Consider the following 576,716-nt stretch of genomic DNA (forward strand, 5'->3'; position numbering starts at 1 on the left):
AGCCTCTGCCTGCTGTCGCCTGCCCCTGAGCCCTCCACGGAGGTTTCTCCCCGCCCCTAGCCCAGAGGGCTCAGACCACAGGCACTCCCCTGCCTTTCAAGTCGGGGCCTTAGAAAGCACAGGAAAGACGGAGGCCAAGGCCTTCTAGGCTCTAAAGTCTTCACGTTCTGCAGGTCGTTCCAAGGCTGCTTCCTCTGCGCTTTAAATAGATGTGCTGTGCTGAGTTTTAAATTTGACACATTTCTTTTTTTGAACTTAAAAAAAGCACAGTGGAAAGCAAGCAAGCAAGCAAGACACTTAGTGACTCATCCTCGGGAGGAAGGGAGCAGCTCCCTCCCTGATCAGAGGCGGTGGTCAGGAGAACATTCCAGGAGGCTGGCCGGGGCGTGGTGTGTACCTTAAAGGGGAGAGAGTGGAAATATGGTGGGAGTAGGGGAGGCCAACAGGATTGGCTCTGAGGAGTCCCTAGAATAAATGACCTTGTCTTCTGAGGGTCTTATTTCTGGGCCAACCTCACGTGTGTTGGAAAGACGGAGGCCCGTGGCAGAGATTTAAACTGTACATCTGGTACATCCCTCCGATATTGGTAAAGAATGAACCTATCCTCATCGCACATTTGCTTAGCTGCCAGACCATTATTAGCACCAGAATTGTACAGATGGGGAAACTGAGGCTCAAAAGGCCTAGGCATTGCATAAGTTCTCCTATTTCAGATCAAGATGAAAACCTGTGTTTCAAGACTCCGTGTGTACCCAGATCTGGGCAAAAGAACACTGCCTTTACCAATCTACCTCAAGAGAGACCCATTTCCTTGGTTTACACAAGGTTTGGATGGTACACATGGGGACAAGTACTGCAGGGGACAGGAATTCCCAGTTTCGCATAAAGGGGTTTAGAAAACCCAACGCAGCCTAAGATAATGCAAATCCTGTTTGCAAATGGGCAGCCTGCTGGAGCATGCGTCCAGCTCAGGGCTAGACTACCGGCGCTCTGGCTTTAGTCCTCGGGCAGCCGCTACGTGGCCCTTGGCTCCCCAGCTAAAGCAGGGAGGCCGGGCCCTGCTCCATTTTCTCTGGGGGGCCATTTCAAACCCAAAGAAACATAGTCCATGCTTTGGAAACTGCAAAGCTCTTAACAACTCGAGTGTCTATTCCCGTAGACCCTGCCACCCTCGAGCCCCTGACCAGATGATCCGACTTCTGCAAAATTATCATGGAGGCAGCGTTTGGCTTGAGGTGTCACGCCTCGCTCCGACCACGTCCTGGGCCCCCTGGCCCTTCCGCCTGCCAGGTGCTCTGGGGCGAGTCGGGCCTGAAGTCCGATCTCCACACGGCTGCTTCGAGCTAGGTACCCTTGGGTTATATATAGCCTCTTGGGGCTGCAGTTTCCTCCTGTCTGGAATGGGGTGGTGACTATATAGACCAGATATTGGATAAGGTATGTGATCACCACATCTATGTAATAACATCTGACGACGTCTATAAGCCACTGCTGCAGTTACCCCCCCCCCCACTCCGCTATGGTGGCACCCCACTTAGAGCTACATGCTGCTGATCCCCACGGGAGGCAGCCCAGGTGCTTATGAATCTGGGCTTCGGACTCAGGCTACTTTTAAGGTGTGTGGCCACGGGTGGCCACAGACAGCCAGTCACCTTCTGAGCTGCGTTTCCTCATTTGTGAAATGCGGACGGTAGTCCTCATCATGTAGAGTTTGGGAGGACCACTGACGGTGAGATAAGGGGAGTTTAAAAAAAAAATGTTAGAGCAGTCTATCAGGACTGCAACCTGGCAAAGCTTGGGTTAGCCCAATTCAGGGAGCAGTCACTAACACTCTAGAGAGGTCAAGGCTCCTATCTCCCATTCTGCCGCCGACCAAGGATGAAGCGGGGCGGACAGAGGACGAGATGGTGCTTTCGGAGGAAGGAACAAAGAGCTTCAAAGCCCTATTTTCGTCTACTCCTGAATTCCTTCTTCCTCTTAGAACCTGTCACCGAGGACCTGGTTCGTGAAAGGAGAGGTCTGGAGCCCGCCCGCTGACTTGGGAGCGGTATCAGCGCCCTCGGAGAAGAAAGCGCCTGGGGTGGGCACGGTCCCCGGCGCAGCAGACCGAGGGGCAGGGCCTCCCGGATCCTCGGGCCACACGGGCAGCCCAGTCCGCCCCACCGGGACAGCAGCCGGAGAAGGCTTGGGGCTGGGGAGCCGGCAGAGCACGGCGGCGTTTTGCCCAAGACCGTGACAGCTGCGGCCGGCATGGCTGAGAGCGCGGCTCTGAGCTGGCGCTGGCCTGCCACGCCCAAATCATCTGGAAACCGGGGTTAGCGCAGCCCTTCCACCTCATTCGGTTGTTGCAAGGATTAAACATATGAGTATTCTTAAAGTGCTTGGACATCCCTTGGCACCAGAGGAAGTGGGAAACAAACGTTTGCTTGATTAAAAAAAAAAAAAAAAAAAAAATTAGGTAGTGAAGGTAACCATTCAACGAGTTCCTGTTTCAAAACAGCCCTGAAGTGCCTTCTCTCCCCTTCTGTCCTCACTCCAGCGTCTGTTTGTCTGTTTCCTCTGAGAGATTCTTCCTGTTGAAGGTTTAGAAGAAAGCAGCCTGGAGGGCGCTTTTAGAGGCGTTTGCATTTCCTGTCATGTCTTAGTCTCCAAAGCTCTGACTTGTGGAATTCTTAGCCTCTGGGCTGGATAGGGTGTCTGGAGAGGACAGGGCGAAGGAGAGGGGAGGGTAAAAGGCCCACCACTTCCACCCGGAGGGTTTTTTGCCCGAGTGTGGGCTGGCACTGGCTGGGGGTGCACCCTGAAGGCCTGTCTGCTCCCAGAACTCTGAAAGGCAGGATCGTGCAAGTGAACAGATTCGACAACACTCTCTCAGGATACTTTGAGGTACATCATAGACTGCGTGGCTCTCAGTGGCTCAAACGATAAAGATATTGAACATTTAACAAGAAGTATGGAGCTGGGATGTTACGGGGTTGGCACAGTGGCTTCAACATGGTCATGAAGGATACGTGCCCTTCCCGTCTTCCTTCTCCATCATCTTCAGAATGTGGTGCTTTCTCTTGTGCTCACAAGATGGCTGCCACAGCTCAAAGCCTCACGTGCTTAAAAGACAACATCCCAACCAGGAAGGAGGGGCAGAGCTTTCTTCTTGAGCATCTATCTCTCTTCCTCTACTTTCCTCCCCCTAGCAGACTTTCTGTTCGTTCTCATTGGCCAGGACTGAGTCACATAACAATTTTAGGCTGATCACTGGCAGAAACAATGAGGATGGACGGGACAGCTTTGGAACTGTGGTAGTTCTAAATCTAGAAGTACTGGGGACCTATAGGTAGAAGTCACCTTCTGAGACCTCACCCATTGCACCTCATACTAAGTTGGGGTTCTTTCAATGAAAAGGGGAGATGGCTGCTGGATGGGCAACCCAGAGCCTCTCCTGAGCACTTAGCCCCCAGGCCATTGTCTTGGCCTCTTTCGTGCTTCCTGAAATTTCTTGTGCCTCCTCAAGAGCCTTTTCTGGCTTGGAAAAAGCTGGGGTTCACTAAATACTCGGGACTTGTTTACTTGTTTCCATCAACTTGAACCCCCTTTCCCCACCACCACTTTCTTACCTCCCTACACCATGGGATCAAGCATAGAAACAGACCAGGTGAGACAAGCCACCACGCAGGTGAAAATGTTAGAAACAAGCTACAGAGAGTGATGATCAAATGATCCAGACCGCCAGTGAAAAGACAGGCCAATCGGAGGACTACAGAGAGACGTGTGCTATTTATCTGCGTGTGAACATGAAGGATGAAAGGAAAAGGATGAAAAAGGCCTTGTCGGGCAGATGCCAACCCAAAGCAAGCTGCGGTGACATCAGCTAAAATAGACTTCAGGACGAAAAGGAGTATTAGGGATGAGAAGGGTGAGTACACGAGGATCAGATTAAATTCACCGAGAAGAGACTGCCATTTTAAATGTGTACATATCCAATAAAATCCCTTCAGAAAATGTAAAGGCAACAGTAATAGAAGTACGAGGAGGAACTGATGGCTCTGTCTTCACGACGGGAGATTTGAACACCTGGCTTCTGACTACTGATAAATCAAGCCGACCAATAAGTCATCAAGGACAAAAGATCCAATGACACAATTAACAGACATGTAGAAAGGCCGATGCAACAATTTGAGAACACACATTTGGCTTCTCCAAGCATACTTGGAGCATTAAGATTTTGATTATATACTAAGCCCATAGAGAACTAGTCAAAGATAAATAAATATGCGGACCACAGTCTCTGACCTTTAAAAAGGTAAATAATGCCAATACGTTCGGAAATGTTTAAATTGCTAAATGGCTCATAAACTAAGGAAATCCTAGGAAACCTTTAAAATACCCAGAAGTGAATGAAAATGAAACTATCGCATATCAAAGCTTGTGAGATACAAAAACCCAGCGCTTTGAGGAAAAATTTAAAACCTTAAATACTTACATTAGAAAAGATGAGAGCCTCCAGATTAATAAGCGAGGTTTCCATTTTAAGAAGTCAGAAAAAGAACAAAGATAATAAAAATACGGACAGGTTAATCAAGATACAAGACAGATCGACCAAGCCAAAGGTTACCTTTTTAGGAAAAGTAACAAAACAGGTAAACATCTGCCAGAGGTGCTCAAAATATCATGGACAGAAAGGCGGACATCACTACAGAAACACTAAATATTTAAAAAAAAAAAAAAAAAAAAAAAGCAGAATACCCGCAAATTCAACACTATGGCAGCAATTTTGCAACTGAGACAAGCAGAGGGCTTGGCAATGCTCGCGGCGAGCTGTTCACGAAGGCCGAAGCTTGGGAGGTGTTCACCCGTCTGTGGGCAAAAATGCGTCCCTCCAGGGCCCTGGATGGCTCAGTCGGAAGAGAATGTGACTCTTAATCTCGGGGTCGTGAGCTCGAGCCCCACGTTGGGTGTAGAGATTACTTAAATAAAAAACTTAAAAAAAAAAAAAAAGAATGTATCCCACCTGTGGGATTTTCTGAGGGATTCAGAACAAGTAAACCACTGTGAGATGCAACAACATGGATGATGGAGGGGGAGCCACCTGACCAGGTGGACAGTTAGTGTCAGAGTCCTGGCTTTTTGTCTGGGGCGATGGGCTTACGTGTGCTTATCATTAAAAATAGCTAGCTAAATAATGGGTTCAATCGAAGCGGGTCATGCTGAGCCGATGATGGACTCAGGCTGACTGGAGGAAAGATCCGGAGTCTGCCGCCCTTGTTACGTTCCGCCCAGACTCTAGGACTCGTACAGAGCTATTTCGCGTGGGGCTCCGGCCGGGCCGCTTCTGTGGGTCTGCCCTCTGCTCCCCCAGCTCAGCCCCCGCAGGCGACGCCTCTCATGCCGTGTGGAGCCGGTGGAACTCAGGGGCCGCTCAGGCCAGCTCTCCGGTCTTACTGGGGGCAGCTGCAGCTCAGGACCCGTTGTATCTGCCTGGTACAAAACTAACTGCCAGAGAGGAAGATTTCCGAGGACTGGCCCGAGGGTAAAAGGACAAGGGGACAGGCCACAGCCAGCTGCAGAAAAGCATGAGGGTGTCTCTCCCATCAAGAGCCACTCTAATAGCTGTTGGCCGCCAGCTAGGCCAGGCCAGGGTTCAGAGGTCACTGTGGAGGCCCGCCTCCTGCCCCTCTGAGGGATGTCAGGCATCGAGGGGACAGTCGGTACCCGGTAGGGACAGCCCAGTCTACTTCCTCAAAGGGATCCAGAGGCGGGAACACGAGCCCCAGGGAGAATCCAAACATCTGCCCGGGAGGAAAGAGAAGAGGCTGCAGGGCACAGGCCCAGCCTGCTGAGACCCCGGCAGGAGGGGCAGAGAGGATTGCAAGGATGCAGCGTGTCACTGGGTGGGCGGTAGAGTCCAAGGGTTAAGAGTCTGGATTCTGGGGTGAGAGTCTGGGCTTCAATCCCCGCTCCGACCCCAGGGAGCTGGGTGACCTGGGCAGGTTACTTAACCACTTCAGGCCCCGGTTTCCTCGGTCCTTCTACTTGACACGTATTTAGGGAGCCCCCACCACATGCCAGGTGCTGACCTGGACACGGGACGCATCAGCGAACAAGATGGCGGCTCCTCCCCTCCGGGAACCTAACTTCTAGCAGAGACTGACCATAAACGATAACCGCAAAAAAAGAGTCTATTATAAAGTATGTTAGACAAGGAGGCCTGCTCTGAGCCACAGGTAGAAGAAAGGTCAGAGCACGGGAGTCCGGCCGCGGTGGCAAAAAGGTGCCGAGGCTAGGTGTCCTCGGGAAAAGGTTCGAGCCGATTTGTGAAAGGGTTGCGGGACAGCATGAGGTGACTCCGGAGAGCATCCCAAGCCAGGAAGATGGCTAGAGCGAGGGCCTGAAGGCAGGGGCACGTGCCCTGCGAGCTGAGTGACCCACGGTGGTCTGTTGTGATCAAGTGGAGGGAGAGAGAGAGTGAGGCAGTGGCCATGAGGCCACAGGGCCCATGAGGGGAGATCACATGGGGCCCTGGAGGCCATTGGAAGGACTTGGACTTTGACTCTGAAACCAGAAACCATCGTGGAGTTCTGTGCAGAGCTATGACCCAAGATAACTTAGGTTTTAAAGAGGGCCACCCGGGGGTGGGTGAGAGGAGCAGGGAGACCCGGTCGGAGGGGAATGCAGTCATCCGGGGTACAGATGATGGGAGCTTGACTCAGGGTGGTGGCCGACGACCTGGTGAGAAGGGTCACATTCTGGAGGCATATGGAAGGTACAGCCAAAAAGACTTGCTGACAGACCAGTTGGGCGGTGGGGGAACAGAGCGGGGTGGCCACAAGGTGTTTCCCTTGAGCAGCTGGAAGGATGGATGTGGCCCTGGCTGCTGACTGGAACTGGGACCCAGGTCAAGGCCAACCGGTGTCCCAGCTTGGTGTGGCCCCTCTAGTGGGGAGAGGAGCCGTGCACCCAGGGCCTAATGCAGATCACGGCACGTTTCCCAGCAGAATCACTGCCCCGTCACTCGGTGATAAGCCCCTCCACGGTCACCATTTGGAGAGGTCACTGACATTTTGAAATTGGGAGCCAGGGATCTGCTCATTCCGACTCATCCAGGGTGCCAACAGACAGCTGGCCCGTGAAGGGCACCGCCCGGCTTTTCTGAATGCAAACGGGCCTGTGCTGGTGGGAAGCAGCCACAGCAGGCTATTGATTGAGCACGAAGCGGCCACGCGTCCATACTACGGAATGAGAAAAGCTACACGCATCTGCCGGGATGGCCAGGCCAATAGTTCCCAACCCCAGGAGACACGCAGGCCCTGGGTCAGGAAGCCGGGGGCTGTTGAGGTCCGGAGGCCCGCCAAGGGGGGGGCCTTCTTCCAGGCCCAGAGGCACCGGCCCTCTTGCTGACGTCTCACGGAGGACTCATAGGTTGTTTCCTCCCACATGGACCCCAGCAGAGCGAGGAGGCCAACTCCCTGGGAGGCACCGAGAGAGGAATGAGCCCCCCCGGGGGCGGTTTTCGAGGACTGCGGCCTCCTCTCCCTCCCCAGGGACGTCAGGCGCCTCCTGAGACGCCAGCCTCTGTGCCCCGTGCCGCTGGCCCGCTCAGAGGATCCGTTTTCCTCAGAAAGTGCTCCAGGGGTCACGAACCCCAAAACTCCAGCTCCCCCAAATGTCCGTGCAGAATTCCAAATCTCCCAGCGGCCACTTAAGCCCGGCCACCTTCCCTGACACTCCCGAAGCCGCACCCGCTCCCCGTGGCCATGAAAATTCCCGACTGTTGTGGAGGCAGCAAGGAGCTAGAACCCGAAGGTCAAAATTAACACTTCCTCGTCAAGGGGCCCTCTCGTGCCCCATGACGTTCTCCCCTTTCGAAATTCGCGTGAGGGCACCTGTTGGGAAGAGCACTGGGTGTTGTACGGAAACCAATTTGACAATAAATTTCATATTAAAAAAAAAAAGCGACCTCTGAGACAGAAAAGCAGTGACGGGCGCCTCACGTCTGAGGGGAGGCATCCTCATTTCCGTAGGAAGGAGCGTGAGGCCTGGCGAGGCTCCAAAGCTCCAGACCCCGGAGCCTGCGCACAAGGCAGAGCCCCGCTTCAAAGCCAGGCCTTGCTCTTTAAAACGGTACACCTTCTCCCGAGGATTCATCCTGCCCACGGCTTCTTTTTAAAGCAACGTGGCATAGCGCGCAAGAGCCCACGGGTGGGACGGGGAGACGGGAGTTCACGCGGCACCCCGCTGAGCCCTTCGGTTCGTGCCGCTCCTCTGAATTTAATCGGGTCCCACGATTTCCCCCACCGCTGCCCGGCCGAGGCCGGGCCTCCCCGGGGCCGGCGGCCTCCGCAGCCAGGCTCCCCGAGAGGAGGCAGAGAGGCCTCGGCCGCCCACCCCAGGCGCTCCGGCCGGCTCTGCAGAGAGGGCTCCAAGCCTGAGGCCCACGTCTCCATTTCCCGACTTCCCCAAGGAGACAAGTCCCTTCCCTGCGGCCCAGCACTGTGCCCTACCCCACAGACCGCGTGCCGCCAACCTGCCCCCAGCCCCAGGGCCTGAGCCATCCCTGGGCTCTGACACTGACAGCGCAAAGGCTTACGAGAACACGGCTATCCGGTGTGCCTGTTTCTGGGGCCCTAGGTAGAAGATTGTTGGCCGAGTGATATATTGAGGGCTTGTTCTTAGAGGAGACCTACCTATAAGCAAGTGAGAGAAGAAGAAAACTAGAACAGAGTCGTTTGCTGAGAAAGGACGTGCATGGAGAGAAGACTAGCTTTAGCTTGACCCCTGGGGAGCCCTGAGTGTCAGCGGTGAGACGCAGCATGTCCTGCCTTGAAGGGAGGGGGCTGGAACCAGGTGCTGGTGCCTGGTCAGCCAGCCGCTGGCTAGGGCAGGTGGTGCGGTGGGGGTGTGCGGGGATCACGACCTTCTAGGTGGGCGCCTCCCCTCAGCCTTGGGCAACTTAGGGGGAGAGGGTGCAGCCGAGTGGTCAGTACCCAGCAGTCCCAGAAGCTGGAGAGTGGGCGCATTGGCCACGAAGGGGACGTGGGTGGCCACCAACGGTGGCCGCTGCAGCCCGCGAGGCTTCCTGTGGGAGGCCCACCTTGCGCAGCCTCTCGTCTGTGCCGCGGTTCCGGGCTGCGTTGCGTGACCGTCATTTTTGCAGGACAAGCCACAGAGGCTCCAAATGCTCAAGTCATTCGTCCACGTAGTTCCACAACGCCTTGGTGGCAGAGAGGCAGAAGCTGTGGGACTTGAAAGGCCTTGGACGGTCGCCACAGTTAGCAAATGAAAAACCACAGGATGCCCAGTTAAATTAGCATTTCTGGTAAACAACCAATACATTTTGAGCGCAAGCATGTCCCAGTTAATATTTGCGACATGCTGAGGCTGCAAAATGATGCAGCATCTGGAATTCGAAGGTAACTGGGTGCCCTGTATTTTATCGGGCAGCCCTGAAGCCGGTGGGGTCGTCACCCTCCTTCCCATCCCCCCCCCCACCCCCCCACGCAGACGCCAGCTGAGCTGGTGTTAATTATGTGCAATACCCGGTACCCCGCGCAAGGACCACTCCCTTTCCACTGAAATGCACCCGGGGGCCTTCGTGCTTGGGGGCGGGGTGGGGGGGACCCGACTGCTGCTTAGATCGGGGCTGTAACTGTGGGCGCAGCTCTCCGTGTGCGGGCCAATCCCCTTTGGGTGCGGAAACTCCAAGTGGTGGCAGGGGCGGGGAAGGCATGGCCCCCCCGCGCTTGGCAGCGGCCTTGGGCTTCCCGCCATCCTCTCCCTCCCTCGGTCCGTCACCTGCACCCACACACCAGCTCCAGCCTCCGCACGGAGGGGAAGCCCAAGAGGCAGACACCCCAGTGGGCTTGACACCCACCACAAAGCTTGGTCGGCTCGTTTGGGGCGGCCGCCCTCCCTGCCCAGGTCCCCCCGAGAGCTGTCCCACCGCGTGTGATGTGACCCGCGGCAGCAAACCGTTTCCAGGGCCCCCTCCCCCGTCCCCCAGGGAGGCATCGCAGCTCGGGCCGCATGGCAGCGTAGTGAGGCATGGGGTGCGCTCGGAAGCTCACCGAGGCAGCAGTGAATCGAGGCTATAATTAAATCAGACTGCGAACATATTGTTCACAGAACCCTTAGCAGAGCATGAGTCATGATGGTGAGTGAATCACACAGCCTCAGAGTTTCCATTTATATCTCCTTCGTTCGGGGTCTTTGTGCGTCGCTTCAAGATCCTGCGCCCTCTCCCCTGCCTTCATTCTCCCTCTTGGGGGACAAAGCCTAGCGCGGGGGGGCGGGGGGTGGGGAGCGGGCCGGGGAGAGAGGGGCAGGAGCAGGGTCTGGCCCGCACCCCAGCTCCTGGGGCTGATGCCTCCGGGTCCCCGGGGAAAAGAAAGGAGGGGGAATCCAGCCATTTCAAGCACTGCTCGTGTCTCCGGGGCTGGGTGGGGTTTGGTTTGGTTTTGAAGTAAAATTTGGGGAGAGCGAAGAGGTCGAAGCTCCAAGTTAAAAGGGAGTTTCCTGGGGCGCCTGGGTGGCTCAGTCGGCTAAGTGTCGGGTTCGGCTCAGGTCGTGATCTCTTGTGGTTCGTGGGTTCAAGCCCTGCGTGGGGCTCTGTGCTGACAGCTCGGAGCCTGGAGCCCGCTTCGGATTCTGCGTCTCCCTCTCTCTCTCTGCCCCTCCCTGACTCATGCTCTCTCTCTCTCTCTCAAAAATAAAACAAACATTAAAAAAAGGCTTTGTTTTTTGGTTTTTTTTTAATAAAAGAAAATGGAGTTTCCTGATCCCCATGCAGTTTTTGCTTAACTCGGATCCAGGACAGTTACCAAACAGCACAGCCCAGTGAGCTCGCAGAACCATCCCCGCCACCACCCCCCCCTCCTCGGGCCTGGCAGCAGGCTCGCAGCCACCCCACCCCCCCCCGGGGTGTGCCAGAGGCACGACCTGGGGCCGGTGGCTTGATCTCTGTGTCGCAAAATAGAAGTGATGATAACAGCCTTTACCTCCCGGGGTGGCAGTGAAGGTGAATGCGTTAACATGCGCAAAACACTCACACCGGACCTTGGCCTAGAGGATCCGTGAAGCGGGCGAGCTTTCACTCCCGCTGCCACCACCACGGTCCTCAGACCTTCGGTGACGTCACCGAGGGAACAGGGCCGCAGCTGTGCGGGCAGCCGCACCCGGGAGACGTGGCGGAGGCAGCGTTCGCAGGCTGTGGGAACGCATCCTGTCCCAGGCACTTTCGTCGAGGGTGAGGAAACACAAGCGCGTCCCCCTCGCCTCAGCAACTGGGCGGGAACAGCACCGTCGTCTCACACACCATCCCACCATCCGAGGCTCTCGCGTGTGCTCCCGGGGGGGGGGGGGGGGGGGGGGGGCCTGACGCTCGGACGTTCTCGGAGAGGGGACTTGCAGGGCAGGGTGGTGTTGGGGGACCGCCCATCCCTTCGAACCACCCCAGGCTCGGTCAGCGGGGCCCCTGCGACCGCACACAACCACCCTCATCACACACGTCAGGCGTCAGGCCGCAGCAACTTCCGACGCAGTCACCTCCCCGGGATCCTCACGCCGGCCCCAGGAGACTAATGGGGGTCGGGGGTGTTGACTCTGCCCCTACCTCAGATTCTGTGGGAGCTCTCAGTGGCCTCAGGAATCCCCAACTTTTTTGCCAACAGGGATGTGTTTTATTATTACCCCATGTTCCCTCTGCTTTGAAGGATTTTATCTACCAAGCTGCAAGTGATCAGTAAATTAATTTGTTCTCCTGTAATTTATTAATTGGAGGCCAACACAATGGCCAAATGAAGTTTCTGTGCAGCAAGGATAAATGGCGCTCCCAAGCTGAGGAGCTGGGATTCCTGCCAAAAGCAAAGAAATGTGACGTTTTTGTTGGCCCAAGATTTTGAAGCGCCATGAACGGTCTCTGGAGAGCTTTATGAAATGACATCCTGTGGACTCCTGTTACGATGACTGCCCTCTCAGGAGGCCCAGGGACCCCAGGAGGGGAGCCACGGGCTCTGATCCCACCATGGCAGTGCCCCCCCTAGGACAATGGTTGGGCAAAGACCCAAGGAGGCAGCAGTGTAGGACAGGAAGGGACCTCAACGCCGGGAATAGGGCCTCCAGCCTGTGCTCAAGGCAGAGACGATCCACGCCGGCGATTCAAGGCCTTCCTCCCTTGGGGACGGCCCTAAAAGCCATAGGGGCCCTCAGAATGCCATCTACCTGAGCCTCTGGAGACAGAACCCGAACATTTGTCCCTGCCCTGAGATGCTCAGAATTACAAGGCGTAACTCGTAAAGAGACATTCCTGAAAGGGCAGGAAGTCCAGGCTCCTCCCACAGGGCCTCTTGAAGAGCAACAGCTAACGGGCCTTCGATTCTGGCCACACCAGGCCCACGAAGCCATGGGACAGTGAGGATCCACCCTTCTTACCAGAGATACACAAGTCTGGCTCACTAGAGACCATCACCGATGTGCCCCAGGAGAGAGTGACAGACTCTGACCTGAAGCTGATCTAAACATGAGCCCAGTTCATTTAGTTAGAAATGCTTGGCTTTGCTCCGAATCCCTGCTATCGCGGAAAGATCACTGGGATTAGAGTTACAAGGACATTGGTTTGACTTTCAATTCCATGAATTATCTCTGCCACTTTGTCACTTAAAACTCTCGTGTGAGGGGCGCCTGGGTGGCTCAGTCAGTTAAGAATCCAACTCTTGATTTTGGCTTAGATCATGATTTCATGGTTCATGAGATGGAGCATGGAGCCCGCCTGGGATTCTCTCTCCCTCTCTCTCTCTGCCCCTCCCTGGCCCATGCTCTCTCTCTTTCAAATAAACTTAAAAAAAATTCTCATGAAAACCATACAAAAACACACAAAAATAAGAAAACTATACACCCGTAAGTTCCATTAAAACTCTATAGTCGCTATTAATGCGGGGGGAACTAGAATGAATGTCAACTTAACCAAACTAGAAAAAATAGAGGGACAAAACCCCAAACAACAGCTTAATAAGTAGAGTAAGATAAGTAAAATCAAGCATATTAGTCAATTCACCAAAATTGGCTAAACTGAATTTACCCAATAAAAGACACAGCCTTTTGGAGCTAAAAATAAAAATCCAGGTATATGCTGCTTAGAAGAAAAACAAAGTGACAAAGAAAGACAGAAAATAAAATGCCAAAAAGATATAAGAAAAATGCTAAAAAGAGGAAAGGAAAAACAGATGTAAAGAAAAAATCAATGCTGAAAACACTAAATAAGATCAAAAAGGACACTGTATACAACAAAAATATACAGTTAAGCAACAAAACATTTATAAATTTATGTGCATTCAATAACAGATGCCAAAATCATAAGGCAAAAAAAAAAAACCCTTTAGAAATGCAAATAGGATATAATAAAAATACAGTGTTGGAGAGATGTTTTAATTCACTTCTTTCAGAATTGGATATATCTAATAAGCAAAAAGTCAGTAGGAGCATAGATGAAATGATTGATACAACTAATAACTTAGGGTAACAAACACAGAGAGCCTGACCTCAAGTGAAAAATACAGACATTGTCCATGAAATATTTACAGAAATAGATCAGGTACCGGACCACAAAGAAAATTTTACTAAATATGTTAAGAAGAAAACCACAGGGGTGCCTGGGTGGCTCAGTCAGTTAAGCACCTGACTGCGGCTTGTGAGTTGGGGCTGACTGATCTCACGGCTTGTGAGTTCGAGCCCCATGTCAGGCTCTGTGCTGATAGCTCAGAGCCTGGAGCCTGCTTCGCATTCTGTGTCTCCCTCTCTCTGTGCCCCTCCCCTGCACGCACTCTGTCTCTCTCTCTCTCTCCCTCTCTGAAAAATAAACATTAAAAAATGTTTTTTAAATAAATAAAAGAGTGGGTATAATCATTGGGAAAGAAGTGGAGTTGCCAGATAAAATGCAGAATTTCTAATGAACAATGAATAATTTTTTGAAGTTTATTTATTTATTTGGGGAGAGAAAAAGAATCCCAAGCAGACTCCACACTGTCAGCACGGAGCCCAATGTGGGGCTTGAAGTCACGAACTGCAAGATCATGACCTGAGCCGAGATCAGGAGTCAGATGCTTCACCGACAGAGCCACCCAGGCACCCTGAGCCATAAATCATTTTTTAGGGTAAGTATACCCCAAATATTGCATGGGACTTATTTATCCTAAAAAATTCTTCGTAGTTTATCTGAAATTCATATTTAACTGGGCATTCTATATCTTTTTTGCTATGTCTAGTAACACTAACAGAAAAGATAAATTAGTTTTGTTTGCTGTTAACGCAAGAGACCCTATTAAAACACTTAAAATTATTAACAATATTTGGTAACGAGGTTAGAAACCAAACATATTATAATAACAAGCAGCTTTTTTTACTCTAATAATAATTATGTAGAAATGCAAATGGGATAAGTTTTTCATTTGTAACAGTGGCAAAAAAGTATAAAATATTCAGGAATAAAATTTGTATGAGAGACATAAGACCCATAAGTGAACACCTATAATACCCTATTAAAAGACAGAAAACAACTTACGAACCAATGGGAGGTTAGAATTGTTCTTAGATAGGAATACTTAATAATGAAAAATGTTAAATTTCCCAAATGTAATATATAAGTTGCATTCAATTTCAATTAGAATCTTAACAGGACTTTTCTTAGAATTCTCTAAAGTTATCTTCAAGTTCAGATAGAGAAATGAATGTCTGAGAATAGCTAAGAAGGACGAAAGGAACAGTGAAGGGGCCTTAACACAAATGAGGGAATTCTATAAAGCACAAAAATCAATTTAACATTAGTGTAACAGAAACAAAAATTAATGGAAACATCTAGAAAATCTAGAATATTGGGATATTTGAGAAATAGGTAGGATATGACAAGTTTGGTGGTTCCATTCAGTAGCAAAGCATGAACTATTCAACAAACAACAGGGTATCCATATGAAGGAACATACACATAAACAATAGATGATAGTATGTAAAACAAAGTCCTGGACCTAAGGACTTAAAGGCAAAAAAATAAAAATCTTGCAAGAAAATCCAAGAGAGTAAGCAAGTCATCCAGAGAGAAGGAGACCTTTTGCAGTTACAGAATTTATAAAAACAAACACACAGGGTTCGCAAGCCCACACCAGCCCCGGGAGCGCTGGGGCATAGAAAATAAGCCATGGGAGTTTTTTGTCTTATTCCGGTTTGGCTCTGGTTTTTTTTCTTTCTTTTTAATTGCGTAATTATTGTTTTCTTTCTCTAAAGAGCCACAATTTAAAAGAGCAACTAGCGGGGCACCTGGGTGGCTTAGTCAGTTAAGTGTCCAACTCTCGGTTTCAGCTCAGGTCATGATCTGGAGGTCATGCGACGGAGCCCCACGTGAGGCTCCGTGCTGAGCATGGAGCCTGCTTAAGAGTTCCTCTCTCCCTCTCCCTCCGCCCCTCCCCTGCTCACCTACAGGTGGGCGCTTGCGCGCTCAAGCTCGCGCACGCGCGCGAGCGCGCGCTCTCTCTCTCTCAAAAAAGAGAGAAAAGGCAACGAGCGTAATAAACGTGTCTGCCCTAGAGCTCCACCCAGTGGTGGGGGAGCTCTACTGGAACTCGCTCTGGGTGGGAAGGGCTAACGGACGTAGTTTATACTCCCCTTCTACCTTGAAAGCACAGACCGATGCACAATCTGGGCCCGCTAACTGGCCTGCCACTTCAGCAAACCCCGGGGCCTCTAGCTCACACCAGCTCCAGCTGCCCCACCAAGGTGACCACGGGGCAGTGCACACTGGGATACCCCTGGTTAGCACTCACTACGGGCCCAGCCCTCACACCAACGTGACACAGGTGCAAAGTACCCCCAGATTACCCCAGGCCCACACCCCTTTGGCTTCAGATGGCTTGCTAGGGCACCGCTGATGTAGAGCACGCCAGAACATCTCAGCGGACAACGGCTTCTGATCCAGCTGCACGGAGTGCCCGGGAACCCCAGGCCTGTGCCTGCGTCAGTTTCGGCCACACCGCGAGGGCGCCCCCTGTGTAGAGTGCCTTGGAACCCTCTCGCCTGCACTGGCCTTGGCTCCAGGTGCCTAGCGAGGGCATCCGCTGCACAAAGCACCCTGGGACACCCTGGCTTGTGCCCCAGCGAGCTTCAGCCGTCCCACCAGGGCACATTTTACAGGGAGAGCCCAGGGATCACATCGCCCATGCCCCTTTTAGCTTTAGCCGTCCTGCCAGGGCGCCCCCTATGCAAAGCACCCCAGGACCTCCCAGCCTGTGTCTTACCTCAGTTCCAGCCAGCCCTTCAGAGCAACCTCTGTGCGGAGTCCAAGAACACCCTGGTTTATATCCATTTCTGCGTCAGCTATCTAGCCAAGGTACCCTCTCTGTGTAGAGCCCTGGGTTCTCCCCAGCTAGCACCCACTTTACTTTCAGCTATCCCAGTAGGGCATCTCTGCACAGAGAGCTCAAGGACCTCTTCCCCTACACACCACATCCGCTCCAGCCACCCCACCAAGGCACCCCTCGCAGAGCACCATGGCACACTCTGGCTTGTGCCTATTTCAGCTTCAACGATCCTGCTGGAGTGCCCTCAGGGGATAGATCCCTTGGACACTGCAGCATGCATCCACTTCAGTTTTAGCTGTCCGGACAGGGCACCTGCTACGTGGAACCCCCGTGCCCCCAGCCCATGCCAGCCACAGCTCCAGCCAGCCAGCAAAAGCCACCAAGCACACACAGTTGATATAGGAGACGACCAAACACGAGACCATTCCTTCAAGTTTAGGAGAAGTAGCCATTCCATCTAATCCATGGAAACAAACACAGAAAGTCAAGCAAAATAGGGAGACAGAAAAATATGTTCAAGAAAAGAACAAGAAAAACAATCTCAGAAAAACGAAATGAAACAGAGAAAAGCAATATGCCTGATAAAGAATTTACATGTCATAAAGATGCTCACTGGGTTGGAGAGAAGAGTGGAAGAATTCAGTGAGATCGCCAATAAAGAGATAGAAAATATAAAAAAGAACCAATCAGAGTTGAAGAATACAGTAACAGAGATAAAAGTAAAAACACTAGAGGAAATCAACAGATCAGCAGATGCGGAAGAACATATCAGCAATCTGGAAGACACAGCAATGGAAAGCGCCCAAGCTGAACAGCCAAAAGAGAAAAGAATTTTTAAAAATGAGGATAAGTTAAGGGATCTCTTAGACACCAAGCAGACCAACATTTGCATTATGGGGGGAGGGGGAAAGGGGAGGAGGCCAAGAAGAGAGAAAGGGGTAGGAAACTTATCTGAAGAAATAATAGCTGAAAACCTCCCCAACCTAGGGAAGAAAAGGACATCCAAGTCCAAGAAGCACCAGAGTTCCAAACGAGATGAACCTGAGGAGGTCCACACCATCACACACAATAACTAAAATGTCAAAGGTTAAAGATAGAGAATTTTGAAGCGGAAAGAGAAACACAAAAAGTTACCTTCAAGTGACAACCCCATAAAGCTATCAGCTGATTTCTCAGCAGAAACTTGGCAAGCCAGAAGGGAGTGGCACAATATAATCAAAGCGCTGAAAGGGAAAAACCCTACAACCAAGAATACTCCACCTGACAAAGTTATCATTCAGATTTGAAGAAGCGATACAGTTCTCCTAGACAAACAAAAGATACGTTTATCACCCCTAAACCACCCTTACAAGAAATGTCAAAGGGACGTCTTTAGGTGGAAAAGAAATGTCCATAATTAGACATCAGAAAATTATGAATAAAAAGATATAAAATATGACAACATATACATAAAACACAGAGGAGGGAGTGAAAAGGAAAAGAAGGGGAAAGAGAAAATTTTTTCTGTGTTTTGGTTTTTGGGTTTTTTTAGAATGTATTTGAACTTAAATGACAATAAACTAATACAGACTATTTACTTAGGATGTAATATAGGAACCACAAAAAATAAGAAGAAAGCCAAATATAGCACTAAAGAAATTCATCAATCCCCAAAAAAAGAGAGCAAGAGACAAAAGAACAGAGAATAACTACAAAAGCAACCAGAAAACAAATAACAAAATGGCAGTAAATACAGGCCTATGAATAATCGCTTCAGATATAAATGACCTAAATGCTCCAATCAAAAGACACAGGGTGGTGAAATGGATAAAAAAACAAAACGCATCTATATACTGCCTACAGGAAAGTCACCTCAGACCTAAAGACACATACAGACCGGGGGCGTCTGGGTGACTCAGTCAGTTAAGCATCCGGCTTCAGCTCAGGTCATGATCTAAGAGCTTGGAGGTTCGAGTCCCATGTCAGGCTCTGTGCTGACATCTCAGAACCTAGAGCCTGCTTCGGATTCTGGGTCTCCCTCTCTCTGTGCCCCTCTCCTGCTTGTGCTCTCTCTCTTTCAGAAATAAACAAACATTAAAACATTTTTTAATTAAAAAAAAGACACATACAGACTGAAAGTGAAGGAATGGAGAAACATTTACCATGCAAATGGAGTGGGGAAAAAAAGCTAGGGTAGCAATACTTATATCAGACACAATAGACTTTAAAAAAAAGATAGTAACAAGAGACAAGGAAGGGCATTACATAATGATAAAAGGATAAATCCAGTAAGAGTAGATAACAATTTCAAATATCTATGCACTTAACACTAGAGCATCTAAATACATAAGGTAAATATTAATGGACATAAAGAGAGAAACTGATGGTAATATAATAATAGTAGGGGACTTTAACACCCTATTTACATCAATGGATAGATCATCCAGGCAGAAAATCACGGAAACTATGTCTTTGAATGACACATTGGACCAGATGGACCTAACAGATATATACAGAACATTCCATCCAAAAGCAACAAAATAGACATTCTTTTCAGGTACACATGGAACATTCTCCAGATAGATCACATATTAGGCCACAAAATAAGTCTCAGTAAACTTAAGAAGATTGCAATCATACCATGCATCTTTTCCAATCACAATGGTATGAAGCTAGAAATTAAGCACACATAAAAAAATGGAAAAAACACAAACACATGGAAACTAAATAACATGATACTAAGCAACCAAAGGGTCAGTGAAGCAATCAAAGAAGAAATTTAAAAAAAAATACATGGGGGCGCCTGGGTGGCGCAGTCGGTTAAGCGTCCGACTTCAGCCAGGTCACGATCTCGCGGTCCGTGAGTTCGAGCCCCGCGTCAGGCTCTGGGCTGATGGCTCGGAGCCTGGAGCCTATTTCCGATTCTGTGTCTCCCTCTCTCTCTGCCCCTCCCCTGTTCATGCTCTGTCTCTCTCTATCCCAAAAATAAATAAAAAACGTTGGGAAAAAATTTAAAAAAAAAAAAAAAAAAAAAATACATGGAAACAACTGAGAACACAACAGCCCAAAATCTTTGGGACACAGTGAAAGCAGTTCTAAGAGGGAAATATACAGAGATACAGGCCTATGTCAAGAAACAAAAAGCTCAAATAAATAATCTAACCTTGTACCTAAGGAACTAGAAAAAGAATAATAAAGCCCAAGGTGAGTAAAAGAAAGGAAATAATGCAAACAAGAGCAATAGTAAATGACGTACAGACTAAAAAAAAAAAACAAAACAAAAAACAAAAACAAAAAAAACCCCAAATCAAATAGAAAAAAAAAAAAAAAATCAATGAAGCCAAAATCTGGTTTTTTGAAAAGTTCAACAAAATTGACAAAGCCTTACCCAGATTCATCAAGAAAAAACAGAAAGGACCCAGATAAATAAAATCAGAAACAAGAGAGAAGTAACAACTGACACCACAGAAATATAAAGAATTATAAGAGAATACTATGAAAGCTTATATGCCAACAAATTAGACAATCTAAAAGAAATGGATAAATTCCTAGAAACATATAATCTTCCAAAACTGAACCAGGAGGAAATAGAAAATCTGAACAGATTATAAGTAACAAAATTGAGTTGGTAATCAAAAAACTACCCAAAAATAAAAAGATGGATTCACAGGTGAATTCTACCGAACAGTTAAAGAAACTCAACACTTATTCTCCTCAAACTATTCCAAAAAATAAAAGGGAAGGAAAGTTTCCAAATACATTCTACAAGGCCAACATTACCTTGATACCAAAACCAGACAAAGACCACACACACACACACACACACACACACACACACACACACACAGGAAAACAAAACAAAACTACAGGTCAATATCCCTGATGATCATAGATGAAAAAATCCTCAACAAAATATTAGCAAACCACATACAACAATACATTAAAAAGATAATTCGCCACAACCAAATGAGATTTATTCCAGGGATACAAGGATGGTTCAATATTTGCAAATTAATCAACGTGATACATATCAACAAAATGAAAGATAACAATCATATGGTCATCTCAACAGATGCAGAAAAAGCATTTGACAAAAGTTAGCATTCGTTCATGATAAAAACTCTCAATAAAACAGGGTTAGAGGGAACACACCTCGACATAATAAAGGCCATATTTAACAAACCCACAGCTAACATCGTAATTGTAAAACACTAGGAGCTTTTTGTCTAAGATCAGGAACAAGACAAGGATGTCCACTCTCACCATTTGTATCCAACATAGTACTGGAAGTCCTAACCACAGCAATCAGACAAGAAAAAGAAGAGGAATACATATTGGTTAAGAAGTTAAACTGTCATTATTTGCAGATGACATGATACTATACATAGAAAATCCTAAAGACATGACCAAAAAACTACTATAATAAATGAATTCAGTAAAGTTTCAAAATACAAAGTCAATACCCCCAAATTTGTAGCATTTCTACATACCAATAACAAAGTAGCAGAAAGAAATTAAGAAATTTACAATTGCTGGGGCACCTGGGTGGCTCAGTCAGTTGAGCGTCCCACTTCCGCTCAGGTCTGATCTTGTGGTTCGTGGGTTCAAGCCTCACGTCTGGCTTTGTGCTGACAGCTCAGACCTGGAGCCTGCTTCGGATTCTCTGTCTCCCTCTCTCTCTCTCTGCCCTTCCCCGCTCATGTTCTGTCTCTCTCTCTCTCTCTCTCAAAAATAAGCACAAAAAAAAAAAAAAAAAAGAAGAAATTTACAATTGCACCAAAAGGAATAAAATACCTAGGAATAAACTTAACCAAAGAGGTAAAAGACATGTAGTCCAAAAACTATAAAACACTAATGAAAGAAATTCAAAATGACACAGAAAGATATTCCATGCTCATAGATTAGAAGAATATTGTTAAAATGTCCATATTACCCGATCTACAGAGTCAATACTATTTCTATCAAAATACAAACAGTGTTTTTCACAAAACTAGAACAAATAACACAAAATTTGCATGGAACCACAAAAGACCCCAAATGGCCAGAGCAATCAATCTTGAGAAAGAAAGAAAAAAGCTGGACGTATCACAATTCCAGATTTCAAGATACATTACAAAGTTTAGTAATCAAAATGGCAGGATACCGGCACAGAACAAGACACAAAGATCAATGGGATGGAATAGAGAGCCCAGAAATAAACTCAATTACATGCCGAATCCTTTGTCCAATCTATGACAAAGGAGGCAAGATTATACAACGGGGGAAACATAGTCTCTTCAACAAATGGTGCTCAGAGAAGTGAACAGCACCTGTAAAAGAGTGAAACTGGACCACCTTTTAATACCATATACAAAAATAAACTCAGAATGGATTAAAGATCTAAATGTGAGATCTGAAACCATAAAAATCCTAGAAGAGAGCACAGGCAGTAATTTCTCAGACAGTGGCCATAGCAACATCTTTCTAGATAGGTCTCCCAAGGCAAGAGAAACAAAAGCAAAAATAAACTATTGGGACATCAAAGTAAAAAGCTTTTGCACAGTGAAAGAAACGATCAACCTAACAAAAAGACAACCTATTGAATGGGAGAATACATTTGCAAATAATATATCTGATAAGGGGTTAATATCCAAAATACATAGACCTTGTACAACTCAACACCAAAAAAACCCCAAAAAATCCAATTAAAAAACGGGCAGAAGACCTGAATAGACATTTTTTTTAAAAGAATACATACAGCTGGCCAACAGAAACATGACAGGATGTTCCACATCACTAATCATCAGGGAAATACATATCAACACCTCAATGAAAGATCACCTTACACCTGTTCAGAATGGCTAGAATCAAAAACACAAGAAGTAACAAGTGCTGGTGAGGAGGTGGAGAAAAAGGAACCCTCGAGCACTATTAGAGGGAATGTAAATTGGTGCAGCCACTGTGGAAAACAGTATAGAGGTTCCTTGAAAAATTAAAAATATCATATGATCCAAGAATTTCACTATTGGGTATTTATCCAAAGAAAACAAAACATTACTTCAAAAAGATATACGCACCTGTGTTGATCGCAGCATTGTTTACAATAGCCAAGATATGGAAGCAACCTAAGTGTCCCTTGACAGATAAATGGATAAGGAAGATGTGTGTGTGTGTGTGTGTGTGTGTGTGGGATGGGGTGGGGGGGGGGGGTTGTATACATACACGTAATGGCATATTACACAACCATAAAGGGGGATGAGATCATGCCATCTGAGACAACATGGCTGGACCTAGAGGGTATTACGCTAAGAGAAATAAGTCAGACTGAGGAAGACAAATATCATATGATTTCACTCGTAAGTGGAATCTAAAAAGAAGACAAATGAAGACACAAACAAAAAGCAGAATCAAACCTATAAATACAGAGAATAAGCTGATGGCTCCCAGAGGGGTGAGGGGAGAGTGTTGAGCAAAATGGCGAAGGGGAGTAGTAGATACGGGCCTCCAGTTACGGAATGAGTAAATCATGGGAAGAAAAGGCACAGCAGAGGGAATGCGGTCAATGGTACAGTCACAGGCGTGTATCAGCATACATGATGGCTACACACTTTGGTGAATCACACTGTACAACTGAAATTGATGTAACATTGCATGTCAACTATACTCCTATGAAGATAAAAAATGCATATTATGAAAGTAAAAAAAGCAAATATGGTATATTTGCTATTTAAAGCATAAGAACTTTTGTATGGCAAAGGTAATATGACAAAGTCAACAGACAGAAAGATGTGGACAAAAATTTCTAACACAAATGACAAAGGGTTAACTTCTATACTGTACAAAAATATTTTACAAACTGCTAAGATTAAAAGCTCAAAAAATGAGCAAAAAAACGAACATGCAATCCACAGAACAGCGTGTCCAAACCCATGAAAAGATGCTCAAATTCTCTAGTAGAGAATAAAAATTAAAGTACTTATGAGATGTCATTTCATACCCATCAGATTCACAAACCAGAACTATAACATCTCATGCTGGTAGAGTTGAGGGAGAAGGGAATTTTCAAACACGTCTGATGGAAATGGCATTGCCACCGAATTTGGGGAAGACAATAGAACAACAGCTCTCAGTTTTGAAAGACGATTACTATACTAACCAGCAATTCAACTTCTGGCCGTCTGTCCCATTGGGAGGGATGGACTGGTACCCCTATGTAGGCACATGCAATACGTATTGCAGCTTTGGGGCACCTGGGTGGCTCAGTCGGTTGGGCGTCCGACTTTGGCTCAGGTCATGATCTCGCGGTTTGTGAGTTTAAGCCCCGCATCGGGCTCTGTGCTGACAGCTCAGAGCCTGGAGCCTGCTTCGGATCTGTGTCTCCTTCTCTCTCTACGCCTCCCCTACTTGTGCTCTGTCTCTCAAAAATAAATAAATGTAATAAAAAGTATGTATTGCAGCTTTGCCTTAGTGGTCAAGAGCTGGAAACGAAGTAAATACCTACTAAAAGCAGGCTGGCCAAATCAAGGGCGGTCCTCTGTAGCACGGAATTATTATATAGCTACTAAAAAGAGCAAATTAATGAACAAAATGTTCATGGTAGCACCGTCCATCATTACCCCAAAGTCTCTCAGTAGAATAAATAACTGCTGGTATATTCACACAATAGGATATTATAGACTAACCAGAATGCACAAACTACAACTACATACAACAACCTTATGAATGTCATGGTACCATGTTGTACAAAAGAGGATGTACTGAATGATTCCATGTACACCAGGCACAAAGGAGGCCAAAGCCAAATCTATGCTGTTACAAGTCACGATGATAGTTGCACTTATATGGGGGTGTGTGTGTGGGGGGAAGAGATACATGGAAGAAGGCATGAGGGGGATTGGGGGATCCTGGGACACTGGTTGCGTTCCGTTTCTTGATCTGGGTGCTGGTTACATAGGTGAATTCATTGATGTGTGTATTCAAAAAAGAAAAAGAATTAGAGCCATTACAACTTGCAGGGATTTCAAGTAGTTATTTTTGGTTGAGAAAAGAATGCAGAAAAATATGTATAATATAACCCCATTTTTATATAGCATATAATAATCAAACCACCTTATGTATTACTGTGTGTGTAAATCTATGCTTGTATGAGGACAGATACAGGTCTGTACAGGTTCATATGGGACAGATGGAAATATGGAAGGCATAGAGTAGGTTAACATGGCTTCCCCAGGTGAGTGAGACAGGATGATGAGGGCCATGCTTATGTTGGGGGAGAAGAGGGAAAAGAGGAAAAAAATGTGCCCCTGTTTTTTTTAATGTATAATATTCCATTTACGTAAAAAACAAACATTAAAGAGGAAAATTATTTAGAAATATGTTCTACCAAAGTGTAAAAACTGAGACTCACTAGGGGCGCCTGGGTGGCTCAGTTCGTTGAGTGCCTGACTCCTGATTTTGGCTCAGGTCATGATCCCAGGGTCATGGGATGGAGCCTGCTAAGTGTGGAACCGGCTTGAGATTCTCTCTCTGCCTCTGCCCCTCTCCCTCACTTGCCCTGTCTCTAAAATAAAAAAATTTTAAAAATTGAGATTCACTAAATGACAGTATTGTGTAATTCAAGCACCATGGCCTATTATAAACTTCACTGTCCAAGTAAAAACATGAAGCCTCAAGATTATTAACAAATGGCAGTAGATACCAAAAGACTATTTATTGGCTTCTAGCAATACGGTGGACTCAGACAACTTGAAAATCCTTTTACTATAATCACCTACAAGTACAGGGTAAAATGTAACATAATTATGACAAATGTGCAGCTAAGCTCACAAATAATAAAAGCAAATCCCCAGGTGCCAAAAACAAAGAGGGAAATGAAAGAGCACAGAGTGGGTGCTTAAGCTAATGGGGGAGGGTATTTGTCTCCAGAACCCAGGGGTTTGGTGTTAATTCCCACACAGGGGTAGTAAATGAAGCTTTGGAAGGTAGGGGATTGGAACTGAGTACTTTGCATAAAGCCAAGACCCTTAGAGGACTCTCTTATTTATGAAAAGATCTGAAAACAAGAGAGACTACGGGACACAGGGCTTTGTGTGGGGGAAAATAAAGAAAAGCTCTCTGAGAACTCAAAGCCACAGGACCACAATTCACATTGCTTTTACTCTACCCACATAGTTCAGCAACTCCAGACTAAAAAGTAACAGAATTATTCCTCAAGCAGTGATACTACCACGGCCCCAAGGCAGAAGCAAACAAAAAACTTCTCTGAAGAATTGTGCCCACATCCCAAATATCATGGAATTTTACACACACACACACACACACACACACACACACCAAAAACAAAACGCAAACCCTGCTAACGAGATGTCTACAATAAAAAATGGCCGAGCCCAGGAGAGAACAATCCAACCAGATCAAGAGTCTGCACACACAATTATACCCCCATAAACTCGAAATACAGGGAGATAGCCAGAAAGGGATTATAAAAGAAATGCACATAAAATGACTGAGGACTAGAAAGGAAGATAACAAATCCGAATAGAACTAAACCCTATGAAAAAAAAAAAAAAACAAGAGCCAGCAGAATTGAAAGAAATAGGTGAGACCCCTTAATGTATCTTGGAATAAATCTTTTAAAAAAGATTGTAAGAGGGGCGCCTGGGTGGCTCCTTCACAGAAGTCCTACAATGTATACAGAGGACTAAAGGACCCGAGACATTTTGACGAAGAATAAAGATGGGGGAGGGGTCGGGGCTCCTAATGGCAGCTACAAGGACTACTCGAAGCTGGAGCGTTAAAATACGTGAGGTATTTGTGAGCAGACAGACAGAGACCAACGGATCCTCAGCTTAGAAACGGAGCTTGCTATATGACACAGGTGCATTTCAAAGAGTGGGAAACAATGAACTATTCAAGGGGCGCCCGAGTGACTCTGTTGGTTAAGTGCCAACTCTTGATTTTGGCTCAGGTCATGATCTCGGTTAGGTTGGCCAGGTGGAGCCCCGTGTAGGGCTCTGTGCTGACAGCACGGACCCTGCTTGGGATTTTCTCTCTCTCTCTCTCTCTGCCTTCCCCCACCCCGCTCACACACACACTCTCCCTCTAAATAAATCTTAAAAATTATTTTTTTTAAAAAAAAGAACTATTCGATAAACGGTGCCTCCACATCACACCCCAAAATCATTTCCAGCGGATGAAAGAGCTTAACGGTCTGGAAAACCACTTTTTTTTTTTTTTTTTTTTTTTGAGAATACAGTCCATTCTGGTTATTTGTAGTATTTGCGTTCTATACAATCGCGGCAACCACTGGCTTCGTGAACACTGAAGCAGCGCTCCCGGGGAAATACAGGGCTCGGTCCCTGCGAGACTTCGGTCACAAGATTTTCGTCAAATGATCAGTAACATAACCTCATTGTACGTGTGTTTCTGTTCACAGACGCCCCATTTCATACACATAGATGATTCATCAACACGGATGAAGGAAGCTTATCTAACGCACCTGTTTTCTCTGAAACACCTGTCTCCCCCCCCCCCCCCCCCCCCCCCCCCCCCCCCCGCCAAGGCCTCCTTGCACTTTAGGAGCAACACGAGCAAGGACTTCAGCACTATGTTTGAGGGCCGCTTTCAACGGTGAAATCACCAACACAAAGCACAAAACTACAAAATCGTGGCACTAAATTAGACATTAGTTACCAATCTTGAGGAAAATCAAAGTATATTCTTTCGGTGAAAATTCCAACAAAGGCAAATAATTCGCGACTGGAAGCCCAGGAGAGAAAATGAGAGTTCCAGAAAGAACGCCAAGAAGAAATAACCAAGTGCTATTCAGGAAGCAACAAAAAGAAAGACTCATGCCGGACTGCCTTAAAACCGCTATCCTGGGATCATCCGCGGATTTTCATAGGAGACAACGGGGCAGGGGCTCCAGATACATCAGGTTGCACACATTCGGAGCACTCATTAAGATTCTGTTCTTTTGGAACCACTCTCGGCGCGAAATTTTGTATCAGTCGGAGTTCAACCCGAGGCCGAGCCAGGACGATCATTGTGTGCATGCGTATACATACGACACCACTAGAAGGGGCTTATGCAAATGCGGGAGCTGGTGAAGCGGGCTCCGGAAGCCGCCGTACCTGGTGTCGGAGCTCCGAGTCCACGGGGCGGGCGGGCGGGCAGAAGGGGAAGCAGGCTGGAACACACGAGCACAAGCTGGCACTCCACAAGAGCGGACTGAAGACTGAGCCCACGCTTAGTCTCCGCTGTTGGTGATTGATTGGTGATTGGTGACGAGGTCATCCTGCAGAAGCCAGGGCCCTTCGGCCCGGAGCTAAGACACGCCCGGGCCAGGAATCAAAGAAGCTGACAGAGGATCCAGGGCAACTCAGAGCAAGTGCAGGCCTAGCAGCCCCTCCACACCAACAAAGTGACTCGCGGGTCAGCAACAGCGTGTGGGAGCCACGCCACGACCGCCACTTTCCTTTGCCTTCCCGACCACTCAAGAATCTCCCTGGCCGCCCATCTTAAGCAGAAACACGTGAGACAGGGGAATTCTGAGAAATGTAGTTCAGCCGGCCAAAAGGACACGTGGCAACACCATCCCACTCTTTAACGGTTATGTCTCCTCAGACCCTCTTTTTGTTCTCCGGTTAGCTTTAGTAAATCATAGTTTTCCCTAGAAAACAGCCCGTTCACCTATTTTTGAAAAGAGTTATTTGCCGTAGTCCTGTGAAGCATTTTTAGCAATTTCTGGTCGAGCTCCAGTTACATCACTTGGCACTCATTAATCTGGTTACCTTCTTATGTCGTCTTCTAATTTAATTGCATTATCATCGGAGAATGTAGTATCTTGGGTTTTGGTTGCTTGGTATTTGAGAGATGTTTTGTGGTCTAATACATGATCAATTTTTATACATGTCCCATGTGTGCTTGAAAACAATGTGTATTCTCTAAAACTGATTCCAGAGTACACATGCCCATAGTTAGGTGAATTAGGTTGCTCAAAACTCTACACACTACTTTTTTATTTAGATGGTCAATTCCTGGCACAGGCATATTAAAAATCTCTATCAATTTCTCCTACCGGTTATGTCAATTTTCGCATTATAAACGTTAGAGTTCTGTTATTGGATGCATATATGTTTATAATTCTTCTGTCTTCCTGGCGAAGCATTCCTCTCAGCATTCAGTAATGACCTTTTTTTACCTCTGATGATATTTTTTGCCTCAAAGTCTATCCTGTCCGACGTTAGTATAGCTCTGGTTTTAATTATGCCTTTTGTTCCCTTGCCCAGTAGGGATTTCTTTTACTTTCTTGTCAGCTCAGCTATGCATTTAAAAAAAAAAAAAATATATATATATATATATATATATATATAATATAAATATAAATATATATATATATATTTGTTGTATTTTATCCATTATTTCTGGTGCGTCTATCAAGCAAGGTTGCGGGAGATCTAACTTGGCATGTTGACAGATCTTGAAGTTCTCAAAATTAGAAAACAATGAAACACATACTGGCCTTTAAAGGGAAACCTATTATGTTTGATATGCAATCAGAATACCAGAATAAATTGCAAAATGTATGCATAACCAAGGCCCCATCTCACCAATGGGGTCAAACCTTATTAATTGTAGGGCTCAACGTGAATTGTATTCACTTTGTATCTCCAACAGACAAGAAAAAAAAAAAAAAAGCTTTTTCAAACAATCCACTCCCACAGCTTCCCCGAAGAATCTGATATGACCCCCATCCCTCAAGGGTGGTTCCCCCACCATTGAGAATCACCAGTTTATGCTCTCCAAAGAAGACTCAGCTCAAAGGGGTGCCTGGGTGGCTCAGTCAGTTAAGCATCCGACTTAGCTCAGGTCATGATCTCAGGGTTCATGAGTTCAAGCCCCGCATCAGGCTCTGTGCTGACGGCTCAGAACCTGGAGCCTGCTTTAGATTCTGTGTCTCCCTCTCTCTCTCTGCCCTGACCTCACTCACACTCTGTCTCTCTCTCTCAAAAATAAATAAATTTAAAAAAAATTTTTTTTAAATAAAAAAAGAAGATTCAGTTTAAAGATGGAAATATTTTATTCCATTACTAGTTTGGTATTCCTCCTCCCATCCCTCAGTCATTCACAGATGTTGCACTTTTCTTTGCGGTTCTGTGGGTTCCTTTCAACATGTTTCCAAACTCCTCTGGTATCTTGGTCAAGGAGGCCAACACTAGGCTCAAACCCAGTTTCTACCTGGCAATGCATGAGTCCTAACACTGGAGCCAAATCCTATCAGCTGACATTTAACCTAGTCTTACCAATTACAGCTTACTGGAGACTCAAATACCCACACTATACATCTGCTCATGGCACGAATGGGGGGCTACTTTTCTCTACAACTGATTATGAATTACAAGGGTTCTGGAAAAGATGGTGTCGGTGATTTGGGCCCCAGGGTTTACAAGCAGAGAAAGCCCTAGCTCTTGTTAAGCAAGGCCGCTACCTGATTTGTTCAACTTATCCAATTTATGCACTACATGGAAAGCCTTTAGGAACTCATTAAAGTCAATGCTTCCATCTTTGTTTAAGTCCATTCTTTCAGCGAGCTCATCAATCTGAAAATCATCAATATGAATGTTGTAGTGACTATTGAAGAGTTTCCACATGGAACGAAATTCTTCCACGGAAATCAGGCCTAAAAGAATATAGAAGAAGGTGTGAGTGTTCGTTTTAAGACCCACTTAATGGTGGAGTGGGGAAGCTATACTGATTGAATGGTCCCAATGAGAAGAAGCTCACTGCCATGCCCGACCATCAGACACTGAAGGAGATGGAAAAGTCAGATTGTAAATATAAGAAACAATGTGTCACTTTCAACTACCAAGTGGTCCTGACATTATTCCAAACCTGGAATGAGTATACACTCAAGGGATGGGGGTACATTATGGACCGTGGGACCCTATGTGGTATAGAAATTACAAGATCTAAAATCTAAGGGAAAAGGACATCAGGGCAGAGGGAGAAGTTACCCTGGCACTCAACAAGAGGACTGCAAACAATGGCTCTGCCGTATTTTCTAGGCAATCATTTGCTTTCATATTTTGATTATTGACCTTTTGGTATTCTGTGATCTCTGCGGTTGAGGATTATCTGGTGATTGTTTTAAAGTTTCAAAATAAGTATGGGGTGCCTGGGTGGCTCAGTTAAGCACCCGACTTTGGCTCAGGTCATGATCTCGCTGTTCATGAGTTTGAGCCCTGCATCCGGCTCTGTGCTGACAGCTCAGAGCCTGAAGCCTGCTTTGGATTCTGTGTCTCCCTCTCTCTGCCCCTCCCTGCTCACATTCTCTCCCTCTCTCTCTCTCTCTCTCTCTCAAAAATAAATAAAAACATTAAAAAGTAATAATAATAAAGCTTGAAAATAAGTGATCATGCATCAAAGCCAAGCAGAAATGAATTTTCATACCCCTGAGTCCCAAACATAGGATCAGAACTCCAGGAATGATTTTTATTGCCAGGAGTAACTACTATGTTTAAATGGACAGTGAATTATCTTTTCATCTGTGCTGATGATTTATAAAAGGAGATATTCTTGTCTAACAGATACAGAGGCCTATATAGGGGCCATATGGTCTGGAATACAGTTGGTGGACAAACTAAAATAGTAATAATCCTAATCATGAGTTTATCATCGCCTGCCCCCCCCCCCCAGCCCTGAGTTAAATCAACTTTGGATGAAGAATGCAATAGATGAAAATAGAGTTCTGGTTTCTGAGAAACAGATTAGCCCTTGCTTTCTACTGCTACCGAACTAATCAAAGTTCATTTACCTGAGTGGTCAGAATCAATGACATTAAAGATGATTTGCAGGTCAGATCGGTATCTGTACAGAGTTTCAATTAGAGTAGATTGAGCCTGAAATAAAGACATTCTAAGTGTTAAAACACATAGAATTAATAACGGTCAATTTTAGTACATGTTACAAATACAAAACGTTCCCACCAATTCAAAGCATGTGATTCAGATAGAAATTCGAGAAGGCAGGCCTTCCTTGGAGTCCCAACCTTCTTTAATCAGAGAAAAGACCATGCTGTTGCGTGCGGAAGCGTGTGCAGTCTGCAGGGGCCTGGCTGATCAAGAAGCAGTGAACAACAGCCAACACGTACTGAGAACACGTGCGCGCGGGCTCCGCCCTGAGACTTTTCTGCGGGCTCTTTCATTCAGTCCTCAACAACGGCCCCAAAGAAAAGAACTATTATTATGTCCATTTTACAGATTAGAAAACAGAGAGGTAAGGTAAGTTTTGCAAGGTTCACGTAGCTAGGGAATGGGATCTGATCTCAGCTGCCCGAAGCCAAGGCCCATGAGTCTGGTGACCGTGGTAAACTGCCTCTTGCGTGAAGCCGAAGCCTCTCTTGTGGGGGTATCTTAGTTTCCCACCTGCCTTACTTCTCTCCGCTCTGACCTTCTCATCTCCCCTGCAAACAATCGCCCCAGTCTTCCTTCCCATCGGCTCACGTTCAGCCCAGTGTGGTAACTAACTGGCAAAGAGTTGTTAGTAAGTACGGGGCGGGGGCGGGCCTTACAACTCTCCCCGGGGTATTCCCATTTTAATAAGAGATTTTTAATTTTACAAACACTTAAGGCATAAGATGTCATGTCAGCAGGTCTATACTCTCGCAGTGTAATAGGGACTCTGTTGAGGAGCTGAAGGGGTGAGTTGTATGAAAGAGTGGGTGTCGTATCTGCCCTGATTTGACATGGATTTTCTCGCAGAAGCTTTTCCTTCTTTTTCCATTTTGCCTATCCTTAGAAAGCACAAATTTCCCGAACAGATCACTAGGTACTTGGGGGAGCCCCCGTGGGCCTTCCCCAAGCCTGCCATGCCCATCCATTAGATGATTCCACACCCAACTTTTCAAGACTGAGTCCCTCTCACGGGTCATCTGAAGGGTGTTTCGCTCCAGCCAGGTTTCAGCTGGGGCTATGTTTCACTTGCCTCTTTCACGGGTTTCTGAATGTGGATATCCTGGAAGCTGGACATGTAGTTAATATCTCCATTTGTGTCTGTGGTGACCAGACGTGAACTCAGGGATCTCCATGGTAAGTTCAGCCCCAAAATGTTCTCCATGGAAAAAGCCCACTGGCTCATAGAAAGTTTTCCTAACAACAACAACAACAACAACAAAGCCCATATAATTGGTTGATGATTTGATAAAGAAATGCAACCTACGTGGCAAATTCAGTGAGCAGCCTGGGGTTTTGAGGCCTGGGTGCCTCCTTCTCCCCTTTGTGATTTGTCCCACCAGGCCCCACAGCTCTAAGGGACAAATAAACTAAAGAAAGTCTTGGGTGTTCCACAGATCTTGCCTGTAGTGTTATGTGTAAGCAATCAGACATTGGGTGTTCGATCTTTTGTTCCTTTTTCTGATTAGCAAAGGAAGGTGTATTTACAATAGAAGATTTTAAAACACGAAAGGATATAAAGGATAAAAGATTACTTTCATTTTTCATATTTTGGCATGTAATTCACTTCCCATTTTCCAAGGTCCTGTCCCTTCATCCCCTGATATTATATGTAGTCTTTCAAAATATAAATATCTTTATTTTTTCTGATTATTAAAGATACGCTCGTTCGAAATGATTTTGAACGAATAGAAAAAATGTTATTACTTCTAGTGCACACAAACATGGATATATACAAATATATCTACATTTTACCTTTCTCAGAGCCAAATACGCCTTGTAGTCTAGCAAATGTTTTATACACATGTGTCTATGGCAACACACATAGCATATTTATTCTTTTTTTTTTAATGTTTATTTATTTTTGGGACAGAGAGAGACAGAGCACGAACGGGGGAGGGCCAGAGAAAGAGGGAGACACAGAATCCGAAGCAGGCTCCAGGCTCTGAGCTGTCAGCACAGAGCCCGACGCGGGGCTTGAACTCACGGACCGCGAGATCGTGACCTGAGCCGAAGTCGGACGCTTCACCGACTGAGCCACCCAGGCGCCCCATAGCATATTTATTCTAATCTGAGTTTTTACTTACAATAAATCATGGACATCCATCTATGTTAAGAAACGTAGATCTACATCATTATTTTAATGGCTATTCAACTATTTCATTATCTCCTTAGGATCACTCCTATAAGTGGAATTTACTGGATCAAAGAGGATGCACATTTTTAAGCCTTTTGACATACAATACCAAACTGTTTTCAAGAAAAAAAATATCCATTTACACTCCCAGAAAACCATTCCCCACATACTTACCTGCCAAAGACATAATTCCTTTTACCTTTTTGGGGGGTGAATTCCTTTGTTTCATCATTTTGAAGGGAGAAAAGGAATTAATGAGGTAGAAAAAATTAAAATTAAAATTAAAAAAATTAAAATTAAAAAATTAAAAACACACACAAAAATTGAAGAAATGATGCTAGATCCTAGGTGTGTTTTGATAGTAGAGAAAAATTAAAGAAAAATATTTTTAACAAAAATTGAAAATAAAAATGAGTTTTTTCTCTTCCTGCTGAGTGCCTTGGTTCAGGTTGTGCAGTTGTTGTGTTATCCTCAGATCAGTTTTCTAGGTGTGCAGGATGCTTTAATGTCGGTCTGGCTGTATTTCATGGACGCGAGACACACGAAAAACCTCCACGCTGTTCCCTCTTTGAACCTTTTTTAAAAGTTATTTTAATTCCAGTTGCCAGACAGTGTAATATTAGTTTCAGGTGTACCTATAGTGACTCAACACTTCTGTACATCCCCCTGTGCTCACCCCAAGTGCACGCCTTATTCCCCATCACCTACTTCACCCATCCCCCAGCCACCTCCCCTCTGGTCACCATCAGCTTGTTCTTTGTAATTAAGAGTCTGTTCTCAATTTGTCTCTTATTTTTTCCCTTCGCCTGTTTTGTTTCTTAAATTTCACATATGAGTGAAATCATATGGCATTTCTCTTTCTCTGACCAACTTACTTCGTTTAGCCTAATACTCTAGCTCCATCCATGTCATTGCAAATGGCATGATTTCCTTCTTTTTTCTGGCTGAATAATATTCCATTGTATATATATACACACCACATCTTATGTATCCATCCATTCACTGAGGGACACTTGCATTGCTTCCATAGCTTGGCTATTATAAATAATACTCCCATAGACATAGGGGTGCGTGTATCCCTTTGAATTAGTGTTCTTATATTCTTTGAGTAAATACCCAGCAGTGTGATTGCTGGAACTTAAGGTATTTCTATTTTTGACTTTTTGAAGAACCTCCATACGGTCTTCCACATCGGCTGCACCGATTGGCATTCCCACCAACAGTGCAAGAGGGTTCCCCTTTCTCCACATCCTCACCAATACCTGTTGTTACTTGTGTTGTCGATTTTAGCCATACTGACAGGTGTGAGGTGATATCTCACTGTGGTTTTGATTTGCATTTCCCTCACGATAAGTGATGATGAACATCTTTTCATGTGTCTGTTGGTCATAATTCTTTTTTCTAAATTAAAGTTCAACACATACGGAAAAACTCACAAAACAAATACAGGGCTCGGTGAATTATCACAAAGAGAATTCCTATGTAACCACCACCAAGGACAAGAAATAAAACATTGACAAATCCACATGATTTCACTCGTATTTGGAATTTAAAAAACAAAAGAAACAAAAGGGGAAAAAAAGAGAGAAGCAAACCAAGAAACAGACTCTTAACTGTAGAGAACGAACTGATAGTTACCAGAGGGGAGAGGGGCAGGTGGACGGGTGAGACAGGTGATGGGGATTAAGGAGTGCACTTGTCAGTGAGGAGCACCAGATGATGTATGGAACTGTTGCATCACCATATTATACACCTGAAGCTAATATTACACTTTTAACTAACTGGAATTTAAATAAAACCCCAAAGTTAAAAAAAAAAAAAGACTGCCAGTATTCAAAAGGCCCCCTTGGGGCCCCTCACAATTACTACCACTTCCCACTTTCCTAAAGAGAGCCACTATCTTGATCTCTAATACTATAATTTGCTTTTTGCCTTTTTTGACCTATATGTAAATGGAATCGTGAAGTATATATTTGGGGGGACGTCTGGCTTCTTTTGCTCAACGTGAAGTTCATGAGATTCAGCCATGTTGTTCCATTTAGTTGTAGGTCTTCATTTTCATCAGTGTATAGTATTCCATGGTGTGAATGTACACAATTTATATATCCGTTTTACTGTTGGTGGATGTTAGGTTATCTCCAGTTTGGGGCTATTACAAACAGTGCTGCTAAGAACATTTCTGTAGGGGTGCCTGGGTGGCTCAGTCGGTTAAGCGGCCGACTTCGGCTCAGGTCACAATCTCGCGGTCCGTGGGTTCGAGCCCCGCGTCGGGCTCTGTGCTGTCAGCACAGAGCCTGGTGCCTGTTTCAGATTCTGTGTCTCCCTCTCTCTGACCTTCCCCTGTTCATGCTCTGTCTCTCCGTCTCAAAAATAAATAAAACATTTAAAAAATTAAAAAAAAAAATTTCTGTAGATGCCCTTTCCGTGCATTGAACCTATAGCTCAATTTGAAGAGAATTCATATCCTGACAACTTCGGCCCTTGCACACAGCAATACCTACCCATTTATTTTCGTCCTTTTTAATTTCTCTTAATCATTTAGAAATCTCATACATCAATCGTTTGGTTCCTTTCTCGTCCTGGATTATCTACCCTGAATGGGATCTTTGAAGATTTTCATTACCTAAAAGTTCATTGTTAGCTCTACCAGCCATCAGTTTACTCCTACTCAGCTCAAAGCTACCCTTCTTTGCCCTGTTTTATGACACTGGAACTGAACCCTGTAAATAATTCTCTTTGGGCGCCTGGTATAAGGTCAGTAGAGAGTACAGGAAGGATACTCTAAGACACAGCAGAAGAACCACTTCTGGTATGCTTTCCTTCTTGCTTTTCCAGTAGAGCATGGTTACCAGAGTGTGGGAAATGCATTGGCACCCACTCTCCAGTCAATTTCACTGACACCACAGTGAATGGCTTCCTTGCCAGGAGTGTGTGGGAGGCACAGCGGTACACAGCCCAAAAAGGGTTTTGTTGGTACTCCCGTGGGTGGCCCCATCCACTTCAGTCCGGGCTCAACAGCCAGCAACCAGCTTTGACGTGAGACACTTCAGTGAACTTCCACCGTATCTAGTGGGCCACGGTCATTCCCTCTCCAATTAGGTCTGAATATTAGCCTTGCTTGAGAGCAGGGGACTCTTCCAAGTCTGTTCCTTCCTTGGGTTCACTTTCTTAGCCTTAGAGATAGTAGCTGCACCCTACAATTTCTATTCCTGTATTCTTTAGCATTCTCTTTCAGCCATTTTAGTAATTAAATAGCCTTTTACTAGTTAATAATTCTTTACATTAAATTTCCCAGTTCAAATTATTGCCGTGGTTTCTATCTCCTGAATAGACTCTGACTGATAACCTGATATATGAAAACACAATAAATTTCTCTGTGTTGACCTTGTGTTCTACAACTTGTTAAATTCAATTATTAATTATAATAGTTTTTCTGTGTATTTGGGTTTTTGATATACTCAATCATGTTGTCTATACGTAGTAACATTTTATTTCTTCCTTTGTAATTCTTATCATCTTATTTAACTTGCCTTATTGTAGTAGCTAGCATCCCTAGCACAATGTTGAACAATTTTGAGAATAGACATCTCTATTAGTCTCCTATTGCTGCTGTAACACATTACCACAGACTTAGTGGCTTTAAAGAACGCAAATTTATTCTCTTATAGTTCTGGGGGCTAGGAGTCCAAAATCACTTTTGCTGGTACAAGCGAAAGTGTCAGTGGGGCTGGTTCCTTTGAGAAACTCTGATGGGGGGATTTGTTTTTTACCCCTTTTCAGCTTCTAAAGGCTGCCTATATTCCTTGGCTTGTGGCACCTTCCTGAGTTTTCAAGGAGTATCATTTCAATATCTTCTTCCATTATCACATCACCTTCTCCTCGGACTCTGACTCCTACATCCCTCTTATAAGGACCATTGTGATTATATCAATTCCACTTAGATAATGCATGACAGTCTCCCTAGGTCAAGATCATTATTTTTTTTGAGATTTTATTTGTAAGAATTTCTACACCCAACATGGGGCTCGAACCCACAACTCTGAGATCAACAGTTGTGTGTTCCACTGACTGAGCCAGCCACATGCCCCTCAAGATCAGTATTTTAATCACATCTGCAAAATTCCTTTTGGGATCTAAGGTAACATTGAGAGATTCTGGGGATTAGGATGCAGACACATTGGGGATGGGAAATTATTCAGTATCTTTCTCTTATTCCCAATCTTAGAAGAAAAGGTTTCAACATTACCCCATCAATTATGCTGTTTTCTATAGGCTATGATAGATATCCTTTATAAGATTAAGGAAATTTGCTTCATTTTTAGTTTTCTAAAACCATGAAACCAAGGTAAAATACATCCAATAAATTTTTCTTATTTTGAGAGAATTAGACTTCTTTAATTTGGTAAAATTGGTGAATTACACTGATTGATTTTTCATTATCAAATCAACCCAGAATTCCTAGTGTTTCTAGAATAAACCAACTTGTTCGTTTTACATTAACCTTTTTCCAATATTTCATTTAGGACTTTTTTCATCTAAATTTATGTCTGAGATTAGCCTTTAATTTTCCTTTTCCATAATGTTTTTACTAGGTTTTGGTATCAAGGTTATGCTGACCTCCTAAAATAATCTTGGAAGTGTTCCTTATGTTTTTATTCTCTGGAAGAGTTTGTGTAAGACTGATTTTATTCTTTTTTTTTTTTTAAGTAGGCTTCATGCCCAGCACGGAGCCCGATGCAGGGCTTGAACTCTACAACCCTGAGATCAAGAGTCAGATGCTTAACTAACTGAGTCACTCAGGTGCCTCTAGACTGGTTTTATTCTTTAAAAAAATGTTTTTGTAATGTTTATTTGTTTTTGAGAGAGACAGAGTTTGAGCGGGGGAGGGACAGAGAGAGGGAGACACAGAATCTGAAACAGGCTCCAGGCTCTGAGCTGTCAGCACAGAGCCTGACGTTGGGTTCAAACTCACAGACCACGAGATCATGACCTGAGCCAGAGTCGGATGCTTAACCAACTGAGCCACCCAGATGACCCTAGACTGGTTTCATTCTTAAATGTATATTTTAATGGCTAATGAAGCTATCTGATCCCAGGGCCTTCCTTGTGGAAAGTTTCAAAATTTCAGGTCCAGTTTCTTCAACAGTTATAGAATTGTTCATGCTTTCTATTTCTTTTTGTGTCAGTTTTGGTAAGTGTGTGTGTGTGTGTGTGTGTGTGTGTGTGTGTGTGTGTGTACATATATATTTTAGGAATTTGTCCATTTAATCTAAAGTATCAATTCACTAGCATAAGAGTTTTCATAATACACCTTATGAGCTTTTTAATATCTGTAAAGTCTGTATATACTAAAATTTCCCCTTTCAGTTCTGGCATTGGTTATTTATGCTTTCTCTATCTCCTTACCAGGGTTTTATCAAATTTTCCAGTTTCTTCAAATAACCTTTTTTTTTTTACTTTGTTGATCATAGTTTCATCTTTCAAAATATATGCATTTTCAATTCTTCTCTAACTTGCATCTTATATGTTGCATTTTCCTTATCATTGAGTTGCAGATTTCTAATTTCCACTGTGATTTCTCCTTTGATCCAAGGGTTATTTAGAAGTGTATTTCTCATTTCCAAGCCCAAGGGGGATTTTCTGGCTACCTTCTGTCATTGAGTTATAGCTCAATTCACTATGACAGAAAATTTATTCTGTATGTTTCCAATACAAAATTTGTTGATATTTGCTTTATGTTCCAGGATATAGTCAGGATATGTTCCATGTGTGCTTGACAAGAATGTGTATTCTGCATTGTTGAACAGAGTTCTATGTATGTCTTTTAGGGAAACTCTGCTAATCTTTTTGTCAGTTAATTCTTTCAGTTAAAGGAGTATTATAATCATCCACTATGATGGTAGATTTTTCTACTTCTACTTGTTCTGTCCATTTTTGTTTTACATATTTTTGAGGCTATATTAGTAGGTACATATGCATTTATAATGGATTCAATTGGCAAACAGAATACTTTATCATTATAAAGTGTCCCTTGTTATTTCTAGTAATGTAGATTTCCTTGAAGTCTACTTTGTCTAATATTAATAGAGCTGTTTCAACCTCGGTTTTGTTAGTGTTTTCATGTTATATCTTTTTCTAAATTTTACTTTCAATGTTTTGTATATATTATTCCACTGTCTACTGGCTTCTATTGTGACTTTTGAGAAGTCTGATATCAGTCAAATTGTTTTCCCTTTGTAGCAATGTGTATTTCTCTCTGCTTACTTTTAGGATATTTTTCTTTGCTGTTGGTACTCTGTGGTTTCTCCACAAGGGCATATAGGTGTGGATTTAATTTTTTTTATCCTATTTGAGAAACACTGTATCTCTCTACCTGTGAATTTGAGTTGCTCATCAATTCTGGAAAAGTCTAGGCCATTATCATGTCAAATATGTCCTCTCTTACATTGTTTCCTCCTGGGACCCTGAGTAGATGTATGTTAAACTTTATTTTACTGTCCATTAGTCTTAACCTTTCTAATTCTGTCTTAAGTAGTGTCTAATCTTCTGTTTAACCCATCCAATATGGTTTTTTTAAACAAGTATATTTTTACATCTATTTGGTTCTTCTTCAAATCATTCTTTAAACGCATATCAGTGATCCACCTTTTATTTCTTTAAACATTTCTTAGTTATTTTTATTTGTATTTGATAATTCCAATATCTGATATCTTTAGAGAATGAAATCTGTCATTGTTTCTGTTGACACTTACTCACGGTAGCTTGTCTCCTTTGTTTCATGATCTTTGGTTATGAACTCATGGTTGATCTTAATCTCTGCATATATTAGTGGCCAAAATTAGGGATGCATCCCTTGAACATGGATTTGCATTTGCTTGCCAAGAGTCAAGGGGCACTACAAAAATAGCCGACCTTAGCCACTTTGAGGGTCCAGGCTTAATGTGGAAGTCTCAGATTCAGCTTATCCATCTTTCTATTATCCTTTGGTCTAGTCTCAGGATTGAGCACAACACCAAAATTAGCATTTGCCCTCAGGACAATCTAGCACTTTGTGCTTGTTTGCTGCTCCAAGCTGGTTTCAAAAAACGTTTCATGAGAGAAAAATGTTTGCTAGATATTTATCTTACTGTGAGGCTGGTAGATGCATTAAAATTCTGTATCCTCTAGAATCTCGCTGTCTCTTAACAGGAGGGCCTTCCAGAGTGTCTAGTCTGAGCCACTACCAGAATAGAAGGGTTGCTGTTGTTTTAAGTTGAAAGAAACATACTGCAAAGGAGGGATATGGCTTTTTTCAAGCACATAATGGATTATGTTTTATTTTTATCTCTATCTTTCCTTGCTAGTAAAAATAGAGAACTGAAATCTTAAGGAAGCAAAAAAAATGAAAACTGATTTGTACGTAAGCTGGTATGTTAAGAAACGGTAAGCATTACATAATTTTATTACCTGATTTATTGCGGTCTTGAAGTTGGAAAGCATGAATGAGGTCAGTTTTTCGTGCAATTATTCTCTCTCTTAATATCCTGATGGCACTACTTTCAATAGCATTCACCCTATGTTAACAAAACAATTATTAGGCAAAAGATACAGAAATCATCCTGTTCTGTCTTGTTTTAATGTGCTATGTTACCACTTACCAGTTTCTACTTCAAATGAATTGCCTAATTTCACACACGCCATGTTCCTAGGTGGTCAGTGTTGGTATATGTATGCCTGTGTGTGCACGTATTGTGAAATTTTAAAAGGACTACCACTGGTGTTTTCTTTTTGAATTCAAAGATTTACATGAGCAATTAATGTCTGAGCATATCCAAGATACTTTTGAAAAACAAGAAAATTAAGAGGGACTTGCTAGAGCAGACTTTAATATTTCCTGTGAAGTTGCTGAAACCTAACAGCAGGTATGGACACAGGAGAAGACAGATACATGAGCAGAACATAATAGAAATTGCATAAACATAGTCAACTATATATGGGAACAATATATATGACAAAGGAGGTATTACAATTCAGTAGAGAAGAGCAATTTTTTTTTAACATGGTGCTAGCATAGTTATCCGTCTGGATGCTAAACCACCCCAGACCATTTACAAAAATAAATTCTAAATAAAGGAGGAACAGAGGAACAAAGTAGCTATGAGTCATATACCCCTCTCCCCAAAAAAGCAAAATGGCAGAGGTAAATCAAACCATATCAATAATAGCATCATATGTGAATAGATTTTTAGACATCAAAAAGCAGAGGCTATGAGACCGGGTTTTTTTTTTTTTTAAAGACCCAACTATGTTTTCTACAGGAGATACTCTTCAGTTTCAAAGATACAAAAGAGCTTGAGAGAACAACAGAAAAGATGTATTATGCAAACATCAACCATAAGAGAGTTAGAATGGCTATACTAACAGAAGACAGAATAGACTTGAAGACAAATCTGTTACTAGAGACACAGAGGAATATTTTATAATGATAAAAGAGTCAATCAGTCAGGAAGATAAAACAATTACAAACATCTATAAACCTAACAACGGAGCCCAAACCTATATGAAGCAAAACCAGACAGAACTGAAGGGAGAAACAGACAATTTAATAATAACAGTTGGAGACTTCAATATTCTACTTTCAATAATAGATAGAACAATGAGGCAGAAAATAAAAAAGGATATAAAAGACTTGAACAGAGGGGCACATGGGTGGCTCAGTTGGCTAAGCATCCGACTCTTGATTTCAGCTCAGGTCATGAGCTCACAGTCTGTGGGATCCAGCCCCATGTGGGGCTCTGTGCTAACAGCATGGAGCCTGCTTGGGATTCTCTCTCTCTCTCTCTCTCTCTCTCTCTCTCTGCCCCTCCCCTGCTTATACACTCTCTCTCAAAATAAATAAATAAACTTCAAAAAATTAAAAAAAAATTTAAAGACTTGAACGGCACTATAAACCAACTAAATTTAACAGATATGTATAAAACACTGCACCCAACAACAGCAGAATATACATCTTTCTAAAGCATATATGGAACATTCTCCATGATAGATCCTCTGCTAGGCCATAATATGTCTCAATACATTTAACATGATCAAAATCAGACAAAGTAGCTTTTCTGACTACAAAAGGAATAAATTAGAGATCAATAACAGAAAGAAATTTGGAGGAATCACAAATATGAGGAAATTAAACAACACCATCCTAAACAACCAATATGTCAAAGAAGAAATCACAAGAGAAATTAGGAAATACTTTAAGATAATGGAAGATTAAAACACAACATGACAATGTTGTGACAATGTGAGACACAACTAAACCAGGGCTTAGAGGAAAATTTGTAGCTATAAATGCTGATATTAAAAAAAAAGATCTCAAATCAATAACCTAATCTCTACCTTCAAAAACTAGAAAAAAGAAGAGTAAAAGTAAACCCAAAGCAAGCAGAAGGACGGAAAGAATGAAGAGGAGAGGAGTGGTCTGGATAGAAGATCAAACCAGCCAAGGTACACCTGGGTGCCTCAGTCGGTTAAGTGTCTGACTCTTTTAAATTAAAAAAAAAATTTTTTAACGCCTATTCATCTTTGAGAGACAGAGAGAGACAGAGCATGAGTGGGGAAGGGGCAGAGAGAGGGAGACACAGAATCAGAAGCAGGCTCCAGTCTCTGAGCTGTCAGCACAGAGCCCAACGTGGGGCTCGAACTCACGAACTGCAAGATCATGACCTGAGCCGAAGTCGGACACTCAACCGACTGAGCCACCCAGGCGCCCCTAAAAAAATTTTTTTTTAAGTTTACATATTTATTTAGAGAGAGACAGAGATAGCGTGAATGGGCGAGGAGCAGAGAGAGGAGTAGAGAGAGAGGGAGAAGAGAGAGAATCCCAAGCAAGCTCTGCATGGTCAGCACAGAGCCTGAAACAGGGCTTGAAGTCATGAAACCATGAAATCATGACCTGAGCTGAAACCAAGAGTCAGATACTTAACTGACTGAGCCACCCAGGCACCCCAAGTGTCCAACTCTTGACCTCAGCTCAGGTCTTGATCTCAGGGTTGTGAATTCAAACCCTGCATTGGACTCCACCCTGGACATGAAGCCTACTTAAAACAAAAACAAAACAAAACAAAACAAAACAAAAAGATGAAACCAGCCACAATATTGTTTTAGTCCAAAGCCTAATCCAGAGCAAAGCCCTAAACCTCTTCAATTCTATGAAGGCTGAGAAAGCTAAAGGAAGCTGTGGAAGAAAAGTTTGAAGCTAGCAGAGGTTGGCTCATGAGGCTTAAGGAAAGAATCTATCTCTATAACATCAAAGTACAAGGTGAAGCAGCAAGTGCTGATGTAGAAGCTATAGCAAGTTATCCAGAAAATCTAGCTAAAATAATCAACGAAGGTGGCTACACTAAACAACAGATTCTCAATGCAGATGAAACAGCCTTCTACTGGAATATGATGTCATCTAGGACTTCCATAGCTGGAGAGGAGAAGTCAATACCTGGCTTCAAAGCTTCTAAAGCCAGGCTGACTCTCTTGGAAGGGGCTAATGCAGCTAGAGACTAAGTTGAAGGCAATGTTTATTTACCATTATGAAAATCCTAGGGCCCAGAAGAATGATGCTTAATCCACTCTGCCTGTGCTCTAAAATGGAACAACAAAGCCCGGATGACAGCACACCTGTTTAAAACATGGTTTACTGAATATATTAAGCCCATCGTTGAGAACTACTGCTCAGAAAAAAGGATTGCTTTCAAAATACGACCACTCAGTGACAATGTACCTGGTCACCCAAGAGCTCTGATGGAGATGTACAATGAGATTAATGTTGTTTTTGTGGCTGCTAACACAACATTCATTCTGCAGTCCATGGATCAAGGAGAAATTTAGACTTTCAAGTCTTATTATTTAAGAAACACATTTTATAAGGATATAGCTGCCATAGATAGTGATTCCTCTGACTGATCTGGGAAAAGTAAATTGAAAACCTGAAAAGGATTTGCCATTTTGGATGCCAGTAAGAACACCCATGATTCATGGGAAGAGGTCAAATAGCAACATTAACAGGAATCTGGAAGAAGTTGATTCCAAACCTTATGGATGACTTTGAGGGGTTCAAGACTTCAGTGAAGGAAGTAATTGCAGATGTGGTAGAAATAGCAGGAGAACTAGAATTACAAATGGAGACTGAAGATGTGACTGAACTGGTACAATCTCATGATGGTGAGAAACTCCAATTTTGAAAGAAGTTACTATGGATAAAATGCTGTCAAACAGCATCACATGCTAGAGAAACCTTTCATAAAAGGAAGAGCCAATCAATTCAGCAAATTGCATTGTTGTCTTATTTTAAGAAATTCCCACAGCCACCCCAGTCTTCAGCAACCACTACTCTGATCAGTCAGCAGCCATCAACATTGAGACAAGACCCTCCACCAGCAAAAACATCACAACTTGCTGAAAGTTCAAAAGATGGCTAGCAATTTTTTTAGCGGTAGCTTATTTTTAAGGTATATACATTGTTTTTCAGACATGCTATTGCACGCATACCAGACTACAGTGTAATGTAGACATAACCTTTATATGCACTGGGAAACCAAAAAAATTCTCCTGACTTGCTTTATTGTTAACATTTGCTTTCTTACGGTGGTCTGAAACTGAACCTGCAATTATTTCTGAGATACGCCTGCAAATGAAAGAGAAAATAGAAAAACAATAGAGAAAATTCACGAAGCCAAAAATTGGTTCTTTGAAAAGATCAACAAAACTGACAAAACTTTGTCTAGACTGGCCAAGAAAAAAAAAAGAAGACTCAAATTTCTAAAATCAGGAATGAAAGACAGCTCATCACAACTGACCTCACAGAAATAACAGATTATAAAGGGATATTATAAACAATTGTACACCAGCAAATTAGATAACCCAGATGAAATGGACAGATTCCTACAAGGATACAAACTACCAAAACTAAGAAGAAATAGAAAAATTGAACATACCTGGAACAAATAAAATTGAATAAGTAATCAAACATCTGCCCACAAAGAAAAGCTCAGGGCCAGATGGCTTCACTGGTGAATTCTACCAAACATCTAAAGAAGAATTAATACCAATCGTTCGCAAACCCTTCCAAAAAAATAGAAGAGGTGGGAATACTACCCATCTTTTTATATGAAGCTAGTATTAGCCTGATACCAAAACCAGGCAAAGATCGCAAGAAAACTACATATCACTACAACATCTCTTAAGAATATACATCGAGGGGCATCTGGCTGGCTCAACTGGTAGAGCATGTGACTCTTGATCTCTGGGTTGTGAGTTTGAGCTCCATGTTGGGCATAGAGATTACTTTTAGACTTTTTTTAATTAAAAAAAATGAATATAGATGGAAAATCCTTAACAAAATAATAGCAAACTGCATTCAGCAATATAGAAAAAAGACTATATACCATGAACAAGTGGGATTTATCCCAGGAATGCAAGGTTTGTTTGACATCTGAAATGAATAAATGTAACACACTATATTAATAAAATAAAAAACAAAAACCACATGACCATCTCAATAGATACCAAGTATTTGACAAACTCCAACACTCTTTCATGATAAAAACACTCAACAAATTAGGCATAGAAGAGAACTTCCTCAACCAGATGAGGGACATCTACATAAAACACAGAGCTGATATACTTAGGGTGAAAGACTGAATGTGTCCCTCTTAAGATCAGGAACAAAGCAAGGATATCTGCCCTCACCACTTTTAGTCAACATTAGTTGTCAGCTAAAGCAACCTTGAAAAAGCAAAGCCAAGCTGGAGGCATCACAATTCGAGACCTCAAGTTATAGTACAAAGCTGTAGTAATCAAAACAGTATGGCACTGGCACACAGATCAATAGAACAGAATAGAAAACCCAGAAATAAACCCGCAATTATATGGTCAATTAATCTTTGACAAAGCAGGAAAGAATATGCAATGGGAAAAAAGACAGTCTCTTCAACATATGGTGTTGAGAAAACTGGACAAACTACATGCAGAAGAATGACACTGGACCATTTTCTTACACCATACACAAAATAAATTCAAAATGGATTAAAGACCTAAATGTGAGACCCGAAACCATAAAAATCCTAGAAGAGGGCACAGGCAATAACCTCTCTAGCGTCGGCCACAGTAACTATTTTCTAGACAGGTCCCCTGAGGCAAGGGACACAAAAGCAAAAATAAACTATTGGAACTACATCAAAATAAAAAGCTTCTGCACAGCAAAGGAAACAATCAACAAAACTAAAATGCAACTTACAGAATGGGAGAAGGTATTTGCAAGTGACATATCCAATAAAGGGTCAGTGTCCAAATTATATAAAGAACTTACAAAATGCAATACCCAGGAAACAAATAATCCAATTTAAAAATAGGCTGAAGACATGAACAGAAATTTTTCCAAAGAAGACATACAGATGGCCAACAGATACAGGAAAAGATGATCATCATCACTTACCATCAGGGAAATGCAAATCAAAACCACAATGAGATACCACCTCACAACTGTCAGAATGGCTAAAATTAATAACACAAGAGACAACAGGTGTTGGTGAGGATGTGGAGAAAGGGGAACCCTCTTGCCCTATTGGTGGGAATGCAAGCTGGTGCAGCCACTCTGGAGAACAGTATGCAGCTTCTTCAAAATGTGAAAAATAGAACTACCCTACGACCCAGCAATTGCACTACTAGGTATTTACCCAAAGAATAAAAAAATACTAATTCAAAGGGATACATCCTAGGTTTATAGCAGCATGATTTACAATAGCCAAGAAATGGAAGCAACCCAAATGTCCATTGACTGATAAATGGATAAAGAAGATGTGGTGTGTGTGCGTGTGTGTGTGTGTGTGTGTGTGTATTATGTATATATACATATGTATATGTTATATATGTTACGTATGTATATATACATATATGTATGTATATATATATGAATATTATTCAACCATAAAAAATGAAATCTTGCCATTTTCAATGACATGGATGGAGCTAGAGAGTATAATGCTAAGCAAAATAAGTAAGTCAGAGAAAGACAGATACATGATTTCACTCACATGTGAAATTTAAGAAACAAAACAAACCAGCAAAGAAAAAAAAGAGAGATAAACCAAGAAGCAGACTGTTTACTATAGAGAACAAACTGATAGTTACCAGAGGGGAGGAGGGTTGGGGGGTGATGGGGGAAACAGGTGATAGGGATTAAGGAGTGCACTTGTCCTGATGAGCACAGGGTGCCGTATGGAAGTGTTGAATCACTATATTGTACACCTGAAGCTAATGTAACACTATATGTTCACTATACTAGAATTAAAAACATAAAAAAAATTTTTTAATAAAGAAAATGTGGTCTATCCACCTAATGGAATATTATTTAGCCATAAAAAGGAATGAAATACTCATGCATGTTACAGCATGAATGAACCTCAAAAACATTGTGTTGAGCAAAAGAAGCCAGTCACAAAAGACCACATACTGTGTGATTCCATTTACATGCAATGTCCAGAATAGGTAAATGCATAGAGACAGAAAGCAGATTACTGGTTGCCTAGAGTTGTTGATGGGGGAGGTGACCGGTGAGTGACTGCTAATGGGTACAAGTGGTCTTTTTAGGCTGGCAAAAATGTTTAAAAACTAGATTATGGTGCTGGTTGCACAACTCTAAAAATACTATCGGTGAGTTGTGTATTTTAAATTGGTCAACTTCATCATATGTGAATTATGTCTCAACAAAGCTGTTAAAATAAATTAGCTTGAGATTAACTTACTAATATAACAATATAATGAAAACTTGCTGTAGAGACATTTTTCTAACAGAGATGAAAATCCAAAAGATATGATGAAATTATATATATAAATGTGATTTCATAGAACTAAAGCAAAACGAAGACACCAACAAAATATATGCAACGTAACCGTAAAAATCCTCTATCCGTCATATGCAAAGAACTCCTAAAAATTGATCAGAAAGTGACAAGCAACGCGAGATCAAATGCAGGAACTATATAAATAGGAAATTCAAAGAAGAGAAAAATGCAATGTCCAAAAACCTAAGATGGGTGAACTCAGCTGTCTAAAAAGTTGCCAATTAAAACAATGAGATTCACCATTTTGATCCATCGGCTTGGCAAAAAATATCTAAGCCTAATGAGCATGTGGAAAAATTGGTTTGTTGTTTTCATATTGTTAACTGTTACAATTCTTTCGGAGTACCTAGTAAAATTGTAAACACATAAATCCATAAATATCCCATTGTGAAATGTTATGTAAAAAAAGCCCACTAAAACTTGTGGCTGTACGTATGCATGTATATGTACACACAGAGGAGTGTTCTAGCATTGCCTGGAATTGCAAAACCCTGGAAGCAATCTGGATGGCAATCCGTTAAATAAGATTCGGTCACTCCGTAATTATTATGGCACATCTACTAAAAAGAATGAGTTAGGTCTATGTATACCAACTTGGAGTGATGTTCATGATATCATGATATCATCTTTAGAGAAAAACTCAGTTGTAGAATGTGCAGCGTGATTCTATCTTTGTCAAAAAAAAAAAAAGTATGTATGTTGCCGACTGCCTTTCTCCTTCCCCTGGGATCCGTATTTGATGAGGAAAAGGGTTTTTGCTTCTTCTGTTCACTGCTGTATCACTTGTGCCTACAACAGGGTGTGACGTATAGTAGGTGCTCCAAAAACATTTTTTTATTCGATGAATATAAAGGTCTGTTTTTGTGGGAGCAAGAAGAGGCTGTCCATTTCAGTTGCATCTGCAGAAAAGGGTTATCAAGAACGAGCGGGAGAGATGATTGGCATTCTCTGTATACATCTTTGGCCTCACTCGTTAACAATAAACATACTCGTTTTGTGATGACAGCTTCTTAAAAAGGTAATGTTAAGTGGAGAAAAGGAAGATAAACTATGGATGCCATCACATGGAGAGACACTCAACTCCTGTCATACACACTCTGAGTAGAGAAGAGACCAAGAGGCAAGAGCACACGGGGCTGTTTGGGGACAGAGAAGACTGCAGGGTGCGGGACTGGGTGGATGTGGGGACCGTCTTTTCTTTACATTCGGTTAGAGGCTGTTCGTGCACACTGACTGCTTTACCCATTCACAGAGACATATGGGCTGGAAAGGTCTTCTCTTGGTTTCAAATACGAATGCGTTCACCACCGGGTGTCTGGAACGAATTCTATTTTGTTTATGCCCACGAGTAACCAGTAAGTAGTTGCCTTCACTCCCACGGGTGCTCTTAGTCACTCTGGACTGGTCCCACTTGGTCACCAGCACCAGCGCTCAGAGTTCTCCTTAGGGCATACACACCTTTGGTAAAGAGGCCTCAAGCACGTTGTCCGAGTTACTTGGTACTGGAAGAATCGAGGGGCCATACCAAAAGACAGTTTGATGTAAGCGCCTCGATTGCTGCCTTCTTCATAATAATTAGAAGCAGAAAATATAGTAATGACCTGATAAAAGAAACAGAAGACCAGGATCACAGGGAGGTGGTTCTCAAAAGGTCTCTCAATAAAGTCAGAAATAGCTCAATTCCTAAAAAGGCAAACATCAAAGTTCCGGACGCATACAAATGATCCAAGTCTGACAGGATTTTCTGTGCTTCCACTGGAGAGGCAACAGGCTCTTAAACGGGTGTCCCCAGGAATACCGACTTCTAGCCACTCGTCCCCGCAGTGCCTGGCCTTGCAATCCTGTGTACGATTTCAGTTCCGTGTCTGACGATCCCCCTTATCGCTAGGTTTTGGAAATTCTAATGTTCCAAGCGGGGGAAGACTTTGTTTTCCTTCCCTGTGGTATTTGAGCGTTCAAAATAAAACTTGTCTAGTATGAGTCTTTTTCCTTTGCCTAAAGCTGCGTGATTTAGAGCGTTTGGGGCCCCCACAAAACGAGGCATGTAAGGGCAGGGAGAATAGTGGCCAGAATAAGGGCCCAGGACCACCGTGTTGGGAGGGAACGGCCTCCGGGCCCTGGTGGAGGATGGCGGGGTAATACTTGTTGTAGCCGGTCCTGCCCTAATCGGCCTGCTACTTCAGACAGGCCGTTTTCTGTTTTCTTAGCACAAGAAGCCTCACATAATACTTGCCTCAACTATCCCACGGCATTAGTAGGAGCCCGAAAGGAACTAACAGAGGTAAGCAAAGCAAAAGTTTTGAAATAGAAAGGAATGCCACACAAGCTGGTATTCCATTTGATTCACGGCTGTTCTCTACTAGGAAAGGGACATCCCGGGACAACTTGGGACAAGAAACCAGTTCATCAGCCCTCGCCTCTCCCAGCCTCACCACACCCGCACTGAAGGAGCACAACACGCTCCGCTCGAGCGGCTGCAGCTGAACCGGGACCAGGCGAGTGCCTTGCTGGGGCTGGCCCGCTCCTCGAGGAGAAGGGAGGCGACTCTGTGGCTCTGCCCCGCACAGGGAAGGTACAAAAGGCGAAAGGGAGCAAACTGGATTCACTGCGGCCTATGAGGCGCTCGGTGAGGACAAGCAGACTCTTAACCCCACTGTACTGGAAAGCTGCCTTTCGGTTAGTCAAGAACGAAGCCTTTCTGTGAGGGTCCTTAGAGCTACGGGTCAGGATTTCGATCTCTGGGATTAGGGAAGATGAGGGAAATGAGCCACTATCTCTTAGGGTGAGGCACGGCGAGGCCCCTTCACGCAACCTGTGTGAACCCTATAGTCTCCTGCTTCCGTCTACCAAAGCGTGGCCTTCTGTTTTCGTCCCGGGGAAGACACCTTCCCGGAGGCTTCGAGGTCAGACGCATCCTGGGAAGAAAGACTGCTCGGGGCAAGGATGTCTGTGATGACATCACCAACAGTGTTAGCTCACCTTCCCATCGTGGCAGATTTCATACCCTTCGGGCTTACATTCGTGAGACCTGATGAGCATCTTCAGCTGGTATCTATTAAGAACCTTGGAGGTGATATCTGGTCCAAAATAGCAGCCCCCTCCTCGACTTGTGTTCGGGTAACAGCCTCTTTTGCCTCTGGGATCACTCCACAGAATATCGATGACCTTTGAACAACAAAGCAGGTTAGGCTGCTATTTACAAGTGAGACTCTGTCGTTCTAGACTTCGACTTCTTTGCCAGAAATATTAACCCGAGTTATCCCAAAGTCTAAGTGTTCCTCATTCCTCCTTCAAACTTGTTTTGTACTCCTCTCCTCCATGGATCTTTTCCACGACAACTGCAAGGCCCACAGCCACCGCAATCCCTTTCTGCTTGCTCGTCCCCAACAACCAATGTACCAAGAACAAGAACCAACGCAGCAATACTTAGTAGCCATGGAGAATCGGCCCTTGCCTTTGTCTGTCTGTCTTTAAAAATCTCATCACGATTGTTTCACAAGTGCCGAATCTACCAATTCACGATTCTTACATGAGATGCAAGTTCTCTTAAAAGAACTTCGTTGTCCTACTCCAAAGAGAAAGCAGCTCTCCACAGCGAACACACGCTAGATGATCTTTTTTGTTTTAATGTTTATTTATTTTTGAGAGAGGAGGGGAGAGAGAGAATCCCAAGCAGGCTCCGCGCTGTCAGTGCAGGGTCCGACTCTGGGCTCAGATCCACAAACCATGAGAAGGCGACCTGAGCCCAAATCAAGAGTCGGACACTTAACCGACTGAGCTACCCAGGTGCCCCCACATTAGATATTCTTAATACACGTTCAAAGAGATAATTGGGTCTCCCAGCTGTGGCTCTGGCCCTGGCTTTTGTCCTGTTGAGCAGATAGCATGAGGAAGCCTTCTTCCCCACCACAGATACAGATAAGAGTTCATCCAAGAATACTTCCCTAAATCATCTCCTTCACTTTTTGGCCCATTCATAAGAACACTCTCAGTTTTAGCAATAAATTCAGCCACCGACTGGTTTCCCCAACGTGTCCTAAATCCGCAGGTATTTTATTAGCATCACATTTCCTTCTGGGGCTGAAAGAGGTAAATGCAGGCTACATGATGCCCAAGACTGAAGATCCAAGTTTCTAAGAATATTTTTCATGGCTCTGATCTACATATAATGTTTCTTTATTTAAACTCCTATAGGAGCTTAAGCAGCAGTGAGAAAAAAAAAATAGCTGTGTCACTAAAGCTGTGCAGCCTTGGGAAAACTCTCTGGGTCTCAGTTTCTAGATCTTTTAAAATCAGCAGTTTGGGGGGCACCTGGGTGGCTCAGTCAGTTAAGCGGCCGACTTCGGCTCAGGTCATGATCTCGCGGTCCGTGAGTTCGAGCCCCACGTCGGGCTCTGTGCTGACAGCTCAGAGCCTGGAGCCTGTTTCGGATTCTGTGTCTCCCTCTCTCTGACCCTCCCCCGTTCATGCTCTGTCTCTCTCTGTCTCAAAAATAAATAAACGTTAAAAAAAAAAATTAAAATCAGCAGTTTGGGCCAGATGACTTGTAAAGTATCTCCAAGTTCTAACACACTATGATTCTACGAGTCCATGTTTTGTGGGCATGAAGAAACCATGCATCTTAAGTTCTGCAGTTATCCAAGCAGGTCCAAGTGAGGTCTTGACGAGAGGACCAGAAATGGTTGTCCCGGTAAACTTGACTGTACACCCATTCGTAGGTTTGGTATTGAAGGGGGGCTATAGATCAGTGAGGAAAAAGACAGCGAGCTGGAGCGAAGAACGGAACCGGTAGGAGAACTCTGGAATGACGAGCACCTGGTCAGAACTCATCGAAACCCTCCATCAGGCCAAACCAGACATTTGTGCCAAGTTTTTGACGACTGATTGAAGTGAGACTTAAAACCACCCGAAGAAGATTCAGACCAAGATTCTCCTCTCTCCCACTGAATGCCAACGCTGAATGTCAACACTGGCACAATCCTGCCCTTACAAATTAATACACCGGAGCCCCTTTCCTTGGCTGGTGTTTATGTCAAAACCAACACTTGCGTTGTCACATCTGGCTCTTACACCATGAATTCCTGTTTGGGGGTCCCGATTTGGCCTTTAGTGTAATGAAGGCGGAAAAATGGAACACAAGGAACTGTGCTTGTATGAGGAAGGGATTAAGTTGTAAATTCCTACATGAGATGCAAGCCATTTATAGCTAAAATTACCCCTGGGAAACCTCTGAAATTACCCTTAAAGCACACTATACGTGATTTTATATATACAATCCTACACAATAATATGGATGTGTGAACATTTTATAGATGTAATAATATGTAATGTGATAAATAACATTTGTGAAAATAAAATTACATATACTTTTCTCCTTTCTGCCATATACATATAGTTAAAATGCACAGAAGTTAAACGTATGCATAACGAACTCTGTTAAACTCGGAGAAACACTGGCCAAGGACTTAGGTCTTCGGCTGGCACCTGTGTCACCTGAGGCAAATCATTTAACCTAGCTGAACTTTAGTTGGTTCATCAATGAAACGAGAAAGACATATCAAGAATTCATTTTTCTTTGACTCAACGTCAAAGGGGGGTATGAGCTTTATAGAACTAAAGTTCTTCAGAATCATCCCTTACCAGGCGTGGGCATTTCTTTTTTCGGTCTAGAATCCATTCACTTGACGAGGTTTACCCAGACTGTGGCTGTAACATAGACTTGATTCTAAAACTCACAAACAGAAAAAGGACCCTTTGTGGGTGAAGCAGATTCCTCAGAAGAGACCCTCGCTTTCCTTCCAGCAACATCCTCCCCTCTGAAATGCAAGGGCCTTGTGAGTGGTAAGCGCATGAAACAATAGTTATTTGCAATATCCCTTCCTGAAAATGTTCAAACCGAAAATTGGAAAAGCTTTACAGAATGACAGCTCGTATATGATCTGGCCAACAAAAATCTCTTCGTGCCTCGGCCTTCAAACCTCCTAAATCCAAAATGAATCCAGCAAGAAATGTCCTGTGCTTGTCTGCAGCTCTCAGTTATCCAGTTCCCAAAAGCACACTTTGGGGGAGAGTTAATAGCTGTGGAAGGTATATCTAAATGCCTCTCTTCTAAGACACGAATGCTATAGATTCACCATTCTTTTGCATTTTCCCCTTAGTGACGTATCTTCCTTCCAGCTTGTGAACATCTTTTAAAGGCTGCGCTCAGCCCAAACCCTCCGGCAGCACCTAAATCACTTAAGATGCCTACTCCCTGTGTACCCATTAGCCACACTGGATGAGAAACCGGAGAAGTTCGTCTCCTTCTTGAGACCTGCCCCCATCATTCCGAAGCCATCTTTCCCTTCGGAAAAAGAGCTTGGGCCTTAAAGGCAGACCTGAGATCACATCCTGCTCTATCACTCAGTGACTAGCCAAGTGACAAGCCATCTCACTCTTGGGAGCCTGCACAATGAAGCTGACTACTCCCACTACAACTCTGTCCCCCGCCTCCGGTTCTCCGGATACCCCTAAACTTGTTCTGGTTTTCTTTTTTTTCCATAGAACTTTTCACTTAACATCTTATATAATTTACTTGCTTTACTTACTTAACTCCTCTCCCTAGAATGTAAGCTTCACAAGGTAATACATCTTTGGTCACTGACATTCCCAAAAGCCTACGACAGTGCCTGATACATAGCGGGTGTTCAGTAAATTCTTGTTGAGTGAATGAATGAAGACTCACGCAGGAAATAAATAATTGCAACTATTTTTTAAACCTCTCTGGTCTTCTTGTTGCAAGTCTGTCTTAAAGGAAGAGTGCCACGTTTGTCTCTATAGAAGGACTTAGCTATGAGTACGTATCTCTCCCACATCTCAGTGAACATAAAACCCAAATCATAGCACTCTGCCAAGAATTATGCACTTCTGTGAGTATGGCACAAATAAAGAGCCTATGACCTTTATCATAACACAGCTCATAGATATTAAGAAATAAAGTGCGAAATCTGGTTTTATCTGGAAATTTCAACTCTAGCTAACTGAAGTATGCACACCCACTTTGTACCAGCAACTGAAGGAAGAAAATTAAGAGTACAACCGAAATTGTTAAAATATCGGGAATGAGATTCTGGTCCATTTTCCCCTGTGTCAACTCTAGTCATGTACATGGAGTCTGTAAGATGCCTCATTCCTAGAGATGGGGTGGTGGGAGGTTCAATTACAGAATAATGACCCCCCCACACACACTTCTTAAAGCTCCATCCCTCTATAATTCTAACTCATCTAGGCTTCCAGAAGCCACACTTTTCCTTTTGTGCAACTCCAATCTCTTTGGCATCATCCTTTTTATTTACCACAATCCTAGGAGTGCTTGTAATAATCTTTGGTCTCTGGAATTTGGATTTCAGAATCTAAGGAGGCATCCTTTCCTACCTGCCATAGGTTGCCTCTTGTACTTAACTTGATTTTTTTTTTAATACTTTGAATGCACAAGCCATTAATGAATTCTATTTCTCTCGTACTACCCCTTCTTCCACCCCCTCTCTATCCTCCCACCTCTCTCTTCTCCTCATCATTAGAGGATATTTTACATCAGAAATCACATTTTAGTCTACATTTTGGGAATCAAAGTATAAGAGTACAGAGTCAAGAAATAGGGGCTTCTTGGGGGTAAGCAAGTGGAAGAGAAGAAGGCTGATGGGTCCATGATACTAGGACAGAATCAGGGAAAGAGGTAGATGAGAAGAGCCCTCTTAGGGCCTCAAAGATTGTCGTACCCTGCCTCTGCAAAAGAGACCAAGTTTCATGGGATCAGATTGTGGATCTGTTTGTGAGCCCTGGGACATTGTTAAAAACAATAGCACAATCAGCTCAGAGCCTGGAGCCTGCTTCAGATTCTGTGTCTCCCTCCCTCTCTGCTCCTCCCCTGCTCACACTCTGTCTCTCTCTGTCTCTCAAAAATAAGTTAACATTTAAAAAAATTAATTTTTTAAAAATGTTTATTTATTTTTAATAAACGTGGGGCTTGAACCCACGAACCGCGAGGTCATGACCTGAACTGAAGTCTGACGCTCAACTGACTGAGCCACCCAGGCGCCCCTAAACAACTCAATTTTTTAAATGAGCAAAGGATCTGAATAGATATTTCTCTAAAGAAGACATAAAGGTGGCCAATTAGCACATGAAAAGATGCTCAACATCATTAATCACTAGAAAACTGCCAAAAAACCACAACAAATCAAAGCCACAATGAGATTCCACCTCATACCCACTAGGATGGCCACAATCAAAAAGGATAGACAATTTGTTAAGTGAGGATATGAAGAAACTGGAACCTTCATCCATTGGTGATGGAGATGTATAATGGTGTAGCCACTTGGGAACAGTTTGAAGTTTCTTAAAATGTTCGACTTAGAATTATCTTACGACCATACAATTCCACTCCTAGGTATATACCAAAGAGAAAGGAAAACGTATGTCCACACCAAAACATGTCTGTAATGTTTATAGCAGCATTATTCATAATAGCCAATAAGTGGAAACAACTCAAATGTCTACCCACCGAGGAATGAATAAACAAAATGTTTATTATAGAGTATTATTTAGCAATAGAATATTATTTAGGATATTGCTTAGCAATAAAAAGCAACAAAGTACCGATACATCTTACAACATGGATGAACTTCAAAACACTGGGCTGAGTAAAAAAAAAAAAAAAAAAAAAAAAAAATCCAGACACAAAAGATCACCTGTTGTATCGATCTATTTCTAGAACATGTCCAGAACAGATAAATCTATAAAGACCAAAAGTAGATTAGTATGGGATTTCTTTTTCAGGGGATGAAAATGTTCTAAAATTAAATTGTGGTGACAGGTGCACAACACTGTGACTGCATCAAAACCATTGAATTAATATACTTTAAATGAGTGAATTACATCTCAATGAAACTATTAAAAGTATAGTGGCGAATTCCGAAAGAAGAGTATGACCTGCTTATGAAGGTCAGTCACTTTCCTGTGTACATATTATAAGAGACAACATCATCTATGCCGCATCTTCGTTGCTACTTTGGTGAATACTCTGATTACCTACCTGTTCCCATTCATGCTTTGTTAACTGTTCAGAAAGGGATGTACTCGTTTTGACTTCCCGAGGTAAAATAGTGGCGTTGAATTTCTTTTTCTTCAAGTTGGTGTCAGGGTCTCCATCTAAGGGGGTTGGTGGCATCAGCACAGATTTCATCTGCAAAGCAAATTCCCTCTTTAGTCGAACCCCAGGTTTCGTGTGCTGCACGCAGAAACTTCAATGCGAGCCGCCACTCTGTCTATATCGCTGTGCCTCGACCCAATGAGAGGCACATGATCACCTTTTCCATCTCACCTACCACTTTCATCTCGTGGAGCCACTGATCTCTGTAAAGTGGGCCTGTTACATTCTGTTGGTACATGTTTTAACCAGAGACATGGCCCTTCAGGGAAGGTTTCCCATTTGAGTTTCTAAAAGCCCCCAGAAGCACAGATGTCAGTGCTAGATGTGTCCTGAGGTCTGATCACAGGAAATGCAAGTTGCGAAGGGAAAACTCGTCTCCCTCTGAGCCTTCACCTACACATGGGGCTAAGAGAGAATCAATAGGCTTTAAATTCAGAAATGCCTCTCGAGAGGGTGGCTGCCTTTCACGTTGTTGTTTTTTTCCAGGAGATATGGGAGAAAATACATCTGTGTTCACAAAAGTTCTCCAAAGGGATGGAGAAAGCCATTCAACTTCAATGCCATGTAATTCACAGTCTGACCCTGCCAGCAACTGGTTATGCTCTCTAATCCTAGCAACAAAGGTGATGCATCCTTCGGAAAATAAAATGTCTTTCTGATAGTAAAATGACTATTACAATCCCTTCTGTGTTCCCTTACTTAAACTAAGACTATAATTTTGTACTTGTTTCTTTGTAACACCATACGTTTGTATAAAACAATTGGAAACAACACTTCTGTTAATGGTAGGCACTTTGTCTCTTCTATAAACTAGGGTGTATACGAAATCTTACCTTCAGTTTTTAAAAATAAAATTGAATCTTATTCTAAGATCTTGTCATATTGAGATGGTTGGAAATTCAATCTCAGCTATTATCAGTGAGTCCACAGCCTCCCCTCCCATCTCTCCCCAGAAAATATCCCCAGGTCCTGAGCAGGGCAGAATATTCTGGGAGGCCGCTCTCGACTTGGGTCCATACAACTTCTGATAAGCTCACTGGGCAAGGCCACATGGTCTCTTGTACATGTGGCTTTGATGTTTTCAAGGCTACTTGGGATCAAGATACTTTGCCCCAGCTCCCCGCTAAGGTAGCACACCATCATCTTCTCCTGGGAACCCTACTAGCCATCCCTTCCTACACCCCCTGCCAGGGAGTTTAAAGAATACTAAACCAGAGTTTTATAAAATCTTCCTTCTCTGTCCCTCTGATCGACACCCTCCAACCCACCCACCTTACAAAATGCCTTTAATGAACCTAGAAGGAGGTTGTCATCAGGTTCCCCCATCCTACCCCACTCTGTTAAAATTATACCACCGCAACAGGTATAAACAAGGAAACAGTGTCATCCCTACACTTAAAGGGTACTAAGGGATGGGAAAGTGGAGGCTGTAAACTAGACTTGAAAATCTACTTTTATATTTCATCTAGTAGAGTTCCAAAGGCTTGCACCTACTACTTTCATCACGGTTCAATTATATTTAATACAAGTATGTGCTTCCAGTTCAACCTCACTCTAGCAGGGGTAGAAGATACATGAAGTACACAAGTCAAATGTCTATGTTTAAAACCAGGCTTATGAGTAGATGGAACGATGATTCTCAAAAAAGGTGAAGTTTGAGGTTTCCTGAGAAAATTCCTGGCCCCAAAACTTCTCCCCAGCATATGTTTTGGTGACTAAAATGCAAACCTCAGGGGCGCCTGGGTGGCTCAGTCAGTTAAACATCCAATTTTTGATTTCAGTTCAAGTCATGATCTCATGGCTGTGGGATCGAGGCCTGCATTGGGCTCTGCGCTAAGAGCCTGCTTGGGATTCTCTTTCTCCCTCTTTCTTTCTCTGCATCGCCCCCCAACACCCCACTAGCATGTGCGCGCTCTCTCTCTCTCTCTCTCTCTCTCTCTCTCAAGTGAATAAACTAAAAAAAAGGAAAGGAAAAAGAAAATTCAAACCTCAGTTCCAAGTATCAGGAAAGAGAGGAGAGCGTTGAAGGAGAGAGCTTTGTGTTCAGAGCTTACTCTATGCTGTTTTCTTCATCTGGGTAATTATATTTAATCCTCCTAACAATTCAATATAGTAGGTATTTTTAGCTTCCACACACAGGTGCGGAAACTGAGGCTTAGAAAACTTTGGTGCCTTGCCCGGTCACCCAGCCAGGAAGTGATGGAAGCAGGAAATAGAGCTGGCTATGTCTGTGTGATGTCAGAGCCTCACGGAGTTTACTAGGTCAAGGTGGCTCTCACCTTAGGGTCTCCACAGACATAGGAATAGGCATTTCCGGGCCATGCTCTTAATATCTCAGAAAACTCTAGAGAGGGCTGACGGCTCAGACTAACTTCAGGAAAGGCAAAGTTTTCAATCTGATCGATTGGTGGTGGCTGCTTAGCTGCTTAGCGCTGTCGTCCCAGGGCGGGTGACGGTAAAGTGTTGCCTTCCTGCCATGTGCTTGCCAATATTTGACTGACAGAAACATCATGTACCCTTGCTCTTGGCTAAAATCACATCCAGTCGTTATGTTAACACTGACCGTCTCGTGTGGATCGAAATATTTTATTGCGTCGATTATGTGCTGATATCATGAGAAAGATGCCTTAAACGTAGGGTGAAAAACTTATCGCAATTGAAGTACTTCTGAGAGTAAAGGGGGGCACTATTAATAATCACACGAGGACAATAGGGTCAAGGCTGGGTCAGATTCGGGAGGAGATATGTAAAATCACAACAGAATCAGGAAAGAGGTTATAAAGAAGTTTCTATACGGTTTCGTATGAGGTCTGCTCTGCTTTCGTCTTAAATCTCTTAGGAGATATCTAACAGTGATTGAGTATTTACTACAGCTTAGGGGCTGGAGCTATGTCAGTGAATTAGAGAAGCAGGGGAGGACAGTAAACAAACAGTACCCCAGTTCTTTATTCAATTCTGGTAACTGTTATGAAGGATATGTACAAGGGGCTTGAGAGCATAGACAAGGGGACCCGACCTAGTCTGGACGTCATGGAAGGCTTTCCAGAGGAGGGGTGCGTTTAAGCTGAAATTGAAAGGATGAGAATTAGCAATAATATTATCTTTCATATGTATGTAAAGGTGTGAGGGCTCCAGGAACCCGAGGTGAATTTCTGTCTGTATCAAACTAAACTCCAGCTCTAGACTCCACTTGCCTAGATGGGTGAGGAGTTGACTATCAGTCTTGAGGGGTAAGGGTTCAGGTTTCTCACTAAGACCATAGGATCATCTGGTTCCAGAGCTGCTTCCGGTCCTCATGCTCACGTGGCACCTCCAGTACCCCTGGTCTGGGGGCTTCGGCCAGGCTCTGGTACAGGAGGAAGATAATTCCAGGCACTCTGCGAGGCCCAGCCAACGGGGCCCTTCACTCAGTGTGGGAGCTTGACAGGCCACACATAGCCTCTTGAAGGTTCTAGACATGTTCTTGCTCTGCTTCTGTTGTACTTAATATGATTAGTCAGGTTTAAAATATTCCCTGGGGCGCCTGGGTGGCGCAGTCGGTTAAGCGTCCGACTTCAGCCAGGTCACGATCTCACGGTCCGTGAGTTCGAGCCCCGCGTCAGGCTCTGGGCTGATGGCTCAGAGCCTGGAGCCTGTTTCCGATTCTGTGTCTCCCTCTCTCTCTGTCCCTCCCCCGTTCATGCTCTGTCTCTCTCTGTCCCAAAAATAAATAAACGTTGAAAAAAAAAAAAATTAAAATATTCCCCTCGCCAAATACCCTGAGCCATTTGAAAGTACAAGAGAAATCATATCAATTCAGAAATAAATTGCTGTACGATTCCATTTATATGAGGCACCCAGAATAGTCAAAATCAGAGACAGAAATAGAACGGTGGTCACCAGGGGCTGGGGAGAGGGGAGAACGGGGAGCTGTTGTTTAATGGGTATAGAGTTTCGGTTTGGGAAGTTGGAAAGTTCTGGAGATGGATGGTGGGGGTGTCTGCACGACAATGTGAATGTACATTATTAATGTGACTGAATTGTACACTGAAAAATGGTTATGTATATTTTACCACAACATTAATTAGAAATTTTAACTTCTAAAAATCAGGATTTGTCACTTTTAGAAACTATATAAAATGTCAACATTTCTTCATTTTCCACTTTCATCGTGAAGTTAAAATACATATTTTTTCCGGATTTAGAAGTTACCCGTTTGGTTATTTCTCTTGCAATCACAGATTTTCTCAAAATTTGTACTGATCTCTGCAGAGTTACAACTACCAAAACACAAATGAATACAAAACAATAAGTAGAAAGAGGTATAAAACTCTGAGACAAGATTTATGTAAACACTGCTTCTTACTTTGTGTCTTTCTACGTGGTGGAGTAAATTCAAGTCTGTGGACTCTGATATCCCACCATGTATGACCAGGATTTCATTGTCAATGATGGTACCAATTGGGAGCCAGGTATAGACGTCCTCTAAGATTTGTAAGATTTGTTTCCCATGGATCTGTAAGTAAGAGCTTGAGTAAGTTTTGTTTGTCTGATAAGTTCAAGTTTATCACAAAATCAACAGTTATCATGCCATGCAAAGGGAGTCAACATGGAATAACTAACCCATCAGCATGCATTAATCCTGATACTTTTAGGTACTTTGATGGCTTGCTGACTCTGGAGAAGAGACCACCCCTCCCAGGGCTAGCTAATTCCTAGAAATCGGAGATGAACTGTCTTTCATATGCAGGTAGAGTGCCTTTCAACCAAATCAACCAATCCAGACCCCATGCCCCCAACCACCTCCGTTAGAGGGCTTTGGCACTCTAGGCCACTATTCCCGTGCCTTAATCACCCCACAGCCAGGTACCAGACAACTAAACACGGCCCCTATGCCCCAGAGCCCGCTGAAACTGTTCAAAGCAGCCAATCCTAAACCCTGATCCCTTCCCACAGAAACCAAAATAAAGGCTCTTGCCCACATTTTCCCCTCATTCCTTCTGCCTCCGGACCAACCCTGGTGCTTCCCCACACGGCCCCCCTGGTGCTGGGCCTGTGTTCTAGGGAACTGTGAATAAAAATCTTCCTTTATGACAGTCATTTCTGTATCTGCATGTTTTCCCACATGGAGGAAAACAAATCCTGGGTACCTTTAAGACAACAGAGTATGTTCGTATCTATGCTAAAATTTACACAAAAGTCACAGTGAAAAAGCTCGGTTTAGTCCAGGAAGAAAATTAGTCCTCTACCATGGCCAGCTCTTGCTGCTGTGCTTTTACTGTATTGGCATGGAGCCTGACTAGTTTACTCACCACTCTTCCTAATGGCTCTTTTTTTTTTTTTAGTTCTATGTATAAAAAGCAGAGAGGATGAAAAAAAAAAAAAGCATAGGAGTCTTACCTTATATTTACACAAAATTTCTTTTGTGAAGCCATACCTGAAAAAAACAATGGTATTTAAACGAATTAAATGTTGACAACTCCTACTTATGGGAGTCACGCCAAAAAGGGAGCCACTGACATCTCACCATCAGAAGTATCAAGAACTCCAGAAACTAGAGTGTAGTTGAAACTATTACTTACCCAAGTCTTTGCTAGGCACGATGGGAAAGAACAAAAGCAGCCGTCCCTACTCCAAAGGAGCTTATAGTATAGTTGGAGAAAGAAGGTAAATTCTCATGAAACAATTACAAGGCAACTTAAGAGATATGTTGTAGGTATAGGATGTGTAGACGCAAGTTCTCAGAGACGTGTGCTATGGCAGCTGGGGAAACTGTGTGGGAGAATGCTTTTCATTGAGATAGAATTTCTCACAGGAAGGGGGGATGGGGGAAGGGACTGAACAGAGACAAAGAAAAGCCTAGAAGATAGTAAGTTGGCTCTTTGTACTCTCTCTGATAGAGTTCAGGTAATGGTATTCAAGATTTTCAAGAAACTGTCAGGAATTTTCATACCTGAACAGCAGTCACTATGGGAGCTTTAATGATGGAAATCTTTTTTTTATTGCTTTTGTTGCCTCAGGATTATAACATATATTCTTAAGGCCCAACACAGGGAAGTCAGCACACAGCATACTCATTCCAGGTTTCCATGCAAATCCTGTCACGTCAGGCTTCTACAGTGTCATGCTGTTTTCCGAGAGGAAGTCAGTCCTCACCAAAGACGGCTGTGTTGTGAAATGCAATGGATACCTTGCAATCTTCATTTTTCTTGCCCTCTCTGGAATACCAAATACGGTTGACTACACCATCCTTCTGGGAAGCTTTTCTTCTCTTGGATTCTGTGACAATAAACCCTCTTGCTTTTCCTCGTGCCTTTCTGGGTATTCTAAGTCCTTGGCAAGATTTTCTCTGCCTAGCCTCGAATGCTGGAGTCCCCTCCAATTCTGTCCTAGGTCCTCTTCTCCCCTCACTTTCTCCTGTGGCAATTTCATCCTTGCCTAGAGCTTCGGGTACTATCTATGAGCCACTATTGCAGGACAATGCTGTAGGCCACACTTCATTTCTGAGCCCTGGACACATACACTCAACTGCCTACTCAAAAGCACTTCTAATAACCTTAACCCAGACTGAATTGACCATTCTCTCTCATGCCAACCTTTTCCTCTTATCACGTTCCCAACATCTGTGAACAATGCCACTGTACTTCCCAATTCAAGCCTGGAACCTGGAGGTTACCCTTTATTCTCTCCTCTTTCAAGTCCTCTATATGACGTTACCAAACTTGAAATCATCCTTGCCTAAACTCCTCTTGAATCTGTCTACTTCTTTGCATCTCTATCCCTACAGCCCTAGCCTATGTGAGAGAATCCATCATCTATCTCTTCAACTACTTCCTAAGTGGCCTCCCACGTGCAAATATTTCTTCCTGCTGCATTTTAAAACACAAATTTTAGGATACTCTTCTATGATTTTTTTGCTGTCCTTAGAAAAAAGTCCAAATTCCTTTGCACGATCCAACCATCTCTTATGTCTCCAGTCCTATTAGGGACCGTCCTGTCTCTCAGTCGGTGCTCCTGCCCTCTGAAGTGCTTTCATATCTAAAAAGTCTTGTCTCAAGCTCTGCATAAATTGTCCCCTCGCTGTGGAATACCATTTCTCGTCTACCACCATGGCCCTTTCTGAATTGCTTAATTTATCCTTCAGGTCTCAAGCTAATGCCATACTTCTATGAGAGAACCCTCTGTCATCCCTCAGACAAGTTAGGTCCCCCACTTTACAAACCCATCACATTGGAAAAACCTGTTTAACATAAGCCTTCCCCACTAGGTGGAAACTCTGTGAGGGCAGAGGCCCTGTCTCTTTCATTAACCATTATAGACACTAGATAAATATGATTGGCTAACTGAATAAATGAAGGGCTATGTGGCATGCCCAAATAAAAGTATCGAGCTACATTATATATAATGGACCTCTGATGACAGTCTTGGATTATTTTTCATCATAGTCTCAGCATCTGCTTCCATAAACTGAGAGTGAGAATTGAAACTCTATACTCAAGCCAGGTGCCGGAACTGCCCCAGAGACAAAACTAATCAGTTGCTGAGCTTTCATCAAGGCATCCAAAAGCCTAGGATCAAAAGCATAAGGCATATCACATGTCATGCCTTCTACTGCCCTAGATAGAGCCAACTGGTAAAGGAGGGGTGGAGGAGGAAGAAAGAAGGGAAAGGGGAACATTTATCACCTACGGTGCCTTTCAGCAAAATTTGGGAAACCATTTAACCAATCTTTATTCCTCAAATCTCCAGTGATTCAGAGAGCTGAAATGCTATGTTACAGCTGTTCTCAAATATGTTTGTGAACAACTATGCCAGAAGCAATCACCGTGTCATAAAAAATATACACATCAGTGAAAAACACAGTACTGGTTTCTGAGACAACATCTGAGGCAAGCCAAAAGAGCAGCAACAGAATGATTTCATCTAAGCCTGCTCAGGGAAACTACCACACCGCCAAAGCTGGCCTAGCACATCCACCCAGGAAACCATTTGGCCTGTGATGGTAGTCATAGGAGGAAGAGAAAGAACATAGCAGAAGGGAGAAGCGGGGACAGAACTGGAAGCAAAGATGGGAAGAGGACTTCAGAGTAATTTATACTCACTCAGTAGAAGACCGAGGTGGTAAATAGAGGTAAGAATTGAGGTCTCCCTTGAGACTCCCCTCATCCCTACTTCTCTACACTCACCTCTAACTCTCTGCAAGGAACTGAACATGGCACGATTTTTCAGGATGGGAAACAACAGAGGAAATCTAAAGGCCTAAGTTACCTCAGATTCATCATAAAATCTTCATGGTTCCCTCTGTTCAAGTGCAGGTCATTGGGGTAGACAAGAAAACTCACAAACAGGATCATTAGGATCTCTATGGAATTTCTTCCTCGATCTACAAAATCCCCATTAAAAATATATGAGTTGCTCCCTGAGGGGAGACCATTCTGTGGAAGGAGGAGAGGGGGAAAAACAAGCAGTTAAAAGAATGTACTTTTAAAGTAAGGCTTTGTACCTAACGTCCCTGTGAATATGGAGAAAAGAGGCTGAGTTAGTTCCTCCACTGGGGAAAACCTGCTACCTTGAGCTAGTTTCACTCTTCCAGGGCAGGCATCTCCTACAAGGGACCTTGGAAGTGACGCATTAGCTTGAGACAGGAAGATTCCAGGCATGGGGGTGGGGGATGGTGATTGCTCTTTCTACGCACTACCTACTATGAGTTTTCTCTGAAAGGAGCTGATTTTTGTCCTATCGAAAATGGCTACTCCCATCTCTTCCTTCTCCCTTGAAAAGAGAGAAACTTCCACCCAAGGAAGAGCACCGAACCGAGAGCCCAGTCTCACTGTAAGAGGCCCTATGTTTCACTTCTTATGGCCTTGAATCCCTCAGTTTGCAAAAAGGGGATGACACTATACCCACCCCCTTCCCCAGATCGAATGAGACAATGGATATGAAAATACTCAGTATGGATATGAAATGGATATGAAAATACTCTTGCTCATGAGCAAGGCTGATAGATCACCAGAACACTCTGATATAATCACGCCGGGTGTTGAGAGCTGGAAGATACTGTGACCGCTCCCCGACCAGGCTTTAATTATTTTGATTATCACTCCTGGACATGAGATAATACTTTTAAACACAGCGTTGGTACAAAAAAGAATGGGGATCAGGACAAAGGTCTGGTCTTTATAATAGTTCAAATGTTCAAAAAATACATGACAAAGAGAAAAATGTAAGTACTTATCTACCCAAATGTACGTCCCCCTTCAGAAAAGTCACCTTCAGGAAATAATGTACATATTCTAGTTACATTAATCTTTTTCCAACTATTTTCAGAGTCCCCTTTTTTAGATTTCAAACTACAAAAGAAATCTTATTACTTTATAGTCACCGTCCGAGGATTTATATACATTTCAAGTTGTTCATATCAATATAATAGAAGTAGTTGAAAAAAATACAAGACAGGTTACAATATATGACTTACAATATAGGATTCCAAAAACCATCATGCAATGTCACATGTTCCGAAGAGAAATGGAAACAAACAAGCAAGCAAGCAATAGTATAGTACCCTGGGCCAGAAATAAGAAGACTTATTTGCTAGTCCAACTTCATTATTTAGCTACAGTTTCCTCATCTGTAAAATGGGGACGATAACTTCCATGCCTAACCATACAGGGCTACTTTGGAACTCAAATGAGGCTGTGTGTGTACAACTGCAGGAAAACCACAGAGTACCGTACAAATGAAAAGATTCATTTTATTCCGACCTCCACGTTATTTCTAATTTTAAGGTCCCGTTATTTTACATTTTCTAATATACTAATTCACATAACTTTATCACGGTAGGCTTAAACAGTATGAGCCAGCTGCAAACATATAGGTTCCTGCTTTTCAAAACTCAAAGAAAAATGGAAGGATTCTGCAGCTCTGATACTCTTCCTTCCCCAGCCTTCACCTGGTGGGGATGAGTAAGCCAGAGGAATCTGAGGGCTGTTAGAGGCTATAGGCTCTCTTGGGATTCCAGGCCTGGAGGGGGCTAGAGGAGCAGCAGAGAGCCCTGGCATGGAGGAACTGGGCCTGAGGGGACCTGTGCACCCCTTGATTAAGGGGAGGCCTTGACTCAGAGCATGGGAGGGGGAGCTGGATCTTACTAGAAGAAAGTATAGGGAAGTTCTTCCCTATTTCTGAAGCTAAAAGAAAACTAACATTTGCATTTAGGGATACCTAGGAACATAAAGACTTCCTCTCACACTCTTGATGCAGGAGTAGCAACTATTGTGCCTACAACTACAGAGAGGCCTTCTATTCTAAGCAGAGAATAGAAAATGAAAATAACCTTGGGGCGCCTGGGTGGCTCAGTCTGTTGAGCCTCCAGCTTCCGCTCAGGTCATGATCTCACGGTTTGTGAGTTCGAGCCCCACATGGGGCTCTGTGCTGACAGCTCAGAGCCTGGAGCCTGTTTCGGATTCTGTGTCTCCCTCTTTCTCTGCTCCTCCCCCGCTCATGCTCGCTCGCTCTCTCTCTCTCTCTCTCTCTCAAAAATAAATAAACATTAAAAAAAATTTTTTTAAAGAAAATGAAAATAACCTAGTACTTAAGGGGATCTAGTAACCGGAGAAAAGCAGACCAATCAGATCTGCTAAAGTTCTATCCCCTAATAAGCTAGAATTGTTGAAGGAGACAGAGGACAATTTTATTTAAAAAAAAAAAAAAAATAAGAGGACCACAAAATAAAGAACAAAAAGGTAATAATTCTTAGCATTTAAAATGTGCTATTCAGATTTAAAATATCAATATATTAGAGCTAATTAAAAGAAATAATGATTGGAAAATACATTATTGACCTGAAAGAACAGATGAAAAATCTCTTACACAGATTAAAAAGCAAAATGATGGAAACTGTAAGGAATGAGTAAGAAATTAGAGTTCAGAGCCAAGAGAACTAATATGCCAGTAATAATTCCAGAATCAAGAAAGAGGAACAGATGGAGAAGAGGCAAAAATTATATAAATAAGAGAGGGAGACTTCTATGGTTAAAAAGGGACTTCATCCTGAAGTTTGAAAGAGCTCACGAATCCTATGCACAACTGATGAGGGAAAAATATCCCTATTACCTGGTAAAAATCTTAGAAGCTGCTAGACAAAAAGAGCAAGTTACAAAGGGAAAAGAATCATCCTGGCATTAGACTTCTCACATGCAGCAGTGGGAGGTAGAAGATGATGGAAAAATCTACAAACTAAAGAGAGAAAAGGACTATGAAGCAAGAATTCTATATTGGCCAAGACATCATTAACTTCCTAGGGTGATAGAAAATATTTGCAGATGTGTAAAGGGTCAAATATCAGCAGCAACATCATCGGGGTGGAAGAAAGACATATGTGAGTATGTAGTGATCTAATACCGCAAAAACAATGAACATGTATTGATTGTGTGTTATGTGCCATATACAATTTTAGATGCTAGAAACACAGAGGTAAATAATACAAAGTCCCTGCATTCCATGAGCTTGCATTCAGAGAATATAGCACCCACATGCCCCACAGAGGAAAACACTCAAGAAAATATCCTAACCAAATAACAGTACAGTACAAAAAAAAAAAAAAAAAAAAAAGTTCTCAAGCCAGGGAAAGACCCAAGAAGAAAGAATATAGATGTGAACAACAAACCTTTCAATATAAATCAACAGTGATAATGTGGAACTTGCATTTAAGTACTAAGCAAGGATTCTGGAAATAAAAGAGACATACTATGAAGAAAAGCCTAATAATGGTCAAGAACTAAAAATATGGCATGAGCAGTAACCAGAATTTGCAGGGGAGCTCCACAAATCTCATCCCAATGGGGGACATACATGGAAAGTGTGACAATAAATACATTTATCTTGCTGGAGGAGAGGGAGTATAATGGTGAAAGAAGAAAGTTATAGCTATTTGAGAAATATATACACATACATTATTTATCAGAAATGTCAAGAATGGGAAAATAACTACTAACGAATGAAAAGCACAGTAAAAATGTCAAAGAAAACAATAATAAAGAAAACTTTACCAGAACAGCAAAAAGAAAAGGGAGAGGATGAAGCAAAGTGAAGTAAATAGTAAACAAAGAAGAAAATTTTTCAAAAACATCTGCTGTTATACTAAATGTGAATGGGTTAAATTCTTCCATTAAAATATCAAGATTACCAGACTATATTAAAATACAAAACTCTGATATATACAGTTTGAGAGAAAAACACATCAAAAATAGATAAAGGAAGCTTGAAAACAAGGTAAATACAACAAATAGAAAACAAAAATGTAAATATTGATACTAGACAAAGTGAAATTTAAGATTAACAGTGCTAATAAACACGGTCACAAAGCAACAATATATAATAGAAGGCACTTATAAAGAAGGTACAATTCATGAACTTGTATTCAATAAACAAAAGAACACATTTTTCCTTCATATATTTAACTATTATAGATGCAAGAAGAAACTGTTTAAAAATACAAACACAGTAAATTATTCAGATTGAATTATTGGTTTAAAATAATGTCTACAAAGTCTTGACACGCCCTTTAAAAGATGAAACCTAACTTCCCTCTTCTTGAATGTGGGTTGGATTTAGTGATTTGCTTCTATGAATTGAAAAAAAGAAAAGAAGCAGGATTGATGGTGTGCAGCTTTGGAGACTAGGCCATAAAAGACACTACAGCTTCCTTCCTGCTGTCTCTTTTGCATCACACACTCTAGGAAAAGTCAGATGCTATGCCATGAGAACACTCAGATACCCTGTGGAAAGGCACATGTGGCTCTTTTGCCCATAGCCAGTGAGGAGCTGAAAGGCTGTGCCTGTAGCCATGTGAGTTAGCAATCTTGGAAATGGGTCCTTGAGCCCCAGTCAACCTTTCAGATGACTTCAGCTCTAACCAATAGCTTGCCACCGCATGAGAGACCCTAAGCCAGAACCATTCAGCTAAGCTGCACTCAAATTTCTGACCCACAGAAACTGTGCAATACTAAATGTTTATAGTTTTAATGAACTAAGTATTGGGGTAGCTTGCTACACAGCAATACATAACATACACATTTAGACAGATACAGTAGAAACTGAATTATGTGGGGAAATTGAATATTTAGGGGCACCTGGGTGGCTCAGTTGGTTAAGCATCAGACTTCGGCTCACGTCATGATCTCATGGTTCGTGAGTTCAAGCCCCACATGGGGCTCCCTGCTGTCAGCTCGGAGCCTGCTTTGGATCCTCTGTCCCCCTTCTCCTTGCCCCTCCCCCCACTCACAGGCGCACTTTCTCTCTCTCAATAAACATTTTTAAAAATTGAATATTTGATCAATGAACTTAATTTAATAAATGGATATATGAAGAACTTTACATCCTACAAATAGAGAGTATAATTAATTCTTCATATGTCTAAGGACACTTTATGACAATTAATCATGTACATGATTTCAAAGAAATCCTGAATAAGTTCAAAATAATAAACATGTCATAGGATATATTCTCATGTCATAATCCAATAAAATTTGAAATAAATAATAAAAATATGATTCCAAGAATTCTAGCTCCTTTAATTAAGACGCTTGGAAATTAAAAAGTGTAGTGTTAATAAGCATTAGATTAAAGAGAAAATCAAAAGCAAACTTACAAGTTCAATCGAAGACTCAATTAAAACTAACATTAGAAAAGATGTGTAACCTTAAATGCCTTCATTATTAAAGACGATGCACATGAAAGACTATTCATCTCAGGAAATTAGAAAAGGAACAATAAAATCAATCAAATAAAGATAAAAGCTAAAATTAATGAAATAGAAAACAAACAAAAAAGAAAAAAATACATAAAGCCAAAGGATGATTCTTTGAAAGACCAATAATATTGATACTCATCATGAGCCTGACAGAGGATGAGTGAAAAAAGAGAGAATTACAAAATATGAAAGATGAAAGAGTAGAAAAAAGACATAAAGACAGAGAAGTAGATAAAAGAAGTACATATATGTAAACAATATGATGCCGACATCTATGATGTACTTTTACAGTCTAGAGAAATGGAAGATTTCTCTGAAAATAAGGAACTGTCAGAAATGATTCAAAAGAAGTAAAAAACTTGAACAGTGCATCTCCTTGTGGCTTTCTAGCAGAGCTGTATCTCCATTTTCTGTTCTTTTTTCTTTTTAATGTTTATTTTTGAAGGACAGAGCAGGAGTGGGGGGGGGGGGGCAGAGAGAGAGGGAGACACAGAATCCGAAGCAGGCTCCAGGCTCTGAGCTGTCAGCACAGAGCCCGACGCGGGGCTCGAACCCATGGACTGGGAGATCATGACCTGAGCCAAAGTGGGACACCTAACTGACTGAGCACCCCAGGCGCCCCAGCTCTATCTCCATTTTCAAGAGCAAATGGTTTTAATGTTATTTAGACCGATGATTCATTCCCATCCTTGAGTGCACACTGAATTCACTTGAGGGATTTTTAAAAGTCCCCGGGTGGGGGCGCCCAGCTGGCTCAGTCAGAGGAGTGTGGGACTCTTGATCTTGGGTTGTGGGTTGGAGCACCATGTTGGGTATAGAGATCAGAGATTACTTAAATAAATAAGACTTTTAAAAAAAGATTTTTTTTAAGTCCCCAAGTGTCTATCAGAGTCTGAGAGTAGGACTCACGTTCAGTACTTTTTTTTCCAATTCCCTTCGGTGACTACAATGTCAAGTTTGAGAACCAGGGCCTTTAATTATTCCAAACCACATAAAGAGATGAAAATCTTTTCAATTCACTTCATGAAACCAGCATAACCTTAATACCAAAATATGAGAAAAGCATTTAGTGGTCTAAAATTATATTTATTTATATTTTTAATTTTTTAGTTTTGTTTAGAGAGACCACAAGCACATGTGCACATGCACATGCATGAGTGGGGGAGGGGCAGAGAGAGTGGGAGAGAGAGAATCTTAAGTTCCACGCTCAGTGCAGAGCCCGACGCAGGGCTCGATCCCACGACCCTGGGATCATGACCTGAGCTGAAATCAAGAGTCAGATGCTCACCTGACTGAGCCACCCAGGTGCCCCTAAAATCACATTGATTGTATCTGGATAATAAACATGTTTTCCACTAGGATGACAAACTTTCTTGCATTAGAAACTTCTCATCTCCAGTTAGGCCAAACTTTGTAGGTATTTCACCTCTACTATGAGCAAAGAATAATGAATTCCTTTAGCCAAACCTAATTTTAAGCCCCAAATAGTAATGGTCACCTAGGTCATCCACCTTATACAGCACCGTTGACACCCAGTGAGTTTTAACCTTCTCAAAAAATTACACATGTTGTCAAAAGGCTAAGATTTGTGATAATGAAGTTCCTTCAATAGAATATGTCAGAGTCTCTGAAAGTGACTCTAAAAGGCATCTTCAATGTATACTGAACTCCTGTACATGTTAAGCCCCTCAGAACAGACACTTCAAAAATGGCAAGGTTTATTTGAAGGTATAAGATCTGTCCTACTGGACAGTATTAGTCCTTCAGTATTAGTCATATTACTTTATACATATGAGTTCAAATACATTTTTGTCTTAGAACAGCAAGGAAATTAGAAAACCGATGCGAAGATGAGGAGCTAAGTGTCCCTGTACGTAAACTCTCTAGGACGTCTGGGCTTCCGACTACTGAGATTTGTCCGGTTTTCCTTCAAAGAAGCAAAAACTGCTGCTGTAACCCATCCTTCACTCAGTTCCAGTAAACCAAACTCTCTGGCTTATTCTGTAGCTAATATACAACAAATCGTCTATGGCATGGAAACGAAGTCGACAAATACAGAAAACCCAGGGCAACTACAAACCCTGAACAGCATTCAGATGACCCGGAGGGGAAACACTAGCAGACCACAGGTAATTAACTGGAATGGAGACAAAGACAAGATGTTTCCCTATATTCTCACCCATTTCCTCCTGAAGCATTTTATAATCAACATCTAGAAGTTATGCCTTTTTTTTTTTTTTTTTTGCTCAAACAATAACCTCTGGACCTCAACTCCACATTATTTTAATTGTTATTTCTTTTGCCAACCCTGTTTTAGAGATCTGTTCTTCTGATTGCAACACACTGCCTTCATCTCAAAAGAAAAGGAATTGACTACTGTGTAGTATGAAGCGTATCAGTGAGAGAGAAAAAAGAAAATATTTAATGACCTTCTCGAGTGGAAAATCATGGGCACGGGGAGTGGAGAATGGTAGGGAAGAGAGAACGAAAAGGAAAACAAGGTGGCATGGACAGCATCAGTGTGACATCCACAGGGTTAAGAGTTAATTCGCTTCTCTCTGTCCATGAACGTCTCTTTTTCAGCTTCAGGAGGTCTCCACTCATAGCATCAATTTAGCAAACTAATTTGCCAATACTTGATCTAAAATTCCGAGCTTTCCATTCAGTGAGGAAAAGTCTTGTAATTTTAGCAAGGCTAATTAAGGCTCTGAATGAAGTATTTCAAATCGGTCACTCTAATTAAGCAAAAGTGGCTGATTAAAATTAACCTTTTCAGAAAATAAAATCTAAAAATAAACCTAACTAATGCTATGTAAATTGCTTCACTTGGTGATATTTGAAGCCATATAATGTTGAGATGCCCTTTTAGCAAAGGTCTGTTACAATGTGGTATCCAGAGGAAAGAATTCTTTTCAAACCCGGATAGGATTGCAGCTGAAAATGTCTAGCTTAGTCTTAAGGTGCTCCATGGCAAAATTTTTAAGGACAACCGAATATGAAAGAAACCCAAATCTCAAAACCAATAATCGAAAGCAATCACTGTATGAATCCCATCGGAGGAGGTGACATTCAAGACAGTCCGTTCAAGGAACTTCAGTAATTTAGTAAGTGCCTAAATCCCAGTCACTAATACATCCCACCCTGAACTGTCCTGTCTTTTCATTAGTTGACCTTCACCACTAAACTGTAAGGTCTCTGGGGCTAAAAACTGCACCGTAATCAGACTACACTGCCAACCCTTAGCAGAGTACTTCATTCATACCCGGTGTTTAATAAATACACGTGAAAGGAATAGACTGCATATTTGTCTTTGTGTCTTCTCAGTTTTTATACAGTGCCTTGAACACTGCAAGGATCAGACAAGAGTTTATTAAATGAATAAATTAGCGGATAGGCTCGCTTTCGTGTAGGATTGGTTATAACGATACAAGTCTTGAACCAAACCAACCACTTGGATGAAAAGAGTGACATAGCAAGGCACCTCAGGGATCCCACACTGTATGGTATGCCTTTGGTTGGCCTTGGGCCAGCCCTGGCCTGCAGCCTACTCACCCTAAACCACATGAAAGAGCCGACAAGGAAGAAATTGCCTAGCAAGACGTCAACTGAAAGATGAATAACAATTTTGCCTTCATTCAAAGCCTGGGGGTTTCCCGGTTTCTCTTTGGGGCTGACTGAGGGGAATCGGAGCATAATATAAACTGTAGTGATTTATAGCTCCAAAAATCTCCAACGGGAGTATTTTGCCAAACTATCCTCTGCGATTCAAGTTCAATCAAAATCTGAACAAAATACATTTGGATAAATCAAATAATCCATAAGTTGCTAATTTTAATAAATTAATTAAACCATAAATTAAACAGGGATCAGTTAAAGCACGGTCACTAGCTGCTTCTAAATAGAAGAGAGAGCGAGCCCGTGGCTTACACTGAGGTGACTCAGTCCTGCGCGCTCCTATGAATGAACCGGAGGAAAGCATCACGCGCAGGGCATTACATGTAACCAGGAATCAAAACCACATCGTTGATGCTGTGAATATTGCAGTGAGCATCGGCCACCATCACCGAAACTCTACCATTGCCTGAAGCAATCGAGAGATTGCTCAGGTCAGAGTTAACACCAGCTGTAATCCCTGCGCAGCCACCCTTGTATCTGAGGCCACCAGGGAAACCCACCCCCCACCTCCCCTTCTCTCGCCTTATTTGTAAGATGTTCTTTCTTGCCTCCTCATCTCTTTCCTGGCGCATTATGCTTTTCTCAACTAATCTTCCTTTATTTTGTTTTCACGTTCTTTCGTCCTCCGATACCTAAGACCCCATAGTGATACTCACTCATACCGTAAGCATTGCTGAGATGAATTTTCCAGATCACTGAAGCTTTCTCCTTTAAAAACTAAAATGCGTTTTTAAATTACTTTAACCATTTTAACTGAGGGTTTGGAAAGTGTGCCGTCTGTTCTCTTTACTTCTTTTTTTTTTTTTATTTTTTTTTTAATGTTTATTTATTTCTTTTGAGACAGAGAGAGACAGAGCATGAATGGGGGAGGGTCAGAGAGAGGGAGACACAGAATCTGAAACAGGCTCCAGGCTCTGAGCTGTCAGCACAGAGCCTGACGCGGGGCTCGAACTCACAGACCGCGAGATCAGGACCTGAGCTGAAGTCGGACGCTTAACCGACTGAGCCGCCCAGGCGCCCCTGTTCTCTGTACTTCTTAACAGAGCACACGCCGGAGCCCCTCGACACTTTCTTGACTATGCAGGCTTGTCGATCTAAGCATCCCCTCAGGTCCTGCTGAAAAGGATGGAACTCTCTTCCCTGCATATATCTCCGACCTTGTGCTAACAGTTCTAGATCTCCTGTGCCATTTAAGAGCTCTGCTTTTCATTGTTGTCCTTGTTTCTCACTTCTGCCTTTCCCCTCCCCCTCCCTAATTGGCCGTGGGGTGGGAAGCCACACAGGCCAACTTGGACCAAGAAGGTGTCAGGATGTGAGTGATATATATTCATAGGTCTTTGAGTGAGGGCCCGGGGCCCATCCGCTCAGGAAAGTTCACTGGCTTTGTGACAGCGACTTCAACAGCTCAGAGACCCTTTTTCCTTCATTGTGGGGCCGGGACCATAGGAGTGTTAAGTAAAGGTAAGTCAAGGACACGGGAGCTCGTCCTCCGGATAGGCCGGGCGGCACCGTCATCTGCATTCGGGTAGAAACACCGTTTCCCTGTAGTAGTCTGTGTGCCTGGTTGCAGACTGTACTCCACCCCTGCGAGCCTACCCTCAGTCCTCATTTAAACTTCGGACAAAAAATGAGACAGAAACAGGGAAAATGCTGACTTTCGCGAGTGACAGCACCCTGTGAAGGAGCTTCCTCAGACATCTCTGTGCGGCTGCCCTTTCGTCTCCAAGCCTGCAACTCGGGACGCCCGCCAGGCCCTTCTCGACACCGTTAACCACGGCACCTTTTCAAGCTTCTTAGAGTGGAACCTTGCTGTCCTCAGTGGCCCTTCCCTCAGTTTTCCCTCTCAAACCAGGCAATTTCCAGATCCTCGTGTGCATGGTTTATCCCACATTCAAGATGCATTGTGGCTGCTTCTCGCTCACGCTTAATGAGATTCAAATTCATGGCTCCTGCAGGCTTCTGTTTTCCAAACATCCCTCTCACCTCCCTCTACCCAAATCCCTCTCAAGTTAGACCGCCCTACTCTTCTCACTGCTGGGCTCTCAGTCTGCACTTCTGGAACGCTCTCATTGGTTAACTCTCAAAATACTTCTTGCTTTCATGTGAACGCTATATTTTCACCTTCGGTTCTTTTTATGGTACTTCTTGCCTCCCACCTCCTCCTGTTCAGTCTTTACGTTAGCACTTTCCAGTTTCCTATGTTCCATACCGCTCTGCTGAGAGAATTAAAGAAACCCGTGGCAATTCTCTCCTTTCTCATCTGTCTACGCCAGAGTCCGTGCCCTGATCACACCTTAACATCTTCAACTACCTCTCAAGAAATTTGCTTTTCTAACTGTCTCAGAAGTCCTTTTTCTCTTTTACTTTACTCAACTGTTTTCCCTTTTATATATCTCCCCAAACCTCTAAAAACACGATCGCTAGATTTTCTCTTGTGGTTGTGTCCCATATCCTCCCGCCCCCTCTTCCTTCCTTCGACCGTCACTGTCAGCAATAGCAGGACTGAACCTCCGAACATTTAATATGGTGCCGCGTATGGAGTTAAACGGACCTCATTCCCCAAACTGTGCAACTCCTTGGGGTCCTCTCACGAGTCCACTCTCCCTCCGCTGCCGCAGAGTTCCAATATGGCCCATAGAATCCCCGTTTCATGGTAGATAAACTCTCCTCTGCCTTCAACTCATTCGGGAAGACCGCCCTCTGGAAATCTGGGCCTCCCTTAAGGACGCCGCTGGACTCCTGACTCATGCAGCCCTCTGGAAGGAAAGGACTCATTCCTCCACAGGATGGATACCTCAGGGTCAGGAGCTGGGGAGGGTTCACGTGCTCCTCAGAGGCGCTACAAGACCAACACTTTGCCAGCCTCAGGTAAAAGCCTCTCCTCCTTTCTAGCCCGTGACCTCTGACTGGCCTTCCTTGCCCACTCCTCACCTCACAGTCCTGTGGTCAGCTCATTTAACCCACCTGCTTTCCATTTCCACATCCTCGACCTCCTCATCTCCAATATTCTCTTTCTCGCACTTCGGCCGGCCGCATTCGGGACTCCACCTTGAACGTGCTCATCCCCTAGGACTATTCCTCATATAACTTCCCACCCTTCCTGCTTCCCAAGGCCCTTGCCCCCATCAGTCTGCTCCCTCAGAAAGCATGCCAATCCTGTAGTCCACCCATCTGTCCCGGTTGGCTGGCCCATCCTGACTCCTCTTCCTTCCCTGCCCAGCTTGGGTTCTGTCACTGATCTCGGGAATTGCTCTTTAACCGGCACCCTCACCTCCCTACCAGAAAAACTTCGGGTGGACTTCCTGACGCCAACCTAAGCTCCTGGGCAGCTTCCTACTTCCTCTGCTCCCACCCTCCAGCTATCAGGCTCTAGATCCTTGCTTAGGCCTCCTGCAGTCTCAGCTGAATCTTCTCCTAAGAGCAGCTCCATTCATCCACTCCTGGTTTGGCCCTCTCCATTCCCTTCTAAGCCTCCACTCCAAATGAATGAAATAAAAAAAAAAAAAAAAACCCTTGCATCTCTATCATAATTCATTACTTTAAAACATGCTTTTGAATATCTGTTATTCTATCCACAAGACAACTTTTGTGGGGTGGCAGCTCAAGGATATTACAGCCCCCCCCAAAAAAAATTGAGTTTCACAGAGGCTACGTGGCTTACTTAAGCTCTCACAGTATCCAAAGAGTAGAAATGATTGGCCTTCATAATAATCAAAATATATTTTCTTTCAACCATCTGAGACACCTATGCTGTGCCCAGTTATTCCACACACTAGTTGTGGGGACTGACACATTGATCAAAAAGAGAGATAAAGGGGAGCGCCTGGGTGGCTCCGTGAGTCAGGCATCCGACTTTTGATTTCAGCTCAGGTCATGATCTCACAGTTCATGAGTTCGAGCCCCATGTCAGGCTCTGTGCTGGTGGTGCGGACTCTGCTTGGGATTCTCTCTCTCCGCCCCCCCCCCCCCAAATAAATGAACAAACAAAAAGAGAGATAAAGAGATGACGGCGGAGGTCACCTCAAGATCACTTTTCTTCACGCAGTTGTCCCAGAAGCAAATATTCAGGTTTGTTATTGCTGGCTCAGAGAGAGAAATGAATCCTATCGAAGAGATGCAGAGAAATTCCATGCCAGCCAAGCTGCTCTCTGCCCTCTGTGTAGGCCCCACAACCCAACCCCAACAAATGAACAGTAGTCACAGCGCTGGAAAAGCAACTGAGCTCAGCAATGGTGAATCAGTGCGCAAAACGGATTGCTCCTCTCCGCATCCTCTGCCATCTAGACATTTCTGATGTCATAAAGACCACAAACACAATCAGGTGCAAATCGTAATGGATATACACATAATAGTACTATTGAACAAAGACCCAGGTTAATTTTTTTAATGACATTTGTATGAAATACGCGTTAAAAAGCCAAAAGATATCCCTCTACAAATATTTCGGCTTCTTCAATGAAAAAAAAAAAAAAAAAACAAACCGTTACATACATCTGAATCTATCCATATCCCTAATAAAACTAACACTGTTATCTGCCCTGGGACTCTCCTCCCCCAGCAAAAATGCAACTATTTAGCCAAATAATTATTTACCTTATAGAAGATCAAAAGAAGGTCATCCAGTTTCCCATGCAAATCACCTGCAGTGCAAATGAAAAATCACTCTTCAGTAGGAAACAAGAAAACGCCCATTTTGTTGCAGAATTTTTAAACAGAAATACTGCTGATATACTCCAAGCATTCTCAGGGCACTGGGGTTTTCCCCATGATGGTATGAATGCAACAATTTGTTTTTATAGCTCTCTTTTTGTCCCCTTTCCTCTGGGAGACAGCATCTGATATTACAATTACCTGTTCACTCCTACCATTTATGCGGCGCTTAGCTCACTCTGTGCCAAGCACTGCATTAAGGGTTTACGTGAATTATCCTGTTCAACCCTCACAACCACTCTATGAGATGGGTATTGTTTTCACCATTCCTAGGTTATAAAGGAGGCTCAGAGTAGTTACCCAGTGCAAAATTACCCAGCTACCAAAGATCAGAGCTGGAATTCAAACCCAACTTTACTCAAAACTCAAGCTCTTCGCGATTCTTCTGTATTGTTCATACTGTAATCTCTAGGAGAGCAGCGATAGTATATATCAGTCAGCATTAAATCCCCAATGCCTCTCATAGTATCTGGTGTATAATAGGCACTCAATAAATACATTTCATTGGTAAATGTACAGTTTTTTAAAGCCATGTATTAAAGAATATGCTCGAGCAATAGCATCTAAAATTTAAAACTTGTGACTTGTGGGGCGCCTGGGGGGCTCAGTTGGTTGAGCGTCCGAGTCTTGATCTTGGCTCAGGTCGTGATCCCAGGGTCATTAGATCGAGCCCCACATCAGGCTCTGTACTGAGCATGGAGCCTAAGATTCTCTCTCTCCCTGTGCCACTCTCTCCCACTTGTGCTCTCTCTCTCTCTCTCTCTCTCAAATTAAAAAAAAAATTGTGAGTTGACATCCTTTTGATGAGACAGTTACAGGAAATAGAAATGAAAGCATGGCTTTATAAAACTCAGCTAACTAAAGGACACCACATGAATATGTGCAGATATTAATTAAAAATTAAGAGTGAATACGTGAATATTCAAAAGCCCTATTTGGATAATTACTTCTAGGTAAAAGATCTGTCTTTCATAAGCTCTGATCATAAATTTTTATTCTTTGCATCCAACTTGATTACCAAATAGAATCTAATATAGAAATACCCTTCCTCAGGTTGCTTAAAATCCTACAACCAAAATTAGCCAAATATATGCAATGGAAGACTCCAATTATGAGAATAATTAAAATCCTGTGTCACCAGCACTTATTTATAAAATGACTATAATATTGAGAGCATATGAATGCTACTGCATACTTAAATCTCATTGCTTTCATATGATCTTATTCCAATTCCAAGGAAATAAAAGTGGAAGGACTTTTTACTTATCAATTAAACATATTTTAAAAATCATTTTATTTTCCTAATTTTCTTTACGGGGACTTGCCCTTCAAAGATTTGAGCAGACAGAATTATCACAGCTGGCATGATAAAAAATGAACTGGTTTCAGCATATTAGGAATTGAGGCTACAAAAATATTTTTAACTTCTAGTTGGACAGCAATAAATAAAATATGAGGTATCACGGAAAGACAGCCACAGAGAGCAACTTCCACCGCAAAGAAAAACATGAGTGCAGAATTGGTTATCTATATAGCATGACTATAGACTAAAACACCTTCTATATTGCACGTGTATTGAGAACAATGAAGCGTGTTGAGATGTTCGTGTAAATAAATGCATCTGGACACTAAAATAATGGTAAAATTTCATCACACTTTCTCTCCCTTTCCTAGTACCGTCTTCAACAGAAGTTTTTGAAAAGACAGCCCCAGTTTTGAGTTTTGAATGATGACCAAATTTATCTAAGTTCAATAGGGCTCTAAGGACCGAAAATAATAAATCCTATGCTAAGGTGCTCCCTCCAGCAGTGGTGCTACATGGAAAAACGTCTGGAAACAAATGCCCAAGACGTGGAGATCTTTAAGTGAATAAACTGTCCAATCAATCCATTCCCTAGTCTTTGTCTCCTGATGGAAAATGAACCATCAGAGAGATGTGTGATAGGAGATATGGGGCTGCCTCTAACCTGGGATGCAGAGGACCTGATTTTTTATTCTGACTCTGCCACTAACTAGCTGAGTGAGCTTGCGGGTGGTGGGGGAGAGTCCCCACATAGAAATTCAGGGAAGGAGGGGCGCCTGGCTGGCTTGGTCCGTGTAGCATGGGACTCTTGATCTCGGGGTTGTAAGTTTGAGCCCCATGCTGGGTGTAAAGATTCCTTAAAAATAAAATCTTTACAAGAGAAGAAGAAAGAAAGAAAGGAAGAAAGAAAGAAAGAAAGAAGAAAGAAAGAAAGAAGAAAGAAAGAAGAAAGAAAGAAGAAAGAAGAAAGAAAAAGAAAGAAAGAAAGAAAGAAATGCAAAGGAAGGCGATACACTTTCCTCTCTGCACCTCAATTTCATCCATAAGAACAAGTGATAGACTAGTCTCAGTAAGAACCATTCAGTTCTTACACTGTGGGATTCCAGGACTCCCTTCCCTCTAATTAATTTACGTCTTCTAGATCCTTTTACCCAAAGATAAATTTGCAGTGGCAACTGGGGGTATACTGGAAACACGTGGGAGCAGATCTCGTGTTCTGTTAAGCTTATTCCATACACTCTGGTAGCATATACAGCCCTGGCCCCACAAGCTTCATGGGTCGGCCCGGCTTCCTGAGCTGCGTGGCCTCAGATTCTTAATCTCTGTGAAAAATCAGAGCCGGTGAGGCTTTGAATAAAAGGCGCCCACTGCTGAGACGCATCATCTGTTAGGCAGAGATGCGTTGGCCTCATCAGGTTCGAACTGCGTCATTAAAGATGCTTCAGAAGCCCGAGTCAGGTCGCTCTCACCACTGTCAGATGCTAGAAATGGAAATGGTTTCCCTCGATTGTCAAATCCGCTTCTACCTGACACGGTAAAAGAAACACAGGCTACACTTTGATTTGGAAAATAACAATCACTGCTTTGTAACCTAAAGGCCTAATTAGAAGTTAAGGGAACTGCTGTTCCTTCCACGCACCCCATTCTCAAACAGTTGCAAGCCTGCTGAGCACCAACTGTGTTGAATTTCAATGTGTACTGTTTCTTGAAGCAATATCCTGCCAGGCTGGCCTATATGATAACAAAATCTCCAGCCTTGTTATTTAGAAGAACAAGGAACAGATTTCTAGGACATTCCCACTCTTCTGAAAGCTGCAGAGACCAGTTGGAAAAATCTAAAACAGCAGCCAAGGGCAGAGAAGAGTCGCACCTCCACCCTGCCTGGGGCTTTTCGCCTCCCAGCCTAAGCGGCACATAGTGGCCCACCTAGGAAAAGTAATATGGAACAAAGATAATGAGAGCTAGACGGAAGGCAAGGAAGGCTTATTCCACCCATGGGTGGTTTTCCGTATTAAAATGCTGCCTGCCTTTATAAAAAGCCCTGAGTTCTTTAATTTCTCACATAATTAATTCCTGCCAGCTGGTATGCAAAACAAAGACAAGACGGGGAACAGTATTATCATGATAGATCACTCTATATTAACACTTTTCCCTTAATACAGTCCAATTTACACGGTTTTCGAGTTAAGCAAATGATGTAGAACCAAGGCGCTCCTAAATATTAATTTGGCAGCTCTGCCCTGAAACTTACCACAGATTGTTATCTCTTTGGAAGGAGAGGTTTTTACATGAGTGAAGTTCGGCATTTGCTTCAGGACTTTCTTGGTTTCAAATAGCACCTCTAAGACGTAACGAGCATGAAGTATCTGTGAGGGCGAGGCAGAGGAAAAACATATAATGAACTAGCAAGAAAAGCATGACTACGTAGAAAGCTATAAAGGTGGAGCATATGAGCACATTTTTGGAAGCTATATTGCAGGATAATCTCTAAATTATTCTCAAAAAGGGGCGCCTGGGTGGCTCAGTCGGTTAAGCGTCCGACTTCGGCTCAAGTCATGACCTCGCGGTTCATGAGTTCGAGCCCCGAATCAGGCTCGGTGCTGACAGCTCGGAGCCTGGAGCCTGCTTCAGATTCTGTCTCCCTCCCTCTCTGCCCCTTCCCTGCTCATGCTCTGTCTCTCTCTGTCTCAAAAATAAACATTAAAAAAATTAAAAAAAAATTATTCTCAAAAAGATTATTCTAGCACTGTGTCTGGCATATAATAAGCCCTCACTAGATATCTGCAAATTGAATGAATGAATGGCTCCTAGGACATTTATACTTTCATGGGTTTTTTTAAATGTTTTTATTTATTTTTGAGAGAGAGAGAGAGCGAGAACACGTGCAAGCAGGAGAGGGACAGAGAGAGAGGGGAACAGAGGATCCAAAGAGGGCTCTGAGCTGACACCAGTGAGCCTGATGCGGGGTTTCAAGCCACGAACCACGAGATCATGACCCGAGCTGAAGTCTGATGCTCAACTGACGGAGCCACCCGGACGCCCCTACTTTCATGTTCTTAACGGACATCACCCATTCACAGAACATCTGTGATTATTCTTGGTCCTTAGGGCCCAAGAGAAGTGAAAGGGAAGAAGAAAGAGTCCCTTGCCCCGGGGAAACACGCAGACAAAAATGAATAAATAACAAGGAGGGAAAGGAGAGAGAAAGAGAGAGAGAGTGTGCAAGATGGGCCGCTTTGCATTTGTTTGGGACATCCTGCCACCTGGGATGGCAACCTGGTGGTGGCGCTGGGTTCCCAGATCTCACAAGGCAGCCAGAGCAGCCCCAAGAAACCCCTGAGCCAAGAATCCCAGGTGTGGCCCAATGTTGGGTACACAGACGTGAGAGTTTACAGAACAGCAAGTGCATTTATATACTAGTCTAAATACAAAACATATTCCAAACCCAAATAAACCATTTGGATTATCTCCTATTATGACTGTTCATCCAATTGCTCTCCTCCAATTACAGTGCTGATGACATCATTGTTTTGGACAGATTTACTCCGCTTTCTCCACTGGGCTTTTTTTTTTTTTTTTTTAATATGAAATTTATTGTCAAAGTGGTTTCCATACAACATCCACTGGGCTTTTGTTTGTTTGTTTGTTTTAAATCGAGTATGTTATACTCTCTCTTTTTTTTTAATTATAAAATATTCCAAATACATAATCCCCAAAGTAATATAGCCGATACAAATTGAACAGATGCTAACACCACTTCATGGGAAAGGACTGTTTGTACCGCTTGAAATGGGGCTGGCTGAAATTGACATGTGCTGTGAGTACAAAATACACACTGGATTTCAAAGACTTATAAGAAAAAAAAAAGTAAAATGTCTCCTTAACAACTTTTAACATGAGTACATATTAAAATGATAATAATTCCATATGTTGGATTAAATACATTTTAAAAATTTTTTTCACTTATTTTACATTTTTAAGTTTATTTTGTAATTTTTTTATTAAAATCTTTTAAAAGCTTTTTTATTTTTGAGAGAGAGAGAGAGAGAGAGAGAGCGCAAGCGTGAGTGAGGCAGGGGCAGACAGAGAGGGAGACACAGAATCCGAAGCAGGCTCCAGGCTCTGAGCTGTCAGCACAGAGCCCAATGTGGAGCTCGAACCCACAAGCTGTGAGATCATGACCTGAGCCGAACTCAGACGCTTAACCGACCGAACCACCCGGGCACCCCTATGAAGTTCATTTTTAAAAATAATCTCTACACCCAGTATGTTTTTACTTTTTTAATGTGACTACTGGAACATTTTAAATTATGTATGTGGCTCACATTATATTTCTCCTGGACAGCACTGGTTTAGATTATTAAAGGCTGAGAGAGGGGTCATATCTACGTATTGTTCGGATACTGCTTTGGATATGGGATTCAGAACAGATGGAATCCTTTATTCCCTTGGAACAATCTGGCTCAGTGCCTTAAAATTTCTATTTGCAGAGCTATTAAAATACTAAAACTATTTTCTAACCCAGATCCCCAAAACATGACTTAACTCTGGACAATTTTGATGATCAAATATATTTTTTAAGGACAGGGATCAGGATTTTAGGCAATGTGAGAATCAGGAGGAAAGAGAAATTCGCCCTGGATGGAGATTAGTGGAGAGACCTATATCTCCTGGCTCTCCAAGACCTAACGAACTGCTAAAGAGCTTCTCCACAAAAGCATTCGAAATCCATTCAATCCACAACTTGAGTCAAATCGTGAATGTCAACTTTCCTTTAGCCACATTTTAAGGAAATTTTGAGGAACAGGCAAAACACCTTAAACCAATGACTTATTTCAGTTTGCACATTTAGTCTATTGATTCCCAACGTTGCACGTAACTTGCCACTGCAGATTTTCTGGTCTATTTGCAGCATTAATCAGAGTCAGCGCTGTCTGAAAAGGCAGTTTTGTTTTGTTTTGTTTTGTTTTGTTTAGTGAAAAAACATTGAGAATATGCTACGACAGAAAGATCCTAATATTAAAATAGTTTTTCTGGGGCCTTTTAAAAAAAAAAAAAAAACAACTTTTTTTTTTTTTACCTTTTTTACTAGTAGTTTTTTTGTTGTTGTTTGTTTGTTTTAAGTAATCTCAACACCCAACCTGGAACTCAAATTCACAACCCGAGATGAAGAGTCACACACTCTATGGACTGAGCCAGCCAGGGGCCCCTGGGTCCATTTTCAACTGGCTAACATCACTTGTCTAATATCAGTACTTGCTTACAATGCTGTCTTTCAGTAACATTATAATTGTGTTTACAATTATATACATTGTAAACACAATTATAATGTTACAATATTAAATACTCAAAAGCGTTAACTTACATGTTGGTTTCCACATTTACAAAGATAGAGTAAACAGCAACTTAAAATATTCATATTCTTTTAGAGATATTGAAGTAGGAAAATATTACTTTTAAAGGATATTTATTTTTATGAAATAGTAAGTTTTCAAATGAAAAAAGTTCAATTATTTAGTTGAAATAAAAAGTTAAATAGTAAAAAGGAGTATAACTGAAAAGCAATTTTCCTTCTTCCATGGACCAGTCCCTAAAAACAGCCTATGTTAAGAGTGTCTTGAATATCTTTCCAGAACATAGTCTACGTGTTTGCAGGCAGATAAAAATTAATATAACCAGATATGAGTAGGCAATATTAATATATGTTATGATATATTCTTTTCTATAAATATATAATCCCTCAAATAAAACGTGGGGTATATTCACACAAAGGAATGTTATTCAACTGAAAATAGGAATAAGAAACTGACGCATGCTAAAACATGGATGTACCTTGAAACCATTTTGCCAAGCGGAAGCCATATACAAAAGGCCACATGTTATATGATTCCATTTGTATGAGATGTCCAGATTAGGCAAATTTGTAGAGACAGAAGGTAAATTAGTGGTTACCAGGGGCTAGGGAGAAGAGGGAATGGGAAGTGACTGCTTGATGGGTACAGGGTTTCGTTTTGGGGTGATGAAATGTTCTGGAACTAGGTGGTGGTAATGGCTGCACAACATGTTGAATAAACTAAAAACTGCTAAATTGCACACTTAAAAATAGTTAAAATGATCTATCTTATGTTATGTGAATTTTATCTTAATTTTTAAAAGTATATATATATTTACAAATGGGAGCACACTGTACTTTACCTTGAAACTTTGATTCTTCCCTTAACAACATAATTTTTTCATTTTTATAAAGTCAGAATTATTGATCTTTTCTGTTATAGATCCTTGGATTTTTGTCACATCTTTTATCTCCTTGAACATATTAAGCATATTTATTTTCAACTCTGAGTCCAATAATGCCATTATCAAAATATTGGTCCTTTTCCATCGTTTGTTGTTTGCCTCCGTTTTCTGTCATGAATCTTGTATCCCCCTATGCCTTGTGGGCATATTTGTATAAAGTTAATATTTGTATAAAGTTCTGGACATTGTACATGAAAACTTGAAGAAATAATTTGAGGCCAACTTTCTTCTAGAGAGGATTTACTTTTTCTTTTGGCAGGTGGCTAGGAACACCAGCTATCTAGGATAATCTCAATTCAACTTGAGGAATTAGATGATTCAAAGTTTTGCTTCAATCCCTATACAATCAGTCTACTTCTAGTTCACCCTTACTCCTGGGGTATGACCGCAGGGTCCTAACCTAAGAAATGAGGGTTTGGGGGTAATGTGAGAGAAACTAATGGAATAGGTAGCTCCCAGGTCCTATGCCTCCATAGAAACACTGAAAACTCAAGCCAAAAAACTGTCAGAATCAACCTTCACAGAACTTTGGTTAACAAAGTTTACAGCAGCCCGACAAATAAAAACGAATCAAAAAGAAGGCAACTTAAAAAAGGCAGTGCAAGCAGGAAGTAAAGGCTAAAACAGGTTTGTAAACAGTCTAGCTAAGGAGTGAAGGAGTGTACCAACACAGAGGCCATCTTGCCTCTCTCTCTCTTTCTCTCTCTCTCTCTCGTTCTATCTCTGGTGCCTGGTGTTCAAGGAAATCTCTGTCAACACAAGCTGAAAACAAAATAAAAGAACACCCCACTCAACAAGAGCAGGCTACACATTTTTTAACAAGAGCACATGGAACATTCTCTAGGATAGACCAGATGTTAGGCCGCAAAACAAGTCTCGATAAATTTAAAAAGATTGGGATCATGTAAAATATCTTCTCTGAACACAATGGAATAAAACTTGAAATCGGTAACAGAAGGAAAACTGAAAAATTCACAAATACGTAGAAATTAAACAACATACTCCTTTTTTAATGTTTATTTATTTCTTTTCGAGAGAGAGAGGGCAGGGGAGGGGCAGAGAGAGAGAATCCCAAGTAGGGCCCATGCTGTCAGCACAGAGCCTGATACAGGGCTCGGTCTCACAAACCATGAAACTATGACCTGAGCTGAAATCAAGAGTTGGACGCTTAACCAACTGAGCCAGCCAGGTGCCCCTAAACAACATACTCAAACAGTCGATGGGTCAAAGAAGAAATCATAAAGGATATGAGAAACCACTTTGAGATGAACAGAAATGAAAACGCAACACATCAAAATATATGGGATGGCAGCAAAAGCAATGCTCAGAGAGAAATTTACATTAAAAAAAAGAAAGTTCTCAAATGAAAAGCCTAACTTGACACTAAGGAACTAGAAAAAGAAGAATAAACTAAACCAAAAGCTAGCAGACGAAGAAAATAAGGATTAGAGTTCAGATAAATGAAATAAATAACAGGGAAACAATAGAGAGAATCAACAAAACTCAAAGTTGGTTCTTTGAAAATATCAACAAAATTGACAAACCTTCAGCTGGAACGACAAAGAAAAACAAAGAGAGGAAATGCAAATAACTATAATCAGACATAAAAGTGAGGACGTTACCACCAACCTTAAAGAAACAAAAAGAACGATAGAATATTATGAATAGTTATACACTACCAAATTAGATAAATTAGATGAAATGGACAAATTCCTGGAAACACACAAATTCCCAAAACTGATTCATGAAGAAATAGAAAATCTGAACAGATCTAGGACAAGTAGAGATTGAATCAGTGATCAAACATCCTAGCAAAGAAAAGTCCAAGGGCAGCTTCCCTGGTAAACTCTACTGAACATTTAAAGCTTTAACACCAATCCTTCTTAAACTCTTCCAAAACACTGAGGGAGAAGACACAATTCCTAACTCATTCTAGAAGGCCAATACTATCCTGATATCAAAGCCAGATAAAGACACCACAAGAAACTACATACCAATATCCCTTATGAACAAAATGCAAAAAACCTCAACAAAATAGCAGCAAACAAACCCCAACAAAATTTTAAAAAGAATCATTGACCTTGACCCAGTGGGATTTATTTCAGGAATACAAGGCGGTTCAACACAGACACAAAATTAATCAGTGTAATAACACACATTAATAGAGTGAAGGAAAAAACACATGATCCTTTCAATTGATGCAGACAAGGTATGTGACAACATCTAACAGCTTTTTACGATAAAGCCACTCAGAAAACCAGGAATAGAAGAAAACTTCAACGTGATGAAAGGCATCTATGAAAAACCCACAACTAGCATCAAACTCAATGGTAAAAGACCAAAAGCTTTCCCCCTAAGATCAAGAATAAGACAAGCATGCCTGCCCTCACCACTGCTATTCAACATTGTACTGAAAGTTCTAGCCAGAGCAATTAGGAAAAAGAGAGAGAGAGAGAGAGAGAGAGAGAGAGAGAGAGAGAAATGGCATCTAAATCAAAAAGGAACAACTAAAGCTATCTCTACTCTCAAATGACACGACCCCGTAGATGGATTATTTCAAAATACACACACACACAAACTACTAGAGCTAATAAATGAATTCAGCAAAGCAAAGTGGCCGAGTAAAAGCTCAACCCACAAAACCAGTTCTCTTTCTATATACCAACAATGAGCAATCCAAAAGGGAATTAAGAAAGCAATACCTTTTCACAACAGTAATCAAAAGAATAAAATACCAAGGAATACATTTAAGGTAGTGAAACACTTGTGCGCTGAAAACTAGAAAACATGGCTGAAAGCAATCAAAGATAACCTAAATAAATGGAAACACATCCTGTGTTTATGAGGTGGAAGACTTAATATTGTCATGATGGTAATACTAACCAACGTGATTCACGGATTCAATGCAGCCCCTACCAAAATCCCAATGAGCTTTCTTTGCAGAAATGGAAACGCCAATCCTCAAGTTCACTGCAAGGGAACCCAAATGCCAAAATCATATTGAAAAAGAACTAAATTGAAAGATTCATAGTTCCTGATTTCAAAACTGACTACAAAGTTACAGAAATCAAGACAATGTGGTAGTGGCATAAGGATAGACACATACACAAATGGAGTCGAATTGGGAGTCCAGACATAAAACAACACATCTAAGGTCTATTAGTTCTCAACGAGGGTATCAAGACCACTCAGTGCGGGGAAGGAACAGACTCTTCAAAAAAAGGTGCTGGGACAAGTGCATGTGCACATGCAGAGAATGAGGTGGGCCCCCTACCTCGTGCCATATACAGAAAGTAACTGAAAATGTTTCATGGACTAAATGTAGAGCTAAAACTATAAAATTCTTAAAAGGAAAGAGAAGGGGTAAATCTTCATGACCTTGGATCTGGCCATGGCTTCTTAGATATAACACCAAAAGCACAAACAACCAAAGAAAAAAATAGATAAATTGGACTTCATCAAATTAGAAACTTTCGTGAATCAAAGGACATTATCAAGAAAGAGAAAAGACAACCTACAGAATGAAACAAAATTTTCAAACCATATATCGGATAAGGGATTTGTATCCAGAATATATAAAGAACTCTAATAACTCAATAATAAAAAGATAAATAACATGATTTTAAAATGGGCAAAAGATATGAACAGACATTCCTCCAAAGAATGTGTGCAAATGTCCAGTAAACAAGAAAAAATGCTAAACATCTTCGGTCATCGGGGAAATGCAAATCAAAACCACAATGAGATACCACTTAACACACAACTAGGATGGCCATAATAGAAATAAAATTAAAAAGAATAAACAAAAGCAAATAACAAGTGTTGGCAAAAAATGTAAAAAAATTGGAACCCTCCCGCGTCACTGGTGGGAAGGTAAAATGGCACAGCCACTGTGGAAAAGAGCGTAGCGATTCCTCAGAAAGTTAAACAGAGTTACCATATGACCAAGCAGTTCTACTCCTAGGCACATATACTCAACAGAACTGAAAACATGTTTATACAAAAACTTGTAAGTGAATACTTATTTTTAATTTTTTCACGTTTATTTTTGAGAGAGAGACAGAGTGTAAGTGGAGGAGAGGCAGAGAGAGAGGGAGACACAGAATCTGAAGCAGGCTCCAGGCTCCGAGCTGTCAGCACAGAGCCCAACGCAGGGCTCGAACTCACAAACAGTGAGATCGTGACCTGAGCCGAAGTCGGGGCTTAGCCAACTGAGCCACCCAGGCGCCCTGTGAGTGAATGTTACTTCATGAGAGCCAAAAGGTAGAAAAAAATCCCAATGTCCATCAGTGACAAGTGAATAAATGAAAGGTGGTATATCCATATAACCGAATATATATATCCACATAACATGCATAGCAATAAAGGAGCAGTTAAACATGCTATGACATGAATGGACATGAATGTACCTTAAAAACATGCTAAGTGAAAAAGCCAGACCCAAGAGGCTACATATTACGCAATTCCATTTGTATGACATGTCCGAGAGAGACAAATCCCCAGAGACAGAAACTAGACTAGCGATTGCCAGGGGTGAAGGAGAAGGGAACGGGAATGGGTATGGCATTTCTTTGTGAGGTGACGAAAATGTTCTGGAATCAGGTATTGGTGAGGGTTGTGCAATTTTGTGAATATACTAACAATCACTGAATTGTACACTTTATTTTTAATCGAAGAATTGTTGACACACAATGTTACATTAGTTTGAGGTGTAGGACCGTGATTCGACAAGTCTACACGTTACCCTGTGCTCACAGTGTAGTTACCATCTGTCACCATACAAAACCATTACAACACCATTGACTATATTCCCTAGGCTGTAGCTTTTATCCTCACGACTTACTCCATAACTGAAAGCCTGGATCTCCCAGTCCCTTTTGCCCATTTTGCCCATCCCCTCACCCTTAAACCACTCACCTTAAAATGATGCATTTTATGACATATGAATTACAGCTCAGAAAAAGAAAAAAAGGGAATGCAGTGAGCCTATAGATAGGAGATTTCTGTACATCCGAGGAGACTTCGGTTTAATAGGTGAAGCAAAGCAGAGGATAACTCTCAGTATGAAGCTTTTCCCCAAGAGAACGCATTTCTGCTGCAGTATTTTCATCCATTCATTCAATGGATGGTCACTGAGCACATGTTATGTACAAGAATCAGGGAGGTATCTGCTTCCACTTGCCTGTTGTTGCTTGAAGGCGTCAACAAGTAAGTCAATATCGGTAAAGGTGAGAGGAAACTGCAGTCGAGGACCGTTATAGGAGTTTGGGACGTCTACAAATGCGACATAGTCCTGTCTATCCTTGTAGTCCTGGATGGTGCTACCAAAAAGTCGAGCAACTATTTCTGGAAAAGGAAAGACATTACCATACTTAAATTCAATCAATACCTTCTTGAATATCGAGCCTGTGTAAGGCACTGTGCTACATGTTATGAATACCAAGATATCTCACATATAACCAAGAGGAAGGATCTGTTCTCAGATCATTAGGTATATTCACATGAATCACCCTCCTCCCTTCCTGAGTGGATACTGTATCAAAGCAGTGAGTTGATTGGTGGAGAGGAAAAGGAGAAACACAGGGAAAACTGGTCAGTCGAGGTACTCTGATGCTCTGAAACTACCTCTACCTTTTTTGCCCACTCTTACATCTTGGATTTTTACAAATAGGGCTGAAAACATAACAGTGCATTGTATTTGATTCAAACATCTGTGCTATTCATGATCTACAGAAAATTAAACTGCAATATTCAGTTTTTCCCGTGAAACACTTCAAACTTTACCTGGCTGTAATCGATTTGTTTCTCTCTTCAGATAGAAACAGATTTTTTTGGTGTGATTTTTTTTCTTCTTGTTAACAAAGCAAATAGAGTTAGATGACAAACCACAGGCAGAAATACCCAAAGGGCCTCTCTTTCAGAGACACCTTTCTACGTTAACAGATTGTCTGTGCTGCCCCTATCAGTAGGGGCTGAGACTCAGAGTCCCTTTCTTGCTAGACTGCCTATGAAATAGCCAGCCCAAGTACAGAAATCTGGCCAATTCAGGTGGAGAAAGATGAAAGGGGATACGGTATAGACGGATTGCAAAAGTGACTCCAATTGTCCATCCCAACTCCTAGACTTGCTCTTTTGCACGTGATTTGCAGTTACTCTCACCAAAGTCTATAAGCCTTGCATGCTTTCATGTTCTCTCTTTTGAACCCATGCGACTACCAAAAAGCCCAAGCTAGTCTAATGAAAGCTCCAAGACTATGGGGAGCAAAACGGAGTCACCCCAGTCAAGGCCATCCCAGATCAGTCATTAGCCAGCTGATCTCCGAATACATGAGTGAATTCTAGCCAAGACCTGAGAAAAACCACCAAATCAAGCCTGCCAAGATCAGGAGAAGCACTCAGATAACCTGTAGATTTGTGGGCAAAAAGAAATGTCTCTTAACCTGCCACCGAGCTATTGTGGTTGTTTAACACACAGTATTATTTCCTTAATAGATAACCGCTATAGAAGATGACGATGTACACTTCAACTCATTAGCATTGAATTGCTACCAAGCCCATCAACCAGAAGTTCTGTGCAAGAAGTTTCTATATTTTTGAATAGAGTGGACATGTTTGGAAGGTGTGACGTTAGCTGATGTAAATAGAATACGTTTTTTTTTCCCACGATCCATTTATGCTGAGAGATTACAGTTAAGAACTAAAGTTGAAAACATTTTTCTAAAATAAGTCATATTTGGTAACTTAAACATGCTTACTAAGTTATTGTATACTCCAATACTTCTTTGTTGGTGGTTGATGATGTTTTATAAGAAGTTAAATTTAGGAATAATAATGTCTGTCTTCAGTGTGGCCCAGCACAGGGTATTTTTCTCATTTGGATTTGATTTGAGATTTGAGAATAAATTATTCCATTTTACATTTGAAAATTAGAAACGCAGAGGAGCTTGGTAAATTCTATCTCAGATTCCACTCTGCAAGCAGTAAAGCCTAAAAACTCCAGTTAACCGTCTTAACGATCGTACCGCTCCATTCTTAGAGAGAAATCTTCCTAACTCTATACATGGAAATATCGGGCTCCTCTTGGGCAAACAACAACAACAAGGAAAAATAAAAAGAGCCCCACCAGCCTCACTAGATTATCTTATAACTGACTTATTGAGTAAACCCAACTGTGTGAAGTACAAGCATGAAACGATTTTCTTTTCCCAATCACTGCCTTCACCTATGCTCTGTCCACTCCCCCTTTCTCATCAGCTGGCACATCAAGCCAATTGCATCAGTTCCAGTCATTAAAATGCAGTCTTGTTTTTTAGGAACAAAATTAAAATATTGCTTTTCTTCTTTAAAATGCACAAAAAAAGCTTGGTCTGGCCCTTCTTTCCATACATTCGTTGACCTCCAATCCTTACAAGTTCCATTTCCCTATGCCAATTCTTAGAAAAAGCTACCTAAAATGAAATATCAGTAAACATCAAATCGTGGCCCTTTTTTTAAAAATCATAATCCTTTTGCTGATTTTTAGCCACATTAAAAAAAATAACATAGATTCTCTTCCTAATATGGTAGCTAAGGAGGATCATAATACGAACACAATCAAAAGCTTCAACAGTTCAAAGGCACGTACTGTGGGCTGTAACTATTATAACTAATAAGAGTAATTTAATGAATGCCAACAATACATGAAGATTTGTGCAACATATAATTTGAATGAATCCTTACCTATTTGATTCACAATTCTGTCAACATGAATCTAAACTAATTAAATATAATGAAATCTTGAATTATAACCAAATGATACCTTTACAAGTTGTTCTAAAGAAAATGCCTCAAAAATACCCCACCACGTATAATCATTTCTTTTTCCCAGTAAAACTCAAAATCTGGACAGGGAAAATTTTAAAGCCCACAATTAAACACACACACACACACACACACAGACACACACACACACAATTTCTGCCTCTGCCACCCACGTGTCACTTTGAAAACAAGCTCCAAATATGGCTAGGGGGGAAAAAGCACCAATTGAACTGCATTTATAATTATTTCATTCCTCAAATATGAATCCTGATTAAGAGCAGTGACTACTGGATAGAAAGATGCAAAAATAATGTTACTTGTGACCAGTGTGATTAAATATCCATACTCACGAAAGTCAATTGAGAAACTCCCAGAACTGACAGGATCGATACTACAGAGGTTTAAGCCCAGTGGTTTGAACCACAGCTTTACCACTGCTGAGACGCATAACCTCGGGAGGTTACTTCCTAAGCCTCAACATTCCCATCTGACAAAAGGGAACGACAACACTAGCAGTCTCGGTGGTTTGTCATGCAGACTAAATGAAATATTTAAAGCGCATAAAAGACATGGCACACGGCAAACATTTAACAAATGCCAGCAATAATAATTTCATAAACGTTGTTATTCGATAGGAGCACAGTACAAACAGGTATGAATCAAAGGCTTGTTAAAGACTACCAAGAACCACCGGGGAGACAGAATGGGGAAAATAACCTATTGACCATAACAACAAAAAGTATAAAATAGCTGGGTATGATAGGACGTTTTGGCCGAGCGGGGAAGCAGAAAGAATAGTCAAAACAACACTTGCGCACACTTCATCACACTCCCCACTTCCATCAAGCTCTAGTTTAAACCTACTGTTACGTACAGCGGCTGCCGCTCTCTACCTGTGCGGTGGATGTGTGAAGTCTCCCCATCAAGTCCTAGGAACTGGTTTGAGCAACTAAGTAGTAGGACGCAGGAATGAATTTCTTCCAGGTCACCTCCCACCCGCGGAACACCCAGAATGTCTCCGCTAACCCTGTGCCTCAGAGTTCAAACCATTATTCCGGAAATGTGAAGTGATCTTCTGGTCCCTAAATATACCCCACTTAGGGTCACAGCCCTTCTGCCAAACAGGCCTTGGGGGACGTTGTGTGGAGCCATCCCACCAAAGAGGGCCATCAGAAAGCAAGCTACAGTAATGCACAGCACGGTGACCCTAGTCAACAATCCTCTTTTGGGTACTTGAAAGTTGCTAAGAGTACATTTTTAAAGTTCTTGCCATACACAAAAGAATTGTAACTGTGAGATGAGGGGAGTGTTAACTAACCTTATTGTGGTAATCATTTCATAATATATACATATGTGAAATCACCGCATTGTATACCTTAAATTTATACATTGTTATGTGCCAATTATATTTCAATAAAGCTGGAACAATTTTTAAAGGAAATCAACCTACAGAACTAATCTGTACATCAATTTTTCTGTTATGTCAATAATCAGATCAGTAAGATTCAAGGACTCTATAATAGAGAGATGTATAAGAGAAACGACAGCCTAGAAATATGCCCTATTACACATTTTTTAATGAATACATGATGAAGGAGGTACTATAAACCACGGTGAAAAGGTACATTACCAGAAATATTGTGGGAAAAATTGGTTAACTGCTTGGACATTGTCTTTTTAGCTGTGTTTTTAAATTGTTTTCAACCACTAGGCATCCAAATTTCCTTTTTTAGTTTAATATAAAAAATCCAAAATGTATGAAGTGTTAAAATTTTTAAAAGCCAAACCATAAAAAAATCTAGAAATACAGGCATAGCGATCCACATTTTAAATATTTCAAGGCCCTCTAAGTTTAAAAGTAGGGATGCACAAAGAAAAAGATATTTAGACTTGAAAGGTATTTTAAATAATTAATGGGTAAAAATTTCCTAAACCTGATGGAAAATACCAACCTAGATATCACAGAAGCTCGGCAAACCCCACACAGCGAAAATATAAATGAACCCTCATCAAGACACATTATACTTAAAGCCCTATTCTCCAATGTAACTTAGGTTAGTCTGTTTCTTCACCACCTCCATGAGGTGATTTTGTTACTCGTTTGTAATACGGTGAAATTCATTTGTCACTGTGTGTGTTCTATTTTGGTGCGTTCAAAGGAATGTTACTCCTCCCTCAGTCCTCTACCCAACTCTCCCATTCTTTTTCCCCTATTCCCACCCATCCACTCATCCCCTGTAGGTAAACAATGTCATTAGTTTCTGATTCATCCTATAGGTTTCTCCTGTATTTATTTTTGCACAAACACACACACACACACACACACACACACACACACACACACATTGATATCAGGCGAAGACTTCTCAAATACGATGCAGAGAGCACTAACCATAAGGAGGAAAAAAAATTGTACTACATTAAAATCAAGAATGTCTGTTATCATCGAAAGACAGCATTTAAAGATTGGGGAGACAAAAGGCAAAGACTAGGAGAAGATATTTGCAATATGTTTCTCTAACAAAGGTTCATATTCTCGTATTTAGAATCCTTGGATACTCTTCAAAACTGGTAAGAAAAAAAGTGGCTAACCCAATAGAAAGATGGAAGGAGACCTGAACAGGCACCTCACCAAGCAGGATGTTCCTATGGCCAATAAATACACAAAAAAGCACACAATTTCGACGCTCACCAAGGAAACACAAAGCAGAAATGTGATACTACTACATACCTGGCAGAATGGCCAAAATGAAAAGGACAGACAACTCCAAGTGTTGAAGAGAACGGAGAGCAACTGGAACTCTCATCCACTGGTGGCAATATAACTTGGTACAATAATTTTATAAGACGGTTTGTCAGTATCTATTAAAGCTGGACATACGCATGCCCTGTAACCCAAAACTTCCACTCCTGGGTGGCAGTCCATCTTCATCCTGGCCCCCAGTGCATCACCCCTCTTTGTGTGTGCATCCCTTTACTGTAGAATGCCACCGCTTCCCCTGGCAAGAGCCGAAGCTCTCCTAACCCTGTGAATCTGTGGCTGCCCTTGTGACCTGCTGTGACCGATAGAATATGGCAGAACTGATTGTGTGTGAGTTCCAAAGAACAGGCCTTAAAGGCGTCGTAGCCTCTGCCTTTGTCCTCTTGGGATCCAGCTACTGGGTAAAGAATTCCGGGATATCCCGCTAGACAGAAAGAATTGAGGTACCTAAGTTCAGAGCCAACACCAAAGTCCCGGCCATGCGAGTAAGCCCACCTAGACCTCCCTACACAGCCCAGCTAGGCTGAGTGAGGCTGAGTGACACCACATGGAACAAAGACATGCCATCCCCACTGAGCCCTGTTCAACTGTGTGATCCATAGAATCACAAGGAGTTAAATGGTTGCTGTTTTTAAGCCACTACATTTCAGGGTGCTTTGTTATGCAGCAATAGACAACTGAAAATGAGTATACAGCAAGAGAAAATGGTCTGTATGTTCACCAAAAAGGACATGCACAAGAATGTGCATAGCAGTACCATTTAAATTACCCAAACTGCAAGCAACCCAAATGTCCATAAACAACGGAACGGATCAGTGTTGGCATATTCATAAAATGAAGTATTATTCAGCAATGAGAATGACCAAATTGCAACAGCGTGGATGACACTCGCAAATACAATGGTGAGTAAAAGACAGACTCAACACTGTATGCTTCCATTTATGGAGTGAAGTTCAAAACCAGCCAAACCAATCTAGGATATAGAAGACAGGAAAGTCATGAAGGAGGAATTGGGAAGTGACTGGACAGGAGAGAGGCTTCTGTGGCTCTGAAAATGTTTTCTTTCTTCTGGGCGCAGGTTACAAGGGCCTGTTTACTTTGAAAAAATGTACTGAGTCATATACTTGTGATTTGGGTACTTATTTTAACATAGGTTAGACTTCAAGAAAAGTCTACATCAGAAGATTAAAACACTGTCCCCTTCTTTGATAAAAATTTTTAAATATTTTTGAATCACCTGCAGATTTTTTTTTTTTTTTACATGCAGATTTTTTAAAAATACAGAGCCTGAGTAAATATCTCCGGGCTGGAACCCAGCCATCTGTGTCTGTGAATCTCGATAAGTGATTCCAGTACACAGACCAGATCCAAAGAGCAGGTCATTAGCAAAAAGAGTGCTGTTTCATTTCACCATCATTATATTTCCTCTCAGAAATATTTTGCCAAAGAACATGAAGCACAAACAACTGTCTCCAAGTTGCAATTATCTGAAAGAAAGAAAATGGCAAAATACCCACTTCCGCCCACTCCCCACTCCTCAGGTTTGGCTATTCTACCATTTAGAAAGCTCCTACGGATCATTAAAGGCTTTAATTAGTTTCATACATATGCGCTCAGCTCAAGGCATGCCATTAAAACACTATTCTTTTGCCGCTTTGAAGGGTGCTCGCTAGATGATTTAAAAGAAGCTCTTAGATGACATATACTTTTAATTAGAACCAAAAAATGACCCAAATTAAAGAAAAGTGAGTCTGTGAGTCTAGCATCTACCTTGAAGAGAACAACAGGCATCTTGATTTGCAGAACAAATGCATGCCCCGGGAGTAACCATCATTTTGAAACCATTTTGAACCCATTCTACATTGTCTGTCCCTGAAATGATTTCCTTAGTCATTTCAGAAGGACTAAATAAATGATAAAGAGACAGAGAGACAGACAGCTGGCTGTGCGGCAAAACAGACAACCGTGCTCAAGCCACCATTTCCCCCCAGGTTCATTTCACGAGATCCTCAAGAGTGTGTGATCTCTCGGCACAAAAGTTTTTGTGGATAAAAAATAAGATCCTCTTTACTAAGCTACTTTCTGTATATCAAGAGATTGTGGTTCAGAGAAGGTGTTCAGCAAATTAACATTGAGTGAAATCGAATTCAGCTTTTTCAAAGTGAAAAAAAGTAAGTGACCAATTTAGTCAAGTCAACAACAATCAGCGAAAAAAGCCACTTGACCTGATTTCACCAGTTTTGGGGGGGGGGGGGGGTCGCAAAGGTAAGACAGGTGAGCATCGTTTTAATTTCTTAGCGTTCTCCCATCTTCGGAGTTTACATCCCTTGAAGAGGGCAATTCAATATGTAATGACTGCTTTTCAAAAGACTAAACATTGTACTTACCTGGATCTTTCTCATGTATATGTGCGTAGTTTTCCAACATGAAGGAAAAGAAGTTGGATAGCTGGACAAAATAAAAATACGTTAGTCAATTGATGACCCCCAAACAGCTACTGTGGCAAATGCTGTCGGTGTTCCAAGCAAGTGCTCTTCACTCTTCTGGAACAGTTGTCTCCCAGCTGCCTTAGGTGCTAACAGGTCCCACCTCCACCTGCCTCCCACCTCCCTCCTGGCCCTTCGCTGGTGAGCCGCACCTCCCCCAGAGACACACAGCATATCACAGATCCCCCCTCCTTTTTATTGTTAAAAATGTACTTTTTTTTCTGCTAATAAGCATTAACGCTGGATTTATACATCACTTTTGCAAGCTTGAAAAAGGCCTTCCTCACCCATCTATATTTTCTTCCAGAACTCTCACAGGTTTGTTCTTGGGAAATGTCTCCATTTTTTAACTCCTTAAAGTATTTTTTCCTTCATAAAGTGACAACTTTACTATTGGGGCACGTACCCAAGAACAGAATAAGGCCATTTTTCATTAGTTGACTAGACATCTGGCAGCCCTCTTCAAAATGTGGACTTCAGAACTGAAAAACACCATCTTCCTCCCAAATCACACCCTCTCCAAACGGCTAGTTCCAAGGCAGTGTCACTACATCCTCCGTTACAGTTTTCGCCAAGGTTCCTCAGCTTAAAATGGATCCCAACTTTCTTTGTTTTTTCAATTATGAGGGGTAAAGAGAGGCACTTTGCCAAAAGAAGAGACGAGCTTGCAAAACAGACCTGCAATTGGCCTTGTTCGTCGGCGTATTCGATGGACTGGAAGATGGTGAGGGCATAGCGCTGTCTGGCCTTCAGTCGAGTGCTGTAGCCCCGGTACCAGTTCTGGATGACCAATGCAGCTTTGAGCACTGCAGCGCCACAGGATACGAAAATTAGAGAAAACCAGTTACCATGCAGCTGTGGGATTGGGGAAGTAGGTATTCCGGAAAAAAAACAAAAAACAAAAAAAACCCAGTCTGCCTGGATTTCCAGGTTCTAAGAACATAACAACTACAGTGAAATCGACCTTTAGATTTTTGTAAAATGTCCTCAAGTCTCAAATACTCAGAGAACACTGATGGCCTAGCCACTGTCAGTAGAGTTTGGGCGGCAAGAAGGCATGAATCTGAATCCCGGCTCTGCTAATTACTGCCTGTGTGACTTTGAGAAGTCACTAAAACTCTCAAAGCCTCCGTTTCCTCATCTGTAAAATGGGGAAAATAAGAGCACCTACCTCCGGCACTACTTAGGCATATGAAGTCTACGTGTGCCCTATGAAGTAGCAATTCCATTCTTCACCACGTACCCCCAAGCAATCCTCACACGGCCCAAGAGGGAGACATACGGGGCGGCGGTGTTTCTTTGTTTGTGACACTAGGGAGTTTGCCACCAATGCAGCCTGGCTGTCCACCGTGAGGAAGGAGAATGTGTAACTCCGGTAGGTGCACACCATGGGCCATCAGGCCACAGCTCGAAGCAATGCATTAAGTAAACCCACAGCAACGTGGCTGGGTCTTAAAAACACAGCGCTTCAGTTAGAACGGTTGTTGACAAGTTAAAGACAATGAAATATAACACATCACTTTACATAAATTTAAAATACGTATACACAAACCCAAAATATACATGTCCTAAGAATATATACGAAGGAAAAGACATTAAACAAATAGAGCGGGTATTTACGGGGAAGGGGGGGGGGTGAATGGGTATGGGGTACACGGATAAAAAGGAGCAAGCAAATTAATTAAGATAAGAAAGGGTCTTGCACAGACCAGGGATGGCAAAGTACAATGAACTGAAAAGTACAATTCGCTCCAGTCTCCGTACCTGAGATTCAATTGATAAAAGATGGATAAATGAACACACCTCCCTCCTTCCCAGAGTTACAATAAGGATGAAAGGAGATCCTACAGGTGAAGAGTTTAGCCCTATGCCTGGTTAATAAATGGCTAAACAAACGGCTACTGCAGGGATAAGCATTGTCTTGTTTGTGGGTTATTCAGGCACACTGACTCCGTTCTGGGGCTCTGAGCCTTGGAACCGTCCTGTAGCTTCATAGCTTTGAAGAAGGCAATCAGGTGAGAGATAATGAGATTTAAAATATAGTCTCTTATGCCTTCCTCAAATTTTAGAGTGAAGAGCAATCAACACCAGCTGGCTTCTTTTATTCATGTTATAATTTTTCCCAGTTAGCACATAAAAATTAAGAGTTGACTATAACAAGAACAATTTGAATTCTAAAAGCAGGATTCTAGCCTCCCGTCCCAGGATCCCTGGCTCAGTACTGCTGTGGTATTACTAGTCATCTGAGCGTATTTATTTATGAGTTTCTCCAAGGCTCTCCGGTTCCAGAGACACTCATTTCATTATTCAGCTTCCAGAAGACCCCAGGAAGTAGACATGAGGTCAAGTATCATGATCTTTACAGGGAAAAACCACAGGGAGAAGAAACAGAGTGACTTGTTCAATACGATAAAGCAAACGATTGGGAGGCTGAAAATCTCGAGTGTTCTCACCATATGGAGAGCCCAGGCTCACCTGAAAGGTCTGTTCTACGGGACAGTCACTGTCATGACCAACCAACCCTGACCTCAGGGGCCCTCTCTGTTCATCAAGCCCAGTGGAACTGTCCGGGGCTATTTACTGAGCACTTACTGAGGGTCGGGCAACGGACTCTTTTCCGTGATCCTCACCGCACTGTGAAGCTGAGAGAGACTAGCCAGTAAGTGGAAATGAACAGCAAGGGCTTGAACCCAGGTCTCACTGATCTGTAGCCCATGCTCTTAACCTCCATAGAGCTACTGACCTTTTTCTGTGCCTCAGTTTCTTCATCTGCACAGTGCTGTAGTAGAATAAATGATCACTAAAGTCTCTTCTACTTAGGATTAGCACCACCAATAATAAATAACCATGCTTATCATTTCTATAATTAATAATGGAACAAAGCAGCGACCACATGTTAAGGGTCGACTGTAAGACACTTGGTCCCCACAAGTATCATCTCTACGTTACACGTAAGGAAACTTCGCGTTCAGAGAGGCAAGTATCTTGTTTCAAGTCATTATCTAGTACAGACTCAGCTCTTCTGAGTCCAAACTCTGGGCTCTCTCCACTATCGCCAGTTACTTCATTCCCTAAACTATTTGCACCTTTCCTTCGTTTGAGTAAGAACTGCCACCATTCCTTGAATGCCTACTATGTGCCTGCCACTAAGCTAGACGTACGTTAACTACCACCTCTACTCCTCCTCCACGAGGGGAAATAGGTGATCCGAGCCCCCTGCCCTATCTCTGCCTTGCTTCTGCCCCATCCATTGCTGGGATCGCACCCCACCCCCCAAGGCGGGAGCTGCCATTTTATTTGATAAGGCACACAGTACTTTCACGGGCTATATTTTACTAGTAGGAGTGGAAGGGAGACAACAATGCTCATTTCCCCGGCTCCTGCATTTCTTCTTCTGCTCCAAAGGCATTCCCCACCCCCTTCCCGGCTGGAAAATGCACCATCCGGTACCTGAGCCCCTACACCCGGGCATGAATGCCACTTACGAAGCTATCACGTGTCAGCTGTCACCCCACACTCCTCTAGTCCGCTCCCTGATGCTCTGCCAATAGGGGCAGTGGGGGGCGACAGTGAGGCTGGAGGAGGGAACCAGGGACACACTCCTTCCCGTCTGCTTCCCGTTCCTGTTAGTGGAACCTAGCAACGGCTCTCCACCCTGCACCCCCGTTCTGCAACCCCCACCCCCAGCAGCTTCTCCTGGTAGCTGCGCTGGATCCAGTCTGCAGTTAGCCAGCACTTGCAAAACCAGCCTCCCAGCAGCCCCTCAGACACACCAGCGCCAGCCGGGCAGCCCCCATTCTCCAAGGTCTGAGTTCCAATGCTGCGGGAACCCTCCTCCAAGCTTCTACATTTTAAGAATTCCAACCTTTCCCTTTCTCTCTCAGCCCTAGAGATGGTAACTTTCCCGTAATTGCTACCTCTGTATACCTTAGGGTTCCTCCAGGAACCTTTCGGTGACCTAGGAACAACTCGACGCCCGATTGACAGTTCTTTAAATTCACCTCTGTCGTCAGATCACTCTATGGTTTCTGCCTCCCGACTAGGCCCGGCCCGATGAGCCGGTGTCACTGGGTGGGAAAAGCAGGCTCAGGTTAGGCCTCAAGCGTCCAACTTCCCGGACGCTCCAGCTCAGGCCCTTCCCAGAATCCCACATCGGGGTTTGAGTACCTCGGCAGCGGCTGATAAAAGGGGCTCTGATTCACATCCCGCTACTGCTCCTTTGGCTTACAGCCCCCCCACCCCCACCCCCAGGGCCCTCTCTGGCGCAGGGAAGGAGACGGGCAGGGCAGGGTTGAATGGACCAACATCCGACCTCGAAAACCTCACCTGATTCCTAAGAACCCACCCGCTCGCGGCACGGCCGCTCTAGCCAGCTGAGGACGCTCTCCTGGAGCAGGAACCCCCAAAACGGCAAAGGTTAGAGCCCAGGTACGAGACACCCTACCCGAGGGGTTGCCGGCTCCGTACCTCCCCCAACCCTGCGTGCAGAGTTGAAGACCTGTGTCATCCAGTCCTGAACCTGCTGGACAGCCTAGGTCCCCTTCTGGTCCTGCTGCTTCATCATGTGACTGGTGACAGGGCTTGTCTTCCCCGTCACATTAATTCCATGCAGAAAAAAAAACCCAGAGTTAAAGCTATTGCCATATGTGTCCCAAGGGCCTCCTATTTTCGTTTCTAGAAGGAAGCAACAGTATGGGTTTAACAAGTTACCTGGCCAATTTTCTGTCTCCAGCACAGGTGGATTCTCTATTACCAAGCCACGGTGTTTTGGGTTTGGTTTTCCCGTGGCTTCTTTCCTATAGTGGCCATCATTATCATGGGAGTTTGCGGGAAATTAAATATCCACGTAGGTCAATGAATAAGACAAAAATTCAGAGCATTGGTTTTGTGCCGGACACTGTGCTTGGTGCTTTATGCAGATCATTTCATTTCATTTGATTTAATCCTCCCACCAATCCTACGAAGTGACATTATCCTCATTTTACAGATAAGGAAACTGAGGCTCAGGAATAACTTGTTTGGGGTCACATCACTTGTCTTTGGGAGAACACAGAGTCAAATCCGGATCTCTGTTATTCCAGAAACTGGGCTTTTAACCATAATGTCGTACAACCCAGGGTGGCACTTGGAATCAGCCATAAAAAAAATGAGACAGTATCTCCTCCCTCCCATACCTTCCCTACCTCACGTTCTCTATGCTCTTCACCTGCTCTATTGTTCTCCGTTCCACGTTTTACCATCTGGCATTCTATATGCTTGTATGGTTATGTGTTTATTGTCTATCTTCCCCTATTAGCTAAGCTACACGAGAACAGGGACTTCATTTTGTTCACTGCTATAACCCCAGCACCTGGGGTAAGGCCTGGCAACGGATATGCGTTGAACAAATGAATGAATACCTTCTAGGGCTCTTAGAACAATAATCTATTAGTAATGTATAATAATGTACTAGTAACGTGTTGCTATAGGTATTAGTAATATACCAATTAATTGAGTGACTAATATAAAACGCTTAGCATATTGCCTGGCACATAGGAAGCACTCAATAAATAGCAGATGCTTTTTTTTTTAAAAGTAAGGTGGGAGGGGCGCCTGGGTGGCTCAGTCGGTTAAGTGTCCGACTTAAGCTCAGGTCATGATGTCGCTGTTTGTGAGTTCGCCCCCCACGTCGGGCTCTGTGCTGACGCTCAAAGCCTGGAACCCACCCTCTCTCTCTCTGCCCCTGCCCTGCTCATGCTTGCTCTCTCTCTCAAAATAAACATTAAAAAAATTTTTTTAAAGTAAGGTGGGAATAACACAATAATCGTCTCTCCCCAGTCTAACAACTTCTAGTGCCCCCCCCCCCCAATTTCCTAATGATACATAAATTCATTAAAAATTTCACAAACTACTGTGGACAAACAGGCTACCATCCCAGAACCCAAGAGTCAGGAGCAAGAAGAACTGTGCCAACCAGGATCCAGAGGGCTCACTCCTTTAGAGAGCACAGTCGTGGCTCAAAGACCGCCTTCTCAGTGAGGCCTTTCCTGACCACTCTTTTCAAAATGGCACCCCGCTGCCCATTGCCCATCTCATTCCTTATTTTCTCACCCTGGCACTTATCACTACCTGCTATAGCACATATGTTACTCATTTGTTAATTGTCTCTCTCCTTCCACTAGAATGTAATCTCCATACGGGCTGGGATGTTAGTCCGCTGGGTTAGCGGCTACATCCCCTGACTCTGGAACAGCCCCTGGAACATGGTAGATGCTCAGTATATACATGCTGAATGGATGAAATTACTCTTCAGTTAAGACTTTCTGTCTTGCGTTTCTCTTCGTGCTGACTGGTAGAGTCTTATCTTTGGTTTGTTTTTCAAATGAGAGTTTATTTGACAGACAGTTCTTTAAACCGGAACCTTACATTCAGGACAATAAGGCATTTAAAGACTCTCTGCTTTTGGAAGTCTGCTGACAGAGGCCTCCTGAGGAGGCCCCAGGATGAGCAAATATTTAATGTAACTTTAAGGGGCCTGACATCCAGTCAGGAAGAAAGAGAGGCGCAAGTGTGATAGAAGTCATTAAAATGAATTCAAATGAACTGGAAAGAGAACGAAGCAACTAGTAGCAAAAGGCTTTAAACAAGGGGGAAACCATCTCTTCCTTCAGCACTTCGAAGCATGATGACACTACAGTCTGGCTTAACTCTGGGACCGCAGTCTTCTTGGTTATTCTTGTTTACAACTATTCCACACCTGCCATCTGCTAGAGTGTGTGACTGTCATAGAGAGACTTCTAACTTCACTGGAGAAACGGCTCAAAGCACATGCCCAGTGGACATGAGATGGTCACAAAGTCTGCTTCTTGGGCAGCAAGCGAGACAAGAACCGTGTGAGGCTCACTCATCCGCGAACTCGGGCATCCCTGCACAGCATTCTTGTCCCTAGAGAGCATTCTTTTTTTTTTTTTTTTCAGATGTTTATTTTTGAGACAGAGAGAGACAGAGTGTGAGCAGGGCAGGGGCAGAGAGAGAGGGAGACACAGAATACGAAGCAGGCTCCGGGCTCCGAGCTGCCACCAGAGCCCGACGCGGGGTTTGAACTCACACACCGTGAGATCATGACCTGAGCCAAAGTCGGACGCTTAACCGACTGAGCCACCCAGGCACCCCTGGAAGGCATTATTCTTCAGAGGGAAATGAGAGTAAAGCATGAGGCCCAGTCTCCAAATACTGACGGGCACTTTAAACAAAACCATCACTTTCCCTAAATGACAAGAGAGATCATAATTTTATCATTCTTGGAAACCTCTGGCGTTCCGGTCAGAGAAGGGCAAGAATTAGAGGTCTTTTCTTTGACTTTTTATTTACTCATGTGCTCACCCACCCAGCAACCCATCCACATGAGATAATAAAGAATAAATTTTGAATTGGTCATCTGGAGACTTCCATTTTGGTTCTGACTCAAGCAGGTGCCAACTGTGTAACTTTGAACAGATTGTTTAACCTCTCTGGTCCTCAGTCTCTCACGTGAACCGTGAGAACTTGGAATTATGTGATCTCTAAGATCCTCTCCAGTTCTGAAATATTCTAATTCATCCTTCTATTTTTTTTTTTTTTTAGGGCCACAGCTTCAGCCTACCTACTACTGCACATTGCAAAGCTGAAAATAACCATTCAAGGACAAAATAGGGCAGGTACATGTGAACACTAAGCTTAGAAGCTTCTGGACAAAGAAGACAAATTCTAAAGGCTACTAAAACAACAATGACAACAACAAAACAACTGAATTATCCCTATAGAAAAATCCAAGTCAAGTCACTAACATCCTTGGCGTCTGCATCAAGAATTGTAGCAAAGTTTGCTAGCAAGTAGTCTGGGAACATTAAACACTTCACCCATCATTTCTCTTTTAAATTGCCTAGAGTCTGATTACTGTGTATGATCGGTTAAGTGGCTCAAGTGACAGCCAAGAGAAGATGGATAGAGATGGACGGGGAAGAAAGTGAAGACAAGCGTGGGCTTGGAGACAGAGACACATGGGAAGGGGCTAAGGTCCGGAGGTTTCAATGAAGATCAAGAGATCAGAACATGGGACAGTCATAAAGACTACAGAGGCAGAACTGATGCGGGTGGCCACAGGGGCCAGGAAAGGGGAGTGAGCCTCTCAAGTAGAGTGAGGAAGGGGTGCTGGAGTTTAGGAGGTAAAGGAACTGAGACACCAGTGCATTTGGGCTTGTCCATGTTTACAGTGAAGCTACTCAAGATGATGCCAGGACGTGGTTCACGGAGTCTGCAATGGATGGAGAAGGGAGAAGAAGGGAAAACAAGCAAGAGCTAATAAACGGCATTCCCAAAGGGCAGAACCCTAGGCTGCGGCCACCACAGACTTAACAAACACATCTCAGGTTGCACAGGACTGGGATATTATTTGTTTACGTTTATTTGTTCATTGTGAGAGAGAGAGAGAGAGGGAAAGAGAGAATCCCAAGCAGGCTCCGTGCTAACAGCACCCTGATGCAGGGCTCGATCCCACGAACCATGAGATCATGACCTGAGCCAAAATCAAGAGTCAGACTAACTGACTGAGCCACGCGGGTGCCCCAGGACTGGAATATTCTTAACTTTTTCTCTGAAAGATTTTCAGACATACGGGGAAAGGTCAGAATAGTACAATTGTTAATATTTTGTCACATATGCATTCTCCTACTCTCTGTCTCTTGCTTCTCTCTCCACACATGCCTACCATTTCTTCAGTCTCCTTTATTCTAACACAATTCCTTAGCCTTTCTTTCTTTTTAATGACACTGAAATTTTTGAAGAGTACAGGCTAGTTATTTAAAATATCCCTCAGTTTGGATCTGTCTGTTATTTCCTCATGATTAGATTCAGGTTATATATTTGGGCAGGAATAAGTGATGAGTCTTTCTCAAGTATGTTACATCAGAAGGCAGATGACATTAATTTGTCTCATTACTGGTGATATGAACCTAGATTACTTGGTTAAACTGGAGTAAGGTAAAAGGGCCCACAGCGACCACCACCTGGCTAAGTGCAAACAGGCTCGTTAGGCAACACGCCCCCAGGCGCCTGGGTGGCTCAGTGGGTTAGGCATCCGACTCTTGGTTTTGGCTCAGGTCATGATCCCACGGTTGGTGAGTTTGAGCCCCAGCTGGCAACGTGGAGCCTGCTCGGGATTCTCTGTCTCCCTTTCTCTCTGCCTCTCTCTCATGCTCTCTCTCTCTCTCAAAAATAAAATATATAAACAAAAATCTTTTTTTTTAATTTTTTTTTTATTATTTATTTTTGAGAAACAGAGTGAGACAAAGCATGAGCGGGGGAGGGGCAGAGAGAGAAGGAGACACAGAATCTGAAGCAGGCTCCAGGCTCCGAGCTGTCAGCACAGAGCCTGACGCGGGGCTTGAACCCACGAACTGTGAGATCATGACCTGAGCCGAAGTTGGACACTCAACCAACTGAGCCACCCAGGTGCCCCTAAACAAAAATCTTAAAAAAAAAAAAAAAAAAAGAACTTAAAAAAATATCCATAGGCCCTAGCTGACCAATGGACTACTTACTACTGAGCACAGGTACCAAAACAAAGGAAAATTCCATGTGTTCCCATACCTCCTCACCCTTCCCTCCTTAGCTACAGCCCCCCACCACTGCCTCCTGGCAGACAGTCTCTCCTTTGCTGCTCCTTGGCAGAATATTCAATAAACTTCATTTGCCTTTGCTCTGCCTCAAGTGACTTCTTTCACCACCAGACCCCACCCGATCGGATGGATCGCCCCACAGCGGCCACGTAAAATTCTCTACCGTAGATGTATTTATTTGCTCCCTCTTTACAATTAATAAACAATTTGCAGGAACATGCTTTAGGACTGTGTATATATTCTGTTCTCCAAAATATCCACAGATAATTTTTGCCCAAATCAATTCTTTCTATGGTAGTTGCAAAAATAGTGATTTTCGAACTCATTCTCTCTACATATATTAGGATTCAGATTGTTAAATGCCCCATTTAAAGCCTTCTTTTATTCAACAGGGCAATGGAACAACACAAAGATTACATGAAGCCCATCTTATGGAAGTTTTCATAAGAACTGCAATCCTTGGCTACACCATAGTTCAGGAAAATATGAAGCTTTAGCCGTACGATACCGAAATAATAAGCTAAATCAGTAGAACCACGAAAACGACAGTTTACAAGTAACCGTGAGCTCTCTATCATATGAATTTCTGCCAATTTTGTAAAGAATCATTATCAGGAAGATCTCAATTTTTAAAAACTATTATATTTTTAATTATGTAAGAAATTTAGCTATGTAAAAGTGCTACTAGCATTTTAAATTATTGAAAAATTTTCTCATAGGAAATATGTTCTATTCAACAATTCAATCATGACCTCTAATCCTCACTCGGAAAAAAAAAATTAAATGTCTTGACTGCAATTCTGTTTTATGTCTCCCCTGTTATTAATTACTAATCTGAGTTATATTGCCACATTCATTCACCCAAGGTCAAATACGATCAGCATTAAATTTTTGCCTTTTGCAGCTGCTGAAAAGATAAGGCAATATAAAGCCATAATTGTGTAAGAAAAGTGTTCCGATTACAGGAAATAACTGGCAAGTGGGCCTCAGGTAATGCCCTTTCTTATACTCCGTTGAAATATGTCTCTTTGTAACAGGATTTTCTAACAATTAACAGGATCCAACTAAAAGCTGGCTCCTTTGTGAATTGTCTAGTCAAGGCTAGAAGCTGGTAAAAAGCATTTAAATGGGGGAGGTGGGACTTCATCCTCTTCCGGTAATACTTTCTACCCCCCAAGAGCTCATGATTCTAGAGTGGGTCTCTAAATAGTCCGTGGCAGAGTCTCTTAATACTTAACATTTCTAAAAGTAGAGGTGGATTAGTCACACAACGAATAAACAAAAAATATGAAGATGCATTTAATAGGTGTGAAAAATGAAAAGGATGTTTGGTTTTTGTGTGCCTGTTTCATACAGGCAATAAATGTGTTTGTAGTACCATTCCTATATAAACCTCAAGACCCACACATTATCATATCAAAAAGTGAACAATTAACTAAAAATTATTATTGAAAGGGATCATAGGGGCGCCTGGGTGGCTCAGTCGGTTAAGCGGCCGACTTCGGCTCAGGTCATGATCTGGCGGTCCGTGAGTTCGAGCCCTGCGTCGGGCTCTGTGCTGACAGCTCAGAGCCTGGAGCCCGTTTCAGATTCTGTGTCTCCCTCTCTCTGACCCTCCCCCGTTCATGCTCTGTCTCTCTCTGTCTCAAAAATAAATAAACGTTAAAAAAAAAAAAAAAAGAAAGGGATCACTTTCAGAATCTGTGTCTCCCTCTCTCTGACCCTCCCCCGTTCATGCTCTCTCTCTGTCTCAAAAATAAATAAACGTTAAAAAAAAAAAAAAGAAAAAGAAACAAAGGGAAAGGGACCACTTTCAGATGCAGAAAGTGGTCTCCTTCCACAAAGAAAAGTACTTGTTTAAAATGATTCCCTAAACTCTGTGCTGACAGCATGAAGCCTACTTGGGATTCCCTCTCTCCCTCTCTCTCTCCGCCCCTCCCCTGTGTGCTCGCTCTCTCTCTCTCTCTCTCAAAATAAATAAATAAACATTAAAACAAAAAAAAAGATTCTCTAAGGGGCGCCTGGCTGGCTTAGTCAGTAGAGCATGTAACTCTTGATCTCAGGGTCATGAGTTCAAGCCCCATGTTGGGCGTGAAGCCTACCTTACAATAAATAAAATAACATAACATAACATAACATAACATAAAATAAAATAAAATTCCCTAAGAGAACTTTTATCGTGATGAGCACTGAGTATATAGAATTGTTGAATCGCTATATTGTGCACCTGAAACTAACATAACACTATATGTTAATTATCCTGGGAGTTTAAATTGATTGAATTGGTTAATTAAATAAAATGTAATGATTCCCAACTGATGCCAACAAACCAGGGATATAGTATATGATACAGGCTGAAAATGAAGATTTGGCAGTTTTGACATACTGATGATAATGAAAGCCATGAGAGTAAAGTTACTGAAGGAGAGCATTCGAGTGACAAAGGAAAAGGCCTGAGAGGAACCCAGAGGAATCCTAATATTTAAAAGTTGGGAGAAAGTGGAGCCCTTATAAACAGTTCAGTGACCCAAGGACAACCAGGAGAATGGGCCGAAGCCAAGGGCCATGAGTGCAAGAGTGCCGAGTACTGCCAGGAAACCAAGCAAAATAAGAACTGAAAATGGTCCAGTGGGCTTCAAGGGCATTCAAGAACTTGTCAAAATCATTTTCCGTGGGACGGAATGAACCACGAGAAGGTGGGAGACAGCACTGTGAACGTCCCCTTCAGGAACAAGCTCTGAGAGGGAGGAGAGTCAGTGGAGGGAACCAGAGGGAGAGGGAAGGCCTTTCTTCCAAAGGGAAAGGAAAAAAACAGTTACAAAAGGCCATTTTGGACAATGAGGAAATTCTGACTATGAACTCTATGTTCAACAATATTAATCCACCAATGCTACAATTTTTTTCAGTGTGATACAGTATTACAGTTATATAAAAGAAAAACCCTCTTTTTAGGACACTCATGCTAAGTATATAGAGGTTAATATCATAATGTCTACAGTTTTGCTGTCAAATGGAGAAGGCACAGGAGACGGAGAAAGGGAAGGAAGGGAGAGCGGGAGAGAGAAAATGGTAAAGGGTTACAAGCTGGTGAACCCAGCTGACGGGGATGTGGGTGTTCGCTGTATTAATCTTCCATCTTCTCTCTGTAGGTTTGCAATTTCTAAAGATAAGAAGTTGGGGGTAAAGTAAAACAGAACGACATGAAGGGAAAAAAACGTACCCAAACCCAAAGAAAAGGAGAAAAAGAGGAAAGGCACGCGAGCACGTTAAGAGTGTTAATACGGTAGCAGCTAAGGGAGTAAGCAACAGAAGGGGGAAATGAATACCCCCACCCCTCCACAGGTACCCGCAGCTATAGAGCATATTGATGGTCTTTGGGTGGCAAGAACTTTAAAGAGCATCTCATCTGATGTCCCATTTCACTGAGGAGGAAAATGAGGGACATCCCAGCTCACAGAGATTTCTGCTATACCTCACGATGCCAATAAAGACTGCTCGGTGGCAGTTATAAAAGAAAATCCAACAGTAACAAGAACGGCAAAGGCCCCTCTAAACTTGCAGAAAACTCCCCAGAGATCAACAAAGATAAAGGAAACAATGTCATTGATATTTTTTCCATGAAGGCCCCAAATTTAAATATACAGCATTGCAAAGGACTTAACTTTGGGAATGTGGAGGTGGTAGATACAGGGCTGGGGGCGGAAGGAGGGGATCTCTCAGGCAGCTGTGAATGGCTTGCTCATTAGACTTTTAAACAATAAATAAACCAGACGTTATTCCAAGAACTAAAGAAATATTTGGTTTACTAGTTAGTATTTTTAAACTTTTAAGTAAAAATAAAGAACAAATATTTTTTAAAAGAACAATCTCCATTAGAGAAAATTTCCATTTCTCATAGCTTAAAGCATCCAAGTGCACAGCCAAAAATGCTACATAGCCTTTGTAGGCTCCTCAGCACTTAGGGAAAATGAATAAATGCATTTCTAAGTGGTTTCCAGGGAAGAAATAAAAGAAAATAAATCATCGTGTCCTCAGAGTATTCCATGGGGGAAGAAAAGGCAACAGATTATTAATTCAAAATACATCAATATAAAATTTTAAGGATAAAGCGAAGCTCAGGAGAATGAAATTGCAATGTTTCAGTTCCATTTTTTTTGATAAATTCCTATTTTACAAGTCAGGGCAGCACATCCAGAGGGGCATGGACTTTGGAATCTGTCAGAGCTGGTCCCAATTCAGGTGAACTAGGACATGACTTTGGACAGTTCTTTCATCCAGGTTCAGTCTCCTCATCTAGAACAGGAAACTAATCAAAGCTTTCTCCAAGAGTTTTGCAGAGAAATAGAAATAACGAAAGTAGTAGGCAATCAATATAAATGACAGCTATGATTGTTCCCTTCCCCGTTGCATATCACAAAAGAAGCGAAAGAATAATAATACAGCATTGATGCTACTTCTCTACATGCAAGGTAGATAGCCCACAAGAAGGGGTAGCCTCGATTTTATATGTGGGTTACTTTTCCTCCAAAATGCCATGATACACTAGGAGGCAGAGTTCTGTATTGAGGCCGAATGACCAAAGTGGGAGGGAAAAGCCCTTCACTCTAGTCAGACCATGAGAAACAGGAAGCAAGCCCTCACCCGGGCTCTGCCACTTACTAGCTATGTGTCTGTCCTTAAGCAAATCACTTTGCCTCGCAAAGCCTTGGTTTCCTTTTTTTACAAATTGAGAACAACCCTTCACAGCCTGTAGAGATCAAATGTATATGAAGGGGCCCATCCAACTATAAGAGCACTATGCAAATAAAAGGTACTTTGTAGGGGCGCCTGGGTGGCTCAGTCGGTTAAGCGGCCGACTTCGGCTCAGGTCACGATCTCGCGGTCCGTGAGTTCGAGCCCCGCGTCGGGCTCTGTGCTGACAGCTCAGAGCCTGGAGCCTGTTTCAGATTCTGTGTCTCCCTCTCTCTGACCCTCCCCCGTTCATGGTCTGTCTCTCTCTGTCTCAAAAATAAATAAATGTTAAAAAAAAAAAAAAGGTACTTTGTAGGAGTAAATTTAATTAAAGTTAGTTTCCAAGAGCAGCGACATTGGAAGGAACCGTAGAAGGGTGTGACGGTTGATGGCAAAAAAACCCACTGTACTCAGAACTCCTTGGGTTCAAACCCCAACTCTGGCAGTGGTTAGTAATCTGACCCCGAAAAGTACTCACTCGCTGAGCGTGAGAGCCTCTTCAAACTACACAAAAAAAGAATAGTAACGCTTGACTCAGGTTTACTGCAAGGATTAAATAAAAAGTATGCAGAATATTGTGAACACTCTCTAGAATATAGTTAGTAATCAGGAAATAATAGCTATCATTTTCTATCAAGAGCTTTCAAAACATTCATAACCCTTAACACAATAAGTTCGTATCTAATCACCTGAATATGGGAATAATCCAAAGTAAGGAAAAACACTACATAAAGAAATGCTTCTAAGTACTGTTTATATTAGTGAAAAAAAGGTCCCATGTTAGAGGAATAATTAAGAATATGATGATTGGGGCACCTGGGTGGCTCAGTTGGTTAAGCGTCTGACTTCGGCTCAGGTCATGATCTCACGGCTCATGATTTCAAGCCCTGAATGGGGCTCTGTGCTGACAGCTCAGAGCCTGGAGCCTGCTTTGGATTCTCTGTCTCCCTCTCTCTCTGCCCCTCCCCCGCTCACACTCTGTCTCTCTCTCTCTCTCTTTCTCTCTCTCTCTCAAAAATAAATAAACATTAAAAAAAAGAATATGATGATCTATCCATTAAATGAAATGTTTAGTAATGGTTAAAATGTTTACAAAGCATTTATAACAACTTGAGAGATGTTTATATAACAATTTCTTAGTGCCAAAAGCAAGGCTACAAAAAAATTAATGTTTAGGATGATCAAAAACCTACACTATACCAAAAAAAAAAAAAATAAAACTGGAAAGAAACTATCAAAATGTTAACAGTTGTTGTCTCTGGGTAGTGGAGTGAGGAATATTAATTATTTCCAAATGCTTTTCTATATTTTACAGTATTTCTAAATGAGAAAAACTTTTTATGGATAAATATAAGTAAATACCGTTGCTTCAGTTTTCAGCAGATTTATTATTACAAAGTCAGAATAAACATTGACTAATATATTCAACAAGAGATAATGGAAGAATAAAAAAAACTATAAGGGAATACTTTGACAAGTATATGCTAATAAAGTAAATAGCTTAGATGAAATAGGCAAATTCTTAGGACACAAAATGCTGAAAATGACTCAAGAAGAAATAGAAAATCTGAATAGATCTATAACAAAAGTAAAAGTAATCAAAAAACTACCCACAAAGAAAGGCCCATGTTCAGCTTTATTTATTGATTTATTGATTTATTTATAGAGAGGGAGAGAGAAAGAGAGAGTGCACAAGTGGGGGAGAGAGGCAGAGGGAGGGAGAGAGAGAGAGAGAGAGAAAATCCATGCTGAGCATGGAGCCCAATGTGGGGCTTGATCCCATGACCCTGGGATCATGACCTGAGCTGAAATCAAGAGTTGGATGTTCAACCGACTGAGCCACCCAGGAGCCCCTCTACCAAACAGTTAAAGAATTAATATCAATTCTTCACAAGCTCTTCTAAAAGATGGAAGAGAAGAAGGAATTGCAACTCATTCTATGAGGCTAGTATTACCCTGATAACAAAACCACACAAAGACACCCCAGGGGAAAAAAAACTATAGACCAATATCTTTTATGAATATAGATGCAAAAATCATTAACAAGACACTAGCAAACTGAATCCAGCAACATATAAAAAGTATTATTATACACCGTGACCAAGTGGGATTTATCTCAGGAATGCAAAATTGGTTCAACATCTGAAATTCCATTAATGTATACTGTATCATAGAACAAAGGGCAAAAGCTACACGATCGTTTCAATACATGCAGATAAAGCATTTGACAAAATTACACACCACTTCTTAATAAAATAATAAAAGCAATCAATAAACTAGGAATAGGAGTGAACTTCCTCAACCTGATAAAGAGCATCCTGGAGAAAGGCACAGCTACTATCATACTTAAAGGTGAAAGACTGAATGCTTTCCTCTATGATCAGGAACAAGACAAGGATGTGTATTCATGAATTTCTATTCAACAGTAAGAGAGGGTCTAGTCAGGAAAATTATGCAAGAAAATGAAATCAAAGGCATAGAATAGAAAGGAAGAAGTAAAACTATCTCTATTAGCAGATGACACAGTTTGTAAATAGAAAATCCTAAGGAATCAACCAAAGTCTTGGGATACAAGATCAATATACAAAAAGCAATTGTTTTTCTATACACCTGCAATGAACAATCCAAAAATGAAATTAATAAAGCAATTCCATTTTGTAATAGCATTCAAAAGAATAGAGTACTTGGGGTAAATTTAACAAAGGAAGTATAAAATGTAAATTCTGAATGCAAAAAATAGCGTTGAAAGAAATTAAAGACCTAAATAAATGGGAAGACATTCCATGTTCATGGATCAGTAGATGCAACTGTTAAGCTGGCAGTACTCCCCAGATTGATCTACAGATTCAATGCAAGCCCCATCAACATTTCAGATGGCTTCTTTTGAGAAACTGACAAACTGATCCTAAGAGTCATATGGAAGTACAAGGGACCTGGAAAGCCAAAACAATCTTGAAAAAGAAACAAAGGTAAAGGACTCAGAATCCCAATTTCAAAACTTTCTGCAAAAGCTACAGTAATCAAGACAGTGTGGTATTGGCATAAGGAGACACATAGATCAATGGAATAGAATTCAGAGTGCAGAAATAAACCCTCATATTTACAGTCCATTGATTTTTGATAAGAGTGCCAGGACTATTCAATGGAGAAAGAACAGTCTTTTCAACAAATGGTCGTGGGGTGACTGGATATCCACATGCAAAGAATAAATTTGTACCTCTACCTCATACCATATATGAAAATCAACTCAAAATGTATCAAAAACCTAAATGTAAGAGCTAAAAATATAAAACTCTTAGAAGAAAACATAACCATAAATAATCCTGGCTTTGGCAATGGATTCTTTGTTATGATACCAAAAAACAAGCAACCAAAGAAAAAATAAATTGGACTTTATCAAAATTACAAAACCTTTCTGCTTCAAAGGGTATCATCAAGAAAGTGAGAAGACAGCCCACTAAATGAAAGAAAACATTTGCAAATCTTATACTTGATAAAGAACTTATAACTGGAACATATAAAGAATTCTTACAACAAAACAATATAAAAACAAATGACACAACTAAAAATGGACAAATGATCTGAATAGACATTTTTCCAGAGATCTACAAATGGCGAATGGGGTGCCTGTGTGGCTCAGTCAGTTAAGTGTCCAACTCTTGACTTCAGCTCAGGTCATGATCTCACCGTTGGGCTCTCTCTGTGCTGACCGTGTAGAACCTGCTTGGGATTCTCTTTCTCTCCCTCTCTCTCTGCCCCGCCCCTACTCATTCTCTCTCTCTCTCTCTCTCTCTCTCTCTCTCTCAAAATAAATAAACTTAAAAAAAAAGACATTTTACAAATGGCTAATAAACACATGACAAGATGCTCAATATCATTAGTCATTAGGGAAATGCAAATGAAGACCATAATGAACTACCATTTCATACCCACTAGGATGGGTATAATCAGAAGGACAGACAAGTGTTGCAAAGGATGTGAAAAAATTGGAACCATCATAGGCTGCTGGTGGAAATGCAGAACGATGCAGGCACTTGGGAAAACAGTTTGGAAGTTTCTCAAAATGTTAAACATTGAGCCACCATATGACCCAGCAATTCTGCTCCTAGGTGTATACCCAAGAGCACTGAAAACATCTGTTGACACTATAACTTGTACACAAATGCTCATAGTAGCATTGTTCATAATATAAAAAAAATAGAAACAACCCAAATGCCCACCAACTGATGAATGGGTGAGTGTGCATATTCCTACAATGGAATACTATTCAACAATTAAAAGGAATGACATTCTGAGTCATGCTACAACATGAACTTTGAAAACATTATGATGAATGAAAGAAGTCAGACAGAAAAGACTCCATATGATCTGGTTACATTTATATGAAATGTCCGGGAAGAGTCCGAATCTATAGAGACGGAAAGGAGATTAGTGATTGCCTAGGGCTGGGGAGGTAGGGTGTAGGGGAGTCACTGCTAATGGTTTGGGGGAAGGATATGAGAATGTTCTAAAATTGATAGTCGCGATGGTTGTACAGCTCTGTGAACATACTAAAAACCGGTGAATTAGACGCTTTAACCTGGTGAGTTGTGTGGCATGTGAATGATATCTCAATAAAACTGCTCTTTTTAAAAAGCAATGCAGGAAAACAGTTTGACATTTCCTCAAAAAGTTATATACAGAATTACCGTAAGACCTGGCAATTTCACTCCTAGGTATATACCCCCAAAGAACTGAGGACAGGGACTCAAACAAGTACACGTACATTCATGTTCAAAGCAGCACTATTCACAGTAGCCAAAGAGGTGGAAATAACCCAAATGTCCATCCACAAAGGAATGGACACACAAAATGTGGTCTCAACGTACAATGGAATACTATCCAGCCTTAAAAAGGAATGAAGTATGAAAGATGCTACAATCTGGATGCTAAGTGAAAGGGGGCAGAAGGTACATTGTATATGTGACATATCCAGGATAGGTACGTTCACAGAGGCAGAATATAGACGGGTGGTTGTCAGGGGCTGAAAGGAGAGAGAAATTGGGAGAAACTGCTTAATATAAAAGGGGTTTTGCTTTGGAGTGATGGAAATGTTTGCAACTAGAGAGAAGGGCAGTTACACAACTTTGTGACTGTATCCAATGCCACTGAAATGTTCCCTTTAAAATGATTAATTTTATGTTATGTGCATTTCACCTCGGTAATTTATTTAAAAGAAAAACCAATCCAAAAATCTAAAGTAATATTTCCATTTACCTGCAACATTTTAAAAGTTGAGAAGTATTTCAAAAAGAGAGAATTCACTGTTATGAGTTTGGCTTGGCCTTTTTGTTTGTTTAACCTAAGAAATTTGGCGAAATTTAAAGAACTCTATGTAATCCTACATATAAAAAGATAATTACTCGCTTTACTCTCTTATGGTAAATTATGACCATGGAATTAGCTCAGTTGGAGCTTTTGAAAGATTTACAGATTTGAAAGAGTTAGTACATCTCCCTACTGTGGGAGATCGGTTTTGCTAACTCATGGAGCAGAACAGCATTTGATTCCCAAGAGAAAACATCACACGCTAATTAGTAGAGAATACTCTGCATCCTAAACTGTCCATCTTAAGCCTGAGTGAACTTCCAAAAGCAACATGTGGAAGAGGAATTGGGAAAATTATCTATAACCTAAACACCAGAGGAATGGAGCGTGAGAGTGAATAATTCACATAATCTTCCCAGTTTGTTTGTTCTTTAAGTTGCTTGTGGAAACTATGTCTCTTAAACACTCAAGTGAGTTGCAACTTGGTAGGTATGAGAAGCTCAGTATGAAATAAACAAAGGGAATACTTAAGCCTCTAATTATATAGGGGTCTTGGGGGGCATGTCATGTATTTAGAAACAACACCCTTTTGGGGAAGCAGATGATCTTGCATTTCCCAAACTCTACCTGGAATATTCTAAAAACATGGGGCAAATCTCATGAAGTTCTGTGTTGAATAGCTATAAAAAATAATCCGATCACTGAGTTACAAACTCTAATAAAAAGTCAACGATGCCACTAAACACCACATAGGTATGGATACAGCTATTTATAAGCATATCGAATAAACAGAGGTAAATGCACAGAGACTTTCTTGTTCCCTGCCACAGAGTTTTAAATTGAGATTTTATATTGGTCCATTTTCAGCTGAAATCAAATCAAACATAAACTCTCTCTTAGATAATACTTCACGGCACATCATAAATTCAGAGCTACATCTTCCTAAGTTATGCCAATGTTTAACCTTCGGCTCAAGTGATGGTGCCTTGTGCACCACCACACCGGGCTGGCGGCTGGAGGGGCAAGTGACTCGACGGGGGGAAGGGGAGAGGGCGAATCCGGTGCACTCAGGCTCCCCGTTCATTCACAAAGACAGGCACCCCCACCCCACCCCCGCTGGCACTCACCTTGCTCAGTTCTCGTGTCTTTCACAGACGAAGTGCCACAGCCCATGTCTTCTAAATTATGTGTGGTCATGAATTTAACTTCTCATTCCAAAACAGTGTGAAACGTGTGTCCCTTTATGCTGCGAGGAGCCACTCCTAGCTGACCCGCCTCAGTCAGAGATCCTGATGAGGAAGGCACAAGAGGGAGGGAGGGGGAGAGGGAAGCGCCCGTTAACAGCAAGGTATCTAAGGGCTTCTCGGCAGGATTCATTTTATGCTTCTTCTCAACTGCTGTTCATCATGTGATGTGGAAAGTGATCAGACATAATCTAATCCTGGTGCATTTTCCAAAACACAGCAGCCGCACCGGAGCAACCATAGATTGCTTTTCTGCTACACATAAATTATATTCCCCGCCCCCCTCCGCCCCGTCTAGGTCAGATCAAGGTCTATATAAAATAAAGCATCAAAAATGGAAAGAGAAATGGAAATGTAAGAGCGTACAATTTTCTAATTGAAATACGGGGAATGGGATATGAAGGAGCTGATAGAATTTAACTGTTTTAGTTTTAAGTTCATAATTAAATCTATTTGGGTTTTTAAAAACACAGATTGGAGATGATGAGACAAAACAACATATTTAAAAACCTGTGCCAAAATTCAAATCAAAGTGAGCTCCTCAACACTGTTTCTCAGAACCGGTTGGAAAGCTTGTTTTAAAAAAAGAGGCCGAAGGCCTCCCCCTCCCCACCCCCCCCCCGCCACCCCCACCCCCTGACTAGAGTTCCAGAATCAGGGAGAGTGCCCTTTATGTTTGTTTGTGGGTTTTGTTCTTTCTTTCTCTTTCTTTCTTTTTCTTTCTTTCTTTCTTTCTTTCTTTCTTTCTTTCTTTCTTTTCTTTCTTTCTCTTTTTAAGGTAGCTCTATGCCCAAGGTGGGGCTTGAACTCAGGACCCCAGAAATCAAGAGTCAAGTGGCAAGCTCTACCTACTGAGCTGGCCAGGTGCCCCTGGGGGGAGTGCCCTTTTGAAACAAGCCAAAACGGATTTTAGTGTCCCTCCTCGTGACTGTTTTGGGTGATGCTGCCTTTATTTTGTATTGCTCCAAACCAGCCTGATCAAATCTATCTGCATTTCTTGATAGGAACAAGGTCAAAAAACAACTGACTTGGGACCCTACCAGGCACATCTATTTTTCCATTAGCAGTATGCTAAAAGCTTGAAAATTTTGACTCAACTAAAGAAAGAGAAAAATGAACAAAATACCTGAATTATGGAAATATCATTAAAACAATAATAACCTTAATAAACAGATATTCTGATCAGAGCGCGGCCTAATTCTTCTATGTATTGAAATAGTTAACCCTAGTCAACGTTGGGGTATCTCCAAATTTGACAGGCACTGCTATCCGGTCTTTCTTACCTACATCATGGATAAAAAATGTTAACAAGGTCAGCTCCAAGGGCATTCCACTCCGGCCCGTTCTCCAGGGTCCCTGAAGATCCATTACATTCATACTCTCTGAACATATCTGTTCAGTCAGGTGGTAAATCCACCCATTGCAACTATTATCTTATTTATCTATGAGGCATCCTGGGAAATTTCGCTAAAAATTTTCATGAAATTAAGATATATACTTTGACACCTTGACATTCGGGACTATCCCAGCCCCAGAAGAAGAAAACAGGAGGAGGAAGAGAAGGAGGAGGAGGAAGAGAAGGAGGAGGAGGAAATCAGTTTGGCATGATTTTAAATAACAGAATCATAGAAGTTTAAAACTGGGAGAGACCTCTAAAATTACCTAGAAATTGGGAATGCAAACTGGTTCAGCCACTCCAGAAAACAGTATGGAGGTTCCTCAAAAAATTAAAAATAGAACTACCCTACGACCCAGCAATTGCACTATTAGGCATTTATCCACGGGATACAGGGATGCTGTTTCGAAGGGGCACATGCACCCCCATGTTTCTAGCAGCACTGTTAGCAATAGCCAAAGTATGGAAAGAGCCCAAATGTCCATCGATGGATGAATGGATAAAGATGTGGTATATATATACAATGGAGTATTACTCGGCAATCAAAAAGAATGAAATCTTGCCATTTGCAGCTACGTGGATGGAACTAGAGGGTATTATGCTAAGCGAAATGAGTCCGAGAAAGGCAAAAATCATATGACTTCACTCATATGAGGACTTTAAGAGACAAAACAGACGAACATAAGGGAAGGGAAGCAAAACTCATATAAAAACAGAGAGGGGGACAAAACAGAAGAGACTCTTAAATATGCAGAACAAACAGAGGGTTACCAAGGGGTTGTGGGAGGGAGGAATGGGCTAAAGGGGTAAGGGGCATTAAGGAATCTACTCCTGAAATCATTGTTGCACTATATGCTAACTAACTTGGATGTAAATTAAAAACAAAATAAACATGGTAAAAATAAAAACAAGAAAGAAAAGAAAGCACTCTAAACATTTACTCCTCACAAAAACATTGAGCTAAGTACATTATTAACCATTTAGTGATATTCCATGTACCTGAAAAAAAAAAAAAAGCCTAACCTATAGTAATAAACAATAAACAAAATTTTAAAGAGAAAAAAATAAAATAAAATTACCTAGAATTTACACAAAGTGCAAGGAAGTCAAGCGACTTGCCTGATGTCATATAGACACCGTGGTCGTCAAACTCTTGCATATTACCATCGCCTGGGGAGCGTTTAAAACTCCCACTGCGCGGACAGCACCACATTAAATGAGCATCTCTGGGGGTTAAGAAATACTGATGCCTGGGTCCCAGCCCCAGAGGTTCTGATGTAATTGGTACCGGGTGGGATTGGGCATCAAGAGCCTTTTAAACTCCCCAGATGATTCTAATGTGCAGCCAAGTTTGATAGTCTTTAATAGAGACGATGTTTTAGCGAACCCATGACGACACCTGAGGATCATCACATTTTCCTCTAAATGCTTTGACTCCATCTGTTTGGAATAAAATTTTTCCAAAGGTCATGTCAATCTTATAAAGCCGTGGTTTCGGGCGTCTTATTCTTTTCTCCTTTTTGAAACTGGAGTGCTATTTACCCATCACCTGCCTTGTCTCCATACTTAGAAATTTCTTTCAGGTTCTCTGCAGCACCTATGAGAACACATCTACGGGGGCCCTTCATCACCGTTTGAAGTAGTTCATCTCAGCCTGGTGACCTCCTCCATGTGCCTAGGTCAGTGCTCTCCAACGTAAGTATCATAAGACTCGCCAGGGGGAGGTTATTAAAAAATGAAGACTCAAGCTTTACCACCAATACTCAGATTTAAGCAGTCTGGCGGGCCTGGGAATCTGCAATTAAAGTGCAGCCTCCAGAGGCACCTGGGTGGCTCAGCCAGTTAAGCGTCTGACTTCGGCTCAGGGCATCATCTCACAGTTCGTGTGTTCGAGCCCCACATCGGGCTCTGTGCTGACAGCTCAGAGCCTGGGCCTGCTTCGGATTCTGAGTCTCCCTTTCTCTCTGCCCCAACCCTGCTTGCTCTCTCTCTCTCTCTCTCTCAAAAATGAAATAAACATCAAAAAAAAAAAAATTAAAGTGCAGCTTTCAGGGGACTGTGACACAGGCACTCCCAGGTCTCAGTTTGAGAAACACTGCTCTCCATATCTCCCTTGGGCTTCGCGTCCATCTTTATGGTATTTATTCTACTCCTTTTTGTGAATACATAAGAGTAGGGCATTGAGCAGGCAACACTGATGCAACGATAAGAAGTGAGATATTTCAATCTTGATTTTCTTTTTGCAGAAAAAACATAAAACAGTATCTCTCCAAAGGTATTTGGTTCTCAGCCACCCCTCAGTTCATGACACCACAAACAAAATTCCATGTAAAATTCACTAGAAGCTAAAGAGCACCAGACTCGAGTATGTTTCTGTCAGACTGTAAGATCCCACGGGTATCTTTCTTTCTACGTACTCCTCCTTGAACCTCTGGCACCTACACAGTGCCTTTCACACAGCAGGTGTTTGAGAAATGCTAAATGAATTAATGGAGATTTCTAAGTCAGACTCCTTTAAAAAAATGAATTGCTGAAAGTCACTATTGGTCTGTGATTTGCTGCAGATACATGCTATTCGAATATATAAAAGCCTTTTATTAAACCCGAAAATGGGTAGTACTTAGACATTCCTTTTTAAAGAAGATTTTAAAATCATGATGGAGAAAAAACTGAGGATTGTTCTAGAATTCTTTGGTTATTAGGAAACAACCTGCTGTTCGAATTTTTACCTTATTAAGTAACAATCACTAAGCGAATTATTCTCAAACTGTTTTTCTCCTTCAGGTAACAGGTAAAACAAACAAAAAAGCTCCTTTCAATGCTCACCAAAACAAGAGGTGGCTAAGGCCAGGTGCCACTTTTTACTCCCACACTCTGTCCAAGCTAGACTGCCATCATCCACTTAAAGGCAGAGAGGAAAACAAGTTTTTAAGCAGCGTAGGTACCTTTGAGGACATCTCTAGCTGGCTGTTAAGCTGATAAAAATGATTTGGGTATTTTCCATTATTTGAGAAAAATCTAAGTTTCTTCCATTTCTGGCCCTCTGTCATCACTAGAAAAGTATTTAGTGTGCTAAAGAAGTCTCTGGAGAAATGATTCCCTCGGGCCTGAAAGGGGTCCTCTGGCTCAGGAGGTGGGGAGTTTCTGAGGGTTCACAAAGACCCCGGAATGCCATGGTCAGTGACATGTACCACTGAAAAGGTAGATCTCGGCAAAAAAAAAACCAGCTTGAAACCTTCCCAGAGCGGCTGCCCCTACCAATATCTATACGCCAAAGATGGTTTTAAAGCACAAACATGAAACAGTGACTCATCACTGGCGCTCACTTATAATCTGCGAAAGAAAAGGCTTCTAAGGCTTCTGCTAAAAGGCTTTTACTGTAAGTGGGGGCAGCCAGGGTAACTGAAGGGCAGAACTGTTTGAGATCCGGCTCTCTTCACCCCACTTTTCACTTCCCAAGGTGAAAACACAAGAAAACAACAAGAGATGGCCCTTGGAGCCAACCTAACCTCGGCCATTAAGCACCCTCCAAGAGCTAGCCCGGCCTCCCCAAGTTGTTCTTATCCGTTCTGAACTTTATTGTATTACCAAGCGCATTCTTATTGGACTCCCACATCTCAGCTCAGCCACCTGGGCCTTGATTCTGCCTCTGGCCTTCTAGATTTGAATGGCGTGGTTACCCATGCTCAAAACTCAGCCTTTCTCAGAGATGCAGCCTTTTATGAGAAATTCCTACTCTAGTTCCGGCCCTGCGGAACCCAAACCCGGAAGCCATAGTCATTCAACCGGCACCACACCCCCAAGCCCAAAGTGGGAGTTCAGTTGGCAGGTCTAATTCTTCCCCCGGGTTCATTCTCTCCAGTATTCATCAAAAACAAGCGTTCTGTAGCCTGATGTCTGTGGCCTAAACATAACCAAGGGGCACAGAGTGGGGCAGAGGAGTCCTTGGCAGATGGCCCTAGAGAGGCCCCTTCCAGCCCAACCTGTGCAGTGGAACACTCTAGCGTTTCCTCGTGTCCAGGCTCTCGAATGAATAAGGGGCGGTCTGTGAGCCCAACCTGGTGAGTCTTCCTCGCTCTCATCAGATGAAAGGATAAGAAGAGGGAGCAAACTACACTGACCACCAGAAGGTGTCTGAAGGCATGTGGTACCATATTGACAGGATGGGAAGCAAGGGGCAGCTTGGCCTGGTGCCAGGTTTTCCAAAATATGTCTGTGGGAGAGTAGTTCTCTGTGCTTTAGGATTCCAGGAATAAGACAAAAAAGGCCCCACGGTCAAGTAAGACAGATTTCCTGACTGCAGGATTCCTCACGTCCCAAACAGCCTCGCAGGGGACAGCTTTTGAAGAAAAGCATCTCAAGAGTATATACTGTTCCTAACTGCTTGTTCCTAACTACCTACTGATGGCTCAGTAGAGCCCGGGGCTTAGAAGTCACACAAACTGGCTGGCTCAGTCATAGAAGATGTGACTCTTTTTTTTTTTTAATGTTTATTTATTTATTTTGAAAGAGAGAGAGAGCCTGCGAGCAGGGGAGGGGCAGAGAGAGGGGGAGAGAGAATCTTAAGCAGGCTCCGTACTGTCAGTACAGAGCCCGACACGGGGCTGGATCTCACCAACCATGAGATCATGACCTGAGCGGAAATCCAGAGTGGGATTCTTAACCGACTGAGCCACCCAGGCGCCCTGTGCAGGCGACTCTTAATCTCAGGGTCATGAGTTCAGGCCCCACACCGGATGTGGAGCCTACTTTAAATAAATGAATGAATAAATGAATATTAACTTTTGTAAAAAAAGAAGAGGTCAAACAAACCAGAGTTTAAATTCTCAGCTAGTCATTAATTCCTCTACACCTCGCTTTTCTCATCACAGGAGTAATAATGCCTACCTTACAGGCTTGTACTGAGGAGCTCAGTGGTGGGGGGAAAAAAAAAAAAAACAGTTTGAACAAAAAGCAATTCTTCTTAGCTGATGAGTCAGGAGGGGTCACGCACTGGTGGGTGCCCGCCCCTCTAGGAGTGCTGAAACGGGACTGTGTTTGCTCAAATCTCTTCCTTCAGAATGCTTGGTCTGGGACCTCCCAGAGACTAAAACCCTGGGGCGTCTGCTCCTTCTGGGGGTAACTGTAGAGTCATAAGAAATGGCCTTTTTTTCCGCTGAGAGCACAAAGACCCGAAAGCATGCTATGCCGGTAATAATAACAATGTAGCGAAAATCACTACTATTTGCTAAGGACCGCTATTTACCCAGCACAGTGGGTGCTTTCTGTTTCTATTATTCCAGTCAATCTTAACAGCAACTTTTAAGGTAGTATCATCACCCCCATATTACAGATGAAGAGCTGAGACGCAGAAATTAAATATTGTACTCCATGGCACAGCTGTGTAGGAGCAGCGCCGAAGACCCATTCTGTGTAATAATTAAAGAACAAAAGTGTCCACGAAAAGGTCGGCTACCCCTTGGTGGCAGATCAAATCCGATCAGTCTATGCAAGCACTAAATCACTCAGGAGAACTCTCGACCATCGCAAGGAATTCTGTTTCCCTTTCTTGCAGAGAGATACAAGAGGCCAAAGGGGCTCAGAAGATTTCTGAACACAAAGTTGTGGAGCGGGGTTCGGGGACTGCCCCCGCGAAGGGGCTGGAAGGGTTTCCCAAAGTATCTCTTCCCTCATTTCTAGTCCTCACCCGAGTGACCGCAGAGTTTTTCCAAATATCGCGCTCATTTGAAATAGGCTGCGACCCTTCCCATTGCAAAGTCAGCTGTACATCCTTTTAAGGTGATGACAGCCGACTGGGAATCCAAATCTTTGAGAAAAATCATTCCGAGAAATTGCAAAGCAACAAAACAAACTGTAAGGAGCGCATGTTTCCTGTCCCGTTGCTACCCAATATATGTTTATAATGTAGACTTCCGCTTGCTCAAAATACCCGAGAACAAACAAACATATTACCTCTTTCTTCCGCTTGGCCAATGCAGAGGTTTTTCCTCACCCTGGGTGTTTCAAGAGAAACAAACACAAGAAAAAACCTTTTCTACGAGGGGGTGCACTGGTCTGAAAGAGAAGAGGTACAATCCCAGCTCTCTCTGGAGCACCCTCCCCCCACCAACACACGCGCACACACACGTGCAAGCACGCATGCATTCACACAATCTGCAACTCACATCTCTGCAGCTCTCTGCAGGGAGAACTCTTGCTGAAATAAATCAAGAAATAAACACACATGCGCACACACGAAGAAATAACTCAAACAGGCCACGGCTGCTTTGCCTTTCAGCCTGGAAGGCGAGCTCGAGTCAGAGATCCCGGGGAGAGAGGCTGGGTTGGCCCGTGAGCCACAGCCATCTGCCCCAACCCTGCCCCGGGGGAGATAAAGGGAGAACACTCGAGTAATGGGCTGCAGTCACATGACTGCTTCCGAGGGGACCAGGCTCTGTACAGGCAGGACCAGGCCGCTGTTTGCATACATAATCTGCATCGATACAAAATACACAATGAATTTTAAAGAAGGGCAGAAAAGCATTCAGTGGCTCTTTAGGATAACTAAGGATGACTTTTAGGCAACATTACCGTAACCCGGGTATGACCGAGAGAAGTGGAAACACTAAACATTCCTCCTTAGGGCTCGAAAAGGCACGGGCTTAAGGGAGCGGCCTTGGCTGCTGTGCTGCAAATGCATTTACATGACAGTTTTATTCCTCTAGCTATTCTATTAGCTGCTTGACGGAGAACCTATCTGTGAAAGAGAGCTTCGCCTCCCTTCATCAGCAGAAAGGAAATTGAAAGTTGACCTGTCATTTTGCTGAGCTCGCTGAGGAGGGGGAGGAGGAAGACCCATTTGAAGAAGCAGGTGCCCATATCAGTACCGGCTGCCACCAGCCACAGTTCTGTCGGCTTTCGAGGCAACGCAGCGGATTCTGGCTCCCAGACTCTCATACTGACGGCAGCTGCACCCACAGCAATTTTCCTCCCAAATTCTGCCTGGCTGGTTACACGGCATATGCTGTTGAGCTTCCCAGCCTTGGGCACTGTGTTTCCGGCCAAATGCCTATTCAATCCACGGTGATTAAACGATGGCTGTGTCTAGATACGGTTGTTCAAATGTCACCCCTTCTATGTGAAGCCTTTCCTAAATCACCAAAGGGGAGTTAGGCAGTCTTTTCTTCTGGTTCCACAAGCTCTGTGCGTGCCCACTTACAGAGCTTCCCAAAGTGCGCTACAATTTGTCCTTTTACATGCAAAATCCTGAAAGGGAGGGATCCATGTCATTCCTCTTGGCATTCCCAGCCCCAAATGCCTAAGAGGTACTCACCAGATATTTGTCTAATCGCAGAAAGAGAGGAAAGGAGGGAAAGAACTCGTGGTGTAGGTGGCTATTTTAATGGCCGGCCCCTGGACCATGAATTGCATTGGCTGTAGCCTTTGTGTGATCTGTCTGAAACTCAGAATTTGCTTAAAATGAAGAATTTCACCCTATTTTCCCACTGTACAAAGAATGCCAAAATGGGACTCGGAGCACCACAAAGAATCTTATAGCCAGCCAGCCTCCACTGTTGAACGAATCAGCACTGACATATGTGAACAGCAATGATAATAACGTGTATTGAGCGTGTGTACTAGGTTCTAGGCACTTGTTAATTTGACATGTGTTAATCTTATTTAATCCACACACCATCCTATTATCCCTGTTACGCTTTAGGAACTCTAGCCCGAAGTCAAACAGCAAATGAGTGGCAGAGCTGGGATCTGAACCCAGGCACTTTGATTCTGGAACTCCTGCTTATGATATCCTTACTCTATACTGCCTCGGTCAGCACCTTATGTGTTGGCAAAGTGAAGGTTCCAGCCTCTTCTCAGATGCTCTGTGACTTTCCTCCAGCTGAGCAGGGATGTGTTCTCCCGGCCTGAAAACAGAAAAAATAATCGGCAAAGTAATGCTAACAGTTTTAAACTCACTCGTTAACAGATTTGTACCCCTCACAGTCAAGGGCGATTTCTCTCTCAGTGGGCACATCATCCTATGAAAACAGCCAACAGGAAAGGTGAGGGTTCACTTCCCCCCTAGGAAAAGGTCAACTAAGATGGCCTGTGCTCTTCAAGTCAACACATCGTCATCGAGCCACCCCTACGTGGCAGATACTGTGCTGAAGGATGGAGACGTAAATGGCGAACAAAATGGACACGATCAGGTGAGGCAAACACACAGGTGAATAAGTCATCAAAATAAAATCACAAATTACAATCTTTCTCTCATATCGAAATATAAACACCAGGCATCTAAAACAGTGCTAGGCACAAAACAGATCTTTATTACACGAATAAATGAAAGCAAATCAGTATGATAGGATCTCTAGTAGGACAGCTGAGGGGCACAGAGAAAGAACCCCATCCCCAAGAGGGGGATAGAGGAAGGCTTTCTAAAAGAAGTGATGCTGGAGTGCCTGGCTGGCTCAGTCAGTAGAGTGTGTAACTCTTGATCTCAGGGTTGGGAGTTCAAGCCCCACGTGAGGCATAAAGTTCAGTTTAAAAATAAATACATAAAAGTAAAGAAAAATCAAAGAATGATGCCCGGCCCTCAGGCCCTAATGACCCAGCAGTCAACCAAGGAGAAAGGAGGTGAGGGAGAGAAGAGGCAGACAAGAGGGACGCGTATTCTTGCGCATGGGCGTATCTTACAGTACTTAACAAGGATGTGAAATGGGAGAGGGAAAACAAAAATCAGCACGAACGGAGTTCCGAACACGGCCATTAGACTTACAAGTGGGTAGAGAAAAGTGCCCGTCTGCTATGACTGAACAATGGCAGCCTCTCCAGCTTTACAGGCTGGACTCCCCTCTTTTGTGGCTGTCTGTCCTTCCTTCCTCACTTCCCCATTTCCCTACTGGGTTTGCCTTCACCTCCCAAGTAGACGTAGTCTCACATGCTTGGCTCGCGGTCTGCCTCTGAGGGAACCCAAGCCAGGACATTCGTCTAGTCTATGGCGGCAGCAAGCTACAGAAAGAGAGGAACAGAGAGGGCTGATTACCTCACAAGGGAGAGACTGAGCGTTGCAGGCAAGGCTCCCCTACCTCGCAAGCCTCCTGACGTTGGCCACACTGCCATCTTCTACCAAGGAGAAGTAATGCTAATGGGCAGCTCCTCTTACTGGTCATGACACACACTGAGAATATGCTGGACTTGAGACAGAACAGCTGGGTTTGGGAAGAGACTGAGGAAAAAAAAAAACACCCGATGTGTGCAGATCTATCGGGTGGTGAGTACTTAAGGTGTCTGTCCACGCATGACCCCTGATACAGCAACACCCGATAGCACTCCTTTGGACGGTAGAAAGCAAAATACTGGAACTCACATTTTTACCTATTTTTAAACTCCTTTTGAATTTCCTGCCTTCACGTGTGTGTGGCAATGTAGACAATATACGAGTTCGGTAGTATCGGTTACAAATAAGTTAGTATGCCTGTATGAGGCGTCCAGTCTCAAAAAGCTTTTACTGTGACCGGTTCGTGATCAAAAACATTCAAAGAATCTTGATTTCGAGAGCCTACTTCCTTTTAAAGAGCAGGAAGGAACACCAAGCGATTTCACTTTTCAATAAAGAGAAAGGACTGAGCATATTTCCAGGGATGAATTTTGGGTATTGAAAAGCCACGTTAAGTAGGAGAAAAGAGAGGCCAGATTTGGCACGTCATCAGAAAGTCATTAAAAGAAATTAAAGGTGGGTTACAATTCACTATCCAGGGAAAGAAATTCCTAAAGGTCAGTGCTGGCCAGATGTATCTGTTGGGGTCACCTGGTCAGCAGCCACAATGACAGGCTGGAACAGCTGTCATTATGTGTTGAAGTTTACAAGTTCGGCTTTGAAAAGCCTCCATCTTGGGCACAAAAGTTGACCTTTCCACGGCTGTAATTTAACAAACAGAAGATTAGTAAGTATGAAAATTTAAATTTTGACCACTGCTTAACCTAACCCTAGCTTGGTCTGAGATAGCTTAAGTTGAAAACAAAAAACAGGGGTGCCTGGCTGGCTCAGTTGATGGAACATGCGACTCTTGATCTCGGGGTTGTGAGTTCGAGCCCCATTTTGGGTGTAGAGATTACTTAACAAAATAAAATCTTTAAAAAAACAAAAATAAACCTCTTTGAATTGACCCTGAATGTTCAGAAATCAAATCAAAAAGCTTCACGGAGAGTCGTGGTCTGGGCAGAATAAGGACACTCTCCCCACTCGACCTGTCTCTCCTGCAGAAGGAAGCTATAAAAAACCTGGGCAGAATCCACGGAGCAGCCATTTGAGGACTGTGGCAGGCAGACCCAAGATGGCCCCCAATAATCCCCGCCTCCTGGTATTCACACTCTTGTGTAATCCCTCTCCTTCACTGTAAAGCTGGATCTAGTGACCGACTTCCAGTCAATAAAATACAGCAAAGGTGTTGGGCCATTGCTTCTGTGACTAGGTTATAAAAGATTGTGACTTTCTGTCTTGCTAGCAGACCCTCTCTATTGCCTTCACAACTTGCCCGCTTTTGAGGAGGTAAGCCGCCACGTTGGAGAGGCCTATGTGGCAGGACTGAAGGAAGTCTCTGACCAAAAGCCAGCAAGGAATGGAGGCCCTCAGTCGGACAGGCCTCAAGGAACTGAATTCTCCCAACAACCACTTGAGTTTGGAGGTGGACCCTTCTCCAGTTGAGCCTTACAACGACTGTGGCCTAGCCAACACCTTGATTACACCAGCTTGTGAGGACCCACGGAAGCCACGCCTGGATTCATAACCCACAGAAGCCGCGAGATCATAAGTGTGCACTTTAAGCTTCTAAAGTTTTTGGTAACTTGTTGCGTAGCAATGAACAAGTAACACAAGGACCCTGAAAAGTCAGCGGCAGAAGGAAGACTGAAGAAGATGATCAGAGTTTGAAGCACCACAAATTGGTACCATTTTTTCCCCCCGTGGTTCCCCTAGACTGGATTTGAGGAGGCAGAAATTCAAAGGACAGCCACTGCACACCCATTAGGAGAGTTAAAGACAATTTAATAATACCCAGCACTGGTACGGAGGGTGTGGAGCAACGGAGACTCTCACGCTTTGCTGGTGAGAATGCAAAAGGGTACGTTTACTCGGAAAAAGGGTCTGGTAGTTTCTTATGAAGTCGAACACACGCTCACCTTATGACATCACAAGCCTACCCCCGGGCATTTACTTTAGAGAAATGAAAGCTTATATTCACACAAAAGGCCTGTACCAACAGGCTCATATCGTCCAATACTGAAAACAGCCCAAAGGGCCTTCAGGGGGTGAATGTATACACAAACCGTGGGGCAACTTAACAGCTACAAGGAGATTATCGACACGCACAACCCGGATGAGTCTCAAAGGCGTTATGCTGAGTAAAAGAAGCCGGCTTAAAAGACCACATACGTTGCTGTGACGGTCTCAGAAAGTCAAAACCACAGTGATGGAGAACTGCTCCGTGGTTGCCAGCGTTTCTGGGTGCGGGAGGGTGTGAGTACAAAGGGGTGGCAAGAGCCAGTTTGGGGAGGCAGTGTTCCGTATCCTGATTGGGGTGGTGGTTACACTAACCTATCCATGCGTCTGGATTCACAGAACTGTACGGGTCGATTTCACTGTACACGAATTTAAAATTTTTTAAAAAGCCTCAGAGTTGGCTCTGGTCTAGTGCCTTAGGGTCTGCAAGATATTAAAGTCCCCACGGACTGATTTTGCCAAGGGCCTCCCTGAATCACAGCCAGAAGCAGCGTCTTCCTACAACGAACCACGAGCACTAAGGAAAACGCTTGCTCTTCCCTCTGACTTCACTTGTAGCTCTCCACCCAGGGGCAAAACTCGAAAAACAGAGATCCCCGTGAGAAAACATAGCCCACCCATTCTCTATTCGACAGGTACTTCCCGAGCGTGTTCCAGCTACGAGGCAGGGATAAAAAAATGAACACATTCTGATCCATTTCCCTTCCAGGTTCACAACTGAATGAGGGACACGGGTCTGTCCACAAATAATTTCAAGACAGGAGGCACAGGTACAGAGATATGCCCACGTACCGCTGGAGTCTAGAAGGATATTAGTTCTGCCAGGGCAAGTGAGGAAAGACTTCACAGAACGTGCAAGATGGGAAAAGGCAGTCCAGGGAACATGGGAGCGCGTTATATTTGAGTAGTGCTTCCTGAGACTAGGGGACAGGGGGTGTGCAAAGCTGAGGATGGGGAGGTAGGTTGGTGCCAATCATAACAAGGAACTCAGGGTTTTACTCATCGGTCAGGGATTACAATTTCGAATGCTTGCATGGGCTGGGGCAGATAATATAAATGAACAATACAACCTAGGTGGAAGTGATGGAACGTTCTAGAGAGTTTTTTTGCCTAAATGAAGCAGCTGCTACTTACTGGTAGCTCCCTCTTAGGCTGCCATCCAGAAATCCTGGCCCAGCGCTGCCCGCTGTAATTTTTCGAGAGAAGCTGAACATATTTTTATGTAAAAATCTCCCTATTTTTAAATGTCACAATGGGTCTATTTCTGCAAATTTAAGATGCCATCGATTATCAGGTACATCATTGTTTTATGTACCAATAAGAAAGAAAAAAGCCACCCATCAAACCATGACACCCCATCGATTTTAACACACATTCCAATCTCAGAGGTGCTAAAGTGTGAAAAACATGTACATCTCAGAATCAATGAAATGCAGCGATTCTCATCTTCTCAAAACACTGCACAGACTCCATGGATTCGGTGGGAGGCAGACAGACTGTAAACTCGGTTTAAGTGAAGGGAAGCCTGAGGGTAATCTGATCAGATTCCGGCTTCAGGAAGATCACTCTGAGGGGCCGATGATGATGAACTGGGGAAAAGCCAGCCACAGGAAGACCAAGGAGGAAGCTCCCGCAACACCCCAGGAGATGCTAAGGGCTGGATTAAAGCGGTGGCAGCGGGGATGGAGAGGAGGGGCCAAATGTGAAAGCTATTCCGGTAATAAAGCCCACAGGTCCCAGCCTGGGTATAGGAAGTGAGGGAGGCAGAGGCATCAAGAATGATCCCGAGGTTTCGAGTCTGAAATCAGAGATGCATGAATCACTCCTTCAATATTTGTTGGGTGTCTACCATACGCCAGGCATGACACTGAGTGCTGGGTAAAATGGTGGACAAGACAGACACGGTCCCTGCCCTCTTGTCACCTAGTCTGGTGGACAATGCCATCAACTGTGGGAGAGTATTAACGGGGACAAGGGCAGGACGCGAAGGGGAGGTGGAGAAAAATAACCAGTTCAATTGTCCCATCGGCAGCAGAAGCCTGGGTTTAGGGCCCAGGAAATAAATCAGGTCTGCAGATTTGCATCAAGAGGTCGTCAGGTTACAGATAACGACTGAAGCAATTAGAGGGGATAAAACAGCCAGGGAGAGCTTGTAGAGAAAGAAGGCAAGACGGGTAAAAGCAGAAGTCCGTTTAAAGGAAATGAGGAGGAGGGGGAGGGAAGAAAGGAGACTAAAAAAGGAACGATCTGGAAAGGAAGAGGCCCAGGAGAGAGGGGTATCTGCAAACCAAGGGAGACGGGTATTATCATAGAAGCCAATATACTTTTATCTATCATTACTGAATAGAAGTAATTTACCTTGGCAATGTTCAATTCAGATCCTTCAGAGTTAGGGGTGTCTTGCACGAATGCCAAGTAGGCTTATCAGAACCGCTTCTTATTTAGAGTTGTGATATTTTTAAATATTGCCACAATCTGTTCCTTTAGCTTGTATGTGCTTGCGTTTTGCGTGTATCTCAGTTTGACATCTAGCATGAGTCAATGGCAGAGTAATGGTAATTTCTTACTTCTCCTTATTTTCCTTCTTCAGGAGCTATAATCTGCCATTCGAAGACAAAAATAAAACAAGAATATACATTTATGCAACTCCCTTTCATACCAAAGCGCTGGGAATTGGGCAAAACTGATCTAGGCACACAGCGGAGTCCCCTCGCAAGATCATCGTGAGGCTCGCGGCCCAGAGCTCTGTCACAGGTGAGCCTGTGATGTGGTAAGGTCCTCTGGTCCTCTGGTCCTCTGGAATTGTTCAGAAAGGTCCTTCGTTCCATTGGACAGGAAACAAGGCCCAAAGAGGTTGGGTGGCCTCCCCAACATTACAGTCTTACGATTTGGTGAATACTACTCCTCCTACATCAAGGTGACCCAATTCTACCCTATGAAGATAGCCCCAATATAAATTAAAGTATGTAAATTATATGAAAGTATGTAAAATATATATTAAAGTATGAAAACCTCCATACACAAAACATAAAGCCTACAAGAGTTGGCGAAATAAACAGAGGAAGGAGGTTAACTTTCAGCCACACGTTCCATGCCAACCCAGATTTCATTCGACTCATCTGCTCCATTAAGAGTTCTTACCCTTCTCTCCAAGTCCCGTCAGTTCTACACGGGTTCAAGGAAAACAGACTCCTAGATCTTCACTTTGTTGGCCACTGAATCTTTCAGCCTGACCTGCAGGCTCAGGACACAAGCCATTGTCACACTTAAAGGTCTTACTTAGAATTCCTCAGCCTCATCTGGAATTTTCCAGAGGTAGATTCTAGAATGACTCTTTAATAGGTTGTCCTGGCAACCCCACAATGTCAGATGCAAATATGACAGTACCTGCCAACAGAACATGAAGAACACAACCTGGATGAGAGGACCACTTCCTGTTTATTGGGAAGACGGCTTCCAGGTTCTTCGAGCTTTCTTTTTGCCACCATTTGCCTCGCTGTCAACCATTTTTGTGCTTATGAACACAGGAAACAAAGAACAGTTGGTTTCCTGGAGGCGCGCTGAAACTATTAGCTAAAACAAAGCCTGGGAAAGATCCATGGCTTTCTTTTCAAAACCCTCGCTACTGGGGCGTCTGGGTGGCTTAGCTGGTTGAGCGTCCGACTTCGGCTCAGGTCATGATCTCACGGCCCGGAGTTCGAGCCCCACGTGGGGCTCTGTGCTGACAGCTCGGAGCCTGGAGCCTGCTTCCGATTCTGTGTCCCCTTCGCTCTCTGCCCCTAACCCACTCGCATTCTGTCTCTGTCTCTCTCAAAAATAAATAAACATTTAAAAAAATGTAAAAAAAACCCTTGCTACTATTGCCTGAGATGACCAAGTGCTCGTTGTGAAGCCTTTAGAAAAGTTTTTAGGGAATTGTCTTTAAGAGCACTTCTTTTTTTTTTTTTAATATTGAAAATCTTTTTTATTTTATTTACTTATTTTTTTAAAATATGAAATTTCTTGTCAAATTGGTTTCCATACAACACCCAGTGCTCATCCCGACGGGTGCCCTCCTCCATGCCCATCACCCACTTTTCCCTCCCTCCCACCCCCTCAACCCTCAGTTTATTCTGTTCTTAAGAGTCTCTTATGGTTTGCCTCCCTCCCTCTCTAACTTTTTGTTTCCTTCCCCTCCCCCATGGTCTTCTGTCAAGTTTCTCAGGATCCACATAAGAGTGAAAACATACGGTCTCTGTCTTTCTCTGTAGGACTTATTTCACTTAGCATCACACTCTCCAGTTCTATCCACGTTGCTACAAAAGGCCAGATTTCATTCCTTCTCATTGCCACGTAGTATTCCATTGTGTATATAAACCACAATTCCTTTATCCATTCATCACTTGATGGACATTTAGGCTCTTTCCATAATTCGGCTATTGTTGAAAGTTAAGAGCACTTATTCCTGTCTTGGTATCATTCGTAGACTCATTCAATAAACATTTGTTGAGCACCTATGGTGTGCCAGGCACTGTTCTAAACCCTAGGGATATATCAGTTAACAGAACTGACAAGTCCCTTCCCTCGTGAAGTTTATAGCCTAGTGGGGGAAGTAAACATTAATTGAATAATCATAAAAATAAATGTGAAATTGCAAAGGAGAAGTACATGCATCATGAGAGTGAGTCAGGAGGTCAAGCAAACGCTTATCAGAGAAAGTAAGCTTTGAACTGACATCTAAAAGACAAATACTGATTAATGAGGTAAAGGTGTTGATAGGGGGAAGGAGTCAGGCATACACTTAAGACTAGTGACCTGGACTAAATAACTGAAGTCTATGATTTCGGAACTTTCAAAGGAGAATCTAGAGTTTAATATAGGTAGGTCTTAAGTTTACCAAACCTGAAGTTAGTATTTTCACCAATATTCCAAAGAGTACAAGATCTGTGGGTCTCATCTACAGAAAACCCTTAGACAGTGCTTCTCAAACTTTAATGTGCTTATAAACCATCTGGGATTCTTGTTAAAACACAGGTTCCTGGGCCCAGCCCCTAGAGGTTCTGATTCAACATATCTGGAGTGGGGCTCATGAATCTGTGTTTCTAATAAGCTCCCAAGTGATAGAGAAGCATATGTTGAGTGGCGCTGTTCTACAACACAGTATGATTTTTGTTTGTTTAAATCTCTATTTCTTTTTCAATCCACTCTTTCAAAACTTTTATTTTTTTTAATATTTATTTTTGAGAGAGAGAGAGACAGACACAGAGCATGAGCAGGGGAGGGGCAGAGAGAGAGGGAGACACAGAGTCCAAAGCAGGCTCCAGGCTCCGAGCCGTCAGCACAGAGCCTGACTCAGGGCTCAAACCCACGAACCATGAGATCATGACCTGAGCCAAAGTCAGAGGCTTAACGGACTGAGCCACCCAGGCGCCCCAGTCTTTCATAACTTTTAAAGTCAAACTACATCCTACCATGTTCTCATGCTTCTTATGGTCAATTCAGTGGTTATTACCAAAACCACAACCAAAAAAATTGTGATATACAAATAAAACAATGCCATAAGCTAAAGATTTCAAATACTTGGAAAGAATGAGGAAAATAAAAATTAGAAGCAAACTGAGGTACCAGTAATGTGAAATTTCACTGATTGACCCAAGTGAGGCAGATTGTTATTCTTACTTAGTGAGAAGTCCACTTTTCAAAGCAGTTTTAAGGAAATGTCATATAAACTGACCTGATGTAACTCAGGACAGGAAATTTCTATATGTGGCATGGCCCTTGTACTTTAACAGGTACACTTTCATTCTTGAATGCAGCTCTGGATTTTGCATCACAGGAGATGAAAATAACCTTTGCAGAGGCCAAAGGCAGGCCACCCCAAAGCGTGTCACTTTGGCATGCAGATTTCCGGCTAAGAACAATCAAGGCCCAAAAAGACGCAGGAAGCAACTTCGGCCTTCCCTCTAACTGCAGAAAAGAATTTAGATAGAGGACCTGCTCCAGGAAGAGAGCTATTGCCATAGTAACTATAGCATGATATGAACTAGGTATGGTAGACATGAAGGAACCTAGCAAGACCCGTTTGATCAAACGCCTCTCTACGTCCCGTTGCTTCTGAGCGGCCAGCCGACATTGGTTTACCAACATTTTTTTCTTTTTCATCTTCCTGAGAATTGTTTCTCCTTCACTTCGAATTCCCAGACCGCTTACCCCCTTCTCCTTGGTTCAGGATGACATATATCATATACCCTATCATGCCTGTCTTTGGGATCTCATGGCTGTGTGCATTTTCTGCATGTTGTTATTTTCTCCTGTTAGTCTGTTTCACGTCAATTCAATTCTTAGAACTTTGAGGGGCATAGAAAAAAACTCCCCCCCCCAGTACCTCCCTTTTAGGTGTGTTTCTTACTACCAAATACAATTCCTGCTAATATGTCATGTTCCCACCGGCGTGGCTATGTGAAAAGGACACTATGAAAAACAAGTTGGTGAGAGATCCAAGGTTTCTATGGATTGTTTTCCCTGAGAAGGTTGTGAAATTAATATAGGGCCTAGAGCAAATTATTGCCATTTTTTAAAAAGTAAAAATGAAGTCTTCCATGCATGGAAGAGTAGAAGGATTGGGAAAGGGAACCAGGAGTCAGTTCTTGTTATTTCATAGAAATATCAGCCCTGCCACTTAACAGCTGTGTGTGAACTTGGGACAATTACACGACCTCCCTGTGCCTGTTTCTTAGAAAACTGGGATAGTGGGGCACCTGGGTGGCTCAGTCGGTTAAGTGTCCGACTTCAGCTCAGGTCACGATCTCACGGTCCGTGAGTTCGAGCCCCGCGTCGGGCTCTGGGCTGATGGCTCAGAGCCTGGAGCCTGCTTCCGATTCTGTGTCTCCCTCTCTCTCTGCCCCTCCCCCGTTCATGCTCTGTCTCTCTCTGTCTCAAAAATAAAAACGTTAAAAAAAAAAAAAGAAAAAAAAGAAAACTGGGATAGTGATAGTACCACCACACTTGGAATAATGGATTCCAAGGAATAAATGATTTCATATAGACCATGGCAGCCTAGTTAGCTGCCTAACCCATATCCATCCTCCCTTTCTTCCTTACCAATAAAATCTCAAGTTTGTTCCAGGTGGCAACGGGCTTAGCCCACAAAATTTGATTGGCTAGGTCCCCTTGCAGTTAGGGGTGGTCATGTGGCACAGCTCTGGCCAAGATATAAGCAGAAATCTCCTGGCCGAGGCTCCCAGAGAAGCTGTTTTCCCGATTAAAAAAAAGACAAGACTCGGCTAGCGTGAGCCCTCTCCTCTTTGCCCTTCCCCCACTCCGCCTGGCACCGGGACACGGTGTCTGGAGGAAGGAGCAGCGTCCTGTGAGCATTAAGAAGAGAGCCCCATGCTGGGAATGATAATGCAGAAGGGCTGAAAGATGAGCCTGAGACACGGATGATACCGTGAAGTTGCTTCTTGCCTACCTTCATAGGACATGGGATAGAAAACAACCCCTCTGGGTCAAGTCCTTGCTGTTTCATTTGCCTTCTTACATGCAGCCAAACACATTCTCTAACCAGTATACCTATAAAGCAGTTTGAGTAGTACCTAGCTCATCATTAGTATTCAGTAAGTGCTAGCTGCTGTTTATTATTATTATTATTATTATTTGCTCGGCATTCTGTTCCTTAACCAGATGGCTAGTAAGTATTCCCCTTGCTTCCTTGTAACAGTACCCCGATTTTCCTTTTTGAAATCAGCCTCTGCCTATTCTCAGCTCTGCGGCTTGCATGGGATTGACGGCGCCCCCTACTCTAAGTATAGGCCCTGACTGGCTTAAGCAAATGAGCGGGAGCCCACTTCCCAAACACCAGTGATTGTCAAGGGATGGGCCCATAACTCAGGCCCAAGGCGGCGAGCACAGCCCCTTTTCTTGGCAAGACGGAGTGTTTGGCTGGGCCTGTAGCTTAAGACTGTGGTGCTCTGAGCAAGGCTGTCACCATGACAAGAGCCGGTGAGAGGGGCACAAGCGTTATCTGGAAAAGGGCGACCAGAGAAGGGCAGGGAAACATAGGGGGAGCCCTCCATTGTAAATCTCTGCATGAAATGTTACCTGTGGAACTTTCAAGGCAGATTCATTGGAGACCGGTTTTGCTAACTTGGTTTGGATGCAGGCCTCTATCACTTGCAACCGAGAGATTCCTTCTGACACTATTAAATGGGTGGGTGGGGGGAGAGGGTGGAGAAAAAGAATAAGGTAACCTAAGGGTGACAGACCTAAAAGAACCTTTCCAAACTCTTGCCTAGGACATCTAGTTAATCAAACCTATGGTCAAACACAATGTAAATCCATAGCCAAATAGTCTTTCCAAAAGAAAAGAACAGCAACGAAATCTACAATTTGCAATTGTGTAAATTCACTCGTATTTCTTTTCCAAAAGAAAAACTCGGCCGGTTGACAGTATCTTGCTTTTGTTTTTTGTAAACATGTCCAGGAGAACTCCTTTAAGAACAGATGTGCATCTGGGTTTTAGAATGAACGCTGGACCCAGAGGCTGAAACTGGAAACCTATGACTAATATTGAAGTAATATTCACAGACAGTTGTCATGGCAGCGTGCTGGTTCTGCACAAAATAGAAGCCACTGCATTTCAACAGGATTTAGCACAGGAAAGCTGCCAGCCTGCAGACAGCCTCTAACGGAGTTAAACAACCTACTAATTGGTGTGGGTTTTATTATTACATCAGCTCTCAGACTATACTCTAATTTTACCCACCCCCCCCATATCGCAAATATTTAAAATCACTAATTAAAAACCCATAATATAATTTCTGTTTAACACCGGCATCACTCTTGAAATCTTCCTGCCAGACGATGAGGAACAACTTAGAGGCAAGTCCCATTGTGTGCACTGTTGAATCTCCTTGCAAATCTAAAGGAGACAGTAAGTGTTGGGCAAGTAGAGGGAGTGTAGCCAATTTCATTTCCATCACCAATTGGCGCTGGCTAGATGCCGCTATCAGACATTTCCTTTCAAGTGGGGTTCTGTAGGAGTGGGGAGTGGCCAAATGGTTCTGTGCTCGGTTACAAAGTCCCAGGGGAGTGACTTTAGAAACGAGTGGCATCTCAAGACATAAACGAGGGAGGTAGAGACAAAGTATTTTGAGCTGATCTGTTTCTCTCCTGGGTGGCCATCTCTATCAAATTTAAGCTCACCGGTTGTGACAGTGGGTGATTTGGGAGACTAGAGATAGCTGCTGTTGAGAGGAATACCACACGAGACCATCTTTACTGTTCGAAAGGCTTTTGCACATCGTCCCGCCCGCCCCCCCTTTCCTTCTCCTCTTTTGAGTATCTTCTTTAAGAGAGAAGAGACAGGGTCTGTTAAAATCCAATAAGATCCCGAGCTAGGAAAACCACATCAAACCATTATCCTCCATTAACAGCTGGGAACAAATCAGTCCTTGGGGTAAATTAGTGTTCTTCGAACTCCTTGAGATGAGGCCATGTCATACACTTTAAGAAACAAAACAAAACAAAAGAACTCCCACACTACCCAACACTGTGCTCCTAGACGTGTTGCAGCCATGTGATAATAGACAACTTGTATCAAGGGACTGCAACGCGGGGAGTCCTTCAGGACGCCTTCCATTGCAAGTACTAGTAAGCCCAAATCCGGCTGGCCTAAACAAAACCAGGAATGCATTCTTCAAACAACTGAAGAGTCAACAGGTGTACTTAAGGCACGGCTTGGTCGAGGCTTTACAGGACAGCACCCGGTCGGTCTCTTTCTCAGCTCTAATCCCTAGCTCTTGGCCCCATTCTCAGGCTTCAGCAGGCAGCAGATGTCTCTCGTGCTTTGTGGTCACCCACCAACTTCTCCATTCGCCACCTTTGACTCCACTCCCACCTCCTCACAGGAGAAACAAGAAAGTCTCTCTTCTAGCCTCTGCCAGAGACCTCAGCTACGAGGGCAACGCGAGGAGGCAAGGGGTTGCGAAAGCCGTCTTGTGACAACGTTAGTGGCTCAGGGGGCCGGTTTTCAGAGACTTGGTGTCCCGTCACTGGCTCAAGTGTACTCCGTGGGGCAGCAGTGGGTGTCTTTGCCGGTGCAGCCCCACGGTGAGGTCAAGACACTACTCCTGGCAGGGCGCCTGGGTAGCTCGGTTCGATGAGCTTCTGACTCTTGGTTTCGGCTCAGGTCGTGATCCCAGGGTCATGGGACTGAGCCCTGCGTTGTGCTCCATACTGAGCGTCAGTCCGCTTAGGATTCTCGCTCTCTCCCCCTCACCCTTCTCCCCCTCCCCCCATTCCATGTGCTCTCTCTCTTAAAAAAAAAAAAAAAAAGACAGCATTCCTGGCTTTGGAGTCTCCAAGGCCTTCTTGAAGATCCTGTGAGCTACCAAATATCCTTTAATAAACTCATTTTCTTTTTAAAGTAGCAGGAGTATTGAGTCCACTTAGGTGATGTTACGCTTTGGTAACAATCGACCCCCGAATCTTAGCGGCTCACACTCCTCAAGGTTTGTTTTTCACTCCTATGCCATGGCCAGTGCAGGCTGGCTGCGGTTCCATCTCGTGGGGTCTTCTCTCTCTCTCAGGCCAACCTCCCTCGCAGCGTTGCCGCTCCCACAGCAAAGGGGAAACACTGAAGTAGCAAATCACAAGCTGGCTCTTCACACTTTTACTTGCAAGTGATACACCTCACTTGTGCCCACATTCAACCGGCCAAAGCAAGGCACTCGTCGAGCCCATCCCTGGGGAAACGGCGTAAACCTCGCACATGGGCGAGAGCAGTGAGTACTGTGGACAAGAGGGCCCTGCTCTGCACGCTGAGAGTCCGGCCTGAGGCAACGCACCAGAGGAGGGGCGGCAGAACCTCCAGCCTCTGGATTATCTCATGTTCAAGTCAAGGGCGAACTAGGAAATGTCTCCTGTCACGAGTGTATGCAAAGGCCCCAGGATTAGCTCTGATTGGGAGCAACTGACTTGGCTTGAGTCCTCCCCAGCCCTGAACAGGTTCATTCAGGACATATTTATTGGACACTTACTATGCATTGGGCACCACATAGGCTCTGTGGAACATACCAGTGAAGAGAACCAGATCTAGGCCTTCGTGGAATTTTCATTCTAGCAGATGGTGGGGGACAAGCAAATAAAGCAAATAAGTAAATATCTGGGAAATGAGATGGCGATAAGCGTAGCAAAGAAAAATAAAGCGGGAAGGGGGGATACTGAGTTTCCAGTGTGAAGGAGAGAGGAAAAGAGTTAATTCTAAATAGGGCAGTCAGGAAAGGCCTCGCTGAGAAGATATTTGGGCAAATACCTGAGCAAGGTGAGAGAGTTAACAATGGGATGGTGGAGGGAAAGAGCATTCAAAGCTGAGAGAACAGTGGGTTCAAAGGCCCTGAGGCAGGGGCTTCTGGGTGGCTCAGTCGGTTAAGCATCCGACTTCTGCCCGGGTCATGATCTCACATTTTGTGGGTTTGAGCCCCACGTCGGGCTCTGTGCTGACAGCTCAGAGCCTAGAGCCTGTTTTGGATTCTGTGTCTCCCTCACTCTCTGCCTCTCCCCAGCTCACGCTCTGTCTCTGTCTCAAAAATAAACAAACATTAAAAAAAAAAAAAAAAAAAAAGGCCCTGAGGCAGAGGAAGCCCAGCCCAAGCAGGCAAGTGTGGCTGGAGTATAGTAAAAGAAAAGGCAAAGTAACAGGATATATCATCAGAGAGGTAATGGATGGGTGGTCAGATCATGCGGGGCCTTGCAGGCCCTGGCTTTCACTCTAGTTATGGTGAGGAAATATTGGAGGTTTTGAGCAGAGGAGTGACAAGATCCAAGTTGATTTTATTTATTTATTTATTTATTTTAATGTGTATTTATTTTTGAGAGAGAGAGAGAGAGAGAGACACAGAGAGACAGAGCATGAGCAGGGGAGGGGCAGAGAGAGAGGGAGACACGGATTCCGAAACAGGCTCCAGGCTCTGAGCTGTCAGCACAGAACCCAACATGGGGCTCGAACCTACAAACTGCGAGACCATGACCTGAGCCGAAGTTCAACGCTCAACCGACGGAGCCACCCAGGTGCCCCTACTTAGATTTTAAAAGGATCACTCTGGCTACCTCGTAGAGAACAGTCTGTAGGAGGAAAAGGGCAGAAGCTGGGAGACCAGGAGATAAGGTTTTTGGCAATGATCCAGGCAAAATGTGACGATGGCCTTGACCAGTGTGGTAGCAGAGGAGGTACAGAAAGTGATTAAGCATATTCTACATAGATCTTGAAGGTGAAACCAATAGGGTTTGCTAGTAAGCTTAGATCTGGGGAATGAGAAAAAGGAGAGTCAAGTGTGATTCTACGTTTTAGGCCTAAATAAGTGGCAAGGTGAGGAAGACGGGAGCAGATGTAAAGGTTTAGCTACAGATATGATAGGTCTGATATGCCTCTTAGGCATCTAAATGGACATGTTGAGTAGGTAGATTCGGAATTTGGGAGGAAAGTTTTGACTAGGGGTATAAGTTTGAAAATCATCTAGGTTGTTGGTGTTGCAAGCCTTTCAATTGAATGAGGTCAGTGAGGTGGTGAGAATGAATAGAGAAGTCGAAGTGCAAAGGTGGCTGAGAAGGGGCAACCAGTAGGGCAGGAAACAAAAATCAGGAGAGGGCCGTACCCTAAAAGCCAGGAAGGGAAAGTGCTTCCGAAAGGAGACGAATTGGAGAGAGTGTCTACAGACACATCTAAGAGGTCAGCTGTAAAGGAGAGCAACAAAACAGAAGTAGCTAGAGGCAGAAATGGGATTAAGGTATTGTAATGACGGGAGAAGTCCCAGCATGTTTGTATGTCCGTCGGAACGATGTAACAGAGAAGGTGGATGATGACGTAGGAGAGAGGAGGCCAGAGCAGGCAGAGGGCTGGACTTGGGTGGGTACGCAACCAGTCCGTCGAGGGCGGGATCTCTCAACCATAGCATTTCGGGACTGGGTCACCGTTCGTTGTAGTTGCCGTTCTGAGCGTTGCCGCATATTTCACAGCATCCCTGGTCTCTCCCCACCGGGTGCCAGTCCTATCCCCAACCCCTGCACCCAAGTTATGACAACCAAAAGTGTCCACCGACGTTGCCAAGTGGCCCCCAAGACTTCACCCCCACCAGGGGACATTTTGGGTTGTTACAAGTCAGGAGAGGGGTGCCGTGGACATCGGGTGGGTAGAGGCATCCTACAGTGCACAGGACAACCCCCGCGACAAAGAGCTACTCGGGCCCAAATGTGAACACAGCTATGGTTGAGAAGCCCTGATCCACAGGAGGGGCCCTGGTCTAGAATCCACAAGTACCCACTGTTCTCTTCTGATGGCTTCCATCTCTTCACTGAAAAAGGCAGCACGTTCATCAGCGGCAAGTGAGGCTGGAGGAGACACAGGCAGTTGAGGGAGAGAAGGTACGAAACCGCCCTTGAGGAGAGGTGGAGAATGAATGGACGGGGGAAACAGACACGATTCTGTGCCGCATTAAGGGTTCGCTTGAGGTTAAGTGGTCAAGAATCTAGAGTGAAACCAGTTGGCCTGGATACGTGTTCTTCTTGGGACCACGAACAGGGGCAGAGTCGGGAGAGAGCTAGATTTCAAAGACGGTGGTCTTGCCAACAAGTACAAGCAAGACGAGGGCAAACGAGTGGTAAAAGTGGCCACAGAGTTTGAGCTAGGGAAGAGGACAGAGGGGTACCGAGGACTACGAAAAGGTAGGTGGGCAAAAAGGGCAACAGATATCAAACACCCATTCCAGTGGGCTAATTGCAAATGTTTTGAACAGGAGCTGCAAAAGGGGGACAAGAAGGTAAGCTCTGACCTGCTAAGGTAGGGACTTATTTTCTCAGTAAAACTTGGGCAGTGACTTATTTTTCTCAGTAAATACTGAGCACGCTCCTGAAAGACCAAGCATAACCGTTTCTAAATGAAATCGGATAAATTGAGCTTCCTACGTGAGCTCAGTGTTCGGGGAGGTGGTTTCTTTGCTTGAGCTGCTTTCCCTCAGTGAAGCCAGACCCTGGGGAAGCCACCTAAACATCTGAGAGATGACAAGAGTCAAAAGTCTGTCCTTGTTTACTAGTTTGTTGAGGTAGTTGCCTTACAGTTGCTCGGATGCTTATGGGCATCCCCGGCGGGGTGAGAGGCCTCACACATCTCACTGAACTGCCTGAAGTGCCCGGCAAAACCGTGGCCATCTGAAGGGATCTCCATGATGGGGACAGTTTCAAGGTCAAAGCCATCAACAGTTGTTTCCGGCAGGCTTTCGGTGCCTGCTTTCGAGGATTTCATTTTATTTCTTTACTTCTTTATGTATGTACGTATATATGTATGTATGTTTATTTTTTAATTTTGACAAAGAGAGAGAGAAAGAGAGAGACCGAGCAGGGGAAGGGCAGAGAGAGAGGGAGAGAGAGAATCCCCACACTGTCAGTGGGGAGCCCGACGCAAGGCTTGAACTCATGAACCGTGAAATCATGACCTAAGCCAAACCCAAGAGTCGGATGTCTAACTCGCTGAGCCCCACCATGTGCCTCGAGGATTTCATTTTAACATGACAAAAGAAAGAATAAAAGGGATCCATTTCCTCCCTGCATACACATGAAATATTACCAGAGAGCAACGGCACTCCTCCGGGAACAACGCATAGCCTTCACGCGGACATGGGTCCCATAAATCACTTCGGTATCATAAGACTGAGTATAAGCCCGGCCCTGCTACTCACTGGCAGAATGGTCTCAAGCAAGGCCTTCAAACTCGTCGGCTTTAACTTCTTCAGCTGAAAAGCAGAGATGGTAACACTTACCATGGCTGCCTCACGGGAATGTCTGCAAAAGTGCCTTGTAAACCATCTTGTGCTTTACTAACAACAGAGATCGTGACTACACTTGCAAGGGCAGCGGAGGAGTGGAACAAAAGCCTCCCTCCTCATCAGAATGGAAAAAAGAAGGGGCGCCTGGGTGGCTCAGTCGGTTGAGCCTCCGACCTCAGCTCAGGTCATGATCTCGCAGTTCGTGAGTCCGAGCCCCGCATCGGGCTCGGCGCTGACCGCTCAGAGCCTGGAGCCTGCTTCGGATTCTGTGTCTCCCTCTCTCTCTCTGCCCCCCCACCCCCACTCACGCTGTCTCTCTCTCCCTCGAAAATAAATAAGCATTAAAGAATGTTTTTAAGAAAGATACTATAGAATGGAAAAAAGGAACAAGAGTTCCTCCCGAGGGGCAGAAACCGACCGACGTGGCATGCATCAGAGGTGAACCAGCTTCTTCTCTCTGTGACGTAAGTGTGGGAACTTGGCTAAAGCCTGCACTCCCTTTAGAACGACGGCAGACAGAAAGCTGGAGGGTCAGCAAACCATGCCCTAGAGAGAAACCGAAACACAACTGGCCCAATTCGTGGCAGCCTTTTCTCGGGCATCCTGGGAGTCACGGTTCGCTGACTGGCAGGAAAATGGAGCTTTCATGAACCCAGCCTCCTACCCAGTCACGGTCGTCCGCATCAAGCGCTCAAGAGGCCTCTCGAAAGGGATCCGCAAAAAAGGCATCCTGCACCGGGCCCCATGAGGAATATCACAGGGAGCTAACTAGGACACGGGAAACCTGGCACGGGAGAACCCAAGCACTAGCTGCAGGCCTCCCTCTATTCCTGGGAAAAAACTTCCGTGGCCGTAACTGCCTCCTGCCTCCGTTTTCCCACGGGGAAAGCAGCCATAACAGTGAGACTCAGAGGGGGAGTGGGGGCGTCTAACCCAACCCATGCATCTCACAAAGGAGGACACTGAGGCTTGGGAGGTGGCCCGAGGGTACACTGCTAATGAGTAACCAAGGTAGGACCAGAATCCAGATTATGCCCCTCTCCCCGGACTAGCGCGCCTTCCACCCACCTGTTTCTTCCAGGGGTCTTCCCAGGAAGACAGCAATTGGCTGAAGGGGTTGCTTTCAAACAATCAGTACCATTTCTCCATCATTCTGCCAGCTGCAGGGAAAGACACGGGTGGGGGGATGGGGGGAGACAGCCGCGGCCTTCAGCCATGTTCAACGCAGCACTTAAAGATCCCCCCCCCCACCCCCCCACCCCCGCCCCAATGGTTTTAAGTAGGTTTTCAAGTCCGAGGATGGTGAGCAATCCTAGGACGGTGAGGAAGATCCTTCCAAAAGCACTAGGGAGGGCAAATGGCACTGACGATGAAAACCAAGAAGCGAGACCATACAGGAGCCCTTCGTAATAGCAGCGTTTGGTTACAGCACCTTCTCAGGCCCGCAGTCCTGGAAGCACAAGGACAAGTTCATGGGCCACGACCTGTGCAGTCGCAGGGACCTGCGCTGGGTTCAATGCTCTGCTGTCACCGTTTGGGAATTCTTAGTAACTCATGAACAGGACACCTGGCATGTTCATTTTGCACTGGGCCCCTCAAATCTTGTAGCTGGTCCTGCTTCATCACCCTCAGCCTTAAAGGGGTGTCCCATCTACACCGCCCCTCCCACCCCCACCCCAGCCCAGCCAAATAGGAGCAAACAAAAGTCCTGCGCCTCTCGGCCCACGTGGGCGCGGAGGGTGGGGGGGTGTCCGGGGTTCGGGAGACGAGGAATCCTGTGACAATGTCAGAGGAGCAGTAGGAGCCTACATCCTCGGGGAAGAGGCCCACTAACCAGGGGTCTCTTCCAGCCCTGGCAACATACACGCCGCTAGGACAATGACCCCCAGCCCACCCCCCAAACCGCGTGCTGCCGGAAGCTTTGGTTCCAAGTGATGCTCCCGTCCGCCCTGCTCCGGACTCAAGGTCCCCAGTGCTGCCGGAAGCGACTCAGCGCGCCCAGGGGGAAACGGGGAGAGCACGCGTCCCTCCTGAACTGAGGGAAGCTGCCAGAAGCTGCCGGGCCCGCAGCCTGGTCCGCTTCCGCCCGCTGGGCGGTCCCGCCGACGTCGCAGCTGAGAGAAAGTTTGGGACGGGTGATTAGCGGGGCGGCTCTCAGGAGAGTAATCCCAGCCCTGGTCTCGCCCTGGTCACAGAGGCGACGAATGTGGCGGGCAGGCTGCCCGAAATGCCCAAACGCCGCAACCGGAGCGCGGGACTCGGCCGCGAACACCTCATCTTACAAGCGGGGCGGAGCCACGGCGGGGGGTGGAGCTACCGAGGAGGGGAGGGGTTTCAGCAGAGGCGTGGTTTCTGATGTGAGACTATGAATAAGCTAATGATGCCACGGGCCTACCGCGAAGGTTCCATAGTGTAGTGGTTATCACGTCTGCTTTACACGCAGAAGGTCCTGGGTTCGAGCCCCAGTGGAACCATGGGTGGAGGCGTTCCTTTTTTTTTTTTTTTTCCTCTTCGACTTTTAATATCCTTTGAGTGCCCAGGTGAAAAAGCGAAAAGCAAGACAAAGTTCTTTTCTTTCCCTTTAAAAATAATAATTATTTTAATTTTCCATAGGGGACATTAATTTTTTTTTCTTAATTTTTTTATTTTTGGGGAACAAGGAGGCATGCTTTATCGCAGAAGCATAATGACAAATACCCTCTCCTCCCATCCCCGCCTTCCTGAGAAACCTCAGAGGTGGGAGCCCGGCCGTGGCGTAGTCGCCGGGACGTCCCCGCCTCGCCGGGGCCGAGGCAGCCTCGGAAAATCCGGAGCCCCTGGGAAGCAAGATCACCTGGCGAAGCCCTTTTCCTGCAAAGCCAGGACAGACCTGCCCCACAAAGCCTCCAACTGAAATATGGCAATGCAAAAGCGCTTAGGCTGCAGTTGAATTATTACAGGTTTATGATTATTATTATTATTAAAGGGTTAATGTTTCATTAAACTCTGAAATGCAGAGCAGGGGGAAAAAAGTCCTTTTCTTTTTAATTCGGCAGTAGGGTTTGTGGAATGTGACCTTCGTCTGTGCAATGACGAATCCATACACAGTATAGAATAAATGTCAGGCTTCTGGACCCCCAATAAATGCTGAGTAAATGACAACGTTTCTCTAGCTCCTGTTTGTTCCTCTTTAGAGTCCATGACAGTTTCGTTTGGGGGTGGGGGTCATTGTTATCCTTTTGTATTGGCCTTTTTCATCTTTGACAAGAGGAATGAAGGAAAGGTATCTGGGACCCTGGGGGCTGCGGTGGAATAGTGGCGGCCAAAAACGAAAAAGGGAAGGGGAAACCCAATGTTTTTCCCTGCATTTTTCCACATTGTTTTGCTCATACACTGTGTAAATTTGCGTCCTTTTCTGAGTCAAGAGTATAACACATGATTGTCCCTGTTATCACCATCGCTTCATGAACTTAATTTTTTTTATCATTATAACCATTTTTAAGTGTACAGTTCAGTAATGCTAAGTATATTCACATTGTTGTGAAAAAGATCTCCAGGACTTTTTTATCTTGCAAAACTGAAACTCTGTACTCGTTAAACAACTCCCATTTTTACCCATCGACTTTATCATTAATGGCTGTGTAATAATGAATTATGTCTAGCACTGCTTTAAGTATATACATAATCGTCCCATTTGAACCTCTAACTCTATGAAGTAGGCATTGTTATCATCATCTTATAGGTGAGAAAGTTGAGGCATAGAGACCTCAAGTGACTTGCCTAAGGTCACATAACAAGTGGTTGAGCTGACATTTGCACTCAGTCTGGCACGGGAGTCTGTGCTCTTAACTCCACGCTCAGCACTGAACCCCCTAATCTTGGCCATGTAGATCGGTTCCTATTTTTTGTTATGATAAATAACACAGCAAGGTACCTCTTTGTGTGTAACTGTGTCCCCCCTCTCAAACTGAGTCTTTTCCCGAGTGAGTGGGTCTGAACGGGAGGCCAAGTTGCTTTCTAAAAAGGGAATCCATGTCCCTTTTATAGAATTTGACAATGTCAATGCTTGGTTAGCAGGAAATTGCTCAAGGTCACCCGCTAGAAGATGATGGCAAAGAAAGGATTAAGACCTGGGTCTTCTGATTGTAGTTTCTATTGCCCTACCCTGCTTCCCTTAAATTTAAAGGTAGCATAAAATACCAGTATCTTCCTTTGCTACACAGCAACGTCAGTTGACATTAGCTTCTTCTCTGAGACTTCCTTGTTGAGGCAGGTAACTGTGTGGGTTAACTTAGTAGGGCTCAGCCAAATCCCTAAGAACTAAATGGAATAAGATGCTTAATGAGGCCAGTGCTCAAGTTAAGCTCCTGCTTCTGAGGAAACCCTCCACTTGGATAAGGTAGAGCTACAGCCAAGGACGAGGGGAGAATGCCACGCAAGATAGAAGGTTTCTTGTTCTTACTTCTCTTTGGCTATGAAGGTATGTGCTGCCCAACCATTAGCATTTATCGAATACTTAAGTACAATTGAATGAATAATTTAGCTGGTTAATAGCAATGCAACCTGAATAATTAAAACATCATTAATTAACAAGGCATGTTAATTAACCAAGATGCATTGTTAATGAATAACGGTTGTCTTTATGTGGAAGTGATTCTCTTAGTCTCTCACCACTGGCTTTCTGGTTCTCCGAGGAGCCTCCTAAAGTTCAAGGGATGCTCTAAATGGGACAGAAAGAAGGAAGGGTCTCAGAAATCATAGAAAAGAGCTATAAATTGCCACGATTGATAAGGAAGTGTGGTGTGTCCTTGAAAATTTTGAGGAGTCAAAATTAGAGTGATTGTAGAATTTAATCTTCCAAAGTAGGACGCCATCGAGAGTGGAAGACGATGCTATTAATAATTCTGCTGGGACAACAGGTGTAAACCAGGGCTGTCCCGGGCAAATCGGGACGTGAGGTCACTCTCGTTTAAACATGGATTAACATAACACGCCAAGTCCCACTGGACTCTAATAGAAAACATAATCCAACTGAGAGTCAGGAATCTCCAAAGACTCTGTAACACTCAGTCATTTTAAAATGTCTAAATATGGCCCTGGCAGGAGTAATATGCCTAAATAAGAAGAAATTAAAAGCAACTCTCTAAAACATCATCCAATTCGACGATGAAATTCTCTCTCAGTCTTTGAAAATAACACTCTTCCATGCCTCTCTCAGGTCTCAAGGACCTGTTAGCTGAGAATTCCTTTTTAGGTTCATTCCAGACATTAGCAATTGGCAGGATGGCTTCTTTGGGTCATTGTGTATTTGTGTGTGTCACAGGAAGTAAGTAAGGAGGGCAGGAAGGAGGAGGCCTCTCTGCTCTGCAAATGACCGGATACACAGTCATGACGCAACTCACGCAAGTAGAGTCAGGATCCCTGGTTTAAATCGCGCTCCTCGCTGCCCTCTCATTAGATGTTATTGCTAGAGTACGTCCTTTCATATCTCCCATTCTCATGACTTTTTTAGTCACCTTTCTCAGTATTTGGAAAGATCTGTATGAATATAATCCCAAGGTCATTTTACAAACCCAAATATATTTCTTTTTTTTTTTAATTTTTTTAAATGTTTATTTATTTTTGAGACAGAGAGAGACAGAGCATGAGCGGGGGAGGGGCAGAGAGAGAGGGAGACACAGAATCCGAAGCGGGCTCCAGGCTCTGAGCGGTCAGCACAGAGCCCGACGCGGGGCTCGAACTCACGGACGGTGAGATCATGACCCGAGCTGAAGTCAGACGCTTAACCGACTGAACCACCCAGGCGCCCCACCCAAATATATTTCTAAGTAGGGATCGTGTAGACCAATTGTCTGGGGTTTTTTTCCTCTTTGCAATGAAGAGTCAGTCAGCAACTTGTCCCAGTAACTCTCAACACTTGAAGGTGCTTCGGGCGGTTTGTTGCTTTTCCTTTAGTCCTTGCCCTTTCCTCAGCAAGAAAAATCTAAACAGAGCCTTGCAAGGCCTAGATTCCAATACCTCTGGTTGTCTGAGGGCCGTAGGCCTCCCCCTCAGATTTCTGTGTGATAGGCATTGAGATTCATCCATCCATCCATTCTCTCTTTTGTCAGCTCCTTAAAGAACCCATCCCTGAGTTCCTGTTATAGGCCAAACATCGTGTAAGGACGCAGGGCAGATCTTTGTTACTTTCCCAGTGCTGAGCCTAACGACTGTGCTCTGTGACCCCCACGTGAGAAGAAGCCCTATAAAAGTCCCAGCCCATTTTTATATTAGACCGGCCCTTTCGGGAGATATCTGTACTAAAACACACACTGTCCCGAGGCACAGAGCACAACATTAGTTCCTGTCCTAGAGCTTACCAATCTGTGTGCGTGGCTGAGGAGCTCCAGGAATTTCCACGAAGAGCAGAAAATACCATCTGTCTAGGCAGAATGGCATGTGGTCCACTGGGTGGCCTGGTGACCATTTTATGGTCAGTGTGGCTTGGCGACCTGTGTGTGCTCTAGCCCGAACTAGAGGGGTTCTCGGGAGACAGAGAAAAACTACAGGATGCGGTTGCTGTATTTAATCAGCTCACCATCCAGATAGAGAATCGAGGCCAACGCAGACGGGAAAGATGTTTTCTATTGCACAACTGGGAACCTGAAGACAAAGGTTCTTTGTCTAATTTATTCTTCACTGTTTCTGTTCCACGGTGGCAGCGGCTCCTTATTACAGTGAAATAAGATAAATAGATTGACTCCACTTAGGCGTCTGACGAAGGTTCATTTGGGAATGCACAAATGATCACAGCCCAAAACTCCGTGCATCTTATAACTGAGGCAGGCTTCTATTTATCTTCCGTTGGACATTTTGGATTCAGTGCAAATGATGGTTTTTAAAAATCCACCTTAGGGGCACCTGGGTGGCTCGGTCGGTTAAGCGTCCGACTTCGGCTCAGGTCATGATCTCGCTGTCCGTGAGTTCGAGCCCCACGTCGGGCTCTGTGCTGACTGCTCAGAGCCTGGAGCCTGTTTCAGATTCTGTGTCTCCCTCTCTCTCTGCCCCTCCCCCGTTCATGCTCTGTCTCTCTCTGTCTCAAAAATAAATAAACGTTAAAAAAAAATTTTTTTTTTTAAAAATCCATCTTATTACAATATATAGGTCTATTACTTGGTCATGTTCATTATATATATAAAAAAATCAAGCCTCATCTTACAGGTGTGTCAACCATAAGGGACGTAGGGTTTTTTTTAAGTAGCTTTATTGAGATGTAATTCTTTTTTTTTTTTTTAATGTTTATTTATTTTTGAGAGAGAGAGAACGCAGGGGAAGGACAGAGAGAGAGAGGGAGACACAGAATCCGAAGCAGGCTCCAGGCTCCGAGCTGTCAGCACAGAGCTCGACACGGGGCTCGAACCTGCGAACTGTGAGGTCACGACCTGAGCCGAAGTCGGACGCTTAACCGACTGAGCCGCCCAGGCACCCGGAGAGATGTAATTTCTATACCATTAAAGTCACCCATTTAAAGTGTGCGATTCAATGGGTTTTAGTATATTCCTGGATGTGTGGAGCACACAATCCAATTTTAGAACATTTTGTCACCCCCCAAAAGAAACCAGTAGACATTAAGCCCATCTCCCCCTCTCCCCAGCCCCTGGCAACCACCGATCTACTTTCCATCTCTGAGGATTTGCCTATTCCGGACATTAGGTTTAAATGGAATCATACAACATATGGTCTTTTATCTTTCACTTCGAAAATGTTTTTGAGATTCATCTGTGTTGAAGCATGTACCCATGAATATGCCTGTAGCCAAAAATAGCAACATTTTCACACCAGAACAGTTTCCTTCTTTCTCCTTCTTTGAGAGGGACATTACCACAGCCTGCTGTTTTCTTCCCGTGTCTTACCCTTATTTCTAAAGTAGATGGGAAGCTAGTTACTGACACTTTTTGTCATTCGTAATCTTATGCTTTTCTCCTCAGCTTCATCTGTTTCCATGGGAAGGAAGGCTCTGTATTTAGTGACATCCATCAAAAGGACTAAAAGAGTCTTTCCTGCGCGTGTCTAATGCCCACTTTTCCTCTTGAGCTTGCAAGGCACACTTTGAGAAACAGCAAAGCCTCGAATTTTCTTGCTGTGGTGACGGGTTTCCCCACGGAGTGGCCCTTTGGGCAAAAGGGCGGCATGAGCCCCTGTTGCACACACCTAAGGTCGGTGCGTGGGGGACATCTCAGGCGCTCTAGTGGAAACCCGTACCATGGGGAGGAATCTCGAGAACAATCCACGTAGGGAGAAAAACACACAACCACATAATCAAAATCTTTTCCTCTTTCTCCTTTAAAGGCTGACCCGTTTTCTGTCGCTCATTCCAACAATGCTATTTTCTGGTATTATAAAATGTTGCAGCCAAACAGGCTTTTGCTTTGGTTTGCCAGCGTTTCGGTGATCAAATCATATTGGGGGCCACACAGCCGTGTTGCTGCTCCCTTGGGGGCAGCTTTTCCTGTCAAGCGCTTGTTGTCCTTTCTCTGCTCATTTCCGTAAGGATCCGGTGCCTCAGATCCCCAGCCTGTCTATAGACAAACACTTTCCGCTTTCCAGGGGGTGGAGGCTGGGAGGGAAAACACATCAGAAATCTGCCCGACGTCTGACCGAACACAGGAAGTGGCTCTGAAACCAGGTCTGCCTCTTAGGACTCTTCGTCTCCACAGGCAGACGGTGGCAGTACGTCCCCCTCCCTTCTTTTTGGCCTTCTCTCTTTCAGCAGAATGCAGAACCCAGAAGGCTCTTATCTGAACCCTGGGTTTGCTCAGTTGCGGCTGCATAAACCCACCTCAGTGACAGACGCAGCCTCTGGGCCAAATTGATCTGGTTATCAAGGCCACACTGTCAGTGACCCACAGGCTTTGTCTTTGACCCCCCCTGGCCCCCAGAAAGAGGATCTTGGCACGACTGACGTTGGCCCCACTGACAGGGCCTTTCTGTACCTCAGCCACGCCCAGCTTCGCTGGAAGGTGGGGCGGAGTCAAGCGTCTCCTGGATTAACAACCCCCAAATCGACTAGATGCCAATTGCTCGTGTGCTTTGCAGTTCTTGGGGAGCAGCTGCGAGACTAAGGCGGTGGCTTCACGTGTGCATTCACTCCAAGGGCCACGGGGCGCCACCGAGCCTGTCTGGGCTTCCCAACCAGCTGCCCGCTCAGCCTCAACGAATGGAACATCTTCGCGCCATTCCCCCCCCCCCCACCCCGCCCCCCCTGTTCCTCCTGGAGCCTTCCCCGCGCCCAGTAAACGGCAGGTCTATCCTCCCAGTGCCTCAGGCCTTGAACCTCTCTTTCGGTCACACCCACGTCATCTGTCAGCAAGTACTCTTGGCATTGCCTTCCAAAGACAGAAGCCAGCCACTTCTCATCACCTCCATTGCCACCACCTGGGTCAAGCCCCCATCATCTCCCTTCTGGATGACCGCTGCTTGCCCGCTTAGGCTCTCCGCTTCCGGCCTTGCCCCAGACCATCCGGTCTACACCCAGCAGCCCGAGGGAGCCTCATAAACCATGATCTGTCTTGTCCCTCCTCTCCTCCAACCCTCGTGAGGGCCTACTCAGGCTAAATGCCAAAGTCCTCACGTGCCCACAGGCCCTGTACTGATTGCGTCCCATACCCCCTCTCTTCATCTCCTAAAACCCTCTTTCATTCCCTGGCTCCAGCCCCAGAGGCTCCTTGCTCTCTCTAGAACACGCCAATTACCCACCCACCGCAGGGTCTTTACACTTAGTGTTCCCTCTGCCCAGAATGCTTTGCTCACAGGGGTCTCACCTCTTTCGGGTCTTTGCTCCAACATCACCTTCTCACTGCAGGATACTTCATTCATTCATTCATTCATTAGCCCTCACCACCCCCAGCCTAGACTATATACACCCTATGAAGGTGGGTACTTTTCCCATTTTGTTAAGGGCTATATCCCCAACGCCTAAAGCCAGGCCTGGACTATAGTAGACACTCAATGAATATTACTTAATGAATAAACGCTTTGGGGCCAGTCACCATCAAGTATCTTCCATATCAATTTCTATAATCGTACAACTGCTTAAATAAACCTGTGCACAAGAAAGGGGTGGGGCATAAAGGCCAGAGCAAGTGGTGAGTTGTACACGGGGGACAGAAAAAGTCCCCTTCGCGGGGAAGGGAATAAGCTGGCACAAAAGTTGGGAGACGAGGGCCTTCAAAGCCAAGAAATCATACAAAGGCATGGAGGCATGAAACAGCCTGGCACGTGTGATGAGTTGCAGGTAGTAGAGAACGCAAAAGATGAATCTGGAGAGGCAGGCAGGAGAGAGATGATGGAGATTTCCTTGAGAGACACATCGTTATCATACTCATTTTAGGCATAAGGAAGTGGAGAGATGTGGCCACACAACCAATAAATGTCACAGATGGAGCCTGGACCCTTGCACCGGGGACCCGCCAAAGGGTTTGGAGCAAGAAGGTGGCACAATCCGGTCTGCGTTTCGCCCCACCGGCAGCGTGAAGGGTGGATGAGGCAAGGTCTCTCTTCAGCAGGGAGAGCATCCAGGGAGAGAGAGTAGGAGCCCAACACAGGCAGTGGCGGCGGGGGCAGAGAGGATAGAGGCCCCTGGGAGACGTTGGCTATGGGGGTTTAGAGAGAAAGAAAGGGGACTGAGACACATCCCAAGTCTCTAGATGAGATGCTAAGTGGACAGGGAAGCCACTCAGTGGGATAAGAAATAAAGGGGAAGAACAATTTGAGGAAGGTCGTAATGAGCTGAGGTATAAAACAGAGTATTGAGGTAAGATATACATACAGAAAAGTATCAAATAGCAGAATATTGCCAGCCCCCGACTGGCAACCGTGGGCTTTCACCTTGCTGCTCCCCACGCCAGCTGTGACCAAGACCCTGATGTCTAATGGCATAGATTACTTTTAAATGGACCCCTATGGTGTGTCCACTTGAGCAAGGGACCCTCCACTCAGCCCTGCAATGTGGTGGCCCACTGTATGAATTTGCCATGCGTACCCATTCTACTCTTGATGGGCATGTGGGTGTTTCCGATTTGGGGTTACTACAAAGACTGCTGCTGTGAGGAATCCAGCACGGGTTTTGGTTAGCTGGAGAACGTATGCACGCGTTTCTGGTGGGTACTTAGGAGCAGAACTGCTGGGTCCTAGGGCGCATATACATTCAACCTTCCTATAGGCTGCCACGTAGTTTTTCAAAGAAGGTAGACCAATTTACATCCCCACCAGCAGCACAGGAGAGTTCAGGTTGCTCCATGACCTTGTCAAGACTTGGTTGTGTCCAAGTTTAGATAGGAAGAGACACCTATGGGGAGATGCCCGGTAAGCCATTCAAAGCAAGAATTGTAATCTTGGGTCTGGCAACATTTACGAGGCGGGGAGAAGAAGCAGAGCTCTCAGAGAAGACTGACAAGGGTATTTAGAGTGATGGGAGCACCAGGTGAACTCTGTGATGGAAGCTAAAGGAAGAAGGAAGGCACTGAGAGCATATTGGAGCATGAAGACATAAGGTCAGTGTTGGAAAGAGTCCATTGGGGACGAAAATAAGAAGTCATTGGTAACGTCTTTTGCTAGCACAGGGCTTGGCCTCCAACCAAGATGGCGCTCCTAACCTTCATTGCTATCTGAGAGGATTAATTCTGCCCATGGCAGGCAGGCCAGGGAATCTCTAGGAATGAATAACCGGTGTACGAGGGCCCAGGAGAGACAGCAGTTTGGGGCCGCAGGGGAGGGGTAGCCCTCAACTGCTCCGACTAAAACATATGCTCCCCTTAACTCCCATTACAGCCTATGCAGAACCCAGTGGAGTGCTCACCGTGTGCATCGTCCAGGGGTCTGTCTTCTCATGGGTCCTCAAGCCCCTTGTGGGCAGAGAGCAAGGCTTCCATTTCAGAAGGCCCAGGCCCTGGGGCAGTGCCAGGCTCACAGTGGACACAAAAAAAGGGGTTTGCAGAAGAAGTAAACATGTATTATTTAAATGAAGGCACAGTTTGAAAAAGATAGCTTTTATAATTGTGATACAAAAGACGAGACCATTTCTCTACTCTCAGAAACAATCTGAAAGGGGTGTGTGTGTGTGCGTGTGTGTGCGTGTGCGCGTGCGTGCGCGCGGGGGCGGTGCATAAGATTCAGCTTTTAGATAGGAAAGTGGTTGAGGGACTTTTATTTCCTATTGCCTACACTCCAGTTTTGGTCAAGATTTTTATAATAGGTATGTGCTGCTTTTGTAATCAGAAAAGAAATGAAAATATCCATTTTGTTGAAAATGGAAAACGGAGCTTTGGTACTTTAGCAAGCACTGCCTAATGGAATCTTCTGCTGTGATGAAAATGTTCTGTACCTGTGCTCTCCGGTACATCAGCCACTAGCCACATGTGGCCAGGAAGCACTGAAATGTGGCTGGTGTGACCGAGGAATTGAATGCTTAATTTTATTAATTTTAATTAATTTGAACGCAAGTAGCTTCATGGGACTAGTGCTTATGCATTGGGCACCAGAGTTTAAACAATCAGTTTATGCTAATGTATACAAACTCTTTTCCTATTAAATTGTGCATTCAGGGCACTCACTCTTAAGCGTCCGACTTCAGCTCGGGTCATGATCTCATGGTTTGTGGGTTCTAGCCCCGCGTTGGGCTCTGTGCTGACCGCTCAGAGCCTGGAGCCTGCTTCGGATTCTGTGTCTCCCTCTCTATGACCCTCCCCTGCTCGTGCTCTGTCTCTGTCTCAAAAAGAAATTTTAAAAAATTTAAAAATTTTAAATTGTGCATTCATTCTCTTTATTCGTACTTCTATAAAGATACTTTATGTGTTAGTTTTGTGTTAAATTTGACATAGTTTTCCCACATTAATTATACAGTATTTACACTTTGTGGTTTGATATTTCCTGTACATTACAGACAAACCTTAACAAGATTTTCTAAACAATTTGTTAATCCTAAATAACCTAAATGTGTCAAGTGCGGGGGTGCCGGGGGGGAGGGGGGGGGGCGGGGACTAGGAATCAGCTCCTGACTGGCACATAAGGCAGACCCTAGGGATCCTGTTGCTGCTGCTGCTGATGAAGAAGAAGTAAGTAAAGGAAGAAGGTAGCACTTAATGTCAAATTTAACAATGTAAATTGTAAACATTGTTTAAATACTAGGTTCTCAAGTACGTTTTAAAAAACACACATAGAAAAAAGACTGGAAAGATTGATATGAAAATGTCAACAGTGTTGCCTTTGGCGATAAGAAATACGGGTGCTTCCCCACCCCCCTTTGCTACATTATTTTCCAAAGTTCTATAAAGAATGAAAATAATACAGGCACCTGGCTGGCTCAATCGATAGAGCATGTGACTCTTGATCTCGGGGTCTTGAGTTCAAGCCGTGTGTTGGGGGTAGAGTTTACCTAAAAAATAATAATAATGATCCTTCTCTGTTTAATTTTACTGCCCCTGGTTTCTCAGGATCTGTGGATGTTTTTCCTGACATATATATTTACTTAGTTTGACTTCTTCCCGAAGGGGCTTTGTTAACTTTTATGTGACTATTTTCATTTCACTTCTCCTTGTTGAATTTGTTTCTTCTTTTAACTTGATTTTCTCCTCTCTTGTCCTTTTGCTTAGCCACACTGGGACTGTCGTCTACTGAGGTATGTTACAGTAAGAAGGCTGGGATTTACATGGATACTGTTCTTAAAGATTTTCCTAGCTCAAAATAATGTTTAGGATTATCCTTTTTTTTTTTTTTAAGGTACTTTTTAAAGGTACTTTATTCTGGTGGTGGCAAGAGCCTATTTTATCTGGGCAAGTTCAAGATTGGTGTTTTAATGAGAGAATGCAAGTGAACCAGGTCCTAATTCAGGTGGTGTGATCATGAATCCATTACCTTTTAAAACCGGATCCCTAAAAGGGACCTCCAGAAGTGAGCAGCCTGACCTTGAACCGGGCCCCGCCCCCAAACCCTGAAGGTAACTACAATGGGGTAAGCAGTGCTCCCCACACGGTGCGTCTGTGAGATTATTAGCTGTCCATCCACACTGGTGGACATTTGTTTATCTGGACTCAAAGATGAGTGGCAACTGTATGTCTTAAGCCTGGATTAGTATGCCAGTTGTGCTGCTCTTGTGCAAAAGCGGCCACAGAATACAGGTAATGAATGAGCAAGGTTCTTGAACACAAACTCTTCCAGTGGCCAGAGCCACGGTTGCCTTTGCCTGTGATCTTTCTTTCTTTCCCCTGAAATTTTCATACCTGGAGCATTCTCTGTATTTTTATAATTTTTTAAATGTTTATTTATTCTCGAGAGAGAGACAGAGCACAAGCGGGGAAGGGGTTACAGAAAGAGGGAGACACAGAATCGGAAGCGGGCTCCAGGCTCCGAGCTGTCGGCACAGAGTCCGACGCGGGGCTCGAACTCACAGACCGTGAGATCGTGAGCTGAGCCGAAGTCAGACGCTTAACCGACTGAGCCCCCCAGGCGGCCCTGCCTGTGACTTTTCTGACACTCCTTCCCCTCTGGCTTCCCGCAGGATGAGGGTGAGGACCCCTGGTACCACAAAGCATGCAAATGCGATTGCCAAGGAGGTGCCAATGCCCTCTGGTCTGCTGGCGCCACCTCCTTAGACTGCATTCCGGGTGAGTGTCTCCTCTGCTTAGGGCACCGGATCCTCGCGGTGTCCTGGGGAATGTTGTTTCTCCTTTTCCTTTCCGCCTGGCCGAGTTAACCCCCCAGCACGCTAGGCTCTGGGTTTCCTGCAGTTGGCCTCTGAACTTCAAATTCCACAACGGCCACTGCTCCAACATACCGCACGGATGTCATTGTTCAGAAACAGCTTCCTGCCTCTCTCCCTGGCCTGGGTGAGACGGTGAGATGGCGCCTATTTTCAATGAAATGGACTAATGGAATTTGTGAAAATAAGTCAATGGTAGGAGGCAGGGCGTTCTGAGAAGAGGACAGCCTTTTGAGTCAGAGAGTCCAGAGCTGGAATCCTGCCTGCCTCCCTTCTTAGCTCTGGGACTCCCCCTTGGGTCTTTTTCTGTCAAAGGGAGGTAATAGGACTGTGCCCGAGGGTTTACTGCTCAGCGAACAACCATGTTCTCCCCCACGTTCCGGCCCCTTTAGAGTGGCTCCAGCTGAAGCGAGCCGCGTCCCTTCCAAGATGAACATTTAAGGGCTGGTACTTGACTCTCCGGCTTTCCCTTCCCTGCTTGAGAAATGGTTCCTCCTCCAGTGTGGGTCCCAGGAAATTGAATGGAGCAGAAACCCTGCCAACCCATAACGGACAAGTCACCTGAGTGAAAAATAAACAGCTGTCGTGTTAAGCCTCTGAAATTTCCAAGACAATTTGTTCTGCAGCCTGACATAGCCCTTCCTGGCTAATACGAGCATCTTCCTGTAAGGTTCCTGCCAGCAAACTTTGTAAAGGACCAGATGCTAAATATTTGTGGCTTTGCAGGCCCTAGGGTCCCGACTCCTCAATTCTGCCTTTGTAGTACGAAAGCAGCCGCTGACAATATGTAAATACATGCGTGTGGCTGTGTTCCAATAAAACTTTATTTACAAAAACGGGCGGTGAGCCACATTTGGTTCAAGGGCCACAGTTTGCTGACCCCTGCTCTTAGGAGTTGTCACGAGGAATAGATCCTCATAGGCATGCGGGGTACCCAGCAAACTGTAGCTTACGAAAGTTCCGCTCCTTTTCTTCCTGCCTCCTGAGAGCTCACACTCTGACTTTCAGGGACTTGGGGGCCCAGAAAATCCTTGCAACACTCAGTGCTTTGCACGGCTCAGAGCCTCTTTTGCTCGAAACTGTGCTCGTTACCCTCTGCAGGGTACATAATCACCTAATAATAGCTCCGCTAGAGACAGTATGTGTGTGCGTGTGCGAGCTTCTCTTCATTATTTCATTAAATTTGCATTAAAATAGCATATTGTGGGGGAGGCAGCGGAGAGTCTCCGAGGGCCTTTGCTGCCTCCCCTCCCCTATTTACTGAAGGGGTAGGAAGTGGTTTGTGAATTCAGTCTATCGGAAAGGAACAGTGGGGCCCCTGTCATGAGGAAAGCAGCAAGTGCTGTGCAGTCTGGTGGGCTTCTACTGGATGCCCCACTGTGCTCCGCGGCAGGAGCTCCTGCAACCATTATATACTGGTGTGGTCTGCCCAGTCAATATTGAAGCACCCTCCTTAATAATCCATTTAAAATTCAGTTCCACCCTTTCTCATCATGTGTCTATTATGTGCCAGGCACTGATGGGGAGACAAAAAAAAAAAGAAGGCATTATCTCCTCCCTGAAGGAGTTTCCCATGCAGTGGAAACAAACGTTCTCTTCACTAGAGACACGAAGACCTTACTGGAACTCCATTCCGAGTTCTAAAAAAACCCACCAACTTGAAAAGAGATTATTTATGCAGATTGACCCAATCAACTGTGAAGTTGAGGAGGGCTGTGTGTTTGGGGAATGTGAAGTCGACCGGGGTCCCCCGAGCTCTCTCCCCTAAACACTTGCCGTGCACTCGAAGTTCTGAAATCGGAAATTCTTTTAGTTTACGTGTTCCCCACTCCCCACCATCTTCTGTTTGTCTTTCCTCTCATTTTATTTTTTTAATGGCACAGACATTTCCGGGAAGAAACAAACACAACCTAAGGGTTACACGGTTGATTCATTGACGTGAATTGGTTTTTTTTCCACGAAAGAGATGGTTCAGGGCAGCAGGACTAGACGCCCGTCAGTGCCTCGGGTCCTCAATGGAATCTTAAGAACGCTGCTTGGTCTCTCTGGATCCTGAGACTCACTGCTTCCATCACAGGCCGCCTTAGGAGGGAAGAAGAGCCTAGAAGATACAGAAGGACGGGAGGGAAGGTCACTGGGAGCTGCCCGGAGGTACTCTCGGGTGCACACTGGCTGCTATTGTCTAGTGGTCCCACCCACAGAGGAGAAGGTGCATTCTGGCCTCCTTAATCTTCATCTTAACACTATCAAAACGACTAAAAGGTCTGTCCTCCACAGTTAGCTAAGATCACCTTGGCCCTCGGAGGGGGAAGAATAGGGTAAGGAAAGTATCCAAGCCTAAGAAATCCAGTGATTCGTGAATGCTTTGCCTTTACTCTAGATTTTATACCTCTATATTATCTTCGAGTTTCTACTCCATTCTATAAACATTATTCTATGTTCCACTACACTGTCATATAGGTTCAAGCCTAATACATGTGCATGTTAATATTCATGTCTCTCTTGTCAAGAACGTCCCTGAACTTCCCTTGTGTTCCTCTAGGTAAATGTTCTTTATACCCATGTCTGGCTTTCACGCCTCCCGACCGCGAGATTATCTACTGAATAAGAAAGGCTAGTGTGCTACGTATAGTCTGGATTCGCAGCACATTATGAACACGCCTTTATCCACGTAATATCCGTGCTTTATCCACTTGTACCACACACGATGTAGGTTTCTCCTTAAAATGAATGTACAAACGTTCCTTTTCTACTTAAGATGAGCATACCAACAGGCTTCATAGCTACCCTAACAAACTGGCATTGGGCAGAAAACGTGGGAAGGACATATTCCGTGTAAGTCTGACGAGGATCCCCTTAATTCCTCCAGCAACATTATTCGTGCCGTTTAATCCTAGTTTATACTCAATTGACAGTTTCCTATGGCTTAGAGCAGTAGGTGTTCTCTGGGCCGGGCGACCTCGAGTTCCTCCCTGAGCTTTCCGCTTCCTGTGTCTGCTGTCTTCTCTGCTTGCTCCTAGAGGCCACCCGAGACGGGTGATAATCTGTGTTTATCCCTTCATTCACCATCCAGTCAATAACCATCGAGTGCTTAGCATGTGCAGGCATTCTGCTCAGCTCAGAGGATACAATGGTGAGCCAGAGAGCCCAGAGGAGCCGATAAATAATGACAAGGATGGGGAATAAGTGAGAGGAACAGGGTGGCCGGCAGACATCTGAAGGATGAGCAGAGTTGGCCGGGTGAAGGGGGAAGAGAGGGGACGGGAGTGTTACAGGCAGAGGGAACAGCCTCAATGGAAGGCCTCCAGGCCTGCATGAGGACCCAAAGGGAGCCCAGCCAGGACCGTGGAAGGAGGAGGAGAGGGGAAAGGAGGAGTCGGGCAAAACAATAACATAACTTGACTGCAATTGACCCCACGGTCCATAGAGCGTGAGAAATGCCACATTTTCTATTTTTCCAAGTTTAAATAACTCCAGTTTGAGTCCTCCTCATGGCTAGCGAGGAGTCTAAAGACAGGACTGTTAAAGGTCCTTCCTCTCTCCTTGGACTGCATCAAACTCCCATGGGTTTGCAAGGGCTGCCTGGGGGCAGGGCGCAGACTCAGGCTCAGGCTCAGGCTCAGGCCAGGTGGCAGGCTCCCTGCCTGGCCCACAGCCCCACTTGAAGGCCAACACCCCATTGGGGGGTCTTCTCCCTCTGAACCAAGCTCAGCTCAGTCCCGGGGACCTTCCCAAGTTTCCTGAGGGTGTCCAGAGCTCAGGAATCCCTGGCCCCATCTGTGGTCCAGCCCCCTCAGAGGAAGCATGTCCCTGCTGAGCTCAGGCCCCTACCATGAGCACGCCCCTTTCCCCCCAAAGGGCCAAAGCCCAGATTCTCCAGTCCCCTCCTGTAGCACAATCAGCTAATTCCTGTTGACACCTAGACCTTCCAACTCCATAAATCTGAGAGATGCTATGTGGTCTACAGCCTTTCCTCTCTCAAATCACACACACACACACATGAACACGTGCACACACAAACCCAAGAAGAGCCCAAACCCTTAGGAACCCTCTTTCTTGGGGAGATGTACAGGGGATGATGGGGGCAGGGCAGAGTGGGAGAGGGGGGAGTTAGATTTCTTCCCGGGTGAGTCTTCGCCAGAAAGACAAACATGAAAAACTCAAGAAGACATCAATGCACTCCCACGAATTCACCCTATTACACCGATATAATCTGTTGCTCTTGGCCAGCGACATCGTGGAGGCAGGTACTGCTGTGGGTCCCCTTTCACAGATAAGGAAATTGAGATCCAGAAAGGTTAAGCAGCTTGCCTAAGCTCACACAGAGACGGGGATCCGATCCCAGCTCACACTGACTCTAGACAGACATTCTTGACCTTGGCTGCCCATTACAATCACTTGTAGCTCTACCCCTCACCCGGGTCCTACCCCAGACCAATGACGTCAGAATCTCTGAGGGAGTGACCTGAACGTTAGCACTTCTGTCACTCCCCCCCAATGATACCCAGGTTGAGACCCATCAGAGAGTCTCTGCTTTGTGCCCTGGGCCACACCACTGGTTTCTGGGTTAGCAGCTGGGTAGCTAGAGGCACCAATACCTGACAGAAGCACTGTACAGGGGCAGGCTTGGGGCTTGGATACTGAAGGGTACCGTTTGGAACGTGTGGGTGTGAAGCATCTTTGGGTCACCCGGGTGGAACTGTTCCCCTGGAAAATGGACAATGGGATAAGGCTTGGGGCCTGGGAATCAGGCACTGACTCCCAGACGCCGGGCAAAAGCCATGGAGATGGTGAGATCATCAATTTCCTGGAGAGTGTGGGCAGGGTCCGTGTCTGGACAAGCCCTCACCAGCCTCCAAGGCCACTGCCACTGGCTTCGTCTCCCTAGGTTTCCACTCTTAACCGTTAGATGGGCAAATCGGAAAGAAATGGCAAAAGAGATTTAAGGGAAAGACACAGAAAGAGCAAAATGCCAAGAATAAAGCCATCAGGAGTGGACTTTTCCTTCCCCTCTGCTTTTCCTTCCCCTCTGCTCCTTCCCTCCAAGCTGGTGGCCCTGGAGCAAGAAAAGGAAGGTTCAAGATGGAGGGGCCTTAGAGACACCCACAGTTAGCATTTAAGTGACAACCTTGGGCCCAACTGAAAACCAGCTTTCTGATGTCTTGTCCCACCTTCTGGTGGCATGGGCTTGTCCTCCAGGTCGGAGGGAAATTGAGGAGGCAGAGGGGCCCCCAAGGCCATGGGCACCAGGCCCCTGAACCTGCCAGCTGACAAATGCCTTCTCTCACAGGCCAAAGTTTCCCCAGTATGCTTTGAAAGTGTGCTTGTTAAAGATGAGGCTGCTCTGGGGGTGGGATACTGAAAACTGCATCCTTAACAAGCCCTCCTGACGATTTGACTGCACAAGGCACGATTGAGGGGCCCGTAAATCACTCCTGTCCTCTCTCCCAGGAATTCCCGTGATTTTAGTAGGCTCCATCAGCCTTGGGGACTTGATAAACCACAAGTGCTGCCCCCTCACTTCCAGCCCCACTGAGCTACAACTAATGGTGGAGGTTGGACCTTTTCCTTTGGTGCATCGGGCAGAAAGGCAGTGAAGCCTCCCTGGTCAGAGGCCTGAAGCTGTCTTTCTGTCTTCACTCTCTGAGGACAGGGCATGACTGCCTCTGCGGGCATTCTGGTCTCAGGATGCATGGCATTCAAGCTTTTGCATGCTTCGTTCAATTTTAGTGACTTTTGGAAGCTATCCTCCAGAAAGACCCCAGCACTCGTTTCACTGTTGGAAAGGGATGATGCCCCAGTCAGTATGTTCAGCTCTTTGATCTGAACTCAGATTTACACATGGACAAAAAATAATTTCACTTACTTGAAGTTTATTCTTCACAATCGGAAAACTAAGAGAATGTGTAAGTTTACCATTTGTTTTTTACAGAAATATAGCTAGACTTGTGTTCGGTTGTCAATAAGGGATCCCCTGAAGAGTGGCTTAGTGAATTACTTTTGTTTTGACTCCCGTAGTAAAAAGAGTAGGGGTAGGGAGTTGCTTAAGGATATCAGGGCTGAGGTCTCGGCGCTTCTTTTGGCCTTACCCCTGTTGTGCAAGAAGCCACTGCGCCAGCCATCAGGTCTTCTTTCTAGGCAACGGGAAGAAAAAAGGGGTGAGCAAAAACGGATCAGAAATCCCCAGCAGACATCGTCGTATATCTCAGTGGTCAGAAATTGTATCACGTAGTCGCTTCTAACCGCGAAAGAGGCCGGGAAAGATTTTTTCTAGCGCCTACATTGCTGCCTGACAAAGTTAAGGTTCTTTAGTCGAAAACAAGGGGAGAACGGATGCTGGGCTGGCAATCGGCGAAAGTCTGTGACCAGGTAACCCAACACTAAATGTGTTTAGAAATACATGAGAGGGGTGCCTGCGTGGCTCAGTCGGTTAAGCGGCCGACTTTGGCTCAAGTCATGATCTCGCGGTCCATGAGTTCGAGCCCCGCGTCGGGCTCTGTGCTGACAGCTCAGAGCCTGGAGCCTGCTTCGGATTCTGTGTCTCCCTCTCTCTCTGACCCTCCCCTGTTCATGCTCTCTCTCTGTCTCAAAAATAAATAAATGTTAAAAAAAAGTTTAAAAAAAAATAGAAATACATGAGAAGCAGTTCCTTTCAACTGTACCTTATTCAATAGTCACTCAGGTACATTTCACACCCTCCCCCCACACACACACCTTTTTTTATTCATCAGACTAGTGAGAAGACGGCACTTTACGAGCGAGAAGTCAGTCTCAGTATATAACTGCCCTTCTTGCCTCTGACCATTGCTTTGTTCCTATAATTAGCATCATATGCTGCCCGAAGACAGCTGGGGCCCCTGACGTCATCACGTCAGACGGCTAAAAGTGTGTTAATGAGGAAAATAAAGAGTACGGCATTTAACTATGATATTTCCCTGGGAACCTCTTGGTTTTGCAAATGTCTAAGTTTGTGGAGGAGGTGAAGTATTTCTCCCTCCCTCCCTCCCCCACCTCAGGTTGCCATAGAGCCCCTTTCCTCTGCTTTTGCGAAGGTTGAGTCTCTATGGCAATGCTTTGACTTCATCTTCACTCTCTCTCATAAGAGCAGCGAATAAGTTGAAGACCCATTGTGGAGTGCGCTGACGAGCAAAACACTCTCCACCTACCAAAGCATGAAGGAGACGGTCTGACTTGGCATGTCAGTCATGTCGGGTTTGTGGAGTGTTGCGATGTGATATGAGTGTTTTGAGGTGCGTTGTTTTTCCCTTTCCAGAATGCCCATATCATAAGCCCCTGGGTTTCGAATCAGGAGAAGTTACACCAGACCAGATCACCTGCTCCAACCTGGAGCAGTACGTGGGCTGGTATTCCTCGTGGACCGCTAACAAGGCCCGGCTCAACAGTCAAGGCTTTGGGTAAGCAGGGCAGGTGGCTCAGGCGGTTTTTCTCACGTGATTTGAAAAATGTAGGTCTCTGTAAGAAAAAATGGCAGAATGCATTTATTTATTCAACAAATATTGACTGAGTGCCTTCCGTGTGCTGAGGACTGTGGGCAAGGTGGCGGAGGTCCTGGCCTTCAAGAAGCACACAGTTTAGACGGGGAGAGGGGCTCTACCTGAAGGGCACGGATGGGGATGGTAAAGGTCAGCAAAGTTAGGGCACAAGTGAGGTAAGGCCAGAGCTCTGGTAGGCAGAAGTCAGATCTCAGATCGTGAAGTCACGTGAAGAATTCTGGTAACTATTTTAGGCATAATGAGAGGACCCAGAATGTGCATTAGTTAGAGTGCAAGTTTGTACTGCTGTAACAAAGAGCCCCAAAGTACAGAAACTTAAATAACATAAAGGTTGATTCCTCGGTCATCTAAAAGTTTCATTAGGCCATGTAGTTTCATTGTTATGACGGCTGATGGTATCAGGGGTCCAGATTCTTTCTACCTTTTTCTGTCATCCTTCACATGAAGCTGCCATCTCAGGGCCCAAAATGGCTACCCTAGCTTCCACTAGCACATCACATTCTAGCCAGGGGGGAGAAAAGAGGAGCAGAGTGCACAAGCATAATCCTATTGGCTACTTCTGCCCACATCTCACCAATCAGAATTTAGTCAGGTTGTCCCACCTAGCTGCAAAGGAGACTGGGAAATATGAACTTTTCTGGGTGGCTGTTTGCCCAGATAAAACATGGTGGTGGTGGTGGTGGTGTTCTATTGCTAAAAGAAGACGGGAAGAGGATACTGGGGGACAATTAGCAGACTCTAGCAGAGAAAGATTTAAAGCTGGGGAATACTACAATAAGATTTGTGTTGTAAGAAAATTCTGGCTCAGGGCGCCGAGGTGACTCAGTCAGTTGTGCATCCAACTCTTGGTTTCGGCTCAGGTCATGATCCCAGGGTTGTGGGATCAAGCCCCATGTCGGAAGCTATGCTCAGCAGGCCGCCTGCTTCAGATTCTCTCTCTCTCTCTCTCTCTCTCTCTGCCCCTCTCCCTTGTGCATGTGCGCTCTGTCTCTCTCAAATAAAAGAAAAAAGAAAAAAAGAAAAGAAAAGAAAAAAGAAAAATCTGGCTCTTGTGAGGAGAACTGTTTAGTTGGGAGAAGTAATTAGTGAGGTGAGCTAAAGTAGCAATCCAGGCAAGAATTGAGGATGATGTGGGTCAGGGCAGTGCCAGTGAAATGGAGAAAAGTAAATGACTTTGAGAAACATTTGAGATGGAGTCAATAGACGGATTGGATGTTTGAGGCGACAAAGAGAAAGGGACAAAGATCTCTCTCGGATCGCTGGCATGAACACCCCAGAGGATGGGGGTAGCATTCTGAAAGATGAATATTGGAAGGAGGGGCTGGAGACAATTAGGAGTTAACTCTTGGACATGTTTCTTTGGGGACGCTGTACAGCATCTAGAAGTTGTCTAGACAGCAAATGATTCTCAGGTTTCGGGATTTAGAAAAGGTCTGGGATGGAAGTTAAGATTTCAAGAGCCACGCAAGGAGCAAGTCTGGAATTAGAAGAGAAGGCAGCCAAGGACTGAGTCCCGAGAAGCTAATTAATATGCAAAAAGTAAATAAAAACCTCAAAGGGGAAATTATAGGTTTCCACAATTCATGAGAGACATAGCTAAAAAACAAATCAGTTCCCTCACTGGTTGGTTTGCTTTATAATTGCCAAAAGCTCTTCCAGAGCCACTTGGATCAGTGTTCTGCACATGGGAGACACTCTCTGAAAGCCATGAATGACAGCACTGGAAGGAGACGCAAATATGTATAAAGGGACTGAAATTGGGGTGAGACTCATGGAGAAAGAGACATCAGGAGAGACGAATGAAAAGGGAAGGGAGCTGGTGGGTGCAAAAACCATGCATTTTCATGATTTGAAGACAGACATACTCAACCACACCCCAAAGGTGATTTCAGCAACACTCAAAGGCACTTCTCTGACAGATCAGTTGAATCTGGCCATTGTTCTTTGGTCAGTGGAGATGCTGGGAGAAAGAGAATGATACAAGTATGACAGAGGCTGCACACTTCTTGGAGACAGGCCTTTTGGTGCTTAACAGATTGCAGCTCAGACTGCCCGCGCGTTGCAGGGGTTCTTTAGGCACTGGCGACCCCTCAAAGGGCCGTGCCTCTCAGCTCTTTGGAGGCTCTCATAGGAAAGGGCTCCTGGTGATTTGCTGTGTTCCTGGCAGGTGCGCCTGGCTGTCCAAGTACCAGGACAGCAGCCAGTGGCTAGAGATAGATCTGAAGGAGGTCAAGGTGATTTCAGGGATCCTCACCCAGGGGCGCTGTGACATTGATGAGTGGATGACCAAGTACAGCGTGCAGTACAGGACCGATGAGAACCTGAACTGGATTTACTATAAGGACCAGACAGGAAACAACCGGGTAAGTTGGACTTACCCCAAACCACCTTTAGCTCATACTCTATGGGACTTCCCTCCCGTCCCTGCCCCGTCACGCCACTGACTCCATGGCAAGGGAAGTCATCCATGCTTCTTCCCCACAACATGGTCTACTCTCTGACAAGGCAGGGTCTTTTCTTGCTGTATCCTGTGTGCCCAGCAGTTTGTGAGTGAGCACCACTCTTGCATGCAAAAGAAATCTTTGTTTGAATTCTCCTACCAGCTTATAGTTGCTCAAATGATCAAAACTGGCCATTTGGACTATTCCAAACTCCGTGGGCCATTGAACACTTTGCTGCATACATGTGACTTGACCTATTATTGATGTGGCTAGGCCCTTGTCCATTTATGTAGATATGGCCTCTCCTTACCATTGAGACTGACTTCCAGGAAGATCTGGACAATCCAGCAAGTTAGCCACTGAACCATGTAAATGATTAAAATGACTCCAGCAATGAAGACACAGAGGAACTTGAACCTTTGAGCAATTTTATATCCTACTAACCTCTAAAGGCCAAGCCCCAAGTCTTGTTCACAGTAGGCTCTTGATTAAGTGTGTGTGTATATATATATATATATATATATATATATATATAACCAATATTTTATATATATAATGTCTATTTGCAATGAATTAAAAACTCGCTAGCTGTTTGGAACCGTTAACTGTCCTTTTGCCTGAGAGTAAGGACTTCTGAGGCTAATTTGGACACTTAATCAGATTAAGCAGACACATGTGCCTGAAAATCAGAAGGCTTTGTACTCTGTGATGACAAGTTGTACAGCAAGACAGCCACGGGTTGAGATTTCAAGGAGTTTGAATACAATAGGAGAAACCATCTTGATACTTAGACATTTTATTTCATTTTTGATCTTGTTAGCTGGCTTTTCAAAAAGAAACGGAGAATTCATTTTCAAGTCCTGCCTGCATTTCTGAAGGCCTTGACGGTTCTTTGCAAAGAGGTACTCCGCTCAGGCACTTGGGCAATCTGTAGGAGCCTGTTCCAACCTCCCTCTTCACCTGTCCCAACTTGAATAGATTCAAGGGCAAACGGCAGAGAGAAGGGGATGTGGGATGTTGCTATTGGGAAGAAAGGCAAGATCATGGCACAGGAGGTCCTTCTTGTTTTGTAGATAGATGAGGCCAAAGTGGCAGCCAGATTTTTTGCAGGAGATAATCCCGGAAAGAAATGAAACGCTCCAGTGTCATCAGGCAGAGCTCTACGACTCTAGAAAGACTGCCAAGAATGATTTCTTTGGAAACGCAGCCGAACAGCCACGGCACCTTTTTCCGTCATGGTCACTGCATCATGCTATGCTGCATCCCAAAACACACGAAGCAGAACCTTTTCCTCCCTACTTTGGGTACTGCACTCCCCCTTCCAGAATCTTCCCTCTAGTTTTTATGTCTTTTCTTTTCTAAAAGCAGTCTTCCAAGTCTAAAAAGTATTTGCCATTGGTATGGAGGTAGAGATACACACTTAAGCTTTGGCTCACAACTTCAGGGCCAGCTCACCAGTTTTTACTCGAGCCTCACTTTGGATCCCTTTGGAACAGAAGAACATTCCTCCTGTAAGTGCAACGCGGTCCTTTTCAAAATTGGCCAAAATGCAAAGAATCAGAACACAGAATTGGTGATGAGAATCAAGAGGCATTTTCCATCAGTGCCATCCAATAGAACCTTCTGTGACAATGGAAATGTTAGGATCTGCACTGTCCAATATGGAAGCCACTAATCACACACAGCTATCGAGCACAGGAGCCATCACCAGCGCGGCTGAGGAAGGAAATTGTTACCTAATTTTAATGCATTTAAATTTAAATAGCCACGTGTGGCTAATGCTCCCATACTGGCTGGGGAAGCTCTAGATGTCCCCAGAGAATCACTCGGAGATGCCTAGAACATGCAGGCACTAACACACAAGTTCAGATTTCGGGCATATGCAATTCTCTGACCTTTAACCACTTTCTGAGATTTCCCAGACTTCAAATTTGGGGCCAGCTTCAGATAGGAATTGTTCTTCCTTTTCCCTCCCCTGATGTGATAGTGATAAGATTTCCCTCTCTCTTTAGGTCTTCTACGGCAACTCAGACCGAACCTCCACGGTCCAGAACCTCCTGCGGCCCCCCATCATTTCCCGCTTCATCCGGCTGATCCCACTGGGCTGGCACGTCCGCATTGCCATCCGGATGGAGCTGTTGGAGTGCGTCAGCAAGTGTGCGTGACGCCTCCTTCGGCTCGGCACCTGCCAGGTGGGGTGGAGGGCGCAGAGCAGCCTGTAGGGGAACATTGACGCGACCAGGGCTTGAACAGGGTGACAAACAGGGCTGAATTTTACAAGCTCTTTTCAAAGCAGAGCTGGGCAGAAATAATTTCTTTTTTTTAAGATATAGTTTCCAATGTCAATGAGAGAGAAAGAAAAATGAACTCATTCCCCACTCAGGGCCAAAGAAAATAAGAACAAAGAAAATGTCCCTAAAGACAATGTTCATCAAAAGCCTAAGTAGCAGGGGTAATTTTCTGCTCTCGGGTTTTTGTGTTTGGCCTGACAGTGTGAAAGGTGTGGTCTCAGGGAACACAAAGGAGCCCAGATAATTTAAAAACCCTTTTGCTTCACCACCCTGAAAACAGGAACAGAAGTTTCATAAAACCTTGATTTGAACACAAATGGGGAGCAGGCTTGCAGTCTCTCCGGAGTTTTCACCGAATCAGGGCCTCTCACAACTTTAGAGCACCGTGTATGCAGAGGGAAAGGTTTTGGGGTGACCGGGGGGCCGAAAGGCATAGTCGGGAGCCTGTGTCCTGGTCTCCTGGAGGCTGGCACCATCGCCCCAGGTAGGAGGGCCTCCCCTGCTCTGCGCCTTCACCCCCACACACACAAGGACTGGGGAGCCACAAAAGCTCTCATCACATACAGATCCATTCTAGCAAAGTTTTCCAGTCTGTGGTCACTATTTGGGTGAATACATGGGACGGGCTGCATGTGGAAGTAGCAAAGTTTCTCTGTATTTAGGAACCCCACAAGACCAAAGCACACCAGAATTTCCCTTCATCTAGGGCTACCATTTTTCAACAGGATTCACATTTTAAAACCAGTTGGCACAGGAGCTAGATCACTGGCTACACGGAGGAGGCCCATCAGCTAACCACATGCTTTGCAGGAAGTGGGCAGACCGCAAGTCCTAAGAAGGGATGTGGATACGTTTCTTGTGACCCACGGTTAAACTTCACCCCTTGCCTTGCAACACACAAAACAGGCCTGCTCCTGAGGCTGAAACCTCCTTGGGAAGGACCGGGCCTGGCATGGGCCTGGCCTTCCCCCTCCTGGAGGAGCTCATGAAGCTGGGACCTTTCGGGAACAGTCTCAGTCTCCTGAGTTTTCAGGCCCTTCCCTGGGGAGAGGCTGATGACATGGGGAGTGGCAGGAGAGGTATATGAAAGTAGGAGCTGAGAGGGGGTGAAACTGGGGGATGAGGGCCCTCTGACAAGACTGGGGAATCCGAGACTGTCCTGGCCCTGACACAGCACAGCCTCTACTAGAGGCTTTCTCCTGAGTTACTTTCTGTTTTCAAATGCCAAGCCGAGTGAAGACTCACACTAACATGATCCTGGACATCACATTCACCTTCTCTGTGAGGGGGGAAGCCTCCTAAAAACCCCAAATCTCTTCCCTGGTGTTTTGGGTTTAGAACAGCTCTATATTTAACCCACCATCTTTTTTTTTTTTTTTTTTTTTTTTAACGTTTATTTTGAAAGAGAGAGGAGAGAGAGAGAGAGGGAGAGAGCATGCATACGCACGCGAGCAAGCAGAGAAGGGTCAGATAGAGAGGGAGACAGAGGGTCCGAAGCGGGCTCTGCGCGGTCAGCAGTGAGCCCGATGTGTGGCCGAACTCGTGACCTGTGAGATCATGACCTGAGCCGAAGTCGGACGCTTAACCTACTGAGCCGCCCAGGCGCCCCTAACCCACCATCTTTTTAATCCCCCAACTGTATACTCGGACCTGGAAAAATGCTTCCCTTGCTCAGTATTCTCTCAAATACAAACATATCAAATTCAAGGTGGGGAAAAAACAATCCTTCTCCGGCCTTTGGACACATGAATAAATCCATTTAGAGCAGACGCCTCATCAGAGCCCCTTACTGAAAAGCTGAATGAACTTTCATCATGACACAGATTGTCAGAGAAAATGGTGGTAGCCTAAGAGCTCAGGTCCTCTACAGTGGTCACATCAGACACAGGAGGGGAGTACGGTTAAGAGGAAAGAAGAAAAGAATGAAACTGTGAGGCAGTGATAAAGGTTCTCCAACTAATTGTTCATGTTGGAAATGTTTGCTTTGTAAAGGTTTAATGAGATAAAGTCACATACCGTACAAATTTCAACCATTTCAAGTGTACAATTCAATGACTTTTAGTAGACTCAGAGTTGAGGAACCATTGTCACAGTTTTAGAAAAATTTCATCACCCCACAGAGAAACCCCGCACCCATTAACCATCACCTCCCAACCTACTCGTCCCCGCAGCCCTAGGCAACCACTGATGGACTTTCTGTCTCAGTAGATTTGCCTATTCTGGACATTTCATATAAATGGGATCATTTTCTGCCTGGCTTCTTTTGCTTAGCATAGTGTTTTTCCAAGTTTCATTCAGGTTGTAGCATGCACTTAATTCCTTCTTCTAGCTGAATATCATTCCGTTATATGGATAGGTCACATTGTATTTATCCGTTCATCTGTTGATGGACATTTGGGTTGTCTCTACATTTTTGGCTATTGTGAATAATGCTGCTATAAACACCTGTGTACAAGTTTTTGTTTGGACATATGTTTTTATTTATCTTGGGCATATACCTAGGAGTGGAATGCTGGGGTCATATGGTAACTCTACGTCTAACCTTTTTAGGAACTGTCAGACAATTTTCCAAAGGGGCCACACCATTATGCATTCCTACCAGCAACATATGAGAGTTTCAGGTTCTCTACGTTTGTTATCATCTTTTTGATTAGAGCCGTCCTGGTGTGTATGAAGTAGCATCACTCTGGTTTTTGATTTGCATTTCCCTAGGACTAATGATGCTAAGCATCTTTTTTATGTGTTCACTGGCCTTTTGAATAACTTCTTTGGAGAAATGTCTTTTCCGATCCTTTGCCCATTTAAAAATCAGGTGGCCTTTTTATTAACAAATTGTAAGAGCTCTTTAGTATTCTAGATACAACCCCCTTAGGAGATACGTGCCTTGCAAATACTTTCTCCTATTTGGTAGGTCATCTTCTTACTCTCTTGATGGAGTCCTTTGAAACACATTTTTAAATTTTGATAAAGTCCAATTTATTCTTTTTTGTTGCATGTGTGTTTGGTGTCATATCTGAGGTACCATTGCCAAATCCCGATCATGAAGATTTACTCCTATGTTTCAACAGTTTTATAGTTTTACTTCTTACATTTAGACCTTTGATCTATTTGGGGTTACTTTTTGTATATGGTATGAGGTAGGGGTCCAACTTCAGTATCTGCACGTGGACATCCAGTTGTCCCAGCACCATTTGTTGAAAAGACTTTTTCCCCACTGAATGGTCTTGGCATCCTTTTTGAGAAATCAATTAACCATAAAGGTGAGAATTTGTTTCTGGATCCTCAATTCTATTCCATTATAGGTCTACCTTTATACCAGTACCACACAGTTGTCATTACTGTAGCCTTTTTAGTAAGTTTTGAAATTGGAACAGGTTAACTCTCCAACTTTGTTCTTCTTCAAGGCTGTCTGGGCTACTGAGTCCTTTGAATGTCCATATGAATTCTAGAATCACTGTGTCAATTTCTGCAAAGAAGCCAGCTGAGATTTCACATCAGAAATCGCTCCATACTTGAGAATAAACAATGAGATACTGAGATCCATAATACGTTAATCTGTAGGTAAACTGTGTATAACAGCATATTAATTATTTACTTCATTTAATTTAGAACAGAAAGTATAAAAACAAGACTTTTATTGAGGGGCATCTGCAGCCTAACAGAATCTTGCTATTAAACACATGAACTGTGTTTGGAGTATGATTTTTTTTTTTTTTTGGTGCGGGAAAAATCTTGATTAAAAAACATACATATAGTGTAGCACAAACTCATTATTTTACCTTATGTTAACATGTTTACTTTTATTCTCACAAATGCTAGAGTGTGGTCTACACTTTCAGGAGATTCTTTTTGTTTTTTGTAATTTTTTTTTTTTTTTTTTTTACACTTATTCATTTTTGAGAGACAGAGACAGAGCACAAGTGGGGGAAGGGCAGAGAGAGAGGGAGACACAGAATCGGAAGCAGGCTCCAGATTCTGGGCTGTCAGCACAGAGCCCGACGCGGGGCTTGAACTCATAAACCGCGAGATCATGACCTGAGCCAAAGTCGGACGCTTAACCAACTGAGCCACCCAGGTGCCCCGTGGAGATTTTTTTTTTTTTTAATTACGGTAAAATATATATAACATATTGCAGGAAACTTTTAAACAACTAATAACGTGCTATGAACAAAGAAGTAGCATTAAGGGTTGCCGAGATGAAAAACAAAAATCTGAGCTGATTTTGGTATGGAGTGTAGGAGAAGGTTACTTGGACAACGCAAAGGTATTTCAAAATAAAGGTACCACTATGAATTCAGTGTCCGAGGCCAGAAAATTACACCCCTAAGGTGAGCCTCTGAACAGGTGCTGACAGAAGCCCATCTTTTTGTCTACCTGGAGTGTGGGGTGCCAAGGCCTGCTGACAAATGTACAGCTGTAAGGGCTGTGGCTTCCCGTGACCCCAAGAACAGCTCCAAGCTGGGTGCTTCTTAACCCTGACAATTTTACAAGGCTGATGTAAATATCAAATAGGATAAATACATGTAAAGTGCTTAATGAGCTCTCTAGAACTGGCAGTCAAGGTTCAGGGACATTGCTTCTCAACTTCATAGGGCTGCCAACCGAGGCACAAAAAATAGCTAGCTAATATTTACCTAGAACTGATAAAGTGCCTTGCAGGTTATCATCTTGTTAAATCCTCACAATTCTATGAAGTAGGTACTATTATTATTTCCATTTAAAGATAAGGAAACTGAGGCACAGAAAAGTGAAGTAACTTGCCTAAGGCCACCCAAGATCTAGGTGATGGAGCTAGGATTCTACTTGGGCAATCGGACTCCAGAGCCTGTGCTCTTAGCCACTTCACCGGGCCCTGGACCTCCAGTGACTTGTTTCAATGAAATGCTCGAATTCTCGAGTCAAATCAATTACCACCCGCCGGGAGATGAGAGGAAACATGCGTTGCTCCATGTCACGAGCCCCACATCAGTTTTCTACACACGGAGATGCCGGAACTGCACGGCTTACTAGTTGTTTACGGGCGTGGGTTTCACAGCGAGCACACTAGGCTTCAAATCCTAGCCAGGGGACCTGGGGCAAGGTAACGTAAAGTCCAGCCTCAGTCTCCTCGTCTACAAACTGAGGATACTACTCGCTTCACTGCACTGCTGTGAGAAGTGAATGTAGTAATAAAAGTGAAACCCTTGGCATTGTGCCCCGCCACAGTAAGTGCTGCAAACAGAAAAATTATAAGGCCTGCGTGCTTTGACTCAGTCTTTATAAAAATTATAGTTGAAATCACAGGCCACAATTTTCTGGGACAGTAAGGAGAAATTTGGGAGTAAAGAAGTTGGTGACACAGTGCTTTTAAGAATGCCAATCACTGGGTTTTAGCTCCTACCCTCTGTTTAGAAAGATAAAGAACACTGGAGAATATTTATACATGTTCTCACACAAGTGAAGTTCTTTCCCCCATTAACAATAGGACCCACTGAGCAAATGCCCAAAGACAAAAGTGAGGGCCCAAAATGGTCAGTGTATCTGCCCCCCGCCACCTGTTTTTGTAAACAAAGTCTCACTGGAACACACCAGATTCATTCCTCTGTCTACTGCCTGTGCTGCTCTTGCACCACGACGGCAGAGCCGCGTGGAGGCAGAGTCGAGTAGTCAGAGACCTATGGCCCACAGAGCCCCAAATGTTTACTATCCGGCAAAAAGTTTGCCAAGCTCCTTCATCTTTGCTTTCTCCATCACACTGAGCAGGAGGCACACATCTTCCCATCCTCCCAAACCACCAAGCGAGCGTCTAGCAATGTGCAAAGGAGACGACACAACACCGAAGTGTGAAAGAAACCAGTTTTCAAAATGCCAGGAGGAGAAAAAAGCTTTATAAATTGGAAAAAAAGAGAATATCATCATTAAATAACAGGATTTGCCCTGCTTTAACATTACTTTCTGTCCCTTAAACTGCTTCCAACTTCAAAGGCCCATTATCCCCCATTTGAAATCAAATGAGTTCTTTACAAAGAAGGAACTAACAAGGAGCTGCTTGCTGTTCAAAAGCGAGGGACCACAGTGCTCAAGATGGGGACGGCCTGGCAATCACATCAGTCAGTGCAAAATCTGCATTTTATTAAAGACATTTGGGAAGATCCATTCAAAAATACATTGTGCTCAGTAAAAATTGACCATTTCATGCTGATAATTAAGGTTACCACGGAATAGATATTTGTATAATATTTACAGCAACAATAGAAATTTTACAGAAGTTTAGAATGGAATACATGCCAGAAAAAACTTGATAAGATGTACCAACACATGATACAAAGAGTTATATAAACACTTTACAAATGGTTCATAATTAGCTTGTGAGGAATTTAAATATTCAACACTTTAAATTCAGTTTGGATTCAAAAATTAAAAAGGTTAACACCACGTCACACCCTTGCCACAGTAAAAAGTATGGAATTACACTCTGTATTATGGATTATAAAGTCTGTGCAATTAAGAATTTCCACTGATTCTTCATCTACCACAAATTTGGATGTTACATCATTCTGGCTTATCCCTATTTTTTATTTCATGCATGAGTAGGGTTCTCGAAGTCACCCTGCCCTGTGTCTTCCCAGATACCCCCTTTGAACTTCCTAGAGATTGAAGAAGCTCAGAACAGTCTTCTAAGTATATACAGAATAACTACCTGAATTCGAAATGGCACAAAGCAATTCTTGGAGATAGGAATTAGGGGCAACTATTTTGTTTGGTTTTATTGTTTCTGTTAATCAATCCAAGTTTACAGTGAGAATCCACTTCTCGCGATCATAGCTTACCCCTCCAGCCTGACTCAATCAGTGACCAAGGAGGAAACAAGGAGAGGGAAAGAGACTGAGAGGACTATACTCACTTGTGTACCTCTAGTGAAAATGGAGTTCGTACGAGCTTTGCTTTCCATTTTGGAAAATCTAAGCCACGGTGGAGAACTTAAAAGTTCTCCAAGAGAAAAAGCTTCATTTTTTTTTTTTTTTCTTGAAACTCTGAATGCTTTATAACTAGAGCTTTTGATGACTCTGGCGATAAACACTTTAATCCCCCAACAGGGACAAAAGTCAAGGCATCTACCTTTTCTATTCCTGGGTTTCGTCCGATTAGCCCTGAAGCAGGGCGCTAGGACAAACTTGTCTATGCCTGAAACGAATCAGATCAGGCTTTTGGGAAAGTAACATCCCAAACCAAAGGAAGTCCTGAGGAATTCTTAGCAGTCTGTCAAAACGGAAGGGCTGGAGGAACAGATAAGGCCTCTTTCTCCCTGATACTCTGTGCTGGAAGAGTAGCAAACAAGGCAACTTCTAATCTGCATACAACATGGAAACTGATTTTTTTTTTTTTTTTTTTTTTTAAGATTCCAAAGGAGGGTCAAAATACAACCCGAGGATCAAATGGGGTTCAGAGAGCGTAACCTTATGGGTAATGGAGGGCCTTAGAAGTGAAACCAGTTTCACTGCCGCAGTTCTCTGGCCCTGGAAATCCAACGTGCAGACTACTACAAATTTTTTCTGGCAAAACAAAAGACAAACTCCCTCAAATCTGGGAGTGAACAGTTATTGAATGAAGATACAATGTAGGTCATGATCATCTTTAATATCCTATAGGAAATACACAGAAAGGTGGGCCAGTGCCTGGAGTAGAGAAAGGTGGAGTCAGGACCAGGCCTAACGCTGATGAATCAACAAAGCACTAAGAGAAATGAATATTTACGTAGTAACTGACTTGGCACAAGTCTATGATCTTTTATAGTACATTCAGTTAAAAAAGAATAGAATAGAATAGAATACAATAGAATAGAATAGAATAGGATAGAATAGGATAGGGCGGCAGGCCCAGAGTTTCCTCGCCACCTTACTTCTACCACATTGTGTGTATACAGACAGACAGACAAGGGACTCGCCCTGTCACGGCCTCATTTTCTTGCATTTACTTATGGTTTCGAAGACGGAATTTTTTACCCAGCTGATGGGTCACACCTCAAGATATTCTATATATCTCAGCTGGTTAAGATACAAAATGAAGAAATCAGAACCACTTACAAGTTTTTGTTTTGTAAGATGGTTCTTTAAGTCTCTGAGAGAACGTTCTTGTGAGATTCTGGCCCTGGAGATTAGCAACAGGACACTTTTCTGCAGGCCCTTTTAAAGAAACCATTTATCTATCTATTTATTTATTTATTTATTTTAAGTGTAAATCAGTTTTCTCTGCCTACACACTTTAATAGTGATGAACTGAAGGAGGCAAGGAAATATTTCAATATGCTCTGACTCGGTTCAGTGTATCACATACCACATCCCCAGCTCACAACAGTATGAGTCTGTGGATCTCAGTGCTCACATGGAGCTCAATATCCCACTATAATGTAGGAGTTAACGAACTTCTAGATATAAAAGCAGTGCTCTCCAGAAAAAATGTTGTGACCAGGAGAGAATATGCAGATTTCTGAGTCCCAGCTGAACTCTGGGAATAAGTCGCAATGAGCGATTGATTGCCCTTGCTGAAAGTTGGGTCACCACCAGGACCTTGGTGAACAGAAATGGACAGAGCCTTCTACACACTTGAAAAGTAACCCTCTGGCCGTTAAAAAAAGTTGTACACTTATTGAGTCATTCTCAATACATAGCTAGAAGAAAAATAAATGGCTTTTTTTCCTTATTTACTCTAAAAACTAGTTTAAGAAGTGAGGATACTATGACGTTAACTAAGATAAGGGGTGCTGGGAAGGGAAAATGGGATAGCATTTCCTAGCGAAGTCCACTAATTTTCAGATTAGGAACATGCTAAACTGGCTAACTCTACAACCACAACATACTTTATAATACATGACACGACTAGAAACTAACCAGCACAGCTCTGAGCTTAGAATTAAAGCACAACTGCATATGGCAAATCTTAAAGCAGGTTTTAAAACAGATTTAACCAAAGCGTACAGCACAAACACTCCTGTAACAGCCACATCACAACCACCAGTAAAGAGTTTTTTGCTTCTAATCGGTCTGTCATACGCCAATATTTGTAAAGAGCTATTAAATGACTTGAATAAAAAACAATGACATTTTCTTTTGGGAGACACAGCTAAAAGCCATGGATGCCTTTGAGCAGTTGGTAAAAATCATGCCAATCTGCCAGGCTGCTGCTTGCTTCTAAATATAAGCCTCATGGCTCTGTGAAAGATTTTCTAAAGATGGTGACCTAGAATTTAAGTTCTCAAACACCTATAAAGCCACTCTGGTCTCCTCCCAAAGAATGCACCGTTTAGCAGGCCCAAGACAATGAAAACAAACAGGATTCCAGGGATTCAAAAAGAGTGGTAGAAGATTCTTTCAGAGACTAGGATACTGAAGAATTCATACCCGCAGTTTCTCCCGTAGCCTGGAGAGAGCCAGGACAGAGCCAAGCTCTGCAGACGAGTGGGCCTGGAGTACAGTAGAGCAGGGTTTCTCAACCTCCCCACTACTGACATTCGGGGCTCATCATGCTTTGTTTGTGGGGGGGTCCTGTGTACACAGGATGTTCAGCAGCATCCCTGGCCTCCACCCACTAGATGCCAGGGGCACCCTACCGCTCCCAGTTATAACAACCAACCATGTCTCCTGACATTGCCAAACGTCCCAGGGAGGCAGAACTGGCCCTGACTGAGAACCACTGCTACAGAGACGACTCACTGGAGCTCCTTAGCACGGAGCACTTTTGATCTTGGGCTCTGAAGAGGCTAACCCTCAGACTGAGACCAAGCAAGGTTCAGTAAAGTTCATCCAGGACTTCAGAGAAGAAAAACGAGGATGGCGACAGAGCAAAAGTAGAAAAAGAGCGAAGCAGAGTTTCTTTTCAAAAGGTGATCAGCAACACTTCTCTAACACAAAGTGATTCATAAGCCTTCATTCAGCCATAGTCTATCCTTTAGGAAGTAAGGGCAGAGAATAGAACGTGGACATCGTAACTTTCCCTTCCTAAAGAAAATGTAGACTTTCGTGACTTTAAATCAAGTCCTTCTCATTGTGGATGGCAATTTTTGTGAGGTCAATGATTCATCAACCGGAGGAAAACAACAGTTAAAAGCTAAGAGAGGGCCCATTAGATTTGAGAGAAAACTTGACCATCCCCCACAGCGAGCAGGAAGAGAATTATACATGCCAGAAGTGTGGATTGTAGTTCACTTATTACAGCTTACTGAGGTCGATGAAAAGTCAGAATGGACAAAAGCTGAGAAGAGGATAAAAGAGCTACCTCAAAAATACTAGTTGAAAACACTGTAGATATTTTCTGGCTCAAATCTGGGAATGTACAAAAAGTATGTATTGACTCTTCATCAGTTAGGTTTACTTTGCTCTAGGTAGAAGGCAATTATTCTAGCCCTTCTTTGAAGAACCATCATGAATATAAATGTTCTGCAAACATCTGAGATCCCAGTGTTAGCAAGGATGAAAACATGGGAAACCAGCCCCTAGGTGACAACGAGCCTCAAATGCCACAGCATGGCAATGTGACTGCGCAGTTCCTAAGCGCACAGCACAGTGAGAAGTCTTTCCGGAGGAAAAAATGTAGTTTCTGGTCTGCAAGGGGGGATACAAGGTACAAATTTAGTATGAAAAAGAAGAGTTACACACCCTTTCAGAGTCATTAGTGTCCAGGCGAAAACTGCTAAGGTTCGCGTCACTTATATAACTGAGCAGCTGCCTGGGAAAAGCCAGAATTCAGAGCTACTTGAACAGTACAGAACTGGTGAAAGAAACAAGATATAAAAAGAACTGAAGAGCATGCAGACTATTGGTTGGAATCAACTTGTTTTAATGATAGTACCCAGTTGAGTTTCATTTTAGTGCCTATTATACTTATTAAAACCAAATAAAAAGCACCTTAAAATGACCTCTATATATAATCAATACACATCATTATAGTAGTTATATAAAAATGTAATATGCACACAATTTAAGCTTCAAAGAAACCAAGACCTTTTCATTATAATCTTCATAATCATCAGAGCTGATTCTCAAAATCTCGGGGGAGGGGGAACAGTAACTCAGCACATTTCAATTATCCTGACTTGATTCAGGGGCTTATGCTCTCAGAATCCTGGGACAAGTAATAAATATTGAGAAGTTACCCCTTTGAGGGGTGTGGGATGGGGGAGCTTTAGAAATATTATTGCTAAGAGACTACTTCCAAAAATCTAATTCTTTTGATGGACGGCGTTGAGGTGATTTCTGTCAAGGATGGCCCAGAGACACTGGGCTATAACCCTTGCTGGCGAAAGGCCTTGATGACGCTTGGGAGTAACTTGGGAGTTGAAGGAGATCAAATGAGGAAAAGAAGTCCTGTTCTGACCGTGTGTGTGTATATACTGATGTACATGCTAACCTTGTTATAAATGGACAGTCCCAGGAAGAAAGAGTGAATACAGCAATTTTCTCTACATCTGGAATTGCTTCTGGAGCCTTTGAAATATACTGGAAAGAGCAACAGCAACAACAACAACAACAACAACAACAACAACAACAAAACACTTAGAAATAGAAATGCCGCACATGTATCTCACACCCCACCAGCCAAAAGTCTCCGGTACAGTGCACAGGATTCAGGAGCATAGAGCTGGTCTGCAAGACCTGCAGACAGGTGCCTCTTACGAACTTGCAACTAGGAATGTTCACTGGCAAATCTTTGGTCTACACTCTACACTAACGCGAAGGAGAAGAGCATATTCTCTCTACGAAGACCCATGAGTCACCCTGGATCTGTTCTCCCCTCAGGTACAGGGATCGTCCCTGGATGCGAACAGGAGCCAACCGTGAGGACGGAGACGAGGCGTGCTGAGCTCTCACTGGCCTAGCTGGCTTTCTTGCCTGTGGGTTCGGAAGGAGATGCTGCATCTCATCTGCTACCAAGGACCACGTCTAGAGGCTACTGCTGGGGCCTAAAAGTTGAGCACGGTTCCCACTGTTGGTCACACAGAGCCACAATTCAACTCCCTTGATTAGAAGTATAATACTCACTTCATATCACAAATGTATAAAAATATGGCAGATAGTGTCATAACGATACTTTCTTTAAATGATTATATTTAGAAAACAGACAGATATTTACCATATATATATATTTATATATAGAATAAAATACTCCTGATGCAATATATAAATGTTACTGTTTAGTTTTTATAGAAACTACTGTAGCTGTCCCACTGCTTCACAATGTTCCAAACAGCTCAAAATAACTTTACATTTAACATAAAAGGTATGATTAGAACAGTACAATATTAATTATAAATAAATGTTACAAATCCTATCAAATATGGGAGTTTAGAAAACAATTTAAGACATACAGTTAGTTCATCTGCTAACCCTTCAAAGGGATATGCTTGGATTACAATAAACCCCACGTTTAGTTTAGGCAAAAAAAATCTGTGGTAAGGGCATCGGTCAACATGAATTCTTCTATCCCTTGCAGTACCAGAACATGCCCTGGCTTTCCCAAGTTCAACAGGGATTGCACTAAAGCTGGAATGTACAGGGGAGAAACTGGCAAGAATGTCTTCTTCCTCAGTGGCACATTCTATCCATTCTCACACGAGATCCGAGGGGACTGGTGGTCCCTAAGGAACTCCTGTGCCTCTGAGATCCCTGACTAGCATTTGTGGCCGTGAGGAGCCAGAGGGCTCCACACATACAATATTGCACTCACCTTCATAAAGCTGAAAACACTGGCTGACCACCCCAGCCCAGCCCAGCCCATTCCCCACCCACCCACACCCTCCCGCCCCCTCTCCACTGGCTTACCTACCCCCCATCCCCTACCCCAGCGCACACTACAAGGCTGTCTCTTTTAAATCATTCAGATTTGGCATTCGAGACCGATTTGTTCTGTTATAAGGGTGCCCGTTTGGCCCACTCTTGGCACCCAGCTGTTCAGAGTAGGAGGGCCCCTCTGTGGCACTCCGGCTCACAGAGGACACGTGCCAACCAGGGTCCATCTGACCTGGCAGCTGGAGGGCTGGCCGGCCCTTGGGTGTGGGCTCCTGCCGGATGTTACTGCTCCCGCCAGAGGCCTGGCTCAGGGGGTGGATCCGAATTTCTGAGAAGGAATTTTTGGCTTGTTGAGTTGTTAAGGGCTGGAAGCGGGGGTCTGAGGAAGCCGGGTGATTTGAGGCTGAAGAGAGATGTAACAGCTTGCGCAGTGATTTTAACGGCTGGCTCTGAAAGAAAAGAGGAGAGCGCACACAGGAGTTCATTTAGAGTAGACTGGAGAGCTGCGAGAAGTGAGCACAGATCTGAGATGACTGCTTGTAGCCAGCACAGAGGGCATGGGGAAGGAGGGGCTAAATCCAGCCTTATCTGTCCTTCTGTTCATTTTCAGATAAGATCAAAGTTATTTATCTTTAATGACAACTAGCTAAGAAATCTAGAGCTGGTGTGGTGGCGGATCAAAGGCTTAGGCACCTTCTATCTGGCTGCATCCCATCTTCACAGGGAAAGGATCTCCTGCTTCAGCCAGCAGGGAGCAGCAGAAGGAACATGCCTCTCCCTTTTTGAGAAGACTCCCCAACAGCTCCGCATAAAGCTGCCACTTATTTTTCACAAGCCGGGACTCAGCCATTCAACCATATCTAGCGGCAACAGAGAACTGAAGAAATGTAATGTTTCAATTAGGTAGCAGCGTACTCAGCTACAAATTGCATATCCCCCTTCTGTTCTTATCTCCCCGATTTTCCCTTTCCCTTGACATTGCAAAAATCTAAACGTTCCCTTTCCACACTTTTACTTTTTGGGGGGTAGGGTAAGATGTGAACACTGAAAAGTGAGCAAAGCAGAGAAAAAGGAGCAAAAGCCCTACAGACGCTAAAACACAGTTCACTCACAGGAGGTTCTGGATTTCTAACATGGGCTTAAGAGCTGCCCTGCTTGTCTGCTGCGTGGCTGGAGCCCAGACCCCACTGGTGCTGTACTGCGCAGGGGGATTGTGCTTCAAGGCAGAAGGGAGGGTCCTGGCAGCCATTTGCCCCACACTGGCCAACTATTCTCAGGCAACTGCTGAAATGTGGGCTTCCCCACTGGCGAAAGGTGGCTCACTCCTTCTCCTCCTCTATGTGCTGTGCGATGAGGCCACCATCAGAAGAGGCATGTGAAAGCATCCTGAAATTCAAGGTCCAGGGACCCTGCAATCAGGATGTAGCCCTAGCCTCGGGGCACCTCTGGCTGCCAACCTTCAAGGGCCATGCGTTTAAGGGCTCAGCAAAGTTTTAATAAAATGTCGATGATCTCAAGGAACAGAGCACTGAAATCAAAGGGAAATTGCTTGAGAATGGACTCAGGTAGAAACTGCTCCTGAGGAAGCATCCTCCGTGGCCATTCCAAAGTCTGCCTGAGAAAGCTCTGTGGTCCCCAGGGAAGGTGGCACAGTACGGTACACACCGTAAGTGTGTTTTTTGTTATTGAAATTGGTATGATAACACAATGCGATTCCTGGTGATTTTTATGGCCCTGACCACATGTAACTATCGAGCAATTACAATAATTTGGGTCCAGCTGGATATATAAGGTAACCTGAAAAGAGCTTCTTAGCGAAACAAATGGCTACACAAAAAAGGTTCTAAAGTCCCACGTTCTTCTTTATAAAACTGGGAAGAGGATGTCAGGCCCTCACTCAGAGCCCTGTGCTCTTAATTCAGATACATGTCCAATAACATGGATATCTGGTTCCCTACACCTTCTCTGTCCCCTTCCCTCCTCCCAGCCTATACTACGTGAGAAGCAGAAAATATAAAAGGTTGGGCAAATGCAAGTGAAATCTGGGAACTTGTGTCAGTGGCTCTAAGTAACAGTTAAAGAAAGTAAACAAAAAACCTATGGAAATAGACCCTCTTCCTCCGAATCACAGAAATCTGTGGCCATCTATAGGTACAAGAAGTCCTAGAGCCTCAAAAGCTCATACAGGCTATCAGAAATTATAGTACAGAGGAATACTGGGTTTATAAAAATATTAATATGATCAAAAAACTAGTTAGATTATGTTACTGGGCTCATTATGGGATACTGAAAAGATGCAATATTAAAACACTCCTAATCAAAACAGTTGTTCAAAGGAGATAAACCTCAGTTACCTAAAAAATTTACTGATTGCATTTTCTGCTTATTCCCCCTATGGCAGATAAATGTGATTGCACAATACTGTCTAATATGCAGTTCCTAATGCAACTGCTCAATTTCTATCAAAAATAGTATTGATTTCATAAGTTTATTCTTTCAAGAAAGGTTATCATGTCTGTCTTTCAAGGCCTAATTCATATGCTACCACATTTAACGAAATCTTCATCTTCCCACTCTCACCTCCCCTGCATTTGATGGCATGTCTCACTTTTTACCATGAATGATGATTATTTATAGATTCTCTCTCTCTCTTCTAGGATATGTAGTATTTATGGGCTGGGACCACACCTTAATTATCCCTCTTAATCCCCTCCAACATCCACCCACCACGCCCAGCCTGGGCTAGCTGAAGGCTAATGGAACCTCACTTTTTTTCCCATGAGGACATGGGTCACTGAAACAAGATTCATTTGGACTCCCGAAATGCATCTGGCTATTAGAGAGGGTATATTCTGAGGAGGCTCTCAGCCTTGTTGTAACACAGAGGCTAAATTCCTCAACCCTGCCCTCCACTCAAGAGAGACAGCCACTGCAGAGTCTAAGAATCTAGGAGTGAGGCAGGCACCGCTCACTTGGGTCTGTAAATCAGAGATCTTGTCAGGACGCCACTCCTTTGGTCTGCTGCCCGGGGTGCTAGCAGAGTGAATGGCTTTCTGTAGTGTCAGAAGGTCAGGGCCATCAGGATTGGGTACCTAGAGCAGAATATGGACAAAGATTCAGTAAGAACCCCATTAAGCCTAATTAAGATATGCAACCACACCCAAGAGGAGAACAAAAGCAAATCAAATGAAACCGAAACTCGACCCCGCCGCCCCCCATAAAAAAAAGAAACCAAAACTCTCCCGACGTTCACAATGCAAGTGATGCCAGTTAAATTCTGCTGCCCTCTTAATAATTTTCCCTGCATTAGGAAAAATTGGCAGATGTCATGCAGCTTTGTTAAAACCTCAACCCTTAAAGCATTCCCATGCTGTTAGTTTTAGTCGCTGTAAGAGAGAGCAGTTAAATTGGGCTGTACCAGGAACTGCTGTCGTATCCTCATTCCATATTGCAGTTAGGTTATGAACCAGTTCAATAAAACAAAAATTTGCTCCTGCTGGGAAAATGACCCAAACACTGTATTTGGCGGTGCCCAAAGAAGGCTAGCAGGCTTTCAAGGATACCAAAGTGGGAAAAGTATGGTTTGAATCATATTCCCAAGACACCGCCCAGCATATCTGGGTCTAGCGTTATACACTATAAAAATGCTGGAAATTTGTGCCACAAATTCCAGATGAATGCAATTGGTCCATTCACCGATTTTGGTGAACACAGAATAATGCCAAATGCCAAGCAAAAGCCCTGGCTTTACATTAAGTGACCAGCAAAAGCTAGAGCCAGGCAAGGAAAAAGCAAATCACCAACCAAGAGAAGGTGTTTTCGTGGAGCCTGCTAGCTCACTCAATTTGGTCAACTCAACTTGGTTTCAAAGAACAAACTGCCAACCAAGTGTTAACAAACTTTGTGAGTCAAATGAAAAGACACTGTTAATTGTAAATGTTAATCAAATTCTTTACAGGAAATAAGGGATTTTATGAATGCCATCTGCCGACAAGTGGGTAACCAGACAACCCAAACTAGTTCTTCCACTAGTTTGTTTAATAGCTTTTTATGCTTCAACTTCCTTAACTGATTCAGAAAATCCAGAATGGTGAAGAATTGATATTTCAGTGAATTTATGGAACTGGCTCAGGTACTTAACTAGCACAAAGAGAATATGACCCCATGAAAATAAAAGACATGCTGTTGTCATCAGTAAAACAAGTTTACTGGAGCAGTTTTCAGGGCTACCATACATAAAAATGGGTACCATGGGTGGAGTGACTACAGGAAGCTTTTTCAAAGAAGAACTATGCTTTAAATGATTCTTTGAATTAAAAAGAGGAAAGAGGGATTTCTTGATGCTTGGATTCTCCCCGTTGGTGGAATCTGTCTGCAATATAAGATACAAATAAACTAATTGCAAAAAAAAAAGAAAAAAAAAGAGAAAAGAAAAAAGAAAAGAAAAGAAAAAAGAAAAAGCAAAGAAAGAGAAAAAAAGAAAAGAAAAAAAGGTGTTCTTACTGAAACTCCTAGCCCTTGGAAGCCCTGATACTGTTAAATATTGATAGTCACTTAAGGAATCCCTGTGCTGTTGTGTGCACCTAGAAGAAGTTCTGTGTCATTTCTCACTTGGACATGAAGATGCCAACAATGTAAATTCAAGACCTACAAAAACTTCAATGTATATAAAGAACGTGTGGTCATGATCCTTACCTATAGTAGGAATGCCTAGAAACCTACACATATCTATTCACATTGAGCTTAACAAAACATTTAAGGATTTATTTATTATCAGAAATACGATTATTATAAAGAACTATGTTTAAAGAGCTACTGATGAACTTCAGTCTTTTCCTAATTGCTAGAGAGGACTTCAGCAACTAAATAATTGACCATGTAATCTGCCTATAGGGGGGAAAAAAAGAGAAGATACTGCAAACCCTTTTGAGCATGGTCTATTGAACCAGAAAACATCACTTGGAAGAGGAATTATCACTGTTACAGGATTCTACCATCAAGGAAGAAGCCTGGTTCCACGCTGTTAAAGAAATATTTACCCCATGGAAACTATGTGGCACAATTCAGAATACAGGTTTTCAAAGTGAAAAAACAAAGTTCAATCTTTAAATTGACGCATGATTACCAATTGAGATACTAACTAACTAGGCTACAATTACCAAGTTGGCAAAGTCACCATATGCTCTGAGGGCTTATGCAACTCTGGATGTGGAACTGAGGCCAGATTTCCCAAGGCGGCTTCCAGATTTGCTTGAGTCAAAGCAGGCACCTTTACAATACAGAATTATTTTTTGGCACCACTCTTCCCTGTTTTGGATAGCTCAATTGTCAGAGATTGAGAATATATATGAAGGCATTCATACCACCTTGTATGAAGCCATTCAAGGAAGATAGCCCATGAAGGATTCTGTTCCCATGATGGGATCCCAGGGAAGAATTTAACTCACATCGCTAAGGAGACCACAAGAGAATTCCCAGGAATCAGTGGCCAGAGACTCTCCACCAGAGATAGGCCTGTGGCATGGACTGAGTCTGGGCCTGTTATTTAGAAGACCCCACCTCTAGTTCTCCCAACTGATTATGTGACTTTGGGCAGGTCACAACTGGCCTGGGTAGTCTTCTACCAGTGAAATAAAGGTGTTAAACTAGATTTAGGACCCACTGAGGTTTTAAAATGTCCTGTTTCTCTATGTGCACTGGGCATTACATTTCTTTTTTATTTTTTTTAATCTTATGCAAATGCCACAAAGCTTTAAATCTTTCAAAGCTGGTTTACCTAGTTTCCTTTTGCTGAGTCATAGAAAGTGAAAAACAAAACAAAACAAACAAAAACAAAACAAAACAAACTACCTTTAATTCTGTTTCAATACTCACTTGAAGGAGGCAGAGTTAACATAATGCCAGGCTTAGGAGCCTGAGATCTGGCAGGATATAGAGGGCTCTTTGGAAATCTTACTCTAGATACCAAAGTCCTTAAAAAATTTTTTTTCTTTTAATTAAAAAATGCAGAGGCACAAACAATTTTTGACTTGGAAGGCTTAAAGCATAGTGGCCTATACAGAGATATTTTGCAGTTACATTACATACCGAAAATGAAATGTATAAAAACCTAAAAAAAGTAAGTTCAAGTGGAGAGACTGTTAGAAAATAATTTTCTTATTTATACTAACCTATACTTTTTGAAAATCTAAAATTTAAAAACGTAGAATTTGAACCAGATCCTGAATAACAGAGTCAATCAACATATCAACTCAGGCCGTAGTAGGCCAGGGGCTTTAGGTTTAATGTTAGTCTAATGCAGACTGACATCAAAAGCCAAATCTATACACAAAACACCTTCAATTCCTTGGTTCCTGCTACGTTCTTCCACTTAATTACCCCACAGTGGCTACAGACCTGAGGTTAAGAACAAAAACAAAATCCTCAGAATAAAAATAACAGTGGTGAGGAGAGGTAGCCTAAGTTCAACGTTCATGATGGATAAGTATGTTCTACAGACAATGATAAAAGTTTTATTTTATTAGCACTTTAAATATTTTAAGCTCCTCTACTTTAAATAAATCTGGCCTATTTTATTCATCCAGTGTAAATAATAAATGTAGCAATATTTGAGTGGCATTTTGATTTAAGTGAATTTCAGTTAAAGGCACAGGTAGTGTTTTTTTTTTTTGTTTTTTTTTTTAAACACTTCAGGAATATTGTGCCGCGATTAAAATGAAGATAACAAGATCTGTGTAGTAAAATATATATTGTGTGTACGTGTGATTGATAGATAGATATATTTACTATTAAAAGCCAGGACACAAAACTATACTACAAGGATTACTATTATTTAAAACAAACTTAAAAACCACCTTCTTTCCGCAAACATGCATAGGGTAAAAGCTAGGAGAAATATACCAAAATCTTAATGCTAGTTGCAATAGGGTGATAAGATTAGAAAGCATTTTTTTCTCAATTTTTCTACAATGAGCTCATTTATTTTACAATGAAATATATCAATGTAACAAATAAGCAAATGAAAGAATAGTCTAGAAAGGTAATCTAGAAAGATCTTTATTAATACTTCTAAAACATCTGTGATCCTTACTTTGGGTGTTCCATTCTTTTTCCTACTATCATCTATCTCATCATTACTTACCAATGAGTCATAATCCTAGAATCTTTTTCCCTTTTAAAATAAATGAAAGTCAATCATGTAAGATGTAGAAATAGAAACAAAATCATTTAAAATAGCTGACTCAACAAGCAAAGGGGGAAGCAGGCCTCACGTGGGTGAAGAAAGCTCCCGCTGGCCTGGAGGCCTGGCTTCCCCATGTTTCCTCACGTCACTAACCAGCAGAATCCTTGCTTGGGTGGTTCAGTGATGTGATGTGCACGGTTCCATGGAGCCAAACCTTGGTTCAGGCAGCGGGCTCCCAGGAGATAAGACTCGTTCCATTTCACAGTTCAGTCACAAGATAAACATGTCTTCCTACTAAAGCAAGCCCTGAAATGTCAAATACTATTCTCCTCTCTGTGATTAGGCAGCCCAGAAATGCATTTGTCAACAGGGGAACTGGAAAACCAGCCAGGGAAGAATAATGAATGATGGTTAGTTATAAACTTGCAGGATTTAAGCATAAACAAAACCACTTCCTAAGTTTTCACATATCTTTACTCCCCAAAGAAAACTAAATCCTGCAGCTTCATAGTTTTTTTTTTTTTACATGGATAAGGTGTTTACTGAGAGAGGTTTAAAGTGTTCTCTGTAATCCAAATTAAATTTCTTCTATTCTTAGAGATTCTGTGGAATCTGGAAAAGGCTCTTTGAGAGGAAAATAGTTGTATAGAATTTAGAAAGACACATATACAATGTATGCATGTCAAATCTCAATAAGAAAATAATTCACTTTGATTGCCACATACAAAATGTAAAGTACCCACAGACTAATGCAGACTCGTATGTCACTGTATATAGAAAGTACCCATCTACTTACTGTTTGAGATTTCTTCTTTTTCTTTTTCATTGACCTGAAAAAACCTTGTTTTTCCTTTTCCTTGAGTTGTTCAGAATGACTAATGTTTTCAGGACTTTTCCTAAATGGGAAGACATTTTTATCATATTGATCTTTCAATCGTTCTCCTGCCATTATATGACAAATATAATGAAGACTAAAAAATGCATGAAACCAGATTCAAACAGCCATGAAAAATCAAGCACGTAGGTGAAGAGCCTCTACAAAGCACAGGAGGAACTGAATCTAATCAACCATGGTTAATGATTAGCCTTTAGCACAGGCTCACTTTGAGCTATTATTACAAATGATCTGGTAACTGTGCTGCAGGACCATTTTCATGCTGTCGAAAACCTCTGAATTTGAGAGTCTGAAAAGCACACAGTTTAAAGGATGCCTTTTCCATAACCCTCCAAGGGAAATAACTGAAACATTTTCAATATCTTCATTTTTCTATTTACCTTTTAAAGACCAACTCAACAAGTTCATTATTAGTGGCTTGCCAAGATATTAAACATAAAAAACAAAACAAAGCAAAAAAAAAAAACAAAAAACAAAAAACAAAAAACGGTGCTACAAAAGCATTGTAAATAAAAGCAAAAATTGCCTTGAACTGGAAAATTCCCTTATAAAAATGTTGTATTTATTTATTGAAACTAAATTGAAAAATAGATCAGGTAAGAAAAAAATATAGACAAGATGAATGCTTTAATACAAAGCACTCTTGGAAAAAAAAGCTTCTAACTGAAAATACTGACAACTTATTAAGCTTCATAGCACTGACGCCACCAGGTATTTTAGTACAGATAGAAGGTATGAATAGACAGCAAACGGGACATCTTGGCCCTAATAAGTTGTGACTTGTATGTTAATAGGCCCTGTATTACTTAATTTACAGTCTTTAAAAAGCAACCCAACTGGTGTTGTTCAAAAAGACACATTCCATGGGCTCTACTGAAAATGTTAATATGTATGACTGTGGAAAGCCATTTTCTAAAATGATTGAATTCCTTCTATTAGCTGTTCCCTAAAATCAAGAGTAAAGCATTAAAGGTGAGAGTGCATTCATATTTATGGTTTTAGAACACCTAACGGTGAAGAAGTTACTAAAACTTCTAAGACAGTATGAGCAAAGCAGCATCCTTTACTTGATTAAATCTGTGTGAAGGCAGAAAACATCTATATAAACTATTACAGAGCCACATGATAAAAAATACCATGAAGCTATCAAAAATAAATCACATCTTCAAAGAATTTTCAGTCATCTAAAGAAATATTTAAACTATAATACTAGGTGAAAACCACAGGATTCAAAACTTCCTACATAGTGTGAGCCCAACTGTATTTTAAAAGGGGGGCATATATGTGTCTATACACACATTTTTTTTTTTTAAGGCAGGAATAAAATAAAATCTTAATAGCTATCATCTCTGGGTAATAAGATTATTGGTGATTTATAACTCTTCTTTTTAGTTTCAACATCAAACATGTACTACAGATATAATAAAAAGGTTGGACAAACCGCAGAAAATTTATTTGAAAAATCAAAAACTCAAGATCTAAGACAATAAGGGAAGAGATTTAAAAAGAGAAACAGATAAAAAACAAAACAAAACAGGAAAACATGACTGAAAGAGCAACGATCACCTCTTCTTGTTTAGCTTAAAAGTTAATGGGAATACCGAGGAAGTAAAAACACGTACTGTACGCCCAAGTGTTCCTGAAACTCATTAGGACCTGCAATTTTAAACATCAATGAGAGAGTTCCAAGTTCGGAAGTAAAACTTTCATAATACAACACAACCAATAAAAATAACTAGCACCGGAATTCAGAATAATACATTTACAATTTGAAAGCTAGAAAACTTCAAAACCTCACACGATGGAATGGGTAAGGATGGAATAATGAAAAGTTTGATTCTAAGTAACACAGTAAAACAGTGTAGTTTGCTGGAATCACAAAAATACAACTCTCAGGATTGAAAGGAACCTCAGAGAGCATCTAAACCAACCAGCAATACAAATATTTTTACTGTCCTGTAACTTCCAGAAGTCAAAGAACTATTTGCTTATGATATAGCTTATATCCTTCCATAATGGGGTCTGTACCTAACCTAGAAGCACAGCCAAGTATTCAGATTAACAGGCAGAATTTTTTACCAAACAGAATGTAAGTCTAACAAAACCTCAAAGGTATGCCGGGTAGTAAAAGTGCTTTCTGCCAATCCAGGAAAGCTTTAAGGGGGACATGTTCATCATGACTGCAAGCTCAGGACGAGAATGGGCGTTACAGTGAGAATGTTAATGCTGGCATGAGAGCAAGAGAAGGCTTGAGACACTAGGCCGGGAAGGAGCAGATTTGGGAGGGGAAGAAGAGTCTCTATCCAGTAAGACGAAAGTGAAAGGGGCTCGTAAGGGTAATGAAAGAAAAGAAGGAGCAGGACAAAAAGCCCAGGGTTTGCAGTTCCTTGTGACCACAAAAGGCAGGGAAGATGAATCAGAGACCCTCTGCAGGGTCTGTCCAGAGACACTGGATAAACTAGAGCCCAGGGGAAGGGGGAATGATGAGGAAAACATCTTCAGACTGAAGCTGAGCAGAGATGGTGGGGCCAAGATTTACGCAGAGAAAGATTCCAGAGACCAAAACAGAAAAGGAAATAAATTACTCTTGGACTAGAAGATGAAAGCTAGGAGTGAAGCATGAGTGTGCATGCATCACAAAAGACACAAAAAGGAAGTCAGAGAGAAAGAAAAAGAGCACAAGTGTGTTGGGGGGAGACAGAGAGAAAGGACAGAGAAAGGGAGAAGCTACATGGAAAGACACACATGGCAGAGAATTAGAGAAACAAGGGAGAAAGCCTGGGAGACAGACTCAGAGAAGGGTGGACACGGAGAAAAGCTGCCTGGAACATAGGCACCTGAAAAGCTGTGTGTTATACAAAAGAATGAAGACAGAGACTTCATCATTTACAACCAGCACTACTACAAATGAGTAAGAGTGTGTCCCCATAATTTATCTCACTTGTGAATTCTAGATCCTATGATATGATTCTGTTGGTACAGGCAACAGACAGGTCCAAGAAGAGCAGTACAAGGGGAGGGTAGGTGGGTGGTCACATCCATATCAGGGACAGGACGTTTGAGAAGGACCACCCAGCTAGTCACCTGGACCGTTATCCAGGGCTGATTACACAGTTGGTGGGGGGCAGCAACCTCCCCCTGCTCTGACATCATTTAACACAACCGCTGTTTTACGGGGGGTGAAGAAGAAAGAGAAATTCAAGAGACTCTCCTAAAAAAGGAAGGAATGAAAGCTGACTGAATCAAAGTCAACCAACATTTACGAAGCACTGTGTACGTGGTAGGCCTGGTGTCAGGTGTTGGGGCCAGAGAGAAAAAGAAAACAAGGAGTGTGACCTCAAGCTGCTCACAGACTCAAGGCAGGACACTGGCAGGTTGGATAGAGGGTCAGAATCCTGGTGTGTCAGTAGAATCCCTCTGGGAGCAGCATGACATTCCCTGCTACCTCCCCTCCCCTGGCCATGGGACTAAGGTGATGTCTGAGAAGAAAATAATCAGTGAACAATTTTCTGAGTTATGGTAGCAAGCAATAACGGATGCCAACATATTCCTAACTTAACCAGAAGAAAAAGCTTGGGACTGTGCAAGCAAGTGACAGCAATCCTTCGCTTACCTTAATCACTGGGACTTCAAATTAATTTGGTTTACCATATAAACATTACTTTTAAACCCAATTTTGACAGCAGTCTTTCCAAATGTATTTATACACTTTGTCTTTCTTAAGCAAAGTAAGAGCAGCCTATTTTGTAAATATATATATGCTATATGCATTATCTATTCTACATGTGAAACCAGAAGGCCTAGAAATGATACTGCCACTGGGAGCCCGAGAAAAGGCAAAAATACCCCTCACCTCTCCCTGGCTATTATTTGGAATCCTTCTCCCTCTTCACACTGTCTTGTTACCTGGCATTATTTCTTGCCTGACAACCTCCAGGGCCAACTGCTAAACCTGTGCATAAGAGTAAACAGGCTTATAGGGAGAGTGAAGGTGTTTTCTCATTAGTAAGGATGAATCTGACTGCATTAACCCTGTTTTTCTTGTTCTGAGATATTCTGGCTTATCTCCCAGTTTGTAACTGGATTCTGGATAGCTGAGATGGCCAAAATACCCTGGATAGTATACTATGATATCTATTATTTCATGATTATTTTTTAAAAATTTCTTTATTTTGAGAGAGAGAGCATATGCATGGGCACACAAGCAGGGGAGGGACAGAGAGAGAGAGAGAGAGAGAGAGAGACTGACTCTCAAGCAGGCCCTGCATTGTGAGCTTGGAGCCTGAAGTGGGGCTCAAACCCACGAACCACAAGATCATGACCCGAGCTGAAATCAAGAGTCAGACACCCCAACAATATCTATCATTCGAAAATATGATCTAGTAACTCGATTCTTCCATTGCACGAAGCATGTCCGCTGTACAAATATTCTCTTCCCAAAAGAAATGTGAAGTACCACTATCAAGGAGAAACAGACTGCCCTCAGGCAAGTGATAATTTAGGAACAGCGAGTCACTATGTTACCATAACAAGGCTCGTTCACGTTTTTGTAAGTTATCAAGCTGCGTTTCTCTCAAATATACACAGTATGGTGAACCAATGAGATATCTTGTTCAAAGACAAAAAAGTTAAGGTAAGTCTCCCAAAGGACAAGTACATAGCAGTCTTAACATGAGGGGCAGTGGAAACAAGAGAATACTGCAATTCAAGCTGCTAATTCTGAAACTCTCTGAAGCCTCATAACAGCAGAATCAGAGTAGGGGTGACTCGTTGAAGACGTGTCTAAAGTCTAAAGTTCAATGTCCCAATTATGTCTCTAATTCTTTTTTTAAAAAAAAAAAACATCTGTTTCCAGGTTTCTACATATACCCTGGTCTAACCAAGCTCTACTCAAATGGACTATCAAAAAGACAGAAACAGGGGCGCCTGGGTGGCTCAGTTGGTTGAGTGTCTGACTTTGGCTCAGGTCATGATCTCGCGATCTGTGAGTTTGAGCCCCACATCAGGCTCTGTGCTGACCGCTCAGAGCCTGGAGCCTGCTTCGGATTCTGTGTCTCCCTCTCTCTGCCCCTCCCCCACTCATGCTCTGTGTGTGTGTGTGTGTCTTTCTCTCTGTCAAAAATAAATAAACTTAAAAAAAAAAAAAAAGACAGAAACAGTATGTTGTTCATACTGCCTATCCCATGTTTGGTTTTGTTTTGATCTGACCTACCTAAGGTTGATAGAACCATGTTAATCTTTAATTGATGCTCTTTTAAACCATCACCACTCCATCATGCAATAACCAAGAGGAAAAACCATTTCTTCTCTACTTCCGTATTCTCACTAATGAGAGACACTACACTCATGGCTTGTCAAAGCTGGTAACTACAAGAAGTTGTAGTACAGAAGGACTGGTCTACAGTCACACAGAAAACGTATCAAAGTTTATCAGCAAAGGAAGTGGAGGGGAGACACCTGACAAGTCATACTGAAGTCAGAGGACATTAAAGATATAAACTACTGCAGCTAACAGTAACAAGTCACGTTGTGCCACGCACTGCTTTAGGTGCTTTTGATGTTCTCCTTCATTTGATGATCACATTAATCCTCTGAGGGAGGTAGTATTCTTAGCCCTATTTTACAGATGAGGAGACTGAGGGACAGAGGTTCAAGTCACACAGACAAGAGTCCAACCTCTTAGCCATTAATGTAAAGACTTTCATTTAATAAATAAGGCAATGGACGTAAACTGTGCTTATAAAAGTATTTACAGCTTTAAAACCATCATTTTTATTATTATCTTAAAAATAATTAAATTGTTTTCACCATAGGGCACAGTAACACTAAGACCTCAATACAACCCTGCCAGCAGTGTGAAAATTACGCAACCACCTGGGGTCAGGAGTACTGAAGGACCTCAGACCCTTCTATGGCTTCTAGCAACAAACACCAGAGTTGAAATCTGACAGGATCGTCTACATTATTATTATTATTATTTTTTTAAAGGTCCTTGGGGTGCCCGGGTGGCTCAGTTGGTTAAGAATCCAACTCTTGATTTTGGCTCAGGTCATGACCTCATGGTCTGTAAGTTCGAGCCCCGCATATGGTGCTGTGCTGACGGTGTGGAGTCAGCTTCGGCTTCTTTATCTCCCTCTCTCTCTCTCTCTCTGCCCCTCCCCTGCTTGCTCACCGGCTCAGCTCTCTCTCAAAGATAAACATTTAAAAAAAAAAAAAAAAAAAAGCTTATAAAATAAAACAAAATGTCCTTATTCCCCAAACACATCTGCTGATGAGACTTAATACACAAAATAATTCTCTCCCTACCTTTTTACTACATATGACGCAAAGGACATAAAAGGATAAGCAAAGCTGGCACATCATTTTAACCTTTGACTACCATTATGCTTTTGTGGTGGCATAAAAGGTGTTGCCCTATTTCTATCTTTTCACCCTGAATGAAAGACAGGTGGCATCGAGGTGAAAGCTACAAGCTTTGGAGTCAGACCTCATCTAGGTCTAGATCCTGGCTCCCCTCTCCCTGCAATGGGCCGTCCAGCGCCAGGCAAGCGTTTTCCTTTTTCTAAGCTGCAGCTTCCTCACTTACAGACTGTGAGCCGCCCCTGTCTCAAGGGCTAACTGTAAGAACCAAGCGAGATGGTGCACACAAAGTGCTAAGCAAAGTGTCCGCTATGTGATTCAACGGCAACGAAAGAGACAGTGAAGGACATCATTCCTATCAGAAGAATGCAATGGAAGATGTGAGGCATTTATTGACCCGGCAGATTTTTCTTTTACATGACATTTAATATAAACGCTGAACTTGAAATAAATCATTACAAATAATGGCAAATCATCATCTCCTTAACAAACACTCTCTCTTGAGAAAGAAAGCAAGCTAAAAAGTGTATTCCAGATTTCTTTGAAATCTCCAATCTACAATTGGAAAAAAGAGTAAAAACAAACCAGAATACTGACCATGGATCGAATGCTGGTTGTCTTTTTGAGTGGTTAGTTCCAGAACTACTCTCTGATGGTAGGGAAGACACTCTGGTTGATACATTATTTTCATGGAAAGAATTGTCTGGACGAGGAGATGGCACTGAATAAAGAAAACATCAGTCACTGAGGTACTTTTTTGGCCAAAGCAGTTCTTAATTGATTCGATTGCATGGTCTCTCACACAAATTAAATAAATAAATAAATAAATAAATAAATAAGTAAGTAAGTAAGTAAGTAAGTAAGTCAAAATCCTCTGCCCTTTATATAACTTTTGTGTTTTCTGAGGGTGGAGGCATTCTAGGGAACATTCCCCTCCCCACCCCACCCCCCCGGTAATGATCACATTAACCCACATGGGTCAGTTAACGTCAGGCAATATACATTCAAAACAGAAACTGACCTGTCAGCTGATTAACTGAGGAACATCATAGGATATTTAAAAGTATGACTAGGACAGCCCCCCCACCGCTTCACTGTTTTGACATTCTTTGAAGTGGAGGCTTTCTTACATCAAGACTCAACTATGCAAAATCTATTCTTAGTCTGAAGTGACTCTTAACAATATGTGTGCTGGAATATACTAACTGTGCTTTAAGCCTTACACTTGGGAGGCAGAGTCAATTTTGTATTGTTTAAAACTAAATTCCAAAGAAATTCGGTTATTTGCAAAAAATACTATTTTCCTCTAAGTTCTTAATCCAGGAATGAACAGAAAGACAAACCATAACATACATGAGTAAATACTTTCCTGCCCTTTGCAGTGGGGGTGGGGGCGTTAGCATCTTTTTCTGTCAATTTCTAAGCTTGGTCATAAATCAAAATATATTGCAAATTTCACCACAAAAGAAATATACAGGTTGAATATCAAGATAAATGACACCATTTCACTTGACTTTTGACCAGCAGGACTGAAAACAGGAAGTATTCTGGAAACATCGGTCATTTCTATGATATCACTAAATCTTCATCCAGTTAAGATTTAGTAGAATCATTGAAATGACAGATCTCTCCAGATGTTTCACCCAGTTAAATCTTTTCCTTTTATTTCTGGACTTTATAAAAAAAAAAGTTCTACCTGCCAAACCCTGAAGTAGATTATGAGGAAGACAAATGAGGGGCTTTGCTGATATGAACCAATTTAATTTACCTGCAATCAAACTAAAACTGTCTTTCCTAATTAATCAAAACTTTGTGAACATTTTATATTAAAGTATATACCCCAGACATCTATAGAAATAACAAAGGTATGGTCCATTTTGGAAGTAAAACTTACAGTGAAAGAAGAAAAGGCATTTGCTCATATACACTAGAATATTTTAACTCACTTTAACCTGAATTAAAATTTTAGTCCCTTAAGATTCTAAAGTAACCATAGCATGAGAAAAAACAGAGTGGATTAAAGGTATATTTATTGCCCTATGCTCTTTTCAAATGCGGAGGTGGGAGGGAACAAGTAGCCTAATCAACATACATTTAGTCCTAGATAACACTTCAATACATTTATTTAGCTCAGGTTTTGAGTTAAAATGACCAAGCAACTGTCTGTGTTCTCCCCCAATTCCTGCCCCTTTCCAGCTGTCCTCCCAAATCAACAGCATAGTGAGAAGCCAAAAGATGGGGGTGGGGGCGACTGTAGAAGGTCATGATGACTCTTGGAGGCTTTAAGAAGCTGAGCCTCTGGAACACCCAAGACCTTGCCCCTTCCCTGGTGGGCTTCCTGTTAAGTCTCCCCACTAGGGGCTAGGGCTCTGCAAGGGCTCTCATTCTATTACTGCATAGCTCTTCAAAGAGGATCCCTTTCTCTGTCAACATCTCCTAAATCCATACAGCCTCCAAAGCATCTGTTTTAGTTGCCAGTTAACCATCAAAGTATATTTAAAAAACATTTTTTTAGTTTTTATTTATTTATTTTGAGGTGGAGGGCAGAGAGCGAGGAGAGAATCCCAAGCAGACTTCCGCTGTCAGTGTCAGCTCGACACAGGGCTGGAACCCATGAACCATGAGATCATGACCTCAGCTGAAATCAAGAGGTGGATGCTTAACCGACTAGCCACTGAGGCACCCCTAAAGTGCATTTTTTTTTAATATTTATTTTGAGAACGCACACGCAAGTGCGGGAGGAGCAGAGAGAGAGAATCCCAAGCAGGCTCCACACTCAGCACAGAGCCTGTCTTGGGGCTTGATCTCATGACCACGAGATCATGACCTGAGCAGAAATGTTCAACTGACTAAGCCACCCAGGCTCCCCTCGAAGTATACTTTTTTTTTTTTTTTTTTTTTAAATTTTTTTTTAACGTTTATTTATTTTTGAGACAGAGAGAGACAGAGCATGAGCGGGGGAGGGTCAGAGAGAGAGGGAGACACAGAATCGGAAGCAGGCTCCAGGCTCTGAGCTGTCAGCACAGAGCCCGATGCGGGGCTCGAACTCACGGACCGTGAGATCATGACCTGAGCTGAAGTCGGACGCTTAACCGACCAAGCCACCCAGGCGCCCCTCGAAGTATACTTTTTAAGGCTGTGCAAGTGCACTTGAAGACTTTCTCTCATTCAATCAACAAATATTTATGAGGGGCATCTGGGTGGCTCAGTCGGTTAAGCATCCACTTCAGCTCAGGTCATGATCTTATGGTTAAGTGGGTTTGAGCCCCACATCAGGCTCTGTGCTAACAGCTCAGAACCTGGAGCCTGCTTCAGATTCTGTGTCTCCCTCTCTCTCTGCGCCTCCCCCACTCATACTCTGTCTCTTAAAAGTAAATAAATGTTGAAAACATTTTTTTAATTTATTAACAACAACAACAACAACAACAACAACAACAAATACTTGGAAACTGCTAGGCAGTGTGCTAGTCAATGAGGGTAAAAGAGGAAAATATGATAAAGGGGCTTGCAACCTTGTGAGAGAGAAATGTAGACAAAGAATCAGTACCATGCAGTCTGTGTCATGTTAGAGGCCTAGACAAGGAACCATGGGTAGAACAGAGAAGAACACACTGGACTTTGGGTGGAAAGGGAAGACATCATACAACAGAGGACTTCAAAGGAGGCCCTTTAAAGGGACAGGAACAAGCGATCCCAGGACGGGGAGGAGTGTGTTTCAAGATGGAGGAGCAGCAGCTAGAGAGGATGGCAAGGGCCAGGGCATGGCATGTCTGGAAAGTCATCTTAGGGAATTCACATTTTGTTCTGATGTCAATGGGAAACCACCAGAGGACTCTTAGCAGGTAAGAGGTAGAGGCCTGGGGACAGGGCGGGGGGTGGGGGCAGGCAATGAGTTGCCTTGCTCTATTTTTCCCCCTGTAGCATTTATCACCCTTTACTTTCTACATAATTATTACATTTAGTGTGGTTCTCTCCTCGTTCTCACGTAAGCTCCGTGAAGGTGGAGACCTTTGGCTGTCTTGTTCATTGACATGTTCTAAATTAGAACAGTACCAGGTACACAGGTGACATCAATAAATATGACTTAATTGAATGAATGAGTGGTATGGTCAGAACACAGCTTCAAGTGGATCATTCCAAGGACTGGTTTGATGGCAACCCTGGGAGACAGGGAGATCAGGTGGGAGGCTACACAAAGAACCTAACTCAGAAGCCATGAGGGCCTGAACTAAGACAGTGGGACACAAAGCAGAGAGAAGTGTTGGAAGGCGCCAGCGCAGACAAGACTGGCACTGACCTGAAGTCAGGGCAGTGAAGTGTTGTGGAGGCCATGGGCTGGAGGTGTAGTGAGGGGGAAGGGAGAGAGGACCCCAGAGGGTGCTAGGGGCTGGGCTTACCTCGGTAGAAACTGCCAACTCTCCTCGGAACAGGATCATTGTACAGGTGTCTATTTTCTTTGGGGGCGGTGCCATCATCAGAGTGGGGGTCATGATATGCTCCACCCTGAGACAAGAAACAGGTTTATAAAAAGTAACAACAGAGCGATGATGATTTGGCCTATGAACTTACAACAGTGCCTAATTGATCCATAACTTACTCCAGCATCTTTTAAAGAGAACTCAGAATTATGGCATGAGGAAGACTACTTAACTTTATAAGCCCTTACATTATTTGTGGGAGAAGGACTATGAAGAAATTTGAAGAAATTTGAAAAGATAGGCTGTAATGATGTCACATGACCATTCTTTACAGACAAGTTTTAGGGTAAAAGTTAGCAACTGTGGAGAATTCAGACCTCAGACTTCTGCCTTGCGTGGAATGAAGAGGTGCCTTCTCTGGAGGATTCTTTAACGGAAGATCGAGCCACAGTCATCTCCGGAGGGAGCTGTTCTCCAGGCTGGAAGTCAAATTTAAAAGGATTTATAAGAGTGTCCTATTCCTAGGGATGAAAATCACCTAACTCGCCATGGGCTTTATTTGGCATAATTACTACCTTCATCAGCTAAAATAAAAAATGTTAGTTGGCTAAAACACAAATTGTCCCATAAAAGAGTGAATCATCTGATGAATGTAAAATAATTCAAACAAATGTCACACAGATGGAAAGTGAAATTCTCATTAAAGTTAAGGCAAGCAGGGAAAGAATTACGCTGAAAATAGTTCAATTAATTATTAAAAACAAAGAAAATTATCTTCCCAATATCTAGTCATGTTTCTGTGCAGCACTCTAATTAGAGATTCTATTAGTTAATCCAAAATTTCTCTAGCAGATCCCAAATTATTTTTCATGAAGAACTTAAATGGCAGATTCAGATGAAATCAAATATTCTTTGGATATATCAAGGAATAGAATCAGCACCCTTAATAATAGGGCTTAAAATTTCCTACCTACTGTAATGTATGTACTTAAATTTTCTTAATCTTCCGTACGATAACGGTATTTGTATTTCGTGTATTTTCTTAATCATAATCATGACAGCACACATCTCAGGAGACACTACCTATTTCTCTCAAGGAAGTGAGACACAAGCTAAGAGCAGCCTTGGTCCACAACGGTGTGTACTGAGGGGAAAAGTAGCATTTTCCACCCTTGAAGAAAACAAGATTAAGGAACAAAATTACCAAGCCATGAGGAGGAGTTGGCTGCATTGTGTATTTGCACAACACACACACAGAGTATTATCTTGAGCCTTACGTGATGTATCAAAAACACTTTACTTGAATTTTAAATAGGATTCTCTCGGTCTTTGTCTCCCTTGCTCCCCAAATATACTATGAAAGAATATTTTGGGCAGGAAAATCATCCGATGTAGCCCTTCTTCCTACTTTGTGACAAGATCTCTTTTGAATTTTATCACCTGTATTGTTTACAAAGTCCTCTAGAAAAGTTTATTTATTTTTTTAATGTTAATTTTGAGAGACAGGGAGTGACAGAGTGCAAGTGGGGAGGGGCAAAGGGAGAAAGAGACACAGAATCTCTAGCAGCTTCCAGGCTCTGAGCTCTCTACACAGAGCCCGATGCAGGGCCCGAACCCACAAACCGTGAGATCATGACCTGAGCCAGTGTTGGATGCTTTAACCAACTGAGCCACCCAGAAGCCCCTAGAAAAGTATTTTAGAAGACAAATGATTTACATCTAACCTAAACTCTTAAGTGACAGTGCCAGTTCAGTCCCCTTCCTCTCGTAGGTGGCCGCAATACTTTGTAAGAGAGCAACTCCCATCGTTTACTCATGGCTTTAGTTACTTGTCAAGCCATCTGCCATCTTTGTGCCTTTAAACTTGTACTGTCTTGCAGGTTGGCACTGTACCTCCTGAACTGGAGTTAAAGTTCTGTAACAGTTGGATCTGTGTTGAGTCCACAGTAACCATTCATAATTAGCTCATCTCCACCAGGTTCACAAAGTCGGGGTTTTTTGTTTGTTTGTTTGTTTGTTCTGGAACTGTGAGAACCACTCCATTTGTCTTTTCTCCCAAGTTATAGCTGTTTTTCTTACTTCTTCTCTATTTACACTATGCTTAGTGCCAACACACTTTACCTGGTTTTGACCTCCATCTAACGTCTAGGGGCGGCTGCCACATTCTGGAGATCTTTCTAGGCCCTACGGGTTCTCTCTAGGTGGACTCCTCTGACCACTGCTCTGACTCCAATCATGGCATCTCCCACCACGTGCCATCTCCTCCACATGCAAGAGTGCATCTCTTGCTCCCCCTCTCACCTGGGCACCTGTCCTTCCAACCTCATGCAGAACAGCTATGCTTAGGGGCCCAGGGTCACTTCAGCCTCAACAGGTCAGCACACTGCAGTGCTAAGAATGCTGGCCCTGAGACCTAGACACTGTTCTCATGATCCCAGCTCTGCCCTGGACTAGTCGGGTAAACTTGGGCAACCCATCTAACTTCTAGGAGCCTCAGCACACTCATCCACGAAATGAAGGGACTGAATTAGGTGACTTCAAAAGTCCTCTCTTGGGGCGCCTGGGTGGCTCGGTTGGTTAAGTGTGTGACTTCAGCTCAGGTCATGATCTCGCGGTCAGTGAGTTCAAGTCCCATGTCAGGCTCTGTGCTGACAGCTCAGAGCCTGGAGCCTGCTTTGGATTCTGTGTCTTCCTCTCTCTCTGCCCCTCCCCTGCTCACACTCTTTCTCTCTCTGTCTCTCTCTCTCTCCCTCAAAAATAAACATTAAAAACAAAAAATAAAAATAAATAAAAATAAAAAAGTCCTCTCTCCTACTCTGAAAAGGAGTTCCTAGGAAAGGAGCCCGAAGGCTTCCTTCTTCCTGTATTTAATCCTTCAATTCACACATCCTGTTGCATGTACTTCTGAGGAGTCCTTAGGACCCATGATTTCTGTTTCCCACTGCAGTGACTTTGTCTAGAACATACTCCCATCACCTCATACTTGAATTACTGCAAAAGCCACCTCAAATCTTGCATTTTTCACTGCAGCAATATGGAACAAATTGCAATCCCCAGAGCACACCATGCTGTTTTACGTCCCTTAGCTTTTGTCTTTTCTGCCTTCCCTTCCATCCTCTTTCCTAACATCAACTCCACTTTCTCCCCCTAGGTAAGCCCTAGAAATCTCTTCTCAGATGCCACCTTCCCTGGGAATCTTCCACAACCCCTGCCTGAACTGGGCCGTGCCTGTGCGTGGCACACTCACCTCTAGCACAGTGCGGGCACACAGCCTCACAGTTATTGCCATGACTGATCCCTGGCAAGTGTGCCCTAACATGCACTCCAAGAGGACAGGGACCATACCTTTTTCCTCTTTCTCAGGAGAGCCTATCATGGTGCCTCGGTCACTAAATACTTGAACACCATAAGAGACTCTTAAATACAGAGAACTAATTGAGGGTTGCTGGTGAGGTGCTGGGTGGGGATGGGCTAAACAAACGGGTGAGGGGCATTAAGGAGGGCACTTGTTGGGATGAGCGCTGGGTGTTATATGTAAGTGATGAATCACTTCATTCTACTCCTGAAACCATTATTACACTATATGCTAACGTGGATTTAAACAAAGTAATTAAAAAAAAATGTAAAAGAAACAAAGGAAAAAGAATATACTTGAACACATCCTCATTCTTTAGCCATCAAAAACTTCCCTCTACATCCTAGCTCAGGGCAAGACCTTTAGTTGCTCCCAAAGCCATTTCTAACTGCTCCTGTTCATGATCTTTTCCTGTTCTCAACTCCTATTTATAGCCAGTGCCACAGTAATCTGCTTCTTAATTATTTCATTGTTATTATGTATAATTTAGTCTTCCCTGAAAGAAGAGAAGTTTCTCAAGGGCAAGGACCCCTACCTCAGACTCTTTTGAGTGTCTGAGAACACCCAGAATAGAGACAGTGTTAAATGTCTAGAAAATAGGTCCCACCATCACAGAAGCAGCAACAACTAAATTTGTTCAAAACTCTGTGCCAGCCACTGGACACGGTGCTTTATACACCATGTTTCAACCTCACGGCACCACTCAGATGAGGAATCTGAGGCAAAGAGAGATTATATCACTTTCCCAAATTGACAGTCTGAAGCAGACTGCAGAACGAGGATACAAACTCAGGTCGGCCTGGCTTCCCAGCCTGAGCCCTTGGCTATGCAGACTGCTCATTTACTGACAATCTCCACCCCACCTTCAGCACCCATCTCGCTAAGCCCCCCATTATATATTCCATCCATATTTTCTGGAGTTCTGACACACGCTGATAAACCTGTTTTCACATCTTCTAAAAGGGGAGTACAGTACTTTCCCTCCATGAAATGCTTTTCTCCTTCCGACATTGGCTTATCTCTACTCTCATTTCTTTGATGCAGATGAATGTTTCATAGCATGAAAATATAATTGAAAAAACATGTGTTCTGTTGTAAGAATGCTACTTCTCTTAAGCAGGTTAGTGTCAGCAGTTCTAGAGTCTGAAAATCAGTAAGATGGAGGAAGCATTACGATAAAAATATTGCCTAGAGATTTACAAAAAATCCAAAAGACTGCAAATTAACATTTATCTTGGTCTGAAGTCAAATTTACCTATAGTTCTAGAAAAAATTGAAATTTTTCAATTCAGTGAAAATGAGTAAGGTATAAGTAAAAAGGGTATGTTTTAAGCAAATGTGGTCTGGAGAGACTGAAGAAAATCTCCACAAATCACACTAAATTTTGAGAAAATTAAAAATGAACCCATATAACTGATGAGTTCTGTAATAAATCAAAACAGGATTCTCTCAACAAAATATGCCAGAAAGGAACACTTAAGAATAGCCCCAAATTTCTAAAAACATGGTTTGTTTTTTTTTTTCAGTTCTCTTGAGTACTCAACAATTGGCTTAAATAACTAATTATTTAAAACAGTCCTTTAAGTATCGCTTCCCTAAATGCATTTTATCAAAAAAGCACAAGCTCCTACAGTAAGGAAACTTGCACTGACCCCATTCACACCCCTGCACCACCTTCCCATGATGAGCCAACAGATCCAGTGAAGGTCCTAAGCTGTACCTGAGGTGATAAGAGCTGCAGGCTGTTGGCCCTGGCCGCCATTCCTTGCCCTACGCTCAAGTTTCCGTCCAAGCCTTTGGCTCTCACTTTGTCCCGGGTCACGTACATGGAATGCCTGTGTGGACGCTGCTGGGAGGAAAAGGGGCTAGTGTAACCCAGCCCATAAGAAAAAGATTCATGAGGTGCGGACAGAGAATGGGAATGGCTGCTGTCCATGTGCTCTGGCAGCTTTAATTCCTCCATCGTTTTAGAATGCCTGGTTGTGGTTCGGCGGGAGTCAAGAGTGCCCTCACTTCGATTATTTCTCCCCGAGGGGCTCAGCAAAGTTCTCGTGTCGCTGTGCCTGGTGGGGGTCGGGCTGGTGGGAGAGTTCAAGTCCAAGCAGCTGGATGGGAAGTACCTACTGGTACTAGACTCTGCAATTTGGGCCCTGGCTTCAGAAAGGTTGCTCACAGACTTGGAGTCACTCAAAGCCCCGTGGCTTTTGGCCTTGGTCCTGTAGGAGGGACTCCTAGAGGACTGGGGAATAGTGTCAATGTAGCTATGCCGGCTCTGTTTTTCACTGGGCTGCAGCGTCCCGGCTTTGCTCTGAGAGCTTTCCATAAATGAGTGCCGGTTCTGCTGAGATCTGCTGCTTGACTTGAGGTACTTTGTGCCTGGGCCTTCCGAAGGCTTCGGGTCAATATTAAAATCAAACTCTGTCTTTGACTTAGCTTCTTTTGGGCTGAGAAGATGTGGTATATTGTTGTTGGTAAGATCTTTGCTGGTAGACCCAGGTTGGCTGCTTCCTTGATAGGTTTTGGTATGCATGGGACTAAGAGTAGCTCCAGCAAGATTTCCGTTTAGGAAAGTTTCATTGGCGGGAAGGCCTTCGTCAGCCCGGGGCAGACCCACACTTAGGTTCTGGATATCCTTGCTGTTGGATCTGTGGTGAGACTGCAAAGCAGTACTTTTACTGGCTTGATTTCTATGTTAAAAACAAAAGAAATACATCAGTTTCCTTCAATAGAACACACACAAAAAGTATTGTTTAAAAAAACACCTCAAAGACTAAAAACGTTAACTCACTCAAACGTGTCAACAAATCACAAGTAACCATAAGAAGAAAGCTGCTTACATCAAGTCAGTCTGCAACAAAGCACTGGTCCTGATGAAATGATTTTGGCATCCTTAAATGGTCAAGTAACTTGTTGCCAACCTCCTGTAACTGATAATCTGGGAAAGCATGTTTTTGCTATACTGGTGTTCACATGAGTGTTTGTTATAAGACGCCTGATAGGGAGAGAGCTAAGCTATAACAAACTCTTTGTAACTCTTTGTCTGCTCGAATATCAGAGGCAACGTTTAGATTTGAAGGTCATGACGTTCCATCCTTTTTATCTGTAAAACTTATTGCCTGCTTCAAACATAAATACTAACAGCACATACAGACATCAATATCTCTTTTTTAAAAAAAATATTTATTTATTTATTTGAGAGAGTGGGGGAGGGGCAGAGGGAGAGAGGGAGAGAGAGCATCCCAAGCAGGCTCCACGCTGTCAGCACAGAGTCTGATGCAGGGCTGGATCTCACAAACCATGAGATCATGACCTGAGCTGAAATCAAGAGGCAGACGTTTAACCGACTGAGCCACCCAGGCACCCCCATCAGTATCTCTCTTGTGTTTAGTCTGTATCATCAAAGACTGAAAATTCTTGCAATATACTCAATAAAATAAACACTCTAAAAAGAAATGTAAACTTTGCTGGAAAACACGATGATCAATGTTTGTTTTAGAGAAGTGGCAATACTTGGGGTACTTAGATAGCTCCTTGTACACTAAACAAAAACGCGTCTCCAACTGGATCACAGGGATCTGGAGAGTTAATTTCTCTCCAGAAGACACAATTTATTCTCTTCTTCATCATCTCACATGTCATTATTCCAAACCGACTGAGACCTTCTTTAGGATTTAAAGCTTCATTTCCAATTTGGCTTAAAATACAAAATATGAATCCACAGGAAAACCTTGTCCTCCATTGGAAAGCTGAAACTGACCTCACAGCAAGTTCAGCTTGTTCTACTGTAACTATTTAAAGAATCAAATTATAGTTTAAGGTAGGATGTTTTTAAATGAAAAATAATTTACACAATTCCCTTTTTACTATGCATTCAGGAATTCTGCTGCAAATATTGCTATTGCTAAAGATGGTGTGATATGGGGGAGTTTTGTTCCCATCACATAACTGGAAGAAAAGTCAAATTTTTTGTCTGTATAATGGTAATCTGTGAAACTATGCCTTCCCATTTTCCCAGAGAATCCACTGCTCAGGCATCAAAGGTTAAGGGCTCTTTTCCTGTCCTCCCACGTTTCAGAGTGTTAAAACAAAAAACAAAAAGGGTATCTGGTATCAAGCAAGTCTAGAACAGTTGTGGAAGGCTTCATCTCCTAAATGCACTCACTCATCTCTCCCAGTTCAGTCACAAGAACTGCAGCAGAAAATAAGGTCCCTTAAATATGAGCTAACTAGGGGCGTCTGGGTGGCTCAGTCAGTTAAGTGACCAACTCATGATTTCGGCTCAGGTCATGATCTTGTAGTTTGTGAGTTTGAGCCGTGCTGACAGTGTGGAGCCTGCTTGGGATTATCTCTCCCTCTCCCTCTCCCTCTGCCTCTCCGCTCCTTGTCTGCTCGTATGTGTGCTCTCAAAATAAATACATGAACTTTAAAAAAATCTTAAAAAAAAATTCGCTAATAGCAGATCCCAGATTTACAAAGAAATGATAAAGAAATGAAAATTTCACTTTCTATTAAATGATGTCAACAGACTCTATCCCCAGATCAATAAGGGGCAGTTAACATATCCTAAAGGCATCAGGTTTTAAACCATCAGAGTCATTTTCAACTTGTATCTTGGTAACTAAAATATCTTAGCAACTTTTCAAAAACCCAAACAACAATACACAAATAGTCTAACCCATAAATAGATCTACGTGCGTTGGTTATCCTCCATTTACCCAACCTCCAATCTGTTCTCCATTTCTCTCCGCCCCATGCAAGGCCTTAGAAGTCTAATGCTGCCTACTGCATAATCCCGGATCCCTTGCCACCTAACTCCCAGTTGGGTTTAACAGTGCAAGGGGCTGGGTGCTGTCTTCCCTACCCCTTCCCAGCGTCAACACCCTAACTCAGATCATAGCTGTGTCTCTCCACATTATAGCTCTCATGGGATGGATCCTTCTGCCTAGCTGCCCTGGGCTCTCATACTCCTACTTCCTCCCCTTTCTCCTTCAGGCCTAAAGATGGTAATAGCAGAGGTAACACATGCAGATGTTGGGCAATGTCCGAAGCTCCAAAGAAAACCAGAAAAGGAGTGAGAACAGTGAAGACAACCGCTAGAGCTTTTTGAAACTGTTGGAAAACACTGCTCTCAAAGTAGAGCATAAACCTACATGTTAGGAAGAACCTATTCAGAGCAATGTAAGATACAATTTCTAATGTGAAAAGGAAGGCTATAATGTTAAGGTAGAAACATTTATCAAAGAGTTAGGTTTCCCATAAAAGTACAAAGAGCCTAAACTGCTATTCTGAAAGCTTCTCTTAGTATTAATTTGAAGCCATTGAGCTTTGCACATAATTCTCAAGTAGAAAGGGCATCAAATTGTCTTCAAATTGGAGTTCTGCCAAAGCACAACAATAAAAAACTGCTCCGAAAATTCCATAGATCTCTTTGGCACACAACTGTAAGGAATCTGTGTTAAACTGCCAAGCACTTAAGAGGATTTTATATATAAACCCTTCTGAGATGGCTGGCAGGATAATCTCTTTAGTTAAAATAACTTTTCAAAATAAACATCAAAGATGCAAAGCTACATTTTTATGGAGAAGGTTGGTGAGGCAGAAGTAGTGAGAGGGCAGGGCAGACTGAAGTACCATCCCATCATGTCCAAGGGAAGCAGAAGCTCAGGACAGTCTGAAGGAGACTTAGGCAGGGGCAAGGTAATGCATGGGTCCACTGCCTTTTCTACAGAGATATGAACTTGGACAACAGAAGACAAGGTGTGTCAATGTGTCTTGGGGACGAGGCAGGGGAATGCATAAGTGGCAGCCAATGTGCTATGATGCTGTGAACACCTCTACAATAGTGCTGGGAAGTCCGAGTTAGCCATGGTTTGAGTAGAATTAGTGTCCCCAACAAGAAGGGATTCCATAGTGAAAATATGAACCATAGACAAGCAGAGAGAAAAGGACATTTCCAGATACATGCAAATTGAGCTGAGATCATTCCTAGAGAAACCACTTAGGCCCTTTTCTTTAAAATTCTATACAATGTTAAGATCCAAAAAACCCAAATTCTTCCAGAGATTTTATTTACTGCTAATTTCTATTCTGGTCTACCTCAAAAGAAGATTTGGGCAAACTCCTTAAAGACCCATATAAACCATATCCTCATCACCACACACATCCTCCTGGACAGATTCCTAAAGGGGTTTCCCAAGGACAGCCTCGGATCCCCACCGGGGATCTCTCAAGGCCATGAGAGGACGAACACACAGGCCCCCTTTCATGGTATGGGTTATACCACTAATTACTATAGCATGAAGCAAAAATTTATCATCTGTCTACTGAAATTGACATCATTAGGGTCCTTTTTCTTTGAAAATGTAAACTAGGGGAATCAAGTGATAATTAAGGTAGAAGAAAGACAAAAGCACCTGAATGAGGAGTGATCCCAGATAAGACACAGGCATAATGTGAACTTCCTAAATGCAAAGGAGCAACTAAATGATGAATATTATTCCTTAGTGTGCTAAAATCTCATGGAAACAAACAACAAAGTGAACACAAACTTGATTAAACAGAATTTGAATCTGCTCTCAGGTCTCCTTGGTGGGGGAACAATATAGGATAAGTGGTTACTGCCAATTCATGGATATGCTCACAGATCTTGAAAAAGTAGCAGGTTTGGGACTTTCAAAATTCCAATAGATTAAGAACAATTGTTCTATGTGGAGAGAAAACTGCGGTAAAATGAGAAAAATTTATATTCAAAAAGCTTCATATTAAGAATTATCATTTTCTGTTTCTCTTTTGACAGTAGATGAGATAAACTATTTCCTATCTTCCAGAATCTGAACAATACCAGATGACAAGACCAGCTTCTTGGTAGAGGAAGGAAGCTATCCCCACCCTAACTCCCTACCCCATGACACCCGGAAAATAGCTTCTTTCTAAAGATTATGCTAAAAAAAAATTATTTTAAGAAGCACCAATTTTAATCACTATCTACCAAACTGACTTTACTATTTCCATATTCTTATTCTTATGAAAAAAGAACTCTTCAACTCAACGATTAAAAGAGCAACAGGGGCACCTGGCTGGCTCAGTTGGAAAAGCGTGTGATTCTTGATCTCAGGGACATGAGTTTGAGCCCCACGTTGGGAGTAGAGATCACTTAAAAATAAACAAAATCTTTAAAAATAATAATAAAAAATAAACAAAAGAGCAACAAAAACACAAGACCCTTCTAATAGAGTAAAACCTACTTGGTTCAGTTGCAAAGACTGTCCTAGGTGACTTCCTACCCACTTGTGTTTGGCATCCTCTTCTCCCTGAGATCCCTTTACCCTCACCTACTCTTTTTCCTCCAAGCATCACACCTGAGTCCCAGATACACAGACTCTTGTAGCTCATGAAGCTAGAAATCCTCTTAGTTGCTAACCCATGCTATCTTTCCCAGAAAATGCATAGGTTTCCATAATATACTTGGTTAAGAAAGTCTTTAAGACCCACACAACTCTTTAATTGTGGTTCTGAATCATGTAATAAGCATAAGGAAGATATTTTTGAATAAAGAGGGCTTTCCTTCTTTTCTCTAATTGCATCATTTAAGCAGCCACCTCCTCCACCTACGTGTAAGACCAACGCTGCATCTGTATTTCCTTAAAAGGGAATATTTACCTATTAGACAAAGTGCTGCTTTCCACGTGGTAAGGTTTTCTTTTTGCTGACCTTGAAGGGGAGCGATCCAAAAGCCTCTGGGTTTGAAATGTAGGGTGATTCAAACACTGTTCTGTCAGGTATCTGTCAGCTGGGTCCAACTTCAGTAAATTCTTAGGAAATAAAGTTAGGATTTAAAAGAACATTATAAAGTCAAATTTAAATTGTAATAAAAACCTTATTTATTTTCTTATAAAAGAAATGCATGGTCATTGCAGAATATCTAGCAAACACAGTTTAGTCCAAAAAATGTTTTTAAAAATCTATCTATCTAAATTACCGATTAATTTTACTATTGTCTTCTGGGAATAAGCCTTCTCAGCCCTTGTTTTGAATATCATACATACACATTTTTTAAATAAAATCTGGCTCATATTATACATATAAGTTTTGGATCCTGCACTTTTCAATTACTAATAAAAAACATTCTTTAAAACATAATTTAAACATTTTTAGTATATTTTGCAAATATATATATTCACATGAAAGAATATACATTCATTTTTCTCAGGTCCCCCTCCTGGGAGGCAGCCCATGTTACTGGTTTCTTGTGCATCCTTTCCATAGACACAGTATCTCTATATGTTCCTTTTATTTTACCCAAATAGTAGCAGACACACAATGGCCTATACTTAGCTTTCTTTACAATGGACGTTAGATCTTAAGAGGTCATTCCATATCGGTTAAAAGCTTTAACTCTATGGATATACCTTAGGTTGTTTTTATCAATTTCCTAATGATAAACATTTTGGTTGCTTCTTTTATCTTATTATTATGAACAATACTGCAACAAATAACTTTACAAAGTTTTTAAATGACTGAAGAAGTTTATGGTATGGATGGGATGTACCATCATTTATTTCGTCTCCTTCTATTGGACATTTAGATGGCTGCCGCTTTTTCACTATTATAATTAATGCTAAGATAAACACCTGAAATCCTTGCATGCATCCACAATCCCTTTCATAGGATACAGTCCTACAGATGGAATTGGTAACTATGCAAATTTTTAAGGATTATTTTCTATGTGTTGCCAAATCAACCCCTAGGGAGGTTGTCTAAAACGATACTCCTCAGCAAGTGACAATCTACCAATTTCCTGGCACCTGCATCAACAATAGGCATCATCCTTTTTTTCTTTTTTTCTTTTTTTTTTTTTTTAAGTACTTGTAAACTAGAGATTTAAAAAATGGTATCTAGAGCCACCTGGGTGGCTCAGTAGGTTAAGTGTCTGACTTTGGCTCAGGTCATGATCTCACAGTTTGTGAGTTCAAGCCCCACGTCGAGCTCTGTGCTGACAGCTCAGAGCCTGGAGCCTACTTCAAATTCTGTGTCTCCATCCCCCCCCCCCCCCCCCCCCCACTCACTCACTCTCTCTCTCTCAAAAATAAATTAACATTAAAAAAAAATTTTTAAGTGGTATCTCCTAGCTGTTTTAATTTACATCTGTGATTACTAATGAGGTTGAATATTTTTATGTTTTTTGGTTATGTATATTCCTTCTTTTCTTACTTTTCTATTTGTATATCTATCCTAATTTGTAAGTGTTCTTTATATATTACGGTAGCTAACCCTTTTATGTTGCACATAGTAGATGTTTTAACAACTAAAATGCTTTCTTCTAATATTATTTATCTAATTAGTAATTGGACAAGCTTTTAAAAGGTGAATCATTATAAAAACTGATTTTTGTTGGCAAATTAAGCAATTACATAAAACATAAACCATAATACCTAACACAATTCAATAGAGTACACTGGAATTTGCTGTGATGACATTCTTACAGCAAATTTCAGGAGCAGCATTCTCCCTCAGATACGGGAAGAATGTTGAAATTCCAGCATTCCCAAATCCATCTCTAGGCTACTTTCATTGGTTTTTCCCACAGTTAATCTCTTTTGATTCACTGTTGAACAGTGAGAGCAAACTCAGATTTGCTTCCAGTAAGCCAAAATTCAATTTCAGACAACCGTCTTTAACCTAGCACCACAGAAAATTTGAATTCTGATCCTATCACACACTGAAACATTCACTTTGGGTCAAAAGATTCTAGTAACCCACACCACTGCTTACATGCAAGTGGATCGACATTCATATTAACTCAGACACAATTCTACAATTATCTCAATTCCTTCTTCTTCTTCAGAAAATAAAAAAAACTGTGGAGGTATATAAAATGATTTTGGTCTCACTGGCAGTTAAAACAGTTAACATCGAAGTTGGCTCCTGAGCAGTATTTTCAATTAGAAGTACATATGACTTTTCACAAACCAAATATCTACTAGCACCAACATGCTATTTTAAGATTATCAACTGTAGAAATTACTGCATATACACACAAAGAACAAATTTTATATTTATAAATACAGCTGTTAATTTTCAAATTACCCAAAAGGAAGAGGTCATCAATAAAAAAGTATAAAACTTACTGAGTAAATAGTTTCAAAACTCAGTATTTGGGGGTAAAAAAACCCAACATTTTTAAAAACTAAAATAGAGTCCACATAAATTATTTTAGGTTAGATTAATTCTGGTAACTTGTATCTCCCCTAAAATGGCTAATAGGTATAAAACAGATGCAGGATGAGATGGCCAAAATGAATAAATCTGCTTTAGGGAACAGCATAGAGAATATAGGTCTTCATGAAAGGATAAATGATGTTATTTACTTGTCAAATTCACTTTAAAAATAGCTAAAAGACAAAAGGAATAATTGTATTTATATAATACTCAGTAACAAGGTGATATCATCCTTTGCTACAAGAACTCAGAATTATGGTTCTCAGGAGTGGGGAGGGACAGGAGTACAGAGCCAGGGAGAGGGTCATGAAGAGGCTTCTGGGTGTTAATAATTTTCTATACCTCAATCTTGATGTGGTTACATGGATATGTTTACATTATAAAAAAATAACCGAAATGTATACATAATTTGCATACCTTATGAATATACATTCCAATAAAAATATTTACTTAATGTTAAAGAAATTTGAGGCTAAACATATTAAATAAACAGGAATTGGGCTGTTTAACTTCCAAATTGGTACAAATACAGAAAGATTCAGGTTTCCTTTGTACTTTTATCTGCTATATTTTAACAGGTACCAGACGAATATTTGGTAATTACATTTGGTAACGATTTAACAAAGCTCAATTATTTTAAAAAAACAGACAAAAGCCAGACAACATGAAATTATATTTAATTCAGTTCTTCTACTTTATCCTATTTACATTTTTTTATTAAAAAAAATTTTTTTAAGGTTTATTTTTGAGAGAGACAGAGGCAGAGCATGAGTGGGGGAGGGGCAGAGAGAGAGGGAGACACAGAATCTGAAGCAGGCTCCGGGCTCCCAGCTGTCAGCACAGAGCCCAATGAAAGGCTCGAACTCAGGAGCCTCGAGATCATGACCTGAGCTGAAGTCGGACACTTAACGGACTGAGCCACCCAGGCGCCCCCTATTTACATTTTTTAAGTTACCAAATCATTAAGCCCTGATAAATAAATACTGATTGTGTCAAAGAACATATTGACAAAATCCGACTGATTTAAGAGACAATTTATGCCTAATTAACGTGAAAGAGACTTGAGGGCTATCTTTTTAATAGCATCTCTCAATCGGTGTTCAGAAGAACAGCAGTACTGTAGAGTTGTAGTTTTTTTTTTTAAGTATTCAGCATTTAATTAAATTTGGGAAATGTTGAGCGAGACAGAAATGCTTCTTCACTATGAGATTTTTGAAAGCCTCTATAAGTTAATGAATATTATGAATCTCTACAAAAGGTTATGTGGTATGTGGCCTTTCCAAAAGCCATGCCCCCCACCCCACAGCCCCCACACCAGTCTGTACAGTGTTCCTTAGGAGAGAGATGAACATAATTTAAAGCACAGCAAAGTTCTGAGAGTGCTGCTCAGCAATTTTCAACTGTGCTAAGTATACCTTTAAAGACTCTATGCACAGTGTAATCTTACTGATTTTGAACAATTAAGTAAATGGGCATAAAATAAAAATGATCCATTAACAAATGTTTTTTGAAGGTCTACTATCAAACAACCAGCACCTGCTTATGCACTGGCTGGCTGCAATGAAAGCTAGAGAAATAGGAAAAACTAGTTCTCGCTCAAGGAGCTGTCTACTGGGGAAGAAAACCTTGAAGAAAAAACTGTGAGAATGCTTCCAAGAGTTCAGAGCAGGAAAACCTTCAGGACAGGGGCGCAAGCATGAGAAGCCGTGCTCAGGTGTGGTAGGAGCAGTGATCCTGCTGCGTCAAAAAGGGTCAGAAAGAGCCTCTCCATCAGGGACAGAAGAGGCCAAATTTGAAAAAGGGCAGAACTACGTTCACTGACAAAATAATCTTATGAGAGGCCTTAAAGATCACGTTAAAAAAGTCAGAACTTCTTTTCTTTCAACATTCATTTTAAAATTTGTTTTGAAACTTTATGCCTGAGCAGCTCTTCAATGCTGAATAAATTTTTACATTATTTATCATTTATATTTAAATTGTTTTTATTCTAGGGGCGCCTGGGTAGCTTAGTCGGTTAAGTGTCCGACTTCAGCTCAGGTCACGATCCCTCGGTTCGTGGGTTCGAGCCCTGCATCGGGCTCTGTGCTGACAGCTCAGAGCCTGGAGCCTTCTTCAGATTCTGTGTTTCCCTCTCTCTCTGCCCCTCCCCTGCTTGTGCTCTGTTTGTCTGTCTGTCTCTCTCTCTCTCTCTCTTTCTTTCTCTCTCAAAAATAAATAAACATAAAAAAAATTAAATTGTTTTTATTCTACCCATTTTAGGCATACGATTGAGGTATCTCATGGTCCTGTCTAGATGGAAAGTTACAACACCGGGTACTGCTGCTATTTTAAATAAACTGCATGTTTTTAACATAACATAGTCCCCCACGATTCACTATTACGCACTATTAACAAAATGTATGTTATTTCACAAAAGTAGGCTCCGGTCACGTGCAGACACAAAAAAAAAACCCCACAAACCAAAAGACATTTTATAGAGACATCAACTTGTCCCACCTTCATTAAGTCAAGTAAGACGCTATTTAAAATTCCAAGGTATCTTCTCTCCAATGTCTGAGGATGGTTAACAGCTGGAAACTGTAAGAATGACACAAGAGGAGAGTTAGCACAGGGAAGGGAATGTGTGTGCATGTGCTGTGAGCACCGGCAAAGGCAGCAAAAGAACAGGAGTTTCTGCCCTAGCGCCAAAGTCAAGTTTATTTTATCTATTAGTTTTGTGTCTATGTATTTGAGGTATGGGTTAATAGGACCAGGTGCTAAATAATGGGAAAATTCGCAGGTGAAAGACGGTATTAAATCTAGTCAGACAATGAAGCATGTAAAATAAACCTAACTATAAAATTTTGAGACTGTATTTATACAGTTTATACAGTACTGTCTGTTTATACAATTTAGTAACAATATAGTTTATACAGAATTTGCTTACATAGATTCTTAAGCCTTTTTTACAACATCATTTACTCCTGAAAATTAGAGAAGTTTAAAAAAAAAGAAAAAGAAAAAGAGGAAAAGGCAGAGAGGCCAGGGCCTGAAAGGCCACAGAAATAAAAATAGTGAATTTGGACCCACGTTCTATCATTGTTTTTAAAATACTCTTTTAATGACCTGTTTTCAATTCCTTCCTTTATATAAGCTGGAACAGAAAGCAAAGAGGCTCCTAAGTTAACAAATGAATTTTTAAATAAAATGAGGGAAGAAGTCACATTTATTTAGGTGCTCTGTCCTCTCTGCCACCTCACATTCTGCAATATCCAAGTGGATGAGAAAGTATTAGAGCCCAATACCATGTACTCTCTTGCAATGGGAAGGCTACTTTGCTTTCAATACATATTTCCTTTATACCAACATAAGAACATTTCAAAGTACTGGAATCTGTAAACATGTTAAAATAAGTGGATGGGAGGACTAGTTATGGAGGAAAACTCAAACAAGGCACTTAAGTAGTGATTATGACCTTATCTGCATACTGTGCTAGGTACGGCAGGAGATACAGCATATGGGTCAGACCTAAACCTTGCACTTAAGCAACCCACAGTCTGGCTGGAACAGCACTCAGCACTGAAATGTGCAGCCAAAAATTCTATTTGAAGCTCAGAGAAAGGAGAGACCAAGGTGGTTTGCAGCTGGAGGAAAAAATGAATCCACAGATAATATTTGAAGTAATTTTTGAAAGATAAGAAAAATGGGAGGACAGAGAAAAGTAGGACAGCACCCCAGATAGAGGAAGTGGAAGGAATAACATGAACTTAACACAGACACACAGGCAATAACCTATAAGTGATTACGGAGGGAAGTGATGCTATACAAGGCATTTTAGCAATTCTTATTTTAGAGATGAAGAAGGTGACACTCACAAAGTTCAAATAACTGGTTCAAGGCAAGTTACGTAATTAAAAAGCAGAACTAATATTTGCACCCAGGGCTGTAATCCAAACCCACACTCTTTCTGAACCTAGGCACCTCTCTCAAGAGAGGTACAGAGGTTCTTGTGGATGTTGTTGGAACATTGAATATCAGCCCAAAGAGAGACACACCTGTCACGCTGTGATAAACAACTAGGTACTGCTATATTTTAGTTAATATTTTGCTTATGAGGTCTATCTTATGCTACCAGATATCCCTTTTTTTCTCTAGAAGTAACATTTCACTGGTAAGAAAATTATTGCAGAGTCAAAAGGTATCAAAAATATTATGATAAAAAAATGACCAAACTCCTAAGTTTAAAAAATTACTTTATGTGCTTTTGAATGAAATCTACTATTCTCATGTGATAATTCCACAAATAACCAAAACCCAACCATAGAAGTTTAAATTATATCCCAATGAGTAGCCAGTCTCCCTCCCTCCCTCCCTCCCTCCCTTCCTATTTGAATACCTCTTTCCCGACCACTTACTATGTACCAGGCACTGGTATGGGCATTTTACATATAACATTTCATCTTCACAACGGCTCCATCGGATAGTACTTCTTTTATCAGCATTTTATACATGAAGAACACGGGCACAAGAAACTTGCCGAAGTCATTCATGTAGTAAATATGGAGTCGGGCTTTGAACCCCAGCAGTCTAACTCCAAGAGTCTATGCCCTAGACTATGGGACATCAATTGCTAACTTTTTCAAAATAAAGCATACCATTAGAGCAGTATCTTGCCGGCTTTCCCATCTCTACACAACTGAATCAAAATGCCAGTAACAGCAGACTGGTCACTGGTGAGTTTGTTTCAAGGAAGTGACAGGTCACACGCCCTACATGCTTAGCTATCTGTCACAGATATTCTCCAACAAAATGACATTTCCCTCAAATTGCTAAACCTCCAAAAAGATTAAGCTAATTTAGCTAAAACACCACAAACACTTTCAGACTAAATTGTAAAAATATTAAGGTTTATTTAAAAATGTCACGGAAGCAGCAATTTCTCTGAAGGTTATTTATAAGCAGTGTTGTCATGTGCTATCTAGCATTTTACAGATACTATTTAGTGAGGAGGTCTGTGAACAAAAAGGACCACACACAAATGAGGAAAAGATATCCTTCGTTTGACCTATCTAATCCAAATGCTCTTCATTCTTCAGTATCCATTACAAATTTCAAATCTTCCATACATCTTTCTCTAGTGAATCCAGACAACTATGATTTCTAACTTGCCAGAATGTTTAATACTCTCATGGTCTCAACTATCTTGAGAGATGTATCAGAAAACAGTACAATGCGGTAAAGAATGAGGTACTTTATTATATACCATGCTTTATTATAAGTTATGCTGCTTTCCGATTATTTCATGCACAAACATCTTAATTCTTCAGCTAGTCTGTAAGTTATTAAGGCCAGGTACCATGACACATCTGTTTACACGCTCTTTGGAAAATCCAGCAAGGAGCCTCTTTAACCAGGCAAAGAACAGGCAGCCAGCAGGCCAAGCTTGATGTTCCGGAAGTTAATGTTAAAATCCCGAGGTCAAATATTCAGTCTTTCAATACCATTCAACCTTGAAGGCACTATGGTAGATGTGTGGTGAATATGACGGTGGATGGGAGAGTTCGTTTCCTTGAGGAGTTCATCAGGTCAGTGAAGATACTTTTTTTTTTTTTTGAAAACAGCTATTTAAAAGCAACTGCAACAAATGCTACAAAGGTGACACGACCACAGTGCTACCGCAGTACAGAATGGGGAGTCATCCACTCCCTGGGGGAGTCTAGAAAGGCTTCCCGGAGGGAGAACACTTGACCTCAGTCTCAGGGAGGGAGGAGGAAGAGCTGTGTAGGAAGTAGAGCAAGTACTGGGAGAATCACAGAAATAAAAATACAGCACTGTAGAAGCAACACGTCAAGGAATTGGTGAGAAGTTCAATATGGCTGACAAGTAGGGAGCAGTGGTGGAAATGAGTTGGAGACAAGGCTGGAGGGCTAAGAGCAAGGGGTTCTTAATGCTACCCTAAGGAGTTTAAACGAAAGCAATCCTGTAGAGGCTTCTTAACACCAAGGAGAGAGAACTGAATGTGTAGCTTGAGGGAAGATTCCTCCAAAGGCAATGTAAAAAGCCTGAAGGGAAGACGGAAAGCCGGAGAGACGCATTTAGGAATGGTTGTCAACAGTGCAGGTAACAGATGCTAAGGGCAAAAGAAGCATTAGAGATGGAGAGAAGGGAAATACAGTTGAGCTTGAGATGTGATGACACAAACTGGCTCAATCGATTGATCAAATATTCACTCAGTCCCTAACAAGATGTGCTGGGCTCTGCTACAGGTGCTGGAAGTACAGTGATAAAATAGGTAATTTCTGCCACTGGGGAGCTTATACTCCAGTAGTTGAGAACTAGCCAGATAATAATTAACAAGTAAACAACACGACTACATCCTAGGAAGATAAGTGCTAGGAGGGAAAACAGCAGGATTGTGTGCTATGGGAGACACTAGAAAGAGGGAGGGGCAGTACGTTGGGGGCATGAGAGAAGGGGCATTCTTGAGCTGAGATTTACAAAGTGAGAAGGGGCCACACAACAGAAGCACCTTCCCAGATGGAGCCACAAATCCCAAATTCACGAAGCTGGAAAAATCTTAAAATGTTTACAGAAGTCAAAGAGAAAGAAAGACAAGCGTGGTAAGAATTTGAAGAGAGAGGAGAACTGAGAAAGGTATGAGCTGAGGTCAGGGATCTAGAAGGGCACAGATCAAGCAAGGGAGATGGACTATAGGAAGGAGTTGGGATGTATCCTCAATAAAACAGAAATTTGTGAATTATGACTTTTTTTCTGAATAGATTTCACTTTCTACTGGACTGAGGATAAGTCTTATTTATTATTTCCAGCATCTAGTATAACGAATGTTCAGTAACTGTTGAAGTATTTGCATCCTCAATTAACGGTTATAATTTGGCTAATTTTCACCTCACAAAAGCAAAAATAAAAGGAGAAAAGAGAAAATTGCCTCAGGGAACTCAGACATATGAGAGACAGAGAGAGAGAGAGAAGAGAAAGCAGAAAGGAGATGAGGAAGTGTATATGCTCTGTTTATTCATTTCTTCCACAATGAGCCTCACAGGAGCGGGTACGATGTCGGGCGCTCGTGTGTGAGGAGGGGTGCTCTTCAAAGTGAAACGAACCAAGGTCCAGAAAGTCAAAGGACAAAAGGAAGCGCTGTGCAAATATCAAGGAAACATGGTTTGAGAATCATGCATTTGAGAGAAAGAAAGGAAGTGGTGGCAAGCTTATTTTATAGTTGTCACAATGGTCACCAACTGGCATGTCAGCCCTGAGTAGCTGAAAACTTACAAAGGAGCTTTTGGGGTGGATAGAAGAGAGAAGCAGCCTCTAACACACTACTCTAATAAGGTGCCTCTGCAAGTTGGCGGTCTCTCATCTGGGGAAAGTTTATCCTTGAAGACCCTTTTTAGCATATTCTTCACAAACAAGCTTTGTAAAAAGTTAGCAAGTCTAGAAAAGGCTGCCCAAGACAATAGACTAGTTTGAAAAGAAGATGTGATGTTTCAATGTCAACAGACAGACAAGAAATACTTGCTAGAACACAACCTTTAAATCTGTGCAATGCAGGTACTCATAGTCTTCCTCAAATCATTACAAATTTGTTTGCGTAAATAAGAATCATTTATACGTTTGTATATCTTTGGGGGATGCTTAATATTGTAGACAAACATTCTGAGATAACCAAAGTTTAGAATATAATAATGCATATGCTAGAAGAGGTTTTAAAAATTTGGAGCTTATAAATTAGGAAAAACATTAGCAACTTCCACTTTCAGACTACTTTAAAAAATTCACAAATATTATAGAAGTTTCAAAAATATTATAATGGGGATTATAAACATTGTAATGGGAAAGGGAATAGTATTCAGTGGATGGCTTAGCATTCCATTGTGTAATGAACAATGATTTAAATACTGCTATATTGATTCCATCTGGAGTTTTAGTAAAGCCTCTTACCCGGAGCCCATGGAATCGAGGATTACTGTAGAAGAGCTTCATCTGCTCAGATGGAAGTGGTCCTAGCACCTTCTGAATAGTAAAAAGTTGGTCGATTTCACTTTCTCCAGGAAATAAAGGCTGTCCATCACTGAGCTCCCCAAGAATACAGCCCACTGACCACATATCTACGGACTTTCCATAAGGAGCTCTGAAAAGCAATTGGAGAGATTATTTTGGAAAATGAAGAAATAGGTTTTAATAATTTCCAAATTATTATGAAAAGATTCATGACTTAAAGCACATTTGTGTCTTTTAAGGAATTAAAAGTGAGGCTGACAAAAGGACTTATGGATATCCAGGTAAAGACTCACAGCACAAGTAAATAAATCTATGCTAATAAAACCATCAGTTTAATAACAATTTAGTTAGTATACACGAAGTTGAAATCTATTCACATCTGGGCATATTTTGAACATGAATGGCTTAATAAACCCTAATACAGTGCACATGTCTGATGAGTTAATACTTCACTTGGAAAATGAAATGCTCCCAAGAAATGTATTTAATAGGTAATTATCCTGTAGCTCTCGAAATGTTACAAAGTTAACACCTCATCCATCTTTTGAGTTCAGTCTATTAAAATGTACTACTGACTTACAGGTCTTCTTGAACAACAAACACAGAATAACCTCTGATTGCACAGAGTCACGATTTCAAATACCTAAGAGTGTGCTATGCTCTACTGTATTATTTACCTGAAACTATTCGTACCCTACGTATAGGGGGCTTTATGTGATAACTGTTTGTCTCAAAGCATTTTTGCCCCCATTTCCTTAAGGGTTTACAGCTCTCCTCTAGGATCTGAGTTTACCAAAGGGTTTTAGGAGTGTTACTGTTATTAACAAATGGAGGCTATCCATGAAAATCTAACTTTTCCAAAACAATTTTAGATGTATCTATAGCCAGTATCTACAGCCTTAAATCAAATTATATGTGGCAAATTAAGAAACCATATTTTCTTTAGTTTCAAACACAAATAATACAAGTTTTAAGAAGGCAAAGCCAAAATAAAGTATCTGAAAAAAAATATGGGATGAAATTCTAGAATGCTATAATGATACGGCAGTAATACAAAACTTTTAACAAATACTCTAAATGAAAGCAATGTTAACCCCACACAAGACTATGTTGCTAGGACAATAAATCATTATTACTGTAAGTTGGTATTTTATTTATCTCATGTCCTTCCCACAAAAACCTAAGGACCATATTAGGAAACTTCACCTAGATTTTTTGGGTAGCTTGTGGGGGAGGGATGGATACTGACCTTTCTTTAAAAGTGCTAGATGAAGAAACCTATGGACAATCTCTACATACCCAAATTGTGCTATTTTTCTTCTGTCAACGAATTTGAGTAATTTATGCAGCTGGAACTATTTTGAATGTCAAGGACAAAGTTTGAGGAGGTACAAAAATATAAATTCTTAATGTTACCCAAATATCAACTGATTTCAATGGGACTTTGACACAAACAATATGGTTCTTCAACTAGTACCTGACAATCATTTAATTAGCAATATATAATTTGGCTCAAATTAGTTGGGAGTCCCCATCTACTTTTGGTAGCTCCCACACATCTCTAAACATAACTGCAGTTTTCTGACAGGTATTATTAGGCAACAAATACTCTCTGAAGGTCTGCCCTAAGGCTGTCCTCAGAATGAACCCCTTGGGGCCATCTTATAGACAAAACTATATTACAAAAAGTCCTCTAGCATACTTGAATCCTCAGATGGTGTTCTAAGAACAATCTACGTCATACTCATTTCTTTGGCAAATCTGTCCAGTAAATTCAAATTTCAATCCCTCCCAAAAGAAAATGGACTATGCATCCCAATGAGTCCAGACAGAGGTACACAGAAAAAGGAACAAAGACAAACATAAAAGAAAATCACTCCTAAAACCAAGTTTAAAAATTAGCACAGAAATCCTAGGGGTGCCTGAGTGGCTCAGTTGATTAAGTGTCCGACTCTTGATTTTGGCTTAGGTCATGATCTCATGGTTCATGAGATCAAGCCCCACATTGGGCTCCACGCTCAGCAAAGAGCCTGCTTAAGATTCTCTTTCCCTCTCCTTCTGCTTCTGCCGCTCTCTTGCTCTCTCTCTCTCCAAAAAAATAAATAAAAGATATTCTGAAATCTACCCACACAAAGAGAGATAATAAAGTGACTAACCATCATTTGTTTCCCAGGATAAAGCAAGCTTTTGATTTCAAAAAAAGAGTAAAGCTTTCAATAACTGATATCAATAATTCTTATAGGCTCTATGTCAGCAATGGATCAAGAATCACAACCAGATGGTTGATAGACAGTAGGAAATCAATTGTGAACATAAAAATAAACCTTCAGTAACTTAAACATATAGTCATCATGATCGTCAACAAAAGAAACATAGAAATTTATATTCCTACTATATCAAAAGTAACTTTTAAAAATTAAATTTCTCATGTACCCCAGATACATGTACAGCACACTAAAGAGATGAAACCTATAAATAGTGCACCAGTCACCATTACCACCATTTCTAATTCTATTTGTAGAGTGTGCCTTCTCTCTCCATTCTTGGATGGTCCCCAAGAAGGAAATACAATCTAGGGAAAATAAGAAAATGCTACAACAAAGGTAAGTAGAGGATTATTAACATAACTATGTGATCGAGTTCAGGAGGATTGGCTCCTTCTGAGGCTCTCAAGTTAAAACAAACTAAAAAGAAAAGAAGAATCTTATCAGAAACCCTATCCTGGTGTTAACAGGTGAATGAAAGAGCACTGAAAGTGGAAGGATGGGCACAAAGTGGGTGGATGTGGAGATATTGCTGAGAAAATCAACAGTGCAGTATGTGTTTGAATAGCCATTTACCATCAAACAGGATTTCTCTATTCAGAAGGAAATTGGCAACTGGTTCGATATTTACATCATGTTTTTAGCAAAGTGGTTAAATATAAGAGATACTTGGTAAGTGTTTGTTGAATAAATGAACGAAGGAATGAACAAACCAACCGACAGGCAGAATGTGAAACTCCTCTTAATGTGGAAGATTATTAGCAAAGGTGGAGGCAATAATTCCCCCTATTTCTGTAACTGTGCCACTCCTCCCATGAAGACGTGGAGTTTATTTCTCCATCCCTTGAATCAGGGCTTGGCCATGTAATGTGTTTTGGTCAGTGAGGCAAAAGTCATGCAATCAGAGGCCTGAAAACCACTTTTGCTTTGGGGCTTGCCCAAAAACAAGCAAAATTCTTGCTGCGGGGAGTTTTTCTGTTCTCACGTGAAGAAACTAGGACTAGCCCACTGGACGATGAGCCTCCATGGAACAAAGATGGTCTGTCCCAGTTGAGGCCTCCAGATGATCTGCTGAGTGACTGTAGCTACCTCAGCGACTCCCATGGAGACCGGCGAAGAACAATTCAGCTGAACTTCAATTACTGACTCTCCCAAATCACTGGCACCCAGAATTGTGAGCAAATAAAATGGTGTTTTGTTTTACACCATTAAGTTTTGGGGTGGTTTGCTACACTGCAATAGGTAACTGGTATTTAATTAAATAAAGTTCTTATCTTTCATTGATGACCCCAAAGCTAATGATATAGGATCAGCAGATACATAAATGGCATTTTATTTGGGGAAGGTAACTCACCCAAGTAAGAGTTCTGGAGACCGATACCACCTGGTGGCCACATATTCTGTATAATTAGCATTATTGCCTTCTGATAGATTCCGAGCAAAACCTGAAAGAGAAAAACCCAAAGGTGTAACTTTGAAAAAGAAAGAATTTCATATTGGCAAAGTATTTCAGTGCTAGTAATATTTTAAAGGAACATCAAAAGAACATAATAACTGGTACTGAATGGGTTGTTTATTAATGGTGACTTCGTAATTTTCAAAGGTTAGTGTGTGCATATGTCACTGAAAATATGTAGTGTATTCACTAAAAAAAAAAAAAAAAAAGTCTCCCCTTACACTGCAGAAGTCCATGTTTTTGAAGTTATCACATGGTTTTATAAGCATTCAGAGCCTACTTTTAAGTCAGCTCTCTCAATAAATGCAAATCTTAGAAACAAAATGAAGTCCCCACAAGAGCCCAAGTCAAAGCTAAAATACTTTGTCACAGATGGTCATCATATTCTGACCTGTGGGACTTAATACAGTATTTGTATATCTACTGTTGCTGGTCAGTTCTAGCCATTATATAAACAACTAAATAGTTGGTGATGATGGAAACTAAGCAGGCCAAAATTATTTTCATCTCCTAATGTGACTGAGAAGCATATTAGGGGTATCTAAATTACTTATACAATCTACCATTATTTTCCTTCCAAACCCTTTCAAAAGTTTTGGGGCCAAAAACTAAGCCAATAGGTAAGCTAATTAATTACCCACCTAACTCACCCAAAACATTATGGATAGTCACAGAGAACCAGAACATTAACATAAGGGGTAAAAATTAAGGTGTATATCAATTTTGAAAAGTAGAAAAATCATGTTTCTTAAAACGGAACTGTAAAAAATAAAAACCACAGCAAAAATCAAAGCCCTAACTCCAATTAATACTCCTTTGTAAGACATATTTAAAAGAAATATTCCTATTTTTGAATGGAATTCTTCAAGCCAGACAAAGGAGCTCATGTTGTGGGAAGAAAAGCAGTTCAGAAATTGTCACTGGGGATGCACAGGGCACAGAGTACCACACGCAGTGCTGCCATGTGAAACTTCCTCACCGCTAAAAATTGTCTTTCCTTTACAAAATGAGGCCAGACCAGGAATACTCTTTTCCTATTATTAACCATTCCACTGACATCTTTTTTGTAGTTATTACTTGTTTACAAATTTCAGTAATTTGGGGTTTTAAGCAGATCACCAACCCATAGAATCATGGAGGCATAGTCAAGGGTGCATGAGGCACACAAAGTGGCAGTATTTGGTGGTAGTCTCACAATTATGGATAGGAAGCCAGAAATAGAACCACAAATACTCCTTTTAAATAACTGTATTTCAGTATTTCTTTTTTATTCTCCTAAACACTTCTTAAGATGCTTAAAATATAGCAGGACTCTTCTTTGTAATATGCCTTACAAAGTATGAAGAAAAGTAAAGCTACCTGTGTTATATTAAAGATATTAATATTCAAATTCTTTGAAAGCACTGGGTGAAAACAGTTACACATGCTTCTAATAGCTACACGGGACAAAATTGGTCACTCACACAGTGAATTCTTAGTATGCTGCCATTTCCCATTTGTTTGATTCACCTTGGAGGTACCAATCTAACTTCTGCTTATGAAAGGACACAGTCTCATTTACATATAGAGGTTTACATTATATTTTTGGTTATATTTGAATACATGAAAAAATAACATTAAAAAAGTCAAGTTGTTATTTTTCAGCATATGGATTAAAGAAAAGAATTTTTAAAAGTGACCTATAACTTAAACACCCTAATTTATAGTTTTATAACCTTTCTGAATCATTGTAATGTAAATTTTTAAGAGCACTTAATACATTTTTATATATATATGGAAAACAATACACAATTTTCTATTAGGAGATAGTACAACTCAAAAGCTTCCTAATACACTCAACCAGGAGCTGGAATGTTAGACATCAATTACTAATCTCATTCACTCAACATTTAAAGGGAATAAATGGAACTGTTCTAAAAATGTCTTTGACCTGTACAGGTATGTAACTACTGCGCACACATGATAAACATGTATTTACATAGGCATATTTTTAGTGTTTATGATTACACCTAAGATAATTTCTATCAACATTTAAAAATATTTTTAAAATATTCTTTTATCCTAACCAATACAGAAGGCCATAGTGGTATTTCATAGAAAATTCTTTTTCTAGAGTCATTAAGCACTGGGCTTATGAATATACACACATGCACATATTTGCTTTGCATTCTCATTAAGCAAATACTGCATTATGACTTTTTAAAAATGGTAGGCAACACCATGCAAAGAGAGTATTCTCCCAGCAATCAATTTTCCAATATATGACTGAAAAGAATATTCCTCTAATTTAAGTCAAAACATAAGAAATACTTTTAATAAGCCTTTAAAAAGCTACCTATGTGTTATATTAAATTAATTCTACTTATAAGTTTCCATTTCTTTTTAACTTACCAAAATCACACAGTTTCAAAACATCATTGTGGCTGATTAAGAGATTTTCTGGCTTGATATCTGAAGTATGAAGATTAAGAAACAATTGTTAAAAAGTGTTCCATGTACTGCTGACACTCTTGGATCACTATAACAGCAGCTAATTAGAAATATCCAGAGTAATTTGAATAGAAACCTGTGGCAGCAAAAAGCAGAGTAACACATTTTATGCTGGTACATAAAAGTTTCCATTTGTTTTGGAGAAGCATGCAGACCACAATTTCAAAAATATTTTTTTGCTTTAAATCTTAAAGGTATTAGTGGAATCTGTGAAAGGAATTTAAAAATCATTGAATCTAGGCCACCATGTTTCAAGGAACTATCTACTTTATAAAATACTAATGACATCAATTTTGGGAGTTTGCATATTAATTTTTTGGAGATAGAATACACACACACACACACACACACACACACACACACACACACATATATATGTGTGTGTGTGTGTGTGTGTATGTATATATATATATTCTAAAGTTCATGGGGTATCTGGGTGGCCCAGTTGGTTGAGTATCTGACTCATGATCCCAGGGATGTGGGACTGAGCCCCACGACAGGTTCGTGCTAAGCGTGGAGCCTGCTTAAGATTCTCTCTTCCCCCACCCCCCGCCCTTCTCCCCTGCTCGTGTGTTCTGTATTAAATAAATACACTTTAAAAAAAAAAAAGAAATCATTTCTCTTGTCATTTTCTATATAATTTCTATATTTATATCTCTCTTTAGCTTTTCTGTGTAGTTCACAATTATAAATGTCTAATGCTGAAGCTATACTGGATGAGTCAAGAAAAGATTTCTCATTTTTTCCATGGATGTTCTGACGATGTGGTGGGAGCTAAGTAGAAATACACAGAAAATGCTATTTAATTCCTACCCTGGGAGACATCTCACAATTCTATTTTTTAGAGTATCAATCATTTATATCATATGGCAGAGGTGAAAAAGGAGAAAGGGAAGACGGAGGAGTAAAATCTGTAGATTTCAGAATCGTGGTTTCTTTTTTGTGTTGTTTTTTTTTAATTTGAGAGAAAGAGAGAGCAAGGGAGAGGGGCAGAGGGAAAAAGAATCTTAAGCAGGCTTCATGCACAGAGTGGAGCCCAACACAGGGCTCAGTCCCCAACCCTGGCATCATGACCTGAGCTGAAACCAGGAGTCAGATGCTCAACTGACTGAGCCACCCAGGCGTCCCTCAGAATCATGGTTTCTACTGTGAATTCATAACCATTGATTTACTGTATACTTAACCAAATCACAGCAATACCACAGAACTGCAGCTAAATCAGTTCCTTATTAATATCCTCATATTGCAGTATACACTGTTATTAGAATCATTACCCCAGACACTAGATGTGCGGTTGGCTTGAAGACAGACCTATACTACCAACAACCTTTTTAATATAATTTATTGCCAAATTGGTTTCCATACAACACCCAGTGCTCATCCCAACAAGTGCCCTCCTCCCTGCCCATCACCACTTTCCCCTCTCCCCCACCCCCCATCTACCCTTAGTTTGTTCTCAGTCCTTAAGAGTCTCTTATGGTTTGCCTCCCTCCCTCTCTGTAACCTTTTTTCCCCCCTCCCCACCCCTCCATGGTCTTCTGTTAAGTTTCTCAAGATCCACATATGAGTAAAAACATATGGTATCTGTCTTTCTCTGCCTGGCTTATTTCACTTAGCATAATACCCTCCAGTTCCATCCACGTTGCTGCAAATGGCCAGATTTCATTCCTTCTCATTGCCAAGTAGTATTCCATTGTATATATAAACCACATCTTCTGTATCCATTTGTCACACCAACAACCTTGATATGGTAACTGGTATGAAAGTCAAATCCAAGAGAAATATAAACTTTTTCTAGATATAATTAATAGAAGTTGGCATTCTTCACGTGACCTTTAAGCTATTCTTAAAGTGACACTATTTTTAAAGGGATATCCTTGTATGTCTGTACAGGTAAATTAAAAGTTAGTATTCATTTATTTGATAATTCAGAGACAAGAAGGAGATACTGTAACATTTTCCGATAAACATCTTTTAGCTTCATTATTTTATCAATATGTGTCCCATTACTGTAAAACTCTAGAATTCAAGCAAGATTATCAGCAGAAGATAAATGGTGTAGAGTCAAAGACAGTGCTGAACAAGTAATTTCCCTTTTATTACTATAAATCACTCACCTCACAGCAATAAAGGACAAAATAAAACAGTTTATGGAAGCATAATCATGACCTTTATGCAAGGTTGATCATGCCTACAACTTGCAATGGGCACTTTCCACTCATGGGTAGGGCAATTCAGGAGGTAAAGGTACATACCAGAGGTTGTTGGTCTAAGAGGGAATGAGAGGTGACAGTCAATGGGGGAGGTCAGTGACTTAGGGACCACCTTTAAAGCCTGATTCTGAGTGGTTTCACATTACCTGGTCTACCAACAGAACCAAAAGGCAATGGAGATTACCCCTTTGCTCGTTTCACCCCAAGTAAGCTTCAAAGTTCCCATTTGTCAAATTCTTTACATCCCAAGGCATTTCTAAAGTTGAGAATAGATCTGGTTATACAGATCTCACCATAATATCCAAATAAACTTGCAGTCTATCCTTTTGATAATTCAAAAGGAGACTTGGAAGGTAAACGATGTTCTCATATCCTGTACATTCGAAATGTATTTAATTCAAAGGGAACATCAGCACCCATGGAAATATTCTTAAGAGAGTAACATGTAAAATATTTCATTACATTCGATGTTTTCTTAATATTGTCCATTTCAAAACTTCCATACTTACCTCTATGTACAATATCGTTCTTATGGCACCAGTGAATAGCTTTGATTAGCTGATAGATATAACTTTTAACTTTTTCAGGTGGAACTCCATTTGGCATTTCTTCCAGCAGTTCAAGCATATTCTAAAAATTAAATAGGGAGCCATTAATCTCCACAAATTAGGCAGGCCATAAATCATGTAGTAACAATTTAAAAAAGCATCTTGGGGTGCCTGGGTGGCTCAGTCAGTTGAGTGTCCGACTTCAGCTCAGGTCATGATCTCACGGTTCGTGAGTTCAAGCCCTGCATTGGGCTCTGTGCTGACAGCTCAGAGCCTGGAGCCTGTTTCAGATTCTGTGTCTCCCTCTCTCTTTGCCCCTCCCCCCCATCTCTCTCTCTCTCTCTCTCTCTCTCTCAGAATTTTTTTTTTTTTTTTAAAAGCATCTTGGATGATAATTCATCCAGTACACAGCATGCATTTTAAAAAGCTGTTTTGTTTTCCATCTACAACTTTTTTCATGAAAAAGCGGGATACTCTATTAAATCAAAGCTCTCTTTTAAGAGAAATTCCATTTTTACTATTCCTCAGTGCTGCCCCAAATAATAACCCTGGTACTTTCCACTCTCCCTAAAATGTTTAAGGCATCATTTTAGAATATTTTCAAGGCAAAAGCAATACAAAGTAGAGAGAAGATGCTGTGATGTATAAAGGAGGGGGTAAACAAGCATTTTTAACACAGTGCACTGTGCATGTTTAATAGCACCTTGCAATAAAATCAAGCCTTGAAAATATTTCTGGAGGACCTGGAAAATATTCTTAAAAGAAAATGATCCTTAATTTTAGAAGTGATCCATGCAATCGGTACAAAAATTAAGATAGGCTAGAAAATGCTGTTGAAATAAACACAGACTCCCAACAAATCAATTTTTGAAACTCTTAGCCTGGAGTCAGAGATCATTCTAAAACTCACGCAAAATTTTTTTACTAAGGAGAAACCCCACTTAACCAGTTTCACTGAATTTCCAGATTAACTACACATTTTCCATTCCCTCTGTAAAGCACCACATTAAGGCCCATAGCATTAGAGTTTATTGTTTGTAGACGACCATCTAGAAAAGCAGTTCTCAAAGTATCATCTGTATGTGTCTTAGGGGTGTTTACCAGATCTTACAGAAGGCCCATGAAGTCAAAACTACATTCATAGTAACACTCAGCTTTTTGGCACTTTTACTATGTTTGCATTTACACTGATGACTCAAAGCAAGGATGGGTAAGCTGGTGGCACCCTAGCATAAATCAAGGCATTGGATTCCTCAATGCCACACTCTTACAGTTAAAAAGGAAGACAAAAAACCAGTTTTAGTTAAGGATGTCTTTCTTGGGGCGCCTGGGTGGCTCAGTTGGTTAAGCGTTTGACTCTTGATTTCGGCTCAGGTCATGATCTCACAGTTTGTGAGATCGAGGCCCCCCACTCCCTGGGTTGGGTTCTGTGCTGTCAGTGTGGAGCCTGCTTGGGATTCTGTCTCCCCCTCTCTTTGCTCCTCCCTGATATGTGCGCATGCTCTCTCTTCTCTCTCAGAAAAGGATGTCCTTCTTTGATTAAGCAGTAAAAATTATTACTTGTATTAAATTTCAACTCTTGAGTACATGTCTTTTTAGGAATCTACACGATAAAATGGGGAATACACATAAAGCACTTCTGCATAACAAAGCATGATGGTTATCTTAAAGAAAATCACTTGGGTGATTGAGTTGAAAGCTGAACTAGCTGTTTATTTTTGATAGAATACCATTTTTTATTTGAAAGTATGACACACAAATGTAGTTATGTTAACATGTAATGGGATTCTTACTGTTATTTTTAAATGAATTACCTTTATATTGTTCAGTTCTGACTTGTAATATGATAAGTATTAATAGATAAAACCCAAATAAATAATAAGCTTTTAGGGTTTCTAAAAATTTTAACAGTGTAGGAGTCCTAAGGACCAAAAAGTTAGAAAACCTCATACTTGCTCTAATACAACCTCACAATTTTGTTCCCACCAGTCAAGCTGCATATAATCAGTTCTTCATAACACTCCCATACCTATTTGTAACAGATGCACTTCTTTTAATACAATTAAATATCATATAAACCAATGAAATAATGTTTTAAATAAAGAGATTTGCTGTTTGTAAGAAAGCAAAATTTAATACTTTGGAAAGACTGAATGGAGGACAGCCACTAAACATACTGCTGTCTAATGGTATGTGAGTGCAGCAACTAAAAAATGCTGGCAAGGGACAGGTGGCGATGGTGATAAGGATTCTGCACTGAGGTTACTTTTTAATGTTTTTAAGCTTTAGTTTGGGTTTACAGAAGCTCTCACAGGCTATCATAGTTGATGCATTATGGGTATGATGTATCTAAGAAAGACTCATCAGAACTCCAATCAGAAGATCAATGCTCCAAAGGCCCTGACCCTATCCCTAAGGAGTAAGAAATGAATATATACTGATATATTTTAAGTTAAAATGTTTCAAGTATGTATGCATGATTTTTTAATGATTCTCCACTTGAGTTGCCTTTTTCAATTAACAAATGCATAGGAGCTCCTAAATGCACATGAAGGATAAGAGGGCTTGGCAATACAGAAAATAAATCGTATGTCTCATTTCATATCATGTTCTAAATCTGTCAGTGGCAGATAGGAATGCCCCTCGATAGCCATTCTTCCCTTTAGTCCACAGTAATACAATTTGTAAGTCGATACATAGGTGCTCAGAATGAAGAGTACATTTCCCCTCTGCCTTGCAGCTTGAGAGGCCATGAAAGTAAGTCCTGGCCAAGGGGATGTGATAGCTGGAGTGTGATCTTGACCTTGAAGACAAGGGCCACATCTCAAGGGTGGCAGAATGGAAAGGCAGAAGCAACCTAGGTCTCACACAGCTGTGGAGCAGAGTTACCATACCAGCCCTGTACTGCCTACCTTTGTATTTGTATGTGAGGAAGAAAGAAACTTCTATTTTGTTTAAACCACTGTAATCCTGTAACAACCCCACTACCCCTTAAGAGCACCATTTTCTTGCCCTCTTGAGACTCTTTGTTAATCTCGTTAGGCACTGTTGCTGATGGGAGGTCACCTTCCACGGAAAAACCACAGGGTCAGGGCAAGAACCCCAGGTCTGGGGGACACAAGACAGAAGGTCTGGTAGCAGCTCTGCCACTTATCGGTAGAGAGATCTCAGACACGACAAAACGTCTGGTACGCAGAGGTGATTTCCCCATGTGTTCATAGCAAATTGTTATTAATCATGAACCATCACCATGAACAGAACAGAAATAAAAAAGACAAACCGAAACAGATCTGTCAGAATTGCATTATTGGCAGTGAAAATGGTAAACTGCATGATTATTCTTGCAACTAAAAAATAATATAAAGAACATCCGATTTTTACAGGAATCCTTTTTCTTATAACTTTTTATAAATATCAAATTTCAGTTTAATTTTGGTAGGGAAGGTCCTTTAGGAATATACCTAAACTGACAAAGAAAAAGAAACTTTTAAGCAGATTTTGGAAAAGAAACACAAAACAGTGTTTTATTTCTATTTTAAGTTTCTTTCTTTGTTTTTGAGAGAAGGAGAGCAAGCAGGGGAGAGGCAGAGAGAGAGAATCCCAAGCAGGCTCCAAGTTGTCAGCACAGAACCTGATGCAGGACTCGAACCCACAAACTGTGAGATCATGACCTGAGCTGAAACCAAGAGCTAGACGCTTAACCAACTGAGCCACCCAGGCATCCCCATGAAACAGTGTTTTAAAATGACAAAGAAACTTGTAATACGTTTCAAGTTTTGCTTGAATTGAAATTCCTATGTATATTTATTTTCATTAGAAAAATAATTTGTAGGGGCACCTGGGTGGCTCAGTCGGTTAAGCATCTGCCTTTGGCTCAGGTCATGATCTCACAGTTCATGGGTTCAAGCCCCGCATCAGGCCCTCTGCTGTCTGCGCAGAGCCCACTTTGGATCCTCTGTCCCCCACCCCCACCCCCCACCCCCGCCCCACACTCTCTGGCCCTCCCCACTCACGCATTCTGTCTCGAAAATAAGTAAATAAAAAATTATTAAAAAGAAAAAAAAAAGAAAAAGAATTTGTAAAGGCTGAATTAATTCAAAAGCCACACTCCTGGGTCATCTTGGCAACACTGCTTTCTATTTTGTGATGATGATGGTGGTGATGACACTATCATTTATGACATAGAAGGCATCTGACAAACATAACCCTCCCCAGCCTTCATGTTCATTAGAAAGCCTCATTTTATCATGTACAAATTCCTGATTTTATCATGCAGATTCCTACAAAGACATGTACTCAAGAAGTGAAATATAATAAAAGTAGTAATTTTTAGTGTTGTTTAGCTATTAACAGGAAATCAGGAACCACATATTTATTCATCAAGGAAACCTCTAAAAGGTCCATCTGGCACCAGTCTATTCTACTCCTGTAAAGGTACTTATTTAAGTTTTGGACAATAACCAACCACTGTAGGGCAGCTACCCTCAAAGAAATTCAAAGGCCCACCTATTGATGACTGCAGCATACATTAGCCCCTAGGCCACACATCATTAAAACTGTCACTAATCATCACCAATTAAAAAAAAAAAAAAATACCAAGGCAAGTATACAGATAATTTGAACCGTGTGTGCTTTTCTTCTTTTCTCCCATGCTTCCAATTCATTATCTGTGGCCTCATCTACCTCCTCAAACCTCACCTTATGCCTCCTGGCACATCTTCTTCCCTCAAAGCCAAAGCACTGACATTTCATAAAAGGTTGCTCCATGAGCCCACTCATTCACCACCCTAGGTCTGATTTAGGCAGCCACCCTAAGCTCCCAGGCTGCCTCACACATACCTCTGTCATCTTATGCCATCACTGTCAACTACTTGTCTCTCCCTCAGAGGCCTTGCCTCGGTTTAATTTAAATAAAGTACATCTAAAAATTACCTGTTGAACACAGATTCTAAGATTTTAGAAGCCAAATCAATACACTGTGGAAATTTAAGATGATCTCTGTACAGTTAAATTGTGCAAAACCCTTCAATATATTTCAGGGCTTCTAATGATTACGGATAAAAAAATTCATTTTTAAAGTACTGAGATTATGAGTACATTGACAAATCATACTAGACAATAATACTTCCTTGAACAGTGTCAGAAATGACCCTACATAAAAGAATCAGGCAAATTCCATACTATCAATTAGTGACTTACTTTTTCAACATATTCAAACACCAAGTACAATTTCCCCCTCCGACGAAAGGCTTCCTTCAGCTCCACGATGTTTTCCTGCTTGAGAGTACGCAGCATTTTAAGCTCTCGTAAAGTCGTTTCCTTGACTTCTTCATTTTCTAGAATGTAAACAATGGTGGAGAAGAGTAAAATTAAAGCTTTCAAACCACTGTTGAAAAAATTCTAAAAACAATGAAAACATACCAATTTTACTTTCCACTTTGAGTACTTTCTGCATAAGAAGTTCAAGGATGGTCCTGCCCCTCCCCCGTTCATGCTCTGTCTCTCTCTGTCCCAAAAATAAATAAAAAACGTTGAAAAAAAAAAATTTAAAAAAAAAAAAAAGGGGCGCCTGGGTGGCGCAGTCGGTTAAGCCTCCGACTTCAGCCAGGTCACGATCTCGTGGTCCGTGAGTTCGAGCCCCGTGTCAGGCTCTGGGCCGATGGCTCGGAGCCTGGAGCCTGTTTCCGATTCTGTGTCTCCCTCTCTCTCTGCCCCTCCCCCGTTCATGCTCTGTCTCTCTCTGTCCCAAAAATAAATAAAAAACGTTGAAAAAAAAAAATTTTTAAAAAAAAGAAGTTCAAGGATGGAAGAATAAATATCACATTTTCTTGTTGAAAGGATCAAGAATTAGCCACTTAAAGAAGAAAAGGCTTACTTGACCAGCACGAACCTAATTTTCCCCTTATGTTTTCTTGTACTCCGTATTGCAGAGGGTATGTGTAAACACAGACTTACAGATACAACATATCAATCTACTGTCATTTTAATTCTAACACTTCCTACTGACAAAGGAGGAGTTGAAAAGAGTAAAAAGGAATCAATGGTATCAGTGTGCAGAGCAGCCTCTAGGCAGCATCTGTAGCAGCTGATGTTTTTAACTCTAGCCGGAAGCTTTGGCTTAAAAGAACATTTTATTTCTCCGGCTGCATGTGAGTCACCTCAGTGAGCAGAGGTCATATGCCAGGCACCCACGATGCAGCTCATAGTCAAGTTGCAGGGAATTCTAGGAGAGTCTGATCTCTCTGAACAGCAGCTGCTATAGGTTCCTGCTGTCCTCCTGTGGCATGTCCACCTGTCCATCCCAGATGGTGTAGCTGTACTGGGACGGAGAACTTATGCTGAACCAATATAGCCTTCCATATGATCAACTTCACTCACGATAACCCCCACAGGCATGGAGGAAGGACAGAAGTCACATTAACTCTAATGGATGAATTGGCAGGGGAGTAAGGAAGGTAATACTTTTCTTTTTTAGTGAGTTTTTATGATACCTTTAGATGTAGCCTGGAAATGCCAACTACCATGTTTACATATATACATATATGAATGCGTACACACACACACACACACACACACACACACACACAAGAATACAGGTTCATAATTCTTTTATCTGCAATTTCAAAAATCCATCTAAAAACTGAACACTTTCTCCAAGTGTATGGCAAATCTCTTTAGAGGTAAAACCTAAACTGACATGAGAACACCTAGTCTTTGTTTATCCCACTTAGTAAGAACATTCAGGTGCTTGCTTCAGAAATAGTGTCTTACTGGGGCGCCTGGGTGGCTCAGTCAGTTAAGCGTCCAACTTCAGCTCAGGTCATGATTTCATGGTTCGTGAGTTCAAGCCCCACGTCAGGCTCTGTGCTGACATCTCAGAGCCTGGAGCCTGCTTCAGATTCTGTGTCTCCCTCTCTCTCTGCCCCTCCCCCCACTAATATTCTGTCTCTCTCTCAAAAAATGAATAAACATTAATAATAAAAGAAACAGCATCTTATTACAGGGTGCTAAAGTAGCATGCCATATTTCCATTCCAAAACCCGGAAGTTGTGAATTCTAAAACACATTTGTCTCCAACATTTGGGGTCAGAGTCAAAATCCTAGCTTGAGAATCCAAGTTTTATGACCCTCAGGTTCAGGTATATCCAACCTCCTTCAGGTTCAGGGAAGAAGAAAATGAGAGTTTGGGGATGAGGATGAGAAAGATTAAAATGCCTTCTAAGAAGAAATGCCTCCTAAAGCAAGGTACACAAGAGGGAAAAGGCTGATGGGGCTAAATGGGGAGAGAAGATTCTAAATTAGGTGCCAGGAGTACTTCTCAGATTATTTTCTATCCCAGCCTATCTCCCAGCCCCCATTCAAACGGAGTTTAAAGAATCAAGAGACTGTAATAAACGCAAGGGCTTTGTAGCATGAGAGTATCTGTAATAAACAGGGAACAGAAAGTCAACACTCCTTTGTGAACTGGTTACACAAGTGAAATATTCTCCCTACTTCACACACACACACACACACACACACACAAACACAACTGTTGGGGAGCCCTGGAGCACAGATTAGGAAAGGACACAGAAAGATACTATCAGAAAGCAAGAAGTAGCAGTAGGATAGGTTGACAGTGGCATAAGCAGTGAGCCAGCCCAGCCAACATCAGGAGGGGGGGCGACTGGGAACTAGGGACTCACAGGGCCCCCATGAGGGGAAAAGAGTATGACACCACGGGGGTCACCTGGCAGTAGGGGGAATGTGAGCAGGGGACCTCCCAAAGTGGCTTACAGGAATGTGGTGGGACAGAGGTCCAGCTGTTCTGCAAAATGGGGCTGAGCCAGATAAGTGGTATTTGGTGACTTTTAGAATTACTAAAACACTAACAGCCTTTAGTCTTATGAGGAAGGCTACCCCATCTGGGTTACTTTTGAGACTGAGATAATCAAACCAAAGTTCACCTATCTCTAAGACACAGAATGCCACAAAGGTCTCGATACAAAGCAAATGATCTTCTAACAAGGAGATAATCCAATACAAATATAGTGATTACTCACAACCTGGTTCCTGTCTGCTTTTCCATTCCCCATTTCATATCCTTCCCACCTCCCCCCCCACCCCACATTAGTCTTTCAGTTCTCCAAATAGCCCCAACTTAGTTATTTCAACCTTAGGGCCTTTTAACTTGTTCCCTCTGCTTGGAACTCTCATTCTACAACCCAGACTCCTTACAGGGCTGGCTCTTCTTCAGGATTCAGTTTGAACAGCACTCCTCACAAGCATCGCCCAGATCACTAAACCAAAGCAGGCTTCCACCCCTATTATTCCTTACCACACTGAACCTATTCTTTTGCAGACCAAGAGCTGCTATTCTTTCTGTTAAACCAAGAGCTCTAGGAGGAGAGGCCTAAGTTCTGCTGTTCAACAATACACACTCAACCACCTAGGACTGCGCCCGGCACAAAGAAGGGATCAATAAATACTTCTGACACAAACACGTCCACTGATGTCACGAGGAAATCTTCACTCCTATGTGGCTAGCCCTCATTCACTTAAGACGTGGGAAGCAGCGATGTGATGGCAAACAAGAGGCACTTTCCCTCTCAGTTTTGAGTACGGTACTTTCAATCTTCTCTCTGGAACGTTGAGAGGGCAGCTTTTCGGGCAGTAAGACAAACCAAATTTCTTTTTCCCTATATACCACTATGCCTGGTTGTCTTCTACAATATGTGATTATAAAAAATGGGGCTCCAGAAAACTTAAAGTACTAAAAAGGGTCACGAACACATATATATTTAACCATTCATTAATAACATCCGTAAGCTATACTGGAGCTGGGTACAAAAAAATGTTGCAACCAGGTCAAAAGTAAATACAGCTGGTGTATCTTTTCTAGTCAACTGCTTGGTGAATTCCTGGCACTCGAAAAGCAACTGAAAAAAGAGAGCTTTGAATTATTAGCAACTTGTGGCGATTTTACTTTGCTAACAGATAAAGCTACCTCAGAATGGCTGAAGTAGAATGGTTTTAGAAGAAGGAACACTGGAGTAGGATTTGGGAGACCTAGAGTTTGGATCCCATTAAATAACCAACACTGTGACATATGATGTTGGGCAAGCCACTTAACTTTTCATTCATAAAATAACAAAATAAATGGGCACACTCCCCGTCCACACACGCCCTAAAAAATCCCATGGCTTTTTCCAAATCTAATAACCAATGATTTCTTTCCATTAAAATCTCATTGATTACGAGCCTAAACCTCACCGAATTTTGATGCTTTGTTATATAGACATCATTCAAATCTATACTGACTCTACGTAAAAATGGCTAGAGAGAAAAGAGAAATTAATCTTGAAAAAGAAATTCACAAAACCACTTAGCATGTGGGGCCAAAACCACCTCATTTGAGCTGCCTATCTTTTTTTAGGAAATGAAGGCTTTACTCTAATTTATGCCTGTCATAGATATCCAAAGTTGAGGTAAGCACTTCAGCACTAAGAATGTAATGAATGGGAACAGGCAGGAAGCGGAATTATTAATTCCCTAAGTGCAAGTAAAATGCACACTCTTCATTACTTGGTATATCCTATCATTTTTGTTTCTCTAAGTACTTTTAAGGTTCCTGGCTTACCCTGTACTTTGATGAAATTGCAGCACTAAACGATCGGATGATGAAGAAAAGGAATATACTTTCCACTTACACATGCTTCTCACCTCAGAGGTTCAGAAAGTAGCCAAGCTCTTTAGTGAGGCAATTTTTTAAAGGTGCTGGCACAGCCTACTCAAGTGAGCACAAAAATCCCTGCCTTCCAGTTGAGATAATCCTGTGGATTCTTTACATAGGCAAGGCTCCTCCAGTTTACAAATGAAGAACCCAAGTCTATAAAGAATAGCTTCCTCGGGGTGAGGGAAGGGAATGCCACACTAAGTGGAACAAAGGGACACAGGCAACACGGTGGATGGTAGTGAGCAAGCTTTAGAGAGTCAGTCGAACACCCAGGTCCGGGTCTACACTCTGCTACTGCTGAGCTGAGTGGCAAAGCAGCATGGTATGGATGGAAGAAAAACTCAAAGATCCTGAGGCCTGCATCTTTCCCAGTTAATCACATACTAACTGTACAGCTTTGGACCGTGGGTTCCTTGGCTATAAACAGAAATTGGGCTTCTACTAGAGGATTCGAAGGTCCTTGCAGCTCTAAGACCTGGTGCATCCGAGCAAGTCCTGCTTATGTGCATGCTAATGGGCTTGGTCGTCAGTTTCCACTGAGGGTGTTTACCTTAGTACAGGCAGCAAGTCTGACAATGTTACATACATTTTTTTGACTGATGATTAAATGGCAGGGTAGAAGAAGGACGTTAAGTAAGAAAAAAAAACAAAGAACTAACCCGCTTTTAGCTTGCCAGTTAGGCAAGTTAACACACTAAGAATCAAGAGGGGAGATTCACAAAAAAAAAAAAAAAAAAAAAAAAAAGAAGGGAGATTCACTAAAGTTAAAAGAAAAACAATTTTTAAGAAAAAAAAGTCACAGGAGCAAAAGTAATGCAAAGTAAGTAATAAAAAGAGAAAAACCTAAAGATGAACAGAAACTCTATTGTAACTCTATTTTTAAAGAACTGTGGGCTTGGAAAAGAAACCCAGAAATAGCTGTAACCTACTTTATGAAATCATAAACCTGACATTCTTGTATAGACAAAGAGGCCCCCCAAAATGGACCTTTAAACAGGTACAATGGGAGGGGGAAAAAAAGCCAACCCATCCTTGTACAAAATCATCAGGATACCATAAGGGTTGCCCTGACTGAAGAAGGAATACCAACAAGAGGGCGATTAACACGGCCAAGGGGGTTTGAATGGTGGTGCCGCTATCATATATACTAAAAAAGATGAATTCAGCAGAGACTGGGTAGAGCACAATGGAAATGTATTACATTATGAAGGGTGCAAATGTTCATCAAATCCTAGAAGAACCCCTGAAGCTTGAAGAGATCCATTTTGGACATTAAAAGAAAGTCTGGTGAAATCATGACTAGCCAGAATGTTCAAGCTTAGTTAATTGAATTCTGTTTAACCAAAGGTGGGAAAATTTGTTTCAAGGCCTCTCCTACAGAGAAATCAAGTTCTTGAATTTAAGGAGCAAAGACTATGAGCTCTTGTTTTATACCATTATGCAAAAATGTGACCAGAATTCCCTCAATCCAGAAATCAGGATAGAGCTTTCTAATGTCTGAGTAGAAATAAGGATGAAATAAATTGGAGGAAAGAATGGATGACCAATTACACATTCTCTCATGTTTAAACAGAATATGTCCGGGGCACCTGGGTGGCTCAGTCGGTTAAGCGTCCGACTTCGGCTCAGGTCATGATCTCACGGTTCGTGAGTTCAAGCCCCGCGTCAGGCTCTGTGCTGACTGCTCAGAGCCTGGAGCCTGTTTCGGATTCTGTGTCTCCCTCTCTCTCTGACCCTCCCCCGTTCATGCTCTGTCTCTGTCTCAAAAATAAATAAACGTTAAAAAAAATTTTTTTAAATAAAAATAGAAAGAATATGTCCATTCCAAGAGAAAAAAGTATTTATTTACAGAAAAGATAAACAGCAGGATATGAAATGCAAGCCTTTTAATTTGATATAAAAGCAGAGATACAACCTAAATTCCATCTTAACTGTGGACTGCTATACAGCTCCCTGAGAATCAGCCTCCTTGCCATGTAACAAGTAGGGAGGATCCCTCCTCACCCCATCACCCGTACTTTTAGGAAAAGACTGAAAGTCCTAAGAAGCAAAAGATGTTGTCACACCAGAAGATGCAAATATACGTCAAAAATAAATCCTAGGGGCGCCTGGGTGGCTCAGTCAGTTGAGTGTCCGACTTTGGCTCAGGTCATGATCTCGTGGTTTATGGGTTCGAGCCCCGCATCAGGCTCTGTGCTGACAGCTTGGAGCCTGGAGCCTGTGTCAGATTCTGTGTCCCCCTCTCTCTATGCCCTACCCCTGCTTGTGCTCTGTCTCTGTCTTTCAAAAATGAATAAACATTAAAAAAATTTTTTTAAATAAAAGATAAATCCTAGATCACAGGACCTCCTCAAGTAAAGGATGAGCAGACAACATTTTTAACTCTTGTTCACTCAAATCTATCTTTTCTAAATCACTGCTCTTGGATTATTTAATAAATTGAGGATGACAGACATTTGTACACGTGTGCGCATGAGAATGCTGGTCCAACAGTGACAGAAGATTATCATTCGGACATCTAATCTCATTGTAGAGAATTGTAGTTATAGGAAGGGGAGATGAATTAGGCTAAATCTATCATTATACATAGTCCAAGATGTATCTTTTAACTAAATAATCTCTAGTACCTTTTTAGTCTGGGGTCATTTTTCTCTTCTCAGAAAACCCAAATACTGAATAGAACTAATCCTTTGAAGACTTCTGGTTGGTTAGGTGTTTATAGTTAATGTTTCTCTGTGAGAACTTACATTAATAGACAAACTCATAATACTATATCACTCAGGGTATCATTAAGAATTCATTATCTGAAACTCTGCATTTATAATGATGTATAAAGAAGCAAAAGTCAGGGCGCCTGGGTGGCTCAGTTGGTTAAGCGTCCAACTTCGGCTCAGGTCATGATCGCACGGTTCATGAGTTCAAGCCCCGCATCAGGCTCTGTGCTGACAGCTCAGAGCCTGGAGACTGCTTCGGATTCTGTGTCTCCCTCTCTCTCTCTGCCCCTCCCCCACTCCCTCTGTCTCTCTGTCTCTCTGTCTGTCTCTCTCTCAAAAATACAAACATTTTTTAAAAATATTTTTTAAAAGCAGCAAAAGTCAATAAAAACAAAAAACTATTAACTAATGAAGTGATCTCAGATAAAAGTGTCATCACTCACACAGTACTCATTTTTAACATGAGGTTTTAATCCCTACCCAGTATGTAGGAGAATCATAGACAAAAGATATGGATAAATGATTGTTAGAGTTCTAATAGCTAACAACTAGAGAGCAAAATACTGACAAGGATGTAGTCAGAAAGACAGGGACATACAAAAATAAAGATAAAACTGACAAAGTTTTTTGTATATTTTTTAATAAGCCTCTTTTTATCATTATGAAAGTCATTCATTGTCCTAGCCTATAATTTTACTGCAAAAATTACCCCTCCCTCAAAAAAGTTAACACTGGATTCTTTTTTCTAAGAAATAGCTATTATAATCTAAATTGTGTTAACTATAAAATGAAGTAAACATATTTTCATAATTTTTGTTCCATTTTCTCAACTTAAAAGTCCCAATCTAACCTTTTATTTACTATTTAAGGTTAGTTCCCATTTTAGGTAGTGATCTATTATCCTGGGATAACAAGGACAGCTTGAACAAAATACTGGTCCTACCTTACGTAGTTTCAAAAACATTTTATAAAAATGTGTTGAAATATTTACAAATTTAACAAGAAAATAGGACATGATCATAATCTTTTAAAGCTAACAGAAGGTAATATATACTCATAAAATATCCCTTCATATCATCAGTACGAGAATACTGGATTAGCTTGAGTGCAAATCAGACCAAGTTCAGATCCTATTTCAGTGTAACAATGTTTTTACAGGATTATGTCATGACCTTCACAAAAATTTTTAAACACTGGGTTTAGAAGGGTCATATAATATCAACAGAATATTTTCAGAGAAACTAATAAAAGAGATTAATGAGAGCTATATGACATTAAGGATATTCTGATGAAACTCTACTTTTTATTAGAATTTTCCTGATTGAAATTTAAGGTGATAGAATGGTTCAGAATTAAGTGGTTTACATAGGGGTTGAATGGACATTCTCATCTGTGCTAAACTATCTATATACACTTCACATTCCAAAAGGATTGTTCACCACACACATTCCATTAAGCAAGATTCTACTCAGGTAGTGGGGTGCCTGGGTGCCTTAGTCAGTTACGCGTCAACTCTTGGTTTCAGCTCAGTCAAGATTGCATAGTTTCTAAGTTCAAGTCCTGCCTTGGGCTCTGTGCTGACAGCAGCACAGAGCCTGCTTGGGATTTCTCTCTCCTTCTCTCTGTTCTTCCGGTTTGCCTTCTTGCTCTCTCTCAAAACAAACAAACAAACAAACAAACAACTATTTAAAAAAGCTCTTGCTTCCATGTTAACAAAAAAAAAAAAAAAAAAAAAAAGATTCTACTCAGGCAGGAGGGAAAGAGTTAAGACAGAACAGAGAGTATGATATCTCCCAGGGAGAGCTAGAAACAGTTGAAAAGTGTGCCTAGAATAGAACTGGAACTAAAAAGTTATGAATAATTGCATGTCTTTAGATTCTATCACAGTAATGTTTAGGAAGTATCCAGAAGTATATATGGGCGTACCTACAAAGGTGTCCATCTGCAAGGCGGATGGGTGACAAGGCTGCAATGCCTGTAAGGTATGGTAACTGATAATGGTCTGGCAGAGAGGAGGGTAGAGGGGATTCATGCTTTGTCAGTGCACAGAAATAAGGGCTGATCAAATGTTTCCTATAATGTCTACACTATTCATACATTCCCAGGATACCACAGCTAGAAACAATGTCTCTTGCCTCAAAATTAAACAAATTCATTCAGGCACTGACTGCTTTCTACTCTGTTTTACTGCTATTTACTTACAGGTCTTAATTCTACTAAGCTTCTTGAAATCACCCTGATTTATTCTTCAGGGCTTTCATAGCACCTGTCTCAGGGCTCAATACATTTAAACAGATGTTATTGATTACCACTCTGAAGGTATCATCACAACAGGTACAAACACATTGTTTAACTGAAGCTAAGAAATGGTATGAACAGAACAGAGATTGTGAAGAATATGGCAGGTTTTTTTTTTCTTTAAAGCAATGGCATACGTGGCCTAGTTTGTACTGCTTTTCAAAAACTTCATGACAATTATTATTTTTGGTGGTTAACTGATGCTTGACGACGTGCCTTACAAGATGAATGCACAGCCAGAAGTCTTTACATGAAGGCAAAGGTTATGCTTTGATCTACTGTTGCAACCACTCTTTTTAGTAGATCACCATTTGTCTCTTGGACACCTGTGGTTAGCCCAAAGCCACTGCTCAAAGAGCTCATTTCCAATGGTCTCAGAGTGGACTGGCCTGGGGCTATTGCTTCCTGTCAGACTACAGGTATATCCTTTGAAGCAGGTCCCCCCCCCCCCCCCCACTTTAGAACAAGCTAAAAGCTTTTTTTATTGCATTCTCTTTAAGGCTGGCAAGACAACGGCTGCTAAGGTTTCCCAGATGATATGCGTATGCTCCACATAACCAGCACATCAGAGTTGGGATATATCAAATACTACTGAATCTACCCCAGGACCTTGTTAGTGAGCCCTTTTTGTTATTTAATGTTCGCTAAGTGTCTAAAGTATGGGTGATGAAACTGTTCACAAATATAGAGGCTTACAGTGTGTAGTCAATGTGTGCTGATAAAGGTAGGCTATGACTGCCATTGTCATACTTCCAATTTGATACGAAAGTTAATGCTATGCTAGTGCCTCTTACCCTGGGGCACTATTTTCCACAAGGCAGGTTATGATTCAGTGGTAAAATCGATGTTATCTGATGCCACAAATAGGCATTTATGTGAATTTATATGAGCAGGAAACAACAAAAAATGAAGAACCTCCCATTAGTAAAATAGTTTTATGACACTTTTACTTCAGTTATATATAGGACATTATGTATGTGGATACTGGATTAGGATGTAAAAAAAAATATTTCTGTGGATCTCTGTAGGAAGAAAATTGGCAAAATGCTGCCTAGAGCTTCTCAAAGGCCATGCATGTCTTCGTGGTAAGTTTTTCTACTAGGCTATCCTTAGATGGCCAATAATCTAGATTTAAAACCTAATCAACTACTGAAATGTTTTATTTATTTATATTTTGTACATTTTTTTTTAAGTGCTTTATTTAAAATTTTCTTGCCCAGCATAGGGTAACTTTTTTAACATTTCTTTCTTTTTTAAAGTTTACGTATGTATTCTGAGAGAGAGAGCTCACGTGCATGTCCATGCAAGCTGGGGAGGGCCAGAGAGAGCGGGTGAGAGAGAATCCCAAGCAGGCTCTGTGATGTCAGCGCAGAGCCCCAGCACAAGGCTTGATCCCACAAACTGTGAGATCATGACCTGAGCCAAAATCAAGAGTCAGACGCTTAAACAACTGAGCCACCCAGGTGCCCCAGCATAGGGTAATTTTAGTACTCCATCTGAAATGGTCTGGACATGTGACCAAGGACCCCAACTACGGTATTTCTTCTTGAAAAGCTTTTATTCTTCCAATGAGTCATTTTAAATACAAAATCACTTTCTTGATACCATTTACATACTACTTATCCTTGTATTTCTAACTAAGAACTGAAGATCATAGTAATCAATACCAAAGCCCTTCACACAGCCCTTCCTACTTATGTGAACTCACAAAAATATTTATTTCAAATCAGTTTTCTCATTTTAATAATATTTATAAATAGCATGCCTTCTACCTAGCATTTGAAGCAAGATTTCCAGTGCTGACTGTACCTTAAAATACATAAATTTTCTAATATCATGAGATTTGATTTACACAGAAAGAGCTAGATGTTTCAAAGCAAAGCATGATAATAAATATGCTATATTCACTTTCTGAGATGCAGATGTTAAAATTTCAGGAACAAAGGCTAATCAGCTAGATCCCATCTCTTCTACATTCTGTTCACAAGGACTAAACAACAAAAAGACAGATACACACACACACACACACACACACACACACACACGTATACCTTCACTGTCCTTGAATTTCTTGATTGCCACAATTTCATGTGTTTCCTGCAAAGGAAAAAAGAGGCAGAAAGTCATTCCTCAGTGTTTTTGAAACTGGGAATCCCATTGGTGTCGGGGTATATTTGGAGACTGAGGGCAAGAAACCAGAGAGTAAAAAAAAAAATCCTCTTCTTTCCCAGCCCCTCATTTCCTGGTTCCAAAACTCTCTTTCTAAGCACCCTGCAGACATTGTCAGAGAAGGGAAAAATAAAGGGAGAGAGAAGGGAACCGAGAGCAGAGATGGCAATTGACCATGAATAAACCATAAGTGTTAATGTCTGGACGCTAAAAAAAAGTGCCAGGATGACTGATATGATATAATATTTACCATCATCTGTAGTTCCTTCTGAAACTCAGGGGCACATTTTAATTAGGCTTCTATAGCAAAGAAAAGGCTTCTACAATACTTGGTAGTTGCGGGTAACAGAGTTCCCCTTCTAAGTCTCCGCCCTTCACTTTACTTTTCCTAACAAGCCTAGTTCCCCAGTTCTTCTCTATGGATAGTCATTTCAAACCCAAAGAGAGACAAACATCTGCTGCCAAATACCAATCACTACCCCCACTCTTGCCTTTATTTCCTTCTCCTGAACACAAGTGGGTTGTGAGCAAAACCCCACTTTAAACGGAAACATTGCAAAAAAATTTTTGTGTGTCTTTTTTGGTTGGAGAAGAAAATGAAGGCTGGAAAGGAAATGAAAATGCTCAGAGCTAAGTACCACGAGGTTAAATAACTCATGTCTTATTCTGGTCTAAAAAAGGAATAAAAAAGCTTTTGGCAAAATAATATATACATTCTTCAAAGCCAATATGTTATAAAGAAAGGTCTTCTGAATGACTCAGGTCTGCTCTTTTGTACTCTAAGTGGCTATACTTTCAGATCTGTAGGAGCAAATCTTTTAATAAAAGATTGTCACTGCATCAAAACAAAGTCTTTACAAATGCATGCACTAGCAGGCAATAACCAACAAGGTACAAGGTATAAGGGAAAGAACACGCCCTATTGGGAAACTGCTCCCGGCACAAAGAAAGAGGTAGCACTATACACGCATTCAGGGAGAGTCAAAATGCTCGCATTGCAGGGCAGAGTTCTTCCAGGTCATGCTTCATCCTATACTGCACTCTAAATGGAGACCCACAGGCATCCTTTTGCTGCATCCTAAGTATTACCTTTGTCTGATTTTATAAAAGGTCTCACTTAGTTCAAATCATGATAGGACTACAAATTTAAATTGACAACGAACTTATTTACATCACCTTGAAGAAAGAAATGCATTAATTTCTGGCATCTCATAAATAGAATTCACTGTACAAAAGTTACTCTTTCACCAATATCATGGAAATCCTCTCAACTCTCTCTCTCTTCCTCCCTCTCACTCACTCACTCACTCAATACAGTTTATATATTTACTTAAAGAATGAAGCCAAAGAGATGAAGCTTTCTATATAAAATCACTTCGATGTCTGGTGGAAACTTACATGCACTTAAGAGCAGAAGGTGCTGGAAAGAAATTTAACATTTCACTTTTATTCAAACTGCTTATAAAAATAATGTAAACTCATTACAGAAAACCTAAAATATAAAAGGCATAAAACCCTTGCTAGTATTTTGGTTTGTATTCTTCCAGTAAAGTTTTCTCAAATTGGAATTGTAATATTGTATATGGTGTTACATGTTGCTTTTATTTCACTTGATATTGCATGAGGTACATTTTAACCTGTCATTGAATAATTTTTAAAACCATCATTTTTAATGTATCGTTATTTAACTGTTTGGTCAATGAACATACTTTAACATCTGCTTCTTTATTTTTCATAGAGTAAATTCGGCGGGTGATATAACTGGGTCAAATGGTATGAACATTAAAGGCTCCTGATACTGCCAAAACTGATATCCAAAATATATCATTTCACAGATCATTTCAGCAGTATATAAGAATACCCATCCTATGACCACAGCTAACAGTAAATACACAGTAAATACAATCATTGAAAAAAGTCTTTAGACATCAGTGAGGTCAGAAGTTTCCTTCTATCAACTGGTAAGTGAAAAAAGGTCTACTAAAGTTACTATTTTTCTTGTTGATTCATGGATGAGAACCTGTTGCCAAATTTTGTTACAAATATTTTCCCTAGACTAACGTGATCATTGAATTATTTAGGGCTTGGTTGTTGTTGAATATAACTTATTATTACAGTCACATTTATTGATATATGCCTTTATGTCCACTACTTTTGTGTTCAAAGTCCTTACTCAGCCTGAATATGGTTAATATTCATCCACAGTTATGTCTCAATATTCTAATGATTTAATTTCTTTCCTTAAGTCTTTATCCACCTATAATTTATTTAATCCACCTGTAATTTAACATAGTGAGGGAATCTATATTCAACAGAATTCTAAATACTGAATCAATTTTCCCAATACTCTTTACCATGAATTTTTAGTTCTTTGTTGTTTCCTAGCATTCTTACATATATGCTCTAGATTTTCTTTCAGAGCTTTCTAGTCTAGTCTATACTATTGATCTGTTGATTCTTATATCAGAACCAATTTAGATTGTTGTGACCTGAAACTGTTTTAAATTAATCTGGGATTATAGACCCTGGTTCTTCTTTTACCATTTTGTTAAATTTATTTTTGAGAATAGATTTTGGCTGTTGTATTTAATTTGTAATTATACACACATGAGCTATTATATGTAATCTGTATTTCTTTACATATTTTATTAGCTTCAACCTTTACCTCCGGTCCTTTTCTACTGTGGTTTTCACACTTGTTTAGAGCTCAATTTGCATGAAGATTCTGCTCAGTGTGCATCTTTGAGTAGCTTTCTGAGGAAAGTCATGACATATGTCCAAGTTCTCTCACACACGAATGGCAACTTGGCAGGCACAGAATTCCTGGGAAGGCGACCTTACGTTCTCCACCATCTTCGGGGTCCCTATAAAATCTTATGCACTGCAAAGCCCTGCAAAGTGCCATGCACATCACAGACATTGTACGTTTGTACATTTATTAAAGCAACTTTCCAGCACATAGGAGTAAAAAGTCTCTAACAAAATCCATGTACTTCTTCTCCATACACTTTCTTCTTACAAGAAGAAGAAAATAAAGTCAGGAGCCAATTTGATTTTTAACATAGATAACTTTGTTTCTGCCTAGATCCTGTTAGGACTTCTTTTCTTTGGAATAAAAATTTTAAATTAACCAAAGTATGTCCAGAAGACAGTATCGGGGGGGAGGGGGAGGGGGAGGTTTTGAGCTAGTATTACCTGGAAATCAATGAACTTAGAAAAATTTTCTTCTAGCAACCTTAAATGTTGTTTCTAAACCTATTTTCCTAATATTTTTTCCCCAGAAACCTTGTAACTTTTAGGTTGGATCTTTCATAATTGCCTTGTATGGTTTATTCACTAGTGCGTAAGTGCCTAGAATAGCAGGCACATAGTAGGTTCAATAATATTTCACGAATGACTATTTCACGAGTGAATTAATCAAAACTGTTGCATCAATTGTGCTCTTTTACTTTCTTCATTTTTGGCTTATCTTCTTATTTCAGCTGGCTTTGATAATTTTTGCCTTGTTTCAACTTGTTCTCACCATAGAGGTAATATCCTTCTGGCTCTCCCTCAGGAGTGTTCATCTGCTTGTTACAAAAAATCATTTTTAGAACTATGTGTTGCTTCTAAATCTTCAGAGCAGTGTTTTCTTTGTCTTGCCCTATCTTTTCATAAGGTACACCTCCCCGCTTGTTTTTGTTTTTTTTTTTTTTTTTTTTTTAAAGATTGGAAGAGATGCACTAGGCCTGGCATCTGACAACCAAAAAGCTAGTTGGGTTTTTCAGCCTCCCGAGCGTCAAAAGGCCGACTGATGCAACCGAGCCCAATTTCAAAACCTGGGTTCCCAGCAAACACTCCTCTGGTTGTGTTGGCTGCTCTGAGGCTGGATCACCTGGGGAAGGGCTGTCAGAATAAGTTGTTCGCTGGACCCACACTTGCCTAGCACATCCTGTTCCCTCTACTCTACACTCACTACACCTTGCCATGGGAGTCTGTGAATCCTACGACTCAACTTGCTGCCTCCTACCTTCTCTGCTTCATGCCATACTGTATTTGGGGTGCTTCGTTGCTGGAAAATTCTGGCAATACAGGTACTGATGTAGGCTAGTTGGGGGACAGAGAACTCCAGCTCTCTCAGGGTCAAATGACAATTACCACCATGAGACGGCTGCCTGTTTCCAGCTCCAGCGGGCATGGGCGCTACCCAAAAGCAGTATGTGTCCCACTCCTTTTTGACAGTTTGCCCTATGCTGGTTCAGAAAGTAGAATAAGGAGCATGATGTTCAAGGCTATGTTTTTCAATCCATCTCCCTGGACTTGGCCAACAACCAATTGTTAGCTTCTTAATTAACAGAAATTTTATCAGTTTTTTTTGGTTTTCTTTTTAAATCTCTTCATGGGTATGTCATGGAGAGGTAAGAGGAGACACACCAAGTTTTATTACTTGTACTACCACCACCCTGAGATGCTACACATCATATAGGTATAGACAAAGAAGAAAAATATATGAAAAATAGCTCTGAAAAACTGTTTTAAATTCAATTTATTCACAAAAGCATGCCATTGCCCCCACAACGTCTGCAACAGAATGTCACCAGCTGTAGTCAGCATGATAGGCATAATTTGCTACTTGTTTCAGTATCTCACTTTGTTTAAACAAGGAGTTAGTTAAAAGCTGACATTTTGAACAACAAACTAAGGATGTGATAAAATATATGTTATTAATGGTAATTCCATACCTCACCCTTAATTTTGTCTCAAAATTACAATTATATGATTTTGGAATGCAAAAAGAAAGAGGTTCCTGAATTGTACTGCTATCTCCATGTGTGAACAAGCTATATCAAGGCATTTAACATTTACCAAAATAAATTTCCTCCGTTGAAAAAAATTTAGAAAGAGAATGAAAAATAAATTTTATGAGTAGTAAAAAATAGAAAAATATCCAGAGGGTCTATATTTCTTTCAGCATTCGCAAGATCTCTACCCTACAAAAATCATGCCTCAATCACTGAACAACCATCCTGAACACAGAGACTTGTAACCCAACCTTACTCCTGCTAGTGACTATCTAAGGCTCCCTAGTCAATGGTTTATGGCCAGAATCAACCGTTCCCTCAGATGTTGGCAAAACATGGGACACCTGAGTGGCTCAGTCAGTTGGGCATCCAACTTCGGCTCAGGTCATGATCTCACAGTTAGTGAGTTCAAGCCCCATGTCGGGCTCTGTGCTGACAGCTCAGAGCCTGGAGCCTGCTTTGGATTCTGTGTCTCCCCCTCTCTCTGCCCCTCCCCTGCTCATCCTCTCTCTCCCTCTCTCAGAAATAAAAACATTAAAAAAAAGATGTTGGCAAAACAACTAATTGGTATTAACAATCATAAAATTTACTAAGTTATTTAAAATATAGTTACATAACTTGATTTAATTATGCTCTGGAAAACTGAATTCTCTAAATTGGTAATATACTTTATAAGGAAGCATCAGGAATCTTTTTTTTTTTTTTTTTTTTTTTTTTTTTTTTTTTTTTCATTTTATTTATTTGAGAGACGGGGGAGAGAGAATGGGGGAGAGGAGCAGAGGGAGGGAAGGAGAGAATATCAAGCAGGCTCTATGCTCAGAGTGGAGCCCGAGGCAGGGTTCAGTCCCAGGACCCTGGGGTCATAACCTGAGCAGAAATCAAGAATCAGGCACTCAACCCACTGAGTCACCTAGGTGCCTCAGAAATCATTGTTTTAAATGTTTTGCTCTGTAATTTAAAATACCCAACATGCATTATAAAGGAGAACAGAAAAAAAATAGCGATTCGATTTTACTATTCATGGATTCCAAAGGTTATACTGTACAATTCATTTTGTAATTAATTCCTCCCTGAGGAAGCCATACCTTGGGAAAAATTCTTTATTTCCTCATCCAAATAGCAGGAAATACAACTTGACTCTTAAGTATTTTAAAATACTTCAATCCACATTTTTTGTATGCAAATATCCCAAATGTCCTAAGTGCTTTTACACAATGAAATGCTCCTCCTTCAACAGAAGCAAAACCCTACAAACATAGACATTGTTACAGTATAGACCGATATGGTACCTGAAAAAGCAAGCTTTATTTTAGGCTATTTAAGTATTTTTGTGCCAGGCCCTGTGCTAAGTGCTTCCCATGTATTTAATACTCAAATCACACTCTGAAGAGGATCTTACCCTCATGCTCATTTTTATAGATGAGGATATACTGGGCTGTGTGGGGTGGGGGGTTGAATATAGTTTGACACACAATGTTACATTAGTTTCAGGTGTACAACATACTGATTCAACAGTTTTAATGAGGTTCTATATTTTACCCCAAGATCATACAGCTGAGAAGTAATAAAGCTAAGGCTTTAAACCCACGAAATCTGATTCTGGAAGCCATTTCTCTCTCATCCATGGTCATGCTCTACCACCTTTGCAAGCCATGTATGTTAAGTTCTGTTGCTAAAAAGGACATATTTTGAAACATACACACCTCCACAGTGGGGAGACATCATTATTTCTCATCTGTGTTTTTCTCAAAAATACATGCTATCACCAATAAAAATTTTCTAATGGTTTCCTAATGTCTGCTCTATTTTCATCTTTATTCTGACTCTTATTTCATAGAAACCTTCTAAAATAAATGATTAATTTTTACATTATGAGCACACTTATAAAATAGGAGTAAATTCAAGCACAGGATACATTCCATGGCAGGTAGATACAATGGAACATGTGTTTGCCAAGTACCATAGAAATACACATTTTTAACCAGGATACACAAGGATAAAAACTAGACTGCTTTCCAAGAAATCTCTTTTCCTATATTATTTATCACCTATAAACTACCATAGTTTGCCAATATTAAAAGTTAGATCAACTACTAAATTGAAGTACTTCAGACCATATCAGGAAGGAAAACAATCTATAGCCAATAAGAAGAGCATTTCAGTCAGTCAACTAAGAACAGTTTATTGGGCCCCTGCTTTACATGAGGTTTTATGTGACATCTTAGGTTTGACATGAGTAAATGAAACATCTCACATACACAGAAGTGTATACGTTAGTAATAATGTATGTCAGTAAATTAATGTTTATGAAAATAGTTTAAAAGTACAACAAATGTTATATGATAGGCCGCAGGAGTTCAAAGCACATTGACCATGTAAATATACAGAAAACAGGTCAGATTGAAGTCGATAATATGTTGGTTTATTTGCTTCTGATCACTCGCGCTGAAATGTAAAATGTCATACATATACCTTCATTCATTCCCATTCCTTCTCTCCCCAGAGGGAACTTCTATCCTGAAATTGTTATGTAGCACTCCCATGCATGTTTTTATTTTTTTTTAATTTTTTGAAACATTTATTCATTTTTGAGAGACAAAGACAGAGTGTGAGTGAGGGAGGGGCAGAGAAAGAGGGAGACACAGAATCCGAAGCGGGTTCCAGGCTCTGAGCTGTCAGCACAGAGTGTGATGTGCGGCTGCAACCCATGAACCTCAAGATCATGACCTGAACCAAAGTTGAACACTCACCCGACTGAACCACACCCAGGCATTCCCCCATGCATGTTTTTATTATCACAAATGGATTTACCCATAAACGATTTTACTGTTTTGAACATTGAAAATCACGTAAGTGGCATGTTACTGTGAGCATCTTTTTGCAACAGCTTTTTGTTTTCATTTATTTATTTATTTATTTATTTATTTATTTATTTAACGTTTATTTATTTTTGAGACAGAGAGAGACAGAGCATGAACGGGGGAGGGTCAGAGAGAGAGGGAGACACAGAATCCGAAACAGGCTCCAGGCTCTGAGCAGTCAGCACAGAGCCCGACGCGGGGCTTGAACTCACGGGCCGCGAGATCGTGACCTGAGCCGAAGTCGGACACTTAACCGACTGAGCCACCCAGGCGCCCCAGCTTTTTGTTTTTAAACACAACATTGTGTTTCTGAGATTTAAACATAAACCTAGTGCAGTGGCACTCAACTGGGGACAATTGTGCCCCTCCCCTTGCCTGGGGACATCTGGCAATGTCTCTAGACCCTTTTGGTTATCACAATGGGGTAGGGTAGGGGGCTATTGGCATCTACTGGGTAGATGCCCAGGGCTGCTGCTGAACATCATACAGTGCATAGGACTGCCCCCATGACAAAGAATTACCCAGCCCCAAATGTCCAAAGTGCCGACAATGAAACACTCTGCTCTAGTTTATTCATTTTAACTGTTTTGTGGTGTTCCACCGTTAACACTCCCCCTTAAAAAAGACAATGGTCACTTTGAGGCGATCAAGTAAAGCTTTTAAAAAGAATTATATAGGGGCGCCTGGGTGGCTCAGTCGGTTAAGCATCTGACTTTGGCTCAGGTCATGATCTCGCGGTCCGTGAGTTCGAGCCCCGCGTCAGGCTCTGTGCTGACAGCTCAGAGCCTGGAGCCTGTTTCAGATTCTGTGTCTCCCTCTCTCTCTGACCCTCCCCCGTTCATGCTGTCTCTCCCTGTCTCAAAAATAAATAAACGTTAAAAAAAAATTTTTTTTTTTAAATTAAAAGAATTATATACCATGAAAAGAAATTTTAGGTGAAAATGAGATGATTAAAAGACTAATTCTTCAAAAACTAGTAAAGCTATTAATCATGGGACTAAAATGTCTACACTCATCTCATTTTCACAAAATGAGATTACGTTTACTTTTATAATAACTTTTGTAACATGGCCCCATTTAAACATTATACAGTGAGATATACCAAAAGATAGATGAAAATATATTATTTGCTTTTTGTTAAAAATTCAGTGATGCTTTTCAGTCGGCCAAAAGCAATTTAGCAGTCACACAAAGTCTACACCAATAACTAGCAAAACTGCTACAAAGGTTTACATTATGGGGATACTGTCACAGGAAATACTGGTGTAAATTCTAAACTGTCTATGATTTGTATGCTAAGAGTACTTCACAAAAATGCTAACATCTTAAAAAGCATTACAAGGAAAACTCATAATGAATTTACTTCATGCTTAGCCTCTAGTAAGAGGACTGTCTCATGAAAATATTAATACATTATCAAGAACACAAGACAGCAAGCAGCCAAAAAAGGAAGATGGGGGAAGTGGAATCTTAAGACTCACATAGAAAACAACTGCCTTCAAGCCAAGTCGGTAGTAAAATTCCTCTGTAACAAAATCTAGTTTCTCATTTATTTCCATAAAAAAATTATTTCCATCAAATCCCTTCTACCCCCCTCTGTGCTGGAAATGCCCTCCATAAATCTTTATTGAGATGTAAGAGGACAATAAATGAAGTATAAAATATCTAGAAAGAATGCCTAACCACTCCCTCTTTTCCTGGTCCTGGCTCCTGTCCCCACAGCTCAGTGACCAGATAAATATCTAGCTAGATATTTAGGGTCACTCTTGATATCTCCCTTGTCTACAACCCCAAGTCTACTCAAGTGCTGTTAAATTTAGCCTCCTAAATAAATCTTTTCCAAATCAGTCCACAGTTCTGCTCTACCTGACTCCCATTCCAATCCAAGCCTTTCACATTCCCACGTGGAGTACTACCCAGCCTTCTAACCCTTCAAATATAAATGTGTCTGCCACTGGGAAAGCCAGGTGGCTATTTAGAAATGGAAATCTGTTTCCACTCCACCATTCCCCTTAAAACTCTAGTAAAACTCCCTTGCCCTTAAAGACTATGTCAAAGCCCCTTCACATAGCCAGCAAGGCCCATCAAGGGATCACTCTGGGCACACTCTCCAGCCTCCTCTCCCTAGGTCGTCCTTGCTTGGTGAGCGACAGCCATCGTCACCAAGACCTCCCCTACTATAGTTCCCTTTGCTCCTAAAAGCTTTGCCCTCCCCTGCCCACTCAACCCTAAACTACCTCTCTCTCAGACCTTGGCACAATTCCTCACTTGCTCAGGGAAGCCTTCTCACAGCCTTGTGACTAAGTCTAAAGCCCCATATGTTCTCTTGGCAAACATCTCTTCGTAATTTTTACTAAAGTGACACTTTCACATATTTTATGACCACTTGGATAAAAGTCTGACTCTACCACTGGACTACAAGGATGTGGGTGAAAAATAATGTATGACTGGTCCCAAAGTGTACCGAACAAGACAGAGAAAGACCCAGTGTAAATGTCTCACTGTACGGCAGCACCAATTCAAAATTTACATCCTGCTGGCCCAGGTCATACTTATTTTTGGGCATCATTTACTAATCCCACTAGAGCCTAACAGAGAAATACCTTTTCCTAGCACAATTAAAAAAAAAAAAAAAAAAAAAAGACATTCTTTAGTATAGAGGGACTTTTTTCAAAGTTAATAAAACATGAGAACACAGAATACAAACAAATGCATTTAAGTTTTTAAAAGAACAGTATATCCCTAGGAGACATATTAAGATAGAACTGTTTGTTTCTTTCTTTAAAAGGTTTCAAAAAATGAAGATAATGAAACATAAGACTCTTTAAAATTTCATCTGGCCCTCTCCAGAAGCCCTTTAGTAGGCAAGAATTTGAATAAGCTCTTAAAGTTCAGAGGGAATTACAGTATCTTGATTAAAAACCTATTTTGCTATTTGCTATGCTAGCCTCCAACAAATCACAAAAATGCATTGCAAAACTGATACTGCATTCTTTCTGTTAAAAACCTCTTCTTTAGCATTACTATATAAAATGGTTGCAGTTACAAGGTTGCCAATATTTATCAGGTTATATAAGAAGCCCTACTAAATTAAAAAATTAGCACTTATTGATTTATTTCTCCACCTGAAACAATAAAATAAAGATTGTTATCCTTCACCATCACCTCTACTCCATTCTATGATAAAACTAGTGACATTTCCTCCAGCCTGAAAAAACATAGTATAAAAACAGAGATGTCACATAACTACTAATATCTAACATTTCTAGGACATGAAGCTTTCCCATGACAGAAATAGTCACAGATCTGAGAACTGGCCAACATGTTGCTTATGGTCCTGTTTAGTAATGAGGTCACCAAATCCTTAGTGGAAACATGCCACAAACATCCAGTCATTTTGTATTAGCGGTGCTTTGGCAAAATCAAAGAAAAGCGGTAAAGCTTGGGTCCATGTGGAACAGAAAGAAGGGAAGAGCCTCTAGAGGTGAGATAATAGACCATGAGTTTTGTGGGAGGAGAAAATCAAAAGGGAGGCTCTCCTGTAAATGTAAGCCATATTCTTAAGGAGGCCGCTGGAATTCCTACAATAAAGTCTTCAACGACTTTTATTTGAACATTAAAAATGAACATATCCTATACTAGTGTGAGACTTAGAGCTACCTAAATGGCCAACAATTGGGTGCCATAAATATAAGAATAGAAACCATAAATGTCTTCAAACATTTACTTGATAAATACAAACAAATCCACATATCTAGAAAGGCTTTGTAAGTACATCTAACAAGGCCCAGTATGACTGTTAGTGGATCAGTGTCAACCTGGACACTGGATAATAGAAATGGATATTTCTATTGGAAATTTACAATTTCCAATCTACATTGGATATAGAAATGTACACTTCAAATGGGTACATCTTGTTGTATATATGTAAAATATACCTCAATAAAGTTGATTTAAAATGAATTATTTAAAAATAATTCACCTCATAGTTATAGACCAATATGAATTTGTTATCCTATGTTAATATTATAGATTAGATAATACAAAGTTCAAAAAATAAAATGCAGTTATTAAGAGGAAAATTTAGGCATCCAAAGAACAATTTCCACTAACCTCTATGGCAGGGCAAATAGCAACTCTTTTCAATAGAAAGGGAGAGACTTTCAAAACAATTTAGCTCCTTATTTATAGATCATACAAAACTCAAGATATACTTAATTTTCATAGAACTCTTTCAGACATTATATACAGATGCTCTAAAACCACTTTGTCTACACCACACTCAAACTGTGGTTGTGTCTGAAAATGAAAGGTAATTTCAAAGAGTACATGGTAATGATGCCTGCCAGACAGCAGCATTTCAGTTTAGTAACATTAACTATCCTGTCCATACCACAGCTGTTGCACAACTGTGTTAGAACTTTATTTCATTTTGTCCTTATTTTATAACAATAAGTAGATAATGAGAAAATGAAAAACTTACTTCTAGTGATCAAATGAGACAGAACATTAATTAGGCATGCCAACTGCAGCAATCTACATCCCCAATCAGATAATCATTGACTTAAGCTGTGCTCAATAATGAACAGAGTACAAAATTTAAATTTAACTTTGGAAATATATCCTCAAACTCTAGATCTAAGATGTGCCAAGAAATTGCAGCTTTTTAACTTTCTATAACTTTTAACCTTTCTTTACTAGCTCTGACCTTGATTTAATTTGCATTCTGTGATACCTCAGTCTTTTCTGGTTTATAGTCTCTTTGATTTTTATTTTTTTATATGAAATTTATTGTCAAATTGGTTTCCATACAACACCCAGTGCTCCTCCCAACAGGTGCCCTCCTCAATGCCCATCACCCACTTTCCCCTCCTTCCCACCCCCCATCAACCCTCAGTTTATTCTCCGTTTTTAAGAGTCTCTTAAGGTTTGGATTAGTTGGCCATGCTTTTGTGGGTCCAATTCTAGAGTCTCTATTCTACTGGTCTATGTGTCTGTTTTTGTGCCAATACCATGCTGTCTGGATGCTTACAGCTTTGTAGTAGAGGCTAAAGCCTGGGATTGTGATGCCTCCCGCTTTGGTCTTCTTCTTCAATATTACTTTGGCTATTCGGGGTCTTCTGTGGTTCCACACAAATTTCAGGATTGCTTGTTCTATCAACAATAGCCAAATTATGGAAAGAGCCTAAATGTCCATCAACTGATGAATGAATAAAGAATTGTGGTTCATATACACAATGGAATACTGCGTGGCAATGAGAAAGAATGAAATCTGGCCTTTTGTAGCAACGTGGATAGAACTGGAGAGTGTGATGCTAAGTGAAATAAGTCATACAGAGAAAGACAGATACCATATGTTTTCACTCCTATGTGGATCCTGAGAAACTTAACAGAAGACCATGAGGGAGGGGCAGGAAAAAAAAGAAAGGTTAGAGAGGGAGGGAGCCAAAACATAAGAGACTCTTAAAAACTGAGAACTGAGGGTTGATGGGGGGTGGGAGGGAGGTGAGGGTGGGTAAGGGGTATTGAGGGGGGCACCTGTTGGGATGAGCACTGGGTATTGTATGGAAACCAATTCGACAATAAATTTCATATTAAAAATAAACAAACACTAAAAAAAAAAAAAAGGATTGCTCGTTCTAGCTTCGAGAAGAATGCTGGTACAATTTAGATTGGGATTGCATTGAATGTGTAGACTGCTTTGGGTGGTATTGACATTTTAACAATATTTATTCTTCCAATCCATGAGCATGGAATGTTTTTCCATCTTTCTACCTTCTTCAATTTCCTTCATAAGCTTTCTATAGTTTTCAGCATACAGATCCTTTACATCTTTGGTTAGGTTTATTTCTCGGTATTTTATGATTCTTGGTGTAATTGTGAATGGGATCAGTTTCTTTATTTGTCTTTCTGTTGCTTCATTGTTAGTGTATAAGAATGCAACTGATTTCTGCACATTGATTTTGTATCCTGCAACTTTGCTGAATTCATGTATCAGTTCTAGCAGACTTTTGGTGGAGTCTATTGGGTTTTCCACGTATAATATCATGTCATCTGCAAAAAGTGAAAGCTTGACTTCATCTTTGCCAATTTTGATGCTCTTTCATTTTTTAAAATATAATTTATTGTCAAATTGGCTTCCATACAACACCCAGTGCTCACCCCAACAAGTGCCCTCCTCAATGTCCATCACCCACTTTCCCCTCTCCCCCCATTCCCCATCAACCCTCAGTTTGTTCTGTGTATTGAAGAGTCTCTTATGGTTTGCCTCCCTCCCTCTCTGTAACTAATTTTTTTCCTCTTCCCCTCCCCCATGGTCTTCTGTTAAGTTTCTCAACATTCACATATGAGTGAAAACATATCTGTCTTTCTCTGACTAACTTATTTCACTTAGCATAATACCTTCCAGTTTCATCCATGTTGCTGCAAATGGCAGGATTTCATTCTTTCTCATCGCCATCTAGTATTCCATTGTATATATAAACCACATCTTCTTTATCCATTCGTCAGTTGATGGACGTTTAGGCTCTCTCCATAATTTGGCTACTGTTGAAAGCGCTGCTCTAAACATTGGGGTACATGTGCCCTATGCATCAGCACTCCTGTATCCCTTGGGCAAATTGCTAGCAGTGCTATTGCTGGGTCATAGGGTAGGTCTATTTTTAATTCTGTGAGGAACCTCCACACTGTTTTCCAGAGTGGCTGCACCAGTTTGCATTCCCACCAACAGTGCAAGAGGGTTCCCGTTTCTCCACATCCTCGTCAGCATCTATAGTCTCCTGATTTGTTCATTTGAGCCACTCTGACTGGCGTGAGGTGGTATCTCAGTGTGGCTCTGATTTGTTATGGTCAGTTTCCCCCCTCAGATTTTCTCCCTGTTTCTACCAAGATGGCAAATGGGTGTATGGATGTGGGTGGGATTACAGAACTTCACTGTAAGGGAAGGGTTCTCAGACAAATATACAGAGGCCCTTATACTGTCCCCTGAGACTCTGGTCTCCAGGACAAGATGCCTTATAGCCCTGGACCCCAGACACTGGTTGATAATGCTGTTGGACCCCATGGGGACTGTGGACTCAGGTTATGTGTGGGTGTCTGGCCTGGTTGTTTGGCTCATTCACTGCTTTAACTGAGGGTGAAGGCATCCAGACTCTCATTTATACCCACAACCTGGCTACCAACTATAGTGCTGTTGGCTTGCCCCTCAATACAGCATCCCACTGACAGGTTCATTGGCTTTCAACCCAGCTCCCTGGAGTGTGAAGTAACTTGGAGATTCCTTAGGGGCCAATCACAAGCTGAAGGAGACCCAGGAATCCTCTCTCCACCTAACCACAGCATGCCACATTTTACTCTGCTGTTGCTGCTTCCATTGTGATGAGGCAACTTTGCAAGGCAGTTTCCTCAGTTCCAAAAGGGGAATGGAGCATAAGCTTCCTACACTTTTGGCTTTACCCTCAACGTACTGTCTCCCTAAATCCAGAATTTCAGTTCCTTGAGGTAATGGGGGCTGGGGGGAGAAAGTCAAGACTTGCCTGCCCTAACTCTGCCTGTTCTGCTCACATACATGTCTTTGGCACCCGGAAGGGGCCTGCCTATCATTTCTCTTTTAAGTCTCACAATAATTTCCCCTACACAGAGGCATTCACCCTACTCTCTCACCTGGAACCAGGATAGAAGAAAAAGTCAGGAAAAAAAACCCAATTTATTCACCAAAGATATATCACCAGGTATTCCAGAAATATTACCCCTGTTAAATACATAAGTATTCAGATACAATGACAGGGGGGAAAAAAAAAAAGAAAGGTTTAAAATTAAACAGACTGATGATCAACATAAAAAACTATGGTCCAAATGAAGACAAAAATCTACTGTCCTGTTGAACTAGTGATAGACAAGTAGCTTGCTACAGATTCCTTTACTGAAGGAAGGAATGACTGTGCCTAACTTTCTTAGGGCCAATTTTTTCCAAGAAATTATGTAGATACTATTGAAGTCAGCAGACTTAAGTTTTTCAGACATCAGTGGGTAAACAATGTATAGAATGCTAACAGTAGCAGAGCTACAATAGAGGCAATTTGCTCACTGCTTCCTAGAAGTGCTAACAAAAATCAGGCCCATGAGTATAAGCTCACACCTGCTGCTCAAGTTAGAAACAGTACTGCTAAAATGACTGTAAAACCACTGCTTAAGAATGTCTGATTCTTGGGGCGCCTGGGTGGCTCAGTCAGTAGAGCCTGTGACTCTTGATCTCAGGGTTGTGAATTTGAGCCCCACGTTGGGTGTGGAGCATACTAAAAATTTAAAAAATATGTATCCAAAAAAAAAAAAAAAAGAATGCTTCATTCTATTTTCCTTTTATTCATCAATAAGCTGATGGGATCATACATGTATATATAAAATATGAAATCTATAATCCTTGATTTGGGGCCCTACTTTGACATTTTCCTATAAAGAAAAATGGGAATACTGAAAACTGGTAAAGAAAGCCAAAACAACGTGTTTTTTTTTCCGATTCATGAGAAATATGCCTGCGTTTTTGGACAGAAACTCCAAAGTTTGGGGCACCTGGGTGGCTCAGTTGGTTACGTGTCGGGCTCTTGATTTCAGCTCAGGTCATGATCTCTCATGGTTTGTGAGTTCAAGCCCTGCATTGGGCTCTGTGCTGCCGGTGTGCAGCCTGCTTGGGATGCTTTCTCCCTCTCTCTCTCTCTTCCCCACCCCTACTCATGTTCTCCTTCTCTCCCAAAATAAATAAACTAAAAAAAAAAAGGAAACTCCAAAGTTCAAAAGCAACAGAAATTATGTTCTGTATAACATCTTTAGGTTCCTAAGGCATAAGGTCCTTCAGTTTACTATAATGTTGCCCAAATGTGAAAGACTGATAGGGAGAGTGAGAGAAACGTAGAAGCTCTCTATTCAAACAACTGAACTGGATTACCTCCAGGGACCATGTGATCATACCTTCTGATAGACATGCTCACACATATGCAGACAAAGATGGTATAACTAACATCTGAAACAAGTTCCAAGTCCCTGCTTTTTGCCATAACCATATTCATGTAGAGAACTGAAAATTACATTCAACATAGGGAGCAAGTTTTTCTTAAAAACTTACCTTCCAAGTATCTAGAGTTCAGTTAGTTAAAACTTGTTTTATCTTTTATGCGTTGTGGAGCAAACTAGAAAACACCACATTCACTTTCTCTTACCATGGAAAGAGATGAATATCAAACATAAAACAGCCTAAATATTTTTGAAAGAACTAAGTCTGGTTTGCTTTTATAGACAAGTACTCAGCACTTTATCTTACATGTAATAGGTATGTAACAAAAACGTCCACAGAAATGAACTGTACCACCTTGTCATACAGGCATGGAACTCTTTACCACCATCACATAAGGAAGCTGAGCCGGCCACCTTGAGTGCGAAAGCAAAAGAGGAAAGGACAAAAATCCCAAAAGTGACCATGCTTTTAAACTAACTGTGGAAAAGAAGTCTCAAACTGTTCACTTTTTCAAGAGAATTAGCCAAGAAACACTCTATAAAATGAAGAAAATTATTGTGTGGCTAGTTATTTGATGCCAAAAATATCACTCAAGCATTCTGGTTGAAATCCTCTTCTAGTAAGATTCTCTAAGACCTCAGTGAGGTCATCAGTTTGCACATGATAGATATTTCAAACATACTCTGTTGTCAATCACCAGATTGAGGAAAAGAAAGATGTGTTACATACCATGCAGCCTGGCAGCTTTCCAAGGTTTCCAGTATAAAGTTTTAACTCCATGCTTCATCTCCTAACTTCAAAAAAACCAAAAACCAAAAACAAACAAAATGCCCCCGCTCGTGTTATAGCTAATTATTTGCAATTTCTCAAGTGAACCTTCCCAATACTTGCTTACACTCTGCCTCTAGCATTCGTCCTTTCTTCATTGATTCATTTATTCAATCAACAAACATTTTCCAAGCTCCTACCAGGTAAGAGGTACTGTGCAATTCAGTAGAATATTTATTTGGGTAAGGAAGTACCCATGAGGTGACTTTATTTTTTTATTATTATTTTTTTAGCTGCTACTTAAGTCACAAGAAGCAAACCCTGCTAATTCTAGTTAATTCTTTTTTTTTCCTTTAAAACTCTCCTTTGGGAAGCACTTCAAGATCCTCCAGGTTGTTTTGTGGTCCCTAGCACTACAAGCTCTTACCACAGCCGCAGTGGAATCTGGGATATGCCATTCAGCCTCACGTCCCACCTCAGACTGGAATTAAGCTCCATCAGCCCACACACTTCACATAACTCTATGCCCCTAAGACCTAGCACAAAGACACTCCAAAAGGGTAGGCTAAATGAGTTAGGCACTTTAGCTGCTCGAAGTACCTCTTAAGAATCTTACAGGGACCAAGAAGAAATGAAGCAATGGAGACAGAGAGAATAGAGGTATGTACATTTGAACTAAAAACATCACAGAAAATAAAGACTGAAATATTATCTTGTTAAAAAGACCAACCACCTGAGTTTTGAAAGGAATGACCTAGTTGTTTCTTTTTTTTTTTTTAATGTTTATTTATTTCTGAGACAGAGACAGAGCATGAGTGGGGGAGGGGCAGAGAGAGAGGGAGACACAGAATCCGAAGCAGGCTCCAGGCTCTGAGCTGTCAGCACAGAGTCTGACGTGGGGCTCGAACTCACAAACCGTGAGATCATGACCTGAGCTGAAGTCGGTCACTCAACCCACTGAGCCACCCAGGCTCCCCCCTTGACATTTTCATTCTGACAGCCTATGAACTCTTCAAGGGCAGAGACCACATCTTTGTGGTCATGTGGTCAGAGATGAGGTCTCTGAGGCATGTCCTGAGCCTTCTCTCTATGGGCTCTCCAAATTATGCATCATGCCCTTTGTATTCTTTATTCGCAACATCCAGCAGGACTCACCACAGCAGGCATGTCTGCTTAATGAATTACTTTTAAGTTTTCTGTGGCTTCTCTTGAGCTAGAACTAACAAAGATCCCTTTATATATCAACTAAGAACATATTTAAATGGCATTGATGATTTTTCTATATGAATTTGAAAGATATTTGATTCAGGTAAGTCACAGAGTGGTTAAATGCCTGTGGAAATTTAAGCACTGACATCCATTTTGAGTTTATTTTTGTGTATGGTCTAAGAAAATGGTCCAGGTTCATTCTTCTGCATGTCGCTGTCCAGTTTTCCTACCACCACTTGCTGAAGAGACTGTCTTCATTCCACTGGATATTCTTTCCTGCTTTGTCAAAGATTAGTTGGCCATACGTTTGTGGGTCCATTTCTGGGTTCTCTATTCTGTTCCATTGATCTATGTTTCTGTTTTTGTGCCAATACCATGCTGTCTTGATGATGACAGCTTTGTAGTAGAGGCTAAAGTCTGGGATTGTGATGCCTCCTGCTTTGGTCTTCTTCAAAATTACTTTGGCTATTCGGGGCCTTTTCTGGTTCCATACAAATTTAGGATTGTTTGTTCTAGCTCTGTGAAGAATGCTGGTGTTATTTTGATAGGTATTTATCCAAGGGATATAGGTATGCTGTTTCAAAGGGGCACACGCACCCCAGTGTTTATAGCAGCACTATCAACAATAGCCAAAGTATGGAAAGAGCCCAAATGTCCATGGATGCATGAATGGATAAAGAAGATGTGGTATATATATATACAATGGAGTATTAGTCAGCAATCAAAAAGAATGAAATCTTCCCATATGCAACTACGTGGATGGAACTGGAGGGTATTATGCTAAGCGAAATTAGAGAAAGACAAATATCATATGACTTCACTCATATGAGGACTTTAAGACACAGAACAGATGAACACAAGGGAAGGGAAGCAAAAATAATATAAAAACAGGGAGGGGGACAAAACATAATAGACTCTTAAATATGGAGAACAAACAGAGGGGTTATTGGAGGGGTTGGGGAGAGAGGATGGGCTAAATGGGTAAGGGGCATTAAGCAATGTACTCCTGAAATCACTGTTGTACTATATGCTAACTGACTTGGATGTAAATTTGAAAAAAAAAAAGCACCGACAACATGAAAATTGCAAATTAATGAATTACCTTAAGAGAAATTACACATTATTCTCTAACAAAACATGACAGAAATTTTATATTCAACACTGTGTTTATAAGGAATAGAAAATACTATGTTTATAAGGAATAGAATAAGCTGTTAGGTTATATTACCTGGTACACAGAATATGCATGTGAACGAAACTTGATTCCACATTTATATGAATGAGAAAATTTAAATTTTCACTGAAAAAGCAAGGTAAAGGGCAGCACAAACCTCTTCTGAAGAGGAAAACCTGACTACATTTTAAGTACTTTACAATAAGTCCCTAAAGTAGAATTTAAGTCTAATGGCATGGATAACATTAACATGATGACTCGTGAAGTATATCCTTCTAGTTATTCTACTAACTGCATTTGAACAAAAAGGCACCTAAGGCAACAGAAAACATCATAGATGTATAAACAAATGTGACAAATGATAGATGTATATAATAAAATATAACCTGGCTAAATTTTCTCTTGAACTCTGAACTGAAAAAAATGCAGAAATTTCTAACAAAATCATTATTTCCTACTGTCTGAAACAAACTAAAAAAAAAATCTGATTATTAGAGGACTATACTCCAAACAGTTTAAAATATAAGATATGTACTGGTTATTTTTCATACTCTCAGTGCCAGATCTATCTATGTGATTTCATAAGAAAACTAAATGTGTTTCTAAAAAGGGGTCACACATCTACAAGAAGGTTAAGAACTTCAGATCTACAGCCAAACTGCCTGGATTTCAATCATGGCTCTACCACCCACTAGGTGAGTGACCTTTGGCAAGTTACTTAACTTCTCGGTGCCTCAATTTCCTTTTCTGAAAACTGTGTCTAGTAATGTCACTTACTCCTGAGGCTATTAGGATTGACTAAGAAGATACAAGGAAGATCGAAGTAAAATGCTCACAACACAACATGAGCCAAATGTTGTTGTTATTATTACTATCATCAGGGATAAAGTTCAAAATGCTCTACTTCAGACACTCCCAAATCACCAGAGCAAGTTTCCAGAGGAACTCAGAGAGCACGGGGTTTGTCCCTGGGAGCAGAGGAGGGGGTTCCTTCTCCTATACCTTGGGAGAACTAACGGTTCTTTTTATTATAAAGCCCAGACTCACAAAGGCAGTGGAGCTGAACTTCCCATCCAATAGGCTAATGTCAAAGAGAGCTGATGTCCCTCCAGGACAGGGCTGGGGCTGCTGCATGAGGCAGAGGGCTGTCCAGGACTTCGGACAGTGGTGGTACTTGGAGAGATTCCTCCAGTCTGATCATGAAGCACCACAGCCTGGAGAGCTGGGGCCAGGGGAACAATGCCCACTGGAGGGTAGTGCCTGGCAAAAGGTTTAATGGTAACCCAAGTAACACAATGATAACCATGAGAACAACAAGGCACTTAAGGGTTAGGCCCCTTCCCCATTTGCCTGGTACTTCACAAACCAAAGGCAGCTTGTTTCAGCCAACGGGAAGCAAAGGAGCTTCAATAATACCACAAGCCACATGGTGTGGAGCTAGATTTCTTTTCCTCTCTAAAATAAAGAATTGTTTTCTACATGAGTGTCATGAAGCAAAATAAAATGTATTTCACAGGTCTTTGAACTCTACAAAATGGCAAAGTGTGCGACGGTAACGACAACATCTCGGTCCCATCTGTATAGTCCCCAGGGCCAATCACAGTGCCTGACACGTGGTATATTTCAGGAACAAATTGATGTTATCATATAAACCAGTGTTTGCAGAATTTTTACACACATGTGGAGATTTGTGTTTTGGTAAAGATGGAGTAGCCCCGTTTCTCCCAGGTCCTTCCTCTTAAATCTAAAACTCCCTGTATATAACACACAATCAAGCATAAGAAGACAAGGTGGCAAAGAGAAAGCTGACAGCCTCAGGACTTTGGGACTTGAGGAACACTGTGGCAGGAATTCCCTGGGTTTCCCCACTGTTTCCCAGGTATCCCCAATAGAGTGCTGCAGAATCCTCCAACCCAGAACCAACAAGAGGCGAACATAAAAACGTGCCAAGAAAAGTCTACTCTTAGCGCCCAAGGAGCAGGAAAAGGATGGGCCAACAGAAAATCTTTTGGGCAATACTCCCCCTACTCTAGGCAAACATAAATGGAAAAACTGCACTACCATCCCACTGAGGTTTCAGGGGGGCTGAGCAGGCAGGCACTCTGTACTGATACACATATGCATGTGCGCACACAAGCTCCAAAGAAGCAGGCAGCAGGGCTCCAACTCCCTAACTTCCCACCTGGTGCTGTCCCTGAGCGGGGAGCTGATCTCCCATTTCCTGCCTCACAAAAGCAGGCACAGCTTCCGTTCCCCATCTTGTCATATTGGCAAGTCCGGTCAGGGGCTGATCTTCCACCTCCCTCCAGGCGGAAGCAGCCAACAGTACTCTGGCCCCTCTGCCACAGTGGTGTCTGCAGGACAGAGCAGAGGCAATAAGGGCAGTGGAAGCACTGGTCCACTTTCTCTGGGAAGGGGTGTCAGCAGGGCCAAGTGAGGTAAACATCCACTCCCCCCCACCCCCCGCCATTCTGCAAGGAGGCAGTACGACTAAGAGCAACACCTCCTCTGTGGAGGTAGGGGTGGGGGGGCGCCACGCAGGAAGCTGCACCTAGCCACCTATCACGCTAACTACCACTCAACAGGGGGGCTGCCTGAACAAAAATAAAATAAAATAAAATAAAATAAAATAAAATAAAATAAAATAAAATAAAATAAAATAAAATAAAATAAAATAAAATAAAATAAAAAAGAATCTAGCGTCTCATAATATCCAAACTGCCCAGGATACAATTAAAAAAAAAAAAAAATCACATCATACCAAGGGCCATGAAATTCACAACTTGAATGAGAAAAGACAAGAGACATCACCACAGAGATGAATCAAACTGGAATTATCTGACGACGATTTTAAAGCAACCCTACTAAGACTACTTCAACAAGCAACCCAGAAAAGCCCATGGGCACAGATTTAAAAATAGCCCCAACAAAAGCCTGCTCTCCAGGTAAAGGACCAGGCAAGGAGCAGCCTAGGCAAGAAAACTTTTAGACAATAACCATCCACTCTACTCCAGCCAAATGAAAAAGTGGCTCCATCCACACCAGTAAGGGCAGAATGGGGAGCATGTCTAAGCCCCTGCCAGGGGATTGTCAGTGGAGGCCACTTAAGAAGCCAAACTCCCATCCACACCAGCAACAAGGAGCCCCTCCCCAGTGGGTATCAATGGAGGCAGAATTAGCAAAATGAACTACCAGCCCCGTCTGTGGCCGTCACCTTACCAGAGCAGACCAGATAGAAGATTAAGTAAGATACAGAGTCTAATGACATAATAACCAAAATGTCCAGGTTTCTACAGAAAACCAGTCATCATACTAAGAACTAGGAAAGCCTCAACATGAATGAGAAAAGACTATCAAGAGATGCTAACACAGAGATGGCAGAATTATCTGACAAGGATTTCAAAATAGACATCATGCAAAGAGAAACTCTCAAAGGAAATTTTAATTTCAAAGAACTTAATGAAAATACATTAAATCAAAACATGGGTATAACTAAAGCAGTACTAACAGAGAAATTTGTAGCACTAAATGCACACGTTAGAAAAGAAGAAAGGTCTCAAATCAATAATCTAAATTCTTACCTCAATACTGGCAAAAGAAATAAGCACAAAACAAGAAGGAAGGAAATATTAAAGGTAAGAGCAGAAATCAGTGAAATTTTAAACAGGAAAATAAAGAAAATTTTCTTAAAAATTTTTTAATTTAAAAGATTAAATCAATGAAGCAAAAACTGGTCCTGCTAAAAGATTAATAAAATTGATAAACTTCTAGCAAGATAAAGAAAAGACAAAAATTCTCAACATCAGGAACAAAACAGGAGAGAGATCCCTAGAACCCTACAGCCCTTACCACGAACTTTACACTCCTAAATCTGACAACTTAGAAAGAATGGGCCAATCCTGGTAAACCACAAACTATCAAACTTAACCAAGATGAAATCAACAATTCAAATTGTTGCATAATTATTAAATAATTGAATTTGTAATTTTATTTTTTTAATGCTTATTTATTTGATGAGAGAGAGAGAGGTAGTGTATGCATGTGGGGGGGGGGGGGGAGAGAGAGAGAGAGAGAGAGAGAGAAAATCCCAAGTAGGCTCCCCACTGTCAGCGCAGAACCTGACCCAGGGCTTGATCTCATGAACCATGAGATCACGACCTGAGCCCAAAATCAAGAGTCAGATGCTTAACCAACTGAACCACCCAGGTGCCCCCTGAATTTGTAATTTTAAAGTACCCAATAAAAGAAATTTTCAGGCTCAGATGGGCTCACTAGAGAATTCTATCAGACACTTAAAGGACAATTAACATCAATTTTACACAATCTCTTCCAGGAATGAGAGGAAGAAGAAACACTTCCCAACTCATTTTATGAGGCTACTAATACAATGATATCAAAACCTGACAAAGACAGCATACAAAAATCCAAAAACTATAGACCGGTATCTCTTAGGAACTCATGCACAAAAACACTCAACAAAAATATTAACAAATTAAATCTAGCAATGTATAGAAAGAACTGTACACCGTGACTGGTTGGATTTATTCTACATATGCAAGGCTGATTCAACATCTGAAAACCATGTCAACAGGGTAGGAGCACCTGGATGGCTCAGTCAGTCGAGCGTCTGACTCTGGATTTCAGGTCAGGTCATGATCCCAGTGTCATGGGATTGAGCCCCAAGTTGGGGTCTGTGCTGAGCATGGTGCCTGCTTAAGATTCTCTCTCCCTCTCTTTCTCTCTCAAAAATAGGAAGGAAGGAAGGAAGGAAGGAAGAAAGAAAGAATGTAAGGTATCTCCTCAATACTTCAAAAAAAAAAAAAAAGAAAGAAAACCATGTCAACAGAGTAAAGAAGAAAAATCACATGATCATATGAACTGATACAATAAAAGAACTTGACAAAACCAAACACCCACTTATGACTAAAAGAAAAAACCTCTGGCAAACAAGGAATAGAAGGTAAGTTCCTCAACTTTATAAATACCATCCATAATACCGTATAGCTAACATCATATTTAACGATGAAAGACTGAATGCTTTGCCCTTAAGATCAGAAACATGAAAAGAATGTCTCCTCTCATCACTGCCACTGAACACAGTGTTCAAAGTTCTAATCAGAGTAACAAGCCAAAAAAGAGAAATAAAAAGCATACTGATTGTAAAAGGAATAAAACTGACATTATTTGCAAATGACATGACCACCTACATTAAAAAATTCCAAGAATCCACCAAAATCTCCTAGAACTAAGTTTAGCAAGATTGTAGACTATAAGGTTAACGAACAAAAATCAATCACATTTCTATATGCAAGTGACAAAAATGGGAAACAGAAATTAAAAGCAAAATATCATTTACAATTACTCCAAGGAAATGAAATAGATATAAACAATGAAATATGTACAGGATCTGTATCCTGAAAATGACCAAATCTTGATGAAAAAAACCTGAAGAAACCCTAGGTAAATTGAGAAACATACTGTACTCAGGTATTAGAAAACTCAACAAGATGCCAATTTTCCTCAAATTGATAATAAAGGTTTGATGCAATTACAATAAAAAAATCCCAGCAAGTGTTGTGTAGATATAGGCAAATTTATTCTAAAATGAAAATGGAAAGGCACCTGACCTGGAATAGCTAAAGAAATTTTGAAAAAGCAGAATAAAAATGAAAGGAATCATCACACCTGATGTTTAGGGTTACTACGGAGCTACAGAATGGTAATCCAGACAGTGTGATACTGGCCGAAGGATAAACACACACATCAATAGGGCCATGCAAATACACCTGATTTTTGCCTGCAAAAGTAATTCAGTGGAGGAAGGAGAGACTTTTCCATAAATGGTGGTGCTATAGCAATTAGACATCCACAGCACCCTTTCCCCCCCAAAAAAACAGAGAGAGAGAGAAAGAAAGAAAATGCCTCAACCTAAAATCTCACAACTTAGACAAAAATTAACTCAAAATGGATCATGAACTTTAATTCAAGATCATGGACTTATATTTACTTATATGTAAATCTATAAAACTTTTAGAAACAAAGAAGAAAATCTTTACGATATAGGACTAGACAAAAAGTTCTTAGACTTACCACCAAAAACACAATCCATAAAAAGAAAAATAAATGACCTTATCAAAATTAAAATAATTAGCTCTGTGAAAGACCTTATTAAGTGATGAAAAGACAAGCTACAAGCAGGGAGAAAATATTTTCAAACATACCCAACAAAGGATTTTAATCCAGAATAAATATATGTATCTATCTCTCTCACTGAAGAGGATACACAGATCCCAAATAAGCACATGAAAAGCTACTCAACATTATTAGCCATTAGAGAAATGTAAATTTAAACTACAATGAGATCACCTACATATCTATTAGAATGGATAAAACAAAAACCAGTGATAATACCAAATGCTAGGGAGCATGTAGAGAAATGAAATCACTGACACATTGCTGATGGGAATGTAAACCACTCTGGGAAAAGAATATGCCAGTTTCTTACAAAACTATATATTCATTTACAACTCAGCAGTTACACTCTTGGGCATTCATCCTGGGGAAATGAAAACTTTTGTTTACAAAAAAGCCTGTACACCAATGTTCATGCAGCTTTATTTGTAGTAGCCAAAACCTGGAAACAATCTTCAACAGGTCCTTTGACAGGTGAATAAACAGTGGTACCTCCATTCTATGGACTACTACTCAGCAATAAAAAAGGACAAACTAGTGATTCACACAAAAACTTGATGGGTCTCAAGGGAGTTATGCTGAGTGAAAAAAGCCAATCTCAAAAGGTTATACAGTGTATCATTCCATTTAAACAGTATTCTTGAAATGACAAAATTATAGAGATGAACAGACTAGTGGTTGTGAGGAGTTAGGGAGAGGGGAATGGAGGGGTGCAGCTGTGGCTATAAATAGCACAAGGGATCCTTATGATAAAACTGTTCTATATCTTCACTGTGGTGGTCACATGAATCTACACAAGTGATAAAAACTATACATATGCATGTGCATGCACACACACAAATATGAGTGCATGCAAAATTGGTGAAATCTGAATAAGGTCAATGGATTATATCAATGTCAGTTTTCTGGTTGTGATATTTACTATAATTATGCAAAATGTTACTATTGGGAGAAATCAGTTGAAGAATATATGGAATCTATTATTTCTTATCGTTGCATGTGATCTGTAATTATCTCAAGATCAAAATGTTAACAAAGAGGGGGCACCTGGGTGGCCTAGTAGGTTAAGCGTCAGACTCTTGATTTCAGCTCAGGTCATGATCTCGCCGTTTGTGAGTTTAAGCCCCATGTCAAGGCTCTGTGCTGACAGTGTGGAGCCTGCCTGGGATTCTCATTCTCTCTCTCTCTCTCTCTCTCTCTCTCTCTCTCTGCCCTTCCCCCACTCACACTCATTCTCTCTCTCTCTCTCTCTCTCTCTCTCTCTCTCTCTCAAAATAAACAAACTTAAAAATTGAGGGGGGGGCACCTGGGTGGCTCAGTCGGTTAAGCATCCGACTTCGGCTCAGGTCATGATCTCACGGTTCATGAGTTGGAGTCCCATATCAGGCTCTGTGCTGACAGCTTGGAGCCTGGAGCCTGCTTCCTGCCTCGAATTCTGTCTCCCTCTCTCTCTACCCCTCCCCTGCTCATGCTCTTTCTCTCTCTCTCTCAAAAATAAACATTAGGAAAAAAATTTTTTTCTTAACAAAATCAAGCAAGCAATTATGTGAAAATCAGTGTGAAACAGGAAGTGAGCGTGGCAATGTCCAATCCAAGGTTTCAGAGGTTTTCCAGTGCCCCACAGAAACACACATCCCATTAGTAAATAACTGTGCTTATTCCTCACGAAATAATTTGAGAGAAGGAAATCTGAACAATTCTTCAATGAACCAAGAGACTGGGTTTTACAAATGAGACCATTTACACTGTCACAGCAAGAGGCTATTGATTGGCAGGTTTACCATTTCAGTTGTCCCTATCTTCCTCCTTCAGAGCCCTGTGGGATGGGAAGAAGCTTCTGATAAAGAGTAGATCAGTTAATGGGGCGCCTGGGTAGCTCAGTAGGTTAAGCGTCCGACTTCGGCTCAGGTCATGATGTCACAGTTCATGGGTTCGAGCCTCACGTCGGGCTCGGAGACTGGAGCCTGCTTCAGATTCTGTGTCTCCTTCTCTCTCTCTCTCTGTGCCCCACCCCCACTCTCACTCACTCTCTCTCTCTCTCTCTCTGTCTCAAAAATAGACATTAAAAAAAAAAGAGGAGATGAGTTAAAAGAAAAAAAAGAAGCTACATTTTTTTGCACATCCAAGTAGTGGGTATATCTCTGATCGTACTACATATAACTAAAGATGCTGATACTAAAACCTTCTGTAATGGAATCACTGTAATTCCATTTCTAAAACTCTGCAGTAGATTTTGCTTAGATTAAGATATACTGAATGAAGAGTTCAAAAGACTAGGAAAGATGACTGCAGCCAGAAACTCTCAGAGGCAGACATGCAGGTTGTTCTCTTAAACTTTATTAAAGAACATTCTCTAGACTATATGATGGACTAGGTCTACATTTGCACTAATAAAGCTGAACATGACAGTAGTCTAATGTGAAATATTAAACTATTTAGTGTACAAAACTGTTGATGTAGCTGTCGCACAAGAACAAAGTATGAAGCTCGGCATTTTCACCAACCATCTGTCAGTTTTAGAAAAGGTATTTGAAGAAACAGATTTCTTTAGTGTACATTTCCAACACATTAGTTACATGGGTAATATTCAAACCTCTTTCAACCTTTCTTGCACTCCAAATCTCAGTACAAACATCAAAAATGCCAGCCACCCCAAAAGACTGCCCGCCAAACTCATAACAGAATACAAGTTCTACAATAATGCTTGTTATGTAAGGTTTATTAAGTAGAACAAAGCCAAGAACTATCAGTTACTGCAAAATTCATGTAAGAACATTTAATAGTTCAGCTCTATTCGTTCCTTTTAAGTTTCTCACATTGACTGCTGTTCACAGAACTAAAAGTGTATCATTCAAGTATCAATGATTACATTTCAGAAAAAGGACATCATTCCCGACATCTTTCTACAAAAGAAAAAAATCATAATGAACAGAACCAGTGTCCCTAACAGAATAAAGTGGCTGAAGGGGGGCATCTGAGTGGGGGAGGGAGGAGTGCTTCACTTTCACAGTAGGAATTATGTAATGTAAACATCATATGGCCCATACCACAAAATCTGTGACAAAGGCTCAAATTTGAACACTGCATTATTTTAATAATCCATGTTCATGAGTTTATACTGTGTCTGTTTGTACCAACACATCACAAATATCTATCACTCCTTCATATACACTGAACCATTCGTGGGGAATATGGGAGAGAAAGTCTTTACTTATGTACCACCTGATGGAGACTTTATTTAAAATGTAAATTCTTCGAGTCAACCATTTTAAATACCAAGATGTTCCTCTGATTAATTAATCCCTCCCCGTCTCTCCCCTCCTATCCCAGATACTCCAAAAGAACCCTGTATGTCCACTAAGCCTCGTGACTGACAGTGTTCAGTACTGCTTCCACTGGAACAAAAGTACACTCTCCATTGTACCTTCCTTTTACTTTAACAATTGAGCAAAATCATAATGCTTTCAAGCATGTGTCTAGATCTCTAGGTCATCAAGGCTGCTGCTGGCATGACTGCTGGCTTTGCAGAATGGCTGCTGTCTACAATGGCTACTGCCCAGTAGCTAGGGTTTTTGTTTTATCCCTCAGAATCTGCTTATCATCAGGGAAATTAAAAGGCTGTGTGAGCGAGTGGAGAGGCGGTGCTTCTTGCCTGCCCCATTAAACCTTGCTATGCACTCTATTTAGCACGGTTTTGCTCATTTCCTTGTTTGCTGTAACTGAGGCAGGAAGAACTGTTTGCGTTTCCGGGAACAAGCTTGTTCCTGGGAACGGACATGTCAGAGAGAGCAATAACTGATGAACTGTCTTTGGAGGGACCCAGCAGACCAGATATAACATAGTAAGACTCACTCTCTGAATCCTTCACGCGGTCCTTAATGCTCTTGACGAAGACAGAGAATAGCTCGACGATGTTCAAAGCAAGAGACACCAAGGACACCACTAGCATGAAGAGAATGAAGATATTTTTCTCTGTGGGGCGAGAAAGGAAGCAGTCCACTTGATGCGGGCAGGGGTCTCGTATGCAAGTGTAAAACGCGTTTAGACTGAATCCATAGATGTACCACTGGATCAGCAGGAAGACCACCTCGAAAAGAGACTTGAAGAAGATGCTGACAGTATAGATTCGCAGCAAGTCCCTTCTCATTTTCACCTTATAGTGTTCTTCAGCGCTGAACTTGAACTTCTTGATTTCGATTCTGATTTCCTCCATGTTGACATCATTGGTTTGAGCAACTGTGAGTTCCTCCCCTTTCTTTTTTGAATTATGTTCCTTGCGCAGCAAGTAGAATACATGCACTAGGTACAAAAGTGAGGGGACAGACACAAATATGATCTGCAGCACCCAGAAGCGCACATGAGAGATCGGGAAGGACTTATCGTAGCAGACGTTTTCACAACCGGGCTGCCGAGTATTACAACGAAAGGCAAACTGCTCATCATCCCAGGCTGACTCAACTGCTGTCCCCAGGAGCAGGATTCGGAATACGAAAAGGATGGAGAGCCATACCTTCCCTCCAGGGTTGGAGTAGGTTTGAACCTTGCCGAGGAGCTGGCCTAAGGAACCCCAGTCACTCATGCTGCCTGTCCGCTGTTCTTTCGCTTAAAAGAAGTGAAGTAGGCACACCAAGTGACTGTGCTCCTTAGAGGATGAAGTAAAATGAAAAAGTAAGTTCAAGCACTCAAAACCCTGTAAAGTTTATAAAAGTCGGCTACACCCTTTGGTACCTTCCTCACTCTTCCTCCTAATGAAAGACAACTGCTGATACCCAATAAAAGCTTATGTGGGTTCATTTTCATACATGGTGAGTAAATACTCTTAAATAAAGATGTACATATATCAATAATAGGAAGAGTTACAAAAATGAGGGAACAAAATAAACGTATCTAAAGGTTTCTTCAATTCCAGAGTAAAGCCATCTCCAAAGATAAATACTGAAACAGAGAAACTGAATTAAAATTTCACAAGCAGGGATGCCTGGGTGGCTCAGTCAGTTGAGCATTCAATTCTTATTTTTGACTCAGGTCATGATCTCACAGTTCATGAGTTTGAACCCCACGCTGGGCTCTGCACTGACAGTGTGGAACCTGCTTGGGATTCTCTCATTCTCTCCCCCTGCCCCCCGCCCACCTCCACCACCCGTGCTCTCTCTCTCCCCCAAAATAAATAAAAATTAAAAAATTTTCACATGCATATATTGACCACTTCATCTTCAAACTTATTACAGCCATCATTTCCTAAATACATAATGATAGGGGCACCTGGCTGGCTTAGTCGGTAGAGCATGTGACTCTTGATCTCACGGTGCTGAGTTCAAGCCCCATGGTGGCATGGAGCCTATTTAGAAAAAAAAAATTTTTTTGAAAAGGGAACAACCAAGTAAATAATGCTATTCATTCGAGCATTATTTATTCAGTGCCTACTAGGTACCAGGTACAGTACTGGACACTGGTCCCTATGAGTGAGTAAAACAGAATTCCTGTACTTGTGCAACTTGCAATTAACTAGGGGAAACAGAACGTTAAAAGTATAATATTTTATTAAATCTAAGACACAAGTGATTGTAAGATACACTATTACATTACTTACCATTCAGAAAGCATTAAGGGCATCTAGTGTTAAGATGAGCCTCAATTTCAGAAATGTGAGCAGAAATGTACGTCTTAGAATCGATGAAAAAGGCTAAGTGAATGTACAATTGCAATTTTACATAAGTACTAAGAAGTAAACAAATAGGCACTGACAGAAATTAACTCAAGGAAACCCAGATCAGCCTGAGCACGATTAAACTGTGATACTGGGGCAAGACTGAAGCTGAGGGAGAAATTACTAATGGCAGTTCAGGATCTCTAGGGGACAGTGGGAAGATTGGGGGAGAACATAGGACACAATTGAAAAGTACACGGATGATGGTTCTGTGCTAAAATGGGCAGCCAGTGAGTTTTAGTGGCGACAAAAGTAGAAGAGGATGTCAAGAATCATGGGGGTGATCCTGAGAGTCTCTCACCCTGGAGAGGGAAACAATCCTGCCACTGTGGTCCTGAATGCTGTGATGAATGAAGGGACATTTTTGCAAGGGTGGCTGCCAACCCAGTTAGCATAGAGTAGCAAGATCAAAAAGAGAGAGAGAGAGAGAAGAGGAGAGGAGAGGAGAGGAGAGGAGAGGAGAGGAGAGGAGAGGAACTTATCTGGAAATTGGAAGTCAGGACCCCGCCAACAAAGGCCTCAATTTAAAAACTTATTTACTAAATGTAAATCATTATCTCAGTTGAACTGTTAGCACATAGAAGCTTTTTTGGTAAGACTAAAATACTGACATACTATGTTCATGCATGTGGATTTCTTCTAGGAGATCGTTTTATCAACAGGTGTTTTGGGGGTTTGTGGGGGGTTTTGGTTTTATTAAGTTTCAGGAGGAGCAACATGGATACTGACCACTAATCTATTGAGGCTGGATGGGACTTGGCATGGGGCACAACACATAAGTGTGCCACTACTGAAGACCTGTTCTTCTCTCTCCATTTTCTCCCAACAGCCTATTTCTTTATAAGAAATGTCTCTAAGCAAAAGCCTAAAGAAAGACTTCTGCCTCCAATTCAAATCATGCTAGACAAATGGATCTTCTTTTGTTGTTTTTTTTTTTTTAAGATTTTATTTTTATTTTATTTTTACGTAATCTCTACACCGAATGCAGGGCTTGAACACATAACCCTGAGATCAAGAGTCACATGTTCCAACAACTGAGCCAGCCAGGAACCCTGGATCTTATTTTAAAACAAATCACAGCTAATCGATTATTACATGGCAAAAAATAATTATTTTCAATCAAATTCTTTCAATACAGCATGAACTCATCATTTCTAAAAACAAAATTTATTTAGTATATTAAGATAAAATCCATAATATGTAATATTTTAATTCTCCCTCCTGAAAAACTTTAATTCCCAAAGACAGATATTCATTTTAAGCAATTAAGAAAATTAAGAGAAAAATATTTCTTAAATATGACATGAGTTTGCCAGCTAATAAGCAATCTTAAATACCATTCAGCTAATTTGTTTCTTGGTTTAACAGCTATTCTTCACAGTAGATTCTGTGAGAAAAATAAAAATTAAGAATGAAACCTAAAAAAAGGGCAAGGTTAATGCAATTTACAATGTCTCAATCGCCCAAGGTTCTGCAAGGATAAGAACTGAAGGCTCCCAAAATGCATTTTTTTTTTAGCAAGCAATCAAATTATACGGCTCTTAAGTATACACCATACTTTCTCAGTTGCTTAAATAACACATTTTAGCCAAACTGCCCTCTATCACACAGATTCTAAAAGTGATTCTATTAGGCTAAAGTCACCAAGATCTACAGTTTATGATTAATACATTCTTCAAGGTTAAGTGAAAATAAATCACTGGCAGCATAAGAGTTAGGCATTTATTGTCATTAGTTTTTCAAATTTAAACACTGGCTTCGTCTCCAGAGGTTTCAAAGTGCCTCAGAAAATTGAGTTACTTTTTCAAAAACAAGTGGGGTAAAAACACTAAGTGAAGGTTAAACACAATAATCCCTGAAACTACTTTAGCATGGATTCTAAAAGATACCTGATTAAAAAAAAAAAACAAAAGCCAGTGCGGGGCGGGGGGGAATCAATAATTCCAGTTAATTTTGAGTAAAGTTATTAGCAATTTTCTAGAACTACAATAAGTTCTTAAGTTTTTCAAATATTTTGTTCTAAAAAAGTTCTTGCTATAAGCACTTTGAAAATATACATATCTGAAATTCAAAGGGATGAAAATAACTAAGAATGAGTCATCTCAGCTAAGCAAATGGTTCACAGAAAAGTTAAAAGCCTCTTGCTGAACAATTATTTTTAAACTGGACAAGGTATTTCCAATTTTAAAACATAAACGTAAGACTTCAGGTTTCAGTTCCTACAAATAAACTGCTTGAATATTGTCACTCCTGTCCTTATAACAAGAGGGAAAAAAACTGAAAATCAACTTTCCTTAGGCTTATCAGAGAATTAAGGACATAAAGCAAACTGAACTCCTGAAATCTGGAGAGAAAGGCAAATACAGAGAATCACACCCAAGAACAGCTTACCTGGAGCAGAAGGTGCTAGAGAAATACACTGGGGAGAAAACTTAAATGCTAATTTCAACAAAGGCTTGCAAGTAAGAACTCCAACGGACCCAATCCAACGAGAACCCCCCACAATCTTTTGGCTTTACCCTCCAGGACTTCACCAGGTTCTGAACATGAAGATCCAAGAATGATCTCCTCCCCTTTTTGGTAAGGGGAGGAGAAAAGTAACAATGCCCAGGATAAAGATCCAATAAAAATCTTCTCCCTTTTGAGTAAGGGGAAGGAGAACAGAACCCTTTTGAAAAACATCCAGGGGAAAGTAACGGTTTTGAAATAAGCTTGCACTGTTCTCCATGACAAAAGCCAACAGTCCAAGGGAAAATTTACCAGAGCCTTATATGCTGTCCTGGGAGAGGGGAAATTAGCCAGCTATAGCCCCTCTACCCTTCTTGTTTCACCTGAAAAGAAGGGGAGGAAAGGGCCAAAAAATATTTGTGAGAGTTGCAGCCCAGGACTCCAGCCCACCAAAAGACTAAGATTTGGTCCTAAGATTATAGAACACTTCCTCGTCCTCATACTCTACCACCATGTCACCAGGGTTCTGGTACAGTAACAGTGGATTTCAACTGAACAAGTTGCAAGAAACAGACCATTTAAAAAGGAATTCTTAGGGAAATGCAAAGACAATGGGGGAGAAAAATAAAACAAAAAATAAAGACACTAGAGCAAACTGAAGCCTCTGGCACCTACCCCTACAACAAACATTTAATGGCCCAGACCCTAGTCAAATTAACGTAAAACATTACACTAAAAGCCTATTTACCTCAGTTCCCATTGCCCAACATATCCTGGCTTTTAAAAAACAGTAAAAAGCATGCTAAAAGGCAAGATAAAAGGCAATCTGAGGAGACAAAGCAGGCATCAGAATTAGACTCAGGTATGGCACAGATTTGGGGGTTATCAGTAATAATTTCAGATACAGAATATAAAATAACTATGATTACTATGTGAAAAACTCTAATGGAAAAAGTAGACAACATGTAAGTACAGATGGGTAATGTAAGCACAACTCAAAGAAAGAATGAAAAGAAAATGCTACAAATAAAAATCACTACAACAAAAATGAATAATGCTTTTAATGAACTTATCAGTAGATTGGACATGGCCAAGCAAGGAATCAGTGAATTTAAAGGCATTTCAATAGAAACTTCCCAAACTAAATGCAAAGGGAAAAAAGAATTTTAAAAAGCAGAACAGAATATCTAAGAACTACAGAACAATTATAAAAGGTATAACCAGAATACCATAAGGAAGAGAATGAGACAAAGGAGAAGAAATATTTGAAGAAATAATGTCCAAAAATCTTCCAAAATTAATGACACCAAACCATTGCACATCAAAAAGCTCAGAGCAGACCTAGCAAGATAAATACCAAAAAACTACACCTAAACTACATCATATTCAAACTACAGAAAAATAAACATAAAGAGAAAATCATGAAAAAAGCCAGAGGGAAAAAATATCTTACCTACAGATAACAAGGATAAGAAGTACATCCAACTGTTTTCAGAAGCTATAAAGTAGAATATTTAAAGTGTTGGGATAAAAAAATTATTCATTGAAATTACCTCTCAAAAGGAGAAATACTTTTTCAGATAAACCAAAACTGAGTGAAGTTTTTTAACATTGGATCAGTCTTGGGGCACCTGGGTGGCTCAGTCAGTTAAGCGTCCAACTTTGGCTCAGGTCATGGTCTCACGGTTCATGAATTCGAGACCCACGTTGGGCTCTGTGCTGACAGCTCAGACCCTGGAGCCTGCTTGGGAATCTGTGACTCTCTCTCTCTCTTTCTCTCTCTGCACCCCCTTCCCTGCTCACGCTATCTCTCAAAAAAATAAACATTTTAAAAAAATTAAAAAAAAAAAAACAACAGTGGATCAGCCTAGTAAAAACTTTTAAAAAGTTCTTTAGAGAAGGAAAATTATACAGGTCAGCAAGTCAGATCTAAATGAGGTAAGAGCACTGGAGAAGGAATAAACGAAGGCAAAATAAAATGTGTTTTTCCTATTCTTAATTAATAGATAACCATTCAAGGGCACCTGGGTGGCTCAGTCGGTTGAGCATCCGACTTCAGCTCAGGTCATGATCTCATTGGTTCGTGAGTTCAAGCCCCACATCGGCCTCTGTGCTGACAGGTCAGGGCCTGGAGCCTACTTCAGGTTGTGTGTCTCCTTCTCTCTGCCCCTCCCCACTTGTGTTCTGTCTCTCTCAAAAATAAATAAACATGAAAAAAAAAATAGAGACCCATTCAAAGAATAGTAACAATGTATTCACTGATTATAGCATAGGGATAAGTAAAATGAACGAATGACAGCAATGTTACAAGGGGGATGGGAGGGAGGAATTCAGAAAATTCTAGTTTAAGGTACACATACTGCCTGAGAAGCAGAATACAGTTATCTGATAGCAGACTTAAAGACCAACGTTGTATGAGACAAGCTCCAGGGCAATGACTAAAAACCTTTCTTTTTTTTTTTTTTTTTTTTTAATGTTTATTTATTTTTGAGAGAAAGAGAGAGAGTAGGAGAGTGTGAGCGTGGTAGGGGCAGAGAGAGAGGGAGACAGAGGATCCAAAGCAGGCTCTGCACTGATGCAAAGAGCCCAATAAGGGGCTCAAACTCACAAACCGTGAGATCATGACCTGAGCCACCCAGGCGCCCCTGACAAACTCTTTTTTAAAGAAGTATAATGGACATGCTAAGACAAGAGAGAAAATAGAATCACATAAAACAGTCCATTAAAACCAGAAGGAAGAAAAGGAAAGAAATGTTTTTGTTAAAAAAAAAAAAGGGGGGGGGGTTGCCTGGCTGGCTCATAACCCCTTGATCTTGTTGGGTGTAGAGATTACTAAAAAAAAAAAATTTTTTTAAATAAAAAAAGAAGAAGTGTAACAAACAGAAAAGTTACAAAAATGGTTCATACTGATCCAAATATATTAATAATCACCTTAAATGTGAATGGCCTAAATACGTCAATTAAAAGAGATTGTGAGAATGGATTTTTAAAAGCCACTTTAAATAAAGACACAGATAGGTTAAAAGCAAAGGGATACAAAAAGGTATATCACATTAACACTAAAGAAAGCTGGAATAACTATATCAATTTTATACAAATCAGATTTCAGAACAAAGAAAATCATCAGGAATAAAGACGGACATTATAAAATGATACATTCTCCAAGAAGACATAATAATCCTTAATATGCATATGCACCAAACAAGAGGACATCAAAATTCATGAGGCAAATATTGACAGAACTGCAAGGAGAAACAGACAAATCCACCATTATAGTTGGAGACTTTAACACCCGCTCCCCAACTTCCAGTAACTGACAGATCTGCAGATAAAAATTGAGTAAGGATATAGGTGAACTGAACAGCACCATTAACTAACTAGACCTACCAGACATTTACGTAACACTTCTTCCAACAGAAGCACAACACATATTCTTCTCAAGCTTATATCAAGCATTCATCAAAGTGGACCAAATTCTGGGCCATAAAACACAACAAATTTTAAAGCATAAAAATCATACAAAGTATACTCTCACAACACAATGGAATTAAACTAGAAATCAATAACATAAAGCTGGGAAATCTCAAAATATTTAGAGATTAAACAAGACACTTCTAAATAACACACAAGTCAGTGGCTCCTGGCTATCTCAGTTAGTGGAGTGACTCTTGATCTCAGGGTCATGAGTACAAACCCCACATTCAGTGTAGAACTTACTTAAATTTTAAAAAATAAATAAATAAAATAAAATAACACACAGGTCAAAAAGAAATCTTGAATTTAAAAATATTTTGAACTAAATGAAAATGAAAGTATAAAACAAAATTGTGTGATGCAGCAAAAGCAGTGTATAGAAAAAAGTTTGTAGCATGGAATGCATATATTAGAAAAGAAAACAGACCTAAAATCAGTAACTAAAATAAATAAATAAAATCAGTAACTAATCTTCTATCTTAGGAAATAATACAAAGAGGGATAACTTAAGCCTAAAGCAAGAAGAAAAGAATAATAAAAATAACAGAAGTAATCAATGAAATTGAAAACAGAAACTCAACAGTGAAAATCAATGAAAACAAAAGCTGGCTCTTTTAAAAGAACAGTAAAATTCATAAACCTCTAGCGAGGCTAACCAAGAAAAAGAGAAAAAACAGAAATTATTAATATCAGATATGAAAGAAGAGTCATCACTACAAATCACATGGACATTAAAGGAATAATAAAGGAATATTATGGAGGAATATTATGAACAAATCTATGCTATAAATTTAGTAACTTAGGTAAATGGACCAACTCCTTGAAATATACAAACTATCAACATTTATCCAAGGAATAAGAGATAGTCTGAATAGACCTGTATGTATGGAAGAAACTCAACCAATAATAACCTTCTAAAATAAAAGTCCCATATCCAGATAGTTTCACTGGTGACTTAAGGAGAGATTATACTAATTCTCTACAATCTCTTCCAGAAAAATCTCTCTCTTCCAGAAGTAGAGGAACACTTCTTAACTCACTCCATGAAGCCAGTATTACCTTAATACCAAAACCAGATAAAAACATTAAAATAAAGGTAAGCTACAGGTGAATCTCTCTCATGAACATAGATGTAGAAATCCTCAAAAAATATTGGCAAAGCATAAACAGCAATGTATAAAAAGAATGATACACCATGACAATGTGGGATTTGTCCCAGGTGTGCAAGGTTGGTTCACCATTCTAAAATCAAAATTCATGTAATCTACCATCATCAGTGAGCTAAAATAGAAATGTCACATCATATCAATTGATGCAGAAAAACAATGACAAAACCCAAACCCATTTGGATGTAAACTCTTAGTAATCTAGGAATAGAAGTTCCTCAACTTAATAAAGAACATCTACAAAAATCCTACAGTTAACATCATGCTTAATGGTAAGAAACCACATGCCTTCCCACTAAGCTCAGGAATAAGATAAGGATGACCCCTCTTACCACTTTTTTCTTTAATGTTTTTTTTTTTTTTAATTCATTTCTGAGACAGAGAGAGAGCACGAGCAGGGAAGGGGCATAGAGAGAGGGAGACACAGAATCAGAAGCAGGCTCCAGGCTCTGAGCTGTCAGCACAGAGCCCGGCGCGGGGCTCGAACTCACAGACCGAGAGATCATGACCTGAGCCGAAGTCGGTCGCTCAACCAACCGAGCCACCCAGGCGCTCCCCCTCTTACCACTTTCATTCAACATTTTATTGGAAGTCATAACTAATACAATAAGAAAAAGAAATGAAAGGTATACAGATTGGGAAAGAAAAAATAAACTGTTGTGTTCACAGATGATTGGCTTGCCCATGAAGAAAATCTCAAAAAACCTACAATGAAAAACTCCTGGAACTAATAAACAGTTCTAGCTAAGTCACAAGTTACAAGGGTAATATACAAAAATCAACTGCTTTCCCACATACCAGGAATGAATAATTAGAAATAAAAATTAAAAACAATACCATTTACATTATCACACACACAAAAGTACTGAGGTATAAATCTAACACAACATTTGCAAGATCTGTTATGCGAAACCCTACATAACTATGTTGAAAGAAATCAAAAGATTTAAATAAATGGAGAGATATTCTGCACTCATGCATTAGAACACTCAGTATTAGGATGTCAATTCTTCTCAACTTGATCTATAGACTCAGTGTGATCCCAATTCCAGTAAGCTATTTATTTTCTGGATGCCAACAAACTGATTTTAAAAGTAACATGGATGGTGCCTGGATGGCTCGGTCGGTTAAACATCTGACTTTGGCTTAGATCATGATCTCATGGTTCTTAAGTTCGAGCCCCACATCGGGCTCTGTACTGACAGCTCGGAGCCTGGAACCTGTTTCAGATTCCGTGTCTCCCTCTCTCTCTGCCCCTCCCCCCACCTCCAAAATAAACAAACATTAAAAAGATATTTTTAATAAAAATAAAAGTAACATGGAAAGGCAAAAAGACAGAATAGTTAACACAAAATTGAAAAGGAACAATAAAGTTGAAGAACTGATATCACCTGATTTTAAGACTTGCTATAAAACTATAGTAATCAAGACGGCATGATATTAGGTGAAGGAAAGACAAATAAATCAATGGAACAGAACAGAGCCCAAAAATAGACTCAACACAAACACAACTGATTTTGACAAAGATGCAGAAGCAATCCAATGGGAAAAAAAGGTCTTTTCAACAAATGGTTCTGGACGTTCATATGTAAAATAAAGAATCTAGACACAAACCTTGTAACTTTCACAAAAATTAACCCAAAGTGGATCACAGACCTAAATACAAAATTACAAGACTTCTAAAAGGTAACCTAGAAAATCTAGATGACCCTTGACCTTGGTGATGTGATTTTGTATATTGCCAAAAGGACAATCTACCAAAAAAATTGATAAGTTGGAGATCAATGACTGGGAGAAAATGTGTGCAAAAACAGAGTGATATCACCAAAAATGTCAAAATAGGGAAATCTAGGACTCCGTCCTTTCACAGAAACAAATAATGGGCTGGAAAAAGTATTAGAATCAGTTTCTAGAACTCTGCAACTAGTCAAAACCTTAAAATGACCATGAAAAAACTTGATAAAAGAGGTAACTACTGTGTGATATGAGCTCAATGCGCATTTTAAACTGCCTACCTACTTTACCCTACACACCATATCCATGATGGACAAGCAGACAATAAATAGAAGACAACTTCCTCAACCTGATAAAGCACATTTATGAAAGATCAACAACTAACATCATGCATACTCAGTGATTTAAAAGACAGAAAGCCTTCTCCCCAAGATCAGGAACAAGGTGAAGGTGTCCACTTTTGCCACTTAATAACACTGTACTAAAAATTCTAGCCAGAACAACTAGGCAAGACAAAGAAATAAAAAGTTTCCAGATTAAAAGGGAAGAAATAAGGGCACCTGGCTGGCTCAATCAGCAGAGCACGCGACTCTTCATCTTGAAGTTGTGAGTTCAAGCCCCACGTTGAGTGTAAAGTTTACTTAAAAATAAAATATATAAAAAAATAAAAATAGCACACCTGTGTGGTTTAGTCTGTTAAGCATCCCGACTCTTGATTTTGGCTCAGGTCACGATCTCATGTTCATGAGTTCAAGCCCTGCATCGGGCTCTGTGCTGACAGTGCCTGCTTGGGATTCTCTCTCTCTCCCTCTCTCTCTACCCCTCCGGCACCTGTGCACTCTTTCTCTCTCTCAAAATAAACTTAATAAAAATAAAAATAAGCAAATAAAATTTTTAAAAGGAAGAAATGAAACTACTCTCATCCACAGATGATATAATTATAGAAAGAAAATCCAAAAGAATCCACACCTTACAGCTAACAAATTCAGCAAAACTACAGGATAAAAAATCAAAACACGATAGCCAGTAGTCTACAAAATGTTAGACACATAATTACATTTGACCCAGCAATTCTATTCCTAGGTATATATACAAAAGAATTAAGAGGAAGGACTCAGATACTTGTATGTGAATGTTCATAGGAACATTATTCACATTAGCCAAAAGTGGAAACAATTCAAGTGTCCATCAACAAATGAATGGATAAGCAAAATGTGGTATATACATACAACAGAGTATTATTTCGCATAAAAAGGAATGAAGTTCTGACACATACTACAACATGAATGAACCTTGAAAACATTATGCTAAGTAATAGAAGCCAGACACAAAAAGACAAATATTGTATTATTCCACTTATACAAAATATCTAAAATAGGCAAAACTGTAGAGACAGAAAGTAGATTAGAAGTTGCTACATGCTGGGGGTAAGGGGGAATGGGGGAGTTACTGCTTAATTGCTACAGTTTCTTTTGTGTATGATAAAGAAAATTGGAAATATATTGGTGATGGTTACATAACACTGTGAATGCGATGATGCCACTGAACTGTACACTTAGAAATGGTTAAAATGGCAAATCTTGTGATACATATTTTACCACAATAATAAAAAATCAGTATTTCTACATACTAGCAACTGACAATCCAAAATGGAAATTAAGAAAGCAATTCCATTTAAAATAGCATCCAGGGGCACCTGGGTGGCTTAGTAGGTTAAGCATCCGACTCTTGATTTCAGCTCAGGTCGTGATCTCGTGGTTCATGAGTTCAAGTCCCACATGGGGCTCCATGCTCATAGCATGGAGCCTGCTTAGGATTCTCTGTCTCCGCCTCTCTCTGCCCCACTCCCCACTCATCTCTCTCTCAAAAAATAAATAAACTTTTAAAAAAAAGAGCATCCAAATGAATAAATACCTAGGAATAAATGTAACCAAGCATGTAAAAGACTAATACATTGAAAACTACAAAGTACTGATGAAAAAAGTTAAAGAAGACTTAAATAAACAGGTCTTACATTCACAGATTGGAAAAATTTATATTGTTAAGGTAACAATACTATGCAAAGTAATCCACAGATTCAATGGACTCTCTATCAAAATTCCAATGGCCTTTTTTTTCAGAAATGGAAAAGCTAATCCTCAGATTCATATGGAATTGCAAGGGGCTCTCAATAACCAAATGAGTATTGAAAAAAGAAGAAACAAAGTTGGTGGATTCATACTGATTTCAAAACTTACTACAAATCCACAGTAATCAAAACAGTGTGGCACTGACATAAGGACAGACACACAGACCAATGGAATAAAATTGAGAGTCTGGAAATAAACTAATATACTGATGGTCAACTTATTTTCAACAAGGGTGGCAACACCAATAAACAGGGAAAAACTGTCTCTTCAACAAATGGTGTTAGGACAACTGCATACCCAACATCCAAAAGAATGAAGTTGGATCCCTATCTCATACTACATATAAAAATTAACTCAAAATGGAATAACCACATAAATATAAAAGCTAAAACTAAACTATTAACTTTTAATTTTTTAAATGTTTTTATTTATTTTTGAGACAGAGAGAGCATGAGCAGGGGAGGGGCAGAGAGAGGAGACACAGAATCCAAAGCAGGCTCCAGGCTCTGAGCTGTCAGCACAGAGCCCGATGCGGGGCTCAAAACTCACGGACTGTAAGATCATGACCTGAGCTGAAGTCGGACGCTTAACCAACTGAGCCACTTAGGCGCCCCTAAACTATTAAGTTTTAAAAAGGCATAAGCCATCATGACCTTGAATTTGGCAGTGGTTTCAAAAACATGAGCAATAGAGGAAAAAATAAACTGGACTTTATGCAAAGGACACTATCAAGTAAACAGACAATCTACAGAATGAGAAAAAATACTTGCAAACCACACACTTAATAAAGGACTTATATCCAGAATATATAAAGAACTCTTGCAACTGAACAATAAAAACCCAATTTAAAAATGGGCAAAGAACTCAAAGAGACATTTTTCCAAAGAAGATAGGCAAATGGCCAACAAGTACAAGAAAAGAAACTCAACATCACAAATCATTATGGACTTGCAAATCAAATACACAATATGCTACCACTTTATGTCAGCTAAGATAGCCACAACAACAACAAAAAAATAAGAAAACAAGTGTTGGCAAGCATATGGAAAAACTGGAACACTTGCATATTGCTGGTGGAAACAGTTTTGTGGTTCCTCAAAAAGTTGAACATAGAACTTCCATATTACCTAGCACTTCTACTCTTGGTACACACCCAGAAAGAATTGAAAATAGGAATTCAAACAAAACTTGTACATGAAAATTCACAGCAGCACTGTTCACAATAGTCAAAAGGTGGAAACAACCCACATGTCCAATGACAGACGAATGCATAGACAAAATGTGATATATTCATACAATGGAATATTATTCAGTCGTAAAGAGGAATGAAGTATGGATACATGCTACAATACGGATGTATCTCAAAAACATTATGCTATAAGTGAAAGAAGGCAAACTACAAAGGTCACACATTGTATGTGATCCCATTTACAGGAAATGTCCAGAATAGGTAAACCTATAGATACAGAAAGTAGATTGATGACTGCCAGGGATGGGGAGGAGGAGACATGGGGAATGGGCACTTCATGGGCATGAGGTTTTCTTTTCTTTTTTAATGTTTATTTATTTATTCTGAGACAAAGAGAGAACAAGTGGGGGACGGGCAGAAAGAGATGGGGAGAGAGAATCCCAAGCAGGCTCCATGCTGTCAGCACAGAGCACGATGCGGGGCCCTATCTCACAAACCTTAAGATCATGACCTGAGCCCATATCAAGAGTCTGACGCTTAACCGACTGAGTCACCCAGGTGCCCCACGAGGGTTTTTCTTGAGGTCATGAAAATACTTTGTACTTGACAGAGGTAGTGATTGCACAACACGGTGAAGGCACTAAATGCCACTGAACTGTATACTTTAAAATGACTGATTTTATGTTATGCCAATTTTACCTCAATTTTTTAAAAAAATGATGGACCTAAAATGTAGCTTAATTCCAGGCTCTTCCACTTCCTAACTTGTATGACCTTCAGGAAATTAACCTATTGAGGATCAGTTTCCCCCACGTAAAAAGAAGGTAATATTAATTTATAATTGTTAGGAAGATTTAAAGTAATGAAAATAAGGCATCTAGCATAATGCTAGAGGTACTTGTAGAGGTACTTGAAACAGAAATTACAAGTAGAGGTACTTGAAACAGAAATTACTACTATTTCTTGTTAACTTCTCATTTATTTTCACTTGAATTATATTAGGAAGATACCTCCTGGTTTTAGTCTCCAAAGAATTTTACTGTTCATATTTGTGAGAAATCTCTTTCTCTTAAACTCAAGTATTCTTTCATAGTCTCAGGGAAGACTGTTTTATTCTTTGTATTCACCTTTGGATGAAAAGAGTTACTCAGGCCAGTGATGGGACGTAGTCTATGTAAATACGCTGTGTCTCTGTATGCCCAGTCCCTAGCAAAGTTCACTTCTGTGACAGCTGAAATGTGAGAGGTAAGCAATACAAAATTTCCTACACAGCCATCCCAACAATTTATCCAAGCCCAGCTCAAGGGAAAAGCAATTTTCAGTGGAAGTCCCACACTTTATTAACTCTATTTCTCAGGCTCCAAGAGCACAAAGGGCAAAGAGACAAATAGAAATTGAGATGGATGATCCACCGAGACCACTATGCAGTCCACCGTATTTTCCCAGTTGGGGCTTGTTCAACATCAGGAGTCAGCAAGCTCTTTCTGGTAAGGGCCACAGTAAAAATTGTATGCTTTGTATGTCATACAGTCTCTGTCGCAACTACTCAACTATTATTATTTTAATACAAAGCATCCATAGGAAATACAGAAATGAATGAGTATGGCTGTGTTCCAACACAATTTTATTTGTCAAATAGGCAGTGGGCCATGTTTGGAGCACGGGCAGAAGTTTGCCAACTCCAGATCTACACTGTCAGGGTAGGCACTCCTGCCCATCCTAATATGGCGGTCCTAAAGGAAATGGCCTGGGCCACGTGGATCAAGTTTCAGCTGTGCCATTTGGGGAAGGTTCTACAATCCATCAATACTCCGCCTAGGATTCTGGGCCCTCTGGCACTCAGAAGTAAACAAAACTTCCCACTTGTACCATTCGTATTCAGCTGCCCTCAACTAATAGCGCTACTTCCTAATTTATTCCCATCTTTGTGGTAGTCCTTTTACGGGGTTCTGGGAAATACTGATTTCTTTTCTTTTCTCCTTTATTACTGACATGAGTTTTTTCCTAAGCAGGCTCTAATGAAGAATGTATTGAAAAATGGGGGAAAAGCTTTCACACTATCATTTCCACTATAATCTTCTCTCAAATTATCCTCTTCCAATTTATGTGTTAAGCTTCCTGACAGAAGTAAACATGATCTTGTATTTGTTGATTTATAAATACTAGACTAAATTCCTCAAAAGTAGGAATTATTTATTGATTTCTACAGAGCCAGTTCCAAGCAGAGTACCTGACATTTTGTGGGCACTCAATAGATTTTTCTCAAACAGATATTTGATTGAATTTTACTTTATAATGCCATGCCTAGAACACAGTGCTTTCAATACAGGAGGTACAAGAAAATGTATTTAACTGGATGTTTTAAAATGAAAAGGTTTTAACATATGAAACAAACCTTTAAATTGGGAAAGAGTAAAGCTCAAAAGCATTTATAGAATATAAACTGTAGCTTCTAATAGTATTTCAGGGTTGGATTACTATTTATATAGAAATAGATCACTGTGTACTACTTTCCAGCTAGTGATTTCAACAATTGTTAAGCTTAACTACTTAAAAGTATCCACCATATGGGCATTTGTTGAGCCGTTCCTTTTCCTGTATTACCAGTGAATACATATTTCAAGGCTGTGTAAAAAAAATTATTTACTTTCATTTTTGCTCCTGAAGTTTTGAAAAGTTGCATTAAAGAGCTAGTATAAATCCCTTAAGCACAGACATGTATCAGAGGCTAACGAAATTACTCATCTGAAAAAGGTATAGAACATTCTTTTCTTTGAACTAATTATGTTTTTACAATTAGCACACAAAGAAGACTTTAACGTCCATCTAGTGCCCCAGCCAACTCATCCCCTGGTTGGGAGGTGGAGGAGTGTGTGCAGGAGGGATGGACAAATCGTTTAGGAGTTCACTGTGAGAAGGATGAACAAGCTAAAGTCTTCCGTGTGTAGACAATGCATGCATAGTTAGTACCTGCCAGTTCTAACAGGACCATTTTTTAAATCCCATTTACTAAAAAACAAACAAACAAACAAACAAAACAAATCTAGATTAGGATGATGACGATAAAGATAACCATGAAGCTGGTAAAAGCTAAAAATTCTTTTAGTTCCTGGAAGAAGTTAGACTCACCTGGAAATTGACACATAAGCCATTATTACTTTTATTGATAACAAGACAACAAAAACATAGGTAGTTTGTCCCATATCAAAAGACTAGCAGAATTTAAAATGCAAAATATTATAATACACAGAAATATGATTTTGGTAAGACTGCTGTAGTGTTCCAGGAACTTTTCCACAATTAATTGATCAGTAAGAAAAAATCGGTCAAGAGAGGAAACCACACAGAAGTAATGGTTCTATATAAGTGCATCTTTAAGAGTAGACAGAAGAGGTCTTCCCCAACTGATGATTCCTATTATCTTTGTTACCGACCCAAAGCCCATTTTAACATTGCCATCTCGTTAATCTCCATAACACGCAATAAATTAAAGTCATTTAGGGAAGTGTAATTACTTCAAAAAATGATTATGGTGAAATAATCAATACTTAAATATTTCCAGCTTCCTACAATCTTTATTAAAAACCCAAGCCTCTCTCTAATTTTCTTCAAATGCTAGAAATTTTATAGACAAGAAGCAGGAACACACATCTTACTTTTATTTAAATAAGGAGGAAAGTAATGACAAAGAAAATAATCCCATATATTCAATTTCTCATTGTTGATTCATCTAAGTTTTATTCTAAAAACTCAATTCAGGGGCGCCGGGGTGGCTCAGTCAGTTAAGCGTTTGGCTCTTAGTTTCAGCTCAGGTCATGATCTCACGGTTTGTGGGTTCGAACCCCACATCAGGCTCTGTGCTGACAGCTGCAGAGCCTGCTTGGGATTCTCTCTCTCCCTCTCTCTTTGCCCATCCCCTGATCGCTCCCTATCTCTCTCAAAATAAACGTTTAAAAAATTTTAAAAACCTCAATTCACATGTAAAACTTAAATCTAAACAATTTAAGACTTGTTTCATTTAATGTGGAAAAAAACTGAAACAAAGTTTATTTTGTTTTTTTTTTTTTTTTTTTTTTTTGGACAGAGAGAGACAGAGCATGAACGGGGGAGGGGCAGAGAGAGAGGGAGACACAGAATCGGAAACAGGCTCCAGGCTCCGAGCCATCAGCCCAGAGCCTGACGCGGGGCTCGAACTCACAGACCGCGAGATCGTGACCTGGCTGAAGTCGGACGCTTAACCGACTGCGCCACCCAGGCGCCCCAAAGTTTATTTTGTTTTAGTAGAAAATAACTGTGTGGTTTTAGATGGTGGACTATAATCTGTTAAATTGGTGATGGTTCATGGACTTTTCCTCAAGTATCTTCTTTAAAATAGCGCGTTGGTTTTTTTTTTTGGTTTTTTTTTTTTTTTTAATGTGACCAAATCATATTCAGCTTTTTGGTGGAAAACAAAATTAATGTGAAAAAGAAAAAGAGGAAATCACTAATTCAAAATACATAAAGCTTGCTAAAAATGAACTCTTACAGCAAAAGACAAACTGCTCATAGTAAATGATAACAACCAAAGAATGGCTTTTAGTAGGGGAAAATATGGGTATTGCTGAGTAGTGAATTTTTTATTAAATATATATATATATTTTGCGAGAGAGAGAGAAAGAGCGTGAAAGAGGGAGGGACAGAAAGAGAGGGAGACAGAGGATCCAAAGTGGGCTCTGCATTGACAGCAGTGAGCCCGACACAGGGCTCGAACTCATGAACCGTGAGATCATGACCTGAGCCAAAGTTGGATGCTTAACTGACTGAGCCACCCAGGTGCCCCTGCTGACTAGTGAATATTTAATCAAAACTATTCCTCCTAGTACTCTCAATCTCAATTTCTCAACTCTCAAAATGGAAAATGGCACAATCCAGATTTTTTCTGCTTACTCTCTCCTTAACCTCTGACTTCAACGTACCATTTCACTTAAAGAGGTCATTACTAAACAGCAACATTAAATGAAATGGATTTTCTCACCCCTCAATCCTTATCATCATGCATCCTGTTATGGATTTTTACATTGTTAGTGAATACCATTTTACAAAATCTTTCTTCCTTGCTTTCTAGAGGTGTGCCTCCGTCTCCTTTCAGTAGGACTATTTAAGGATGCCCTCAACTCTGCTCTGTACTCACTTTTGGAAGGTCCATAACATTTCACAGTTCCACCTAGTTCATGTTCAAGTTAGCGATTTCTGATATGAGACCAAAACCTGGTTCTACCACTTCTTGGCTGCAAAATCTTGGCCCTAACACATAACTCTGTATAATGCCTCAGCTTTCTTATCTATAAAATGGGTATAAGAGTAGAAATGTTGTAGGGAGTAAATGTAAAGCATCTAGCAGAGTTAGCCAGCATGCGTTAGATGCTCAATATGTGGTACTTATTACCAGGTTTGGTATTCTGCTGCCATTTTACTCTTTTTTCATGAAAGCCAAACTCATTATTTCTCCCTCTAAACTTATATCCTTTATAAGTTTTAAATCAGATAAATGATACCAATGATTTTTCACTTTACCACAAACCCTTGGGATCATCTCTAATCTTTCCACAGGAACCTGGTACTCTGTAACAGCTCTCAAAAGTGCCCTTCATTTTTGGTTCTGTAATTTAAGTCCACTTTATTATTTATTAAATATTTATAGGCTCTACCCCCAACACTGGATTCTACATGGCTTTGTATAACCAGTTATCCCAAGAGCATGTCACCTACTAATTCAAAACAAACAAAAATTTCTCCTGTGTCAACCCCAGCCACAGGAAAGGAAATACATGAATCGGCATTTCCCTGTCCTAGAATCAGTTAGCATTGCCCTCCAACCTCTCAAACAGGTTGCACAATGTATCATCTCCAGTTCTAATCACATCTCCTTATGTCACTGCATTCCATTCTCCCTGCTTTAAGGATGACCTCCTTTGAGCTTCTGCAAAGAAAGTATGCAGTAAAACATGCCTCCCCTCTCATAAGCACTTCAAAGCAGACATGCAAATAAAAAGAAAATCAGCACTGCATATCTGGAGAGCAAAGGTCCAAACCAGAACCTAAGTAGTCCTGAGGTATCATAAGTAGCCTAACACTTAATATACGAATTTTCATATATAAAACTCCAATGTGTGTGTGTGTGTGTGTGTGTGTGTGTGTGTATATACACACACACACACACTAAACAGAAGCTGTGGAAAAGAGTACAGTTACATTTTTCTTTTCAATTAGGCAGCATTTCAGTAAATTAAGAAATATGGTCTTTGGCCTGGAATGGCCCAACATCATACTGTGTTCACAAAAGACAAGATACATTTGTTTATAAACATGACCTCTAAATTTCTTGCAATAGGACCCAGATTAAAACAGTAACTTTCTTTCATATTTGCTCAAATATATAATGTCCTAGGAATTATTTAATTGTATATACACCCATGGCCAACCCTCTCTAAAAGATGGCAAATTTATGCATAAGTGATCGCACATACTTATGCACACATAATCACACAGACCTGATTTATACATTTTATAAGCATTTCCCTAAATTTGTAAAAGCTATGCAAAATATACAGGCATGATCATTTTACATATAATGGATACAACAGGGAAGATGAAACCCATTTTTAACTATAACATGAGATTTCATAGTAATCCATTTGATTGATTCTAAAGGATAAATCTTAGAAGCATCAAATTCTCTACTTTTGGATAATGGGGTAAAGATTTGAAGGTCTGATTCTAGCTGAAAAAAAGAATATATCTATAACAAGTCTAATGACTAAACAGCTGCAGATTCTAAAAAGAGTTTTATATTACTCTGAGTTGGGCACTAATTTATGCTTTACATTTTCCACCCAGCAGTATCTTTTTAGATGCATGAAAGGAAAAAGCAACAATACTTTGAGCTAGTCTGCAAATCTCTCATTTAGTGAAGGGTCGTAAAAAGAGATACTTTTTAGATGCAGTGTCATTTGCAGAAACCTCTTGGGTTATTTTTTTAAGTATCTATTATTCTACCTCTTTAGACCATAAGCCATACAAAAGAAAGAAAACTATGGTTTATTCATCCTTATAACTAAGTGCCCTAGGAATCAGAGGTCACATTTAGAGTTGGCTTCCCAAGAGCAGAGATACCTATCTATCCTCATGTACTTTCACTCTGGGCCAATCTTGCTGGCACTAACAGTGTGTATTATGAGAACCAGGTACAGGTAACAAGCGTATCTTCACAAATGAGTAAACCAGACACATGGGAAGATAAAAACATGTATTAGTTGAATATATTCAATTAATAAAGTTTATTTTTACATAAAAGGCAGAAAGAGAGCTTAGATAAGGTTAAAAAAAGCATAGGGGGAACAGTCACAGGAAGAAGTGTGACAAGACTGAGAGAAAACACTGTTAGAAGACTTGCATTATGTATCAGAAATCTTTCAATTTTAAAACTCAAAGATTAAAATTAAGAACTAAAGCTTCCATTAGCTATGCCGTATCAACAGAGCCAAGGTATAAGAGGAAGTATTATGTTCATGAAAGAGTCAAATTTAACTTGGAAACGAACAACCTATTTCCCTTGAGTAGTATCCACCAAGGAATTTTATTTTTTTGAAGCTTCAAAAATTTAGTGTAACTCAAGGCAACTCATTACCGGTATAGAAATTCATTAGAGAGCTTTCCACTTGTTTAATTTCCAACTGCAGTAATATTTCTTAATGAGGTATTCAAGGTGCTAAATTTATTTTGATTACATTTATTATTTTAAATTCTTAATCATCCTGAATCAAAAACCACAGTATTCCACCCATTTTTTTGAGGATTTACTGGCAGACATCTTCAGATAACTATTACCAACATAAGATACTTTGAACACTCAATTTCAAGAATAGAAAATTCATTGAACCAAATTAAGAGACTTATGATCTAAATCCCAAATGTACATCAACTGCCATGAAGACTTAAATCTAAAACATACGATTTTGTACAACAGGAAAGAAAAAATAAACATAAAAATGGTATCCTCTTTATTTACACATATATACACATACATATATGTTATGATAAATAGATTTGAGAATTTAATTAAATGACCTGGACTAAATTGTTAAGCTCATCTCAGACATAAATTAAACCATTAGAAAATACCACAAAAAAACTTTAACCTTTGGTCTTAACAAAATTATACACATAATAGCAAGAGGCCAGATTTTAATACTCAGACTAGGTATATCATGACAGAAAAATATTTAACCTAACATTTAAAATTGTTACAGCTTCATCAACACTTGCCATGTTAAAGTTAGTCTCTGAGTAAAACACACTTACCTCTGAGCAACAGCTGTGGGAAACTTGAAAATAACTTCCCTGAATAATTGGTGATTAGTGTAACAAATAATCTATATCATAAGATCCATCACAAGGTTTAACAAGTGTGATCAACTACAACCAGTAATGATAATCATGTACTATTATCCAAAGCCCTATTTCATACCAAACACCAATCCACTACCTTTCAAAATCTGGATTCAGATCCATCAAGCAATCTAAGTTACTGGCTCCATGCGAAAAATACTGACTGAATACTCCTTCTTGCTCTTAAGTGTTTCAACATAAATCTGTCACTACATTGATTTCTTCTCTGTCACCTTTTCTCTCTTCCCATTAGGAATCTTTTCACCTATACACATAGCTCAACTGAGAAAAAAATACCATATGACCACAAATAACTAATGACTACCTAATCATGATAGAGCTTGTCCAAAAGTACTCTCCCTTTTCTGGGTTCACATGTTCATTCCACTTTATTAAGCATCATTATTATAGCCAACAGTTTTAATTATATGCCCACATGCACAGAACAATACGTTCATTTCTAAACAGTTAAACATATAAGTATTTTCTTTTTAAAAACCAGGTACTTGCCTTGTGTCTGCATTTAAGCACAACTCCATAGGCTCCTATAATAAAAAGAAATAAACAATTAGGGGCACATATACAAACTATAGCTCTTAGAGAAATAAAAGTTCTGTTATATTTACATTGGTTATCAATAAAATGTTATACTATCTTGTTATAATAATGAACGCTAAAGTGATAGTACTCTGCAGAAATTATGCAATGAGCCACATACAGAGAATGGATATTTATGTTTTTTTTATAAAACAAGAGTATAAGCAACCCATTTTCCCAACAAGTATTGTTAAATTGTTTCTCTCTTTTTAAAAAATTGTCGTTATTTTGAGACAGAAAGTGCGCAAATAAAGGAGGGGCAGAGAAAGAGAGAGGCAGAGAGAGAGAATCCCAAGCAGGCTCCACACTATCAGTGCAGAGCCTGATGTGGGGCTCGAACTCACAGACCATGAGATCATGACCTGAGCCGAAATCGATGTTTAACTGACTAAGCCACCCAGATGCCCCTGAATGTTTCTCTTTTTAAAGAACATTTCACTTGAGACATTTTAATTTAAGCTTAAAAGTTCTGGAGACAAGATGTGGACCTAAGAACTTTAAAAGTAAAGGAAAATTAACACAAAAGATTCTAGAAAACTTAAAATTTAAAAGCTAATGACCTCAGTCCTAGGAGACATTTAAATCCTCTTCTAGGATACCTGAATGTCTTTCCTGACTGGCAAAATAGTATAGGCTTAAACATTCCAATTAATAACTAGTAGGAATTGCTACAGTTTTGCCATAAATCAAAACTCAGTACAAGGACACAGACCACAAGCAGTCCAAGGCTTTTTGGCCATTTATAGTCATGTACTTCTCTCCTTTCTTCGGTCTATTTTGATGAGATTCATGACTACCTTTTGGGTTATTCATCCTCTTTTCTAGCCAAAAAAACTACTTCCTCACAGGCAGAACAGAGTCAACAGCAAGGTACCCAAGAAACTGAGGTTACAGTTATATTGTGACAACCTAATTAGTAAAATCAACATGTAATGTATGATACTTGAGGTGTGTATAAATGTCAATAACATTAAAAGACAGGCAAAGCCTGCACACATCTATGACAAAGGGACTTAAGAGAGATGAAATTGGGAAATGTGTCTTGAACAGAATCTAGGGAATGAGAACAAGTTTCCCTCACTTTGGTAGAGATGGATGAATCGTTATTATCATAGTCAGGATGGAATCAGCTACTACAACCATCCAACTTAATTCCACCATCACCAAACAATCCTTTAATCCAGATTTAACTGCCCATGCCATTTCACTACAGAGTGAAAATGCACTAGGTAGGCTACAGGAATGTAGGGTTTACTAGACAGTTTTTAATTTACTTAATATATATGTATTTCTTAGCCACTCCAGATCTTAAAGCAAGCACCCAATGATCAGACTGTATTTTGTTTCCATTTATTTGAAAAGGATTTAACTTACTATCTAGAACAGCTTTATTGTTCACATAGGTAAATCTTTAAAACTTCTTTTAACATTCACAATTTATTTGAAAATTCATAAGATATAAAATTTTTATAACATTTGCTTTAAAGATATAGATGCTAAGAAACCATAATTATAATCACTCATACCCTATTAAAAGAATCATTTCTCAAAATCCCCATAAAGTTATCTTTAAGTCAAAAGCAAAAATTACTAAGAAGGAAAATTCAGGAAGACTTATGAAAAATGAATTACCATATTTCATCAAATTAATGATGTCACTGATCATAAGCATTTTATGTACTAGTGGGGGGGGGGGGGGAAGTGCTACCAATTAAACCATGACATGCTATAAATTATAACACACATCCTGATTTCAGAGATGTTAAAATCTGATCAAGTTGTGAGCCTCAGAACTCATAAAAATGTGGTTTACCATTCTCAAAGACAAATAGAGAATAGATAAGTTATTCATTTATTTACTGTGTATTTAGTAAAATTTAACTTCTAGAAATAAATTTTAAATTATTCAAAATAAGCCTGATATAAAAATAAAATGTAACAAAAAACTATAAAGAAACCATAATTGCTAATTAACACAATGAAATGAAGGCAGCCTTCAGAAATCTCTAATTTGGGGCACCTGGGTGGCTCAGTCAGTTAAGTATCCAACTCTTGATCTCAGCTTAGGTCATGATCTCAGTTTGTGAGTTGAGTCCCAAGTCTGCTCTGCACTGACAGCAGGAAGCCTGCTTGGGATTCTGTCACTCCCTCTCTCTTTGCCCCTCCCCTGCTTGCTCTCTTTCTCTCTAAATAAATAAATTTAAAAAAAGAAAAAGACAAAGAAAGAAATCCGATTCATTAAATTTTAAAAGGTTTTAAAATGTTATTAACTTTCAATTGGAGAGTAAAACCCAAATAGTTTAAGCACAATTTATTTTTTATATTTTACTCAAACACATATCTCAATAAATATAGGTAAAATTAATAGGATCTGAAGTAGTAACTTTTGTAGTGGTAGGTATAACTACATACATTAATCACAAACTCAAGGAATGCTGAACTTACCTTCACCTACAACCCCAAGGATCTCAAATTTATTCATCACATTACCAATGTTAGGAATCTTCATGAAGACAAACTCCTCTTTTGATGCAAGCCACAAAACATGGCATCAAAAAAGAACTGAGAAAGTTGTGCAGTAAATAGAAAATGTTGAAGGAAGAAATTCTCACAGGTTGGCAGGAACTTTCACATTTTGTTGTAATGTGAAGTATTAAATGATTCCCTGAAAGAAAAAACACAAAAGCCCTAAATTTTATATTCAGCACTCTAATAATTTATCCTTTGTGTACATTTTTAAAAAATCATGTTAATGTTTCATATACTAAAAAAAAAGAAGAAAAATAATAATAAGAGAGAAGAACCCAAAATGGAACAAAAACAAATGTGCCTAACTGTATTTGAAATGAGTAACATAACCACTCTGCAAAGGAGTCAAGGGAAACAGAAACGACTCCAGGTAACTTCTAAAAACAATGTTTTGGGGTGCCTGGGTGGCTTAGTCTTTTAAGCTTCCGACTTCAGCTCCGATCATGATCTCACATGATCTCACAGTTCCATGGGTTTGAGCCCCACATCGGGCTGTGTGCTGACAGCTCAGAGCCTGGAGCCAGCTTCAGATTCTGTGTCTCCCTCTCTCTCTACCCCTCCCTTGCTCGTGCTCTGTCTCTCTCTCTCTCAAAAATGAATAAACATTTAAAAAAATTTTTTAAACCAATGTTTTAACTACATACTCTCTTTAAGCTATAAACAAAAAAATTTTTTTCTAAACATATACTTAGATATTTGTTTTTACACAAAGATATGAAAACTCTATGTGTATTCTTGGATTGAGCAAATAAGTAAATAAATACATTGTGGATGATGAGTTTGGTTTCTTATTCTCATAAAATGAAGTTACAAATGGGAAAAGGGTGAAGGCTTGGAATTAGAGCTAAACATATCAGCTCAGTTCTCAATACATAGATGCAGAAATAGATATAACTGTGTATGGAAATATATATAGACATATACATATATTCCCTAGCTCTATCTGCTGAGGGGGCCTAGAAGCAATGACACTCCAACATTCATGGGCACAGCCAGTGCACCAATGAAAGGAACCAGGGTTCCTCAGAGAAACGGCTGATTCCCAGGCAAGAGCAAGGAAAAGTACACTATGGGACCAGGATATATTTTTGTGGTGCCAGAAAAGAAGGTAATGCTCAAAGAATGATGGGGGCATGTCTAAAGGACACAGGAGTCAACTTGAGTCACTTCGGTTCAAATGAGAAACATCTCAACAGCAAAATTAATAAAAATAGATTATAAACCACAGAATAAAATAAAAACACACCAGTCCTTACTTACACAAATAAATGAAGGGAGAAGGAAAAGCTCTGAGAGTATAATTCCAAATAATAAATGTAGTGATGGAATTAGAAAATCACCATTTGGCAACCACCTTGGTAATAATTATTTCAGGCAAGTATCATCAACATATGCTGAAACTAGTGGTTGAAAGTCTGATGGAAAACAGGATATTATCTAGTCTCAAAGTAGCTCCACTACAAAATACCCATTAATTAAAAGGGGAAAAATAGTAATTTCATAGTGTAGAATTCTGTCAGACACCACCTTAATTAAATGATCAAAGTTAACATCATCAATAATAGGACAAGCCAACATCATATGCCTCCTGATAGGATGCAATAAAACACTTCTGTGGCATTCCTTCCAAAAAGGTAAAACCTGAATCTAACCATAGGCCGCAACAGACAAGCCCAAACTGAGGGACATCCTACTAAATAACTGGACTATATTCTTTACAAAATGTCTAGGTTATGAAGGACAGGGAACCAAGTAACTGTTAAAAGAAGCTTAGGAGACATGATAATTAAATATAATGTATGATCCCGGACTGGACTGAAACCTGGAGAAGAAAAAAATTTTTTTGCTATAAACTATTATGAGTGATGTACAACATGTGACTGTAGTTAATAATTCCTTATTGTCTATTTGAAGGTTGCTAAAAGAGTAGATCTTAAAGGTCTCATCACAAGGAATATGGGGCACCTGGGTGGCTCAGTCTGTAAAGCGTCTGACTCTTGATTTTGGCTCCAGTCATGATCTCACAGTTCGTGGGTTCGAGCCCGGGTCGGGCTCTGCATTGATAGTGCAGAGACTGCTTGGGATTCTTTCACTTTCGCTTTTGTTTTTGCTTTCTCTCTCTCTCTCTCTCTCTCCCCCCTCCTCCCCTGCTCGAGCTCTCTCTGAAAATATATAAACTTAAAAAAAAAGCAGTTCTCATCACAAAGAATAAAAATTGGTAACTGTGTGTAGTGATCAATGTTAACTAGACTTACTGTGATCATTTCACAATATATACAAATATCGAATCATTACATTGTACACTTGAAACTAATATAATGTTATGTCAATAATAGTTTGATTAATATTAATAAAGCACCCCAGAATCTCTAGAATAAGACAGTCTATTAAAAAATTTAACAAACAAAAAAAGAAAGAACACCAACATTTTTAGAGATAAAGTTTGCAACTTAAATCACTCAGGGCAAAGAATAAGTACATGTGTATGGAAAAAGAGAAAAAGGATGATTAAAATGTTAACATTTGGGAAATCTGGGTCAAGGGTCTATGAAACACGAACTTCTTTGTACTATCTTTGCAACTCTTCTCTAAATCTGAAATCATTTTGTTTCAAAAACTACGCTATCTTTATGAAAAATAACAGCTGTGCTAACACAAAATATTGGTTTAAAATGAAGAAATAAAAACCAATAAAGAAATTCTTTGTTGCCTATAAAATTTGAAACTTTTCAAAAATCAGTACCCATGCGGTGTGGAAAAGTACTGACTTGAAGTATGCCTTTTCATATGCTGACGTTAGGAATACAAACTGGCACAAACTTTCTAAACAGCGGAATGCCCATAATTAAATGCTTTTAAAATGTTCATATCTTTTTTTATATAATTTTTTAACATGTTTATTTTATTTTTTTATTTTTAGACAGCGTGTGAGCAGGGAAGGGGCAGAGGGAGAGAGAGAAAATCTCAATCACACTCCACACTCAGCGCAGAGCCTGACGTGGGGGCTCAATCCCACAACCCTGGGATCATGACCTGAGCCAAAATCAAGAGTCAGATGTTCAACTGGCTGAGCCATCCAGGGTACCCTAAAATGTTCCTATCTTGATAAAGTATCTGACAAAAACCTACAACAAACATCATTCGTAAAGGCAAAATCTTAGACACAGTCCCTTTAAAAATTAAGAATATGACAAAAAATCCTACTTTTAATGCTTATTAACATTATTACTAAACATTATCCTGATGAATTATAGCCATCTCAGTAAAATAAGAAAAAATAAACGAATAGAACATATTGGATTGGAAAGAGAAGCAAAATAGAATTTACAAATATTACTGCCTACACAGAAAATTCAAAAGAATTTACAAATCACTTGAATGATAAATGTTAACAAGGTAGCTGAGTATAAGCTTAATATACAAATATCAATTGTATTCATAAACATCAATAAACAGAAAATGTAATTTTTTAATTAAATTAAATTTTTTAAATTAAAGTTTTTTAAACCACATTTACAACAAAAGAGGCACTACAGATTTAGCGTAACAAATATATGTGTGTATGTGTGTATATATATGTATATATAACTTTTTTCAAAGGCACCAGAAAAGACCTAAATAGAGTTATCCCAATTTTAAGGCTGGAAGAGTCAATACTATAACGATGTTAATTCTCGGAATGCCTGGGTGGCTCAGTCAATTAACCAAGACTTCGGTCTGGCTCAGATCATGATCTCTCGGTCTGTGAGTTCGAGCCCTGCATCGGGCTCTGTGGTGACAGCTTAGAGCCTAGAGCCTGCTTCAGATTCTGTGTCTCCCTCTCTCTCTGCCCCTTCCCCGCTCATACTCTGTCTCTGTCTGTCTCTCTCTCTCAAAAACAAATAAGCATTAAATAATAATAATAATCAATGGTAAATGGCAATGACATTTAAAATGAAAAAGATGTCAACCCTCTCCATAGTAATCTAAACCATCAACAAAATCCCAATCGAAAACCCAACAGGGCTGAGGAATTAAAACAAGCTGATTCTAAAATATATATGGAAGAACAGAGTTCCAAATACTGCCAACACCCTCGTTATAAGAAAAGTAGGAAGACTCGATCTTGAGGGTAGGATCTGGGAGAATGTCCTACCAAATATATTCAGGCTTAGAACTCAGCTATAGAAATTAAGACAGGATGAGGTGCCTGGCTGGTTCAGTCAGTTAAGCATGCAACTCTTGGTCTCAGGGTCATGAGTTCAAGCCCCATGTTGGGTGCAGAGATTACTTAAATAAATAAAATGTAAAAGAAATTAAGATAGGGTGGTCTTGGCACAGAGATAGACCAATTTGCCTTTGAAACTGATGTGAGAGCCCACAAGTAGACATACTTCAATATCCCTATGGCTCCACACTCACCTACCCCTTCAATCTTGGTCTCCACACAAAATCTTTAGAATAAGTCACATCATGTCACTGCTTTGCTCAAAACCCTCAAATGGCCTCCCACATTATGAGTGAAAGTCAAAGTCCACATGAGTCACAAGGCCTTTAAACTCCCTTCCTCTGACATCCAACTATTCTCTCCCCCTTGGCTCACTTCACTCTAGCAACACTGACCTCCTTTCAGTTCAATATATAATAATAATGTTTACTTTAGGCCAAATTCTTATTATCTGATTTTTCATTCAATATTTACAAATAATGTTTTTGCAAATTAGAAGCAAAAGAAAACAGATACTATACTTGTTTTAGAAAACTTTAGTTCAATGGAATAATAAATTTTTAAAGTACTACTGACATTTATGGGGCACCTGGGTGGCTCAGTCGGTTGTGTCCGACTTCGGCTCAGGTCATGATCTCGCGGTTTGTGAGTTCGAGCCCTGTATCGGGCTCTGTGCTGACAGCTCAGAGCCTGGAGCCTGCTTCAGATTCTGTGTTTCTTTCTCTCTCTGCCCCTCCCCCACTTGTGCTCTGTCTCTATCAAAAATAAATAAACGTAAAAATAAAAAATAAAAAAAAAAAATAAAGTACTACTGACATTTAGAGAAAATGTCACAATTTCAGAAAAATATTTTTTTTAACATTTGAGAAAGAGACAGAGAAAGAGGGAGAGGGAGAATCCCAGGCAGGCTCTGTGCTGTCAGTGCAAAGCCTGACACGGGGCTCGATCTCACGAACCATGAGATCATGATCTGAGCCAAAATCAAAAGACTGATCCCTAACCAACTGAGCCACCCAGGCGCCCCAGAAAAATATTAGTAAGTATATCATTCATTGCTTAAATAATTACTGACTGCCTAATACATTTCAGAAAATGGGTAAATAGGACACATAAGATAGTAGTGAACAAGATAGACAATGTCTTTGCCTCATGGGGCTTCATATTTTGCTGGGGTGGGGGAACAAGATTATCATCAGATACTAATATTTGTTATGAGGGGGAAAAAATGAATGACTTTTAATTTTTTTTAATGTTTATTTATTTTTGAGACGGAGAGAGACAGAGCATGAACGGGGGAGGGTCACAGAGAGAGGGAGACACAGAATCTGAAACAGGCTCCAGGCTCTGAGCGGTCAGCACAGAGCCCGATGCGGGGCTCAAACTCACGGAACGCGAGATCATGACCTGAGCAGAAGTCGGACGCTTAACCGACTGAGCCACCCAGGAGCCCCAAAAATGAATGACTTCTCAGAGGCCTCTCTAAAAAGGTGATATTTGAGGTGAAATAGATCAGTAACAAGAAGGAGCCAGCCATACGAAGATCTAAGTCAGTCACATTACAGGTAAAAGATGCTCAGAGTGCTTATGAGAATGGATTATTCTTTCATTTTCTCTAGCTTATTTGGAAGAACACCCAGGAAACATTTAAATATCCAACTCTCTGACAATAATGGCATGGCTCATTTCAAAGGAAACTTGAGGTAAAAATTAAATCATCCACACTAAGAAGACCTCGCCGCCTCCCCCCCCAAAAGTTATGCATATAAATATATACAAAGAAACATTAGGTCCTACCTATTCTCTGTAGAAATCAAAATTGAGTAATACAAACTGGAAATCAGAATTCAAATGTGTGAGTAAATATATAACATAGATGTTAAGAACAGTCTTTTAACTACCAGTATTCATACAGAGAAAAAAACTTAATGCCAAATTGAATTTCACTATAATTTTATATGAATAACACTGAGTTTTTTTGGGAGAGAGAGAGAGAGCGTGCACACAAGTAGGAGTAGGGGCAGAGAGAGGAGGGAAAGAGAATCCCAACCATGCACTGTGACCATGAGATCGTGACCTGAGCCAAAATCAAGAGTTGGATGCTTAACCAACTGAAGCCACCCAGGCACCCCTGAGAATTTTTAAGACCTAAAAACTCAGACAACCTTAGCTTCAAACAACTAAGTAACTTGGATGAAATGTCCTTTTGAGGACAAATACAAATATTGGAGGAAGTACTTTTTTTAAATGGCCTAAAAATCCCAAAGACAAGATCGTAAAGTATTAAATGGCTGAAATCAAGGCAAAAGAATAGGACCCAGAAAGGTAATCCAAACCACCCAAAATGGTTTCAGCTCTCAGTTACTTGAAGATCCAGAAAAAATGGGAGAAAAACAGGCTTGCTCTTGAAATCTTTACAAATCCAGGGGCAAAAGTCAAAGGCAAGATTATGCCACAAGGAACAAGTTTAATAAGCCACCACTCAAAGTAGAAACCTCAGAGCTACACTCCCAGGATAAAGGAAAACAGAAATAAATCAATCCTTGGATAGACTTGAATTCTAGTTTCATATTATCTGAGTGACCAAAATAAACCAAAGTTACTGAGGTGGTCTCACATTCAGACTGGTAATGTCACCAGCTGTCTGGTGTTCAAAAAGGGGGGATGTGAAAAAAGGCAAGTCTCTGCAGGAAGATAACATCAACCTAGGCCTCACAATATTGCTACAGATAATTTCTCATTTACAATGAGCAGTACATAATATAATACCAAGAACAAGAACCAATAGAAATGTGTGAAGCAGAAAATGACCCAGAAAGACATGCAATATTAAAATTATCAGGAATAACCTATACAACTATAGGGTTGAATTAATCAAAACACAAAGGTTGAACATTTTGACAGAACTAGTAGGTCCAAAAGGTAGAAGACCAAATTTGAAAAATAAATGAGAATTCTAGAACTTAAAGACTGAGTAACAGCAAAGGAATTCAATAGATAGTTTGAAGAGAAAGATATCAGGATACAGAAGATTTTGAACATATTTTTTAAACTTGACCAAATGAACACTGTAGACTGTAGCAAGACTGTAGCAAAGAACTTCAGAATGCCTTTCTTCCCCCAAGCACGCACAGAACATTTACAAAAACTGATAATGTGCTAGGCTGTAAACCAATTCAAAACACACTACAATCATTGAAGTCTGAAGATGTTCTCTGAGCACAAGGCAAATGGGCAAGAAATCAATCACAAAATAAGGAACTAGAGAATACTTGTATGTTTGGAAATTAATACAGTCTTAAAATAATCCATAAGTCAAAGAACAAATCATAACAGACAATTAAAAATAACAAAAATACTGGGTGTCTGACTGGCTCCGTCAGTAGAGCATGCAACTCTTGATCTCAGGGTTGTGTGTTCAAGCCCACGTTGGGCTTTGAGCCTACTTAATTAAAAAAAATAATAATAGTAACAAAAATACAAATTTACAGGAAGAAGCTAAAGCAATGGGGGGGGGGGGCGGGCTGAGAGGCATACATGCATATATCACAAAATATTAAAAAATTAAAATTAATAAACTAAACATCAATAAAGAGGTTAAAAAAAACAGTAAAATAAATCCAAAGAAAATATAAAGAAAGAAATAACCAAAAGCAGAAGTTCATGAAATAGAAAACAAACAAAGAAATTAAAAAAAAAAAAAAAGAGCTGGATGTTAGAAATCAACTTTGGAACTAATCAAGGAAAAAGAGAACTCAGCCCAGCCAACATCTGATAACAGGCTTATGATATCCTAAGCCGAGAACCAAGCCACACCATGCCCACTTTTGACATATAGAACTGTGAGCTAATATATGGGTGCTATTTCAAGCTGCTAAGCTTGTGATAACTGATTACAAAACAAGAGAAAACTAATACAAGAGTATTGTTTCATTTATACCATTTTAAAACAGGCAAAGCTGAACTACAAACTATATTGTTTAGCTACTTATATAAATGGTAAATCTATTTAAAAAAAGAAAAGAAAAGAAAGTGACCAATGAGGGGTTTCTTATAAAAATCAGGATATTACTTACCTATAGAGAGGAGTTGAAATCAACAAGAGATAAGATAAATAGAGGGCTTTCTGGGACACTAGGAATGATCTATTTCTTGACTTGAATGATAGTTAAACAGACATATCCATTAGAGTGTACATTTATGTTTTATGTATTTCTAAGTTGTTATATCCCTCAATAAAATAAATTTTTAAGAACTCGAAGAGTTAATTCTGATAGTGACATCATCTATGAATAGTTTCTTGGTCATCTATATGGAACTAAAAAATAACTTTTTATCAAAGATAAAGCACTTCAATATGACATTAACCAAAAAACTTTAACTGAAGTTTTTCTAAGGTTCAAACTTCACATAGTATACAGTCTCGAGTGTTGGGTATCAACAAAACCAAAAACTCTCAGTGATGGATAACCTGGATGGCGACCACACTCCAAAACTATGCCAGATAAGGAGCTGGTAAGAAAACTGGGCAAGTTTGATTTTGATTAGACTGACATCTAAATGTCTGAAGACTCTTTGAAAAAGAATAGAGCAGATGATTTGAGTTATTTTTTAGGGAGAAGAACTAAGATCAGTGGTACAAGTGAAAAGGAGACAAAGCTCAGTAGTGACTGAACAACAATGAACCATCAATGATTATTCATGCATTCTATAAATATCTGTCAGATACCTACAGTGGGCCAGCCCACTGTAGATGTTTCAGGATACAGCAGAGAACACCATAGACATGGCCCCTGCTCTCATGGAGCCTAATGAGGGAGACAAACAATAAACAAACATGATCATTCCAGGCATTGATAAGTATTATGAAGGAAACAAGACAGTCTTTGGATAGTTATTGCAGGGGGGCAGGACCTCTTTTAGATAGGGTAGCCTGGGAAAGACCTGTCTGAGGAGTTAAGATTTGAGTGAAATCTGTTTAATGTAAAGAAACAAGGCACAGGAACAAGGATAAGTGAAGAGCGAGTGCTCAAGGAAGTACAAAGACTCTTAACAGAGCTTGATACATTCGAGGAACACTGAAGACCTATAATCTGAAGCATAGCAGACAAGAAGGGGACCAGCAGGGGGCAGAAAGAGGCTGCTGGAGGCAGTTTGACCTGGCCATGGTAGAGAAGTCATGTATTAAACTAGATGTCCTCTAAGGTCCCTTCCAACATGAAAATTTTAAGAATCTCTAAAAAAAATCTTTGCAGTCTTTTACTACTATTAACTTTGTAAGCAAATAAGTAAGCAAACTTTAACGTGACTGTGTTCTGCACTAAGAAATACACCTGGAATTAAGCAATCTTGTCTCTGCATTGGCAAGCAAGTACCTACAAGAACTGACATAAACAGAAGGCTTATAATTTATTTCATATATTATTAGTATCGAATTTAAGAGGTGCCTGGGCCTTAAATGTTTCCTTTGTGCTGAAATTATAATCTTCATCTGAACGGGTCTTTTCTTCTTCCCAAAGAGAGTACAAAATAAGTTGAATCATGAGTTTTATTCTCGTCTCTAGCATTGTTTTTATACATACAAATGAGAGAACCATTCTGTCACTGAAAACTGCATAGGAATGAATTTGGTACATGAAAAAACTTGTTGTAAGAGAGTTTTAATAGTTTGATAGCATCTTAAAACTCATGATCCATGTATAGAAAGAAACCATGTCTATGAAAAGCACAGCCTTGCAAAAAAAATCCTAATTACAATCTTGTTAGAGAATTTCTCCATGTTGCATATAAGTGAGGAGAAAATGCACTAGTTTTCCTCCTAGATGTGACCACATGACCCATAAGTGATAATTCTGCTTTATTCTCCCAAAAGTGGAGAGAGTAATTTATCAATCCATTCTCCATAAACCAGTTCCCATTATTAAATCCAAGTGACATTTGACTATCATAAGTAACATACACAGTTTAATAGCATAAAAATTTTTAACTTCCAAATATGTAGCTTACCTTCCCACTCTTTACCTTTAGAATCCTTCCACGAGGTAGGAAATCCAGTAACAACTCAATGGACCTCCTACCTAGCTACTTCATGTTTTGCCTAAGCACTGCCAATCCTACAAAACTCTTTAGTTTTCTGAGAATTTGAGGGCTTCAGGATTGACTTTAAAAAAAAAAAAAAGCTAAACCCTGTTCAGAGTAATTCAGGGTTCATACTATTGGAGTTCTTTTGTTTTTTGTTTGTTTGTTTGTTTGTTTGTTTTTTTAAGTAATCTCTATACCCCACATGGGGCTCAAACTCATGACCCTAAGATCAAGAGTTGCATGCTCTTCTGAATGAGCGAGCCAGGCGCCCAAATGTTGTACTATTTAAGACATACTGTTGGTTAAAAAGGTTTTGAAGGTACCTGCATGAAAATATAATTATTAACTTTATCATGGTTTCCATGGGATAATTTGTTCTGGTCTCCAAATTCCAAATAATTGATTTTAAAGTAAACTTACAAAAGTTGGGAACCACCTAGATTTTGCTGGGTTGATGTGGATCAGAAGATGGATCTAAGTTATTGTTCTTTACTCAAAAACAACAACAACAACAACACTAACCTTCAGCTGAAAAATCGATAGAAAGAACTGAAGTCCACGACTGTTGAATACCCAGAGGATTTAAATGAATTCAAAACCATTGGCCTAGATACACTTCATCCCTGAAATGCTTTAAGACTTTGGAGATCAGATTGCTGAACCTTAGTGGTCTTTGGCAAGTCCTAAAGAAAAGATGAAAAAGACTGGCCTAGAGCAAATGTAGTCATGTTTTTCAGAAAGGGTAAAATGGTACATTCTGTAAACACTACACTTGAAAACTTTTAATTAAACAATCATTCAATAAATGTCTTGAGAGCTAACTATATGCCAGGCACTGACTGGAATAGACACTAGGAACATATCAGTAAGCAAAACAAAGACTCCTTATTTCATGACTTATTATTATTATTATTATTTTATGACTTATTTCATGACTCCTTATTTCAAAGACTTCTTATTTCAAAGAATCACACAATAAGCATAAAATTGCAAATATAAGTCCTATGGAAAAGAGATATAAGGCACTATAAGGGCTTCTAACAGAGGGTTCCCACCTAATTAGGGAGGGTTGGCTTTTCCAGAGAAAGTGTCCAGTGAGCTAAGATCTGTAGGACAATTAGACATCAACTTATGGAGGGGGAGGAATGCTCCAGGAGAGAACAATTTATTTGCAAGTCCCAAGTCAGGAGGGAACATGACACCAAAGACTGAAAGGTGGCGGGGGTGGGGTAGTTAATAAGCTAGTATCAGGTAAGGCTGGAAAAATAGGTTGGGTTATTTTATATAGTTTTACCTTTATCATAAGACATAAGGAGCCACAAGAGGGTTTTGGACAATGGGAGAGGTGGGTTCAGGGGGTGGTATGACAATCCGATATTCTGTGTTTGGAAAAAATCATGTAAACTATGAAGCAAATGGCTCAGTACATGGAAGAGGAGATGCCAGTTTGGGGGCAGAACAACTAGAAAGCCACTGCAGATACCAAGGTGAAGGATTAGGGCAGAATGGACTTAGTTGGGGGATATAAAGAAAATGAATTGATTCAGAATATATTTGGAGGGGAAACCAATACAATTCAGGATGGATTAGAGATAAGAAGTAAGGATAGAGAAATCAAGGATGGGACACCTGGCTGGCTCAGTCAGAAGAGCATGTGATCTTGGGATCATGAGTTCGAGCCTTATATTGAGGGTATAGTTTACTCTTTGAAAAGACTGCAAAGCCTCATTCCAAATCTCTGTACTCTGTACCACCCCACTGTGCCAATACCCAAAAGGGAGTAAATCTTTTTGAAAAAAGAGAGAGAGAAAGCAAGGATAATTCCTTGGTTTAGAGTTTGGAGTAATTGAGTAAACGGAGGTTGTTTCTTCATTTAGGAAAACTACAAGAAAAGCAGGTTAAAGGAAGGTAGGAGAGAGGAAATCCAGGATTCCACTTTAGCCATGTTAAGTTTGCATTTAGACATCCATAAAAATGAAACAGGCAAAAACCAAAGGGAAAAGAGAAGTAAAAATCTGAGGAAAAGAATTCACAAAGTTAATATCCTAACACATAAAACATTCCTACTGCTCAATAAGACAAGAAGAAAATGAATTTTTTTTAATGGGCAAAGTGCCATGAACAAATAGTTCACAGAAAAGGAAACACAAACAGCTCTTAAATGTATAAAAAGTTCCTCAACTTTACATATAATAAAAAAGTGAAGATTAAAACTACACTTGAGATTTTGGGTGCCTGGCTGGCTCAGTTGGTAGAACATGGGACTCTTGATCCGGGGTCATGAGTTTGAGCCCCACGATGCGTGTAGAGATTACCTTAATTAATTTTTTTTTTTAGTTTATTTATTTTTGAGAGAAGGAGAGAGAGACACAGAGCACAAGCCGGGGAGGGCAGAGAGAGAAGGAGACACAGCATCCAAAGTGGGCTCCAGACTCTGAGCTGTCAGCACAGAGCCCTACGTGGGGCTCAAACCCACAAACCACAAGATCATGACTTGAGCCGAAGTTGGATGCTTAACTGAGCCACCCATACTCCCCAATAAAAAAAATTTTTTTAAAACTACACTGAGATTCAAGTTTTTGAATTTTTACTAATTAGTGAAAACCAAAATTAGTAAAAACCAAAAATAATATGCCATGTTGCTGAGAGCATAAGGAAATTATGCTTATTCATACACTGCTGGTGGGAATGCATATTAATACAATTTTTGGAGGCTAATTTGGTAATATCTTTCAAAACTAAAAATAAACGTATCCTAATGACACAATTAAATTTCTAGGAATTGATCATCAGAAATACACCCACAGAGAGATAAGCATACGTGATTCACAGCAGTATTGCTTGTAAAAGCAAAAGAACGGAAATAACCTTCAACTATGCATCAATAAAGTCCTGGTTAAATGATGTGTGGTACATCCATTCATTTTTTTTAAGCTAGAGACAGAAATGAAATATGTATATTTCACATTTGAGTTTTTACTACTTTTCCAATAAATCAAAATTATACTTAAAATTATATTCTAATTAAATACCACTTACATCAGTTTTATAAACTGCTTCTACGTAAACTTATATTTGAAAAAGGATATTTAGTGGCACCTGGGTGGCTCAGTCAGTTAAGCGGCTGACTTTGGCTCAGGTCATGATCTCACGGTTCATGGGTTCGTGGGTTTTGAGCCTCATGTCGGGCTCTGTGCTGACAGCTCAGAGCCTGAAGCCTGCTTTGTATTCTGTGTCTCCCTCTCTCTCTCTGCCCCTCCCCTGCTCATGCTCCATGTCTCTCTCTCAAAAATAAACGTTAAAATAAAATTTGTTTTTTAAAAAAAGGAAAAGGATATTTATTGCTATTTTTCGGAAGTTTGAAAAATCTACTAATTGAAAAGTATAAAAATACATGGTTGAGTTTATTGAACCTGAAAACATCAACTGATTTCAAACACTGCCAATAATCTGGAAAATTCACAAAAGCTGCTTCCAGGCTAAATAGCGTTAATGCTGTCACAAATCGACTTTCTTATCATGTCTCCAGATTCCTGGTCCTTGTAACTATAGACTGGAGATTACATCAAACAGACTCTGAATCCTGGGTTACTCTTATCAAGGCAAAGTATGAGATTTATAGTTGACTTTGACACTTTCATTTCCCTGGTTAAAAAAAAAAATAAAGCTCCTCTGTTGGATGATCTCTGAGGTCCCTTCTAGCTTTCATACTTTTATACTAGTATAGTATACTAGCATAAAATACATATACCCTACCCTCTCTCTTTTCATTATGGTTCTAAATCACTTACCAAAGTAAGTTGCAAGAGCAATTGAGTAAAATCAGCTTAGAACAAGGGAAGGAATGACATGATTACCTTTCAGCCTATTTCAGAAAAACTGCAAAACCAAAATAAGTGGAATGCTGCTAGCCAAACATCTGGTGATTAAACTATTTCTGGGAGGGTCACTTTTGTTAAAGGGAAAAACAAATAGTAATAATAACTAAACAGCAGCAACTTCACAAGGCATGAAGAAGTCTAGTATATTTTCCAAATGGGTTGGGAGAAAGTTATTTTCACTTAGAGATATTTGTGTCCTATTTAAAATATAGAAAAACTGAAGAAAATCAAGCTAAATATCTTACACTTCCTCAGTCAGCTGTCTGTTCTAATTTTAGAAAAGTAATAATACTTTGACCAAAAAGGTTAACAGTCAAAATTACAAGCATTTTATCAAGGTAAACATTAACTGATTATTCAATTAAGTTCAAGAGATCTGAACACATAACTAGTAAGTAATAAAAATTTAATATTTTAAAATGAAAGATACATAGGTTCTTTCCTTTAAGGAAATTACAATTAAAAACATATGGTTAGCCAGGTCTTTTGAATTATAGCTCTCCCACATAATGTTGAGCTGAAGCTTTGGTTTGTTTCCACTTATAAACTGGGATTAAGTGACCTTGACACCAAATATATGGCATCTTTTCCAACACCAATTCTCTGACACCAACTGGGTGTCCCTACAATTTATTCTGACACTGACTACCCAAAGTTAACATCAGACTCCACAGATTTAAAGGCCTGGTCCCACAGACTATACTTTAGACACCAGTCACAAGTCCCAGGTCCCCAGGCCACCTGCTCTTCTGTCCAACTTGGCTAAAAATGCGGGGATTCCCACCAACTCCTCCCCAGGTTTGGTAATTCCTAGAATGACTCATAGAACTCAGGAAAACACTTTACTTACCATTGCTAGTTTATTATAAAGGATATAACTCAGGAACAGTCAAATAGAAGAGATGAATAGAACAACGTATGTGGTTCACAAAGGGATTCCATGCCCTCTTATGGTGCAGTGTACCACACTCCAAGCACCTCGGTGTGTTCACCAATCCAGAAGTTCCCCAAACCCAGTTGTTTTTTATGAGGGTTTCATTATGTAGGCATTGCTGATTAAATCACTGACCATGGATAATGGAAGTCAATCTCCAGCCTCTCTCCCCTCCCCAGTGGTAGAGGTGGGAGAAGGGGGCTGCAAGTTCTAACTTTCTAGGAGCTCCTGGCTGGCTCAGTTGGTAGAACATACGTCTCCTGATCTTGGGGTCATGAGTTCCAGCCCCACATTAGGAATAGAGCTTACTTTAAATTTAAAAAAAAGTAAGTTCTAACCTCACCATGACTTATCCTTCTGGTGGCCAGGCCCCATCCAGAAGTTAGCTAGGGAACTCTCACTGGAGTCATCCATTAGCATACAAAAGACACTATCACTCAAGAGATTAAGGTAACATTTTTAAGACAAGAACATAATACTGAATAGACAAAGGGTAAGGCATTCTAGGCAAAGTGTGCTAATATAGGCTAAATAAATAAATAAATAAGGACTGTTTTCATTCTGCTTCTCTGAAATCCAGGGCACAGGTCTAGGAATGGCAAGAAATGAGGCTGGGACTAAGGCCTTATATGCCAAGCCACAGGTGTGTTTCCTTATATTTAAAGAAAGGATTCAACTACAGTATAAGAAGTTTGAAGGCCTCTGCCACAAACAACAGTAAATCAAGAGAAGACTTTTAGGTGAATATTTATCAGTGTTGTTTTAGAAAAATCATCATGGAGACAGGAAGAGGGTTAGGGCAGAGACACTAATCAGAAAGCTACTGATTGATAGACACAAAGCACAAACTGAAGCACCAACAGTAAGAACAGAGAAAGGAGGATAAACTTAAGATATTTAGAAGATGTATTCAAAAGATACAGTGACAATTTTGGGGCGCCTGGGTGGCTCAGTTAAGCATTTGACTCTTGATTTCAGCTCATCACGATCAAACAGTTGTGAGATGGAGCCTGGCTCGTGTGCGTGTCTCCCTCTCTCTCTGCTCCTTCCCTGCACATGCTGTCTCTCAAAATAAATAAATAAACATTAAAAAAAAAAAAAAAAGACACAATGACAATTTTAAAATAGTTGATGGAAGAGAAATGGTGAGTGTAAAGGCCACTTTTAGGCCACCAACTTGAACAATGGAAACCTCAGTAAGGTAGAAAGGTCCACAGTAATCACCTACCCCTGGCTGAATGCAAACAGGCCCATTAGATGACCTACCTCAAAATATCCCTAAGTCCTAGCTGACCAATGGGTTACTTACACCCAGACACAGGTACCAAAAAAGGAAAATTCCTTATGTTCCCATACCTCCTCACCTTCGCCGTTAACTACAGCCCCCTACCACTGCCTTGTGACAGACAATATCTCCTTTGCTGTCCTGCCCACAGCTCCCTTGCACTGTATTCGATAAACTCCCATCTCTTGTTCTGCCTCAGGTGAACTCTTTCACCACATGGCCTGTGAGGCCCCACAAAGAAGTCTAGATTATTATAAAACTTCTGCCTTGACTACTAGATATATTGGAGGCACTGCTAGCAATACAAAAGAGCATTAAGGAAACAGTATTACATGTTTGACAGTTATGGGGCCTTACATATGGGAAGTTTTGTGTTGCACAATACAGATAAGTCATGGATAGCTGAATGAATACAAAGTTGAACTTTAGGTCAATAGTAAGGAATATATATAAATTGAAAATATGAAAAACTCAAGGCTTAACATACTTAATTTCCAACTTCAGGCAACCTCATAAGGAATATAACCTGCTCTGAGGGTAAAACTGCCTGTCATGTATTCTCAACCTCAATTTTTTTTTTTTTTTTTTTTTAATTTGAGAGAGAGACAGAGAGAGAGAGAGAGAGAGAGAGAGAGAGAGAGAATATCTTAAGCAGACTCCACGCTTGGCATGGAGCCTGGTGTGGGGCTTGACCCCACACCCTGGGATCATGACCTGAGCTGAAATCAAGAGTCAGACACTCAACCGACTGAGCCACCCAGGCACCCCCTTCACCCTCCATGATTAAGTCATTTTTCAGATGAATACATTATAATCACATCCTTATAGCCTCCTTAGAAAAGATGCCTTGGAAAGAGATTGATTCAGGTAATCATGGCACTTTGATCAACACAAAGCCAGAAACTTTGGAATCATTTAGACCAGAGGTTCTTCAACTATTTGCATTAAAAGTCTTAAGGGCGCCTGGGTGGCTCAGTCGGTTAAGCGTCCGACTTCAGCTCGGGTCACGATCTCACGGTCCGTGAGTTCGAGCCCTGCATCGGGCTCTGGGCTGATGGCTCAGAGCCTGGAACCTGCTTCTGATTCTGTGTCTCCCTCTCTCTCTGCCCCTCCCCCGTTCATGCTCTGTCTCTCTCTGTCTCAAAAATAAATAAACGTTAAAAAAAAAATTTAAAAAAAAAAGTCTGCCTTGTTTGGGGTGCCTGGGTGGCTCAGTCAGTTAAGCATCTGACTTCTACTTTGGCTTAGGTCATGATCTCACCGTTCATGAATTAGAGCCCACATCAGCTCAGAGCCTGGAGCCTCCTCCAATTCTATGTCTCCGTCTCTGCCCCTCCCCCGCTTATGCTCTCTCTCCCTCTCCCTCTCAAAAACAAATGTTAAAAAAAATTTTTTTAATAAATAAACATTTAAAAAAAATTTTTTAAGTCTGCTTTGTCTTTCAACCCCATATAAATTGTATTGTAAAGTACAGTAAAAATGGTGTGGCAATGTTAAGTTATCATGAGTTTCTAAACTCTTACTCTCACTTTTTAAATACTTTTATACAGAAATACTTAATACTTTTAACACTCAATATTTTAAGTGTTAAAAGAACCCTGGGAATTCATAATCCAAACAGGAATCCACTAACTCCAACAAAGAAACAAATTTAAAAACACATAAGCATTATTTATAGTAAGAGACCATGACTTCCTCCTTTTACACTAAGGTTGTTACATCATTTTACTATCAAAAATTTAATTTCCCACTGCCTACCCAAAAAAGTCTAAATTCCTAAGGCACTAATGTCAAGGAAAATACTTAAAGACATCTCTTTCACTCATTCACACACATTTATTCATCATTCAACAAATACCTACTTAATACCTATGAAGTAGATTAGAGATCATCTCATCTGACTTTATTTTAAAGAGGGAGAAATTTAGGGGCGCCTGAGTAGCTCAGTCAGTTTAAGCATCCGACTTCGGCTCAGGTCATGATCTCACGGTTCATGAGTTCAAGTCCCGCATCAGGCTCTGTGCTGACAGCTCAGAGGTTGGAGCCCGCTTCAGATTCTGTCTGCCCCTCCGCCACTTCCACTCTGTCTCTCACATTGTCTCAAAAATAAACAAACATTAAAGAGGGGGAAATTTAGGCTCAGGGTAATCATGTTACTTAATGTAAAATTAACTATAAGCTTTGGCAATTGCTTTCCTGTGCATTTAGCACAATCTTTGGCAATCACCCACCTTCCCCTCTATACGAATCCTTGGCTCCAAACCAACTACACTTACTCATCAACACCTAGAATATGCCTTTCACTTTCCCACTTGTGTACTTTTGTTCAGATCATTTCCACACCCCTAGCCCCAGTCTTTGCTGACTGAAATGTTAGCCATCATTTTTTGGAAATCGAGTAAATTATAACTTCCCCTCTACTTAGCACAGTTAAATGTTATTCTTAAAATCTATAAACTTGGGGTTTTTTTTCTTTAGTTAAGATTGATAGATTCCTAGATAAAAATTCAAAAACTTCAAAAGAATAGTCTGTAAATTCTTACAGCATTTACATGACTTTAATCATATATTTAAATACTTATTGTTTACATACATATCTGTATCCCTTAGGTTAATCAAAATTTTGTAGAAATTAGACACCATACCTCTACTAAATGCTGTGTCCAAGCCATGCATATAAAATAAGTACTGTACTCAAAAAAAAAAAAATCTTTTTCGGGGCATCCAGCTGGCTCAGTCAGTAGGCATATGACTCTTCATCTCAGGGTTGTGAGTTCAAGCCCCATGTTGGGTATAGAGACTACTTAAAAAATAAAATCTTTAGAGGCACCTGGGCAGTTCAGTCAGTTAAGTGTCCAACTTTGACTCAGGTCACGATCTTATGGTTTATGAGTTCAAGCCCTACACCAGGCTTTGTGCAGACAGCTCAGACCCTGGAGCCTGCTTCAGATTCTGTGTCTCCCTCTCTCTCTGCCCTCCCCAGCTCATGCTCTGTCTTTCTCTCTCTAAAATAAACATTAAAAAAAATTTTTATATAAAATCTTTTAAAATATACATTTTTTTAAACTTCTAAAGCAAAACAGAGAAATAAAAATCAGGTACTTCCAAAGCTGGGGAAGGGGGGAGGGGACAGTTTCGTTTTCATCCCTATCAAATCATTTTATGAAGTATCAAAATAAAAATCAATCTACATTTCAACTCTTTTCTGTCAACAGAAAAAGAACTTAATAATGATCCACATTTACAAAAATAATTAAGAACTGACTATGCATATTTAAAAGAGTAACTGACAGAGACTGAATTTGTAAACAATATTAGTCAATTACCATCTGTATGTGGATTATCCATAGTAAGTTTTACTTTACAGACCCATAATACCTAACTAACTGAATTACTTGTGTTTTTAATTCCATGCAAATAATATGTAATGCCCTTTGAAATACAAACTACCATCTTTCTGTTCAGGGAATCATAGAATCAAAAACTAAAATAAACATCACCTATTCATTATATAAATTAGGAAACAAAGCTTATATCCAGGTCTCCTAATTAGCTTATTAAGGAGGAGCTCTGTTCTGGCTTGACTGAAGGGCCATTGACAGAGCAAGTGGGAAAACTAGAGAGCTTTCTGGTGTCCCCAGAGCCTGCTTTTCAGTATGTTATCATCATTTTCCTTGAAGTAGCTCCCAGTTTACTTAATCAGAGACACAGGACTCAGTACTTTAAAGAAACCTTGAATATTCAAAATTTAAATAGTCCCTATTATCTATTTGAATTATTCAAACATGTTTGACTACATTAACATAGGTTAAAATATGCAAATAATTTTAAAAATCAAAAATGAGTTTTTAGTTTCTACACTTTAATATGTCTTCCTTAGAAGATGAAAATTCATTATTTCAATAACCCAAGACCAATTAGGATGATGAAAAAAATCAGGCTCATTGCAGTGCTTGTTGGCACAAACCCTTCCTCTACCTGGACCCTCTTCCTATTCTCTTTCTATTCTTCTCAGAATACATACCAGAGTGTCAGCCCTGAGTGACTATGTGACCATGGACAAGTTATTGAACCTTTATAAGCCTGTTTTCTCATGCTCTAAGAGGGATGGATACCACCTACTTACAGGCTAATGGGGAGGATTCGAGGTTATATAAGTAAAGCCTCTGAAGCATAGTAAGCACATAATAAAAAACAACTATTATTAGCAATTAAATAACAACACTAATTTAACATAATAAAGGAAATAAGAAGGCTAATAACTCTAGAAAGTGGGATTTACCACCTCAATTATGAGCCTGCACTTGAAGAAATTCCCCAAATGAGACAAGTAATTTATGTCAAGACCCAAAAAGAATAGATTCATGAAATGTTATTAGCATTTTTAAGAGCAATATTTTTGTTGAAGTAAATAAGACATTTTTAAGGCAAGCAATATCTCAGTCTTGCCAGTTCTGATGGCAATTACATTATTTGCAAAGCACTGTTATTTTATTAAGTTGCATAGTATCACTGGAAAATTTTGTACTCAGCCTAAACAATTTAGGACTATGCTAACTCCAGAACCACTTCTGAAACTGCATTGTACTATCAACATTACTGATAATGTATGGAGTCTTATAAGTGAAGATACCTTCCATTAACTGTATAAAGTAAAACCCCTTTCACTGTGCCAAGACAAAAACCGAGAATTGGCAGATTGAGAAGCATCGATAAGCAGAAGTGCTGAGGCATATTTGTAAAGCATATGATTTGGAGTAAAAGCAAATGTACTTCAATTATCTTTAGCTGAAAAAGGTTTCATGAAAAAATCACAGAAATGAGACAAACATAAAAGGTATAGTTAGTGGGAGAAGTGAGATGATTCATTTTCAGAAATACCAAATAAAAGCTGTGCTGTCTAGTTACAACCAATAGGTTGTAAACCTATTGGAAATATGTATTAACCCCCCACCTCCCCCATACACAATGGAGTCCCAAACCCTTAGACACTTCACTTCATGGTCCTTCTTCCCCTCTCCATTTCGTGGCCTTAATTTTCGCAGGCTTTGCAATGAGCATGCGCCAAAGAACTTAAGTCTCTGCATCACCTCAAGGAATGTACATGTGTTCCAATCAGACTACTTTTTGCCTTACTTGGGCATAGGCAACTTCCAGGTAAGGCTGTAACTTCTGTAGTGCTCAGCCAATGAGGATTCAGGGGAGGGACTTCATGCCAGGAGATAAACTGCCTGCTGTAACTGCTTCAACTGTGCCTGTCCATCAGACACCCACTCTTGCAAGAACGTTGATTAAAGCCTCGCTTCACTGTGCTGAGTCCCTGCATCCCTCCTTTGATTGGGTCAGTGGGCTTATTTCTCACAGATACTAATTCTGTGGACTTCGGTAAGTCACTTCCATTTAATATGCAATAAAAGGACCTTGACGATAATACTACAGGGTATTAGAAATTATTGAAGGTTTTATAGGGGAGCAAATGTTACCACCCTAAAAATATGCTTCTTTGGCATATCATTTTAAGCTGGTTATTTTTGAGAAACCGCTAACACAGAAGAAGCTTTAAAAACAAAGTAGAAGTTACCCTTTTTTAAGAGACATTTACAAGGGTAATCTCCATTTGTAAATGTGTCTCCCAGGCGCCACCCAAAATCTTTCTCTCAAAAGATCAGTTAATTATTTGAATATGGAAATCTAGAGTTTATATCTCCACTTCTGTTTTGCCCACCAAAAAATATCCTGGGGGGGGGGGGGGCGGTATTTAGCATATATTTTTTAAATTTTTCAATTTTATTGAAATCCAAGTTAGTTAACATATAGTTTAATAATTTTTCTTTTTGGGGGCGCCTAGGTGGCTCAGTTGGGTAACCATCTGACTTCTGCTCAGGTCATGATCTCAAGGTTTGTGGGTTTGAGCCCTGCATCAGGCTTTGTGCTGACAGCTCAGGAGCCTGCTCCGGATGTTTCTCCTTCTCTCTGTCTGCCCCTCCCCTGCTCACACTCTGTCTCTCTCTCTCTCTCTCTCAAAAATAAACATTTTAAAAAAAATTTTTTTTAAAGACTCTTGAACAATTTTTCTCTTTTTTTTAGGTTTTAATATTTGAGAGTGCGCGCACAAGGTGAGTGTAGTAGGGGCAGACAGAGAGGGAGAGAGAGAATCCCAAGCAGGCTCCATGCTGTCAGCACACAGCCCAATGTGGTGCTCAATCCCACAAACCATGAGATCATGACCTGAGCCAAAATCAAGAGACACTTATCAGACTGAGCCACAGGCAACCCTCTGCCCCCACCCCCGTTTTTGTTTTTTTGTTTTGTTTTGTTTTGTTTTTTACAATTTTTCTGATACCATCCTTGACCATGAGGTGCATAATCACTGCCAGAAATGCCTATAAAAATGGACAAAATCTAGGGATTTTGTCAAGGGAACAAAAATCATCATTTTGGGGGTGCCTGGGTGGCTCAGTCGATTAAGCGTCTGACTTCAGATCAGGTCAATCTCATGGTTCATGAGTTTCAGCCTTGCATGGGGCTCTGTGCTGACAGCCCAGAGCCTGGAGTTTGCTTCTGATTCTGTGTCTCCCTCTCTCTCTGCCCCTGCCCCGCTCATGTGTGAGCGCTCTCTCGCTCTCTCTCTTGCATGCTCTTTCTCAAAATAAATATTTTTAAAAAAATTTTTTTGAAGATCATTTTAATACATAGAGATTAAAGTTCCTTTGATGGCCTATTTTTCTGTATATGATCCTCTCCCTCTAGGCCTTTAAAAATTCAACTTTTTAAAGACCACAATTCTTACGCTTACAAAAAAATTAGATGTCAGAGACTAAATTAGGCAAGAAGTAAAACTGAAATTTTGTCTTAGACAAAGGAATTTTATTTATGGTTAAAGAAGTAAAAAGCTTTGGTTTCATACACCAAATTATAACTAGGATTTTTCTGGACCACTAAGATACTGAAATGAAATATTGGGGGTGGGGGCACACAAAACTTTTTTGTATAGTATCTTATTCTACTTCCCTCTTTGAGGTCACGACAACAAATACCATGAGGCATCTTCACAGTCACTAAGCAAGGGGTCCTGGCTGCCTCAAGAGCTTTTGGTTTAAAAGTGTATAGGTATAGAGTTGATGCCTGAACAACATGAGGACTAGGGGCACTGAACCCTGCACAGTCAAAAATTCATGTGTGACTATGACTCCCCAAAAACTTTAAGAGCCTATTGTTGACCAGAAGCCTTACCAATAACATACAGTTGATTAACACATTTTGTAGGTTCTGTGTATTATATACTGTATTCTTATAATAAACTAGAGAAAAGAAAATTTTATTAAGAAAATCATAAGGAAAATACATTTACAGTACTATCATCTATTTATTGAAAAAAATCTATGTGTAGGTGGACCAGTTCAAACCCATGTTGTCCAAGGGTCATCTGTAATTCACAATTACCTCCCTTATATATTCTAGTAAATAGTCTTTAATTGTGTGCACAATAAAAAATAAAGTGCTTGTGTTAGCTTTATTTTTCCTTTTTGCATGAAAGCATAGAAGCATCTGTCCTATTAATTCAGTTTTGATCTGCATATAAAGAAAATTTTCTAATAATCCATAAGGAGTACTACTTATACCTCTTAATACACATTCCTAATTACAAACAATAGGTCTATCCACAGGGAGAAGCCCAAGAAACATTTCCAAAATTCAGAAAATAAATTTAGTATGGAAGGCTACCTCATTGCCAACTTTACCCAAATTGTTTCAGATTAAGGTACCAAATAGATACTACACCCTATTATCTAATGAGATAAATATAAAAGGAACAAACTCCTTATCTTTCAATTTGTATCATCACTTTTCCCATCTTGTCAAGTAACAGAAATTACATTTTTTTAAACTACATGGTGTATATAACGATTCATGGATTTATAGGATATAAAGGCTTATGACCTCACACTAAGACACTCTGAGGACTCCTGTAATATTTCAAATCTTTTACTTTTTCAAATGTTACTGGTCCCAGAAGCCAGTCCTACATATCATAGGACACTCGTCCTTGGCCAGAGCTTATTGGACTAGAGAAAAGCCTCATGCTAAAGCTGGGAACTATCATATTCTCCTTTCTGGGAGATGGGAATTCAAACTCTGAGACCAAGACAGTAATTAGCTATTAGAGAACTGAAGAAGATCCTATAAACTCAGGGGCTTAGGCTACTATTTTGAGGCAACTGTAATGTACTACCAGAAAGTGAATGAGTGAGAAATTTGAAACTGACTTAAAGAGAAGCAATTCTGAGAGACAAAGGGAGGGAGAAACAATTGCTTGATTATTTCCTGCAATTGAGTCCAAGAGATATGCCAGGTTTTTACAGTAAAATCTCATTTTACTTATGTTAAGGAAGTTTCTATTCCTTAAGATACTGCTTAATTATAATATGAAGCATATCACATTAATATGTTAATATATGTATTAGGTAGTCAATTTGGTTGCTCTAACAGAGAGACCCAAAATAATAGTGGCTTAAATAAAAGAGAAAGTTTATTTCTCTCTCATGTAAAAGTCTAGATGAGTGTCTACTGCTTTCTGGCTCACAGACCAAGATATCTGCTTCATCTCTCACCATGTTGTCTGCATCCCAGACACAGGAAAAAGGAAAAAGTCGGGTACAAGGAGGGTAAAACTCCTTTCTTCTTAGGGAACACCACAAAATATGTACCCAGCACGTCCCTTCATATCCTATTGGCCAAGACTTAATCCACACTTGGCTGCAGAAGAGACTGGGAAATGTAGTCTTTATCTGGGTCACAAGTGCCTGCTAAAAAACACCAATTACTATTATAGTAAAAGTGAAGAGATATTGGAAGCCAACTTAAAATATATTAGTCTAACACTATGTCTAAGCAGTACATCTACCTCTCCAAAATACTTCAGTCATTATCAGTAAATGTTCTTAAAGGAAATTAGAAGATTGTCCAACGCTTGAGAAGAAAAAAAGGAAAATTAAATGGGAAAGAGACAAATGAACCACCCACACACACATACATTATGGATTGCAGGAAGGAGATAAATGAAAACTATTTTCAGCACTTTCTATCTTTTATCATGTCCTTACCCCTTTACCCTTTCAGATCATCCATTAAAAAAAAAAAAAAAAAAAAAAAAAAATCCAGGGTCACCTGAGTGGCTCAGTCAGTAAGCGTCCGACTTCAGCTCAGGTCATGATCTCACGGTTCGTGAGTTTGAGCCCTACATCGGACTTGTTGCTATCTACCTGTCAAAGCACATAGCCAAAAATAAAAAAAAATAAAAAAAAAAAATTAAGATAGGTCCAGAATGCATAAAAATATATGTACATACTAGTCTGTTGTATCATTTACTAAATATCCACAAATCTAGTATAAAAAGTTAAAACTTACCAAAACTTATTCATTCTCGTCTTACAAACGAGACGTGCTGCCATTCAGTTGAGAGACATGTAAAGGTGTAAACAAATGTGAAGATGCAGTATTAAGTAACTGCATAAAAGTAACTGTAGTACATACTGTACCACTATAATTTCCTAGCTACCTTCTTTTGCTTTTGCTTTTGAGGTGAGCTCAACTGCAGTATCTTCTTAAAATGCTATGTGATACTAAATACCTCTGTGTGAGCAGTTCATCCCTTCAGTAAAACGCTTATCACAATAAAAAGTGATCTCTCACACTTCTCACGTGGTGTTTAGTGCAAGACTGTGAATAACACCACGGGACCCATACAAAGTGCCACTAAAGTGCTTCCAAGAAGCAGAGAAAAGTCATGACATTAAAAGACAGAGTTGAATTGCTTGATATGTACCACCCAGGCTGAGGAATGCAGCTGTGGTTGCCCAACATTTTAAGAAAAATGAATCCGGCATTGAGGACCATTCTAAAAAAGGAAAAGAAATTTCATGAAGCCATCACTGCAGCTAAGCCAACATGCACAAAAACCTTGCACTTTTTGTAAAATAGCTTTTTATCTCCTATGGAAAATGCAGCTTTTATGTGGGTGCAGGATTGCTAGAGATTCTAATATGATTCACGAAAAAGCAAAATCATTATATGACAACTGAAAGCAAAAGAAGGTAAAGGATCTAATGTTGAAGATTCTTTGCCAGCAAAGGATGGCTTGGTATGTATACATGTATGTATGTATGTATGTATTAATTTATAAGAGCTTTGGCTTTAAAAATGCCAAGATAACAGAAGCAGCTTCTGTCCATCAAGACACAGCAGACGAATTCCCAGATGCCATTAAGAAAATCACTGAGGATTACATATAAGGGGCATGGGCAGTTAGGATCCCACCCCCTTTTTAAAAGTTGAATATAAACAGGGGCCCCTGGGTGGCTCAGTTGGTTAAGCGTCTGACTTTGGCCCAGGTCATCACCTCATGGTTCATGAGTTCAAGCCCCACACTAATATGTGGAGCCTACTTGGGATTCTCTGTCTCCCCCTCTCACTCTGTCCCTTCCCCACATGCACTCACACACACACACACTCTCATAATAAACAAACTTTAAAAAGTTGAATACAAATAAACTCATGAGCACTTTAGCAACTTGACAACTTATTCACATGGAGAAAATAGTTCTTTCAAGTTATGCGAAAAAGAAAAAAAAACAGTAATTCTGGGTATATCCTTACAGGTGGGTTTATTGTTCACAGTAATGTTGTCAAAAAGACTGAAGAAACAGACTAGTCCAATGGTACAGAACATAATAAAAAGCCTCCTGAGCAGAAGTCCTATGTCAGTTCCTTTTCCTGTATATGTTAGCAATGTGTAGCTGAACTCTTGGCATTGAAACTAGAGAAGCCAATAATAGAGGAGCATGCACTTTTCAGTACTGGGTGTAGGATGTGGATCATAAGGTAGATGAAGGACGCAGAGTGCTATATTAGAGTGGCAGAAGTGTTAAGTCATTGAGGGAAAAGGTTAGCGAAAGAAATCTAGATTCATGACAACGACCTCAATTTTCTTCTATAAAATGGAGATAAACAGTAAAGGGTGGGTGGGTGGGGCCAGTACTGCTTACTCACCTATTTTGGTGATAAAAATGAGTCTATCATTAATTTCATTTTAGGAGAAGGTTGATAGACACTGGCCCTTGGATTCAGTGTTCACGGTCACTGTTAAACTGGCATAAGACAATCTAGATTATTTGTTTACTTCTGAACCTGTTTCCTGCTAGAATTAGAACATAAGCTTCACAAAGACAGTCATATTTGTTGAATTACAATGAAGAGGGTTGTGGTGGAGATTAAGAAATGCACGTAAAACCCTCACAGTTGACCATAGGCATTGCTTAACTAAATGTAAGATTCAGTTCACCTATAGCCAATATGAGTATCTGGCAGATTTGAACTTTTGCATGGACTCCTGTCAGGTGTAAGTTTTTGAAAACTTTTGAACAAATTATAAGAGAAAAAGAAGAATCATCGAGGAGAAAGGATATCTGACTGAACAGGCTTTTAATGAAGACAAAAGTGCCCTCTTCTGGAAAACAAATACCACAAAGGACATTTGTTAGTAAGGAAGAGAAGCACGCACCAGGATTTAAGGCAGGAAGGGATACGCTGACTCTGTTTTGTAGAAGTGCAGTTGGGTATACGACCAGGACTACTCTTACCTATAAAGCTGCTATCTCCCATCCTCCCACCCCTGCCAAGACTTGAAGGGAAAAGATAAACACCAGCTGCCAGTCTTCTGGCTGTACAACAAGGCCTGGACAATGAGAACACTTTTTCTGGACCGGGTCCATGGATGCTGAAGTCAGGAAGTACCTTGCCGGTAAGGGACCACCTTGCCTTTTAAAGTTCTTCTGACACTGGACAATGTGCTACCCAAAACAACATGAGTTCAACATCAAAGGCACTGAAGTAGTCTAGTTGCTCCCAAATACATCTATATTTCAGCCTCTAGATCAGAGGGTCATAAGGATTTTCAAGGTTCATTACACACAGTATTATACCGAAAAAATTGTCAACAGTATGGGGGCAAGCCCTGATAGACATTACATCATGAAAGTCTAGAAGGATTACCCTACTGAAGATGCCACCATTATAGAAAGAGCCATGAAAAGCATCAAGCCTTAAAAAAAAAAAAAAATTCCTGCCAGAGAAAACTGTTGAGATGTTGTACATGACTTCACACAGGCTTTATGACAGGGCCAATCAAGGAAGCCATGAAAATGGCCAAAAACAGGTGGGGGGTGGTGAGGGGCAAAGAGTTTCAAGATACAGATCTTGGGGAAATTCAAGATCTGATAAACACCACATCAGGGGAATTAACAGAAGACAACTTAATGGAGACAAGTTGTCTGAACCAATGCCAGATGATGAGGAAGATATAAAAGAAGCAGTACCAGAGAACAAATTGACATTAGACAATCTGGCAGAAGGGTTCTGATTATTCGAGTCTGCTTTTGATTTACATCACAGACCTTTCTATGATATGGGCACTAAAACTAAATCGAACAGTAGATGAAGGATTGGTACCATATGGAAACGTTTTTAGGAAAGTGAAAATGCAACAAAGTCACCAAATTATGATATATCTCCATAAAGTTAAACACAGTGTGGCTGCCTCTCCTTCCATCTCCTCCACCTCTTCCGCCACTGCCACCCCTGAGACAGCAAGACCAACACTCCTCTTCCTGCTCCTCTTCATCCTCCTCAACAGGAAGACCATAACGATGAAGACCTTTATGATAATTCACTTCGACTTAATGAATAATAATCACCATGCCATACAGTTAATAAACTTCTCTATTGTGTGTGTGTGTGTGTGTGTGTGTGTGTGTGTGTGTCTGTCTTCACAGGAAAATCTAACAACCGTATGTCAGGAACTGTAGGAGATGTTTTGTGTCATCATCATTGCCTAAGTAGAACATATGTGCGAGACTTGTGCAAGACACAAGGTGAGTGATGTGGGTTTTTTTTTTTTTTTAGTTTATTTATTTTGAGAGAGAAAGGAAGAGAGAGCAGGGGAGGGGGATAGAGAGAGGGAAAGAATCCCAAGCTGACAGCATGGAGCCTGACACGGGGCTCAGTCTCACAAACTAGGAGATCATAAACTGAGCCAGCATAAATCAAGAGTCTGATGCTTAACTGACTGAGCCACCAAGGTGCCCTGAGTGATGTTTAATATAAAATTAATAATCTGTTAGTTTTCTTACCAGTTTATAACTGTGCTTTCAAAAAAGTACATTACTGTACAGTATTGCCTCTCCCCCTCTCATAATTGGAGAAACTGCCCATTAGCCTATCAACACAGGTAAGTGGTTTTTTAAAAAATGTAACCATGTCTCCAATACCGTATATCTGTTTTGTCTCATATAAGATAATATTAATATAAGTACTGACACAGATGACTCATCCTGTAAACAGATCATGTAAATTTGCAGTATTAATAAATACAGTACAGTACTATGAGGGTATTTCCTCTTACGATTTTCCTAACATTTTCTTTTTTCTACTTTAAGAATACAGTATAATACATATACAAAATATGTGTTAACTGACTTTATGTTGTCAGGCTTCCTGCCAACAGTAGGCTGTTAGTGAAGTTTTAATTTTTTAATGTTCATATTTTTTGAGGGGAGGGGAAGATAGAGTGCGAGCAAGGGAGGGGCAGAGAGAGAGGGAGACACAGAATCCGAAGCAGGCCCCAGGCTCTGAGCTGTCAGCACAGAACCCATCATGGGGCTTGAACTCATGAACTACGAGATCATGACCTGAGCCGAAGTCGGATACTTAACCGACTGAGCCACCCAGGTGCCCTAGTAGTGAAGTTTTGAGGGAGTTACAAGTTATTAAGAGGATTTTTTACTCTGAGGGGATTAGTGTCCCAAACTCTCATGTTGTTCAAGGGTCAACTGTATATATGAAAACCCAGTCCTATATGTAGCTAGAATATGTACAGGGGGAAAGATTAGGAGATATTCATGCTAATAAAAGAACCCTTATTTTACAAAAGGCTTTGCTTCATAATTTATTTGAAGGGAAGATTCCAAAGCGTGTTTAAAATTATTCCATCTAGAAAAACTCTGAGAAACAAACTATAAGATAGTGTTATTCTATAAAAACACATATAATTATAAAAGCCAGCACTTGTACTTACCAAAGTCTCACTATTGAATCCCTACCCACAAAATAGTATATGGTTTATATTTTGGCTGGAAAGGATTTAAGCCCCTGCTAAATTTCCAACTCAAGAAAGGCACATACAACTAACAAAATGACTCAGTAAACCACCACTGGGAAAAACAATAGTAAGTAGCATTTGACTCTATGTGGCTTCCTAAAGAATCCTGAAACATATACTATATTAAATTTTACAGTGCCAGTACATTTTGAAATGAATAGAGGATATTCTGAATTAATTAACTTAAGGTCACAATTTTTGTTTTTAACTTAAACCAGTCTCACACCCTATCCATTTGCTGTTTATAATTACAGCTATAAATTTTTTCAAACTGGAAAATTGCAAACTGAATTTAAATATAGCATGCTCCAAAATTAGAATAAGATTCTCCTCTATACTTGATCTTTAAAAATTTTTAATCTAGAGGAATAGTGAAATTATTTACCCTGCTAAATTGATTAAAGATACTAATTTTTTTTAATGAGCACATTTGGAGTCCTAACTTACAAGCCTCAAAAAGTTTTCTAGTGTCTTAATGACAGTTCACACACATATGACATTAATTGAATACCTACCATGTGTAATGTGTAAAAGCACTGCAGAAGAAATGGGGAGGGGGGGGCAGGTTCATTCCACAATGCTAATTACAGTTTCAGCCTCTGTTTGTCCACTCCCATGACTGACAAAACAATCAATAGAACCCTTGTTCATTATAAGTGCCTTTTTTGCTGGTCCATCCCTACAGCTCCATTATGTTACTGTTAATATTCCAGAACCAGGATGACACAGACTCCCCCATGGAGATGTCCCTGCAAAAGTTGACTGAAGTGGTAATCACTTTCCCAAGCTTGATCAACATCTGTTGACTCCCTTGATGATGGAAGCCCACAGAATCCCGCAGCTCACACAAGCATGTGTAACAGTGCCAGAGCACAAACTACAACAAAACTCCGATACCTCAGTTGCAATCAGTCCACCAAGTAGTTAACTTGGAATTTTCCTCTATGAAACACTATGTGACACTTCCCCACACTGACCCCCATATGCCACCTCTCTCCCCACACAGTTTCAAGAGTTCTTCCCACAGTTATCTCTGTTGGCACCACACAGCACTACCTGAGCAAGCCAATGCCCTCTGCAGAAGTGGAGAACTCCCTGGGCTATTTCTGGTACACGACTTCTAAGATGATGCTTAAGAAAAATTAGTACATCAGAAGTACCCTGTGACTCTACTACTTCGAGGAATTCTTTAAATTACTCATAAGCTTTCATATATACACAAGTCCTTGGGATACATCAAGAGTTATCACCATCACAATTAAATTCTAAACATTTAAAGATTTCATAAAATTTGTTTATACAGGCCTTAGGAACATTTATGATGTCTCAAAAGATACTATTACCTTTCACTGGGCCTCATGACTTTTGGGTTTAAATTCAAAGATAATCCAGTCATGAGAATGGGAAATAGTTTTAATTTTTCATTTAGGAAGAATTTTTGCTTCCAATAATGCTGACTGTATAATTCAGGCAAACCGTTCCACTACAAACAGAAAGCTGGGCGAAAAAATGAGAATGAAGGGAAAAAACTATCACTAGTCACAGACTACACATTATAGAAAATCCAAAATAATCTACAAATAAACTATGAGAAAAAAATGAGTATCAAAGCTGAGGGATATAAAAGTTAATATTCAAAAATCAATTTATTTATATATACCAGCAATAAAGTTAGAAAATGAATTTTTAATACCATTTACAATACCATCAAAAAATACCAAATTTCTGGGTTCCTGGCTGGCTCAGTCGGTAGAGCATGTGGCTCGTGATCTCAGGGCCGTGAGTTCGAGCCCCACACGGGGTGTAGACATTGTTTAAATAAACTTAAAAATATATATATCGGGGGCGCCTGGGTGACTCAGTCAGTTAAGCATCTGACTTCGGCTCAGGTCATGATCTCGGGGTTCGTGAAATCGAGCCCCGTGTCAGGCTCTGTGTTGATAGCTCAGAGCCTGGAGCCTGCTTTGGATTCTGTGTCTCCCTCTCTCTCTGCCCCTCTCCCACTCATGCTCTGTCTCTGTCAAAAATAAATAAACATTAAAAAAAATTAAAAAAAAAAAAAAATATATATATACATATCAAATTTCTAGAAGTAAACAAAAAGAAAAGTGGAAAACCTTTACACAGAAAGCTATAGAAAACAGTATATTACAAAATTAAAGGAAACCTAATAAGTAAAGGGATATTCCACGTTCTTGAGACTTACCATACTTAAAGATGTCAATTCTATCCAAATTGATCTAGAGACCCAATACAACCTCAATCTGAACAAGTTTTTTTTGTTTTTTTGTTTTTTTTTTTTTAACATTTATTCATTTTTGAGAAGGAGAGAGACAGAGCATGAGCTGGGAAGGGGCAGAGAGAGAGGGAGACACAGAATCCAAAGCAGGCTCCAGGCTCCGAGCTGTCAGCACAGACCCTGATGCGGGGCTTGAACTCATACCGTGAGACCATAACCCGAGCTGAAGTCGGACGCTCAACCGACTGAGCCACCCAGGCGCCCCTGATCAAGTTTTTTAATGGAAATTTGCAGGCTTATTCAAAAATGTATTTAGAAATGCAAGCAGCCAAGGAAAACAAGACACTCTTGAACAAGAACACAAAGACTTTCTCTTCAGGTATCAGGACTTATTATAAATATAAAGCACAGTCATTAAGACACTATATTAGGCAAATGGATGAAAGGAAAGAACAGAAAGCACAGAAATAAATTATATATGGAATGAATGGATGCTTGTTGTACAACAAAGTTGGCATCACAGACCAGAGAGTAAAGTTCAATCTTTGCCAATAAATGGTGCTAAATCATTTGGATATGCATAAGGAAAACAAAATCAAACTTAACCTCTACCTCATAACATACATAAACATTAATTTCAGGTATGTTCTAGATCTGAATCGAAAAGTAAAAACATAAAGCTCCTAAAAGATAATGTAGACTAATATTTCTCTGTACATACAAGCACCAACCATAAAGGACAGCACAGATAAACTGGACTGTATTAAAATTAATAACTTCTGTTCACCAAAAAAAGAATGGCAAGGTAAGCCACAAAGCAAAGCAGATATTATTATACAGTTTTTTTAAATGGTCAACAGGGGGCGCCGACTTCACCTCAGGTCATGATCTCATGGTTTATGAGTTCAAGCCCTGCGTCGGGCTCTGTGCTGATAGCTTCAGATTCTAAAGCCTGCTTCTCTGTGTCTCCCTCTCTCTCTGCCCCTCCCCTGCTCAGGCTCGCTCTCTCTCTCTCTCAAAAATAAACATTTAAAAACAATTTTTTTTAAGAAATTTAAAATGGTCAACACATGATAATGATAAAAAACAGACCAACTTTTAGTCAATAAATTGTACTGTTTTTAAATTCTCTATAGAAAATGCACTCAATTATTGTCTGAACCTGGAGCAGACCATATCCATCACTCCCAGCCCTTGATATACCACTAACTTTTAGAGATTTACAAGGTTTAGGTCTTCACCTGGATCAAGTTACAGAAGTGTTGGCTTTGTGAAAAATACACTGTGGTGTTCACTGATGTCTCATATACCTCGTTAACTGTTTATCACGCTTCACTACAAAATAGTTTAAAAAGTCAAAGGGTGAGTATGTATACCTCCTGATTTACAAAATTAAAAAAAAAAAAAATGAGACAAAGATTGTAACTTCCAATCAACAGCCAGTCAGTCAGAAGCCCAAGTGACCATACCTGGACTTGGATTGTCCTCAGAAGGGGATTATGGTGGGGCACACGGCAGTAATGTTGTAGGACTGAGCCCTTACTCTATGGAATCTAATGGTATCTCCAGGTAGATAGTGTCAGAATGGAGTTGAATTCTAGAACACCCAGGTGGTGTCTGGACAACTGCTTGGTAGTGTTGGAAATACACAGTACACACACACACACACACACACACACACACTGGAATGTGGTAAAGAATCCTTGTTGATGATCTGAAGTTGGAATGACCCCAGAATTGTGTTTAGAGTCTTACAAATTTTCTTACAAAAAGACAGATATAAACAGGCCTTTAACAAAACAAATATAAATACCTAATAAATCTATGAAAAGCCGTTCACTCTCACTAGTAACCAATTAAATAAAAAAAGAGACACAGTGAAATCATTTTTAACCTAATATGCTGGTAATGATTACAGTAACTAACAAACATCTCATGTTCTTTCACAGGTATGGGAATAGGTGAATTCATTCATTGCAGGTAGGAATATAAAGGTTTCTGGAGGGTAATCTGGCAATAAGTATCAATATTTTAAATTTATGAGTACCACTGGATTTAAAAACCCATCTACTACTAGAGATTTATGCTAAGGAGAATATCAAATGGGCAAAAATGGATACTACAAAGGTTGTATACTAGTTGTATACTACAGCAGTGCTGTTCACAATAATCAACAATAAAAAAAAAACCCAATGTTGTCAATGTAGGATTGATAAAGTAAACGATGTCACAGAATACACAGAATCATGCCACTATTAAAATTATTTAACTAGGGGCGCCTAGGTGGCTCAGTCGATTAAGTGTCGACTCTTGGTTTCAGCTCAGGTCATGACCTAACATTTGCGGGTTTGAGCCCCACATCAGAGCTCCACACTGACGGCTGAGCCTGCTTAGGATTCATTCTCTCATTCTCTCTCTCTCTCTCTCTCTCCACCCCTCCCCCACTCATGCTATCTCAAAACAAAACTTTTTAAAAAGTTTTAAAATTATATAACTATTGGGGCGCCTGGGTGGCTTAGTCGGTTAAGCGTCCGACTTCGGCTCAGGTCATGATCTTGCGGTCTGTGAGTTCGAGCCCCGCATTGGGCTCTGTGCTGACCGCTCAGAGCCTTGAACCTGTTTCAGATTCTGAGTCTCCCTCTCTCTCTGACCCTCCCCCGTTCATGCTCTGTCTCTCTCTGTCTCAAAAATAAATAAACGTTAAAAAAAAATTTTTAAATAAATAAATAAAATTATATAACTATATTTACTGATATAGAAGAAGAGCTATAATATCTTAAATAATCACGGTATAGAACATGGTATATTCTGTGAATGAAAAAAATTTTTTTCACAAAAACAAATGAGCAAACTGTATTCCACAACTTCACTTGTTGCTTAGGAAATTCACTGGTATTTAGCTGCCTATTTAAGAGGAGAATTTTGGGGGCACCTGAGTGGCTCAGTCGGTTTAGCATCTGACTTCGGCTCAGGTCATGATCTCATGGTTTGTGAGTTCGAATCCCACTTCGGGTGAGCTCAAGCCACACCTCAGGTAAACCATGAGCCCCACTTTGGGTAAAACCATGAGCCCCACTTTGGGTAAAACACAAGCCCTGCTTCAGGAGCCCGGCTTCTCTCTCTTCCTGACCCTTATGGGATTCTCTCTCTGTCCCTCACTCACTTGCGCCCTCTTTCTCTCAAAACAAAACAACAACAACAAAAAATAGAAGTGCTTTACTATTTAAAAATAGTAATAATGAAAAAATAAAGGAAAATTGTGTAACTTGGTATTGAGTTCCTATGTATGAGACCATGTTATGCCCAATACTAATTGATTCTTCTAAGACACCAGAATAACTTTGTTATTCTAATAAGTGCCATAATGTTTCATCTTCAATATAGTTGGGGTTCTTCTTCCAAGACTAATGTTGGCAAACAGAACATCTCATACTGTTTCACCATAGATTTCCTCTGTAACACCTGATATGGAGAAGATGTTTTTATGACCATGTGAAATGAAATTGCCATCTTTACCAACTAGCTGCTCCTATAAACATGGTTTCCAATATACAAAATCCATCAATTTCTAAACATACATTAACCTGTATATAATCTTTCATATGTGAAACATTGGCAGGTGTTCAAGATCAATTTAACTTGCCTAAGGAATTGTTTTCAAAACTGTATAATTCCATGTATACAAAACTAAATTTAAATCGATACTCAAATATTTAAACAGAAAAATGTACTGCTTCTAATGTGGCATTTGAGGGGATTTTGCTTTCTTCTTCACCTTCCCTAGAGTGTCTAAATTTCTTGTGATGGGTCTGTATCAATCAAGAGAAGAAGCTATCCATTTTTAGAAAAAATGACCTTCCTCCATACCCTACTTCCTGTACCACGTGGCATCTCCACCTTCTGCCTGCACTACGTTACGAGGCACCACTATGCTCTCACCTAGCACCAGGTTCAATGCCTCAGCTTCTTCTCAGACCATTGCCTCTGTCTGGACACTTACCCAGCTGGCTATAAAGGCCCAGCCATATCACTCCTCAGCAGCAGTCTCCTTTCAATTCCCAAGATGACTCCTCCCTTTAATTTACCTCACAGCTTCCAGTATCTTTTTTTTTTTTTTTAAGTTTATTTATTGTGAGCGAGACAAAGAGGGCAGGCAGGGAAGGGGCAGAGAGAGAGAGGGAGTAAGAGAATCCCAAGCAGGCTCCACACCACCAGTGCAGAGCCCAACATGGGGCTTGAACTAACAAAACTGAGATCATGAACTGAGCTGCAATCAAGAGTCACACACTTAACCAACTGAGCCACCCAAACGCCCCTCCAATATCTTTTAGTTTTAATTCACCCTATAAAAGTGTGTCAGCTTACAGATGCTCAACATTACTAATCAGGGAAATGCAAATCAAAACCACAATGAGATATCACCTGACACTAGTTAGAATGGCTAAAATCAAAATGAGAAAAAAATAACAAGTATTAGAAAAGATGTAGAGAAAAAGGAACCCTTGTACACTGTTGGTGGGAATGCAAATTGGTGCAGCCACTGTGGAAAATATGGAGGTTGCTCAAAAAATTAAAAATAGAAATACCATATGATCCAAGAATTTTACTACTGGGTATTTACCCAAAGAAAATTAAAACAATTCAAAAAGATATGCACCACTACGTTTATTGCAGCATTATGCACAATAGGCAAAATACGGAAGCAACCTACATGTCCATCAATAAGTAAATGGATAAGGAAAATGTTGTGTACACACACACACACACAACACTAGAATATTACACAGCCACAAAAAAAAAATGGTGATATCATGCCATTTGAGACAACACAGATGGACCTAGAGGATATTACACTAAGTGAAATGATTCCGACTGAGAAAGATAAATACCATTATGAGCACTCATAAATGAGGCTAAAAAAAAAAGAAGAATCAGACCTATCATTGCAGAAAACAAACTGATGGTTGCCAGAAGGGGGTGGAGAGGGCTTGAGCAAAATGGGGAAAGGAGAGAGGGAGATAACAAGCTTTCCAGTTATGGAATAAATAAGTCACAAGAATAAAAGACACAACATAAGAAACACAGTCAATGATATTGTAATAGCAACATAACAGGACAGATGATAGCTAAACTTGTGAATATAGCATAATGTATAAACTTGTCAAATCACTAAATTGTACACATACTAATGTAACATTGTGTGTCAACTATACTCAAAAAAAGATAATAAAAATCAAATAACAGTTGTCACGAAAAAAAAATAAACAAACAGGGGCGCCTGGGTGGCTCAGTTGGTTAAGCATCTGACTTTGGCTCAGGTCATGATCTCACGGTTCGTGAGTTCAAGCCCCGCATCAGGCTGTGTGCTGAGAGCTCAGAGCCTGGAGTCTGCTTCAAATTCTGTGGCTCCCTCTATCTCTGCTCCTCCCCTGCTCATGCTCTTTCTCTGTCTCAAAAATAAATAAATATTTTTAAAAAGTAAACAAATAAATAAAAGTCTGCCAGCCTACTCTCCCTAAAGTAAGCTCCCAGGATGTCCCTTAACTAAAATGATTCCCCAGCCCCTGCATACTCACACTCTAGTCTTCAAGGTCCCTGCTATAATCCAGCCTTCTTATTCTCATCTACTACCTTTCTTAAACCTTACTCTCCAACCAAAAGGCAACTGACTATTCTCTGACCAATCAAGGGTAGACCAGTGGTTCGCAGATTTTAGTACATCACAATCACCTGGACAGTTTGTTAAAACCCACATTTCTAGGATCAACTCCCAGAGTTTCTAGTTCTGTAAGCCTGAATGTGATAATAATGCTGTCAGTTTAGGGATCACACTCCAAGAACCACTTGGTATAAATTATAGATGGCCCCCAACTGACAACAATTCAACTTATGATTTTTCAACTTTACAAAAGCAATCCAAATTCAGTAAAAAGTGTACTTTGAATTTTGATCTTTTCCTGGGCTAGCAATATGTGGTATGATACTCTCATAATACTAGGCAGCTACAGCAAGCCACAGCTCCTAATCAGCCATGTGATCACAAGGGTCCACAAACCGATACAACCATTCTGTTTTCCACTTGCAGTACAGTATTAATGAGATATTCAACACTTTATTATAAAATAGGTTTTGTGTTCGATGACTTTACCCAACTGTAGGCTAATATAAGTGTTTTGAGCACATTTAAGGTAGGCTAGTTAAGCTATGATGTTCGGTGTAGGTTTGGTATTAAATACATTTCCTACTTAAAATATTTTCAACTTACAATGGGTTTATTGGGGGGGGGGGGCTGGGTGGCTCAGGTGGTTTTGGCTCAGGTCATGATCTCACAGTTCGTGGGTTCGAGCCTCGCATCGGGTTCTGTGCTAGCAGTGCAGAGCCTACTTAGGATTCTCTCTCCCTCTCTCTCTGCAGCTCCCCTGCTCACACTGTCTCTCTCTCTCTCAAAATTAATAGTCTTTAAAAAAAATTTTTAATAAAACAAAATAAAATAAAAAACAATAGGTTTTTACTCCATTGTAAGTCAAAGAAGAACTGTAAACTCTCCTGCTCCATGACTCCATCAAGCAATTCCCTCCCCCTGGCAAGCAAACCACCGCAACTGAAATCCTTTCAAAGATTGACCTCATACACCAACACCGCACCCCCCAAACAAAGCCAAACATGGTACCTTCCTCTCTCTGCAACCCAAGCTAAGAAGTGATATGCTGTGATATGGAGGTCCCACAGTACTTTATTTATAACTCTAGTGACAATATATTTGGTCTTGTATCATTATGTGTGTCTCCTATATCCATTAGACTAGGATTGTGAGGTTTAGAGACTCATCCTTATGGGTCTTTCCTTAGACATGGAGATGCCTAGGACAGAACCTTGCAAGTATCAAGAACTCAGTTTGAAACTTTCTGAATTGAACTAAGAGCATTTCAAAAGGATCTTGTTCCTTATTCAACTACAAACTTCACACTGTAGGCCCTCAAACAGTAGCTAGTCATATCGATGCCATGCAAAGTACACTAGTTCCCACAGCATACAGCAACAGGGTAACAGCACTCAAAACAATTTACAAAGGCAAGAACCAGTTTCTTCAAAGAACTCTGTGTCTTAAAAGTCAATCAAGATTGTTAGCAAAGGAAGACAGAATGCTTAGTTTTTGTACTCTTTTAGGGCCATCTAAACGATATGAAAGATCTGTATTATTTTCAGATTTATTTGGAAATGACCCCAAGGGTTCATGACATGTAGTGATTAATGACTTAACTCACACAGGCTTGAGGGAAATAGAACACTTAGACAGTAAATATACCTAGATGACAAACTTTAATCTTTTGTGTGGTATCAAAAAGAAAGAAACATAAACTGGTAATAGCTACTTTAGAAAGTTGTTTGGTATTATGTACATATGCTATGGTTTGGCAATTTTCCTCCTAGGTGTGTACCCAAGAGAAATGAAAGCATCTGCCCACAAAAAGACATACATAATAGTTTATTTGCATTAGCCAAAACCAAGAAACCACCTAAATATCCATTAACAAGAGAACGGATAAATTGTGTTTTACCATAAAATTGAGTTTTCCATAAAATGGAAAAAAAAGATTCAGGAAACTTTTGCTGCAATCATTGCAAAACCACTCTCACTGAGAAATCCATGGGAGTGAACGGTTCACAGAAATGTTTCTATCTATCATGTCCAATTATATCTTCCCTGAGAAATGACATGTAGTACTGCAAATACCAAAATTAGAAACCTGAAAATTTTCACTGGAGTGCATCCCATCAAACCATAGCCTTCTAACAGAATGGGTCACCTGCTGAAACCCACTTGCTAAGTGGTAAGATAATAATTTCAATATGATGAAATTTCTTTTAAAAATCCTCCAAATCCTGGGGCACCTGAGTGGCTCAGTAGGTTAAGCGTCTGGCTTAAACTCAGGTCATCATCTCAGAGTGCATGAGTTGGAACCCCACATCAGGCTGTCTACTGTCAGCACAGAGCCTGCTTTGGATCCTCTGTCTCCCTCTTTCTCTGTTCCTCCCTCTCCTCAAAAATAAATAAACATCAAAAAAAATCCTCCAAATCCTCAAAAAAAAAATTAAAAATAGTACTATACAATCCAGTAATCTCACTTCTGGGTGTATATCCAAAGGAAGCAAAATTAGTACCTTGAAGAGATATCTACATTCCCATGTTCACTGTAGCATTACTTAAATAGCTAAGATATGGAAACAACCTAAACATCTATCAGTGGATGAATGGATAAAGAAAATGTGGTACGGTTCATGAGTTGGAGCCTCACATTAGGCTCCACGCTGACAGTGCAGAGCCTGCTTGGGATTCTCTCTTTTCCTCTCTCTCTGCCCCTCCCCTGCTCACACGCTCACTCTCTCTCAAGAATAATTTTTTTGGGGGGGCAGGGGGCGCTTGGGTGGCTCAGTCGGTTGAGCGTCTGACTTCGGCTCAGGTCATGATCTCGCGGTATGAGTTCAAGCCCCACGTCGGGCTCTGTGCTGACAGCTTGGAGCCTGGAGCCTGCTTCGGATTCTGTGTCTCCCTCTCTCTCTGCCCCTCCCCCGCTCATGCTCTGTCTCTCTGTCAAAAATAAATAACATTAAAAAAAATTTTTTTTAAAGAATAATTTTTTTTCTTTAATGGTGTGTATATACAGTGGAGTAGTATTCAGCTATTTAAAAGAGGGGGAAGGGGCACCTGGGTGGCTTAGTCAGACTGAAGTGTCCAACTACTCAGGTCATGATCTCGTGCTTGGTGGGTTCAAGCCCCACATCAGGCTGCCTGGAGTCTGCTTTGGATTCTATGTCTCCCTTGCTCTCCACCCCTCCCCCGCTTGTGCTCTTTCAAAAATAAATAAACATTAAGAAACTTTTTAGGAAATAAATAAAAGAGAGGGGAGGGGGCAGGAGGAAATTCTGCAGTTTGCAACAATCTGGATGAACGTAGTGGGCATAATACTAAGTGAAATAAGCCGGAGAAAGACAATACCGTATGGTATCACTTATACGTGGAATCTTTAAAAAAAAAAAAAAAAGTTAAGTTTGTAGAAACAGAGAAGAACAGTGATTGCCAGGGGGTAGGGAAATGGAAACATGTTGGCCCAAGCATACAAACTTTCAGTTATAAGATAAATAAGTTCTGAAGGTCCAGTGTACAGCATGGTTACTTTGGTTAATAATACTATATCGTATACCTGAAATTTGCTGAGAGAGATCTTAAGCATGCTCACCAAAACAAAAAACAAACAAACCAAGGAACTGCGAAGTGACGGATGTGGTAATTAACTTGACTGGGGTCATCACGTCACAATGCATACATATATCATCACATGGTACACTTTCATTATATACAATTTTATTTGTCAATTATATCTCAATAAAGTGGAGAGGAATGAAAATAAGTACTCTGCTTTAAAACAAAATCCCTCTTTAAAAAAGGACACCAGGATACACTGAATAAAACCAACGAAGCTACCTCCTGTAGGGGAAAATGCAGAGGCTTTCCCCTTTTATCCAAACTCTTCAACTCCAGTTAAACAACTCCAGTTTTTTTCTGGGTACCTACTACTTACTATCCTATGCCCTGAGGTAAAACCAAAGAAACACAGAAGAAAACAAAGAAAAGACAAGTTCCCTGACATCCTTGAAAGAAGAAATACATATGAGAGCAATGCCAGCAAGTAAATGCCTAAAGCTTCTCCAACTCCACAACTCCCCAGGTGTAACTGTGGAACCACACTCCACAATTATAATCATAAACATTCTGCAATGGTGGAGATATTCTATACCTACACTGTCCAATACAGGACCCACTAATCAAACAATTGGGTACTGGAATTGTGGCTAGTGCGACTGAAGAACCAAATCTTCATTTTATTTAATTAACCTTAAATTTAATCAATTTAATGTCTAATTACAGTTTAAATTTAAGTACCCACATGTGGCTATAAGCTACCATATTTGACAGTACAATTCCACACATACTTCTATCATACTACTTACCATTGATATACAGTACAGTTCCTCAACTATAAGGTTCTACTAGTCGTAAACACCATCAATTTAAAAGCTCTTGAAAGGAGAATAAAAAACTATATTAAACCATACATGCCTGGCTTAAGACTCATCTGGATTTCAGAAATGCTAAAGCCTGGGAGGAAAATGCACATTAGAACAGAGGATATCCAGGAGCTGTTGTTTTCTAGGCCTCTTCCCCCTGGAGTTGAGCAGCCTGTGGAAAAGGACTCCATAATACATTCATGCTACAACAGCACCCAGCACAAAGAAGTGTTCAATAAACACGGTCTCAAAAAGTGCCAGATGAACTCTCTCTTTCCCGCTGGTATTCTTACAGCAAGGACTAATCTGTAATACTTGTATTTCTAGCACCTATACAGATATAACATGCACTCTGTATTTGGGTTTTTGTTTTTGTTTTTTTTTGACTGGCATGCATTGATGAAAGTGATAGGAATGGTGTGGCTACAAATAACATTTTGAAGACAGAAGCAGCAGAACTTCCTGACCAGAATGTGGAATTAAAGCAGAACTCTAGGACCATGAACAGAAAAAAGAATGTCTGAAAGAGGTGCTGAGTTTGGGGAAAGAAGCTAAATTTAAAAGATAATGTGGTACCTACTACTTAAAAAACTATATACTAGATACTTTTAGAACTACAAAGATGCAACTTGCTCACAGAAGTTACAGTCCAGTAGCGGGTATGTACATATATAACTACAGTGCAGAGAGAAAGAGAGACAGAGACAGAGAGAGAGAGAGAGAGAGAGAGAGGAGAAATGCTGTAAGAGGAACAATGATGAAGTGGTGTGAATGTGCAGAAGAGAGAAAAGCATATTTCCAGAAGTTCAGGGTTAGGGTTAAAACAATAAAGCACTACACCAAGGGCAGAAAGAGGAAAGTGGCCAAAGGCAGAATGTTAAATAAAGCAAAGATACTGCAGGGGAAGAAGGCTAGAAACAGGAGGAGGAAGACTGGGAGCGTGTGACAGAAAAAAAGCAAGAAGAGTTTTAAGGACATCCAGACTATCATCCAAATGCCATAAAGCAATAAATTTGTGCTTAAAAGCTCTAACTGGTGTTAGCATTCACAGCCCAATTCAGGTACTATCTACCTTGAACACTGCACAAATTCCTCCAGCCTCTAATTACTCTTTCCTCTCCATATAGTCCCACGGTACTACTAAAACACATGTCCACAGACAAGAACCAGTATTATTTTAATTTTTTTAATGTTTATTTATTTTTGAGAAACAGAGACAGATCACAAGCAGGGGAGAAGCAGAGAGAGAGGGAGACAGAATGTGAAGCAGGCTCCAGGCTCTAAGCCTTCAGTACAGAGCCCGACACGGGGCTCAAACTCACAAGCATCAGATCATGACCTGAGCCAAAGTTGGACACTTAACTGACTGAGCCACCGAGGCACCCCAAGAACCATGTATTATTAAACTCAGTGCCTTTGTAGACATAGTACGGTACATTGCACATATGGAATATAACATACTCAGTTGAGTATAATTATACTAAAATATTTTCTGAACTAAATTTATAGATACTAATGGCTTATTTTCTTATAGCACATCAATGAAAACGGTATCTCCCAGCAAGATTGGGTTGTACCATCTGTTTAAATGGCCAGAACTTCTCCAATTTGTTGGGCACCAACTATGGATCAGACATGGTATACAAAAGTTCCTCAAAGGAAGAGCCTGTGGAAGAGGCAAAGAGGTGAATTAACTATATGTGAGAAATGTAAAAAAGGTATATGCAAGGTGTTTTACATGCCCAGAAGAGGTAGAAACTATGTCCAGGAGAAAAGGAAAACTCTATTTGGGGAAAAGGTTTCATGGCAATCTTATTTGTACAGAGTTATTTTCTCCAGGCACTCTAAATAATTCAGTTATCTTTGTTACATTGTTTTTAAAAATGTGTTATTCATGGAAAATGGACTTTCTGAAAAGTATAAATGTATTACAAAAGCCCATTTGCACCGTTGCACTCAAGCCATATTGGCCTCCAGCATTTCTCTTAACAGACCTAACAGTTACCAACTCCCCATTACTTCTGTGAAACAGACTGGCTAATGCCAACTGCACCAATGTTTTTGGCTAATAGATAACTGTTTAGTTCAACTTCACACTTCTCCCTGAAATGGAGCTGCTGCATGCTTAGCATTCAAAAGTCAGTTGCATTTCTTCCCCAAAACGACATCAACTCCTCTTCTAATAGCCATTGCATGGTTTTCAACTAACTAGTATATAAACCAATTAAAAGAAAGTTGCAGTTGCTGTGAAAATTAGGTTGGATGCTTTGGTAAGATGTGATAAAGGTGATGGGTCACTTTAGAAATGTGAGTGGGGGGAGGGGCGCCTAGGTGGCTCAGTTGGTTAAGCGTCTCACTTCGGCTCAGGTCATGATCTCGCAGTTGACAAGTTTGAGCCTTGCGAGTTCGAGCCCCACATCGGGCTCTGTGCTGACAGCTCAGAGCCTGGAGCCTGCTTCAGTTTCTGTGTGTCTCTCTCTCTGCCCCTCCCCCACTCATGCTCTATCTCTCTGTCTCAAAAATAAAATAAACATTAAAAATTTTTTTTTTAAATGTGGCTGGGGCACCTGGGTGGCTCAGTCAGTTAAGTGTCTGACTCTTGATTTCAGCTCAGGTCATGATCTCACTATCATGAGATCGAGCCCCACATTGGGCTCCTTGTTGGGCATGGAGCCTGCTGAGGATTCTCTCTCACCCTCTCCCTCTCCCTCTGCCCGGACCCTACTTGCACATGTGCGCTCTCACTCGCTCTGTCTCAAAATAAATAAATAAGCTCAAAAAAAAAAAGTGACTGTCAGGGCACCTGGTTGGCTTGATTTCAGGGCCAGGAGTTAGAGCCCCACATTGGGGGCAGAGTTTACTTTGAGAAAAAAAAAAAATGTCAAATTGGGTATGAGTTAGATAATGTTTTAAAAAAAAAAAGGAAAAAGCTATTAAAATCTAAAATTCTGCACTAGACTGTTTCATAACTTGTCTAAATTACTGCTCCACTTTCAAGAAATCAAAACTGGACCCACTACACAGATAGAATGGCCTAGGAGTACGGTTCATACAAGACAGAGGACACTGGTGGCAACTGGCTGGCTCAGTCAGGAGAGCATGCAACTCTTGATCTCAGCGTTGTCAGTTTGAGCCCATGTTGGGTGTAAAGATTACTTAAAAATAAAAATTCTTAAAAAAAAAACAACAGGCAAGATTAGACGATGCAGATTCATGATTACCAAATAAACCATACAAGTCACAATGGCTATAAATGTTCAAAGAAAAGTGTGCTTGTTTTAGACTGGAGAGGTTATGTTTTACATAGGAAAGTGGATCTGAACTAGGTCTGGGAAAACGTATGGGGTTACAGTTAAGTTGTGTGAGCCAACAGAAGAGAGAACATTCCAACAAAATTTAGTTAAAAACACTTAAGGATTATTATAAATAATGCTGATGATGATATTATATAATTTGCAAAGTGCTTTCATGTTTACCATTTCACTGACTGGATATCACAACAACCCAATTAATTAATTCACAACCCAGAAGTTCATACATCTGAAATGAGATAGAAAAAGGATATCTGGTCAAAACCACATTGTAAGCGGCACCTGAGTGGCTCAGTCAGTTAAGTATCTGACTCAGGTCATGGTCTCACAGTTGCCTGAGATCAAGCTCCACATCAGGCTCTATGCTGACAACAGAGATTGGGATTCTTTCTCCCTCTCTTTCTGCCCCTTCCCAGCTCCACATCTCTTCCAAAATAAATAAAGCGTTTTTTTTATTATTATTTTAATGTTTATTCATTTTTGAGAGAGAGAGCGAGAGTACATGAGCAGAGCAGGCGCAGGCACAGAATCTAAAGCAGGCTACAGGCTCTGAGCTGTCAGCACAGAGCCCGACACCGGGGTCGAACTCATGAGATGTGAGATCGTGACCTGAGCCGAAGTTGATGTTTAACCAACTGAGCCACCCAGGCACCCCAAATAAATAAACATTTTAAAGAAAGAAAGAGCAATGGATCTTACATTTGGTAGTGTTTGCTTATTTCATGTTAAAAGCAAAGAAATGAGTCAACCCTACAAAGAATTTTTTTTAAGCCTTTAACACGAAAAGAAAATGTACAAAGTACAAATGGCCAATAAATAAATTTTGTAAAATGTTCAATCTTAGAAGTATTTTTTTTTAAAATCCAACGATAAACAATAAGGAGAAACCATTTGATCACATTGGCCAAAATAGTAAACATTTTTAACTGGCAACCTTTCCTTTAGGTGACTCAGCAGTGTTTGCTTCACAACCTTCACAGGTATGGCACAATCTCGTCAGTGTTATCTATCACCACCCCCAGTGATTCTCAAGGGATATCTACGACTAGTGTCCTAAGAACATGATCAAAGATACATGTAAGGATTCACTTTAAAAGACATACTTGGGGCCCCTGGATGGCTCAGTTAAGCGTCTAACTCTTGATTTCGGCTCAGGTCATGATCTTACAGTTAGTGAGTTCAGGCCCCATGACGGGCTCCACGCTAACAATGAAGACCCTGCTTAGGATTCTCTCTCCCCCTCCCTCTCTCTCTCTCTCTGCTCCTCCCCCACTTACTCTCACTCTCTCTGTCAAAATAAATAAACTTAAAAATTTTTTCAAAAATAAAAGACATTCTTTGCAAATAAATAAAATTTAATAATAAAAGAGATTCTTTGCCATGATGTCTACAATAGAGGAAAAAAAGGAGAAACCACATGAGGTACAGAGTAGTGAAGTTCTGCTGCAAAATGGCTGACCAAACACGTTTACCTTTCCTTCTACACTAAAATCCACTTAAATAAGGGGGAGGGGGGGGACAAAACAAAACCCCAGAGCAGCCCTGGCCCTGGGAATGCAGGAAGTACCCCCAGCAGGCAAATCAGTGAGGAATTCTAAGGAGCTACAAGGCAGCAGGTTAAGATTTTACAGGTGGCAAGGGCACCTGGCTGACTCAGTTGCAAAGCATGCCATTCTTTTTTTTTTTTTTTTTTTTTAATTTTTTTTCAACGTTTTTTATTTATTTTTGGGACAGAGAGAGACAGAGCATGAACGGGGGAGGGGCAGAGAGAGAGGGAGACACAGAATCGGAAACAGGCTCCAGGCTCCGAGCCATCAGCCCAGAGCCTGACGCGGGGCTCGAACTCACAGACCGCGAGATCGTGACCTGGCTGAAGTCGGACGCTTAACCGACTGCGCCACCCAGGCGCCCCAAAGCATGCCATTCTTAATCTCAGGATAGTGAGTTCAAGCCCCACACTGCGTGTGGAGCCTACTTTAAAAAAATTTTTTTTGAATGGGTGGCAAAGCCCAGTAGAGCTGAAACACCCACATCTTCGTGTAGGACAATAAAAGATATCTCCTCCAAAAGATACATTTTTCCAGAAGAATCCTTGAAAGATAATAAAACTACAGGTAGCAGGGACTAAGAAAAGAAATGGCTTAATAGTAATCACATAATTGAAAAGCTGTAAAAACTACCCGTACCCATTCCCTGTCCTTTCTGCGAGACTAATGCCACCATTTACCCAGTCCTGGACCTCCAAAATCATAGTTCAGACAAAGAATATTCAATAACATTGAGGCCAGTGAAGTGGGGATAGGTGCCAATTAACTGTAGCTTCCATGAGGAATAGGGAATCCCACCATCCACAGAGGTAGCAACTCTACAGAAAACCACTGCGTTCCAGGCAAAGGAGAGAGCACAAGCAAAGACAGCACATTTGAAACAGAATTTTATGGGGAGCTCTCCCTGTCAGAGCATAGTGTTTGAGGCTGACAGGGAAAGGATGTGAGGCTGGAGAGGTAGGTAGGCAGAGAACATACCAAAGAGAACCTGACAAGCCATATAAGGGAATTGAGTCTATCCTTTCTCCTTCTGTCAGCAAGAGAGCACAGTTGCAGGCTTTCAAGCAGATCAGTGATATGATCATAATCACATTTTGTATCATATTAGCAACTCTAGATAATGTATCCGGAGTTTGACAAGACCCAGCTAACCACCTTAGGAGACTAAGTGGACGATGGAACCAGTAAGAGATTTTTTTCTTCAATTAAGGAGGACAAGTTCAAGGAAAGGATGCTGTACTTCACATTAAACATGTTCAGTACAAGGTACCTGTAAGAATGCTGAGGTGTAGATTTCCAGAAGGTCATTAAGAAGGAGTCTGAAGCTTGTAGGGAAAAATGGGGGAGGAATTTAGAAAAACACCTGCATATAAGTCAAAGTGAAACTCTGGATGTAATTGAGATAATGACCTATGATTACACTTGGCCAAGAAGTCAAACCCAGGTAACAACAGTATATAAGGAGTAACTGGACTGGGACAAGCCAACAGAGCTTGTAGACAAAGAAATGTAAGAGTAGGACATGGAGAACACAGACACCAAGGGAACACACTGCTTCAAGGAGATAGTGATTAACGGTGTCAGGTGCAACAGAAATGTCAAGTAAAATTGGAACTGAATGAATCTACTAAATGGAGCACACAAGAGATCACAGGTGATCTCAGCAAAAACAGTTTAAACAGCGTTGAGAGTGGGAAGTCACAGAGCAAGAGCTGAAGTTTGAGAAGTGAATGAGAAATGGATAGACTACATACAGACCACCCTCTCAGAAGTCTGGAGAAGGGGAGAAGATTAGGTAGATAGGAATGGGGAGGGGACCTAAGCAGTTTAGGGAGGGTTTTCGAAGACAAGAACCTTAGGAATAAGATCAGAGTAAAACAAAGAAGTCAAAAAGCGAGACTAAGGATGTAACAAGGTTACTCAACTTCAGCACTACCAACAACATTTTAGAACAGATAAGTTCTTTGCTGAGGGGGTGGGGAGGGGGGGAGGAGGCTGTGCTGTGTGCACTGTAAGATGTTTAGCAGCATCCCTGGCCTCCGCCCACCAGATGCTAGGAGCATACATACCATCACCCCCACCCCAGTTGTGACAACCAAAAATGTCTTCAGGCATTGCAAAATGTCCCCTGTGGAGCAAAAAGGCCCATGGTTGAGAACTACAGGGATATAGGATGAGGAGGAAGAGGGGGAATAACTGATGGAAAAACATTGCTAAAGCAGCAGCACTGAAGCAGAGGGCACCAGGCAAGGGACTGGCCTGGAAGAACAGAAGCACCTCATCTTCTGAGACAGGAGGAAAACAACAGCTCTGGAGAGAGAGGGACTGAGAAATTTGTAGATGGAGCCAGAAGCTGCAGAAAATCTGCCAAAGGGCTCTCAATATTCTCAGTGGTGCAGAGGCAAGGTTGTGTGCTGAGTAGGAAAGGAGATGATTTGGTGGCAAGTTTGAGAACAGTGGCCAGACTTTTTTTTTTTAATGTTCATTTATTTTTGAGAGAAATAGCATGTGCATGCACATAGGCAGGGGAGCAGCAGAGAGAGGTAGACAGAGGACCTGAAGTGGGGCTCCGTGCTGACAGCAGAAAGCCCGATGTGGGGCTCTAACTCATGAACCATGAGATCATGACGCAATCACAACCTGAGCAGAATTTGAACGCTTCACCAAGTGAGCCACCCAGGAGCCCCCAGTGGTCAGAATTTGTAACAATTAACAGGCACTGGTAGCTGGCAGGTCACAACCAGAGAAGACCAAATCAGGTTGGTAACTACCAGACTCCCCTCTCTCACTGAGAATGTTAAAATGCACCTCCCCACAAAAATCACCTACTACATACTGACTACAATCCCAAAGAGCTCACATGTCTATGTGAATTTCAACTACATCATGAAAAGAACAGACTCCTAAGGGTTACCTGGGAAACTAACCCATTTTTTAAAATAACATGCATAGTTCCTATCAGAGAATATGAACTGTTCTACACAACCAATGTATAAATGCACTTCTGGTGAATAATCTATTCAACTTAGAGGATGCCTGTGGTTGCAATTACTTCCTAGTTCTTACCTGGACGAACTATTTCCTGACCAACAGGGAGACCAGAATAGAAAGGAGTGGCTGCATAAACAAGAGCTTATTAAATGAGATTCTTCCTTAACATAGGACAAAGACCTTTCTCTTCCTTGTCACAAGACAAAGACCTGCTCACTCCTGCTGTCTAAACCAATGGCTACAAACTCAAATGATTAATCGGGACCAGGAAACCAGAGATTATCCCTAAAGTCTGTGCATGGGAAAGAAGATGGAAGCGAACCACCAGCATAAAGTCAAGAGATACCAAGGGCTATCCTTGGATGTATAAGAAAAAAAGAGGGGCGCCTGGGTGGCTCAGTTAAGAGTCCAACTTCGGCTCAGGTCATCATCTCACAGTTCATGAGTTTGAGCCCTGCATCGGGGTCTCTGCTGTCAGCACAGAACCTGCTTCAGATCTTCTGTCCCCCTCTTTCTCTGCCCTTTCCCCATGCAGGCATGCATGCACTCCTCTCCTTTCACTCTCAAAAATAAATAAATATTTTTTTTTACCTTTTTTAAAGAAAGCAAAAAGAAAACTTACACACAGAAGCCTAGGGCTGTGTGTTGTAGGAATGACCAAAGCAAAAGGGAAAACCCAAGTCTTTGCTCCACCACAGACAGGGAGTCCAGTTCACACCACTCTCTGGATTTCAGAAATCTGTCTCAGAATAGTTGGAAAACTCTCCTGGAACAGTGACCCCAAAGAGTCCCATCAGAGACAAATGCAAAACCACTCAAAAGAAGCATCCCACAAGCCAGGAACAAGCAAATAATCCCCAAAGTGTCAAATGTAGCAAACTCTGACAAGCAAAACTTAGAGGGAAAGCGGGCAAACAAATCAGAGATCTCACTCCTCAAGAACTACAACAATCCAAAGGAGACAAACATAATTATATTTTCAAATGTTCAAAGAAATAACAAGAAAATGCTCTTATGAAAATCTAAAAGTAGACTTGTACAAACACAGTAATTTTTATATTTAAAAAAAATAGCCAAGTGTTTTTAATGAAAATTCTCAAGTAATGGTTTAACCAAATGACTAGACACAGGTAAAGAGAAATTAGTCAATTGCAAGATGGGTGTCAGGAAATCACCCAGAAATTTAAAAAAGGAAAACACTAAAGCAAATTTAAGCAACAGGGAGGATACAATGAAAAGATACAACACATTATCTAAATAGTTCTAGAAATGGAAAATGGGAAGCAAGAATTTAAAAGCTAAAGTCTAAGTTTTTGTTTTTTTTTTTTTAATAACTGAAGGCATCAGGAGTCTTCAGACTGATGGAGTATGCCAAATAAAAGCAGAATAAAAACAAATCCACAGGTAGAAAGATCAGAAAAAAACAGCAGATCAAAAACAAAGAGCAAAATCTTACAGGTATCCCAAGGGAAAAGATAATTACCTACATACAAAAAAATTATACCTGAACTGACTAAAGACTTCTCATTAACAAGACTTGTCAAAACACAAGATAATAACATCAAAGTGCTGAGGGAAAATAAGTATCAACATAAATTCTGTATCCAGCTCAACAATCATTCAAGAGAAAAAGTGAAGTCAAGATTTTCAGAAATACAAAGATCAAGTTACTAACAGGCCTTTAGTGAAAGAACTACACAAAACATTCTTTTTGAAAAAGGAAACTGAGCCCACAATGAAGAAATGGGGTGAAGAATGGTAAAAGAAAGAAATTTGGAACACATGTTGATGAGTAAACATTCACTATTTTTATATAGGCTTAAGGTGACTTAAGCAAAACTAAGGTATAAATAACTAACATGGAAGAGGGGATGGGGGTTAAAAGGTAAGCCATTCTAAAATCTTTGCCTTATTCAGGAGGTTAGGGATAATAATTAAGTTTAGACTTAGTTAAATGTGCATGTTAAAATTTTAAGGGTAACCAAACTTGTCTTCCACCCCAGAATAAGAAAGCTGGAAGGAATACAGCTGCCCACCCCTACAATGAAAAATACCTGGACTAATTTCAAATTCATAACTTTTTTTAAACCCATCGGAGAACAACCAACTGGCTCAAAATCTCGGGAGACAGTACCTGCAAGGAGACAGGAGACAACCTTGTGCTCACCTGGGGTAGACTGCAACTGGACACTGATAAGAAGAGCGCAGCTAGAATAATTGGCAAGTTGATAAAAACCCGATGTGGCTTAGCTGAAGGGACAGTGTGAAATCACTGAGGGGGTCACAGAAATTGGGGAGACCCCAACCTTCAGCAGGATCTTCCTCCACCAACCCCACCAGGCACTCACAGAGAGTAAAGGGCACTGCGGACGCCCATTGTGATGCAGACCTGGGGGAAGGGAAATGCAGCTGTGCCTCAGAAGCAAGAAAACACCCAGATCCTTCTCTCCCTATCTCCACGAAGGAAGAAAATCCCTCATCAAGGCAAATAAGTGCTTCTACCCTTACAGCATTGGTAAAAACTCAATGCAGCTAAGGGTGGGGCAAGACTGTGGGACACTGATGCAAGCCTAAACCTGAGGTTTAACCAGAACAAAAGATGACACCCCACCATCACTCCCCACCTCCAAGCTAACCAACTTCCAATGACCAACTTCTAGTAAACGAAAGACTACTACTGGCAGAGGGACAGAAGAACAGGGCATATAAAGAGACCCTCCCTAAACCACAGTTCAAAAGGAACACCTGAAAGTCAAAATAAACCAACTCCCACCCTAATCATAAACTGTCTCTACCAAGAATCTGAAGCCTGAGGTACACTAAGGGTAACCATAGCAACAATCAGACTCAAACCCAGCCCAAATCCTAACTAGACTAACTCAAATCCCTACACCAAAGGCCTAGCACAGGAAAGATATGCCCATTTACAGACATAAAAGTTATGTACCTCAGTCTTTACTGTTCTACAAAATAAATCAGGCTTGCAACAAGGAAAACAAATCACGAGGCATAAGAAAAGGCAAAGAAAAAACAACACTCAGAAAAGACAAAGAACATATCAGATCTACATACAGAATTACATTTTGGAAATATCCACAATGAAATTTAAAATATTATGGGTAACATGTTTACAGCTCTAACGTAAAAGAGAACAACATGCAAAATCAGGGGTAATTCACACCAGAGATGGAAACTGTAAGAAGCAAACAAAAGTGCTAAAAATGAAAAACACAGTTAAAAGAAATGAAGAGTTGTTCCTTCAACAGGCTCTTCACTAGACTCAACTCAGCCAAGCAAAGAATCCATGAACTTGAAAATTAGCAGAAATTACCCCAACCGAAACACTGAGAGAAAACAGAGTGAAAAACCAAACAAAAACATTCAAGAGCTGGGGGAAAATATCAAAGTTTCTAACATATTGATAAACGGAATCACAGAAATGGGAGAATGGGAGAGAAGAAATATTTGAAGAGATAATGGCTGAAAATATTCCAAAATTAATATAAGACATCTAACCACAAATCCCACATGATCAGAAAATATCAGAAGATAAATACCCTCCCCTCAAAAAAAATCTATTGTCACTACTCAGCACCAAAATCACTTGAGACTGAATTCCATAAGCTCTGCAATTGCCACTACTTTAAAAAAAAAAAAAAAAAAAAAAAATCAGGGGATACCTAGTTAGGTGAGTAGGAAGAGTATGGCTATTCTTGACCTTGGGGTTGTGAGTTTGGGACTCATTTTGGGTGTAGAGATTAAATAAATAAAACTTTAAAAAAAAATCAAAACATCTCTGTCAATATGATCACTAGACCATCAATTCAACCACACATGATGGCCACCTCACAAGGCTCACTTCCATATACAAGTCTCACTCTGTCTAAAATGACTGTCCTAACCTAGGTCAGAAGCCCGTATCCTACCTGTAAAACAGACTGGGGATGTGAGTTTTCTGAGCAGGTGGGACCCAGATTACAAGAAATTACCAAAATGTAGACAGAGACAGTAAATAAAAGTCTATGACAGCATGCTTTAAAAACAAAAACAAGAGCACCTGGATAGCTCAGTCAGAAGAGCATGTGACTCTTGATCTCAGAGTCAGGAGTTGGAGCCCCACATGGGTGTACAGATTACTCAGAAATAAATCAACTTGTTTTTTAAAGTTATGTTTAAAAAACTAAAAAATAAAAACAAAAACAAAACTCTTCATCTAATTAACCAGCTAATATTGTATAGTGAATTCCTTGATGAAGTCATTGCATCCCTAGAGGGCCTTTCTGTAAGGCACATATTTTTATCTCCCTATGGGAACACATTTATTTATTTGTTTGTTTTTATGTTTTTATTTATTTTTGGGAGAGACAGCAAGCACACGTGCAAGTGGGGGAGAGGCAGAGAGGGTGACACAGGATCTGAAGCAGGCTCTCCACCAGCAGAAAGCCCGACACAGGACTCAAACTCACCAACTCTGAGATCATGACCTGAGCCAAAATCAGACTCTTAAGCCACTGAGCCACCCAGGCACCCCGCTATGGGAATACATTTAAAATCAGCCTCCCAGGGTGCCTGGTTGGCTTAGTCAGTAGAGAATGCCAGTCTTGATCTTGGGGTCTCAGGGTGGTGAGTTCAAGCTCCATGTTGGGCATAGAGATAACTTCAAAAAAATAAATAAAATCAGTCTCCCAATCTGAGAGACATGAGCAATAATCTGGAGGTGTGTGAAGCCACGGTCACGGGATCAGGCCCCGCGACAGGCTCTGAGCTGACTATGGGGGCTGCATAAGATTCATTCTCTCTCTCTCTCTCTCTCTTCTCTCTTTCTCTCTCTCTCCCTCTGCCCCTCTCCCCTGCTCACATGCTCACTCTCTCTCTCTTAAAAAAAAAAAACTCAACACCATGCCTGTAGGAGCTTACAGTAGAAAACGGATACCATCTGTTTATCCATTTTACCAAAGGTCCATTCCTATTTAAATCCCTGGTTTCAGTATTTTCTATATATAAAACATAGTATTTTCCTATGTAAAAGTGAAAAGTCAAAAGATGGCTATAAAGAAAATCAAGATCCTGGGATGTAGATGAAGTAAATGCATCAAAACAAAGCATGCAATAAATAAATCCATGTTACTTCTTGCTATTTTCCCAATTTTATATGCTCGTTCTCAGACCCATGTCTAAGGGGAAAACCCCTTCCCTTCACTTGACATTCTGGGCCTCCTTTAAGACTCTTCACACTAAAGAATCACTGCCTTTCCCAGTCCCCATAAGTCTGCGCTAAGGGCACCTCTTCTGGCCTAGAGTACCAGCACCCTGTATTTCCATCTGAACATGCATATCATCCTGCACTTTACTGGTGGCTTTCTGCCTCTTCTACTGGATTACAAACTCCTTAAGAGCACAACACCACAGCCTGGCTTTGTATCTCCATCACCTACCATGATGCTGACACCAAGATACCCAAATCATCACCCTATCTTAAAGTCAACCGAAAACAAATACGGCCTTACTTTACCAACCGTGGGCAGAAGGACAGACTCAAAAGCACAATTCCAAATCAAGAACAATGACTTTGAATGGTAGAGAAACCAGTAGCATAAAAACATCACTTCCAAACTCTAAAATCTAAAATGAGGCAACTCTAAAATAAATGTCCTGGGCTGAACAGGAAGCAAAGAAAGTATGCAAAAACCACTGCAAACTTCACGTTACCAGCACCAGGAAAAGAAAAAAAGTGATTAAAGCAACAAGGGAAAAAAAACACAGAGCACGTACAGAATGGTTCAGAAAAGCCTAAGAACTCAGGGCCAAAGTGAGCTATTTAGAGGCTATATCAAAATAAATTTCAAAGGAAAAACTTGAAGAAGGAAGTGATGCTGTGGCTATTCTTTGTATATATGGATGGTGAAAGTGCACAACAGCATTCTATACAGGCACAAACTAACAACTTTACACCAAGGAAAACCTAAATAAATGCTCATTATTTAATCATAAAGACAAGTAAAAATTTAGCATGGCTGACGATTTCCAAAAAAGAAGTGAGCATGTAAGGACACCTAACTGTAGGAGAAAGAAATCAACATATGTAAAATAAAACCTTTGTAGCACTTTTATACACATAAGCTCACTTGAACATAAGAAGCTCAACAAAGACCAGTTTAATATAAAAGGTCACAGGATGTGAACCAGATTTGAAAAATGGTACTTAGACCAAAGAATCCTATTTTTTTCCTTTTTAATGTTTATTTATTTTGAGAGAGAGAGAGGGAAAGAGAGAGAGGGAGCATGAGTGAGCAGGGGAGGGGCAGAGAGAGAATCCCAAGCAGGATGTGAGCAGTCAGCGCAGAGCCCAATGCAGGGCTCAATCTCACAATCATGACGAACTGAAATCAAGAGTAGCACACATAACTGACAGAGCCACCCAGGTGCTCCCAAATATTCATATTCTTAAACAATAGTAATAAAATTCTCTAAAAACATTACAGGTGTCCAAATGAGATTTCATAAAATATGAAATAGCATAAATGCTGAGAAATATTAAACTAAACCTAAGACATTGTATTTTAAAAAAAAAAAAAAAAAAAAAAAAAAAAAAAAGAATAGAGGCGCCTGGGTGGCTCAGTCTGTTAAGCGTCTGACTTCAGCTCAGGTCTTGATCTCACAGTTCGTGGGTTCGAGCCCTGCTTCAAGCTCTGTGTGGACAGCTCAGAGCCTAGAGGCTGCTTCAGATTCTGTGTCTCCCTCTCTCTCTGCCCCTCCCCTGCTCCTGCTCTGTCTCTCTCTCTCTCTCTCTCTCTCTCTCTCTCTCAATAATAAATAAATGTTAAAAAAATTTTTTAAACAATAAAGCAAATTTAATGCTCATATTTAATGAATCATTTCATTAAAACAGTAAATACCTTGAGCAGATTAAGGGGAAGAGGGCAATGAGGAATTTTAAGTTTAAATATGGAAGGGAGCTAACACTATCAGAAAAAAATTTAACTCAGTTATAAATAGAAATGACATCCCTATATAAGGTTAACAGAATGGTGAAGGATATAAGGAGCTTTTAAAAAATTAAAGGTAATTTCCATAAAAACAATGAAAAGAGTATCGCAGATGACAATCAAAGAAGCAATTGCAAAAATTTTACTGAAATAAGGGAAGATTATTTTACCTTGCACAGATTATGGACTTTTTGGTAAAGTATCAAGGTTCCATTGAACTAAAACTCTTGGTTTTTGTTTTGGGTGTGAGGAGCATTTCATTTCATATCATACCTTCAATAGCTTCCCAGGAGCCTTAGGACAAGCTCAAAAGTCCAGTAGACAGCCTACTAAGCCTCTTCAGGACCTGGCCCCTGCCTAATTCTGCTTCATCACCTGCTTCTCTACTTTCCAGCCATTGTGGATTTCTCTCAGTTTTTTAAAAGGTTGTTTTTCAGAAGCCTGTCTCCGTCTCCGTCTCCGTCTCTCCCTCTCCCTCTCTCTCTCTCTCTCCCTGCCTGAGGGCATCTGCACCTTCTGCCAGGAAAATTTATTTCCCTTACTAGACCATGTCTTTCTCATCCTTTAGGTCTCACTTAAATGTTAATTCCTCAGTGTGGGCTTCCTGCCTGCTCCCCCCAGGACAGATCCCAATCCTTACCCAGTTACATAATCCCATAGTACCTTATACTTCCCCTGTGACTCCAACTCAAGACTATAAATTCTTTAAGGGCAAGGCCTCCTTACCTTTTATCTACCACTCCATCCAACCTCTATCATAGTTTAGTACACAGCAGACACCCAATAAGTATTTGCTAAGTGAAGGATAGATCCACAGGATGTAGGACAGGGTTATTTTTAGAAAGAAATAATTGAGAGGCACCTGTGTGGCTCAGTCGATTAAATGTCTGACTCTTGGTTTCAGCTCAGGTCATGATCTCTTGGTTCCAAGAGTTTGAGCACCACCCCAGGCTATGTGCGGTGGCACTGAGCCTGCTTGGGATTCTCTCTCTCCCTCTCTCTGCCCCTCCCCCACTCTCAGTGTCTCTGTCTCTCTCAAACAAATAAAACTTAAAAAAAGAAAAGAAATAATTGATACAGTAGGAAACACCAATTTGCACAAAATTAGATTTTGTCTACCTCAACTATTTTCAATTATTAACAATTAAAATAGAACTTTCTTGGGGCGCCTGGGTGGCTCAGTAGATTGAGTGTCCATCCGACTTCAGCTCAGGTCATGATCTCACAGCTCATGAGTTCGAGCCCCGCGTCGGGCTCTGTGCTGACAAAGCCTGGAGCCTGCTTTGGATTCTGTGTCTCCCTCTCTCTCTGCCCCAACCCACTCACATTCTGTCTCTGTCTCTCTCAAAAATAAATAAAAACATTTTGTAAAAATTTTAAAAAGTAGAACTTTCTTTTTGTCTGCAATTGCTAAACTTAAATTGTAGTGGTAATATTACTGATAACAATTACATAACAGCAGGGTGCCTAGCTGACTCAGTAGCTAGAGCACGCAATTCCTGATCTCAGGGTTGTGAGTTCAAGCCCCACGTTGGGCATAGAGTGTACTTTAAAAAAAAAAAAAATGTGTACATATATATATATATATATATATATATACACACACATACACACACATATATATACACACACACATGCATACATACTAGTAATTAAAGTTAATACATTCTATGAGAGGCTAACAAACCAGGAGGGGTGTGTGCATAAAGTCTAGGATATGTCACACCTGAAACAACTTTTGTAATCTCTGAAAAATTCTATTCATCAGGAAACAAGTTTCCACTTGGCCAATATCAGGGTAATTGGGCAAAGCCAAGTCAGTAAGTTGTGCTTCAACTATTACTTATCACCATTTTTTATCTGCCATATCTTCCACAAGTGAATGTGTGTGTGTTTAATCCGATTATTACAATATGATCTTACACTGCCAAGAACCTAATCTTTAGGCATAATATAAAATCTAAAATGGAAATCTAAATTCGCAACTTACCTAGGGGGCGCCCAGCTGGCTCAGTCGGAAGAGCATGCAACTCCTGAGATCTTGGGGTTGTGAGTTTGAGCCCCATGTTGGGTATAGCAATTATGTAAATAAATAAACTTTAAATAAATAAATAAAATTGCAACTTACAAAAAAAAAAAAAAAAGGACTCTTTAAAAATATTCATCCATATGTTTTGTTCACTTCCAGAAAGCAAAGTTGTTACTTTCAAAAGCACTATTTCCCTCTAAATCAAAAAGGTTACAGTGTCAGAAAGCACTTCATAAGTTACTGCTTGATATTAGGCCTTTCTCTTACAAAGGATACAAAGTAACAACAGAATCCTACAGCCATAGCTGTTAAACAGTTTAAAAAAAAAAAAAAGTAAACCTATATCAAACCAGTTATGATTGAATTTACAGTAAACTATTATTATCAGAGCAGTGCTGTGTCCAATCTGTTATTAACAATCCAGACACAATCTACCACACAAGGAGTTATTGATTTACCTGCCTGGCACTTGTAAGGGTCACTTTCTATAGAGAAACATTCATCTAAAAGCAAAGAAAGTTAGACACAATTTCCAAAACACTTAGCTTCCAACCAAACCAGTGCATTCTTCCCTTATGTGTACCCAAAAACTAATAACCCCAAGCTATCCTATCAGCAATGTCCATCTACACATGCAGTACATTGAGCAAAGGAGAGCAAGTGGGAGCATGGAGATCAGCCTATACTGTACAACTCGTTCCCAAGGTAGCTTTACTCCCACACCTACCCTTAAGGGTAACTAAAAAGAAAATGATGCAGGCAGGAAAACAGTTGTAGCTACAGTACCTTGCAGGGTAAGTGTCTAAATCCCACAAAAATCCAGTCTGAAAAAAACACAGAAAGGAGACAATGTGTTTGAATACCTGAATTTAATGAAGCCTGCTAGATGGGCATGCATCATTGGCATGAATTTCTCAAGGGGGATTAGAGGTCAAACACTAAAATGCACAATGTTATTGGTTTAAAGTCAAGAAAACCAATTATTTTACCCATGGTCTTAAATCTTAAAGGCATTTTTTTTTCTTGCCCAACAATTATTATTACTTTTACCTTGATTTGTTTAAGTAATCTCCATGCCCAACTTGGGGCTTGAACTCACAACCCCGAGATGGAGTCTCATGCTCCATGGACCGAGTCCGTCAAGGCACCCCTACCTTGATTTCGTATTCCTGCTTTTCCAACATATCACTAAGAACATTATGTTTTATCTGCTGGTTTAAAAAAGACCAAAACAAAATCAAATCAAAACCACAAAGACAAGGTAATTTAATACCATTAGCAGTATTGTCCTTTATATTCTGCTATATATTATGTTTAGGCAAAAACTTTTAAGTTCTTATTTATTTAAGCAATCTCTACACCCAACATGGGCCTTGAACTCACGACCCCAAGATCAAGAGCCATAAGCTCCACCAACCGCTCCACCAACTAGACCAGCCAGGTGCCCCTAGGCAAAAGCTTTTTAAAATACAAAAAGCAGTGAGAAATTGTAATATATGTAAAAAAATATTTTTAAAAGACCTATCTTTTAAGATCTACATCATTTTGTTTATCAGTGTCTGATGATAAAGAGATCTAGGTGGAAGCAAGTACGTAAGATTTTTTAAAATGCACTTAGCAGGAGGGTTCTTTTTAGGGTGATGGAATGTTCTAAAATTGGACTGTAGTGATGATTAGACAACTCCATAAATTTATCCAAAAAAATCACTGAATGGTACACTTAAACAGGTAAATTTTATAGTATGTAAAGTATACCTCAATAATGCTGTTTAAAAGAAATATTGAAAACCTACACTTGGTAAAGAAATAAATCCATAAGAATTTACGTATAGGTCCCATCTTCATAGAACAACCGTCCTGCTGTGGCCAAGATGATTTCTAGCCCTGAGTTTCTACAATATTTAGACTGCTTCTAACTTCGATAAGTGACAAAAGTGATTCTCATCAATTACAGAATAAAACATTAAGTCATTTTCCTCCCTCATATAGACCTCTGAGCATTCCTTTGGGCTAAGCAACTGTTTAGCTCTCTGAATGATGGGTCTTGTTTTAAAACCGACACACACACACACTCACAAGAGGCTTTAAGTAGCAGAAAATTCTACTTTCAAGTAGGAACATTTTTGTCAGAGCCCAACTTCTATGTATTAAGAAGCAACAATGACACACCTCTGTGAACTTCATTCACCTCCAGGTTTTATTTCACTTAAGTCATTACAATTACAGAAGAGATACCCATCTGCAAATTGCAATGGCTGTCATTTAGAGTGCATCAAAACCACAAAATTGAATTCAAGGAATATCTTCATCGCCTTCATTAGTGTAGCAAATTTAATCAAAGTCAGTCAAAAGTTAACAGTGGAACATGCAGAAACATGAAACACCAAGTAGTTAATTAGAAACAACGACCTCATTTTGGGTGTAAATAATCATGTACAACCTTCATTTATGAACTAATGACTCTGTTAGAAAACTGTGCACTTCCAGTTGTCCTATCTAGCAGTGCCGATGGACCTGAGTCCGGCTTCCCATGTGACTAAAGGTCAGGCAGCCTTACCAGTGTAGCCTGTGAACTCCAGGAGGCATATTTATACCTCTAGAACCTCCCCAGGAATGACTTTACAGTAGGACCTCAAAATATGTTTGGGCAGTCAGATTCCTAAAGAGAAGCAGAGAGAGCATGGTTTTGAAGAACAAGGGTTCAAGTCAGACCGGTTTGGATGGTAGTTCTGCCTCTGCTGCTGAGTAGCTGGGTAATCTGTGCATACTATTTTCTCTCTCTGAGCCCATTTGATCAAATGTGTTGGGAAAGAAGAGAACCGTCTACCTCACACAAGTGTTGTGAAAACACACTTTGCATCTATCCATGCAAATGAATTACTTGGTATTCAGTACCAAATATCTGGTATTCAGTAAGGCTCAAAAAGTAGCATATTATAGTTTAATTATTATAAAGACTGCCCAAAACAGAGACCACTCCCAAAACTTGACCTTAATTAGAACTGTCTTGAACACAAATGTTTCTGAGAGCTTAATTCAAATGTTGACAACCAATTTCAAAGACCTGAATGCGCTAGGTCCTTTTAACCTAATAAGTAATTTTCTGTTAATTCCCAAATCCTAATTTTCTAAATGTTACCAGGCTCTTTACATAGAAAGTCCTCACTCTCAGCTTTCATACCCACTGACACAATTGCACCCAAGCTCATGTCTCAGTATTATGAAGTAAATGTACAAACTCAAATGAGAAATGAGGCCAAACCTTTGAGTAATCCAGTCATCCATGCACTGCTCCATATGAAGGAAACATTCTAGAAACTATCAAGAATTTAAATACAAACACAAAAGTGACGTATTGTCAACAAAAGATTTCTAATGTTGAGTTTAAGATAGAAAGTAAATTGGCAAACCCCTCCAAACAAGAGTTTAAATTTAGTCTTTTAATTGCAGTATTTTCATAAGTTGAAATATGTGACCCAATTGACAACATCAGAAGATAAAGAACCTTTGAGATTCTATCTCCTCCTCTACTAAGGAATTTGAAGTTGCAAACAAACAAACAAAAAAAAAGAAACAAAAAAAGAAAGAAGAAAAAAACTACCTTTGGAATCTAAAACTATCAAATTCTGAATAAACAGCCTTTTCTACTTTAGAAAGCAACTGAATACTTAAAAATCTGCTATTCTTATACCAAAGTTAAGGGTTACCTAAAAGATTTCCCTTACATTTTGGGTGTGTGTGTATGTGGGTGGATTCATTTGTTCTAAATGCCTTATTATTTGGTATCAATTTATTACATGAAAAAGTCTCATCCCCATACTTACTGCCAAAAATAAAGTACTATGCTAGTGTACCTTCTAATACCTAGAAGAAATAAAAGAGATAACCACCAAAGTTATCAAAATGGAAGGGGAAAAAAGGTGAACTTTTAACAGACACGCTGAAGAAGGCTTATTTTTCTTGGTTCACTTCCTTACAAATTTCCTATAGCCGTATTCTTAGATATAGCTGAATTTTCTATCACAAAGTAAATTGAAACGCAAATCATAATAAAAGGTTAAATTTCTGCAACAGAAGCCACTGTCATTTCCAACAATGCAACTATTGTTGACAGAGAGTCTCTCACAGATTCTTGGACACAGTGGTGAAGCAAGGCTGGGGGGAAAAAAGCATACTTGAAGCAATTTCTCCACCTCTGTATTTCAGTTTGTAATGGAACACTGCACCTTCAAAGTAGAAATACCATATAAAATCTGGTTCTCATTAAATGACTGCTTTAACCCCATGCAGCATATTTGGAACAGAATAGACCTGATTCGCAATCAGTCAACCTTCTATTACTCATCTATGCGAGATGGCCCAGCAATTTCCCTCAATGGGAGCCTTTTCTTTTAAAACCCCGGGGAATACTGTAAATGCCACACTCCAATTTAAATGACTACAAGAAAATTACAATGAAAATAATGGCAGATTTAGTCCAGGGAACTCATATTAAGTAAACATCAAAAACCTGAGATAAGGGACAAAAAACCTTTCTACAAGCCCCTAAATCATGACTAAATTATAAATCTGAGCAGGAAAAAAGAAATATTCTCTGAAGAAAGAATGTTTATTTCTAACGTTTTTTAATATATCAAGTTTTGTTTCCAAAAAAATGAGGGTTAGGAAACATGCTAAATAAGCAAAACTAGTATACAAAACTTATACACACACACACCAAATTAATCACTGTATTATGTTTAAAACACAAGACAATTTAAAAAGATTTGACACTCCAGTTGAAGACCCTCCAAACTCCTCTGAAATGGTAGATTATTTAACACTCTCGGGATGATTAACTTTATTTAGCATGCCTCTTCTGGAGTTCTATTATTTAATACAGGCAAACTGAAATTTTTTTTTTTTTTCATCCTAATTCGGTTTCCTTGTACTTGTGAAATGCTCAGCATACTCTGTGCTGGCATCTTTAGTTCTGCAGCTTCTTTCTTCTGGCTCCTTCTCCCCCCCCCCCAACACCCCTAACCCCCCCCCCAAAAAAATATTTCCTTCCCAAATGTTCTCTTCTCTGCATTTGTCAACAGAAACACCCACTGGTGGTGTCAAACTGGTAATACTGCTGCAGGCTTCCTTACTCCTGTTCCAGTGTCAAAGCCAAAAATGCCGAAACCTAAAATAGTACTTTTAATAAAGAAATTAAAAGAATTGCTAAGGTATTCAAGTACAATGTTCTCAAAAAGAGGCACACCTTTAAAAAAAATTAATGAACCCTAATTGGGTTGTTAAATATAAAATTATACTACCCCCCCCCCCGCACTAAACATACAGAAACAAGTAAACACGGGTTCTTCACATTTTATGAATAAAATATTTTAAAACACTTAAATTAAAAACAAATTTACATCTAAATGTCATTCACATATAATTCCAAATAGCCTCTGTAAAGATGCTTTTGTAACCCTACAGCAAGAAAGGAACAAGCCGGAAACGTTACCTAAAACGATAATCCTATTCTATACATATTTATGTCTCTTGTTTTAGTCAAATGTTCTCAGACAAATTAATTTGTGTAATCTTTTACATTAACTACATAAGCATTACGTCCAAACAAACCTAATTCAGATTCACGGGAAGAAATTATTCTGTGTCTGCAATACTTTCTAAAATCAGCCTAAATTTCAGCCAATTAAAATAGATTGTGTTAACAGAACACTGATCTGCAACTACTTAAATATCACAGCATCCGTCTAATCTCACGGTGGAAATACTAAGGTCAGGCTTTTCTTATTCGGGCATCTGGGCTTTAACACTCAAGTGAAGCGAAGGAAAAAAAAAAAAAAAGAAAAAACACCTCAAGGAAGATCTGCCTTTTTACACAGAAATACGTTCAGGTTATTTTTTTCCCCCAACGTGGGCATAAAACGTGTCAACGCGAGCAGGACCTGTTCGTTTGGAAATGGTTCCAAACCCTAGGATTTAATTTCTATGAGGGTCCAAAGGGTACGAAGGTCTGGGAAGGGGCCAATTTCTGCTTCTCCCCACTATGCCAGTGGTGAACTTCATAGCAACGCCCGAAACTTGTTGGGAGGAAGCTGGAAGAGCCGCGGGGCAGGCGGTGGGTCACTCGCCCACCCTCGCGGGCAGCCAAGGTCAGTCAGCAGGGCCGGGGCTCCGGCCCCGGGCTCGCAGCCCCCGGCGGGTCCCCGACTCTCTCGGAACTCGGGCTGGGGGCTCCGGCGCGCAGGCTCCTCCTCGGCGCCGGCGGGAAGGGGCTTCCCTCGCCGCAAGCCCGGGGGAGCTCGCGCCGCGGGGGCGGCGGGGCGGGGACGCCGCAGACCCGCTGCCGAGGGGAGCCCCGCCGGGCGGCCTCGACCCGCCGCCCCTCCTCACATCCTCCCGTCTCCCCACCCCCCAAAATACAGTCCCAACCCCTCGCTGGGGAAGCCCTTCCACTGGCGCAATGGGGCGCTGAAGAGAGGCCACTCCAGGCTGGGGCGCCCTCGCCGCGTCGCCCTGTTCTGGAGGAGACCCGCGCCGCCGCCCCTTCTCACGTCTGCCCGGGGGGACCGGGTGGGTCCCCTCTCTCAGGATAAGCTGGGTGGCGCGGAGCCAACGTGGGAACAGGAAGGCCTGACGGGCGGGTGGCGGCGCAACTACTCACCCCGCCGAGTCTCCCACCTCCAGCCGGGGACCCCACAGCTCCTGAGGCCGCCGTCGCCGCTTTACCTTTCCCAGTGGCAGGGACAACTAATGGAAACCTCCGGCCCCGCCCTCTCGCAGAGGCGAACGCGCAGCCTAATTTGCTAACTGGCCCGCCCCGGCCGTCCCGTTCGGGCCAATGAAGAAGCTTCTAAGACTCCGCCAGGTCCCGCCTTCGCCCCGCCCACTTCTGATAGAAACCAATGCGGAGAGAGCGCTCGTCCTCGAGCGCGGGCCTGCGCGCCCCGCCCGCGCCGCTCGTGCTCGGACCCCAGAAGCCGAAGAAGGCTCGTTCCTTGTATAAACTCGCCTGAGCGCGCACGCGCGCGCCGCACCACCTCGCGGGCCAGGTTTGGTTGCCCAGCCAGGCCCTAGCAACCTGGGCTGGGTGTCTGGGAGGGGCGGGGCCCGAGCTTCGAGCGTTCAGGGGGAGGGGGGTCAGGGGGAGCTGGGTGGGGGGAGGGGGGAAGGGGGAGGGGGGAGGGGCGGGGAAGATCGTGACTAAGAAAGGGGCGGCTGACGGGGTGGAGGGCCGTAGAGGCCCGGGAATCCGCCTCTCACTGCGGAAAAAAAGGGGGAATCCTCCCTGCAGCTCAGCCAGCCTGGCCTCACTCCAGAGGGACACGTGCGGAGGGTTGAGGGGTCGTGGAAGAGGGGGAGAACACATTTGGGGCGGGAGCCGAGGCACTGCTTGGAAATAAAGGACGGAGGACGGTTTATCTCTGTCTTTGGTAAAAATGATATCGAAGTCTATTGCAGCTGCTGCCCAACTGTTGCAGCTGTGCGTGCACACGCACATATGCACACATTCACACATTCACACGTACACTCATCCATCAGCCTGCGATCCCTTGGGTGAATTGGGAGCAAAGAACTAGTAGCCTGAGGATTCCTTACACAGCAGCTGGATGCATGCGAACGGCTGTGGCAGCAGCACCAGCGGCAGCATCAACCCACAGCTCTGCTTTGGTCCAACGCTCCGCCACACAAGATTCCCCAGCTGGCAATGAAGTCATCCCTCCACCGGTAGAAATGGGAAGCTCTCAATACCTACCAATAATCAGGTTTCCAATGAGGATGAAGAGGTGATGAAATGGAAGGAGATACATTTCCAAAGCCACTTTTTGAAAATTAAGAAAAATAATAATCCTGTTTAAAGGCATTGTGGACAAATCTATGAAAAGCTGCATAATAATTTCCACTTAAAGCAAAGAGGGAAAATAGGGTGTTTTTTTTCTGGTTTTTAGGAAAAGCACGGAAAATAAGTGTGTGAGGTCATAGCAGCTACCAAATTAGAAATAGATATCTTGGATTAAATCCACTTAATCTATTCCTGTCGTGAATCTGGTAACAATATGTAACAATATGCTGGTTTTGACCACTTGGTGCCAAGCCACTAGGGTTTTCTTTTTCATAACATGGTGAATATTTGATGAGGGAATGAAGGTGCCTTTCTCTTCAGCTTTTCAGGAAGCATATTAGAAATTTTTTCAGGTAGGAACAGTGAATTAGCAGTGAGGGAAAATGGAGTCAGAGGCAACAGCAGGGCTTTGCAGAGTCTCCTGCCTCCTCCAAGATGCAAGGTAACAGTGCTGTGACCTCAAGCTTCACCCATGTGGAGCCAGCATTCCTGGGCCAATCATGCCATTTTCATCCCTGAGCGTTAGTGCCTTCATGCCAGGAATTGCAGCAACATTACTTCTGGACCAAATGAAGAGTGGTTTATCTGTGTAGGTTAAGAAAAACCAATAACCGAATATTCATTGGTAGAGGTCCAATTTAGTTCTAGGTAGTAATATTGAAAGCTTTATAATGTGCCATCCCATATATATAACTATGACCTTCCACCTGGGGACATTTGCTTTGATCTGGTTTTGAGGAGCTGGCAAAGTGTTTCTTAGAATCACATCCAGTTCAGTTCATTTCAATTTTGATCAAAAGCGTGTATTTTCTAGGTCAGTAAGAGTTAAAAAGTACCATGCCACCATTTAACTGAGCTCCTTGTTTATGAAGAAAGAACACTAATACTTAACCACTGAATGAATGCCTGCTATGTGCCAAGAATTTTCCATACATTTAGAGTTGCCAGATAAAATACAGGAGGCCTGTTAAATTTGAATTTCAGATAAGCAAAAAGTAATTTTTTAGGGTAACTATGTATTTTTATCCTGGATATGTGTGGAACAAGGGTTGAAGACTAAATAAGCTTTCTAATCATTGTCCAAAAAAGCATTTTTGAAATTGCCCCTCTAGGCCCAGAGCTCATAATGAAATCAGGATCTGGGAGAAAAGCTTAAGAACCAAATCATTGTGCAAATGTGTAATGTTTGTAGAAAGAGGTGCACATACTTATACTAAAAATTTTTTTGGTTTTTATCTGAAATTCAAATGTAACTTGGAATCCTATATTTCTATTTGCTAAATCTGGCAAACCTACATACATTATCTCTGAGGCTTCAGATTCTCTGAAATGTTTTCTCTTAGGTCACCTTTTTCCAGATCAAGCAATAGCTTCAGAGGCTCTCCAACATCTATTCTCTCCATCCTCCTTCTAATAGAACCCCAACAGTGTTCAGGTATCCCCACTTCCAAGGTGGTGTGTGCTTATTAGTCAATCAATGACTAGGGCCCATTTAGACTAAAGGAAAGGACTTAACATCCTATGATTTGAGGAAGAGGTTTTCCCTTCTATCCTGCTGGATGAACAAGGAAGCAAGTACCCAAGTTGCCACTGGCAGCCATTTTGTGACTAGAGGAAAACCATCCTTAGGCCAAAGCCTGTGCCCTACCTAAGGCAAAGTTGAAAATTAGAAAAAACAAGCAAAAAACCTGCGTTCTTGATGATAACACCTAGTTACTTAATTAAACAAATTCTGCCTTTTCCTTGCATTTAAGACAGTTTGAGTCAAAGTTTCTATTAGATGCCTCCAAGTGTCCCACTATAGAGCCCATGTGTGCTACTCATGATGGGTCTCAATAGTAAATAAATAAATGGCCATGAAGATGTAAGACATTTTTATCCTGGATACACGTGGGACAGGTATGGAAGACTACATAAGCCTCCTAATCATTGTCAAAAAGCATTTAGGATGATACTTACCTACCAGGGAAGATATCATGATCACGAAGGTGGTTCTCTCAGGGTAAGTCTCATCCACTGCACTCAGGTCATTCTGACTCCAGCAATTTCCCCAAACACGGAAAACGCGACAGCAATTTCTGTTAGTGAAAGGCTACATTTGCGGGGCGGGGTGGGGGGGGGGGGGTGGGGAAGCATCTATAAAGTGCCCACTGGGCTTAGACTTCATAATGCAAGATCTAGAAGAGGTGCGCCTGAGTGGCTCAGTCGGTTAAGCCTCTGACTTCAGCTCACGTCATGATCTCATGGTTCAAGAGAACCATGTCAGGCTCTGTGCTGACAGCTCAGAACCTGGAGCCTGCTTCAGATTCTGTGTCTCCCTCTCTCTCTGCCCTCCCCGGCTCACGCTCTGTCACTCTCTTTCAAAAATAAAATTTTTTTTTAATTAAAAAAGCTCTAGGAGAAAAGCTTAAGAATCAAGTCGATATGGAGGCACCTGGGTGGCTCAGTTAAGCATCTGACTTTGGCTCATGTCATGATCTCACGGTTTGTGAGTTTGAGCCCTGTGTCAGGCTCTGTGCTGACAGCTCAGGGCCTGCTTGGGATTCTCTCTCTCTCTCTGCCTCTCTCTCTCAAAAATAAATAAACATTAAAAAAAATCAAATCAATGTGTAAATTTCTAGTGTTTGTAGGAAGGGGTGAGCATTAGTTGTTCCTTGGCCCTAATCAGAGCTTAAATCAGTCTGTTAGATCTTACATGTTTTCATTTAAAGTTCATGCCATTTGAGAAAATGTCATTTTAGAAATGCGAGTCCAGTACCTCATTTTAAACTATTAAAACCTCTATCCCTATCCTCCAGGCACTAAGTTTAACCACAAACAGTGTAGAAAGAACAGAAATGTCAGCCTCAAAAGACCCAAGAGGGAAAACCACACCAGAATAGAATACCATATGAAAGTGGATGGTTGGCAAGGCAGTGTAGTTTAGTGGCTAAAACCATAGACTTAGGGAGCCAGATTGCTGTATTCAAATGCCAGCTCTAGTTATGGCCTTGGGCAAATTATTCAACTTCTTTGTGCCTCAGTTTCTTCCTCTGTAAAATGGGATGATAATAGTTCTCACCTGGTAGATCTGTGTGAGTGACTGTGAAATGCTTAGAGTACCTGGTCCGTGGTAAGGATTTTATAAGGATTAGCTGTTATTGAGCAGGCTCAATTCTGTGGAATATAAACTTGAAGCAGTTTATTTTTCTCCAATCACTACTTTGAACCATGTATTTTTTATGTATAAGTGACATATATCCCATTAGTTTCAGGTGTACATCATAGTGATTTGATATTTTGATACCTTGTGAAATGATCACAATAAATCTAGTTACCATCTGTCACCATACAGTTATTACAGTATTTCTAGGAGATATATATATATATTTCCTATGCTGTACATTACATCCCCATAACTTATTTGTTTCATAACTGGAAATTTGTCCCTTTTTAAAAATTTTTTTAACGTTTATTTATTTCTGACAGACAGAGAGAGACAGAGCATGAGCAGGGGAGGGGCAGAGACAGAGGGAGACACAGAATCCAAAGCAGGCTCCAGGCTCTGAGCTGTCAGCACGGAGCCCAACGCGGGGCTCGAACTCACAGACCGCGAGATCACGACCTGAGCTGAAGTCGGACGCTCAACCGACTGAGCCACCCAGGCGCCCCGGAAATTTGTCCTTCTTAATCCCCTTTCCTATGTCACCTAAGAATCATGTTTTTATGGTAAATTTGCCTTTCATGACCCTTCACATGTCGGATAGTTTTTCTGACTTTTTAGGTCTTTTTCAGCTATTAAAAATCAACTCAGTTTAAAACTCGAATGTTACACTTTCTTTAAATTTCATTTCCCCCACCTGTTTCCCACCATCATCACCTGCCAGGCTTGTGGCTCAAGGCACCTGAAGTGACCAAGGGCCGTGGCCAGCCCTTTCACTTCTACCTCAGTTCCTCCGAGAGCATGGTCAGTCCCCTCGCCAAATCTAACTCCCCTGACCATAGGGGTTCCTAGGAGGTAGAGGGGAGAAGCTCTTCTCTTAACAACCCATGAACATCACCCTGCTTTCCTATGCTCGTCTCCCCACCCTTCACCCTGGCCATAGTTGACCTCTGTGTAGAGGGCATCTGAAGGACAGGTGTAAATGCTCCTTCCGGCTCCCGTCTGCAGAGCCACTACCCACGGCCTCTGGCTGTCACTTCTCTGACAGAAGCCCTCTGTCAGAGGAAGCAACAGGAAAAATCTCCCTCAAGATACTTCACCCGTGTGTCAACAACATACCGAAAACCAGCCAGAATCTCCCAAGGTTAACTCAATAAAAGTCAGAGTTCCAATAACTCAAAGAACCATTCCAGCATCCTGAAAGAATGTTTCCACATTCACTGCTTGGGTCTGAATAATGGTTCCAATGGTTCGAATAGTATGTGATCTTGAAGATTCTGTCTCGGTCTCCTCATCTGTAGTAGAGGAATGATAATAAGCTGTCATGAAGATTAACGTTGGGTTAGATGAGTTAATGCACGTAAGGTGCTTAAGGCTGTGCTGGCACAAAGAAACTTATCAATAAATGCTAATTGCTATTATTATACACCAGGCATTGGGCATACATTATCTCTTTTAATCCTCACATTGACCCTACGAGTGATGTCTTAGTTCGGGTTTCCCCAAAAGAAGACCCTGAGACAACAGTTTGAGTGTTAGTAGTGTTGTCTGAGAGTTAATCCCAAGAAACACCAGAAGATGAGTGGGCTGGTGAGACAGGGAAGAGAAGGAAGCCAATAATAGGTGCGTTATCAAGCCACTTACTGCTGTGGGTAATTGGAGCTCAGGAGGACTTGCTGGGGGCTGCTGGGGACTGCTGGCAGATGATGTAGAACCTTCTTCCCTTCCAGGAAGCTGCGCTGTTTCTCCAGCATACTGAAAGGTCTTCCAGGTATTAACTCCCCAGCATTTCTAGTTCTCCCAATGTGCAGGCAGAGTGTGCTGCCTCAGACTGGGAAAGAACCTTTGGGAAGAGTCCCAAGTGATCACAATAAGCAGCCCTGGGCAGATGGAGGTGAGTGCCACAGAGATACAGCTAGGGTAACAAGAGTATGTCCCCCAGGGAAGAGTATTATTACACCCATTTTACCACCTGGCCACACTACTGAGCCCACCACTATGACCATTTTACAGAACACGTTTTTCAGAATTATAGTCATCATTTTTTTTAAAGGAAAGATTACGTTGACTTACTGCCTTTTAACTATTTATTTATCTATTTATTTATCTATTTTTGAGAGAGAGAAAGTGCAAATGAGGGAGCAGCAGAGAGAGAGGGGAGAGTAAGAATCCCAAGCAGGCTCTGCACTGTCAGCGCAGAGCCCTTCTGGGGGCTTGAGCTCACCAACTACGAGACCGCGATCTGAACCGGAGTTGGACACTCAACCGACTGAGCCACCCAGGTGCCCCAGAATTGTAGTCATCTTTAGAATTTTCTCCAACCACAGGCTGCCAGCAGAAATAGTGGAGAATAATACGGGCTCCACATTTGATGAGGGATCTTGGAAAGATTTAAACCTCTGAGGAAGAAGCCTGAAACTTGGCTAGTTTGAGGATCCTCTGAGATAACAGTTACATATAGAAGCCTCTCCCAAACCACCACCCCTTCCCCGCCCCATTTTCAATCCCATAGGGTGGCTGTGGATTCCTTGGTCTACCCTAGTCTTGTCTGCTCAGATCATCTGAGATCAGCAGTATCCAGGGAGCTGGAATGTCTCAGTGCTAATAGATGTTGTTGCTGATGTAGAAGGGCTTTTTATTTCAAGAGGAACATCTAATAAAATAATGGAGATGCACTGTCTTTGTCTTTGTAAGCAGTGAGCCAGCTAATTTTACGGATAGCAACAGGAAAATAGTGAGAATTAGGACACACAATGAAGAATAATTCTAGGGGCGCCTGGGTGGTTCATTCGGTTGAGCGTCTGACTCTTGATTTCAGCTCAGGTCATGATCCCAGGGTCATGGGATCAAGCCCCACATCGGGCTCTGCACTGAGCATGGAGCCTGCTTGGGATTCTCTCTCTCTCTCCTTCTGCCCCTCCCCTGTGCTTTAGTGCTCTCTCTCTCTCTCTCTAGTAAAATACAATTAAAATAAAAAAATGAAAAAATAAGAATTCTAGCATCTTTCCATCTGGCCTAAATAATTTAATAGTTGTATATATCCCCAGCCTGATGATTTTAGGTATAAAGGCAGGTTCCCAAACATCCAGTTTCTCTTCCTCCCCAACACAATGCACAATAAATTATGAAAGTCTTTTTTTTTAATTTTTTTTTTAACGTTTATTTATTTTTGAGACAGAGAGAGACAGAGCATGAACAGGGGAGGGACAGAGAGAGAGGGAGACACAGAATCCGAAACAGGCTCCAGGCTCTGAGCTGTCAGCACAGAGCCTGACGCGGGGCTCGAACTCATGGACCGCAAGATCGTGACCTGAGCCGAAGTCGGCCGCTTAACCGGCTGAGCCACCCAGGCGCCCCTATGAAAGAGTCTTAAAGCCAGAGGAGTTGGTCAGAAACACTTATTGCCTCAGACACCTCTTTCTACTGAACATTCATAATTCTACACAACTTTTAAATACCAATAAATTATCTTTTCTTATGTTAATGTCTTAATCCAGATGAAACCATACTTCCCTAGCTAAACAGCAGTCTATTCATCTTCCTCTAGAAATAATATTAATCAACATTTCCTGAGTGCTTACTGTGTGCCAGGCACTGTGCTGAGCATTTTGCATGGATTATCTCATTTAATCCTCACAATATCCCTGAGTGCCTGGGTGGCTCAGTCGGTTAAGTGTCCAACTCTTGATTTCAGCTCAGGTCATAATTTCACAGTTCTTGAGTTCAAGCCCCATGTCAGGCTCTGTGCTTATATATATGTGTGTGTGTATGTGTGTGTGTGTGTGTGTGTGTGTGTGTAATTTTATCTCAATATTTTAATTAAAAATGGAAAAATTAAAAACACACACAGCATTTAACTGGTAAAGGAAACAAATGAGTTCATACAGTCTAAGTATTAAAATGTAATAAAATGGCTGTGCTTTTCACTTCCTAGGTTTACTATCTGACCTCATTCAGTGCAATTTTACAGACTTCTTATAAGATACCTTGGACTTCTGGGCTAGTTATATAAAAACACACACAGTGGAAAGCATATTGATCTTGCTTCTTCTCAAATCCATAAAACAATTCTCACTCCCTAAACATGTTCTCATATAATAATGCATCATTAGCAAACATTGGTCTTCTGTGTATACTTTTCTCCAGTACCTACACAACATAAAGCAGAGATTAGGTAAAGAGCAATAGCTACTGCCCTTGGCAAAGCGGAAAAAACTCTTCTAGCAGTCCTCAATTATTTAGTTTTGTCACCTATATTGATCAATGTACCATATTAATGGCTTTGCATTGAAAATAAAGATTATGTCTTATTCATTTTTGTTTTTTGCCAATGCCCAGGACAGGACCTGATGCTCAATCAGCATTTGCTCAATGAGTGAACGAATCAGTGAACTGATCAATGAGTTCCCACATCATTTTGTACCGTGTTGATGCACGATAGAGGAAAATTAAGGATTTAGACAATTACCTGAAGAAAAAAAGAAGGATAAATAGAAAAGTGGCTAGGTAAATTGAGGCTATACCCTTTGGAGGAGGCAGGTTGGAATAAGAAAGCATGGGAGCTGTGGAGTGACCCCGATCTCCTTGCACAATTGCCTCAAGGCTTGATTTCATTTCTCTAAAAGAAATTCTTGACCAGCTTTACACATATAAATCCAATATGGTTTCCAACATGCTTAAGGAAGTGAAAAGGTACAATGCACAGAAAATGAAACATGATAGCCTTTTCACTATCAAGGGACACAATTATTCAGTTCAGAATGTATAAGTTTTTATTATGTTCTCAAGCAAAGGCAAGGATATGATGTGAAGCACATTAAATAAGATGTGTCACAGAGCAGAATCTTTACAGTTTGTTTCTCTAGCAACTTCTCCACTAAATTCTCACAGATTTCATTTTTATTTTTATTTTTATTTTTAATTTATTTTTGAGACAGAGAGAGACAGAGCATGAACAGGGGAGGGGCAGAGACAGAGGGAGACACAGAATCGGAAGCAGGCTCCAGGCTCTGAGCCATCAGCCCAGAGCCCGACGCGGGGCTCGAACTCACGGACCGCGAGATCATGACCTGAGCCGAAGTCGGACGCTTAACCGACTGAGCCCCCCAGGCACCCCACAGATTTCATTTTTAATACAATGACAGAAGATCAAGTCCACGTGATTTTATACATTTGTCAAATACAATTTTTACAAGATAGATTGAAATAAGAAAAATGGCTACATTTCTAAACAGAACTCAAAATATGTCTGCTGATGACTATAAGTTACTTTGCAATGTCTAAAAAATCAAGATGGATTTGTGGATGAACGGAGGGATGAATGAACGAATAGGTGTGTGATGAAGTAAATAAAGTAAAATGTTAATTGCAGAATCTGGATGGTGGGTATGTGAATGTTCACTGTGCAACTCTTTCAACTTTTGGTATTTTGAACATTTTGATAAAAATGTCAGGGAAATGCTACTTTGATGGAAATATTGTGTGTTGCTTTATGATTTCAAGTTTCTCTTGAAGTTATGACCAAATCGTTGCTAATCAGCTTTAGTACTCCAACTTAACTGGGACCACTTTCACACACACACACACACATACACGCACACACACACACACGGCATAAATCATTAACTTGCATTGCCATAATAACCCCAAAATAGAGACCACTTTTTATTCTACATGTCTGTAAGATTTTCAGCTGAATCCACCCATCACCTGCACCATAGAACCTTCCAAGAATTGACTTAAAGCTGCCAGGGCAATATATCTATCTATATCTATATCTATATCTATATCTATATCTATATCTATATCTATCTACCTATATATTTATCTTCTCATTTATTTTATTTATTATATGTAGGGCTATGCCTGTGTGTTAGTCTCTTCTCCAAACAAGATAGAGGTAAGAATTACATGGAAGAATAAACCTAGCTGGATACACCCCTATCCTAGAAAGTTGCTTGGCATATGCCTTTAGTGTACCAGAAAGACAATTCTCTATGTAGAAGTTATTTTAAAGAATCTTAGCTTCTGAGGAGTGTGTGGCGGGCTCAGTCAGTAGAGCATGTTGACTCTTGATCTCAGGGTCGTGAGGTCAAACCCTGTATTGAAGCATAGAGCTTACTTAAAAAAAATTGTTAGCTTCTGAGATACTATAGCTACAAAGTTTAGAGGGGGCAGGTGGGGAAAAAAGATCATAAAGACAAATAGAGGGGCACCTGGCTGGCTCAGTTGGTAGAATGTGCAACTCTTGATCTCGGGGTTGTGGGTTTGAACTGAGCCTTATGTTGGATATAGAAATCACTCAAAAATAAAATCTTAAAAAAAAAAAAGACAAATCGAAAAAAAAATCTTTAAATGTAGGAAATTGGGGGTATGAAGGAGGATCATAAATAATCCCCATGGCAAACTGTATTTTCCAAAGATGGCTGCAACAATACCTCTCATCCCACACGTCCTTCTTACAATGTGACTTTGACACTCTGCCCATGGAGAAGTGGGGGTCTATGTCCCTTCCCTTGAATCTTAGCCGGCTTGTAACTGTGGTGAAAATGACATCAAGTGATTTTCAAGGTCAGGTTAAAAAAGGCAATATAGCCTCTGCTTGGTTCTTTTGGGGAGTTCATTGTTTTTATCCAGCTATACTCTTGTGAGAAAGCCTGGAGAGGAATCAACACCCAGTTTCAACTTACCATGTGTGTGAGTGAGTCACCTCTGGAAGTGTATCCTCCAGCCCTAGAAAAGCCACCCAAGTTGATTCTGCCTGAATTAGAGACAACCAGTCTACACCAAGCCCTGCTCAAATTGAGATTTATAATCAAAGTAAATAATCAGAAGCCACTGCTTCTGGGGGTGATTTGTCGTGCAGCAATAGGAGACAGAGATTTTGCAACCAACTGACATCTATCAATAATCCAGCTATTTCAATTAAACTAATTTTGTTAGTCTGTCACATATGAAACCTTTTTTTCATGAAAATTACTATCAAATGGCCAGGTTGGCTTGAGTTCATCCGTCCAACAAAGATTAATGAGAGCCTGTGATATAGAAAACACTGTACTTATCACAGTGGGGATACATAAATGGAGCAGCCAATCATCATAAGCTATATTTTCCTTGTTATCTCTCCTCCAAACTGCTAATAAACATGGACATAATCAAAAAGTAATTGTGAGAAAAGAAAGAAAAGGCTGTTACTTTACTGATTCATAAGCAAGGCAATCAACTCCTGAAAACATCACATAGTCTAACCAGATAAAAACAAAACCTAAGTTTATTTTCTAACTAATCGATTTCACTAATGTAGAAGATAAAACTTCAGGACTTTGTTGATAGGCAATTTCAATGCGTCTTGTTGTCTATTCTCTGGCTTTCAAGCAAAAGAGTATCTAACTAAATATATCCATTAAATGGTTACAATGTCTCACTCCCCTTTGGAAACTTTATCTATAAAGGATGCATTTACCCAGGGCAAGATCAAGGAATTGTATTCATGTTAGGAGCCCCAACCTCCCTTTTCTGCTCCTTTTTCCAGCCTCCATATCATTACAGATTCAGTACCCCCTGTGTTCTCCTACCCTCTCCTTTTCAAAAGTAGCTCTGGGGAAAACACCTGATGAATTGATTGAAACCAGCCTATAAATGGCTGTTAATATGTTATATGTAATCAGGAAGCTTACCACTCCTCAGAATGGAAAGTAAAAGGGCAAATGAGGTGCCCCTGAACCCAGAAGGTTGTGCTGCCTGGTGGCTGGAGTTCTGAATGCTATGCTACTTGAAGGAAGCCAAGAACCTGTATTCCCACCAACATTGCAGGAACCCTATGATGACCTCAACAAAGGGGTTTTTTGGTTTGTTTGTTTGTTTGTTTAAGTAGGCATTCTTGTCCAGCGTGGAGCTCAACGTGGGGCTTGAACTCACAACCCGAGATTGATACCTGCGCTGAGATCGAGAGTCGGATTTAGGGGCGCCTAGGTGGCTCAGTCGGTTGAGCATCCGACCCTTGATTTCGGCTCAGGTCATGGTCTCATGGGTTCACGGCTCAGAGCCCCGTGTCAGGCTCTGTGCTAATAGTGTGGAGCCTGCTTGGGATTCTCTCTCTCTCACCGCCCCCCCTTTGTCTCAAAATAAATAAACTAAAAGAAAAAAGAAAAAAAAGAGTCGGATTAGCTTAACTGAGCCACCCAGGTGCCCCAGAAAAAGGTTTTTTTTAATGACATAGGGAAACTACGATATAAAGTTTGGTGAAAAAAAAGCAAAATTTACGTGACAAGATAGTAACTGCCATTTTGGGGGTCATTACCAGGTGTAGGCATTTTGCAACATTACCTCATTTAACAAGATAATAATTCTCACAGAAACCCTATGGGATAGGTATTATCTCCACTTCACAGGTGAGAAAGTGGAGACCTTAAGAAAGGGTACGTTTCATTAACATGTGAGTTCATGAAGGAAAGTATCTTTCTTTTTCACCCACATATTCCCAGTTATTTTTTGAAGAAATGAAAGCTTCACCACTAATAAGGGGCACAGACCGAATTCAGATCAGGTATTCCTGCCTTCAGAGTTCATGTTCTTAATCACAACATACTGCTGCCTCCCAGAAGTCCAGCATGAGTTCAACTATGGGGAAAAAATATTTGTTTGTTTATTTATACGAAGATTAGAGAAATATGCTAAAATGTTGACAATGATTTTCTGATTACTTCTGGTTGTTGGGCTATGGTACTATAAATATACATATACATTTATATATTTTTTTACAGCAAACATAATTTGCTTTTGTAGTCAGAATAAATAATAGAATTCACCTCTTTTCTTAAAAATAAATATTGAAGAAGGGCACCTGGGTGGCTCAGTCTACAAGGGTCCAACTTCAGCTCAGGTCATGATCTCACGGTTGGTGGGTTCGAGCCCCGCATCAGGCTCTCTGCTGTCATTGTGGAGCCCACTTGGGATCCTCTATCTCCCTCTCCCTCTGCCCCTCCACTGCTCGTGCTCTCTCTCTCTCTCTCTCAAAAATAAATAAACATTAAAAACAATAATAAATACTGAAGAGAGGCAGACTTTTCTTCTTCCTGGCTGTCATGGCGTGTCTCCTGGAGGTTGCCATGGGAAAAAATCAAGAAGATTCGGTCTCAGCCTGACTTCTGCACTCAGCCACAGGTAGGTGAACAGGTTGGCCCATGGAATGCAGTCTGTTGCTCCTCTTATTGAATGAATTAGTGCAGACAGGAATAGCAATTTAAACAGGTGTACTTTTTGATTTTACACTGTAGAGTCCTAGTTATCATCCTTTTTTTTTCTTAAAGTTTTTAAGTAATCTCCGCACCCAACATGGGGCTCAAACTCACCACCCCGAGATCAAGAGTTGCATGCTCTACTGAGCCCGCCAAGTGCCCAATCATCCTTTTTTTAAAATTTTTAAATGTTTATTTACTTATTTTTGAGAGAGAGAGAGAGAAAGCGTGTGTGCGCGCGCGCGCACACACACACACACACACACACACACGCACAAGTGGGGGAGGGGCAGAGAGAGAGAGAGACACAGACTTTCCCGAAGCCGACTCCAGACTCTGAGCTGTCAGCACAGAGCCCGACATGGGGCTCGAACCCATGAACTGTGAGATCATGACCTGAGCCGAAGTTGAACGCTCAACCGACTGAGCCACCCAGGTGCCCCATCCTTTTTTTATTTTGAACATCTCAATAGCTACCTTGCTGCACCATATCAAGCCCCTTTCAGAGTGAAGGGCTGTTGTCCCAGCAGCTGGGACTGCTGTTGGCAGGAAGACTGGAGCTATTAGCCGTTTAAGGAAGCGCCTCAGCTTCACCGAGCCACCTGGCCCAGGTGGCCTGCATCCAATGACTGATGGATTGGGCCTGTATGACAGATGGACTTCTCTGCCTGCCCAGTCCTGCTTTCTACCTCTCCTTTCCACAGGAGTTGACCCCTAGAGCACTCCCTAATAAACATTCTATGTCAATTTCAGAAGTCTACTTCCTGGGGAATCCAATCTGTGACAAATCTCAATTCTTATTTTATTTTTTCACCAAAAATCCATCTCATATTCAATAGAGAAAGAACATTATAGGAGGAAATGAGGAGTGGAAGGGCATTTTATAATCTAGCAACATATCAGTACAGAGAGTGAGCTTTTCCATTAACCCAAAAAGCTCTGTTATCACTAGGCAACTGTGGCTAAGATATTGTCCAAGTATCACTACTCTCCAAGGAATCTGGAAAGGAAGAATCTTCTTAACTTGCACCTTCCCTAAAAAAATGTAATCTATTGAAGATACGTTAGGACTAGTGGCCCTTCTGTGCCACTCAAATCTTCCTACTGGTCACAGTGATGTCACCATTTCTATCATCTGCCTCCCCAGTGGCCCCAGGCATTATCCAACTTGTCACCAAAAGAAATCCTTATAGCTCTTGAAATAAAATGCAGGGAAAGCCAAAGTCTGACCATTCTTCTAAAGTAGACTAAATTTCTAGGGTGGTAAATGCTTATTTCAAGGACAAGAATATCCAGAAGAAACACGGAGGCCACGTGCTGCTCCAGAATGGGCCAGGGAAGAAAGAAAGTTTTTGGAAGCATTGGTTGGTAGTAGCCGTAAGGGAAGCAGGTGGGCCCTCGCTGGGTCCAGCTAAAGAATGAATAAAGGATTGGCAGAGCGCCACACACCCAATAAAGTGCTGTGTTACAACTCTCCACTGTTCCCCAGGGTCCCAGACCTGCTCCCAGCCCCATCTGTCTATCCCAGACCACTTCCCATCTTGCACCTCTGCTCCCGGGCACAGAAACCTCCATCTGCACTTGGATGTTAGGGAGATGATGGCTTCCACTGCCCTGCAGGTGGGAAGGAAAGAAGAAGAGGGTCCACAGGGACAGTCATCCCTGGCATTCCACGTCTGAACCTTCAACACGTTTTCTCACAGAAACACTGCCGTTATAGAGCAGTGTTCGGGCTCTGTGATACTATGGTGCTTCTGGAACATTGGTTAAATGTGCCCTTAATCAAGTTCTACAACTCCTTTTTTTTTTTTTTTTTTAGTTTATTTATTTTGAGAGGGGGGAGGGGCAGAGAGAGAGAAAGAGAGATTGAGAGAGAGAGAAAGAGGGAGAATCCCAAGCAGGCTTCTCACTGTCAGCACAGAGCCCAACGCAGGGCTCGATCTCACCAACCTTGAGATCATGACCTGAGCTGAAATCAAGAGTTGGATGCTTAACCGACTGAGCCACCCAGGCGCCCCTACCCTGTTTCTGAGAGAAAATGCCATTGATTTAAAAATAAACTTTTGGGGGCACCTGACTGGCTCAGTCCCAAGGGTATGCAACTCTTGATCTTGGGGTTGTGAGTTCAAGCCCCATGTTGGACATAGAGCCTACTTTAAAACACACACACACACACACACACACAATAAAAAATAGTGATAAAAAAAAGAAAAAGAAAAAAATGAAAATAAACATTGGCAGCAAAACCTCTTTGTGTATTGAAACCTCTCCTCTTCCTCTTCCCTCATATACACACATATATATTTATATATATTAAGCATTAAGCAAAGGTTGTAACCCATGCAAGTTTCTAAAAATATGAGTTTCAGATCACGTGAATGAAATCCTTTCGTTGATTAATTAAGCTGCAGCAAATTTCTATAGACAGAATGTACATTCAAGGGAACCTACGTGCCGGCCATCCCTGTGGCACAGTGCTCAGACGACACACGCTTGCCCTCAGCTGGCCATGAGCTCTGCAGCTCACCAGCTGGGCAGGTGACTTCACCTCTGTAAGTCTCCCTTTCCTCATAATTTCACCTTCCTTAGAGTTAGAGCTGAGTCAGAGCTCAGAACGTACCAGGTTTTTGGGCACCTGGCTGGCTCAGTCGGAAGAGCATGTGACGACTCTTGATCTCAGTCATGAATTCGAGCCCCACATTGGGTGCAGAGATTACTAAAAAAAACAAATAAATAAGCTTAAAGAAAGTATCAGGTTTTATCGCCATAATATGACTGCCACTGAAATGACTACAACCAGCCTTATATTAACTCAGCAACTGAAGGTTTCTTGGCCTCTATTTCAGATTACATATGTCAAATTGAGGGAAAGAATTAGTCATTGTTAAACAATTTGAGGGAGCAGTGGTGCGAAACTGACACCATTTGGGAGATCCTCTGTCTATATTTAATGTTTAATTTTTTCTTTTCTTTTCTTTTCTTTTCTTTTCTTTTCTTTTCTTTTCTTTTCTTTTCTTTGCATTTGGTCCGGTTGAAAGCTTCCAGTTGTACTGACATCCATTACTCAAATACCCAAGTCATAAAAACGTGAAAATCATGGGCAAGAAACCCTGACCTCACACCTTCTTTCCAGTTTCGTGCACGTTGCTTCTTTTGTAACCCACATAAAAGTCAGCACCCCACACAATCCAGTCTGCACACTGAGTGACATTCAAAGCAGCCCAGCTTCCAAAGGTAACTACACTTACTGGAGTCCCTGAGACAGTGACAAGTCAGGCCCAATTTGCAACTCCTACAATACTTACAATCCAGTTTTCTCCTTCCTTTCACTTGCAGTATCTCTCCCATCAGGCAAGGGTCATGGATTTCTCAATCCCTCGTTCTCCACTTCAATTTTTTAGAAGTAAGCTCTGTGCCCAATGTGGGACTTGAACTCATGACCCCGAGCTCAAGAGTCCCCTGCTCTACTGACTGAGCCAGCAGGGCACCCCTCCACTTCAAATTTTTAAAAAATCTTTCTACAACAGCTAACCTACATGATTTTCTCCCTTTTTTAAAAAAAGTATTTTTTTAAGTTTATTTATTTATTTTTTTGAGAGAGAGAGCAGGGGAGGGCCAGAGGGAAGGAGAGAGAGAGAATACCAAGCAGGCTCCACACTGTCAGCATGGAGCCTGACTCGGGACTCGAACTCAGGAACGGTGACATCATGACCCAAGCCAAAATCAAGAGTCCGGTGCTTAACCGACTGAGCCACCCAGGCGCCCCTCCCCCTCTTTGACTAGACGCTCTAGTTCAATTTTCTTCACCCCGCTAGAAGCTCTTGCTCCCCTTTCCAACGCAATCTTATTAAAACCGCCATGTACCTTGCGGTTCTCCAGCTCTTCCTCTTTATTACAACCACAGCCTCAGAATGTTTCTCGGGAGAGGCTTCATGGAAGGAGTCGTTACACCAAAATTTGTGTGTTGGAGCTCTGACCCAACTGCATTTGGAGACAGGGCTGTTAAAGAGGTAATTCAGCTGGGGCACCGGGGTGGCTCAGTCGGTTAAGCGTCCGACTTTGGCTCAGGTCATGGTCTCACAGTTTGGGAGTTCAAGCCTCCGCTCTGTGCTGTCAGTGTGGAGCCCACTTGGGAACCTCTGTCTCCCTCTCTCTCGCCCTCCCCTGCTCGTGCTCATCTGTCCTCTCTCTCTCTCTCTCTCCCCCTCAAACATAAACATTAAACATAAGTTTAAATTGTCCAACTTCAACTGGATGTTAACACTACTGTGTAGTCTTCTAATTTATCTCTGTCGCCAACATCAAGACATCTCAAGGAACACCTGGCTGGCTAAGTTGGTAGAGCATGTGACCCTTGATCTCCGGGTCATGAATTCAAGCCCCATGTTGGGTGTAGGGTCTGCTTTAAAGTAAAAAAAGACAGCTCTTCAAAAACTTCCCTCTCGCTTCAAGTCTCCAGTTCTATCTACCTCCCTTACCCCCAATTTATGTCCTCCCCTCTACTGTACTGACGTCAGGTCAGCAAATATGACTGATTATCTCCTTCTCCACACTTATCCCTTTCTTCCTTCTTTACTGTTTTAGTAGAAGTGTCAGTCCTCTTTTTAAAGGGAAACCCCTTGGGGCCCCTGGCTGGCTCAGTTGGTGGAGCACGGGACTCTGGATCTCAGGGGTGAGAGTTCAAGTACCACTTTGGGCATGGGTTCTACTTTAGAATAAAAAATAAATACGGGCCCCTGGGTGGCTCAGTCAGTTAAGCATCCAGCTCTTGGTTCCGGCTCAGGTCATGGTCTCACATTTTGTGAGTTCAAGCCCCACACTGGGCTCCATGCTGACAGTGTGGGGCCTGCTTGGGATTCTCTCTCCCCCTCTCTCTCTGCTCCTCCCCTGCTCACTTTCTCTGTCTCTCTCGAAATGAATAAACTTATAATAAATAAATAAACAAACAAACAAATAAAATAAAAGCAAACCTCTCATGAAATAAAATATAGTCCATACTCCTGGGTTGGATCTTGCATGGGGGGACAGGGTGGGAAATGTTGCTATAAAGAACACTATTGAGACACTCTGTGCAATTTTTATATGAACTATATATTAATTAGGCATTGTGTATTAAGTTTCTTGAGTTTGATGGTTGCAGTATGGTTACATAAGGAAGCCATATGGTTTTTAGGAGCCATAAACCTATGAATTTAGAGGAGAAGGTGATGATATCTGTAATTCATTCTCCAACAACTGAGCAAAATATATATATGTATATTTTTTACGCATCTACATAAATAATAAACAGTAATGTGTATATTGTTATATATACAGATATTTGAAGAACGAGATAAAATGCATAGTACATGATGCTAACGATGGCTAGATCGGGGGAAAGGAAGTCAGGAGTTCATTGTAATATTCATGCAACATTTCTTACAGTTTTGAACTGTTTTCAAAATAAAATTTTAATTAAAGAACAAACAGAAGAACCAGACTGTACTCCAGGTGAGTTCAGTAGCTCATTAACTTCTGTGAAGTTCCTCTTGAATAGAATTTCTCAATAGAATCACTTGAGTTGAATGAGTCTGTTTCATCCTTTTTAGGCATACATGGACAATACAAGTGCATATACCTTTATCAGTTTGTGCACGAAAATGTCAAGGATTCGGTGAAAGATCAGTTTGAGGAATAATACATTTGGCATGATGGCTTTCTGGAAAAGGCTTTTCCTGTCTTCTCTAGTTTCTATCCCATTTCTCTCAGTTCTTTACTGCTCTGGTCCTTGAATGTGTGGTGAGTACCCCGTGGTTTTCTGCTGCAAATACCATGGTGTGGACGGAATGAAAACATGGAGACGACGTAGGAGTAGCGTGTGGGGCCAGAGGTTTTGCAAAATCTGATTCAACTCAATAAATGTTAACAACATTAGTCACTGTGTCAGGCCCCCAGGATACAAACTGAATCAAATATGGCAGGTGTAGTAACTGGCTTAAGGTCATGGGTAGTAATCGATGAAGCCTAGGTGTAAACCCAGACGTGTGAGTCTAGAATCTCCTTTGGGGAGATTCATTTGATGGTCAATGGAGGGGCAAGAAATGTGCTGTGGGGTTGTGGAGGAGGACACACTTAATTGTTAGTGTCATTTCAAGATAGGTGAGGAAGGAGAGAACTGATAAAATGATAATTTCCTGAGAGAATTAAAGACTGGTCAAGATCCAAAGATCCTGGGTGCTTGCGACCTGCCAGAGCAGACCGAAAGCTAGAAACCATTAGAAACCCTCTTCATCTGCTTCTCCCTTTGATCCAGTTCTACCGCTTTCTCTTTCCCTGGTTCCTTGCATCTTCCCACTCCTTACTTTCCGAGAAAAGGCCTTTGGTACAATCCTGTGACTTCTAAGACAGTGCCTGAATCTGAATCGGCAGCTATGACTTGCCCCCAACCGCCCAGTCTCAAATCTCCTGCTTAACAGACTGGCTACTTAGATGTCACTTTATGCTCAAAATTTATACATATGAACTTCTAATCTTCTCAAACCTGCCTGCCCCTCCCAATGCCACTTGTTGTCCTTAAGAGCATCACTATTCTCCCAACCCTTGAAGCCCTCTTCGATTTCTCCTTAGTCTTCTGGATGCACCAGTTGCAAAGTTCTATCAGTGATTTCCAAGTTCCTTTTCCTTTTTTTTTCCATTTTCACTCCCTGGACTATGGTTCCAGTTCAGGCCATTGCCTCCACATATCTTTCAACAATGACTTTGACTTCTCAACAATTTCTCTCGCCTCTAGCTGTCTCTCCCCTTCAGTCCACCCTGTGTGGAGTTGCCAAGCTGATCTGCCTAAATCACAGCTTGGATCCTGTCACTGCTTAGCTAAGAAAAGCTAGGACTGCCCACGCTCTACAAAGAAAGATCCAGGCTCCTCAAGGGACTTTGGAGGCCTTTTGCAGGCTACTTTTCGCCTGGAAGCTGGAGGCATGAGCAGAATGATCCAGATGGGGAGAAGCTTCAGGCGTAAGAGAGTCCTGCTCCACCAACTCACTCTCCTGGGCCAGAAGTGCAGACCCACCCAGCACTCTGCGGGCCATCCAGGATGCCCGGCTCTGTGACCACCACGCTTCGCAACATTCGGTTCTCACTGTTGGGAGTGCTAACCCTAACCCTCTTCCCATCCGCTGTACAGATCCCAGCCAGCATCAAGACCCCATTCTGTTCCCACTCTTCTGCAAAGCTTTCCCAGGACCTTCCCAGTGTGCCTTCCCTCTTGTGAATACCTTTAAAGCAGTCTATTTCGAATACCTCTCACGTGAGCATCAATCTTCTATTACCATTGCTATATTTCTTGTGTTGGCATGTCAAATTGTCTGTCTTCTTTGGACAGTCAGTGCCAAGCAAGCACTGACATTCAATATAAGAAGTTAGATTCAACAGCTATGTGCACAATAGTTACCATTGTTAAAATTTTAACTATTTCACACACTCAGAAGAGTAAAGACTCCAGTATAACAGAGAACCAAGCTACCAAACACCCAGATTTAAAGGATGCCAATATTTCACAAAATTTGCTTCAGAAATCTTAAAAAAGAAATAGAATTAAAACATTATGGAGAACACTTCAAGCCCACCTCCCTCCCCCAACTCATATATATACTTGCCCCTCCCCTCGCTCTTCAGAGGCCACCACTGTCCTCATTCCCATGAATGTGTGTAATTTTAAGAGATAGGAAGGCACCTGGGCTGCTCAGTCGGTTAAGCGTCCAGCTCTTGATTTCGGCTCAGGTCACCATCTCAGATCTCACCGTTTGTGAGTTGGAGCCCCGGATCGGGCTCTGCACTGACAGTGTGGAGCCTACGTGGCGCCTGTTTTCTCTCCCTCTCTCTCTGCTCCTCCCCCACTCCCGTGCACTCCCTCTCTTTCTCTCTCAAAACAAAATAAAACTTGAAAGAAATTTTTAAAAGATGTGTGTTTTTGTAAAGAATATCAGCAATTGTGTTTTAAAAGTTTACACAAATGTCATGCTGTATCTGTTCTGCTGTGGCTTCTTTTTCACCTAAGGTTATGTTTTTGAGATTTCTTCACGTTGATACCTTTACTCGTTGTGCCTGTCATTCATTGTAACAGTTGAATCAGTCAGGATCCCCGTGAGAAGGCATATCCAAAAGTATTAACTGGAGAGACTCCACTAAAAGGACTCTTTCTAGAGTGGGCAGGGTTAAGGGAACCAACAGGGGAGAGCGAGACCCCAGGGACTAGCAGCATCGGGAAGCTTTTGTGTAGATTAGCTTTGCTCCAAATCCTGCGTTGCTAGCTCTGTGGCAATGGATCTGAGCCCTTTAAATATCTTGCCTCTGCCAACTGGCGTGGTATCAGTCGAGAGTCTGGGTGTGACATTGCAGGAGGAAAGGCTTTTGCTTCCTGCTGTGCAGGCTCCTGCCGGGGACACAGCTTCTCCAATGTGCAGTTCCTGCAGCGCCCACGACTTCCGCAAGCTCACAGTAGCCAGCAGGCTCCCCTGGCACCCATCTCCAGTGGGTTTGCGGCTCGGTGATACACCTCCCTGTTACCAGCTTCGCCTGCCGCCCTGCAAAGCCAATTCCCAGCAAGTTCCAGAGCACAGATTTCTAGTAGGTTTCACCGGGGCAGCACTGCAACTACTTCCTGCCGTTTAATGAGCCACAACTGTGCCCTCTTGCAATGTTTGGAGGGGGAGGGACTCTTGCTTGGGTGCTCTATGGTGGCCAGAGGGGCAGTGGCTGCTCTTCTGTCAGTTATGCCTGTATTCTCTGGAGTTTTTTTTTTTTTTTTCCTTACTAGTCAGCCTTTTATTACTCCAACTCCCTGTTATAGTTAATAATTCTTTATTTCTTATCTTTATTTTATTCTTATTTTTAATGTTTATTTTATTTTATTTTTTTGCAAAAGAGGTTAAACACAAGCAGGGCACGGGCAGAGAGAGGCGAAATCTGATGCAGGCTTCAGGCTCTGAGCTGTCAGCATAGAGCCCGACGCGGGGCTGGAACTCACAAACTGTGAGATCATGACCTGAGCCGAGGTCGGACGCTAAACCGACTGAGCCACCCAGGCGCCCCAGTTAATAATTCTTTACATTAAACTTTCTCTCCTCAAACTACTGTGTGACTCCTCTCTCCTGATTGGCCCCAAACTGATACACAGTCGTTACTCCTAAGCCTGAAAGGCCCAGGGGAGGAGACAGGTAATGAGCAACAGAGGTATGGGAGACTGGTTAGGAGAATTGTTCATACGCTAGAATATGACACAAGAGTTATGCCAGGTCGTCTCCATTTTCCCTTCTAAACACATTCGCAACCCTTCTCCGTCTTGCTTTGTGCCTGGGAAACTGACGGTGCAGTGCTGCTAAGTGGTTAACGTAAGCACCATTGGGAAAAAATTACCCTGATTTGTAGGGTTTGCTGATTTCTGTGGTGTAAATACTCCCACCATGGCCAATTTCAACTTTTTATCAACGTATCATCACTGATCAAGGAGCGGGGAGGAGGGTTGCCTGCGTGGCTCAGTTGGTTGAGCATCCGACTTTGGCTCAGGTCATGATCTCGCTGTCGACGAGTTCAAGCCCCAAGTCAGGCTCTGTGCTGATGGCTTGGCGCCTGGAGCCTGCTTCACATTCTGTGTCTCCTTCTCTCTGCCCCTCCCCTGCTCGTGCTCTGTCTCACTCTGTCTCTCAAAAATAAGTCAATGTAAAAAAAAAATTTTTTTTTAAAAAGGAGTGGAGAGGAAACGTTCACAATTGGCCCCAGCACATCCCCGGAGGCCAACCTCTGAAGACTGCGAACTGAGGCTCCCTGGGTTCTCTTGCTTGCAGGTGGGAGATGCTGCAGGAGGTAGATGAGATCCCCAGTCTCAGGCTGAATTTGGCTGTGACTCTTGAAAGGGAGCAGAACTTGCCACCCCAAAATAAGCCTCTTTGGCATAATGATTATTTTGAGCTGGTTATTTTTTAAGAAACAGCAGACATGGAAACACTAAGAAAACCAAGTAGTATAAGTTATCATTTTGTAAGAGACATTTACATCTTTAACAGAAATCTCCATTTGTAGGGGTGTCTCCCTCTCTGTACCAGAAAGAGGGGGATGACTCTCAGTCTCTAGAAACTCTTAACAGTGGAGAAGGCAGTGACCTAAGTCTGCATAGCAATCACACCCCTGTTTACTGTGCTTTGCCAGGTGACTTCCATAACTGCCCCCCCCCCCCCGCCTTGCCCCCCCCCCCCCACCTTCTCCTGTCTTTAGCTGGAGATGATGTTTAAGGCGGTGACTTGGGCCATTTCGCAGAGTTACTCAGTTTTCCTGGGTCTCTCCTACATATCTAGGAGGTATATGTGCTATTAAATTTCTGCTTGTTTTTCTCCAGTTAATCTGACTTTTATTACAGGAGGGTCTCAGCCAAGATACTAGAAAAGTGGAGGGAAAATTACTCCCCCCCCCTCCCCGACTGTGTTTCTCTCCTCACGATAGGCCTAGTTAGGTTGATACTGTGTCCTATTGCGTAACAAGGCTGTGACAGGCATCTAGGTGCGTCCGCTCGGCCTGTGTGTGAGAATTTCATTGGTGGTAGGGTTGCCAGGTCAAATATAGGATACCTGGCAAAACTTGAATTTCAGAAAAGCATTAAATAATTTTTTACTTTAAGTTTATCCTAAATAGTGCATAGAACCCATTTACACTAAAAACAACCATTCATTGTTTACCTGAAAATCAAATTTAACTGGGAGTCCTGTTTTGCTTTCGTTGTGCCTAAATCTGACAGCTCTATGTGGGGAGTTGCATTCCTGTGTGAGTATTGTTCTTCCTGAAACAGTGTCTCCAACGCGGCTTGGGTTCCGTACATTACATGTGATGAAATGGTTTCAGGTTCTTCAGATGCCCCTTAACGTAGTTTTCAGTCTTGGGGATCCACACCTCTCCCACCCCCCACCCCCACCTTCTTGGGTCTTCCTTTAATAGGGCTTGACAGTGGGTGAGGCCATGAGCTCACAAAGTAGACCTAGGGCTCTCAGGTGCGGTTGAGGCCTGTCCCTGAAGGAGACTCAGGAGAATGCTACCGTCTCAAACTCCGGATTTATAGATTCAGCCTCCCCCTTACTCCCTCCAGTGGCGGAAGCCTCCGAAGAGGCCAGTGGGAGTTTACATTCGGAGCCCAGCTCCCTTTCTTTCCTGAGTCCCCTCATTCCCCCCTCACCCCTGCGGGGCAGGGTGGGAAATCCCACCTGGATTCATACCCCTGAGCATCATACTTAATCTCCCTGTCTTCGGGCAAATCTTAGGGGGGGGGGGGGTGGAGCGTAGAGAAGTGGGGGTAGGTGGGGGTAGCAGTTTTTTTGCTGCCAGGGAGTGACCTTTATTACAAAGCAAGCTGACAAATTAATGCCCAGAAAGGCATTAACGATGGTGAAATGTGTTGCCTCCTAGGGGCTTTTGTGCCTTAAAAGCAGTAATTCAAAGGGCCGGAGTTCTAACAATAGATTTTACGAGACAATTTCAGAGAACCTTTCTGACACAGAACATATGTGGATATGACTTCTTTCTCTTCTAAAGTCCTTGTCTTCTTTTTCACCACTTCCTCTACACGCTTATTTTATTTTCCCTCAGCCAGAAGAGTTCCTAATCTTCTGACCTTGGAGATGTAGATATTGAATAGATCCAGATCTAGCCGAAAATTGTTCTGTTGAATTCCCTCTCCCCGACTTTGTCCTAGCTGCAGGAAAAAACCTTTGCTTTAGAGTTGTCCCACAGTGCCATCTGCTGCCTGAAAGCAGGCACCGCAAGTTTCTTTAGCGTGTATTTTTACAAAAGCAGTTTTTTTCTTAAAGGGAACCAGGATTATTTCGGTTTGCTTTGTTTTGTGACGCTGATGAACATCTGCGCTTCTACACAACTAAAAGCATTTCCAAAGCTTTTGGTCGGCTAAGAAGACCTTGCCCAAGTAGTGGCTTCTGTCTCAGGGGCCTGGGTCCGAGATTCTGCTTTTCTAACACGCTCTCAGATGACGCCCGCGCTGCTCGTGCCAGGAACGCGCTTGAATAACAAGGGAATAGACCAGAGTAGCACACGCACCTGAGCAGGGGCTTTTATAGACAACCCTCCTTGGAGACGTAGATTTTATGGATCCGGAACCCGTGTAAGATTATACAGTGTGTTTTGTTTCTTTCCCCGGGCTGGCTCTTAGAGGGAAGAGGAAAATGATCGCTTATAATTGTCCCACAGTGCCATCTATCGTCTGAAACTGGCAGGCACCTGAAAGTTACTTTCTGTATTTTATCGCAGCAGTTCCTTCTCCAGCATATGGACCAGTTTTGTTTTTTGTTTGTTTGTTTGTTTGTTTGTTTGTTTAAAGTAGGCTCCACTCCCAACGTGGTGGGGCTTGAACTCACAGACACTGAGACTGAGTCGCATGCTCTGCCCACTGAGCCAGGCAGGCACCCCTTACCACAGTTCCCTCTCTGGAAGGGAACCAAGATTGTTTTTGTCCACAGTGTGTTTTGTTTTGTAACACTAATAAATTTATGCAGGTCTATATAACTAAAACTTTTTAAAGCTTAAAATTCTATAGAAGCATTTACATAGGGATTTTAGAATTTCTTTGAGCACTTGAATGACCTAAAGTTTTGATCTTTATTATTTGATGATGTCAGAAATGATGTTTTCATTCAATCAGGGTATTGGGGGAGGAGAAAATAATAATTTTCTCTACCCTTATAGGTTCTTGGCTGAGACCCTCCTGTAATAAAAGATTAACAGGAGAAAAACAACCAGAAATGTAATAGCACGTATACCTCCTAGATATGTAGGGGAGACCCAGGAAAACTGAGTAACTCCGTGAAATGGCCCAAGTCACCACCTTAAACATCATCTCCAGCTAAAGATAGGAGAAGGTGTGTGTGGGGGGGGGGGGGGAGAAGGCGGGGGGGGGGCAGTTGTGGAGGTTACCTGGCAAAGCACAGTAAACAGGGGTATGGTTGCTATGCAGACTTAGGTCACTGCCTTCTCTACTGATAAGAGTTTCTAGAGATTGAGTCATCCCCCTCTTCCTGGTACACAGAAGGGGACACCCCTACAAATGGAGATTTCCATTAAAGATGTAAATGTCTCTTACAAAATGGTAACTTCTTTTTTTTTTTTTTTTAATTTTTTTTTTTTTTAACGTTTATTTATTTTTGAGACAGAGAGAGACAGAGCATGAACGGGGGAGGGGCAGAGAGAGAAGGAGACACAGAATCGGAAACAGGCTCCAGGCTCTGAGCCATCAGCCCAGAGCCTGACGCGGGGCTCGAACTCACGGACCGCGAGATCGTGACCTGAGCCGAAGTCGGACGCTTAACCGACTGAGCCACCCAGGCACCCCGCAAAATGGTAACTTCTAACTACTTGGTTTGCAGAGCATTTCCTTGTCTGCTGTTTCTTACAAAATAACCAGCTCAAAATAATCCTTATGCCAAAGAAACATATTTGGGGGTGGTATATTGTATCACCCTCAAGACTTTCATCCCATCGATATTTTTGGAGTGTCAACTGGGGGGCAAAACTCTGTGTTTGGACCTTCGCAGGGACATGCATGTAACCAGAGCTCTGGAGATGGGGCCCGAGGGAGCTACTGGAGGGCTGAGTTTCCCCCTGAGAGAGAGAAAGCTCCAAGGTGCTCCTTGGTGCCATGTGGAAAAATGCCAGAGAGGGCCATGTCTCTACCTCCAGGATCTGGAAAGGAATCAGTTCTAGCAGGATCATTTACAGGCCACCTCCAGCCTCAGGGCACCCACCAGAAAGACCCTCCCCCCACCACAGCATCAGCTGCGGTTTGAGCCAGGGTTCTCTATTCTGCAAAACCCCAGTTGTGTTTTGTGCCAAATCTAGGAAGTGCCTCCCTCTCCGCTTGGTTTGACTCATTGTCACAAACTCACAAATTCAGGATTGCTTTTGCCCCAAACTCCTACAGAATTTATAATGAAACCATTTTACTACTTAAAAACAAAAACAAACCAACAAAAAACTTCCTTTACCCACAGGGCTTAGGCCTGGTTCTAAGGGAGAGAGGCCATGAGATAAATATGAATGACCATTTCCTTTCTGGGAGTCACTCCTTACACAGTTAAGGCTCTGTCAGGGCACCAGGTTTGGTTCTCTGTTCCTATAGGATGAGTTTGTTCCCAGGAGGCTTCTCAAGCTGCGCCTGATTCCAGGCCCAATCAGCTGCAAGAGTCAGAAACCCAAGTCAACTGGCTTACGCCAAAAAGGAGATATGGAATAGTTTGTGTTACTGGGAAATGCAAGGGTGAACTTCAGGCCTGGAGGGATCCAGGGACCCACAAGATGTTAGCAAGCATTTCTCTATTTCCAACTCTCAGCTCTGCTTCTTTCTCTGTTTGGCTTCCTTCTCTCCCAAGTGATAAGGGTTTCCTTCACATGGTTGGGAACACGGGCAACAAAACCTTCAGGCTCATGGCATCGCAGCTTCCGATGCAAGGAAAATGAAAGTGACTCTCATTCCTGGCATCCATAGATGTGATTCTGAGATGCAGTCCGACAAGCCTCATTTGAGTCATATGCCCAGCCCTTGAACAAATCAGTGGCCAAAGGATGGGGTAATGAAGTCGAACGCTGCAGTGGCCTGCCTCCAAGGTGGCCCCAATGAACCCCACCTCTTGGCATTAATGCCATAGTGTGATGTCACCCTGAATTGTATCGGGCTGGTGGTCCGTGTGGCCAGCAGGAAAAGCAGATGTGATGGTATGTGACTTCTGGTCGTAAAAGGCCGTGTAGCATCCTCGTGGTCTTTCTTTTGGATCATTCTCTCTGGGCAGAAGCCAGTTGCATGTCTGGAGGAGAGGCCCACGTGGTAAGGCACTGAGGCCTCTGCCCAACGACCAGCAGAGGACTAAGCAGAGGACTGAGGCCTGCTAACAGCCACGTGAGTGAGCTTGAAAGCAGATTGTCTAGCCGCAGCCGATCCTTCAGACGGCTGTAGTCCTGGCTCATATCTGGACTGCCACCTCATGAGACAGCCTGAGGGAGAGCTACCGAGCTAAGCCACTTCCAGATTCCAGATCCATAGAAACTATGAGATAATAAATGTTTGCTGTTGTCCGCTACTGAGTTTTGAGGGAATTTGTTATGCATCACTACATGGCTACTACACGTGCCAACCTTTGTGGTCAGGGAGACCAGGCGATATCATTGGAAGCTCCGCCGGAACCGAAACCGAACCAAATGGAACAAATGGAAAGCCGGGGTGCTAATCTGGGAGGGTGCAGATCGTAGGAATTCACCTGCCTGCTGGGCCTTCGAACCTGCCCGGCGGGGCCCACGGCTCAATGGTGGACGGGGCCTTGGCTCCAGTTACTACGACTACTAGAGGGTTAATTATCGAATGGACTAAGTTATTCCTGGTCCCGATTTTCTCTGTTACCAAGAGGTGGGGCTTGGGTGCCAGCTCTGTGACCATGGGCAAGGTACCTCTCGAAGACTCATCTGTATCCACCTCTCGGGGTGATGGTGAGGATGAAGTGAACATATGTGCTTAGCCTAATACTTCTCCTGTGATGAATCCCAATGTACGTTGCTGTTAGTGTTATTGATATTTATAGCAGGCTAAGTAAGGCCCCCTGACTGTGTCAGACCCATTCCCTGGAGCTCGGGAATACTGCCTTATATGGCAAAGACTTGGTAGAGGTGATCGAGCTGAGGAATTTGAGATGGGGCTGATTATCCAGACTGACCCGAACTGCAGTCACAAGGGTCCTTATGAGAGGGAGACAGAGGGAGATTGTGCACACGGAGGAGGAGACGGGGCCGTGATCACAGAGGCAGAGGTTGGGGTGATGCCGCCGCGGGGCAAGGAGTGCAGGCAGCCACGAGGAAGAGGAAGAGGCAGGGAACAGAGTCTCCCCAAGAGCCTCTGGAGAGAGAGTGGCCCTGCTGACACCGCGATACTGACCCAGTAAAACTGATTGCAAACTTGTGGCCTTAAGAACTGTAAGAGAAAACATTTTTGTTGTTTTAGGCCCCAAGTTTGTGGCAATTTGTCATAACAGCTATAGGAAAGCAATCCAGTGGTATTATCTAAAAAGCAACCTGCAGCTGTCCAGTCCGTGGCAGGCGATATAAGAGAAGTTGTAGAAACGGGGGTGGTTTGGAAAGTAGACTTTCTCACCATTCCTGACCCTTCCTATAAAATATATAGAAATATCCTATATTACATAAATGCAGATGCTCAATTCTACTTGGCAAGCTAAAGGGATAAGAACCTGGCAGAAAATTTGACCTGAAATTTGTAAAGAGGGGAAAAAATGTTATTTCTTTTTTCTTTTTTTCTTTTTTTTTTTTTTTAATATATTTTGAGAGTGAAAGAGAATGCGAACAGGGAGGGGCAGAGAGAGAGGGAGACAGAGAATCCCAAGCAGGCTCCATGTTGTCAGCACAGAGCCCGATGCGGGTCTCAATCCCATGAACCGCGAGATCATGACCTGAGCCGAAATCAAGAGTCGGATGCTCACCTGACTGAGCCACCCAGGCACCCTGGGAAAAAAATTGTTAAATGGTACTTACGTTTCCTTACTACCAATAGCACAAACTTCTGAGGTACCTACCACCCTAAAACAATCTTTAAATTATATTTACACCTTAATTTTCTATCTCTTTTCTGACGATCTTCTGTAGAATGCTTCTTTACCAACTTGTTATCACCTTCAAATTTTGCTAGACTGAGAATATTGCTAGTAAAATTTGTAAATGGAGCAAAGATTTATCTAAGCCATTTATTCAAATCCTGTTTGCAGGCTTCTATTTCAGGAATGTAATTAAAACCGACTACTGCAGCTTGAATTCTCACTGGATACAATCTCTGCTGGCCAATCTCTTTTGTGGATTCCATTTCAATGTTATGTTAATTACAAGCTCCATCTAATTAAAACTCCTACGCTGTGGTCTTTCTCTTACCCCTTATGCCCCAATATTACTAAATTGAGCTTGGCAGTGATTGTGACGGAGGTGCCTCATTTCCTGGAGTAGCTGCAGGCAGTTCTATGGTGTAGAAAGTTAGAATTTGTGCCTTAAAATTCATATTGTCTGAGGGACTACATGCAGCAAATGTTGCTCCCATTGATGGGAGATCTGTAGCTTTAATATCTGGGTTCTCACTGGGGCACCCGGGTGGTTCTGTAGGTTGAGGATCCGACTTCGGCTCAGGTCATGATCCCACGGTTCATGAATTTAAGCCCCGCGTCGGGCTCTGTGCTGACAGCTCGGATTCTGTGTCTCCCTCTCTCTCTGCCCCTCCCCAGCTCATGCTTTCTCTCTCTCTCTGTCTCAAAATAAATAAACATTAAACAAAATAATAATATCTGGGTTCTCACCAAGCCACCTTCAAAACTACCTTATCCTGGGTGCTAGGACCAGTATGTTAGAACTGCAGGACACAGATGCCTGGGTGTTCTGCAGACAAAACCCCAGATGGTACAGCCACAGAGAGAAGAGATCCTGCCGCTCGCTGATTTAATTGTTGTGTGTGAACACCAAAAATAGAAAGCAGATTCTACCTCTCCATTCATGGCTTCCCACTAATGACATAATGATGGAGCAAATGTCAAAACTTCCAGAACCTAAAATCCTGGTTTCACAGTAATTGAGCTCCTTTAAAATTGTCGTGACCATGTGACACAATGACAAAGGAAGTGGGTGTGAGAGGCACCAAACTAGCAGAACGGTAGCAGACACAGGAGAGGACCGCAGCCCATACGCCCATCACATATACACCCCACGTGGTAGATGGGGAAGCCAAGGCTCCTAGGGAGGAGGGGATCTGAATGGGAGATTTTTGTAAACATCAGATTACATGTGATGATTTTTAGTGTTTAGATCATGTGGGTCGTGATGCTTGTATCTCGTGGATGATGATATTTTATCATGACTTTTCATCTGTGGCCAGATGCATGCTCTTTATCTTTCGCGGCTGACTGCTTTGGGTTCATGTTCAGTTTGTTCCAAGCTGAAAATAAAATCATACTTAAAGACTTTTTTTAACTTTTATTTATTTTTTTAAAGTTTATTTATTTATTTGTTTTTGGGGTGAGGAAGGAAGGGCAGAGGGAACGGGAGAGAGAGAACCCCAAGCAGGCTCCACACTGTCAGCACAGAGCTCAACAAGGGGCTCAATCCCACAAACCGGGAAATCATGACCTGAGCTGAAATCAAGAGTCAGGTGCTTAACTAACTGAGCCACCGAGGTGTCCCAACTTTTTTTTTTTTTTTTTTTGAGTGCCCAATGTGGGGCTCAAACTCACAACTCCAAGATCAAGAGTTACATGCTCTACCGACTTAGCCAGCCAGGTGCCCCTAAACTGAAAACAAAATTACATTTAAAGATAACTGCTCAGGGCACCTAAGTGGCTCAGTCAGTCAAGCGTCAGACTCTTGATTTTGGCTCAGGTCATGATCTCACGGTTTGTGAATTTGAACCCCACATCGGTGTGGGACCTGCTTGGAATTCTCTCTTTCTCTCTCTCTATGTGTCCCTTCCTTGCTTGTGCTCTCTCTCAAAATAAATAAATAATTTTTTTAAAACGAGAGAAAATAAAGGTAACTGCTCAAGATCAGAAACTTGGTGGGTAGTCGGGGAAAGGGTGGTCCCTGAAGCCAACAAGATCCTTCCAGTATATCACACTGCCTGCCTACGAGGCAGGACACAGATTTATTTATGTAACCTATTACTCATTAGAATATTCACAGGCAATACAAGGAAGCAGGTTGTTGGTTACAGTGATATAATATTTTTTTTCTCAAATTATCACTGTAGTTGTTACCGTGTCTAATAATTACAAATAAACTTCCTTAATGACTATACCAGTAACATTGACTTTGTGGTTGAGCTGAAACGTACCTTTGCATTTCCTATAGTGAAAAGTTTGTTAAACAAATTAATTGTGTAGACAAGACTACTGAGTGGAAAGGCTGTATTCAATCCCTTTAGAGGCAACCTTTTACAAACAACATGCAAACACTTGATATGCCAAATATAAGCACTAAATCAGTATGCTGATGGCAAACATTTTTATCTGTTTGCTACAATTGGTTTCCTGGGTAAGACATTGTAAGTCTAATTACAGATGCTATATGTTTTTGAAAGCATGAAAACCTGATTTAGATCACGAAATTCCTGTTTTCTAAACAAATTATGCTGTTCTTACTTCATTGTAATTATTAAATTTGACTATTTCTAAAATAATAGGAGTCTAGCCTAACCATGTCATTTTATGAGTTAGGAAACTGAGGCTCAAAAGCTTCGGTGATGGAAATATACATCCCCTGGTGACATTCAGTTTATGTCACAGTCTTGAGCAGTTTGTTTCATGAGTACAAAGAAGGTTCAAAGTCACTGGCACTTTCCTGCTGCTGCTGCCACTATAAGCTTCTAATTCTGCCATCTATTTGTCCTACACCAGTTTGGCTGGTATGATCAATTGGCACCCGGCAGACATTTCAACCTCCTTCTCGTGCGTACCCTGTACCGCAGAAGCTAAAAAGCTAAAAAGTACATTCCCCAGGCAGAAGTGAGGTGGAAACCACCTTCCTCTTGCTTCAGGGCTACCACTGGTAAGCACGATCCTGACGACGTGGGGTTCATGCACCCAAGACCTGGGGTCTAGTTGGCCTGGTGAGCGTAAAGAGGCCATTGTAGCCGTGGAAACTAGATTTCAGCTGGGCATCCGATCACTACGGTAGCAGGCCCTTACTCCTCACTTTCTTCCTCACTGCACTATGTTGTCTAGTCTCCCAGGCAAAAGTGGCCACCAGGACTTCCTTTCTCCCAGTGTCAGCTACTCTGGGCTACCCTAGGACAGCTGGAGAAGCCAGGGCTCTGCGCCCTCCTTGCCCCCTGCACTCCCTGCAAATGAAAGCTGGTGGGAGCCCCGGGAGATCCAAATCTTTTCTTGCAAAAAAGCCCAAACACAAAACCATACATCATTTCTGGAGGAAAAAAAAATGTATCTTCCTCATAATACAAAAGCTTCCGTGAAGTTAGATCGCGTAGGAAAAAACTATGGATTCCTTGAACACTTTTGTACTTGACCTGTAAGAAACAGGGAGAAATGAAGTGTTTCTAGCGTGACCACAGTGCTGTCTTAGAAAGATAGATCTAGCAAGAATTAGAGGAGAAGAAGGTGGAATCAGGTAAGCTATGGGGGAGGCTGTTTTCATAACACATTGTGCGTTCATTCACTTGATATACATTTATTAAGCTGTTATTACTCCCCACTCATCGCACCACATGCTGAGGATACAGCCGAAGCCAGACTGCCCCTGCCTTCGAGAAGCTTACAGTAACCAAGCGGGAGATGGCAATCCAGCAGAGTCAACACTAAATAGAGGATACTCTGAAGACACAACCAGAACAACCAGAGAAAACAACATTTAAGTTGACAACCAAAGGATGAGTCAGGAATCGGCCTGGGGAAGGGGTGGGAAGAGCCCCTCGGGCAGCAGGAAGAGCAGTTCAACTGAGTTCGGAGTTCAAAGTTCGGAGGCGAGGGAAAGACAGCTTCTTTGAGGAACTGAAAGTTCAGTGTATCTAGAGCCTCTGAGTTGAAGGTGGGGAAGAAGAGGATGAAATGGGGAGAGATGAAGTTGCAGAGAGAGAACGAAGCCTTGAAGGGCTTTCCGAGCCTGTTAAGGTGTTCCGGATTTCTCTGGGGACCGACAGGAAGCCACTTAAACAGCACAGTGAATAATTACATTTGCTTTGCAGAAATTTATTCTGGCCGCCATATGGGAAATGGACAACCTAGGAGGAAACTGGAGGTTGAGAGACCAGCTGGGAGGCTGCTGCCAAAGGCCAGGGGCAGGACAACGATGGCCTAGATTCAGGCAGCAGCAGATGGCGATGAAACAGATGAAAAACACCTTTCAAAGAGGAATCTTCAAGGCATCCCTTTGTACCATTCTTCTAAGAAATGATTTTGCTTTTTCAAAATCAGGTAAGTGGATGGGGCGCCTGGGTGGCTCAGTCGGCTGAGCGTCCGACTCTTGATTTCGGCTCAGGTCATGATCTCACAGTTGGTGGGTTTGAGCCCCGTGTCGGGCTCTGTGCCAACAACGTGGAGCCTGCTTCGGATTCTCTCTCTCCCTCTCTCTCTGCCTCTCTCTCTCAAAATAAATTAATTTAAAAAAATTTTTAAAGATCACGTAAGTGGAAATGTGGATTTTGACACACCTCTCATTGTGCACATTGGAGTGCCTAACCACTGGCTACCTATTAAGACACCAAAATGAATGGCTTATGGCCACAGAGAATAAAACTGATTTTTATAGGGTAGTCTTACAAAATTAAATCAATTATGTGATGCCAAATGTCTATCTCATTTCTCCAACTGAATTCTTAATTTCTGTTTTTTTAATATGAAATTTCTTGTCAAATTGGTTTCCATACAACACCCAGTGCTCATCCCAAAGGGTGCCCTCCTCAATGCCCATCACCCACTTTCCCCTCCCTCCCACCCCCATCAACCCTCAGTTTATTCTCAGTTTTTAAGAGCCTCTTATGGTTTGGCTCTCTCCCTCTCTAATTTTTTTTTTCCTCCCCCTCCCCCATGGTCTTCTGTTAAGTTTCTCAGGATCCACATAAGAGTGAAAACATATGGTATCTGTCTTTCTCTGTATGACTTATTTCACTTAGCATAAAACTCTCCAGTTCTATCCACGTTGCTACAAAAGGCCATATTTCATTCTTTCTCATTGCCACGTAGTACTCCATTGTGTATATAAACCACAATTTCTTTTTTTTTTCAACTTTTTTTTTTTTTTTATTTATTTTTGGGACAGAGAGAGACAGAGCATGAACGGGGGAGGGGCAGAGAGAGAGGGAGACACAGAATCGGAAACAGGCTCCAGGCTCCGAGCCATCAGCCCAGAGCCTGACGCGGGGCTCGAACTCACGGACCGCGAGATCGTGACCTGGCTGAAGTCGGACGCTTAACCGACTGCGCCACCCAGGCGCCCCTAAACCACAATTTCTTTATCCATTCATCAGTTGATGGACATTTAGGCTCTTTCCATAATTTGGCTATTGCTGAAAGTGCTGCTATAAACATTGGGGTACAAGTGCCCCTATGCATCAGCACTCCTGTATCCCTTGGGCAAATTCCTAGCAGTGCTATTGCTGGGTCATAGGGTAGGTCTATTTTTAATTTTTTGAGGAACCTCCACACTGTTTTCCAGAGTGAATTCTTAATTTCTAAAAGGCAAGGGTTGTGGTGTGAGTTGATGTAGAGAGAAAGGAAGGGGAAGCTTACCAGAAAACCTTATAAACCGTGGGAAGGACTTTTGTCTTTACCTGAAGCATAATGGGAAGTTATGGAGGGATTCTAGGTAGGGAATTCACAGAATCGGCATGCATTTTTTTTGTTCATATATTCAAAAATATTTTATTTTATTTTGAGAGACAGAGAGAGAGAGTGCATGAGCATGGGAGGGGCAGAGAGAGAGGGAGAGAGAGAATCCCAAGGGGTGCTGTTACCATCTCAGAGCCCAACTCGGGGCTCGAACTTGAGAACTTTGAGATCAAGACCTGATCTGAAATCAGGAGTCGGATGTTTAGCCAATTGAGCCACCCAGGCACCCCTATGATGGATATTAATTCCTTAACTGTAATATATGTCACACACATTTTTTACTGCTCTACTGCCTGTCTTTTTTTTTTTTAATTTTTTTTTAACGTTTATTTATTTTTGAAACAGAGAGAGACAGAACATGAACGGGGGAGGGGCAAAGAGAGAGGGAGACACAGAACCGGAAGCAGGCTCCAGGCTCCAAGCCATCAGCCCAGAGCCGGACACGGGGCTCGAACTCACGGACCGTGAGATCGTGACCTGAGCTGAAGTCGGACGCTTAACCGACTGAGCCACCCAGGCGCCCGCCCCCCCTTTTTTTTTTAATTCATTGTTGGGAGAGAGTGTGTGAGCGCCAGCAGGGGAGAAGCAGAGGGAGGGAGACAGGATCTGAAGCAGGCTCTGAGCTGACAGTACAGAGCCTAATGAGGGGCTCGAACTCACGAACTGGGAGATCATGACCTGAGCCGAAGTTGGATGCTTAACTGACTGAGCCACCCAGACACCCCAATGTTTATTTTTGAGAGAGAGAGACACAGAGCATGAGCAGAGGAAGGGGCAGAAAGAGAGGGAGACACAGAATCCAAAGCAGGCTCCAGGCTGTCACCTCAGAGCCCAATCTACTGCCTGTCTTTAAATTTGTAGTGTCTTTTTGGGGTTCCTGGGTGGCTCAGGTGGTTACGTGTCCAACTCTTGGTGTCGGCTCAGGTCATGATCTAATAGTTCATGGGTTCAAGGCTCTATGCTAATGGTGCAGAGAGCTTGCCTGGGATTCTCTCTCTCCCTCTCTTTCTACCCCTCCCCTGCTCTCTCTCTCTAAAATAAACAAACTTAAAAAAATTTTTTAATGAAAATAAAAAAATAAACTTATAGTGTCTTTTAAAATGGGACAGCAGGTTTTAATTTTTACTTAGTCAAAATTACAAATATTTCCCTTGATGGTTTGTGAACTTTTTTCTTGCTTAGGATGAGTGACTCTGTAGCAGGTTTATAAGCACAATCCCTTATGTATCTTCTTTTAATATTTTTAGAGATTTTTTTTTACAGTTACACCCTTAATCCATCTGGAATTCCTTTTTGTTTATCATAAAGTATGGGTCCTTTTTCCCTACTGGATAACCAATTGTTCCAACCCTTCTAACTGACCAAGCTATCCTTTGCCCACTGATTTGAAATACTACCTTTATCATACATTAACTACTCATATAAATAAGTCTATATTCAAATTCCCCATTCAGTTTCATTGATCTGGTTTTTTCATCAGTACCATATTATTTTATTTATATAGTTTTATTATTTATTTATTTATTTATTTATTAAAAAAAATTTTTTTAATGTTTATTTTTTTCTGAGACAGAGCACAAGAGGGGAAGGGGCAGAGACAGAGGGAGACACAGAATCTGAAGCAGGCTCCAGGCTCCGAGCTGTCAGCACAGAGCCCGAAGTGGGGCTCGAACTCACAGACCGAGAGATCATGACCTGAGCCGAAGTCGGATGCTCAACCGACTGAGCCACCCAGGTGCCCCTATTTATTTATTTTTTAAAGAACAGCCTTCACTGTTTTTTGTTTTGAGAAAGAGAGAGAGGAGAGAGAACGGACAACCAGGGGAGGGGCAGAGAGACAGGGAGGGCGGGGAGGGGGGGGACAGAGGATTCAAAGCCGGCTCCGTGCTGACAGCTGAGAGCCCGACGGGCTTGCATTCACGAGCGATGAGAACATGACCTGAGCCAAAGTTGGACGCTTAACAGACAGAGCCACCCAGGTGCCCCCACTTATATAGTTTTAAAGAATATTTCATATCTAGTGAGGTGTTATCTCTAACTGGTATTATTGCGATTTTTAAAATCCTGTATGAAAAGCTGCATCCCTTCATTACGTGACTAGTAACACCCCCTCCGTGTTACCATGAAGACCGAACTGGCTTCTTGCTTGAACACTCCTTGCTAGGGAAGAATACCAATTGAGTCCCCCACTACTGCAGCTGGTGCAGCCAAGTCCCAGGCATCTGGGGAAGTAGCAAGGACCCATGTGTCTCCTGTGTTTCAGGTAAACCCCCAACTGGGAAATGTGCCCTCGTATAAATCTCTAACTGGTGTTATTAAATTCTAGTTCTGAGATTCAACCCTCCTCTTCTGTTAAAGAATCCCTAAGGTCCACTGTCTGCTTGCATCTGTCATTACAAAATCTCAATGCACATGTTACAGTTCCCAGGTTTACTAGAATTTTTTTCTATACATTTTAGGTTGAGAAGAGATTGTAATCTTTAAAATCAGTCGGTCTTGGGGTGCCTGGCTGGCTCAGTCGGTAGACTATGTGACTCTTGATCTCAGGATCGAGTTCAAATCCCACACAGGGCACAGAGATTACCAATAAACAAACAAACAAACAAATAAATCAGTCCGTCTCAAATGACACCCTGCTGTTGGATCCTGGGACACATCCTGTCAGCCAACCTTTTCATGGGTTCTAGATCCTGGTGAATTTCTAATAACACTTCTTTCCTTTTTTTGGGTCTGGATTTGGGAGTCTTTACATGTTAATTTTGTTTTGTTTTATTTTTTTAAGTAATCTCTACACTCAACATGGGGCTCGAACCTACAACCCCCCAAGATCAAGAGTCTCATGCTCTACCTACTGAGCCAGCCAGGGGCCCCTTTCCATGTTAATTTTGATTAATCTCTAGCCACCTTCATCAGACTATGGAAGTGAGGTATCTCCAACTTGTTGTATTTAATTGAATGTAACCAAATGTTAGCTTTGCTTTTATTCTTTTTTTTTTTTTAATGTTATTTTATTTTTGAGGGGTGGGGGGAAGGGCAGATAGAGAGAGAGGGAGACACAGAATCCGAAGCAGGTTCCAGGCTCTGAGCTGTCAGCACAAAGCCTGACGCCCGGCTCGAATCCACGAGCCATGAGATCTGAGCCGAAGTCAGAGACGCTTAACCAACTGAGCTACCAAGGCGCCCCAGCTTTGCTTTTATTCTGACAGGTGGGCAAACTCTTCCCCACCGTTAGAATTTAAGGAGCAGAAGAGTCTGACTTTGAAGCAACTTTTGAGTTGCTTTTAGAAAAATGTTTTTCAGTGCCTTCAGACAATTAAGACGGTATCTGTGTGAGTGAAAGCTCTAAGTGAAGCTAACTTTGTAGCTAGAAAAAGAGGGGTGGCTTGATTGCTAAGACTTGCCTAATGCATTTTTTTTAAACTGGGAAAATGAAATATAACATCTTTTAACTTGAAAAAAATAGCACGATATTAATCTGATCAAGATGTGACTTTTAAGTTTTTACCATTCATCAAAATCCTTATCATTTTAACTATACTAAGGATTTTTTTTTAATGTGAAAACCCATAATAGAAATTAGTTATAAAAATAGCCCCTGTCAGTAATCCTTCATGCCTGGAGTCTGCCACATGTACAGAATTTTGAAACTAATTAGACTTCATTTTACAAAAGGAGCTTTTTTAAAGAAAGCACTCATTTACATACTAATGAGACAAGTCATTTGCATGTTCATTGAATGCCTCACAAGTTCCCAAACTCATTTTGCCCTGTCTTGCAGGGCTCCATGATATATTTGTACGTTTCCCCTCCTCGGTCCTTTACCGGGGCTATAGCAGCTTTGTCTCTTGCCTGAAATTTTTCGCCTGCAAACTCCAATTCATCTATCAAGATCCAGTTCATTAAAAAAAAAAAAATTTTTAACATTTATTCATTTTTGAGACAGAGAGGGACAGAGCATGAGCAGGGGAGGGGCAGAGAGAGAGAGAGAGAGAGAGAGAGAGAGAGAGGGAGACACAGAATTTGAAACAGGCTCCAGGCTCTGAGCTGTCAGCACAGACCCCAACGTGGGGCTTGAACTCACACCCTGCAAGATCATGACCTGAACCAAAGTCAGACGCTTAACTGACTGAGCCACCCAGGTGCCCCAATCGAGACCCAGTTCAAATGTCACCTCCTCTGAGAAGCCAACTTTTACTTTCCCGGGAAGAATTGGTCACTTTTCTCCTAGTAGACTGTCCTTCCCTCTCTTTGTATCAGTTGACTCGCTTACCTTCCTTTCAAAACTCCGAGTTCCTCACCCCCAACAATGCTCCACCACAGTTGTGCTCCATAAATGGAATGGATGAAGAAATGTGAAAAGCTGAGATTTTCTTACCTTTCTCTTCTTGGTATTCCAGTCCTTATTCTTTTCTCTAATATGCTCGCAGAATGTTTTCCATAATAATAATGTGTTATTTTTGCCAGTGTTTTGCATTTTTTTAAGCAGTTTCATTCATCTGTTTCTTTTCAGCCTTTCAACTATCTTTTGATGGGCAGGTAGGTTCTCCATCCCCCCATTTTACAGAATCCTTAAAAAAATTTATTTGTTTATTTATTTCTTTTCAATTTAAATCCAAATTAGTTAACGTATAATGTAATAATGATTTCAGGAGTAGAATGTAGTGATGCATCATTTACATATAACACCCAGTGCTCGTCCCAACAAGTACCCTCCTTATTACCCCTCACCCTTAACCCACCCCCCACCCAGCACCCCTCTAGAGACCCTCAGCTTGTTCTCCATAGTTAAGAGTCTCTTATGGTTGGTCTCCCTCTCCGTTTTTATATTATTTTTGCCTCCCTTCCCCTATGTTCATCTGTTTTGTATCTTAAATTCCACATATGAGTGAAATCATATCATACTTGTTTTTCTCTGACTGACTTATTTTGCTTAGCATAATATACCAGTTCCATCCATGTGGTACAAATGGCAAGATTTCATTCTTTTTGATTGCCAAGTAATATTCCATTGTGTGTGTGTGTGTGTGTGTGTGTGTGTGTGTGTGTGTGTATATATATATATATATATATATATATATATATATACACCACATCTTCTTTATCCATTCATCTGTCGATGGACATTTGGGCTCTTTCCATACTTTGGCTATTGCTGATAGTGCTGCTATAAACATGCGGGTGCATGTGTCCCTTCGAAACAGCATACCTGTATCCCGTGGATAAATGCCTAGTAGTGCAATTGCTGGGTCGTATGGTAGTTCTATTTTTAGTTTTTTGAGAAACCTCCATACTATTTTCCAGAGTGGCTACACCAGTTTGCATTCCCATAAGCCGTGCAAAAGGGTTTCCCTTTCTCCACATCTTCACCAACATCTGTTGTTGCTTGTGTTGTTAATTTTAGTTGTTAATTCAGACAGGTGTAAGGTGGTATCTCTTGTGGTTTTAATTTGTATTTCTCTGGTGATGAGTGATGTTGAACATATTTTCATGTGTCTGTTAGCCATCTGTATGCCTTCTTTGGAAGTGTCTATTCATGTCTTTTGCCCATTTCTTCCCTGGATTAATTTGTTTTTGGGATGTTGAGTTTGGTAAGTTTTTTATAGATTTGGATACTAACACTTTATCTGATATGTCGTTTGCAAATATCTTCTCCCATTCTGTCATTTGCCTTTTAGTTTTGCTGATAGTTTCCCTTGCTGTTCAGAAGCTTTTTATCTTGATGAGGTTCCAGTGGTTCATTTTTGCTTTTGCTTCCCTTGCCTCTGGAGACATGTCAAGTAAGAAGTTGCTGTAGCCGAGGTCATAGAGATTGTTGCCTATTTTCTTCTCTAAGATTTTGATGGCTTCCTGTCTTATGTTTAGATCTTTCATCCATTTTGAGTTTATTTTTGGGTATGGTATAAGAACGTGGTCCAGGTTAGTTCTTCTGCATGTCATTGTCCTGTTTTACCAATACCATTTGCTGAAGAGACTTTTTTCCGTTGAATATTCTTTCCTGCTTTGTCAAAGATTAGTTGGCCATATGTTTGTGGCTCTATTTCTGGGTTCTCTATTCTGTTCTATGATCTATATCTTAAACATTGCACGATTTGTTTATTATTATTTTAAATGTTTATTTAATTATTTTTGAGAGAGAAAGAGAGGGACAGAGCATAAGCAGAAGAGGGGCAGAGAGAGAAGGAGACAGAGAATCCCAAGCAGGCTCTGCACCATTAGCACAGAGCCTGACATGGGGCTCAAACTCACAGCCCATGACTTCATGACCTGAGATGAAATCAAGAGTCGGACACTTAACCAACTGAGCCACCCAGACACCCCTTAAATATTGCACAATTTAAGATTTATTAAAAGAATCGCTTAAAAAAACAAAGTCTACTCTTAAATCTCCAACTTTGAATTTTTTTAAATGTTTATTTTTGAGAGAGACAGAGACAGAATGTGAGTGGGTTAGGGGCAGACAGAGAGGGAGACACAGAATCGGAAGCAGGCTCGAAGCTCCAAGCTGTCAGCACAGAGCCTGACGCGGGGCTCAAACTCACGAACTGTGAGATCAAGACCTGAGCTGAAGTCGGTCGCTCAGCTGACTGAGCCACCCAGGCGCCCCTCCAACTTTGAATTTTTTTTAAACTCCTGCTCTGAACAATAGTATTTGTTCTAACTTGAAAAAAAAAACATATATATAAATATATATATATATATATATATATATTTTTTTTTTTTTACTCATACTCTAAGAATATATACAAAAATTACACTGGCATGCTTCATACATTTTTGGATGAACCCTGTCCCTTTGTAATATCTACATGAAAAAGTGTACTAAATTACAAAAAGGGAGAAAGCAGTACCAAAATATGTCCTTGATTATTAGCCATTTCTTGAACCGGTGCAGGCAAAGGCATGAATCTTCCAAAATGATTCATCTCTTGATTTGGAACTTGGCATATATTGTTCCACATAACTGGTATTCCCAGAATTTCTTCCCTTGTTCCTCTTTTCTTCTTCAACTCTGTGTTCTCCTTGGATAATCTCAGCCCCTCCTATGGCTTCACCTTCCAGGTGCCGATTTAGAACTGCCAACATTTTAACTCTAGCTGTGATCAAAGCTCTTCCCTAAAAATTCCCTGAGGTTACTTGGTATCGTCCAGATCTTCATCTCTGGTCTAGTTTGTCCCACAGCATCTTTTCTGATCTTTTGGTCACCTGTCTTTCCCTTTTTTTTAATTTTTTAATGTTTATTTATTTATTTATTTATTTTGAGAGAGAGAGAGAGAGAGAGCGCACAAGTGGGGGCAGGACAGAGGGAGAGGGAGAGAGGGAGAATCCCAAGCAGGCTCCATGCTGCCAGCGCAGAGCCTGATCCCATGAACCATGAGATCAAAACCTGAGCCGAAATCAAGAGTCAGACGCTTAACCAACTGAGCCACCCAGGTGCCCCATGTCCTTCTGTAGCCCATTCTTCACACCGAAGTCAGGTTCCCTCCCCAAACCAAATCTAGCAGTCCAATTTCCTTGATTAAAAACCTTCCCTAGAAAAAAGACAAATTTCCCACGCAGAAGAATTCCAAATAATTTATGTAGACACTCCAGCCTTAGGGAGGTGAAGCTTAATACACACACACACACACACACACACACACACACACACGTACACATGCCTCTTGAGGGTGGGCTGCACTGACTTCTTTCCAAAGAGAAGAGTATGGAAATTGTGGGGCCAGGAGTGAGGGGAGTAACTTTACAGTGGAGAAACCTGGCAAACACTATCTCAGCCAGGTGATCAAGTTTAGCATCACCAGTGATAAGTCATGTTGATAGCACGTTCCCTTAATATGATGTGGTAGCAATGATATTTTACCTCTGTGGTCTTCTTCACAGAAACGCATAACATCTATCTTCGTGAGAAAAACACAAGACCATGGGGCGCCCGGGTGACTCAGTCAGTTAAGCGTCTAACTTCGGCTCGGGTCAGGATCTCACGGTTCATGGGTTCGAACCCCACATGGGGCTCTGTGCTGACGGCTTGGAGCCTGGAGCCTGCTTTGGATTCTGCGTCTGCCTCTCTCTCTCTGCCTCTCCCCTGCTTGCGTTCTCTCTCTCTCTCTCTCTCTCTCTCTCTCTCAAAAATAAATAAACATTAAAAAATGTTTAATTAGGGGCGCCTGGGTGGCGCAGTCGGTTAAGCGTCCGACTTCAGCCAGGTCACGATCTCGCGGTCCGTGAGTTCGAGCCCCGCGTCAGGCTCTGGGCTGATGGCTCGGAGCCTGGAGCCTGTTTCCAATTCTGTGTGTCTCCCTCTCTCTCTGCCCCTCCCCCGTTCATGCTCTGTCTCTCTCTGTCCCAAAAATAAATACAAAACGTTGAAAAAAAAAAAAAATTAAAAAAAAAATGTTTAATTAAAAAAAAAAAAGAAAGAAAAACACAAGACAAATTCCAATAGAGGGACATTCTACAAAATACCTGACCAGTCCTCCTCAAGACTGTCAAAGTTATCAAAAACACGGAAAGTCTGGAAAACTGTCACAGACAGTTGGGCCTGAAGGAGACATGATGACTAAATGTTATCTGGTATTCGGGATGGGTTCTTGGGACAAGAAAAAGACATTGGGTAAAAACTAAGGTAATCCTAACAAACTAATATATCAATAGTGATTCTTTAGTTGTGATAAGTGTGCTAAACCAATGTGAGCTGTCAGCAATAGGGAAAGCTAGGTATGGGGTATGTGAGAACTCTACTATCTTCACAACTTTTTTTTAAGTAGGCTCCATGCCCAACGTGGGGCTCGAACCCACGGCCCCAAGATCAAGAGTCGTATGCTCTGTCGACTGAGCCAGGTGCCCCTATCTTCACAACTTCTATGTAGACCTGAAACTATTCTAAAATAAAAATTTTATTTTAAATTTTTTTAAGGAGAAAAAAACACAACCTCTGCTGGCTACCTCTTACCTTGAGGATAAATCCAAATCCGATATTATTGGCATTGGAAAACTGTCCACAACGTGGCCTCATCCACTATTTCATACTAATTTTCTGCCACTTCCTACATGTCCAGCACTCCACTCTCGGTTAGCTTTTCACCATTCTACAAATGCACCGGGTTTCAGCATATTTTGTTGGGTCAATGATTAGATGTGCCCACAAAGTCCTGTTTAACCCAAAGACATGGTATGTGTTAGTCATACTTATTCTAAAAGATATTGGGTTTGCTAAGCCTCTTGAAAGAGCAAAGTAAACTGTTTTGTCCAGTACCTTGCAATCACGCCGACAACCTCCCATAAATGTCTTCTGGCTCTACCTCTATGGGACATTGGCCTTTCAAAGAATTCCAGTAAGATCAGGGTTAAATGTTAATAAAGAGAAAAAAAAAACAATTCTGGTCTCAATTTTATAAGTTGTATGGTATAATCTCAATTTTGTAAAAACACAGAAAACAGAAAGGGTGTTTATGTCCAGGAAAAGAGAAAAAGAACAGGAAGGAAATCTCTTAAAATGCAAAACTATGTATATTCGCAAGTGGTGGATTATACACAATATTTTCTCTCTTTTTTTGTACTTGCCCATATTTACCTTAATAAAATAATGAAATATAACCTACATACAAAAATGTGGCTCATGCATATGTGCTTTCTATTTCAAAGTCAAAAAAAGACCAACAAATACAGTGTGACTGCCATCTACATCAATAAAATAGAACCTCATGGCAGTTTTTCACAGGCAACCCCCTTGACCACGACCCTCAATCTCCTCCCCAGATGTAACTCCTAATTCCTGATAATCAAGTCCTTGTTTGTCACGTTTCTTTGTTTCTGTTTTACCGCTAGGTTTGCATCCTGCGTTTGAGTATTGGCTGAATGGAATCATACTGTTTGGGTTCTCTCTCTCTCTCTCTCTCTCTCTCTCTCTCTCACACACACACACACGCACACAGACACACACAAACACACTCTCTTGCTCTTTCTCTTCTCTTTAACATTATGTTTTTGAGATTTCATCTATGTCACAGTGTGGAGCTGTGTATTTTATTGCTATAGCATATTCATTCCATTGAATAAATATTCCACAGTATGTATTTCCATTTTACCATAGATGCACTCGGGGTTTTCATTTGGGCACTATTACAAATCATGTTGCCATGAACATTCTTAAACATTTATCTTGTTTACAATGTTCATGTGTCAGTTTTTCCAGAGTATATACATAAAGAAGTGCTGACCTCAGGCTGTGTTTGCCTTCAACTTTATTAGATAATGTCAAACTGTTTCCTAAAGCATTTCTACCAATTTATAGTCCCACCAGCAGTGTATGAGTCTTCCTATGATCCACATTATTGTCAAAAGCTGATATTGTCATTTTTTTGGATTGGCGTTCTTTGAAAAGTCTGCACATTAAATTTGTTGCCAATTTGGAGGGTTTGTAGTGGTATCCCACTGTGACTTTAATTTGCATTTCCCTTATTGCTAATGAGGTTAATGACTGTTTAGTATGTTTATATTTAAAAACAAAAACAGAAAGTGAAATTTAAGTATATATACCATTTACAACACCCACAAAAATTTATCATACTTTTCCCTTTTTCCTGGAAGTTCATGGCACTTAGAATACTTTAATTCTACTTACCTACTTTTCGATTTATATTCACGATGGTTAAATACTCTGGTTTGCCCAGCAACATCCCGGTTTACGCCTGTTGTCCCTGTGTAATTATTAATATCTCCGCCTTTCACTCTCAACCATTTCTGGGTTGTATACAAAATAATACAGTCATCCTACTTGCATTTCTTTGTTTTGTATATTTTTATTTTCTTGTTTCTGTCTGTCTCTGTCTTTTTTAAAAATTTCTTTCTTTATTTTTTTGACAGAGAGAGAGGGAGCAGAAAAGAGAGAGGATCCTAAGCAGGCTTCACACTGTCAGCTCACAGCCTGACACGGGGCTCGAACTCATGAATTGTGAGATCATGACCTGAGCCAAAATCAAGAGTCAGACCCTTAACCATCTGAGCCACCCGGGTGCCCCTGTCTCTCTCTCTCTCTATATATATATATTTGTGTGCGTGTGTGTGTGTGTGTATGTGTGTGTACATGCATACTGGATATTTGGTGTCCTCCTCAAATTCACATATGGAAGACTTAAGTCCCCAGTATAATGGTATTAGGAGATGGCACCTTTGGGAAGTAATTAGGTTTAGATGAGGTCATAAGGATGATGATATGATTGATTATTAACCCCATGATATGATTATTACCCTTTTAAGAAGAAGAGGCCCCAGAGCTTCTCCCCTGCCATGTGAGCACATAGCAAGAAGGAGGCCATCCTCAAACCAGGAAGAGGGCCCAGACTCCACCAGAACCCAACCATGCTGGTATCCTGATCTCAGGCTTCCAGCCTCCAGAAATGTGAGAAATAAATTTTTGCAGTTTAAGCCCCCTCACCCCCAGTCTGTGGTATTTTATTATGGCAGCCCAAGCTAAGTAGCACAGATGTATGTGTCCCATACGACATTATAATACTGTTACATGCAGCCAATATTCATTTAGATTTACCCGTGTATTTACCACTTCATTAGCCTGTAATCTTTTTTGTGTCTCTGATCTTCCTTCTGGAATCTTTTTTTTTTTTTTTTAAACTATTCTCTGTGCCCAATGTAGGGCTTGAACTCATGACTCTGAGATCAAGAGTGGCAGGCTCTACCAACTGACCCAGCCAGGTGCCCCTGGGATCGTTTTTCTTTTGTCTGGAGAACTCACTTTAGTATTCATTTTAGTGCAGGCCTTACAGAAACTCATTCTCTCAGTTTTTGTTTGTCTTCAATCTTGAAGAATATTTTTAACGGGCATAGAATTTTAGGTTGGCTGTTACTTTATTTCAGCATAGTGAAAAAATCTGCCTTCCAGGTTTCCCTTTGTTTGTTTGTTGAAAATTCACCTATGAATCTAGCCATTACTCCTTTGAAATGGTCTATTTCCTTTTCTTTGCTGCTTTTCAGATTTCCTTTGTCTTTGGTTTTCTGAACCATAGTTTTGCTATGATGTGACTGCTTTGAATTTCTTTTATCTCACTTAAGATTCACTGATATTTTAGAATCTGTGGGTTGTTATCTTTCAACAGGTCTGAAAGATTTTCAGCCAATTTTTTTTTTGAGAGAGAGAGGGTGTAAGTGTAGGAGGGGCAGAGAGAGAGAGAGGAGGAGAGAGAGAGAGAGAGAGAGAGAATCCTATGAGGGGCAGAAAGAGAGAGAGAGAGAGGGAGGGAAAGAGGGCAAGAAGTGGGGCTCACCGGAAGCAGGGCTTATGTTTTGCTGAAGCGGGGCACGAGCTCACCTGATGAGGGACTTGAATTCATGAACTGTAAGAGCCGAAGTCAGATGCTTAACTGACTGAGCCACCCCAGGCGTCCCAGCCAACATCTCTTTATGTATTCATTCATTCATTCATTCATTCATTAACGTTTATTTATTTTTGAGACAGAGACAGAGCGTGAGTAGGGGAGGGGCAGAGAGAGAGGGAGACACAGAATCCGAAGCAGGCTCCAGGCTCCGAGCTGTCAGCACATAGTCCGGCGCGGGGCTCTAATTCACGGACTGTGAGATCATGACCTGAGCCAAAGTTGGACGCTTAACCGACTGAGCCACCCAGGCGCCTCTTTTTTGTCCCTTCAAAAAAAAGTTTATTTATTTTGAGAGAGAGAGAGAGAGAGAGAGAGAGAGAGAGAGAGAGAAAGCATGAGCATGAAAGCAGGGGAGGGGCAAAGAGAGATGGAGAGAGAAAGAATCTCAAGCAGGCTCCAGACTGTCAGTGAGGAGCCCAACGCAGGGCTAGATGTCGGACCAGATGCAGGCTTCGAACTCACGAACCATGAGATCACAACCTGAGCTGAAACCAAAAGTCAGAAGCTCAATGGACTGAGCCACCCAGGCGCCCCTCTCTTTTCCCTGCTATTTTTTCTGAGTCCAGGCAAGCATTCCTGCAGAGGTAAAAGCAGTGGCAGGTTGACTTCTGGTTCACTTTTGTCCCAGTTCAGTGTGGTCAAGGTCTCCTATTGTACTCCTCTACTTTGGCTTTCAAAACCAAAGCCTGATTCTGCAACTTAGTGTTTTACAGAATGCTTTTTTGCTTAGGGCAAAAGCAGCAAAAAGTGCCCTGTTTACCTCCCTGTCTACTTGATTTCTCTTAAATTTTCACCTGATTCTTAAAATCCTGTCGGCTTTTCGATGTTTTTATGAAGTTTGTCTGTTTGTTTTCATGAAGTTTTAAAAACAGTATTTTATTTAGGCTTTGTAGTTGTTTTCATAAGGAGAATTGGTCCAAATATCATGGCCTATCACTGCAGAAATTAGAAGTCCTCTTTTCTTTATTTTCCAAAGTTACTCAGGGAAGGTAAAAAATTATCTTCTAAATTTAGAAACAAATGTTATTTTTAAAAATCATTTTATTTCGGGGTGCCTGGGTGGCTCAGTCGGTTGAGCGGCCGACTTCGGCTCAGGTCACGATCTCGCTGTCCGTGAGTTCGAGCCCCGCATCAGGCTCTGGGCTGATGGCTCAGAGCCTGGAGCCTGCTTCCGATTCTGTGTCTCCCTCTCTCTCTGCCCCTCCCCCGTTCATGCTCTGTCTCTCTCTGTCTCAAAAATAAATAAACGTTAAAAAAAAAAAATTAAAAAAAAAATCATTTTATTTCAATTCCAGTATAGTTAACGTACAACATTATTAGTTTCAGTTTCAAGTGTGCTTTTAGTTTTTTAAAATTTATTTTGTTTTAATTCCAGTATAGTTAACATACAGCATTGAAACAAATGTCATTAAAAGATTTTTAAAATTGAGATATAATATACATAAAGTGCACAAATCTTAAGTGTAGAGCTTGATTAATTTTTGGGGCGCCTGGGTGGCTTGGTCGGTTAAGCGTCCGACTTCGGCTCAGGTCATGATCTCACGGTCCGTGAGTTCGAGCCCCGCGTCGGGCTCTGTGCTGACAGCTCAGAGCCTGGAGCCTGTTTCAGATTCTGTGTCTCCCTCTCTCTCTGCTCCTCCCCTGTTCATGCTCTGTCTCTCTCTGTCTCAAAAATAAATAAACGTTAAAAAAAATTAAAAAAAATTTTTTTCACTTATGTCTACACCTGTGTTACCACGACCCAGATCAATACACAGGATGTTTCTAGCACCTCTAAAGTCCCTCTTGTGTTCCCAGTCAGTATCCCATCTCCCAAGGTTAACTGCTGGAACTATAGATTAGTTTTGTCTTTAAAAAAAATTAGAAGAAACCCCAGATATCTCTGATAACCTCCTAGTCACCTAAATACGGTGGAGTTTCTAGGACTTTGATTGGTGGACGCGTCATACTCGTAATTTCAAGTTTATCTTGTTTCTTGTCCAGCATCTCTTTTTCCCATCCTCTAAGTTTAGATGAATATCAATGTCCCAGATATATATTTTTTAATGTTTATTAATATTATTTTGAGAGAGAGCACGAGCAAAGGAGAGGCATAGAGAGAAGGAGAGAAAGTGAATCCCAAGCCGGCTCCACGCTGTCGGCACAGAGCCCAAGGCATGGCTGGAACCCACCAACCATGAGATCATGACCTGAGCTGAAATCAAGAGTCAGACACTTAACCGCTTAACCAACTGAGCCACACAGGCGCCCCACCAATGTCCCGGTTATTAATTAATTGACTCCGGGCTTCAAACCCACCCTTCTTTTCCCCACGTTGTAAAATTGGAGCCCGTCTCTACAAACCACAGTTCCTCCTTTGGCAGCGGGCTCGATGTTAGGCTCTGCCAATAGGGGGCGCTGGAGGACTTTTCTGCTTCCTGTTTGCTCATTCGTTTCATCTTCCCATTGCTGTGATTGGCTTGACTGGCTCAGTGAGCTACTGGTCCCTTCGGTGTTCTCTGTGGGGCGGGCTCCTCTTGACAGTTCTGCGGAGCTGCCTCCAGTGGGTTTCTTTCTCAGTCTTGCGGTGGATAATGAGTTCCTGCAGCAGTGGCCCCATCTATCCAGAGGTCTGAATCTCAGCTTTGCCGGGGCGGGAGTTGGGAGGCTCCTCGAATTTTCCAAGGTACTTCTTTGTTCACTTTTCCCTCAGCCCTGCAGGTGGTAGCCCCTTTCCTCAGTAGTTATTTCTGTTACGACTTTGAGGTCTCTACATTTCAGTAGTTAACCACCCTTCGCTTGGTTAACAACCCTTTATATTCAGTTTTCACTGTTAGGATCACTGGTGTGGTTCCTGTTTCCTGCCTGCACCCGGATTCTGCTTTTGATCTAATCCTCGCTTTCTGTATACCTCTCCCTTATAAATCTCCCCCCAAATCCATGACTTTGAAATTTATATCTCCATTTGTACCTTTCTCTAAGATTCCAGCTTAGCATGATCAGTTGTAAGCTGGCTCTGATTTTCCTCCACTACCTCCTCCAGCTGTCATACTGCGATTTATAATAAGAAATATGTATTTGGTCTTCCACCAGTTCCTGGCACAGAGCTCCTAAAGCCCTTGGAATTTCCTGTGATAAGAGCCACAAAGGTGTCTTTAGTTATGTTAATGAGCGGCTTTTGGAAAGCCCTTAGGTAACTGAAATGGGGGCTGGTTGCTAGGGGAACCGACCTATGATTAGAGAGTTGGAACTTGGGATACCCACCCCCCCACAAACCTCCGGGGAGGGAAGAAGGGCTGGAAGTTGCATCCACGGCCGGTGACTGAATCAATCATGCCTGTATAATGAATCCTCCATAAAAACCCGAAGGGACTGGGTTCAGAGAGCTTCCCGTTTGGTGAGGAAGTGCGGGAACAGTGGTGCCCTGGAGAGGGCAGGGAAGCCCTGTGTTTCCCCATGCCTGGCCTTGTGTATGTATTCCATGGGGCTGTTCCCGAGTTACGTCCTTTTGTAATACACTGGCAGCCTAGTAAGTAAAGTTTCCTGAGTTCGCCAGCCGCTCTAGCAAATTAACTGAACCCAGGAGGGGGTCCTGGGAACCTTTGATTTATAGCCAGTCGATCAGAAATGCAGGTGACAACCTGGACTTGCATTTGGCATCCCGAATGGGAGGTGGTCGTTGGGACCTCCGATTTGTGGCCGGTCGGTCCGAAGCACAGGTGATAATCTGGATTTGCGAGTGGCATCTGAAGTGTGGGGAATGGGCAGTCTTGTAGGACTGAACCCTTAACCTGTGGAATCAATGCTGTCTCCAGGTAGGTCGTGTCAGAATCGGGTTAAACTGTAGGATACCCAGCTGGTTGGTGTGGGGGGAATCTACTCACACACATTGAAATTGGTGACCAGAACCCTAATTACCCGAATTCCTTATTTCTGTCAAACACAGTGCCATCGTCCTGGACTGCAAGTCTCAAAGTCATCTATGAATAGTGAAACCAAAAAAGAGGGAAGTATTGGTTATGACAGCCTATCTTTCAATTTTGTCTCTTCTACAACTCGTGTAATTGTTCCCCCCGCCCCATCCCTTCCCATTAGGACTGCTTTAAGTTGGCTACTCATTACGGGCCTCCAGTTTATAAACTGTACACCTGTTCCATAAACTGTCCGCCCGTTCCATAAATTGTACACATATTCCATAAACTGAAGAAGAGCAGCTCTGATCATGTCATTCTGAAAAACCTGTAGTGACTCCCCATTTTCTAGTGAGCAATATCCAGACTCCATTGATCGTCATTCAAGGTCCTCTAGGAAACAGAATCAGCCTGTTTAACCGACTCACTCTGCTCTCTGTGCTTTGTTCTAGCCAAGTGGACTGATTTGCTCTTATGCACCTCACCAATTTCTTCACTTTTGTGCTCTTGCCTAAAAAAGCCCTTTGGAGCTTCCGCATGAAGTCTTCCCAAGTGCATCCTTTTGTCTAGAAAGAAAGCCCTCTCTTCATTTGCTTAGCTCTCTGTGCACTCTTGACCCACACTTGTTCTAGCATCTACAGTCGTATCCTAGTTTTCATCGGGGCAGGGGCAGTAATACCTGGCTGGTCGCGAGGTGGGGCCTGGAACTGACTCCTCCCTAGCTTGGGTGAGCTGGAACAACAAGGAGGGTGGACATATGAAGGGGTTTAAGGTCCAAGAACAATTATGGTGAGTCTAACAGAAACAGGGAATAGGGGACCCAGGACGATGTAGTCGGCATCCTCAACAAGTCACAGTCATTTGAAAGTGCGCATATGTAGCGTCAGCGAGCATATTCAAGAAGAACTTACAAGGCTCAATCTATTAGCTGCAGTTTGGAGACAGTTCCCTGGTTCAAGGACCCCAAGCCAAAGAAAAGACATTTTCTTTCACATACTGTAAAAGTTACTAGAACCAGAAGCGAAGGGCAGTGGCCAAGGTAGAATTCATTGATAAGCCCTGGAGCGGGGCTTGATCTCACAAACCAAGAGTCAGACGCTTAACAGACTGAGCCACCCAGGCGCCTCCGTTTTTAACTTTTAAAAAGGGTATCAAGGTGCGCCTGGATGGCTCAGTCGATTAAACGTCAGACTTCGGCTGAGGTCATGATCTCACGGTTTTTGTGTTCGAGTCCTACGTTGGGGTCTGTGCTGACAGCTCAGGGCCTGGAGCCTGCTTCGGATTCTGTGTCTCCCTCTCTCTCTGCCCCTCCCCCACTCACCCTCTGTCTGTCTCTCTCTCTCTTTCAAAAATAAACATTAAAAAAATTGTAAATAAGTAAATACATAAATAAAAAGGGTATCAAGTTATAGGGAATATTTGCAGCCTTGATCTACTTAGTATTATATTGCTAAGCTTTGTCCTTATTGGTATGTGTTGTTGTAGTTTATTTATTTTGATGGGGTATAATAATCCGTTGTATGAATATACTACAGTTGATCAAATCTACTCTTCTGTCAATGAATATTTAGGTTGTTTTCAGATTTTTGATATTGTGAACAATGCTACTATGACCATACATGTACATGTCTCCTAAGATACTTGTATAAGAGTTTCTCTGTGATGGATTTAGGAGTAGAATTACTGGATCATAGAGCATGTGACTGTTCAACTTCATGATATAAGGTCAAACTATTTTCTAAGATGATTATATCAATACACTCTCCTAACAGCAATATATAAGAGATTCTCTTGATGTATATCCTTTCCCACACTTGGTAGCCAGACTTTAAAATTTTTGCCAATAGGTGTGAAATAGCATCTCATTGTGGTCTTGTGATTTGAATTTCCTTAATCATTATTGGTGTTTAACATCTATTAACATGTCAGTTGATCATACGTGTTTTCTGTGAAGTGTCCATTTATGCCTGTCTTAGTGCCCCAAGGCTGCTATAACAGAATACCGTAGACTGGATGGCTTATAAACAACAGAAATTTATTTCTCATGGTTCTGGGGTCTGAGAAGTCCAAGATCAAGGTGATGGCAGATTTAGTGTCTGGTGAGAACCTGCTTCCTGTTTCCTTTTTTTCTCCCCCAGTGTTTATTTATTTATTTTGTGTGTGTGTGTGTGTGTGTGAGAGAGAGAGAGAGAGAGAGCGCACACACAAGTGTAAGTGAGCCGGGGAGGGGCAGAGAAAGAGAGGGAGGGAGAGAATCCCAAGTAGGCCCCATGCTGTCAGTGCCAAGCCTGAAGCGGGGGTGGGGGTGGAGGTAAGGGTGGGAGTGGGGGGGGGGCGGTGGTGTTGGTCTCAGGACCTTGAGATCCTGACCCAGCTGAAATCAAGAGTCAGATGCTCAACTGATTGAGCCACCCAGGAGCCCCTGGGGTCTTTTTTATAAAGGCGCTATAATCTCATTCATGAGGGTTCCACCCTCATTACCCAATCACCTCCCAGAGTCTCCATATCCTAATATCATCACACTGAGGGTTATTATTTCAACATATGAATTTTGGGAGGACACAAACCTTTAGTCCATAACAATATCTTTTGTCCATTTTCCTGTTTGGTTGCTTGTGTTGTTTTTATTCATTTGTTTTTTTGCTTTTTTTTTCTTTTTCAAATTTTTATTTAAATTCTGGTTAGTTAACATATGTTCTTATTCATTTGTAGGAGTTCTTTATATATTCTAGTTGTCTCGATTGCAAATACCTTCTCTTAGTTTGTAATTCGGGAGGACTATATCTGGGCTCGCTGGTCTATTCTAGTACCATATCATTGTCCTAATTACTATAACTTCATAATTAGTCCTGAGATCTGGGAGACCAATCTGTTCTACTTCAGAAGTATTCTGGCTATTTTTGGTTCCTTCCTTTTAAAGTTACAAAGCTGTTGTTCTCATCTGGGAATGATATTATCACCTTCTCCCCCGGGGACATTGGCAGTGTCTATAGTCATTTTTGATCGTCACAACTTGAGGTGGGGAGATAGGTTTCTACTGGTATATAGTAGGTAGAGGCCAGGGATGCTGTAAGACATCCTCCAATGCAATACAGCACAACTCCCCAGGACAAAAAATTATTTGGCCCCAAATGTCAGCATTAACATACAAGGGTAAGAAACCCTGATACAAAGTTTAGAGTCAGCTTATCAGGAAAGGAACCTTATTGGAATTTTGATTGGAATTGCCCTGAATCTACAGATTAATCTGAGGAAAATTGATTGAATATGAGAATCATTTCTAAGTATGTTTCCTTTTTTTTCAGAACCAACTTTCAACTTTGCTAGTCTATTCTTTTTTTATTTCATTGATATTCTCACTTGCTTTTATTTTTTCTTTCCTTCTGCTTTCCTTGGATTTATTTTTATTTTTAAAACTTTTTTAAAAGTATTTACTTATTTTAAGAGAGAAAGCCTGAGTGGAGGAGGAGCAGAGAGAGAGGGGGAGAATCCTAACTAAGCAGGCTGTGTGCTGCCTGATGTGGGATTCAAACCCACAAACCATGAGATTGTGACCTGAGCTGAAATCAAGAGTTGGACATTTAACCTACTGAACCACCCAGGTGCCCCCCGTTTTTAAATGTTTTAGGTTGGATAATTAATTAATTTTAAATCTTTCCTGTTTTCTACCCTAGGCATCTATAAAAGTTAAGTTATAAAGCATGACAATAAAATTAATATCTGGGAACCAACCACTTACCTTTTGTTTTCTGATTCTGGACACTTCCTTATTAATAGCATACTTTGCCACTTCTCTTTCTGTTATCCGTTCTTGTCTTTAAAGGACTAGTATTTCTTTATGGGTAGGTGATCTTTTGTCTGGGGGTTTCTTATCTGCTGCTGTTGCTGTTAAAATACTGTGGCTGTGTTTTATCTGGGTCTTATTATTGGCTAGAGTCAACAAGTGTGGATTTAATGGTAGGAGTTATAGGGTTCAGAAAATGAGAAAACCTCATTTTTATCCTCAAGGATGTAAACATTTTATTCAGAAAGCCAACACTTAAAAAATAGATAAAACATAGCAAAAACATAGCAAAAACAGAAAAATACCGTATAGAATTCTGTCTGATTGTATAAGCTGCAAATTCGCAAAATACTCAGCCCAAACCTTATATCAATACTTGTTTTAGCTCATGGAATATAGAATAAGGAGATCTTTAGCTGAGTTTCTAAGGTGCATAAACTGTTAGATTTACTTGTAGTATCGTTTTTTAAGATTTTAATGTTTATTTAAACAGCCTAGTTAAACAGCCTAGAGAGAGAGAGACAGAGCACAAGCGGGGGACGGGCGGGAAGAGAGGGAGACACAGAATCCGAAGCAGGCTCCAGGCTCCGAGCTGTCAGCACAGAACCCGATGCAGGGCTCGAACCCACGAACTATGAGATCACAACCTGAGCTGAAGTCAAATGCTTAACCGACTGAGCCACCCGGGTGCCCCATACGTATAATGTCATTTCATTTTACCTCTGTTTAAAACTCTAATACTCAAAGTTTAAGACCAGAAGCAGTTTTGAGATCAAATCATTTATAGCAGTGGTTCTTAACCTCGGCTGCCCATCAGAATCCTGGAGAGTTTTAAAAAACAGACCAGTGCCCAATTCCAGAGTACTAAGAACCACCTAGAGTGATTGTTTAACATACAGATTCCTATACACCTGCTCTTAGGAGTCAAATTTAGTAGGTCAAAGGCAAAGCCCTGGACTCTGAATGGTTAATGAGTATACTAGGTAATTCTTATGATCAAGCCAATCTGGAAAACACTGATTTAGACCAGTGCTCCTCAAACTTTAATATGCACACAAGTTGCCTGGGCCTCTTGTAAAAATGAAGATTCTGATGAAGTGGGTTTGAGGGCGGGCATGAGATTCTGTGTTCTTAACAAGCTCTTGGATGCTGCTAAGGTTGCTAGCCCATCCTTTGAGCAGTAAGAGTTTAGAACAGGGGCGCCTGGGTGGCTCAGTCTGTTGAGCGTCCGCCTTGGCTCAGGTCATGATCTCACGGTTTGTGAGTTCAAGCCCCGTGTCGGGCTCTGTGCTGACAGCTCAGAGTGTGGAGCCTGCTTCGGATTCTGTGTCTCCCTCTCTCTCTGCCCCTTCCCCGCTCATGCGCTGTCTCTCTCTCTCTCAAAAATAAATAAACATTTAAAAAAAAAGAATTTAGGGGCGCCTGGGTGGCTCAGTCGGTTAAGCGCCTGACTTCGGCTCAGGTCATGATTTTGCGGTCCATGAGTTCGAGCCCCGCGTCGGGCTCTGTGCTGACAGCTCAGAGCCTGGAGCCCGTTTCAGATTCTGTGTCTCCCTCTCTCTGACCCTCCCCTGTTCGTGCTCTGTCTCTCTATGTCTCAAAAATAAATAAACGTTAAAAAAAATTAAAAAAAAAAAGAATTTAGAACCATTTTGTTCTGTATGACTTTCTTCGAGATGGAAATGTTCTGCATTGTCCAATATGACAGCCACTAGCCACAAGCAGTTGTGTAGCGTTTGAAATGAGGCTAGTATGACTAAGGGATTGAATTTTACATTTTATTTCATTTTAATTAATTGAGACTGAAATTGAAATAGCTACATGTGGCGAGTGGCTACCATTTTGGGAGGCAGGTTTAGAGCAAACATCCTTCAGGATAACTAGGCTGAAAGAACTCTAGAATCATTTCAGGTTAGTAAGTTCTGCTGGTTACTCAAAACTTTGATTTAGAAATCAGTATTCTCATATAGTAAAAACTGTGGGTGTGTATTATTCCTGGAAGCCTCAATAGCCATGTTGTCTTTATAGTATGCTTTCTAGGAAATGTTTATTTGTCTCAACCTTTGCAATTTTGGCTGCTAAAGTTTGTTTCACATTTACAAAGTTTTCCAAAGTCATCAACATGTAAGAAAGGGAATTAGGATAACTCATTTATTGAGATATTTGTTGGAAAAACTCCCCCTAAAAGAATCCTGAATGTCCAATTCAGAAATAGTAAAACATATTTGGGACTGTTGGCAAGTCTATTTACCAAGGGTTTAAAATACTTAAGGCTGTTCACACCAAAAAACATTTGCAGTCATTTCCTTAGAGAGACCGCCAGAAAGCTGGCCCATCCTGTGCTGCCAAAATGTTTTCTGAAAATTTAGAGCTTGCCTGTTATTTGTGGAAACTGTGCTAGCAAATGGGTAGACGACAAGGACCTGATTGTTCATGACACTAAACCTTTAATGCGTTGTGTCGTGCTTTGGAAGCTGGCAGACTTAGGTTTGGTATATTTTTTTCCCCTTTCCTAGCTGGCACTATATAATAAAAAAGGTTTACACACTGGGGGTTTACACAAAGCATCCTAACAAAACCACAACTTTCCATCTTCTTTTCTCAGGCACCTGGGTTGAGGTCCCTGGCCCTAGATGGGAGAAGAGAGGCCATTGAGAGCACTATGCTATTCAAGACCTGCCGGACCCCAGGCTTTAGACCGTGTGGTTGACTGACTTCCTCCCTCTAGATGCCTAGAGGGAAGGTTTGGAAAGACAACTTGCTGAGAATGTATGAAGAGTTTGGTGGAAATTTCCAGAAGCCAGCAGCTAAAGAACATCTCTAAGAAAAGGAGGAAAATGTTCTCTGAGTGAATTTCATGTTACCTTGTCTAGTTTCACTGTGTCCTGTGTTCAAAGTTTGCAGGAGTTTGCTTGACGGGTTATTTTTAGTCATTTACATAAACATGTAAAGGTCCATTTGCTCAACAAATGAATATGTGTTGGTGCCTATAATCAATGTGTTAACTTCACTGATGGCCCTTACCCTTGAGATTGCTTGTTTATTTGTCTGCAGACTGTATGCATCTAGCACAGGACCTGGCACATAGTGGGCTCAGTAAATACTTCTTGCCTGGATGGGAAATGAATGTGCAAGGTGTTACAATGTGTCTGGCATTACAATGCCAGATGCTGGCTTTAGACAGGTTGTCTGGACCAGCCTGAGAGGGGGTTATGGCTGGCTGGTGGGGTTGTTTTCCACTCACTTTACAGTCTGGCGCTCTTTAAGTTAGTCACAGTCCCAGAAAGGGGCAGAGCCAAATTTAATCCAGATCCCCTGACTCCCCATGCTTTCTCTATTATTCTCTATTCCGAAACCATGTATGTTGGAAATAGAGGTACTGCTATCAAACCTGTACAGAATGATTTGAATTGTGATTGTATCTTTCTGAATTCAAGCATTTGAATGCCAAAGTGCCCAAAGCATTGCCTTTTATTCTTTCCATCAACTTGTTCATTAACTCAACATTACAGTTGTTCTCCATTTTTAAAAATCTTGATGAGACTGTGCAGATTCTAAAGCATTCTTAATTTACCCTATTATTTCAAAGAATTAATTTAAAATATTTTAAAAGAGTAGCCTTTATTTTTGAGTTTCATTAACGTGTGTTTGTTTTGTGTTGTTTTTCAATGGGTTTAGATCAGTGTTTCTCAACGTTTTGTTTCTTTTTTGTTATCGATTGAGGTACAATTGACATATAACATTAGTTTCGGGTGTACAACGTAGTGATTCAATATTTGTATATATTGCAAAATGTTCATCACAGTAAGTCTAGTTAGCATCCATCACCACACATAGCTACAAAGAATTTTTTTCCTGTGATGCGAACTTTTAAGATTTGCTCTCTTAGTGGCTTACAAATATACGATATAGTATTAGTAACAATAGTCAGTATGCTGCACATTACATCTCCAAGGACTTGTTTATCTTATAACTGGAAGTTTGTGCCTTTTGACCACCTTCCCCCATTTCAGCCTTCCCCTCCCCCACCCCGCAACCACCAGTTTGTCTTATTTGTGAGTTTGGTTTTTCTTTCCTCCTTTTTTTTTAATGTTTACTTATTTCTGAGAGAGAGAGAGAGACAGAGAGAGAGAGCGCGCCAGTGTGAGTGGGGGAGGGGCAGAGAGAGAGGGAGAGAGAGAATCCTAAGCAGGCGCTGCACTGTCAGTGCAGAGCCCAACTCAGGGCTCAAACACATGAACTGTGAGATCATGACCTGAGCCAAAATCAGATGCTTAACCAACTGAGCCACCCAGGCACCCCAAGTTTGGTTTTTCTTTTCTTTTTTTAAAAAAAAATTTTTTTAACTTTTATTTATTATTGAGAGACAGAGAGACACAGAGTGTGAGCAGGGGAGGGGTAGAGAGAGGGGGAGACACAGAATCTGAAGTAGGCTCCAGGCTCTGAGCTGTCAGCCCAGAGCCCGACGTGGGGCTCGAACTCACAACCTGCAAGATCATGACCTGAGCTGAAGTCAGTCGCTTAACCAACTGAGCCACACAGGCGCCCCCCAAGTTTGGTTTTTCTCATGTGTGTTTTTCAATGAATCAGTGTTGATTCTATATTTACACCTTTTGAATTAATCACTTAAAAATATGTTTGCTCTTCTAGCTGCCTCTTTTGAGCATGGTCTTTCTTTTGGAGGTTTTTCTTTATTTTGCCAAAACCCTTTTGAGTTAAGGTCAGTCTTTTTTTTTTTTTTTTAAGTTTATGTATTTATTTTTGTTGGGGGGCAGAGAGGGAGAGAGAGAATCCCAAGCAGGCATTGCCTGATAGTGCAGAGCCCCATGCGGGGCTCCAAACCGTGAACAGTGAGATCATGACCTGAACTAAAACCAAGAGTTGGACGCTTAACCGACTGAGCCGCCCAGGCACCCCTAGTTCATGTCAGTCTTAAATTTCAGCATTGGGCAACCCATGAACTATCAGCAAGACTTCCTAAACTTTAACCTGCATCAGAACCTCCTAAAGGACTTGTTCAAACTCAGATTGCTAGGCACCACCTCAGTATTTCTGGTTCAGTGAGTCTGGGGTGAGGCCGGAGGCTTTGCCTTTCTGACAAGTTTACAAGTAAAGCAGACACTCCTGGTCTGAGGACCACACTTGAGAACTGCTGATCTAACAGATCTGGGCACTGCCATCAATATCTGCTGACATCATAAAATGAGGGACAAACAGGCATTATGTGCCTCCTGATGGGAGAATACATTATATGTACTACCCAGGAATTAGTCTTGCAGAAAAAAAAAAAAAAAAAAAAAAAAAAAAAGAACTTGGTTCTTAGCAAGCTCTAAATTACCAATTTATAGAAAATATGAGGGACAGAGGAACACGTTAAACCGTGGGGATGACATTAGCAAAGTCCAGACCATAGGAAACCAGAGTCCTCCAACTAATAAATTGCAAGGAAAAATGAAGAATGGAGGAGGAATCTATAGAGGAGAATGTATAGAGAGGAATCTCTATAAAAGAGACCTCAAAGGCATATGATCCAATTGCAGTGTGTGGACCTTATTTGCATCCTTTTTTACCTAAGTTGTAGAAAGATGTTTGATATTTTATGGGACAATTGGACATTTGAATAGTGAATGGATATTTGATATTAAGACATTTCTAATTATTTATTGAAATCAAATTATTTTTAATTATGTTATTGTGGTAGACACGATAATGCCTTTCCCCCAAAGGGATCTACACCCTGATCCCTGGAACCTGTGAATATGTGGCAAAAGGGACTTCACAGATGTGATTAAGTTAAGGATCTCATATGGAGAAATGATTTTGGATTACTGAGGTGTGCCAAGTGTCATCGCAGGGTCCTTATAAAGGAAAGAGGGTTTAGGAGGGTCAGAGTCAGGGGAAATGTGATGATTGAAGCAAAGGTCAGAGTGAGAGAGAGGGAGATCGGAAGATGTTACACTGCTAGCTTTGCAGATGAAGGAAGCAGCCACAAGCCAAAGAATGCAGGTGGTGTCTGGAAGCTGGAAAAGCAAGGAAACCACTTCTCTAGAACCTCCAAAAAGAGCATATCCCTACCTACCCATTTTGGACTTCTGACCTCTGGAACTATAATATGATAAACTCTCGTTGTTTTAAACTGATAAGTTTGTGGGAATTTGTTACAGCAGCAAAAGAACGGCAATACAGTTAGTTTCTTTTTAAAGCTTATTTAATTATTTTTGAGAGAGACAGAGACAGTGCAAATGGGGGAGGAACAGAGAGAGAGGGAGAGAGAGAATGCCAAGCAGGCTCTGTGCTCACAGCGTAGAGCCCGATGCGGGGCTTGAACCCACAAAGCCAAAGCCAGGAGATCATGACCTGAGCCGGCACCAAGAGTCAGATGCCTAACTGGCTGAGCCCCCCAGGAGCCCCAATACAGTTGTGTTATATAGAGAGTCGTCTTTTAGAGATATTTGATTAAATATTTACAAAATAAATGATATGGTGTCTAGAATCTGTTTCAATATAATAGGAGTCTGGGCAGATTACAGAGGGGTTTGGATGAGGCAGGATTGGCCATAATTGTGGGTGCTGAGTGATGGGTGCATAGGGTCCATTATAGTATTCTACTTTTGGGCATTTTAATTTACTTTGTTTATTTTTAAAGATTTTATTTTTAAGTAATCTCTACACCTAATGTGGGGCTTGAACTCACAACCCCGAGATTAAGAGTTTCATGCTCCACTCACTGAGCCAGTCAGGTGCCCCTACTTTTGTGTATTTGAAAAATTAAACACATAGACACACATAAGAAAAAAAAATAGTTAAGTTCAAGTATTAAGACTTAAAAGACTTCCGAAGACCTAGGTTGGTGAAATCCAAGCTGTACTAGGAGTGGTAACATAGCCAGAGTGAAAGTCTATTATCAGGACCAGAAGTGAGAGGGGCCATTCATCAAGGTGGCACTGGGGACTCCAGGAGACTTAAGGAGGCCAGCCCAGGAAAGACGGGGGCTAGGAGGGAAATGAATGTGTGAGGCCCCAGGGAAGTGGAAGAGGTAAACCAGCAAAGATATCAATATACACAAAAGAACAGAAAAAGAATTCAAAAGAATTGAACCCACCAAGGAGCAAAGGACATTGCATGCCTCACAGGGCAAGAAACGCTATGTGCTCTTAGGCTCCCAGTCACCTTTGCCCTCAAGGGTAGGCAGGTGACCACTTCTACCCACCAGTTTCCCGGTTCCCTTGTACTCACGTTCCCCTGATTATACTCTTCCTTTTGTCAGATACCATTTCCTGCTATTTCCGTTATTACCTATATTAGTTTGCCTTTCTACCTTTCCAATCAACTTCTCTTGGTTGTTTGCTTTTATTTATTTTTGATTTTGAATAAAGCAAAGCTTTCATTATCAAGATTATAAGGTTTAATATAATTGGAGGCCAAACTACTGCCTTAAAGAGAATTCATCATAAGAGAGGAAAGGAGAGGGACGCCTGGCTGGCTCAGTTGGAGGAGCGTGTGACTCTTGATATTGGGCTCGTGAGTTCAAGTCCCGAATTGGGTGTAGAGGTTACTTAAAAAAAAAAAATTCTAGGGGCGCCTGGGTGGCTCAGTCGGTTAAGCGGCTGACTTCGGCTCAGGTCATGATCTCGCGGTCTGTGAGTTTGAGCCCCGCATCGGGCTCTGTGCTGACAGCTCAGAGCCTGGAGCCTGTTTCAGATTCTGTGTCTCCCTCTCTCTGACCCTCCCCTGTTCATGCTCTGTCTCTCCCTATCTCAAAAATAAATAAAACGTTAAAAAAAAAAGAAAAAACAAAAAAATCTTTTTTTTTAATATATGAAATTTATTGTCAAATTGGTTTCCATACAACACCCAGTGCTCATCCCAAAAGATGCCCTCTTTAATACCCATCACCCATCCTCCCCTCCCTTCCACCCCCCATCAAGCCTCAGTTTGTTCTCAGTTTTTAAGAGTCTCTTATGCTTTGGCTCTCTCCCACTCTAACCTCTTTTTTTTTAAAAAAAAATTCTTAAAAAAAAAAGAAAAGAAGAAAATAATTGGAAGACACATTACAGTAGCTTTAATAAAAAGAACAGCTTGTGGGAAAGAGGGGACAGTGAAATCGTCTGCAAGACTTGCTAAGCATGAGGATGATACTTCAACAACAGGGGTGAATCTTGGGAACATAATGTGAAGTGAAAGAAGCCAGATGGAAAACAGAACGTACTGAGTAAGTCCATCTATAGGATATCCAAGAACAGGCAAAGTAATCTATAATGATAGAAGCCAGAATAATGGTTGCTTGGTTGGGTGTGTGTGTTGGGGGGGTGTTCTTGACTGGGAGTGGCCATAAGATTTTTCTGGGGTGCTGAAAATTATACCTTGATGTCGGTGTGATTACGTAGGTGCATACCTGTGTAGAACTTAATGGGTTTGTACATTTATGATTTGTGCACTTTATTGCATGTAGGTTAAAGTTCAGCTGGGAAAAAAAAAAAAAAAAGCCCAGGATGAGACGACATTTGTTGAAGTGGCCTTGTGGGGTTGTCCATCCAGTCGGTTCAATGCCCACTCTGGTCCTCACCCCCCTCCCCGTGACCATCAAAGCATAACTGCTCTTGACTATTTCCAGCATCTGCCTGCTCCGGCCCTAATTCTCCAGGTCAGCTGCCAGAGGCCCAGCGGCCTGCCAGCGCTCGCCCCATCTCGGGCTGCAGAGGTCCAGCTTCCAGTGGGAGAGGAGAGCAGAACCCTGCAAGCTGTAGCAGCAGCCAGAAGGGTTGCAGATGCCTCTACAACTTCTCTTCTTAAAGGCTCCCTGTCATTCACTGAATAAGGTTCAGGCACCTTAGCCTGGCACTCAAAGTCCTCTCTAAATTGACCTTTCCTTAGTTTGTTTGGCACAACGAACCTTTCAGTGTTCAAGGACTTTTCACTACCTTGCATGCATGCTGTTCCCTATGAGCTTCCACGTCTACTTGGCAAACTTTTCATTCTCCCCTTTCAGTTCAAATGTCACCTTTTACTCTCTTAAGAAATAGGCACATGGGGAACTCATGGTGGAGTGTTCGTTGTCAACAAATAGACAGCATGTAGGTGCTTTTCACATGTTATCCTCTTTAACCTTCACTCTAAGACAATATATCGCCAGTTGATTTCATCCACTCATAGTTCACAGTATTATAATGACTTGTTTACACATGATTGGCTATGAACCCTGTAGGTGCTGTACACAGTGCCTCGAATATAAGTTCTTAAAGGGCTTACAGACCTGCTTGAAGACCCTACCCTATCTTCTCAATTAGTTGGCTCAAAACATGAAAAGAAAACCATCTCGATAATGGTCCTGGCAGGAACAGAAAGTACCATCACATGTGATTTTGAAGAGAATTGGATGAATTATTTACAGAGATGTGGGTCGATTTAAAGGAGCTAACAAGGGATATTGAGGTTGCCCAGGGATTAGGAAAAAATGGAAGATGGAAACTGTACCTGTTCCTCTCACTTCCTGAAGACCCAGCGAGGCTCAATCCCTGGAAGGAGAGCCCTTTCCTGGAGGTGTCATGGAGCCACCGCTACTGCCAGACTGAGATCCTAGGCAGGAAGGGAGTGGGGACAAAGTCTTCTCACACACTTGACTACAGTCACTCCTGATAGTACCTGCCGTTGGCCAAACCAGCTGTTGAGAGTGATAGGCTACTGAAGGTTAAGTCCCCTGGGGCACAGAATAAGGCAAAGAGGGTGAAAATTCATGGGGGTGGGGGATGGCTCAAATGCGGAATAACCAGTACAAAAAGTGTAAAATCAAAATTGGGGCGCCTGGGTGGCTCAGTCGGTTAAGCATCCAACTTCAGCTCAGGTCATGATCTCACGGTTTGTGAGTTCGAGTCCCGCATTGGGCTCTATGCTGTCGGCACAGGGCCTGTTTCAGATCCTCTGCCTCCCTCTCTCTCTCTCTGCCCCTTACCTGCTCGAGCTCTCTCTGTCTCAAAAATAAATGAGTAAACATTTTAAAAAGTGTAAAATCAAAATTAATAAATGTTTTAATTAAATGTGCAAAGGATATTACATCAGCTGGTCAGCTAGGTATACAATATTTTATGGGTACTTCTAAAAATATTTGATTATGCTGAAGGGTGTGATAAACCCTACTTCTTTTGAAGATCTTAAAATCTCTGTGAGAGCGCTCTCTCTCTCCCTCTCTCTCCTCTTTGGACTGGGTGTAAGATTCTGGAGTGTTCAGTTTGTCTTATACATCTTGGTATCCCCACCTCTCGCAGAGTGGCATACGAGAGCATTCAATGAATGGTGTTTGAATGAAGAACTGAGTGAATGTAATAAATGGCCAAGTATAGTTTATAATGTTGAGTTTATGCCAGTTTTCACAGCATATAGAATACTTGACTTGGCCAAAGTCAGCTTCAATTTCATACACTTTGTTGGTGAAAGACTAATTTATGTTTTGTTTTTTTTTTTAACATTTTTTTAAACATGGGCTCCATTAAGGAAAGACCAGGGTTTGGTTTTCTGATAGATTTGGGTAGCACAGTCTCATCTGTGAAGTAAGTGTGGCAGATTTTATTATCCTTATTTTGCAGATGAAAAAAGCTGAGGCATGGTAAGATTCTAAAGAAAGATTTAAGACAAAAGTTTAAACCTCCTGATACAGCTGTGTCCTTTGACAAGACAGTCTTCTTGTTAGACTAGAGTCTCTCTTCATATCACAGCCTTCACCTCTTGATATTTTTCCAAAAAAGTTACTATTTTGAAGCTAGGAAAAGAGGTTTATTGTAATCATCAGCAATACTAAGAACAATTTATATCTTACTGAGATGTGTTCTTGGTTTAATGGGGAGAAACGGGCAATTTGTTAGAAACCAGGATCTAAAGATGTTTGTAAACTCAGTTACTATGTTAATTAGTTCTTTAATACCTACTCTATGGATTTTTTCTACTAAGGTGGAAATACAACTGATGAATTTATCAGGAATACCTTGGATCCCTAGCCTCTGCCAGGCTGAGTTAGGCTTCTGTGTTTTAGGGAGGAAGGAATGGGAAAACTAGAGGGAGACTTCCCTAAAATGGTAACTTTACCTATGCAAGTAATATCTCTTCAATATGAGCATGTGTGCTGATGGAAATCTAGGCTAAATTTTGCTTATCTAGGAAAGATCATCTTTTTATTCTGAGGGACTGATATTAAATTCTAAAGAAAGCTACAAAAGGAAGTAATCAAACATACTTGTGATATAGGAGTATTTTGCACTGGATTGGGGCAGAGTGAGGATGATATATCTTTTTTAAGGTCATCATAGATCTTGGGCTGAGCCAGAACTATAGGAGCAAATGGATAGAAACAAATCAGATTTGAAAAACCATCATAAAAATTTGGATTTTACCAGCCTTAGTTCTTATTCTTTCAGTTCAGCTATTCTCCTTATTTTTGTTTTCTAGGCAAAATTAACTGAATTGGTCATAATAGGTATTCATCCATCCATTCAGTCATTCAACGAATATTTACCAAACTCCTATGTGCAAGGTGCTTCCATATAATGTAAAGAAAGTGATGTTCTGACCTATGCTAACAGCATTAAAAAGCAGTCTCAAGTTTACTTTGGCAAAGGGGGAAAAGGAAAAGCAGAGTATAAGTACATAAAAATATTGTTATTAGACGTTTATATACATAGTCTATGATGAAAGCATATGATTTATGACAGGTACAAGGGATAGGAAAGTTTCAGGTATATTTATGTTTAGAAGTTGATTCTGCCACTTAGTTGCTATTTAATATTCAATTCCCTCATCTATAAACTGGGAATAAGGGAACTTACCTCCTAAGAACTTTGTGAAAGAATATTATGAAAATTGACAACTATGTATCTGAAAAGGCTAGAGGATTCTCAGCACATGGTAGCTGTCACCATTAACAATAACTCGTATTTAATGTAACAGTCACACTTCTATAAATGCTTTGATGAACATAGTAACTGATAAGATGTTCTAATATAGATCATGCAAGTTACATTTTTAGAGGAAAGGCTTCAGTAATTTCATAGTAAAAACAGGAATATGGGAAGTAGATGAGGTGCCTGTGAGACAGGCAATTTAATAATCAGAGTACAGTAGTATTTCTACAACTTGATGAGGGGTCCATAGATGAAAAAGATGCATAAGTGACAACCCAAATCTTTCTGATACAGAATATAGAGATGAATTTCAAATATTTCCATTGCATCAGGATTAGAAAGACAATGGCCAATAATTAAAAATTTAAGCTCCCTCATCCCTCCAAGCCCTGCGGTAGTCCATACTAGGGGTCTGCTTAGATTAAACTTGTTTTTTTCTCTCAAAGATACCTTTTTGGCCTTTGAAAACATTTCGAACCTTGATCTTGGACCATTTCAACATTCCTTACTAAATGGTATGTATATATTATACAATTGGTATGACCAAATCTCTCTTTAGTATATGAGTAACAGTGGCCTAGTTTTTCTATTTCGCCTTAAAGTTTTCTTGAATTTTGCATGAACATTTATTTCGGCAGTTTGATTTTGTGCTATTGGCCAATGTTTACATACAATAAAAAAAAAACACTTAAATTTGGCCTTCGTTTAATATTGCAAAAGTTCTGTATGAAAATAATTGTATTCTGCATTGTAGAAAATGGATATATTCCGCGGTTGTGTGTATGGTTTTTTTTTTTTTTTTTTTTTAGTTTTAGGCTTCAACTTCCTAATTATGATTTTAAAAATACAATATGCCCCATATACCAAGTTAAGGCGATCACAGACGAAAAACCCACATCCAGCTTTTCAGAGTTGGAGAGAAATGGCCTGCCAGTGGGTTACTTTTCGCTAACACAGCACATTGTATTATTTTTCAAACAAAAGTTTTAAATCTGCTTATACCCAACCTCACAACGAGGGATGGAGGGATGGGATGTTTTTCTCGGATTTTCTGTTTGCCACATTTTGTGCTGAGAGAGTCTTGAGCCAGTTCAAGGTTATTTTTACGACCTCCCCCTTCCCTTCGGCGCAACCTCCACCTGCACAACGGCCCGCCCCTGGCGAGGAATATCCACCAGAGATCACAAAATGCACTCTCGAGGACGGTCCCAAGCAGTCTCAAACTAGTGAGCAAATGGCTTTCCCCTCCGGGTTAACCTAGCCCCGTTAGCTCCAGCTTGGGCTTAGAGGAACAACCAAATTCAGAACGTGGACCTGGAGGGGAATGCGTGGCAAAAACCCATGGGGGTGGGGGGAAGCTGTTTCAAGGAACATGCTGCAACCCGCGAAGGAGTGGCTTTGCTCAGGCTGCTGTAAAGAGTTGCATTTTCTTTGCTGATCGAACTTGCTTCAGTTCCCAGGGAAGCGCCTGCGTTTTCGGTGCGTGGTCAGTGTGGGTGGTGACCGAGAGTCAAAGGCAATGGCCAAGAGGAGCAAGTTCCCGCGATGGAACTTGACGGGGACTCCGGGGTCTCAGTTAGGGTCCCGTCACAGTCTTGGGTGCAAAGGGCTGCAACTGGCTTTTTTTTTTTTTTTTTTTTTTTTTTTTTTTTTTTTTTGGCGGGAGGGCAGATAGTGGGGGGAGGATGAAGGAAAACTACCCAGGGCTTTCCTGGGCTCGCAGCGTCTCTTCGCCCGCCACCGCTCACGCGGCCTTCCGGCAGTGCCCCCAGCTCGGGCCCCGCACGCGGCGGCGGTCATAGGGCGTGCTTGCGGCAACCGCCGAGCACGCGGGCCAGCCGGGGCGGGGGCGGGGCGGCGGTGGCGGTTGCGGGGCATGCGCGGCTCCGCGCGCGGCTTCTCAAATATGGCGGCGGCGGTGTGAAGACCGGTACCGGCTCGCGGGACCAGTGTCACAATTTCGCTCCTTTCGCTGACGAGACTCGAAGGTGCGTGGCGACTGTGGGCCCCGTGAAGACCAGAGAGGCGGAGCCGTGGCATCTGGTCTCTGGTCGTTTTCCGCGGGCGGTCGGGTGGCCGGGAGACCTCCGCGGCGCGTCCCGCGTGAGTAACGCCCCCTTACCGCCCCGCGGGGTCCGGCCTTATCTTGGCTCCTTACCCGCGTGGCCCACCTTCGGCAGCCTCACGCCAGAGGCCAGGGCTCCCCTGCCCCATTTAGCGCCCTCCGCGACGCCTCATAGCCGCTTTTGCGCAGCCCCTCACATTCCCCCGGGGCCCCGTCGCGGGTCACGGGCCCATCCCTCGGGCGGTGTTTGGTCGCCGTGTCGCTCTCTAGCTGCCCCCCTGGCCCGAAGCGCGGACAGCACTCTTCGGAGCATCCTCTTGCTGTGGGTGGGGCTGGGCTGGGGGTGGGGGGCGAGCTGGGGCCCGGGGGCAGCGCCGGCGGGCGGTGGGGCTGAGGAGGCGGGATGACTTTGCGTGGTCTGGGCTGAAGCCCGCCCGGTTGCCTTCCGGGACTTGTGAGATAACTTTTGGAGTTTGGGAGGGAAACGTTAGCCCGGAAGGATGCGCCTGTGGCGGAGCGCGGGCTCGGGTCCCGGCGCCAGGTGCCCGTCGGACTCGAGCCCCGGGACTCCCGGAGGTTGGGCGAGGGGGTGGGGGTGGGGGCGCCGGCGGCTCTCTCTCAGGGGAGAAGTAGGGCGGGAGGGGTGCGGCCCTCCTTGCGTGTTTGGGGGGGGGGGCGCGGAGAGCGGAGCTCCCAGTCCCGAAGAGCTGCGAGGCGGCCGCTGTGCTTTCGCGGCATGACCTGGTCTAGGGACCATTAGTGCCTTCTTAAGGGATAGCGTTCTTGGCTTTTTCCACCTGGCTAGTGGTTGTGCTGCATCCTAGTGTAAAAATCGCCAAATAGCCAGAGGGAGAACTAGCAGGCAAATTTAATAGATTTTGCACTTCGAGGTTCTGCATAGCTTAGAGGGCTGTAATTTGCCCCCTCCCCCGCCCCCAAATATTTGGCCAGCACCGGTATTTACAAATTCCCATTTAAGACTTGTTTTTTTTTTTTAAGGTTGTAGAACACTTGTCGTTCATTACAAAGTGTGATTATAATTTGAAATTAGCCTTGATCTTGAAGAACTAGATTAGCATTTATGATTTATCTGTTAAGGTGACATTAGGATATCTCTAGAAAGTGGATGGATCTGTTAATAGGGGGAAACTAAGGCAGGGAAAGTGTATACTTCCTTACACAAAATTGTCAGGGATAGTTTTCTTTACCAAAACAACTGCAGATGCTCCATTTTTAATGCTCGCACAGCTATTCATATTTCTGTTTTGGGCAAAGAGTATTATAAGACATATAACATTTACGGAGTACAACTTTCTGTGACAAGCAATTGTATTATAACAGTAGTTCATAGACTGATTTAATTCTTTTCAACAGCGGTGCTTGGGAATGTTCTTCAAAAATGACAATTTTGCCTTTCTTGCCATTCTTTTTCTTAATTACTCATGAAATAAAGTATTTCCAAGGATCTGTGTTTTTTCAGTCTGTGATTTTGTATATTTAATGGGAGGATTGTGAAAATAAGTTTTTGGAAACAAGTCCAGTTGGGATTTTGAGAAAGGAGTGAATTTATGAGCACTCACCTGATGCTTTGTATTCGTTTGGCTATAGTTTTATCCATTGTCTTCAAAACAGTGTGATAGATTTTTTTTTCAAAGCCTTAAACACTTTTAAAACTGCTTTGAAATTTTTGAATGAATGTCGTATGTATCACGCAACTTTACAAGCTTAAGTGTGCATATCTGTTTCCTTTAGAGAAGTTGATTTGTTTTGAAATTATTTGGAAGAAAAGATTAATGTAACTGAACTACATTATGTGTGAGGTTGCCTTAAAGCTAATGATGTCATGATATGTACAAAAATCATTGGAGTCAGTCTTAAAGAGGTGGTATCAGTTTTTATCATGAGGCAATTGGTCAGTCTTTTTATGTTTCAATCAATACATCTTTATTAAGTGCCTGTGCTGTCTGTAGTATGGAGTTTGGTTCAAGTTGCTTTCATTCAGAGGCTGTGCTTGTTGGCTTTTGGGTGTTTAAGGCTTCCTATCAGTACTTTATTCCTGAACATTTCAAAGTTATAGCTAAGAAAATCAGTATGAATGTAAAACAAGTAGTTATTTTATTTTAAGGCAAATTTAGGGAGTCAGTGTTTTGGTCATAATTCTCTAAACAAAATTCTGGGTGTAACTGAATTATTTCTGATTTGTGTGATACTAACTTTGTGCCTCTTTATGATTAAATAAAGCTGTACATTTTTATGAAAGATTATTTTCTAGGTCATACAGATAAACATACTGGTTAGGCTTGAGAAGAAAAATGAATTATTGGTATAAATTGAAATCTATGTGCTTTGGAGATTGGGTCTTTTTTAATGCTAAATAACTTCATTTCTATGGCCAAGTAAGTAGTTTAGACTGTAACTGATAATTTAGAGCACTTTATTTTTTCAAAATGTTTCAGAAATCTCTGAGCTCAAAAATAACAAGGGTTATGATGGCCAGCTATGAGCCAGATGTGATTCATTTTCTTTTGGGTTTGTTCCTTTTTAGCTGCCTGCCTGTTCCTCCCAGATGCTTCCTATCTCCCCTCTTCCTGCCCCCCGTTCCCTTTGCTGTTGGTGTCTGTTTCCGCATCAGTGAAATGGTCAGGGTAATCCTGCGCTGCCTCATGGAGAAATAATTGATGATAGTAAAGTGCCTTGAAAAGGCTGAATAAATACCAAGTCTTTTGAATGAAAATGATGTAGCCCGTTGTTCCATTTAAGGAAAATCCAAATTCCAATTTTAGTTTGAGCTCTTGGGGCGGGGGTTGGGGAGAGAGGGAGAGAGGAAGAAATTTCACCTGAATATTTTACTGCCCCTCTCTTTGGGTTAATAGAAATTATTCTTGTAACTTTAGTAACTGGAACATTAGAGGATGCAAAGGATCCTCTGTTCTTTAAGTTTTATTAGTGGCCTCTAGTGTTGTGTTTTTTTGTTTTTTTGTGTGTGGTTTTTTTTTTTTTTTTTTTTTTTTTTGCCAGGTTACCCTGTCTGCCTCCCTTTTCTTTTCCCCTTTATGCCAGCTCTATTCTGATTCCAGCTGTGAATGGAAATCTGAGGTCAGTTTCTCTTTTAGTTCACTTCCCTGGGAGTTTCATTGTCTCCTCATAATCATATTCCTGGTTTTTACGATACACAAGATATGAACAAAGTCTGCCAGCCATCAGTGTTAGAACCATGAGACTATGGTGTGAATATAGGTCTGGCATTGCCAGAAGATGTTTTGTAGTTTGAAGTGAGCAAATCAAGCACCCCTAAGAATTTTAAGAACATTATTAATGTCTGAAAATTACTACATAATATCTCAGGATTTGGAGTGATAGTTAATTTCAGGAACCAAAACCCTGGAAATTTTGAAAATGGCTGATGTTGATGATTTTGAAAGAAAAAGTTCACCCTTTTCTGGCTTGGGGTCTTAATATTTATGATCCTTTTGTCTTAGGGAAATAGATGAAAGAAACCACTGCTGTTTATCTTACATTAGAATAGGTTGGTATAATTTAGTGGTAAGTTTTCCAGGCTCTAACTTGTTTGGGCTTTGGTTACTCTAAGTATAGAAATGCCTTTACTATAGTGATAACATCTCATTTTTAAAAAGATAGCAGAGGTGATGGTTCTTAAAGCTGGATAACTTGAAAATAATTTTAGAAAAACCATCTAAGATTTGGAATGTGCATATGCTCTTTGGTTTTCATGGGTAAGGCATTTTTGCTTCTTTTGTCTTTATGTTGTCTAACGTAAGTAAACCTTGGCCACCTTAGAAATAATAATATGAGTGATTTTTATGCTAAATGATTTCTACGAAATATATGTCCATCCCTAAACCTTTCCTCTACTTTCATTTTTTGGGCATGTGGTGGTAAGGTTTTGATGTAAAAAATGAGGGTATCTTATTGTGTGAAAAGCAAAAGATTTGAGGCTCCTTTAAGCAGTTTATATGATGGTGCTGTTCAATTTAATTTTACACTCATCTCACCTAGGCTAGATGAATTCCTTATTTAACCAAAGAGTAAAAAAAAAATAAATAAATAAGCGTTTTTATGAGTAAAGAGCTAGGAAACATTTAAAGATAGAGAGCATTTGACTACTACTACTTGTGACCTGTGTTTATGGCTGTGGCTCTGCCCCTTCCTAAGTTTATAGGAGCAAATTGTTGTAAGAGTGGAAAGAGTGCCCACCTTTTGTGGTAATGTGCCATTGTAAACTTCAGAAGGGACAGATACACTGTAATTTAGGGCATACCTTTAGGATACTTTATTTTCTCACAGAAAAGTTGGTGGGGCTCTCTTTTCTTTAGAATACATATTTGATTTTTCTCAACCTCCGTTTCTTGTAAGGATTAACTAGTGCTGAATTCCAGACATAAACAGCTTCAATTGTACCTTGTAGCCTTGACAGAGTCTTTTAAATTAGGTACGTGTATTGACAGGGTTCTTACTTTCTTTAACATTTGGTCACTTTTCTTACCTTTCATCATTTTAAGCTAGTTTAAGATTTTGATTGTACCTTTATTTTTAAATTAATGAGTCACATGTGTTTCTTCTGTTACCTTGCCTCTCTGTACAGTTGTAAACATACGCTTTTTGCTGTGAAACTGTCTTTTTTTCTTCCATTTGAAAGATTAAAGTATTATTTGGAGTATTAATACACTTTAATGTTATTTGAAAAAAAATGATCAATATTATCTTTATTTTTTATTAACTTGGTATAGTTTCATAAATCTGTTCAAATGAAACACATCGTCTTTGATGATTATTAAAAGAATTTAAATGCAGTACTTGATACTGGTAAGTATCAAGTACTTTAAATTTTGCTGTGTTTTAGATTAGAAACTCTGATTTGAGATTTTTTGGGTTGATATTTTGAGAGGTTGTAGAAATAACTTAAATGAATAATTTACTGACACCTGCCTCATGTTTTAAGTATTGTGAGGGATGTTTAGTTTTCTGATCACTTCAGATTGTGGTTTATTGCATGCTTTTCTGTAGTCTGTTGTCTAGCAGGGATTGTTGTTGTCATCATTTCCATTATTTCTTGTAGGGCTGGTGTTAGAAACCATAAATCTAGACTGCTGTGATAATAGGAACAGGCTGTAACCTGACCCAGTTCTTTTGTCAAAATGTCGCACTGAGAGCTGCCTGTAGTAAATTGACATGCCCTGCTATTAACTTCAGTCCTCCGCAAATGTCGGTGGGCAGCAGGTCTTTGGGCAATTAGCCTGTGGCTGTGCTTTAAAACCTTAGGAATTTACAACTATAAACTGGGATTTTGGCAACCCTTGACTTGTCTTTCAGTTATCTGTTTTCTGAAATAACATACTTCTTAAGTAAATACATAGCTTTCACATAAATTATTTTAAATTTGCAAATAAATAATTATTTCAACTTGTAGACTATAATTTTTTAGATAACTTAAATTAAAAATTCCTAAAAAGTTATTTTCTTCTTGGGTTTGTTTTGCACAGAAAAAGATTAATTTCTAATTTGTTGGGGTAGACTTTACTAAAGCAAAATTAAAATTGTTCCTCTAGAAACCTTAATTTCCTCCAGGAGGCTAGATTTAATAAATCTTCACTACCAAAAATGTTCATTCTTAATATTGATTATTCACAATTCAGAGATGGAATTTTATAGTTACAACATTAGAATTCAGAGGTTTTTTTTCTGATTACTTTTATAGATAATGCAGAAAAGGGGAAATTTGATTATTTACTTGAGTGAATTGAGTAGGTATTTGTGAAATCTTTAAGTAATGAATCATGTCCAATTCCAACAAGTTATGTATGGCTATACGATGGATATATACACTTTTTCTATCCTGTGTTAGGATAATCACCATTACCAGAAGCAAAAAAAAAGTTAAAGTTAAAAGAGCCAGCTGTTCTTTGTCAAAGGAAAATATGTAGCTTTAATGTATTTCACTTAAATCAATCCGAGTTTTTGCATTTAGGTATAAATGTGAAACACTTGTTGAAACCAAAGTAATAAACTGTTTTGAAGTCAAAATGAAAAACTTAACGGTGCTGTCTTAAACGCAGTTAACTCAGGCTTCCCCATCATCATCTTACATATTGACAGGACAGTAAAGAAGAGCTTTTTTGTTTGTTATTCAATTTTGAGATGAGTGTCGTTATAACAAGATAGACTAAAAAAGAAAAAAAAAGTTGTGGTATTTCACTAATAGTCTCTGGTGAATTATGTGTGTGTATAACTTTATCACTTCTTCCAACATTTTCTTTAAAAATACCAGCAAGCATATTTGTGAACTTCTCCTAGCCTTGAAACTTCCCAAGGGGATGTAATAAAATATTTATGCAACCAAATTATTTGTGTGTAGTGACTGTCTTTTCCTTTTTGTGCATTTGAATATTGATTTAAAGCATGTGTTTTAGTTTCAACTACAATGTAATTGGAATTTATCAACTGAGTTCTGGTATAGCATATATTGCTAGTTGATCTCCCTTAAAATACCCACACCTATAATAGCGACCAATTTACACTTGGGGCCTGTCTTTTTGAGACCTCATACAGCCTAGAAATCAAATTCAGAGTAAAAAGTAAAAGGTCTATTAGGTGTTGGGAAGGAGGATGTTGTGGGGAGTGAGGGACTCTGTCTCATCTCACAGAATTTTCTCCGTGGCCCATGACCTAGACTTGTGTAAATTTAGCCACAGCAGATTAGACATTGCAGAAAGGAACAGAGAAGAACAATAATGACAGCCAAAAGAAAAGCTCTCCCCCCTCCTTTTTTTTTTTTTTTTTTTTTTTTTTTTTTTTTTTTTTTAAACCACAGTGTCCTGGGACTGTATGGTTTAGGTATAAGTAACCTGTAGCACAGCAGATTATATTTACTCATTTAGCAAACATTTAGAGGGCCCTACCTATGATAGACCCTGTGGGTAGGCACAGGAGGATACAAAGATGATCCAGACATAATACTGCCCCTAAAAGCTTACATCTGCCCGGGGAGATAAAGCATGTACATAAACATAACAGAAGAACTTTAGCAAATGGTTAAGCATTCAAGGACCTAGATCCAAATCTAACTGGGTGATCTTGTGCAGATATTTGAGCCTCAATATTCTTTCTTTTTATTTTTTAAAAATTTTTTGGGTGCCTGGGTGGCCCAGTCAGTTAAGCATCTGACTTTGGCTCAGGTCATGATCTTGTGGTTCATGAGTTTGAGCCTTGCGTCAGGCTCTGTGCTGACAGCTCAGGGCCTGGGGAGTGTTTCAGATTCTGAGTCTCCCTCTTTCTCTTTGCCCCTCTCCCGCTCTCTCTCTTTCTCAAAAATAAATAAGAGCATTAAAAACATTTTTTTTTAAAGTAGTCTCCACACCCAACATAGGACTTGAACTCCTGACCCTGAGATCAGGACTTGTGCGCTCTACTGACTGAGCCAGCCAGGCACCCTGAGCCTCAATATTCTTAACTTTTAAGTGGACATTAATAACAGTAACAACCCTACAAGCTTATAATAAGCTTTAGGTAGGAAAAGTGTATATAAATGCCCTAGTAGGTTAACAGACATTTAGCAAGAGTTCAGTAAGTGACAACTCTCAGTATTTATTATTACCATTTTCATCACCACCACTGTTAGACCCTAGGGACCATAATCTTTATTTTCTCCTGCCTCATGGATCCAGTCTATCCAGGATGCATGGTATGTCTCATTTTTCCCTTTTAAAGTATGAGCAGTGTATTGAAACCCTGTCTTTTTGGTGTCTTACAGACTTAGGTTTGAATCATTTTTCTTTCACACCAGCTTTCTGATCTTTAAGAATCAGCAGAACTTGGTAATTGGTAAGATACTGGACAAATGAGGAAGAGAATCAAAGATGACTTCTAATTCAGAAAGATTGGGTATTAGTAATGCCTATTAAAAAAGGAAGCAGAGGAAGAGTCACTTATTTTGGAAGGCAGAAGAGTTTGATTTCTTAAATATGTAATGTTTGAGGTCGTTGTGAGACATTTAGACTGATGTTCAATTGACGAGAAATTTTGGAGAGAGATTGGGGAGTAGAGATGCTGATATATGAGTCATCCACATAGGAGTGTTGCATCAACCATAGTATAGAATGAGATTCTAGACTCTAAAATTACTAGAATCTAGAGGAAGAGACTAAGTGATTTGAGACCAACGGCTAGGACAGAAGGAGGAAGTAGATGCAGAGAGATAATAGAGGTAGGACAACCAGAGAATCTGAGGCTCAGAGATGAGAGGTGTCTGTTATGAGGGGTGACCTATCGCTCCTGAAGTGTCAAGGAGAGTAAGGACTGAAACACTGAAATTGGGTCTGGTGTCTGAATTAGGGTCTTGGAAAGCAGTTGTAGGAAACAAAGGAATGTTGCAAAAAGTAAGGTATCCCAGAAACTTTTTGTGTTTTAGGTGTTGTTATATTTATTACCAAAATCTTAGTCATCAGGAAAAGGTTAGTCTGGTAAATGTATAGTATAGTAGAGAATTTTTTCTACACTGATAAAAATTGGATGTTGTCTCAATTTAAGGCCACTTAGCTCTTTCAAAAAATGTGGATATTAATATCTGCCAGATGGGAGGTTCAGTGAACAAGTCTAATAATAAATGCTCAAGTTTGGACATTACATATTCCCACCTATGGGACTTTTGCAAACTTTGCTGTTGGTTTGGGAACGGATTTATCTTTTTCAGCTTAACATCTGTATTTTGTTTATTTTTATACTCTCTCAGGTTGAGATTCTATATAATTCCATTCATTTTATAACATCTGATCAATGGCCTAAAGTTGAAAAGAGCCCTGGGAGATTTCTTCCTTGTTAAATTCCTGCCCTTGTCAAAATGTTTACCCTCACGGACTCTTCAGATAGTGGTCTCTAATTAGAGACTCAAGGTGTATTACCTTATCTTTAAAACAAAACAAAACAAAGGAAAAGCAAACAAACAACCCGAAGCAAACAAGTAATGGAAAGGCCCTGTAATCTTGGAATTATAGATTCATTAACTTGCTAAATAGTTCTTTAAAACTCTGGGGGGCGGGGGGAAGTAGACTTTTCTTCAGAATCAGTTCAGAGCAATGGGAATTGTAGGTTTAATAATTCCACTATTAATCATTGTTTACATTGTTAAATCGTATTGAGAAAATGGCTGAAGACAGTGCAGGATTTTTCAAAGCATTTGTTGATCTCTTATCAGCTCCGAATTCTGCAAGAAGATACAGTCTTCAAAACAAATGGTTTTGTAAAAGATCCTGATGCTTGTTCAAAGTCTGCTAGATACAGCAGCTAGGTTTAGTGTAACTGGTATTTAGGTAAAAGAAATGTCAAATGTCAGACACTTATTATAAAATAGTGCTGACCTAATACCTTTTTTTGGATGGTTTACATTCGAAAAAAGACTTAATGCAGTGAAGTTGTTCCTTATATGCATTCAGTGAAGCAACTTCTCTATAAGCTGGCAAAAACAAAGCTTTTAATTTTTTTTCTTGTCCAAATTTTCTCTCTCGTATAACATGGAGAACAACTTTAGGAGTCTTATTTGAGTCCTTAAAAGTGCTGAAGCACTTCAAAGTATATTCAGAGCAAAATTAAGCTTTTCTGTTGTTTCCTCTATAGATGACGACTGTGTGAGGTGCGTCTTTATTTCTAAAAGAATGTTAGGCTCTTAATTTTTTCCAGAAAGACAGCAGCTGTGCTTTCTGCATATCTGGTATGTAAGTCATATAGGTATGTTCTTAGCTGCACAACCTCTTTATTTGAGGCACTGGGGATTCATCTATGAGTTGATGTTGTCCAGTATTTACCAATAGATCATGGTCTATTCTTTAGACTTCTATAATCTCTGCTTTTGTATTGTGAAGAAAGACATGAGTGAATTACAGTGTAATGCTGGGGCATTTTAAGAGGGACAATAGAACTTTTATGTTTTCTTAAATTATAGTCAAAGATAGTTTCTATTAAATTAACCAGTATTCCTTTACATTAGGACCTGTACATATTCCTCCTGATTACTCAGTCCTAGGAAGATGTTTATCCTATTGAATTTGTATGTATTTTTATCTTGTAGTGAAACTTTATATAGACCAGAGAGAAATTAATCATTCAGGTTGGGTACTCATTTTTTTTCCAACTAGTACATTTTTATTTGCTCTTTTTAATAATGAATGCTCCACCCTTTTATAAGTATGTTTTTATCTTGCAGCTGCTAATCCTTTTTAAAAGCATGGTATAGAATATAACAATTATATAGAAATGGTGAAAAGTTTTGGTGATCAAACATTCTTAAAAAATGTTTGATAAATATAAATTTAAAAATTAACCCAATGTTCTAGTAAATATATTTTCATCTTCCATGGTGTTTTTTCACTTTTTAGATTACAAAATAAGCACTAATTTTTCTCCTGTTTTGAGTGTTAATCTTGAGAATAATGGAGTTTTTTCTTAAGGCACGAACTTTTAAAAGGCATTTATTATTGTCCAGTTTTTATTTTAACTAAAAGTGTTGGCTTTATGAATTATGGGCAGAATTTTATTTGAGGATTATTGATATATGGAATTTGGAAAGTGTATATTTAAAAGTGGTTCAAATGTGTATTATATATGGATTTACTTATATGATTTTTCATTGAAAGGATATATACCTGGTAACAGATGGTTAATGGCACATATTGTTTGATGAGGGGATTATAGGTGATTTTTTTTCCTTCTACTTACCTTTTAATTTTTTGGGGGGGGTGATGTGTGTGTGTAAAAAACAAACAAACAAACCCCAAAAACAATTCCAGTTTCTAGAAGTCCACAAAGGCTCTTTTGGTTCACAAAGGGCCAAAAGCTATTTTCAGTACTCATCAACCCCTAAAGGAAATTCATGAATAATTAGGCCTCAAAGTCAACCAACACTGGGTGACATCCAGTTTCTTTTGGCTTTAGCTAGAATGTATGTATTCTAATAATGCTGGTTAGTAGATGGCAACTGCTTTCTTTGGTAATTATATGCCTGGGCATTATAAAAAGCATATGTATATTTATTTACTTATTGCTGCTTAATTTAAGAGTGATTTAAACTTAGTGTTTCTGTTTATAGAACACCTTTATGGTCTGTACTTTGGAAGAGAATAATTAAGTAATGCTCAGGAATCAAAGTAGGAACACAGTGTCATTTTATAACATAATTAATGTTGAGTGTTAATGCCGAAACTCACTGCTCTCAGGGAGTTTTAATTAGGACAGATGGGGTGGGGTAGAAATCAGCCTTTGAGCTTCCATTTGTTTCAGATAGTATGCTCGGTGCTCCACCTACACTATCTCATTTTAATTTTCACGACTATACTAAGAAGTGTAAGTGGTATTTGCCTTAATTTACACATGGGAAAACCAGGAGTGAGGGAGGTGAAGTAACTTGTAATGGCTTTGACCACTTAAAATATTATTTCTGTGTAATTGATATGGCTACCACTAATCATGGCAGCATAAATTGTTTAAGAATATATAATTTGTTGGGGGCCTGGGTGGCTCAGTCGGTTAAGCATCTGACTTTGGCTCAGGTCATGGTCTCGTGGTTCGTGAGTTCAAGCCCCTCATCGGGCTCTGTGCTGACAGGTTGGAACTTGGAGCCTGCTTCAGATTCTGTGTCTTCCTCTCTTTCTGTTCCTCCCCTGCTCGTTCTCTGTCTCTCTCAAAAAAATAATTAAAAAAAAAAGAATATATAATTTGTTAAGCATATGCCATAGGCCAGCATTGCATAAACAGAACTTAATATAACAGCATTAAAGGATTATTAAAAAAAAAACTATCAGGATATATTCCCCCCCCCCCCACAATGAAAATGACTTAATTATTATTTCATACATCCCATTGTAGAGCATACAAATAATGCATAAAAATACAACAAAATTAAGGTCACCTAAAATCTTACCACTCTGTAATGTAAGAAAGGAAGATCACCAAAATATTTTTGTGTTACTTTATGCAAACTTACATACAATTTTATACAAATAGGGTTATATCATGCAGGGTATATTTATAAAATACACTCCCTTTCCCCTCAGCACACACTAGCATCTTTGCCCTCCTGGGTAAGCCTTATTAATAACCTATTAAATGTCCTGTTTCTCTTCATGCTTAAATAATCTTTTACTCATGTAATCCTGTACAAGTCTATTTATACATTTATAGTGTAATTTTAGTCACTATCATTGAATGTTTCAGAATTTTTTTAAGTGCAAGGTTTTGTGCTAGCCGTGGGGGAGGTATAAGGAAGAGTAACGTGTGGCCTGTATTCTCAACCACTTAATATGTGAGAAGAGATGAGCAGGTAAACAACTTGTATTATACAAAATTTGCTTTGATATCTGTTAAATGTTGGGTGAAAACACAGCCTGAGAGCCATGCTGGGGAGCGTCCGGAGAGCAGCGGCCTTTCTTTATTTATTTGTATGGGCATAAACTCCTGACACATGGGATTATGCCCACTTGTCTGTAAAGTCATGTGTTCAAGTGATTAAAAAAAGGTTATTCTTTTGATTGGTTTAAGTGGATTGTAGTTTGAGAGGCATTAAAGAAGCAGTTTGTGTATTTGCTTTGTTTCTTTGTTATGGAATTATCCATTCTCCCATTAGGGAATTTAATTTTTTTCTCTTTAAGGTTTGGGCATTTTTGTAACAAGGAGGAGGCTGTAATATTTTGCTGAATAGTGCATGGAAGTTGGGAGTTTAAGATAGTTTAAGTAGTTAGTAATTTTTTTCTAAGTTTATTTATTTATTTTTGAGAGAGAGCACGCATCTGAGTGAGGGAGGGGCAGAGAGAGAATCCCAAGCAGGCTCTGCACTTTTAGTGCAGAACCCATGAACCATGAGCCAAAATCAAGAGTCAGACCCTTAACCAACTGAGCCATCCAGGTGCCCCAATAATTCTTTTTTCTTTTTTCTTTTCTTTTCTTTTCTTTTCTTTTCTTTCTTTCTTTCTTTCTTTCTTTTTCTTTCTTTCTTTCTTTCTTTCTTTCTTTCTTTCTTTCTTAACTTTTTAAAGTTTATTTTTATTTATTTTGTGAGAGAGAGTCCAGGTAAAGGGCAGAGAGGGCGGAAGAGAGAGAGAATCCCAAGCAGGCTCCTTGCTATTAGTGTAGAGCCCAACGCAGGGCTCGAACCTGTGAACCATGAGATCATGACCTGAGCTGAAACCAAGAGCCAGATGCTTTACTGACTGAGCCATCCAGGTGCCCCTCCAGTAATACTTTCTAACACAGAAGTTTTTATTTGCTCAAAAGTAAGCTCAAGCATTCACTTGATTTTTTATCTAGTGCCTAGATTAAATGAGAATTTATGCATTTGCATATGCCAAATATAAACCTTGTATTGTAGGCATATTGCGGAGAGTGAGGAGGGAAAACAAGTCTCCAACAAAATGTATGAATTTCAGAATATTTGAAAATAAATATTTTATTAAAGATTGGTAAATATTCACTCAAGTATTCAGTTTGAATCTACCTTGTGCTTAGCACTGTTCTAGGTGCTCTGGAATATATATAAAGGAAATAAAGACAGAAACAGGGGCATATTCTCTTAAAGGGAAAATTATTTCATTTAACAGTGAAATTATTGGTGTAGTGAAATATGGAAGCTATATGGCTTAAGAGGGAAAACAGTAAAGCCTGTCTATAGTGAAAGAAGAATGTTTAGGGCAAATGATTTTGATTTTATTGTGACCCTGAAAGAATCCTTAAATTACTACAGTGTACCCAAGCTCACATTTTATTTTATTCTAATTCCAATATAGTTAACATGAAGTGTTATATTAGTTTTAGGTATACAGCATCATGATTCAGCAATTCCATACATCACCCAGTGCTCATCAGGACAAGTGCATTCCTTAATCCCCATCGCGTGTTTTACTCATTACCCCCACCCACCTCCCCTCTGGTAACCATCAGTTTATTCTCTATAGTTAAGAGTCTGGATGGTGTCTTCAAACAACTCACTGCATTTTAACACCATGATTACTGAAAGGGAAAGCTTAATGAGTCACTGACTCATTTCCTAAACTGTTTGAGTTCTTTTTGTGTACTGAAGGCTTTGGACTTCACAAGAAGATATGTCTGTTCACTGGTGCTGAGTGAGTGACTATGATAATTGAAAAGGAAAAGTTTCCAAACTCTGAAAGAGCTGATTTTATCTAAATGGCTAATCTCAAACTAAAGGGATCTGGAATTCTTCCTATCTTTATCTGGGGATAAGTCGAGTATTTTATTCCTTGGTCTGTGGTTCTACCTTTAAAATAAGTGGTTTGGATTCCAAAGCATTGATTTTGAAATTAGGAATATTTGCTTTGCATTTAATTCTAAGAAAGTTCTGTTTTTATAGAAATACTTATTTTATTTTCCCACCAGCAATGTATCAGAGTTCTAGTTGTTCCACATCCTTACCAACATTTGGTATTGTCAGCTATTTTAATTTTAGCCATTTGTGTCGTGGTATTTCATTGTGGTTTTAATTTATGCTTCCTTGAATACTAATGTTGAGTATCTTTTCACATGCTTCTTGGCCATTTGTGTATCTTCTTTAGTGAAATGATTGTCCAAATCTTTTACCAATTATGTTTTTATTGGGCTGTTTGCCTTTTTAAAATTGAGTTGTGAAGGTTCTTTATGTATTCTGGATGTAGATCTTTTATCAGATAGTATTTTGCAAGTATTTTCTCCCATTCTATGGCTTATCCTTTTCTTAGCAGTATCACTTGTAGAGCAGTTGTTAGTTTTGATAAAGTTCAGTTTTTCAATTTTTTATGTGTTGTGCTTTTTTGTAAAAGAAATTATGGCAAAACTTAGAGTCATGAGGTCTCTGTTTTCTTCTAGAAATTTTATAGTTGTAGGCTTTACGTTTAGATTTATGATCTGTTTCAAGGTAGTTTTTGTGCGTTAACTTGTGAGATAAGTGGGTTTTTTTTTTCCATTTTTTGGTATATGGAAATGTTCTAGTACCATTTGTTAAAAAACAAAAACTACCCTTTCTCCATTAAATTACCTTGGTACTTGTGTTGAAAATCTGTTCACTATATATATGTGCATCTTTTAAGGCTTTGTCTGTTTCATTGGTCTGTATGTCAATCCTTATGCCAATACCACTCCATCTTTAAAAAGATTTTTTTAATGTTTATTTTATTTTTGAGAGAGAGAAACAGTGTGAATGGAGGAGGGGCAGAGAGAGAGGGAGACACAGAATCCAAAGCAGGTTCCAGGCTCCGAGCTGTCAGCACAGAGCCCGATGTGGGGCTTGAGTTCACAAATTGTGAGATCATGACCTGAGCTGAAATCACTTAAACGACTGAGCCACCCAGGTGCCCCTAATGCCACTCCATCTTGATTAAATATTGCCTTTAGATAAATTATTAAATCTAGTTTATCAATATTTTCTTTTGTGGTTAGTGTATTTTTATGCCTATTCAAGAAATCTTCCAACTTGTGTACATGGTACATGGATTTATTTATTTAGGTCTTCAAGGATTTACTTTTAATCATCTCTGCACACACATCTTCATCTTCTAGAATTACAAGATTACTTACTCAACTAATGGGAGCAATTGATACCAGTTGAGATTAAGAATTCAGTTATGGTTCTCCCAAAGCCAAGAGCACACTGTATATGCTGTATGATAGCTAACTTGATAACAAATTATATAAAAAAAAATTTAAAAAAAGAATTCAGTTATGGTTTAGAGATTTGAGAGAAGAACATTGGAACCTGGCTATACCTTCTATGTGTGACCCATTGCTCAGTTTTTCTTCTTTTTTTTTAAAACAATTTTTACTGTTTATTTTTGAGAGGGAGAGAGAGTGTGTGTGTGTGTGCGTGCAAGCCAGGGAGGCACAGAGAGAGGGAGATAGTGGGCTCCACGCTGACAGCAAGAGAGTCTGATGTGGAGCTTGAACTCATGAACCGTGAGATCATGACCTGAGCTGAAGTCGGACACTGAAGCGTTTTAGTGACTGAGCCACCCAGATGCCCCAGCAGAAGCCTCTTTAGTGTTCGCTCATTTTGTGTCTTCAGCCTGAAATTCCTCTCTGTCTTCTCTGCTCATTGAAATACTCATCTTCAAAGGGCCAGGTCAAGTGCCACTTCTTTGAATGTGCTTCTTATATGTTCCCAGTTAATTGTGCTTTCTGTCTTCTCACAGAGCACCACTTTTGCCTCTCTCTTTTTTAAAAAAATTTTTAATGTTTATTTTGGAGAGAGCGCGCACACGCGTGTGTGAGTGGAGAGGGAGCAGGAAGAGAGGGGGACACAGAATCTCAAGCAGACTCCAGGCTCTGAGCTATCAGCACAGAGCCTGATGCGGGGCTTGAACCCATGAACCATGAGATCATGACCTGACCTGAAGTCGGATGCTTAACCCACTTAGCCACCCAGGCGCCCCTTACCTCTGTTAGTAGAGTTTGTATTTTATTCTTTGTTCAATAATTATTAATAGTCTCTCACTGGATTTCTAAGCTCTTTTGTAGTAGACTGTATATTCTGTCCACATAGTGCCAAGCACATAGGAATTCTGTAAATAATTTTTAAATATGGGAATGCAAGCTGGTGCAGCCACTCTGGAAAACAGTATGGAGGTTCCTCAAAAAAGTAAAAATAGAACTACCCTATGACCCAGCAATTGCACTACTAGGCATTTATCCACGGGATACAGGTGTGCTGTTTCGAAGGGACACTTTCACCCCCATGTTTATAGAAGCACTATCAACAATAGCCAAAGTATGGAAAGAGCCCAAATGTCCATCGATGGATGAATGGATAAGGAAAATGTGGTATATATACACAATGGAGTATTACTTGGAAATCAAAAAGAATGAAATCTTGCCATTTGCAACTAGGTGGATGGAACTGGAGGGTATTATGCCAAGTGAAATTAGTCAGAGAAAGACAAAAATCATATGACTTACTCATATGAGGACTTTAAGAGACAAAACAGATGAACATAAGGGAAGGGAAACAAAAATAATATAAAAACAGGGAGGGGGACACAGCAGAAGAGACTCATAGATAGGGAGAACAAACAGAGGGTTACTGGAGGGGTTGTGGGGGGGGGATGGGCTAAATGGGTAAGGGGCATTAAGGAATCTACTCCTGAAATCATTGTTGCACTATATGCTAACTAATTTGGATGTAAATTAAACAAAATTAAAAATAAAATTAAAAAAATAATTTTAAATAAATGACTATATCACACCTGGAAACAGATGGTGGTAATATAGAAAGGAATAAGAAAGAGGTGGGATTTATGTTTGGTCTTAAAGGATGGGTAGGATTTCAAGCAGCAGCAAGAGCAGAAGAAGAAAAGGTATCCTATGCAGATAGAATAGCATGATGAGTTTTGAGCCAGGCCATAGGATAGCTGTAGGTGATAGACGTCAGGTGACTTTGAAATTGTGAGTTAGCTTAAATAGACCTGCAGAAGACTTTTTTGTTCAATTCAGTATGGTGAAATTATTGAAGCAGGAAGGTGATTTGGGCAGAAAGCAGCTTAGTTCATACCTGTCATGTATTGGGTAGATTGGGGTAGGGAAAGACCCTTGTGGCAAGAGGAGTTAGGTGGCTCTGGTATTAACTAGGCAGGAGCTAACGAGGGTGTAAATCAGTGTGAGGGGAAAGAGAAATGAGAGCACGCATGTTGACTACTGACTGAATGTGTGAGTGAAAGAAGAGAACCTCACACATTCAGTCATACCTGGGGTTTTAAGTCCAAGTACCTGGAAGAGTAGTGTGTTGGTAAGAGAAAAATGTCAGAAGGAGCAAGTTTTGAAGAGATGATGCTTGAGTTTAAGTCTGTTGAGTGAGAGGTGCAAAAGGTGTTCTGGGTGGCTTAATGAATGTGTTCTCCATAGACTTCCTTAAATAACAAATTACCTTCCATTATACACATAATCATGTTCTGACCACAGGCACACAGAGTAATGGGAGATGGATATCCTTTTGCCATGTTCAATATTTTTGTGTACATATTTTATAGCACTCATACTGTGTTTTGTTCATATGCCTGTTTCTGACTGGATGGAGTTGTTGGAGGGCAAGGACAGTGTATTATTTATCTTTGTTGTAGAGTGCCTGGCATATTGAGGACATGTAGGAAAAGTTTGAATTAGTGAATGAATTAGCGGCTCATAATACATATGTCTTTGAGCAAATAATTGTCTTGTTAGAAGACTTGACTCTTGCAGTTCTTACAAGTTTTACCAACACAGGCGTGATACTTCTACCACTCCAAAATATGGGCTTAAGAGGGTTTTTGGATAGGCCTCAGGCTGAATCCCAACTCTACCAGTTTACCATCTGCTCTTTTTAATTCATTTAACCATAAAATTCACCCTTTTATTTTTTTTTTTAATGTTTATTTTTGAGAGAGAGTGAGAGAGTGGGCGAGCAGGGAGGGGCAGAGAAAGAGGGAGAGAGAGAATCCCAAGCAGGCTCTGTGCTTGCCAGCCCAGAACTGTGAAATCATGACCTGAGCCGAAATCAAGAGCCAGATGCTTAACCGACTGAGCAACCCAGGTGCTCCTAAAATTCACCCTTTTAAAGTTTATAATTCAGTGGTTTTTAGTGTATTCACAAGGCTGTGCAACTGTCACGACTATTTAATTCCAGAATATTATTATCACCCCACAAAAGAAACCCCTTACCCATACCCATTAGTAGTCGTTCCCTAGTCCCTATTTCCCCAGCCTCTGCAAGCTACTCATCTACTGAGCTTATTTTTTTAATTTATTTTTTAAATTTACATCCAAGTTAGTTAGCATATAGTGCAACAGTGATCTCAGGAGTAGATTCCTTAATGCCCCTTATCTGTTTAGCCCATCCCTCCTCCCACACCCCCTCCAGTAACCCTCTGTTTTCCATATTTAAGAGTCTCTTATGTTTTGTCCCCTTCCCTGTTTTTATGATTTTTGCTTCCCTTCCCTTATGTTCATCTGTTTTGTATCTTAAAGTCCTCATATGTGTGAAGTCATATGATTTTTGTCTTTCTCTGACTCATTTCACTTAGCATGATGCCCTTTAGTTCCATCCATGTAGTTGCAAATGGCAGGATTTCATTCTTTTTGATTGCCGAGTAGTACTCCGTTGAATATATATACCACATTTTCTTTATCCATTCATCCATCGATGGACATTTGGGCTCTTCCATATTTTGGCTATTGTTGATAGTGCTGCTAGGCACATGGGGGTGCATGTACCCCTTCGAAACAGCATACCTGTATCCCTTGGATAAATACCTAGTAGTGCAATTGCTGGGTCATAGGGTAGTTCTATTTTTAATTTTTTGAGGAACCTCCATGCTGTTTTCTAGAGTGGCCGCACCAGTTTACATTCCCATCAGCAGCGCAAAAGAGATCCTCTTTCTCTGCATTCTCGCCAACATCTGCTGTTGCCTGAGTTGTTAATGTTAGCCATTCTGACAGGTGTGAGGTGGTTCTCATTGTGGTTTTGATTTGTATTTCTCTGATGAGTGATGTTGAGCATTTTTTCATGTGTCAGTTGGCCATCTGGATGTATTCTTTGGAGAAGTGTCCATATTCTGTCTTTTTGCCCATTGCTTCACTGGATTATTTGGTTTTTTGGGTGTTGAGTTTGAGAAGTTCTTTATAGAATTTTGGATACTAACCCTTTATCTGATATGTCGTTTGCAAATATCTTCTCCCATTCCATCGGTTGCCTTTTGGTTTTGCTGATTGTTTCCTTTGCTGTGCAGAAGCTTTTTATTTTGATGAGGTCCTAGTAGTTCATTTTTGCTTTTGTTTGCCTCGCTTCCGGAGACGTGTTGAGGTAGAAGTTGCTGCGGCCAAAGTCAAAGAGGTTTTTGCCTGCTTTCTCCTCGATTTTGATGGCTTCCTGTCTTACATTTAGGTCTTTCATCCATTTTGAGTTTATTTTTGTGTATGGTGTAAAAAAGTGGTCCAGGTTCATTCTTCTGCATGTCGCTGTCCAGTTTTCCCAGCACCACTTGCTTAAGAGACTATTTTTATTCTACTGGATATTCTTTCCTGCTTTGTCAAAGATTCGTTGGGCATACGTTTTTGGGTCCATTTCTGGGTTCTCTATTCTGTTCCATTGATCTGAGTGTCTGTTTTTGTGCCAGAGCTTATTTTTATGCAAAGGAAAGATTAAAATGATTTAACTCTATAACTGATTTCTTATAATCCTATTCTTCAGAAATGTGCTGAAAGGAGGCTTTAATTGGTCTTTCTCCTTGTAGGAAAGAATACCGGAAATGGATATCAGGGGGCAAACAGAGAATGAAGGTAAGATTTACTTTCCAAAGATGATAGTATTTTTAGTATTCATTTGGAATGAATATCTTCTAGTAGACTGAACTTTTGAAAAAAAAAACCCTTTTAGAAATAAAGTCACAAGAGATGTCAGGTGCTTAGAATTGACGTTTTAGAACCAAATAGCTAGTAAAGGTAATTTTGTCTTTCCTTCCTAGTTTTATAAGTGAAAAAATGGACACTCAGGGAGTTTAAGTCAACAGGTTCTACAACAATCTGTGACAAAATCAGAATCAAAATCTCCTAACTCTAATTATAAATGGTTAAAAAAATGCTTCATCCTGTCTTGCTTTAGTGAGAGGTCTGCTTACTGTCCCATGAATATGCCACACTCATTTTCACTCTCTTTTGAGTTGTACAGTTGACCCTTGAACAACACGGGTTTGAATTGCATGAGTCCACTAATGCATGGATTGTGGAGCCTCCCTGGGATTCTCTCTCTGACCCTCCCCTGCTCTCTCTCTCTCTCTCTCTCTCTCTCTATCTCTTTCTCTCTCTCAAAAATAATAAATAAACATTAAAAAAAAAAAAAGACCCAGTTCAAGTCCTGTGTCTCTTAGGAGTTTTTCTCTGGCTGAATGCTGAATGTTGTTTCCTGCTGTTGCCAATTTTGTCGAGTTTACTTTGGTCTCTGTGAGTAGATTCTCAGCTTCTCTAGAGCAGGAACCATATCTTTACAGTTTCACTTTCTTTCCTATTAGAAAATCTTACTGTAGGGGCATCTGGGTGGCTCAGTCCGTTGAGGGTCCGACTTTTGGTTTCAGCTCAGGCCAAGATCTCATGGTCATGGGATTGAACCTCATGTCAGGCTCAGGGCTGAGGATGGAGCATGCTTGGGATTTTCTCTCTTCCTCTCCCTCCCCCAACTCGTGTGTGCGCTCTCTCTCTCAAAATAAATAAACATTAAAAAAAAATAGCAACTTAGGTATCCATCTGAAATGTTCACATGTCTTAAAGAGTCACTGAGTCATAACCAGAAAGTAGATCTGTTACCTTAAATTGTATACCTGGTATCATTCATAGATCTTTCTTTGAAAAGTTTGTCATTTGACAATTTGGTCATCAATAAGGGTAAAACAGCCATGAATTGGCAACAACACATTAAGTATGGTTAAATTCATGAGTTCATAATGATACAACAAAATAAAACTTATTGGTTATCTGTGGAGAATGCTAGGGATCTAACTCATTATTTTGAAAACTAGAAAATAAAGGAAAAGAACAAAGTATTGCTTGTGACTTTCTTATATGATCTGTACCTCAGGGTAATTGAATGATTGAAAAGGGTAGGTTTCTTTCTTTCCAAGTTTTCTGGCTAATTAAGACAGGATGATAGAGGCACCGGGGTGCCTCAGTCAGTTGAGCATCTGACTTTGGCTCGGGTCATGATCTCACAGTTTGTGAGTTCGAGCCCTGTGTTGGGCTCTAAGGTGACAGCTCAGAGCCTGGAACCTGCTTCAGATCCTGTGTCTCCCTATCTTTGCCCCTCCCCTTCTTACTGTCTGTCTCTCTCTCTCTCAAAAATAAATAAATATTAAACAAAATTCTTTAAGACAGGAGGGTAAAATTAGAATACCTCCAGGGCGCCTGGGTGGCTCAGTCGGTTAAGCAGCAGACTTCAGCTCAGGTCATGATCTCATGGCTCATGGGTTCAAGCCCCATGTCAGGCTCTGTGCTAACACGTCAGAGCCTGGAGCCTGCTTCAGATTCTGTGTCTCCCTCTCTCTCTGCCTCTCCCCCTCTCTCAAAAATAAATAAACATTAAAAAAATTAGAATATTTCCATTTTGCAGCTGCTAATGAACTAACGGATCTAGGCAATAGCCATCCATGGCTGCTTATATCACAAAAAGAGAGAGAACTAGATATTAGGAGCCTCCTGTGAGAAGTTCACAATACCACCTGTGAAGTCATCTTCTCATCTCAGAAAAGCCAAACCTAGGTGCCTGGGTGGCCCAGTTGGTTGAGCGTCCGACTTTGGCTCTGGTCATGATCTCACAGTTTGTGGGTTTGAGCCCCACGTTGGGCTCTGTGCTGACAGCTCAGAGCCTGGAGCCTGCTTCAGATTCTGTGTCTCCATCTCTCTCTGCCCTTCCCCCATTCACACTCTGTCTCTCTTGCTCTCTCTCAAAAAATAAATATATATATAAAAAAAGAAAAACCAAACCTAAATCTGATTATGCTTTCTGGATCAAAACACTAATACAAATTTAGAGAAAATATAAGGACCAGAAGAACCCAGTACCGTAGGAGCTAGTCAGCATAATCCAGACTGGAAAACTAAACTGGTATCATCAGCAAAAAAAATTCCCAGAGGAAGGAAAAGAAAAAGGAGGAGGAGGGAGCCTGTAAGTATCAAGAGAGACTGAAAACACTTATCATCCCTTGCTATATATGGACCTTATTTGGGTCCTGATTCATAGAAACACACTTAAAATAAGACATTTGGGGAAATATGAATACTGACTGCTTATTTGGTGTTATAATGGAATTCTGGTTAATCTTCTCAGCATAATAACAGCATTATGGTTAATTTAGAAAAGAGATAAATATATGTGGACAGAATAATGTCTTGGTAAGTCACAAGGTTCAGTGCTATTGGAGCTCCTCAACTTGGCCCAGAGAAAAATCTCTGCCTAATTACATTGTATTCCAGCTTCCCTCTTATGTTAAAAAAAATTTGAGAGAGAGAGTGTGAGAGCGAGCGTGAGCAGGGAGAGGGGCAGAGGGGGAGAGAGAGAGAGAAAATATCTTAAGCAGACTCCACACTCAGCACAGAGCCTGATGGCAGGGCTTGATTCCAAGACCCTGGGATCATAACCTGGGCCAAAATCAAGATTTGGGTGCTCAACCGACTGAGCCACCCAGGTGCCCCTATCAGGTTTTAAAATTCTCAAAAGCATGCAGTTTCTTTCTAGGGCATGTTAATTCTAACAAATGCTTAATGATGTTCTGCATGCCAGGTCCTAATCTAGGCACTGAGGATACAGCAGTGAACAAAAGAAACAAAATAAAATAAATAGATCCCTGCCCTTTTGGAGCTTACATGAGTGGAGTGAGACATATAACAAACAAAATAAATGAGCAAATTTTAAGATACATGGTATGTTAGTGAAGTCCTATGCAGGAAATATGCAAAAATTTAAACGGGCTCCTATTAGAAAATAGTTTCAGTTTATAGGTTTTCTTTTTTTTTTTTTTTAAGTTTATTTATCAGAGAGAGAGAGAGAGAGAGAATGAGCAGGGGGAGGGGCAGAGAGAGAGGGAGAGAGAGAATCCCAAGCAGGCTCCATACTGCCATCGCAGAGTGTGATGTGGGGCCCGAACCCACAAACTGAGATCATGACTTGAGCTGAATTCAGATGCTTAACGGAATGAGTCACCCAGGTGCCCCTCATTTACAGGTTTTCTAGGAACTCTTTCAGACTTTTCCTATGGCCTTCCATATTGCTCACTATTTTCTTTCTTTTTTTAGATACAATGGGTGACAAGAAGGAGAATCAAGAGAAAGTGCCTGACTCAGGCACACCTTCTGTGCAGAGTGGTAGGTTTTAAAGTATTTCAGTACAATGTATTTTTCTTCCTCATTCAGTGTTGATATGAACTCTTAATGCTTTTGGTATAGTATACATGTATGGTAAACTCTTGTAAATATAAAACCTAAGCAATGGGAAAAGTAAAACAATAGTATTTTATTTTGAAAATTTTACTTTGGTTTTATTTTAGAGATATTGGTATGGGATTAAAGTAAAAAGAAAACATGTATTTCAGTGCACATTTTGCCAAATTAATGGTGCATAGTTAATAATTACCATTTATTACCAATTAGAAATAATCTGTTTATTAATAAAAATTCTTCTAATATTAGAGTTAATATGAAAATCCTTTTTTTTATGGTCAAAAGACAGTTCATTGGATAAAAGCTTAGGCATTGGGAGGTCTGACAGATCTGTTCTAGAATCCTGGCCTCATTCTTTACTGGCCTTGTGACCTTGGGCAAATTACTCAATGTTATTAGTCTCTTTTGTCTTCTCTGTAGCACAGGGATAATACTACTTAATTCATAGGACTATTGGAATTAAATAAAGGAAATGAATGTAAAGCACCTAATATAATGCCTAGGCATGCAGTAAAATGATCAGTAAATGTTTATTTATTAACCTGGAGTTATTAATTCATGTTTTAAGTTCTTTATTGTGAACAGCATGTGTATAGCACTGCATTAGAGACTCAGGAGATAGAATCTGACCCATTGTACCTGCTATTAAGGAAAATGAAAAAATTAGTCACATGCACATAAAAGGCTGAATTGAAAAAATACTCTAACAAACTGACTGTGTTTATCAGAGATTTCCAGGTAAACATTTTGCCCCTTGTTTTTCTTTTGTCCTGTCCTGCCAGCCCCACTCTCGGGGTAGTTCACCTGTGACTTTCTGTTCCTACAGAAGATTGTCTATAAAGGTAATCCCCATGGAATAATTTTTTCTCACTGTAGCTGGGCTCCCAGTGCTTCCTTAGCTTCCTTTTCCATTGGCCTTATTTGTTTTTCAGCAATTCCCTCCAACCTCCAAAACCCTCCAAGGAAAGGGAGGCTATTAGGTTAGAATATTCTTCCTTAATCCCTACAAATTCCTCTCCATCTGTTTTATTTTTTTTAATATAACATTTTTATTGAGATATAATTTACATACCATAGAATTCACCCATTTAAAGTATACAATTCATTAGCTCTTGATATATTCACAGACTTGTGCCATCATCACCACAATCAATTTTAGAACATTTTCATCATCCTAAATAGAAATCCCATACCCAGTTAGCAGTCACTCCCCATTTTTCCCCAGTGCCTCTCCCCTGCTTCATCTCTAGGCAACCACTTATGTATTTCCTGTCTCTATAGATTTGCTATTCTGGACATTTCATAGAAATAAATTTAAAAAATATATTCTTAAAGATTGAAACTAGTAACTTCAAAATTCTCAAACTGTTGATTGAAAAAAAATGAGATTACTTAATGAAACTGACAGACATCTGCAGGTATTTCTCAGGGCTCTGACCCTAACTTTTCATCTTAGAAATCTGTGATTGTTAGAAGGTAAACTCCAAGAGAGCCAGGACTTTTGTTTTTTTTATTAATTGCTGTGTCCACTGTACCTAGGACAGTGCCTCGCACATACTGGCAACTTTGTATGAGAAACCAGTGATGAATAAGACAAACATGATTCCTGCCTTCTTTGAGCTTAGGGGGCAAGATTGACATTAAACAAATGCCCAGTTACAGGTGTGATAATTGCCATGAATTAGTAGCTGCTGATCATTCAGCCAAGAAGCTTCCAGCTCTAGATATTTTTCTCATCTTCTTTATTTACATACCCTCTAAACTCAAGCCTAGTACTGATGAGAGACATCAGAATTCTGATTTACTCTGGAGAAGACCAAGGGGGCTCATATAGATTATTTTCAGTTTGCCAAAAGGTGTTTGGGCTAATGTATGGACTAGATTAGAGTACAAGTCAAACAAGGACCATGGACATGTGTTAATAACAATCAGACCATGAGGTTATGTGTATACACCTGTCTCACGAACAAACCTGTCAGTTGCCAGGCTTCTTTTCTGAGAGAGAATAACATCCCCCTGCCCCAGTCTGTCCATGAGGATAAGATGCAGAGGCCGACTGGGACCTCAGGTTTGGGTAAGACTTTCTATTTTGGCTCTTGGTCAGGAATTCTAGCTGTGGTATTATTGTGGATGTGTCAAATTTAAATTTAAGTAAATCCTGTTGGTCTGTGTGTGTTTCCCCCTGTGTTATTGGTAGGGTCTCAGCACATGGGTAGCCAAATTGAACGGTTTTGGGAACTGAAAATTTTGCCATATGAATGAAGGAAAAAAGTTAAGGCTCCAATGGTTAAGTACTACATAGGGTCATTAGCTAGCACTATGAATAGAAGTGAGAGAAAATGATCATATTACAGTGTACTGGTATAAAGGATTTGCTAGCTTAAATTATAGCCCATTCAGACATTAATGGTGATAGAATAAAAACTTGTGTTAGATAAATTAAATATTTTCCAGTGTCATTGAAAATTTTTACAAGTGTAGCTGGTTTATTTGAGATGTAATTGTGAAATGATTTTAGTTTCCCAGTCATTATTTTCAACTTCCTTTCCTTTCTTTCTGGGATGTTGGCTCTTTAATCCATAGTCAGATTTTTCTCTCCATTCATGTTGTGTTTTGTTCTTTTTTTAAAATGCTCTCTAAGATCATATGGTGGTAGAACTTCATTTAGAACCTTGGGTCTTTTTATTGTCAGGTTAGTAGTTAGGAGGTCACTGAAATATCCTGGTCAGTTCTATTTTGGACCTATGGATCACTTTATATATATATATATATACATATATATATATATATATATACACACACACACACACACACACATATATATACATATATATACACACACATATTATATATTTTGTATATATATTTTGTATATATATGTTTTATATATATAAATTTATACATAATATAAATACAAATTATAAAATATATATATATTTTAAAGTTTATTTATTTTGAGAGAGAGAGGGAGCATGAGCGGGACAGGACCAGAGAGAGAGGGAGAGAGAGAATCCCAAGCAGGCTCCACACTGGCAGTGCAGAACCCGACACGGGGCTCAAGCTCATGAACCGCGAGATCATGACCTGAGCCGAAGTTGGACGCTTAGCAGACTGAGCCTCCCAGGTGCCCCTAATATATTAAAATTTTTTTAATTTTAAGTAGGCTCCACATCCAACATGGGGCTTCAACTCATGACCCTGAGATCAAGAGTCCCACACTCTATGGCTGAGCTAGCCAGGCACCCCTCAGTTTTTATGTTTGACAAAGCTATCCGGTATTAATAAATTTGGCACAGCTATGACATTTAGTTTTAGAATAATCATACCTTTTATTGAGTGACTTACATGTGTGCTGTGTCACTTAATTCTCAAAATACCTTGTACCATATGTATTACTTTTCCTCATTTGGTAGATGATAAGGAACTGAGGCTGAGAAAGTGAAATGACTTGATCAGGTCACAAAGCTTTTAAGAAGCAGAACCAAACTAGAAAAAGGTGGGTTCGCCTGCTGAGCCCATATTCTTGACATTTTACCACATGCCATTCAGCACTGTGGTAGTGCTAGCTTCATATCATTTAGAAGTGGAGTTAATCCCTGTATTTTTTTTTTTTTAATGGAGCAGTCTCTTAAATTTATGGTTAAAAAAAAGCAGGGTGTACAATGTTATGTCTGACATGCTTAATACCATATATAATATGTATACATATGCATATAAATGCATACACACACATAACAGTGGTATGCTGATGCTGGCTCACATCAGGTTGGGAGAGGGTCACTTGTGTACATGTCTTCCCAACTTCATAGTTGTTGACTTGACCTTGGCACCTTGCAATCAGCCATGGTAGTAGTATTTATACCATAGAAATCTGGAAATACTATCAGTTAGGCTTTTTATTTGTATATTTTGGAAAGCTGGTTGCTGATTTATCAGCATTCCATTTGTGTGTGTGTGTGTGTGTGTGTGTGTGTGTGTGTGTGTGTAAACATTATACCCTTCAAAGGTCAAAGGATATATAAGAGGCTTGTCATGCAGATTTCCCCAAGAAGGGAAACTGTCAAACCCAGTATATATTTTTTAATGTTTGTTTATTTATTTTGAGGGGGGGGGGAGCACACGCAAGAACAGTGGAGAGGCAGAGAGACAGTGGGAGAGAAAGAATCCCAAGCACAGAGCCTAACTCGGGGCTTGATCTCACGAATTGTGAGGTGATGACCTGAGCTGAAATCAAGAGTCAGATGCTTAACCAACTGTGCCACCCAGGTGCCCCAAACCCAATATTTTTATAGTGAGGAAGTTAAACAAGAGTATAGGTGGTTGATGAGAATTAAACTTGGTATGAATTAAAAGTACCTTTAATACTGCTGTTAAGTCTTTTTCTTAGTGTCTTGGTAGTCTTAACTGGAACAGTGAATTGAAGTGTTCAAGTCAGGCTAAGTACATTGCTTTCTGACTTTCCTCAATACCATTGTAGTATATCATGAAGACCGAATGAGAGAAGGACAGCAAGGGTTTGTAGAAAATATAGATCATTAAAATAATTCATATCAGTGACTGTACTGATGACTGGTTTATTGCTTTATTCTGCCACTGTATTCTTTTATTTTTAATGTTTATTTATTTTTGAGAGAGAATGTGAGTGGGGGAGAGGCAGAGAGAGGATAGAGACTCCAAAGCAGGCTCTGTGCTGACAGCAGAGAACCCAGTGTGGGCTCGAACCCACAACCTGACCTGAGCCAAAGTTGGAGCTTAACTGACTGAGCCACCCAGGTGCCCCTCTGCCACCATATTCTTAACATCCTGTATGGAGATCTAATAGTCAATTGAGGAACAACTCTGATTCTCAGATTTTTTCTCTTTCCATAAAGCATTGCAGGGGTAAGATTCTGTTAGACCACATACCTCAACACCTTTAGTTCTCCATGAAAAAATAAAAAAGTGCCTTCACATTAATGGGATGAAATGGTCTTGAGTAAACACATGTCTTGAGTAAATTTATATTAGAGACAGATGAGAAGAATTTGCTGTTACTCTATAAAAAATCATTTTGTTCTTAGAGTCCACATTGTTAGAATCACTGTGCTAATTTCTCGTGACATTGAGAAGATCTTGAGTGTAATTTGTATCAGAACCAGTATTATCAGAAAGTTGTCTCTTTCATTTCTGTGCTGGTAATTAAATGTAGATCAGGAAATTTAAATATGCTCTGTAGGAAGTCTTTTAAATTTTTTTTTTTATTTTTGGGGGGTGGGGAGAGAGAGAATGAATGAATGAATGAATGAATCTTAAGCAGGCTCCATGCACAGTGTAGAGCCCAATGCAAGGCTTGATCCCATGACCCTGGGATCATGACTTTAGCCGAAATCTAGATTCAGATACTCAACCAACGGAGCCACCCAGGCGCCACTAGGAAGTCTTTCCCACCTTTTTTTTTTTTAAATTTAAATATTAGTTAACATACAGTGCGATATTGGTTTCAGGATAGAATTCAATGATTCATCACTTACATACTTACATATAACACCCATGCTCGTCACAAACAAGTGCCCTCCTTAGTACCCATCTAACCCATTTCCTACCCACTTTCCCACAAACCCACAAACCCATAGTTTGTTCTCTATCATTAAGAGTCTCTTGGGGCACCTGGGTGGCTCATTTGGTTAAGCAACTGGACTTCGGCTCAGGTCATAATCTCACAGTTCGTGGGTTCGAGCCTTGAGTCGGGCTCTGTGCTGACAGCTCAGAGCCTAGAGCCTGCTTTGGATTCTGTGTCTCCCTCTCTCTCTGTCCCTCCTTTGCTTGTGCTCTGTCTCTCAACAATAAATGTTATAAAAATGTGTTTAAAAAGTCTCTTGTGGTTTGTTTCCCTCTCCTGTTCCCCCATATGTTCATCTGTTTTGTTTCTTACGTTCCACATATGAGTGAAATCATATGGTATTTGTGTTTCTCTGATTGACTTATTTCTCTTAGCTCCATCCACATCATTGCAGATGGTAAGATTTCATTCTTTTTGATGGCTGGGTAATACTACATTGTATATATACATATATATATATATATATATATATATATATATATATATATGTATATATACATACATACCACATCTTAATGATCCATTCATCAGTTGATGGACATTTGAGCTCTCACCCTAGTTTGGTTAATGTTAATAATGCTGCTATAAACACTGGGGTGCATGTACCCTTCGAATCTGTATTTTTGTATAGGAAGTCTTTTTTTTTTTTTTTTTAACGTTTATTCATTTTTGAGACAGAGGGAGACAGAGCATGAACGGGGGAAGGTAAGAGAGAGAGGGAGACACAGAATCTGAAACGGGCTCCAGGCTCTGAGCTGTCAGCACAGAGCCCGACGTGGGGCTCGAACTCACGGACTGCGAGATCATGACCTGAGCCGAAGTTGGACGCCCAACCGACTGAGCCACCCAGGCGCCCTAGGAAGTCTTTTTTAAAAGAGAGATGGAGGGGTGGGCTCAGTGGGTTAAGTCACCGATTCTTGGTTTCGGCTCAGGTCACGATCTTGTGTTTTGTGGAATCAAGCCTCGTGTCAGGCTCTGTGCTGAGTGCAGAGCCTGGTTGGGATTCTCTTTCTCCCTCTCTCTCTGCCCCTACCTTGCTCATACTTGTCAAATATATAAGCTTAAAAAAATAAAAGAGATATGGAACTAAAGTCCATTTTACTCCTGAAAGTTAGTATACATATTATATATACTAAAAAACCTATTTCATGCATTTTTCCCCCCAGATGAGTTCCACTGGGAAAATTACTTGAAAGAGACTGGATCTTTGGGTGCTCCTTCAGAGTGTTTCAGACAGGTATGCCCAAATTGTGTAGAAGTTGTATATATTAACGTGAACTGTTAATTTGTTGAAGGATGTTTGTGCGATTGTTAGATTCTAGTAGTGCGAAGAGGTAATGGGGATTGTGGTAGTGCCACTTAAAGGGCAGATGGTATCTTTGCATTTATTCATTAAGAAGTTACTCTACGTCAGGTATACTAAGCCCTCATGACTGTCCATCTGGAGGGGGAGACAGACATGTAAAAAGTTAATTATGAAAATATGATAACTGTACTGCGAGTGCTCACAGAAGAGATGGTATCTGAGATGGTTGGAATGAGGGCAGAGATATTCCAGGTAGAGAGAACATCCAAAGCAAAGGCACATGGGTGTAAAAGAACCCGAGTGTTGAGGGATGGCATGGGTGGCTGGAGCACAAAGTGGGTAGAGGTGATAGTGTAGAAATAAGGTTAAAGGTGTGGGGGCTTTTAAACTGTACTGAGGACTTGCACTTAAGCAGGGGTGAGCTGCCAGTTGGTTTATTTCAAGGGGAATGGCCTAATCAGATTCTTATTTTAGAAAGCCTCTCAGGGTGCCTTTTAGAGGGTGTATTTGAATTGCCTGGAAGTGGGCAGAGGAGTAAGACCAGCAATGAGCAGGGTTTTTATGCTTCGTGCCAAGCCAAGGAGAGGATTTGGAGATCTTTTCCTTGACCCTTATAGTTCTTTTGCTTACCATCTGCTATGACTGGTACTTAAAACATTTATTGAGTATTGTGGTAACATAACTGACCATTTGTTTTTCTTACAGTTGATACATTTTAACAAAACTGTGTGTGTGTGTGTGTGTGTGTGCGCGCTTGTGCGTGCGTGCACGTGTGCATACGCACGGATGTAATATATACATATATATGTATGCAGTCTAAGGTTCCACCAGCTAATGAATTCAAAGTTGGCATGAAATTGGAAGCCCATGACCCTCGCAATATGACTTCAATATGTGTAGCCACGGTCGTCGGAATTACTGGTGCCAGGCTACGTTTAAGACTGGATGGTAGTGACAACAGAAATGATTTTTGGAGGCTTGTTGATTCTCCAGACATACAGCCTATTGGGACCTGTGAAAAGGAAGGGGACTTACTTCAGCCTCCACTGGGTAAGAATAAACAGTTTTTAAAATAGCATATTCTTGCTAATGTAACATTCAGTAGAAATAGTTTTAAGTGGCCTTATTTTTTAAAGATTTTATTTTATTTTTTAAAGTTTATTTATTTATTTTGAGAGAGAGTGTGTGGACACGAGCAGGGGAGGGCAGAGAGAGGGAGAGTGAGAACCCCAAGCAGGCCCTACACTATCAGTGTGGACCCCAGTGTGGGGCTCAAGCCCAGGAACCATGAGACAATGACCTGAGCCAAAACCAAGAGTAGGATTGTCAACTGACTGAGCCACTCAAGAGCCGCAAGATTTTATTTTTAAGAAATCTCTACATTGATCATGGGGCTCGAACTCATAACCCCAGGATCAAGCGTTCCCTGCTCTACTGACTAAGTCAGCCAGGTGCCCCTGAAGTGGCCTTTTAGAAATCTCTTCTAGGGATTTTTGCAAATAGATTGTCAGGTGGTTCCTGTGGAGAATGTATGAGAGAGGAACTCTGTAGCCTATGTTACAGAGTTTTACTTAAATACACATGTGGCATATATATGTATGCTGAAGGTTCCCCACTCCAGGGCAATACATATGCTGTCTTCAAACTTGAAATGTCAGAAACAGCACTACTAGGTTACACATGCAGATTCAGAAACCCTTCTGGGGGAGAAGTTTGTAGCATTTGTTACAAGTTATTCTTTCCTTATTATTGTCCACTGAACCATTTAGCATTTTCACCATGGGGATGAGCACAGGGGAAGAGTATGATTCCACACCCAGACTCCAGTTTCAACTTTGAAAATTTCATTATATCTACAATGGGAGGAAATCATAGTGAAAGGAGTAAGGGTCTTTAGGACTTTGAAAAGGAAGAGATTGTTGGAACTTTAGAAGCAAAGGTTTTAAAAAGCTGTCAAGTTTGAGTTTTTAAAAGGTAAAAAGTAGGTGACTCCAATTTGGGGCAAAATAGTTCACTCTTAATATTTAGATGTACTCTGATATTCTGTAGAAAATAAATGATTTCCTTTATTCTGCTATCTGTGAGTGAATGGTGGATATTGGTTTTTGTTTCTTCTTTACAATGCTGAAAATGAAAATTCTCTGTTGTAAAGGAAAATGAGGAGATGGATTTTTTTTGGTCTCCTACTAGTTAAAAATTCCCTGAGAACCCAAAATTTAAGATATTAATAATAACCACTCTTGGGGTGCCTGGCTAGCTCAGTCGGAAGAGCATGAGACTCTTGACCTGGGGTTTGTGAGTTTGAGCCCCATGTTAGGTATAGAGATGATTTAAAATCTTTAGAAAAAAAACCACTTTTTTAGCAATATATTTTTATACTTTCCTTGCTCTAGTTGTTAATCATTCCTAATTTGGTTTAAAATGTTTTAAAAAAAACTAATTAGAGATGTGTTCTTCCAAGAGGGTGGTTTAGGGTGTGTGTGTGTTTTCTGCTTTTTGCCTTCTTTCTTCATATCACTTATGTTTTTTGTTTACTCTTCTCTCTTAAATCATACAGAATTCTATAAGAGATAGAAGTGTAAATCTGAGGCTTAGTGCTTCCCTACTGGGATTTGATTTCTGTTTACAAATGGTAATATGTTTTTGTATTTAAAGGAAGCACAGCTATTGTGATTGTCAGCATTTCAAACACATAGCCAGATTTATGATCATTCCTTTTTCAAATTACTTTTAGAGTTTATTTTTATTAATTAAAAATATCAAGTACATAGTAGTACATGCTGATTGATAGATATTTTGGTAGTACATGTTAAAAACACACAAGTTTTGCCAGTCTGCTCATTAGGTGTTTTTGAATAGTTTAGTTTCCATTTTAATATAACACAATTTACTTGGTTTTCTTCTTTTAAAGATTATTTAAACCTTAAAGGTTATTATTTAAAAGAATTTTTAAAGTTTTAGCATACAAACAGAAGAGTATACACATCATAAGTGTACAGCTTATAAATGAACACATCTATGTATAACCATCACTCAAATCAAGAAACAGAACATTATCAGCACCCCAGAAACCCCACTCCTCCTGATCTCCAGTTATAAACCTCCCATTCCCAAAGGTACCCCTGCCTAGACTTCCTAACATTATAGATTAGTTTTATCTGTGTTTGAATTTTTATTTTATGTATGTATGTATTTATTTTTAGGTTTATTTTGAGAGAGAGAGAGCATACACAAGCAGTGTAGTGACAGAGAGAAAGGGAGAGAGAGAGAATCCCAAGCAGGTTCCGCACGGGTAGCTCAGACTCCGATGAGGGCCTCGAACTCAAGAACCATGAAATCATGACCTGAGCCAAAACTAAGAGTTGGATGTTTAACTGACTGAGCAACCCAGGAGCCCCTGTGTTTGAATTTTTATATGCACTTTCATCTATTTTTGTCCTTTTAATCTATGTTTGACTTTAGGCAATTAAAGAATTAAGAAAAATGTCAAGTTAAGGTGATGGTGATGATAATGATTGCGTGATAGAAGAGGATAAGATGGGGGTTAAGAAAAAGGCATAAGGACCAGAGAACAACTGTTATGCAATATTCTAACCATAATGTGGCAAATCCATGTTGTGGATGATTATTTATTAGATATCACTAATAATACTGATTTATTATAAAGGAGTATATAATAAATCTCCCCGTTCCCCATTTTTTTTCCTAACAACAATTATTTTCCCAACAACAATTATTTTCCCTGGTCAATTAAGGAGATTTTGGTGCAGGATTATTATAGAGTAACTTTCTGTCTGAACTTTTTTGCATGTTTTATCCTATTGATGGACCCAGTGCCAGTGATTGCCAGTGATTCATATGCCTCCCTATCTTAATGCACGTATTTATCAGGAATGCATGCCAAGTTCTCTTTAATTCTGGCATCAGGGCAGGCAAGTGTTGCATGAAACAGATTGCCCCCAGAAAGCAATAAAACTAGCAGACCTCTCTACTCCCTGTTGCACATGGCAGATGCTGTGATATCCACCATTAATTGATGAGATCTCCAAAAAAGACACCTGTTGAGTCTCTTTTGATTGCATCTGATACAAATTCTAAGATCGTGTTTAATGTGTATAAAGATTGCTAAAGTGAGAGCTATCTTTTTTACTAACATATTGTATAAAAAATTTCAAATACAGAAAAGGTGAAAGAATTTTACAGTGAACACCCACATATCCATTACCTAGATTCTACCATTGTCATTTTCCATACTGGCTTTATCACTTACTTGTGTATCTGTCCTTCTGTCGATTCATCAATCCATCTTATTTTTAAATGCATTTATTGATGTCAGTACATTTCCCCTAAATACTTCAGCATACATATCAGTAACTGGAGTTCAGTGTTTATTGGCAGTTTTTTAAGATTTTGAGGTGAAATTTATATACAATGAAATGCACCATCCTAAGTGTACGTTTGCTGAGTTTCACAGAAAACTGTCTTTTTTTGAAAGGAAAATGAGGCAGGGACTCTGAGGAAAAAGAGGCTGGAAGTCTTTTGCAGCCTTTGCCATGCTTGTGTGGCTATTAGTGGGGACTGGACGCTCTTCTGGGTTTTGCCTTGGGTCACCCATAGTATTATGGCCCATTCCTAAAGTACTTATGTGTATGTTGGTGAACTCAAGCTAGTGGCTTTTCTAAAATGAGAGTTTCTACCCCTACTGTAGCATTGTTGCCAGATAGTACAGGGGTACAGTAGAACTTATTGGAGGGTGCATCTGCTCCTCTGGCCCATTTTCTGGGTTTCTTGGTAAGCAAATAATTCTCTGGAGAAGAATGTTAAACAAAACCTATTTTTTATACCATCTTGCTATAATATCACAGGAAGGCTTTTTCATGCTGATTTATTTTATAAAATAGGATACCAGATGAATGCGTCATCTTGGCCAATGTTCCTCTTAAGAACCCTGAATGGATCTGAAATGGCACCTGCAACATTGTTTAAGAAGGTAAGAAAGATGTTATAAAAAGCTTCCATCGGGGTGCCTGGGTGGCTCAGTCAGTTGAGCTTTTGACTCTTGATTTTGGCTCAGGTCATGATCCCAGGGTTGTGGGATCGAGCCCCATGTCGGGCTCTGCGCTGAACATGAAGCCTGGTTAAGATTCCCCCCCCCTCTCTCTCTCTCTCTCTCTCACCCCATCTCCCATTCTTCCATTCTCCTCTCTACCTCTTTCCCCTGCTCATGCCCACATGCTCGCTCGTGCGCTCTCTCTCTCTCTCTCTCTCGCTCTCTGTGGTTTTATTGTTTTGATAGGAGCACTTAAATGCCCACAAACTGGGTAGCTTAAACAATAGAAATTTAATTTTTCGCAATTCTGGGAGCTAGAAGTCCAAAATCAAAGGGCCATCAGGGTTGGTTTTTGGTGAGGCCTCTTTCCTCAGCTTATAGATGGCTACCTTTTTGCTGTGTCCTCACATGGCCTCTCCTCTGTGCATGTGGGGAAGGGGAGGTATCTCTGGTTTCTCTTACTCTTATAAGGACACCAGTCCTATTGGATTAAGGCCCCACCCTTAGGACCTCAGTTAACCTTTGTTACCTCCTTAAAGGCTCTGTCTTTAAATAAAGTGACTTTGGGTATTAGGGCAAATTTATGAATTTGGGAGGACACCATTCAGTTCATTCCAGTGGCTTAAACAACAGAAATTTATTTTCTTACAGCTCTGGAGGTTCAAAGTCTGAGATCAAGATGTCAGCAGACTTGGTTTCTTTTGAGGCCTCTCTCCTTGACTTTTAACAATCAGTGTGTCTGTGTCCTACTTTCCTCCTCTTGGATTAGGGCCCACCCTAATAACCTCGTTTTAACTTAATTACCTCTTTAAAGACCCTGTCTCGAAATGAAATCACATTCTGAGGTACTGGGGGTTAGGATTTAAACATGAGTTTGGCTGGGGTGGGGGACACAATTCAATCCATAACAGCAAGTCATAAAAAAGTCTTAATTATAATCACTCACTAGTCAAAATGAATTTGTACTCTCTTTCAAGACCTTAGATATGAAACGAGTGCTCTACTGGAAGCAAATATTCATTGCTATTTTTTATTTGCCTTCAGAAGTGGAGCTTCCCCTCACTTTGCTGTATTAGTCATCCTTTGACATTGGAGAAAATGATGATAGGCCAAAAACCCACTTGAAAGTTAGAGAGATTTTGTTTCAGAAGTAAAAGAATGTTAAAAACAGTCATCAGAAAGAATTTGTTATAAGGAAATATTTGTTATATAACAAAAGAGGGAAAATTCCAAAAATAGTTTATGCTCTTGAGAAAATGTTGAAAAAGTACACTATGTTAAGAAACAGTGAATAAAAGCCAACTTTTAGTTAAATTATGGGTCAAAATATTTCTTTCTCACCCTGTGTCCTGATTGTTTTCTCAGTCAAATTTTATTGCAATTATTCATATCAGGGGATGCCTGGGTGGTTCAGTCGGTTGAGCACCCAATTCTTGATCTCAGCTGAAGTCTTGATCTCAGGGTCATGACTTCAAGCCCCACTTTGGGCCCCCTGCTGGGCATGGAGCCTACTTAAGAAAAATAAAACAAGGTAAACAATTATTCATATCAAGAATGGTAAATGTTGTAGTTTTTTTTTTTTAATTATTCAATAGTTCTATACATTTCTCAGTGCTGATTATCAAGGTAAGTGTACTCTTGTGGTGCCTGGGTGTCTCAGTCCTTTAAATGTCCAACTCTTGATTTTGGTTCAGGTCACAGTCTCACAGTTTGTGACTTTGAGGCCCTTGTCTGGCTCTGCGCTGATAGCGCAGAGCCTGCTTGGGATTCTCTCTCTCCCTCTCTCTGTGCCCCTCCCCCATTCTAATGCACATGTGCTCTCTCTCTCTGTGTCTTTCAAAAATAAATAAATAAACTTAAAAAAAAGAGAGATAGTTTGGAGCGCCTGGGTGGCTCAGTGGGTTAAGCGTCTGACTTCAGCTCAGGTCATGATCTCATGGTTTGTGAGTTCCAACCCCATGTGGGGCTCTCTGCTGTCAGCACAGAGTGGGCCTTGGATCCTCTGCCCTCCTTCTCTCTGCCCCTCCCCCACTCACATGCCCTCTTGAGTGTGCACGCCCTCTCTGTCTCTCAGTCAAAAATAAACTCTAAAAAAGAAAGTTTAAAGATAAGTGTACTCTTTTTTAGGTTTATTTATGGGGCCCCTGGGTGGCCTTAAGTATACTTAAGGGTTAAGTATCTGACTTTGGCTCAGGTCATGGTCTCACAGTTTGTGAGTTTAAACCCCACTCTGGGTGAGCTCAAACCCTGTTCCAGGCTCTGCACTCTCCCTCTCTCTTTGCACCTCGTGGGACTCTTTCTCTCTTCCTCTCTACCCCTCGCTCACTCCCACTGTCTCTCAAAAGTAAATAAATAAAAAGTTTATTTTTTTGCAAGAGAGGGAGAGAATAAGCACAAGTAGGGGAAGGGCAGAGAAGGAGGGAGGGAGGGAGGAAGAGAGAAAGAGAATTCCAAGCCGGCTTCTCACTGTCAGCACAGAGCCAGATGCAGGGCTTGAGCTCACAGTGAGATCATGACCTGAGCTGAAATCCAGAGTCAGATGCTTAATCAACTGAGCCACTCAGGTGCCCCAAAATAAATTTATTCTTAATCCCCTTTATCTGTTTAACCCCTCTCCCCACCCATCTCCCCTCTGGCAACTACCAGTTCTCTGTTTAAGAGTCTGTTTTTTTGTTTGTCTTTTTTTTTCTTTGTTCGTTTGTTTTGTTTCTTAAATTCCACATGAGCGAAATCTTATGGATTTCTTATGGACTCTCCTGCTTTAGGGCCTTGGCCCTGGCTGTTCTGTGTCTGGAGTACTCTTCCTGTAGGTAACTGTGGTTAATAATCACCTTTAGGGTTCTGCTCACTTGTCCCCTTCCATTTGAGGTTTGTTCTGATTACCCTATTTAAAGTTTTGCACAAAACCCTCCCTTACATTTTTCTCTGGATCTCACTCTGCTATATACTTCCTTTTATTGAATAGCACTTATCATTTCTTTTTTTAAGAAAAATTTTATTTATTTATTTTGAGAGAGAGAGACAGAGACAGCGCAAGTGGAGGAGGGGCAGAGAGAAAGGGGGAGAGAGAATTCCAAGCAGGCTCTGCGCTCACACCACTCGGCACTTGGGGCTTGAACTCATGAAACCGGGAGATCATGACCTGAGCTGAAACCAAGAGTCAGATGCTTAACTGACTGAGCCACCCAGGCACCCTGCACTTAACATTTCTAACATAGAGTATATTTTGCTTGTATTGTTGTTTCTCGTCTTTCTCTTTACTAGCAGGTGAGTACCACAAGGATGGGATTTTTGTCTATTTTGCCACTTAATGTATATCTGGAGCCTTCATTAGTGTCTGACACTTAGTAGGCACTTAGTAAATATTTGTGAATCAATAAATGAAGTTTAAAGGACTAGAATTTTTGATGAGGTCAAAGAAGTAGTTGATTAAAAGTAAGGAAGTAGAAGTTAACGATAGGAGTTTGTGGTCGGTCAGAGGTAGACTCTGGGAATACAGCTATAAATAAGACAGTAAAAAAACTGTCCTTATGGGGCTTGCCTTCTATCTTGGGAGATGGATAATAAACCATACAAAATAAAGTATATATTATGTTTGATAGTTGTACATGCTAAGGAAAAGGGAGGCCTTAGAGTCTGTGGGATATGAAAAGAAATAGCCTTCAAGGAGAAGTGTATTGTAGGTAGATAGGCAAGGAGAGAGATTAAAAGAGTATTCTTTACTAGTCATCTTCTAGGAAGGAATCATTTTTTTTTTCTCACAGTAAAAAAGAATGGGTCCTTGTTTATTTTAGCTATTGCTTTCGTAAATTATATCTTTTTTTTTTAATAAGCTCTGTGCCCAAGGTGGGTCTTGAACTCACAACCCCGAGATTAAGAGTCACATGTTGTACCAACCAAGCCAGCCAGGTCCCCCTACAAATTATATCTTTGTGTTTAGGAAGTCATTCAAGAACTGATGATGACAAACCATATTCTTTAAAAACATTTAAGGGGCACCTGGGTAGCTCAGTCAAGCGTCTGATTCTTGATTTTGGCTCATGTCATCTCACAATTTGTGAATTTGAGCCCTGCATTAGGCTCATGCTGACAGTTCAGAGCCTGCTTGGGATTCTCTTTCTCCTTCTCTTTCTGTCTGCCCCCACCCCAAAATACATAAACTTAAAAAAAAATTAAAACATATAAACATAAAGCAACCTTATATTATTACCTTTTGTGGACAGCAGAGGGTACTATTTTGCCAGTTATCTAAATCTGGAGGTAGCTTGTTTTGAGATAAAACCCTCTCATTTATTTACGAAAAAGAGTAGTCCCTTTGATTTTTTAAGAAAATAAATATTTGTTTTCTTCCAGAGCTCTGTTTATTTGTATGGCTATACATATGTAAGTAACTTTGATAGAATATTCGTGAAATTTAGAAGAATTAATAAACAGTGTAAAAATCTTCGGAGAATAAATTGCATTTTGTCCATTATCATTGTCTGGTTTTTGTTACTTGTCAGTTAATAGTGGCATTGATGACATACTGTCACATTTGGGATATCTTTTTAAATTATACATTTGAATCTTAAAATTCTGTTTCTCTGCTCATTCCTGTCTTCTGTTTTGTAGCAGAAAATGTATATTGCCATTTGAACTTAGTTTGCTTTGCTACAGAAAGTCTTATTGTTATTTGGTTATTTGACAGTATAAGGGCCTAAGAAACTTCTGTGTGCTTTGAATGTTTTCTCCATTCTGTGAATGTGTAGGACAAATTTATCAACTGCCAAAATTATCCTTTGTTAAATCCACCTCCCTCTTTTCCTTCCATATGTAGTAACAGTTAGCTGACCTTTAGCCCCTTCATGAAGTGGCAGTATGTAACTTTGCTTCTTATTTACCAGCATCTTATTTATCAAATACCTTTGATCTTTGACCAAGCTAACTTTTGCCCTGCTGACTTTAGGGTGGTTTTTAAGAATCAAGTTAAGATTATGTAATTAAAAGGACTTTGAAGGCTAATAATTAAGGAACTTACAAGACTTCAGAGGTATAAAGGATATCACTGGAAAAGCACAGGACGATGAGATGGGTTTAAAGGGGGCATTTAAAAAAGAAATCAACCTACCAGATATGTGTTTAAATTATATCTTGGTGAAAGAATTACTTGAATTACTTGAAAGCTTGTTTACTGTTCTTCAGGTGATTACTTGGTTAATTCATTTTTTAAAAATCTTGTTGAGTACTCTGCTGGAAATAGCAATATGAATAAGATGTATCTGCTTTTGAGAATCCCTTGGTCTCAGAGGAGTGAACACGTTTCAAGGGTAGTTTAGCAGTTGAAGGCAAGAGCATCTTCTTTGAGGGGGCCTGGGAGTGGGCAGGAGTTGGCCAGGGAAGCCTTAAGGAGACCAGAAGAGCTGGGCTTTGAAGTAGATCAGTTGGAGTTGTCCAGGCAGATGATGTGGTAGGATGTTCCAAGGAGTGGTCTGCCTATGTGTAAGATCCAGCTCCTGCTCTCATATTTATGGTGTATTCTTAGGCAATCATGCATCAATTTCATCATCTATAAAATGGGAATAATAATTGCATTGACTTTATAGGGTTGTGAGAACTAAAACATTTAGAAGCGTGCCTGGCATATACTGAACAATTGAGGGCTAACTTTTAATGTTGTTACGAGATTCTAGAGATCTAGGTGATAGAATTGGCAGGTTGTAGTCTTTGAATGTGAGTGTTAAGGGGAATATTATGCATCTGGCCTGGTGGTTCTCAGCCTTGGATGCACATTAGGATCACCTGGGGAATTAATATGTGCTAATGCCTGGGCCCCATCCCAGACAAATTAAATCAAAATCCTGGCTGTGGGGTCCCAAGTGATTTTGAAGTTCAGTTGGACTGATAACCCCTGGTCTAGGGCTTTTTCCAGGCTTCTGGCTTGAGCAACTGGGTTAATGATGGTGCTATTTATTTACTGTGATAAAAACCAAATTGAAAGAAAAGCTGTTACTTTTAACATTGCACTTAGGCTTTCTAAGAATCCTGTTAGCATTTGCATGCTTTAAATTTTGGTAACTAAAGTATGCTTTTTTAAATATTGGTTTCTGGGGGTGCCTGGGTGGCTCAGTCGGTTAAGCGGCCGACTTCGGCTCGGGTCATGATCTCACGGTCCGTGAGTTCGAGCACCGCGCCGGGCTCTGTGCTGACAGCTCAGAGCCTGGAGCCTGTTTCAGATTCTGTGTCTCCCTCTCTCTGACCCTCCCCTGTTCATGCTCTGTCTCTCTCTGTCTCAAAAATAAATAAACGTTAAAAAAATTTTTTTAAATATTGGTTTCTGGATTGGATATCATAAATGACCCCAAGCTATATGACTTTCATGTTCTTGTGTCTGCAATAAAACTTGGAGGTTTTTTAATTTTTGTATGTTGTCTGGTGCTATTCCTTTTCGTTTTCTTTCTTTTTTTTTTTTTTTAAGTTTATTTATTTTGAGAGAGAGAGAGAGAGAGCAGGGGAGGGGCAGAGAGAGAGGGAGAGAGAATCCCAAGCAGGCTCCGCACCATCCACATGGAGCCCAGTGTGGGGCTTGAACTCATGAACCATGAGATCATGACCTAAGCCAACGCCAAGAGTTGGGCTTTTAACTGACTGAGCCATCCAGGCACCCCTTTTTCTTTGGACTTAACCAACTTGCAACATACCCTATAATTTACACATTAATTGGGTTTGTTTGATTCCCTCATTTAAAATTTCTTGTTGGTTTCTTCTCTCTTTTTCCCTCACCTGCACCCTGATCACTACTACCACAGCCGCTAGAAGGTAAGTTCCACCAGAGTAGGGATCTTTGATATTTTTTGTTCACCAGCGAATCCTAAATTTCTGGTACCTAGTATATAACACCTATTTCTTAAATGAATAAATGAATTACTATCAGTTTGGGTTTGTTTCCTTCCATGTTCTTGGTTCTGCTCCAGAGTAAGTAAGATGTTGTAGAGCAGAGTTTCACAGAGATCTCTGACACCTGTTTTCATGGAGTTTAATTTTTGGTTGATAAGGGTTGTAAGAATACAATTGAGCAAATTCTTCTTATTGCATCTTAACAAAAACTTTTTTTTAATGTTTTGGTAGGAACCACCAAAGCCACCTATAAATAATTTCAAAGTGGGAATGAAGCTTGAGGCCATAGATAAAAAGAACCCTTATATGATCTGCCCTGCAACGATTGGAGATGTCAAAGGAGATGAAATTTACATCACATTTGATGGCTGGAGTGGAGCTTTTGATTATTGGTGCAAGTACGATTGTCGAGATATTTTCCCAGTTGGGTGGTGTCGCCTGACAGGAGATGTATTACAACCACCAGGAACTCAAGGTAAGATAATAAGTAACTATGTATTTTTTAAATTTTATTGAAGTTAGATATAACTGCTATTGGCATTGAGGTTAGGACTTCATGCTCAACTGGAGCAGCAGACAGAATAGTGAGGGCCCTGTCTAGGCTCGAGAACTACAGGTAGAAGAAGGTAATAATTACATTTCTTGAGGGCCAACTCAGCATCATAATCTGAATTGACAATCCACATTGGAGAATATGGACAAGCTACAAGTCACACTTGGACCATTGAAGTCTAGTTACTGTAGCCATTTTGGGGTGCTTAGCTACCTTTGTAGTTGATATTTCAATTTAAAATTACACATAGTATTCCACTATTTATATCTCAGATCGTTTTCATTTTTTTATTATTAAAAATTTTTTTTTTAATGTTTATTTATTTTTGAGAGAGAAAGAGAGAACAGGGAAGGGGTAGAGAGAGAGGGAGACAAAGAATCTGAAGCAGGCACCAGGCTCTGAGCTGTCAGCACAGAGCCTGACCCAGGGCTCAAACCCACAGACCACGAGATCATGACCTGAGCTAAAGTCAGATGCTTAACTGCCTGAGCCACCCAGGCACCCCTCAAAGATAGTTTTTAAAAGGTTAGGCTTAACTGTTATATATATGTTTTGCACACTTTAGGTCAATTTTTGCAAGTCAAGTTGATACTTTGATAGTCTTTTTTTAATTAAAAGTTTTTAATGTTTATTTATTTTTGAGAGAGAGAAACAGAGTGCGAACAGGGGAGGGGCAGAGAGAGCGGGCGACACAGAATCCGAAGCAGGCTCCAGGCTCTGAGCTGTCAGCACAGATCCCGACGCAGGGCTCCAACCCACAAGCTGTGAAATTATGACCTGAGCCAAAGTCGGAGGCTTTACTGACTGAGCCCCCCAGGCACCCCAATACTTTGATAGTCTTAAGTAAAATCTCCCTGTCAATGAAAATTTTATGCTATGGAAGCCATCATAAATTAATATGTTATTATATTCAGGTGTTTATCAGTTGTAATGCTGTGCTTCCTAAGTTGAATACTATGATCATCTAGATGTTTTCTTTCAGAGAAAAATCATCAAAATATTGAGGCTCCTCAGTGACTCTCCCAAGGGCTTAGAGATGCCTAAACTGGTCTTCTGTGATGGAATAACTGCTGAGATATAAGTGGGATCTAAGCAAAGCACCTAATCATCTATCTAAGTTAAATATAAAATTAATAGAATCAAATGTAGACATACTTAAAATTTATCCAACTAAGATTTATTTATTTGTACCATAAAAAAAGAAAGATGAGTGTAGAAAATGAGTAATGTGTGCCAGACAAGAGCAATGGCTAGATAAAAGCATATAGCCATATTCTTGTAACTGCTGTTAGAATCTTCTATGATTTGGGACTCTTAACACATCCCATTATATTACAATACTACATACCATAGTGTCCGTTTTATTAGGTACTTATTTTACCAGTTCCATGCTGCCATAATTCTAGGAAGCAGATATTAATGGCTGATTTTTGTGAAATGTAGTATGCTATAGATCTGTATGTATATGATGCTGAGGCAGTCTCTGCCCTCAAGGAGTTTACCTTCTAGTGGAAGACAGATGAATGGAGGGATAGACTTTAAAATAATATTAGAATTAGCAATGCAAAAGTAGAATTGTATGCTAGATACAAAAGTGACCCAAAGACATCCAGTCTGTTTAGGCTGGAGGGAAAGGTGGTTGGGTAAAGGAAAGCCTCACAGAAAGATACATGATGTGAGTATTAAGAGAAGGAGTTTGCCAGGCAGAAAGGAGATAAAGGTAGGGTGGACACATCACAAAGGTATAAAATTGCACAGTATATCCTGAAAACTAGGGAGTTCAGTTTGGGACATGGTAACTTCGGAATGTGTGGCCAAGAATGCTGTAGTCTTCCACCCTCTGGTTTCCCTTTTTTTCTTAGTAACACAATTCAGCTACCTAACGTGAAGACTATACTTACAGCCTCCCTAGCAGTTACATATGACCGTGAGACTAAGTCCTGGTCAATGAGATAAAAGTACAGGTCATATGTTCTACTTCCAAGAAGTGTATTAGAGATCAATGTACCTTTCTCTATTCTATCTTCCTGCTTCTATCCTGCTGCTAGGAATGTGCTTGTTTTGGGTGGAGTTCCATCTTGAACCATGAAATGGGACCATATTCTAGGCATAGTGGAGTGGAAAGCAGAAAGGAGCCAGAGTCCCTGAGAATTTTGTGGAGCAGAATTTTCATACTGGCCTCTTCCAGACTATTATTTTATTTATTTATTTATTTATTTTACAAATTTTTTAGTGTTTATTTTTGAGAGAGTGAGAGCATGAGCAGGGGAGGGGCAGAGAGAGAGGGAGATACAGGATCTGAAGCAGGCTCCAGGCTCTGAGCTGTCAGCATGGAGCCCGATACAGGTCTTGAACCCAGGAGCTGTGAGATCATGACCTGAGCTGTAGTCTGATGCTTAACCAACCAACTGAGCCACTCAGGTGCCCCTTCTTACTGTTATTTGAGAGAAATAAACTTCTGTGTTGTATAAACCAATATTCTTTTAGGTTTTTCTGTTATCGATAGCTGAACTTAATCCTAACTAATTCAGAGTAACTTTAGGACATTGGATAGCAGCGAATGCAGGTATGGAGCCTGAATGAGATAGATCTTAATTGACAAAGCAGGTTTGAGAGTCATCATGCTCATTCAAATAAATACTCTGTATCAGGTGGGATTATAGGTACTGGCAGTGGCCGGGAGTGGAGGTAGGCAGCTACACATCCAATTAATAGCAGTAAGGGGGGGAAGTTTTGGGTGTGTGTTTTTTTTAAGTTTATTTATCTATTTTGAGAGAGTAAGAAAGTGTGAGTAGGGGAGGGACAAAGACAGGGGGAGAGAGAATCCCAAGCAGGCTCCATACTGTCAGCATGGAGCCCAACTCAGGACTCGAACCCACAAACCATGAGATCATGACCTGAGCCGAAGTTGGACACTTAACCAACAGTCACCCAGGCACCCTGGGTGTGGTTTTAATTGTGCATGTGTAACAGGTAGAAGAGGATTAAGGACAGAACCTTGTGAGTAAATATTTAAGACAATTCTCATACTTGAATCACCTGGTAGGCAGAGCTTATTCAAAGGCTGATGCTCTGGGGGCACCTGGGTGGCTCAGTCGGTTAAGCGTCCGACTTCAGCTCAGGTCACAATCTCATGGTTTGTGGGTTTGAGTCCCGCATCGGGCTCTGTGCTGACAGCTCAGAGCCTGGAGCCTGCTTCAGATTCTGTGTCTCCCTCTCTCTCTGCCCCTCCCCCACTTGCACTCTGTCTCTCTATGTCTCAAAAATAAATAAACATTAAAAAAAAAACCAAAAACAAAGGCTGATGCTCTGGAGCTCATACCCAGGGGTTCTGAATCAGTAGGTCCGGAGTGGGATTCAGGTGTTTCAATTGCACTTGGTTAGAGGCTCACCCTTTGAGAAACACAAAAATAAAGGGTGAGTAGAAGATAGAAATCAATTTAGGGCACTGAGAAGAGAAGAGCTCATTAGTGGTCTTAAAAACATGGTTACTAGGCTACTTTGCAAAGCCAGACTTAGAAAGCTGTGTAAATAGGAGATGGAAAGTGTTTTTTAAAAAATGTGGTTTCACAGATACTTTGTGAGATCTGCCTCCTCTGTCCTTTACCCCACTAGACATTTCACTAAAGTGAATTTTAGAAACCTTACCTCAGTTTATATTCCTTTACCCTCCCCCATTCATCATATAATCTTTTAAGTATTTCCTCTACATTCATCGAGAATGGCATTGGACAGTGGTAAGATTTTTGTTAAACCATTGAACATAATTTAAAAACTCCAGAGAAGGAAAGTATTGTATTTACCCACAGTTTTGACATTTCAGTTCTTCCTGATGTACTGTCTGTACTAAGACAGTAAAAGGAACTTAGAATACCCACTTACTCCCTTCAAATTCATGTGGTTACTGTTGTATATTTTAATTAGTTACATCTTTTACAGGAATCCTATTAGCTATTATTATTATTCATATAGTCAGTATTTGTTGAGACTCATCAGCATATTGAAAATGTTCTTTATTATTCATTCCTTTTTAGTATCTCAGACCTTTCGTTTGAGAGTAATTTTCTTCTGAGGTAGATTCTTCAGATTTTTCTTTAGTGAGGGGTCTGCTAGTGGCATACCCTCTCAGTTTATGTTCATCTGGATATGTCATTTCAACTCCTCTCTTGAAAGATATTTTTTCAAGGTGTAGAATTCTAGAGTGACAGCCATTTTCTTACAGGACTTTGAAGATCGCATTCTTTTACCTTTTGGTTTCCGTTGCTTTTTAGAATTTAACTGTCTAATTATTTTTCCTCTGTAATCTTTAATTTTTTCTCTACTTTAGTATTTTCACATCATCTTTGGTGTTTTGCAGTTTTACTCTGATACTTCTAGGTGTGGGTTTTGTTGAATCTTGATATCTTGGCGAAACCACACATGCAGATGATGAGTTGTTTATTTTGATGTATGAGAAATTTAAAATTTTTGATGTTCTATTTTAACTGTTTTATCATCATTACGGATTTCAAATGGCACAAATAATTTGACATTATAAAGCACTTTTCATGACTGCATTTTGAATGCAAATAACTCAAACCATGTTAAAGTAGAACTTGGAAACATTAGAATAGAAACACAGATGTGCCCACTGATGCCACATTCTGTTTTGTAAAGATTCACAGGTGTCCCCAGAAGAACCTTAGGATTCTGGGCAAAGTATGGTTAAAGATTGTTAGTTGAGGGACGCCTAAGTGGCTCAGTTAAGCATCCACCTCTTGATTTCAGCTCAGGTCATGATCTCACATTTCTTGAGTTCCAGCCCTGAGTCAGGCTCCGGGCTGACAGCGCGGAGTCTCTCTCCCTCTCTCTGCCCCTCCCTGACTCGTGTGCTCTTTCTCTCTCTCTAAAAATAAAATAAATAAACTTTAAAATAAAAGGATTGTTAGTTGAGGGGTGCCTGGGTGGCTCAGTTGGTTGGGTGTCCAACTCTTGATTTAGGCTTGGGTCATGATCTCATGGTTCAGGACCTTGGGACCTGGGTTGGGCTCCGTGTTGACAGTGCAGAGCCTGCTTGGGATTCTCTCTGTCTCTCCTTCTCTTGCTTCCCCTCCCCCACTTGTGCTCTCTTTTCTCTCTCAAAATAAATAAACATAAAAAAAGATGATACTCACCCAAAGACATTGCATAAATGATTCATTTTGATTTTTTCCCAAGCATTGGTTATTCATTACATAGGTTAATACAGTTACTACTATACTTACACAAGGTGAAATACTTATATTTCTCTTTGAGTAGAGAGTTATTTGTATACTCTCTGAGTAGAGAAAACAGTTACTTTAGCCAATACAACATTAAGTGACAGCTGTAATATAAAAATACCATTTCTTTTTTTTTTTTTTAAGTTTATTTCTTTATCTTAAAAGAGAGCACGAGCTGGGGAGGGGCAGAGAGAGAGAGAGAGAGAAAGAGAGAAATAGAGAAAATCCCAAGCAGGACACATGCCATCAGCGCAGAGCCCAACATGGGGCTTGAACTCACGAACCGTGAGATCATGACCTGAGCTGAAATCAAGAGTTGGATGCTTTAACTGACTGAGCCACCCAGGCATCTCTAAAAATATCATTTTTTTAGATGTAATGTGATACATTCTTAAAATCATAATACTTTAAAATTATTTTTGTTATTTTTAATATAACAGGTTTTTTCTAATATAAAAAGTAATGCTCAAACCGAAAAATTCAGAAAAGCATGCAGAGAAAACCATGGCAAATAATTTGATCTGTATTTGGCCTCATACTGCTTTTTCTTCTTTTTGTCTTACACATAATAGCTTTAGAACATACACATGGTCAAATCAAAGAAATGTTGAAATATGTTATGGTACAGTTATTCCTTAGAATAATATAGAATCATTTAGAAGAATGAGAGGATTCCTGTTTACTAAGAAAGATAGCTCTCCAGGATGTATTAAGTGAAAAAAGCAACCCCCAAAATCCATACAGCATAATGCCAAATCAAAACAAAACAAATATGTATTTCTATATGTAACTGTAGATGTATGTATGTACATACATAGAAAAGATTTGAAAGGCTGTATTATCAAATCTGTAGGAGTGATTATATCTGGAAAGATGTGTTGGGTAGTAAAGGGAACTTCTGCTTTTATCTGTGGCTTTTTTTTAAAACAAGAATGTATTTGTAGGTTACATTTGTACTTTAAAATAATTAATAATTTTGAAAAAAGATTATTTTGCATTTTCTAGTTTCCTCTCTAACTTTTTTATAATATATTGTGATTGTGTTCCCATGTAAAGTATATCCCTACAAATTTGATTTTATTTCTATGTTGTATTACATCATATGGCTATACCCTAATTTATTTAACCAAACTTTTATTTTGTTTGACATAGATAATGTGATGAATATATCTTTGCATATCTCTGATTATTTCCATAGAATGTTTGCTGGTTTAGGGGATATGTTTCTAAGGATGAAAAAATTTTATTTATTTATTTATTGGTTGAAATTCTTATTTTTAATATTCAAGTTAGTTAATATACAATGTGGTCTTGGCTTCAAGAGTAGAACCCAGTGATTCATCTCTTACATGTGACATCCAGTGCTCATTCCAAAAAGTGCCGTCCTTAATGTCCGTCACCCTTTTAACCCATTCCCCATCCACCTCCCTTCCAGCAACCCTCAGTTTGTTCTCTGTATTTAAGAGTCTCTTAAGGTTTGCCTCCCTCTCTGTTTTTATCTTATTTTTCCTTCTCTTCCCCTGTGTTCATCTGTTGAGTTTCTCAAATTCCACCTATGAGTGAAATCATATATCATCTGTCTTTCTCTAACTTATTTCGCTTAGCATAATACCCTCTAGTTCATCCATGTTGTTGCAAATGGCAAGATTTCATTCTTTTTCATTGCCGAGTAGTATTCCGTGTGTGTGTGTGTGTGTGTGTGTGTGTGTGTATTTCATTGTGTGTGTGTATATGTATACATAATATATATATTATATAAAACATATATTCCAGCGTACGTATGTATACACACACACACATTTATATATATATAACACATCTTCCTTATCCATTCATCAGTTGTTGTTGGACATTTGGGCTCTTTCCACAATTTCGTGATTGTTGATAGCACTGCTGTAAACATTGGGTGCATGTGCCTCTTTGAATCAGCATTTTTGTATCCTTTGGATAAATTCCTAGTAGTGCAATTGCTGGGTTGTAGGGTAATTCTGGTTTTAATTTTTTGAGGAACCTCCATACTGTTTTCCAGAGTGGCTGCACCAGTTTGCATTCCCACCAATATTTCAAAAGCATTCCCCTTTTTTCCACATCCTCACCAACATCTGTTGTTTCCTGAGTTGTTAATGTTAGCCATTCTGACAGGTGTGAGGTGGTATCTCATTGTGGTTTTGATTTGTATTTGCCTGATGATGAGTGATGTTGAGCATCTTTTCATGTCTGTTTGCCATCGGGATGTCTTCTTTGGAGAAGTGTCTATTCATGTCTTCTGCCCATTTCTTCACTGGATTATTTGTTTTTTGGGTGTTGAGTTTGGTAAGTTCTGTATAGATTTTGGATACTAACCCTCTATCTGATATGTCATTTGCAAACATCTCCCATTCTGTCAGTTGCCTTTTACTTTTGTTGATTCTTTCCTTTGCTGTGCAAAAGCTTTTTATTTTGATGAGGTCCCAGTAGTTCATTTTTGCTTTTATTTCCCTTGCCTCTGGAAACATGTCAAGTAAGAAATTGTTGCAGCTGAGGTCAAAGAGGTTGCTGCCTGTTTTCTCCTATAGGATTTTGATGATTTCATGTCTCACATTTAGGTCTTTCTCACATTTTGAATTTATTTTTGTGTATGGGGTAAGAACGTGATCCATATCATTCTTCCTTCATGTCACTGTCCTGTTCTTCCAGCTCTATTTGCTAAAAAGACTTTTTTTTTTTTCCGTTGGATACTCTTTCCTGCTTTGTCGAAGATTAGTTGGCCATATATTTGTGGGTCCATTTCTGGGTTCTCTATTCTATTCCATTGATCTATGTGTCTGTTTTTGTGCCAATACCATACTGTCTTGATGATTACAGTTTGGTAATACAGCTTACAGTCTGGAATTGTGATGCCTCCAGCTTTGGTTTTCTTTTTCAGGATTGCTTTGGCTATTTGGGATCTTCTGTTGTTCCATACAAATTTTAGGGTTGTTTGTTCTAATTTGGTGAAGAATGCTGGTGTTATTATGACAGTTATTGCATTGAGTGTATAGACTGCTTTGGGTAGTATCAGCATTTTAACAATATTTGTTCTTCCAGTCCATGAGCATGGAACGATTTTCTTCCATTTCTTTGTGTCTTCTTTGATTTCTTCTATAAGCTTTCTATAGTTTTCAGTGTACAGATCTTTTACCTCTTTGGTTACGTTTATTCCTAGGTATTTTATGGTTTTTGGTACAATTGTAAGTGGGATCGATTCTTTGATTCCTCTTTCTGCTGCTTCATTATTGGTGTATAGGAATGCAACCAATTTATGTACATTGATTTTATATCCTGTGACTTTGCTGAGTTCATAAATAACTTCTAGTAGTTTTTTGGTGAAGTCTTTCGGGTTTTCCATGTAGAGTATCATGTCATCTGAGAATAGGGAAAGTTTGACTTCTTCTTTGCCAATTTGGATGCCGTTTATTTCATTTTGTTGTCTGATTGCTGAGGCTAGGACTTCCAACACTATGTTAAACAGCAGTGGTGAAAGTGAACATCCCTGTCATGTTCCTGATCTCGGGAAAAGCTCTCAGTTTTTCCCCATTGAGGATGATAATAGCTGTGGGTGTTTCATATATAGCTTTTATGATGTTAAGATGTGTTCCTTATCCCGACTTTCTTGAGGATTTTTATCAAGAAAGGATGCTATATTTTGTCAAATGCTTTTTTCGCATCTATTGACAGGATCATATGGTTCTTATCCTTTTCTCTATTAATGTGGTGTATCACGTTGATTGATTTGTGAACATTGAACTAGCCCTGCATCCCAGGAGCGACTCCCACTTGATCATGGTGAATAATTCTTTTAATGTACTTTTGAATTTGATTTGTTAGTATCTTATTGAGAATTTTTGCGTCCAGGTTCATCAGGGATATTGGCCTGTAATTCTCCTTTTTAGTGGGGTCTTTGTCTGGTTTTGGAATCAAGGTAATGCTGGCTTCATAGAATGAATTCGGAAGCTTTCCTTCCATTTATATTTTTTGGAACAGTTTGAGAAGAATAGGTATAACTCTGCTTTAAATGTCTGGTAGAATTTCCCCTGGGAAGCCATCTTGTCCAGGACTCTTATTTGTTGGGAGCTTTTTCTTTTTAGTTTTTTAAAAAAATGTTTATTTATTTTTGAGGGGGAGAGCACAAGCAAGGCAGGGGCAGAGAGAGAGAGAGAGAGAGAGAGAGAGAGAGAGAGAGAATGAATATCAAGCAGGGTCCACACCGTCAGCATAGAGCCCGATGAGGGGCTCAAACCCACAACTATGAGATCATGACCTGAGCTGAAGCCGGACACTTAACTGACTGAGCCACCTAGGCGCCCCTGTTGGGAGATTTTTGATAACTGTTTCAATTTCTTTGCTGTTTTTAGGTCTGTCCAAATTTTCTGTTTCTTAGCATTTGAGTTTTGGTAGTGTGTGTCTAGGAATTTGTCCACTTCTTTCAGATTGTCCAGCTTGTTGGCATATAATTTTTCAGTGTTCTCTTATAATTGTTTGGTTGTGATCTCTCTCCTCTTTAATTCATGATTTTATCTGTTTGGGTCCTCTTTTCTTTTTGAGAAGTCTGGCTAAGGGTTTATCAATTTTGTTTATTCTTTCAAAAAACCAGCTGTTAGTTTCATTGATCTGGTTTTTTAAAATTTTATATCATTTATTTCTGCTCTAATATTTATTATTTCCCTTCTTCTCCTGGCTTTGGGCTTCATTTGCTGTTCCTTTTCTAGCTCCTTTAGGTTTAAGGTTAGGTTGTGTATTTGGGACCTTTCTTCTTTTTTAAAAATATTTTTTAACATTTAGTTTTTTAGAGAGTACGTGCACACACAAGTGGGGGAGAGGCAGAGAGAAGGAGACAGAGGATCTGAAGCAGGCTCCACACTATGAGCACAGAGCCTGATGTGGAGCTTGAACTCATGTACTCTGTGAGATCATGACCTGTACTGAAATCAAGATTTGGCTGTTGAACCAGCTGAGCCACCCTGGCGCCTCTCTTCGTTCTTGAGATAGGCTTGAATTGCAATGTATTTTCCTCTTAGGACTGCCTTTGCTGCATCTCAAAGAGTTTGGACTGTTGTGTTTTCATTTTCATTTGTCTCCATGTATATTTCAAATTTTCTTCTTTAATTTCCTGGTTAACCCATTCATTCTTTAGTAGGATGTTCTTTAACTTCCATGTATTTAGGTGCTTTCCAAAATTCTTGTGGTTGATTTCAAGTTTCATAGCATTGTGATCTGAAAATATGCATGGTATGAGCTCAATCTTTTTGTACATGTTAAGGACTGTTTTGTGACCCAATATGTGGTCTGTTTTGGAGAATATTCCATGTGCACTCGAGAAGAATGTGTATTCCGCTGCTTTAGGATGAAATGTTCTGAATATATGTTAGGTCCATCTGGTCCAATGTGTCATTCAGAGGTGTTTCCTTATTGATTTTCTGCCTAGATGATCTGTCCATTACTATAAGTGGAGTATTAAAATCTCCTACAGTTACAGTATTACTATCAATAAGTTTGCTTGTGTTTCATTGATTTATATATTTAGGTTTTCCACATTGGGGGCACAAATATTTACAATCGTCAGCTCTTCTTGATGAATAGACCCCTTAATTATCATATAATGCCCTTCTTCATCTCTTTTTATAGTTATTGTTTTAAAGTCTGGTTTGTCTGATATAAGTATGGCTAATTCTGGCTTTCTTTTGATGTCCATTAACATGAGAGATGGTTCTTTATCCACTAACATTGAATCTGCAGGTGTCCTCAGGTGTAAAATGAGTCTCTTGCAGGCAGCATGTAGATGGATCTTATTGTTTTATCCATTCTGATACCCTATGTCTTTCGATTGGGGTATTTAGTCCATTTACATTCAGAGTGAGAAAAATATGGATTTAGTGCCATTGTGTTATCTGTAGATTTTATGTTTGTGGTCATGTCCTCTGGTCCTATTTAGTCTTTGCTGCTTTCCACTCAGAGTCCCCCTTAGGATCTCTTGCAGGGCTGGTTTAGTAGTCATGAACTCCTTTAGTTTTTGTTTGTCTGGGAAAGTCTTTATTTCTCCTTCTATTCTGAATGACAGCCTTGCCAGAGAAAGGATTCTTGGCTGCATATTTTTTCTATTCAGTACATTGGTTATTTCCTGCCACTCCTTTCTGACCTGCCAAATTTCAGTGGACAGGTCTACTACTACCCTTATGTGTCTACCCTTGTAGGTTAAGGCCCATTTGTCCCTAGCTCCTTTCAGAATTCTCTCTTTATCTTTGTATTTTGCCAGTTTCACTATGGTATACCATGGTGTTGACCTGTTTTTGTTGATTTTGAAGGGAGTTCTCTGTGCCTCTTGGATTTGGATGCCTGTTTCCTTCCCCAGATTAGGAAAGTTCTCAGCTATGATTTGTTCAAATAAACCATGTGCCCCTTTCTCTCACTCTTTCTGACACTCCTATGATACGGATATTGTTTCATTTCATGGAATCACTTAACTCTCTAATTTTCCCCTTGTGATGTAGTAATTTCCTTCCCCTCTTTTTTTCAGCTTCATTATTTTCCATAATTTTGTCTTCTGTTTCACCTATTCTCTGCTTCTTGCATCCTCACTGTCATTATATCTAGTTTATTTTGCATCTAGAATTTTTTAATTCATCCTGACTAGTTCTTAGGTCTTTAATCTCTGCAGCAAGAGTTTCTCTGGTATCATCTATGCTCTTTTCAATCCCAGCTGTTAGTCATATGATGGTTATTCTAAGTTTTTGTTAAGATATATTGTTTATATCTGTTTTGAGCAAGTTTCTGTGATTTCTTCTTGAACTTTGTTTTGGGGAGAATTCTTCTGTTTGGTCATTTTGGCTACGTTTCTGTCTTTTGCGTTTTAAAAGCTTGTTATGTGTCCTGCACCTGAGAGCTGTCCAGAGTTTGGTACTCCAGGAAGTGTTTCTGGTGTATGTTGCATGCACTCTGTTGTTGAATTTTGGCTGCTCTACCCCACTGGTCAGTGCTCTGCAGAGCTCCTCCTTGCTTTTAGTGGTGGAGTGTTTGGACCTTCAGCTAGGTGTGCTTTGATTTATTTGTTGAAGTAACCCTGGGGGGAGAAAAAGGAAAGGGAGGGGGAAGCCTGCTTTACATAAAAAGAGAAAAATGAAAGGGGAGAAAAGAAATACAAACAGAGAATCAAAAAACTATAAGGCTAAATCCAGAGAAAGAGAGAGGAAAATAAAGAAGAAGAAAGAGGGTGGAAAAAGAAGAAAATAAAAATACCTGATCAAAAAAAATATATGATAAGAATTGACCAAAAACAAGTCAGAAACTATGAGCCTGATCCAAAAAAAAAAAAAAAAGGAGGAAACAAATATGAAATGACATGAAATAAAATAGTAAAGAAAAAAAAAAAAAACAGAAACAGTTGTCTGTTGGTGCCTGGGACTTGTGACTATGCTGGTGTGGAGAGGCCAGCTGCATTGGGTCAGTCAGTCTTGCCCCAGTAAATCATCAGTTGCCAGGCACGGGGTCTTGGGGTTTGGCTTAAGCAGGTCCCATCTCCACTGGGGGCCCCTGTGCTGCTCTCTGAAGTCCCACCCTGTTGATGTCAGGGAGAAAAAGGTCAACACCCCAATCTCTCGTCCCCTTACTGGATATCTCAACCCATGCTGATAGAATAGTGAGGGCCATCAGCTTGCCCTGCTCCACAATTCTCTGCCTTCTAGGTACTCAGCTGGGATTCAGAACTCCAGGTCTTAACGGACCCAGCCCAGTGTGGCTCCTCTCCCCTGTTCTGGAGTAGAGCCACTCTGTGTTAAACCCTCTTCCCAAAGTACTCTGGGAAGGGGACTGTTCTCTCCCAGTGTTCCTCTGAGATCGCTACACCATGCTATGCACTCCTGGCCAGCTCCCTTCTCCCCTGTAGTGTGTGCCACGGCTTCCAGCTCCATTCCGGAGAAAGTCGCCCTTTTCTGAAACCTCCGAGTTTCAGCTCCTAAGGCTGTTGGCAAAAAAGACACTGGCACTCTCTGTATTTCTCGTTCCCCAGTCCGTGTTCCAGAGAGGTTTTCCATTTGTGCTAACTCGATGCCACACTTTCACAACTCCTCTCTCTTTCTCTCCCTTTTGTCTCTCCACAGAAGGGGTTCCCTCCCCTCCGTGCCTATGCCGTTTTATCTCCCACAGTTCACATACATGCACTTCGATCCTGCCAAGCGGTCTCCCTCCAACCGTGGAGATCCTTCTGCCCCTCCGCAGATCGATTTCCTGGCTGTTCCGAGTGATCTGACCTCAATACAGCTGTGTTTGAGGGACGAGGAAAATCCTGGTCCCCCTACTTCTCTGCCATCTTAACTCCCTTCCTGACAAATGGTCTTTTAGAAAGTCATACCCATTTCCACTCCCCTCAGAGGTGAGTGACAGTGTTTTTTTCCTTCTCTTGTCAACTTTAGGCATTATCTTATTTTTGCTAATTTAAAAAATGTTTTTAAAATTTTCATTTCTTAGCTAGTGAGGGTGAATCTTTTTCTTTGCATATATCTTTGCCATTAATATTCTTTTATAATTTTCCTGCTAACTAACCTTTTCCTGCTTTTTTCTTATTGTTTCCTTTCTTGTTCATTTGGGTGCTTCATTTATTGCACATAGCAATAAATGTCACGAAAGTAAAAACTTTTTGTCAGTCATTTGCTTTTTTAAAGATTCCAGTATAGTTAACATACAGTGTTATATTAATTTTAGGCATATAATATAGTGATTCAATAATTCTATGCATTACTCATTATTCATCATGATAAATGTACTCTTTCATCCCCTTCACCTATTTCATGTATCCCCCCAGCCCCCCTCCCTTCTGGTAACTATCACTTTGTTCTCTACAGTTAAGAGTCTGTTTCTTGCTTTGTCTATTTTTCATTTGCTCATTTGTTTTATTTCTTAAATTCTGCATATGAGTAGAGTATTTGTCCTTCTCTGACTTATTTCACTTAGCATTATGGTCTCTAGCTCCATCCATGTTGTTGCAAATGGCAAGATGTCATTCTTTTTATGGCTGAATGATATTCCATTGTGTGTGTATGTGACACATATACATATCCATATCTTTATCCATTCATTTATGAGTGGATACTTGGGCTGCTTCCATAATCTGGCCATTGTAAATAATGCTGCAGTAAACATAGGGGTTCGTGTATCCCTTTAAGTTAGTGTTTTTGTATTTTTTGGGCAAATACCCCGTAGTGTGATTACTGGATCATAGGGTGGTTTTATTTTTAACTTTTTGAGGAACCTCCATCCTGTCTTCCACAGTTGCATTCCCACCAACAGTGCACAATAGTTCCTTTTTCTCCACATCCTGGCCAACACTTGTCTCTTGTGTTTTTGATTTTAGTCATTCTGACAGGTGTGAGGTGATATCTTACTGTGGTTTTGATTTGTATTTCCCTGATGGCTGAAAAATACTGAGCATCTTTTCATATGTTTGTTGGCCATCTGTGTGTCTTCTTTGGAGAAATGCATATTCATGTCTTCTGCCCATTTTTTAATTACATTATTTCTTTTTGGGGGATGTTGAGTTATATCACTTCTTTATATATTTTGGATACTAACCCTTAATAGGTTATGTCACTTGCAAATAACTTCTTCCATTCCATATGTTGTCTTTTAGTTTTGTTGATTGTTTCCTTTGCTCTGCAAAAGCTTTTTATTTTAATGTGTCCCAATAGCTTATTTTTGCTTTTATTTCCCTTGCCTCATGATACATATCTAGAAAGATGTTGCTATGGCAGATGTTAGAGAAATTACTACCTGTGCTCTCTTCTAGGATTTTTATGGTTTCAGGTCTCATATTTAGGTCCTTAATCTTAATCCATTTTGAGTTTATTTTTGTGTATGGTGGCATAAAAGTAAAAACTTTTTTCTCATTTGCTTTTTAATGTTATTTATGGTCTTTAAAAATGTACAGAAATATTAATTTTATTGACTTGAACATTAAATAATATAAGGGTCTAAATTAAGGATCTTAGCTAAGTAATTTCAAAAGGCACACAAATAATGTTAAACTAGTTGAATTTCATAAATTTTAAAAAGTCTGTATTTTTTGGTTCATTTTGAATATTTCTTTTTTTTAATTTTTTTAACGTTTTTATTCATTTTTTGAAAGACAGAGAGAGACTGTGAGTGGGGGAGGGGCAGAGAGAGAGGGACACACAGAATCCGAAGCAGCCTCCAGGCTCTGAGCTGTCAGCACAGAGCCCGATGCTGGGCTCAAACCCATGAACCGTGAGATCATGACCGAGTCAAAGTCTACTGCTTAACCACTGAGCCACCCAGGCGCCCCCATTTTGAATATTTCTTAAACACACATAAATGCTTGGTTTTCAACCTTTGAATAATTGCTTTTTCAACATTTTTTAACCATATAACACTTAAAACTTTTTCAAATACTTAATGACTAAAGACAGTTCACTTGGATAATTTCTTAAAGAAATGTAATGAGGCATCCATGAATGCCACTTGGTTTGACTTTACATAAAAAAACTACTTATTTAAGCTTTACTTTTTTTTTCTTTAAAAATAGCAATACAGTTTAATATATTTTAAAGCTTAATCTAACAAAATTTTTTCTCCCTGTGTTAACACTTCTATAATCAGAAACAGCCAAGTTCTTTTTAGACTTATCATTGGTCGAAAAATCCACTGGGAAACTTACCTTGGATAGAAAATTGAGCAAGCTGTGTGTTTTTTTTTTTTCCTCTTGTTTATTTAGGTTTTTGTTTCTTGGCTCTCATTATGACCCTCCAGTCTTTCAAAGTCCTTCACTACTGGTTGGTGCTGTCACAGCTCATCAGATTTATTCTGGACCTGTACAGGGTATCTGGGGAGAAAGAGGAAAGAAGTATGTGTGCTGCTGTGTCCTTGACAATTTAAAGAAGGCTGGGTCAAGTAAACTAAAACAAGGCCCATTGTAGACTTTTTCTTCTTGAAGAATTTATTTGGTCTTGCTGTTTTCTGTTTCATTTTGTTCCCCACCTCCTTTGTATCCTACAACTTCATTCTCTCTGAAAAAAATGATAGAAATTTAGGAATGTTCTATAAGCTATTGATTTATTCCCATATTACCTTTCTTTTGTCTCTGGTACATAGGATACATAGCCAGTCATCTCATTGAAGTTCACACATTTAATATGTGAAAGAGCAAGACCCGGAATCTAACAACTTAGGATCACAACTGGAACTAATGTTATTTTAAAGGCTATGTGTGCTTTTTGTATTTAATATTTTAATGTTTCCTGTCTTTATTTGGGAAAGTTTCTAAACAAATAGGTTGCTATTTTTTATGATTTTATTTATGAACACAATAAATGTAGGTTTCTAGTCTTTGAGAAAATGGATATATTAAGAGGCAGAGGATTCTTAGAAATATTTGCCCTAATACTAATTTTTTTCTCGTATTGTGGTATATTGAAAGTTTTTTTTTTTTTTTTTTTAAATTGCTATATTGTAAACCATTCTACCTGGCTTTAGAGGTACTTAAAGTTAAATACTTTTAAGTTAACTATGTAAATTAAACTTTCAACTTATGTAATTTCTAAAACACTAATGAATTAGTTTTATTTAACTTAGCTTCAGATTTATGCATCACTGGTTATAAATTAACAACCTACGCTGGTGTGAAGTGTCATATTGTAGCCTAATTCTTTATGCAGTTGTGACCACATAGACCAACCAGGAAGGAGGGCAGCAAACTTCCAGATGCTTTGAGTATAAAGTTGCAGGGTCCCGAGGGTTTAGAGGAATTCCTCTGGTCCATAGGGAACTGTGGAGGAGGGGAAAACCTAGAATCAGGAAACATTCCTGTCTAGTGGTATAGCCTATCAGTGACCATCTTAGCTCCTTTCTTGGTAAAATCCTTCAGTTTTATTGGGTTCCCCAGCCCCCACCTCTCACAGAAAAAGCTTTAATTTCTAGGTAGAACTCTGTGGTAACATGGCATTTCTTCCATAGCTTTGTAAAATATTTTTGATGATGTTTGATAGAACTGGCATATTAGAGTTTCTTTGTTGGTAGTTCAGATACAAACTGTATGAATAGGAACTTGTTTCTTAAGAGTAAAGTAAAATGCTTTGAATAGGTTTTAAATGAGATTGTCTTGGGCACTGTTAGCTGCTTCGAATGCTGGTTTATTTTGTGGTTGTGTGTGTGGTGTGTATATGGTTTAGGTTTTTTTTTTTTAATTTAAAATTTTAAGGGAGTGGGTTTTAAAATCTGAACTTTTGATCTTTTTAAAAAGTGTAACTAGTCATTTTATATAGTGGTCTTATTTTGTAAAGCCCTTCCTATGTAGAATTTTCCTTTTGAACCCTTTCAAAGTTAGTCTTTTGAGAAACATTTCAGACCTTCCATTGAGCAAATACTCTATCCCCCACCCCTACCCCCACCTCAGTCTCATTTTTTTTTTTTTAAGAAACAAAACCAGAAATTATGGCTGCTTTTGTTTTTTGTTCAGGGGTGCATAGAGGAGTATGTGGTTTCTGTAACTTGGTCTTCACCTTTCTCTAAGTTTTAAAATTAAGATTTTATAGTTTTTAGGACATATCTACCACCCATTCCCCTCTTTTTATACAACTGTGTATGTTTAGTAAAAACCACATAAAGCAGCATTTTTTCCTTTATGTTATAATGGGTCAAAAGTAACAGATATACATGTAATTAAGGCTGTAAAAAGTTCAAGGTGTGTCAGTGCCATGAGAAAGCTTCTGAATGAACACTTAATTTTAAGTATTTGTTTAGATTTTTGCACTTAATGTAGCTTATGATAAAATACAGGCTATACTTAATTTATTTAGTACTCTTTTTGTTTGGCATAAATGAAATAGAAATGCTATCACCCCAAATTATTCACTCAAAAGCCATGAAATTTAAAACAGCTGATATTTTCTTTTTTCATACTAACAGCTTGGAACAAATGTTTTGCTTGTGCAAATGAGATGGCTATTGTGATGCAAAGAAGTATCTTGAAAAAAACCAAATGTCCTTTCTCTGTTTTGAGTATTTCAGTTAAATACTGCAATAATTGTAAGCAGAGCCTGGAGTTTCTTTCTTGTTTCTGTTCTGCGATATGTTTTAACAAGTTCTCTTGTGACTTTTAAAATGTCTTGGTTTTAGGACACGTGGTCCGGCGGGGATAACTTTGTCTACAGACGCAATGGGTTAGCAGTTAGATTTTGCAAGTCTTCTCATTTCTTTCCAGATTCTCTGACCCAGGGTAACCTTTGGTTCTTCTCTGAAGGCAGGAGTGAGGGAAGTTTGAGCAGGTGACTGATGATCACTGTCCATACAGCCCACAGACAATATGCGAATTACTTTAGCAGTCCTCTTAGTCCCTCCTCCCACTCTTCCTCCCCTTAAACCAACAAATGCAAATAGCCTCATCCCCATTTGCTAGAAATCTAGGCTTGCTCTGGCAACATGGGCTTTGTTGTTGACTCGCTTTCTCCAGAAAGGCAGTTTTATTTCTGGTAAAAGAGAAAGGCTATCAAGTGGAACCTAAGTCACTTTAATGGTAAATATAGCAACAGCTTGTTTCTCTGGAATATTTCTAAAGGTAGGAATTACCCCAAAGTTTCTTTATATTGTAGTTGAAGTACGGTTAAAGAAATTCATTGTCTGCTTTGTTAGCTTTTGTGTACTAAATATCCAATCATTTATATTATCTCAAAAAATTCTCTTTTTTGCTCTAAATATTACTTATTGAAATTGGTGGTACTATTATTTGATTAGTCTTTTCTAAAAATTGTTTTATGGTAGAAGGGAAAAGTCAGTCTTTGGTTATTTTTACCATAAAGATGGCTTTAAATAAAGAAAGAACAACCCTATTGTGACCCAAACTTGATAATTTAAATCTCCAGTTTGTGATGGAAAGTGTTATCATATATTTTTCTATAGCTTTGAGGAATATGACATGATTTTTCATTAGAATTACCTGAGACTTAGTAAAAGTATTTGTACAGTAATAGAGATGTGGATAACATTTTACTAATTAAATATCGTGTCAGTACATTTGGTTTGTGGAAATCCTAGCAGTGACTGCTATGTTGGTTTTTTTTTTTTTTTTAACAGCATAATGCAAGTCATTCTGTAAGAAAAAAGGTGCTGTGATTTAAAAATTGAGTGGCTTTTAAAAGCTCAGAATTGTTAAATGAATTATGAATTGACCTGAAACAACTGAAGTTGCTTCTTTTCATGTGAACTTTCTTCTGAAAATATTAAAGGTGTTGGAAATTGTCATCTTCTTTAATGTCATTGTGACCAAAATCTTGGTTTCTTTTGAAGTGAGCAGATATGAGTAGCGATTGTGAAATATAATGGTCTTCATGGGAAGCACTCCCATGAAGCTGAAGTGAGTAGTTTACAGAGCGTCTGTGATGGGGCAAGTATTGTTAAAAGAACGCTCTTAAGGCCCTTCTAAAATTTAATTGTGATTTGTAGCTGCTTCTTGCATTTTTTTGGTTTCCTTTCTAGGCTGAATGCTTATATCATTATATAACAAGTTAGGAAAACCATATAAATTCCACTAAATTAGATTTTATTTTAATTTAGCATGTATGCCAAGAAAAAAGGCAGTGTCATTTACGTACAAGGTAAATAACTTTAACTGGACTTTTGTATTTTGTTTAATTTAGAGAGCTATCCTTTAACCTTTTAATTGTGTTTGGGATATTTTTCCCTGTAGCATTTTTGTAAGTTTTCAGTAACCTTATAGAATATTCTATACAGATTAAGGTATGTTTTATAAGGTGTGTAAAGGGTGTCTTTTCTCTTCTTGAATCTGTTTGCCTTAGATCTCCAAGTCTTATTTTGAAATGGGGGAGACAGAAATTAAAGCTACCAAGACTTTCAGTATATTGGTTTTGGTTTAGTTGTCCAGACATAATTTTTAAAAGCTCCTAGAAAAGACATAGCAGCATTTCCCAAACGGGGATGCTCTGTCATACCGCCCCAAAACAAGCTCTTTTAAATCAGATCTTTACTTTTGTGAGTGAATGGCTTGTTTTTCTTTTTATGTGGGAGTTATCTTTTATTGTATGTTTATTTTATATTATTTTTTAGCAAGCTTTTTAAAAATGTTTACTTTTGAGAACAAGTGAGAGAGAGAGAGAGAGAGATGGGGAGAGGCAGAGAGAGAGGGAGACAGAGCATCCCAAAGTGGACTCTGCACTGACAGTGGAGAGCCCGATGTGGGGCTCGAACTCACGAACCACGAGATCATGACGTGAGCTGAAGTCGGACGCTTAACCAACTGAGCCACCCGGGCACCCCTATTTTATTATTATTTTTTTTATGTTTAGTTTTGGGAGAGAGAGAGAGCAAGCTTGTGCAGGCAGGGAAGGGGCAGAGAGAGAGGGAGACAGAGGATCCAAAGCAGGCTCCACACTGACAGCACAGAGCCCAACGTGGGGCTCAAACTCACGAACTGTGAGATCATGACCTGAGCTGAAGGACATTTACCCGACTGAGACACCCGGGCACCCCTTATTGTATGTTTAAAGTATTTTTAATACTTTAAAACTGTGGTTCTTGGTTTTGGGGAGGGAAACCTACCTAGGTCATGAGGAGACTCAGGAAAGACAGTGGAGGAGCGAAGGCAATAGGGCTGGGCCTGTTCACAGTATTGGATGCCAACAATGCCAACTAAACCATCTCTTCTTGGTAAATGAGCATGGAACTGTGCAGAACATTCAAGTTAGAATAGGTCCAATAAGGGTTAAAATATGAAAAGACAGGTACCATTTCCACAAAAACTGGGGACAGCTACCACTAAGAATTAGAGACCTTCTTTTCCTTTTTAACTTTTTCAGTGTTTGCCATTCTTTTTCCTTGTAGTGATTAGTTGTAAAACAAATAAACCTTTTAAAATGATAGGGCACGGGGCAGGTCTCAAAAAGAACTTTTATACTTGTTTTGGGCACAGTGAGAAAGTGAGAAAAGTGAAAAAGTATCTTAGAGGTCTTTAAGTAATGGTAAAAGGAAGAGTGATAAGCAGAGGCCTTTGGGAGGTGTCTGACCAAGACCAAGAGTGCCCCTGCTACTGTGAATGGAAATAGAGACCATGTGTCTCTGCTGGTCAGCTGCTTGGCCAATAATGATGCTTTTACAGTTCTATTCTACTGAGTCAGCCTGGGCTACTGAGGGGATCTACTCTTTAATTCTGAAATTGCTGGAGACAGCTGCAGATTCTAGAGGTCACTGCCAGTATGCAGTGAGTCTGCATGGGTATCTCTACTGTTATTTTTTAGTGGATTCTTGTATGTCTTTACAAGTTGTATGGCTTTTTATCAAAATAAAATATTAGTAATGCTTATGTCAAATAATTGTTTTCTTTAGAGACATGACTTGTTCTGTTATTTGAAAAAAGTGGCTAGGTTTGGGGCACCTGGGTGGCTCAGTCGGTTAAGCGTCCAGCACTTGATTTCAGCTCATGTCATGATCTCATGGTCGTAAGATTGAGTCTCGCATTGGGCTGTGTGCTGTGCTTGGAGCCTGCTTAAGATATTCTCTTTCTCTCTCTCTCTTTCTCTCCACCACCCCCCCCCCCCCCCAAATGGCTAGGTTTATCTTTGTGAGGGCATTTTATAATTTTTATGACAAAATTGGAATTGTAGAACATTTAGAAAACAAAGCGATAGGGTAAAATCTAAAAATTGCTTGTATTCTTGCCTGTATTCTTACCAGTATTCTTGCCATCCTCTAATATTTTGATATATAAACCTTAGGATATTTTAATTAAAAGATCAGAAATGTTAATTAATTGCCAGTAGTCATTGAGACCAGCTGAGGATGTCTTTAGAAGCATGTGTTGTATTCTGTTCCATGTATACAGAACTGTATTGGTTTGGTCCCATCTACTTAAGTATTCTTGCTTTGTTATTATAATAATTAATAGACATAAAATGTGTTTGGATTATAAATGTTTCATTTTGAGAAAATACATAAGAAAATTTAGAGTACAGAAGGTTCTCCTCTAATATTTGATGCATTTTTCCCTTAAGGGTTTATTTAGCCAAGAGAATTTTAAAAAAGGAAAGCCCCTAAATACTGGATTATTAAGGGCATGTTGATAATTTGTTTTTAGCGCCACTTTAGATATTTTTATCTGTGGTTTACACAGAAGCTCCCTCAAATTTGAACCTTAAGAAATGTTTAACCCAACTATTTAATTCTGCATTTGAGTTTGTTAAGATTATAGAAGAAAATATTTTAATTGTCTTTTCATTGCTTACCTCACTAGTTTAAAACAGTACCCACTTTAAGCAGGGAGCATGGGCTTTTGGGTGAGACAGTCCTGAATGTGAATCCCGTTTCTACCACTTTGAGACTAGCTGTGTGATACTGGGTTAGATGTTACTTACTGCACTAAGCCTCTGTTTGTTTGTTTGTTTGTTTCTTTCTTTCTTCTTCTTCTTCTTCTTCTTCTTCTTCTTCTTCTTCTTCCTCCTCCTCCTCCTCCTCCTCCTCCTCCTCCTCCTCCTTCTTCTTTTGTTTTTGAGAGAGAGAGAGCAAGCAAGCATGATTGGGGAAGGGTCAGAGAGGGAGACACAGAATCCAAAGCAGGCTCCAGGCTCTGAGCTGTCAGCCCAGAGCCCGATGCAGGGCTTAAACTCATGGTCCTAGAGATCGTGACCTGAGCCAAAGTCAGATGCTTATTAACCAACTGAGCCACCCAGGTGCCCCAAGCCTCTATTTTTTTATATGTAAAATGGGGATAATAATACTTGCTTTACAAAATTATAGAAACAAATTTTAATAATGTATGCAAAATATTTGACCCATTCGAAGTATATAGATTTCTTTCTTTTTTCCCCCAGTGTTGTGTTTTAAAATGAGGTGCGATTCACATAATATAAAATTAACTATTTCAAAATGCACAATTTAGAGTCACTTAGTACGTTCATAATGTTGTACAACTACCACCTTTATCTAGTTTGGAAATATTTTCATCACCTTAAAAGAAAACCCTGTACCCACTAAGCAGTTGCTTCCTATTCTCTCCTCCCTCTTGCTCCTGTGACCACTAATCTGTATTCTGTTGCTATATATTTACTTATTCTAGATATTTCATATAAATTGAATCATATAGTATGTGATTTTGTGTCTGGCTTCTTTCACTTAGTGTAATGTTTTCAAGGTTCATTCATGCCATTTCAGCTACCAATACTTCATTCCTTTTTATGGATGAATAATATTCCATTGTATGCATGTGTAACACATTGGTTATCCATTTATCCGTTGATGTACATTTGAGCTGTTTCTACCTTTTGGCTACTGTGAATAGTGCTGCTATGAATATCCCTGTACATGTTCTTATTAGAGTCCCTGTTTTCATTTATTTTGGGTATATACCTAGGAATGGAATTGTTGGTTCAAATGTTACTTCTGTGTTAACTTTATCTGCTACTGCCAAACTGTTTGCCGCAGGAGCTGCACCACTTTACATTCCCATCAGCAATGTATGGGGGTTACAATTTCTCCATATCCTTGTCAGCACTTAACTGTTTTTCTTTTTAATAGCCATCTTAGTAGGTGTAAAGTGGTACCAAATTGTGATTTTGATTTGCAGTCCTTCCTTCATTTTTGAATGGAGTGTATTCTTAGAAGTTGATTTTTTTTTTAACACATTGTCAAAGATTATCTTTTATTTGGTTTGAGGCAAGGTGTTTTCCTTTAAACAGACAAACAAAAAATTAAACATTCACTCCATATATCTTGGATTACAATGCCATGGGTTTGGGCATTTTGGGGTTACCATAACAGCAGCACCTTAGAAACTGGGTGAGAGGAAACACTACAGATAAGAGATTTTATTTCCTCCTTTCTTAGAAGTTGATTTTTAAGTTGGTTGATTGGTATTTGAAGTTTTTTTTTCATACAGTGTTATATTAGTTTCAGGTGTACAAAATAGTGATTCAACAATTCTATACATTACTCAGTGCTCACCACGATAAGTGAACTCTTAATTCCCTTCATATATTTCACCCATCCAGCCATCTGTCTCCCCTCTGGTAACCACCAGTTTGTTCTCTGTAGTTAAGAGTCTGTTTTTTGGTTGTCTCTTTTTTTTTCTTTTTTTAAATGATTTTTTTTAAGTTTATTTATTTATTTTGAGACAGAGAGAGAGAGAGATGCAGGAGGGGCAGAGAGAAAGATGGAGACAGAATTCCAAGCAGGCTCTGCAGTGTCAGCTCAGAAACCTGTGCGGGGCTCAAACTCACTTCCTGTGAGATCATGACCTGAGCTGAAATCAAGAGTCAGATGCTTTAACTGACTGAGCCACCTAGGCGCCCCTGTCTCTTTTTTTTTCTTTGTTTTGTTTCTTAAATTCCACATGAGTGAAATCCTATGGTCTTTGTCTTTCTCTGACTGACTTATTTCTGTTAGCATTGTATTCTCTAGATCCATCCATGTTGTTGCAGATGGCAAGCTTTCTTTTTTTATGGCTTAGTAACATTCCAATGTATGTATGTGTATATACATACACACACACACACACACACACACACCACATCGTCTTTATCCATTCATCTGTCAGTGGGCACTTGAGTTGCTTCCATAATTTGGCTATTACAAATAATGCTGCAGTAAACATAGGGGTGCATATATCTTTTTAAATTAGTGTTTTTATATTTTTTGGGTAAATACCCAGTAGTGGAATTATTGGATCCTATTGTAATTCTCTTTTTAATTGTTTGAGGAACCTTCATACTGTCTTCCACAGTGGCTGCACCAGTTTGTATTCCCACCAACAATGCAAAAACGGTTCCTTTTTCTCCATATCCTCACCAGCACTTGTCTCTTGTGCTTTTGATTTTAGTCATTCTGACAGGTGTGAGGTGATATCTCATTGTGGTTTTGATTTGCATTTCCTTGATGGATGAGTGGTATTGAGCATCTTTTTATGTGTTTGTTGGTCATCTGTGTGTCTTCTTTTGAGAAATGCCTGTTCATATCTTCTGCCCGTTTTAAATTATATTATTTGTTTTGGGGGTTATTGATTTGTATAAGATCTTTATATATTTTGTATACTAAACCCTTATCAGATCTGTCATTTACATGTATCTTCCCCTATTCAGTAGGTTGCCTTTTTGTTTTGTTGGTGGTTTCCTTTGCTGTGTAGAAGCTTTTTATTTTGGTTTAGTTGCAGTAGTTTATTTTTGCTTTTGTTTCCCTTGCCTCAGGAGACAAATGTAGAAAAGTGTTGCTATGGCCAATGTCAGACAAAATTACTGCCTGTTCTCCTCTAGGATTTTTATGGTTTCAGATCTCACATTTAGATCTTTAATCCGTTTTGAGTTTATTTTTGTGTGTGGTGGAAGAAAGTGGTATAATTTCATTCTTTTGCATGTAGCTGTCCAGTTTTCTCAGTGCCATTTGTAGAAGAGACCGTCTTTTTCCCATTGCATACCCTTGCCTCCTTTGCTGAAGATTAATTGACCACATAATTGTGGATATATTTCTGGGCTCTCTCTTTTGTCCCATTGATGTATGTGTTGTTTTTTTGTGCCAGTACCATACTCTTTTGATTGCAACAGCTTTGTAGTATATCTTGAAATCTGGGATTGAAATACCTTAAATTCTGTTCTTTTTCAAAATTACTTTGGCTGTTTGGGGTCTTTTGGGGTTCCATACAAATTTTAGGGTAATTTGTTCAGTTTTGTGAAAAATGCTGTTGGTATTTTGATAGGGATTGCTTTGAATCTATGGATTGTTTTGAGTAATATGGACATTTTAACAATATTGGTTCTCCCAATCCATGAACATGGAATATCTTTCCATTTGTGACATCTTCCATTTCTTTCATCAGTATTTTATAGCTTCTAGAGTACAGGTCTTTCACCTCCTTGGTTAACTTTATTCCTAAGTATTTTATTATTTTTGGTGCAATTGTAAGTGGGATTGTTTTCTTAATTTTTCTTTTTGCTACTTCATTATTAGTGTATAGAAATACAGTGGATTTCTGTCTATTGATTTTGTATCCTGTGACTTTACTGAATTCATTTATTAGTTCTAGTAGTTTCTTGGAGTTTTTAGGGTTTCTATATATAATATCATGTCATCTGGAGATAGTGAAAGCTTTATTTCTTCCTTACCAGTTTGGATGCCTTTTATTTCTTTTTGTTGTGTGATTGCTGTGGCTAGGACTTCCAGTACTATGTTGAATAAGAGTGGTGAGAGTAGACATCCTTGTCTTACTCCTGACCTTAGGGGAAAAACTCAGTTTTTCACCATTGCATATAATGTTAGTGGTGGGTTTTTCATATATGGCCCTTATTATTGAGTTGAAGTATGTACCCTCTGTAACCTTCTTTGTTGAGGTAAAGCATTTTTTTCCCAGCAAACTGTAAAATGTTGTTATTAAACCATGGTGGCCTATTTGATGCATAAGCTACCCAACTTGTTTCTATGGGAATATAAGACCAGAGACAAAACTTGGATGTTAAACATTTATTCATTAACAAACATTTCTTGGATGCCTGTTATGTGGCAGGCCCTCAACCACATGTTGGAGGTATAATAATGGTTTGAACTTACATAGTTCCTTCTTCTAAAGGAATTCACAGTGTAGTGGGACAGGTAGATATCTAAGAAAAGATAAGATGCTGTAATACCTGTGCTGCTAGAGATAAATGCAGTCTGTGAAGTTTATTAGCATGAAGTCCTATGGTTTGCCTCGGAGCTTTGTGCTGGAATTTTGCAGTGCTCGTGATTGAGCTCGTCATTGACATGAGAGGGAAGGCCTTTCCTGGATCAGCTTCTGCAAGGCAGTAAGAGTCAGAATATTTGGGGACCTGAAACATGATTATGACTGAATCTATAAGGATAGTTGGAGAATAGAGGAGATGAGGCTGTGAAGATATGTAGAGGGCCTTGGACACCAGGCCAAAGACTTTAGATTTTAGCATATGGGTAATGTGGCATCACTGAAGATTTTCTTTTTAATGTTTGTTTATTTTTGAGAGAGAGAGAGACAGAGAGACAGACAGAGCATGAGCGGGGGAGGGCCAGAGAGAGAGGGAGACCCAGAATCTGAAGCAGGCTCCAGGCTCTGAGCTGTCATCACAAAGCCCTATGCAGGGCTCGAACCCATGGAACTGTGAGATTATGACTGGAACTGAAGTCAGAGGCCTAACTGACTGAGCCACCCAGGTGCCCCAGCATCACTGAAGATTTTTAAGAGGAAAAGTGACATATAGTTTGTATTTTAGAAAGATCATGATTATGTGCTATCAAATATGGATTGTAAAGGTTAGCCAGGAATGCTAGTAAAGAGGCTAGTGCTATAGCTTATGTGAGAAGTCATTTCATGGGCATAAAGAAGAACACAACTAGGAAGTACTTCAGGTAGGCTTGGTTTCACATGTCGATGGTGGAAGAGTACAAAGATGTCTTCAAGATTTCTGATTACTGATAATTGAGTGTAAAAGGTAATGTCATTCAAGATAAGCGTGATGAATTTGGTTTTGGACATGTTGAGTGAGAGATGCCTATATATAAGATTATTGAATTGGCTATTGAAAACACAGCTGTGGAACTTGAGAGAGGCTTATGATGGGTAGGGGGTGGCTTACGAATGCGTAAGTGGCAGAAGAACATGAGAGCAAGCAATTTGGCAATCATTATATGTAGGCAGTAGCTGAAATCAAGGGAGTGAACTAAAAGCACTCAAAACTGAGGTGGGGATAGGGGGAAGGTGACTAATCCTGGGGAACACCACAGGAAACATGACAGAGGTATAAGAAGGACCAGGAGGGAGTGGCTGTGTGAAATCCAATAACAAATTTAAAAAAGAAGACATCATCAAAAGTGTTGAGTGCTATTAGGAGGTTGTGGGTTACCTTAGCATTCAAAGCTTCCCTAAAAAGAGGTGTCTAAAAGTGTAATTGCAGAGGGTTGAAAAATAAGAAAATGGCAGTGGTAGTGAACATGGGCTAGTCTTTTAAGAAGTTTGGTCATGAAAGGAAGGAGGGAAGGGATCAGAATGTCGGTAAATAGGAGATCCTTATTTGGATGAAACTTTTTTTCTTGCATTTGTTAGGCATTGACAACAAGGTTTCCCTGATATCCCATCCATTGATAGAAGAGGGCCAGGAGCACCCTCAGGGCCTGGAAAGAGAAGGTGAGAATCAAGGCAGGGCTGCTGCTGATGGTAATGCTGCTGCTGCTGCTGCTGCTGCTGCTGCTGCTATTAACAGTTAACATTTATTGAAATATGTACCATGTGCCACATGCTGAATTTAAATAATTGTCCCAAGACCTCATAATTATTATGTGGTAAATCTGGATTTGAACCTAATTAATCTAGAACCAGTGTCTCTCCCTAGATAATGAGAAGCAGGGAAGGGAATAGGCTATTATGACCAGTTGGTACAGGAGTCCCATGCCCAGCTGATCTCTACTCTGCTTCTTCTGAGAAAATTCATAGTCCTCACCTGGCTTCTGGCTTCCAAATATCTGCTGTGGTATTAGGAACATGCTTCCTTGTTTTCCTTTCCATTAGTAACTACCCCCTGTGGTTTTAAGAGTTTTTCTTAGCTTGGGGTGCCTGTGTGGTTCATTCAGTTAGGCTTCTGACTCTTGGGTTCAACTCAGGTCATGATCTCATGGTTCATGAGTTCAAGCCCTGCATCAGGCTTTGCGATGGCATTGCTGAGCCTGCTTTGGATTCTCTCTTTCCCTCTTTTTCAGCCTCTCCCCCACTTGTGCTCTTTCTCAAAATATAAATAAATAAATTTAATATTTTTTTAAGTTTATTTTTGAGAGAGAGAGAGCAAGTGCACGAGTACGAGCAGGGGAGAGGGAGAGAGAATCCCAAGCAGGCTCCGTGCTGTCAGCACACAGCCCAATGGGGGCTCGGTCCCACAAACCATGAGATCATGACCTGAGCCATGGCCAAGAGTCAGAGGCCCAACCCACTGAGCCACCCAGGTGCCCCTAAATAAATAAATTTTAAAGAAATTTAAAAAAGAGTTTTTCGTAGCTAATTTGAAGGTTTCTTTTTTTTTTTTAAGTTTATTTATTTATTTTGAGAGAGAGAGAGAGTACACACAGGAGGGGCAGAGAGAGGACGAGAGAGAATCCCAAGCAGGCCACTATCAGTGCAGAGCCTGATGTGGGGCTTGAACTCAGGAACTGCGAGATCATAACCCGAGCCAAAACCAAGAGTCAATTGCTTAACTGACTGAGCCACTCAGACACCCCTTATTTGAGGCTTTCTAAAATGATTTTTTTATTGCTGAAGATAAGGAAATATACATTTAAAAGACTCTCAGGGCACCCAGGTGGCTCAGTCAGTTAAGCGTCCATCTTTGGCTCAGGTTATGATCTCACAGTTGGTGAGTTCAAACCCCTGCACTGGGCTCTCTGCTGTCAGCGCAGAGCCTGCTTCAGATCCTCTATCCCCTTCTCTCTGCCCCTCCCCATGTTGTGCACATGTTCTCTCTCAAAAAAATAAAACGTTAAAAAAATAAGTAAAAATAATAAAAGACACTTAGCATGCTAATGGAAAGGGAAAGTTACTCTTATATGACAAGAACAGTCCTTGGGTATTCAAAAGGCTAATTTCAGAGGAAAAATAGACTCTGGCTGTTATCAAATGTTTAGTTTCTCAAGCAGGGTTTCGCTTCTGGAATGGCATGGGTGGCTTCCTCTGGTACAGGTTGGGAGAAGAGAGAGGAGAAATGGGGCAGAATCTGAAACACCAGTCAAGGGAGCTGGTGCTTTGGTATGGGATGGCAGCAGGAGTGAATGAAGGAAGATCAGGGGGTTTCCTCTTTGCTCTTACTGCCGCCCACGACCAGTTTGTGGCAATGTGAGCTCGCTCTATGAGTCAGGGAGCAAAATTCCAGATAGAGGCATTGGGTGCCTCAAGTGAGCTTTTGTGACTATCGGGCCTCAAGGTTGGATAGTGATAGTGTAAGTGTAGCCATCTCTATTGCTATGTCCATGTTTTTCAAAGTTGAGGCTTATATTGTTTCTTTGGGTTTATAGTTAGCAGTATGAAGGATTTTTTTTAATGTTTATTTCTGAGAGAGAGAGAGAGAGAGAGAGACAGACAGACAGAGCATGAGTGGGGGAGGGGCAGAGAGAGAGGGAGACACAGAATCCAAAGCAGGCTCCAGGCTCTGAGCTGTCAGCACAGAGCCTGATGTGGGGCCCGAACCCACAGGCTGTGAGACCATGACCTGAGCCGGAGTCGGACACTTAACTGACTGAGCCACCCAAGTACCCCATAAATTTTTCTTTTTAATGTTTTATTTATTTTTGAGAGAGCACGTGAGTGGAGGAGGGACAGAGAGGGTAGGGGGGGACAGATCTGAAGCGGACTCTGTGCTGACAGCAGCGAGCTCGATGAAGGGCTTGAACTCATGGAAGATCCTGACGTGAGCCGAAGTTGGACGCTCAACTAACTGAGCCCCCTGGGCACCCCTTGAAAGATTTTAGTATAAATGATAGTTTAGTTGTACATGCAGTTTTAAGAATAAGGAAGATGACTTGGAAAGAATTGCTAAATCTGAAAAAGGTTCCAAAGTCAAATGTTTCCAATGACAGATTTTTTCTTTTTGACTTAGTTTTGGTTTTTCCAGACCATATCTTGCTTTTCTGTTTTTGGCTGTTCAGAATTTGGCTTTGTTTATTACTTGCCTCAAATTCAAGGTATCTGTTTTTACAGTAATTTCTGCTCTTCTTGTCATATGGCTGTGTAATACACTATTCAGTTTATTTGAGGAGAAGGAAATCATGTATCATTGATCTACTTAAGGAGATACGAATTTTATGGATACACAACTACACTCACAGGATACACAAACTGTATGACTGGGGCCATATCTATTTCTTCTGAATCTCCAAAATTGCCTAGACTGGTAAAAAGTATACACTAAGTATTGAGTAAATAAATGGTGGATGGAAAATCTGGAGAACACTAAGCAACCATACCTCTTAAGTCTTTTTAGATCAAAAGCAAGATACATATTAATTTATATCTCTAATCCATTTTAGTTTCTGTTCAAGTCAGCCATGTGTAAGCTAAACCAGCACATGTGGAACAGTAGCTGGAAATAGGGGGTTGCTGTTCATTTCTAAGTGTATTTCTTCTTCTGTGGTAATTATGTGTGCAGCTGTCTTCACAATTCAGAGAAGGCAAGCACTATCTTTCTTTTTTTTTTTTTTTTTTTTTTTTTTAAATGTTTATTTATTTTTGAGACAGAGAGAGACAGAGCATGAGCAGGGGAGGGGCAGAGAGAAAGGGAGATACAGAATCTGAAACAGGCTCCAGGCTCCGAGCGGTCAGCACAGAGCCCGACGCGGGGCTCGAACTCACGAACTGTGAGATCATGACCTGAGCGAAGTCGGCCGCTTAACCGACTGAGCCACCCAGGCGCCCCAGCACTATCTTTCAATAATAAAGTGTCTTCATGGGTCAGCAGAAATGTATATTTAATGAGTACTATTTGGAAATAAATATTAAACAAGGTTAAATTCCCAGGCATGAAAAGTTTTACCAATGTGTTTTTGTCTGTACTTACTTGTTAATGTTTTCTCTTTGTAAGTATGCCTCCACACCTGGTTTTTTTTAAAAACCTAAGACTCCTTCTTAGAGAGCACCTCCTGACTCTCTAGTAAAATAGCACGTAGGAATTCACAAAGTTGTCTTTTGCCCCCCACCATTCCCTTTTTTTAACACTTGTGCACTTTGACTCAGGGTGGTGAATTTAATAGCCTTTTTTTGTTTGAGGGCAGAAAGCAAGGTAGCATATTAGAAAAAGCATGCACTTAGGAGACCAAACTCTCTTAGCCAAATGGGTGATCTTGGCTAAGTTACCTCACCTCGAAGAGCCGAAGTTTCCTCATGTATAAAGTGGGGAAATGGTACCGACCTCAGGAATTTTGGGTGGATTAAATGGGATAATGCATATTGAAGTGCCTCACCTGTAATGGGTAGCCAGTAAATATTGGCATCTCTCTTCTTTCTTCTGCTCCCCTTGTTCCAGGCTTCCAGGCCTCCTCTTGACTTTATTTACTTCCTCTGATGGTTTCCCAAAATTTACTATTTTTTTCTGCATTTCCACAATTCACTAACTTCTCATCTCCTGGACATTTTTCTTACCTGAAGTTCTCTGTTATATCTGAAGATAAGCTGAAGAACCAGTACATTTGGTTAGGTATTCATATAAAAATTTTATTAAAGATGGTTAGTATACCTTTCTATATTGCACGTACTTTTTTCAAAAAGGTTTTTGTTCACTTTGTGGCTACTATGAACACACGATTTTAGGACTATATATAGTTTGTGTGTGTGTGTGTGTGTGTGTGTGTGTGTGCTGTATATAGTTTTAACCTTATTACTTAAACAAATTTATTTTCGGCGTGCCTGGGTGGCTCAGTCGGTTAAGTGTGTGACTTTGGCTCAGGTCATGATCTCATGGTTCGTGGGTTCAAGCCCCGCGTCAGGCTCTCTGCTTACAGCTCAGGGCCTGGAGCCTACTTCGGATTCTGTGTCTCCGTCTCTCTCTGCCCCTCTCCAGCTCATGCTCGGTCTGTCTCAAAAATAAATAAACATTAAAAACAAATTAAAAAAAAACATTTATTTTCTATTGGTAATGATTTAATTAATGCTTTAAATAGAGTTTCAGCATGGTTTATATGTAATATCATTGCTCTTTGGAGGAGGGATAATAAATACATGTAATAAATAATGTATATAGTTTAATTTTGATGTCTAATATATTGAATGATTGATCATTCTTTCCACTTTAGTTAAGTTAGTTTAAAAACTATTTTGTTCTAGGTACTGGGGATATGGCAATAAACAAAACTGAGTATTTGCCTTAGAAAAGTTTGCTTTCTAAAGTGAACATTTATTTTCATACATAAAATTTTTTATAATACTTTTTTCTTATTTTGCTCATACATGTGTATATACCATGAATTAAGGAGCTCTTATTGTAATAGAATATTACATTTTAGGGGAATATTTGAAGCTGTAGCATAAGTATTTGTGTTCCAAGATTTGTTAACTTAAAATTTAAAATTAAAAAAAAAGTTTTTTTAATGTTTATTTTTGAGAGAGACAGACAGAGTGTGAGCAGGGGAGGTGCAGAGAGAGGCAGACACAGAATCTGAAGCAGGCTCCAGCCTCCAAGCTGTCATCACAGAGCCCGACGCAGGGTTTAAACCCACGGACCGTGAGATCATGACCTGAGCTGAAGTCCGACGCTCAGGCCTAGGAACTGCCTAGGCGCCCCAAATTTAAAATTTTTAAATGCCAAAATTCTTAGATCGAATAATGATTTCATTACATTTGCCATGTTCCACCAAGTTACTGTTTTATTTGTTACAACTTAATGACGTGTATAGGATGTACTGGTTTTGGAGGTATAACATTGGCTTGCAGGTTGAAAATAGTTTTCATTCATTCAGGGTGCTTGGGTGGCACAGTCGGTTGAGCATCCAACTCTTGATTTCAGGTCCGGTCATGATCCCAGGGTTGTGGGATTGAGTCTCACATTGGTCTCCGCACTAAGCATGGAGCCTGCTTAAGATTCTCTCTCTCTTCCTCTGTCCCTCTCCACCACTTGCATGCTCACATGCTCTCTCTCTCTCTCTCTTCAAAAAAATAGTTTTCAGTCATTCAGTAAATGTTTTTTAGGACCTTCTATTCTCCTAGGTTCTGTCTTAAACCAATCTGGCACAAGAATTTAAACTCAGGTCCAGAGCCCAATCTGTTTCCTTTTCTTCATGCCATGTATTTGGAGGTAGAGACCAGAATTGTGGAGATGAATAGATTGGTCAAGACAGTGAGGATTTATTTGGATTTAGTAACTAGGAGAGTGTCATTACTGACCTTGGAAAGAATTTCTTTAAAATATGTTTGGGAGAAGAAAAGCTTATTACAAGGGTTTGAGGAAACAACAGAATAATAAGGAAATTGAAGTATCAAGTAAAGGTGATTCTTCTTGGTATTTTGGTAGTGAAATAGGAGGACATTCATGCAAGGGCTTGAAAGTATGCCAGAAACTAGGAGTGCTATCTTCAAAATAAGGGACTCGTGAGGGTTGTAAGAGAGAAAGGAGTTGGGGATCAGGGATTAAATACTATGAAGAGAAAGGAGATCATTGAAACCATAATGTCCCAGAGGAACCAAAGAAGATAGTTATTGGTACATAGGTAGAAGGGATTGATTAGACTTAGAAGAGTAGAGAGAAAACTTTTCATGTGGTGCAAGAGGAAGAGATGAGAATGAATGAAAAAAAAAAAGTGTTTTAAGTTGGAGAAGTGGGATAGTTATGGTCACTCCCAAAAAATACCCTTCAATCTTCTCATCAAGTAGAAGGTAGGATCATTTGCTGAATGGAATAGGGTTAGAGGGAGACAGAAGCTTTAATAGGGAAAAACATTCTGAGTTGCAGCAGTGACACCACAGTTGAGGTTAGTGTGGATTTTCTAGCAATCAATAATATTTTAATGTTCCAAAGCAAGAGTTGGCAAACTACAACCCGAGGGCCAGGCACATCCAGCCCATGTAGCCTGAGAGCTAAGAATAGTTTTTGAATTCAGAAAATATTTAATAAAACCAAGCAAACAACTAAAGAAACAAGAATGTGTGACAGAAACTGTATGTGGCCTTCAAAGCCTAAAATATTCACTATCTGGCTGTATATAGAAAAAGATTGCTGACCCTTGTTCTGTAGCTCAAGACCAGAGAAAGCAAATGATAGTGTGACTCAGAGGTGGGAGCCAACATTTGGACATGATCAAAGATCAAGGGGTGATAAAGTCAGGAATACTAGTTAGAGGGGTATTGGTGGAGGTGGACAGGAGTTGATAAGGAGAAAAGCCAGAAGAAAGATAATAGATTGGATGAAAATGGAGAGGGCTTGTGGCTAGATCTCATATGAGAATGAAAAGCATGGCCAGTTGGTATGAAGCAAAGACGACAGGTGAGAAAGGTGGAGGTAAAGAAAGGAGCACAGTGGTTATCTTGGAGGTAGAAGAGTTCCAGAAATAACTAAGTATAACCATTTTAGGGAGGAGCTGAACTCTCCACTGACAAGGTCGTGATGATGAAGCATCAAAATTATGATTTTTTTTTCAATTTTTTTTTCAACGTTTATTTATTTTTGAGACAGAGAGAGACAGAGCATGAATGGGGGAGGGTCAGAGAGAGGGAGACACAGAATCCGAAACAGGCTCCAGGCTCTGAGCCGTAAGCACAGAGCCCAATGCGGGGCTTGAACTCACGGACCGTGAGATCATGACCTGAGCCGAAGTCAGCCGCTTAACCGACTGAGCCACCCAGGCGCCCCAAAATTATGATTTTTTTAATGTTTATTTATTTTGAGAGAAAACATGTGTTGTGCACGTGTGCACACATGAATGGGGGGGCAAGGAGAGTTGGGGGACAGAGGATCTGAAGCGGGTTCTGCACTGGCAGCAGAGAGCCTGGTGTGAGGCTCAAACTCATGACCTGCAAGATTACGGGGCTCAAACTCATGAACCGGGAGATCATGACCTGAGCTGAAGTTGGATGCTCAACTGACTGAGCCACCAGGTGCCCTAGAATTATGATGTTTAAATTCCTAAAGATGATGACAGGAAGACTGTGTAAGAAGAAATAATGTGAATTAGGTCACTGGAGTTATTGACGAAAGTGGAAGTGAGCATGGAGTATGAGGTAGATGATGGTAAAGAGGTAAGAAGACTAGTGTAAGCAGGTGAATTACTGTAGATAAGGGGAGAAAGTGATGGTGGCAGCTAGATGGTCTTCCCTTTGCCTTGGCAGCTGAGAGAAGGCTGTTCCCTCCTCTTGGCTTGGCAAGTAATAGAAGGTAGATAAAAAGACTGCAGGGAGGGGGCGCCTGGGTGGCTCAGTTGGTTAGGCGTCCGACTTCGGCTCAGGTCATGGTCTCACGGTCCGTGAGTTTGAGCCCCACGTCAGGCTCTGTGCTGATAGCTCAGAGCCTGGAGTCTGCTTCAGATTCTGTCTCCCGCTCTCTCTCACCCTCCCCCATTCATGCTGTCTCTCTGTCTCAAAAATAAATAAACATTAAAAAAAAAAAAAAGACTACAGGGAAGATATGTTCTCTGTCGAAGGCCAGATTTATACATAGTCTTGGACTATGGGAGGAGCAAAGCAGTGGAGTAGTTTCAAGTTGTAAAATGAAGACCTCAAAATAAAAGTAGTTGAGTTTTGCATACATGTATAAATGTTTTACTTACACAGCTCTTCCTATAAAGTTTTTTTGACATTAGTACTTCTTACTATGTAAAATTCATGTTTTTTTTTGTATAATAAAATTATTGATGGATTAATACTAAAAACTTCTCTTTTTACTTAACTGTGAACATAGACAAAAGTAACCTGGAAGGTAACCTTTATTTGAAATGCTAAAACTGCCTAGACAGGGCTACCAAGTAATTAGTAGATACAAATCACTTGGGTTTGGTAGTGGTCCTTCCATGACAATATTAATGTAGAAGCTATATTGTAGTATATGAAGCTTTATTACTAGACATACATGTAGGAACATAATGTGCTTTAGCCATTAAAAATCAAGTGCAGGGGATCCTTCTGGCCTCTGAAAGATGAACTAGGAGTTGATAGTTGTTTTGCTATGTTTTTCTATATTGATAGGTCAACTGATTCCCTGTATATGGTATGGTTAGATATTTTGGTGTGGTATTTTCTTTCTTTCTTTTTTTATTTAAAAATTTTTAACGTTTATTTCTCAAAAATATTTCTCTCAAATATGTCTCAAAAATTATGTCTCTCAAAGACAGAGATAGAGCAGGAGCAAGGGAGGGGCAGAGAGAGAGGGAGACACAGAATCTGAAGCAGGCTTCAAGCTCTGAGTTGTCAGCACAGAGCCTGATGCGGGACTCAAACTCAGGAACTGTGAGATCATGACCTGAGCCGAAGTCACACGCTTAACCGACTGAGCCGCCCAGGTGCCCCGGTATGGTATTTTCTGAAGGGAAAACTCTTTTCTGTGCTAGGAACTAAAAATAGGAGAGGTAGACAAAAAGCAAATTGCTAGATATTTTCACTGTGCTAAGTTTGAAGTTACTGGTTCCTCTTATAAAAGCCTATTTCTTTTCTTCTTCTTCTTTTTTTTTTTTGGAGAATTCTGACTACTTGCTGATAATCTGAAATCTTAAATACCTAAAACTTCATTTTAAATGGTACTTTTATTTTAAGTGGTTTTTAATGAATAACCTTTGGAATATTTTTAAAGATTGAGTTAAATTTCTTAAGTCTGAAGAAGACAATACCTTAATTGTGTCATTTGCTTTAATTTTATTTTTGTGCTGTGCTTTTCCCCCCTCAGTGCCCGTTACAAAGAGTATAGCAAAAACACAGTCTTCTCTTCCCAAAGCGGCCCCACATTCAATGCCGTCTCCACAGAAAACTGCTATAATATTACCAACGCAGCAGATCAGGAAATCAAGTCGGATTAAACCACCTCTACCTACTTCAGCCCCCAAGAAGGGAAATACTGCTAAAAATACCACACCAAGGAAAAAAGCCCCAAAAAAGGTTAGTTGTATCTCCTGATTTGTTGTACTCTGGTTATTTATTATAACATACAGTTTAGGATTTACTAACAGTATGATGAGGCCTTTTAGGAATATACTGTGCAAAGAGTATACATAAGGCTTTTTAAAGCCCACATAGCCATCAAGATTGGTATTTGTTTTTTAGTGTTTATTTATTTTGAGAGAGATACTAGTGTGTGTGCGCATGTGGGAAGGGCAGAGAGAAAGGGAGGGAGAATCCCAAGCAGGCTCCACAGTGTCAGCACAGAGCCCACTTGTGGGGCCCGGATCCCATGAGCCATGAGACCATGAACTGAGCCAAAGTCAAGAGTCGGCTGCTCAACCAGCTGAGCCACCCAGGTGCCCCTGGTATTTCTTTTCTTGGGTAAACTTAAAACTTTGAATAATGTGTGACTTTTTCAGAACCACATTGAAAATACTGTGTGGGTATATTTACGTTCAGGCCGGTTTATTTAAAACTCAGTATACTTTAAATTGTTTTTTAAACATTTATTCATTTTTGAGAGACAGAGACAGAATGTGAGCAGGGGAGGAGCAGAGAGAGAAGGAGACACACAATCTGAAGTAGGCTCCAGGCTCTGAGCTGTCAGCACAGAGCCTGTTGCCGGGCTTGAGCTTACTGACTGCGAGATCATGACTTGAGCTGAAGTTGGACGCTTAACCAACTGAGCCATCCAGGTGCCCCAAAACTCAGTATACTTTAAAAGTGAAGTGAATTTTACTATACATAAATTATACCTCAATAAAGCAGATGGAAGGTGGAATCAGAATGATGAATTCAATGATGCTAGAGTCACATACCACCTAAGTGATTCCTGCAAAGAAAACAACTTTAAAACCTGGAAATAATAGGAAAAAAAACTAGCTACTTGAAGGTACTGGACAGTGAATGGAAGCAGACACACTGTGGTTCAGGAGAGTACACACAGGAGATAGGAGTGTTACACAAAACTCTATATCCAGCAAAAATATTCTTCAGGAGTGAAGGTGAACTAAAGATATTTTTAGATAAAAACATCCTTAGAGAATTCATCACTGGCAGACAAGCACTATAAGAAATGCTGAAGGAAATTTATCTCTGAGTGAATGCAAATGACTTTGTGTTTTGCTTTTTTCCTCTTAATTTCTCTCTGTCTCTTTCTTTTAATGTTTTATGTTACTTTTGAGAGAAAGAGAGAGAGAGAGAGATACAGAGTGCGAACAGGAGAGGGGCAGAAGGAGAGGGAGACACAGAATCTGAAGCAGGCTCTAGGTGCTGAGCTGTCAGCACAGAGCCCAATGCGGGGCTCAAACTCATGAATGGTGAGATCATGACCTGAGCCAAAGTCGGATGCTTAACCATCTGAGCCACCCAGGCGCCCCCCCTCTTAATTTCTTTATAATAATGTGACTAAAGCAATAATCATAATATGGTCTTACGGGGTAATGTAATACATATAGCATGATAGAATACATCATTATATAACATCAATACATAACATGAGGTAATACATGTAATACTTAGTATAAAGGCTTTGAGTAGAGAATACAGATTTATATCATTGCAAGGTTTCAACATTTTATGTTAAGTAGTACAATGTTAACTATGTATATTATACATTATAATCCCCAGGGCATATTGTAAAAATACAAATGCAGAGAAGTATAGCTAAAAAGCCAATAGGAGAACTAAAATGAAATTCTAAGGAATATTCAAGTAACTAAAAAAAAAAAAAAAAAGAGGGATAGAGGAATAAAACACAAAGGAGACAAATAGAAAAGAAATAATAAAGGGTATACTAAGACCCAAACATATTAATAATTATTTTAAAAGTTAGTGGACTCGGGGGACCTGGGTGGCTCACTTGGCTAAGCATCCTATTCTTGATTTGGCTCAGGTCATGATCTCTGTTTCCTGAGTTTGCTACACTGTCAGTGCAGAGTCTGCTGGAGGCTCTCTGTGCCCCTGCCCCAACACATGTGCACTTGCTCTTTCTCTCTCTCTCTCTCTCTCACAAATAAACTTAAAAAAAAAGTGGAGTAAACTTTCCATTTAAAAGACAGATTATAAAAATGGATTTTAAAAAGACCCAAATGTATCTGGTCTACAAGTGATACACTTTTAATATAAAAACATAGAATCTTCCTAGATGGATTAGAACTAAAATAGCAGTTATTACTTAAACATTTCTGAGTTTAGCCATCTGAATATATATATATATACACACATATATATATATATATATATGTATGTGTGTATATATATATATATGTATGTATGTATATATATGTATATAACATTTGTTTTGTTTTATCTAATGTTTGTTTGCAGTATGGAGCAAAATGACAATACCATTTTGATTTTAAAATTCTTAAATTGGGGTGTCTGGGTAGCTCAAGTCAGTTGAGTGTCTGACTCTTAATTTCCACTCAGGTCATGATCTCATGGTTTGTGAGTTCGAGACTTGCATCAAGCTCTTGCTTACAGTGTGGAGCCTGCTTGGGATTCTCTCTCCCTCTCTCTCTGCCTGCCTCTCTCTCTCTCTCTCTCTCTCTCAAAATAAATAAAAACTTTGGGGCGCCTGGGTGGCTCAGTCGGTTAAGCGGCCGACTTCAGCTCAGGTCATGATCTCGTGGTCCATGAGTTCAAGTCCCGCGTCAGGCTCTGTGCTGACAGCTCAGAGCCTGGAGCCTGTTTCAGATTCTGTGTCTCCCTCTCTCTGACCCTCCCCCATTCATGCTCTGTCTCTCTCTGTCTCAAAAATAATAAACGTTAAAAAAAAAAATTAAAAAAAAAAATAAAAACTTTAAAATAAAATGCTTAAAATAATACTGGTATTTTTATTTCAGAAAGCATTCAGAATTTTTAAATAAAAATTAAAAGTCAATAAATGTGAATATATTTCAAATATAAAATCATCAACATTGAAAAAAATCAAATAAGCAGGTTATTCTAATGTAAATCATTAGCAGATTAAATTTTTAAAATTCAAAATAAATTGCACAGGGGCGCCTGGGTGGCTCAGTCGGTTAAGCATCTGACTTCAGCTCAGGTCATTGATCTCATAGTTTGTGAGTTCGAGCCCCTCGTCTGGCTCTGTGCTGACAGCTCGGAGCCTGGAGCCTGCTTCCGATTCTGTGTCTCCCTCTCTCTCTGCCCCTCCCCCACTCACACTCTGTCTCTCTCTCTCTCTCAAAAATAAATAAACATTAAAAAAAAATTTTTTTTAATTGCATAAAATTAAGGAAAGTTACGATATTTAAAGGGAAATCATTTTTTTTTAATTAAGTAGGTTCCACACCCAACACAGGGCACAAACTCAGGACCCCAAGATCGAGAGTCACATGACTGTCAGCCAGGCACCCCGGAAATAATATTTTATTTTAAATGCTTTTTAAAAATTAAAATTATCAAGGGTGTCATTGATGCATATTTTTAATGTGTATTTTCCAGCTGCTGAAAAAAGTCTTTGTGATTAGTTGGTATAATGATGAAGATAAAACTACATGAAGTTTCTCTTTATGCCTTTATTTTCAAATAATTTTAGTTCTAATTTGACAATTTTGAAAAGGTGTTTTTGAAAATACTGTTTATAAGATGGTGGGGTCGGGTGAGGGATAGATTGATAGATTTTATAATTTTTTTTGATAATCTATTTTTTGTTTCAAAGGAAGAATTTTATTAAAAAAATTTTTTTAAGCTTATTTATTTTGAGATAGAGAGAGGGAGGGAGTGCTATCACCTGGGCAGGGGAGAGGGAGAGAGACAATCCCAAGCAGCCTCTGCACTGTCAGCACAGAGCCTGACACAGGACTCAATCTAACGAACCATGAGATCATTACCTGAGCCGAAGTCAAGAGTGTCCACACTTAACTGACTGAGCCACCCAGATGGCCCTCAGAGGAAGAATTTCTTCTCTGTCTTTATTATTTCATCATGAAAAGATGAAGATTCTCATGTGGTTACCTATATCTCTGTTTCAGTACTGTCATGCTATAGTTTAATTATTTAGGAAGCCTTTGAACTAGAGTATGAATTATTCTTTACTTTGTCCACTCTCCACACATACCCCCTCTTTAAGGATTCTAGTGGTATAGAAGCACATTTTTCAAATAAATGTACCTTTATTCAATATAAATAGCTAATGCAAGCATACTATATCTTGGTATGTCTTAAGACATAGGATTCAGATTTCAGATTTTTAAAATACTGTAAGAACAATAATATATCAACACAGTAATTATAGTTCAGTACTTAAAAATAATATGATTTACTGGAATACAGAGAACCCCAATGACAGTCATTAATTTAAACAAATAAGGAAAATCCAACAATATTGAATGTTATCCTATTTTATCCTCCTTTATCCCTGCTTTTAAAATATCCTCTATTAGGGGCACCTGGATGGCTCAGTTGGTTAAGCATCTGACTTCAGCTCAGGTCAGATCTCTTGGTTCCTGAGTTGGAGCAGCATGCTGGGCTCCGTGCTGACAGCTCGGAGCCTGGAGCCTGCTTCAGATTCTGTGTCTCCTTCTCTCTCTGCCCCTCCCCCACCTGTGCTCTGTCTCTCTCTGTCTCTCAAAAATAAACATAAAAAAATAAAAATGTCCTCTATTATTACCTTTTCTAGGTATAAGCACTCCTCTGACATTGGAGAGCCATGTTTGAAGGTAGCTCCAAGAAAACTCCAAGAGTTGATACAAAATAAACAAAATGCGAGTGATATTTAACAATGTCCAGAAGGCGTTTGGTTTTTACCAAATATAATAGACATAATTTTATATGGACTTTAGCAAGCCACTTATAATTTTTTCAAAATTATCACATATAATATGGAGAAATGCAGGCTAGATACAGTAAAAACCAGATAAGTGACTGCTTTGTAAAGACAAACTCTGTCCTCTGCTTTGTTGAGGTCCCCTACCCCATTGGATGTATTGCTGGATTAGATTTACAGGCTTTTCTTTAGCGGTGTGAAAAAAATTGTTGTACAGGGAACCTCAGAAAATAAAACAAGTTTTATAGAGTGAACTATTTTGGCTAAGGCTTGACCAGTTGGAGGAGGGATAACCCTGGGAATTCCAGCCTGTTGGTCTCTTCCTCTCCTACCTGACCAGTTCATGGGCCCTTCTGAGAGCACAGTTTGGAAAGGACTGTAGCTTGTGACACACACAGGGGTTTCCAACCCCAAGGACTTCAGACAGCTGATCATTTGTGAACCAGTGAGGCTGATAATTTTTTGACCTCCGTATTTAGGAATTTTTAAAAATGTGTAATGTATACTTGTGCTCTTTTTTTTTTTACAGGAAAAATATTTTCCTGTTTTGTGTTCTACATCTTCAGCTTCTATAAATTCCCTGATCAGAGATCGTCGTGCTTATAATAGGGATGCCACTCCTGGAACATCTAAAATAGTGATGTCTACAGGTAAATTAGTATTTTTTAGAGAGTATAAAATTACTAATCTTTTACTCTGTGTTATTTTAGTGTCTTTGAAGTCTGAGGACTAAAATAAGAGGAGAACAAGATGCTGATAATCACATTTTTGAAGCATTTTTCATATTAAAGTATTTTTAAATTCTGCTTATTCATTTTGATGTTAAGGAAAAACTGTTTAAATACACAAATCAGTTGAAAATTCAGTACTCTTGAAGTATTTTATCCATCTTAGTAAGATTTACAAAATTTACATCGTTGTCAGATCTGTTTTTGTTTTCCCTTATTTCACGATGTCTTTTTGTCTTGTATGTAATTTTAAAGCTACCTCAAATCTTTTTAAAATGCCTTTTAAAATCTTGACAGATCCTTGCCTGTCAAGGGGCATGATGACTTTAAATTATTCTCTGTTATGTGAAGAGTATGAAATGACACAGACCTAGATTGAACAATCCCCCGTTTATTTGTCATCTCTTGTACATTTTCTTGTTCCCTTCCTTTTTTTAAAAGCATGTACTATTGCTTTTTCTCCTAGATCTTTATCTCCCTTATACTTTTCTGTTCTGTTGATTTTTCTCCCAATTTTACTTTCCTCACTAAAAAGAGATTACTTTTTGAAGTAGAAAAGATCACCTCAAGATTATTGTAACATACTCAGTTTATTATTTCCGATTTTTAGGCCATTAGCAGGAAAGACTAAATGAGTATAATGCAAAGGAGATAAAACATTGAAATCTTTGTTTAGCTTCACTTGTGTTCAGTAGGGTTTTGTCCATGGCTTAAGATTTTTTAATGTTTATTTATTTTTGAGAGAGAGGGAGTGCGCGTGTGCGCACGGGTGGGGGAGGGGCAGAGAGAGAGGGAGGGAGGGAGACACAGAATCCGAAGTAGGCTCCAGGCTCTGAGTGACAGCAGAGAGCCCGACATGGGCTCGAACGCACCAACCATGAGATCATGACCTGAGCTGAAGTCAGGACGCTTAACCAACTGAGCCACTGAGGTGCCCCACCATGGGTTAAGTTTTTAATAGCTGTTTCATTTCTGTGATAAGAGTCCATCCTTCCTCTGGCTGTTGCCACAAAGTTGAATTATCATATATTTCAAAATAGTGAAAGTGAGATTAATGGGTTTTTATTGTACTGAATATAGACTATATATAAAATTGGGCAGTATAAATTAAATGATGAATGAAAATAATGTGCTTCTTGATTTAGGGGGACAGTATATTTTATGTTTGATAATAATACAACCTCATATTGTTGCATTGTATGTTGATTTAGATTTATTGATTCCCAGTGAAGAACTGTTATGGAAACGTGACATTTGCATGATTATAGATGATTTGTTTCTCATTCATATGCTTGGAGCGCCTGGGTGGCTCAGTAGGTTAAGCCTCCGACTCTTGATTTTGGCCCAGGTCATGATCTCACAGGCTGTGAGATCAAGCCCTGTGTTGGGCTTTGTGCAGACAGAACGGAGTCTGCTTGGGATTCTGTCTCTCCCCCTCTGCCCCACCTCCACTCGGACTCTGTTTCTCTCTCAAAATAAATAAATAAACATTTAAAAAATATAAATCATAAGCTTTTATTATACTAAGGAAAGCATTTAATTTTGGATTTTCTTCAGTGAACCTTGGCATATATATAAAGACCATTTTTATTTTCCTTAAGTTAATGAAAAAAATTGCTCTAGGTCATTAGAACTTACTGTGTGGCATGTATCTTAAAGTATTTGGGTTACTTTAGAAAATATAACGAAGGTGCGTTGTTGGTGATTTAAAATAACCAGTCTAAGAAGGAGTTGTGACCAATTTTGAAAGAAAATTCTTATACTGTGTGTACAGTTAAAAGGTGAAAATATTTATCTTCATACCATTTTATGTGAGGTGGAAATGTGTAAAGAATTGTTTTATGATGCTACTAAACTTGGATAGTTTTTATTATAAGTTTAGGCAGAATTCTAGAAAATTGAATAAGCATTTGGATTATTTCTTTCTAGATTGAATATCTTTATACAAATGTGAAAAGACGTTTACATATGTATTTTTAGGTAGCAGAAATGGTCATTGATACTAACTATATTTGGGTTCTCTTTGAAGTGTGGTTAGTGGGATATAGTAATTATGTAGTGTTTATGTTGCTTTTAACCAGTCTGTTTGTTATTTTTGTATACACCTGTTTCCTCAAGTCTGTGTCTATGTAAACAAACATGGAAACTCTGGTCCTCACCTGGATCAGAAGAAAATCCAGCAACTGCCTGACCACTTTGGTCCAGGCCCAGTGAATGTGGTGCTCCGGAGGACTGTGCAGGCCTGTGTGGATTGTGCCTTTCAAAGCAAGACTGTTTTTGGATTTCTTAAGCCAGATCATCGTGGAGGAGAAGTGATAACTGGTATGCTCATCTAATCCTTTATTCAGCTTTTCTTCCAGATTTGATTTTAGGTTTTGAGAAGGCAAAGATTTTATAATATACAGATTATTTTATAATACTTATAGTCTATGAGCTATTTATAATATTGGCATGCTTATATTGATATAATAGAATATTTATATAATTATATGTCTATAGACTTTTAACTCTGGTTTGAAAAGTTTAACTTTATGTTCAAAATAGACAAGTAATGTCAGAGTCATACTGTAAATTGAGGTAAAGGTTTTTTTTATATGCTATATTAAGTTCACTATAGACAAAATAACTTGGTTGATAATATATTTTAATGTTTTTAGAAAACAGACTGATCTATAAGAGGCTCTAAATGAAAATGTGATTCAAGAAGGCTTAGGAGATAAGATACAGCTGGCTTTCATGATTGTCTGATCAGATACTATATTTATACCCACAGAATGCTTGGAATAGCAGGAAGTGTTATTATAGATCATTGCGTTGCTGCTGCTGCTGCTGCTGTTGTTGTTTGCCTTATGAATATTTTTAAATGAGAATGCTTTTACCAATACAGGCTCTTATGTTTTAATGAGAGGAACTTTATAATTTAAGATTATTCTTTTATAAATTACAAAAACCACAAATTACATTTATAATACATTCCCTAAATTGATGGCTTTTTTTCGTTGTTGTAGTTTTCATCTTTCTATGATGTAACTGACATCTCTTCCCCCCCCCCCCCCCCCATAGCCTCCTTTGATGGGGAGACTCATTCTGTCCAGCTCCCTCCAGTGAATAGTGCATCATTTGCCCTTCGCTTTCTTGAGACCTTGTGCCACAGCCTGCAGTGTGATAACCTTTTGAGTAGCCAGCCCTTTAGCTCTTACAGAGGTAATACTCAGAGTCCTACAGAGCTTGATAAAAGTGTACCAGGTGAGAGAAAATGTAAAATTTTATACTGTGCTTCTATATTTCTATTACATTTTATAATTAACTTGAGAATCTTGTGTCATTCAGGTTTTCCTTGTGTCCTCCTCAAAGTAGCCACAATAAACTAGACATATATAATATATAGTTGTTTTTGTTCATTCGAAACAAGAAAATAAATTCTTATATTCATAATGAACTTGAGAATCAAAACCTGAAAAGTATCCCACGGTTTGATTTGCGTTTCCCTAATGGCTGAGGTTGTTTGCATCTTTTCATGTGCTTACTGGCGATTTGTGATCTTTGGAGAAATGTCTGTTTAAATCCTTTGTCTATTTTTAATTGGGTTCCTTGGTTTTTTATTGCACAGAAATAAAATATATTTGTTCCTGGTATATATCATATTGTAGTTGTTATATATAAAGAGTCTTTATATATTCTGGATATAAGTTCCTATCAGAAATACGCTTTGCATATATTTTCTTCCACTCTGTAGATTGTCCTTTCACTTTCTTTATGGTGTCCTTTGAAGCACAAAACTTTGTAATTTCAGCGAAGTCCATTTTATCTATTTTTTCTTTTGTTTCTTGTATTTTTGGTGTCATACCTAAGAAAATACTCCTTAGTAAAAGTTCACAAAGATTTACCTCTATATTTTCTCCTAAGAATTTTATAGATTTAGCTGTGTATTTAGATTATTGATCTATTTTGCATTAATTTTTCTATGTATAGTGAGGTAGGGGGTCCAATTTCATGCTTTCACATTTGGGTATCTAGTTGTCCCAGCACCATTTGTTAAAAGACTACTCTTTCCCTATTGACTTGTCTTTGCACCCTTGTCAAAATGTATGGATTTATTTCTGGACTTTGTATTTTATTGATCTGTATGTCAATCCTCATTGCAGTACCACACTATCTTGGTTACCATAGCTTTTTGTAGTAAGTTTTGAGATTGGGAAGTATGAGTTTTCCAACTTTGTTCTCCTTTTTCAAAATCGTTTGGGCAAGTCTGGGTTTCCTTATGAATTTTAAGATCAGCTTGTCAATTTCTGCAAAGAAGCCAGCTGGAATTTTAATAGAGAGTGTGTTGAATCTGTAGATCATTTTAGGGATTATTGCCCTGTAATAATACTGAGTCTCCTAGTTCATGAACATGGGATGTCTATTTATTTAGGTCTCACTTAATTTATTTCAACAGTATTTTGTAGTTTTCAGAAAGGACATCTGGCACTTCTTTTGATAAATTCATCCTGAAACATTTTATTCTTAACATTATTGTAAGTGGAATTATTTCCTTAATTTTGGGATTGTTCATTGCAAGTGTATAGAGATACAATTGATTTTTTTATTATTAATCTTGTATTCTGTGGTCTTGCTGAATTTATTTGTTCTCATTGGAGTTTTTGTATGTATGAATTTCTTAGGATTTTCTTAAAGTGTATTTTGTCTGATATTAGTATAGCCACTCCAGTTTTAAGTACTGTTTGTATGGTGTATTTTTTCTCAGTCTTTTTCTATGAACTTATTTGTGTATTTGAATTTAAAGTGTGTCTTTTGTATTTAAGTATGTAATTGGAACATTTTTTTTAATCCATTCTGCTAATCTGATTTTTTTTTTTACTGGAGTATTTTCTTATGCACAGTTAATATAATTACTAATAAGGTAGGATTTATTTATTTTTTATTCATTCATTCATAAGGTAGGATTTACATCTACAATTTTCTTACTTGTTTTCTGTATGTCTTAGGTTTCTTTTGGTCTTTTCTTCCATTACTTTCTTTTTATTATTTGTTTGAAATAGATGGTTTCTTGTATACCATCTTAATTCCCTTGTTCCTTTTACTAAATTTATTGAGTTCTTTTTTTTTTTTTTTCTTTTCTGTCCAGGAGTTATCTTCTTAGTAGTTGCCTTGGGGATCACAATTAACATCTTAATTTAAAACAGTCTAGTTTGGATTAATACCAACTTAATTTTAATATTATGCAAAAACTTTGCTCCACTACAGCTCTATTTCCTGCCCCCTTCTTTGTTCTTTTATTGCCAAATTATATTTTATACATTATAAGCCCCCAAATACAATTTTTTAATTGTTGTTTTTTCATTTTTTTTTATTACCATGTTTTTTATTTTTTAAAGTAAGCTCTCTGCCCAATGTGGGGCTTGAACTCATGACCCTGCGATCAAGAGTTGCATGCTGTACTTTCTGAGCTAGCCAGGTGCCCCTAGTTGTTTTTTTAAAGGCAGAAGGAGAAGAAAAGAGTTATAAACACAAATAAATTTACTGGTACTCTTTGTTTTTTTATGTGGATTTGAGTTGCTGTCGAATGTCATTTCACTTCTTGTAGGGTAAGCTGTTTGAGTGAGGAATCTTCTCACTTGTGAGCTGTTTAAAAACGTGAGGAATTTCTTATTTCTCCTTCATTTTTTAAAGGTTAGTTTTGCTGGATGTCGAATTCTTAGTTGACTGTCTTTTTGTCAATTTGAATGTCATCCCACTTCCTGGTAGCCTCTGTACTTCCTGATGAAAAGGAACTTAATCTTATCAGGGATCTCTTTTACATGAAGACTTGCTTTTCTCTTGCTGATTTCAAGATTCTCTTTGTTTTTTGCTTTTGATTAGTTTGACTGTTTTTTTTACGTGTGGATATCTTGGAATTTTTCCTGATTGGAGGTTGTTGAGGTTTTTGGATATTTGGGTCAATGTTTTTCATCAAATTTGGGAAACAGCCATTATTTTTTCAAATGTTCTTTCTGTCCTCTTCTCTCTGTCACCTCTCCTTCTGAAACTCTCTCATTATGTGTGTTTTGGTGTCCTTGATGGTATCCCATAGGTCTCTGGGGTCTGTTCATTTTTCCTCATTCATTTTTCTTTCTGTTCCTTAGACTGTATAATTTCATTTGACATTTCTTTAAATTTGCTGGTTCTTTCTTGTGTTAGTTCAAAGCTGCTGTTGAGCCCATCTAGTGAATTTTTCATTTCATCTATACTACTTTTCAAGTCCTAAATTTCAATATCCTTCTTTTTTGTAATTTTTATATTGATTGTCCCTATTTGGTGAGATATTTGTTCTCATATTGTCCTTTAGTTCTTTAGATATTATTATTATTATTAGTAGTAGTAGTAGTAGTAGTAGTAGTATTTTTAGTTCTTTGAACATAAATAGAATCGCTGATTTAAAGTCCTTGTCTACTAAGTCCAGTATCTGGGCTTCCTCAGAGACAGTTTCTACTGCCATATTTTCCCCTCTTTGTATGGGCCATACTTTTCTGTTTCTCTGCATGTCTCCTAATTTTTTAGTTGAAAACTGGGCATTTAAAAATAGGGTAAAGCAATAACTCTGAAAATCAGCTTTTCTCCCCTTCCCTAGGGTTTGTTGTTGCTGGTGCTGTTTGTATAGTGACTTTCCTGGACTAACTTAATGACTTCCTGCGCTCATTTGTTATATGTGGTCACTGAAGTCTGCTCACTTAGCTTAGTTTTCAGCAAATGATTGGACAGGGATTTCCATAAATGCCTGCAACTGGTCTTTTCCCCATCCTTTGCCACGTAGTTCTGTGTATGTGCTAGAATTTACCTTGAACATTCCAGGAAGCAGTTTATAAGTCTGCTTTGTGCAGAGCCTCAAGGTTAGCAAGAAATGAAAGATCAAGACCTTCTTAGGTCTTTCCTGGACATGGATACAGCCTTGCACATGCATATGGCCTTCTAGATTCCCAGGAATATCTCCATGTTTTTCAAAGTCTCCTAATGGACATTTTATTCTCCAGGGTTTTTGTTTTGGTTTGGTTTGGTTTGGTTTTTTAAGCTTTTTGGTCAACTTCTTGTTGAGCCCCAGCTGGTAATGCTGGCTCGGGCATCTGCATTGTTAAATAATTGCTCCTTTGGGGGTGCTTTGTTTTGTTTTGTTTTTTTGAGCGATGTCTTGGAGATAGGGCTGTTCACACAGAGTAGGCTCTGATTTAGGTCAAATAAAACAAGCCCTGAGATCAGAGCTTTTCGTTGAGCTTCAAGATTGGTCAAATAGTGACAGTTCTCTGGGGATAGGGCCTTGTGGGAGCTCCAAACCCATTGTGCTGCCTCCAGTGACTACTAGGCTGCTGGTTTTCATAGCTCCGGTAGTTGTGAACCTGTTGGTTTACAAAGCTGCTGCAAAACTGAGTGAAGGAGATGATGTTAGGGAAGCTAAAATGGCACAGAATTTACTGTTCTGACATTTAGCCATTTTTTTCTTGAACAAATGCTTTTATGATTGTTGTAAGCCTTTACTTAATGTCCAGAGTTTTTGGAAAAGGTAATTTTGCCAATGTCTTCATTATTTTTATGAAGAAATGGATTTTTGGAGATCCTTAATCAGTCATCCTGGAAGTGCCTCGTGATGATGCCTTTTAAATTACTTTGTGAATTACCTGCTTTTTTCTGGTTATCTCTGAAGGAACAATTTCATGCCTGAGGTTATTTCTACGATATCCAGAAGCAGAAATTAAGACTCATTTTTATATTTTATCAGCCTTAGATAGTAATCCATATACCAACTTCATAAATTTTTCATAAAGCATTAGAATATTAAAAGTAAAAGATGAGTAAAGTTTTTCTGATCTTGCTAAGAATCTGAGGTAAACAAACATCTATAGAAAACTAAATGTTAGTATTTGACTTTTCTGTGTCCATTTAATAATGGATATGAAAAGAGTCAAAAGAGAGTCAATTAAATTCTTTATAAGAATTTAAATGTCCTATTTGTAGAAATATTTGTCATTTACTGAAATATGTTTTGTGTAATTTTGTAGTTCATGATTAAAAATAAAATCAAGTGGTAAGAGCTCTCTTAGACTCTTCAGTAATCAGTCAGTAACCAGATGGCTAAAGGTTGCTTATCAGGTGATCTTAAGAAGCATGCCCTGACCCCCAGCCCTCTTGAACCAGATAAAGTTTGACTTTGGTACTTTCTTATTGTAATATTTCTTCTCACTCAAGTTCTATTATCAGACTTTTTAGATTTCTATTATACTTAATTTTTCCTTTTAGTTGAGGGTTAAATCAAGATATTGATTGATTTTTAGAGAGTAATTGATAATTTGATATGTCATTACTTTCAGGATCATGCCTTAAAGAGTAGTCCTTTAGGTAGAAATGCATTTGGCTTAATAATAAGCTGTAGAGTATATAGTAAGGGTAGCTCTAGGCCACGATTGTTGCGTGTAAAATGGGATGTCCATTGTACCCTGTCTTCTCCTTTTCTGAATTCTTAACTTTTCTTGTTGATGAGAATAATTTTCCCAGGCCTTTTGACACGGTATAATTGATTTTCTCACTGCTTCCTGAGGTATTTAGAGAGATGTGATGACCCTAGAATAAATGATGCCTAGACATAATGCTTTTAGCTCTTGAATATGATGTCAATGAAATATATAACAGGATGAAATGAACACACATTATTCATAAACAATCAAGTAATTGATAAATTATTGATGAAGTTATAGTAGGCAGATGATTTGGAAACAAAAGTGTTATATGCTGATGATCTGACAATGCTTGAGGAATGTTAATTAGCTATAACAGACACCTTTTTTTTAAAAACAGTAAAAGAAGACATAACAGAAAAGAAAAGCCCCAAACGGCCTTCTCAGGAACCTTTACCTTATGTTGTTCCTGTGTCACCTAAGTTCCCCAAAACAAAGGTGCATGCTTCTACAGGTAAATAGTATTTATACATCCCAGGAGTGGGAAGAAAAGTCACTCTACTACCACTTACTGTATGCTCTTGGGTGGGGGTATATATTTTTTCAAATCAGTTTAGCAGTCAGGCTACTGCTTTGGCAGCTTTGTGGAGTTTCATTCCCTTCAGAAGCGCACGGTTGTCGTTTCTCCTTAGATAAAAGAAAAAATTATAGTAACGTTTTCCATTCAGCTTTGTTGCTGAAAGCTCATAAAAGAAGATTAGAAAAACCTAGTACCTTTCTCCAGTGAAATTTGCTTTTTAATATTAATTTTTTTTATTTTTGAGAGACAGTAGGTGTGAGCCAGGGAGGGGCAGGGAGAGAGAATCCCAAGCAGGCTTCACGCTGTCAGCGCAGAACCTGATGTGGGGCTCGAACTCTGGAACCGTGAGATCATGACCTGAGCTGAAATCAGGAGTCGGATGCTTAACGGAGCCACCCAGGTGCCCTCCAGTGAAAGTTTTAAGTGCCCAAGTAGTAAGCAAATGTTAGAAGCCAACTGTGTGGTCATATTATAACAAATAGTTGTGGAGAACTGCATTCTTAAAAATGAATGCTTTAGTGAGGTGTTGACAGCCTTGGTGGCAAGACTGGCAAGGGACAATTGCCATGAGAAACAGGTGATGTCGTGGAATCAATTTGGATTTTAAAACGGTGTCCATTATTGAGAATGCCAAGAAGGGGATGGCCATGTACTTTGTGTTTAGAGGTTTGTGGTTCAGTATAGCATGGCTTAAGTGGCCTGTTGAAGATGACAAGATCTTTTGACCTTTGAAAGTATTTAAGCTGTAAGTCTACTGAAGATAATTGCCTTTGTCTTTTTTTCTTTTAGAAGAATCATTGTCTTCTGAAGGAAATGGCATGCCCAAGGAGGAGAAGCTTCCTGAAGATTCCAAAAGCCCACCACTAAGTCCAGCTAGTTCTGTAACTCCTGACAGCAGAAATCCTGTAAGCGCTCATACTGCAGTCTCCAGGGATTTTTCTCCAAGTGTGCCAGGCCCCTCAAGTTCAGCACTGGTGGGAACTAAATCTACCAAGAGCAGTCAACATGAAGTTAAATTCCAAACGCAGAAGAAAAGTGAAGGTATATTTAAAAACAGTGATTCTCAACCAGTGTGTTCCTTTACTCCTCAAGTTTTCCATGCCCAAAAATATCCCCTGAGAGTGTATGACATTGGAGAAAGTGCCAAAATTAAGGAGTTTGAGTCCTCCCTATTAATGTCACTGTCAGGATCAGGCCACTACAGATGGCTCTGATCCTCATGGCAGCATAGAACTGTCTTTGGGGATCTGGATCACCAGCCATGTCTCTCATAGAGACTTCTTAATTCATGGTTCTTATTAATGGTTCCCTTGTAATTTATCATTTCGTTGGCTACTGTCTGGACTCACAAACAAACCTCCTGTGACACTGAGGCTTGGAACGATGTACTCCCTCTCCTTTTTGATGTACTCTCTTCCTTGTCAGAAGAGACCTTTCCTGGCCCTAGCCTGTGTGTGACTCCCAGATCTGGGTTCTGGTACTCTGTTGCTGCAGCCATTTCTCCATTCTCCACACCCTCGGTTACTCCCTCAGACCCACCAGGAGTATTTAATATGTGTAAACACGGCAGCAGCATCTTGCCATTTGGAAAGAGCCAGCATAGTTTTCCATGTGCAAAGATAGCTGCCCTTTACCATTTTAAGCACTAAGAGGGTGGGGGTAGGGGTAGAGGTGGGGTGAGGTGGGTTAAGTGTGAGAATAAGTGTTCTATCCTTTTTGCCGTGGTAGGCATCTAGGTAAGGTGAGTAGTGAAGGCAGTAGGAACTGTCTGACTCAGTTGCTTTTTATCATGGATATTATCTACGGGCACCTGCACTGCATACATGCTATGACATATTTCATGTCGTCCCCTTCCATCTCCCACCCCATGTAGATCGCCTCTGCTTTCAGAGTGACGTTTGCAAGGAGTCTGACAATAGATGTTTATTCCATAAAGGGATAACATAGCTGGAATTTTATGTATTTTCACAAAATACGAGCTTTTGAAGACGGGTCGCCTCAGTAAAAGACTATAAAAGGTTACCTCCGATGCTGAATATCTCACTTTCAAATGTATGCCTAAGCATACCAAAGTAGCCTGTATTTGGGCTGGAGAAGGCTAGTTTCTGGTCTTTCCAGGAGTGAAAAGACTAATAGTAATAACATTACTTACTAGTAATTTTCTATTATTAATAATAGAAATCAGCATCATCTTCATCACTGTCTGCCATGTGCCAGGTGCATAATATTTTACATAGCCTTATACAGTACATCTTTACAATAATTCCTTGAGATGTATGTGCCTGTAAACATTTTTCTGTGAGAAATCTGAGAAGTCACTTGTCTAAGGTCCCCAACTAGAAAGTGGCTGGGTCAGTCCTTGAATCCAGGCGCTCTGGCCTCAGGCCGTACACTTTACTTCTGGGCTGCTTCCATCTCCAGAGACTAGGTAAGCATTTCACTTGAAAACTGTCTAGACGTGTCATTACTATTACTTTCTTTAAGGTTTTGGAACTGTTACTTAAGGCTGAGTCCCCCCCGGTTGCCGGTGATGCTTTCACAGCCCTCTGCCCTGCCCCATTATTTGAATGAAATAAATTGTTTATTTTTATTTTAGGAAAGAAATCCAGTAACATTGTCGTGGATAAAATCAAATCACTTTCATTTTATTTGTTTCAGAAACATTTAGTGTATGTAAGACAAAGCCATTCATGAAAAAAAGCATGACTGAACTTTATTTTTCACATAGTTTATTTCATGTAATTATTGAGAATAACACTAATGTTTGCAATTATGATTGTTTTGAAGATACAGGCCCACTTAAATTATTTTTCCATAATGGATTAAAAATAGATGATCTTACAGTTGTTTTAACATAAAATTATAGCTTTATTCCATAAATTATATCTTTGCCTATAGGTTTTCTGTTGTAATCTTTGAAACTAGTTACATGTTATTTGAGGCCTAACTATACCAGATTCCGATGACGTAAACCAGAAATCCCACAAAAAAGTTAATTTAGAGGTATTGATTAGCTTTGCCAGTAACTTCTTAATCTCACATTGAGTCTTTCTTGAGCTAAAGGAGAAGACTTTTCTGTCTAAATTGTTAAAATGCCCTTAGGCATGGCATGGTCTATACACCGTCGTAATTTTCATTTGGGTTGACACAGCCCAGCGGCATTTCTTGGTAGATACAACCAATAATTTTATCTCTGAGAAGTGGAAGGGAGGATGTATTTTAGTAAAGAGTTGTTGTTTCACATTGAAGTTGCAATAGTGAAAGAGAAAACAAATATACTTTTGAGCTACACATAAAAAAAAACTCACCATTGTGAGTTCTTTTATCTTCTGTTTTTCTTTGCCCTTTACATGGGTAAATATCAAAATGCCCCTAAAATGGCTGGAGCCCAGATAGGAGAGAAAAAGTATATCTTTGGTTAATTCATACCAAAAACAAAAAAAACAAATCTGTGTTGACGGTCCTTGTTTAAAGAAACAGATCTTCCTAGCAAATTACAAAACTCTCTTCTGTCACACATTAAACTTTAGAGAGTCAAGCCACTCTGGTTGAGTAAATGAATACTTGTCTGGACACAAAGAAATTATACCACAACTTGGTGAACAGCACACCTAAAACTTTTTGAAGTATGAGTGCTTAATTTATTCTCTGTCTCAGTTACTTCTTTTTTTTGACCTGAAACATTCAACCAGAATATCTATTACTATGCAATTAAACTTGAGAGAGGTATTCAATATAATGTTAAAGTTACTTCTGACCTAGCCAAGCAGAAAATAATCCTCCTTTCTTCAAAATTCAGAGAAGCATTTAAGCCATAAGAGACAGGAATTTAAAAAGCAAAGTGATGCTAAAAATGTCCATATTGAATACATGGGAGAGATTCAGTAAAAACTAATTTGGTTCTCAAAGATAATGGGGTTATTGAAATTCATTGATTAAAGTGAATAAATGTAAGCAATTAGAAAACCAAATCTGGAGACTTGCCATTGTATTTAGCTGGTAAGAGAAACCTAGTCTAGACATACTAAGAGGCGGGAGATTGAGAGAAATTCATTGAAATACTTAAAGAGAGTAATAGGTTAACTTAGATTAACCTAATTTAACCCAAGCAACAGATCTTTTGCTGTCTTTGCCCGTGGCCAACAAGGCCTCAGATTGCTCAGTCTGTTTTATGATTTTTGAAACTTTAGGGTAAATTCTGAAGCTGCTTTTGTTTTTGGGGGAGGTCAGATGGGGTACTCTTGGGTAGCCATCCTCAGGTCACCTCTAGCTAGACTTGCACTGGATTCTACACTTAGAGTCCCGGGTCCTTGCTGGGGTGCTTACTAGAAGGTTCCAGGAATGAGAGACCATCTCTCCCTACCTAACATCTCTTCTTTCAGGATAATGATCAGGTCAAGTATGATTTGTCTTTTTTCCCCCCATTGAAGCTCCAAGTTATATAGCTGTACCTGATCCCAGTGTCCTGAAACAAGGCTTCTCTAAGGACCCTTCAACCTGGTCTGTGGATGAAGTGATACAGTTTATGAAACATAAAGATCCTCAAATATCAGGCCCCCTCGCCGACCTCTTCAGGCAACATGTAATGTATCTTTTGATCCGGTTTTCCTGCCGTAATGCCTTTCAATGACCTCTGTGCAGGCCCTTCAGTTGGATGGATGCTGATTAGTGTGGATGGTGGGGGAACCCTATCAACTGATTTTTTTCCATATGTGAGAAAGCTTACTTGGCCCAAAGTTAGCTTCTTAAAAGGTAGAGGCTGGATCTGTGCTTTAAACGGGTACTCGAGTACCTAAAGTACTACAAGTCTTGAAGTTCTCCAGAGAAGATGATTCAACATGGCCACTCTCAGATGTCTTCTCCCACAAGGATCCTCCTCCCCTCTCCTCCCTGCTCTGCCCCAGGACCGTGAGTAGGAGGGGGTAACCACAAGCTGTGACAGGGTATCTTCCTTGTTAATGATGCCCAATGAGTCCAGCAACTGCAAGATTAAATGCAGTTTTATTTTAAATAGGAGCTCGTTAATCCCAAATAATATGCTTCTGTGACATAAACTGGTTAACTAAGGAAATAAAGAAATTTTAGGAGGATGCCTTGTGTCTATTAAGTAATGTTTATAGTCTTTTCTGAGAAATCAGTGACCAAATATCTTACGTCCTTTTCAGTATTCTAAGAAAATCAGTAGTTTTAGCATTTAATTAGCTTCAGACAACTAACTAATTCGCTTTCAACATAAAGACAGCACTGTGTATATAGCACATTTATAGTTTGCATTGATGCTGACATACTCATATTCCCAGCCTTTTTAAGAAAGTTAATGACCGTCTGAAATTTGTTTCTACAATTCATAGTTTTCTACTCTTTGTCATAGGTAGGTAGTATTGTATTCAACACACAGTACTTAAGATCAGACAGCTTGATGCTTAGGCCATTTTTGAAAGATACTGGATTAAATTTCCTTTTTCTTAAAATTTGAAGTAAACTTAAAAATTGTCAAATGATGTCTTGCTGTAGAAATTATATTTTTAATAGTTCTCAGGAAATAATATTCAGAGAATATATATCGAGAATGTACAACTGCCCTCTATTTTACATGTTCTTATATAGATATAACTTGACAAGGTAGGAATGCATCATTAATCGTAGTTTCCTTTCTCTATAGGAAATTGATGGGAAGGCTCTGCTACTCCTCAAGAGTGAGGTGATGATGAAGTACATGGGGCTGAAGCTGGGCCCGGCATTAAAGTTGTGTTACTACATTGAAAAACTTAAAGAAGGAAAATACAACTAAAACAAAATTGTATGTTGAGATTGGACACAATTCTCAGTTCTCCTCATAACTTTTAATTTAAAAATGTTTTTATTCTCCTAGCAGCTTTTGTTTGGTAGACAGTTCCTCTAAAAGTACGTATATCCAGAATCGCAAACAATGTTATAGTTCTCTCTACTTTAAAAACCGTTTAACGTTAGTAGTAGTATATTCAAATTGGGAGTTCTTTATGCCTTTTCCTTATTTTACAGTTGAAAATTTATCATTTTATTGCACAGTTTACAAGTTTATTTCATGCTGGAAACAGAGAAACACCTTTGATTTCAGTTAATGTTTATATATAGAACCAAAACAGCTGAATCCCAAAGGGGAAAGTATCAGGGACTGACAAGTTCTCTCATAAAATCCATGAGAAGTTTTCCTTAGAAGAGAATTTAAAGATGCAACTGCAGACATTATCTTTCTCCAAATATTTTATGTCTGTTACTGCCATTTTATGTTTGTGTTCTGCCAGTTTCCAGAAAGGGAAAGCCATATAAATTATTTTCCTTTTGTTATTATTTCTCTGTATGTTGTATTTGTTCATATTTAAAGAAAAAAAGCAACCTTATAAGCTTTCATAAAGTGTTCTTAATCAGTTTTTGATAAATGTTGAACAGTTATAGGATACATAGAATGGTTGTTTTATGCAGGAGATATTATACTACAAGGGTGGTTTGGATAGAGTCAGGTTAATTTTTTTTCAATAATATACCTATTATTTTAAAACGTTACATATTTTCGCTAAGCGTAGACATTTAACTGGGCATTCATTCCTCACATCTCTATATGAAGACACCTGTGCCCAAATTTTTATAAGATATATATTTTATTGTCTGTTTATTCCTCATATGGATACTATACCATATTTATATATTATTCTATACCTGTAGGTATACGAACAAGTAAATCTCTTCTTTTTGAATTTAATATGGCACTTTGTACTGCCACAGAGGTGATGGTGAACTATTTATATAGTTAGAGGTTTTTATTCTATAAAAAATATGTGCATCATTTGCTATCACTATTACCTCTCAGCTTTGTCTTCAGGGGATAAGAAACAATCCGTAGGTTGGTTTTCACACAGGGAAGTTCTCTGTCCTATGCAATGTTTCTAGTGAATTTGCTTAGCTCTGAGCCATTTATTCTGCTACATTTTGGAAGATGCATTAATTCTGACTTCTCATTTTGGGCTTTATTTTTAAAGTTAGAACTTTAAAGGGGAAATGGTGCTATATGTTTATTGTAATTACTTTGTACAACTTTGGTGTAATGTTTATAAGCTATGAGAATCTGTGCTAAAAGTCTTAGCCATTTGTTGTAAATGCCAATAAAATATACACCAGGGGCATGAATGTACATTTTCTTTCTCAGAAAACCAAATGTACTTTATATAAGAATGCAACTATTTAAAGGGTGATTTTATCTATGTTATTCCTTTTGTGTTATAAGACAGAATTCTAATTTAAACCTGGTTTTTCTTCAAATTGTTTGTGTGAAGATGCCGGTGCCCGGTTGAACAGTCCTCAGGTGTGTTTGTATGAATACTATGTTTTACAGTTTTCAGATTTAAAAATTTAATAAAGTTTAAAAAACACAATAATTAATGTCAGAGCCTCAGACTCGAGTTTATTCGCTTTCACCGCGTGACATTAATGCACGCACTTATTAGAGTTGATGAAGAGGCACTCTAGTAAGTTCGTGGGTTTCTGTGTCCAAATACTTGAGTTTTAACACTTGCCCTCGTTCTACATTTAAGCGGATCCCTCACAGGGGGGCCTGATCTCTCGTAGGGCCTTAAACCGGACCGCGGGGGAGCAGTGCGACGTGACCTCGGGGAGCTTCAGTCATCTGTCCTCAAAACCTGTTGCTCACCGTGGTATTGATGATGGGAACGAACGTGCCAGAAAACGCCAGTGCCCCCGCGCATCTCGTCTGCCCTGAGTTCCCACGTCTGCCTGGCAATTCTGGCTGCTCCTGTGCCACCGGGAGCCCGAAGCCGTTCTGCCTTTGTGCGTCCAGTTCTCCCAGCTTACGGGTGGCCAAGCCTGAGAGGCTGGGGCCTGGGCTCGAGTCGCCTTCGGCGTCTGACCCCTTGTCCCCCTCCCCTGCACCAGGAGCTACTGCTCCATGCCTCTGAACCCAGAAGCTCCTACCGCTGCAACAGCGGGTCTTGTAGTTCACTGGGGACGACGGGGCCCTCCCTGGCGGAAGCTCCAGGGCTGAGGCGCGAGTGCCCGGAAGCGGGGGGGCGGGGGTACCCCTTCGCTGAGAACCGCTGGTTCTGCACTGTGTGCTTTGTAACCTCTTAGTCCAGAGAATATCACGCCACATGAGGCTCTTGTGAAGCGTCGGGGCTTTCAAAACCGATCTTTCCCCCGGTTTTGCCTCTCGGCGCATCCTTCCGGCAAATTCCGCAAGCTGAGCTCGGCGGCCCTCTGGGCGCGTGGAGCATTTGCTTTCGTCTTTGCACGATTGCTAATCGTTGCAACGTCTTAAGATGTGCATTCCGGAGGAGGACTTGCCACCCTTAAACCCAGGCCCCCTCTGTAGGCATGAAAAAGCCACGCCCTTCTGTAATGTTAGAGATTGGGAACTCAACATCATAACTAGCTAGGCACGACGTAGTCGGGAGGCAAGATACCGCGTTTTCAAGCTACGTCCGGGATCGTAGTCCCAGTTGGCCGAGTAACTGAAATAGGTGTGAAATTCTGGGGCTGTCCGCACAGTGAGGTGCTGGGACTGGCTTCTATTTAGAAGTCCTCTGAGGCGGACCCAGGGAGGGAGGGCGGGCGGGCTCCAGGGTATGGAGGACGTGCCGCCCGGGGCTCACGTTCAGAACGCGCGGCAGACGGTGTTCCTCCCTTGACCTCCCGACGTGTCTCCTCTTTTGTCCTGAAGGTTGTTGAAGTTGAACCTGGAAAGCAACTCTCCACGGTGAGCACGCACTTGGAGCATGCGCTCTGATCGAGCTCGCCCGCTGTCCTTGCTATACTAGAGGCACCTGGAGAGACGGGACTATCTTCTCTGGCTTTGGCGGCGCTAGCAGCCCAAGGGGCCACGCTTGAGGACCAAGCGACCTGCCTCCTCCCCTCAAGCTGCCTAGAACACAATCGAGGTGACCGAGCGTTCACGGAAACGAGAGCCTCAGGATGCGTGTGATACAGCACGTGAGCCGGTTCCTAGCGTCCACGAGTGATAAGCGTCCTAATACTCCAGTAATTCTGTGTCCTGCTCTTCAGCTGAAGAGCCAAAGCACTGAATCAAGCTCCTTCGTTTGGGGAAATAATCCCTCAGGGGCAAGGGGACGGGCAGGGCAGCCTATGGCCTCAGGAAGCCCCCCTCTGCCTTTGGCGTCACTGTTGCACCTGCCTTTGGCCGGCCCTCGCCGTTCAAGTGCATTGACGTCGGGTGGGGTATACATACTCCGCGAGGCACAGAAGCCAATCCATTGGGAGGGGGACGAATGTATTACATGTTCCTTTCATTACTTTTTTATTTATATTTTTTAAGATTAAAAAAAAAATTTTAAGTATTTATGTTTGACACAGAGAGAGACAGAGCATGTGCAGGGGAGGGGCAGAGAGAGGGGGGAGACACAGAATCTGAAACAGGCTCCAGGCTCTGAGCCGTCGGCACAGAGCCCGACGCGGGGCTCGAACTCACGGACCGCGAGATCGTGACCCCAGGCGGAGTCGGACGCTTAACCGACCCAGCCCTCAGGCGCCCCCCACCCACCTTCCTAAGTTCTCCCCTGTGCAGCCCGGAAGTGGCATTTCCCAGGCCCCTTTTCCAGTAGGGGGCTTAGGTTCTCCCAGAGTGAGGAGGAAGAAGGGATGGAGAAGCAGTTTTTCTGTGGCGGCTGCCTGGGACAGCCTTTGGCGTCAGCAGCAGGCAGACGTGCATTTGACCAGTGGCCTCTGGATGTCGTCCTGACATTTACCCACTTCATCGTGCAGGAGGCCGAAACCACTGAGCAGGCTTCCCTGCAACCCCTGTGCTTCCCCCATCTCTAGAAACTGCCTCCCTCATCTTGGCCCCCTGCCTCCCAGCAGCTCTAGAAGCTTCTGGTTCTGTATTAAACCACTTCCATTCTGCAGACTGAGAACGTCGTGTGTCCCCTCTCAATCTACCTCCCTCCCTATAGAAGCTACCCACTGTTGGGAGGGAAGAGTAGAAGTTCCACAGGGAGGCCCTTTCTGTTCTCTAGTTTAAATAAGCGAGTACCGGGGCGCCTGGGTGGCTTAGTCGGTTAAGCGGCTGACTTCGGCTCAGGTCATAATCTCGCGGTCCGTGAGTTTGAGCCCCGCGTCAGGCTCTGTGCTGACAGCTCAGAGCCTGGAGCCTGTTTCGGATTCTGTGTCTCCCTCTCTCTGACCCTCCCCTGTTCGTGCTCTGTCTCTCCCTGTCACAAAAATAAATAAAACGTTAACAAAAAATTAAAAAAAAAATAAGCGAGTACCTTTCATCAGACCTAGGACTCCTGTGGTCTCAAGATGCGCCCCTGTCTTATGGACCAAATAGGAGACAAGAACGTGGCCTATGGAATTGCACACCATGATCATATATGCAGGCAATCTCATCGATGTTAGGATGTGGAAAAAATGGGTGGGTTAAGACATAAAATGTCGGGGTGCCTGGGTGGCTCGGTCGGTTAAGCGTCCGACTTTGGCTCAGGTCATGATCTCACGGCGCGTGAGTTCGAGCCCCCCCTCTGGCTCTGTGCTGACAGCTCGGAGCCTGGAGCCTGCTTCAGATTCTGGGTCTCCCTCTCTCTCTGCCCCTCCCCCACTCACACTGTGTCTCTCTCTCAAAAATAAATAAACCTTAACAATTTTTTAAAAAGACATAAAATGTTAACTCTCAAAAGCCGAACAGGTAGTTTTAAAAGGTTAATGCAAAGAAATGAAGAACTAAAGGCCGATGACGTAAGCCCAGTGAACGAACGGCAAGAAAAGAGCAACGCTAGTCTGAGCTTTGGAACAACCACAGCCCGGAGGAAAACAAAAGCAATCTGATCAGATCTGCCGAAAATTCACACTTATCAAGATTGAAACGTGAACGGACGGCCAACAGCACAAGCAGAGGGTCTTGCCATGAGTGTATATTTTACCTTTAGGCATCGGCTGATGCTAGACAGAAGCCATCACGCTTAGCAGGTCATTTAACAATTTCCTTACATCCAGCAAAGAAACAAAAGAGGGAGCTGGAATGATTCTAGATTAACACTGTCTTAAAGACATGTCGTCCAGATGCCACGGGTAGACTTTGTTCAGATCCGGATTGAAAGACGCCAACAGTAGGGGTGCCTGGGTGGCTCCGTTGGTTAAGCATCTGACTCTTGATTTTGGCTCCGGTCCTGCTCTCACGGTTCGTGAGTTCAAGTCCTACGTCAGGCTCTGCACTGACAGCGCAGAGCCTGCTTGGGACTCTCTCTCTCCCTCTCTCTGCCCCTCCCCCACTTGTTCTCTCTCCCTCCCTCTGTGTCTCAAAACAAATTAACAAAATTTATTTTAAAAAGCCAACAGTAAAAGGCGTTTATGAGACAGTCCAGGAAAGGCGAACGCCCGGTGGATATTAGATGACAGTAAAGAGTTACTCATTTATGACCATGTGGCCGCGCCAGACTGTAATGGTGACCAGAAAAGTCTGTGCCCCACAGCAGCAGGAAATGGATCTTGGTAAACAGCCGGCAGTCTCAACCATACGTCGTGATCCCACTGGCAAAATAGAACACATTCATACCTTTCTGAAATTTGCCAATTTCCTGGGTGCCCCCCCTTCTCCCCGCCCCCCCCCCCCCCCGCCATTATGCTCACACGCCTGGGTCCTCTAACCCTCCCTCCCTGCCGTATTTTCTCCATAGCACTTAAACTTGGGACTGCTTATATTAGTTGTAGCCCTCGCCTCTTCCTTTCCCTGTAGGAGGATCTTGCATCCGTCCATTGGCGTGGGGCTCGCGGTTCCTTCTTGAAGACAAAGTCTATCGCCCATGCCGTTGTTGACCCTGAACTCTGCTTTGGCCAACGAGACTAAGTGGCCCTCAAGCACATCAAGTGCCAGCAGAAGCGTTACGACGGCTTCTTGGTCATCTCTCTCCCATTCCCCTCTGCCACGAGCACAGCTTGTGCCACGCAGGGGCTGCTCCTTCAGACTGGTTTCGGGAGCAAGAAGGCATGTTGGGGCGGGACCAGGCCAACCCACCGCCTCCTACACAGCGTGTGAGTAAGAAGCCGATGTGTGTGACTTACTGGGTTTGGGAGCCTCGATAGCACAGCTCAAAATAAGGTGAAATGCAGCCGATGCACTTGCTGCCATCGTGTTTATTTGTACACCGGACGTCCTCCCCGCTAGAACAAACTCTTCATAAGGGCAGCGAGTCTCACTCGTTTGTTTCCTGTGTCCTCAGAGTCGAGAAGGGCGCCTAACGCGAAGCAGGGCCCAAGTATTTGTGCTCTGACTCATACTCCCAGGAATCAAATGTAGCTTGACTTTTTTTCCTTTTTTTGGTACTGAATTCATCCTGAGCCTTTCCGCAAGTAGGAGAGTTAATGAGTTAATGTCATAAATTGCCATTTGGCCTTTAGATCATTTTCTGCTTGGTCTTGCATACGTAGTGCCAAGCTTTGAAACCAGAGGGAGAAAGAGTGAGCTACCAGAGAACAGTGTGGCTCTGAAGAGAATTAACAACTAAGTTCCCAACCCGTCATCTGGCTTAACGTGACATCTCGGTACCAGCCATGGACTCACTCCTGCCACCTCACTAAATAAATGTCTGTAAGAAACTGAAAACGATGGAGATGCACGGTCCCCCTGAAAACTAAGATGGGCAGGCTTGCTTTGGCTACGGTTCCGGAAATATTTCCACTAAGTCTAAGGTCCTGGGGGCTGGAGTGAGACAAGTCCTGTGTCATCCATTTGAAGATGTACTCCCCCCACCAGCGCGAAAGCACGTCTGATTTCCGGGCGTGTGTGACAACCCGCGGCATCTTCAGGTCTCACAAAGTACGGTCATTGGTGGCCCTGCCATGCTCTGCCCCTTGCCTTTTCATTCCGTTAATTCCGTCAATTCCCAAACACCCGGCAAACCTTAGAAAAGGAGGCAGAGTGGGGCGCCTGGGTGGCTCGGTCGGTTGAGCGTCCGACTTCAGCTCAGGTCACGATCTCACGGTTCGTGAGTTCGAGCCCCGCGTCAGGCTCTGGGCTGATGGCTCAGAGCCTGGAGCCTGCTTCCGATTCTGTGTCTCCCTCTCTCTCTGCCCCTCCCCCATTCATGCTCTGACTCTCTCTGTCTCAAAAATAAATAAACATTAAAAAAAAAAAAAAAAAAAAAAAAAAGGAGGCAGAGGGAGTGAGCCTCTTTGGGGAGGTGAGCGAGAGACCCCAGGGACCTAGCGTTGCAGGTAGAAGCCACAACAAGAGCGTCCCTGGTAGCGGCGGGCGCGCACTGGCAACGGGATTTTAAAGTGTATTGAAAAAAGTATTTAACGTGTATTTTAAAAGATGGGAGGAAGCACCCCCGGAAAGGTGCTAAATGCTTGGCAGGCTGCCCGGCAGGGAAGAGTGAAGGAAAGAGTTTGCTCCTTCACACCTTAGGCACCTTCCTGTCTAAGTGAGAAGAGAGCATCGCACTCCGGGGGAGGGTGGGTGGCTCAGTCGGCTGAGCGTCCGACTCTCGATTTGGGCTCAGGTCTGGATGCAGGGTCGTGGGATTGAGCCCCACGCTGGGCTCCACGCTGAGCCTGCTTAAGACTCTCTCTCTCCCACTGCCCCTCTCCCCCGCTCGCTCGCACGTGCACTCTCTGTCTCTCAAAACAAACAAAAACCCTCCAAATACTTGGATAACTTACAAATGTCCAAATGTGGCAAAGGCGAGGTAGGCGTGAGATACGCCAGGTGACCTTTGCCCGGTGGAGAGGAGGATGAGCCACCGGCCCGAGGAAGTGTCGCTTGAGCCCAGACCAGAAGGATGACGAGCGGGGGGCGGAGGGACGTGTGCTTTCAAGGCCAGGGCCACTGAGCAGGGGTGAGCTGCTATAAACACGCCCATGTCTCTTCTAGTAGATTTGTGGTTCTTTCTTGTTTTTTAACGTTTAATCATCTGAGAGAGAGACAGAGACAGAGACAGAGAGAGAGGGAGCGTGAGCTGGCGAGGGGCAGAAGGAAAGGGAGACAGAGGATCTGATCCGAAGCACCGTCAAGTGCAGAGCCCGATGAGGGGCTCGAACCCACAAGGCATGAGATCACGACCCGAGCCCAAAACCGAGAGTTGGGCGCTTAACCGACTGAGCCACCCAGGCGCCCCTGTGGTTCTTCTGAAGACATCATAAATACATCCGGTGAGCATCTTATCAAAAAGCCTTTACCTTTTTTCCTCATGGGAAAACAGTGGTGCCCACATCATTTGCTGAACAATCCATCCTTTCCCGACTAGTTGCAAAACATCACCTTCATCATACATTAAATCCTGAAAGAAAACGGATAAGGAAGCATGCAAATGTTCAGCTTGACTAGGTATGACACTCGTACGAATGAAAACGGGATGCGCGTTATTCTTCCCCTCTTATCACATTAGCAAACATCAAAAGCAGTATTAATTATTCACGCTGAGGAGAAGTGAATTCGGTACAAACACATCCGAAGGGCAGTTTGAAAATATCTATATGAAGCCTGACTAGGGCCACAATAAGGGGATTTTCGAAATTAAGTAGAGGGGACTTATTCATAAGGAAAGGCATTCGTGCTCCGTCCATCCAAGTGGGTCACGGGAGTGGATGTGTAGCCTGACTCCCTGGTGGATTCTATTGTGTGTTTATATACAGATGTGTTTACATTTCTAGAAGACATTTGGGAAGATATACACAAACATGTTTACAGTGGGCGTCTCTGGGTAGGTGGGATTCTGGGTCTGTTTCATTTCGTTGTGCTTATCTTTCTGATTTGTCTGCAGTGTATTGCTTTCACAATGATTGTTTCATTACAAAAACACAGGCCATATCATGTTCAAATCACTGTGGAAGATAAAAGAAAATAACACATTGCCATTTAGTGGGAGGCAGAAACCGCAAAACCATAACAGGAAAGCATACAATATGTCAGAGGGTCACTTTAGTCTAATGGGACGTACAAATAGATTAACCACCCATATTAAAAAGATTCAAGGATGGGTTCTACAAACAACTGTAGGCATTTACCTACCTTGTCATTTGCTTTAAACATTACAAATAAAGGGCTGGACAGGCGGTGATCCGCAAATAAACAAAAAGTGGGCCGCAGGGACGATCCTGATCCCTGCCAGGTAGAATTACAGGCAAAGAGCAGTCAACGCATCTGGAGTCCTTACATTGGTAAGAGGTTCGAGTACAGGGAAGGCGGACCATAAACCAGTATATGTGATCAATTACATCGAATCCAGAAGGAGGAACCAACACCAGATAGACCATATGGGTACTCGAATAGAAATGCAATAGAAAAAAAAGACCTTATTGTATCTTTCAGCCTTGAACATAAGTAAGCCAAATTAAAGGGCAGATATCGGTAGATAAAGGGTAAAAAGGTATTGTTGATACACATTAGACTCAAAAAGCGAGTTCACCGTTTTCAGGGACGCACGGAACGTTCACCAAATTGAGGACGGACCAAGGTCGCAAGTGTACTGTGCATTCCAGAAAGCAAAGTTACTACGGGCTACAGGCTGCGACGTAAGTGAGAAGTTGAGGGGATAGTTCTGAGACACCACCGACAAAAACGATCATCACGCCTACCTTTCTAGCTACAGCTTCTTTCCCGAACGTTGTCCTTGAGTGCCAGGCCTATACCGTCGTCTCCCCTTACCCACGGACTTCGGTTACCCGAGGTCAACCAGGGTCCGGAAGCAGACGATCCTCCGGGCGCACCATCAGGTCAATAGTAGCCTGACGCCAAGTCACAAGGCCTGCGTCTCCCGCCTCACTTTATCTCATCATTGACACAGGCGTTTTGTCAGCTCACAGCATCACAGGAGGAAGAAGAAGGGTGAGTGCAGCACGAGACATTTTGAGAGACAGAGAGACCACGTTCACGTAACTTTCATTATATTGTTATAATGGTTGTATTTTGTTATTTTTTTAAACTGGAAAAAATTGACTTATTTATTTATTTTGCGAGAGAGAGAGAGAGAGAGAGAGAGAGAGAGAGAGTGTGTGTGTGTGTGTGTGTGAGGGGCAGAGAGAGAGAGAGAGAATATCCCAAGCAGGCTCAGCACTGAGTGGAGAGCCCGGTGTGGGGCTCCATCTAACGAACGGGGAGATCACGCCCAGAGCCAAAATCAGGAGTCGGAGGCGCTCCCTACTTTATCATTACTTACTGTTGTTCATCTCTTCCTCTGCCTCCGTGAGAAATTGAACTCCATTTGAGGTATGTATGTACAGGGAAATCGTGGTATATATAGTGTCGGGTACTAAGCGCGGTCTCAGGCTCCCGTTGGGTGTCTTGGAACGTGTCCCCTCGCGGTTAAGGGGACTGCTGTACATCCGGTTGTCTAGTGACGTCTCCACCCGCGAGCCCACAGACACATCTCATCCTCATCACACCCAACTCTTCTCCTGCCTTCTCTTTGCCAATCCACCCCTCTCCAGTCCCGTGTTGTCAACAGCACGCCGTCCACTCTCGCGTCCGGGCCCCTGACACAGCGACTGCCACTGTCGTCCTCGCCGGCCGCGGCCCTCAGGTCACCAGGTCCTGCACATCCTACCTCCCGCGCCTCTCTCTGGTCCCCTGGGCCCCCCAGTGTGTCGTTCCCCGAGCTTGCTGCCAGATGGCATCCCGGAAATGCTCAATTTCCTCCCTGTGAGCACTTCCAGGGCTGGTACGTTTATTTATTTTTGTATTCCCAGGGTTTAGCCCAGCATCTCCCACGTAGAGATACTCAAATGTCGGTTGAAAAAACAAAAGCACACAAAAGCCAAATTTCTTCTTAAAACATGGCCCCATTTCCAGTATGTCTCCCAGTTAAAAATAAACTAATTGTTACTGATGTTTGTAGTTCATGAATCCAAGTGTGGCTCCCCACTACCACCATGGGACACGTCACATATGTTTGAACGGTCACGAAAGATGAGTGATCCAGAGGATTCTTGTGACCAAGGCAGACGCGCCTTGTAGAAGAACTGAGGAAATCCTGACCGTTAAGTATGAATATACTGAAAAATTTGTCCAACTCATGAACCAAGTGCTTTGAATAAGTGGCTTGGTGTTCCGGGTGTGTGTGTGTGTGTGTGTGTGTGTGTGTGTGTGTGTGCTTAACTAGGATTTGAAGATCTAACTATGACCTGTAAACGCTGAAGTTTTAATAAAGCTGTCCTACGTCCTATAGACAATTTATATCTTATGTCTCCAAACCAGCTGGTGGCTGATGCCATTTTGTTTGAGCCAGGCTACTATTTTTCTCTACAATGGAGAGGCCACTTTTTTCATGCTTTGGACTTGGAGGTTAAAAATAAAAGTACAAAGGGTCAAAGATGTGCTTATCGTTGGTATCTCCAATAAAACACCTGTTTCCATCGGCTCTGTCAACTATTCCCTTCTTTTTAAAAAGCTTTGTGATAGTACATTTCAAGAACCTGTAAAAACAGAAGAGTAACAGGAACCCCAGACCGATCACCCAGCTTCAATAATGATCAACTCATGACCAGTCTTGTTTCATCCATACACCCACCCACACCCCTCATTTCCAAGTTGTTTTCAAGCAACTATGACTTACCACGTAATCTAAACAGGTCAGTGTGTATATCGAAAAGATAAAGAGACTTTTAAAAAAGTAACCCTAGGGGCGCCTGGGTGGCTCAGTCGGTGAAGCGGCCGACTTCGGCTCAGGTCACGATCTCGCGGTCCGTGAGTTCGAGCCCCGCGTCGGGCTCTGTGCTGACAGCTCAGAGCCTGGGGCCTGTTTCAGATTCTGTGTCTCCCTCTCTCTGACCCTCCCCCGTTCATGCTCTGCCTCTCTCTGTCTCAAAAATAAATGAACGTTAAAAAATTTTTTTTAAAGTAACCCTACTATTGTCACACTTTAATAATTCATTTCTAACGCTATTCTGTAAGGAAAGGAACCAGGGCTCCTCGGAGAAATGTCTGACCCTAGGACTGGGGCAGGGAACATTCCAGGTGAGTCTGGAGCATCCTGTAGTGTCAGAGGGATGTGCTCCACAAAGCACCCACGGTGGGGCATTTCAAAGCGACACAGGGGCCAAGTGAAAGAGCTCCCAGCGGTTCGGTCTGGAACAATTTGAGCAACAAGTGAAGTAGCGTAGGATTAGAACCTGGCGCATGAACGAGATCCCCACGAGTGCACACTGCTGTAAATGAGGGAGCGAGGAAACAAACAAATGGGGGAGAAGAGACAGGAGAACCCCAAATTCTGTAGATTCTCACTCTCGAGGGTGGAGCACTGCTCCCCACTCCTTAAGTGTGGGGTGTGCAGAGACTTCCTTCCAAAGAGGACAGTGTGGACAGGGGCAGAGTGTAGGTTTCCAGTGGAGAGACCCGATAAACACGACCTCAGCCAGGTGATCAGGGTCAACGGCACCAGCCATCGGTCATGCTGATAGCACGTCCCTCCGAGACAATGTAATGAGAAGGGCATTTCACCCCTGCCGTCTTCCCCTCCAGAACCCATCACCCCAGTCCCATCATGAGGAAAATCACCAGACAAATCCCAGCTGGGGAACAGTCTTCCAAATACCTGACCAGTCCTCCTCAAAACTGCCAAGGTCATCAAAAAAAGGAAAGTCAGAGAAATTGTCGCAGCACAAGGAGGCGTGCACGGTGAGTAAACACGATGTGGTTTCCTGCACGGGATCCTGAAACAGAAACAGGGGAGAACCAAGGAAATCTGAATTCAGGGTGGGCTTTTGCTCGTAATAACGTGTCGATATTGATTCATTCTTTGTGGTGAATGTACTACAAGACACTAGCAAGCGGGGGAAATGGGTGTGGGTACTCTCTCTACTATCTCAGCACCTTTTACCTAAATCTAAAACTATTCTAAAACTTAACAATTATTTTAAAACTTAACCACTCCTTAAGATCACTAAACATCCATGCAGTATTTAAATTTGTGATTATCCCAATGGCATCTTTTTAAAAAAAAAATTTTAAATGTTTATTTTTGAGAGAGAGAGAGAGAGTGAGAGAGAGAGAGCGGGGGAGGGGCAGAGAGAGAGGGAATCACAGAATCCAAAGCAGGATCCAGTCTCTGAGCTGTCAGCACAGAGCCTGATGCGGGGCTCGAACCCACATACTGCGAGATCACGACCTGAGCCGAAGTCGGACGCTCAACCGACTGAGCCACCCAGGCGCCCTTGTCATCCTTCTTTTTCACAGGTTGATATCCTACCTCTTTTAATTGTCTGTTATAGTGCTGTCCAATAGAGATATAATTCGAGCCATACACATAATTCAAGTTTCCCAATAACCACATTAAGGAGTAAAAATAGGGGCAACTGGGTAGTTAAGAGTCTGTTAAACATCAACTCTTGATTTAGGCTCAGGTCATGATCTCACAACTCATGAGATTGAGCCCTATGTCGGGTCTGTGCTGACAGCACGGAGCCTGCTTGCGATTCTTCCTCCCTCTCTCTCGATGCCACATCCCCTGCTCTCTCTCTCTCTCTCTCTTTCTAGCTCGCTCATAATATTTAAACTTAAAAAAAAAAAGTAAAAATAAACAGGAGTTCCTGGCTGCTTCAGTCAGTGGAGTGTGATCTTGATCTCTTGATCTCGGGGCTGTGAGTTTGAGCCCCACATGTGCTATCAGGTTTGCTTAAAAAAAATTTAAAGAAGTACAAATAAACAGGTAATATCGATTTTAACATTATTACTTAATCTAACATATCTAAAATATTATCATTTCAACATATAAGTAAATGAAATTATTAAAGAGATAGTATACACTGTTTTTGTGTCTTGTCTTTAAAGCTCGATGTGTGTTTCGCACTTGGGACACATCTCATTTCAGCCTGGCCCCGTTCACGTGCTCACCAGCCACGTGTGGCTGCAGCATTGAAAGGCCCCATCGAACAGGTCAGATGTGGGTCTCTAAGTCCCAGACCAGCAGTATCAGCTTCACCTGGGAGCTTGTGAGAAATGCATATTCTCGGGCCCACCCCAGACCTGCAGAATCAGAAACCAAGAGTGGGGCCGCCCATCTTTATGCTTTGATTTCTCAACTTTTCAGAACCTGGGAGCAGGGGGCGGGGGGAGGGGTGATATTTCCTGGAGCTTGGAAATCTCAACATGCAGCATAAAGTTGGTATCTTATACCTCTCTCTCTCTCTCTCTGTCTTCTCTCTCTCTCTCTGTCTCTCTGTCTCTCTCTCTCTCTCTCTCTCTCTCTCTCACACACACACACACACACACACACACACACACACACACACACACACAGAGTCAATTATCAGGTTCTGTTGCTTCCTTCTGTAGCACACAGCTAAGTCTCTTCATCCCTTTTGGCATCATCTCTGCTGTGGTATTTTATACACACAAGTTACCTGTGTTCATGGTCAATCCTTCCTATCTTCTTCAGGATGTTATTCACCATGAACCTGAAATAAATTTTTACGTCAGCTGGATACATTTGCAAAATTGTGGCCCTCCGAACTCTAATAGGATTCTCCCCTACCTGGCTAATCTCGTTTCTGGCTGTGTCCTGGCCCACACACTTCATACCAGCCAAGGCATCTTCGTCCTCTTTCCATTTTCCGTACTCTCTTATCATTAAACTCATAAACCCCATTAGAAATATTGAAAGCGGCTCTTTTCTCCTCACTGTGGAAAATGTCCCCATGATCCCATTTTCCTGGTCCCCGCACCTTTGTGTATTCCTCTCCATTGAATGTGGTTGGACTTGCTCTCTGCTTTCTCATGACTAGATACAGGAGAAGTGATGAGATGTCAGTTTTGAGACCAGATTGAAAAGACTGTGGCTTCTGTCTTGGGCACCCTCTCAAACTGCTTGCTCTGGGGGAAGCCAGCGACCATACCGTGAGGCAGCCCTCGAAAGATCTCAGGTGTGAGGTCCGAGGACTAACTACCAACAACTTTGTGAGTGAGCTGGGAGGCAGATCCCAACTCCACCGCCCATGGAGCCTTCAGATGAGATCACAGCCCCGCTGACAGCTTGACTGCCACCTAGCGAGACGCCCTGAGATACAGGCAACTGGCTAAGTCACTGCCAAATTCCTGCCCCACGGAAAATGTGAGAGAACAAATGTTTGTTGTTACACAACCATCTCTAACTGAAACAGCCATTCTATTTTTCTGCCCTGTTTTTAAAGGCAAAGTTTTGACGATTATTATCCTATCTTCCCCCAAACCTCACCACCGAACCCTTCTCCCCCTGATTCCCTCCCTCCACTGATAACAACCACAAAATCTGCTGGAAAGCTGTCTGTCGCCTATGGGCACATGGGAAATTCTTGGCGGCTGGTTTCTGTTTCAAGTTCTCATCTCTCGAATCTGAGCTGGGCAAATCTTTGCCCAACATCCCAGTGAGGTTTTGGAGTGAATGCTCTTTCCTGTAAAGGAAAATGTGCAAAGTTTCTTCTTGTTGCATGAAATAGTTGATTTGTGCAACCTGCTCCGGTGGTTATTTGTATGTCTTCTCTCTGATGGAGTGCCTGGCTCTTGTCTTCACTTGTCTTTCAGTGCGTGCGTGTGACACAATGAGGTCAACTCTCAAGAAGAAGAAGGGGTTACTGCATATACTTTGTGGGCAAGTTATGTGTGGTCATGTAGATTTATTTCTTCTTTTTCGGTTTCCCCTTTTATCCTTTTACAGTATTTTCTTGTTGTCTGCTTTTCCTATAATGAGTATATATCTAATTTCTGTATGGGACGTTGATCTACAATGTACCATCAGCATATGAGGGTCACCGTTTGGAAACGTCGACAGTGTGAGGATTGCTGGTTTCTAATGTGGCATCTTGCTTTATTCATTTACGTACTCATCTATTTCAGAAGTTAGCGTGGATGCTGCTGAGATCCACAGCAATGTTTGTGTTAGAAAAACTGCAGGTACACAAGAAACGACTCTGGTTAGGAAGGTGTGCCCCGAAACGATCCCTTCCTGAGACGCCTGGTTTAATCAGTGACGTGCGAGCTTCCCTCCGTCAGCCGACTGTGGAGAGGCACTGGCCAGAGTGGAGAAGGTTGACAATGAGCACCGAGCTCCACTCCAGACATTGCCAAACGTTTGCACGGCCTGCTAGCGGATATACTTACGACAAGAGTGCGAAGGATCGCGAGCTTTGTGATTATGTAATAAGTAAAGGGAATGATTAAGACGTGGTTGTGGTCACTCTGCTCACGGAACATGTGGCCTCCAAAGATGTTTTCATCGCCTCGGTCCACAGGTGACACGTGGTACTCGTACTCGGAGCCGACTGGTAGAACTCACGTGGCCCTGCTTACGTGCACCAGGGCTGGGTACAGCGGCTTTCCCAAGAAGAGGAAAACGGAAGATGTGGAGAACGCGAAGCGTTGCTTCTAGCACGAGGCTGTCAACGGTTTTTTCAGGCTCAAGTGACTGCAGACATACTTTCGGGCCGGGCCAGGTCAGTGGCCGGGCTGTGAGAAGCTGGCTGGGTGTCGTGCCCGGGTGCCTGGAGGGGGCTGCGTCCGGTTGGGGACCCCCGTTGCCCCTAAGGACAGCCGTAATCCCTGTGGTTGTTGACATGCAACAGTTTGAGTCTTAGGCTCCAGATCTTCCAGTGTTTCGAAAGCAAGTAGAAAGGCCGATTGGAGCGTGAAATGTCCCAGTTTTAAGATGTGGGCGCAGGTGTATGCAAACACAGGCCAAACAAAATGTCACACAGGCCTAATCTGACCTATGTGTTGCCAATGTCAGATCTTAGGATCTGGGAACCTGGGATTCTGAGCGGCCCTTTATTTATCTGTGAGGTAAAGCTAACCCCAAGTTTCTAAGAAGAATCTTGGCTCTGCCCGTGAGCACTCATCCCCCCGGTCCACCTTGGTTCAGGTTCAGATTCTTCATGTTCACAACAGCCCGTGCTCGGCCCGCCACTAGAGCGGTTGGGGGCCACACCGAAAGGACGACACATTCCCTGCATTCCAGGTCTCTGCCAGGCTGTGTGATCTTGAGGCACGTGGTGAACCACAAGTGTCGAGAGAGATTGAAATGTGGGCCGGGTATTGGGGAGTCATTATGAACTTGGAGGGCTGAACGAGGCCTGGAACAGGAAGGCCCCCGGGTCACCTTTGGATGGGATCTCAGGGCCCGTGGGAAGCAATGAAGGGATCATAAATGGGGGGTGGGTGTCCCACAGCCAGACCAGCATTCCGGACATTCTGGACAGATCATTCTGGCAGCTATTGGGGGTGGGCGTGGGGCGAGCTGTCAGCAGACAGAACCCATCATCCGCTATGCGCAGTGCCCTTGATGGGATCCCGTCCAGGTATTCTCTTTGGAGGCGACTCCAGCATCTCCGTTTCACCTTTTTCCGGGCTGTTCTCAGAGGCGGAGGTGTCCGTCTCAGGATGGCCCGAGTTGTTGGGTGAAACATAGCCAGCAGATAATCAGGCACGACCACCTTTCTCTTGAAAATGGGGGAAGGAGTTCCGTTCAAGATTGCCCGAGGTCGGGGACCACTGCCAGGAAACATGGGACTGGCGTCACCGCCAGGACAAAGGCAAGTGAGGAGAGGTCCCGACTTCTGAGCCTGGTGGACGGCGCGTGGCCACCACGGGCAGGACAAGGTGTCGCTCAGCCCGGAGCAGGGTGGGGGCTCGTTGCCACATGGCTCCCCAGAGCCGGGTCAGCACTGGTCACCAGCGCTCCCCGGTGGTTGCCTCCCAGGGGTCTGAGGCCCAGACTCAGCCTGGAAGGCAGGCTGGCTGCGGTCAGACTGGCACAGCGATGGGGAGGTGTCGGCTTTCACCTACCGACTCCTGGCCCGTCTCCTTCCTGTTCTCTGCCCCTCGGAAGCCCCACTCCTCCCTCCACGTCTGTGTCTCTCGCTCTATCTCCCTGGCTCTCTCTCTCTCTCTCTCTCTCTCTCCCCCACGCATTCTTTCCCTTCCTTTCTCTCTCTCCCTCCCTCCCTCCCTCCCCCCCACAGTCTCTCCCCCGCACACTCTCTCTCCCTCGCACACGGACACACACACATCTGGGATGGCAATCGTTAGGCGGGCCTTGGGGCCCATCCCCCGCGTTGCAGAGGTTGTCACGGAGTCGACTAGAAGCCCGCCGAGAGCCCCGCGCCCCACACGGTCAGCGCTGCTCTGTGAGCATGCTGTACCCTTGTGTCTCGTGGGCAGAGTGGGCCGCGGTCCTCTGGGTCGCATGGACAGTACTTCCCAGCTCTCCTTGCCGCACCCTGGGCCTGGCTCGCCGCTTCCTGCCGCACGGAAACCGGGTCGGTAACGTGAACCGGCCGGGGCGACGCGACAGTCAAATGCACTGATCCGGTGACCGGCTCCACGCGGCCTACAGAGCGGTGCCCCTCAGCCCGATGCCCGAGAATCCCCCGGAATGGGGCAAGTTCAGCGCCCTGCCTCCCCTGCCCCGCGCCCCGGGAACCTCTGGGCCCCAGGCCTGGGCGCTGGGACTCCTCACAGCTCCCCTGGCGAATCCAGGGGCAGCCCGGGTTAAGGACAGGCACCTCGAGGGGCGACTGGTGGCGGCCCTGGCGCTGCGGGCAAGGGGCCCGCCTCCCCCGAGGCCAGTGGCCCGAGTCAGGGGCTCGCGCTCCCTCGGAGACCTGGCCGTCTGTCCTTCCCTGTGGCCTTCCGACAGCCCCACCGCCCTTCGCCGCCTGCATTTCTCTCGTCCCCATGAGGGTCGGGGCAGCCGCTTGGGCTCCGTGCGCTCGTAGCACGTGGCGTCCTCCGGCGTGTCGTTCGGTCTCTCTCCCTGGCTTGGCTGAGATGAGGTTTTCCATCCACCACTAAAGGGTGAGGGGGCTCCTTCCTGAAAGCTTGGGCCCCCGAGGATTTTCGGTCTGGATCCTTCCCACGAATGTCCTCGAAGTTGCTCACAGATTAGCTTCTTCCAGAGGACCAAAGTCATTAGCAAGGTGCCTGTGTCCCCACCACTGTGTGTGCGGGAGTGCCCTGCGGTTGTCGCCGTGGCTGCCGGCAGGAGGCGCTGTCACTGAGCATAGATGTTTTTGTTTCTTTGGCTGTCTTCTCTCCTAAACTAGGTTATTTCACTTAATGCTGCCTATTGTAGTTACTTATTTTTAAAAGTTTTTTTTTGTTTAGAGAGAGACAGAGACAGCGTGAGTGAGGGAGGGCAGAGAGAGAGAATCGCAAGCAGGTGCTGAGCTGCCAGCACAAAGCCCCTATGGGGCTGAAACTCATGAAACTGTGGGATCGTGATGTGATCTGAAACCAAGAGTCAGTTACTTAACCGACTGAGCCACCCAGGCACCCCATGGACATTCTATTTAAATATTGTTTATAGAAATAACTTTAAGTTATATTCACAGGAATGAATTTTTGTTTGCTTATGAGAGGCACCTGGGAGTGTTAAACCCCTGGATGATAAGAGACTGAACTACAGTCTATGGGGTTAACTGTTGGTTAATTCGGGTCGCTTTTACTCTGAAGGGATGACTCCTTATGGCCCCTGTCCAAGGCAGGGGTGGTTTACCAGCCCCCTACCAATCGTGGGTCCCAGATTCTGACTCTTGTCTCTCAGTCCTACAAAGCCACCATAAGTACAGCCTGGCCTCTTTTAGCCTTTTCTGGATCAGTAAGTGCCTTAGAGCAAAAGCAGCCCTCTCAGCTTTTTACATTTTTCTAGGTTTCTGGTCTTTCCCAGCTCTTAGCTCAGTCATTGCTTACTGTTTTGTAAACTTTTTGATGTTCTTCAGACTATTTTAAGATCATTTCATCCAGCTTTCTAGTTGGTTCTCAGGGGACTGGCAGCTCTGCATTATAAGAACTGGAACTCCAGGGGAGCCTGGGTGGCTTAGTTGGTTGAGCATCTGACTTTGACTCAGGTCATGATGTCTCAGTTTGTCGGTTCGAGCCCTAATCGGGCTCTGTGCTGTCAGCACGGAGGCTGTTTTCGGATTCTCTGTCCCTCTGTCTCTGCCCCTTCTCCACTCTCTCCTTCAAAAATAAACGAACATTAAAAAAATCTTTAAAAAAATATTAGAGGGGCGCCTGGGTGGCTCAGTCAAGCGTGAAACTTCGTCCCAGATCATGATCTCACGGTTCGTGAGTTGGGGCCCAGAACTGGGGTCTGTGCTGACAGGTCAGAGCCTGAAGCCTGCTTTGGATTCTGTGTCTCCCTGTCTCTCTGCCCCTCCCCTTCTCATGCTCTGTCTGTCTCTCTCAAAAATAAACATTAAAAAAAAAAAAAGACTGAAAAGTGCAGGTTCCCAGGCTGTGCAGATAGAAATACTGCTCTGTCCACAGCTTCTTTGATTCTGCTCTGAACTGAGAACAGGTGGCTTGTGCTACCAACATCTCTTTGCACTTCTATTGCCGTCAGGTCTCCCTTGCTTGTCGGGCACGATATTCGGCCCTATTCTAGTTGCTGCAGCTTAAGTAGACCAGAAGAAAAGCTAGCGGTTGGCGTGAGAGTAAGGAAGTGTACCCTCCTTGTATTCTGTGTCCCTCTGTTGCAGAAGATGGATCAAGCAAATGGACTCACTAGAAATGAAACGAAGTGGTTGATAAACATCTGTTGGATGTTTCATCACATCCCAGCAGCAGACATTGTGTTCCTATTGAGTTCTAGGTGATGGAAGGGAACCCGAAAGGGTGAGGGGATCAGTCTGGGTCTAAGATGAAGATAAAAACCACCCAGTAAATTGAACAGAGAAAGTGTAATATAAAGAAGTATCAAGTATAACAGGATTGGAGGAACAAGGGACTGGCTACTAAGAAACACAGAAAACTCAAGAGTATCAGAATAAGAGCTATAAACAACAGCTACTAGCTCTAGGACTGAGACATTATGCCCAAGAAGGCCCAACTATGACTCACAGAGTGAGACAAGTCACTTGGTGGCGCATTGGTGGAACTTGTTGGAGAGCTACCTTCTAGAACTTGCTGGAAATCTGCCCTGTCAGGTGTGTGTTTGGGGTAGGGTGCTGCACTCTGCAGCAACCTGCCTAGAGAGCAAATGGGGACTAGGAAGCCAAACTAGCTTCTTCTGCAATCTCTTTCCAGTGTTTTGTAGTGAAAAAAGCTTAAACTGTGCTACTGGCAAAGGAAAAAAACTTTAAAGGGCTCATATCCATTTTCTCAGAGTAGACAATGGGGTGAATTTGAAGCCAAGAGGTAAAACACCAATAATCTGTATAGTACATTGATTCCTCTCTTCAGCTTCATAATGCACCCTCCTGCACACATTTATGCTCCCACACAACAGTGAAATAACTATATTTCTACCTAACAAAACCTGCCTTTCCTTCTCACAAGTGAAAAAACTCACCCTTCCCCTAAAGTGAGGCGATGCACAGTGCCAAGTCATTATGTAACTGACAGAGGGAAATGGAACTAAAATTCTAGTTGCTGTGCTGGGTGATTTATATTTTATGACATTTAATTCTTAGAACTGTGATAGCAGTGCTGTTTAATATAAATAAGGTGTGGTGCTGCTCTCCAGGAACTTAGGAGGAGAGAGGCATGGTGAAAAGGCATCCACAGTGATTTAAGTGCTAAAGGAGATTAAGGTTGAGGAATCCTACAGAAGGAGTGCTCATTCTTTCCAGGGGACTGTAAGAAACTGTCTTGGTGCAGATATTATTAGAACCGATGCCAGGCTGGAACAGGCTTTGAAGGGTGTGGAAAATTTCCAGAAGCAATTAAGGAGAGGAGGGAGACTGACATAGAGGATAGGAGCATGTGACAGTGGTGGGGGGAGGGGGTGGTATGCATGTTGAAATCTTAACTGCCACTAGCCTTGTGGCTTTGAGCAAGTGAAACTCTCTAAGCCTCTGTTTCCTTATCTTTAAAATGGGACAGTAATACTGACTTCTTACAGTGGTTGAGGACCACATAAGGCCAGACATAGTAAGTAGCTGGTTTGTGGTGAGCGCACGGTAAAATTATAGCTATTATTATGTTAAGGAGGAATGAAGCACGTGGCTGTCTGGAAACCGGCAAGTAGGGACTAGGACAGCTGAAGGGCAGGGTGGCATGGATTTCGGGGGGATTAGGGGCACATTTGAAAAGTTGGATGATTTTAGGATTTCCTCCCAAATCTGGCATTGGACGTGAGTACACAATCTGGAAAACATAAGTCTGAATTCTTAGATTCTACACTTTTTCTGTGATGTATTGTGTGAAGAGCATTTTGGGAAGAGCGGAATTACACCGGCGACCTGTTTACATGAGGGGGGTGGCACACTTAAAAATGTATCCACGTAGGTGGAAAGGGAGGGAGGCACCACACCTAACGGCGCCATTACCCCCCGCCCCCCCGCAATAGTCGCTCTTCCTGAGCGTGCGCTGCCGCGCAGTCGCAGAAGCGGGGCTAGGGCCGGGAGTTGCGTGCGCCTTCCGTGCGGTGCCTCCGTGCCCTGCAGTCGCCGAGTGGGCAGTCGCGGTTTGACCGCACCGTCGACGCCGAGGCCAAGGCGCTCAGAGAGGGATTCCCTGCCTCACGATGTCTGAGGAAGAGGGTAAGGGGCCCTTCCCCAAGCCGTCCCACCAGCTTCTACCTCTTTCCTCACCCCGACAGCGTTCGCGCTGTGCCCGGCTAGAGGGCCTCACAGGCCACCAAACAGTAATCTTGGCACCGACCAGTGCGTGTCCGGTGGTGGCCTCTGGGCCGCTGTGGCTGTTTGCTCAGGGGGCATTTAGGAACCCAGATGTTGCATGCCGGATCTGGACCACGGTGTCCTTGGGGTTCATGGTGTTTCAGGGGCTCGAGGGGCCCCTGGGGCTAATGGCGTCACCGGGGCTCATGGCGTCTGAGGTGTCACTGCGGCTGGCGGTCAGCATGGCGAGAGGCGGGGTCTGGCTTCCAGAACGAGGGCGGTGGTTCTTTGCAGGACTTCTCGTGGCCAGATAATCTCGGCTGTCGCCACTTGGGAGGCTGAGGCGCCGTGATCTGTTTCCCTGTGTGTCCGGAGCGTGGCGTGGCGGGCCCTGGCACCAGAACAGGTCTGTCAAGGCCTTCTGGTATGTGTCCACGCCACAGAGCCGTGGAGCGATCCTTAGGGCAAGAAAGCAACTTGGCTTAGTGGCTGGGGGCCCTCCTGGGAGGCGAGCATTTGCTTTGCTCCCAGGTTAATTCTGCACTTCACAGACTCCTATTCACCAGTGTGGCAGAAGGGGGCTTTGGGGTGGTTCCCGGCTACCGCTCATGGGATGCCAGCACCTACAAGCTTTTGAGATTTGGCCACATATTAAGTACCTGGTGCTGATTTCCTGGGACGAATTGAACCTTTATCCTTTCTCTTTCCTGTCGGAGGAGGGAGGGGTCCAGAAGGACCATCTTAGACCATCAGAATTTTGAGTTTATTTTTTTTTTCTTCAATATATGAAACTTATTGTCAAATTGGTTTCCATACAACACTCAGTGCTCATCCCAAAAGGTGCCCTCCTCAATACCCCTCACCCACCCTCCCCTCCCTCCCACCCCCCATCAACCCTCAGTTTGTTCTCAGTTTTTAAGAGTCTCTTATGCTTTGGCTCTCTCCCACTCTAACCTCTTTTTTTTTTTTTTTTTCCTTCCCCTCCCCCATGGGTTTCTGTTAAGTTTCTCAGGATCCTCATAAGAGTGAAAACATATGGTATCTGTCTTTCTCTGTATGGCTTATTTCACTTAGCATTACACTCTCCAGTTCCATCCACGTTGCTACAAAGGGCCATGCTTCGTTCTTTCTCATTGCCACGTAATACTCCATTGTGTATACAAGCCACAATTTCTTTTTTTTTTTTTTTATTTTTTTTATTTTATTATTATTTTTTTTAATATATGAAATTTACTGTCAAATTGGTTTCCATACAACACCCAGTGCTCATCCCAAAAAGTGCCCTCCTCAATACCCATCACCCACCCTGCCCTCCCTCCCACCCCCCATCAACCCTCAGTTTGTTCTCAGTTTTTAACAGTCTCTAATGCTTTGCCTCTCTCCCACTCTAACCTCTTTTTTTTTTTTTTTTTTTTTTTTTTTTCCCTTCCCCTCCCCCATGGGTTTCTGTTATGTTTCTCAGGATCCACATAAGAGTGAAACCATATGGTATCTGTCTTTCTCTGTATGGCTTATTTCACTTAGCATCACACTCTCCAGTTCCATCCATGTTGCTACAAAAGGCCATATTTCATTTTTTCTCATTGCCACGTAGTATTCCATTGTGTATATAAACCACAATTTCTTTATCCATTCATCAGTTGATGGACATTTAGGCTCTTTCCATAATTTGGCTATTGTTGAGAGTGCCGCTATAAACATTGGGGTACAGGTGCCCCTATGCATCAGTACTCCTGTATCCCTTGGATAAATTCCTAGCAGTGCTATTGCTGGGTCATAGGGTAGGTCTATTTTTAATTTTCTGAGGAACCTCCACACTGCTTTCCAGAGCGGCTGCACCAATTTGCATTCCCACCAACAGTGCAAGAGGGTTCCTGTTTCTCCACATCCTCTCCAGCATCTATAGTCTCCTGATTTCTTCATTTTGGCCACTCTGACTGGCGTGAGGTGGTATCTGAGTGTGGTTTTGATTTGTATTTCCCTGATAAGGAGCGACGTTGAACATCTTTTCATGTGACTGTTACAAGCCACAATTTCTTGATCCATTCATCAGTTGATGGACATTTAGGCTCATTCATTAATTTGGCTATTGTTGAGAGTGCTGCTATAGACATCGGGGTACAAGTTCCCCTGTGCATCAGCACTCCTGTATCCCTTGGGTAAATTCCTAGCAGTGCTATTGCTGGGTCATAGGGTAGGTCTATTTTTAATTTTCTGAGGAACCTCCACACTGTTTTCCAGAGCGGCTGCACCAGTTTGCATTCCCACCAACAGTGCAAGAGGGTTCCCATTTCTCCACATCCTCTCCAGCATCTATAGTCTCCTGATTTGTTCATTTTGGCCACTCTGACTGGCGTGAGGTGGTATCTCAGTGTGGCTTTGATTTGTATTTCCCTGATGAGGAGCAACGTTGAGCATCTTTTCATGTGCCTGTTGGCCATCCGGATGTCTTCTTTAGAGAAGTGTCTATTCATGTTTTCTGCCCATTTCTTCACTGGGTTATTTGTTTTCTGGGTGTGGAGTTTGGTGAGCTCTTTATAGATTTTGGATACTAGCCCTTTGTCTGATATGTCATTTGCAGATATCTTTCCCATTCCATTGGTTGCCTTTTAGTTGTGTTGGTTGTTTCCTTTGCTGTGCAGAAGCTTTTTATCTTCATAAGGTCCCAGTAGTTCATTTTTGCTTTTAATTCCCTTGCCTTTGGGGATGTGTCAATTAAGAAATTGCTGCGGCTGAGGTCAGAGAGGTTTTTTCCTGCTTTCTCCTCTAGGGTTTTGATGGTTTCCTGTCTCACATTCAGGTCCTTTATCCATTTTGAGTTTGTTTTTGTGAATGGTGTGAGAAAGTGGTCTAGTTCCAATCTTCTGCAAGTGCTGTCCAGTTCTCCCAGCACCATTTGTTAAAGAGACTGTCTTTTTTCCATTGGCTATTCTTTCCTGCTTTGTCAAAGATTAGTTGGCCATACATTTGTGGGTCTAGTTCTGGGGTTTCTATTCTATTCCATTGGTGTATGTGTCTGCTTTTGTGCCAATACCATGCTGTCTTGATGATTACAGCTTTGTAGTACAGGCTAAAGTCTGGGATTGTGATGCCTCCCGCTTTGGTCTTCTTCTTCAAAATTACTTTGGCTATTCGGGGCCTTTTGTGGTTCCATACCAATTTTAGGATTGCTTGTTCTAGCTTCGAGAAGAATGCTGGTGCAATTTTGATTGGGGTTGCATTGAATGTGTAGATAGCTTTGGGTAGTATTGACATTTTGACAATATTTATTCTTCCAATCCATGAGCAGGGAATGTTTTTCCATTTCTTTATATCTTCTTCAATTTCCTTCATAAGTTTTCTGTAGTTTTCAGCATACAGATCTTGTACATCTTTGGTTAGGTTTATTCCTAGGTATTTTATACTTCTTGGTGCAATTGTGAATGGGATCAGTTTCTTTATTTGTCTTTCTGTTGCTTCATTATTAGTGTATAAGAATGCAACTGATTTCTGTACATTGATTTTGTATCCTGCGAATTTGCTGAATTCATGTATCAGTTCTAGCAGACTTTTGGTGGAGTCTGTCGGGTTTTCCATGTATAGTATCATGTCATCTGCAAAAAGTGAAAGCTTGACTTCATCTTTGCCAATGTTGATGCCTTTGATTTCCTTTTGTTGTCTGATTGCTGATGCTAGCACTTCCAACACTATGTTAAACAACAGCAGTGAGAGTGGACATCCCTGTCATGTTCCTGATCTCAGGGAAAAAGCTCTCAGTTTTTCCCCATTGAGGATGATGTTAGCTGTGGGCTTTTCATAAATGGCTTTTATGATCTTTAAGTATGTTTCTTCTATCCCGACTTTCTCGAGGGTTTTTATTAAGAAAGGATGCTGAATTTTGTCCAGTGCTTTTTCTGCATCGATTGACAGGATCATATGGTTCTTATCTTTTCTTTTATTAATGTGATGTATCACATTGATTGATTTGCGAATGTTGAACCAGCCCTGCAGCCCAGGAATGAATCCCATTTGATCATGGTGAATAATTCTTTTTGTATGCTGTTGAATTCGATTTGCTAGTATCTTATTGAGAATTTTTGCATCCATGTTCATCAGGGATATTGGCCTGTAGTTCTCTTTTTTTGCTGGGTCTCTGTCTGGTTTAGGAATCAAAGTAATGCTGGCTTCATAGAATGAGTCTGGAAGTTTTCCTTCCCTTTCTATTTTTTGGAATCGCTTGAGAAGGATAGGTATTATCTCTGCTTTAAATGTCGGGTAGAACTCCCCTGGGAAGCCATCTGGTCCTGGACTCTTATTTGTTGGGAGATTTTTGATAACTGATTCAATTTCTTTGCTGGTTACGGGTCTTTTCAAGCTTTCTATTTCCTCCTGATTGAGTTTTGGAAGCGTGTGGGTGCTTAGGAATTTGTCCATTTCTTCCAGGTTGTCCAGTTTGTTGGCGTATAATTTTTCATGGAATTCCCTGATAATTGCTTGTATTTCTGAGGGATTGGTTGTAATAATTCCATTTTCATTGATGATTTTATCTATTTGGGTCCTCTCCCTTTTCTTCTTGCGAAGCCTGGCTAGAGGTTTGTCAATTTTGTTTATTTTTTCAAAAAACCAACTCTTGGTTTCATTGATCTGCTCTACAGTTTTTTAGATTCTATATTGTTTATTTCTGCTCTGATCTTTATTATTTCTCTTCTTCTGCTGGGTTTGGGGTGTCTTTGCTGTTCTGCTTCTCTTTCCTTTAGGTGTGCTGTTAGATTTTGTATTTGGGATTTTTCTTGTTTCTTGAGATCGGTCTGGATTGCAATGTATTTTCCTCTCAGGACTGCCTTCGCTGCATCCCAAAGCGTTTGGATTGTTGTATTTTCATTTTCGTTTGTTTCCATATATTTTTTAATTTCTTCTCTAATTTGCTGGTTGACCCACTCATTCTTTCGTAGGGTGTTCTTTAACCTCCATGCTTTTGGAGGTTTTCCAGACTTTTTCCTGTGGTTGATTTCAAGCTTCATAGCATTGTGGTCTGAAAGTGTGCATGGTATGATCTCAATTCTTTTATACTTATGAAGGGGTGTTTTGTGACCCAGTATGTGATCTATCTTGGAGAATGTTCCATGTGCACTCGAGAAGAAAGTATATTTTGTTGCTTTGGGATGTAGAGTTCTAAATATATCTGTCAAGTCCATCTGATCCAATGTATCATTCAGGGCCCTTGTTTCTTTATTGACCGTGTGTCTAGATGATCTATCCATTGCTGTAAGTGGAGTGTTAAAGTCCCCTGCAATGACCACATTCTTATCAATAAGGTTGCTTATGTTTGTGATTAATTGTTTTATATATTTGGGGGCTCCCGTATTCGGCACATAGACATTTATAATTGTTAGCTCTTCCTGATGGATAGACCCTGTAATTATTATATAATGCCCTTTTTCATCTCTTGTTACTGCCTTTAATTTAAAGTCTAGTTTGTCTGATATAAGTATGGCATTCCAGCTTTCTTTTGACTTCCAGTAGCATGATAAATAGTTCTCTATCCCCTTACTCTCGATCTGAAGGTGTCCTCAGGTCTAAAATGAGTCTCTTGTAGACAGCAAATAGATGCGTCTTGTTTTTTTAATCCATTCTGATACCCTATGTCTTTTGGTTGGTGCATTTAGTCCATTTACATTCAGTGTTATTATAGAAAGATATGGGTTTAGAGTCATTGTGATGTCTGTATGTTTTATGCTTGTAGCGATGTCTCTGGTACTTTGTCTCACAGGAGCCCCCTTAGGATCTCTTTAGGGCTGGTTTAGTGGTGACGAATTCCTTCAGTTTTTGTTTGTTTGGGAAGACCTTTATCTCTCCTTCTATTCTAAATGACAGACTTGCTGGATAAAGGATTCTCAGCTGCATATTTTTTCTGTTCATCACATTGAAGATCTCCGGCCATTCCTTTCTGGCCTGCCAAGTTTCAGAAGAGAGATCAGTCACGAGTCTTATAGGTCTCCCTTTATATGTTAGGGCACGTTTATCCCTTGCTGCTTTCAGAATTTTCTCTTTATCCTTGTATTTTGCCAGTTTCACTATGATATGTCATGCAGAAGATCGATTCAAGTTACGTCTGAAGGAAGTTCTCTGTGCCTCTTGGATTTCAATGTCTTTTTCCTTCCCCAGTTCAGGGAAGTTCTCAGCTATTATTTCTTCAAGTACACCTTCAGCACCTTTCCCTCTCTC

The 576,716-nt window shown here is 41.1% G+C and overlaps 5 protein-coding genes and 1 non-coding gene across 16 annotated transcripts; 3 read left to right on the forward strand and 3 right to left on the reverse strand.

Annotated features, from left to right (window-relative positions):
* Positions 1–29,351: 29,351 nt before the first annotated feature.
* Positions 29,352–137,060, reverse strand: PPEF1 (protein phosphatase with EF-hand domain 1). Of its 3 annotated transcripts, none has more exons than XM_081794117.1 (20): positions 136,910–137,060; positions 136,127–136,368; positions 130,326–130,412; positions 128,461–128,562; positions 120,996–121,157; positions 100,874–101,001; positions 100,097–100,157; positions 92,331–92,494; positions 83,103–83,217; positions 79,432–79,478; positions 65,685–65,851; positions 62,817–62,853; positions 61,783–61,932; positions 57,321–57,470; positions 51,227–51,412; positions 49,706–49,848; positions 40,824–40,930; positions 32,274–32,437; positions 31,105–31,189; positions 29,352–29,970 (listed from the first exon to the last, which is right to left on the reverse strand). In XM_081794117.1, exons 5-20 carry the CDS (start codon positions 121,063–121,065, stop codon positions 29,762–29,764), a joined length of 1,983 nt encoding a protein of 660 aa, XP_081650243.1. In that variant the 5' UTR covers positions 121,066–121,157; positions 128,461–128,562; positions 130,326–130,412; positions 136,127–136,368; positions 136,910–137,060; the 3' UTR covers positions 29,352–29,761. The 3 variants fall into 3 exon arrangements, with proteins under 3 accessions (XP_081650243.1, XP_081650244.1, XP_081650242.1); XM_081794118.1 differs by lacking the exon at positions 128,461–128,562 and adding an exon at positions 132,299–132,409; XM_081794116.1 differs by lacking the exon at positions 128,461–128,562.
* Positions 137,061–150,961: 13,901 nt separating this feature from the next.
* On the forward strand, positions 150,962–151,034 carry TRNAV-UAC (transfer RNA valine (anticodon UAC)). Its single transcript has one exon. It is a non-coding gene; the product is annotated as a tRNA-Val (tRNA).
* A 1,882-nt stretch (positions 151,035–152,916) lies between these two features.
* Positions 152,917–179,209, forward strand: RS1 (retinoschisin 1). Of its 2 annotated transcripts, XM_081793079.1 has the most exons (7): positions 152,917–153,019; positions 162,168–162,193; positions 163,073–163,178; positions 170,547–170,688; positions 172,955–173,150; positions 175,241–175,420; positions 178,924–179,209. In XM_081793079.1, the coding sequence occupies exons 1-6, from the start codon at positions 152,968–152,970 to the stop codon at positions 175,391–175,393; spliced, it is 675 nt and encodes a 224-aa protein (XP_081649205.1). In that variant the 5' UTR covers positions 152,917–152,967; the 3' UTR covers positions 175,394–175,420; positions 178,924–179,209. The 2 variants fall into 2 exon arrangements, with proteins under 2 accessions (XP_081649205.1, XP_081649204.1); XM_081793078.1 differs by lacking the exon at positions 178,924–179,209 and having other exon boundaries at positions 175,241–175,531.
* Positions 164,886–376,522, reverse strand: CDKL5 (cyclin dependent kinase like 5). 6 transcript variants are annotated; one of them, XM_081793074.1, is made up of 21 exons: positions 376,396–376,522; positions 309,883–310,102; positions 307,351–307,385; positions 254,457–254,502; positions 242,878–243,014; positions 237,640–237,760; positions 234,819–234,878; positions 232,326–232,416; positions 228,648–228,837; positions 223,206–223,286; positions 218,151–218,302; positions 212,212–213,178; positions 207,514–207,615; positions 207,116–207,221; positions 203,316–203,439; positions 196,260–196,359; positions 192,530–192,652; positions 191,253–191,372; positions 188,513–188,729; positions 169,363–169,407; positions 164,891–165,374 (listed from the first exon to the last, which is right to left on the reverse strand). In XM_081793074.1, exons 2-21 carry the CDS (start codon positions 309,944–309,946, stop codon positions 165,286–165,288), a joined length of 2,970 nt encoding a protein of 989 aa, XP_081649200.1. In that variant the 5' UTR covers positions 309,947–310,102; positions 376,396–376,522; the 3' UTR covers positions 164,891–165,285. The 6 variants fall into 6 exon arrangements, with proteins under 6 accessions (XP_081649203.1, XP_081649200.1, XP_081649198.1 ...); XM_081793077.1 differs by lacking the exon at positions 188,513–188,729 and having other exon boundaries at positions 164,886–165,374; XM_081793072.1 differs by lacking the exons at positions 164,891–165,374; positions 169,363–169,407 and having other exon boundaries at positions 188,294–188,729.
* LOC145714697 (gap junction alpha-1 protein-like) lies at positions 282,882–289,073 on the reverse strand. The gene is made up of 2 exons (XM_081794385.1): positions 288,665–289,073; positions 282,882–285,208 (listed from the first exon to the last, which is right to left on the reverse strand). The coding sequence occupies exon 2, from the start codon at positions 285,143–285,145 to the stop codon at positions 284,246–284,248; it is 900 nt and encodes a 299-aa protein (XP_081650511.1). The 5' UTR covers positions 285,146–285,208; positions 288,665–289,073; the 3' UTR covers positions 282,882–284,245.
* Positions 376,523–446,196: 69,674 nt separating the features above from the next.
* Positions 446,197–549,404, forward strand: SCML2 (Scm polycomb group protein like 2). Of its 3 annotated transcripts, XM_081793861.1 has the most exons (16): positions 446,197–446,282; positions 466,606–466,651; positions 470,153–470,221; positions 477,062–477,132; positions 478,017–478,251; positions 482,103–482,191; positions 489,356–489,599; positions 517,980–518,060; positions 527,272–527,480; positions 532,787–532,907; positions 535,104–535,307; positions 536,049–536,231; positions 541,809–541,922; positions 542,778–543,029; positions 546,419–546,570; positions 547,651–549,404. In XM_081793861.1, the coding sequence occupies exons 2-16, from the start codon at positions 466,621–466,623 to the stop codon at positions 547,777–547,779; spliced, it is 2,184 nt and encodes a 727-aa protein (XP_081649987.1). In that variant the 5' UTR covers positions 446,197–446,282; positions 466,606–466,620; the 3' UTR covers positions 547,780–549,404. The 3 variants fall into 3 exon arrangements, with proteins under 3 accessions (XP_081649987.1, XP_081649988.1, XP_081649989.1); XM_081793862.1 differs by lacking the exon at positions 517,980–518,060; XM_081793863.1 differs by lacking the exon at positions 546,419–546,570 and having other exon boundaries at positions 547,651–547,737.
* The last annotated feature ends 27,312 nt before the right edge of the window (positions 549,405–576,716 follow it).

This window comes from Panthera onca, chromosome X (genome assembly GCF_046562875.1).
Source record: "Panthera onca isolate mPanOnc1 chromosome X, mPanOnc1 haplotype 2, whole genome shotgun sequence".
In the NCBI taxonomy this organism is placed as follows: Eukaryota; Metazoa; Chordata; class Mammalia; order Carnivora; family Felidae; genus Panthera; species Panthera onca.

Excerpts from the sequence above, each read along its gene's own strand:
- PPEF1 (XM_081794116.1), bottom strand. The coding sequence starts at position 121,065 with ATGACCACACATAATTTAGAAGACATGGGCTGTGGCACTTCGTCTGTG. Across the intron at positions 92,495-100,096 it reads TATACATGAGAAAGATCCAG|AAATAGTTGCTCGACTTTTT; the intron begins GTAAGTACAATG and ends TTCCTTTTCCAG. Across the intron at positions 79,479-83,102 it reads CAAAGAGATAACAATCTGTG|GTGATTTGCATGGGAAACTG; the intron begins GTAAGTTTCAGG and ends TTTGCACTGCAG.
- RS1 (XM_081793079.1), top strand. The coding sequence starts at position 152,968 with ATGCCACGCAAGATAGAAGGTTTCTTGTTCTTACTTCTCTTTGGCTAT. Across the intron at positions 153,020-162,167 it reads ACTTCTCTTTGGCTATGAAG|CCACACTGGGACTGTCGTCT; the intron begins GTATGTGCTGCC and ends CCTTTTGCTTAG. Across the intron at positions 163,179-170,546 it reads CTCCTTAGACTGCATTCCGG|AATGCCCATATCATAAGCCC; the intron begins GTGAGTGTCTCC and ends TTCCCTTTCCAG.
- LOC145714697 (XM_081794385.1), bottom strand. The coding sequence starts at position 285,145 with ATGAGTGACTGGGGTTCCTTAGGCCAGCTCCTCGGCAAGGTTCAAACC.
- CDKL5 (XM_081793072.1), bottom strand. The coding sequence starts at position 309,946 with ATGAAGATTCCTAACATTGGTAATGTGATGAATAAATTTGAGATCCTT. Across the intron at positions 232,417-234,818 it reads TTTGAAACTGTGTGATTTTG|GTTTTGCTCGGAATCTATCA; the intron begins GTAAGTTAAAAA and ends TTTCTCTTTCAG. Across the intron at positions 207,222-207,513 it reads ACGCAAGGCAGAAGTCTGAG|GGTGGAGCATATCATGACCC; the intron begins GTCTGAATTCTC and ends TTCTTGTCTCAG.
- SCML2 (XM_081793861.1), top strand. The coding sequence starts at position 466,621 with ATGGATATCAGGGGGCAAACAGAGAATGAAG. Across the intron at positions 477,133-478,016 it reads CTTCAGAGTGTTTCAGACAG|TCTAAGGTTCCACCAGCTAA; the intron begins GTATGCCCAAAT and ends ATATGTATGCAG. Across the intron at positions 478,252-482,102 it reads CTTACTTCAGCCTCCACTGG|GATACCAGATGAATGCGTCA; the intron begins GTAAGAATAAAC and ends TTTATAAAATAG.